The sequence below is a fragment of the Lissotriton vulgaris genome, chromosome 6, assembly GCF_964263255.1.
Source record: "Lissotriton vulgaris chromosome 6, aLisVul1.2, whole genome shotgun sequence".
Taxonomy (NCBI): domain Eukaryota; kingdom Metazoa; phylum Chordata; class Amphibia; order Caudata; family Salamandridae; genus Lissotriton; species Lissotriton vulgaris.
Window position 1 is genome coordinate 218,756,109 of NC_141694.1, and position 576,716 is coordinate 219,332,824.

The 576,716-nt window shown below is 46.5% G+C and overlaps 2 protein-coding genes across 2 annotated transcripts; one reads left to right on the plus strand and one right to left on the minus strand.

Moving 5' to 3' along the window:
* Window positions 1-427: 427 nt before the first annotated feature.
* Window positions 428-65,869, plus strand: LOC147707043 (large ribosomal subunit protein bL19m-like). Its single transcript, XM_086926253.1, has 6 exons — window positions 428-660; window positions 16,083-16,206; window positions 26,134-26,252; window positions 51,044-51,178; window positions 63,762-63,940; window positions 65,548-65,869. The coding sequence occupies exons 1-6, from the start codon at window positions 603-605 to the stop codon at window positions 65,767-65,769; spliced, it is 837 nt and encodes a 278-aa protein (XP_086782379.1). The 5' UTR covers window positions 428-602; the 3' UTR covers window positions 65,770-65,869.
* Window positions 65,870-90,682: 24,813 nt separating this feature from the next.
* Window positions 90,683-428,709, minus strand: GCFC2 (GC-rich sequence DNA-binding factor 2). Its single transcript, XM_086926254.1, has 18 exons — window positions 428,273-428,709; window positions 395,383-395,493; window positions 385,158-385,355; window positions 361,466-361,678; window positions 307,242-307,342; window positions 303,012-303,130; window positions 275,256-275,442; window positions 267,708-267,828; window positions 266,278-266,356; window positions 227,201-227,313; window positions 199,064-199,263; window positions 184,637-184,796; window positions 181,614-181,720; window positions 179,875-179,951; window positions 160,559-160,625; window positions 151,219-151,365; window positions 124,614-124,738; window positions 90,683-91,345 (listed from the first exon to the last, which is right to left on the minus strand). The coding sequence occupies exons 1-18, from the start codon at window positions 428,610-428,612 to the stop codon at window positions 91,231-91,233; spliced, it is 2,580 nt and encodes an 859-aa protein (XP_086782380.1). The 5' UTR covers window positions 428,613-428,709; the 3' UTR covers window positions 90,683-91,230.
* Between the last annotated feature and the right edge of the window lie 148,007 nt (window positions 428,710-576,716).

The window sequence follows — 576,716 nt, forward strand, 5'->3', positions numbered from 1 at the left end:
TGCCGCATAATTTAGTCACCTCTGCCGCATACTTTTGTCCTCCTCAGTCACAAAATTCCAGTGGCCCTGCTTATAGGTGTGCAGAGGCTTGTGTATAGGAGGGAGCTATTGCCAGGAAGCCTTCTTGGAGAGCAGGACACTTGCCAGTAAATCGGTCGGACGTTGGGGTTTCTTTCAATATGGCTACATATTATAGAAATAAAAGTTACTTTGACTTCTTGTGTTTCCGACGCATATTTACTTAGGTTTGTATGATTAGTTCACTTTCTCTGGTCCTTAAACGTGAGGTTTTGTCGGAAACATTTCTGAGTAAATGTTACCCTTTGTCCATCATTTTTTTAAATCACTATCGAGAATTTAACCGTTTTAAATTGCAGTAAGCATTAGCAGCCTTTCCGCAACTATGTTTCTGGTGTGTTACTTCGCTGCGTTAAACCGGTTCCTCTTCCAATATGGCGGCCGCTTGCAGTTCCAGTCCTTCACACTTCCGCATTAGCAGTTAGTTTCACATAGGCGGGAGTCACATTGACCGGGCTGTAGTCATCAGTCCCTCTTCTGTGTTGCTGGCCACCATTAACGTTCGGACGGGGGTCGGAGGAGTCATGGCGACGACCTGCTGTAGGACTGTGCGATCACACTTTTGTGCAGTACAGAGGAGTGGTGAGTACACAGACACACCTGGCATTTGAAATGAAATGGCAGCACAGACTGAGGGTGAAACGGGACCAGTGGAATAGGAGGGAGGAAGACCAGAACTGTTTGCAGATATGGAAGAGTCGCCCAGTGACCCCGAGATTGAACACAGCATGTGCTGGACTTCTATTGTTAGGGTCACTAGTAAATAATCAGTTTAGCAACGGGCAAAATCAAATGCATAGATCAAGTATTGGTAAGGAAATGTCCTCTAATAAGCACGCCTTCTCCATGCTCTCTATCCTAGTACATCATGTGTGTATAGTACAGCTGCTCTTTGACACCCAACCGTCATCTGTCATAGGTTAAAGGCCACGCATGCCCACAGCTTGCACGACGGGAATGCATAACAAGCATTTACAATGCAATGGTTTTGCCTTTGTTAAAGTTAGAGCTATTGGCATTGCTCTTGACATTATTTTTATTTATGTTTTTTTAACATAAATAAATGGCATTGCCATTTACAATGCCACTAGCTTTATCTCTCGCAAATGACACACACAAACACACACAGAGCCCCCCCACACACACAACCACACAGAGCCCCCCCCCACACACACCCACACAGCCCCCCCACACACACAGCCACACAAATCTTCCCACACACACAGCTACACAATGTACATGGTAAAAGAATGTCTTAAACCGTAGGCATAAGAGGGTTTATGTGGTTTGGAGTACAACAGTGGACTAAACACTGCCAATTCGCAGTATAACAGGTGTGTGTAGCGGGCCTAGGAACTTCTCTAAGTTTGTCCATGTATTCTTGAGGTACATCAAGATGAACAAACTGGAGGACCACATGAGCCAAATCACAAGTTGAGCTGCTTGGGGTCTGGGTGTCTGGCTTTGCCGTGTTTTTTTAGTGTGAAGATTCTGCCTGTTGGTAAGCTTATTGTGAGAGGTAATGGACATTTCCTGAAGTGTTGTCTGCCCCACATTGGAGCCACCAGAATGAGTGTGAGGGATGTTTGCCTCAGCTTCCTGACCACAGAAGGCATCACTGGGAGAGGAGAAAAAAATTGTACACAAATATTCCTGACCAGATCATCCACAGAGCACTGCCCATGGACTGTGGGTGTGGAAACCGGGCGGTGAAGGTTGGGGATTTTGTATTTTCGTTTGTGGTGAAAAGGTCTATGCTTAGGGTGCCAAATCTCTGAAAGTAAGTGTAGAGGACTTGTGGATGGAGTTGCTATTTGTGAGCTTGTTGCTGCGTACTGCCGAGCAGGTCTGTAAAGTCGCTATCCACTCCCAGAAGCCTCTTTGGTTGGAGATGTACTGGAGGTGGATGTCCCAGCGCCAGATTTTGAGCTAGGACCGACAGCTGAGAGGAATGTGTGCCTAGTTGCCTTTGTAGGTAGAAGATGGCAGTCATGTTTTCTGGACACACAAGAACTACTTTGCCTCAAATCTATTGAAGAAAGGGGTTAAAGGCTAGATGAATGGCTAACAGTTCCAAGTGGTTGATGTGGAGACCTCGATGTTGAGTTTGCCACAGACCTTGGACTGCCATGTTGTTGAGATGTACTCCATGCCTGGCTAGAGATACATCTGTGGCGATTGTCACCAGTGGAACTAGGCCTGCCCTGCTTCAGATTGTTGCCGTTTCACCACAGTAGAGCGTGATGGGTGCTCTCCTCTACCAACACTAGATGTTCTAACTAACCCTCCGAATGTGGTCACTCGCTTGATGGGCACTCCTAAAGCAGGCACATGTGGAGGCGATCGTGGGGCGCTATGGAAATGCACAAATCCATTCCCAGGAGGCACATTATTGTGCAACCTGGATGTGGACGTAGCGGCTGAAAGTGTGGTGCTTTTCAGACGAGGTCCGGGCTCGACTGAGATGGAAGAACCGTCCTGGTTCTTCCTCCTGGCTCTGAAATGTCAGAGCTGATTCTCTTGTCTGGGTTGGTGGGCCTGAAGGCCAGGTGAATCACCAGATTCTCTCTCGGCGCCAAGCTTGTCCACCTTACAAAAAATATCTGACATTTCCGACGAGGATTTGTACATTCTACAGTGGGTCCCCAGTCTGTCTAGTCTCCGATGCAGTTTGCTTGCTTCTGAATGCAGAGCAAGAATAGCACCAGTTCTTGTTGTGCTCCAGAAAGAGGCACAAGTTACGAACGGCGGGGAGCTCGGCCCAGGGGGTATTTGGAATGGCACTGCGGGCATCTTCTGACGGGTGACCGTTTCATTACCTTATGCGCGTCCACATTCTCTAAAGCTAGTCAGGGGAACGCACTGCCTGAAGGACAGAGTGGCTCGATTGCTGGACGACAATTAACTTTAGGAGTTGAGTGGGCATCATAAAAAATGAAGTGGCGTTGAAAAGTTTCCTCTGCGATGGGAAGGAAGGTAACAGGCTCTACTGACATAACGGAAAAAGTAATTCTCGTTGTGACTGGGAGCAACCCCGATACACGTCCGTGCACATTCCTAGAGGAGTCGTCACAGAGATCCTGTGACCCCAAAGACTTCTTTAAAGAAAAATAAGTTGCAACATTTCGAGCCAAATACTAGATGGCGAGTATGCAAAAAAGTTTACCTACTGCCACACATGCTATGATACACACACACACACACACACACACACACATACATACACACACATACATATACACACACACACACACACATACAAATATATATTATACACGAACACAGACCGATAAAGCATATCGGGTAACTGTTATATGACCCAATATTCACATCAAGGGGTTAAACTACAAGTGCGAAGGCAGAGAGGTTTGTAAATTTAACCAGAACCAGGAGATGGCAACAAAGAACCATATTACAACATAACCAGTTATTTATGTTTATTTCTGGGTAGTTAGCTGCACTTTCAAGAGGACAGCATTTTCACGACAACATCTAAACACTTCAATTCCGATCAGCGCCCATTTTCAGCTGCATCTTGCAGAGAACTTCAACAACCGTTCACTTCTGCAACAAGACTGCGATTATTAAAGCAAGATTTTTTTTCCTGAAATTATACAATCTTAAAAATGTAGTTCAGCGCAATTCTCCTTTTATTAGATAACTAAACTAGTTCAGTGTTTCACTTACTGTTCAATAAACATTTCCCTACTTTAAGGAGAAAAAAAATCTGCATGATAACTTTCCAAAAATAAATATGTAATATAAAAAAAGTGCACAACACTCAACTTTTGCGATTTAAGTTTCTGGTGAAACTTACAACCCTCTATATTTGGCCTAGTGGTTAGGATGCTACCATAATCTTTTTTAGGTCTCGCCTGTCGATGCGCATGCGCATCGAGCAAGCGAGACTATTGCGAGTTATCCACTCTTTATCTACACTGCAAGGAATCGTGGCGATTCCTTGCAGTGCCCGTGACTTTTAAGGTCAATGCGCATGCGCATTGAGCTTATGCGCATGCGCATTGACCTTAAAAGCGCGTGCGCGTGCACGTCCGTCTTTGTTTACCCGCTCCGCCCCCTCCCGCCGTGTCGCATTTCTCCTCCCCCTCCCCTCTCTTCCTTCCGTCTAACGCCCTTCCGCGTAACACCGCCGCAACGGTCACATCCTGCCGTGTCGCACCTCTCCCCTCTCCGCCCCCTCCCCGCTCCGCCCCCTCCCCTTCCCTCCGTGTCGCATTTCTCCTCCCCCCTCCCCTCTCTTCCGTCCGTCCGTCTTGTTATTCAACGCTCCATGTCTCCAGGCACCAGTCGGGACCTCCTGCTTCCCTGGGCCTCTCACCGGGGCTACAAGCGCGCCCCGGGTCTCAACGCACCACCACAGAGGTGCTCAGGCCGCAGAGCCAGTCCACCGCAGGCTCGTCTTCAAATCCGGTTCGGAGCGGGATCCTCGGCATTCAATCGCAGTCAAGACAGGTCTGCCCCGTATCCCGCGGCCCGGCAGACAACCCCCAGTATGGCAGGCATGTTCAGGCTTTCATCGGCCGGCTATCTGAATTCTGCATAACAAATGTGTGGGATACTGAGTTGGGCCCTGGTCTCCGGAATCAATATTATATCAAATGTGCTTTCTATTCTTGTGGGAACTTCTTAGTTTAGTTATGAGTCCCAGCAACGCTCGATCTTCATTACTCAGCTATCCATACCTCCCCTCCGCTCACTGCCCGACCCCTCTTGCTCTGCTCCCCCCCCCCCTGCTTCCCTCACATTGTGACCTGCTTCCCAGAGTCGCTCTTGCAATGCCTGCAAAAAGATAATAGCTTCCAAGGTATACAATGGGCTGGCTTTCTAGGGCGTCTTTCGCCACTTCCACTTCACCCCCTTCGTGTGTATGCCTTTCTCACCTTTAGAAAACATTCTGCACATGTGCGTCTCTTTGTATGTACGCATTTATTGCATTCTGTATGTGAGCACGTGTATTATTGCTTTCAGTCAGTGTGTATTTTTGTGTTATGTGAGTGTGCCTTTGTGTGTGTGTGCCCGTCTGTGTGTGCCGGATTGCTCCTTCTCTCTCACCTTACCTAATCACTTCTGTCTTCATCTCTCTCCGCCTTGCTCTCTTGCTCTCTCTCTTTACCCATCCACTCATGTTGCCCCATCTCGCTCTGTGTCCTTAAAATCTCTTGTTTCTTCAAATCTGGACGCTTTAAACCTCCCATTGCAAAGCAGTGAACGGCAGGGGTCTTCTGAACCTTCACAGCTGTGGTTCAGGAAATAGGAAACCCCTCTAGAGGGTCCTGTAACACTCGCAGCCTTCTAAAAATCCTGGTCACTGCACTCTACCCTCAGCCCAGCCACCATCTTCGCCATCCTCACCCCGACCATACTTTAACCAACCGCACAATGGTGTAGCGCCCGCTGTTACGTGAGTTTAGTGCTCATACAAAATATGTGACGCAATGGAAAAAATGGACATGTTGCTTCACTGCAGGCTCATTAAGTAATTGACATTTTTTATTGTTGTCATGCTCCATTAAAGTCCATGTTCTACAAGGGCATCTTCTGCCCTCCCTGTCCTTACTTGCACCCGCCTCCCACAGCACTTCTACATCAAAATTGCTTCCACCCGCCCGAGCACTTCAAATGCTTGCATTTTTCAAAGGTGTAACATTAATATTTCATTGAAGCCACCTCACAGGGGTGAGACAAGAGATACAAGAGTGTGTGCGTGTATAAGTGCGCGTGCATGTGTGTCTGAGTGTACACATTTGCATAGGTATGTAGGAGTCCCTGTGTTTGTGTGTGTGCTTATATATCTGCATGCGTGTGTGTAAATGTATCTGCTCTTGGTAGTGCTGCATATGTATATGCATGCTTGCTATATGCATTTCTATGTGCATGTGTGTGTCTGTGTTTGTATGTGCTCCTGCTTGCAAGCGTATGTGTGCCTGAGAGTGTATATGTATGCTTGTGTGGTTGCATCTATCAATGTATGTGGCTGCAGGTGACTGTGTTTCCAGATGTGTGCATGTCTGTCTGTGCATGCATGTTTCTATATTTCTGTGCTTGCACGTTAGTGTTTCTATCTGTGCATCTATATTGATATTTAAGAGTTTTTTAGGTCGAGCTATTCGATTCGCATGCGCATCGAGCTTGCGAGCATATAGGGCTTTAAACAAACTTTAACTTACCCTCAACCCCTCACCCTCACTCACCCTCACCCTCACTCACCCTCAACCCCTCACCCTCACTCTCACTCACCCTCACTCACCCTCAACCCCTCACTCACCCTCACTCTCACTCATCCTCACTCACCCTCAACCCCTCACCCACCCTCAACCCCTCACCCTAACTCACCCTCACCCTCACTCACCCTCAACCCCTCACTCACCCTCACTCACCCTCAACCCCTCAACATCAACCCCTCACCCTCACTCACCCTCACTCACCCTCACCCTCACTCACTCTCACCCTCACTCACCCTCACTCACCCTCACTCTCACTCACCCTCAACCCCTCACCCTCACTCACCCTCAACCCCTCACTCACTCACCCTCACCCACCCTCACCCTCACTCACCCTCACCCACCCTCACCCTCACTCACCCTCACTCACCCTCACTCACCCTCAACCCCTCACCCTCACACAGTGCAATAGGTCTCGGAGCATTTGAGTTAGAGCTTTTAGAAATGTTTATGGCTTTTTTTTTAAAATTCTTTAGCATTGGCTACAGGAAACAAAAATGCTAAAGATTTACAAAAAAACCCATAAACAATTCTAAAAGCACTAACTCTAATGCTGCGAGACCTATTGCATTTCCAATGCTTGTTTTGCAATATAGGGCCATACTACAATCTTAAACATAGTAACAAATTGAAACTCCAGTCCTTAAAACTCGGCTAAATAAAGTCACAATATCTCCAATTCTTTACGCTCAATAAATGCTGTTAAAATCCCTCCATTGTAAAATATTGGTAACAATATGCAAATCTCCACCGTTTCCACTGGAACACAAGATATGCAGTACTTTTTAAAGTTCAAACTTTATGGGAAAAAAGCAAAAGTTCCTTACCACCAAAATTATTGTCGGTAGTGTCACTCTGCAGCTTAGAACATGCACACAGTGGGTTGCTTTACCGGGTATATCCGTTAACCCAAGGTATGCACCACTGCTGTATAGATATTAGAGTTCTGAAACCGTGAAATATGAGCTTACTCGAACCTCAATTTTACAAATTCACATTACGCCACGCCGTAATGAAGATATGTTGCTTCGGTAAACGTCCCACCACAGGAGCATGGGAACAATGCGAACAACTCAAACACGAACAGCTGGTATTCGCATCATGTGCAATGTTGTGCTTTATTTCAGCTCGCAATGCTTACTCTTGTCCAAAATTGATGCAGGGGCCGGACCCACTCGATTCAAATGCTGCATTGGCATTTCATGCACTTATTTCTGGATTTTTTGCCCCACCCCCCCAAAAAAAAAGACACAAATTTCACACAGAACTACTTCAGATCTTGCTTCCAAGATGGAGAGTTGACCGGCGATAGCGGTGACTGACCAGCTTCCCCACCCCACTGTGTCACTCACTCAGAGCCTCTCTGCAGGTTCCGACCTCCAAACCCTTGGCATCATTCGCAGTGTGAGACTATCAGGGCAGCAAGGGATGGCCGTCAGTAGAAATACTCTCGCATTAGTGCCGGCTGGAGTCACCTGCACTGGGTTTCTAAGCGTTTCACCACAGCTGTGTCGAGGAGACAAGAGTCCGGAGGACGGACGACAAGTCATGCGCAGCGGGGTGACATTTAAGGCCTAAGCCAGGTACTGGGCGTCGGGGTAAATGCTCTGTGCAGCCACATGGACTTCCGACACCATAATACTCACACCTGCACATGCTGCTGGATGTGGATTTAATGGATGGCAACATTGCACATAATTTGGAAATGTAGAATGCTGAAAGCATAACGCATATATTTATTTAAGAAAAACAAAAAAAACTAAAAAGGACAGGGAAAAACTTTCATGAAGCCATCCGAAGGGCGAGAAAAAGAAAAGAGTCAGAAAACGTATCAGTCCAGTCAGAACATGCAGGGGAGAAGCAGGCAGTTGCTCCCAGCCGTCGCGGTGCCTGTGCAGTCCAGCTGACTCACAAACAAAACATTGCTTCCACTCCGCTCCTGAAGCAGCTCTTCGCACGGCGACGGCGAAAGGGGGGGGCCAGCATCAGGAAACAAGCGGGAGGGGGCGGGAAAGGGGGAGGAGAGACGCCGAAGACGGCCGGAGCAGGAAGGCGGGTGCCGGCAATGCCGGAACAGATTCGGGGGCGTTCCCGGCTTTTGGCTGACGTCGCGTGACGTAGCCAAAAGCCAAAAATTCTCGGGAACGCCCCCGAATCTGGTCCGGCATTGACGGACAGGCCCGTCTTCCAATGGCTAGCCTCCATTTATGGAGCTAGCCAATGAAAGACGGAGGCCGTTCCTGTCTCCTGTATAGATCTCAAGAGGTTTTCGCCTGAGCGAAAAAGATGCGCAGAGCGCATCTTTTCGCCAGGCAAAACCTAAAAACACTCAGCCCAATCCCTGCAATTCGAATAGAGTAACATGCCAAGATGTTTGTAGGCAAGGACAGCAGCCGTCCGTGACCATATAGTGCACATCACTGATCTCGTCTACTGCTGTGAAGTAAAGTTAAGGCATACACCTCACCTGCCACCAACCTGATTACCAATACTGATTATTGTTTCTAGGTTTAAAGCATTTTATTAAGACAAAAGAACACGGGGAGAGGCAACAGGAGGTTAGGGTTACATACAGTACAGTAAGAGAAAAATCGTAGTATCAGGAGCGTGCTCGTGGAACAGTTCGTTAGGCCAGAGGAGAAGCAATAGCAGATGAAAAAATGAAATGCAATGTATATCTCCACTCTGCGCATATCCAGCACCCCAAATCTGATCAAAGAAGGCGATGAAATTGACACAAAAAAGCACAGCCCACCCCCCTCTAGAACCCCCGCCCTAAAGAAAAAAACCAACTCCCCAACCCCCCCGTCCAATGGCCCATTACCAGTACTACCCGCCCCAGAGCCACACCCCCCTCACTAAGAATCCGCCCCCCACTCATTCTAGTCTGCCGGAGTCGCCGGCGGCGTCCGCCTCAGAAGCCTGAGGTACCTCGGGCAGGTGAGCTCCCTGAATTCGGTGGTTAACAGCGCTGGGAAGGGTTGCCACAGCTCATCAAATTGATCTATCTCCCCCGCCACCGTGAGCGACAGTTTCTCCATTCCCAACACGTGCCAGAGTCTATGTAGCCAACCCGTGATGGAGGGGACAGTGGTAGTGCGCCAATGGATGAGGATATTCTGGACCACAGACCCCAGCGCGATTGCGATCTGCCTGCCCCTGCGGGACTTCAGCGGATACATTAGGCCATTAGGGAGGCCCAGCAGTACATACGCCGGAAAGCGCGGGAGCTCAATTTCAAAGCGCTTATCCACCTCATCCAGAACCTCCTTCCAATAGGCGGCCAGCAAGGGACAATCCCAAAGAATATGTGAGAGGGTCCCCACCTGCCCGCAACCTCTCCAGCACCCCTTATCAATGTGCTTATTCATCTCATACATTCTCTCTGGGGTGTAGTACCAGTACGTGGACACCTTGGTAAATGTCTCCGTAAGGCCGGTATGGTACGCAGAGTGTCTTGCCCGGTGTGCGATCTGGTCCCATTCCTTGTGGCTAAGTGTCCTGCCCAGTTCCCTGTGCCATCGTTCCCTCCCCGGGTTATAATAGTGGAACGGTGGGGGCTGTAGATGCTTATAAAGATCAGTAATCAATTTAGCATCAGAGGTTCGGGTCACCAGCCACCGCTCATACGGTGTAATTTGACGATCAGCGGTGTCCCGCACCTGGGGCTGGAGGGCCCAATGTCGGACCTGCATGTAACGTAGTCTATCCAACTCCGTCAGGCCGAACTCCTGCTGAAGCTGCTGAAAGGGGACCACGCCTTCCGGCCCATAGACCTGAAAGAGCGCCCGGCAGCCGGCAGTCCTCCAATGGGAGAAAGCGCCCGGCTCCATCCCCGGGGAGAAGTCAGGATTATCCACTATGGGTGTAAATGGTGAAGGGAAAGTGGTAAGGTCTCGGGCCTCGCAGACTGCGTCCCACACCCTCAAGGGAACCCGCGTAACAAAAGAAGCGTAAAGGTTGGGGGGGCGGTGAGCACGGCGCAAGAATGGAACCTCCTGTAGGGTGCGGCCTGCCACCGCCTGGTCCTGAAAAAGCCAATGTTCATCGGACTCCCACCTGCTCCACTCCACAAGGTAACGTAGCTGCGCCGCCTGAAAGTACTTACAGCGGTCCGGAATACCAAGGCCCCCCGCCTCCGGGGCAAGCGTGGAGAGAACCCTCTTCATCCGCGGCTTGCGGCCTTGCCAGACAAAGCGGGAGATGTCGGCCTGCGTTTGTCTAATCCAGCCCACTGGAGGCTGGAGAGGTAGGGCTCGAAAAAGATATAGTATCTGGGGCAACACCGTCATCTTAACCGCCGCGATCCTACCCAGCCAGGATAGTAGGCCCTTACTCCAGCGGCCGAGCTCCTCTCTGATCTTTTTACTGAGAGAAGTGTAATTGGCCGTCACCATCGCTGGCAACGTGGGTGCCAGTAGGATCCCCAAGTATGGTACAAGGGACGATGACCACTGCATAGGGAAGAGTCGCTGGAGGTCCCTCCTAGTGTCCGCAGCCAAAGACACATCTAAGGCCACCGACTTGCTCACGTTCATTTTAAAGCCGGCCACACGTGAAAAGGCATCCAACTCGTGGATGCAGGCGGGTAAGGACCTCCTAGGGTCGTCCAGGGTCAGCAGGACATCGTCCGCATAGAGGCTGACCGTATGGACATACTGGCCCATCCTGATCCCAATAGCATCCGGATTGTGGCGGATCCTCTGGGCGAATGGCTCCATGTAGAGAGCAAAGAGGAGTGGAGAGAGGGGGCAGCCCTGCCTCGTACCGCGCTCGATTGCAAAACTACGGGAGCTGCACCCGTTGACTCGCACAGACGCTGAAGGAAACTTATAGCAGTTGAAGACCATTGTGCGAAATTTATCACCAATTCCCAGTTTCCTGAGGACCAGCTCGAGATACGGCCAGTGAACTCTATCAAAGGCCTTCTCAGCGTCCACTGCTAGCAACATCCGCTCGCCCGGGATCCGCAAAGCCTTCTCTAAAACGTGCGTCACCCGCTTGGTATTGTCGACCGTCTGCCTGCCGGGCACAAAGCCAGCTTGGTCCGCCTCAACCAAACCGGGGAGGTGCAGGGCCAGCCTGGACGCCAGAATCCCCGTGTACAGCTTGAGGTCGACATTTAGGAGCGAGATGGGCCTATACGAGCCGCATAAAGCCCGGTCCTTCCCGGGTTTCGGAATCACCGAGACCGTCGCACTCAGGAGATCCGGTGGGATGGCTCCCGGGTCGGAGAAGGAGTTAAATAGCCGAGTTAAGACAGGGGCCACAACCGGGCAAAAGGTCTTATAAAACAGGGACGTGTAACCGTCCGGGCCCGGGGCCTTCCCGTGCTTCAACCTAGCTATAGCGGAAATCACCTCCTCAACGTGAATATCCGGCTCCAGATATTCCGCCTGAACGGGATCCAGTGCCGGAAGGGGCACCGATTCTAGATATTCCTCGGTGTCCCGCGGCGAGGAGGGCTCCCCAGCGTACAGCGCCTCATAGAAACTGCAGAAGGTTTCCGCCACCTCCGCGTCCCCGGAAACGGCCACTCCGTCTGTACTCAAGAGTTCCTTCACCACGTTGCGCTGTTGCGCGACCCGAAGCCGATGCGCCAGGAGCTTGCCGCACCTGTCCCCCCCCTGTGTAGTAGGCATGTTTCAAGCGCAAGGCAGCGTATTCCGCTCTATCCAGGTCCAGCGCCGACAGGAGCTTCCTTGCCGCCTTCAGCTGCCTCCAAACCCTCGGAGCACCCGTACGGCGGTGGACCTGCTCAAGCTCCCGAACCTGAGTAGTCAGTTCATCCCTCTTCCGTTGCCGCTCCCTATTTTCCGCCGAGGAGATGGAGATGAACTCCCCCCGAAGAACCGCCTTCAATGCAGCCCACTGTGTCGCTAGTGAAGTGTCTGTATTACTATTGTGTGTCTGATAGTCCTGTATGACCTCTTCAATACGTTTCACCACCGTTTTCTTGTGCAAAAGGGTGTCCCTAAGGCACCACACCCCCCGAGAGGGGGAGGCCGCCGGCCACGCAAACGCGCCAGTAACCAGCGCATGGTCAGACAGAGTCAGGACCCCAACGTCCGCCGCCGTAGCAGCGGCGCGCATCGGCCCACTAACCAAAAGATAGTCCAACCGTGCGTAGGTGCGGTGCGCATGCGAAAAATAGGAGTAGTCCCTATCCGTGGGGTGCATGGAGCGCCAAAGGTCGTGTAAATCCATGTCCGCAATCCGGGCCTTCACAGCCTGGGAAAGTTCTCCAGTCTGTGGAAACCGCTGCGCTGATCTATCCAATATTGAATCAAAGACGATATTAAGGTCCCCCCCTAGAATAACATGTCGGTCAGGAGAGGCAGTGACATCCACCAGTACTGAGTCCAAGAAGCGTTCCTGGTGGTCATTCGGGCTATAGACCGAGCCAACTGTAAACGCTATACCTCCCAGGCGGAGGCGATATGCCAGAAGCCTCCCCTTCTGCTCAGCATATTTATATAGCACCTCCCCCCTGAAGGAGCTCGCTATGAGAATGGCCACCCCCGCGGTTTTGGTCGCTGCAGAGGAGAAAAACTGGGTGGGGAACTTAGCAGAGCGCAATCTATGGCAGTCACGGGACAATAAGTGGGTCTCCTGCAAAAGGCAGATGTCAGCCTGCGTCCCCTCAAGCAGAGACAAAATCGCCCTGCGCTTAACCGGGTTATTCAGTCCCTTAACATTAAGGGTCACCACCTTCAGGGACGACATGTCTCCCAAGGACCAGGAACGCTATGCTGCGGGCAAGGAACCAGAGGGGGTGGGGCGCGGGGCAATCGCGCGGGACAGGCCAGAGCAGGCCAAGCGTGGGCACGGACAACATCGGACGGGACTTCCCCAACTCTAGAACAACACCCAACCCCACCCCAAACACACCCACGGCAATTAGCCAAATGCCAACTCAAACAACCCATTGTCTCAGTCAAGCCCCAAAACGGGCAAGTCCGTAGAAAATAGAAAAGTGGACGTCCGGCCACTCACCTCCACCCGCTCCCCCCCGACCCCTCCCAGCCCCAAACCTGGCATCCAAGAAGCTATGTTCATCTCCCCCCGGAGTGAGTCTAGGCCGTCAAGGCCACGCCGTTGGAGTCGGCCGAGTCCCTGGCCGCCGCCCTCAAGGCACTGGCCATGTCCGCCCTGATGGTAGGGGAATCAGGACGCCCAGCGCTCACCGTCGATCGTCTCCTCGCTGACCTCCGTCGACCCCCTCTCTCCGATCGCCTCCAGGACGGCGTGGCTCCATCCTCCTCTGTAGCCGTGAGCCCCAGGACACCGCAAACGTCTTGCAAGGAGCGTAGCTGATGTAACACTCCGTTCCAGCGAAAGATCAAGCGAAAGGGGTCCCCCCAGGAGTACGGCGTCTCATGTTCGCGCAAAAAGTCGGTGGCAATCCTGAAGGACCTGCGCTTCTGCAGCGTGATGGCGGACAGGTCCTGATAGAGCGCCACAGGCCGCTCCCGGAAAGTCAGTGGTTGTTTCCTACGGGCTTCAGACATGATGCGCTCCTTCAGCGGGAAGTCGGGCAGGAAAGCTAAGATGTCCGGCGGGGGCGCCGATGACTGGCGCTGTCGTCCAACTCTGTGAGCTCTATCAATGCGGATAGGAAAGTCCGCGGCCTCCCCCAGGATCTCTCGGAACAAGTCCTGCAGATAGCCCACCAGGTCAGTTCCCTCGTCCGCAGACTGCACACCACGCACTCGAATGTTATTTCTCCTTGACCTGTTCTCAAGGTCCTCGGAGTGGGCCTGGAGCTCAACGCATTGCTCCCGGAGACGGAGAACGTCCTGTTGTAAGTGGACAATCTCGTCGTCCCGGCGTTGGGCCGCCGTCTCCACCGTCTCAACCCGTTCACCGAAGCCCTCCACCTCTCTGCGGACCTCACGGACCTCACTAGCCACTTCCCGCTTCAGCGTCTGGAAGTCCTCCTTAAGGGAACTGAACAACTCTTCCATGAAAGATCTCGTGACAGGGGGTTCTCCCCCGGGTGCGTCCGCCGAGGCCCGGGAAGACCCCGGCGACGGCTGTGCTCTGTCCCGTTGCTGCTGGGCCCTGACCAGCCTATCCGGCAGGGTGCGGTCCCCCTTCCTCGAACCACCTCTTCCAGACATTCCAAGCGCCTCAAGTGAAGAGCGGGCACAGGCCCGACCGCTCCGGAGAATGTCCAACCACCAGCAAGTACTCGCTATGGGGAGCTCCCGGCAAGACCGGGGACCTGCGCCACAGACGACAAAATGGCGGGTCGGTCCGGGCACAACAAGCCGTGGGCGCCCAGTCGAGACGGCAGCCGGAACCTGCGCTGGGGGGACCCCGGCCAGTACGCTCCGCCACTGGGAGATAGCTGTGTAGAGACGGAGGGTGCAGGAAACTGCCTTCAAGGGACTCCGGAGGAGGCCAACGACACTGACCCCTCGAGGACAAAATGGCGGCTGGGTGGGGCCAAGCAGATCGCTCGAGCCCGGCGACACCACCGGGCCACTCCAGAAACCAGGCAATCCGGAAAGTTCCACAGCCGGGGCCGCTCGGTTACTTAGAAGAGTTGGCAGATCTGGCCCCGGTCTCAAGTCGATCGTCCTCCAACCCCGGGACCGGGGTCCTCGCCATATAGGAGGCCACTGCTTCAGGTCCAAGCACCAGGGCACGCACTCAGAGTCCCCCGCGTAGCGGGCCCCCCAGCCGATAGCCCTCCTTCGACCTCCGTCAAGCGGCGGGACGGTCTCCACCCAGATCGCCAATTTTCAGCACTAGGCCCAGCCGAGGCGCGTGGACAGCACTCCGATACGCTCCGCCTCCCGGGCGCTCCGTCGTCTCTCGATCTTCAATCGGTCTTTGGAGGTGCTTCCACCGGAGCGATCAGGGCCAAAGCGGCATCAATGCGTGCACCAGGTTCTCCGCCACACTCCTCTCAGCCGCTGAGCATCAGCGGGGGGAGAAAAGCTGAAGAAAAAGGGCTCGAGCCTAGCCGGGCTGGAGGAGCTGCGGGAAGAAGCGTCCGCTCACCCCGCCATCTTGGCCACGCCCCCTGATTATTGTTTTTAAATTATGAATGTCAAAAAGTGCACAGAAACAAATCAGAGGCACTCGGGTTGATTCTGTATCAAAAAACAACTTCAATTTGATTTGCATCAGAGCAAACACATCTTTTTTTTATTTGAATGTGAATCTCATTTTCAATAATACACGCGAAAAAAACATTTAATTACAGAAACAATTAATACAACCAAAACAATTGACAATACATAAAAAAAACTATTTCTTTGATACCATTTGGACAAGGACTGGGACCACATACAGCATAGAACATAAAATGACTAACGTTCATACACAAAAGTGGAAAAGTAAAGCATCAAACAGTTTAAATGTTTAAACTAGTCCTGTTTCTGCAAGAAACATTATCTCTCCTTAAATTTTGGCAGAAACCATGACATGAATATATGACAACACTTGTTTAGAAAAAAGAGGGAAAAGACTGGTTGTATTAAATATTTGTATCCTGTTGAATATGCAATAAACTTTGAAGCTTCACAAATAAATATGATAATCAATTTGACCATACAAGAAATAGACAGCATTTATACTGAGATAAATCAGAGTTCTGTTTGGTCAGGGATGCCTACATTCCGAGGTGTATTTCATACTTTTCTGTGTAAAATATTTTTAACATGTATTATTTTTACCAAATTTGGTGCTTTTATAATGTCTGCAAAAGTAACAGAATTTAAAAGTTACCCTCAATTTTTGTCTTTTAAGGAGTATGGTTTTGGTCACATCGGCTTCTGAGCACTGCAGGCGGAGATGGAGAACCAACAAAATTTCAGCCCCCACCGAAACCAGTGATTCTGGACAAACGTAAATCCGAGGAGTCACAGAGAAAGTAAGATATGTACATCCTTATTACAAGCAATGAGATGACTTTCGTTGTCCATGCTATTACTTATTTTGGTTTCGCCGATGCATTGTCATCTTGAAATTGGAATGCTAATTTAAGTCACTGAGTTTGCGCTGCTGTGGATCGATTTGTAAAATGGAGTACTATTTGGTTAACCATATCTAGTTCTTCTGCCTTCATATGTTTCACATGGCTATTTTTCCTCCTAAAGTTTGCACTGTTTAGATCTGCTCACCTTCTTTCTTTACAGTCCATATCAGATATTTAAGTTTGATTTTTAGTTTATTTTTTTTACATTTTTTTTATCTAAACAGTAGATCGAATTTAGTTTTTAATCCTGGCCCCCTGATATACCTATGTAAAAAAATTGTTATCCAGAGATTTTAATTGTTGATATGTGCTTTTGGATCATTAGAGAAGCAATTTAGCTTCTGTAGACATTGCTGATCCAAGCCTAATTTTCTGGACGACCTTTTCAAAAATGTGTTGCAGTGATGTAATATTTTAGGAATCATGAGACCTATATACTTGATTTTGGTGTCAAAACATAGGGTCAAGTAGTCTTATCGAGACAGGAAATAACTCCTCAGAGAAACCATTCCACTAGTTTACAAAATTGCGACCATAATAGAGGAAGAAGAGACATATATAGAAATGAAACGCATAATAATGGTTTTAATCCTTTTATGTATACACCACAGAATGTTTATGATCTGAATATACATTTTTTTATCACTCCTGTTGTAGACACATTTTTATAGTTCACTTTATTTGTTTCGGCAATCGCTCGTAGTACATTTGCAGAATGTTAAACATTTGAGAAGAGCTTATCGACGGGGACATCTTTTTATAGCGCAGGTTTTGAAAGTACTTGTACGTCACTCTAGGTTCTGTGGGGAGAGGCTTTAGAAATTTCTTGAGTTTTAGCATCCCATTAATATCTTCCCAACCAAATTCACGCGGATCTTTCTCTACATATCCATGATCCAAACACATCTTCTGATCAAATAGAACGATTTTTTAATGTGTCCACGCACAGAATATGGTGTCAGTGGAAGGTGACTTAGAAGGACTGTTCTTTTGAACTCACTGTACCGAAGATTGTCAAATGTGTGACAATGACAACTAGTTTTCCACACAAGCCCAAGGTATTTTTCTATGTCTTTAAAGTCACATTCTTCTTTTGTCTCAGCAAATCCTTTTAGAAACTTCACAGGCTTTGCTCCAATTTTACTCTGTGTCTTAACCCACAAAAATATGCGCCTCAATAGGAACACTGGGCATCTCTGGGTCAAGTTTCTTGTGCGGAAAATGAAGCAGGATTAAGAGTCTTTTCTCGCCTGTTCCATAACTCTGACAATCCTTGACATATGAACATTGCAACAATAATAAAATACATGTTATTTGACAGTATAATGACTTGATTGAACCTATTTAGTACTGCCAACTTTAGTTCTGGCACAACACGCAGGTCAGCTACCTTCAATTTGTGTTGTTATTGAACAATATGGCCCGTGCATTTTGAATATATCTCTTATGGCACCAGCTCCTCATTGACCATCATTCCACTAAAATGATTGGAAATTCAGTGTTCACTGAAGCATCAGCAATGTTTTGGTGAGTTAACCTCTCCAAGTTCATCTTGTTCGATGTGGATCAGAATTTATCAAGTTGTAAAGGTGTTGAATTTTTGATGCAGGCAAGGTCAATTGTTCCACTTGCAGACATTCGTCTGATTCTCTCACTCTTTGACAGATATTTCAAGATAACTGTCAAAGACAATGTGCAGTTTTTGCAGGGTGCAATTTGACTTTGATATCAGTAGAACAGTCTGAACGACCTCTCTGAAGTTTTGCATAGATGAAACCTTGACAATACGCAATTGTGACATGTAGTCCACAACAACAGCAATTTTCAGTGAGCACACCTTTTCGAAATGAAATTCTTCAGGTGAAATCTTTTTTGGAGCTCTTGTACAAGTTTGTGCTTAACTGGTTTGGGTGCAGCATCTCGATCAAATAATGTGTTTGTTGGAGAAGATCATGCGACGGAATGTCCATGATAAATTCACCCCTTTCTTTGCTACATCCATATCCCTATGCGCTTGGACAAGTTGTTTTTATGTAACCTGTTTTGTAGTGGCTGCTTGGATGAAACTCTTACTATGGCAATTAAAGCGTGGAAGTTTAGCTTTAATGATTGTCATTTAGCTTTTTCTCTTTCAATACAAATCTTTCCTGCTTTGGTTCTGCATATAGTTTTGATCCATGTTTTAGGACATCAATTAGACGTGTTTTTATATCATATCCACATATTGTTTGGTTGCACAGGCTCAGTCATTTCAAAGGGGTTTCCTGGCTGCTGCCTGAAATAAAGAAGGCTGTCAACATGTTTACTAAAAAATTTCCCTCTCTTTCCCACAAGTTTGTGTTCAGTAACAGTTTCACAATGGTCCATTAATTTAGAATTTGTCCCCTCTCTGAAAACAGTGCAAAAAGAATAGACTTCATGATAAGCAAGCTGCCATTGAGCAACATATACACTTTTATGTGTCTGACCAACAATTCCCTTGGAGCTTTTGTGTGATCTCTGGATCGTCTGTTCCAGTTTCATATCTGGAGCCACAGCTTTGAACCGTCTCTCTTGTGTCTTTCACCACAAAATGTCCTTGGATGATTTTTCTGTAGAGGTATGGTTTTTCCACCTCTAACTTCTTCACTCTTTCCAAATACCAGGACCCATATCTCAGGTAGTTTATGCAATCGAATTCGCAAAACACATTTATCAGTGACTCCACGCTCTTCACATTCAGCTCACAATCAGCATGTACCACATTTCACTAGAGCTATTGTGTGTAAAACATTTCCCCATTAGTTTCAAAGTTCTGATGTTTCTTAGCATTCTTTGAATATCTCTACAAACTTTATTTTCAGGTTGTTTGATTTTGAACTGAGTGCATTGAACATTGTCTGGCATTGCATTATGTCTTTTGAAAGAAGTACTGCCCCCTTTGCCTTGTTCACTTCTGAGATAAGATATGCAAAACCAAATTTGTCATTCTTGTTCCAGAAAGCATTCCAACACAATGTTTTTTATAGCCTCAAGTATGATGAGCATACCTCATAATGAACAAACATAATGAGTTCTGCTCAATACTGACTGGACGGTTTTGCTTCCAAAGATTTCAGCCTAAATAAATGCATAGTCTATGCCACACCCACTGAGAACCTCCTGCACACCGCAACACAATTTTTGTCATGTGGAAAACAATCCTCATTGGATAAAGATCATCATATTGGACTGGATTGCCTATACAAATATCTGCTACAATACGGAAAACACCATAGCAGAACATTGGCAGGATAGGCTGGTCTTCAAGCAGAGCATGCACATTTTGGAATTTTTTAGAGATGTGTATACTATGTGTATAGTTTGTTACTGGAGATGGTAAGACTGGTAAAAACCTGACCTTCTTCAGTGGGACTGTATTCTGGGAGACCAGGGCATGAATTACAGCCCATGGAGAAATTGGCTTTTCCTCATCTTCCAGTCTGCACCGAATACGCAAATTGATAAATTCAGTTAAATCAGTTTTGTGGTCCGCAGAATCAGGCAGAGGAACATCCATGTCATCAGCCACTTTAAAACTTTGTGGTAGACCCGGTCGTGTTTTTTTAACCGCATGCGCGCTAGCGCAATTCCGCTCCTGTGCTGAGTTTTTTAAAACCGCACTTTACGTGACGAGCTGGGCTCGTCATCAGCGTGCAAGGAGGCTACGCCATGACGAGCCCAGCTCGTCATGAGCGTGGAAGGGGTTAAAATATTTGCAGAGTTTTATACAGTGCAAACTTGACCCGATCGAGTATAGAGTGATTTTACATAGCACCAGTTACGTTACATGAGGACACACATTCATTTTGGTTAGGCACGGGGAGATTACGTGATTTGCCGAGAATCACAGGATGTTCAGCGTCATTACTGAGACTCAAACCCAGTTCCCCAGATTCGAGGTCGACCGCCCTAGCCGTTAGTCCAACTCCTCTCCCCTGTTTATTGTCTTGTAGTGAATTTGCACATGTTAGCAAGCCCTGATGGGTTATACGTTTGCATCTTCTTTTGTTTATGCCTACAGCTGACACAGCTTGTATTCTAGCAGCTATTTAATTGGTACTGTCTTGAAAAAGCACTATGGCAGTATCGTGTGCCGGATAGTCCAGACAAAGAAGAGCGGTCTTCAAAATCAAAATTATCAAGAGCAGCAATTATAAATCTTTCCTGGTAAGTAACTTAGAAATGGTGTGCAGTCTGATTCACAAGGTTTTACAGCATGAACTGCTAACCAGTTCCTGCTCCGTACTATGTCATTATAACTTGTTGATGCATCAATCCTATTAATTTAAGTGATTCGCTCTCTACTTTTGCACATTTTATAGTTTGTGGGCAGTCATGTATAGCGGAGTTTCTTTTTGCCGTGATGTAATTCATTTGGAAAAGACAGTTTATTTTCACAGCATAAGCCTGCCGGGTCATAGGATTGGCTTCATTTCTTACTTATATCTTCAAAGCCATCATCAATGTTGTCGGCTTCTGTTCCGAACTCAAGAATATTAGTTTATAACCGTTCTTTGCTGATAATACACAATGCTGTAAAAAATGTAAGGACATCAACCATTCTTGTTGACTCCCATGATTTTTCATTAAGTTCAAAATCTAAATTTTTCTTTAAATGGTTTTCTGCTCGTTTTGCTGCATCCTGTAATCTCATTTTGGCAGCAAGAACTTCAGGAGTCAAATCAGCTGAGAACACCATAAGTGGCTCATTCTTTTTGTTAGACTGACAAAAACAAATTCTGTCATATTACTTTCTGGACAGAAAAATCTTAATTTCATTATTATGGATCAATACAGTTTCATCAATGTTGACCGTTATTCCTCTGATTTCACGGAGTGTAAACCCATAGCCAGCAGTCGAGCCACTTTAAAACTCCATTTGCTTTTTCAAAGAGTGCAAACTTAACTAAAGGGTGGCGGTTACGTTGTTGCTCATTTTACACTCATATTATTGAATGTATGCATGGATGGAGTTCGGGTGGGCATACAAATCGGCTGCGAATACATTCACCTCATGGTTTAGATCAGGTACTCATCTGAAAACTTAATTTTGGAAGATACTAGCGACAGATAAACACCTGTTTGTACTTTGAGACTCACATACTCTGTACTTTCGTCAATCCCTTTGGCCCTTGTTCAGGCTAAACCACAGATAACACATTGAGGCTATTCTGTTTTCTGATCAGTTGTTGTGGTGGATCAGGGGTAGCTATTGATCTTCTAAGTGGATTGGTTTTGGGTTTGGCTGCTGTTGCTTTCTCAGAAGACTTGGATCTTGTTGTGACTCACTGGTTTCTACAAATGTTTACAATTTCCAGGCTTTTTTCCATTGTATATGACTTGTAGCATTTGTTTTTACAATGATAAAATATTTGATCCTCTTCACCCATCACTTTTAGTCGGTTGTGAACTTGGTCTTGCCGTATTTCTGCAGCATCTCAAACTCTCTTCCGTCCAGCCACAGTTGATGTTAACCACAGTTGATGTTGGCTTTTCTTTCGGATTAGTTTGGCATATGACACATTTTTCTTTGTTTATGGAGTCCTAAGATTTTGTAGTTAGCAACATTGTCAGAAGGTAAAGATCCTCTACTACCACCTGCTTCTCTCACGTTTATGAATTCAAATCAATGGAAAACCTGTACCAAGAACAATATTAAAATAAATTACTAATATGATGGCTAAAACACATCATTATAGAGCCACCATTTTGGAAAATGGTTTCCTGCTTTCGAGCAGAAAGTTCCCTACCTTCTCACATTACATAGATATTAAGGATAGGTAGATTAAGGTCTCTGCTCTCTAGGCAATTTATTACAGGTGGCCACAAGCTTCTTGCAGTAGAAAAAGTTACCCAACTAATTCTCCTCCAAAGGAGCCTTTTTTGGCTGGACAAACATGATCACACCAACAATTACACTGTCCTACTCTTTAGTTGCTGAACAATCCAAAATTATGTCAGATCTTTTCTACTCTAGCCCACTTTTTGTCTAGTTACACATTTGAAAACCTGGAATGATTCTCAATTCTGTGGGTGGGTCTTTGCTTCAGAAATGGGAATAGAAATTGTGTGACTTTGGCCTTACCTATCAATGTATATTCACGTGAAACGCAGAATGGATAAAAGCCTTTTGGTGCATTAGGGCTAGGCCCTTAATTCCTAATCCCAATACCCAACTCTCAATGTTAAACAGGGTAATACGTAGCTTGCAAATGAACAGAAGGTAGTGATGTATGCACAAATATATCATCTGTTGTTTCTAAGAGCTGTAAATAACTGATTACCGACCTCAGGAGGATAAGGCACTCTGTGCTTTGCCATGGTTAAAACATTTGTCAGTGGTGTGCATCAACTCACTGTGGCATCTCTCTAGACGAGCGGTCCTTTACAGTTGTTTCATCTATACTTTCTGTGCTCCCACTCAATGCAGGATGGGATGGAGGATGATGATCTGCTACATTAAACGTTATAAATAGAAGTCTGTAAAAACATTTATATTTAAAACGATCTGTCAGCAGCAGAAGGCTACAAAGATGTGGTCTGATGTTTTCATTTATGTGATAATTTAGCCTGAATCTCAGTATGGAGACTATCAAAAGGGCTCTTCACTTACCTCACACCCAATTTCACTCTCAACATTTAAAAGCAGAGAATACCATTTTACCTCTTGTAAATGTCATTTATATATCGCTGAGCCCTGCTATTGTGGTTGCCTTGCAACGTGTTGTGCCTGGCAAGCAGATTGGGTCTGTAGAAAGACCTCTCATGCTTAGTTATTGTCCATGACTTCCACCCCAATTTGACAGCTTGATCATTGTCATGAGTAACTAGTTCGTTTTCCTCTGTTAAAGCGTTCTCTTGGCATACCCATACCATTAACTTTACACAGAACTCCTATTGCTGATATTTATAGCAAATTCATTTAAAACTCTTAAACTAATATTGATAAAAGCGATGCTAAGGCTTATGATGGTACACTCGAATACATAAAGGAAATCTATATTGCTATTGTAAAATTTGCCCGTCATGAACTCTCCATTAACCCGACTCGAAAATACAGGATCAGATAGTCTCTGCAACCCAGGCCAGCAGTAGCTGATTGACAGTTCACAAGTGGGGTGGCATGGAGCCATCAGACAAACGTGTAAACAGGGAATGCAGGTCCATCTCCCAGATAAGCGCAGCCACACCACAATGGCCAAGGGAAATTGTCCCCAATAAAGTACACATGGCCAGAGGGGTGCGCGCATTCCCAAAACAACATAAAGTCAGATGCCACATAAAGCTAGAAACTCACAGCCAATCAGGACACAACATACATGGTACACGCTGTGATCACGCATCCCTGATGCTGGACATTTGGATACACTACCTACTGCCGCACATTGTGTCTACGTAAGGTCGAGGCTCACCTGCATTTGTTATCAGGGATCTTTTATTTTATTTATGACTCCACAGAGAGGGCCCACATTCTTCTTCCAAACAAGGATTGCAGAAGTCAGTTTATTGCTCCCAAAACTGTATAAAAATCTATCGGATTGATTGTACTTTGAGACAGTCTTCAGACCCGTTTCGGTAAGCTGTATTCCTGGCTACAGTGTTTAATGAAACCAGCTGTTCCTGTTTTGACAAATGCCTCTTGTCTTTAGTTATTTTAATGTAAATTCATATTTGAGCAACACTAAAACATAATTTATTTTAGCCAGTCTGGCACTATGGGACCAATCGATTATTATGTCGAAGATAACCTCGGACGGGATACTTTTTTTGTACTTTGGAAAAGATTATCACTTTTGTTTACCTTTTAAGTTGATTTTTAGAAAAAGTTTCTTTATAGTAAAAACATAATTTGTCTGCAACAAAGGTGGTCTACACAGGTCCAGGTGCGTAAGGTAACCAATGACAATAAATGAGTTCCCTTCACTGACTATGTAAATGAATCCCATTTTGTGTTGTGAATGTATGTTATGTGGATGGCCACAAAGCATTGCTTGTATTTATCAGTCGTCTGTGGAGAAAACAGCGTTTTAGCCAACTTCCCTTGCTACTGCTAGAGTCAATGCTGTGTAGAAGTTAATTTACAAAAAGAGTTGTATTGTTATTTTTAACAAACGTATCTGCTACTTATTGAAAAATTGGTCTAATATCTATAGTTGAATGAAGCTTTTTGAATCCAGTCTACCCTACTGAATTGTTCTGATTAACATTTGTGTTAGATGTAAAATGTGGATTGCGAAAAAGTGATATCTAGTATCGCTTTGAGTCAGAACTGGACCTTTTGTTATTAATTGAATCTATATTTCTCATCATCATCAATGACCATCATCTGTATGTTGTGACCCTAAATTCAAGTAGGAAAAATCAGGCTTAAAACATGAACCCAGAGGTCTTTTTTTGTCACAACGAATTTAAGTTATTACCTCATCCCTTATGCTTTCAGTGATGGGTAATAGACATCAGTGTTAATGTGGTTTACCGTTAATATGGTTTTCACTGACAGACGTTCAACAACATTTAGTTAAGAACTTTCCCTTTCAGTTCTGTGCTACTCACCAATGCCTAAATATGGGTTATCTGACTTTCTCTGAGGTCTCCTCAAGAGATTTATTTGGTCCACTCTTTCCTTGACACTGCTGAAAAAGTTATTTGCTTCACTGCTCCAGATGATCCAGGTGCACATCACCAGAACTACTTTGAAATTTAGAGTTTCATGAACTGGGATAACTGATTTAACTGTTAGTCCAGACATGAAGAGGATTTCTGTTCTCCGAATATAAAAGTAGTGATGAATGAGCGAATCAATGATGAAATAAATTTTGTTCGTTATTCATGACTCTAACATCAAACTCCTTTCCTTTCTGTGATTCTTATTCATCTCGGAGCATTTAGTTATTTCTCGAACCTCCTTGCCTATTTCTTCCCCACAGTCTAATGCCTCTTTCCAACACACCCTGGTCCAGTTTCACAATGTGCATTGCTGGAGATATTTTTGCACCTGTCTGATTGCAGCAGATGAAACGTTAATGGTGGGCATTTAACACAATACCCTGCTGATAATTTCTTCATTCAAATGGACCGAGCAGTCTGATGGTGTCCTGGCTGCGGATGTTCTGAAAATCCCCGGATATCGAGAGCTTGTCAGCCATATCGGCGGGTGCTGGTCAAGATTGGAGTGAGATTGTACCTATAATGCAGCATTTTGTCTCGTCTTCCGAAGCTGATGGCAAAAAGTCACTGCTTAGGGCAACAACATGCTCCACCAATCATGAATATTTCAAGTCTGGATCTCGACTACAGGAGTGGGTTAGGAAGGTGAGACTAAATCAGGACAGTACTCTGTTCAGAAGACAGTCTCCAAATCATTGTGCTTTAAGAAGACCACAACACCCTTTGGAATAAAATGTGCCTTTTATCTCTTTAAAGCTGGTAAATATATTTAGCAGGCTGTGGGAAATTTCCTTATATGGGTTTTGTGCAGAGCACACTTCACCTGTTCCTTTCATCATTTCTGTCCCGTTATCCAGACCTTTGTCTGCTGGTTGTGGGTACTCTCACTGGAAACCTTCTGTAAAGCCATATCTAGCCCATACTTCTTTCAGCTCTTTGGTTACCAAGTTATCTCCTAAAAATGCCATGTTTCTAACCAGCTGTGTTTCATAACGATGTTTTTCTCATGTTATGGATGAAGAGCAAGCAAAGATGTGCCATATACCCATAAAAAGTCATCTGGGAACCAAAGAGTGCTATTATTTTAATGTTATGATACTTCTGAGTTTGGAACTTTGTTTTGTCATTCTACAGGTACCTGAGCCCGGAGTTTATCCCACCCAGATCAAGAAAAGACCCTTTCAAATACTATGCTGAACGGAAAGATATGATAGAGAGACGGAAAGTGCTTAACATTCCAGAGTTCTACCCAGGTTGGCTTAACACATTCTTCATTCATTCTCTATACTGTCATATTGGTTTATCTCCTGAGCCTATAGCCTATGAAATATCAGGGCGAGTATGAAACATCCCTTAACAATCTACCAACATAGGGCATAGTCTAAAATGGAGGAGAAGCACCAGCATGTTAATTTATTTGCATTGACAGACCGGACTCCTGTAGGCTATAATGGTGACTTTCAGATTCCTTTTACAAAAATATATTTTTATTGATTTCAATCAGAAGTATGCAGGCAGTTTTTTAATGTGACCGTGTGGTCTGTTTTTTAGTGTTGAGAAACATATAATAATGAATTTTCTAATTTAATCTGGCATTGGCTTTTGGTTAGTCTAATTTTTAAACCGACTCCACGTTTAACTGTGTCTCCTGGCTTGTTTATTCTTGCAAGGCTCATTTCATCATATTTGGCGTCTGAAAGGACGGAAGAGTAAAAGAAACTGGAATATAAGAGGGAAAACATGAAAGAAATTTGTTTGTGATTATTTGTAACTTTACTTTTATTTGAAGCATCTACTAGTACAATACCTAAATTATACATTATATGAATCATATAACAAAGGGAGTATGGGGAAATGTTATTTTTTTCTCTAAAGGTAGTAGAAGTTAAAATGATTTATGCTGGTTTTGATAATTATAGAAATATGTCTAATCTCGTCCATAGTTCAGTGCATTGCAGATGTTTAAAGTGAGATTGTACTCTCCATAAAGTGTCACATTTTAGCAAATCTAAGATCAACAGGCGTATTGAAAGATCCTCCCACTTTTTCCATCTACAAAATATTGATTACAATGCTATAGTCATTATAAAGTTATGTAATAGCAGATTTTATTTTCTACCTGGAGTTAAGTGGGGGCCCAATTCGAACCATTTTGATTGCAGTACAATTCCTTGTTGAAAAATGTTTGCTAAGTCCGTCTTAATTTTTCCCGAAAAGGACAATCTTCACTCTTTCACATATCATTTGAAGCACAGTTCAAGGTTGATCTTTGCAATGCCAGCATTTATGTGATTCTCGTAACCCATCTTTGTGATGTTTATAAGTGTTCCAAATAAATCTATATTAGCACGTATTTTGATGGGGAAACCATGGCGGATACCTTGGCCCTAAATCGGGATTGTAATATAACTTACAATACTTTCCCAGTAATTGTTGTTTCACTCCCAAACGCCTGGAAAGAGGCAACCACTATATCCATATTTAAAAAGGGGAATCCAAATCATCCTTCCTATTACCGATCCATATCTTCACTTGATACCGCCTCTAAAATATTGGGTCACTTTTTACTGCTGTCTAGACTGGAGAAATGGGCAGAAGATAATATAATTTTGGGCGTTCAGTTTAGTTTTTGTTGGGGTTGGCGAAGAGCAAGCACTGTCTTAATCTATCTTCGATTTTAGGGATGTATGTGAAAGCTGAAGGGTGTCATTCAGATGGCCTTTATTTACCTCTCCTGTGCTTTTGACTCTGTAAACCATGTAAAACTATGGGACCTGCTAAGATCCATAAGAGTTGAACAAGCGCTGGTTGATCTTCTTTGTCAACTGCACTGGGACACCTTTGTAAAGGTGCTTTACTCCCAAGATGGAAACCGTACCATAATCATTACATTGTGTAGGGGTCAGGCAAGGATGTATCTGGGCCTCTTTCCTCTTATTTCTTTATGTAAATGGCCTGGATGACTATTTAAGATGAACTGTAGTTTGAAAATGCCCCAGATTGGGGAGCTAGGTATGCCAGTCCTCTTATATGCGGACAGTGCTTTTCTTGCTACTTCCACCTGGAAATCCCTTCCCCTTTCAATTCGGCTCACCCCGGATTATTCCACCTTCCGTAAACTGCTGAAGACTCACTTGTTCCATCTTGCCTACGATTAGCCTCTGTTACCCTGCCCCGTCTCCTCCACTTGTATCTGAGCGCCATGAAACCAATTGGTGTCCGTGCGCAGTACAAGCACTTTTAACATAACATAACATAACAGTGCTGTCCTCATTGCAAGAACATCAAATGGGCTACACATTTTGTTAGATTAGCTTGTCTCCATTATGAACTTGCTTCAGCTAAAGGTAAATATGTTCAAGTCTTGCACCTTGGTAGCAAGACATAGAAAACCTAAGGTTAAAATACACCCGAAAGGGTCCTCATTGATAAATAAAGTGGTCTTATCTACTTAACGTCAGGTCTGTTCAGTTTCAGAGAGCTGTCTATGCATTCTTTCGATTTGCATCAAGACTCCGACATAAACTTGTAAAGGAACTTCTTCACATTTATATGGTAAAATGCTCTGCAATGGCCTTATATGAAACTGGTGTTTGGGGGAGTCATACTAACTCCCTCTTACTTCAGAGAGTTGAAGATAGCTTTCTACGTAAGTTGTTTGCAGTACCAAGGTCTACAACTAACATAATCTGTCACACTGAAGCAGGGATAAACTACCTGGAGGATTTGATTGGGTTGGCCCCTATCTAATTGTAGCATAAAATCTGTCATCAGCCGGAGCCTGGATTGTCAGAATCCCTTTTAATTGATTGCATGGGTCTTGATAATGTACTCCGAATCCTGTGGTTTTTATATTTGAAACCTACTCGTCCTGACATGGGCGTCCCCCAGTATTTGTGATAACGCCTGGGTCTTGGGATAGTTTCTAAAGATACCATTAACAAGCATTAGCATAGCCAATAGGTCTCGCTTTTGGGACCTTATAAGTGATTAGCCATGCAGCACATAGTTGTTTAACTTTAGAACTACAACTACCAACATGCAAAATGCACACTAATTACTAATGAATCGAACCCACTGAAAGCAGAGGACCCAAGTTCTCCATTCAATGCTTTACAGATGTTCCCAAGCTCAGCTGCTGGCTTGAAGTGGGTTAATGGGCGCCGCTGCGCGCATCTGCTTGAGGAGTGGGCTGCATCCTATCTCCGTAAACCAGCAAATCGCTGCTTCACTAGCATTTTATCTGGTAGAGCTTCATATGTTCAGTACCATGAAGATGGTTAATATATTTGTCAAGTGTCTCATCAAAGCATTGGATGGCCCAGTAAGGCATCTGCATTTACGAGTTTTGTTCCAGCTAGGGAATGCATCATTAAATAAATAAATAAACTTTCCCAGCTATGGCTGGGCGTCTACAAATTAAGAATGATGGTCATTTATTTGGCCTGCACTAACTGGTTGGACTGAAAGCTGTGGAACCGTGAGACCTGATTTCTGCCCTTGTGTTCTCTCTAGAACCGGCATCACACATGTCAAAGTTGGAAGCACATATTCTCAAAACGAGAGTATAGCACTATACAGAACCTTGCTTTTAAGCACTGCATCAAACTAAACGTTCATTTTCACAGGCTCGTGCTAAGTGACATTTTCACGGCTGTTTTAACTCTTCTCCCAATCTACATTTTTTTCTCATGCAGTTCATCAATTCAAACCTTTTTACTCACATCTCTTTGGCTTCCAATGACTGGCTGTTCCTTGCCAAACTCACAACACAAAATACATCCTGTCACCGGCAGGTGCTGGCTTTTAAGTTATATTATCCTTGCCCAGTTTATTAGATAATTTCCCCGGCTAACATTTTCCTGGCAGAGCTCTCTGTAACAGCCAGGAACATATTATCCCAATTGATTTCCTCAGTTTACTCTACTTGAGTAAACTATAATTTCGTCGCAAAACAGCTCAAACATACGCGGCCTCCCACGTGTATTTTTCCAGGCAAAAATTCACATTTACGCATTTGCGCCATAAATTCACTTTTTTAGTTGATTTTTCCAAGCCTGTATCACCAAGTTTCAGACGTGTGTGTTTTTGAGCAAGGGAGCTAACCTCTGCCTGCTTTTATCAAAAGGAGGAGCCCTCGGGCACTCTGCGCCTCAAAGCACGGAGGACTGAGCGCTTTACAAATACCCACCTCGGGCACTCCCGGTTTTACAAGAGATAAGCACCGCATGCTATGGGAAATATCCCTCTTCTCCGCTGATGCTAAGTGGTTTGAGGGAAGGAGTTGTGGGGGCAGGTTGGAGTTAGGGAGAAGAGGGAGATAAGAGATTGTAAGGAAAGGAGATGAACCGAAGAGACAAAGAGTGTGGACAATGCAAAGACAATGGAAGGATGGAGGGAAAAAGATGCCAGATGAGAGAATGTCAGATAGATATGGGAGAAGTGACAGAGACCGGGGAGGAGGGGCCAATAAAAAAAGGAGACAGCAGATGGACAAGAGGCACCTGGTCAGAGTGGGAGAAAGAAAGAAAACGATAGAGGGTGGAGGAGAAAGAGCGGACTAAGAAGTAACAAGTGGGATAGACCGAGAGAGGTGGCAATGCGGAGTGATGGGGAGGAGAGGCCGACAGAGCAGAATCCAAAGAGAAAGGGAAGAGAGAGAGTGAGAGAGAGGTGCCTCGGTGGGAAGAATAGAGTGACCGAAGCACAGTGGTGGGAGGGAGCGTTAGCAGTGAAGTAGCAGATGAGACAACAGTCTAGAAAGAGAGAGCAAAGAAGGGGGGGACAGGAGAATCAGGTGGAAGAGAGGTACCAGGGGAAACGAAGAGAGAGGGAGGAAGTGACAATGTCAGAGGAGAGAGTGGGATACACGGAAATACAGAAGTAGCAGGAGGGGGCGAGAGAAAGGAAGACACTGCGGAGAGCGGTGGACAGGATGAGAGAGGGGCAAAAGGACAGGGGGAGGGCAAAGCCACGGAGATATCAAGGAAGAGCACAATATGGGGAGATTGGGAAGACATTGACGGAGAATAAGTCCGAAGAAAAAGGGAGCAACGCAGGTGAAATATGTGAGACACACGGATGAGAAGTACCGGAGCAGGCAAAATGAAAGAGGCAGGAAGAGACAACGACGGCGAGAGATGGGCGGACATCAGTACGAGAAGAGAGATGAATATACAGAACTAGCAGGAAGGACAGGCAGAAGAGAGGACGCGAAGGAGTGAAACCAAGATAGAGAGAGCACGGACAGAGGAGCAGCACAGAGATAAAGAGATGCCGAGAGCAATGAAGGTGTCCAAGGGAGAGAAGAAAGAGAGGGGAGAATTGGCGAGATGGACAAACGCAGAGGAAGGAGATACAAGTGGAAGACAAATGCCAGAGGAGAGAATGAGTGAGACATGCAAATAAAGCACTGCAAATGGACTAGAATGAAAGAGGAGAAACTAGGGAAGAGAAAAGAGAGCAATGCCAAGAGGACTGGGGGGCAGCGGAAGGAAGTGTCAAAGATGAATAAGTGAGAGCCAAAGGAAAATACAGAAGCAGGAGAGGGGCAGAAAGAAAGAGCGACTAATGAGGACTTAGAGGGAATGGGTAAGAGAGACCGGAAGCAGGGGAACAAACCAGCATTGGCGGCGTGGCTGTGAAAGTAACGCAGAAGCAAAAGTCTGGCTCTGTGGTGGGGGAGGGGCAGAGAGAGGCGCTTGGGAGTGCAAGCGAGAAAGTGATTTGCGCGCTGTAAGCCTTAATGGGCCATGACAAAAAGACACACGCCAGCAAAAGCGTGTGGTAGCACTTTGAAAACCTACTTACTAAATGTCTCGTAGAGCAGCGCAATCACTGGCTCAGGTGAGACCTAAAAACACATATTTAACATACAAGGCTAGGAGGTGTAATTTAAAGTAATAATCATTGACGACTGTGGTTGCGCTTTCAGCCCTATGTGTTTCATTAGGGCCAGAACCATATTTGACTTTAATCTAACATTTTCAAAACAGATTTTATTTTACTCGTTTTAGACTTAGTACTGTGCATTTTATATTGCTTTCCCAAACCATAGCAGGTGGTTTGATTTTCTACCTTTATGCCATTGCGATCTACACCAACCTCAAAAAACAAGCCCCTTTTTTATTTTGCACAATTAGTAGCGTTCCTCCTAGAGATGTTTTTTTTTTATCCCATTACCTGTGGGGTTCCTCAGGGCTCCTCTCTTTCCCCGCTCCTTTTTAATCTCTATCTTCTTCCTTTAATTTGTTCTCTGAGGCAAAGGAAGGTTAACATTTTTAACTACGCAGATGACCTTCAACTGGTGTTCAACATTAATTCATCTGCCTTGTCTGAGTCAACGATGGTCTTCATTAGCGACTGGATGAACAACAACCAGTTGAAGCTGAACCCGGAGAAAACGGAGCTGATTCTCACAGGTGGACCAGCAAATCCCTAGCATTTCCACTTCTGGCCCGCGAAATTGGGCAAACCACCTGTGCCAGCACCCTCTTGTATAAGCTTGGGGATCATCATAAGTAATGATCTGTCCATGAAAGCCCAGATCAGCTCAGTTGTTTCTGCCGATTTCTTTCAGCTGCGTAGAATAAAGAAGATTATTAGATTTTTGAGCAGGGAAGCTATGATCCTGGTCACTCTACCCCTAGTGATCTCTCGCTTGGATTACGCCAACTCATTGTATGCTGGCATCCTGGCATACCAACTGAAGTGCCTCCAGCTTGTTCAGAACCAGGTGGCGAGGCTGATCTTTCATCAGCCTAAATGGCATCATGTTAGCCCATTAATGAAAAGCCTTTACTGGCTTCCAGTGAGCAAGCGCTGCGTGTTTAAGATGGGCTTCACCATCTTCAAAGCACTACATTGTAACGGCCCGGCTTTCATCTCGGTTCGCTTACGCTGCTGCATTTTCACTCGAGACCTAAGATCTTCCCACCTGTATTTATTGGAAGTACCATCAGCCAAACGGAAGAAGTATGGTGGATTAAGGTTCTGTCTTAGCACCACAATTGTGGAACTCTCTCACGGATGTGCTAAGGTCTCTTACCTCTTTAGTCCAGTTCAGGAAACAGCTAAGGACCTTGCTTTTCATTCAAGCATATACTGATTAAGTGCTCTCCCTGTCCACTGCCTTAATCTCCACTTCAGCGCCATGAAACCGTTGGCGTACATGTGCTTATTAAGTGCTTTTAACATAACATAACATAACATCTGCATGCTGCTAACATTAGACCACACCATGCTGCCTTGGCATATTCACAGAAACTACTTGGACCCGATATATGCTATGCTGTTTAAAAAAAATTCACGAATGCCTTTATCAAAAAGATTCAGAAAAGGGGGTGGTGATGGACAGAGTATCTGAATTAAACAGAACACTCATACCCAGTCAACAGATCAGGTCTTGATCCATCACCGTTTTTTAGGTCACTGCACCATCCCAGCTCAGAACCTGGCTATATGCAAATTAGTCTGTCCCTGGCCCAGTGCATCATGGGAACATGGCAGACCAAACTACCAAGCCAATTCTTATACTGGGAAGGAAACAAGCTTCCGGGGACCGGTTTCTGGCATTACAGCCGTCTTCGGCCCGGCTTGCTTGAATCCTGATGGTGCAATGAGCAAGGGACTCACATCTGAGTATACCCTTCCACGCTTATGGTGGACAAAACGATTCAGAAAAGGGGGTGGTGATGGACAGAGTATCTGAATTAAACAGTACACTCATGCCCAGTCAACAGATCAGGGCTTGATCCATCACCGTTTTTTAGCTCACTGCATTATCCCAGCTCAGAACCTGGCTATATGCAAATTAGCCTGTCCCTGGCCCAGTGCATCATGGGAACAGGGCAGACCAAACTACCAAGCCAATTCTTATACTGGGAAGGAAACATGCTTCCGGGGACCGGTTTCTGGCATTACAGCCGTCTTCGGCCCGGCTTGCTTGAATCCTTATGGTGCAATGAGCAAGGGACTCACATCTGAGTATACCCTACCACAACATGAGTCCCTTGCTCACTGCACCACCAGGATTCAAGCAAGCCAGGCCTACGACGGCTGAAATGCCAGAAACCGGTCCCCGGATGCTTGTCTCCTTTCCAGTGAAGAATTGGCTTGGTAGTTTGGTCTGCCCTGTTCCCATGAGGCACGGGGTCAGACTAATTTGCATATAGCCAGGTTCTGAACTGGGGTGATGCAGTGAGCTAAATAACGGTGATGGATTAAGCCCTGATCTCTTGACTGGTTAAGAGTGGTCTGCTTAATTCAGACACTCTGTTCATCACCACCCCCTTTTCTGAATCGTTTATCAAAAAGAAGCACTATGGAACCGCTGCAATGCTGTACTTTTATGTCTGTTTTATTTTTCATGTCTGTTTAATTTTTTTGTAGTGTATTTGTCTATATTTTTGTATCTAATTCAATTGTAATTTGATTTTATGTCCTTAAGCCAAAGAAAGTTTTTTTCCCAATTCTACTTGCCCGTCATATCCGTTCCAGTGCATTAAGTCTCTAGCATGGTCAACATTCAGTTTGATCCCCGACTCAGTAGGTAATTCTATTAAAATGTTATAGATGGGGAAGCATGATGTCCTCTTTTCGCTGACATTTTAAATTGTTGTAGAAATGTTGGTAGTATGTATAAGATCTGGACCTTTGAAAAGGCACTTTTCTGCGTCTGAAAATTATAAAAATCCAAATTGGATAAATTGAATCTCCATTATATGTGGGTAAACGATGAAAGAGAAGAAGTCTCCTATTAAGTGGATATCTTTCCATATCCAATGTCCTGATCTTCTTGTTTTGCCACCTACCTTTATTTTCTTACTATCCTATATAGGAGCAAACTATGTCTGCCCCAAATGTGGTTATGATCACTTATCTGTAGATGTGTCTGGAATGATTTCAGAGCTAAAATGGCCATTTTAGAAGTGTTCTGTCCAATCTAAACACCCTCAAAGGAAGAGTTGTTTTTGAAGGCTTCAAGAGTAGCTTAATGGCTTGAAGAAATAGAAGGGAAGAAAATGGACAGTCGTGTCTAGCTCCATGTTTCAAGAGAATATATTTAAAGATAGCCCTTTCATCCTAATGTTCACTCTCAGGCTCAGAGAGTGCTATGGCTGCTCTAAATCAAGCATTCCCTAATCCGTTTTTCCACATTGTTGCTTGTAAAAAAAGGCCTATGCAAAAGAAATAATTGATGGAAGGAATGCTGGACAATGCAAACATTCACCCCAGTCACAAGGATCTGGGTTTAATCAATCATTCCTTTACTCACCACAACACCCCAGTTTGGACCCAGCCATGGTGAGCAAAAAAACGATGGATTTGGGCCCAGATCTGTATGACATTGTTCTGCATTTTGTCCATCAATTGTTGTTTTTGCGTTTGTCACCCCGAGTGGGATGAGTACGCCCAGACGTGGGCCCTGTGCTCTCCATGCCACTGGAGTCAAGCTATCCTAGCTGATGAGGGTGAAACCCCGAAACTGGCCGTAGGATGCTTGTTTCCAGTCCGTGGAGGACCTGGCCTGGCAGTTCAGGCTGGACTGTTCCCATGAGGCACAGGGTCAAGACTGATTTGCATGTGCCTGGGTTCAAAGTTGAATGGCATGGTGAGCAGAAAAACGATGGATTTAGACCCAGATCTCTGTACTGGGTTGAATGTATTGCACTGTTCTGCATTCTGTCCATCAATTGGCCTTTTTTTTGCACAAAAAGAACATCACATTCTATGGAACACCTTCTCAGCATCTTGTGCGATTGCTGCTGTTGAAGTTAAGCCTTTGCACGCTTGCTGTGTATTATGTATAAACAGTTTTTTGTCACTTAATAGTCTTCCCTTCATAAAGTACATTTGTACTTTCAATATTGGTAGGACTGGGAATAGCCTCTTAGCCAGAATTTCAGCATATATTTTACATTCCTAACTAAAGGATATAGGTCTGTAGCCAGTTGAATGTGAAGGGTCCCATCTTATGGAATTAATATTATGGATGCTTTAGTATAAGCATCTCAAGTTACACTGGTATTGTAAAAGTTGATAAATAACTTGACAAGATACAGTGTCATAGAATCGTTAAACATTTTATAAAATATATTTGGCTGTTCACATCCTGGCCTAGGGCCTTACCCAGTGGAACAAATGAATTATTCATATACCAGGCCTTCATTTGTTCTGACTACATTTATATGTGTGATACTGTTCTTCGGTTAAAGATAATCAGCGAACATTCTACCTGGTTTATATCTTCCAATAAAAGCACAAGGGACTTCTTTGCAACAGCAAACAGGTGTGGACCAGTCCATTAAACACTTCTCACAGACAAACGTACCTTTGAGAGATGTTTTGTTGGGGCAAATCGAGTGATCAATGTTGGAGGGACCCAGTGACTCTCTCGCTCATCCCGGTTCCGACAGTGGTTGGCATCTCTAATTGGCCTACTTCATATTTATTGTCATGTTACTAGACACATTATTGAACTTGTACCTTTTGAGTTCAAACAGCGGATTCATATTAGTGAACTTGTAGTGTGAAGGTTAAACAGAAAGCACCATCTTGAAACAATGTGCAATAGTTAATATGGGCACCTAATACAGATACGGTCTCTGTGTTGGCTACTATTAGTCCCCCACTTGCCATGAATAAAACAATTAACTGTGAGAAGAACACTTTGGATTCATTCCGTTTGTTCTTTCATGTTATTTTTGATGTTATTTGGGCATTATTTCTCTTAATGGCACTGTAGTACACAAGTATAGGACATTACTTAAACATCAATATAAGACATGTTATCAACTTTAATATACACCGAAATAGTTGCACTATTATGAAAAAGTTCTGATCACCAAACTTAAACCATAATTTCTCATTAAATTATAATAAGTGAAACATTATTTCTCATTAAGTTACTGGAAGCTTTATGTTACTATAAGAATAGTTCATGAGCTCCCATTATGACCACACGACTGACCCTGCAGCCGTCCCACCCTCAGGCAACTCTAGCCAGCAAACTATATCCTCCTGAACCCCAGTCACGACTAAAGAAACCACATCGACCATGAAAGGCATCCACTCGGGGGCTCACACAGACCCTGCCTAAAACAGAGCCGCCACCACCATTGCACCATCAACACCACCTTCGAGACCGGCACCTTCCCCGAGGTCTGGAAATGCGCAGAAGTCAGGCCCCTGCTCAAGAAGCCCTCGGCAGACCCTACTGACCTCAATATTTACCAGCTCATATCGCTCCTCCCCTTTCCGGCGAAAGTCACGGAGAAGACCTTCAACACAGAACTGACAAGGTTCATCGCAGACAACGCTGTACTCGACCCTTCTCAATCGGGATTCCGCAGCAACCACAGCACCAAGACCGCCCTACTCGCCGCCACAGACGACATCCGCACCCTCCTCGACCAAGACCACACCATAGCCCTGATTCTACTCGACCTGTCAGCAGCATTCAACTGGATCCAATCATTCCTCAACGGACAAAGACATAGGATCAGACTGCCACCCTTCCTCTCTGAACCCACGGAAATCAACTGCTTAGTCCCACAGGGATCATCGCTCAGCCCAACCCTCTTCAACATCTACATGGCCCCCCTTGCCGCCATCGTCCGACAGCACGGCCTCGGCATAGTAACCTACACAGACGACACCCAGCTCATCCTCTCCCTCACTAAGGACCCCACCACCACCAGACTCTACTTCCAGGAAGGAAAGCAAGATGTTGCAGCCTGGATGAGCAACTGCTGCCTAAAAATCAACTTGGAGAAAACTGAAGTCCTCGGAACCACACCATCGACAAGGAACAACATTTGGTGGCCCACCGCCCTCGGCAGCCCCCAACCCCCACAGACTACGCCAGAAACCTTGTCATCGTACTCGACTCCTCCCTCTCCATGAACCAACAGGTCAACGCTGTTGCCTCCAGCCGTTGTAAACACTCCACATCCTCCGTAAGACTTTCAAATGGATCTCCCCCGAATCAAGGAAGACCGTCACCCACGTGCTCCTCACCAGCAGATTAGGCTACTGAAACTCCCTCTTCGCCGACATAAACAAGTCTTTACTCCGCAATCTCCAGATGATACAGAACACTGCTGTCAGACTCGTCCTCGGTATCCCTTAACACGAGCACCAACCCCTATGGAATCTCCACTTGCTCCCCATCTTATTTATTTATTTTTGGATTTATAGAGCGCATAGCTGCCACTGCTACGAGGCATCCCAGCGCTATCAGAAACCCCAAGGCCCAGAGTCAGTTAGTGAATGGCGACAGAGATGCTACTTACAGGGAAAAAGCCAGGTTTTTAAGGTCTTACGAAATGCCAAATGATTCCATATTACTCTCGTGGAGAAAGGGAGAGAGTTCCAGAGTTTTGCGGAACACTGACCAAAGCAAGATCAGCAGAACGCAGCGGACGGCCCGGCTCATAGTACTCCAACAGATGGAGTAGCCCCGGTGGGGCCTGTCGTGCCGAAATCTTATGAGAGTAACATAGTGCCTTAAACTCGATACGACAATCGACTAGCAGCCAAAGAAGTCTCGGGAGCACATGGGCAACTGAGTGCGATCTAGGCAGAGCAACTAAGAGCCGAGCCGCCCCATTCTGGGCCCTCTGTAGGCGTTTGATGCTCGCTTTATTGGCGCCCAGGGAGAGACCATTAGCATAGTCCAGTCTGGACACAATGGATGCCTGGTTGATTGTCTGTCGCACCTTGGGGTAAAAGAACCCATGTAGTGGTCTGAGGCCACGTAACAATCAAAAGCAGGTCCCTGCGACAACCTTTGACTGTTTATCAAAGGACATGTTACTGTCGAACCATATGCCCAGATTCTTCACTGCCTCTTTTGGGCAGGGAGCGGGCTTAAGGTGATCCGGCCAACACTGTTTGGACCACAGTTCGCGATCCCTGCCCAAGAGGAGAATCTCAGACTTGCTGGCGTTCAACTGCAAACAGTTGGCCGCCAGCCAGTTCAAGATTGCCAAGAGATCGTCCTTAAACTTGACCAAGTTGTTATCACACTTCTTCGAGAAGGCCAACACCAGTTGGGTATAGTCGGCGTAGGACACCAGGGACAGACCCCTGCTCTTGGCCACCTCTGCCAGGGGTCTGACGTACAAGTTGAACAGCAAGGGACTCCGAGCAGAGCCCTGGGGTACTCCCCGGTGTAAAGCAGCCTCCCGAGAGTGATATGGGGGAACTAGGATCTGAAAGGACCTGCTCTCAAGAAAAGACCGGAACCAGGCCAGTGTCAGGTCTCTCAATCCCAGTCCCTTAAGACGATTCAAAAGAATCTTATGGGAGACCGTATGAAAGGCGGCACTGAGGTCCAGGAGGACCAATGCCGCGGAGTCCCCAGTGTCCAGACTCCCTTGAATGCTCTCCGATACGGTGAGTAGAGCAGACTCAGTGCTGTGTTGTGGCCGAAAGCCATGCTGAGTTATGTCAAGAATGACGTTCTGCTCAAGGAATCTGGCCAGGATAGAATTCACATGGGATTCCACCAACTTGGCCAAAAAAGGGAGCTGGGAAATCGGTCGGTAATTCCCAGGGTCACTCGGGTCCATAGAAGGCTTTTTTAGTAGTGGGACCACTTTGGCATGCTTCCACGCTCTGGGGACAGAAGCTGAGCTCAGAGATATATTGACAAGCTCAAGACATGCCGGGGAGATAGAGGAGTATAGTTGACGAAGGAGGGCGGGTGACAGAGGATCCGCCGGGGAGCCAGATCTAATTTTAAAGCTCAAAGTCTCGTAACCAGACAGGGTCAGCGTAGGACAGACTGGCTGCCCCTGAGTTGCCAGGAACGCCTGACAGCCCTACAGCCCAACTTCGGGCGGGGAAGACCTTGTAGGTTGCCCCCTGTAGATCAGCTCCACTTTGTGCAAAAAGTACTGGGCGAGCTCATCGCAATGCTGGTTAGTGGTGATAGAAGAAGCCTTCTTGCGCCCTGCACTTCTCATATCATTAAGCAGTGAAAGTTTGAGCCGGGTTAGAGCTGGATAAGATTTTATTGGCCACATAGTCAGCACGGGCTCTGCGGATACCTTTGTGGTACTGATTGATGGTTGCCCGATACTCTGTCTTGGCTGACGGCTCTTAGGAGCGTCTCCACGCTCGTTCTAGCTGCTTAAAGTGTTTTTTCGCCAGCGTGAGAGATTCAGTGAACCAAGGATTCGTAGGCCCACGGCTCTTGCCCCCACGTCTGGCTGGAATACAACTGCCAGACCCGCTATCAGCCAATCTTGGAGACACAAATTTGCCTCCTCCACATCGCATGGAAGCTGAGGCCGGTGCTCAATTAGCCAGCTAGAAAAACGGTCCGGGTCCAGTCTGTGCCATGGACGTTTGAGTGCTCGAGTTACGTGCGGCTCTTCTAATTTGCCCTGAAATTGAAGGGCAAATGAGACCAGAGAGTGGTCAGTCCAGAACTTAGGGAGACAAGCTCTTCCCGAGCGATTTTGCAGACCCAGGGGTCCTGGCGGCTTGCGGCGACCCGGCGTGGACGGGCGCAGACGGGCGGCACCCCAGCTGCACGCGTCCGCTGTGCGGGCGCAGTTGTGCCTGCATTTGTAGACTCTGGGCCAGAAGAACTGCCCCGCTGACTGCGCACTCACCCCAAGATGTCGGACCTCGCAGCCAATCGGGGTGAGCCACAAGAACAGCCCAGCCGGCCGCCCGCATCTCAGGAATGCCTCCAGCTGTTCCCCGAGCACAGGTAGATGTGTATGAAAGCTAATGCTAAAAGCGACATTGACCGGATTTAAAAACAATTTAGCAGCTATTAGAAAAACAAAAGTAGACAACGCCTACACTCCCGGCACACGCCTCAGGAGTCTGATACCTTTGCAGCCGCGCCTGTGCCCTTATTTGTAGATTCTGGGCCAGAAGAACTGCCCGCTGACCGCGCACTCCCCCCAAGATGTTGGACCTTGCAGCCAATCGGGGTGAGCCACAAGAACAGCCCAGCCCGCCACCCGCATCTCAGGAATGCCTCCCGCTGTTCCCCCCCAATTCCCCGAGCAGAGGTAGGTGCGTATGAAAGCTAATGCTAAAAGCGACAATAACAGGATTTAAAAACAATTTAGCAGCTATTAGAACAAGCATTTGCAATGCAATGGTCTCGGCATCATTAAAGGTAGAGCAATTGGCATTGCTCATGACATTTCTTTTTTTTCTTTAAATCATAAATAAATGGCATTGTCATTTACATTGCCAATACACACCACTCTGCACCTGCACTCACTGCTCTGCACACTCACTACTCTGCACACTCACTACTCTGCACACTCACTACTCTGCACACTCACTACTCTGCACACTCACTACTCTGCACTCACTACTCTGCACTCACTACTCTGCACTCACTACTCTGCACTCACTACTCTGCACTCACTACTCTGCACTCACTACTCTGCACTCACTACTCTGCACTCACTACTCTGCACTCACTACTCTGCACTCACTACTCTGCACTCACTACTCTGCACTCACTACTCTGCACTCTGCACTCACTACTCTGCACTCACTACTCTGCACTCACTACTCTGCACTCACTACTCTGCACTCACTACTCTGCACTCACTACTCTGCACTCACTACTCTGCACTCACTAGTCTGCACTCACTAGTCTGCACTCACTACTCTGCACTCTGCACTCACTACTCTGCACTCTGCACTCACTACTCTGCACTCTGCACTCACTACTCTGCACTCACTACTCTGCACTCACTACTCTGCACTCACTACTCTGCACTCACTACTCTGCACTCACTACTCTGCAATCACTACTCTGCACTCACTACTCTGCACTCACTACTCTGCACTCACTACTCTGCACTCACTACTCTGCACTCACTACTCTGCACTCTGCACTCTGCACTCACTACTCTGCACTCACTACTCTGCACTCACTACTCTGCACTCACTACTCTGCATTACCACTCTGCACTCACTACTCTGCACTCACTACTCTGCACTCACTACTCTGCACTCACTACTCTGCACTCTGCACTCACTACTCTGCACTCACTACTCTGCACTCTGCACTCACTACACTCACTACTCTGCACTCTGCACTCACTACTCTGCACTCTGCACTCACTACTCTGCACTCTGCACTCACTACTCTGCACTCTGCACTCACTACTCTGCACTCTGCACTCACTACTCTGCACTCACTACTCTGCACTCACTACTCTGCACTCACTACTCTGCACTCACTACTATGCACTCACTACTCTGCACTCTGCACTCACTACTCTGCACTCTGCACTCACTACTCTGCACTCTGCACTCACTACTCTGCACTCTGCACTCACTACTCTGCACTCACTACTCTGCACTCACTACTCTGCACTCACTACTCTGCACTCACTACTCTGCACTCACTACTCTGCACTCACTACTCTGCACTCTGCACTCACTACTCTGCACTCTTCACTCACTACTCTGCACTCTGCACTCACTACTCTGCACTCACTACTCTGCACTCACTACTCTGCACTCACTACTCTGCATTACCACTCTGCACTCACTACTCTGCACTCACTACTCTGCACTCACTACTCTGCACTCACTACTCTGCACTCACTACTCTGCACTCACTACTCTGCACTCACTACTCTGCACTCACTACTCTACACTCACTGCTCTGCACTCACTGCGCTGGTCTCACTGCTCTGCACTCACTACTCTGCACTCACTACTCTGCATTACCACTCTGCACTCACTACTCACTACTCTGCATTACCAGTTGGCTTAAGTTCACTAAAGTTATTAAAGATGAGCAAACAGGAAAGGAAATACCTAGGTACTTCTCATGGTGGCAGCGTGGTGGGGACGCTTGATCAGTTTATTCTTAGGGGACCTCTGTACCGAGCATCTGTTGTCTCTGGTCCAGTTATTAAATAGGAGATCTTCCCTAGGGACTATAGCTACAGCTCGCTCGCCAGCTCATCAAGATGTAATCATTATTATACCATCGACTAATATTGAGGTTGGCGTTGAAGTTCCATATCCCCTTGGAACACTAGAGGATTCCCCAAAATCGCCACTGACCCAAAGTAACATTACAGCCAGCGTCTCTACACGTGCATCTGCCACATCCCCAAATAAAAAAACCTCTACCAAATGATTAACTCTGGAACCGGCAGTAAAAAGGAAGCGGGGAGGAGGACCACAAAGGCCTTGTAGAGCCTTGTAGAGCCTTGTAGAGCAAAAGTGGCAAGGTCGAACAAAACCCGTGACAGTGTCTCACCCGAGGAGGGCAGTCCTATAATTAATGCCGATTTGGTTGATGGTGATACCAATTATGCAGCGGGAAATGGTATTAACTCGAACTGTGATTTAGAACAGTGGAAGACATTTGAGAGTATTTTAACTACCTTGCTATCTCCTATTACACAAAAACTAACCAAGATAGAGGAATGTTTGGACAATTACGAATCTCTGGTGAGGTCAAGGTTTGTTGTAAAAAGGGATAACATCTGCAATACACACACACTTGGATCGACAAGCTTTTATACCCAACGAGCTGCAAGCGAAACCTAACGTGGGGCGGGACTGAGAAAACGAAACCTATCGTGGGGCGGGACTTCCGTTTTGTGAAGCCCGCGCCCACGGAGTGCCTGGGGGAGCACCGAGGGAGAGCCCCGCGGTCGGAGGGCCTTTGACCGGTGAGCGGAGCGGAGGGGGGGGGGGGGAGAGAATGCCTGTATGTCTGCGTGTCCGGAGGGCCTTTGACCGGTGAGCGGAGCGGGGGGGGGGGGAGAGAATGCCTGTATGTCTGCGTGTGTGTGTGCGCGACGGCGGAGGGGTGGGGGGCGGGGTGCGACGGCGGAGGGGAGGGGTGCGACAACGGAGGGGTGGGGGGGGATGCTCGGTGCACGTGTGTGTGTGTATGCATGCGACGCTGGGTTCGCTGTATGTGTGGGTGCGTGCGTGCATGAGCGCTCGTGTGTGTCTGTCGCTGTTTCTGCGCATGCGCGTGTGGTGTAGCTGCTTCCCAGGAGACAGCAGCTGAGCGCGTTCGCGAGCGCGTGGCCAGCGGAAATCGCCTCCTTGAGGCAATGCGCGTGACCAAGGCTGTCTCCTGGGAAGCATCGTCCCTGACATAAGATCTCGGCGGAGACGCGCTTACGCGCGTCTTTTAGCCGAGACCTAAAAACAAAAGTATACAACACCTACACTCCCGGCTCACGCCTCAGGAGACCTTCAAGATACTCACCCACACTCGCAAATGCCGACACAACACCGGACCCCAATACCTCAACTATAGAATCGCCCTCCACATACCCAAAAGAAACCTTCGATTCGCCAACCTCATCCTTGCCAAAACTCCATGCATCCACAGAGCCAAAACAGGGGGAAGAACCTTCTCCTACATCACGGCCGAGACCTGGAACGAGCTCTCTATCGACATCAGATATGCCCCCTCCCTGAACATCTTCAGGGTGGCTCTCAAGACCTGGCTCTTCGGCTGAATGGAACTGCAGAATCCTCTCCACCCCTCCCCCTCCAAGACCCTCACTGATGAGTAGCGGGCTTACAATTCCCTGACTGATTCATTGGTTGGTTTAGGAGAGACCAAATAAAGATTCAAAGTCTATCCAGCAATTCTGAGTAAGAGGTTGAGGTTGAATCTTGTCGGCAACTCTTCAATAATTTTGGGGTATTTATCTATTAAGAATTGATGGATGAATTTAGGAGTTCTGTTTGGTTTTTCCTAAAGGACTCAAGCCCTCATTATGGGACCTCATGAACAAAATTGATTCCTCCCCCATAGGCCTAATCTGGATCACACCCTATTTTTTTTAAGCTAATATACAAATATTGACATGTTATTATTCTCATATTGCTACTCACACTAATAAATCTTGTAACTTGAACATTAAACTCACTTTACTGACTGATAGTTCAGATGTTGAACAGCGGGTGCCAATTTTAAACAATGTGTAATGGATACTCTGGACTCAAAAAAGTATAATTCTAGATGTACTTATCGCCTGACCTAGAACAGTAATGACGGAAGTTAAATAAATAGGAAACCTAAAGGACTCAAACCTTTAAAAAACAAAAACGGTACCACCTGTACCATCAATTTTATTTCTAACACACAATGTTCAAATACCTTGTAAATGAACTGCCCAAACATTTCCAATCTATTTGTAGTTAGGAAAGCACATTTTCTATGTAATTATAAAGTGTGATGCAAACAAAGATTTTAAAGAAATCAAAATCATTCAGAATGCTTTACTTGGTGATTTGCAAGTGAGAAATATGTCCTGAAACATGATTGCCACACATTATCGTGCGGTGGTCAGCTAGTCAAGTAAGTAAAAAATTCAGCAACCATAAAGTCTCCATTAAGAAACTGGTTTATTCCATACAACGCTCCAGCTCCATGTCTCCCTGCATCATCTTAACCACCCTCACATTCCAAACCAATTTACATCAGCACATGCTAGAGTACAACAGCGGGCTTACTCCAGAATTCCACTGCATGATGCCACATGTCTCCCTTTCTATATCCAACACATGATAAAGAACTAAACCAAAAATAAACAACAAAATCCTTTATATATAATAAAGTCCCTCAGTCTTACAGGCTTTCTAGTAATTCTACTCCATCTTGGCGACTTCCTCAAGGTATTGTGCTATACTTCTTCCTGTCCTCCTTGATCATCTACACACTTAACTCTCACAACTGTATTCAAATTCCAGATACAATTATCTTCCGTCTTTACCACATTCTTGAACACTTTGATGAATTCCATAGACTTGCTGAATTTAGAGAACCGTTCATGTGTAACAGGAGCCTTCCTGATGCACAAAATGGAATACAGAGACAAAGCAAGGGCCGAGAGGAACTCTCTAGAGGGAGTACAGCCTCCCGTGTGTTAACACAAAACCACAAAAATTAAGATGGTTCTCCCGCAGGGGTGGTTCCCACCCTTTGGCGTTCTTTTGGGTCTTTATAAACATTTGAACCCAGTCTCCTCCCTGTGAAAAGCTCAGGGACCCACGCGGAGCAGATTATCGTGCAACGCAGGACCCTTGATGGTGTAAGTAGTTCTGGCACTCCCACTTTGACTACAGGTACGTGCGAGCTTCGCTCCAATGCGGGGCCAAGTTTTACTGGACAATAATCTGGCCATTTGTTCTTTTTGTATTTCCTTTTACATATATTTTCGCTAACGTGCTGAGACATGTTTTATGACTACATAACATTGTGTGACTACAGGGCTACCCCATTATATGTGAGGTCCCTTGAGAGACACGTCTTCTCCCACATTGGGGTAAGAATTGTAGGGTGAATGAATTGTACGTTTGCATTACACGGCGAGTGATAGCAGCGTTTGCTGTTTTGGAGTGAGAGACACGGTTGTTTCACAATGATTTTACACGCACATTTATGTGGATATTGGCAGTATGCGACAAATACCGCCACCACACTTGCTTTGATCACCTAGGTGAGTGTGGTAGCGTTAAATAGTAATCTCCTACACACACCAAAAAGGTATGTTGGATGATGTCATTTTCACCTGACAGTTAAAAGTACACAGGTGCATTGACGAGCACGTCTCACATGAGAAGTAACAGTGTTTCCATCATTGATACACTATGTTTGGTTTCATTTTCTCCTTTGTATTACAGATTGAGTACCAGACCAGAAAACATTATTATGTCCAGGAGCAGCTATCTGCCCTTTTTTAAACAATCGTATAGGGAAATCCCCTTTCTTGTTACAGGGAGGTTCTCTCCATCACCCTGAGGAAAGTCCAGCACCTTGCTGGACCATAAGTGGACTGAAACATGTTGGCACTAAGGTCTTAGGACCATAATAACCTAATTGACCCTGTCATTTCTATTTTTAATATCCCTGTCAGCTCCAATAATAAAAGGGAACTGGGATCTGCCTGCAGATTTGTAATCTTTATACTCCCCCTGGCCAATTATCTCACCAAGAGTTCCCTGGAATATGGTCGAGCCCGCGTCAGGGTGACCCGATGATGAGCATGACACCACTAGGGTGTGTGAGGTAAATAAACCAAACAGATTAGTCTCCTTTCCCCACCGTCCAGTGGGTTACCTACTCTAGCTTCACATAGGGACTTCCCATTTCTGTCATATCATGATTCATTTATAATGAATCACTGATACGATTCACGTAACAGGAGCCTTCACCACATCACCCACTTCAGTATGAAGACTCTTGGCAGCCTTTCTCTCATCCACATATCTCTTCCTTCCCTCCACCTTCCTCTTCTCTTTACATCTCCACTCACTATCGAAAACCCCATCCTCCACACCCTTACCTTCATTCACCCACACTGGAGATAGAACTGTATTAGTTTTCCTCTCTCTGAATAATTCAAATGGAACTCTTCCCCTGACTCCATGAGGGGTAACTCCATATGCCCACAACCACTTTTTAATCTCCACTCTCAAATCCTTTTCCCACACTTATCGTCATTTGTATGACAACTTTTATCATTCTGTTCAATCCGCTTTGTCCCCCGGTTGTCTCAAGATGATACAGAACACACTTTTTTATGTTTGAATCTTCTCTCCTTCAAAAATAGACCTATCCTTTGGTACAAATGTGTACTGTCCATTGTCTGTCATTAGTGACCCTGATAAGTCTTCTCTAGCAAAAACAACTGAGAAAAACTGTCACAATGCTAGAAATAACATATTTCACAATCTTCAATTCTGGCCATCTGGAAAGTAAATCAACCAGTACAATGATGCATTTATCTTTCGCTGCCCCGCTAAATGGTCCTCTATGTCTACTGCAATGTCATCCCGAATCTTTCTTTAGCAGCTCCCTGATAACGATAGGCTGCTCTCTGGACCAACACACTTTGTCACTTAAACAACATTCCACACACTCCCTCCCATCGCTCTCTACCTCCTTGTCCATTGCTGGCCATCATTAGTTAATCTGCAACTGCTCTTTGGCTTTGGAAATACCATGATGACCCTCTTGGGCCATATTAATCAACTTCTTACAAATTGACTCTGGAGGAACCAACCTAGATTCCCTATACACCATACATTCATTCAATGACAGTTCATCCTTAACACACCAAAACGGTTTCACTTCCTCTCCAAACAACTTCTTCTCCACCCAACCCTTTTTCAACATCTTCATGTCCTTTTGCAGCATTACATCTACATTAACCCCCACCTTCCATTCTTCTCCATCCACTGTGCCTTTGCCAATGACGCATATCTTCACCTCATCGACCATTCTAGACAAACAATCTGCCATAACGTTATTTTTACCTGGCATGTATTCCACTTGAAAATCATATTCCTGCAAAGTAATCACCCACTTAGCAATCCTGCTCGACATGTTGTCAACCCCTTTGTTAATGAAAACCTCCCTTAATGGTTTGAGATCAGTCTTCACTGTAACCTTCAAACAGGTTGAAACTGGGCTGGCGTCTTGCCCCTATGTTATTTTCTCTTTATGACTCTGACTTGCCTTCCAGTTTGGGTAATATGTCTAGCGATTCATTAATTTGTTTGTTACATGCAGATTACATTCTGATCTTTGACTTGAATCCAAGGGGTTTGAACAGCAGTTTGCTGATGCACATTTTCTTAAAATGAATCTTTCCCAAAGTAAAATTTGATCTTCAATGGTAAAAAAAAATCCAGAAATATCGCAATTATACTTTCTACCTCGGTAAAGAATAATTGGAGGTAGTCAAGTCCTATCCTTTTTTGGGGGAAATTATCTCAAGCTGCCTGAATGACCTCGAATTCATATTTCATAACATCTGTAAGACCAAATCACAGGCTAGTGAGTTAAGTGTTTTTTGTAAAGTGGCTGGTCAAAGTATTTTGCTCATTTACTCTCTGTGTATTGGGCTAAAAACCATTCTACCTTATTGTACGCTATAGAACTAATTGATGTGACGAAATTAGACTTGGACAAAACTGAAGGACAAATTTTGATGAAACTTTGCAGTTTCTTTACAAGTGCGGCTACCCAGGCAATAAAATTAGAATTCTAGTTAAATATTGCTTTTGTACTTGGTCTCATGGCTGTGCTACGATGAGATTTTCGGCTTTTGAAAAGTGATGTGGTGAATTCATTAAGAAATTTCATGTGAATAAAGATCTTTAAGGTGAAAAAGAAGGCTTTGTTTTATAGAAATTTTTATTTCACATTTAGCTTGTTTGAGTTAAACCAGGAATGTTTGTTCTTGTCCAGAAACCCATTTAGAAATCATTTTACAAGCATTCCTATTGCAATGTAAGCCTATGTCTAGATTCTGAATATTGTTGTAGTAAAGCTACATTTGATGTGATAACGAACTTTTCCTTCCTGAGATAACTACAACAATATTTGACATGGAATATAGATTACAGGGTTAGATGTTTTTGCACTCTATTAAGCTTAAATATTCTGCCTCTAAAAGCCTTAACTGCCAATTGGTCCAAATCAGTAAATCGGAATAATGTATGTAACTTTTGTAAGTATGGTGTACAGGGTGTGAACCATGTATTTGTTTGTTCTGCATAGCTTCTTTTTCGCTGCAAGTTGATGAGACCTCTGTTTTTAAAATATCATGCAAGAACGGCACTTAAGCCCCTCATGTAATGTTCGTTTCTACCTAATGTAATGTTTTGTATACAATTCTTTTAATTTTAAAATGTTTCTTAGATTTGTATTGAATTAGGGCTAATTTTACTTTCCAAAGTCCTCTTTTATTGCGCCATTTAAATTAAATTTAGGTGTATTTTACAATGTTTTGCCTGTTTTTACATACGTATGATTGTTGTCACTCTTCCATATGTGATACTTACATATTATTACCGTTTTCTATACTATTTCTCAAGTGGATCGCGTATGAGTTCCAAATCTTAAAATAAAAACTTGAGTGGGTGTCCTCCTTGTGCCTTTCCTGCTCCTGCTTGTAACATTGTGAGAGTCCATATCTTTCACGTCTTTCGGTCTACCTCCCTGCTCCTGTTTCAAACATTGTCAGTCTGTATCTATCATGCCTTTCTATCTACCTCCCTGCTCCAGCTTGCAAATTTGTGAGTCGGTATCATTCACGTTCTGCCGTCTGCCTCCCTGCTCCTACTTAAAACATCACCCGTCACATCTTTCTTGCTGCCTCCCTGCTCCAGTTAGTTACATTGTGAGACTCTATATCCTTCAAATCTTTCTGTCTGCATCCCTGCACTAGCTCAATATGTTGTGAAAGTCTGTGCCCTTTATGCCTTTCTGGCTGCCTCCCTGCTCCATCTTGGGACATTAAGAGAGTCAATATCCTAACCGCGTTTGTGTGTGCCTCCCTGCTCCATCCTGAAACATTGCGAGAGTAAGTATTCTTCACGTCTTTGTAGGCCTCCGGGCTCCAGCCTGGAACCTTGTGTGACTCTGTATCCTTCCCGCCTTTCTCTCCGCCGCCATGCTCGAGCTGGAGACCTTGAGAGAGTCTGTATCCTTCATGCCTTTCCGTCTACACCACTGCTGTATCTTGTAACATTGTGAGGGTCAATATCCTTCATGCCTTTCTGTGTGCCGCCCTGCCCCAGACTGGAATATTATGAGTCTGTGTGATTCGGGTGTTTAGATGTGCCTCCATGCACCAAGTGTGAGCATGATGATGCCTTTAGTATTTTGTTGGCCTCTGTGAGTTCAGATAGGAGGACATTTGTAAACAGTGGTAAACGTAGGGCTAATTAGAGAACATTCCTTGATCCTGGTGGGGCTGTTTGATATCATCTGTCTTAGAATGACAAACTCAAGTGTATGAGCCCTGTGTTGGATGCATGGTCATCAGAAGAAGAATGTTGTAATGTTATGGTGAATACTCTAAAAGGTGACCTAATCCTTGGATGGTGCAATATATTTTCTGTTATAATCCATTCATGCGATGGTCGACCTATTGCTCGTTGATGCTGCCAACATCTGTAACACACTCTCGTATACAGTCCTGTTGATTTGATTAAAAAAAATACTGTTAAGGTTTTTATAATATATATATCTTTCTTTTACATATAATAGGAAGCATTATGGCTGTGACCATGGCAGACCCATATTCCAGTGGAAAAATAAACAGATTTGTAGGAATATGCATTAAGCGATCGGGGTCAGGGCTTGGTGCTACCTTTGTGCTTCGCAATATCCTAGAAGGACAGGGTAAGTTGTTGTAATTTTGTTTTTCCATATTGTTTGCCTCCAATGTATATAAAACTGAATACAGATTTTATATATATATATATATATATATATATATATATATATATATATATATATATATATAACTGATGCTTTTTTCAAAGTGAACTGAACATTATCTTTGATCTGTGCTTCCCTGCACCCTGAGTCTACCACTTTGTCACTCCTATTGACTTCTGCTTTGAATGACCGTAAAATACACTTTAAAGTTGTATGATAATGCAAACCAACCCTCTGTGTATGCCAAAGTGGTACTACTAGGTAGAACGGCCTATCGCCAGTTTCCAGGTTTATTTGCATAAAGTGAATAATAGACGTCTGCTTTTCACAGTCAATCCTGCCAGTGTGGCTCATGCTGCCCTGCTCTGAGGCTGCAGCTGTCATTCCTTTACATACCGAGCCATGTCTTAAGTACTTGTGTTACAAGATTTTACATTGTGTTACCAATTGATATTGCCTATTTGGTTATACAGAGGAAGATACTCTCCTATTAAATCGGCCTTATCTTTCCAAAGAATTACCCTAGTGGATGAATTCCCTGATGTCTTCATGTTTTTGAAAGTCTTAGCTTAAATATAGCCTGCTGTAGCAGGCTACACTAGCCATTAAAGGCCAGAGCTGAGGGCTTTTAACAAGAGTGGGACTTTAATGCAGTATAGCCCGCTACAGAGGCTATTAGAACATTCCACCACTAGAGTCACAACCTACTGTTGAAACGCCTGAGAGATCTGGGCATCGGGGGGACTGCACTGGGCTGGTTAACTTCATTCCTGCAGGGAAGATCGCAGAGGGTCCAGTTGTCAGATTTGGTCTCTACATCAGCGGCAATAACCTGTGGGGTACCGCAGGGATCTGCCCTCTCACCGCTCCTTTTTAACCCTTTCGATGCTGATGACGAGCTCAGCTCGTCATGATGCACGGTTGAGCTGTGCTGATGACGAGCTGAGCTCGTCATGATTAATAGGTATGACGAAAAGTCAGCATAGGAGGGGAAAACACCTAGCAGCCAAGGTGTTAATATATATTTACAGCCTCTGATCGCTCTCTAAATCAGATGGAGTGTAAGATTTACAACTATGCCGACGACGCACAGATTATCATACAAATTGAGGATTCATCTGGAGCCCAAGCTAGGTTACATAACATCCTAAAGTTCACGAGTAACTGGATGTCCTCCAACTCCTTGAAGATCAACCCAGAGAAGACCGAAGTGTTGCCCATTACCATCTTGGGCAACCCCTGGAACGATCTTCTCTGGCCTCAGGAGTTGGGTAGGGCCCCGACACCAGCGAGGGTGGTGAAAAGTTTGGGCATCCACATTGATGGTAATCTATCTATGAAAGATCAAGTGTCGTCAGTGGTAGGCACATGCGTTGGTCTCCTAAGGCAACTCCGGAAAATCTCTCCAATGCGGTCTTTTTCTACCCTAAGGACGGTGGTGTCTGCAATGATTTTAGGGCGTTTGGACTATGGGAACGCCCTTTACGTTGGGCTTCCCCAGCAATTACTCTCGAGACTGCAAATAGTGATGAACGATGCAGCCAGACTGATCTTTGGAAAATCTAGAGGCACGCATGTCTCTCCTCTTCTATGCCAATTACATTGGCTCCCCATCAGACAGAGGATCTTATTCAAAGGTCTGTGCATTGCACACAAGGCGGTCTTTGGTAATGCTCCCAGCTACATTAAAGCCAGACTGGTGCAGTATATCCCCAGAAGAACCCTGCGCTCGTCTGTGGACACTCTTCTGGTAAGCCCGCGTTATCGTTTGACCACCCTTGGTGGACGTGCCTTTTCAACTATCCTGCCGGCAGCCTGGAATAAGCTACCACCAGGTCTACGGAAGGAACCAAATCTACTGCCTTTTAGGCGAATGTTAAAAACGGTGCTTTTCCGAGAAGCCTGGGGTTCGACATAATTTGGTTGTCTGTTTTCTGAAACGATCTTTTTCTCAAGTACAAGCGCTTAGAGACCAATCGGTTATAACGCGCTATACAAATGTAATAAATAAATAAATAGAGGGCAGAATGTTCTAACAAAACAAAGGCCTCACGTAGAATCTCCTCTGGCTCCGTGAGGTCTTTTTTCACAGCAGCAACTTTGGAATGTTGGAGTTCCGGGCTTCTACCGGCCATTAGAAGCCCAGAACACTTCATTGTTTTCAATGCAGCTCCCAATGTTCTAATATCTGTTATTGTCCCCTTTTCTTATTTTGGTGAGACTGTCGACACAATGTGCATTTCTTCTGGTCAGATAACATTTTTAAAGGCATATTCTTGAGCAGTATTTTGAGTAAATCAGTGACGTCAACTTTTTCATTTCCTGTACCAGGACTCGTAAATGATTCATGTTTTTTTCTTATCAAGGCCTAAAAAGTGAGTAGGTCTCATACAATATAGACTTTAAGCAGGTAAAACGCACATTCTAACTTCCTTGTTATTAGTAAATATACCTCCCAATACAAACAGTTAGTGGATTTCAGTGTTTCTTTCATTGGGAAACAATCCATACTTCTATCCTGGAATTGTTTCTCCTGGGAAAGAATACAGAATGATATAGTCGGGAGAAATTCTTACACTTCCAACTTTGTCCTTTCCTTCTCAGTCCCTCCAGCTCCAACCAACCTAACACTACACATGGTGCTTACATGGGAAACGAATATAGAAGCCAGAATACAGGAGATATCCTGTTCCACTGCCTTTTTGTACTGGTTGCCTTAGATTAGATTTTAAAAGAAGTGTCTTCCTTGTAAGTCAACCTTTTCTCTCAGATAGGTTTGCTGTTCTCCTCTTTAGTGGTTACCCTAGCATTTGTAAAGAGATTGGTGCAAGGAAATAGAACTCCACACCCTCAGTGCTTCCCTGGTTGTGTTTGTCCCTTTGTTTTCCTTGCATTTTCCTGTTATGGAAGTGTCTCTGAGGGCCCTCAGTTTGAATCTGATTCTCTGCCATCATTTTGACAAAACATACAAAGTGCTGCCGCAGAAAGGCCACACAGGTAAACGCCGGCCATGTTTTTCGCATAGTGTAGGCCGGACTCGCCAAAGATCTTTGAAATCGTACTCCATCTAGCTTGTATTATCAGAGATGACTGGCGTTAGGGTTGCTTAGCAAGTGATAGGGAAGGTTTTTTCTGGCAATGTGTACAAAGTGGAAGGCTTAACATAATCTGTGACATGGACAGGTAAGTATTTCTCGCTTTACCACTGCCTGCCCTTAAAAAATTAAACAAAAATGTTGATTTTTTTTTTTTTATGTACCGTATCCCATTTTCCTTTAAGGAAAACGGGCTGCATTTAAAAAAAAATGCTTTATTTAAAAGCAGTCCCAGACATTGAGGTCTGCTGAGTCCAGCAGGCCACCATCCCTGGGAGGGCCAGCTATTCCCATTGGGGTTGCAAATTGTGAGTGGCTCATATATTCATGAGCCTTTCTTTGTGCAACCCCATTGGGAATCGTTAACAGTGTCTCTGACACTGATGTACATTCGCTTTTGCGACTCGCAATGTTTAGCAATTTCCGAGTCGCAAAAGCAAATGGTCATGCATCTGGCCCTTAGTGTTTTTGTTTCCTTCAGAAGGCTGCTACTGGAGCCAGCCACTTCTGAAATATCCTGGGGGCTACACTAAATCTTAATAAGTGCTCCCTGAAATATGGTTGAGCCCATCCCATCCTTTAGGAGTTAGGGAGACCCCGATGATGAAGCATGTTACTATCCGAGTGAGGGCTATATTAAGAAAAGGGTCTCTTTCCCTTCCCAGCAATCAAAATGAGTGGGAAAAAATCTGGCGTAAACCTCCTTGGTGTCCCCGACATTTTGCTTTCTTGAAGGAACCAGCCTGGTTCCAGAAGGGATACTCTTTTGTCTTCAGATATACTTAACAGAGAGGACGGATCTCCTCCAATCTCTTTGGTGAGGACCTCTCTTCCCTCCAAGGGCCCTTTCCAGGTTCCTTATCCTGTGAATGAGGGTAGGGTTGAGGTAGTCTCACATGCAGTTTGGGCATCACGGAGCTCTCCTTCGTCGGGATCATGGAGCAGGTCTGTCTGTGGTGTATACATTACTGCGGTAGGAAATGGCGTAGGTCTTTGTGCTGGAGTGGGTGGTTGAGCAGTGGGTGATCTGGCAGGCATGGATGCCTATGGAACATCAGCTGTAGAAGGTGGAAACCGTTTTCTATAAACTGGAATCATGAATTGCAAATCAGAAACCAGACGGCAAGGTAGACAATTGATCCCCTGGTATGGGGGCTGATACTGGACCTGGAATGAATAATAATGCTGTTCATATTCCTCATCATAGCCCTCCTCCTCTTCCTGGCATTGAACATGCAACTCGTATGGACTGCGCGCAATCCCAAAGGGCCTTTTGTCATCTGATTCTTCCTCCTGCAAGAGATGAGCAGATATTAGGGGTGTCATCTTGCTTGGAAACAACCTTGTTTTCGGCTTTTTTTGCTATCATTTCTATAGTCAATGGTGTCGCTAAACTGTTATCTGTCGTCAGTGGTGTAGTCGTGGACAGTATCGCCGTTGTCAGCGAGGTTTTCAACGGTGACTGGGTCTTGGCCAATGAGATCAGGGAAATCTTCAGCATCCAGGGTCCAGTCCGCGAGGACGTTGAGAAGGAGGTGGTGGGGAAAAGTGTAGATATTGTAGCTGCTCATTGTTGGGAAAACCTTTATTTACCAAAACAAAGTACACCGCTATTCAGCCGTACATCCCGGAGGCCAGGCAGCATTGTGACTCAATTCGAAAACATGTACAAAACAAAAATACAGGAGTAGTCAGGTTTAATTTTATGATATGAAGAGATCTAAAATAACGAGAGAAACCAACATAGCCAAGAAAAGAGAAGGGAGGAGAGGGAAAGAAAGAGAGAAAAAGAGAGAAGAAAAACTCCAAGGCTAAGGAGCATAAAAATGGTAAGGCACATGTCACGGGGGGAGGCGGGGTCGATACATCATACAAACATCAGGATACAAGACAATCATATGGACGGGGAGCTGAAAATCAGGATTAACCATGTGGAACCTAGGGAGGGGGGAGCTATGGAGAAAGGCGGATCTCCGGCTGAACCATCTCCGGGGGTGCACAAATGTCTCCTCTATATGAGTTCCAGGCATTCCAGATCGATCCCCACATCTTGGGCTTACCCCGGGCCATATAAACAGTTTTCTCCCGGAGCATGCACCAATCCATATTGGTTTTCCAAAGACTAACAGTGGGGGGGGGGTCGGAGCACCCCATCTCTGGGTGATGTCCCTCTTAGCTATCATATTGCCCAGGGTGACCCATCGGGTCTGAGCCGTATTGTAGTCAGTCGGACCCCACACGTTCAACAGACAGCGCTGAGCCTCCGCATGCAGGGTCACACCAGTCACAACTCTCATTATCGCATGCACACACTCCCAATACGAAGCAATGACTCGACACTCCCAGATTATATGCATAAAGGTGGCCGTTGCGCCACATCCTCTCCTGCAAAGGCCATCCTGGGAGAGTCCCATGTGAATTAATCTGGGGCCTGTGACCTAGATCCTGTGGAGCACCTTCAACTGGACCAACCGCAGCCTGGCAGAGATGGCCACCTCCTTAGGGGAGGAGACCGCTGACTGCCATTCCTCGTCATCCATCTCAATCCCGTCATTCACCCAGAGGTCTCGCAGTTTCACCAATAGGTCCATTCGCACATTAATAAGTTTTTTATAGGTCAGGGAGATGGCACTGTCAGGCATATGGCCGTCCAACACCCTGTCTTCCAACGGGGACGATTCAGGAACCTTCTCTTCTACAGGCATAGAAGATGTGAGTGCGTGTCGTAGCTGTGCGTATCGAAAGTATTCCGTGGCTTCCAGTTGGAACTCGGCCTGTAGAGCAATGAACGATTTGATTTCCCCCCTAGACAACATATCTGCGACCTTGGAGATGCCAATGAGGTCCCACCGGTCAAACCCCTTGGAGTGCCACAGTTTCCCCAGCAAGTCAGAATCATACAGGGGAGTAGCCATGGTGAGCCTGCCATGGTGAGCCTACCCTGCCAGCCCAAAGTTTTGGTCACCACCCTCCACAAGTGCACTGCAGTCTTAGTGGGTCCAGTTAGTTTCCGGTCCAGAGATCTAGAATACAGCGCCCTATAGTACATCCCGTCATTCATGAGCCAGCGATCCATGGCATATCCCGGGTTGACTGCCGGCCCGTAAAAACCGTGGTTAATAGCCGCCAGCTGAGACGCCCAATAATAGCGGCGTATGTCCGGCAAGGCAATGCCCCCGTCGTACCACGGTATAGTCAATTTAGCAATAGAGATCCGCGGTCTGCCATCCCACAATAGGGAGCGCTGCAGGCTCTCAACCTCTCCAAAGTACTTGGACGGCACTGGGTATTGTGTGTCCTGGAGCGCATAGAGGAACCTCGGCAGGGACATCATTTTAAACAATGCCGCGCGGCCCAACAGGGACAGCGGCAATCTCTTCCAACCCTCCACATCTCGCCGCAAGCGCGCCAGAGGGGGTAGTAAGTTGTTCGCATAACGTGTACGGGCATCCATGGAAATATAGATGCCCAGGTACTTGAATCCCTGTTGCGAGATCTGTATAGCGCAGCCTCTAGGGAGACGCGGAATGTCCCCACACAGCACGTAGAGGTAGGACTTGGACCAATTGATGACCAGGCCCGAGTAATCACCAAAAGTACCCAGTACGTCGAATGCCACAATCAAGGACCGACAGGGAGAGGTGAAATAGAGAAGGATGTCGTCCGCATAAAGCGAAACGCGATCCTCAAAGCCCGGCGACCATTTGATACCAGCAATATCAGAATGTGTACGGATCCATGCGGCCAACGGCTCAAGCGCTAAAGCAAAAAGGAGCGGTGACAGCGGACAACCCTGTCTAGTACCTCTGCGCAAAGCAAAGGAGGCCGACAAACGACCGTTCACCGTCACGTTGGCCATCGGGGAAGAATAAAGGAGCCGAACCCAACTAATGTAGTCAGGCCCAAACCCGAATTTAGCAAGCACCGCCCAGAGGTAATTCCACTCAAGCGAGTCAAACGCTATCGTCGCGTCAAGCGAGGCAAGCACAGTCGGTTCAGTGAGCATGTGAGCTCGCGCCATAACCGCGTGAAGCCTGCGGAGATTAAGGGCCGTGTTCCGATGTGGGATGAAACCAGACTGGTCCGGGTGAACCAAGTCCGCAATCACGCCCACACGCCGATTGTCTAGCAACTTCGCCAGGATTTTAGGCTCGGCATTTAACAGGGAAATAGGACGGTACGACCGACATAGGTCTCGAGGCTTCCCCTCTTTGTGAATGACCACAATGGTGGCCAAACGTTGATCAAGCGGAAGTTAGCCGGCCTCCCGAGCTGCCAGGAACATATTCCTCAGGGGTGCAGCGACAGTGTCCGCCTTGAGTTTGTACAGCTCCACTGGGATACCATTGGGTCCCGGAGCTTTCCCAGAGCGCAGCGACCTTATCGCCAATGCAACTTCGTCAACCGTAATGCCGCGGTCCATGTCCTCGCGCTCAACATCCGACAAACAAGGGAGCTCAATCTCTTCCAAAAAGGATGTCGAGTCCAATTCGGATCGAGCGGAGACAGACGTATAGACCGTCTCAAAATAGTCAGCAAATGCCGCGGCAATAGCAGTAGGGTCAGTGACGACCAGGCCGTCGTCGCCCAGGATCTCCGGCACCACTCGGGAAGCCAGTTCCTTCTTGTCCAACCAGGCCAGAAGCTTACCCGCCTTATCTTCGGCGTCGTAGATCCTACCTTGCTGTTCCCTGCCCATCGTCTTGGCCGCGTCAGTAGCAGTGGCGCCATACTCCGACTGCTTCAGGGAGAGAGCATGGAGCAATTCCGGTGTCGGCCTCAGTGCTAACTGGGAATTCAGGTCCGCAATATCCGACTCCAGCCGCACCAAGTCCTCATCCCGTCGTCTACGCGCTTCGGCTATCAAGGAGAAGGCCTCTCCTCTAAGAACAGTTTTGAAGGCCTCCCAAAGAGAGACGGCCGAAGCTACTGAACCCGTATTTTCAGTAAAATACAGCTCAATAGACTTAGCAAGGAGGTCACGAGTCTTGGGGTTGCGAAAATACCAGGGGTTGATCGGCGCCACCCTGGCTGCCGCCACTATGCCAAAGGCGAAAGATACCCAAACCGGAGAGTGGTCCGAAATACCTCTGGCCATAAGACGAGCACTAGAGACCGATTACATACTGACCCCTGCGGCTCAAGCGCAATCGATACGAGAGAGACTACCATGAGCCCCTGAATGGAAGGTGTATTGTCGCTGGGCGGGGTGTAGAAGTCGGCAACAATCAACCAAGCCCAAGGTGTTCATGAAATCCGGGAGCCATGAGTGTGCACTACGAAGATCTCTGGACGGGAAACGATCCAAAGTGCCCGAAACCACAGAGTTGAAGTCCCCACCCAGTATCAGCAGCCCCTCCGGGAGGCCCAAAATGGCGCCACTCAGGTCCTGGAAGGTGGCTGCCTGCAGTCCCGGGGGGACATAAACCGAAACCAATACCAGAGTACGCCCCTCCCACCTGCACACCACGGCCACATAGCGGCCCCTCTCATCCTCCAACGTAGACTCCACCTCCAGGGGAAGGGACATGCGCACCATGATACCCACCCCACGGACCCCGTAGAGAACCCGGAGTGGGCCACCATTTTAAACCCCCTCCTATTCAAAGCCTTACAAGTATTGCCAACAAGATGAGTTTCCTGCAAGAGAACAACATCTGGAACACAACGTTTAAGCATTTGTATAACAACTCCACGTTTAATACGGTCCCCCAACCCATTTACGATCCAGCTCAATACATTCAAAGACTTACCCCCCATCATCAAAGATGTCCCACCCCAGCAACCCCCCCCCCGGAATGCAGCCAGCACACCGGTACTTGCAACACAATAGTATCTTAGCCATGAAGAAAGTAGGAAGAGAAGAACAAAAGGAAAACACACACCCCAACCACCCCCCACCTTGCACCCCTGCATTAGACTAAAAGCCACCCCAACTAGCAGTGTGCCTGTCGCCCCTAAAACTAACCTACAAGAAGCCCCCAGAGGAGAAAGGAGACATCCTATCCCCCCCCGTTACCCTCCTTCTGAAGAAGTTCAGAAGTAATAAGAAAAAAGATCAATGTCCGAGTTCGATGCCTTCCGCAGCAACCCTCCCAGATAGAAAGTCACAGACAGAGAGTTTATTCCTGAGAACCTGGACCTCCTGCTGCCCCCTCCGACTGGTCCTCCGGAGCGGTCCGACGTTGAGGCAAAGTATCCAACCAGTCCCCTGCTGCATCCGGGAGATCGAAAAACATTGTCCGGTCGCCATGTTTGATGCGAAGTTTTGCAGGATAAAGCATAGAGTACCGCATCCCCATCTCCCTCAGCCGCCGCTTCACACCCATAAAACTTTGCCGGCGTTTCTGGACAGCCTGGGTAAAGTCGGGGAAAAAGTTAATGTCAGCGTTCTGAAATCGCAGCGGGCCACCGCTCCTCGACGCCTGCAAAATGGCGTCCCGGTCCTGGTAGTTGAAAAGTCTTGCAATGATGGGGCGAGGGGATGCACCCGACTTTGGTTGACCACCCGGCAGTCTGTGTGCTCTCTCAACGGAAAATAACTTGCTCAATCCGCCCGGTGCCAAGTTCTTAACCACCAGTTCTTCCACTGACACATCCTCGGCTCCCTCCGGCACACCCGTAATGCGGACGTTCTGGCGCCGGGCCCGTCCCTCGAAATCGTCAAGCCGGCGAGCAAGCGCCCCATTAGCCGCCTTCAGGTCCCGTACCTCGGTCTGCACGTCCGACATGTCGTTAGTCAGACTCGACGTTTTGATGTCGAGCGACTTAACTCTGTCATTAGTCTTGCCGAGGTCGGCTCTAATGAGATTGAGTTCGATCTTAAGGGTATCCACTTTGCTGGACAGCGCCTCATGTTGGCTATGCATCTCAGCCTTCACACCAGCAATGGCTCCCATCACGTCCTGGAGAGTGAATTCAGAATCTTCAGGGGACATGTCTTGTTGCGGGTCTTTAGCGTGGCCTGTTGTGCCCAGTGATCCCTTTGAATGGGGAAAACTGTTCCGGGATGGTAGATTGGGACTGGGTAGGCTTCCTGCTGACCCTTGGAGGTTTCCCTTTGTCCGGATCACCTCTGCCCGCCATGTTGAGCAGCAAGAGCAGTATAGTCCAAGAGGGGGGCAGGCCAACAATAACACCTCCACTCGATGCGAGGCACACAGTGCGAAGCGCCTCCAATACGACAAGGGGAAAGTTATGAAGGAGGCCACCCGGGCCAGTGGGTCCAGCAAGTGTGGCGGGTCCGCACGAAGTGTTCCGAGGCAGGCCTCGTCTCAGCCACGACAATGCCAGTCAGTTACGTCGGCAGCGCCCTCCGACTTCACGACGGCATAACTCGGTCCAGGAAGCTCGGATCTTCAGTCTGAGACCGGGCGCCGCTTCAGCATCGACTTCGCCGTTGATTCCCACCGTCGTGGGACAGGATAGGTAGCAGGATCAGTGCGGAGGATCGGAGGGACTTCAGAGCTCCGAGCTCACGCAGCCATCTTGGCTGCCCGCGAAGCTCCTCCCCTGAGGAAGGTTTTTTGAAAGCAGGACTAACTTTAGGAGGCGGTTTAGGCGGCTCAGTGGATGACCTTCTACCCTTATTTGAGGAGGCAGAAGGTTCCTTTTTTATCCATTTTCGAAGAAGATTATTTAGATCTGTGAGGATGTTTAGAAGGACTATGGCCTTTATAAGACCGGTGAGTGGTCTTTTTTTAGGCTTTTCTTGGCTTCTCAAAGGAGGATCGAGAATGGAGTGATCTCTCCCTCTTATGAGATCTTTTAGAGGACAAGGAGGAGTCCTCACTGTCTGGGTCCGACACTGCCTGCTTCCAGTTTTGAGCTTCTGAAGCAAGATTAGCAGCCTTCCTTCTCTATCCTTTAAAGTCTTGGATGAAAAGGTATAAACATGCCTTGTAGTCTTTGGCACAATGATCCAAGTAGGGTCAGTAAATGCAATTGTGGTGCGGGTCTTTAGCTTGAAGTCTTTTTACCGCAGGTATTGAAGGACCTGCAGAGACTTTTCTGATTATCTGACATGATGTTACAATAAAGACGAAGTCAGATCAGTATGGTGAAAACTCTGTGGGTAACAGGGCAGTCTCCCACAGAACCAAAATATGAGCAATATTCTGAGAATTTATCCAAATTGGAAAATATCTGAGCGGAGCTCACTAGAGACACCCTAATGCTACGTGCGGTAGAATATCTGAGCGAATGGAACTCTCAGGAGTGTTCTAGAGGGCAGGGCAGTCTGATTGGATGAAGTATAAGTTTAGTCTCTTTTATAGGGTACCATAGACTTCCATCTCGACAACGGGGATTGATTCAAGCATGTGAATATACCAAAGTTCCAATACTGGAGTAACGCAACTTCTACAAAATGTTCACCTTTTATCATATGGCTAGATTTACTAAGTACAGCAAGTCAATTCTAACATGGTCTTGTTTAGTTAAATGAAGGCATGAGGTGATAACGGAGGAGATCTCTAGTCCAAAGTAAGCAAGGTATTCATCATAATGGATATATCCCAGAGTTTTGGTCCCTTGAAATTGGTGATCGTCTCCGCAGCCCTGCGTGAGGGATGAAATGTTGCACCTTTGAGTCTTCTGTGGTAAGAGAGTCCTGCAAGTACCCTAATAGTGAGAAGATTCATGCGAGTTCTGTCACCGTATTTTAGATGTTACGTCTAATGTGGCAAATGGATACCGCTTAAGCCGGACACACTGTAGCTGGGAGTTGAAAACCTCCACTTGTGAAAGGAGGTCACATGTATGGATTCAGGATCTATTCATTTTTCGTCATATAATATGATCAATTCCAAGGTACCCCAGCTCCGGTCAAAAGAACAATACCTCTTAAAATGTGGACAGAGAACTACTCGGGTATCATCTTTTACAGACTATTGTATGTGTTTCATCAACCCAAACAGGCAGAACTATTTTGAGGCCAGAATTGGCCCGCCGCATTTGGTAAACCTGGTCAGAATATTGCAACTACAGGACAGTCTTCAGAAAGCCTCTCATGGACAGAATGTATAAGCTGTGCATGATGCTGCTTCTCTGAATCCAAAAATCACAATCACTAAAAAGACGGAGTGAAAAGACGCTCATATTAAATGTATTGTTCAAATGACATTAAGTGAATGATTGGTCACCAGCGTGTTCCTGGTTTCAATCAGAATCCTGTATTGGCACAGTGATCACCTGGTGGCAATAGTGTGACTATCAGATTGATGTTTGATCTCTTGAGATAATTTTATTGTATCACGGATGTCCAGAGTACTGTACCTTTATCGTAAATTACATTAAATAGCATGAAGATGTTCTTGCGTGTGGAGGTGATATACGAAACAAAGTTGTTTTGCTTTCAGCATTTTGCAATTGTGAACCAGGAGAGTGTGCAAAGGACAGCATGTTTTCATTCGTTTTTTACAGTTTACTTCTTCTATGACCTTTTTCAGGTATAGAAATTCGTTACGATTTATACAATCCCCGCATCCAATCCATCGAGGTGTTAAAGTTGGAAAAGAGACTCGATGACAACTTGATGTATTTAAGAGATGCCCTTCCAGAATACAGTACTTTTGATGTGAATATGAAACCTGTACCCTTACCAAATACAGAGGTTCCTATAAACCAGGTAGGTAGAGCCATATTATACAGAGCAGTAGATCATATAAATTGCTTTCAGTTGCAAGATCATTTTGCCCAGTATACTATTTTATCCCTTCCAGGCTACTAGTTAACAGTGCCTTTATTACATTTTTTGAACCTTGCATGAGAACCACCAAGGAGGGGAAACAGTGCTGTGAGACCCAGAACTGATTGGGGGATCAGAGCTGGAGGGAGCAGGGACTTGCAAACATTTTGGCTTTCAAAGGCTAGAGAGGGTGGGTATTGTAATGTTAACTCAATAAATAAAGCAGCAGAAATTAACATGGAACCATGTGCAGTAGCTTGCTGTGAAATGCCAGCTCTCACTAGAGGGGCTACACTATGTCCTAAAAAAGGTGAGGATTCAAGGTGCAAAAAGGATTTCCATCACAGAGTAAAAAAGAGTAGTATGTTTGAAAATTCAGAACCGAGCGGGGAAGGCAGCTAAAGACATTAGCCGCAGTGACGTTAAATCCTGGAAGCAAGAGGATAATCTTTTTGGATACAACTGTGAAAGGAGAAAACACAGGAAGGGCTTCAACACGGAAGGCAAACAAGAGAACAAAATGTGTGATCCAAAATGTTGTATCACTATGTAACATTGCACACATGCTTGCTTGAAGAGTACGTTTTTTGTTGTTGCAGATACTACACGTGTGTAGGTTAATGCAAAAGATGAGTAAGAAACTACAGCGTAGGGTCAGCTGTGCTTCAGTCACCCAACCTGTTTGACTGCAGCAATGCCGCTGAAGGGTACCTTGAATGTCATGTCAGACATGGACCATGAGGCGAGCCCATGGCGGTGCTGTTGCTTAATCAGTAACAGTGCTCCTTGTTGAGTTAGTGGTTTTTCCTAGTAATGGTGCTCCATGTGCTTCTGTCATAAGTTCTGAGGTTCTGCAGTGCCTTCAAAATAGCCCTATTGTTTCTTTGGAGGAACAAATTAACAATAAGTAAATCTAATTTGGCGTGGCGCCAAAGTAAAGTGAGCAGTGTAACTTGTTCAAAACTTGTTGACAAATTTAAAAATAGAATTGAAATCTGACATTACAGCCACGAGTGCCAGGGCCTGTCTTTTGTTTGGGGAAGTGCACTGAGAAATAAAATATGTGATCGGTGGCATTCTTGATTCAATTTCAGCCTTTGGTAGTCACTCAAGCTGCATCCCAGTCCATTAATGTTTGCCTACCTTGGCACCTCAGACAGGAATCCGGCATATACAAATCAGCCTTTGCACTGTTACAATAGGAACAAGTCCAGCCGAAATCGCCAGGTCAGATCCCCTCTCGGCTTTTTGGGATTCGTCAGTAGGTTGCAGCTTGGAACGGGGCCTGGGCATACCTGTTGAACTGAGGACAGCAAAATAGTAATCTCCGCCAGTGTGGGACTCATTCTATTATGCTTGCTATTGTTGCTATTATGCTTGCTCGATGCCCCCTGCATTTAGGACTTATTTTTATAACCTGCTAATTAGCTCTACATTTGCTTGAGACTTTATCTTTGTTTGGCTGGGAAGAAGGAGAACTTTGACATACATTACAATGTTGTATTCTATTGCACCAGTTCATTTAATACCCTCTGTGTTCCTCCTAGACTAAAGTCAGAATGAAGCCCAAACCGTGGTCTAAACGATGGGAGCGACCAGCGTTCAACGTTAAAGGGATACGATTTGATCTTTACCTCAGTGAAGAAAAGATGGAAGAAGCCAAAAAGACCGGCAAGCCCTGGGAAGAGTTTGACATGCTCAAGGAGTATGATACTACAAAGCTACAGGAGAGCATCTGGAAAGAAGTAAACGAGACACTTGCGAAGTAACGCTGCTCTCAGTTGGGAACAGCCATTGATGGCAATGTGATATGTTTGCACTGTAAATACATTGTAATATAAAAAATAAAAATAACCTGTTAAGTTTGAAGTTTGTTTTAATTTGATATACTTTATCACCAGTTTGTTGTTGCTTAATCTCTTGTACGAGTAACTTGATGTGCCCCAATGGCAAAGAGAGGAATTCGCTACCAAACAAAGGAAACCGACTTCTCGTCTTTACAATCTATACCTGGTTTTCTTGCTTCCGTTGTCTTGTGACAGGCTCTCGAGGAGACCTGGTACTGTTTCTTTTGATACTAAATTGTAAAACACATTTTATATACTAAGTTATTTATAACATCCGTGTTGTCTTTGCACTGTTGCTCTTTGCCTATCTTTGTAGGTGGCTAATGGATAAACAGTATGCTTTTTTTAAGGTCTGTTTTAACATCGGTGTTTTTGGTTGCTTCTTATCCCCTTGTACAGTAGTGTGCAAAGTAGTTCCAGGATGGTTACAAATGTTAGGACTCGTAACAGATTGTCAGTACAACCAGCGTCAAGTTTCATTTAAATTCATTGGATATACATGTTTATAATACGGTTACCCTGAAAATATGGCACCTATTGCCATAGATGCAGTGATCAGAACTGCAATCTTGGAACAACAAATATACAGGCTAGTTTTTTGTCTTGAGTATCTGTCTCTTGAAGTTCTATCTCTGGATTGTTAGAGAAACTTCAAGTTCTTTAGAAGTAGTAAAAGAGCCACACTTCTCTTGTGGAGAAGTGTGGCTCAACGGTTAGAGGCGGCAGACCCGGAGGCAGAAGCCGGCCCGGGACCAGGGTTCAATTCCTGGCACGGCCGGGTGCAGGACCAATGTCAGCGGGCTCGATAAATCTCGCCTAGGTGCCACTCTAACCATGGGGTCCCGCGCTGCGACTCTGGGCAATAGCTTGCTTAATCTCCACTCCGGCCCCATCACCGCCGAGGATGCCTGGCTGCACCTTGGGGATGCCCAGTGAAGGGACCATCTCACAGGGAAAGCCAGGACGGGTTCCCCAGTGGTACAGCACTGGGACGCCTCCGGGTAACCATGCGCTCTATAAATCCAACATTCATTCATTCATTCTTTAGTCGGAGCAGAGTTGTGGCATGTACTCCCAACTAACAAGGAAAAGGCTGAATACTCATGTGTTTGACGGCGCCAGTGGGCACTGTGATCATATGGGTTCCTGTGGGTTTTTGTAAGATATAAAGGGAAGGTCAGATTAAAGGCTAATATTTAAGATGCAGTACATAGGGATCGAGGGGCACTTTTTGGCCCACACACGATCTGTTTGACCTTGGTGGTTTGCCCAAAAGCTTTTAACTTCATACTTTGAAAAGGTCTCGAAGAAAAATATTAATTCTATGTGTGGTCAGTGCTCCTAAAGGTCGGGCATGCTGGTCGGGTGGTTTCTCCAACCCTAGCACTGTTTTAATTTTTTTTTTATTTAAACAAAATTTTGTATAACAGTAGCAGGTGAGACATATGCAGTCAACATATTCAACGTTTCGCGCACTACATAGTTACAGAGCAGGTCCCATCTTTCACCTATGAGTGCGAAGCGCATTACATATTCTATCAGGATGGATTGAACTAATCCCCCACATACTCCTAGCCATGCTGCTGCACATACAATCCCACACTGGGTAACAAAGTTTTAGAGCATCCTCTGTGTGTTCAGGTCCCTCCTCTTGCAGCCCTTCAGATGAAAAGATGAGCAGGCGCTGTCACTCCCCAAGTCCTCCGTGGTCTGCAGAGAGTGTGTCCTTGTCTGGTGCCATAAGACAAGCCACCAGGTGTTTCCCATACTCTAGCCTTAGCAGTTGTTCTCAGTCCCCTCTTCAGCACCCGGAATAATGTAGTACTTCCAAGACCTGACCATTTGGTGAGTTCCTCTCGCCACTTTGTTAGTCTTGGGTCTCCAGTGCATAGTGAGTTCCATTTTCACCAGAATCAGTGAATCTAGTGGTTGTTTTTTGATTGGATGGGAATATCTCAAGGAGGCAAGCCAGAGGGGTGCAAGGGAATGCCCAGTGACTAATATTATTAATGCAATCTATCACTGCTTCCCATTACTCAGACGAGGAGGGGCAAGCACAAACAAGTTCCCAACACTGAGTACATTTGGCTACTGCGGTGGTATAAAATCTAATAATCCTGCCCTATTAATAAGCTCTCTATAGGAAGTAAAGTTAATTAGTTTGAACCTGGCATTACGAGAGATGACTGGGATATTCTTCCGTATTCTACCTCAGTCCGAATCTGTAAGCTGTAATTCCAAATCAAGGTCCCATTTTACCTTCATGTCAGTCAGGGCAGTAAGAATGTTAGTTTGTATGGCTCTGTATAGGCAGGTAATCACTTCAACTCGACCTGTTGTGGTACAAACAAAGCAGCTGGTAGCCGTCATGCTCCGCGGGTTCTGATTTCCCCAGCCGATCCGGATTGTGGCCACTATTGCCCGGTGTTGTAAGAATTGGCCACCTGTAATGCCGAATTCCACAGCCAAGTCCTCAAAGGGGAGAAATTCTCCATCCCGTTAAATGTCTACCACCAACGTTACTCCACAGGTGTCGCATCCCGCAATTCCCTCCCCCACCATAGCATTGTTAAGCTCAGATTGATACAATGTGGGCGGTGACAGCCGGGCCTTTATGAGAGGTCATATACTTTAGATACCTTAGCCTCGGTCATTTCTGTGTGTATATAGACTTTGGATATTTGTGTGAAGTGTGCCTTGCTGAAATTGAAAAATGTATGTTTTCCCACTATTCACCCAGCTCCAAGATTTCTGGGGTGGCAAAAGGCTAGTACCCTGGGCCATTATGTTTGTTGGAGCCAATCCATTTGAAGTGTGAGTAAGGGAACACCCCCCTCCCCCCCGCCCCCCCCCGGCCATCCTGCCAACACCTTGCGCCCCCCCTTTTTTGTCTCATTGAGAGGAATACACAAAGCCCCACAGCTAAGCCATTCATACTCATGTGATCCACAATACTGTGAGCAAGCACCAAATGGTTAGGACAAGAAAATACCAGTCTTCTAGAACTGGCATTTTCAGAATTGTGACCTAAAATCCAACTTTACCATTCAAGAGGGTTTTAAATTACAATTCATTTGAGTCCAAACTAGAAATCCTAATCAAAAGTTAGCACTTATTAAATAAATAAGGTAACCCAATGTTATCCAATGGGAGTGATAGGCCCTAGAGAAATGAAAAAATACATTTAGGAGTTTTTCACTATAAGCACATATAAAACTTAAAAACACATGTCCGACTTTTGAAATTCATTGCACTCTGCTCTGTGGGCTGTGTATGGCCTACACTAGGGACGACATATATTATAAAAGAAGGTATAGTCCTGGAAACGGTTTATTTTGCCAGGTCAACTTGGCAGTTTAAAACTGTACCACAGGTTTACCTGGCAGGCCTCAGACATGGTTTAAAGTGCTACTTTACTCTGTGTCGCTGAGTGCTGCTAGTCCGCTAGTAGTATTTAATTTACAGGCCAAATATGCCAATTGGGTGTAGGCCCATTATAGCATGTTTAAAGGAGAGATCTCAATCACTTAAGCAATAGTTAGCAGTGGTATAGAGCACAAAGTCTTAATGTCAACAAAAATGTATTCCGAACACAGGAGGGGTGAAGGCAAAGGCAGGGGGGGACCTGGAGAGCGGGCTAATCTAACAAAGTTAATCACCAGGAAGATTAAAGTATCCGTTTTAGCAGGGAAGATATTCTTCTGGCAGGCAGGTGCTGAAGAAAAGTGGCTCTGCCTGGGCAAAGTGCACTCACCTTGGTCAGTGGCAGGAGCCCAATACCTTGCTAATTCTCACACCTGCCATTCTCTCAGATGTGCGATATCACTCCGATCTAATGAGATTTGTTTTGATGGATACTTCTAACTGCAGATTCCTCATCTTGTGAATACCCTTAAATGCCAGACTGAATCTAGAGAATTGTGTTAATTCCCTCATGCGTTGATGGGTGGAGTCACGTGACTCCCTACTCCATCCTACCCCGGAAGTGACACAAAAGACACATTTAACCGCCACCCTTGTGTGCCACCATTATCTCTCTTCGTTTTCAGTCTTTGGACAAAGCTTTGAAGATGGCTCCCTTATGTTTCTGTATGACAAAATATCCCTTGCAGACTGAGTTGAAACTGATGAAATATGATTCACCCTAAAACGACTGGCTTCGAACCCTGCAAGGACAGTCCCATACGTCTAGCTCATCACAATACTCTATGCTGTGGCATAACTGCAAAAGGATGAACCTAAAGGCCATCCAAGACCAGCAGGTCAAGCTGGGACGGGTATGCTCAGACGTGAGTCCCGTGCTCTCCACACCACTGGAATCAAGCTATCCTGGCTAATGACGGCTGATAGCCAGAAACCGGTCCTAGGATGCTTGATTCCGGTCCTGGAAAGACATGTCTTGGCAGTTCGGGCTGCACTGTTCCCATGAGGCACAGGGTCTAGGCTGATTTGCATATTGCCATGTCTGAAATGGGGTGGTGTGGAGTGCAAAAAAAACGATGGATTTAGGCCCAGATCCCTGTACTGGGGCGAATGTATGACATTGTTCTGCATTCTATCCATCAACTGTTGTTTTTGCAGCAGGTCAAACCCAACAGCATCGTAAAGCACATAAGGCCTGGTATAACTCTAAGTCTAGGACGCGGATACATTCTTGCACTCAAGGCTCTTCTTGAGAGGTCCACTTCCTGTTCCTAAAAGTCCAAGAAGTGAAAACGTGGTCACCTTCCACCCATGACTTTCATCAACAGAAGTCATGCAGACTTGGGTGCCTCCAGATCTTGGTCCGAGTAGGCGGGATCAAGTTAGACTACTGCCAGCAGATCTATCTCCAACGTGGTCTGTACCTCTTGACCCATCTGCAGGGTACGCCCAAACGCCTGGCAGACTTCTTATTCAGCACCGATATACTCACACTGCAGGCAGAAAAGATTGTTCTTTTGGACTTAAGTAAATATGCCACACCCTCTGTAGAAAGCTGGCTTTCTATGTAGTGTACCAAAATGAGGTATACTATGCAGAAAGTCCGGACGACCCTTATTGGTTTTCAGGGCTTAAATAAAAAATCCCAAGTGCTCTATTTTTGGTGGTGTGGACGAGCAGCTTAGGCTTGTCAAAGGGTAGTGTTGAGCATTTGTTGTACATACAGTCAATAAATGAGATACACGCTCAAAAAGAAATGCAAGACCAATTTAGAAAAATAGCAGATTTTTCAAAAATTTGAGATGCCAAGATCATCGAAATTAGGTACTTTAGACGTTATAGACTTTTACAGTTAAAACTGAAAATCACAGCTGTCAGGTTTGAGGTCTGAGCCTATGGGGGGAAACATTCACTGCATAGATACACTACAAGCGATTCTCAGGGTTACTCTCCTGGAATTAAGGTGCTTAGGTCCAAAGTACTACCAGCAGTTCTGATTTACCTGCTCTAGTGAGTCCGGGTGCAGAGGTGATGGTAGCCGCCAACTCTACGTGTTAAAGTATGTGGAAAGAAAGGCTGCAAGAGGGGACTTGGGGCTAAGTCTGGCAGAAACCAAAGGGGAGCTTGACTAGCGAGGGTCTCTGGAGCACAGGGAGACTGTTGGTTTTACATGGACCTGGGCTGGGGTTCTGGTGCAGGTGTTTGTGCAGCAGGTCGCTGCGGTTAGAGGCTTTCACTTTTTTGTGTGGGAGACCTGGACAGGGGAACAAAGAGACTGGAGGGCCACTCTTGATGATGGCCTCGGAGAGCCTGACGTCCCTCATTGGTAGGTGAATGCTGGCATTGGTGGTGTCTGGACTGGACACACAACAAGCCTTGGTAATTGCAAGGGCTCCAGTACCTAGGAAGGCTCAGCATCTCAGGGCCTGGTGAAGTAACGGGGCTGACCTCCTGGACTCTGTGACCTTCTCCTGGCAAGTAGCTACCTTTGTGGGCCCAACGGTCAGTGAACTGGGCAGATACAGTCGGTGCCTGCAGATGCAGGGGAGTGGCTCCTCTACCTTAAGCAAGATCTTTGCTAGTTGTTGAGATGCTGGACAGTCCTTCAAGGTTGTGAGGAGGATATGCAGCTTTTGGATAATCAGTCTCTGCAAGCAGCCTGGCAGGGTTTGGCGCCAATCTTTGGTACTGTTCTTGCTCGGTCAGTCCTTCATATGTTCCCAGTAGTCGAATCGGAGTTCCTGGTGTCAGAGGGCAGCCTAAATACTGAATTTCGGGGCAATAAAGGGAATGTGGGGTAGTAGCCAATAGGCTACTTACCTCTAGGGTGACTACAGTCCCAATATGACTACTTCCTGCTAGAAGTGGGTATAATCCTGACCAGAGTTCCTAGTTTCACCAAAAACAAGATCGTGAAACCCTTCTTTCACTGTCCACTTCAGTAACCTCACTTTAGGGGTGTGACTAGGCTGAGAATTAAAACTCCTTATGGCTAGCTTTTCCTGTCCTGGTGCTAAATGGGTTTTAGGGTAGGCTGTTTCATCTCCCAGGTCTGGGGGAAGCCGGAGTCTCATACCAAAGGCAGTAGAGGCTTTGAAGCCTCTGCCTAGATATGGTAAATCACTAGCCATCCTCCTGGAAGTGTGATCACCTTCCACCGGAGCAGACATTGTTCCTGACCTCAGAGCGTGGGCTCTCACATAGGTGGTGTCAGAAACCAATCTGTGTTGGCAGGCTAGGTGATACATGTCAGCCATAACACTAGAGGACTAGTAGGTTTTCAGGGGGCACCTCTAAGGAACCGTCCGGGTGCATGCCATAATAAATCTGGTACTGGCAACAGTATTTCTTTTATTAGGACAAGGTGTTTGATACCAAACACCATTCATTTCAGTGAAGTCATCAAGTAACTGGGTAACTCATAATGACCAGTGTCCAGTAAATGTCCTTAACATGACTTCCCTGATCACTTCCAATAACCAGTAATCGAACTAGACATCACAGGGGCATACCTGCTCATGCAGATCTGTCCTCACTTGTAATATAATGCACACTGCCTGAGGGCTAGAAGGCCTGCGGTACGGGTGGCTTACATACATTACATGCAGTGTCTGTGGGCATGACACACAGGGAGTGTGCCATGTCATGTTTTAAAAAGGGTTTGCACAATATCATGCAGTCTGCAGGTTGTTTGTGTGTGAGTCCCTTAGGGTGGCATATTACATGCTGCATCCCTATGGGTCCCTCTTTATTATCCACGCCCTAAGTACCAGGGTAAATGTAAAATTGATACTTGTATAGCGCACTACTCACCCGCAAGGGTCTCAAGGCGCTTGTACGAACACCGCTGTGGAACCCATCCTGGCTTTCCCTGTGAGGCGTCCACTCCTGGGCACCCCCAAGGTGGAGGCCAGGCATCCTTAGCGTTGTGGGGGCCGTTGTGGAGATTATGCAAGCTATTGCCCAGAGTTGCAGAGTGGTACTCCATGTTTGGAATAGGCACCGAGGCGAGAATTACCAGGTCCGTGGAGTTTTGAGCCCAAGACCCGCCGAGGATGGGAATTGAACCCTGATCCTGGGCTAGACGTCTACATCCGGGTCTGCAGCTCTAATCATTGAGTCACACTTCTCCACCATTTTACTAGGTACTTACAGGGGTGTTAAAGGCCTTGCCAACTGTGTTATAGTTAGAAATATACCTTGTTTTAAGGAAAAGAGCACTGGGGGCCTGGTGCACTTTTAGTCGAAAAGCTTCAGTACTAGGGCAAAAAGTGGAGGTGACCATGTCAAAAAGGTGCACTTTTCAACAACCTCGAGCAGTCTCACCCACCTCGATCTCAGACGCATCCCATTCAGACCAGGAGGGGTTATTGCACCTACATCAAGACGTCTTTCAAATCCAGAACCCCATGATGATGGTGACAAGGATAAAGATCACCAATTCCACAAGCAGGACAATTTGATTCTGGATCATCAGGATGACAGTCAACCACATACATTCATTTACACCAGCCTAAACTCCCAACCTGCTGCTTCCATAAAGGAGTCAGCCTCTTTTGTCACGGTAATCAGGAGGCCTGCAGATGTCCTCTATCTTCAACTGCTGTTTGGAGTTCAAACCAAATGTTCTCAAGGAACTCCTGCAGCGTTCTACAGAGCTGCTTCTTCCGTTCAGTGAGGCCCTTAAGGAAACCTTGATGAATATGCAGGCAAAACCTATACTATGTTCGCTTGCAGCCAGATTGCGAGATGGCACAAATGCGCTCTGGGGGACCCACACTTCCTCGTCTAGCACCCTACTGCTGCTTCACAAGCACGATGAATATAACTACTTTCCTACTATGTCTCTGATAGGAAATCCAAAAACGTGGAGGCCTTTGGTAAAAAGATGTTCTCATCTGCTAGACTCGCTCTCAGATCAGTGAACTTTAGTTGCCTTCTACAACCGTACTTGCACGCATTATTCATGGTAAGCAAGATCTTGCTATAGTTTAGAAGAGTTTTATGCCAATTTGGCACAAATTATACAAGAAGGCCAAGACACTGAAGTAAGTCATCAGATCTATGTAGGACACTGCCAACTGCGTCATCCAGTCATCACATGGCATTTGACAGCACAAGTCTTTTCAGGGACAAAGAAGACTTTACCCCGGAGAGCTTGAAAGAAAGCAGAGTCCTTAGCTTTTGAGCACTCAATCAGTAGTATCTCAAACAGTTCTGCCTTGTTCGGGGCTCCACAAGGGGCATCCAGCGAAGGCAATGCCAAGGTCCCGCACTGCAATAACAGGCTCCCCACCCTTTCAAGGAATACTACCCAATCCCTCTGCCGCCGCTTCAAAACCCTTTTAGCTTGCCCTTTGCAGCACAGTCAGCCTGTTGGAGGCAGAATAAGGTGTTACTTCAAGGGTGTCAAAGCATCACATCGGACAGATGGTTGCTTCAAATGTTCAAGATGCATATGCTCTAGCTTTCCTATCCACCCCTCAACACATACCACGTACACCAAAGAGGCTTCCAGAGGATCACGTGTCCATCCTCCAGAGGGAAGTCCAGGCTCTCTTGGACAAGGGGAGTCCGAGTGTGCCAATATCACAAATAGGGACTGGTGCTATTCCCATTATTTCCTAGTGCCAAAAAAGGACAGAGGACTTCATCCCATTTCAGATCTTCGCCCTTTGAACTTCTTTTTGAAAAAAAGATGTTCACCCTGGCCCAAGTCCTAACCTATATCCAGGTGACCCCTAAGGTGAGTGGACTGTCCATCAGTCCCACAGACGTTACCTGCAGGTCCAAGTAGGCCAAGAGCATTTCAAGTTTACTGTACTCCTTTCCAGCCTCACCCATGCCCCTCCGGTGTTCAGGAAAAAGATGGTGGTGGTCGCTGCACATCCTTGGAGATTAGGAATACCAGTCTTCTCCTACTCTAACAACTGCTGTTGAAGGCGCACTCACTTCCATCAGTTGTGGACCACCTCAATACATCAGCAAGTCTCCTTACATCTGTGGAGTCCTCGATAAACATGCCCAAGGTACACCAGACTCTTTCATAGAAGCTCCCATTTGTTGGAGCCATTATTGATATGGTGCAGTTTCGAACCTTCCCTCTACCTCCAAAAATTCAAGATATTCTGGCTATAATCCCAATGTTACAGCCTTTTTCCAGAGACTCAGTGACAGTAGCTCTGAGACTTCTTGGCCTCTTGCATCCTGCTAGTGGACCACGCTAGATGGAGCAAGGAGGCCCTGCAGAGGGATCTGAAGTCTGTCGGCTAAGCAGAAACTGAACCTGTTGGATTCCACCCAGTTGTCGAAGGAGACAGCTAAAGATCTGCAGTGGTGGCTGTTGAATCACACTTGGATCAGTGGAAGGTCCTTCTTCCTGCCTCTCGCAAAGCTCATTGTGGTGACAGAGGCCTCATTACTGGGTTGAGGAAGTCATCTGGGACTGGTGGAGATCCGAGGATTTATGGTTTCCAGCAGAAACCAGATTCCAGATCAATTTGTTTGAGTTGTGGGTGGGAAGCTTTTCTTCCATCAAGGGGTGCTGGTGCCTGTCCTCTTGAACAACACAAACACCATGTTGTACTGCAACAAGCAGGTTGGAGTGGGGTCGTTGGGTACTGATGCCAAGAGGCTCTGTATGTCTTGAACTGGCGAAATAGGGTATTTCAATAGTTGTGCACCTCCAGGCACAATCTTTAAACATCAGGGTGGACAAACTCGGCCAATGTTGCTTAGTGGATCACAAATGGCAATAACACTCCAAGCTGTCACAGGGTGCCTTCTGGGGAGAACCCTGGTTGGATCGGTTTGCACACTATGCATTCACTGTGGTGAACACATTTGCGCGTCAGAGTTCCCAAGGCAGTTCCTCCTTGGAGACTCTTCACTTAAAGAGTGGAGCTCCGGACTCCTGTACGCCTACCTGCCTCTGCCTCTCTGGTCTAAAGCTATGGAGAAGGTCAGGAACAACCAAGTCATCTAAGTGGCTGTGGATTGAGCCAGGAGAGTGTGGTACCTGGGACTTATGGCCATGAACATCTGATCCGACTGCCAATTCGGGAGGAACTTCTGACACAGCAGCATGACCGGGTCCTGCATCCAGCCTTACATCTCCTCACCCTAAAATAGCCAACTTCCTAGTACCCCTGTTTATTTACTCATTGCTGCAGCCCCACTCTCATGTTTCCTGTTCTATTGTTTTGCGGCTGCGGTGAGAGGCTGCGAGGCTGAGATCGCGCCCACTTCACTCCCCCGCCTCTTCTGCTCCTCAGCTCTCGACCAGCTGGTGATCGGGGGGGGGGGGATGGGGGGAGGGGCGCGGATTACCGGTCCCCCTGATCACCAAGGGCAGTTCTGCAGCAGCTGGTGCCGCAAAGGTGCCTCCATTGTCGAAGGGGGAGCGAGTCGGAGATGGCGGTGTCACGAAAAGCCCCTCGGCCACGGCAGGAGCCGGGGGGGGGGCAGGGGGGGGGCAGGGGGGGGGGGCATGGGGGGCGGTCTCAAATTAGTCCGGAAGCGGCACTAACCGTCTGGAGAAGCATGAAGCATTAAAAAGCCCCTGGAAGCAAGAAAGCTGAGAAAACCGCCCCGCTGCAGGAGTGCGAACTGACATTGGGGCAGCGGTCAGGTACGCGGTCACATAAGTGGTCAAAGCTGATAAAAGGGAGCAAAGAACCTTGCGAGATCTTGTGAGAGGTGAGCGGCACAACTTGTTGGTAGTGGGAGCGCGGCCGTGAGTAAGAGCCCTCTGTGATTGCGGAGGCGGCCTGACTAGGTCAGGCGCAGCTCGCAGTTCTCTGTGTGCTCCGCTCACCCTACCGCTGCCTTTTTCTTTCAAAGACTCACAAACCACCCTAGAGTCTTCTCTTAGCCTTCCACCCGCTCTCCCTCACTGAGAACCGTGAGCGAACTAGAACTTTGGGTAGCACTTCTACCTACACTTCTACCTACTTTTGAGATAACTGCATCTCCCTGCACCATGCACTACTTTGCACAAACTCAAAACACGAGCGCACCTAGTGGCTGGGTGGTTTAAAGTCACTTTTCTGCCAATTTGAGAGTACAACGTGGTCTCAGCTGCATTAAGGAGTGATTCTTAACAGGTGCAGCTTTCGGTTTATAACAACTTACCACAGCTTCATCAGCGAGCCTCAGTGAGCCCGATTCTCACTCGGCCCCTAAATAGGCCGGATACGATATTACATAAGAGCGGCAAAAAGACCTGAATGAGATCAGGGAAAATAAGAGACGCAATGCCGCCCAGGCCAAAGCGGAGAAAAGAAAAAAAGCAAACCTCCTGTGCTCAGCACAGCCTGGAATCTGAACTTATCACTACAGATCAGGACCAAAGTGAGACCACACTGTGGATAGGATCAGTCAGAGTTATGTGTTCTAACCAGCCTAAGATCTACACGAAGTTTCACTTTTTAAAGGATATTGGGCCGGCTCTTTACTCAAGGAATGCTGCCCTTACAGGCCTACCATCTCCGTTGCTGCCTTTACAGCCTCAAGCATCAATTTCAATCGCAGAATCCAGAGACGTCAAAGGCCCAATCCCAGGAGAACCAGGAGTATCACAAATCCCAAACTAAGCCTCAATCACAAGGTGAGCTCACGACGAACGACTGGAACAACAATTCCAGCAACGCCTGGGAGCTTAGGATCCTGTCTGACGAAAACTAGGCAACAAGGCAGATTTCAAGGAAGCCCACCCACAGTTTACTTGTCAACAGAAATCTTAGAAACTTCAGAACTAATATTACAATATGATGCTAGTGATGGAGGTCACCCCAATAATAACAGCATGGCAGAGAGAGCCAACAAAGAACATGCTAGGTGTCAGGCTGATGAACAAATCAGCGCCGATAACACCATTAGCACAAATCAAATCAAATTGACTTTATTTCGGATATATTGCAATCCATAAAAGTACAATACATTATACATTTCATTTAAAAACACCACAGAATTACAAAATCAGTATAAAAAAGTACATACGACATATGAATTTCTTAACAGAGTGAGTAGACAAGATCGATACAAAGAAAGTGCAAGTGCAAGTCGAGCCCATATACAAAAATGCAAAAAGTACTTCAGGCAGAAAATCACAGTTATTCATCTAGGCATTTTCTTATTCTCACAGATAATTTTAAATATTCTAACACCTGGAGAACACAATCAGAATGCAGTAGCTGTAAATATACAAGGGCGGGTCTGATTTGTTTAAAATTTAATTTCCTTAAAAGAGTGACAAGATACCGCCTACGGGGGTACTCATAAAATGTACATAAAAATATAAAATGCAGCATGTCCTGTGGAGACTTCCCGTCGCAGCCACAGGGTGCTGCAGATTTCTTAAAAATGTCCAACTTTGGTCTGATTAAAATGTGATGAAAGATGTTGAATCTAAATCGAGTCAGCAAAAACTTGTCATGGGAAGTAAAGGAGCCTGTTAGGTACAGTTCCATAGTGTCACATGTTCTTAACATGATATACTTTCTAACGTTTGGTTTCAGGAGCTCAACTTCATCTCTTAGGGCACTACGGTTCATAAAAAAGGCCCTCTTAATTGCTGCAACATCACCCTTGACTATATCCCCCGGATTTACAAACATGTTTAGGCGCCCAAGCTTCAAAAATTGGGACTTCAAATATTTGAGCCAGGGTACACACATGGCATAATCCATTGAAACAAGATCTTCCAATATCTGGTGGGTTAAGGGAATATCCTGGCTTAGCCATAATTTTGTCCAGCATAACAGTGGTTTCAAGCCAACAATATCTGAAACATACTGACAGCCAAGCTCTTCATGTGCAGCTAAATTCGGTGTACTACCTGGGACACACAACAAGCGCTTTAAGAAGTTATTTTCGGCTATTTGTATTTGTTCACCATTTGTGTAGCCCCATATCTCGCTGCCGTAAACTGCAGTGGATATGGATTTAGCACTATATAGTTGCATCATGGCCACCATCGGCTTTTTCCCCAATTTGCTGGCAAAATTAAAAATCGAGGCATTCACTCTGGTCATTTCACCCTTCTTTCTGGCCAGATGCGGAGCCCAACTGAGCTTAGTGTCAAATAAAACACCCAAATATGAAAATGTGTTAGTAACAGGGATCACAACATCATTTAATTTAAAAACGAACTTCTTTTTTGGTTGACGGCCAACATGCATAATATAGGATTTCGAATTATTGACCATAAGGTCCCTATCAAACATAAAATTGTTAAAAGCATTCAGCAGTGCTTGGAGACCCTTCTCTGTTCGTGATATTAAAACCGCGTCATCCGCATATAAAAGTAAGGGAATACCCCTCGCTCCAGCTTTAGGACAATCTGATTTTATCTCTTGCAATTCAGACTCTAGGTCATTTATATAAAAGTTAAAAAGAAATGGGGCCAAGATGCACCCCTGCCGTACTCCTTTATTAGTACTAAACTTGCCTGTGGTTTCCCCATTCGCTGAGAACCTCACATTGGCTCTTGTGTCATTATGTAGGTCCGCAAGGAAATCCACGATCCCCCTGTCAACGCCTTTGTCCCTCATGGTCTGCCACAGCCTCACCCTGTTGACACAGTCGAAGGCTGATGACAGATCCATGAAGGCTAGGTGAATTGCTCCTTTTTGTACAACAGTGTATTTATTCAAAATAAGAAACAAATTAAGGCACTGGGTTATGGTAGAGCGGCCTTCACAGAAACCATATTGGCAAGTCGACATAATATTATTATCAGTCGCCCAGCTTACTAAACGTTGAAGTAAAACTCTCCCCATAATTTTAACCATTGAGTCGATCAGGGATATTGGTCGATAACAAAGAGGACTTCCCCTGTCACCTTTCTTAAAAACAGGGACTATGGTTGATAATCCCCACGTTCCCGGACAACCCACTCTGGCCGCAGCATTAAATACAGTAGCCAGAATTGGAGCCCAGAAAACTGGATCATATTTGTAAAGGTCCGGCGGAATTCCATCAGGACCAGGCGCTTTATTTGCTGTAAGGCCCATGATGGCAACCCGAACCTCGCTTATTTCAAATGTTATATTACTGCTGCCAACAAGGGGGGCAGCAGCACTGGTTCCAACACCCTCTAAAAAGTACAGGCTTTTAAAGTGGCTTTCCCATTCTTCTTTTGTTATGCAGCAAGCAAGTCCATCACACGGGTCATCAGTCAAAAAAGGTTTTTTAACCAGTGCCCAGAACTTGGTGCTGCTCTTCAGGGTGGAGGGATCAAGTAATTCCTGCCAAGCCTCCTTCCTAAGGAACTCCTTACGGGAGACAGTAATAGCCTTATATTCTTTTCTACAAGCTTTTACCTCCTCCTGGTTCCTCGGTGAGATTGACAAAGCGATCCTTAAATTGCGAGCAGCTTTGGTACAGTCGTGGCTAAACCATTTCGGGCCTATTTTAGCCTGATTTTTGTTAGGGACAGTAACCATTAGCACAAATAACAGTACGTACAGTAGCAATCACAATAACTATAATAACAACCTTAACAAGGGAAATGATTCAAGAAGTAAAAATTCAAACATTCAATAGAAAACCTCCCTTTAAATACTCAAGGGAGACTTCCCTCTCTCCAAAGAGATGAAAAAGAGGACCCAGGGTCAACAGTTGCAGATCATAAAGGAGAAAGGAGGGTGACTACGTCACAGGATGTGCTCGAAGTCTAATTACAAGATCAAGACCAAGAACATAAAGAGGTGCAAGAACACAGGGCGCCCAGTCCCCAAGCACCCCTCAATAAACTGATCCTCATAGATCAGACAAATAACCGCTTCAATAATAGTGCGCCAACAAAGAACAAAATACTGGCGTTTGGCCCTCCCTCTTAAACACAATCCAACTCTCCGTCACTGCACTGCAATTTCAATATGAAAAGATGGAGATTCAGTTAACACTACTGAACACTCTGGCAGTTTTTACTGCCGGTATAGATGAAAAGCTGGGTAATCTGAACGGCCTGATTACAAGAGCCCAAACAAACTCAAACCATAAATGCAACTGTGATCAGGTCGTTGATAAACTATCTACCTTGCCCCTAATGCTTAGCAGCATGCTAAAGGAGATTAAAAATGTAACGACAAAAACAACGACAACAAAAAGGCAGGACATCCCAAATACTGCAGAGGGAACAGCAAACAATCACCCTGTATCCATTCCTTAGATGGGCCGTCCTAATGAGGACACAGGGAACAAGAGAGTCTCTGGCAAAGGGGAAGTATTAAACCTCAACACAAAGCAACATCGTCAACTAAAAAGGAAAGGTTGCAATCAAAAGTCTTACACTTATACAACATCCTGTTTTCCCATTTTCTCAGATCTCCACAATAATTGCGAAATCAACCCAGATGACGCAAGTACTCCATTAACTCAAGAACATTCTCCACCAATAACACTTAAATACAGTTCGGACCTAGAACATGCCCAAAATCAGACATCACTAACTAGGGCATACGAGGACAAAGAAGAAAAAAACAACCTAACAATCGTGCCAAAACCACAACAGAAAGAAGGGAAAAGACAAAGACAATCAATTGATTCATCAACAATAACAAATTTCGTGATCACCCAAAATCAACAACAAATACAGTCATGAACAAATGGAAAAGACGCAGGTTCAACCAAATAAATCTGTACATGCAAATGAAAAGAAAGGACACGCATGCACTTCTGGGGCACAAAAGCAGAATAACACATAACAAAAAAACCCTAACACAACACGAAATCACGAGCAAAGAAAGGTAGCAAGGGAAACCGCAGATAGGCCTGACAGGCCAACCCAGGAGTTACCATCCAGAGAATCCAATTACCCTGACACACCAACAAAAGGCAGCACTAGTCCTAGGCCTTTGGACAATAATGCACAGCACGGGGGAAAGTACCAACACGGACTACCCTCATGCGAAGAACTCCTAAGTTCACTTTAAGAAACCACAAGCACTAAGCTACAAAGGGGATATACAGCAAAAAGAAATAACTAGTGGTCTGTTTCAAACAGAACCAACAGACATAATAAATCATCAGCACTTGGTAACATAAAAAACGCAGCAAGAGACATCGGTCCTGGTATTTCATCCAACATATATCTCCAGGGGTCCCCAGGATATACTAAATCGTGGCAACATTGTAAAATTGATAAATGCCATTCCAAACCTTGCCGACATAAGACTTATAGAGTTCAAACGTACCAGCAATCCCCAAAGCCCAGAGGCCACAAAAACAACGTGGAGCTCCAGCAAAATCGCAAAAACAGTTCTGGCAGAACTGAGCACTTTTCAAAAATGGGGCATTGAAATAGCCCCATTTCAAAATCCAGCTTACCCAGCTCCACTATTAATTAATGAAAACATCGGACAACAGGCGCGCCAAATACTTTCAAATTGTGTCCTTAAAGGAGCCCGCGGGAGATCTCGCCATAGGAGTCTTGACAACTACTGGGAACAAGAAGAACCAACAGCACGGCCATCTGCCACAACAAATCAGCGATGCAACAAGGAACCAATATCACGCACCATAACCAGATGCATAGAGCAGGACTGACCCGGTCCACAAGATAGAATCGGAGGAAGACCAAAAAAGCCCCTCCTTAGAGTTTGTTCATGGAATATAAACGGACTAGCAGCCAAAATAGACGACCCAGACTTTTTAAATTATGTCACGACCTATGACATAATCCTGTTTCAGGAAACCTGGCTCACGGCTCCGATACAAATTGAGGGATACATGTGCTTTGCCACGTCGTCTACAAGGATCGGCAGATTTGGCCATTGTTCTGGGGGGTTGGCTACCTATGTTTCAACTACAAGCATAACGGCTGCAACTTTGATGGGCCCAAAATCAAATGTAACAATAGCAGTTAAAATGTCCATTCTTATGGAGGACGAAGAAACAGAGGTGTCCCTATTTAACTCGTACATCCATCTCAAGTGAAAAATAACAGACACGACAGAGTTGGTCAACACTGTTACGGAATTGGAAAACCCGCTGCTAATTCTGACATGGGACTTAAATCAATACCTCATATGCTCGGCCCAAGGAGAAGAGGCAGCAGCACAAACAGGAATCTACAATTTTCCTACACAGCATGCCCCACAGCACAGGAAGAAAAAATGTCGCAACAACCAACTATTAGAAGATCTGGAACACTTAAATCTGAGCACTAAACGGAAGATTCCTGGATGATATTCCACCAGTTCACTCGCACTATTCTGCATCAACTAGTTCAATTTTGGACTATACTTTTGCAAGTCTCGGCCTCTTTCAACATATTAGCGGATATAGAATGGGGACAAAGGAGACAGCGATCACCGGCCCCAAGAATTCCACATAACAGCCAAGGCAGCAAGACCGATCAGGCCAGACGTAACTCTGGGGACTATTTACACCTTAAACCTCAGGAGAATCAAATGTACAACAAACAATTCAACTACTAAGGCCGAAGCCGCAATCCAACTTTTCAATCAGCTAGCGGACGGCCTAGAAAATAAAATTGCAACCTGGGAAAAATACACTGATACACTAATAAAACAATACGCAGACACCACTGGCAACACACAGAATGTTCACAAAATATGGAGGAAGAACAGCATTTCGAAAGAAAACGAGCACAGATTAAGATTCTCAAAAAAACAATAAACTTAGCTCTCTGCAACCTAAGAAGATCCCCTGGGAATGCCACCGTGTGAGCAACCTTGAAAGAGCAAAGGGCGAAACTAAAAAAATTGAAACGGCACATTACCAGAGAATCAGTAAATGATCACTGGGCACAATTGCTAAGCGATATAAAAAGCAATAACAGCAGTCGCTTCTGGAAAACAGTCAATGAGTTCATCCGCCCATATCACACGGGAATCGGGTCACATATTCCGGAATCAACCTGGGTGAAATACCTTTCAAATCATTTTAACAACTATACCGAATGCCATGGTCAACAACAGGCCAGTAGTCAAACGCCACAAAAGCAAGCTAGACTAAGGTCAATTGAGAAGAGTGAGCAGGAATTTCCACCCAAAGAATACAGACCACTTGGCCTCGTCAGTCACCCTCTGCCCATAATTATTAAAAAACAGATCGCAAAAGGGAGGAGAGAAGGGGCCCAGGGACCTAATGGTATCCCACTTGTGCTATTCAAGGCAAAGAGTGAAGACTGGGCAAAACTTTTGCACCCCCTATTCATGGATGTCAGGCGGTTGAATTATAATACCAGAATCCTGGAAAGGATCAATACTTTCACCAATCCACAAAAAAGGGGACAAAGCAGAGCCCAACAACTACCGCCTAATAGCACTGATAGATAACGAGGGAAAGTACTTTGCAGGCACTATTCTTAAAGACCTTACAACCTGGGCTGAGACGAGTTCTATTATACCATGGAATCAGACTGGGTTTCGCAAATCGACCAGCACAGCTACTAACACCCTCACAATCTCCCTAATAATCGATGCAGGCATGAATAAACCTGCAAAATACACAGACGATGTCAATATATAACAACAACAAAAAACACCAGAGAAACTGGTTTCTCAGAGATACAAAAATTGAGTCAGCTGACGGATACAAGTACTTAGGAGTCTTATTTGATAATGAAGGGTCGTTTAAGTTTCAGAAGGAGGAAGCGAGTAGAAAGGGTCTGTTAATGGCTCTAACAATGAAAAGCCTCCCTAACAAACTGACGGGGCCGATCTTGATACATTACTAAATGTAACCCAGGCCAAACTACTTCCCTCAAGTACGTATGGCAGTGAAGCAATGCGGGGCAGAGACGCAAAGGAACTGGCCAATATACAGGTCAAAGCCTACAGACAAATGTTCTGCCTTCCGAACTACACTTCTCCAGCACAAAAAAGGCTGGAGTTTGGGCTCCCACGTCAAGATCTTGCAAGACATGGGGTATATATCATCTGCTGGTTTAAGATTAGAAGCGCCCCCACTCACACGCTTAACCATTTGTTGTGGCACGATTTAGAGCACATGGAGCACTCTCAAGTCAGAGACTATCTCCAGTTAGCTTTGGAATCTACCAAACTCAAGGGGCTATGGGATGCCCAAATCGGCTATCAGAACTTCAAAAAACTAGTCTGGAAGGCTATCAAACAAATTTCATTGGTGGAAGATAAGGGAACCTTCTCAAACAGAGCTCATGCATGGATGAACCTTAACTCATATGAAGCACTTGCTCCCCAAACATACTTTAACCAGGGGTACCCTAAGGCAACACAAATGAGCTTTATGAGGCACAGATTGGGAATTCTGCCTTGCGCTCAGGATCTTCCACCATGGCAAAAGCCACCAGCACAAGACACATGCAGACTGTGCAATGCAAAGCAAGGCGATATATATTACATCTAATCTGCCTATGTAAAGAAATGCTCCAAGCACGGCGGAATCTCCTAATGAAACCGTTTAACCTGAAGGGCATTCGCACTAGGAGGCAAGCTGTGTTAGCCTGTCTAAACCCAGAAAACACCCAGCTAAACAGTCGACTAGTAAAATTCCTAATGATAGCCGAACAAAAATTGCATCTGATGGGAACACGTCCTAATAATGACCACTCCAAGGACTGAACCCCTAACCGCATTGGACCAATGCTTGCAACATGTAAATATACTTTGAACTACACCCCGACTAAGAACTGGGCTGTGACCGAACTGCTATAGCACTTAGCCTCTGAGGGCTACCTTTAAGTACATATATAATCTTGAGTTTTACTGTACAGAATCTTTTGCATAAGGGCTTTTTAATGTCTATCAACCAAAAGGCTGTTTAAAAAAACATTTTATGGTTAACAGTGCAATGGTTTTAATTAACTATGCTAAATAAACGTATTCTTATTCCTTTTCCTTGTTTGGAGTTAGAGCAGTGCCTTGACTGCTTGTGACCTCCTTCCCTCCCAAGGTAGTACAGCGAGAAGTCTAGACCTAAACAATTGAGGCTGGATGCTTGGAGAAGTTTCACTTGGTGTGACTCTCAGCAAACACCAAATCAAACAATTGAGCTTGAAAGGATAGTTTTGTTTGTGCTCTCTTTAGCCCAGCAAGGCCTTGTTGTGGCTACTTTTAAAGGTTAATTGTCAGACCTGTTGGCCTTTCTGTAGTTACCTGATCAGCAGTCATTGTTTAAAACACCATGTTTTTTTTAAAGGTATTGAGCAATGTTTCCACTTAAGCTATTTGCGATGCCTCAGTGGGCTTTTAATCTGGCCCTTACATTCTTGATGTGCACACCATTTTAACTGATGCATAGCCGTCTTCTGTGTTAATTGACTAAAAACGTTTTTACTCATATTGATAATTTCAGCTTGTTGCATGAGTTACAAGCACCATCCTTTTAGCAATCATACACCTCCTTTTTTCCGGACTAGGGCAGCATTTCTGCCTGAAGTTGTAATGCCTTTTCACATGGGGCAATCCATCTTCCTTAATGTATTGTTTGCTCAACCTCATCCCTACATTCTTTGGATCCCAAAAAAGTCAGGAGATTTTATATTGATTGCACCAAGGACCATTAGGTAAGCGATTGTCTCTTTGTAAGGTTCACAAGAGCAAATAAATCTAAGGGAGTGCAGAAAAGAACTGTTTCAAGGTGAATAGTGCTCACCATATACATCAGCTACATGTTGGCTAAAAATCCAGCCCATGAAGGCTTGGAGGCTCATTCCACCACAACCAATGCTGCTACTGTTTTGACACGTGGAGCGCTTGTCCTGGAAGTCATGCTGCGACTTTGTATCTCTGTTCATACATTCACCAAGTACTACTGCCTTGATTGCCAAGTCCGGCGGGAGAACCAATTTGCCTGTTTAGTCCTACAGGATCTTTTGGTTTGAGACATTTCACAGACCCACACCTTGGGAGCACTGCTTTGGCATCTTTTCAGAAGGTGCGGTATCGGGGTTGAGAAATATTCATCTGAAGAGCAAGTTACTTACCTCCTGTAATGCTCTTTCTGATAGAAACTCTAGCTAGCTGCAGATGCCTTGCAAACATTTCCACCTCCCTGTTGAGGATGGATTCTATTCTCCATTTAAAAAGGTTCCAAATTAGATATCTGCACGCTGTCTACTCTGAGGTTACTGCTCTGCATTCAACGGCACAGACAGAGTCCAGAAAGAAACTGGCATGTGAGAGTGGGGGTGTCGATTATATATGGGTTACAGAGTTTGGGAGGGAAGGAGATGATGCAGAAGTCACCATCCAACGAGTAGAAAATTGCTGAGAAAATTGTCCTTATTTAGTCTGGCATATGGGGATGTTCACAAGGTAGAGAATCTGGGGTTAGAGAATTTATGTGAGTGTGTAACCGAAGCCAAAGAACTTGTTCGTGTCAGCTAATATCTACAAATGGCATTCTGGAAATTCACAAGATGGTTGAATACACCCTTTCTTGAGCAAATACGTTTCCTCATCTTTACCCCTTGGCTTGCACACCAGCATATCGGAAAACAAAGTATTTCATCATAGATTAGATCCCAGCTGCCGGTTATCTGGGGCTTGAGAGTCTGGAGATTTTATTCAGCCCTCTCCCACAGTTCAAGGTTGGAACTTTGTACCGACTTGAAAGTTCCATGATGGTCTCTCACCTCCTGCCTTTTGTGAAAAAGAAATGTGTACGTTTTGTACAAACGATGAGTATTTTACTGCAGACGAGACTGGAAAATGATGCATTGACATTTTCTTGGTTGACAAGGGTAGCCTTTATAAAATCTCATACAAATTCTAGCTCAAGATTCAGGGCCAGTTTAGTTCATTTTTAGGTCTCGAAGAGGCAACCCCTACGCAGTCTCTTTGAGAAATGCTGCATCTAGGATATGGGCTTCAAAAAACACCCATCTTTTTTATTACTTTCTGTCCTTTAGAAATGCTGTCTTTTCATTAGTGAATACACTTAGTAGCCCCTACTTTTGAAATTTTTTATCTTTCCATGTGGATTGGCCCTCTTACATGTGTTCTTACTGTTCAGGTTATTTCTACTTAGAGAGAACTCTTACTTTAGGTAGCCTCCCTCTTTGCTTGTTAACTGTTCTGTTTACTTGTGCAGTGAAACTTCTGTGGTATAATTTGCTTGCTGTCATTATCTCCTGTGCCTCTCCCTCGCCCCTCACACAACACTGAGTGATTGTTGGTTCATAGCCCTTAAATCTCCTGTGCCTCCCCCTCACACAAAGCAGCTTGCAGACCCCCACCACTCCTCTGAGACCACTGCGGTTTTGGGGAATTTAAACAATCAGCCCATTATCACAGGATGTTCCGCTGACAACAGACTCGAAACGGGATCCCCAGCTGTCCACTCTCACCGCTGCGTCATATCCTTTGCCTAACCATGTTGCAGGGTGGAGTACCATGAGTGGTCAAATGAGGTCCCAAGAACACCTAGTGACATCTTGTGGTACTGCAGTCTCAACACTGCATGTTTTCTGAGCGTTGGCTTACGTTTTCCCTGCAGACAGCGATGCTCCTGCGCAGACTTTCTTGCATGAGAAGCTCCTCCTCCTCTACCCATCGGTTGCCCATGGAGCTCATTTTAAATATCATAACGTGAATTTGGTATATATGGTTGGCTAATTGATTTGTTAGTTAGTACAGCGCTGCTAGGTGCATTCCAGGTTCGTGTTAAAAAAAAGTCACTGTATTCTTAGCAGTCTGTGTACTCCTGCCAACAAAGTAGTATTGCTGTGTATTGTTGTTAATAGTACTGAACCTGCCGCACGTATATACCATATTTCACAGCATGGGATACAAATTCCTGCACTCAGATGCAGTGTTTCATGCGTAGGAAGGTATACTGGCCCAACCGCCCCTTATTGATACAGTGAATTCCTGTATGGGACACTCGCGGATCCCTCTGCACAGACACAATGGACTGTTACTACACGAGGCCGTCCCTTGGCCTGCACTGAGACAACAAGCACAAATGACAACGCATGTCACTGTTACCAAAGATACATTCACTCCGCAGGACAACTATTTTCACATACGGTGTCCTCATACGGGAATTGCACCACGCACATCTTCATACAAAGATGTCTCCGAAGCAATGCACACAGGTCTTTCCAAGAGATTTATTACACTGAGGGTTACCATACGGTTAATTTTGCCACACACGCTTTTCCCCCCACAAGGTTCTTAAATGACTAACTTTTACTGTGAACTTTTACCACGCAGCTACATCGCATTAAACATTTGCCGCACAGCACACCTTTACCACACAAAGCTTTTACCAGCTAGACTTATAACATAAGAACAGCTACCAAATTACACACAGTCATTTAGGATACTTCAGCTAATTCAGGTTGTCAACAAAGAACACTGAGCTTTGAAGCCTAAACCTATAACAAACTATAGGTGTGACAACCCATGTCACAGATAAAAAATATTAGTGGGAAAAACGCCAAGATGGTTTAACAAGCATTTGCAATTCAATGGGTCTCGCATTACGGAAAAGTTTGAGCTATTGGCGTTTTGAATGATAATGTTTGGTACTGTTTTGTTTTTGGGTGAGGAGAGGGGAGGGGTTAAAAAATATCCTAGCAGTAGCATAAGTAATAAAATAAAATTCAGGAAGCAAGAAAAGGGAGCAGTACCACAGGCTATAACTACATGCCCCTGTAGAGGTGTTTGCCACATGAGGTACTGCACCCTTACTTATGCTGCTGCTGGGATATTATTTAATATAAAAAGCTCAAACTTTCAGTAATGCGAGACCTGTTGCATTGCGAATGTTTGTTGCATATAGTGACCTGGACACTGGTATCTACCACAAGTCCCCAGATCTTAATTTAGGGTCAAACTAAATATACTTTTCAAAAGACGAATGTTGCGGTCCAGCTGACTAGACTGCTTGTCGTATGAAATACTTTGATAGGAAGCTGCATACATCGACTTTAGTAACGCTACATTAACGAGGGGGCTGCATTTAGGTCGGGCCTGTGTTTAGGTCTGGCCTAGAGACAGCTTTTTGTTGGTTCACCAGCTTCATGTTACCAACATAATTAATAAAGGAACATTACATAAAGGTGTTACTGGCCAGCCCTCTTCGTTAATTAATCTCTTAAGCTGTCCTTCACATTTTACTTCCAACTCCTGCAACAATCCATGTGCGGCAATGGTTTAGCCTGTTTAGGCCATTGGCTCTCTTACACTGCAACAGCCTTTAACTTGAATCACAAGTTGACTTCATTGCGAGGGCTCGGTGGGTCAATAATTTACTACAGTGTTATCCTTTCTATCCTTTTTTAAAAATCATTCTTGTGTGTTTAACCGATCTTCAGATTACGTTCGAGCAAATCAAAACCATTAGTACCGTTTTTCTCTGCCATTGATATTCTTATTTTCCTGCAGCACCGTATTATCTAAATATTATATCTACTTATAAACATTGAAATAATTCGAGAAAATGCATGAACTTTTTCTTAAGTGGCTTAAATAAGTACTTTATTCAAAACAATTACATTTTACACTTTTAAAAAGTTGTCTTTTTGTACAACAAAACGTAAATCACTTCGCATGATTTAATAAAATTGTCTTAACAGTTTCTCTCTAGTAGGTACACCTCCCAACAAATGTAAGAGAGCAACTTACAGGAAGTGTATGCAGATACATCAAAACTATTTTGCATACAGAAATGATCCAGCCAGCACCTATTGTATGCTGGAAAGAAGCTAATGTCAGCTTGGGTCGAGTAAAACAGCAATGTACTTTTACTATTGAAAATACCTTTTTATATACATTTATTTTTAAGAAATCTAAAACAACTTAAAACAGCTGTAACATTTACAACATAACTTGTTCTGCCAAGATTCTTCAATTTGCGTTTTAAAAAATGGATCACCATAAACGGCAAGAGACAGTCCTCATGGTCTTTTTTTGGCGATTCAAACTCAATATTTTACACCATGTCTGTGATTGGATTATTAAAACCCAAGTGCTGGAAAAAACATTATATTGATAATCTTCACTTTTCCATCTCTGCCTTCAAGTGGTCAAGACCATATTCCTTAAGGAGTTCGTCTGCGGCATCAAGAGCCTTGATCTTGGCCAATAGAAGCACCACCTCTCCAGTCTCATCTCTAGAAAAGAAAGAAACACTTTAAATGTATACACATCCTGGAAACTGCTTCTGTTGCGTTATTTACACTTTTAAATACAGAATGCTTCCTTAAAATGGCACACATGTAATTAATGATTTCGTCATTGAATGAGCTCTAGAGAGTAACAACAAACAGTTAATTTAAAGGCTAGTTTATTGGACTCTGATGTGGTTCCGATGGATTACAATAAATAGGTATCGATAGAGACTCCTAGCTGCAGATTCCATACCTACGAACAGGGCCGGTTCTAGGATTTGCGAGGCCCTGGGCTAAAAGGGAATGTGCGAGGCCCCTCTAATGTTGATAAGTGGCCCCTTGCAAGGAGACCATTCACAGACACTGTGGGAGGCCCATTGTCCAGACTTTTGTCGCCCCCCACAGTTTTAACTTTGAGCCCACAAGCATTTCACACACCTTCAGTCCGATAGGTGTGACAATTGCTTGTGGGCCTCCCACAGGGTCTGTGAATGGGTCTCCTTTCAATTGAAGATAGCGTCTCCCTCCCTTATGTATCCAGATACCATCCCGGAGAGGCCAAGGGAGGGGGCCCCTCCATTTCAAAGAAAGGGGACACCTTTCTTTGAAATGGATCGCCAGGACACATCACCAGTGCGTGGCCCCATGCTGGTGGGCTGAGTGCAAGGCCCTGGGCAGCTGCCCACGCTGCCCATGCCTAGTGCCGGCCCTGCCTACGAATAATCGGCGGGTGTCAGACTGGATCAGGAAACCCTTTGAGCAATACCTCTGCGTACGGGTAGGTGGCGTAGTTTGGCTTTGCATTGTCCACATCAGAAGTGGCGTGCGCAGTACCTATATAGGCGGCATCGAAATGGGCTGACATCAGTTCTTTTTTTTCCGCGCAAATCTGGCGAGAGCTTCCTCCAGTTATTTTTGGACTGACTTTTTTCGACGTTTTGTCATGGCTATATTTTTGAGACTCGTCTTGCAGGGTGTAAAGATACCCTCCAAGAAACCAGTAGAGCTTAAGCCCTGTGGATCCTGTCAGACAGGTGTCTCTGGCAGACCTGGTTTGCCTGTGGGGCTTGGAGCCAGAACACCACACCACACCAAGATGTGTAAGGACTGCTGTGCAATTAACCCCGAGGCTTCAAGAGAGTGCTCCTTAAAGCGCCTAGTCACCAGGCGCCAGATGACTCTAGAATGCTCCAGGTCCCGGTCACAAGGAAGGTCCTGGGCCTGTTTGCGAAGTCATTTCAGGTGCTCGTCATCACGCTCCAAGTAGTCAGGTAAGTCCCCCAAAAGTTTTTTTTTTAAATCAAAGAAGTTAAAGCACTCTACAACTTCACCACTCAAGTCTAAATCTTCGGAGGAGGCGTGGCAACAATGTCACTCTAGGCCCCACTACCACACAGAGCCTGCCTCTGGGTTCGGTCCGAGCCACCCTAAGTTTCCCAAAGCAGAGTTGTACGAGGCCATGCACCCCCTTTTTGAGCAGGCTGACCTCTCTGGAACACCTTAGGTCCTCATCGGTTAGGCAGGTGCCCCCTCTGGATTTTCGCTCGAGAGTCCGTCCTCTACATCAGTCAGGCCCGCTGGATCCGGAACAGCTCCGATTGCAAGATGTCACCATCCCCCAAAACCCGTTCATGGCACTGCCGCCAATGCCCCACAATGGTGCTGAGCTACTCATCATATGGAGCCATATCAGCATCAACTGATGCAGGCCAGAAGTCGACCTTCCGAGTCAGATCCAATGCCTCCTTTTTTCAGCAGGCCTGGAGTGGAGTATGATTGGAAAGGGTCTGTATAGCTTCAAACCCCCTGAGGAGGTTGATGATAACTGGTATGAAGAACTGGTTGATGCCAGTGATCTAGACACCTCACCAGACAGTGCCTGGTCTCTCCTCCTGGTTTGGCTACAGCGTAAGGGCCCTCCTTTGCTATGGTGGTAAGGAGGGCAGCTGAGGTTCTGGGCCTTCTGCTACCGGCGGTGCCAGTCAAGACTAATGTTTTGACCGTGGTGCTTCATCCGGGAGTCACCTCCTCAGAGCCCCTTCTTCCTTTTAATGAAGCCCTCACAGGTCCTGATCGGGGTCTGAGCCAAGCCCTGCAAAGGATAAGTGTCTGCCATCATCGCCCTGCTCCTCACCAAGCACCCCATCTTGGAAAGCCTGGTCATACAGGCCTCCACCACCAGAGGCAACCCAGGTGCATCCCTAATGGATAGGGAATCCATGAGGCTGGATACCTTTGGCAAGAGGATGTTCTCCCCCCCCCCCCCCCCCCCCCAACCTTAGTGAACACCAAATGCTTCTCTGCAGATACCTCCAGGCTGTTTGAGATTCGGTTGCACAAGTGCTGCCCATGGTCTTGGAGGCCCAAGATATACGGTCACAGGCTACTGCAGTTGGCACAGACACAGCAACGTTTTTACCATACGCTGCAGAGTGGGTATAACCAACTCACTAGGTGGCGCGGTTGCGTAATCAGTAGCAATCAGATGCCACGGTTAGCTGAGATCGACTGGCTTTTCGGGGGATGTCCAGGTATCTCTTATGGACATACCCTTCAATGGAACCAGTCTCCTCAGAGACCAGGCAGATTCAGCACTAGAGTGCTTTAAGGACAGCTGAGCCAGTTCAAGGTACTTTGGTAGCAGACAACTGGCTTCCCCCAGGCCCTCTCTCCAGTCCTGCTCATAAGTCAACTGTCGGATAAAGGGTCCCCAGACCCCTTCTAGTCCTCCTCAGGCTGCCAATCTGGTCTCAAAGAGCCAGGGTAGAACATGGGTACAAAAGTACCCGCCGGCGTCGGTTGACGCCGGTCCGACTCCATTTCTACCTCGAAGTGGAGGCCGGGGTTGACGTCGACTGGGGATACAGCCAACACCGATGTGGATGTGGTGCTGGTGGAATCGGCACTGGGGAAGGCGTAACCAGGCCGACCGGCCCGAACAGGATGCAGGCCAGGATCCAAGGTGATCCTGTGGCGCCGAGGCCAAAGCCGCTGACGCCCAAGACCCAGGGCCCCCAGTCAAGTCTGTAGAGCCCAAAGGCATGCCGGCAGAGTCTGGCTGCCCAAAGATGGCATGCATCGTTTCGCAGAAACTCCCAAGCTGGGCAGGGGTCGCACCGGGTACCGGAAAAGGAGGGAAACCCAAAGTCGACCCAGCGGGCTCCGCACGCGGAGCCCCAAGAGGGGCACCACCCGCATCCCTCATCACTTCGGCTGACTGACGGGGAGAACGCAGAGCGACGATGCTTCTTAGACTTCTTCTTGTGCTTCGACTTACATGACCCACAGTGCGAAGACTTGATGAAGAATGATGTTAGCTCCGTGACCAGTCCCTCTACCTCCTCCGCGATGGGGGCCTCTAGCGACACAGAGCAAACTGCCGGGCCTAGAGTAGCTTTTGGGACCGCTCCCACAAAGAATTCTGGCCATGGTCCGGCAGTCGGAGCGCGACTTGGGGTCGTGGTCGCGCTCCAGCAATAGAAGCACACGCTGTGCGGGTCAGTCACCGACATCAGTCGGTTACAGGAACCGCAGGCCTTTAATCAGGGCATCCCTCATGTACCAGGCGATGGACTCAAAAAAACAAATTCGACAAAAGTTGAGAAAAAAGTCAAGTCAAAAAGTGAGTGGAAGTACCGGTCTGCGCTTGCTGGTGCTGAAAAACAAAGAACGGATGTCCGCGCGCGAGGGCGGCGTCTATGTAGCTACCATGATGTCCTCCCGGCTTAGACGTACGCAGAGTCAACCAACACCACCTTCCGACGCGCAGGGGTACTGCTGACGAACAACTTTCCGGATCCAGTCTGACGCCTGATGGAAATTCTAAGGTAAGGACTCTATAACTATCCATTTCTTTCAGATCTTTTATTATATCCCAATGAAACCTTTATGTTATGTTAATTATATTTACAGAGAGTGCGGTTACCTGGGGGTGTCCTGGTGCTGATAGCTCAACTCTACTGAGACAGGGTAGCAAGGAAAAAGTAGCTGGAGGAAACTAGAAGGTAAAACTATAAGTTAAAAAGCCACATTTTAAGTTCCTTCCTGAATGCGAGGAGGTCACTGGAGTTCCTCAAACTCCAGGGGAGGGCATTCCATGCTTTGGCCGCACCTGTAAACTTTCCTCGCCCCATGAGGCTTTCTTCGTGGGTGGTACACTCACTAGTTTGGCTCCTCGTGACCGTAAGGTTCTTTTGAGAGGGTACCATTAAAACTGCGAATCAGGAATTCAGGACCCTTACCATGTAGTGCCTTAAAGACAATACATAGTGACTTAAAGCACATCAGTTTCCTGTTAGGCAGCCAATGTAGTCTTTTGATTTCCTTGGCTACAGATACAAATTTGGGGGTGCCCGTCACAAGTCTTGCTGGCACATTTTGCAGGATCTGCAATTTATTTAAGTGCCACTCTTGGATATTCAATTAGAGCCCATTGCAATAATCCAGCTGTGATAAAACAAGGGATGAGACGACCGTTTGTAAACTGTCTTCTGGCAGGAAAGGTTTGACCTTTTTAAGCAGTTTAAGGGACTGAAAGGTGGCAGAGGACGTAGCGTTTATCTGGTCCTCAAAGCTCAGTTTATCATCCACCATTACACCCAGATTTTTTGCCTTCCTCATATGTTTAGAGAGAGTGCCTAGATCTGATGTCCACCAGTCCGCGGTCCAGAAGTTGGCCTTGTTTCTGACCACTCTGTTTTGCCGGAGTTTAATTTTAGGCAATTCTGTGTCATCCAAGTTTTGACTGCTCCCATGCACTCATGGAACTTCTTGCCCCGGTAGCAGTGACACTACAATTTGTGTGTCATCTGCTTTATAAGGTAAGACTGAATCCATATGATCTGATCAGAGGGGCCAAAGGTGCCACATAACCATTAAAAATGGTAGGGCTAAGGGATAATCCCTGTGGCACTCCACAGGTAAGGAAAAAGGTTTAGAGTAAGACTTCCCTAAGGGCGCTATTTATTTTCTGTCAGATCGAAATGCTTTTAACAGCCTCCATGCCTTCCCTTTGACTCCATACTGCGACAAATGGTCCATCAGGAGGTCATGGTGGACCGTGTCGAAGACTGCAGATAGGTCCAGCATAATAATAACCTCCTTGGTCCAGGGCTTTCCTAATTTCTTCCGTTGATTTAATCAGGGCATCCTCAGTACTGTGCCCTTCTCTAAAACCATACTGAGTGGGATCCAGTAGCTTATTCTCGAAGAGAAAGGCACTCAGCTGAAAGTTTATTTCTTTCTCCACCATGTTCGCTGGCAATGGAAGGCGAGAGATAGGCCTATAGTTGTTTGGATCCATCGGATCCAGATTGTTTTTTTCAAGTAGTGGGAGTATTGAGGCCATCTTCTAGAGCTAGGGGAAATCTCCTGATTTGAAAATGGCATTGAATATTGATTTAAGTGTGTTAACAATCGGCTCCTGGGCGAGGTTGGCCACTGACACTGGACAGGGGTCGTAAGGAGATGCCCACTTAATTGAGCCCAAAAGCATCTTTGTATCGTTGATACAAAGTGGGTCAAATTGCTCAAGTATAGGACAGACTCCTATGGCTTGCTTAGATCTGGTCATCGGATTTCCTATAGCTCCTTGCGGGAGATGGTTACAGGCTGAGAAGATAACTTCCACCTTGTTCTGGAAGAACCTAGCAATTTCTTCACTCAATTCTTGATTTGATTCACCCTAGGTAGGCTTGGGGTCGCCAGCCTAGATACAGTTTTTTTTGCGTTAAATACAGATTGTTTATAAGAGGTAGGAATTTGTTTATAGGTTTCTTTCTCAGCTGCAATGTATTTTTTCGCCAGTTGCGTTCTAGCCGTTTACAGGTTAGTTGGATTTCTGAGCTCCTCGGAGTACCAGGGTGCAGTTGGAGAAGCTCGTTTGGGATGCACGAGTTTAGCAGGGACTAACTTTTTGCAGGCTGTCTCAACCAATTGAGTATACCATCTGGCGGCGTCTCCCACCTTTGTTGGCCGTGGCCGCGGCCGCAAGGTGGTACTAAGCAGTTCTTGTCGTTCGGATCCCACCACTTTGTTCCAGGACCTTGTCTTTATCTGGTTTGTGGTAGTCAACTGGGGTGGTTACTTCAAATAAGATTCCTGCATGGTCAGTCCAGACCAAAAGCATCGTTCCTGTGTAAGTTAGATATGAATGGTTGAAGAAAACCCCATCCAAAGTGTGTCCTGCTGTATGGGTGGGCTCATTCACAAGTTGGATCAAATCAGAGCTGCCCATCAAGTCTAGCAGGGCTGTAGTATCTGGGTCCATGGGGGCTTCCAGATGAAAATTAAAGTCCCCCAGAATGGTAAATGAATTGGAACAGAGCCCTTATTCAAGCAGAATTCCGAGCAAGGTTAAAAATGAAGTTTTAGACCCTGGAGGTCCGTACATTAGAATACCCTTAAAGGAGTGATGGGCGATAGGCCAACATTAAATGATAGCGCTTCGCATGCTGTATTATTGTTTGTCTGAAACGCTATTTTAAGAATGTTGTGATAAATTATTGCTAGCCCCCCCCTCCTCTCCCAGTTGCCGGTTTAGGGTAAAACACAAAAAAACAGGCAGAGTGGCCATCACTAAGTCTGGCCCTGAGGCCTCATCCATCCAGGTTTCTGTGACAATTTTATGTCTTGCTTCACTAGGAGTCTGGAGCACTCAAAGCTATGCTTCACTAAGGATCTGGTGTTTAACAATTGACACTTTATCGCATAATCCTTGGATTTTGTATTGCCGGTCCCAGTAGATAGCTCATGAGGTCTGCTGGGTCTAACTCCCTGGTAAAGGACCCGGGGAAGTGATCTGTGGCAATCGGGACAGGTGTCACATGTGGTGGCAGCTTTCAGATACACAGACATCCCCTTACATTTTGTTCCACCTCTACCCACATTCAAATCCAGCAATTGAACTCTGGAATACATTATGACTGGTCCATTACTTGGCAGGAAACGGGCAGCGTGGCTAGCGCCGAGCGCGGTCGGTGTGCGGACTGGCACAGACGGGCTTGCCTTAGGCGTGCACAGTTGTAGTGTGTCAGGTGTCCCTGTGAATAAAGCTAGCCTGCTGACCTGTCAATGGCGGCCCGCTCTGCCTCGCGGGAAATGCTTACTCCGGGGATGTGCCCGGCCCTCCTACGGCGTGCATCAGGCTCGAAGCAGACAGTCTAGCAGTGTGGCGTCAGAGCAAATATCAACAAGATTGAACACAGTTTTTAAAAAAGGGGTGAGTCAGAATAAGAAGAGCAACAGTGATTAAAGTTGAAAATCTGTCTGGCAGTGGGCGGTCAGAGCAAATAGCTGCACCGTTTTAAAAAACGAGGTGATTCTGAATAAGATTTAGCAGCAATGATTAAAGTACAAAATACAACAATCCTTATCAGCTATCTCCCGGCTCAAGCCTCTAGTTCCGACATTCTTGATGTGCTTGTCCTTCAAGAATATGCACAGTTGCCCTTTACATTGCATTTGCAGCATGTGTTCACCATCAAAATGATCTTTGTGGTGGTCATTACGTTGGCCAGGAGGGTAAGTTAGCTCCAGGCACTATGTGCGCATCCCCCTTTACACCACTTTCTTCCTAGACAAAGAGGTCCATGCGTCTTTCCTGCCGAGGTTTAAAACACCCTTCCTTGTCGGCCAGAGCACCACACTGCTGCCCTTTGATCAGCCTCACCCTACCAAGCAGGAGGACAGACTTCATTGACTGGACCCAATAAGAGCATTGGCGTTCTACAACAATCCACAGAACACCAGGTGGATGATCAATTCTTTGTATGGTTCGTCAAGACAAAAAAGGAGAAAGGTGTGCAGAAACCGATAATCTCCAGATGGATTGTGCTCTGCATTTAGATCTGCTACGCATTGGCCAAGTAGCAGACCACTAAGGGTTGCAGGCTCATTCAACCAGAGCCAAGGTTGCGACCACTGCGTTTGCTTGCAGAGTCAGCGTACTGATATGTTAGGCTATCTGGGCATCTCTGCACACCTTTAACAAGCATTACTGCCTGAACAGTTTTCTCCATCATGATGGTGATTATGCCCATTTGTTTCTCCAGGACTTCCGGGTTTGCATCTATTCGCAGACCTACCTACAGGGAGGTATTGCTTGAGTACCCAAGGTAAGGAAGCTGCAGCTAGAAGTCTCTATCAGATGAACAAGTCATTTACCTTCAGAAACACATAACTCTGTAAAGACTATCTAGCCAAAGATTCCTTACCAATACTTCCCGCTCTGAGAAAAGGTTTTCTGTTTTTAGAAGATCCTTAGTGTCGGCACACTGGTCCAACAGCTTTCTAAAAAGGCTCTGAGCTTTGGGCATAAACATGTCATGAAAAGAAACTGATGTCAATGCACCTATATAGGCTCTGTGCACGTCGCATGCCATGCCAACATGGATCTGATAGACACCACCTACCTGCACGTAGAGGAACTGCTACAAAATGTTTAGATCCAGTCTGACACCTGGGGGAATAGTCTAAAGTAAGAACTTTGTGGCTAGATGGAGCCTTTACCAGATAGGGAGTTACCAAAGGTAAGTAACTTGTTCTATGGGAATTTTCGAAAACTAAGCAATCACTAGACTTGTGCTGTAAGAGAAGGAGAACCATTTGGTTCAGGTTAAACAGTATATGTGGAAGACCATGTATATTTTTTCACATGAAAAAGAAAGTAGCTCGTCAATTCTTTGGTAGAACATGATCACTTCCGAAATAGCCGTACCTCTATTTAAGAAAATACAAATCACAAGAAATCATAGCTCTTATATTGCATGCATGTCAAGGCCAACACACCAAGTCCCACTGAGGTGCTGTGTACCTAAAAGGAGGATGGGAATAAAATCATTTAAGTGTTTTGCAGCCTTGTGTACAAGAGAAAATATAATTAAACCTATTTAGATATGGCGTAATTGCAGACTGTCTATACAAATAAATCAGGATCATCCTCATGGAACCAGAAAAGAACCTGGTCTTTCCAATAGTCCACCTACAAACTACATCATCGATACATTTCTTTTCAAGCAGCACAATAATTGCAGCACTGTCACCTTAAATACCAAGAGGAATACAAGCTAGCTTTTCAACACTGAGGCTCTCAATTGCAAGGATGAATGCAGGATGTTGATGCAATTTTAATGGGCACCCTGGAATGCATAGATTAAACTGCCTGTATAATTCACCCAAAGAAATACTTAGAGCAAGTACAGCTGGCAATTTATTGGAAAAACACAGCAAAGAAACTACTTGCCACCACAAACTTAAACAAAGTTCACTTAAGGGACATTAAATTGGCACAGCATGGTAACATTGGAGTCCATTTACACTTGCGAATTTAGAAGCTGCATTCAAAAGTGGAGCATGGGCCCACGGCAGACAGTCCACAAGTCTGGGTCGGCACCCAACATACTGTATGACTCTGAGTTTAGCTTCCTGGTTAAATCTTCCTATCAATAGTGTGTAGGCAGGAAGAAAAAGCATATTTAAATTTGTGTAAGGCCAGATTGACCTTAATCGGCATCCGAGTATCGTTGGCATAGTTATAATGTTTCACGCTGTGGGAGTCAATAAGTTGAATTAACAGTAACAGGCAGATATTAAAGATTATTCAGGAGTGTAAACCCACCTGTTAGAGCCTGCACTGACTGGTAACCAGCGGTGATGTAAAAGAATAAAGCAATCACAGATGATGGACGGAGCGCTAAAACTTTTCAGACACTCATCCCCAGTCACTATAAGATCTGGGTTGAATCCATAATCATTATTTAGCTCACTTCACCACCCCAGTTCAGACCCACCCAGCCATTTGCAAATCAGTATTGACCCTGTTCCTCATGGGAACAGTCCAGCCCTTAGTGCCAAGCCAGGTCTTCCCTGGACCAGAAACAAGCTTCCTGGGACCGGTTTTGGGTAACACCCCCTCATCAGCCAGGCTAGCTTGAATCCAGAGGCAAAGTGAGCAAGGGACCCACATCTGGGTATACCCTGGCAACTTAGATATGAACTGGGGTGGCGAAGTGAGCAGAACGAGTATGGATTTAACCCAGATCAAATAGTGACTGGGGGTGAGTGTCTGAAAAGTTTCATAGCTCCTTCCATCATTTTATTGTGTTTCAATGTAAAAGAATATACTGGCACTGCTTATTAGCAAAAGAGAAAACCCACGCCTAGATATATGTACCAATCTGGTTTTCAAAACAGGATTCAGGGAGGAGGAGCTTCGCGGGCAACCAAGATGGCCGCGTAAGCTCGGAGCTCCGCGGACCCTCCGACCCTCCGCAAATATCCTGTTGGAAATCCTGATCCACATTAGTGGATTCTACTTGGTGGATGGTCACAGACGCGGGAGCAGTTTTCCGCTTCTAAATTGATGGTTCCTAGGCGAAGCTACGTCAAGCTAGACTCCGTGCCAGGGATGCGCCATTGTCTCTTGGGTGGCTGCTGCCTTCGCTGACGCTCCGCATGACTGGAATGCGAAGCGGTTGTTTGTGGTCCCTGCTGGCGGAGTGCCCGTAACTGCGGAGTTGCCTACTACCGGCCTGGTGCGATTATTGACATTGCCTCTGCTCTGTTCGTGTGTTTCTTTGTTCGGATGGTGTAGCCCTTTGTCCTCCTTGGACCCAACATGGCGGGCAGAGGGGACCCCGACAAGACGTCGAACAGAGGTGTTCGTAGGACAACTCAAACGCAGCTGAACAAAATTGACCGGTATGCTCAGCAACGGACCTCACCCAGGGTGGTGGCCTCCTCTAGAGACCTTCATCGTGCGAGCTCGCCCGAAGGCTCTGAGCCAACCCTGAGTGACGTTATGGGTGCCATCACGGGCGTTCGGTCTGAAATGCAAAAACAACATGAGGTCCTGACTTACAAGGTGGACCTCAACCTTATCAGGGCTGACCTGGGAAAAACTAACGATCGAGTGAAGTCTCTTGATCTCAAGACCTCCAGCCTAACTACCGACGTTTCGGACCTACAGACGGAGGTCCGGACCCTGAGACTGGCCAACGACCAATTTTCTAGAAGGCTGAAGGACTTTGAAGGACGTGCCAGGCGGCAGAATGTCCGTATTATTGGTGTTCCGGAGGGAGCGGAGGAGGCGGCAGCGGACCTTTTTGTGGAAGACCTGGTGCAGACGCATCTCGCACCTTCTGGCCTGAGCAACTTCTTCTCTGTGGAGCGGGCCCATCGGGTCCCGGGCGGCCCGCCAAAATCGGGTATGGCGCCTAGACCCATCATTGCCCGGCTCTTCAACTTTAGAGACAGGGACGTGATCCTTCAGGCGTCCAGACAGCATGGACCGCTCAAATACCAGAACTGTGAGGTGCACTTCTATCCGGATTTCACCAGGGCCGTGCAGAGACAGCGTCAGAGTTTCGCAGGGGTGAAACGGCGCCTGAGAGACATGGGCTTTAAATACTCGATGCTGTTCCCTGCCAAACTTCGTATTGAGCACGAGGGCCGTGCCCTGTTTTTCGATGTGCCGGACAATGCAAGCGACTGGCTGGACACTTTGCCACAACGTCGGGAAGAACAAGACGAGCAATCCGGAGGCGCAACTGGTGGTTCCGACCTCTAGGACTGGTCTCTACTGTGCTGATTATGGCGGTGGTGTCCCTGCTGTCTGTGACTGCTAATACCAATTTTACTTCGATTTGGATGATTCTCCTGGTGTTTACATGGAGGGTGGCGGGAGGGGTTTGTGGAGATTCCTTACTCCTCTGGGGTCTTTTTGTAGACTAGTTCATGGGGCGACAGGCACACTGCTGGTTGGGGGGGCTTTTTAGTCTGCTGCAGGGGTGCAGGGTGGGGGGTGGTGATGGGAAAGTTTGTTTGTTTGTTTACTTTTCTCTCTTTCTATCTCTACGGCAATGGGCCGTATACACTGTTCAGTTTCACTTGTTGTTGAGGTTTGTTGGGGTTGGGTGGGGCTGGCGACACGACGATGGGGGGTAAGAAACTACGAGTACTCAGTTGGAATGTTAATGGGTTGGGTGATCGCATCAAGAGGGGGGTCGTGATTCAACTGATTAAACGCCACATGCCCGATGTTGTTCTCCTTCAGGAGACACATCTGGTTGGGCACACATGTAAAGCACTCAATCGAAAGGGATACAAAATGGTGGCCCACTCAGGGTTCTCCTCGGGATCTCGGGGGGCGGGAGTTCTTGTCCGTACATCCCTTCCACTTGAGGTCGACGTCACTCTGATAGATGAGAGGGGGCGATACGCCGCAGTGGCAGGACGGTGGGAGGGGCGTGCCCTGACATTACTTTCAGTTTACGTTCCTCCGGGCTTACAATCTAGCACTTTCCAAGACCTTGGTGGCGCCATTTTAAATTTGCCTGCTGGTTTGTTGATAATAGGGGGTGATTTCAACTCGGTTTGCTCCGGCTCCTTGGACCGCCATCCGCCTAGAGACCTCCGGCGCTCCAAACTGTGGTTGCCATCTTTCCTTGAAACTATGGGATTGGTGGATAGCTGGCGGCTTTTACATCCCACGCTTTGTCATTTTTCCTTCCATTCCGGCGCCCATGGTAGCCTTTCCCGGATAGACTATGTTCTTACTTTGGCTGCACATGCGCCTGCTGTTTCTGAGGCCCGTTTTTTGGCGCGGGCATTTCCGACCACTCCCCATTGTGGGTCTCTTTTGATTTTGACATTGTTTTGTCGGATCGGACGGTGGCTATTAATCCATGGTATTTTCGCAATCCCAAGACTCGCAATCTCTTGGCCAAGGCCATCGACCTCTATTTTTCTGAGAATGAGGGATCGGTTGGTTCGGCCGCGACACTGTGGGAGGCGTTTAAGACTGTCTTGAGGGGTGAGGCTTTCGCTCTTATAGCGGAGGCCCGTAGAGTCAGGGATGCCGATTTGGTGTGCATCGAGGAGGAGATCATGGAACTTGACTCCCAGTTGGAGACAGAACCCGATCCCGCTCTCCTGCATGACCTTTCCCTCAAACAGTCGGAATACCGTGACCTTGCCACGAATGCAGCCCTTACCTTAGCTAAGGAACAGCAGGGTCGTATATTAGACGTTGGCGATAAGGCTGGGAAGTTGCTGGCCTGGCTGGACAGGAGAGAGATGGCTAGCTGTGTCGTACCCGAGATAATGGGGGATGACGGGGTTGTCGTTTCTGATCCCAGCGCTATTGCCGAGTCCTTTGCTGATTACTTCCGAGGCGTTTACACCCCTGTTTCGGACCGGTCTGAGATTGATTCGACAGCGCTTCTCTCGACGGTCGAACTTCCCTATCTTTCGGACGAGGAGCGCGACGACTTGGACAGGGACATCTCTGTTGATGAGATCGCCCTTGCGCTCCGCTCATTGCGATCGGGCAAGGCACCTGGCCCTAACGGCATCCCGGTTGAGATATATAAGATCAGGCCGGATGTGGTATCTCCACACCTGCGTAACATGTTTCTGGAGGCGCGGGACGCCGGCCTACTTCCCTTAGACCAGAGGTTGGCCACCATTGTGGTCATCCATAAGGATGGGAAGCCGAGAGACTTGTGTCGTTCTTATCGTCCCATTTCTCTCCTTAATGCTGAGCCTAAGATCCTCGCCAAGCTACTCGCTAATCGACTGATTGGGGTTATTGGCGACTTAGTGCACCCGGACCAGTCGGGCTTTATTCCTCATCGCAACACTGCCCTTAACCTGCGTAGACTCCATGGCGCCCTGGCCAGGGCCCACACCCTGAAGGAGCCGGCAGTCCTTGCTTCCTTTGAGCCACGATGGCTTTTGACTCTCTCGAATGGAGTTACCTCTGGGCGGTGTTGACGAAGCTCGGTTTTGGCCCGGTGTTTATCGACTGGGTGAAGCTCCTCTATGCTGACCCACTGGCTAACGTTGCCGTCAATGGCCGCATCTCGGCATCTTTTGCCCTTCATAGGGGCACCAGACAGGGCTGCCCCTTGTCGCCTCTTTTGTTTGCGCTCGCTCTTGAGCCGCTTGCGGCTATGTTGCGCACGCACCCGGATCTGCATGGCATAAGCTGGGCCCCTGGTTTCGAGGACAGAATCTCTCTCTATGCCGATGACATTCTGCTCTACCTCACCTCCCCTTGCAAGTCACTTATTGTGGCGTGCGATGTACTTAGGGCAGGTACTCTGGCCTCGTTATTAGCTGGGCCAAGTCCTCCCTCTACGTACTGAAAGGGGACACACCACGCCTCCCTAGAGGCTGTAACATCCAGGTGGCCAGCCAGGGCTTTAAATACTTGGGGATTTACATCTCTGGTAATGCGAGGGTGAGATACGACCACAACTTGCTTCCCCCTCTTCTGGGCCTCCGGCGTGACGTGGAGGGTTGGCGTAAACTCCCACTCTCTCTACTTGGACGCGCGGCATTATTCAAGATGATGTCTTTGCCCAGGTTTCTGTACGCCCTGCAGAACACCTAAGATCCGGTCCCCGCCCGCTACTTTCGGGAGATTGAGAGCCTTCAACGTGCCTTGCTCTGGGACGGCCGTCCCCGCGTCGCTATCACGAAGCTCACACTTCCGTGGTACGACGGGGGTATCGCACTACCAGATGTGCGCAGGTACTACTGGGCCTCCCAACTGGCGGCTATCAATCATGGTTTCTACGGTCCGGAAAACAACCCTGGCTACGCCATGGATAAGTGGCGGCAATTACTACAGGGCGCTGTACTCGAGGTCTCTGGATGGGCGGATGTCGGGTCCAACGAGAACTGCGGTCCACATCTGGCGGACGATCACCAAGGCGCAGGGCTGGCAGGGCAGGCTGACTAAATTCACCCCTTTGTATGATTCCGATATTTTGGGCAAACTATGGCACACCAAGGCATTTGATAAATGGGACCTCATAGGAATTTCCAGGGTGGATGATATGATCTCGAAGGGCGAGATTAAGACCTTCTCCCAGCTACAGATTGAGTATCAGCTGGGCGGCACAGAATCCTTCCGTTATGCCCAGCTGCGACACGCGCTGTTCTCTGCTAAGCCGGCAGACGGGGCGATTCCAGAAAGCTCCCCGCTGGAGGACAGGGTGTTGGACGGTCATATGCCTGACAGTGCCATCTCACTGTCGTATAGGAACTAATTAATGTTCGCACTGACCTCCTCCTCGGTGTGCGGGATCAGTGGGTGCGTGACGGCCTGGAGATCGATGACGAGGACTGGCAGTGCGCTGTGTCTTCCCCTAAGGAGGTCGCCATTTCCTCTCGTCTTCGGCTGGTGCAGTTTAAGATCTTGCACAGGGTGTACGTGACTGGCCCCCGGCTTGTGCATATGGGCTACTCGATCGATGGGCTCTGCCGCCGTGGCTGTGGCGCCTCTGCTACTTTCCTGTACATTCTTTGGGAATGCCCCATCATAGCTTCCTACTGGAGACGTGTGCACCGGATTATGGATGAGGTGACTGGGGTGGTGGCAACTGCGGAAGCTAGGAGATGTCTCCTCAACATCTGAGAGCCGTCCGATAACAATGTGGCTCAGACGCAGTGGGTGACTCTTGGCAACATGGTGGCCAAACGCGACATTGCGCAGAAATGGGGGGCTCCGACGGCTCCCCTGGTGGTACAATGGAAAGCCAACATGGATTGGTGTATGTTTAGGGAAAAGACGGTCTATGTTGCCAGGGGTAAGCCCAATAAGTGGTCGAAAGTGTGGGGGGCTTGGAATGCTTACAGGGGTGATATTTGCTTGCCCCCGGAACCTGTTTCTTTGGAGGAACATTTGTCACCATGACCTGTGACAGCAACTGTGATACATTATACTGCTGAATCCTGTTTCTTCTTTTCCCCCCCCTTTATCCTGGTCTATTCTCCTGTTCTCGTGCTTCTGTGCACGCTGTCCCCCTGCCCTGCTCCAACACCTCGAAGGCTTCTTCTACTCCATTGCCACTCTTTCACGCCCTTGGCGTTTTCTTCTTTTCTTGTTCTATGTTCTCTTTACTACATAAAATATAAAAACAACCTTCACTGTACTGTTCCAATTGTTCTTGCACTATTGCTCTCCTGATTCACCGTGCTGCCTTGCCTCCGGGATGTTAGGCTGAATAGCTGTGTGCACTTTTTCAATAAAGGTTTAAAATTTTTTTTTTTTTTTAAAAAAACAGGATTCAGTAATCTGTATCAAATGTAACACATGGATCCAACCAGATGAAATCACCCATGTCTCAAATCCAATTCTGTTTTCAGATCAACAAAGATGACATGGTATCAAACTCCATTCCCTTCAGATTGTAACCGCGTTCATACCTGGTGGAGGAGTATGTTTGCCTCAACGGAGAACTGAATTTGTTCCAAAACTTCTCTCTCCAACAACTTAACAGGATAAAGAAGGTGGGTGGTTTTATGTCAATGAGGACTGCTAGGGTCTTCCAAGAAATGGGTTTATAACTGCATACTTGAAATTGAGTTGTACCCTCCTTGTCAGAGAGGAAATTATCCGCCTACACCATTAAAAAACACTGTACAGATGCTTGAGATCTAATTTTAACCAGGGGGGAGGGGGGGGGAGGGGGGGGTTGATGCACAAAATTTCTTCCTAAGTTCCTTGAACATTGCCTGAACAAAGTAGAGCAAACTATTCTAATAATAGCAGTCAGACAGCAGATGTTATGTTTGTTTTTGTCCCTAAAGTACTGAAGGATGTTAATGTCTAACTGCTGAGGATAGATACATTTTAATGTGGCTACTGTAGTATTACACAGTTAATTTAAAATCATTAGGAGATATTTGAGAACGGAAGGCAACTTCCAATGTGTACTAATAAATTACGTTCACTTCATGTATTACATTTTTATACAGTCTAACAATACTTAAATACAACTTAACACTGGTGTAATACTGGTGTGTCTAACCTTCTGAATGATAAGTACTTACTTTCTTACTTCTAGTGGTAATAGGATTATTGTTGGCTACTTTTAAGCAGACTATCCGGATTTACTTAAGCTTAAGACTTTAGAAATGCATTTAGCTAGAGTATTGAATACTCCAACAGCACAAAGTAGATTTTTAAGAGCAGATGATATGTGTTATTTTGTGTTCTATCGCATGACTTGGTCAAATCTTGAGTTGCCAGTTGAAAAGAAAGTAAATAGTTAAGACTAGCCCAGAGGTGATGGTCCATCTACCAGAGAGATGTTTTTTTGTTTTTTCCCAAAATCAATTCCAGGCTTTCGCCTCCGTTATTAGAGCCAGGGGCAATACTGAATGAATGAAGGAACTAGTAAAGTGCAAAGAATACCCAGTGGCCTCTTGGGGCTGCAAATGACAAACATCAGAACTACTACTAACTGATTGTGTTTAAATAACCATGTTTTAAGGATTTCCTAAATGCTAACAGAAAGGTGGCAGATTGTGACTTAAATGGGAGTTTGTTCCAGTTTCAACCATGCAGATAATGAAGCTCCTGCCACTCCATGAAGATTATTTGAAAAAAGGGACAACCAGATCGCTAGTAATACTAGACCGAAGTGTTTTCTACGAGGCACTTACTATTTAAAAACTTTCCTTCAGATAGGCAGGGCTTTGTCCGTGGAGTGCCTTGAAAGCAAAACGAAGGCCCCTAAAAACAATACAATATTTTATGGGTAGCGAATGTAAGCTCCTTATAGCTTGAGATGCAGAGTGGAATTTGGGAACATTCAAGAGCATCCGTGCTGTGTAATTTTGTAGGACTTGGAGTTTGTGCAGTGATCTTTTGAGCAGATTTTTATAAGACCGTTCCAGTAGTCCAATCTTGATAAGACTAATGCAATCTTTAATTAGTCAAATGGAATGATTCCAAGGGTATAAAAAGAAGCAGAAATTACCTTGTTAACTTGCTCTTTAAAGGCAAGTTTCTCATCCACCAAAATGCCAATGTTTTTAACCTTCTTAACTGGAATTGGAGGAGTACTTAAGTCATCTGGCCACCCTGAAGGGGACCAGAAGGAGGTATTGTTGCCAAATCGGATGACTTTGGTCTTAGAAAAATTCAATTTAAAACTTTTGTTATCTATCCATTTGCTAACAGAACTCATGCAGTTCCGAAAGGTATCACCGGTGTTAGAGCTGCTATTAGACAGCGAGACAACAAACTGGGTATCGTCGGCAAAAGACACCAGTGAGAATCCAAAGGACTTCATCAGAATAGTCAGAGGTGTTAGGGAGATTGAAATGGGTCAGGCTAAATGATGAGCCCTGGATGATCCCGCAGGGCATGAAGAAAGGCTCTGATGTAAATTCCTTGAGGGAGACTGATTGTAAATAACAGAGCAAAGCCAAGGCTGCACCTTCAATCCCTATGCTCTGTAGATTGTCATTCAGAAGGTCATGATTGACCATGTAAAATGCTGCTGACAGATCGACAAAGATAAGGGCTGCATTGCCGCACTTATCTAGTATGTCAAGTCAAGTCAAGTCAAATGATTTATATAGCGCGCTACATACCCAGAGGGTCTCAAGGCGCTTGAAGAAGGGTGGGGAATTACTTGTCGAATATCCAAGTTTTAAGTTGCTTTCTGAATGCTAGGCGGTTCTGAGTGAGGCGAAGGTGAGTGGGAAGTGAGTTCCAGGTTTTAGCTGCCAGGTAGGAGAAGGATCTTCCTCCCATGGTGGTTTTGTTGATGCGAGGTACAGTAGCAAGGGCTTGGTTGAGGGATCGTAGCTGGCGGGAGGATTACCTCAGTAGTCACGATTAGCGTGGACTAGGTGCTATGCACGCATCTGAAACCAAACTGTCGTCTAGGAGATGGTTGCTCTCTATAAAAGTAGCCAATTGCCTGTTCATGGCCTTTTCCACCAACTTGGCAGGAAAAGACAACCGGGAGATGGGTCGATAGCTGTTAGGATCCTACTCATTGAGGTTAGGTTCTTTAAGAGTGGGAAAATAGAGGCTGACTTCCACGGTTTAGGAAAGTATTCTGAACTGAACATGGTATTAAAGATCTTCGTCAACTGGACAACCACTAAATCGGCAATTAGTCTATGGTCAAACATACCTATAGGATCGCAGGCACAATACCAACCTCGCTTTCCTAACTACCCCCTAATTTTTAATCCTACCAACTAGAGGCAGGAATAAAATAGATATGCCTACTAGCCAGGTATTTTGAAATTATATCATAATTTGGCACCTTTCTCCATCCCTCTACCTCTTCATATCAACACCTTTTATATCATCACAAAGACAAACAAGTGCTCCCGCGTAGCCCGTAGGTCGTAGCATGCCCCGATTCACAGCGGACCAGGATGGACCTGATGATGAAGCATGCCACCAAGGGGGAACCCTGGTGGGGAGGGTTTTACAAGAAAAGCATTGTTTTTTCTAACACCGGAGAGTTGTTACATTAATCTCCGTTTAGCCACACAGCAAATAGCAAACATCATGTAGCCTTTCTATATTAGAAAAGTAAAAGCTTTAGAGAATGTTGTATTAATTATGGGATGATCATGGAACAGTCAGTGACCATGTTTCTAAACTCAATTGATCAGTTTCAATGATTTCAGATATTGCCAACTTGTTCTTACTATAAATCTAGCATCTACTGAAGGCTAAGGGAGTTACATTCTCGTTGTTGACATCTACTGTTCACTCAAGATCATAAGTTTAAAGCAACCTTATTGGGAAATTTGGCCAACCCTGTTCAAACACCTGGATGCTCTCATCCTTTTTGAGCTGGTACTGAGGCTGTAGGCCATTAAGGAATACAGGTTTCCAAGATCTCTGAATCGGTCTTTCCTCTGACAGCTTATCACAAATTCTTGCCACTGTAGAATATGCCTCCTGAGGAGTAGTAGTGCAGCCCTGCATTAGCAAACACGACCCCTGAAACAATACCAATAGGCACTGTATTGCAAATGCTACTTACCAGTATGCATCTGTTCTTGGCATGTAGGGCTGCTGACATTCATATCTGTGCATAGATCGCCGCCTAGTGTTGGGTCCGGATGATTGCACATTGTTGTCCTGGAAGAGTCTTCGAAGTATCACAAGATAGGTGGCTCCTCCCCTGGACTACAGTGCGCATGGGCATCGACTCCATCCCCAGATTGTTTTTAGCCATTGTGGCCGAGATGGAGTGAACCTTGTGAATGATGGCCATGCCATGAAATGATATGTAAACACTGCAGCTGCTACAGGCGCCGGGGAGGAGGGTGGGCGATATGAATGTCAGCAGCCCTACATGCCAAGAACAGATGCATACTGGTAAGTAGCATTTGCAGTTCGAGGCATGTGGGCTGCTGAATTCATATCTGTGCATAGAATACATAGCAGTCCCTCAATTAGCAGCAGCCGCCCGTGCCAGCTGCAGCAGTTTGGAAAAGTGTCTTGAGAACAGCATGCCCTACAGCTGCCTGCTGTTTAGAGTGCACGTCTACACAGTAATGTTTAGTAAATGTATGTGTGGTAGACCATGTGGCTGCTCTACATATGTCCTCTAAGGGAATGTTTCCAAGGAAGGCCATAGAGGCCCCCAACTTTCTGGTGGAGTGGGCTCTCGGTGGAATTGTAAGAGTGCGTTTAGCTTTCGCATAACAGATTTGAATACATTTTACGATCCACCTAGCAATACCAGCCTTGGAAATAGCGTTACCCTTGTGGTGCGACGCAAAAGCAACGAAAAGCTGCTTAGTCTTTCTAAAATCCTTGGTCCTATCAATGTAATACATTAGGGCCCTTTTAACGTCAAGGATGTGGAGCATCCGCTCCGCCAGTGACTCAGGATTTTGAAAAAACACCGGCAACTCAATTGTTTGGTTTAAGTGGAATTTAGACACAACCTTGGGTAGAAATTTAGGGTTAGTGCGGAGCACTACCCTGTTAGCATGAACCTGGAAGAATGGCTCTTGGATTGTGAGGGCTTGCAGCTCACTAACCCTCCGTAGCGATGTAATTGCCACTAAGAAAGCCACTTTCCAAGTCTAGAACTGAAGTTCACAAGAATGTAGTGGCTCAAAGGGAGGACCCATCAGTCTCGTAAGAACCACATTGAGGTTTCATTCTGGAGCTGGTGGGGTCCGTGGTGGAATGACCCTTTTGAGTCCTTCCAGAAAAGCTTTGATAGCAGGCACTTTGAAAAGTGAAAGGTGCTGTCTATTCTGGAGGTATGCGACCATCGCAGACAGGTGAATGCGGATGGAAGTATATGCCAAATTACACTGGTATAGATGGAACAGGTAACAGATGATGTTCTGAATGGAAGCATCTAGTGGATTAATGTTGTGGTTTGCGCAATAAATGACAAACCGCTTCCATTTGGCCGCATAACATGCTCTAGTAGTGGGCTTTCTTGCCTCCCGAATGATGTCCATGCAATTGGGAGGAAGGCTAAGGTAGCCAAACTCTAGGACCTCAGGAGCCAGATCGCCAGGTTGAGCTGTCGCGGATCCGGGTGCTGAATCTCGCCATGGCTCTGCGTCAGAAGGCTGGGTGTGAGATGAAGCCTTTGATGCGGTACCACGGACAGTTCTAGAAACGTGGTGTACCATGGTTGGCGAGCCCACGTTGGAGCAACCAGGATGAGAGTCATTGAGTGTTGCCTGAGCTTGCGTGCCACCAGCGGTATCAGGGGTGCTGGGGGAAAAGCGTACGCAAATTTGCCTGACCAGTTCATCCATATCGCATTGCCCTGCGATTGCGGGTGTGGGAACCTGGCGGCGAAGCTTTGGCATTTTGCGTTCTCCCTTGTGGCGAACAGGTCTATCTCTGGATGACCCCATCTTTGAAAGTACGGCTGGAGTACTGATGGATGTATCTCCCACTCGTGCATCTGGTGGCTGTGCCTGCTGAGCAGGTCCGCCATCTGATTGTCCTTGCCTGGGAGGTGTTCTGCCATGAGGAAGATGTCCCTCTGAATGGCCCACTTCCACATGCTCTGAGCCAGATGAGACAGCTGCGGAGAGTGTGTTCCTCCCTGTTTCTGAATGTAGTACATGGCCGTCATGTTGTCCGTCCGGATCAACACAACCTTGTTGCACAGATGTACTTTGAACGCCTTTAAGGCCATGAAGATTGCCATCAGTTCCAACACATTGATGTGCATCTTCTTTTGCTGTAGAGTCCATAGTCCCTGCACTGTGTAATGGAGTACATGCGCTCCCCAACCCTGGAGAGAAGCGTCCGTCGTCAGGATAATCTGTGGCACAGGCTCCTGTAACGGTCGGCCCTTGCAAAGGTTTTGTGGATTCCACCAATGCAGAGAGTTGTATGCCCGACCGCTCACCAACACTGACGTGCTAAGCACTCCTGAAGAGGGCGCATATGTAGTCTCGCATGCGGGACAATGGAGATGCAGGAGGCCATCCTGCCTATCAACTGCATGAACACTCTTGCTGGAAGCGAGTGCTGAGGTCTGAATCTTTGGATCAGCGACTGAATGCTGTCGATTCTCACTGAATTCGGCTGCGCAGTGGCCGCCAGAGTGTTTATTGTCGCCCCCAGATACTGCCGTATGTGGGCGGGCTGGAGATGGGATTTTGGGTAATTCAGTGAGAACCCCAGATCGTGCAGAAGGTGAATAGTGTGGGACACGTGGTCGGCGCACTGCTGGTTCGACTTTGCCTGAATGAGCCAGTCGTCCAGATAGGGGTAGACGTGGATGTTTTGACGCCTTAGATGCGCCGCCACCGTTGCTAGGCACTTCGTGAAGACCCTGGGCGCCGTGGTGACCCCAAAAGGCAGAACCTTGAACTGGTAGTGCTGGTTTTGAATGGTGAACCTTAGGTACTTTCTGTGAGAAGGATGCAGGGGAATGTGAAAGTATGCATCCTTGAGATCCAGAGTTGCCAGGAAGTCCCCTTGCCGAAGCAGTGGGAGAACCTGCTGCAGAGTGAGCATATGGAAATGCTCTGACAGAATGTACAAGTTGAGAGGTCTGAGGTCTAGGATGGGCCTGAGGGATCCGTCCTTCTTTGGAATGAGAAAGTACAGGGAGTAAACACCTGTACCCCTTTCTTGCAGTGGAACGAGCTCTATTGCCCCTTTTTGCAGCATGACGTTAACTTCTTGCTGCAACAAGTGCAAGTGCTCGCCGGACATAGGACGGCTTTTTGGAGGTATGTTGGGTGGAGTGGATGTGAGCTCCAGACAATAACCGTATTGGATAATAGATCTGACCCACCTGTCCGTGGTGATGGACTTCCACACGGGCAGGAACTGCTGGAGTCTCCCCCCGACCGGTGTTGCGTGGTCGGGGGGCAGTGACAAGGCGTCACTGTTTGTTGGCGGTGGAGGACCTGGAGCTGTTATTACCACGTCCTCTGCCCTTGACGTTGTTGCCACGGTATCCACCCCGACCCTTGTTGGTATATGAGGATTGGGTGTTACTTTTATAGAATTGCGTGGATTGGGACGCCTGACCCCTCGAGGTGCCTCTGTTATTGGAGCGTCGAAAGGAACCACCCCGAAACTGCTGGGACTGCAGGGCACCCATAGATTTAGCAGTGTCAGTGTCTTTCTTCATTTTTTCGAGGGTGGCATCTACTTCTGGCCCAAACAGGTGGTCAGGATTGACAGTTTGGTTTAGGATGGTAGTCTGAATGTCCGGTTTAAAGCCTGAGATTCTGAGCCATGCATGTCGGCGCAGTAGAACGCTAGTGTTTACTGCGCGTGAGACGGTATCAGCTACATCTAGAGCACACTTAATTGAGGCATTAGTGATAAGTTTTCCCTCCTGAATCAACATTTCAGCAGCCTCCTTGTACTGATCTGGTAAGTGCTGTAGAAGGGTCTCTAGAGTGTCATAGTGTGCCCTGTCGTAGCGTGCAAGTAGCGCCTGCGTGTTGGATATGCGCCATATATTGGCTGCCTGCGCAGCAATACGTTTCCCTGATGCCTCAAACACCTTTGATTCCTTGTCTGGGGGAGGAGCATCACCCGTGGTCTGTGAGTTGGCTCGTTTACGTGCGTTGGAGACAACCAGAGAGTCTAGCGGCAACTGTCCTTTGATGTACGTTGGATCAGTGGGCGCTGCCTAGTACTTTTTGTCAATACGAGTATTAATGACTCTTGCCCGGGTGGGCTCCTTGAAAACCTCTGGCGCATGCTTTAACACTCCTTTGAGCATTGGCAGTGTCTTGACAGTTTTTTCAGCCACTGAGAAAGTGTCAAAAAGAAAATCGACATCCACTGGGTCTGCATGGAGGTCGACGTCATGATTGGCTGCAGCCCTTTCAATTAGAGCGTTGAAGGCCGCAGAGTCTTCCGTCGGGGAAGTTTTTGCAGCAAAAAGTTGTGGCTCGTGTCCCGAATGGGGGTCCCCAGGGTCTCCCCCAGCAGACCATGGTTCAGTGACATCCTCTGAGTCCGAGTAAATTGGATGAGCATACTCATCCTCGTCTTCTCCATCACCCTCCCCAGCATTGGAATGAGTGGGTGAGAGTTCCTGACCTTGCGGAGATACAGGCTCCATAGGGGCAGATGTACCCGCAGAGTCCAACTTCTTTTTAAGTGGGATGTGGAAGTGCTCCAACGCTGGCTCCGGCGTGATCTTCCGTTTAAGGAGAGACAGCTTGCCTGTGTTGGCGTCGATGACCACCTCTCGACGCTCCTCCTCCGCCAGTGGTTGGTGTTGTGGGTTTGGCACCACCGACGATGCCTTCGGCGTCGAAGCCAACTTGAAGGGCACTCCGGTCCCAGGTTTCGCAGTGAAAGCCTTCGGCGCCGTCCTAGGCGGCAGCGTGAAAAGAATCGGCGTCTGCGCCTTTGCCGGTTTCAGCCGAGGCTTGGGCGACACAGTCTTCTTTGGCTCGACCTCCGCGGCCTCCTCCCGAATACGCTGAAGGGACTCCGTGACCTTCTTGGTAAACGAAGCAGAGGGACGGACCGGCTCGAGAGAGTCCTCCGAAGCCGGATTAGGGTCGGCGACCAAGGCCGCAGTCTTCGGAGCCGACGCAGCTCCCCCCTTCGCCTTGTCAACCATAAGCGGTGCAGCCAGAGACTTGGGGTCGTCCTGGCGCTTCTTCGGGGCCTTTTTATGGTCATCGACCTTCTTGGTGTCGACGCGACTCTTCAGAGCGTCGACCAACTTCGGCACCGACGCAGCCGCGTCGGGCGTCTTCGCCTTCGAAACCACAGTCTTCGGATCGGCCATTTTGGCGTGGCTCTTGAGCTCGACGGCCATCTTGGATTTCTTCGGCGCCGAGGCCTCCGAAGTCTTAGATCCAACCAGTGCGACTTGCACTTTCGGTTTCGATACTGGTGGCGTCGACACCGATGGTTTCACTTTTTGCACCGGCAGTGGTGCCGCACCTATGTCCGTGGCCGGGCCGGAAGGCGGAGCCGTGGGACGGGTATCGAGGTCTTGGGTAAGGCCAGAAGGCGATCCCTCGACCTGGGCCTCATAATGGTGGCTGGCCCCGGAGTCAGTGTGAGGAAGCTCCTCCTCCGAGCTATCCTCCACGGTGGCAATGGCCCCGTCGTCGTCCCCTACCTCCTCGACGACTTCCTCGAACTCCTCATCTTCCGCGTCGTAGCTTTCCTCGACCTCCGACGCCGGGTTAGAGTCTGAGACATTTTGGATGGTGTCGTCTTCAACATCCTCCTCGAAGATGTTCGCCGGAGGGGGTGCCGAGCTCTGGGCCTGCAGTCTAGCGGCCCGTCGTAGCTTGAGAGTCTTCTTCGACCGGAACTTGGAACAGGCCATACACTTGGCCTCGTCGTGGTCCGGCGACAAGCACTTGTTGCACACTGGGTGCACATCGATGTGCGGGTACTTTGAGGCACACACTGGGCACCTCTTAAATGGACTTCGTTCCATGATGAAGTAGTCTGGAGCGTCGTGTAGGCCCGTCCGCGCCGATAGCACACGGAAGGACAGCAGGTGTTCGGAGCCGATGAATAACCAACCCGAACGATAAACAATACCGGCGCGAGTCCTAAAGACCTTTTGGTCTCAAGTAAAGAAAGTTAAACAACTATCGATTCCGACAGAGGGAACCGAAACACATCTGAACCCAATGGCGGAAAAAAACAATCTGGGGATGGAGTCGATGCCCATGCGCACTGTAGTCCAGGGGAGGAGCCACCTATCTCGTGATACTTCGAAGACTCTTCCAGGACAACAATGTGCAATCATCCGGGCCCAACACTAGGCGGCGATCTATGCACAGATATGAATTCAGCAGCCCACATGCCTCGAACATTTGGAAACTGTACTAAAAAAAACAATTGTCTTGTACCTAGCTCTTACCAGCCTGTGTGGTGCAGTAAAGAAAAGGGTTTCCTGTAGCACCAGCCACTTTTTAGTGATTGACCAGAGCTGCTTTTTCAAAGATATTGGCCAGATTTGCTTCCTATTCAAATTGCCAATTTTTATGCAGGTCAGTGCTGAAAATGATCCCAAGAATTCAGTGTTTTGCCCATTGTAAAAGTGGGAAGGGTATGCCCAGACGTGGACCCCGTGCTCACTGTGCCACTGGATTCAAGCTAGCCTGGCTGATGAGGGATGATGCCCTGAAACTGGTCCCAGGATTCTTTATCCGGTCCAGGGAGGACCTGGCTTGGCAGTTCGGGCTGGACTGTTCCTATAAGGAACAGGGTCAAGACTGATTTGCAAATTGGTGCATCCAAACTGGTGTGGTGTGGTGAGCAAAAGAACATTGGATTAATCGCAGATCTTTGTGACGGGGTGAATGTTTGCATTGTTCAGCATTCCGTCCATTAATTGTTCCTTTCACTACTGTAAAAGGTATGCAGCAGACAGAGGCAATGTAATTGTTTCCAATCAAAATAAGCAAAACCAGGAACAAATTGTAAATAGCTAAAAGGGGAATCGTATAATGCCAAACTTGCCAAACTTGTGCATCACCAGAGGGATGCTTGTATTAATACCCACCTACAGGTCTTCCAGTGTTCACTTTCTTAAGGGGAAGCTTTTTTTCTGTTTTGTCTCGGACTTCACGCTTTGGAATGAGGCAGAAAGAAGCTAGAGCAGAACAAAAAGGAAAACCAGTTACTTACCTGTAACTTTGGCTCTCCAGTATTGGAAACGTTCATTGATTCCCATGCTTGAATCATTCCCCGTCGTGAAGAAGGAGTCCCCGGTATATATAAAATAGCAATACAAAAAACACTACAAAAGAAGAAACTAGGCCTATGCCCATTCTAGTTTTGTAACATATCCACCTCCTGTTGAAAAAGAGACCAAATAAAATGAACAACCACTCAGATTAGCCTCACCCTGTGTAAACTTCCTGAGAGAACCTCAGAGCCTCAGATTTTCGTAGCCGTAGTGTAAAAGAATAACTTAAACTGCTGAAGTCTGAGCTTTTCCAGGGGAGGAGGGTGGGTCGCATGGGAATCTATGAAAGTTTCCAATACTGGAGAACCAAAGTTACAGGTAAGCAACTTGTTTTCTTACTCCAGTATTGGAACTTTCATAGATTCCCATGCTTGAATCAGAGTAGCTAGCAATTATGAGCACATTTTATGAACGGTTGTTCCTTATTCCATCAATATAAGCATTAACATCAAAGTTAATGGAAAAATAAACATTTATTTACATAAGGAAAACCAATGAAGAAACAAGTAAATATACTTCAAAAATTTGCAAAGAGGAGAAGTAGAAAAAACGGAAGGAGGGTAGAAAGGGAATACTCACCCCTCAATGAAAGAGGTTCCTCAGGACTTCCTGTCCCAATGCTGTGTCACTCTGCATTGAAGAATCCAGGCAGTAATGTCTTGTAAACGTATGAGTACTGCTCCAGGTTGCTGCCCAGCATATCTCCCAGATAGGGACTCTGGCAAAGAGGGCTGTCGAAGAGGAAATCGCCCTTGTGGAGTGAGCACGGACCCGACCCTCAATGGGCTTGTGACAATACTGGATAGCACTGGTAATCCAACGAGCAATCCCCTTCTTGGAAAGGGGAAAACCCTTACGGGGGGCGCTGAAAGATATACATAGTTGAGGAGACTTCCTGAAGTCCTTAGTACGTTGAAGATGAAACTTTAAGAAACTTTAAGAACCTCTGAATGTCCAGCGAGTGGAGTGCCTTTTCTGCCAGAGTAGAAGGCTTAGGGAAAAACGTTTTGAGTATAACGGTCTCATTCAAAGGAAAGTCTGAAGGCACTATCGGTATGAACTTTGGGTTAGTACGGAGTATCACTGTCCCCTTTTTAAATTGGAGAAAAGGTTCCTGAATGGTGAGCGCCTGCATTTCACCTACTCTTTTAGCCGAAGTCAAGGCCAGCAGAAGAGCCACCTTCCAAGAGAGGAATTTAAAAAATGCCCGGTGCACAGGTTCAAAGGGATGCTTCATGAGCTGGGTGAGAACCAAGTTAAGGTGCCAAAGAGGAGGCTGAGGCTTGACTGGAGGGAAGACTCTGAAAAGGCCCTTGGGAAACTGCTTAATTATCCTTGCCAACCAGAGGGAAGGACCAAAAGACGTGAGTCTGAAGCGAGAGTTGGCGGCAAGATGAACTTTGATGGATGAGTGAGCCAGCCCCGATTTTGCTAATGAAAGAATGCAAGGAAGAACTTCATGCGGTTCAGATGAAAGAGGATTGATCCCCTCTTGTTGGCACCAAATGCAGAAACGCTTCCAAACGGTCTGTCTTGTTGGTACTTGGGGTTTGTGCCCAAGAAAGTACATCTCTACATTCTGCTGAGAGGGTCAAACCAAGAAACTCTCGGTGCTCAGGAGCCTTGTCGACAACCGCAGGGATTGCGGATCTGGGCGCTGGCCCTGGGACATTGTCATCAGCAAAGGAATCGACTGCAATGGAAGTTGAAGGTCCAGGGAGAGGAGATGCAGCTCTGTGAACCAAAACTGTTGAGGCCACGCAGGAGCGATAAAGATCATCTTGCAAGGTTCAGCCTTGAGCATCCTGAGAAGTCTGGGAATCAGTGGAATGGGGGGGAAAAGTGTAAACAAATGTGCCTGACCAGGCCATCGATAGCACAATCCCCAATGAACCTGGATGGTGAAGCCTGCTTGCGTAAAATCGGCATTTCTTGCTCTCCGGAGTGGCAAAGAGGTCTATGGAGGGCCTGCCCCATAGGCGAGAAACCTGTTCCAGTGTGGACTGCTCCAGTTCCCATTCGTGGCCGACTGATTTCTGTCTGCTCAGCGTGTCCGCCGTCTCGTTGAGAACAGCTGAAGGTGCTCCCCTTTGAGCGATATCCCCTGCTGGATTGCCCATTCCCAAATCATCTGGGCTTCTTGTGACAAAAGGCGAGATCTGGTGCCTCCTTCCTTGTTTATGTAATGCATGGCCGTCGTATTGTCTGTACGTACTAGACCTGCAGACTGCTGTATCCAAGGAAGAAAAGCCTGCAAGGCCAGACGAATCGCTCTGAGCTCCAGAAGATTGATATGTAGAAGACGATGTTGGGGTAGCCACTGCCGCTTAAATGAAGGTCTTGCAAGACTGCTCCCCAGCCCTCCAGCGACGCATCTTAGTTATTATCTGAGGAGCTGTGGTGATCCTAAAGGGTAGACCCTGAGAAATATTGTCGAAGTTTCGCCACCATGATGCGGCGTCCCTCATGGACGCGGTGATGAAGATCTGGTCTTCGAAGGATCCGTCGATTTGGTGCCACTGCAAGTCCAGCTCCTCCTGGAGAGGGCACATCCGCAACCTGCAGTGAAGAATTAGAGGAATGCAGGAGGAAATGGACCCTAGGAGGGATTTTTAGAGGCAACCTGAAAGAGACTGTCTTTTTAACAGCAGACGGGCCAAGCCAATCAGCTTTTCTTGCCTCTCCAGGGTTGGAATGAGTTTGTTGAGGGACATGTCCCGAATGGCTCCCAGGAATTGAGCTGTTCTGGATGGACAGAGAGACGATTTTTCTGTGTTGAGAGTCAGACCGAGACTGTCAAAAAGGCGTATGCACGCCGCAACGGATTCCTCTGCTGCATGCTTGGTAGGAGCCTTTAGCAACCAGTTATCCAGGTAAGGGAAAACCTGAAGCTGCTGTTTTTGCAGAAAAGCTGCCACGGGAGCTAAAATCTTTGTAAAGATCCGCAGAGCAGACCCGAGTCCAAAAGGCAGGACCTTGAACTGAAAGTGGCTCTTGCCTACAGTGAAGCGCATAAACCTCCTGTGGGCTGGATGGATGGGTACATGAAAGTATGCGTCCTCTAGATCCAATGTGGCCATAAAATTCCCTGAGTTGAGAAGACAAAGGATGTCCTGCAGAGTAACCATCCGAAACGATTTTTTGATGAGATAGGTGTTGAGCTCCCTCAGATCTAGAATAGGGCGGCACTTTTCTAAAGTCTTATGGACCAGGAAGAACCGGGAGTAGAAACCCTCTCCCGCTGAGAGAGGAGCCAGCTCTATCGCTTCTTTGAGGAGCATTTGATGGACTTCCAACCATAGAAGACGGAGATGTTTTGACGTAGTGGTGCGAGGTGGCTTGGAAGGTGGTGCATGGACAAATTCCAGAGTATGGCCGCATTGAATGATCTTCAGCACCCAATGGTCCGATGTTGTTTGTTGTCAGTTGTAGAGGGAATTTGAAATTTTGCCTCCCACTGATGTTACAGGAGGAGAAGGGACAGTAGTAAGAGACAGCAAGCCTCTATTGACGCTTAGAGGAGTCCTTCCCCTGGCGCCCTTGTTTTCCTCTGTCCGGAGCTTTATATTTCTTCTCAAGGCAAGGCAGTACCAGAATTACCTTGGCTGGACTCCACATCACTCTCAACCCCTCATCCCAGACATGACCAACAATAGGAATAGAGCAAACGGATTTCTTGTACGACTCCTTGAACTCATAAAGGAAGCATTCAGACTGCACCGTGGGCAGGGGCAGTTCAAATCTCGTAGCTGCCCTCTTCATCAAATTATGGAAACCCCCTATGTCTGCAGGGGGAGAATCAACAGGTGCTGGTGAAGGAGAAGCCGGATCAGGAATGACAGTCATCCCCCTCTGCGTCTGGATCTGGTATTGTGACATTGCCCTGGTACTCATCAGAGGTGTCATCCTGAATGAGAGGCACGATAGGTGGTGCATCCTGGGCCACAGGCATTGGCTGAGGAGGTGGCAATTGAGGGGTAGCAGGCCGAGCAGGCGGAACAGCTGTAACTGGCACCACAACTGGAGCTGGAGATTGTGTTGCAAATCTCCTCCTATAGTCCAAAATCATAAACTGCAAGTTCGCTAGTAGGGAGGAAGGCATAGAGACCATCTCCTTTTGGTAGTCTTCCTGATAATACGAGGAAGGTTCATAATGCTGTTCCTCCACGTATTCCCCATCAGAGTCTGTACCCTGACACTTGACGTGTAATTGAGAAGGTATACCCGCATAGCCAAACAGTCCATCTCTCTCTTCAGATCCCTCTTCTTCGAGGAGAAGTGCAGGAGGTAGAGGAGTCACCCTCAGGTTTAATCTGGCACTTTGACAGAAATGGTAATTTTTCCTTCGTCGACTCGTTCATCGACGGGACTGTCGACGACGATGTGAGAGTCGTCGACGAATAAATGTACATCGTCGACGCAGCCGTAGTCGAGACCGTCGTCACCACAGCAGTCGTCGTTGTAGACGTGTTAGCCGTCATCACCATCCTCGTCAACATCCTCGTCGATGTCGTTGACACCATCGATGATGACACAGCCACTACCGGCGTCAAAGTCGTCATCGCAGAACCCTGAAGCGTCAGCGCCGGAGACGAGGAAATCACCGTCGACTGAGCCAGAGTTGAAGGAGAAGACTTGGACTGCACCTTTGATGATTTCGTCGACAACATCGTCTACGAGTGAACTTTCTTCACAGATTTTACCTCAGAAGAGAGAAATGAGGGCTTTTTGAACGTTTTTGGAACCGCTGGAGGAGAAGATGGAGGAATAGAGCTGAATTTCTTCTCAGATATCACTCCTGCTGACAGTCCTTCCCTCTGCTTTACACCTCGGTGAGGAGATTCGCCAGGACTACGCTCTTCAGACCTTTGAGAGGTATTTTACAAGGCCTTACCAGGACGTTCTCCAAAAGGCGAAGGAGAAGGTTTACCATTTTTTACAGATCAGCAAAACTCTAGAAACAACTACAACGCATACAGAATGCCTCTGCACGCCTCATCCTCGACATCCCCCGACACAGCCACATCACAGCCCACCTGAAATACCTACACTGGCTCCCCGTCAACAAGAGGATCACCTTCAAGCTCCTCACCCACGCTCACAAAGCTCTCCACAACACTGGACCAGTGTACCTCAGCGACTCACCTTCTACACCCCGAGCCACCAGCTTTGCTCCGCTGATCTCGCTCGCCCCACTGTTCCCCGCATCAGTCGAGCGACCGCTGGCATCAAATCGTTCTCCCACCTCGCCGCAAAAACCTAGAACACCTTCCCCTTCGGCCTACGACGGACCCAGGACCTGCTAGCCTTCAGGAGACTCCTCAAGACCTGGCTGTTCGAGCAGTAGCAGCACCCCCACCCAGCGCCTTGAGACCCTCAGGTGTGAGTTATGCGCTCTACAAATGTATTGATTGATTGATTCATTAACCTTCTGGAAGATGTAGCAGAGGATACCTCATCACTGTCACTGGAGGCTGGTTCCTTCCTTGACTTGAGCTTCTGGAGCCAGATCAAGAGACGCCCCTCACGGTCTCGCAGAGTCTTCGTATAAAAAGTGCGGCATATTTTACAGTGTGCTGCCTTATGGTCTGGGTCAGACAGCAAATACAATCCTTGTGCTTGTCCTCCACATATAACCTCTTCTAGGCACAAGTTTTAAAGAGGGCTTACATCTTGACAGGAAGTCCAAGCAGGTCTTGAAGAAAAAACAAGTGAAAAAACCTGTAGAAGTAAGGTTAACAGGATACAACTCAGTAGAGACTCCCTTGCACAACGTGTGGTAGAAAATCTGAGGCTCTGAGGTTCTCTCTGGATGGTTCTACAGGGAGAGGCTAATCTGATTGGTTGTTCATTTTATTTGGTCTCTGTTACAAAAAGAGGTGGATATGTTACATAACTAGAATGGGCCTAGGCCTGGTTTCTTCTTTGGTAATGGTTTCTATTGCTATTTTATGTATACCAGGGACGCCCATCCCGGCGACAGGGAATGATTCAAGCATGGGAATCTATGAAAGTTCCAATACTGGAGTAAGTAATAAACCGTAATACTGAAAAAAAAATTCACAGGTGCCTTTTCTTAGAAAACTTTTGTATGCTTTTAAATGGCTTATAGTAACACTTAAAAAACTAAACAGAACTTAAATACTATTCCATTCGTGATGATGCAACACAACACGTTACTTCTATTCCAGGACAAATGCATTCATCTTTTTACAGAAATTTCTATTCTATTAGTTTTAAACAAAACCAATTGATGAACAGTTTCACACAAAGCTCCCCATGATCTGCGATATTCTGTGTGCTACCTGTAATCGTTCTTGTGCATTAAATGTCCAAACTGCAATAAATGTTTGCTCATGTTCGCCAACTGAGGAATTGTTGATCGACTATTCAGGCCTTTAAACCATCCTTCAGGAAGATATGAAACTATCTAGAGAATTAAAACACAAATATGCATTAGCTCACAATCAATAAAGTATATTATAGTATGTAATAATCCTCCCCCCCTGCTAAATATGTGACTGCTCACAGTGGAAGACAATGTAACCTGTGTAATTAATAAATTACTTAATTTTTCAGTATCGTGCTAAACAATAAAAAAGGCCACTGTGCATGAGAAAAAGACATGATCAGTAGTTAATTTAGCAAAGAGACACATTGACCTGCACTAGATGTTGAAAAGGTAGCACAAATGTTTATTGAATATGTAATGGAAAAGAATAAGGGCCTGATTACGAGGTTGGCAGTCCATAGGACCGCCAAAGTCACAGTGGAGGTGCAGTGACGGTCAGGGACCACTGCACCAGAGGTCTGACTACCGTATAAAGAGTACGGCGGCCAGATCGCTTTGGGACCGTCGCAACCGCCAGGGATCCACGATCCATGGCAGTGGTGCAGCGGTCTGGGGAAGCAATATGCATGGGGTTGCCGCTGCAGCACCACCATGCCTATTACGAGTTTCTCCACCACCAGCTTCACATGAAAAGGCTGTTGGTGAGGAAACAAAGGGAGCATTACAGGGCCCCATTTTGCCCTTCTGCAAGGAGGGGCATGCAAGGGGGGCACATGCTGTGTCTCCCTGTGTGCATGCACCCCTATTCCTACATTGCATGGATAGCTCAATCCATGTGATGCAGAAACATGCATTGGCAGTCCTGCGGCAATACAGTTCTAAGGCTTATCAGCCTTTAAACTGCACCGCTGCGGGACCGCCACGCCGCCAGACCACGAAATTACTCCTAATCTGGCAGACAATCGACTTTGGCGGTCCTGGAGGGGGGCAATGGCGTGACAGCCCGCTCCAGGACCGCCAAAGTCGTAATCAGGTGCGAAGTCAGTTGTCTAGGGGGACCGGACACTTAAAGAAGGAGATGAAGTGAAGGAGGGTTCTAATAGAGTCTCATCAGCAGTTACATGGACCCATGAAGTATGGTTTTCAGTACTATTTTGGCTGATGTGAATGAAATGATCCAGTCAGTACAAGGGGAAGACTGTTTTTTCTGCCATGCGTTTTTTTCTATTTGGGAAGGCAGATCAAATGTGAATTTCTAGATCATATGTTCTGACTAGAGGTATTACGAGGGTACAAGACCTACAGATGCACTGCCTCCAGAACTTTGAATGTTATTCTTTGTTCCAAAATGAGGCATTCAAATATGTCGCGTCCTCACAGTAATGTTCTATCAGGCAGACCCTTACTACCTACAGCTTCCTAATATTTTGTATCCCCTCCCAGGTCCCAGACTGGTTCTGAAAACTAATGTAACAGCTTTTGAGCAGCGGTGGGTGGTGCCATTCACAAGGATTCGGTCAAAAATGACGAGCAGCTGCATATAGACAACACCTTTACACAAAGACATCAGAAGGAAGCACAGCGGGGAGGGGCGAGGTAGTGAGGAATCTGTGAGTAGACAGAATATTAATCGGAAAACATTATTGAAGATAACAGTCTTCTGATGGATACTTCTACCTGCAGTTTCCTCGTCTTTTGAATCCGTACCAAAGCAATGCCCCATCAATAGAGTGGGATCTGAGGAGTGGACTTAAACCAGGAATATCTGCAGGACCGATTCAACAAAACAGCCCTCCATGCGTACTTGAGAATCAATATAGCAGAGGCTGTTGAATGTATGGATGGAAGCATACATAGCAGCCTGGAAGATTTCCAAGGGCCATCAATCCAGATTTGTAGAGCACACCTGCTTCATAGGTGAGGGTCTCGAGGTGCTGTCGGAGAATCCAGCCTGTTCTCCAATCAGTTGAACATCCATGTCTTGAGGTCCTTCCTGAATAGCTGGAGCGATGCTGAGGCTCTGAGCTGCAGGAGGAGGTTGTTCCAGGTCTTGGTCACCAGATGGGAGAAGGAGCGGCGTCCGCTGGTTGTCAGGTGGATGCAACAGGTGACAGCTAAGGTGAGGGATCAGGATTTGAGTTTCCTAGTGGGCTGGTGAAAGGTCACTTGTTGGTTGAGGCACGCGGGCCCTTGGTTGTGTAATGCCTTGTATGTGTTGGTGAGTGGCTTGTATTGGCATCTCTTCATTACTCGTAGCCAGTTTAGTTTACAGAGGACAGGTGTTATGTGCGTTCGTCTGGGGAGGTCGAATATGAGCCCGGCCGCTGTATTTTGGTTCGTCTGGAGCTTCTTCATGAGTTGAACTTTTATTCCTACATAGAGGGAGTCATTGTAGTAGAGTCTGCTGGTGACGAAAGCGTGTGTGTAAATTCGGGTGTTAGTCAGGAGTCATCTGAAAACCTTCCTGAGCTTAAGGAAGCAGGCAGTAGAGACAGCACAGACTTGCTTCTTCATGGATAGCTGGCTGTCGAGGATGATACTGGGGTTATGGGCGTGTTCGGTGGGTGTCCGCGTTGGGCCCAGCTCCGGGGTAACCACTCGTCGTTCCAGTGTGTCCTTGCCTTTCCAGAAGATGAGCACTTCTGTCTTGTTAGTGTTGAGTTTGAGACAGTTGTTCATCCAGTCAGCAACATCTTTCATGCATTTTTTGGGGATTGTCGTTTAGAGAGAGGATGCGTTTTGTGTCATCAGTGTAAGGGGATGACTGAGTCCGTGGCTTTTGATGATGTTGGCCAGGGGGTCATGTATGTGTTGAAGAGGGTTGGGATGAGCCTTGAAGTACCCCAAAGTTGATGTTCTTAGGGAGCAAGGTTTAGGGAGGGAGAATGATTTTCTGTGTTCTACCTGTGAGGTATGATGCAATCCACTTGAGGGCTGCTCCTTGGATTCAAATCTGGTGGAGTCTGTTGATTAGGGTGTGGTTGGAATATGGTGTTAAAGGCTGCTGAGAGGCCAACAAGGATAATGGCCACTGCAGGGCAAGGCCTTAGTTATAGCCTTTACTTTAAAGCAATGGGGCCGAACACACTCAGTAGGGTCCGCAAAGGACAATCCATTGGGATATTTCAATGGCTATTCCCTTCCCCGCTGAAGCGGAGGCAACTAACAGTGCTCGTCAAGTCAAGATTCTTAATTTCCAAGAAATACATTCTTATATTGCACCTTACCCTATTACTTTACGTAGAATTACAAATATCATAAAATCAGCAGTACATAGCACTTAATTAGATCGATTCAGCCAACACATAACTTCGACCAATAATGTATATAGAACAGTACAAAAATGTAAATTTCTCTCCCTAAAACTCATTAGATAATCAGCCACCCATTATCCCACATGCACTAAATCATTTAAAAGAGTACAGATTAACCAGCAGCATGCAACTTCTCTCACCAACCAGAAAAATGTATCAAGTGCAGTGTGCAGAGACACATTTTAGCAAATCACAAGGTCCCCATTCAATGAAACCTTGCTAATAAAACCAGATTTCCCATCACAAGGTCAGTGTCTTAACCAAGGCACCCTCCCAATATAGTGGACATCAGCCTTCCAGTTAAAAACATCACTATCAACATGACAGAGATAATAGCAGGTGTATGAGCTGCTAAAAAGTGGAGGAACTGGCATAAGAAGTTATAATTTTGCAAATATTGGGCAACAGTAATGGCTACATCCTGAAACGTAAAGCAACATATCAGGTTCAAGCCTATTTCTCTCGACCGTATCTCTCATTTTTTTTAAAAACAGTCGGATAATCTTTCTTTTCTCGAGGAAGAATACACAGTCAAGCAGAAGGTGGATCATGGAGTACTTTCTACCCCACTTACAAGGAAACTGACCATAGTTCTTGGCTATTGTTTTCAGCCCTGTCATCCAGGGTCAATTCCAACCCTCAGACGAAGAATTTCATTTTGCAGAAACTTATCAGGGTTTTTATAGGAGTATGGAAAAAGGTCTGTGCTCTCTTGAGAAATTAAGGGAATGGCTGAGCTCTTGTTCTTCAGGTACTGAAGGTCTTCCCTCCAGCCAGGTTCAACAGCACATAGCCTGAGGGTACTCTTTATTGAACTAATTTGTATTTCTTCACCTGCTTCTAGGCGCACGTCAGGGACTCCCAGGTGCTTCAACATTACAGCCACAGGGTTCCTCTTATAGGGAAAGAATGACATTACCTCAGGCAAAATTAGCATAGATCATTTATTGCAGGGGACTCCATTTTTAGTCAAATAATAAAAGCACAAGGCTCTTGTATTCGCCAGAGAACTCCAGGCTACAGTTCTCAACTCCCTCCTTACAGCTTAAATCATTGCATTTTTTGGTAGATCGAGCAGTTTGAAAGAGCTGCCTTCCCATGAGACCGGTCTATAGTTGCCAGCACCTCCGCACCATATAGGACCTGGGGGATTAGTTTACCCTGAAAAACTCGACTTCATGGCTTCAAAGTATAGCTGCCCTATCTATGATCGAACTTTTGCAAGACATTCACTTCGGTGGATATTACAAGCCTCCGTGAATCCAGCTGTTTAGCCCAGCTCAGATCATCTGAAAAAGATCAAACCCAAATACTTATATTCTTGGACCTACTTCAACCACACATTACCCAAAAATCAAGTAAAACCATGTTTTATCTTGTCTACATTGATTGTTAGTTTATTTTCAAGACAATAGGAGTCAAACGCATGTATTTTTCGTTGGAGCCTAATAGGCGTGCAATCCATCACCAATAAATAATCTGGGTACAGAAGCAACTAATATGCCTACCCCCAATCTTAGGGGAAAAACTATGAGTGGCACTTAACATCTAATGAACTGTCTAAAAAGCAGGGGTGCTTAGGGGAACTTAGGTGCCCTGATGTAAGCCATTCTCTACCAAGACTTTCCTCGACAGGCTACCTAACCCGTCCAGGTAGACCTGTACCCAGTTACTGCTATGAAGCTTCATCAGGAGTCTGAACAAGGCCCCCAATATATTCCACTAGTGCAGTTTTCACCAAGGCGTACCGCTGTCTACACTGTTGAATGTCGCTCGGAAGTCACGAAGCAGCAGCAAAGGCCACCTGCAAGCTCCACTGACTGTCTTGAAACTCGCACAGTGTAAAACAGTGGTCCATTGTTGCTCATCAAAGTGGTGCTACTTAGTCCTTATAATACAGAAACTAAGGGCACATGAGTTCAACAGGTGTATCCTCTGCTTCTTCAATATGTGAGGTGAAAGAAAAACGAGAAAAGCAGAACAGAGAGCAGTACATGGAAAGGCAATGTCACTAACGGAAGAAAGGCTGAAGCGGTCATAAAAAATAAACATTTGACAAGAAAGAAGGCAGCAGATGGATGTCTAAAGCCAAAAGCTTGGTAACATGATGCGCAGAAGTAACTGCAATGAGGAGCACCGTTTGTTTTTAAGTAAGGAACCACAGAGGGAGCTAAGGAGCAGACCCACTGCAGCATTCAACAAGCATTTCGGAAAATTCTTCCCCAGCTGCTGGAGACTGCAAAGAAAACCATAGTCCAGTCCCTCATTCTATCCCGGCTGGACTATGGGAACGCCCTTTACTTGGGAGCCCCCATCTCAGTCATCCGTCAACTGCAGATAGCTCAAAACTCTGCAGCAAGGCTACTTACCGGAACTAGTCGTCGTACCACCGCAGCCCCTGCATTAAGGGCGTTGCACTGGCTCCCAATGAAGGAGCGAGTCCACTTCAAGACCCTATGTCTGGTACATAAGACTCTGTATGGGAACGGCCCCCCCATTCTGAAGGATATGATCAGACCCTATGTTCCATCTAGGCACCTTCGCTCTAACCACCAAAACCTCCTCATAACGCCCAGGACCAATAAAGTCCGGTCTGGGGATCGCCTCTTCTCCCGAAACGCGGCGAAACTTTGGAACGCCATACCACTATCACTTCGTCTGGAACCCAGCCTTCTTGTGTTCCGAAAACAACTAAAAACACTTCTGTTTCCTAGGCCATAATTTGTCTTTCCCCTCCTAAACTCCGTATTTCCATCATTCTTCAAGCGCTGGGATGCTTCCGAGTAGCCATGCGCTATACAAGAACCTTTCCAATCCAATCCAATCCATTTGAAATGCCATAGGTCTCGCCTTTGGGACCTTGTAAGTGTTTAGCTATGCAGCATATTATCTATTATATTAGCTATTAAAGACATTAAAGTTTGTGGTAATTTATCACAACTGAGAGCACTCGCATGCCAATACTCTATCAGCCCAGTACTGCAGAAATACAGATCACTCACAAAATCAGGTGAGCTCATGTGACAGGCTGCTAAAGAAATGCGTTACTTACCTGTAACAGCAGTTATCCAGTATTGGTGTCTTTCATAGATTCACATGCCTGAATCATTCCCCGTCGCCGAGACGGGAGCCTCCGGTACATGAAAAAGTAATGTCCTAAGGACATACATAGAGAATATAGGCCGAAGGGCCTCCCCTTATGGGGCCTTTCCACGTCCTTATGCAAAAGGACCGAACTCTCATCGTTAGCCAATCAGCTCCGACCTCCTTCCAGAACCTTCCCGGGAGGAGCCTCCGTCCCTCAGATTTTCGTACGCACCCAGCTAGGGTGTCGCAATGTAGACCTAGAGGTACGTGAGTCCTTACCGGGGAGGCGGGAGGGTTGCATGTGAATCTATGAAAGACACCAATACTGGATAACTGCTGTTACAGGTAAGTAACGCATTTCTTATCCAGTATTTGGGTGTCTTTCATAGATTCACATGCCTGAATCAGAGTAGCCAGCAGTTATACATGCATAGTGGTAAGGCACATTCTCACATACAGTAGGCCTATAGAAGTACAGGCAACCTGAGAGAAAACATGGTAATATATATTCATGCATATAGCAGAGAAAACCATTAAGAATGTGCATACCTGGATGGCGGGACGAGGTAAGGCTCACCTTATTGGAAGAGATGGCGCAGCACCGCTTGTCCCACTGCAGCGTCCCTCTGCAGTTCGATGTCCAGGCAGTAGTGCCTGGAAAAGGTATGCGGGGACTTCCATGTCGCCGCTCGGCAGATGTCCAGGATCGTCACTCCAGCGAAGAGCGCCGCTGACGTTGACATCGCTCTGGTCGAGTGGGCAGCCACTCGATCTGTCAAAGGCCGTCCGGCCTGATCATGGCAGAAAGCAATCGCTGAAGAAATCCAGCGTGAGATGCTCTGTTTTGTCAAGGGCAACCCCATGCGCGGGTTGCTGTAGGCTACAAAGAGTTGAGAAGACTTCCTGACGTCTTTGGTCCTGTCCAAGTAGAATTTGAGACACCTTTTAATGTCCAGGGAATGCAGCGCCCTTTCCGCTGCCGTGGAAGGGTCCGGAAAGAACGACTTGAGGACAATTGGTTCGTTCAGATGAAAGTCTGACGGCACTTTAGGAATGAATCTAGGGTTGGGCCTGAGTACCACTCGGTCGTGCCTGAATTGGAGATACGGTTCCTGAATGGACAGCGCCTGAAGTTCGCTGACCCTTCTGGCCGACGTCAGGGCTAGCAGGAGAGCCGTTTTCCAGGAGAGATGCTTGAGCGATGCCCGGTGTATGGGCTCGAATGGGTGTTTCATTAATTGGTTTAGCACCAAGTTCAACTGCCAGGTTGGAGGAACTTTCCGAGGCCTCGGAAAGGATCTGTAAAGTCCTTTTAGAAATTGCTTTACCAGTCGACTGGACCAGAGGGAGGGTCCCGATGGGGTCCTGGTGAACCTAGAAATCGCAGCCAGATGAACCTTAATGGAGGCGTGAGCCAGTCCCGATTGAGCCAGGTGCAGTAGGTACGGTAGCAGTTGTACTGGGGTGACCCGGAGCGGGTGTAAGTCTTGTTCCGAACACCACACGCAGAACCTCTTCCATTTCAGCGAGTAGGTCTTGGTCGTGCTGCTCGCTCTCGCTTTGGCCAGTACCTCCCTGCAGTCCTGCGGTATGTCTAGCTCCCCGAACTCACGGTGCTCAGGAGCCAAGCCGATAAGTTGAGCGAACGGAGGTTCGGGTGGTGTACCTGGCCTCCGGACATTGTCAAGAGGTTCGGGAGTTGTCGCAGGTGAATCGGGGGCCTGATGGATAGGCGAAGAAGATCCGAGAACCAATGTTGTCTCGGCCAGTACGGAGCAATCAGTATCAGCGTGCACGGTTCTGTCCTCATCTTACGGAGGAGCCTCGGTATCATCGGGAACGGCGGAAAAGCGTACGCAAACACGCTGGACCAGCCGATGGAAAAAGCATTTCCCAGCGACCCCCGTTGGGGATGCCAGCTTGCGTAGCTTCGGCATTTGGTGTTCTCTGCCGTCGCGAAGAGATCGATCCTCGGGGTGCCCCATTGTGAGAAGACGTGGGCCACCGTGTCGCCGTTGAGCTCCCATTCGTGGGAGAGAGAGGTCTGCCTGCTGAGGGCGTCCGCGATAGTGTTCTCCTTCCCTGGAACGTACTCCGCCTTGAGGGAGAGGCCGTGCGCCACCAACCAGTTCCAGATTTTTTTGCGATTCTCTTGAGAGAGAGAGAGATCGCGTTCCCCCTTGTTTGTTCAGGTAGTGCATCGTCGTGGTGTTGTCTGTTTTGACGAGCACAGGGGAAGAGCCGATGCGTGGCAGGAAGGCCTGTAGAGCCAGGTACACTGCCCTCAGCTCCAGGAGGTTGATGTGTAGTTGTGTCTCCTGGGCGTCCCATTTGCCGCTGACTCGAAGGTCTAACAGTACTGCGCCCCAGCCTTCCAGTGAGGCATCGGTCGTGATGACCAGTGGTGCCGGCGGCAGGAGGAACGGCAATCCGGCCGTCAGGTGAGTCCTGTTTCTCCACCACAGCAGGGCCTTTATGATGGCCGGCGTGATTGTGAGAATGTCGTCGAATGAGCCTGAACACTGTTTCCATTGTCTCGCCAACGCTTCCTGTAGGGGGCGCATGCGGAGCCTGCAGTGCGGTACGAGGAGAATGCATGAGGACATCATCCCTAGCAAGGAGGTGAACGTCCGGACCTTGATGCGAGGCTTCTTGGCCACCGCCGCGGCCAGAGACAGTACTTTGCAGATCCTGTCCTCTGAGGGGAAAGCCTTCGCACGCTCCGTGTCCAGGGTTGCCCCCAGGAAGGTGATCCTCGTTGACGGAGTAGTGCACGATTTTTTGAGGTTGATCGTCAGACCCAGCTGTTGGAAAAGAGCGCTGCAGGCGTTGAAGGAAGCCAGCGCGTCCTCCGGGGAAGGAGCCTTCACCAGCCAGTCGTCCAGGTAGGGGAACACCTGGTGACCCCTTTGTCGCAGGAAGGCAGCCACGGGCGCCAAGCACTTCGTGAAGATACGTGGGGCAGATTTGAGGCCAAACGGCAAGACCTTGAACTGGTAATGTCTGCCCGCTATTTCGAACCTTAGGTATTTCCTGTGCCTGACGAGTATGGGGACATGGTAGTAGGCGTCCTGTAAGTCCAGGGAGACCATCGAGTCGCCTTTTTCCAGTGCTCCTAGGATCTCCTGGATTGTGACCATCCGGAAGGATTGACTCCTCAGGAAGGCGTTGAGCGCCCGGAGGTCTAAGATCGGCCTCCACTTGTCCCCTTTCTGTTGGACCAGGAAGAAGTGGGAATAAAAACCCTTCCCCTTCTGGGAGTCCGGGACCTTTTCGATGGCTCCTTTGACCAACATGGCAGAGACTTCCTGGAGAAGGAGGTGCAGGTGTCTGTGAGCACGCCTCAGCGGAGGGGTGTTGGGAGGGGTGTTGACCAGTTCGAGGGAATGTCCAAATTGAATTATTTGTAGTACCCACCGATCCGTAGTGATTTTTCGCCAATTGTGGAGGAAGTGGGTCAGTTTTCCCCCAATTCGAAAGGATTGAGACGGTGGTGGGACTGGCTGGAGTAAGTGGTCACTGGCGGCCGCCAGCGCCCTTCTTGGCGGATTTGCCTCTGAAGGACGATCTCCCATAGGATGACTGTCGGGACTGTTGTTTCTGCTGGGGTTGGTTCCTGTTGCCATAGGAATAGGACGACCGATTTTGGTAGGAACCTCTGTAGGAGTACTGACCCCTGGAGCGGCCTCCCCGAAAGGATTGGTTCCGGGACTGGAGGGAGCCCAGAGCCCTCGCCGTGTCGGTGTCTTTTTTGATGGCCTGGAGTGCCTCGTCTATCTTCTCCCCAAAGAGGAATTGCCCATCGAACGGCATATCCAGCACCTTAGATTGGACCTCCTGCCGAAAAGACGTCGCCTTGAGCCAGCCCTGGCGGCGGAGCACGGCAGCCCCGGCCAACTGGCGGAATCCCGTCATGGCTGCGTCGATGGCGCAGTCGATAATTTCAGCCGCGGAGTTTTGTCCTTCCGCCAGAAGAGCTTTCACCTCGTCCTGGACCGTGGCCGGCAGGCCTTGCAGGTAGGGAGCTATGTCTTCCCATAGCTGGCGGTTGTAGCGGCCCAGGAGGGCGATGGAGTTTGCCACCTTGATGGACATGGCGGATGTGGTGGAGAACCTCTTGCCTATGGTGTCCAGCTTCCTTCCTTCCTTGTCCGGGGGCGCGGACAGCGGCGAGGAGGGGTTTCGGGATTGTTTTTGGGCCGCCTGAGTGACAACCGAGTCCGGTTTGGGGTGGCCGGTCAGGCAGGCAGGAGCGGAGTTCGGGGCCTTATATTTTTTGTCCAGGCGCGGAACCACCGCCGGCACCGAGGCAGGCGTGAGCATCAGCTTCTTGCCCTGTTCCCATAGAAAGTCTATCAGAGGAATAGACTTGGTCGATTTCTGTGTGTGCTCCTTGAAGTCATGGAGGAAGCATTCCGTTTCCGCGGATTCCACCGTCATGTGAAACCGCCTTGCAGCCCTGTCCACCAGTTTGTGGAAACCTCCCACGTCCGCCGTTTCAGAGTGGCGCGGTCTCGGGGATGCCGGGGCAGATGAATGGTGTGATGACGCAGCATCGGCATCGTCGTCTCTGTGGTCCGAGGCGACGTCTTGCACCTCGCCTTCCTCTAAGTCCGTGTCGTCCTCCTCGCTTTCCGATGAGTCCTCCGCCTGTGTTTGCGGTCGGAGTTGGCTCCGAGGACGGGCCGGGGGAGCGGAAGGGTGCGAGGCCGACGGTTGCGGTTGGGTGACCGGTACCTGGGCACCGCTGTCTGCGTCCGGGAACCTTCGTTTATAGTCCTGCACCAGGGATTTCAAATCGTTGACCAGAGACAGTGGCAAACAGATCATCGGTGTTTTCACCGTGTCTACGGTCAGGGAGCTGCCTTGATACGTCACTCCGTCCCGGATCTCTTGGACGTCCTGGTGGTCTTCGTGAACCTCCTGTTCTTCGTCCGACTCTTCACTTTGTAGTGTGTCTTGTTCTTCTTCGGGTGCCAATTCCACCGTTGGGCGAACCGAGGGTGTAGGACTCGAGTGAATAGAGACTTCGACCAATCTCGATTCCTTCCAAGATGGCGCCGGGGTCTCTTCCGACGACGTGCGTGAAGATGGCGCTCCCGCCATGTGTGTTGGTGATTTGGGCACCTCCGTCAGGGTTAACGGTACCAATTTTTGCGGGGATAAGGGTGTCGCCGCCTTACTGATGGTAGGGTCGTGGACTTGAGATGCCTTTGTCGAAGGTGTGGTTTTTGAACTTGACTTCGACTGTTTAGGAGACGAACTTGACCTCGATGTCTTGGGAGACGAGCCTTCGTTATGAGGTGTTTTCGGCGAAGGCGTACCTGAAGATTTAGACCTCTTAGGTGACGATTTAGACCTCTTAGGTGACGAAGAGGCGGCCTTCGAGGGTTTCAGAGGAATGGTCGAGGAGACCGGTGCGCCCGAGGACGCAGTGGTGGTCGTCGTGGTCGCCGCGGAGGGCGATGAGGCCGTAGTAGTCGACACAGTGGTCGTGACTGAGGTGGTCCGCTTAGTAGATGGAGCGGGCTTCTTGAACCTCTGGCCATCCTTAACAGACACGGAGGAGGTGGTGGAGCGTGCCTCCGAAGGCTTCCTGTGCGCCTTCTTAGGAGGAGTGTCTGTCTCTCCAGGGGACTGCACCCTGGGTCTCTTCTTGGAGACTTTGGAGGTCGCGGAGACACTACCCTCGGAAGATTCCAGAGTGTCTCGGACCTTAAGCCTGTCGAGCCATTCGCGAAGGCGAGTTTCCCGTTCCTTAACCGTCTTCTTTGGGAAGGCTCTACACACCCTACACTTGTCAGTGACGTGGTCAGGGTACAGGCAATATATGCACAGGTCGTGCTTGTCCTCCGCTTGAATCCGCTGCTTGCCGCAGGAGGAGCAGGCCCTTAGGAGGGCTTTCTTCTGTGAGTCCGCCATGGACGAAGTTCTCTTATTAGATTCCGACATGTAGTCGATGCTAGGATGAAATCCTTTTCGTACAAGTGAATTTCGGCGAAGTTTGAGACTTCGAATTTTGGAAACCTGAAGAGCTCAGGTTGGAGACTCCCTAGCACAACGTGCGGTAGAAAAATCTGAGGGACGGAGGCTCCTCCCGGGAAGGTTCTGGAAGGAGGTCGGAGCTGATTGGCTAACGATGAGAGTTCGGTCCTTTTGCATAAGGACGTGGAAAGGCCCCATAAGGGGAGGCCCTTCGGCCTATATTCTCTATGTATGTCCTTAGGACATTACTTTTTCATGTACCGGAGGCTCCCGTCTCGGCGACGGGGAATGATTCAGGCATGTGAATCTATGAAAGACACCCAAATACTGGATAAGAATAACCTAGCCTCCTCCGCCGTACCGCTAGCTTACACCAGTATAGTGTGTGTGTCACTCAAGAATCCGCCCCTCAGCGCAGAGACAAAACAAAAGATGGCTACTTTTTCCGCCTGTTAAGACGGCACAGTAAAAAATAGATTGAGGTCTACTTTACGCCACCGAACTACCGTAAGGACTCATCTCTCAATGAACATAGGGCAACACCACAATGTATACTCAGCTGTTCTGCTAAGTACAAAATAGGGTTTGCGAATTTCTGAGCTTTGACGTTTCTCTGGTCAGCCGTCACTGAGTCACCAGCATCTTTTTTTTACTTTGCAGAATTATACGTGTAATTGTGTTTCTTTCCAGCTACAAATCTACGTAGGAGCAGGAGGTATCAGTATGCAAAATAATCACAGTGACAGGATACAGATTGTAATTTGACAGTGGAGGCGGTCAGGCAAGCTTGTTTCTCTGACAGTCGACCAAGGGCCAGAGGGTCGCTGCCCTTGTGCACGTTACTGTAACCATATAAATGTCAAATAATACACATCGAAAAGTTGGCAGCTCTGAAAGGCAATAAGCACTAGCATAGGCAGGGAGCCTGAAGTCCTGTCACCTACATAGATGAGGTGTGCTAAGCAAAAATAAAGCTCTTCACCTTCCTGTAACACACACAGAGCATCTGCTAAGCACAACATTTAAGACCTACCCACCAAGGCGTCAAGGATACGCCACCCGGATACCTCCCATGCCAGGACAAAATCTAAGCATTTCAATGATTCTTTGGCCCCAACCAATTGCACTAAAGTTATTATTTTCCCTGACACGGCCCATCAAAGGAGCACCGCTCTCGAGAATACCGCAATCTGTAAAAACTGTAAAGATCGTTGGGTCAGAGTCCAAGGGCTTACTGTGCCCACTGCAGCGTAACACCTACTCTCAAATGGGTACTGTCGTGCTGTCGCCGCACCCACCTGAGTCACAGAGATTTGCTAATTTGGGATCCTCGGAGCGAGGGGGCCCGCAGCACCTTCACTGCCTGTCAAAACAGGCAGCTGCGTCACTTCTGCCTTCAAAGGTGTGCCCTGACACCAGCCTGTGTCTAACATATAAAAAGCGAAGAAGGACTGTAGCTAGATAATTCAATGGAAATAAACAAATCACTACATTGCTTTCTCTTAAAAACAAAAGGTCTGTCTCCAAAACCAGAGAATGTATTTGAGATTCTAAGTTTAACTTATGCAGCTATCTATAACCCGAGCTCGGCCGAGGGGTATTAGTTAGCTTATCAAAGAAGCACAATAAATTAAACACACCCAGTTATCATTTACACAGGATTGAAACAACAAACGCCAAGTGAATGGAAACAAAGCAGGTAACTAACAAGAGAAAAACGAGCGCGGCCGCTAAAGTGAAAGCTTTAAGTGAAAGCGACCATGCTGTGTTTAATTAGTAACCTGATCCACGACGCGACGAGGAATGCAGCTGCCACCCTGCGCACCGCTGCTCGCTCCTGAGAGCAAAACGCCGTGGGAGTGAACCTCTGGAGAAGAGGTGGGACATGCAACCGCCTTTGGCCATTTGTGTGCTTTCATTATTGAAAGACACATGCAAAGGCCAATCCAATTTGTGGGAGGAGTCAGACTCACATGGAGAAATTTGGAGTGCGCACAAGAAGCCTCCCATAGAGCAGCACATGCACACTGCGCTAGGCTCCACCTAATACGGAGGAATGCTATTAGGAAACTTATAACTGGGGCTTCGTATAATTAAGGCTACTTGGGCAAAGAAACAATGAAAGGGACGATAAATATCCTATAATCGTGTACAAGGCACAGCCAAAGACAACACAAACACACATCAGATAATTCTACCTGCAAGAGCTACCTGCTTTTCACTCATGGTAACTAATCGAGCCCCAACAGCCTGAATGCAGAGAATTGGTGGAACAGCGGCAATCATAAAGGATAAAATGCATCACTTGTGCCGAACAGTCAGGTCTCTCAGCTAGTTCTGTTCAATCTCTGTAAATGATTGTGTAGGTTTGTTAAAGTACCTTGCCTTGCTGATGAGACACAAGGTCCTCCCGAAGGGGAAGTTTAAGTGATGGCAAATGGCCAGGGCCAGAAATTCGGAGTAGTAGCCCCTCAGATTCGAAACCAATGCCACCAGAAAGACCTAGGCTCAAGTCCTATCTGACTTTCCGCACTCCTAGTCGGCAAGATGGCACCTGCTGAGTTGGTCTGCTTTGAAGCTGAAGATGTTGGTTAAGTGCCTCACAGTCAGCAAAATCAAGTTAAGCTCCAGTTATCTCCACAGCCTCAATGCCTCGAGGAAGACAGTATGTGATTGTATGATTCCCCGATTGTTACAATACAACACAGTGGTTGTTTTTTCTGTGAGCACCTGGATTGACATGATTCTAATTGACAACAAATGCTTTTGGGGGAGACCAAAAGGTAAGCGGCTCCATCAACTTGTGTTGCAGCTTAGACAGACACCACTATACCCTTTTTGTCCAGGTTACCTCCTCAGTCAAGTAACGACACCACATGGTCCCCGTGCAGAAAAATAAAACACAGCAGCTTGCCACATGTCAAGGTTGCTTATGACATCCACCACTTCAGAGCCAACGACGACTTCTCAAAAATGTGAGTCTAAAAGGACTCTTCCAGGTTAGGCCCATTTTAAGTTCTACTGAAGGACCCCCTATGTGCCACCAAGCAAAAAATTAGAACGATGCACAAAGCCAATAAGCACAATAACCTCATAACTGGTAAGGCTGAGGAGCCGCTTTGGCCCGAAACATCAGGATAGCCTGAAAATATCCAAATTTGCTGAGGTGTAGAACGGCCTTCAAGAAGACTTTGTCCAGGATGGCACCAATGAAGGATAGTCTGTGTCGCTTGTAGGTGAGATTTGGATGAGATAAAGAGCAGTGACATTGTGCTCTCTAGGTGGTCCTGGACTACCGGAGGGGAACCCAATTTCAACGGCGAGTCATTGAGACACATGTGCTCATGAACAGCAAAGGCTGGATGCGAACACCAACATGACCTTCGTAAAGACCCAAGGAGCCGCTATAATGCCAAATAGTAGGACAGTGAGTTGAAGGGGAGTGGATTCCATCATAAAAAGTCATTTTTATTTCCTGTTGGACGGCTGCATCGGTACATAAAAGTATACATTCTGCAGGTCCAGAGAAAACTAGTCTTCATGAATTTCTTCTTTCAGATGCATTAATCCAAAACTATTAAGCCCAGAATAGGGACACAAGTATATATTTCTCAGAGGCTAGGAAGGAACAGAAGTGAAACCTGAACCCCCAGTTCCACTTTGGATCTCTGGAGATGATTTGTTCATGATCCACCAAAACTGGTGTGAGAACAGAGGGGTAAATGCAGTGGCAGCTAGTGAAATTTGGAAGTGGTAGGGCGTAAAAGTCACGGATGAGTGTTACGTCGCGACCGTAGCGAGCGACCCAGACTCTCATAAGTGAGGTTCGGTAGTTCTTTAATAAAAAATAAAAAAAGTGAGCAAATTTTTGCTTTATAATATTATCAGTAGAATTGTATGATTGTGAAAACGTAATGCCCATTTCAGTGGATATGTGTTATTTGTGAATGACCGTGCTGTACAGCACGATCCTGTAAAATATAGATCCTTTAAAAATATATTTGTGATGGTGTGTCCCAAACTGCACGACCACCAGTTACATACTGCACCCTTATGGATGACAAGCGTGAGCCTTGTGTTTCGCAAGATTTGTTTCAGCTCATTATTAAAGACGGGTTCACTCTCAGTTTGGGATTTCACTGCTTAGGCAAAACTATTTATTAGACAGGAACTTAAAAAGAGGGGGGAAAGAGATGAAGCGCTAAAGAGATAAAGCATCTTTCTTCCAAATACATCAGTTCGTGGTCAAAACAATGTATTGAACTGAAGAGATGACAGTGTGCATCTATACAGCGATACCTTCACAGAAGACAATACAACACATTAGCAGTACAGGATTTTAAGTAATGCCATCATCTCAACTCAACTGCATGCGCTTAAGAATGGAGTCAGTAAGACTGAATGCCATCGACAAATGATGCGAGGAAAGCACTTTGAAATGTGTTCTTGAGTAGTCTTGATGACCAAGGATTGATAATTAAAAATGATAAAGATAGAAAGGCAATGGTAAAAATGAAAACAGACAATTTTAAAAAAACTTAAAATGTGAACAAATGGCATCTAAGTCACATACGATGGATGAGGAGCGCGGGCAGGGGAAGAAGCAGGATGAAACCATGCACGTCATGCAGACAGGGGGCGAATGTCAGTGTGGAGGGAGGAGGGGAAAATTGATGCTGCGCAGCGCTATAAACCCAGCTCGCCCGCTGGCTAATGTGGTTAGCATAGTATGTGAGAAGAAAATGGCAGGGGGAAAATGGAGCGCTCAGCAGTAGTATGGTACAGCAGCAGACAGGGCTCCGGGCTAACGAGGAAGTAACTAACTGCACCCTTTTAAAAGCCATCTTTAAAACAATATCATCACATACTTTATAGATCATTTTGTTGTTCTTTTGAGCTCTCTTTTAAGCATTGGGAGTAGAGATCAAATTGAAATAAACAAGTATTAATTCACTTACTGACTCAGTGAGGAACTGACTGACTCATTAAAATTCCCATCGGACTATCTAAATGTCTAACTTGCTCGCCCATCATGATTTCACCATTGCTCTGCCCATCTATCCCGATGCACATTCATTTGCCACGGATTGTGGTATAAATTTTAATCTAACAAACTGGTGTCGCTTATAGAGTTCCTAATAAAATGTTAATTTAAGAAACAGTTACAACAAAAGAATGACACAAGAAGCCCAGTGTATTTAGTGTAAAAAAAAATAAAGAAAAAAAAATCGCAATAGTGCTCTAGACTATAGAAGTATGCTTTTTAGGACGTCACAAACCAATCCACTTCCCAGGAACCTGGAGACGGTAGCAGCAAAATAATCACACACAGAGTACATTATATTCACTTTGCTTCATTCTTTCATCTCTTGAAGCACATGCTCAAGTTTTCTAACCATTAGGCAATTTTTGTTAAGACTTGATCTGGGCACACAGGAGTGTTACTCTTCCCCATATCCCCCTCACAGCAGCAACCGTCCCTGTTCCTGTCGCAGGCTTGGCTGCATGTGGTTGGTTAGTGTTTTTGCACCCTTAGCACGCAGTATAAACCCCTAGTACACAGAGGCAATATCTGCCTGGAGCCGGAAGGCTGGTAGTGGCACCTGGCGCAAACACGGATAATAGCGTCTGGTTCATGCGACAACAGACTCCCAGCTGGACAACTCTGCGGAGAGGCCTTATTTGTGCTGTGTCAGTGGAGGCGTCTACGCCGCTGAGCCTCGCTGTGTGTGGTAAAGTGACTCAGGGCTGGGCATAGAGGCTAGGAGCTTGGTAGCATAACAGTTGACTTTTGGGCTGGGTAGGTCACTTACTGACGCAGAGCAGAACAAATTCCAACACCGCCATCTGTAGCTCACAGAGCGCTACTACACAAGACCTTTGTTAAGGAAACTGGCTCTACGCGGCCACTGTGCTACTTGAAAGTCTTTTAAATATAAAACATTTTTAGAAATGGTTCTACACTGAATACTCACAGAATTGTGGGCAAGACTTTCTAATTAATACGCTCCAAGCTTTGGAAATTATGACTGAAGAAAATTGCGGGCACTGGCTGAACTCCAATGCCGCCAGCTGCAATAGCTGAGTGGCCAACTTACATCTCCTGAGACAATCCGGTTGCTGCATGGAAGCAGCACCTCTGGATTGGCTAGAGCGGGCAAACGCAGAGACCGAGGAGTTGCAGCTGCAACCCGCCTGCCTCGCTAACACTGGACATAGGAGAAGCCTCAAGTGCGCATGTCGGGTTGGAAGCCAAAAGGTACCCATCCTACCAGACGTGCACTTTACTGCAAACCTGACCTGCTGTGAAGCCCCAACGCCTGCTGGGCCCTATCCTCTCACTCATTCCGATTGGCACCACCAATAAAACCATTGTGGTCACTGGCCGCCCGCAGTAAAAACAACCCTAAACAAAATTATTTAGTACTGGAACCAGGGGGCAAAATATGCAAGGGGGCGACGCTCCAGCGCCCTGATAGTGCAGCCGCCCCTAGGGAGGAGCAGCCAAAGGGTTTGGGCATAGCTAGCTTGGATAATCAGTAGGACCCACCAGTCATGATCAGTGCTCATATGTCTGTCTGATAGCAAATGCTAATCTGACCCCCTACTTAGTGCATGTGCTTCTCCAAGTACAAGGGTCAACCAAAGCCTCCATAAAGGCAAAAGAGACCGGAGTAGAAGGCTCAAACTGAAGGATGGTCCACAGTGCTCAGGGCACCTCGGCTCAAGATTCGTAAAGGGCTATAAAGAGGAATACTAAGCCAGAAGCCAGTTTCATGAATGTAAAAACGAGCAGCTAGATGTTAAGGAACGCTGCTTAAGCTCCTTGGGCCTTTTCTCCAAATTGTCTTTCCACTTACCAGATGAGTGGGACCAATTTAGTTTTTTGTACTCATCTGGAAGAATTAGACACATAACTTGGACTCCTGCTTCACCCCAGACACCATAGATAAAAGGTTCTGTGAGTTTAAGACAGACATCTGCTTCCAAAACGTGCAACATGGTTTGAAGCTTGTACTTGTTGGCGACGAGGTCCCTGCCCCATTGCCAGAATAAAGTCTATTTATTTATTCGTTTTAATAGAAAACTGATCTTCGAAATCGGTAGGAGAATATTTCCGGATCCACGCCAAAGGGCAAAGAAATGAGGAACAGCCATTAGCGTATATGAATGTAGGTGGTATGTGTATCGCGCAAACTTAGTTGAAAAGGCAGCAGAGCACTACACAAGCACAGTCAATGAGTGATGGGATAAATAGCTGGTTACTTCATTAGGAGGTAGTATGTTTTAAGAGGTGTGTCTGCAGGTCTTTCCTAAAGTGGAGCTGCCTTTATGAATACGAGAATGTTGTTCCAGATCCGTGATGCAATGATGAACAAGGCCTGCAACTGGTTTTCAATTTTTTACACTTGAGTTTCCAGTCTGATGATGGCCAGGCTGTGGATGTGCCAGAGCCAGCAGAGATGGTGAGCTTGTACCCATGATAAGCAGGGGTGGTGCTCATGATGGCTCTGTAAATGATGCAGCTGGTTTTGACAATGGTGCGGGCTGACAAGAGGAGCCAGTGGTGTTCCATCTGGATGCGAGTAATGTGATCCTATTTCGTCTGGTTCTGTATGAGGCATGCTACAGCGTACAGGACGCACCTTAGGGTGGCAGTGCGGCGTCTGGGAGGTAATGTTAACATAGTGTTATCCCCATACAAATGCAATAGAGTTAGAACAAAAGTTCTGGAGTAGTTTTCACTTTCTTTAAAAAGAGTTGGTACCAGACATTCTTTATTTTTTGTTAATGTGTTCCATGAAGGGGAGGCTCGTGTCCAAGGTAAATCCAAGTAACTTGGAATGTCGTCATGTCTGGGGCAGGCTGGAGTCATGCTAGAAGCCAATGGTGCCTCCTAGGAGTGTGCAGAAGAGTTTCTGGATCTAGCCTGGTGACTGAGAGGGTTTACAAAATGTGAGGAATCTGTGGATACAACTATTTCTCAAGAAAGATCTTTTAGGGCTGAAGCAATGTGGTAATATGGTAAAATGTTCTAAGGTTGAGGAAGAGTTTTGCCACATGATTTTGTATACTTTGGAGTTTTTTTTAAATATTTTTCCATTTACAGAGCTGATATAGACAACAGTGCAATAACCCAGCCATGACATTGCTTAGTGTAAAAAGTAGGTAGCAATACATCTACATATTTAGTGCAGACGCTGTATTATCTGTAGCGCTAAGATATGGTATTTATGAGGTGCTTCTTCCGTTCAAAGAGATAATGTTCTCAAATGACAGCACAACAACTATATTTACAAGTATTTTATGGTCAACAATGTGGCAGAAAAAGAGCACAGTGTTGAGAGATAGCATCAAGTGATGTTACGAAGGGAGGAAAGCAGGCGAAGAGCAGCAGGATGGCCAGGATATAAGCAGCTGGTCAAAGACTTGTGGAAAACAGCTGTATTTTGGTCATGCTGGAAGGACATCTGGATAGAGGGATTGGGTGGAGACGTCTTGTTTGTAAAAAGAACATATGTTACCAAGAGAAGGATGGAACTGAAAAACAATTTAAAATACAAAAGGTAAGACGAGTTAAGCTGCAATGCCTTGAGTTTATTTGTAATAGGATAGAGGTGGATGGAGACATGCTGAAGGAGCATTCCAGGAGCAACCAAGTAGGGGATGCATTCTAGGACAGAAGGGAAATTTAGCTAAATCCATTTATTTTGGGGGAAGTGGTGGGAGGTATCCTCAGGAAGTTCTTTCTTTTTCACACAAGCTTCTTAATGTTGTCAGATGTTCTGACTCAATACACGGTGGCAGGGTAGGACTTTGTGAGAACTAAATCAAGGCCCGATATGTCTTAATATATAAATCCCCAGAATACTTAGGTCTACTTTCTTTTTCACATCATTGCGTGTGTGCATTAGTGTAATATGCTCTTTATTACAAACGTTAAGTGTAGGTCAATACCGTTATGTTCAAGGTCAAAGTAGAATCCTGCAATATAGTCCAATGTTGAAAACAGAAGTAGTACCCAGATAAAAACACAATCAACAACCAACCCTCACTAGACCAGATCTCCTTCAAGAAGAGGCTTGCTAATCTATAAACAAAAATGGCAGACCCAGTCGCATGTTCTTGTCTGTCAAGTGTCAAAGCTGACCTTTAAACTTGACTCAGTAAATCTCAACACAAAAGAGGGAGTCACAGTACAACATTAAGTACACTGGTTCTTTGCAGATCAAACCTAGACTCTAGAAAGTGGCTCCATGCTGCATCATATTTTTTGTTCTTGAATATATCATAGAGATCATAAACTAGACAGTGTGATAGCTCAGGGAAGCAGAGCAAGTACTGCCGACATCTGTTATAACCTGCATATCACACGGAGGAGTACCACAAGGCATACTCAGTGTTCCAACCTTTCAAAACAGTTAACATGAATTCCAGTGAGTTTCGTTATAGTGTCACCATTCCATACAATTACAATGTGGTACCAGAATATCGTAGTCAGACTGCAGTCTGACAAATACTTTATCCACGTTATCATTTATAAAAACGTCACCCCATTGGAGTCAACAGACAATAAATAACCAATATAATATTCTGTCTATGATATTCTGGCCTACAACTGCTATTACATGAAAGAAAGCTACATTAGCAAAGACAATGTACAACAGTTCATTATTACATTGAACTGACAATCTGAAATGAATAAAATATAATGCTGTGATTAAAGCAGTCTTGCAATCTTGAAAGTTCTCCTTTAAGGAAGCTTTAGTCATAGGATCATGCTGTAGCCACCATTATCATTTGGCCAATGTAGTCTGTGTTTTAATTTTCCCAGCTGTTGATTAAACACGCTGTGATCGTATAGCTATCGTTTTGTTTTAAAGTGGAAAAGGTGCTCATCAGTATCCCATAGCAATGTGCAATACTGGTTGTATAGTTTGTAAGGATCAGCTGAAGACAACAACAGTAACTTCATTTAGGATAGATTTTAAAACGTCTCTGTCAATACTGCCCCAATCTCCTAACGTATGTTTACGTTTGTTGAGCTCAAAAGAGCCCCAGTGAGAACTAAAATGAACAGTCACATGGGTTGACTAAATTATTAGATTTATAAAACTCAGAAGCATGTGAATACATTATATCCACCCACATATACAGGTCTAACACACACTAAACGTCACTGGCTGTCAAATGAGAGTTGAGAATTAACATGGGAAAATAAATCCCAAAGCTGAGAAACTTAGTCCAGAAATCAGTAAACCACTGTTCTTACTCAAGCACATTGTCAGCTGGTGAAACTGTAGCAGACTGAGACACTTCTATAACAGCTGCTTATTCTACAACCAATCAAACTGCAAGAAGGTATATTTCTTTATATGATAAATAATGTTGTGAGGTCAAGCATTCCCAGAGGATTCAACAACACAAATGAAACGTCTGAAATGTAGACTAAAAGATGAATCTGAGAAGCATGCATGCTCTTGCTACAGATTTGGCCTTATACAATCCTGGTATCCATCAACCCAATAATATATAATACATAACAATTTTCAGTAGAACGAATTTGGAAAATATAAGCCTGTAGAAGATTTCAGATTAGCAGGAGATATTTATTTAATTTCTGGAACTAACTGTAGGAAAACTCTTTCAATGACACCCATGATGGTTATATAAGATAATCGTTAAGGTATCCTTGTGAGACCAAGCCAAGTAAAATTTCTGAAAATTAAGATGCAGGTAATTCATAATGGTGGTAGTTTTCTCTTGATCAGTGGTGTATCCTGAAGAAGTTATTCCAACAACTCTGCAAATTTAGGCCTTTCTTAAGTTCTGTTCTAAATGTAACCATTTGTTTTGGAGGCAAGACAATACAAAATATATTAATGTAAAACATTTTTGTGCAGCAGTGCACGCGCAGATCGCAAGACCTCTAGTAATTGAAAAACAGGGTTTTGGAGGTAGCCTAGGAATCGCACACGCTCGTGCGTGTGCTTTTCCTATTGTGCTACCCCATTGGCCTTTGCGTGCGTCTTATTCTTAAAGACTGCACGCAATTGGCCAGAGGCGGGCGCATTGCTCCGCCCATGGCCTATTGGTGTCTATTACGCGTGTGGTGCGCGTAATAGACACCATTAGGCCATGGCTCGCAGTGGAGCGCGCGCGCTTGCATCACTCACGGGCTTCTGTTTTTTTTTCAAGCGGAAGTGAAAGTGAACGCTTTCTCTGCCGCTTGTTTCTTTATGTTTCAGCACTCTCGCAGAGTAGGTTCTTTTCAGCTAACTGCCTCATGTACTTCTCTAACTCTGAGTCCTTCCCACCTTCCCTGATCTGAGTTGCTTGCCCCCAAAAGTCAGTGTCTGTGACTGCTTGCCCCCAACCACCTTCCCTCGTCTGTCTTGCTGCTTGTCATCACCCCCTCTCTCTGTCGTCCATTTTGCTGCTTGCCCCTGCACCCACCATTACAACATAAAAAAACCCACTAAGATACAGTCACTGCTGGCCGGGTCATAGAGATTTTTCCCCACACCCTCTGTTGCCTCCCACTTCCCTTTGTGTTTCCCACCCTGTCCCTCCAAGTTGCCTTGCATCCCGCCCTCCCTCCCACCAGCAATAACCAAAAAAGCACTATTGACTGAACACCACTGGTCGCTCCATAGCACTTTTGAATTTGTTTTACATTTTACCTTTCAGCCATGCTGCACAATATCCGCTGTGCTGTACAATATGCCTAACCAGTGACAAAGCCAATAGCTATCGTCTCGTAGGCAAGACCCATTCACTTTTCCAATGCTTTTTTATTTTTATTGAAGCTCCCCTTTATGTACAGAAGAATGTCGCGCCCTGCACGGCTGCGGCTGAAGGGAGGTCCGTTATGTCCCAGCAGAGTTGGCTTAGCGAGTTAATTCCTTGCTGTTCACGTTATTTACAGTGTTTTAAAAAGATATAAGCTGAAGTATTAAGTGCTGTGTGAAAGCACAATTACCATTGCAGGGTCGAGTGGCAACTGCAAGTCCCTAAAAAAAGTGTTGGTTTCTGACATATAACAGCACATCACACGTCCATTAACGCGCTGTGATCAATTAACGGTGTATATACATTTAGCACTGGTAGCTGGCCGTCAATCACCTGGTCGAGTTAGCTACAGTCTAACTCTCTCCAAGAGGACTGCTCCAGATCCTGGGAGGAGAGAGCATGTGCGCTTCAACCAAGCCTGGCTCTAAATATCAGCTGTCATGCGAGGTACCCGACTATAGAGGAGCTGGCCCCTCAAAATGGAGCATCACAATGCAGACCAGGCTGAGTCATTTGAGTTCGTGAGAACACCACATTACGACTCTCCTCACCTTCTTGACACACACCGACCTCGGCGGGCTCCCTCGGCTTCTCATGAAGTTAACCTGGGGACTTCTCCGTGACCCAGAGATACCACCTCCCCGCACAGACCTGCGCAAAGCAAAGCTCTGCATGCCGTGCATGGCAGGGGCTGGTGCGAGGTAGAGTTAGCCGTCGGAGTCAGACCAGCCCTACATGGCTGCGTCTAAATTGCGGCTTTGTTGTTTTTTCACCCCTTCTTAGCGCCCCTGAAAATGTTCTTTGCCTCGAGTTGTGCCTCTGGTTCATATGATGTGATTTTTGGTGCATTTGTGAAAAACATATTCCTAATAAACGTTTCGTGGAATACTCCTTCAAACCAATGCAATTATGTCTTTTTTTTGTTTCACACTTCTTTATTATTGTTTTTCTCCTAAAATACAGAGACAATGAAAAACGGAAAACAGCAAAAAAACTAAATTCAATACCATAATCACTGTTTCAAACGTTAATACACTGTGTGAAAATTGAAGAAAAGCTAAATAAAGCCGTGGTTGGGCAACGAGGGAGGATTTGTATATCTAATATTAATATAATGGATCTTACAAAATACATACACTAGGAACTTCTATTTTTATAGCGCTAAGAACTGACGTGTGGGAGGAAGAACTATACGGAAACTATACTGAAACATCATTTAACTTTTATTCTTGTTGTTTTGACGTGTTTCGCTTCCTTTACCCTCATTCCACTGTCGGTGTGTTCTCGAACAATAAACGCCGTCAGCCTGTCAACCTAACGCCTATAGGTTGTAAACAAATATTGGCTCAGGTGTAATTCGTTTAAGTTTACACACAAGTTCCAAGTTAACATAAAAGCACCACCTTTTATTTCATGCGGACTGTTGTGCAATTATTAAAATCAAACTAGGCTCAAACAGAGAGAAAGGAATAGCACAGCGCATCTCCAAGGGCATTCCCTCTGAACAAATTGTTAATTGACTGCGTGATGTGCGCGCCTACACGTGGTACGTCAGCATTAAAAAGTTCTTAGCTGCTGCAGGAATTTGAGCCTCTAAAGCAGCTTAGCCCTAAATGCGTTTCTGAAGTGAGACTTTGGGGACTGGGCTTTCAGGTTGAGCATGTTGGCAATGCTAATGCTAATGTTTGTTTTTCGTTTAAAAAATTCTCCGAGCAGTAGCATAACTAAAAAAATAAATTCCACTAAGCAAGGAAAGGGTGCAGTATCACAGGCTGTTTCTAGGTGTCCCTGTGGAGTTGTAAAGGGCCCTTAATTAGCCACATAAGGTACTGTACATTTAATATAATTTTAAAGCGAAATATTGCAGCTCAGCATACGTTTCCATTTATTTTTATTGGAAGTGAGATTTTGTTAGCTTCCGTTTAACAAATGCACCATTGTAGTTTATTTTAAATGGATTTTTTAAAACCCAAGCTAGCAAAAATCTCACTGTAAAAAAAAAACAAATGGAAACATATGCTCAGCTGCAATTGTCCTCTTTATAATTGCATTAACAGTGCAGTATGTTATGTCGCTAATAGACAACTCCACAGGGACACATAGTAACAGCATGTGGTACTGCATCCTGTCCTTCCCTTGTGGAATATGTTTTAGTACCTGTGCTACTGTTTGTTAAAAAAACCATTATCCTATACCTATATCTCAAAGTTTGTAATGCGAGACCTATTGCATTGCAAATGCTTGTTTATATTGCTCCTGGAGGGAAAACAGTTTGTTTTTGAGAGGAAATAAAATCATTTGCTAAATTTTGCCCTGTTTTGTAAACTTTTGTCAACAGCAATTCACACACCAGAACCACTAATGAAAATTACATCAAATTCCTAAAAAGGGTGGGCTTGTCTGAGCACAGAAATAATTAGCAGGTACATTGGCATTTACCTTTCTGCATTTTTCAAGGCTATGAGGCCCAGGCGGTGCATTGAGGAGCATCAATACGAGATATCGATTTAACAGCTTGTCCAAACTAAGCTCCCGTAGTGCATGCTCTTCTACCAAACAGTCCCATTGAAGGATATTACGAAATAGCTGAAATTATAATAAACAACATTTTACAGTACAAACAGGCTAAGTTTTGGTTCACCAGCTACGCGAAAACAGTACATTAATCTCAAGAAATGCATTTCCCACAACAAATGTACCGGACGTGTCAGATCTAGCGGCATGTGAGGCTCTTAATGGAATAGTGCATAGGAGGGGATATTTGTCTCTGGCTTCAAACATATAGCTCAATAAGAAGAAACTTACTTTTCAGGAGTAATACAGTTTTACTTCACAATGGAGGACCAAATTCAGCACCATGAGATAAAGGCTGGGACAGTCAATTCAGCAGGTTAAAACAGGGGGAAAAGTTTGTCATTCTGAGTATTTAAAATGGTCAAACACAAAAGGTGATGTGGGGAATGCGTGCAATAAGTTGAAGCACTGGCAGTGGTTTGTGATAACATTCCAATGCACTGTTATTTTGCTCATCAGGCCACCTCATTTTTGACCATTGTAAACAGGAGCTCAGAGGGAAAAGACGCAGGTTACCCTCCGCTCACATCTATTTATCAAACAAACCTGCTCTATATCTAATAGGATGTCTCGAACATCACCTGCCTCCTTTCCTGGTGAGGATACTTACAGTACACGACGCCTCTGCAGTACTAACAGGGTGTTCCTATTTCCTACCTAAAATGCTGTCTTTGTCTCCAACACCCATTCCAAACACTCTCTCAACTAAAAAAGTGTTGCTAAAAAAGTGTGTGAAAAGTGGCAAGGGACCTCACGGAAACCTCACCAGGAAGGGAGGCAGGTGATGTTCGAGACATCCTATCAGATATAGAGCAGGTTTGTTTGATAAACGCTTCAGTTTGGAACCAATCATATGCAAATCTGTGTTCACCCTACTCTAAAAGGAACAGTCGAGCCTGAACTGCCAGGCCAGGTCCTTCTTGAACCAGGACACAAGCAACTCAAACAGGATTCGTCCTGATTGGAGCTCTCCTGTTAGGTATTGCTTGGTTCATTGGCATAGTAAGCACAGGACCAACGTCTGGGCACACTCTTGACCACTTATGGCAGTATATCAAACACACAAAAGGTGGTGACAGGAATTATTGCAATAAGTCTAAATGCAAATGCTACTTACCAGTATGCATCTGTTCTTGGCATGTAGGGCTGCTGACATTCATATCTGTGCATAGTCCGCCACCTAGTGTTGGGTCCGGATGATTGCACATTGTTGTCCTGGAAGAGTCTTCGAAGTATCACGAGATAGGTGGCTCCTCCCCTGGACTACAGTGCGCATGGGCATCGCCTCCATCCCCAGATTGTTTTTAGCCATTGGCAGAGATGGAGTGAAGAATGTGAGTGATGACCATGCTATGAGCATATGTGTATATATGAATAAATACTGCAGCTGCTACAGGCGCCGGGGAGGAGGGTGGGCGATATGAATGTCAGCAGCCCTACATGCCAAGAACAGATGCATACTGGTAAGTAGCATTTGCAGTTCGAGGCATGTGGGCTGCTGAATTCATATCTGTGCATAGAATACATAGCAGTCCCTCCATTATCTGCGGCCGCCCGTGCCAGCTGCAGCAGTCTGAAAAAGCGTTTTTAGAACAGCCTGACCAACAGCTGCCTGCTGTTTGGAATGCACGTCTACACAGTAGTGCTTAGTGAAAGTGTGTGTGGTAGACCATGTGGCTGCTCTACAGATATCTTCTAAGGGAATGTTACCTAGAAAAGCCATAGAGGCCCCCAACTTCCTGGTGGAGTGGGCCCTTGGTGGGATAGTGAGAGTGCGCTTAGCTTTAGCGTAACAGATCTGGATGCACTTAACTATCCACCTAGCAATCCCCGCTTTGGAGATAGCGTTTCCCTTGTGGTGCGTGGCAAAAGCAACAAAAAGCTGTTTGGTTTTGCGGAAATCTTTTGTCCTGTCTACATAGTACATTAAGGCCCTTTTCACATCAAGGGTATGGAGCATGCGCTCCGCCAGCGTCTCTGGGTTTTGGAAAAACACCGGCAATTCAATTGTCTGGTTTATGTGGAATTGTGAAACCACTTTGGGTAAGAATTTAGGGTTAGTGCGGAGCACCACCCTGTTAGCATGTACCTGGAAGAAAGGTTCTTGGATGGTGAGCGCCTGCAGTTCGCTAACCCTCCGTAGCGATGTAATAGCTACTAAGAACGCAACCTTCCAAGTTAGAAACTGGAGCTCACAGGAGTGCAGTGGCTCAAAGGGAGGACCCATCAGCCTTGTAAGAACCACATTGAGGTTCCATTCCGGAGCTGGTGGGGTCCTTGGTGGAATGACCCTTTTGAGTCCTTCCAGAAAGGCCTTGATAGCAGGGACCTTAAAGAGTGACAGGTGCTGCCTATTCTGAAGGTATGCTGCCATAGCAGACAGGTGAATGCGGATGGAAGAGTACGCTAGATTACATCTATACAGGTGAAAAAGGTAACAGATGATGTTTTGAATAGAAGCGTCTAGCGGGTCAATGTTGTGGTTAGCACAGTAGATGACAAACCTCTTCCATTTAGCCGCATAACAAGCTCTAGTAGTGGGCTTCCTTGCCTCCCGAATGATGTCCATGCAGTCAGAAGGAAGATTAAGGTAGCCAAACTCTAGGACTTCAGGAGCCAGATCGCCAGGTTGAGCTGTTGCGGATCTGGGTGCTGAATGTCGCCATGGCTCTGCGTCAGAAGGCTGGGAGTGAGATGAAGCCTTTGATGCGGTACCACGGAGAGTTCCAGAAACGTGGTGTACCATGGTTGGCGAGCCCACGTCGGAGCAACCAGGATGAGAGTCATCGAGTGCTGCCTGAGCTTGCGTGCCACCAGCGGTATCAGAGGTGCTGGGGGAAAAGCGTACGCAAATCTGCCTGACCAGTTCATCCACATCGCATTGCCCTGTGATTGGGGGTGTGGGAACCTGGCGGCGAAGCTTTGGCATTTTGCGTTCTCCTTTGTGGCGAACAGGTCTATCTCTGGATGACCCCACCTTTGGAAGTACGGTTGGAGTACTGATGGATGTATCTCCCACTCGTGCATCTGATGGCTGTGCCTGCTGAGCAGATCTGCCATTTGATTGTCCTTGCCCGGGAGATGCTCCGCCATGAGGAAGATGTTCCTCTGAATGGCCCACTTCCACATGCTCTGAGCCAGATGAGACAGCTGCGGAGAGTGTGTGCCTCCCTGCTTCTGAATGTAGTACATGGCCGTCATGTTGTCCGTCCGGATCAACACGACCTTGTTGCACAGATGTACTTTGAACGCCTTTAAGGCCATGAAGATTGCCATCAGTTCCAACACATTGATGTGCATCTTCCTTTGCTGTAGTGTCAATAGTCCCTGCACAGTGTAATGGAGTACATGCGCTCCCCATCCCTGGAGAGAGGCGTCCGTTGTCAGGATAATCTGTGGCACAGGCTCTTGGAATGGTCGGCCCTTGCAAAGGTTTTGTGGATTCCACCAATGCAGAGAGTTGTATGCCCGACCGCTCACCAACACTAGGTCTGTCAGTTGCCCACGAGCCTGAGTCCACTGACGTGCTAGGCACTCCTGAAGCGGGCGCATATGTAGTCTCGCGTGCGGGACAATGGAGATGCAGGAGGCCATCATGCCTATCAACTGCATGAACACCTTCGCGGGAAGCGAGTGTTGGGGTCTGAATCGTTGGATCAGCGCCTGGATACTGGCGATTCTCACTGAATTCGGCTGCGCAGTGGCTGCCAGAGTGTCGATTGTCGCGCCCAGATACTGTCGCACGTGGGCGGGCTGGAGATGGGACTTTGGGTAGTTCAGAGAGAATCCCAGATCGTGCAGGAGATGAATGGTGCGTGACACGTGGTCGACGCACTGCTGCTCTGTTTTTGCTTGAATGAGCCAGTCGTCCAGGTATGGAAAGACGTGGACGTGCTGGCGACGTAGATGCGCCGCCACAGTCGCCAGGCATTTTGTAAATACCCTTGGTGCTGTGGTGACCCCGAACGGCAGGACCCTGAACTGGTAATGCTGGTCTAAGATTGTGAATCTGAGATACTTCCTGTGGGAAGGATGCAGGGGAATATGAAAATAAGCATTCTTCAGATCCAGCGTAGCCAGAAAATCCCCCTGCTGAAGCAGGGGAAGCACCTGCTGCAACGTGAGCATATGGAAGTGCTCCGAGAGGATGTACCAGTTCAGGGGCCTGAGGTCCAGGATCGGTCTGAGTGATCCGTCCTTTTTGGGGATCAAAAAGTACAGGGAGTAAACCCCTGTTCCCCGCTCTTGCAATGGAACGAGCTCTATCGCCCCTTTTTGCAGCATAACGAGAACTTCTTGCTGCAACAAGGTCAAGTGCTCGCCGGACATAGGACGGCTTTTTGGTGGTATGTCCGGTGGAATGGATGTAAGCTCTAGACAGTACCCGTACTGGATAAGGGACCTCACCCACCTGTCCGTGGTGATGGCCTTCCACGCTGGCAGGAACTGCTGGAGTCTCCCCCCGACCGGTGTTGTGTGGTCGGGGGGCAGTGACAAGACGTCACTGTTTGTTGGTGGTGGTGGACCTGGAGCCATTGTTTCCACGTCCTCTGCCTTTGATATTATTTCCTCTGTAACCCCCTCGACCCTTGTTGTTATATGAGGGTTGGGTGTTACCCTTGTAGTATTGTGTGGACTGGGATGCCTGTCCCCTCGTGGTGCCTTTTGAATTTGAGCGGCGAAAGAAACCACCCCGAAACTGCTGACTTTGTAAAGCCCCCATTGACTTGGCAGTTTCGGTGTCCTTTTTCATTTTTTCCAGGGAGGCATCCACCTCAGGGCCAAACAAATGGTCAGGATTGACTGTTTGAGCCAATAACGTGGTTTGGATGTCGGGTTTAAACCCCGAAATTCTGAGCCAGGCATGGCGTCTAAGTAACACACTGGTATTGATAGCTCTTGAGGCTGTGTCTGCCACATCCAGGGCACATTTGATGGATGCATTTGTAATGAGTTTACCCTCCTGAATGAGCATCTCTCCCGCCTCCTTGTATTGGTCAGGCAAGTGTTGCAGAATGGCCTCTAATGTGTCATAATGTGCCCTATCATAACGTGCAAGCAGGGCTTGGGTGTTAGATATTCTCCAGATGTTTGCTGCCTGCGCGGCAATGCGTTTGCCCGAGGCCTCAAAGATCTTCGACTCTTTGTCTGGGGGAGGAGCGTCACCAGTAGTCTGCGAATTCGCCCTTTTCCGAGCGTTGGAAACAACCAAGGAGTCCAATGGCAAGTGTCCCTTGATATAAGTGGGATCCGTGGGCGCCGCTTTATATTTCCTGTCGATGCGAGGGTTGACCACCCGTGCCCGGGTGGGCTCTTTGAAAACCTCCGGCGCATGTTTCAGCACCCCTTTAAGCATCGGTAGCGTTTTGACTTGCTTTTCGGCTACCGAGAAGGTGTCGATTAAGAAGTCCGCATCCACGGGGTCCGAGTGCAGCTCGACGTCATGGTTCGCCGCAGCTCTCTCTATTAAGGCATTGAAGGCCGCCGAGTCCTCCGTCGGGGACGTCTTGGCGGCGAAAAGTTGAGTGTCCTGACCCGACTGCGGGTCATCTGTGTCACCTCCTGCGGCCCAAGGCACATGCTCCTCCTCCGGATCCGAGTACGCAGGGTAGTCGTACTCGGCATCTTCCTCGTCCGCATCAGCCACGGGGGAGTGCGTCGGCGAGTGTTCCAAGGCCTGTGGGGACACGGGCTCCACCAGAACCGGAGAGTCCTCAGAGTACTTCTTGTTCTTGAGTGGGATCTTAAAAGGTTCCAACGCCGGCTCCGACGTAATCTTACGTTTGAGGAGCGACAGTTTCCCAGTGTTCGCGTCGATGAGTACTTCACGACGTTCTTCCGCCGCAAGCGGCTGGAGCCGAAGCTTCGACACCACCAAGGCAGCTTTCGGCGTCAATACCTCCTTTGAGTGTCCGCCCTGTTTAGGCGCGAAGGCCTTCGGCGCCGACTTGGGTGGAAGGGTAAAACGAATGGGCGTTTGCTGTTTAGCAGTCTTAGGTGTGGGTTTAGGCACTACAGTGTCCTGATCGGGAACCACAGTGGACTGTCGGATCCGCTGGAGGGATTCCCCCACCTTCTTTGAAAAGGCTGCCGAGGGCTGAACCGGCTCGAGCGACCCCTCTTCTCCGAGAGCCTGATCGCCGGTAGGCTTCTTCTTCGGTGCCGACGCCCCATGGCTATGCGCGCCGTCGTCTTGACGCCTTTTCGGAGCCGTCTTCGGGGCCACGACCCCTTTCGGCGCCGACGCAGCCGCGTCGGAGGCCTTCACCTTCGGCGCCGACCCAGAGGGCTTCGGGTCGGCCATCTTGGCGTGACTCTTCAAGTCGGCCATTTTGGCGTGGCTCTTCAAGTCGGCCATTTTGGTTTTTGTGGAAGTTGACGCCTCCAGAGCCTTCTTCACCAACGCCACTTTCAGTTTCGGTTTCGCATCCGAGGGTGTGAGACCAGTTGGCTTCACTTTCGTTTTCTTCACGATAAGTGATGGCTTAGAAATGTCCGTGACCGGGCCCGTAGGCGGGGACGTAGGACTTATAGTTAGATCTCGGGTAAGGCCCGAAGGCGATCCCTCGACCTGGGCCGTATGAAGGGGAATAACCCCAGAGTCTGATTGGGGAAGCTCGTCCTCCGAGCTATCACCCATCGTAGCAAAAACCTGATCGTCGTCCCCTACCTCGTCGGTGACTTCGTCAAAGTTCTCCTCACCCGCGTCGTAGGTCTCACCCTCGGATGCGGGATTCGAGTCCGAACCTTGCTCGTCGTCTTCTCCCTCGACAGATTCTTGGAAAATGTCGTCTGGCGGGGGTGCCGAAGCCGACAATTGAGCCTGTAGCCGATTTGCCCGGCGAATCTTTAGAGTCTTCTTACTTCGGAACTTCGAACACGCCATGCAGGTGTCTTCGCGGTGATCGGGTGACAAGCAGGTATTGCACACGGGGTGCACATCGAGGTGTGAATATTTAGAATGACACAGCGGACACTTCTTGAATGGAGTCCGCTCCATAGCAAAGGGTGTAGTGTAGGCCCGTCCGCGCCAAAGCACGTGGAAGGGCAGTAGGAGATCGGAGCGGAGAGTCAGAAAGAAACCCGCACGCAACTATACCGACGCCCAGCCTAAAGACCTTTTGGTCTCGAGTATAAGTTGAACAACCAACGGTTCCGACAGAGGGAACCGAAACACATCCGAACCCAATGGCGGAAAAAACAATCTGGGGATGGAGGCGATGCCCATGCGCACTGTAGTCCAGGGGAGGAGCCACCTATCTCGTGATACTTCGAAGACTCTTCCAGGACAACAATGTGCAATCATCCGGACCCAACACTAGGTGGCGGACTATGCACAGATATGAATTCAGCAGCCCACATGCCTCGAACCACTGGTAATCACTCACCTCTTTCTGTTGCCCACTAAGCCATCTCGGTTTGTGTGATTGAAATAACATGCTAAATGGCCAAGAGTATGGCCAAACATGGGACCCTGCTCACTGTGCCATAGGATCCAAGCTATATCGAACAAACAAGACTGAACAAGGCCTAAACTGGATTGGGGTTGCTTGAGTTCCCTTCTGCAAAGGGCCTTGACTGACAGTTCTGAATGGACTGTTGCCATGAGGAGGAGGGTTAGTACTGATTTGCATTCGGTAGGACTTTGTCTAGAGTGGCACAGTGGGTTGGAATGCTGCCCTGAGTAATTGCAAGTGGTTAGACCATTTGCAAGCATTCCTTCCATCACCTTTTGTGTGACTGATATTCAAAATGGTCTTCTGGTTGAATAGCATTTGGTGGTTTTAAGCTCATGAAATATTCTTACAATGTTCTGGTCATTCTCAGTAACAGCAGGTCAACAAACAAGAACAACAATTAAGACACAGAGGTAATCATGGTTCCTGCTGTGGCAACACAACCTCTAATGAATCAGTAACTTTCTCCGGCACCCACTCTGCCCAGTGGCACCCTGGTGGTAGTTTATCTCATGCTACCCCTGTACCTTTTAATCTAGATAGTTTGAGCAGACTTTACATAAAGGCAGCAAAATTACTCTTAAACAAACTGCAATCTTGTTGTACAGATACAAAGACTCCATTCCTTCCAGTGAAGGAAATTCTAGAATTAGAGTTTGCCACCTCTCAACTACTCCATTTGTCAAGGAAAATACTTTAATACCCTCAAGAGGGAATTACAAGATAAACAGCTTGAATGCTCTAGCACCATCCTCACTAATCCATGTGGTTCTATTTTAGCTCACTGAAATATATATATCCTTTATAGTATGGTTTGCCACAAGGCAAAGCGTAGGGCACACCTGCTCCTCTGCAGGTGGTGACTTCATTTCTACTTGGATAAGTCCACTAATTTAAAGTCCCCCAAATATTTCAACTGTTACTGAGCAAGATTTTGAAAAAAAAGGGTGGGTTGATATTAAAGGGAAAAGAAAAACATTTGTACTGTAGTATAGAACTTCTTTCTAGTATCTTACAGTGCAGGCACTTTTGCCAAGCAGCAACCAAACAGGCAGTGTCCAGGTGTAATGTCACTTGTTTCAAGCTCTATCCGTCCACATCTCTGCCGCAAAACTCGTACTCTACCTCACACACTGCACCCACATCATACCACACCGCACCTCAGGAAGCTTCACTGGCTCCCCATTCACAGGTGCAGCCAATTCAATCTTCCCATGCACACAAACTAAGTCCTACACAGCACAGGACCAGAATGCATGCACAGCCACATACAATTTCACCAACCAAGCAGACACCTACATTCTGCCTCAATCTCACTTGCTCACATCTGCAAAAGCAAAACTGGAGGTTGCCCATTCTCCAACATTGCACTCAAGACATGGAACAACTTCACAGCCTCTCCCTCACTTCTTGAGTTCCGCAAGAAGCTGAAGACCAGGCTCTTCATATAAGCACCTTCAGCCCACACACCTTGCCCAACCCCCCTGGATACCCTCTCGGGGGATTAGTAAACTATACAAATCAACATAACATAACCTTAGGTCATCCTTTTTTACCCACAAACTGCTACGCAATATCATTTAATAGGCAAAGTCAGTCAAAACTGGAGGTTTATTGGGATTTGTCCATTTCTTTGGTATCATGAAACAAAGAGCAAGATGTCTTTCAGGCAGGGCTCCTTTATAAAAACTATGCAACAAATTAAAGTTAGAGATAACTGAGCCAAACCAGTACCATCTGATACTTACATTCACTGCTGTCCAAAACTGTCTTTCTTGGAACACAGAATGTGGGGATTTGCTATCCTCTACAGAGCTGGCCAAAGAGAACAAAAACATGTAATGTTTGTGAAATTCATACAGGCTTCAAATTATGCACAAATGTTTCATACGTTTCCACTTAGATAATATTGAAAAAACACATTAATTCATTAACAATGTATTTAAACAATATCCAGTCTTCAAGCCATAATCTCTTGTTAGGAAATATTGGGGCATATATGGCTCAGCCATGCTTTGTCCAGATTCCCAACCTTTTTAGAATTTTAAAAGAATTCAAGGAGTTTACTTCTGAGCCTGTGACTATAGGAGATACCCATAAGTACTCACATGTGTAAATGTGGCACTTCAGTGCCATTGCCCTCTACCTTTTTGTGTGGGCATCAGGGTCCACCAGACATCTGGGCGTCTGGCTCAGTAGGAATGTGAATGAACTCTGGAAAGCCAATTTTGGTCGGGCGGTTGATTGGCTGGAGACCAAGATACCCATTTGGCGGCGCCTACCTCTATCCTTGGCGGGACGTATTGCCATCGCTAAGATGGTGGTGCTCCCGAAATTTTATATATTTGTTTATGAATATGCCTGTTCCTCTTACAGATCACTTCTTCCGCACTCTCCGTTCCCTCATCATCTCCCTTGTCTGGGCAGGGCGTCAACCCAGAATTGCGTATTATATCCTCCCGCTTTCCCTTACGTGAGGCGGGATGGGTGCCCCGGATTTAAAATTATACGCCCTCAGTGCCCAGGCCAGCTTCCTTCACTTCTGGTTGCATCCAACGCCATTCCAGCCTCACGTGGCGGTTGAAGACGACTTGGAGGCCCCCTTACCCCTACAGACCGTGGTCTTTGCCCCTGCCAAGCCACCATGTGGAGAAATAGACACAGTGGAGATCCTGCGCTGGGCTTGGGACGGTCTTAGGAAATATTCGGGCTCCAGCTTGCTCTCCGCCGGGGCCATGGCTGTCGCATACCACCCGGCTTTCCCCTCACTGCACACGGTAGAAATGGCTAAAGGCACATCTGGCATGGGTCTGGCCACTTTATCTGACCTCTACCCCCAACGGCAATTTCTTTTCGCTGCCGGCCGAGTCTGGCCCAGTGGACACACTGCTTTATTATCATCTTAGAACGCCCTGCCGGGAGTTGGATACCATGTTCCCGCAGCCCCCCTTTTGATGGCTGTCCTCGACCTGACATACACTTCTTTCTCTCCTCGCAAACTGGGCTCTAGACTCTATGCCACCACACTAGCTGCCTCCTCAATAACTGCTGATCGCGCCCGCATGTCCTGGAGCAAGGACTTAGGCATCGATCTATCTCAGGAGGACTGGCTGTACTGTTGAAAGCAGACCAAACTCTTATCTCCCAACTACTGCCTGCTCCTCATACATTTCAAATATTTGCACCGACTGTACAGCTCCCCCGCTCAGTTATTTAGAACGGGTCTCATCCCTAGGGATAGAGGTCTCATCCCTAGAGATAGAGATCTCCAGCGGCGGACTTCGCTCACCTTGCCTGGCTTTGCCCTTTGGTCTCTACATACTGGCACGAATTGTGCACTATTACCAGAGAGATAACGTCCTCGCCTGTCTTGCCAGATCCACTGACCTGCCTACTCGGCTTGGCAAGACACTGCCCTGATGCCTCCCACCGACTCACAGCTATACTGCTCATTCTCGCGCGTCATAGAGTTGCTCTACATTGGGGTCGGAGGCCCGTACCCAAGGCAAGTGCTTGGCTTGAAGATGCTGCGTAGTGTCTGACACTTCTATCAGAATTTTGTGAACTAACACCAGTTACTGGCGGCCGCGCAATATCTGGGGCCCTCTTGTTTCGTATCTCCTCTCCCGGAATGCCTCTCCCTCTGCGACCTCTCCTGCGCTCCCTGTCGGCACTCCGCCCACGGCGGCCGCCGGTGCTGGTTCATGGGAATCTTCCTTCCTCCCCCTGCTCGCTGCTGTCCTCTCGCGACCCTCTCGCCTATATCCCGCCCCGTTTGAGGCCCCTTGCTGCCCTCTCATGCTCCGCATCCTGCAACTTTCCCTTTCATTCCACAATGTGCCGCTATTGTATCCCTGCCTTCATGCTGTTCATGATTGATGTTTCTATTTCTTCTTGTCCTGTGCCACAGTACTACCTGATTACCTTGTAACCTGATGTGCACGACTTTCAATAAAGGTCTTTGGAAAAAAAAAAAGTGCCATTGCCTTCGTAATTTTTTCTTCGTTTTTTTCCACAGAAAAATATATTCCTCTGTAACAAAGCATTCTTAACTAGAACATGGCGGCTGTTATCTGAGCTGCCACTTGCGCCCGGAGCACTCGTCTCCCATCTTGACTATTCCCACCTTACTGCCTCACCGCTCGTAGAGCCGCTGGATCATTTCTTCTCGAGTTCTCCTCCTTTACCTGCTGAATTGCGACTGCTGGGGATTTGCTAGGGAAGTCGGCGGCTCTCCATTTTTCCTGCCAGTCCTGCTGGTCCGAGGCCACCCTGGAGCTCCGGAGGGGTCGCAGAGCAGTGGCTCGCGGGCTCCTCCATGTCAGTGGAGGCAGCGTCAGCACCAGCCATTACCTCGATTCACCGAAGCGTGACAGGGCTGAGCAGAGGAAACAGCAGGACCTGGCTTCAGCAAACACCGCTATTTTGGAGTTGGTGGTGCCGTCGGTGGAGTCGTCAGTGCAGCTATAGAGGGAGCCACAGGTACTGGGAGCCCAAAAGGCACATGTTTGCACCTTAGCTCAGGTGAGATCGGCCTCTGCTATTTCCACTATGGGGCGGAATAAAAAAGGCAAAAGACACGGAGGCCACCCTGAGGCCTGTTAAATTAAAATTGAGTGCAAACAAATACAAACAGCCCCCTAAGAAGCGGGGAAGAGACGGCTTGGGTAAAAATCAGGGCTTGGGGGGGGGTCCCTCTAAAGCAAAGATATCTCCCAGCAGTTCTGCTTTTCAAACATACCAGGTTAAAGGCCGAAGCATTAAGTCTGGGAGGCCCAAATGTAATCTCCCTGACACTAAAGTTAGGATCACCCCTTCTCTACAGTCCTACTTTAGAGTACAACCAGAGGTATTGGACATTGCGAAGCAAGGTGAGGTCCCCATAAGAGGGTTAACAGGGCAATCTTCAGTAAAACCAGTTCCTGCTAGCATGGAGTCCGTTGGTAGCCCGCTTCCCCCTGCAGTAATACCAACTACTGTCATTGGGAGTTCGCTAATGGTGGGTCCTGATGAAGTGATGCAAAAGTTACTTACCTTCGGTAATGATATATCTGTAAGAAACAGTAGTTAGTATTAGATTCCTTACCTTAGAATACCCCCAGGCGCCGGACTGGATCCGGAAACTTCTGCGTAGCAGTACCCTTGCACGTCGGTAGGCGTCGTCTGCGGCTCCGCGTCAGTCGTCGGCGCCGGGATGACGTCGCCGGAGTACTTAGACACCGCGCTGGCGTCAGTTCTTAAACACAGCTTTTTCCGCGCCAGAAACGCAGAGCCATGATAAAAACCAACACTGGTGCCATGAAACTAGGGCCCTGAAAGGGGATGACCTTAAGGCTACATATCGGTTCGCAGAACGGGGAGGATGGGTGGGGCGGTAACTGTTTCTTACAGATTTATCGTTACCGAAGGTAAGTATCTTGTGCATCTGAAAGAAACGGGTTAGTATTAGATTCCTTACCTTAGAATAGATACCCCAGCAATACCAATCCCGGTGGTGGGTGTGCGAACCAATGATACCACCAGAAAGTCCTGGAGAACGGAACGGTCGAAAAAGCCATCTCTCCGGACTTGGCTGTCCAGGCAGTAGTGTCTTGCGAACACGTGCAGCGAGACCCAAGTAGCAGCCTGACCGATGTCCTGTAAGGGGACTCCCCGGCCCAGGGCAGTAGTAGCCGCCGTGGCCCGTGTGGAATGAGCACGAAGCCCCACAGGAGGCTCCTTTCGAGCCAAAGTGTAACAAGCCTTGATGCACAAGACGACCCATCGAGAAATGGTTCGTTTGTGCACCGCCCGTCCCTTCTTAGCTCCCACGTAACCAACAAAGAGTTGGTCATCCACCCGGAACTGGCGTGTGCGATCCAGTTAGAAGGAGAGCACACGTTTAGGGTCCAGACGGTGGAGCCTCTCTTCCTCTTTCGAGGATGCAGAGGCGGAAAGAAGGTGGGCAAAGTGATGGACTGCCGGATGTGGAATGCAGTGACTACCTTGGGCAGGAAAGAGGGTCGCGTCCGCAACACAACTTTGTCCGGATGGACTGAAAGGAAAGGAGGCTTAGAAGAAAGGGCCTGGAGCTCAATCACTCTCCTGGCAGAGGTGATGGCAACCAGGAAAGCGGTCTTCAGAGAAAGGAGGCGAAAAGGACAGTTATGAAATGGCTCAAAGGGAGCGCACATCAGAAAAGTTAGAACAAGGTTCAAGTCCCACTGAGGTATCACGAAAGGAACTGGAGGACACATATGAGTGATGCCCTTCAAAAACCTATTTACAACTGGGGACTTGAACAAGGAGGGCTGATCAGGTAGCCTTAAGAAGGCGGAAATGACCGAGAGGTAGCCCTTCAGAGTGCCCTGAGCAGAGCCCTGCTCGGCAAGAGAAAGAAGAAAGAGGAGAATCTCTGAAAGAGGGGCAGAGAGAGGATTCACAGCCTTTGCTGTGCACCATGCCACAAATTTGTTCCACCTGCAGGCACATACCGACTTTGTGGAGGGACGCCTGGCTGCCAGAATGATGTTACAGACTTCGGGAGGCAAGTCAAATGGCCTCAACTGCTGCCGCTCAATCTCCACGCATGTAAGTGGAGACTGGACAGGTTTGGGTGGAGGACCGTCCCCTGCTGCTGCGACAGAAGATCCTCCTGAAGAGGCAGACGAACCGGGGGATAGACTGACATACTGAGTAGCTCGGGATACCAGTACCTTCGTGCCCAGTCCGGAGCCACAAGGATGACTTGGGCCCGGTCGCGCTTGATCTTCTTCAGCACTCTGGGCAGAAGTGGTATAGGCAGAAAGGCGTACAACAGATTGCAACTCCACTCGCGACGAAAAGCGCCTCCGAGCGAGTGCCGCCTTGGAAATTCCAACGTGCAGAACTGATAACATTGCGCGTTCTCTTCGGTGGCGAATAGATCTAACCAAGGCTCTCCCCACTGCAGAAAGAGACCTTGCGCCACGTCCGAGTTCAGACGCCATTCGTGATCCATCATGCACCGGTGGCTGAGTTCGTCCTCCCTGGCTTTCAGAGAGCCTGCCAGGTGTTGAACCACCAGGGTCACGCCCTGATGTTCCAGCCATTGCCAGAGGCGCAGAGCCTCCTGGCAGAGGGTCCACGAGCCCACTCCGCCCTGTTTGTTGCAGTACCACATGGCGGTGGTGTTGTCCGTGAACACCTGCACTACACTCCCTCGGACAGAGGGGAGGAATGCCTTCAGTGCCAGACGAATTGCCCGCAGCTCCAAAAGGTTGATATGGAGCCGGGACTCCGCCGGAGACCAGAGGCCTCTGATCTCCGCCTCTCCCATGTGGCCTCCCCAGCCCTGGAAGGATGCGTCCGTCACAACCAAGTGCTCCGGTTGGGGAAGGGAGAGGGATCAACCGCTGACCCAATCGTGGTCCGTGAGCCACCACTGCAGCTGTCTCGCAGTGCCCTCCGAGATCAGGACGTGGTCGGACAGGTTGCCTGGATGCTGGCCCCACTGAAACTTCAGGTCCCACTGCAGAGCCCACATCCGCCACCTGGCGTGATGCACCAGAAGGATGCAGGAGGCCATCAGCCCCAGAAGCCGCAGCATCAACCTGACTGAGATCCGGGATAACGGCTGAAAGATGGGAATCAGAGCCTGAATATCCCGGACCCGCTGTTCGGGTGGATAAACCCGAAACCTCGCCGAGTCTAGAACCGCTCCGATGAAGAGGAGCTTCTGAGAGGGGCACAGGTGTGACTTCGGCACATTGATGGAGAACCCCAGCTGGTGCAGGAGGTCTGCCGTCGTCTGGAGGTGGTTGACGACTGTCTGGGACGAGCCCGCCTTCAACAACCAGTTGTCGAGGTAGGGGAAGACTGAAACCCCTAACCTGCGCAGATGAGCTGCGACCACCGCCATCACCTTTGTGAACACCCGTGGGGAGCTGGTAAGGCCGAAGGGGAGCACGGTGTACTGAAAGTGCTCGTGGCCAACAGTGAACCGCAGGTAGCGCCGGTGGGCCGGCAGGACGGGGATGTGGAAATAAGCGTCCTGCAAGTCCAACGCTACCATCCAGTCTCCTGGGTCCAGGGCAGCTAAGACCTGAGCCAGTGTCAGCATCTTGAACTTCTCCTTCCGGAGGAAGCGGTTGACGTTCCGTAGGTCCAAGATAGGGCGTAGGCCCCCTTTGCCCTTCTTGGGTACCAGAAAGTAGTGGGAGTAGCAACCACACCCTACTTCTGGCCCAGGAACGCCCTCGACGGCCCCCTTGGCCAAGAGGGCAGTAACTTCCTCCTGCAGAAGTCGCAAATGATCTCCCGATGCACAGTGGTTCTGCGGTGCCATGGCTGGAGGAGTCGCCTCGAAGGGGAGGGAGTAGCCCCTTCGGACGATCTGCAGCACCCACCTGTCCGACGTGACGCGGAGGAGGTGATGGCGAACCCTGCCACCCACTGGTGTCACATGGGCCTGAAAGCACGGACTAGGAGGGTTTTGAGGCGGATGCTGCGGGGGAAGGTGTGGACTGACCTCGCCGTTGTCCCCTACCGCCGCCACGGCGGTTTCCACGGCTGCCACCGCGTTGGGTATTACCCTGCGGAGCGTGGCTGGCAGCACGTGTGGGTACACCCCTTCCGTGGCCACGAAAGGAGTGAAAGGCAGCCGATTGCTGGCGTGGGGCCGAGAGGCCCAAGGACTTGGCCGTAGCCCTGGAGTCCTTAAAACGCTCAAGCGCATGGTCTGCCTTGTTGCCAAAAAGGTGACGGCCATCGAACGGCATGTCAATCAGTGTGTTCTGGACATCGGCCGAGAAATTGGCTGACCTCAACCAGGCGTGGCGTCTGACCGCCACCGTCGTTGCCATCGCTCTACCCAGTGAGTCGGTGGTATCCAGTACACACCGGATAGAATAACTGGCTGCATCCCGACCTTCCACAAGGGCTTGGCAGAGTTTGGCCCGTACCTCCAACGGACAATCTGGCAGCACTTCCGCGACCGTATCCCACAGAGAGTGGGTGTAGCGGCCCAAGAGGCATGCGGTGTTGGAAGACCGCAGTCCCAGACTAAGGGAGGAGAAGATCTTTTTTCCATACTGCTCATACCTCTTGGATTTCCTGTCCGGCGGAGCCGACGGGAATGCGGTCTGGGAATTGGAGGCCTGGATGACCAGGCTATCAGGGGTGGTGTGGGTGGACAAGAAACATGGGTCACCCGGGGCCGGGCGGTGGCATCTGGCCACGTTCCTATCTACGGGCGAACCCGTAGCGGGCTTGGACCAAGTGCCCAAAAGAACGTCAGTTAAGGCCTCGTTAAACGGCAGCAGAGGCTCGGCTGAGCATGACTGCGGCTGAAGGACCTCGGTGAGGAGGTTAGTCCTCACCGCCGCGACGGGGAACTCAAGGCCCAAGGCCTTGGCTGCCCTCATCAACACCACACTAAGAGGGGAGAGAAAGCCAGTGTCAGGGGAAGTGTCTAAACCACTGGCTTCCCCAATTTCACCTGCCCAGTCCTCATAAGACTGGCACTCACGTGTCAGAGGGTCCTCAGACCCCTCCCAATCCTCCTCATCCCCCATCACCTGGTACTCCGGGTCAGTAAAGGATGGGGCCGGTTCGTGGAAAGTGAACTCACCGAACGGCGTCTGAATCGGCGCCGTTCCGGCGCAGGAACCGGGTTGAGAAAGGCGTCGGGGACGGCGCCGCCCTAGGATGGCGCCAGGGTGGTCGTTAAGTCCACCGGCGACGACCCGGATCCAGCGGGGCCCTGCGGCGCCGGGCCAGAAGGTGCCGGCGGCATCGGAGCCGAAGCACCCGACAGCGTCGGGCTGAAGCCCCCGACCCGCTAGGACCCCCAGCAAGGGACTGCTGGGCCCGAAGGCGCCGCGGAACCAGTCGGGGGAGAGAGGGACCTCATGGCCATGAGGAACCGCTCGATCTCCCCCGGCGACGCGTTAGGCCCAGGGACCGGAGGGTGTGAAGCCGGACGAGAGGCCTGCGACTCCGACGGAGCCGCGTGGGCGGTGCCACCTGAACCCCCGGCCACGTCGCGCGAGCGTCAGGGGGGGGGGGGGGGGGGGAGTCGGAAGAGCGATGACGTCTCTTCGACTTCTTGTGCTTACCTGACGACTTCGACCCTGAGGAGTGATGTCGACTCCCGGAGGTATGATGGCTCCGCTCCCTCGACCTCCGTCCGGACCGGGACCTCTCTCGGCGCGGGCCGACTGCCGGAGTTCGAGTCGCTTACAGGACCGCTCCCGTCTAGCTTTTGAAGTAAGGGCCCGGCAGTCGAGGCAGGCCTTGTTGTCGTGGTCGACGCCGAGACAGTGGAGACACTGACGGTTAGGATCCGTGACAGACATCAGACAGTCGCAATCTTCACAGGGCTTGAAACCAGGCATCCCTATCGGCACCGATCGGAGTCGAAGACTCGAAAAAGGATGATCAAAAGATCAAAAGAGTTGGTCAAAAAGTGACTACGGTACCACTTTTTCCGGATCTGCGCTGCTGGCGCGGAAAAAAGAAGAACTGACGTCAGCACGCGGAGGCGGCGTCTAAGTACTCCGATGACGTCATCACGGCGCCCACGACGCCGACGACGGACGCGGAGCCGCAGACGACGCCTACCGACGCGCAAGGGTACTGCTACGCCATAAATTTCCGGGTCCAGTCTGATGCCTGGGGATATGCTAAGGTAAGGAATCTATCACTAACGTGTCTCTTTCAGATATAGGACATTTGCATAGTCCAACCTTGAGGTAATAGGGGCTTGGACCACCGTCCTGTGAGAGAGCGAAAAGAGAGGCAGAAATCTCCGGAACATTTTCAGTATGCCATAGCAGGTTCCTGCTACTGATTGAACTTGTTTTTTCATATCAAGAGAGTTATCCATTTTTACCCCTAGATTTCTCACTACTCCTGCTGATGTCTGAGGGGGTGACATATCTGTTGGCCACCATTGCCTTCATACATCCTGCATAAATGAGCCAAAGCGAATCACTTCGGACTTCTCAGAGATACACTGTAGTTGGTTACATCTAAACCAGGCAAAAACCTCTCTTAAGCAGTTGCTAATCCTCTCTCCCTCTAAATCCTCGCCCTTTTTACAGGTAAACAACAGCTGAGTAACGTCAGCATAAGATATGATTGTTGCGCCTCCGGCTTCTGCCAGAGGGACGAGGGAGCCATATACAGATTAAACAACAATGGGCTTAAGATGGAGCCGTGAGGGACTCAGACCTTCATGGGATTCATGCAGGCCGAAAAAGGGGGAGTCCAAACCTCCTGGCTTCTATCCTCCAAAAAGGAGGAGTACCATTCTAACACTGTGCCCCAGAGTCCACACTCCTCCAATCTCTGGTGGAGTCGGTCATGGGGCACAGTTTCGAAGGCTGCGGACACATCCAACAATATCAGGGCTTCTCTCCAACCTGAGTCGAGTGTCTCCTTGATGTCCTTTCTATCCCAGGAGACTCAATATTTCTTGTATGTAAATTTAAGCTCCGCTATAACCACCATGGTCTGGGACTCCCTTAAGGCGTTTATAAGGGGTCTTATTACAAGTAGGGTGAGTTTTAGGAACAAAAAATATAGAGGGGAGATTGCACTTATAGAGACAGAAATGAGGCAGTGGAGTCAGATCTCAATAGCCAGGTTGTTTTGGAAAGGCAGCAAGAGGACATGGGTAAACTCAGCAAATTAAGGGAGCAGCTGGAGACCATTCTTCAAACAAGGCTTATGCATAGAAGCGAGGCAAGTAAGATCTGCCATTTTGAGTATGGGAAGGGGCAGGCAAGCTTCGGATGAAGAGATTGGTGATGCCTTTTTTGATTTTTTTCAAGACCTCTACCAAGAAGATCGAGCAAGGCTAAGGACTGGTTGGGAAGGACTACACTCATGCCCCCGAGTCCTAAGCAGCAGGAAGATATAGAGCAAGACATCATGCAGGAAGAGGTGAGGAAAGCCATTGCAGTAATGGGGTTACCCAAATGGTCATGGACCTGGGTGTAGTCTGGTACAGTAAACAATGGTCCTAAACCTTATTCAAAATGCCAACTCAATCGAATTACTTAGTTCAATTAGTACATTAATTTATGAGCATGCTGAGGGAACTCTCGAGCAAGACGCAATGCCGTTGAGACGCGGACTGTTAGCAGCGATAAGCTTTGAAAATTCAAGCCTTGATGATGAGTGTCTCAAATCATTGGACCTACCTCTACCACTCTGTTTGACTCTTATGGGATTTACAAATAACACTGCATTGATTAACTACACTGGCGCTTCAGGAATTGGAATTAACACATTCCTTGACTCTCCTAGGGGGGGTAATCTGAAGCCCTACAAAGACTAATTGGTCTGCCCCATTCTGTCCTGATGAAGACCCGCACAACCAAGGTCTACCTTACCTACATGGTCCCAAGACGGGTCGAAACGTCAACGCCTCTTTAAACCCACGGCCTGGACCCCCATCCTTTATAACTAACGTGCCACATAGGAATGTATATCCTGATGTATAGAATTGTGCAAAATACCATTCAAACTGCGTTTGTGGACAGGCCGACAAGGATGGTGATTTACAACCAGTCCTCATTTTAGAACTGCATTATCTTATGTCACTACCCTAAATACCCTTTCCTTCTTTCACCACTACACACTAGAGCACTTTTCCTAGCACGTTCCTCCTCTGGGGCACCCATTTCATACGTAATGACATTTATTGAAAAGCATGTTTCTCTTTACCTTTTGCAATGAAAATGAATTGCTGGTGGATTCAGAATCTGGTTGTTGCTTTTTCTACCCCTTTTGCATAAATGATGTATTGAATACCTTGAGCAGACTTGTGTTCCCTCAGCATGCTCATAAATTAATGTATTAATTGAACTAAGTAATTCGATTGAGTTGGCATTTTGAATAAGGTTTAGGACCATTCTTTACTGTACAAGAGACGGAAGCCTGCAGGGCCCGATGGGCTTCCAGCTGAGCTCTATAGGTCCTTGAGTGAAGTGATAATCCCGGTTTTCACACAACTATTTAATGAGATCTTATCGGATGGCCTCAAGCCCCCAGTGTCCTGGAACGACGCTACAATTATTTTGATTTTGAATCCTGGTAAAAATCCAGCGAGCTGTGGATCCTATATGCCCATCTCGCTGTTGAACGCGGATTATAAAATCTGCGCTGCGATCCTGGCGGCCAGGCTGGGCCTTGTGGCTGGTGATATCCTTCATCCTGATCAGAAGGGGTTTGTCAAGGGGAGGCACTTATTGGACCTTACTTATGACCTAATCGGGGCAATAGATAGTGCCTCCACCTATTCACTCCCTCTCACTGCCATGATACTTGATGCTACAAAGGCTCCACCTATTCACTCCCTCTCACTGCCATGATACTTGATGCTACAAAGGCTTTCGGCAGGGTCAATTGGGTCTATCTGTCGGAAGTCATGGGGAAATTTAATTTGGGCAGGAAGATCTATCAAACTATTCAGCTGATATACCAAGAGCCATCAGCCAGACTTCTAGTTAATGGCAATCTGACCATACCTTTTAGGATTACTAGGGGGACCAGGCAGGGCTGTCCTGTCTCCCCTCTTCGATCTGTATATTGAGCCTTTTGCTCAGCGGCTCAGGGAAGAACTTAGCAATGTGCTATTTAAACACGGTGAGTGGGAGAGGAAGGTGGCTCTGTATGCAGATGATATCTGGTTTCTCTCTGCAGATTTGGCAACAACTTTCCCTGTTGCGATTGGATTGGCACAGGATTTCGGGCAGGTCTCGGGTATGAGGTGAATGCCAGGAAGACTGAGGTCATGACGTGGAATCATGAGGGGTGCCAGCACCAGGCCAGTTCTAGCATGAGATTTCTGGGTGTCAGAATAGTCCAGGATATTGCCAAGATTGCAGAGGTCAACTTAGCGCTAGTGTCAAGGGAGTGGCAGAAACAGATGAAACCTTGGGCCCATCTTCCTTTAACCATTCTTGGGAGAGTTAATTTGGTTAAGATGGTGGTTCTCCCCAAGATAACCTTTCTTTTTAACTCTATTCCCCTCCACTTTAACAAACCAGCTATTGATAAACCTCAGTAGGCCATCAACTTTTTCGTCTGGGTATATAGATCTACCAGAATAGCCTGGAAGAAGCAGAGGCGTAGGAGAGAGAAAGGTGGGCTTGCTCTCCCCGACTTGCAATACTGTGCATGGGCTTTTTTGCTTTTGCATTCTCGGATGCTGTTAAAAATGCCAGTAAGCACGGGTACGGGTGACATGTTCTTGGCTATGTTAAAGGGTGCCAGCTTACCTGAGGAGGGTTTTCTGTTTAAATTTGGTGAAACCAAATTCTTCAAAAAGGTTAAGCTTAAAGTTCTCCAGGCAATGGCCAGAATGTGGGCCAGTCTTAAACGCCTCACTGGCCTTAACTATTTCTCAAGTTTAGCCCCCTCTGAGACTCACCAGGTACACCGGAGTGCTTAAGGGATAAGCTGGCATTACCCCTTAGAGAAGCTGTTTTGATGGTTTGGGGGGACCTGGCCTATGAGGGAACACTCATTTCATGGGCACAACTCAGTGAAAGAGTCGGAGCTGGTCTTTCAAGGTTTAAGTATATTCAGCTGCGGAGCTGGGTTCAAACCAAGCAAACTCTGAAAACTGCCATAGGCAGGGGCAATACCTTGGAATACCAGTTAGTGGCCAGGCCAGTTGGGAAGAGGGAGGTTTCTTTTTGGCAATGGACCATAGAGGAGGCCGTGGATGGTGAATTTAAACTGGCCGATGAACTATGGGGCGAATCTTTACCAAATGAACAGTGTGAGCATTTGTGGCAAAATTCTTTCAAGATCTTTTTGATATCGTAAAACCAGCCTGGCTGAAGAGAAACCACCTGTTCACTGCACACAGGGCCTATCTTTCTCCATTGAGGCGGACTAAAATCTCGAGGGGGTCTCCAGTCAGCTGTGGAAAGTGCAGCCTGGTAGAAGCTTCAGACGTACACATGTTTAAGGACTGTCCAGCTATAGCAGTATTTTGGGAAGGAGTTGGAAAGTCTCTGGTGGATATCTTGGGCCTCCCAATTCAAATAAACTTGGCCTTGATAATTTTTGGTTTTTCTAACCAAGTTACAGGACCAGCTAGATCTCGTCTTATGTTATGCAATTTTGTTAGCTAGGAGGCAAATATGTAAGAGATGGACAGAATCCACTCCCCCCACGCACTCCGACTGGCTGGCTTTGCTTTTTATGACATCTAAGATGGTCTTGTCTAGAGCCTGCAGCAGAAAAAAGACAGCATTCTGGGACTCGTTGCTAAAATGGTCTGGGGCCTAATTTGTAGGGAGATATATAATGTTTTAAACACTCCTATAATAATCAGTGGGTTTCTATGATTAGGTCTCCATGGTACTCTTCGGACTACGTTGGGCACTCTCGGTTATCCTATTGGCCAACAACAATTGTCTCCAGGTTCATTAGGGCCTTGTCGAAGAGCAACCTCTCCCCCTTTCCGGGGGTCAGTGACATTCGAGTCTGTCATAGTACCTGTGGGCGGGGTTCCCTGAGGTTCCAACTGAATGCCTACTTCTCCCAGATCACAGGGTATTGGTATGGACGGCTTGTTTGTTCAGTGGGGTTGGAGGCGAATGAGGACAACAACAAGAAAAAGAATAAAATAATTTTAAAAATTAAAACACACAAAACATATACTTAACCTCAAACTATTTTGCAGGTGTTCACTTTAGAACTTAAATATGAATGTTGTCCTGAATGAAATGTTGACAAGTCTTCAAACATGTTTTGGGGGAGGGGTGGAACAGAACCTGCAAAAGGTGCAAAATCGATCAACACAGAGCCTTCACCACCTTTTGCAGGTATCCACACTCTGAGGGCACCCACAGACTGGACTTTCTGAGTTCATTCACAGAGAGTGCAGTAGAACTTGTGGGTTTAAACTTGTATTTGATGCCATTTTGGAAGACCCTTGCATAAACAAAGGCTGCAACTAGAGACACCCAATTATTATGGGTGCTTGATAAACTCAGCTCTGCCAGCAGAGTTCGCAGAGTGAGAAGCTCCGTAAAAACTCAGCCAACCACCGCGTGACGTAGGTTTTCTAACAGGCAGCTATCAAACTTTAATTTAGCAAGAAAATCGTGCGCTAGGCCAAGTCCTGGCATGACTTCTCAAAAGCCCACTTACTTACTCTGTATCTATACAAGTCTTGTTTTATATTGTACTGTTGTATTGATCCTATATTTCATAGATTATTAATTTGAGTTTTGGAGAGTTTAATTATGCTTATGTCCTGGTTTGTGTTATAGAAATGTGACAATTAAAACTACTAAATTAGGGTAGCGACATACATTCAAGACAAGCTGCTTGCAGAGCGATCTGATGAAGTCACAAACTTACAGTTCTGTTTACGTGGAGAAGCAAATGATTCTATGGCCAGGAAGAACAAGTTACTTACCTTCAGTAACGTCTTGTCTAATGGAGACTTTCTAGCCACAGATTCCTGATCTTGGAATATCCTCTAGGTGTGAAACTGAATCAGGAAAATCTGGAGTTACACTACCACAGCGCTAGTAGGTGGCGTATAGCAGCTCCACGTCGTAGGCCTCGACTGTGCCGGATGGGACAAGGGCAATGCCTATATAAGTGCCTTGCATCACATTGACAGTTTTTTTTGTAAACCACGGAGCCACATCAGAAGGCTGATTGAAGAGTGTGCAGATTCTGGTTCCGCCTTTTTAGGTGGAAAATTCCAGTTTGCAGATAGGGAGGATGTGAGGGTCAGAAAGGAATCTTCGCCTAGCTAGAGTCTCTACCACAGAAGGTAAGTAACAGATCCATCTGATAGAGGATTCTTGCTGCAGATTCTTTGGCTTAGAATGTATGCCAAAGCAATACCTCCCCAGAGGTGAGCCTGCAAACTGGCTTGGACCAAAAAGTCCTCGAGGACCGAACGGGTAAAGTGCCCATCATGATGGACCGGACTTTCAAGGCAGCAGCGTTTGATAAACGTGTACAAGGATGCCCACATAGCAGCTGGACAGATTTTCAAGACAGGAACTCCACAAACTGGCACAGTTTGGGCTCTGGTGGAAGGTGCCTGCAAGCCCTCAAGCGGTTCTTTCCTGACGAATACGTAGCAGATCTTAATGCAGCATACAATCCATCTGGACGTGGTCCGTTTCTCCACGGTCTTCCCCATCTTGTTCCAGTGACCCCTACAAAGAGTTGATCATTCACCCATTGTTCTTTAAAAGGGCACTCTTCTTCTATAGTGATTTTACTAAAGTACAGCCAGTCGAGTCCCTCCTCCTCCTCCTTGGAATGGTGAGATGGAGCAAATTAAGTGGTCAGTGTGATGTTTTATTGGATGTGAAAGAAAAGAGTCACAGATTCGTAGAACGTGGCAGAAAAAGAGTCATTGGTTCCGAAAATCTTTTTCTCACGGTAGAAGCTGGTGTATGGAAGTTGAACAGAAAGAGCCTGCCGCTTGCAAACACTTCTGGCTGATGTGAGATGTGATGCCACCAAAAAAACAGTCTTGTTTGTCAAATGTCTGAGAGAACAGCTATGCATAGGTTTAAAGGAGAATACATCAAATAAGTTAAAACCAAATTAAGATCCCACTAGGGCATAATGAAATGTTTGGAAGGAATCATATGCTGAAGCCTTTTCAGAAAAGTGCCACATCGGGAGACTTAAATGGAGGGTTGGTCCGGTAATAGCAAAAATGTGGAGATGGCCAAACGGTACCCCTTAACTGTATCTAGAGCAAGACATTGCCGGGCTAAGAACAAATCAAACAACAACACTTCGGACAGGGGTGCAAAAAGCAGGTTAATGCAGACCTATACAGTTTTTGTTGACAGGTGCCTGGCTGCCAAGATGACGTCACAGACTTCGGGAGGAAGGGCGAAGACCCTCAACTGTCACTGCTTAATCTGCTCACATGAAGGTGAAGTGTGCAGAACTCTACCCTGTTTCTGCAACAGTAAATTCTCTAGAAAGGGCTGTCTGATTAAATGACAGATGCTCATGCTCCGTAACTCTGGATACCATACTCTAGTCGCTCAATCTGGAGCCACCAGGATAACTTGGACCCAGTTGGTCTTGATATTTTTCAGAACTTTGGGTAGGAAAGGTATCAGCAGGAAAACATAGGATTTAATATTCCAGACTGATCAGAATGCAACTCTGAGCTAGAGGCGGCTTGGAAACTACATTATGCAGAATTAGTTAAATTGAAGGTTCTCAGTGGTGGCCAAAAGATCTAGCCAAGGTTCTCCCAGTCCTGAAAGAGACCTTGATCCACCTCCGTATGCATACACCATTTGAGGTCCCTGAGGTGTCAAAGGCTGGGTTTGCCCGCCCTGGAGTTAAGGGATCCCACCAGATGCTGCTCTGCCAGGACCGTGTCCCAATGTTCTAGCCATCTCCGGAGGTGTAGAACCTCCTGGTGTAGGGTACATGACCCCATTCCACCCTGCTTGTTGCAGTACCACACAGTGGTACTGTTATCTGGGAACACCTGGACCAGCTTCCTTTTGATGGAAGGCAGGCAATCCCGAGCAAATCACCCTCAGCTCCTGGAGGCCGATATGGAGCTCAGTCTCCACCGGATACCAGAGGCCCCTAATCTCCCACTTTTCCCTTACAGCTGCACCAGCCCACAAGCAATGCAAGGGAGTGGGCGGGGGGGGTCCTTTGCTGACCCAGTCGTGGTCCGTTAATCACCACTTCAGATTCTTTGCAGTCTACTTCGAAATCTAGACAACGCTGGAGAGATTTCCCCTAGGGATGCACCCGCTGGGACTTCAGATCCCACCGCAGAGCTGGCATATACTATTGAGTATACTCCGCCAGCAGGAGGCCATCAGACTGAAATCCAGGATGTTGAATTGTCAGCAGCATAGCCCGAATGGTGCCACTGAACTCCGCAGATACACTGCAACCATCGTCATCACCTTCGTGAACACAAGAAGGGCACTGGTAATGCCGAAGTGGGAGCATAGCAAACTCAAAATGCTACTAGTCCACTGTGAACCACAGGTAACATTGATGAACCTGCAGGACGGGAACATAAAAACAAGCGTGCCACAGGACCAATACTACCATTCAGTTATTTCTCCTTTTTCATGGAAGCATTGAGATGGCGCAGATCTACAATAGGGCAAAGGCCTCCGTCCTTCTTTGGCACCAAAAAGTAGCAAGAATAACAACCACAACTTACTTATGATGCTGGCACCATCTTGAAGGCTCCTTTGGTCAAAAGAGCCTGCACTTCATGGCACAACACAGAGAGGTGGTCCTCCATCAGCCGAATAGAGGACGGTGGCAAGGGCGGTGGGGTTTCCAGGTCTGGACCCCGCCAGACAATAGTTCCCACAGGATTTGTAGGAGCACATCTGTGGCCACATAAAGGCTTGGAAGTCTATTGGGTGTGGTGGCTGGGCAGCAATGGATGCATGTGGCAGCCCCTACCATAGCCACAAGAGTGGCGGAAAGAAGAATGGGTGTAGGGCCGTGGTAAGCCTTAATGTTCAGGTGGTGACCCTACTTGTATTTGAAGCGCTCAAGTGCTGACTCAGCTTTGTCACAGAAAAGGCAAGTGCCAGCAAATGGCATGTCCTTAAGGGATGCATGGACATCTCCGAAAAGCCAGATCTCAGTCAGGCATGGCTGCGAAGTGCCACTGATGAAGCAATGGCCCTGCCCAGCGAGTCGGTCAGGTCTAGTCCACCTCTAATGATGAATTTGCCAGCATCCCTGCGATCTGAGATAGCCTGGTTCAGGATAGCTGGATGGCGTGAGCTACTGGTAGCTCTCCAGCTGCCTGTAAGTAGTTCTCCTGTGTGCATCCCAATGAACTAAATTGAAAGTTTTTGTTTAGTTGAATTAAAATATGTATACTAAAACTGAAAAACTTTGTATTTTCAGAACTCATAAGTTGATGTTTGTAGAAAAATGGTTACATTTCCAATATGCATTTAAAGCAGATAGTTGAGTGATAAACATCAAACAGTGTTGGGGAGCCTTTATTACTAATATTATTAACTTGGTGCTAGTGACATTGCAGCTACGACTGATATGTATTACCCATGTAGGGGCATTGCACGCAGAGTGTTTTTTTACGTTACTGCTGACAACTATGCCTGATGCACTGAAGTGATCACGGCTGGTAATCTTGCATATGGTGGCCACTAATGTAACCTTGTCTTATGTGGTTACTATTGCGTCACTAATAATATTAGTAGCTCAGGAGGATTTTCATTAGACATAAGTAGCTCTTATTACGGAAAAGTTTGGAGACCCCCTGGTCTAGTGTCACCAAAAACAAAGGAGCAGCAGTGAGGCTCTTTCTCATGGCTAAAACATTGACAGAGTCCAACTGTATAAATAGCCTACCATTCAGGTCTATTTTTAGGGTTCGTCCTATTAATCCCGCAAGGGATAATAGGACGAGAGTATAGCCGTCAAACCATTGGCCGGATTTTCAAGAGTGCATGTGCTCATGCACGAGCTTGCCATTTGCTTCTCAGCCTCCTTGCATCAGGCAGCTCGGCCTCAGGCATTCACCCCAGCGTGCGCTAATTACATCTAATTAATCCCTGCTGCTTCGCACGCGAGGCCGTGCTTCAAAGGGATCCGCTCCCCCGCCCCTAAAAGCTTCGTTCGGCGATGTTCTTGTTCCATCTTGTGCCTGTACCACCCAGGATACAAAGGCCCTATTTTCTACACATAGAAGAATTTATTTCTTCCTCCCTTAAATACTTCTTCGCAGACCTCTCAGAACGGTAATCCACTGTTTTCTCTCACCAATTTGGACACCCCTAATAAACACCTGCAATAAAGAGACACAGACAACTGAAGATTGTCAAGGTGTAAGATTTGTGGATAGAAAAAAAAAGGGCAAGTATAATATACTTTACTCCGTACACACTGAGGGGTCTTGCATTTTTCAAAGATTCTTGGAAATATCTAATGTAGTTAAATTTTGTTCACCAATCAAATTTCTTCACATGTGTATTTTTACAGAGATGTGATGTGCTATTTAGCAGTCTGTGCTTTAGAAATCTCAATTTTTTAAAATGTTGTTTTATAGTACAGGCATTACCTTTTTGAATACAAAGGGATGTAAACATCATCATTGATTGCCCTATTGATCCTTTTAACCACCAAGGTCAGCAATTCCTGCATAAAAACATACCAAAAAATATGTCAATACAATGTACATCCACAAGATTGGATGCATCAATTTTTTTACAGTCAGTGCAAAAAAAAAACAAAGTTCGGAAAATCTCTGTGGAAAGTCTGGCGATCGTACAGGGGTGCCCTGATATGACATCCATGGACTGGAACTTCATACGTGATAAAACTAAAAGGAAACTAATGGCCTCATCTTGAGTGTACTGGTATCAGGCTAGTATCCTCCTCCCCTGCCCTGAGTTACCAATATTGTTGGCACTGGTACCTCTGGGAGAGGTGGGAGGAGTTGGGACTACTGGGTATTACAAGGTGTACCCTTAGAGCATCCTCAGAAATTAGGAATTACCAGGAGAATCAGTAAAACCAACCCAGATTATTATTAATGTTGCTCGATTTATCACTCATGTGATCCAAGAGGGCATTATCCATTTTATTTGCACTACTCACATTCTTTTCAATTCTTGCAACATAGAAGATTAAGCTGTAATTTGTTAGCCCAGTCATTTGTACAATTAAACTTGAAAGGTAGCACCAGATAAAGAGCATCAGTTTAAACTAGTGATCTACAGTGAGAGCAACCAATCGCCTGTGATTTCTACTAGTTGATCTTTGAGAGAACCATCAGGCCGCAACAGGCTATTTTATGCTGAAACATTTCATAACGTTCATCCCCGATCACCTACCTGAAACCATGTGTAAACTAACACTATGTTTTGATGTCCAGTCTTTCCGCCCAATAATGCTATTTAAGTAAGAAGAGTTACTGTTTAGCTTTAAAAGTGGGCGATATTCTTAAGCCACATCCTCCTTGGTCAGTGTGATTTAGTACCTTACTATTGGGAGTCGACGGTTTGCTTGAAACCAGTCCGTGAGTCGCTGCAATGCCTCCACTACTAAGTTAATCATCACCACATCTACCTTCTTCATTCCTCTCCTTAGAGTTAAACGTTCTATCACAGCAATAAGCACACTCACTAGGACATTCCTGCAAATACGTCATCCCCAAATAAGCTACACTTGAATGTCTGCCTCACTGGGCGAGGCAGACATTCAATCCTTCCTAGATGTTTACTACATTTTAAAAGACCTTTTAGCACTGGTATGTGAAAAAATGTATGCCTTGATTTTAATGATTACAGAACTCTGGTGTTAACTGGGTTATAATTCTTACAAATGGCAATCAATGCTATTTGAAACTGCTGAAAAATAAATAGTAAATGCATGAATACATTAATACATTAATACTTAGATGAGTACCTTACTACATGATACCATCACACTCCACATACCAAGCATGACATGACAGGGAGGTGCTGAAATCAAACGCATGAGAGAGTTGCAATAAAGCCAGGTTTTCAAGATTACCACTAAGTAAGTATTATGTTGACATCCTTAAAATGTGGCAGGACTCTGAGCCGCTAAAACCGGTATTAGACACCCACCATGGCGGAAATTGAAAAAATGCAGAATTACAACTACAATGTAATGGAGAACAGAGCATCAGTACTAGAAATAGATCTTTTGAGTAATGCTAACAATAGGTTATCTGTAATTGCTCGAAAGATCTCGTTGATAAAGATGTCACTCCCCCTAAACACACAAACACCAGATAAGATGACAACATATCATTTTCTTAAATGGTTTTACCAGTTTTGCTTTATGAGGTTCAGTGTCCACCAAAATGGATTTACAGTGTTTCACAAGACTGTCTGTCTGGGATGAAGACAATGGATCCCAAACATGTTCCACAAAATCTGAAACACAAATGAAAATGAAAGCTAAATTATCACACATGCTCCAGAAAAATTATTCTGACACTGTTAGCAAGAGTGTGGGATCAAGCCCCGACATATGAACATCAAGTCATTTTTCATTAACTGCTTAGATGACAGAGAACCAACAGCTTAGTGCAGCCAAGTTTAGGCTATGTCTACAGACTTAGAGCAGCATGTATAAACCGACAGATCTGGTATGTAACAACCTGTTTTGCATACTATGCTCTCTGCTATAGGATAGCCTGTTTCCCCTTACCTTCCAAGAAGCTTTGTTGAACGTCACACTTACAAATATGCAACCTCTTGCTTAAAGAGGATAATCAGTATTAAGATGAAACCATCACCATAGCCAAAGGCACACTACATGCTCTCAATCAATACACTATAAAAACAGTTACCACTACATACCCAACATACGTCCGATTCTCATAATCTGGTTTTCATCAAACCCTTAAACAGCACTCAACACAAAATGCCATGCACCATCGTTCCAGACAACCTTTTAAATAGTCATCCTCAGCCAGCACACATTAGACAGAACCTTTACACCCTAATGCGCACAGCACTGCACCAATCTCATAGTTGTCAAAGCACTTCCAAACTAGCAACACCATCACACCACATTAACATACATCATGCACCACACAGATAATTCAACATAAAAACACCACCCCTTATGTGCACAACACCACATCACAATAACCTACTGTGATGATAGATCTTGAACATTCCATATCACCTGAACAAAGTATAGCCAAACACCCACATTTTCTTTTCCATTGATACACCCTCTGAAGTTTTTGAGTCTCGTCTGTAAGACCCAAAGCCTTATTTATGACCTGAATGGTTGTGAGGTGAGAAGTCAGGTGTCAAGTATTATCCTTGTCTCTAAGTTCAGTCAGTCAGTCAGTCAAATTTACTTTATTCGGTTAATTAAAACCATAAAAGCATACTACATTTAAAATCACAATGAGAAAAATGTTTTCCCCAAAAAGAAATTACAAAGATATAATCATCACAGTATAAAACAGATTCTGGATTATTAAACACAGGCATAATTAATTAGATTAAAAACACACTAGTTGATAGCGGTCCTTCTCTTTTTCTGTATTCTGACTGCTGCAGTTAGAAAGCTAGCTATACTAAAAATTTCCCAAACATTGGTCAACACTTGCAAATATATAAAAGCAGGTCTAGCTTGACTAAAACCTTTGTTAGAATGGGTAAAATAAACCGGTTTCGGAGGTGCAAAAAGTGCTCACAGAATAAAACAAAGTGCATTGAGTACTGAGTGGAAAAATTATCACAAGTGCAAACATTCAGGTACTCCAGTTTTTGCCATCCCGTTGGTTCTGCCAAAAGTAAATGTAGTTGATTAAATCTGAATCTCACCAAAAGAAAACTATGATGGGAGTTAGTAACTACATTTAACTATGGTTAAATTATTAGTGAGGTGCATATGAGCTGGTGTGCCCACACGAGGGGCTTGGTTAATTCTACAGCCTCTCTATCCATTTCTGATAATTGCAGGTACATGTTTTTAACCCAGCGCATATCCACCTTTCGGAGTTTCTCTGGGGACATAAATAGCTCTGGCCTCCTCAAATAAGAGGCAGTCCTTTTCACGTGGCTTAGCCAAGGGATGCTATTTACTCGGTCAAGAGCTAAACAATCGCGAATAATATTGTGATTCACCCCAAGCTCCGGGTTTGTCCAGATACTTATTCATTTAAGTAGAGGTGCCATACCTATGGTATCTGTTCTAAAACCTAGACCCATTTCTTGCTGGATTATGTAAGTAGGTGTCAATTGAGGCATGGATAAAAGAGTCCTTAAAATGTTATTTTCCACTATTTGGATCTCGCCCGCTTCTCTGTATCCCTAAGATCATGGTTGAGAGATATCGATATAGTTGGGCATTAAACTACTCTGTGTGGATCAACCTATCCAGAATAGGTTCCTTCCTTTTCCCTGGGGTACATGTTTGACATGTATGTAACTAGGTAGAGAGGTAGTACCCTTGAAAGCTTTTCCCCTTTCTCTACTTTGATTAACATAGCTGCAGAGCAGGCAAGTACAAAGGGTCTCTGTGCCTGGGGATTGAACAAGGCTGTGAACCATTTGCCAGAATTATGGCCAGTTCAATGTCTATGGAAGTCAGCGAGGAGAATTTGGTGTTGGCTATTAAATGAAGACCCAAGGTACAGCTATCTATGTGAATGGTGCCCAGATATATTATTAGATATCACCAATGCTCTGTGTTTTCGGGTAAGTCTGCCAATGTGCTGAAATTCCTCTACACTAGGTGGTGAAAGGGCTCAGAGATGGATCCAAAGAGAACTGCTGCTTAGATATAGAAAACAGTAAATAAGCTTATGATTGCATGATTTGTTGGGGAAAGAGTTGAGACCTTAAGGCAAAGTATTCAAATTATGGGGCCTGGGCAGTGAGACATATATAAGAGACTAGATTCCTGTAATCAGACGCCTATGTTAAAACTTTAGTTTGCCCTATAGGGTTGCAACCTATGAACAGAAGGGAGGAAAAGATTGCCAAGTTGTTAAACAAGGTCTCTAATCAGGAGCGTGTCTCTCCATGGATTTTTGGATAGAAGTGCAAATGTTCACATGGCATATGTAGGTCTTGCCCCAATGAGACATTAGCACAAAATTATTGATTTTAGGTTGATGTTAAACTAGTTGATGGCCAGTAATCAGGGTCACAAAGTACAGTATTGTACTGCAGGACCCAATAAACAGAATATAGTCAACCCAAAAAGATAGTTTCTGAAAGATATCAAGATACAAGTCTTGAACATTGACAAATGCAGTGGAAGCTACACGGTTGGGAACACTTTGCTACAGCTTGTCAGATAAGAGAACGCATTCTACACACCTGAAACTTTAGGAATTATAGTTTTCTCAGTAATCTTGGGTAAAATGTAATCATCGGAATGGTCACCACCAGCATCCTCTTTTGGTTCCGCCTCCTTTTTGGAACTGTGAAACTGTTTTATACCTTGGTACCATGACATCTGGTTCAGGTCTATGCTGTCCTGTTACACAACAACAAATCAGTGATGAGTAATGTAGGGTGATATACAGGTTCATATGTAACATAGCAAACTAAATAATATTTATCAAGTAAAAACAAGGGCAAAGCATAAAAAAGAGAAGTATATGCATGCAGGGCAGCTTCAGCACATTTGCAATATGCAAAGTCCCCGCTAAAGAGCTCTTTCTTTACCTATTGAGGAATTCCTGAACCACATGCTGCACACAATACTAAAACACAAAGAAGCAGGCTTTCTAGAAACGGCATATTAGTAATCAGTAGAACGAACTATGTCTTGGGTACCCATCCCCTGGCTGTTTTCTAGGCCAAATAGAAATTAAAGTTTCAGAATACATGTGGAAGCCTAGGTAATTATATATTTTCAAATCTGACTACACTAAACCTGTTCTACAAATTTGGATCCAGGAACCTGATTCTACTTTCTATTCAGCTGAGACGACTACAGCCAACCAGACATTGAGGCTGACTGGTTAGCAATCTCTCTATACCTGAACCAAAAGGAGCCAAAGGAAATAGAAGCGCTTTGAATCTTATTAAGTAGAGTCGCTGGTTTATAGGGAGAAGAGCTGTAGGAATAGGGCTTATCATAAGAAACTGATCATTACAGGAATCCAAAGAATGAACAGGTTGTTTTTGAACCACCTCACTTCACAGAAGTGTTTCTATCCCATTTTAAGTAAAACTTCATTAGCCTAGATTTTTTTATTACAAATGTTATTGCGTTTTTTATATTTGCCATACATATTCGTAAACATACTGATTGAATACAAAAGGGGAGGGGGCGCGTGCAGTATTACAGCATATGTCAAATGAATTGAGCAGTGTTTGTTTCAACAGAGAGCATGTCGTTTTGCAAAAGTAACCCCTATCCCAGTACCCCCCAAACAGGTGCCTGCCATCTACCTAATGCGTATGAGGTATTGTAGGGTCGTCATCTCAGGAGGCGCAAAATGTACATAATAAGTTGGAAGGATATATTATTACATCCAATCTCTAGCTAAAATATGGTTATATAATAGGTAGTTATACCCACCCACAACATACAAGTACGAGATGCTATGAAGGTAGGAAAGTGAAGGGTACATTGTGAGGGAGGGGCTAACACCCCAGCGCAAGCCTAATGTGAGGGTGGAGGGATGTTATGTGGCACAAATGTGTACTGTCCTCATCACGGACTTGCACTTTAAATGCTTTCAGTAAAGTCGGGGACCCATGGGGCTTTCCAATGTCTTGTAGGCAAATGTTTTGCTATTAGTAAAGTCAAGCCTGCAAAACGAGAAGTCACTTTAGACGAAATACCTATATGAGACACTGCTCTAGTGTGTGCCAATGGTTATTCCCTGTCCATGTTGACATTGATGCCCCCACGTCGAACCAGTAAAGTGCCAGTGAAGGACAGGCCGATAACGTGTGTCAGCTCCACGTCCAATGTGTGGCACTCCGCAGAGGCTGTGGGGAACACCATGTTTATTTTGTTGTTCGAGAGTTAGGCCCTGTGAAATATCAAAAAACTGAATGAATTTAAAACGCGTATTATGCAAGCCCTTCTTTGGATACTGCAATAGGAAGGACCATTCATCATCAGTGAATGCCCTGCTAGCATCTGCCTCCCACCTGCGCCCAAGTGAATCCTGGGATAATCCAAGATGTTGCAGGAGTTCGCGGTCCAGCCATCTGACCAAGTGTCTTACGTGCCTCATAGTGTGTAGCACTTACAACAATCCATGTGTACCGGCCTCAGCACCATCCAGAGAACAATACCAACGGATGTAGCCAACAGTACTAGCATATGTTAAGAACAGTGTATCCGGTAACCCATGATTCTGCACAAACTTGAGGTGAGGCATCAAGGAACGGTCTGCGTAGAGCGAACCCTCAGTTAGCACCTCTCCCTGATCCCAGGGGCGTAGCATCCAAGCTGTCAGGGTGCCCAAAGGAGTGAGGGGCCACACAAAGGTTTATGGCACCGATGAACGTGTGCATCTCACGGCAAGTTTCCGATATGAGAGCTATACAAAGCAAAATAGGGCCCCCAGTGGGCAAAATAGGGCCTGGACAGAGTAACTTATGTAACTGTCCCCTACCGATCTTACGAGTAGCATTACCAATTTCCTCCAGATTGTGGCCTGCCACACAATATCTTCAAAAGAAGAGTGTCCCAAGAACCAGAAAGGACAGGGTATTTAACTATAGCAAAAAATGAGATTCCTTTCTGTGTTATTTGACTTTAGGATTTGTGACCAACTGGTCTACTTTCAAGTTTTATATTACTTCTATACTAATAGACGTTTCAGGTACTTATTATACACAACACTGAAATAGCTTCTTTCTCTCAACATTTATTTTTATAGTGTTAAACACATTTATATAAAATTCATCACAGAACATTTCATATCCAACATATAATCATGAGCATTTCCCTAGTCTAATACAAAATCAATCCTATTCTTTTTTAATGCTCGGAAAAACAAATTAAAAAAGTAATTCATACAGTTAAAAAATTATTCAATGTATACTATCGTGGGTGGTCCCTTGTCGGCGCGTTTCGGTGCTATATGGTCTTTTGGGCACCTTCTTCAGGACAAAACTTGGAATAGTACTTTCTAAAAATTAATGTAAAAAAACAATTAGTATCTTATTATGTTGAGAGTTTATCTTCATCTATACAGTGTTGGACCCTCATTGTACCTAGTCTTAATCTCTCTAAACATTAGAAAGAATATCTTACTTAGAATACTTTAACGTCAGTTGTTCCCACTTCTTGTTGGGTTTATCCGTCTTAGACTTCACTATGTGTCAGTTTCATACATTTCTGAAACATAGAAAGAACCGGTTGGCGTTATCCCTGATTATCTTCCTTATCAAGGTTATAAAGACAGACCCCGTTATTTTGCCACTTACTTAAAAACAGGAGAATTTTTTTCTGCGTGTCTATGGCAGTCCTTTGCGTCTTTGATTTAGCGCAGGGTATCTGGCACGGGGACTTGTTACTGGTCCACCTATTAGATAACATAGCAATGTAAATGTATTGTCTAGTAGATTCATTTAACAGTATTCATTGCTGATACCGATGGCCTTTTGGGTTACATACCTTGAAAACGATTTCTTTCAGTCCTTGTATTTGGTATATATACAGGTCTTCACTTTATCATGACAACTTTTAGCTGGGTACACGTTTATGTGAGGAAATCTTGTATCCCAGAACCTGTTTTTTTTTAAAAATACACGCGCTTAGTATTTTTAATAGTATTCACAGCGTGTCACTGTTTGTTTCTATCCCGTATTTTTCGAAATATGATGTCTTGACATATGTTGTAAATGTTCCCATTTCTCATCACGCAACTCAGTTCCTCTCTTTTATTTGCCGTGATAAATTTGAAAGTGACTCCCTCGAGTATATAGAAAAAGTTCGGGTGTATACTCCCAATTATGTTGTTGAGACCGCTTACAAACTGCTGTCTCTAATGTTTCTCCTCTTATCTGTTCATTACTATTGTTATAGGGTGACTTAGTTATTTAGGCTTCTACTTAATTTAAGCATGGGAGACACAGTTCGTTATTCCCAGTTATGTTCAGTTCTCCATGCCGGTCTAAGGGTTGCTTAATTAAAAAGTTAAGCTATCGGGGGAAGTTGCTCCTTTCGAGCGAAAGTGCGGATATCAAAGCCCTCCCCTCCCAATTACTTACTTGTATTTTTGCGCCCCTCGCCGCCGACACGTCCGCTCTCCTTTACGGTAATATTTTGAGAGATGGCGAGTCGTGGTATTTATACTCTAATCGTCCCCTTAATTGGTTTTAAATTGGAGGCACGTGTATTCATATTCTTAATGAGCTCTCCATTTTGGTAGTTTGTTGTCGTTTTGTAGTCCGTTTATATTGAACACAAAACTGAACGCATTTTTTGTGTAGTTTATTTACTTGTTACGAAGCTATACGATATTCTTTATCAAAAAGTATGTTTCTCAATAACTACTTTCCGGCGATTTTCTTTAGTTTGCTACCAATGAGTAGAGATCTGAATCTCTTTAAGATTCAGATTTTAAGTCTGTTAAAAATTTGACTTAGCGTATATTTAGACCCTAATTTCCCAGAAGCCGAAAGGTCCTCCATTTTCGTAGTTCACCCTATATTGATGGTTAATATGTTAACCGTAAGCGGTGCGTCATTTTTGTAGTTTGTTGACTATTAACCTGATACTACTAGGTATTGTTTATGAGGACGAATCGGTAAAATCGGTGATATCTTTACAAAATGGTATATTATGGGGGTTGCTTGTTTATGAGGACGAATCGGTAAAATCAGTGATATCTTTACAAAATGGTATATTATGCCGGTTGCTTCCCCCTGTTTCGGTTACTTAGATTTTTACACCCACTTTGTATTGCCAAGTACTAATGTTAATACATATTTATGAAAACAGCATCAGTTGACAAAAAATGACATGTAATCTACATTATTCGCTGATCAGTTCAAAGACAATTTTAGGAGAATAACATCAGATCACGAAAAACGACACTTAATATGCATTGTTCACTAATACATTCAAGGTTATCAATTGTTTGATAAATACGATTCCAGTACATGTTTACATTTTATTTCAAATTCACGAAAATACTTAAATCCCATCAGATGACAAGCTAGTAATTTGCAATGTTTTAGATCATACTTTGGGCTCATCAATTATACTTTACAGTTTCAAAATCCCACAATTTCATTTTCCTCCCAGTGATTTATTTAGGGGGGTGACAGAGACAAATATTTGCCATTACACTTTTATGCGTTTGCTGGGTATTCATTTCCGGGTCTCTTCTATGTTTATCTTTTTGTCATGGTCCAAACTATATTGAGGGGTGTTCTTGACAACTAGTAATGTCAAAACATCTATACTTATTACAGCTGTTACTCTCTGGAGTCTCTTAAAGATTGATGTAACTTGTTCTGAACTCATATGGGACCCCAGAGATCCACAAACAGTCTATTTGTGGATCTCTGGGGTCCCATATGAGTTCACAACAAGTTACATCAATCTTTAAGAGACTCCAGAGAGTAACAGCTGTAATAAGTGTAGATGTTTTGACATTACTTGAAATAAAATTTAAACATGTACTGGAATCGTCATATTTATCAAACGATTGATAACCTTGAATGTATTAGTTAACAATGCATATTAAGTGTCGTTTTTGTCATCTGATGTTATTCTCCTAAAATTGTCTTTGAACTGATCAGCAAATAATGTAGATTACATGTCATTTTTTGTCAACTGATGCGGTTTTCATAAATATGTATTAACATTAGTACTTGGCAATACAAAGCGGGTGTAAAAATCTAAGTAACTGAAACAGGGGGAAGCAACCCGCATAATATACCATTTTGTAAATATATCACGGATTTTACCGATTCGTCCTCATAAACAATACCTAGTAGTATCAGGTTAATAGTCAACAAACTACAAAAATGGCGCACCGCTTACGGTTAACATATTAACCATCAATATAGGGTGAACTACGAAAATGGAGGACCTTTCGGCTTCCGGGAAATTAGGGTCTAAATATATGCCAAGTCAAATTTTTAACAGACTTAAAATCTGAATCTTAAAGAGATTCAGATCTCTACTCATTGGCAGCAAACTAAAGAAAATCGCCGGAAAGTAGTTATTGAGAAACATACTTTTTGATAAAGAATATCGTATAGCTTCGTAACAAGTAAATAAACTACACAAAAAATGGCGTTCAGTTTTGTGTTCAATATAAACAGACTACAAAACGACAACAAACTACCAAAATGGAGATCTCATTAAGAATATGAATACACGTGCCTCCAATTTAAAACCAATTAAGTGGACGATTAGAGTATAAATACAGCGATCCGCCATCTCTCAAAACATCACCGTAAAGGAGAGCGGACGTGTCGACGACGAGGGGCGCAAAAATACAAGTAAGTAATTGGGAGGGTAGGGCTTTGATATCCGCACTTTCGCTCGAAAGGAGCAACTTCCCCCGATAGCTTAACTTTTTAATTTAGCAACCCTTAGAACGGCATGGAGAACTGAACATAATGGGAATAACGAACTGTGTCTCCCATGCTTAAATTAAGTAGAAGCCTAAATAACTAAGTCACCCTATAACAATAGTAATGAACAGATAAGAGGAGAAACATTAGAGACAACAGTATGTAAGCAGTCTCAACAACATAATTAGGAGTATACACCCAAACTTTTTCTATATACTCGAGGGAGTCACTCTCAAATTTATCACGGCAAATAAAAGAGAGGAACTGAGTTGCGTGATGGGAAATGGGAACATTTACAACATGTGTCAAGACATCATAGTTCGAAAAATAGGGGGTAGAAACAAACAGTGACACGCTGTGAATACTATTAAAAATACTAAGCGCGTGTATTTTTTTAAAAAAACAGGTTCTGGGATACAAGATTTCCTCACATAAACGTGTACCCAGCTAAAAGTTGTCATGATAAAGTGAAGACCTGTATATATACCAAATACAAGGACTGAAAGAAATCGTTTTTAAGGTATGTAACCCAAAAGGCCATCGGTATCAGCAATGAATAGTGTTAAATGAATCTACTAGGCAATACATTTACATTGCTATGTTATCTAATAGGTGGACCAGTAACAAGTCCCCGTGCCAGATACCCTGCGCTAAATCAAAGACGCAAAGGACTGCCATAGACACGCAGTACAAAATTCTCCTGTTTTTAAGTAAGTGGCAAAATAACGGGGTCTGTCTTTATAACCTTGATAAAGAAGATAATCAGGGATAACGCCAACCGGTACTTTCTATGTTTCAGAAATGTATGACACTGACACATAGTGAAGTCTAAGACGGACAAACCCACAAGAAGTGGGAACAACTGACGTTAAAGCATTCCAAGTAAGATATTCTTTCTAATGTTTAGAGAGATTAAGACTAGGCACAATGAGGGCCCAACACTGTATAGATGAAGATAAACTCTCAACATAATAAGATACTAATTGTTTTTTTACATTAATTTTTAGAAAGTACTATTCCAAGTTTTGTCCTGAAGAAGGTGCCCAAAAGACCATATCGCACCGAAACGCGCCGACAAGGGACCACCCACGATAGTATACATTGAATAATTTTTTAACTGTATGAATTACTTTTTTTAATTTGTTTTTCCGAGCATTAAAAAAGAATAGGATTGATTTTGTATTAGACTAGGGAAATGCTCATGATTATATGTTGGATATGAAATGTTCTGTGATGAATTTTATATAAATGTTTTTAACACTATAAAAATAAATGTTGAGAGAAAGAAGCTATTTCAGTGTTGTGTATAATAAGTACCTGAAACGTCTATTAGTATAGAAGTAATATAAAACTTGAAAGTAGACCAGTTGGTCACAAATCCTAAAGTCAAATAACACAGAAAGGAATCTCATTTTTTGCTATACTGCCACACAATATGCCAACCATTGTAGTTGATCCACTATACAGTAGGATTTCAGGTCCGGGGCACCCATGCCGCCTTTGTCCAGCTGCAACTGTAGTTTTGGCAGGCTGATTCTACGACAGCCTGGGCCCCATATGAGTTCTATTAACAGCAAGTTTAGCATGGTGAACACCAGAGGCGGAACCAGTGTTGGTAAGTTCAGGGAGGCGTGAAGTCAACCCTGGCTCAAGCTACGCAGAAGCGCGCCTAGAGCGTCTATGCTCCTTACCTCTTTCGTCGACAGAAACCGCCAATGTGAAGATAAAGTCCACTTGGACTTCTTCTTTTGCCTCGTCCCTCAGTGAGATGAAGAGGTCTTAGGGCTCTGGGCATGGTCCCGCGAACTCCTCCTCTTCAATCGGGACCGAGACCGCTGCAGAGTTTCGCTGGGCGGTGTTGACTGCTGGCGGGGGGGAAAATTAGTATCAGTGCATCATGCAGTGGCAGGCACTGCTTGGCTTGAACCCAGTCTTCCTCGAAGACATCCTTGCACTCGCAGTTAGAAAAAACTCTGACTTCGACAAAAAGTTGAGAAAAAGACAGTCAAAAAGCAATAGAGGGGTAGCTCTTCCCAGATCAGCGCTTAACTAGCACAGAAAGAAAAGAACGGACGTCCGGGTGTCTGGGTGGTGCCTATATAGGGATCGCCACGTCATAAGCGACGCCATCACGCTCAGCCAAATGGAGCCACCCGACGGCGCGCGCAAGGGGTACTGCTAAAAAAAGTTTCCAGAGCCAGCATGATTCTTGGGAAATTCTAAGATAAGCAATCTACAGCTCGAAGTTTATCAGATATAAGTGGTTTTGTTGTCGACTGTGAGGATTTAAAGTACTTCTTCAGATGAACCTCCGACATGCTCATGTTTCTTAAGGTGCCTTCTCTTTACACACAATGACTTTTGACATACATTTGCGTGCTTGACAATGCAGGATAACATTCTCCTAATAGTCATTGCTTACATTTCTACTTCGCAGTCACACTATCACAACACCTTAAACATTCTGTACAAGGGATATAGTTCATGGCATAAATATCGTTATTGGCCAGTAGGAGAGGACGCTATCCAACTAGAATAAATAATTGCACAAAACAGGGGTTGCGAAATGCCCACACGAGTGCTGTTTATTATATAAACAGAATCACTTCCGTGTTTGGGGAGAGGAGCACTCAGCTGACACTGCAAGGTCACTGCATGCCGGAATTCCTGCTCAATGGGATCCTGTGTACCGACATGAGGGATGTGCAGTTCTAGACCAATACTTCAGATATGAATGAACAATCTCACTCCTTGGGTCAATTTGTATAGTAAATCCAGGTGATTATGTGGGTAGGTGCAACTGGGAAGCCCCTCCTGAGTTTAAAAGTGGTGAGTAACTCTGTTAATGCGTTATCCCAACAGTGGGCAACTTCACTTAGCTGCACTTTGGTGTTCTTTTCAATAAGGTCAGTCCAATTCAAAAAAGTTCAAGATATACTTCTTTTCTTTTATTCTTATTTTTTTACTGCATTTGATTCTTCATCATTATGATTGCTTTCATCATAATCTTTCCTTATGTGCCCAATGCATTTCGGGGCTTGCCCTTCTTCAGGGGACTTTATATATTGTGTGAATTCAATCCGCTCGTGTGTTCCTAATGGGTTCACGAGGGTAGATATTGACGCATGCACAAGAAACACGGGAGGTATTCTTCGAATGGATGGGTTCCGTACCGTCCGGTGTCGTTTTACAAATTGCAAGAGGTACAGTAGCGTTCCTCCTCGGGACCCGCAGATTGAATTCACACAATATATAAAGTCCCCTGAAGAAGGGCAAGCCCCGAAATGCATAGGGCACACAAGGAAAGATTACGATGAAAGCAATCATAATGATGAAGAATCAAATGCAGTAATAAAATAGGAATAAAAGAAAAGAAGCATATCTTGAACTTTTTTGAATTGGACTGACCTTTTGAAAAGAACCCAAGAGTGCAGCTAGGTGACGTTGCCAACTGTTGGGATAACTCATTTACAAAGCTCTAGACCAAGACAGACAGCCTGATGACGTTTACCCACAGGTAACCGGGAGTTTGTCCACCCAGCAGGAATTTGGCAGATTACCCACACTAGGCAAGACTGGATCAAGGAAGTGCTATGTAGGGGTGCAATATACACAGCACATATATGCCCGCATATATTCACTGTCTTAGCACAACGGCGGAATTGTTCATCCTTTTCACTGTCCTCAAAATGCTAATTACGCTACTCTGTTTCATTCTACTAATTATCGCAGTGCACATATTTTACACAAGAATCACCATGCTTCAATAAATATTGGAAAGCCTTGCTGAGTATTACTTGTGCATCTCTTTCGGGCTGCACGAGTGTCCAAACGAAAAAGTTCTAGATCTGTTACCACGATTTCCTGGGGGAGGGGGACGGGGTCCAGGATTTTCCTGTTCTGAGGTCGAACATCCATTTGGCACCCTGTAAGGTTTGGATTGCAGATGGTGCATTGTGGGATAGCGGGACAATGAGCCAAAATATCCTGAGGGTGTGCACGGAATCAGTCTGGCACAATCCTGATGATTATGTTGTCCAACAAATGCACAGTTTGACTAGTGAGGTACAAACAGTACGACACTTCAGGGATGGAGTCGTGGGTTCAGAGCAAATCTTTCCTGAAGGGATTTTATCCCTTTTAAAAGGACGCTCTTCAGATGTTTTTGATTGCCCTGAAAAGCCATGAGGAGTCTTTTCTTAGCCTTCTTTGGTGACTCTGTAGGCACTTTATCACCAGACCTATCCCTTTTGCGGGATGTTTCAGTCTTTGAGGACTCATCACCGTCCTCCTCGGATAGGGGGTGCTCTTTAGATTTTAGTTTTTGGAGACGGATTAACAGTCTTCCCTCTCTGACTTTCAAAGATTTTTGGCATAAGGTGCAACATATCTTGCAGTCTCTCACCCTGTGCTCCGGATGTAGGCAGTAGATGCACTCTTTATGCGTGCAGCCTTTTTTCCACATGTTCCAAAAGTTCTGAATAGTCCTTTTTTAGTTGGCTCTAACATGATGATCTAGTCAAAATATATATAAATATTAGTTGTAAATGATGTCCTGAATTTAAATCTTCTCTAAGCTTGATAAAAAAGCAGAAAACTGAGCGGAGCTCAATGAGACACCCATCACAAGGCACTCGGTAAAAAATCTGTGTGACAGAAGCCGTTGTGCTGAGAGTTCTTAAGGGAGGTGTCGGCTGATTGGCTGGACTTTGGGTCTTTTTAAATGTTGAGGATAAGCTATTAAAGTGAATGTTTTTAACATTAACTCCTAAGTGAATCATTGACTACTACTTTCTACGGTACCATGGGACCCCAACTTCAACGGCAGGGAATGATTTAGGCATGTGAATCTATGATAGATCCAATACTGGAGAACTTACTTTTTCAGGTAAGCGTGTCCTGCATTTTAGGAGGTGGTTTTGTGATGGTCTTCCCAGTATGTGAGTGGATGAAAAGTCTCTTGTGTTGAGCATAGAGCTCCTCCTGGAGACACTGGAGGATGAGTTGCTCCTTCTCCTTTGACCCCCACGGATGACGTGGTTTTGGGGGCCAGGTAAGTGTTTTCGCCCAAGGTTACAAAAGTGTTTTCAGCACAGAGTGATGTTTCAGAGCCGAAAAGGGCTTCCGAAGACAAAGTGGATGTCGGCGTCGAAGGAGCGGTCAGCACTGGAGGAGGCCAGGAACTTGAGCAGTTGTTAGCATTGGGGGCTGGTTCGAAATTTGCTTTGAGGCCTTCCGTTAGAGCTAACAAATGACATACAGTTGAAGTCTGTATGTGTTGGTGTACCTTCTGGACTTGGTGCTCCTCTGTCTCAGATTCCGAATCGGAGCTTCGCTTGGTGCTAAGCTTAAGGGGCTGTTCGCTGGAGGGCCTGGACTCTTGCTGTTCCTCAATGTAGCGGTCCACTAAGAAATCTGGGGTGTCTTCCTCCTGTCGGTACTCTATAATGCATCAAGCGAGGCTCCGATTGCATCAGTATCTCAATGTTGTCTTTGAGCAGAAGGCGAGTCAGGCGGAGCAGGTGATCTTGTTGTCCTCTGGGTTTTGTTCAAGTGGATTGCGGAATTGAAGTTTCACACTTTCAAGGACCCTCTTGGAGATTCCAGAACCTTGGATTGCGTGTTGGATACTTTGGGACCCGCAAGCAGAACGCCAGGAAGGTGTTCTAACTGGACCCCGCTTGCTGAAGAAGGCGGCCCACTACAGTGGTTAGAATTCTTCAGAACAATTTGTAAAGGTGTGTCCCTGACAGAGAAAACAAAATGACTTAACGGGGCACTGCTGGTTTCTAAGCACTAGAAAGTGACTAATCTTTAAAAATTCATATCTCTGGTTCCCTACAGTGGATTATTTTCGTTTTGGTGTCATTTAAAAGATAACAATATTACCTATTTTTATGAATTGGTGTTGGATTTTTATTTTGTGTTGTGTCTTAATTATTTACTGAAATTGTGTTTTTAAATGCTTTACATACCTGTCTTTGAAGTTAAGCCTGTCTGCTCGCAGCCACGTTACCAAGGGTTAAGCAAAGGAATACTTTTCTAAGACCTATGCTGAGTCCTATCATGTGTTAGTGGCCTTATTGCCAGTGGCAGACCTACATTTGCCCCTACCAATAACCCACTTTCTAACAGCTCCGGCTAAGCACAGAGGTTGCAGACCTGGTGGTGGTCGGTGCAAGGTTATTTATATAAAAGAACTGGATAAAATTGATGAAGAAAGCCTGCATTCAACTTTGTTGCTAAGGCTTGAGTAATTGCATAATTTGATGCGTGAATACAGTGTATACTCTTGACGCTCCTTGGATTGGTGTTTATTGTATGTTCTAGTGGCTTTTGACGGTGGGTTGCTACAAGTAGAGCGTCAGCCAAAAACGTTAATACATTAAGGGTGAATTATTTTGTGGAATTTCTCACAGTGCACACAACGGCAATACCCTCATTGTGTCAGGATTTGGAATATCGTCATAGCATCAGTGAAGGAATCAATAAATGGAAGTAAAAGCGAAGATGCTTCCAGGCCAGGGTTTAGGATTTCCATAAAAATATTTGCTTTAGTTTCAATGGAGGGCAGCTGTAATTTTATCACTTCAGTTGCAGTCAGAACCTTCTCTGTAAATGAGGAACTTTCTTCCATTTGTGGCCCATGTGGCAAGTCAAACTCTGCATCAGAGCCTAATGGTGTTCTGTAAATCAAGGTATAAGACAGAATTAGTGTAATGAGGGGGAAGTAAGGCCTCCTCCCCACCACCACCACCATCATCATTAATATCCTGGGAGTGAATCCCGCTCTGGTACAAGAGAATAGTAAGAGCCACAAAGATATTGGAGCCTCTGTTGATAGTTACTACACAATATAAGATTAGTCAAGGTGCAACAACTGGTTGCACCTTTGTATCTCCTAGCGTGAAATTGGTCTAGCTCAAACTGATGTCTGTGCGGGTTCAGACATGGGTAGCGGCACCGGATCATCATCGGGGCCAGCGGCACCAGTGTTAGGGTGGCAGGAAGTGGTTTGGATTATGTGACGGAGAAGTAGTCTGTACCACAGTCAATACAGACCTGGTAACAGGTCCCAAGGAGACAGATTGCGCTGGAGAGGGACCCGCCAGTAGTAACCTATGTGGAGGTCCCCGTGGTTTAACGGGTCTGAAGGATTGCTAGAGGAAACTGGTACCGCACGGAAAATTTGCATCATGGACACCGTCAGGGCTTCACGCTGCTGCAGCATCAGCCCAGGAAACTCTGGTTACGTCCCAATCAACTGAGGGATTGGCTCCATGGCAGGTGACTTCTATGGAGAACAACTGACACTTTGATACGCTTGCGCCTTCTCTTTGGAATCAATAGCGGTAGGCTGTGGTTGGGTCCAGTTTTTCTCCTTTATATTTGTGTTTAGACTTACCTAATTAAATTGCGCTGGAAGTGGAGCAGTTGTAGCACAGTGTAATTATTGGGTGCAGGTCCACAAGTTGGACTGCAGGTGGGATGTGAACGAGTGGCACAACTTATTTTTGTGTTTTGTGACATACAACTTCACCTTCCTTTCTCGAATCGTCTTGGGGTGGCCACTTGTCACATGACTTCGAGTCATGTCCTGAGCTCATGTACCAAAAGCATACCTCATGTGATCTGTGACCAACATCCGCTTCCTGCAGTTGCGCATAGCTTGAATGATGTTATTTTAGGTGAGGACATTGATTGCTCCCTAGAACACTGTAGAAACGTTTGGAATAATAGGAACCAAAAAAAGTTGGGATCGTAGCTCAGGATCCAAGTCAGGAGTCGTGGAAATAAAAAGAACTGACATTAATGTGCAGGGTGTGGCACTTACATGCAGCTGTGTCAGTTCCAGAGTTGTATGGAGCAAACATTGAGCTGAACGATGCCCCCTAGCAGCTTGCAGGACACGGCTATGAAAAATCTATGGATCCAGTCTGTCACCTGAGGGATTTTCTAAAGTGAGGAATATGCAGTTAAGTATCCATCAGACATATAGAACATGATGCTGCTAATAAAAATGACAACCAGCCTTGAGAAGAATATAAAATTGTTCACTTGTTCAACACACAATTAATAAAAACATGGAATATTTTAGTTTTTGTAGGAGATAGGAGCAGGAGGAAAGACCAAAACAAGCTTTTTTATGGATCGAGTACTACACTTCATAAAGTAGATTGTGCCGCTCTAGTGTAAAGATTTTAACATACGAAGTTAAACAATGGCGAATGGTAGTACCTCAAGAGGATTCCAAGTGATTAACTGAATTCGGATTAGTGGATCTAAAAGCTTGGGGAGACAAAGGCTTATGTATGCATCGTAGTAGGAGTCTGGAAACTTCTCACGCCACTCCTGGAATTTCAACAAGATATTTCGGATGTCACAGAAGTCTTCATGTACATCTTCGAAAAGCCTTTTAGACTTCTTTAGGATAGTACCTGAGAAGAAATAAGTATATGCATCACTATACATAGAAGTGTAAATGTAAGTAATTACAATCAATCAATCATGAGTTTATAGAGCTCACAGCTACTCAGAGTGTCCCACGCTACCAGGCTCTCAGACGATCAGTGTTAAAATAAAATTATTTAAATGAACTTTCAAATAGTCAGGTCCTAAGAAGGCGTCTTATGGTGCGTTCATCCCTTATCGTCTGAAGTTGAAAAGTAAATGAGTTCCAAGCTTTAGCCGCAAGAAAGTGGGGGCGTGGAATTCCTATAGCCCGACGCCAAGGACATATTGTTTGGGGTCTAGGACAAATTTTCATGTTTGCTTTGTCCTTGGGACAAGTAGGACCAACCCTCTGCAGCACAAACCCTTTGGATGACACGTCACACTACCACATTTTGGATCAGGAAAAAGCATTTTCTGCAGTTAAGGAAATATTTGTGTCCATAAGTTAATGCTGTTTGAACTTGTATTTATGGCTCACTAACAGAAAGCCTTTATTATTAGGGTGAGCGCTCTAAGGAAATGTGAGTTCAGACTGCACTACTGACATTTGCAAAGTTTAACAACATAAGGCTACGTAAATGCTTCCAGGATGCGGTCTGATTAGATGCAAATATATGCAAAAGCAATATTGATGATTCTTTGCTTTCAAAATAATATGTTTATTAAAAAAATGTTTAACTACTGTGAAATTTTGGGTACCATTTCTTTGAAGCATCATTCAGCAAAATGTGTTGACACGTGCTAGTATTTCCCAAAAATATTCATAATGGAAAATCAGTGTAACCAGTTGCAACAAAATTATAGGAAACAAAAATAAACAAGCATTGGCAAAGCCAATAGGTATGACTTTGCTTGTCAGCCTTTTGGTTATGTCAATACGTGTCTTGTTTTGACATGGGTTTTGTAAAACGTTTTAATTGGGGGAGCTCCGTGCCCTCATCATTATATAAACATTGGCAAAAGCAAATTTATTCTTTGTCTCAAAAACCAAGCATTGACACAGTAGTCCTGGCACTGAACAAAACTACTTTGAGTGCCGATATGCTCCTTGTGAAAAAACAGAATGCTGCCACTCACAGTGAAGCCAGCCGGTTGACAAAAGAAATTTTATAAAAACAATACGCCAGCCCTTAACAAGGGCCCAATTCTTAAGCAAAGTCACAAAAGTGTCCCCATTGTATATATCCTTGCAGTAGTGCAGATTTAGGGCTTTCATGAATTCACAAGGCTTTACAGAAATAGGTCAGGAAATCATACTCCTAGAATAGGTGTATGCTGCATTTTCGCACTGGCAAGTTCACTTTACCGGCAACCACTTTTTCCCTCAACCCTTGAAAAAGTTTTACTTCTGCCCTTGTCAGGAGTAAATTTCCAACCTTTCTCTATATGAGAAAAAAATGAGAGAGAAACTGATGAAAACCCAATACACATGCAAATGAGTAGGTTTGCACAGACTCAAAAGGGCATTCCAACCATGGAGAACTATTGCTTACTGCTACCTTTAGCCCCAGTATGTAGATCTGTTGAAAGGTGGCAAAATAAGGGAATTGCTAGTATTCAAACCCTACTAAGGTATAGGCTGTGGCATAATCAGAGAGGCTATTATCAAAGCTCTTATATAATGAGATTGTTGCCATAATTTGTCGCTGCACTACATGGCACCAAAGGGACAAGGGGATCCTTTTGGGAGTCGTGTGGAGTGGACCCTTGCTCCCAGGAAGCCTGTGGATTGCTGTGCCCTGTTTGTTGCAGAGGAGTCATCTAGCGCCTCGCCGGACCCGCTTCGCGGGTCCCGCAGCGCTCGTGTCCTTCCTGAACTGGGACTGAGTGTTTGGACTTTGGCTGAGGAACGCGGTGCAGGCAAGTGAGTCGGCGGGGCTGCGAGCTTCTTGGCAGGGACTCCAGCGTCCAGGAGTCCCTGCGCGCCCAATTGGTTACACCTGGGCTGCTCTCCCCGCTGGCCACGCCCCCTTCAACGAAGCAAAACCGGACCTGTCTCGCTGTTACCTGGGATCCTTTTGGGAGTCGTGTGGAGTGGACCCTTGCTCCCAGGAAGCCTGTGGATTGCTGTGCCCTGTTTGTTGCAGAGGAGTCATCTAGCGCCTCGCCGGACCCGCTTCGCGGGTCCCGCAGCGCTCGTGTCCTTCCTGAACTGGGACTGAGTGTTTGGACTTTGGCTGAGGAACGCGGTGCAGGCAAGTGACTCGGCGGGGCTGCGAGCTTCTTGCCAGGGACTCCAGCGTCCAGGAGTCCCTGCGCGCCCAATTGGTTACACCTGGGCTGCTCTCCCCGCTGGCCACGCCCCCCGCCTATCAACCTATCACGAGGTAGTATAGCGTATAACAGTGTAAAGGGCTTCCGCTTTGCGGGAGCGGGCCGGGAGAAGCCCGGGACCGTCTAAGGCCGTCATAGGCCGAAGTAGGCCGGGCAGGGCCTACCCTCTTGGGTCGTGCATCCGACCCCTGGACTCATTTCACTGGTAGAGCCCCCCGCCGAGTATAACTCATTACGAACACCATGCCGTCCCCGGCAAGGGAGAGCACCCCATTGAAGCCGGGAGGAGTTAAAAATAGGACTCTAGAGAATTATTTCTCCCGGGCAGTGGGGGAGGGGGACAAAGAGTGTAACCTGTCCAGGTTAAGGGCAGAGCGGAGACGCTCAATAGACAACTTGAAAAATACCCCCCTCGGAGACCAACCCATTACGCCCAGGGAGGAGCTGTCCCGAATTGATGATGTCCCACTACTGCTGAGGGATTGCACTAACATTTCACCAGTTGCAGTCACGAGTATAGCTCCAGCTATCAGTCCTAGCCCCACCAGGGTGACCATTGATTAAGTTTCCCAACCTCCCCCAGCCCCCAAGACCAGGAAGGCTAAATCTAAGCCAGTCACCACACAAGTAGCTTTTGGACCCCCTCCCAATAAACGCAGGAGGAAATCGAAGGGAGTTCAAGGAAGGAACAAACCCAAGGTTCCCCATTCGGACTTTGGGAAGTTTTTAAAAACCCCCGCATTAGTAGAGAAATCAACGGTTGATTCACATCCTAAACCCATTGCTCATGAGGATCCAGCTCCTGCTACGATAAAAGATACAGGAGCTAGTATTGCTAATATTCCCTTGTCTGTTGTTCCGCTTGGAAACCTAGAATTTTTGCTAAGGTCTCTATTATTACCGATCAGCGAAAGCATAAAAAAGATTGAGATCAGACTAACCATTCTGGAGGCCACATTAGGTAGTCTGAAAACTCCAGCTGGTCGACAGGGAAGGCAACTAGATTCTACTCCCCCCACTGTAGCCCCTCAACAGTCGGCAAATAGTGTTGCAAACTCAGTCCCTCCACAAGCCGCGAATGCGGCGGCCCCACAACAACCCTTAAGGTCAAAGCCTGCATCAACTAAGCCCCTTAACGTCAACATGCCCAACCCTCCGCCAGGACCTGTACCGCCGGCACAGCCGGTAGATAATACCACCCGACCCCTCTAATGAAGCTCACCCTGAGACCACGTAGACCTAATCTACCCCCAGAGACTAATGCTCTCACTGTAGTCATGGCGGGTGTCCCCCCACTTGAGGAAGGTGAAACTGAGGATTTTTGTGCCCTGAAAAGTAGGGTAATTAAGTGGTTAAACATAAACAGACCCCTCCCGACACAATTCAATAATGAAATCATAATGGTAAGAAGGGTACCATGGGTGGGGAGAACACACAAATCCATTATAGGGGACTGCATATTGGTGAGTTTTAGGGATACAGGAACGGTGTCCTATATATGTCAAGGGAAAAATAGATCTAGGGAATCCACCATCCAAACCCTCCACGTGTCGTTCTTTTTTCCCATTACCCCAGTCCCATTTCAGCCACCCCAAATTCATGACAGCTGGGAGAGGGTTGGTAGGAGGGGGAGACACCAGGCCCTTAACCCTAGGCCGATATTTGGCAGACCAGAACAACCCTTTTATACCTATAACCGGTTCAATTGCCTGAATGGCTTAGAGGGGGTCGATTGACAAACAGATAATGCCCCCCAGGGTTGCACAGAAAAGGGCGCTCTGGTAGAGGTGTTGGAGGAGCAAAGTTCTAAGGCTCAGCAAACCTTGGCGGCTGATGTGGGGGAACCTAAGCTTGCTGAATCTAAGGCAATAGTCATAGATAGTACAGGAGGGGGACATGGGCGGGCAATGCAAGGGTCAATGCAGGAAACAAGACCAAGGGCCCAGGGGGGTGCAGAATGGAGTGGAGAGGGTGTGAAACTCATCTCTTGGAACGTAGCAGGCATAGCGGGCAAATTTAACAACAAGGAATGGGTTGACTTCATCAGAAAATTTCACATCATATGTGTACAGGAGACATGGGCTGTGGAGAATAATTACCACCTGCAGGGGTACAAGTGCTTTTTTGTTCCCGCCCGAAAATCCAGCTCAGGGAGAGCGATGGGCGGTTTGTCCCTCTATGTAGATCTAGACCCCCCAGGCACCTGGTCCTTCCCATACTGGACCTCACATGGGATCCAGGTAGTTCGGTTCCATGGAAAGGGGTTAAGATTCTCTGTTTTTAACATCTATAACACTGAGTTAGTAAATAACCATACCCCGGTATTAACTGAACTTGATCATAGGTTAGGACAAGAAATTACATCCCAGAATAAGGGCCCGTCTCACGGGCTGCTTGTGGTGGGGGACTTTAATTGTCACCTCTGCCCGGCACTGGTTAAAGTAAATACAGACTGGGCACAATGCCCAATTGAGAAGGGGCCGCATTTCTTTCACTCGCCTACTGGGTTGGCTCTTAGGTTGCTTCGGCTTAAGTACGACCTAGAGCACACCATTAATATGATAGACCCACAGTCGGATGGTACACTCCCACCAACTTTCAAGGGCAGGGGCTGCTCATCTATTATAGATTATATCCTGGTTTCGAGATCTCTGGTTAACAAAGTAATCAGTGTAGGGATAGACTGGAACAGCTTCAGCGACCATAACCCGCTTGTCTTAACGCTCCTGTATAGGGCGGGTATTGGATCCAATGTCCATCGTTTAATTGAGGAGAGGGTCACCGATCAAGGCAGGAGATTGAAATGGTCCAAAATAGATGGGGTGAAGTTTTATAAAAACTTGAGCGATAAGGGTTTGCTGGCCATAAATGACTGTTTGAATCTGGAAGTCCAGGGACCAAGGTTACTAGAAGCGTTCGACCATATTGCTAACCTGATCGATGGACTACTAAGGTCCAGTGTGCCCACATGTAACCTGGTAAATCCCCGGTGGTTTGATAAAGATTGTTCTAAAGCACTGAGGGAATTGAAATGCTCTCTTAAGTCAAAACCACGGGATCCACAAAAAATTAGGGCGTGCAGAGAAAAATATAAAAAAGAGACCAAAAGGAGGAAACTCACCCTGCAGGCAGAAGCATGGGCAGATCTGAGAGAGGCAGGGGAAAGAAAAGACCTAGCGGGGTTTTGGAGAATCATTAATAAACCGACCTTTCAAGAAAATGATTCTCCGGAGATAGGGGCTAACATCCTCCCGGAGCAGTGGGTTACCCACTTTAGGAGTTTGTATAATCATGAACCGGGCACCCATGTAGAGCCATCAGTAACCCCAAGTCAGGTTCCCCCGGTAGTATTTACTCTTAAGGAGATCACGGCAGGGATGGAGAGAACTAAGAACAAAGCCCCGGGTCCGGATGGAATTCCCCCTGACCTGTTTCTTAGTAATATAGAATTATGGGCCCCCCTGATGACCAGGGTTTTAAACACTGCTATCACCTGCGGTCTCCCTCCATCATGGTCTAAAGCGATCATTGTGCCAATCTTCAAAAAGGGCAACAAGGACGACCCTAAGTGCTACCGGCCTATTTCCCTGATTGACGTTTCGGCTAAACTTCTGGGAAGGGCAATTCTAAACAGACTGTCCGAGTGGACCGAAGAGAATAACATCTTCTCGGACACTCAATATGGGTTCAGGTCAGGGAGGTACACTAGTGACCAATGCCTGAACCTATATATGCTGACTGCCAAATATACTCTGGCCAGTGATGAACCCATTTATATGGGATTCATGGACCTGGCAGCAGCATTCGATCACGTCAATAGAGGGAAGTTGTGGGACATGATGTCAGGCATGGGGATTGAGAGTGGTTTAATCACCATATTGAGAGAGCTGCATAGCGACACTACGGCCAAGGTTAGATTTAATAGGGAGGGTGGATTGTCTGACTCTTTCCCATGTAAAAGTGGAGTCAGACAAGGTTGTATTCTTGCCCCTTTTTTGTTCTCCCTTTATATTAACAACCTGGAGCAGTTTCTTTTGGGTTTAAAGGCAGACTCCCCAAGGGTTGAGACGCGGCATATCCCGGTCCTGCTTTATGCAGACGACGCGGTCTTGCTTGCACGCACACCCCGAAGCCTACAAATCCTGATAGATGGGTTTGTTAAGTTCATGAGTAACCTGGACTTATCTGTCAACCTAGGCAAATCATATGTGCTCCTGGCAGGCAAAAAACATTCCTCTAAATTCTCTTACACAATAGGTACCCATTGTTTAGAGGAGGTTAAAACGTTCTCCTATCTTGGAGTAACCTTTGATGGTGCTCTTCAATTTAACTCCTTGGTGGTAGAACGTTGTAGTAAAATGATTGCCTCTAATGGGGCAATAGCTGGATATGGCAGGAGGCTGGGCAGATGGAGTCCGGAACAGGTGATGAACTTGTACGGCTCCATAACATGCTCCAACGTAAGTTACGGGGCAGAAGTTTGGGGCTTTGTGAACACCATTAGAATTGAACAGGAAGAAAACAGATACCTGAAATCTATCCTGAGGGCACCACCCAGTACTGCTGGATTTATAGCTCACAGGGAGCTAGGGAGGCCATATCTGGACGATTTGTTAAAACTTAGGCCAATTGTGGCCTGGCTAAAAATCTGGGTAAATCCAGATGCGCACTTAAGCAGAGAAATTCTATTGGACTGCTTAGGTAGGACTCACTGCATGCGCATCCCCTGGCTTAAATATGTGAGAAACACCCTTGAGGATCTAGGGTTTGGAAATCTCTTCAGGAACCCCACAACCATCTCAGCACAGCGCAAGAAACAAGTAGGGGAAATTTTCCTAGAGCGGAAAACCCAATGCCGAGCTGAGGCTGAAGGAGAGAAAAAGTCTGTGAGGGCTTATAATCTGGTAAAGAGTGTGGAGGGTATGGAGCCCTATCTGTATCTTGTGCATAACACACAGGATAGATTTCTGATGTGTCGTTTTAGACTGAACTTACTTCCCTTTATGTTGGCTTCACCAGCAGGTTTCACCACGTCAATTGAGCAGAAGGGACCCTGCGGCTGCGACAACCGGTCTCCGCAGGATTCCTTCATTTTATCCTGCTTTGTCCCTATTATTCTATGCCCAGGCGCAGATTCCTAGTAAATATCTTAAAAAAAGCCCAACAGGAACACGCCAGGGATGCACTAGTCTTTTTGCAAAAAGCTTCTGACCCGCTAACCTTGTGCTGTGTTATGAATTTTATCAAGGTTGCGGCCCGACTAAGGATGACGAGGGGAGAGGAATGAAAGACTTGGGACTCTTTATTTTAAATTCACGGCCCTGTATGTTGGTATTTTTATTGTATTATCTATGTACAAGGATCTCGATTAATATTTAATGCTTTGTTATCTATGTATATGTAGGTGTGCTTTTATGGTGTTTTTTAATCACCGAATAAAGATTCTTGAATAAGAATAAGAAATGGATTTTGTTTGAGGACAAGTAGTTTTATAAAGGAACCTGTCCCATGGACAAGTAGATATTTTATTAAATTCCACACCCCTGGGAAGGAAAAGGAGGAGCCATCCCATTTTTAGGTCTCGCTGAGCCAGCGCATGCGCTGCCTCAGCGAGACATTTAGTTAGTGGCTTTTCAAAGTGCTACCACAATCTTTTCCTGGCCTCAAGCTTGCGTTCACGCGTACAGCCTAAATGTGGCTTTCATGACTCATTATGTCTTGCTCTCCCAAGCGCCTCACTCTGCCCCTGCCCACCACAGAGCGCGTCCCTGCCATCACTTTTGCTTTCACGGCCGTACAGCCGCGCGACCAATGCTTGTTTTATGTATTTGGGTACTTTACACGAGCAACACCTACAACACATAAGATCCCATTCTTTTTTACACATGGGGACATTTACTGATTTGCCCAGGATAACAGGATGTTGAACCATTGCCGGAACTCAACTCGGGAGTTCTGGTTGGAACCTGGCATCTCTCTTTAATTCTCTGCTGCAAATCGCTTGGTACCGTTTTACAGCTAGGAACTGATGTTCCTTTATCTCGCTTCCATCTCAAAACAAAAAACTGCTAAACTTGATGAAGCACGTTTATTATAATTTATTACAGTTCACTTGCGACCTTACTTGGTTAAAAACACTACTGCTTTCAAGGAATTCACAATCACTGCTAACAAGCCGAAACACTGCACTGCTGCTTTTTCTCAAAAGAACTATACAAGAATAATTTACCCTTTCTTGAAAAAATATATAAACACAAATTGCTTGAAATAAAGCTTCAAATAACTTTTACACTGCACATGACTGCATGATTCCATTGACAGCAGAAACCAATTTTCCATTCTATTTATTTACTATTGTCCATCATTACTTAGGCTGCTTATTCTTCAAGTAACGTATTTTCAATCGTATTGTTTTCTAATCTGGAATACTTTTTATAGTTCAATTTAGGTGACTCTTGTGCTTGCCTCCTAAAGTTTGCATAGACTCGCCGTTTTCTAAAACATTAATTTCATGCTCATGTTTAGAGGTGCCTGCTTCTCAATTCTGTCTGGTGTTATGTTGCGTTTGATTGTCTGCGAGGACCTCAGCCCCTCTCTCTCTCCAGTACTCTCCCATGTTACAAATATGCTTTCGGAACTTCCTTCTTATACGTTACTCGTTTTGTTTTTGCGTGTCCCCCTCTATAACCACTTTATTGATTAAATACCTATACCTTGTTCATTCAGTCCCAATTCAGGACTTGGGAGAACTGTAACCACATGTGAAAACTTCAAATTTAGAAAAAGCTAGCAAAAAATTGTTTTAATGGATTTATGCATTCTTTTATGTTTGTCTACATGCTCTTTTGGATTTTATTTAAAGCCAATCGTTTATTTTTCTGAATTCATTCCCTGGCAAAACACATTTTTGGGTCGAGCACGTACGCTGCCTGCAGGGTGGACCTCAAAAAGGAGGTATGACGCGCTAGCATTTTTACACAGCACATCCTCGACCCGAGGTTATTGGAGAGCTTTACATGAGCACCAGTTATTTTACACAAGGACACACTCATATTTTTGTTGTTAAGCACGGTAAGATTAAGTGATTAGTCCAGAATCACAGGATGTTCTGCCTGTGCTGGGGCTCGAGCCTGGTTCCCCCAGTTGCAAAGTCGGTAGCTCTGGCCATAGCGCCAAATTTTACACGCCTTCTGTTCAAAGACCAGAAGTCTCTCTCCTTCCCCCACATAATGCACTTTTGCTTGGTGTTAAAAACAATGACTTTTTGGTTGCTTTGCCCCGTAAGTTATTATTTTCTATTTTTCCGTTGCTTCTCACACACCTGAGACATGGTGAGATTATTCTGTTATTGTCCATTTCCTACTTATTCTTTTAACACAGTTCAGCAAAGTCGCAGAACGTAGTCAAATATCCAAAATTAATGCATCTAATGAATCGCTCCCACCGCCATTGTGGCTCTCCTGCTCTGACTCACTCTTCTTTTTCACACTCTTCCTGTACACTCTGTCAGGCCTGCTTTCCACCACAGCATTATTTAAGCTGCTTTTCCCTATTTTCGCCCAACCCTCTTTCTCTCTCTCTCAACCATATCCGTCTCCCAGTCCACGTCCGCTTTGTTCACCTTATGCTTCCTTCGGCACCATTCACTAGCCCTGTTTTTGTAGAGAGTTATTAATTGAATGGATAGAGTTCAGAGCGGACCACTCCAGGGTATGTGGAGGGAGCGGGAACAGTTTATGTAAAAGTAGGTTTTTTTCACTGATATTTACACCACTGATAACAGAGCCTGCTTGGGCCTGTGTCTACTAGGATGTTGTTAGCTTATGTTAATAAAAGATGAAGCAGGTGAGAGGTTCACCTTTCCTCGATCCTTATCACAGTCTAAAAAAAGCTTCTTAAATTTTACGAACTAGTCTTTCAAAACCTAATTCAAGCCTTAGACTACAACCGCCAACAATGACATGTTTTCTGAAACATTTCCGTAGTTTACAATTCCATAACCTTTAAGACTTGACATGTGATATGCGTTGTCATAATAACATAAAACAGTTATGCGGGAAAATTTACAAACATTCTCCTGCATAAAGCAATAGGGTAGGCATTTAATTGCACTGATTTCAAGCACTAACTTGCTCTTACTCCCCAAGTACCTATGTGTTGTTGAACCATCATTGTTTCAAAGCAGTTGGGAACAATTCTGTGTCTGAATTTGTTTCTTTAACTTTGGTCACTCTATTCTTTCTGTTGAATGCAGTGTCAAATCCACTCTTGCCACTTAATGAAGCGAAGGTAGGAGATTTCTGTGTGCTCAATCCTGCTAGCTACAAAGTGTGTGTTTTGTAAATAGTTTCATAGAAGAACCGAGGAGCATGGCTTTGTGATCGCTGAGGTGGTGTTTTCACGCTGGCTTGAACGCTAGCCTTATTATACTGCCCTGCCAAGCGTTTGGGACCTTAATCTTTTTTGTAGGCAGTAGAAAAGAGAGATGAGTTTGTAGCCCTTAAATTCGATTTTTTCTGCAATACGTAGGATGAAATGGTTTATCTGGTCTTCGGGCTGTAGATGAATTGACAGGTTTTTGAAATATTGTATCTAAAAGGCAGCTGAGGCAGAAGTTAACTCTCGCTTTTTGTTGATTAGTGTTCATCCTGATATATACTATTGACCTATCTATTTAGCCTGCACAGACCACCTGGAGAGGGCCACTTGAAACAGGATTTCTCCTTGTGCTTTAGAAGAGTTTTGCTTTGATTGCTTCTGTTAAACTATTGAAAATTGATCGATGGGTACCGTAAGGTTCTGGAAGAGTGTCTCCTAGTACTGATCCATGTAGTAGTTTGACTTAACCCTTGCAAGGATGCAAAGCATTTTTTTAAATCTTATCTTGCCTTCTGACATGTCTCATGGACAAATGCAGAGAGATTCAGCTAGATAGTTTTCGTGGGGCGTTGTTATTGATCCATATATACATCCGACATCTTATCTTATTGCTCAATAAATGTTTTTAGGGCTTTTTGATTACATAAATAAACCAAAAATGACTTGTAGGGGGGGAGGGGGGGGGGGGGGGGGGGGGCAAAAAAAGACAAACTCCCCCTGCTTCTCCACCCCTACCAGACTGCGGAGTTGCTTTGATATGCAAGTACAGCTCAAGTGTCCGTTGCGCGAGCCAGGAGTGTACATCCTCTGTGATTGACTAAATTATATTCGATGGCTAGGGTCTTGTGTGCTCAGAGTTGTTAAGCCACATCTCTGCATTCTGTAGCTAAGTATTTCAGGAGTGAAGACCAGAACTTCAAAAATTATTGTATGATACCACTGATCGAGCACTGGGTTTTCTCCATGCATAAGATGTTCTATAGTCTGGAGTTATTTACTCATGGTGGTGGGGGAATCAGTGTTTGCCTCATTTTAACAGAATCATTTGCTTTTCAGAAAGGAAAAGAATATGGTTCAGAGCCCCTCCTGTGTGTCCCTGATACACATTCGTAAACCTCACTAGCAGGATGTCCCCTGGGTCCTTCGGACTAGGTCTTTTAAGGGTCTCTTGTATTGCTTTTAAAATTCCCTAAACATATCACATCCCCAAATGATATGTTCCATTCTTTCTTCTCTTTCATCCCCTCCTGCGTCTGTTTGGCCTGTTGCTGTTCAAGGCATATAAGCTTATCAGGACCTGGTGCCAAAAATGGAAGTTTGCCAACCTGACTATTATGTCCCACCGTTCTGCTCTAAAGGATTTCCCATGTTCTACCTCCCACCCATGAAATCCCAGGCCGTGGCAGGCACATGTTTTGGCCTACTGAAAATATTGAGAAACTTCCTCCCATTAATCCCGGTTTCCCATAGGAAAATAGTAGTACAAGCACTGATTCTGTCCCGCCTAGATTATGTGAATGTTCTCTATTTAGACCTTCCTGAATATCTTCTTGGCCGCCTACAGGTGGTGCAAAACGCCGCGGCTAGAGCCATACTTATGGAGGATCTAAGGACACACATGACTCCTCAACTGAAGTCAGTGCACTGGCTTTCAGTTCGTAAGAGGACACATTTCAAAGCCTTGGTTCTGGCTTTTAAGACCTTTCATGATATTGGGGCCCTAAATCTGAGAAACAGATGCTAGCACTATGTTCCTCCCAGAAGTTTGAGGTCCTCAAATAAGCGGCTTTTGCAAATCCCTAGGTTCTCCCGCTCTCGGATGGGTGGGCAGTCCTTTCAGGTGGTAGCTTCCCAGCTTTGGAATAATCTGCCGCCAGCCTTATGTCAGGCGCAGGACCCTCTTAGCTTTAGACGTGGATTAAAAACTTGGCTCTTTTCACAATAGGTTAGCGGCCCTCGGGCGTCCTGATTGGCTCGGTCACTGGTTCTCTTTCTTCTAGCGCCGGGACACTCCAGGGAGTAGCCGTGCACTTTATAAGTACCCAGTAACATAACATAACCTACTCTGAAATCAATTCCTCCCAATTACCCCTCTTGTGGAGCAGTTTGCAAATTCTAGAAAGGTGTTTTTATTGATACCCTTTATAGCAGTCTTTCAAATGGTGGCAGAGGTCTCCTGACAGCTGCCTTCATACCTTTCTGTGGCACCCAGTGTTGGATTTGTGTGAACCTGAATGTATATGCTTCTTTTAACCCGTAAAGTCTTTGTTGGATGCCTTGTTGAATAAGTCCCCAATGTGTGTGCATCCCGCTTAGTTCTGATTATGAAAGGCCTCCTCATTAAGTTTCGATGCAAATGTCGAGTTCCTATAATTGGGACAGGCGAACTTCAAGCCGGATTAGGTTTACACTCTGTGCCAGTAGAGGTCATCTTCTAGCGAATGAGACATGCTACGGATTGACAACATCACATAACATCTTTAATTCTTTCTCTTTTAACTAAAACAGTTGTAAAATGTTTCTAATCCTTTCTGGCTTGGCAGTTTCTATTCTGTAGACCTAAACTGTATTCCCTATTGACAAAGCATCATAATGCCAAAGTCCTTTTTAGGTCGAGCCTAGCGCAGCACGCATGCGCTGCTCTAGGGAAACGACCTCTTGGAATCACTCTGGACTTATCACACGCGCATGCATGTATTTTTTTTGGGAGCATTTTTTCTATTGGGCTTTGCGTGCGTCTTTGTAAAAAGACAGCACACAATTGGGCAAAGGCGGGTGAATGTCCCACCTTTCCCAGGAAATATATCCGCCCATGGCCTACGACTTACGGTTACGAGCAGCGGCGCGCAATGTGCCATCTGTTGTGTCAGATTTCACGCGCGCGCACCACTCGCGGGAAGTGCCTACTTTTTTTGTTCTTTTTTACTTTCAAGGTGAGCGTGGCCTGCTTCACGAATGCCGCGCTGTGTGAATCAGACCCTTGGGCAGGCGTCATGCTCTTGCTCCACTATTTTGCGCCCCCTTCACTGCCCCAGTGGGACTGGTGGTTGCATAGCCAATAGGTCTTGCTTTTGGGACCTTATAAGGATTTAGTTATGCAGCACAATATCCTAGGTGCAGCAACATCAACTGTTGCACGGCTAAACACTTATAAGGTTCCAAAGGCGAGACCTATTGGCTATGCCAAAGCTTGTTCCTCTTAGTTGTTGGAACCACTGTCAGCTTCAGGGAGCACAAAGATTGTGTCGGATGATACAGTGGCCCTGTTTGTTGAAAAGCTTGGCCCACTGGTCACAGCCTTACTCTAGTGCCGGGCTTCGGCACAAAATCCTTGGCTGTTAGTACTGGCAGACGCTCCGGGTTGCGGCAGTACCTCCAGATACAAAGTAGATTCTTCCAGGGCAATCGCCCACACCACGTCAGCTACTCCTGTTGCACGGTGTCACTGCTAAGGCGTTCATGAGTCCTGGCATGCTGGTCACACAAATATTTCCACGGTGGCCCCATCTGGCATATGGGGTCACCACTACGGAGCAATAAGGGCTAGCTAGGCACGCCCCACACAGTGCTTGCTGCACACGAATTCTATGGCAGCCCTCTCTTTGTATAATGGGGTCACCAAAAACAATCCTCATCTGTGCAACCCCAATCCTCACACAGGTAGTCCTCACAGTAAGGCTCCACACTTCACCCTTGTGCAGCGGAGGGCCCCCTATCCCCGCGCCCTCCCCCAAAGTGCTTCCTAGTTTTTGCCATATACAATCAGTCATGGTTGTTGCCCGTTGGTGTGAGGGTGGCTGCACCTCGGAGGGGGACCTTTACCTCAATGACTCCTTCCTGTCCTTTGAGGCTGCAAATAACACTACGGGTTCCGGAAGGCCACTTCCTCCTAGATGCGAAGATAACCAGCACGATCCGCGAAATCTAGATTATGTTTCCGAACGAGCCAGCGGAATCAAGCACTTTGTGTACAATCCTAGATCCAGATTCCTTCCGAGGATTAATATCCTGACTATACAAGGCCCTGAAGACAGATCGTAGAACCGACTTAACAGTGACCCGGGACAGGTGGAAGGAGGATCTACCTGTGTCATTAACAGAAGGGGAATTAAAACGCACATTCGTGAAAGGCCAGGATCTCTCGAGCAATGGCCGGTTCAAGCTTACACAGTTCAACTATCTCCACCGCACCTACCCGACTCCCCTGCACTTATCCAAGTTTGACCCATCACACTCACTTAAGTGCCTGAGATGCAGTGCCACCCCTGTTCATTTCGTGCATGTGACCTGGGATTGTCCCAGGATCCGCTCTTACTGGAGCCCTGTGGAGGGCAACAAAGCTCCCAATTGAGCCATCAGTCAACCACTGCCTGCTGGGGGTACTGCAGGTCCCCAGAGCCACAGCCCACATGTAGCATAAATTTAACATGCTTGGGCTGGTGTTGGCGAAACGCCGCATAGCCATCCACTGGAAGCTAGCCACAGTCCCCCTCCCAGAAAAATGGAGGACGGATCTCTGCGAATGGGGAGGTGGGAGGAGGGGTACCGGAATACCGCCGCCTATGCGCGGTCCGATATTTAGAGACCTGCTGAATTATGTGGGAGAGTACTCAGGGGATAGACCACATTGGAGGGAGCAACACTGATCGCCCAAAGTACGGGACCCGGTCATCCACACAGAGTGAACCCCCCAGCGGGCTTTCCCCCCTCTTCCATGTCTTAACAATGAATACAAATCCAGTTTCTTCCCCCCCTCCCTCTGCTCCACCCCCGCTCCAATGAGGCAACACTTCCTGGTCTACAACATGCCGGTTGCCAGCTGGCTTACGTTCCGATGCCTCGGAGACCCAGTAGATTAATTATGTAGTTTTTCAATAGACCGCTACCCACTTTAGCTCATATTGCATCACACTCCACCCACTCAGACACACCCCGAAAGGGGACAGGGACAGGGTGTAAGGGACACTGCAACATGTAAAAACCTCTTTTGACCCTCAACCAAAGACACACAAGTATAATGAGTGGGAGGATGCCGTTACCGCCAGACACTATCGATAGCAACTATAAGTTTAAATGTTTTGTTTGGTAAAAAACAAAAAAATAACAAGTAGTAATGTGATGGGAAGATAGCAACTATAGATGAATCGCTCCTGCAATAGCACAGAAGTGGCTAGCGGTCAGGCAATATGAGGTGAAGCCCACCCGCCGGGTTTGTCTGAAAGGTTGCATCTGAAAGGAGGACTGGGTCAGCACAGGAGATTTGCTGATATAAGATGCCTGCAATTTGCCACCCTGTGTTATAGGAACTGTACCAATGGGACCCATGGCGGTGTGATCACATAATTACCGATGTTTCAGAAACAATACATGTACAATGCATTGTGGAGAAGTGTGGCTCAGGGGTTAGAGGCAGCAGACCCGGAAGCTGAGATCGGCCCTGGACCAGGGTTCAATTCCCCGCATCGGCGGGTCTTGGGCTAAAAAATTCCACAGACTTGATAATTCTTGCTTCGGTGCCTTCTCGACTCACGGGTTCACACTCTGCGACTCTGGGCAATAGCTTGCTTAATCTCCACAACGGCCCCTCGCGGCGGGATGCCTGGCTTTCACCTTGTGGATACCCTGCCAGGGCTATCTCACAGGGGAATACCAGGACGGGTTCCCTAAGCAAGCGCTGGGACACCCACTGCGGGTAGCTGTGCGCTATATAAGCTCAAATACATTTACATTTACAATGATCCTGATTTGTTTACTAGCAACAAAAAAATATAAAAACAAAAAAAAAGGCTCCACACTAGATCTCACTCTCTCCATTGCTCTCCTCTTTCTCACAGAGCACACTGGCCTTGGCATGCAGGCAGGCAGGCGTTGGTACTCTAGGCTCCAGGACAGGTGATCTTGGTATTCCCTGGGTGATGTTCCCTCACTCAACAGGGAAAGCAGCTGGCCTTAACCCTACATCCAGTTCAGAGGCAGTTGTCTTGCAGAGTTATCCCTAGTCACACAGCCCCTCTGGCTGCTTGGCAGATGTCAAAGTTTTTGGTCTCAATCTCCCCTTCTTACAGTCCTTTTCCAAATACCAAATGTGATTTAGGGTCTGAGTCTTTGAAGTTTATATTGGGGTTCTGTTTTTTTTTTAAGTGTACATTTCTCCTTTCCTCCTGAAAGGATGCATGACAACACACAAGACTTCGAAGCAGATTGATCCACAACACAATTCATAGGAGTGGCCAAAGTTCACACCTGGATGTCAGCCACAGTGATATGTGCATCGAAAGCTTAATCCCAGGCTCCCAGCCCTACACTTTATTGTTCCCTTATCAGCCACATCTAAGTTCCAAAGATGTGTCCATGCCTCTTCCTTGAGATCCATCACTGAATCAAAAAGCAACATTTTGAAGTGTAATGGGAGAGCCCCTTCCTCCAGTGTGTGTCCCACTCATCTCACAGGAATGCAGCAATACACATGTCTGGGGGGATTCCTCTCCTCCGCATGTCTTAACCAGGCAGGCCTGGGCTTCCCTAAATGGAACCCAGGGTCCTCCATATAATTTACTATTGCAGACACACTTGCACTCAGTGTAGATTCACAGTACACGTTCTCTCTAGTATGATCACCTCCATGCATTGCGCAACTACAGACACTCATGCATTCAGCACATACATTCAGTCTGCATACACTTCTCACTAATGTGGCTTTCTATATTATACCATGGTGTGCCATTTGAAAACACACTCACCATGTGCACGCTGCACAGCACTTCACCCTTCAGGTATTCTCCTTTACCCAAGCATACAAACACCCAGCACATGCTTTCCTTACTCATGCACTGCACAGCACTACATCTTTCATATCATGTATTCCTCACAGGCATATATACACTTACACATGCACTAGTCCCACACTTTATTGATCTATCCCTGTGCTATACCCTTCCTAGGTTCACATACATTCAGCACAGTCACTACTCCTGCCCAGCACTCCAGTTACCTGATGTAGACCAAGAGTAAGTCAAGACCACAGCAGCAGTACTTAAAAAAAGGTAAATAAGCCTGTAGACCTCACTACAGTGACACAGGGTAAAAAGGTCCTGTTCACTACTACTGATCACTACACTCGTATGCTGCCACCCCACACTCGTGCTGCTTAATTCTTGGTGAAGGAGGTAACCTTACACTAATTGAGGGTATGACTTTGGGTGCCCGTCCCGGTTCAACAAGACTGCAGTCAGTGAGAAAGGCCTATGTCATGGCGCACACACATGATCCATGTTTGCCAATGAAAAAAATAAAATCAGCATTAGGGATCCGTGCAACAGTATAGTTGGGCACTCAGGGCAGGGTTACAAGTTGTTTACTACGCAGAGGATTTTTCTGTCCCAACAGAGCTTTACTCCAATCCCTTGGCATAAGTTTCCTCTGCAAAAAAGCATAATAATAATCTTCTGCAAAAAAAGACAAACAATAAGATCTATTGCCATTCTATGCTTGCTAAGGTTGCATTTTTACCCCATATTTATTCAACATTTTTCCAAGAAGTTTGATGCCTTCCTCGTGAAAGGTGCTTTGCAACCCCCTGCATTACGAAACAAATGCATCTGTGCTCTATGTTCAGCATATTTATTAACTTTTGACTGCAGGCATGCAAAACATTCATAATACATTAGCTATATATACACAGAATAAAACAAGTTAACATTTATATATGATGAAAGCAAACTCATCATGTTTGGTAAAGTATATTGTAAGGGCTTTTAGATACCGAACAAAATAGGTCTTTCTCCAACAAACTATTATTACTACTTTGGACTATTGTTTAACAATAAGCTGTCATGGAATCCAGAAAAGTTAACAGCATCTCTTTGCACAACATGTCGAACGCTTTATTGAGATTCCCGAATCATTACACCCATTACTGCCGATTCCGGGGACAAATGTGTACATTGCTGAAATGATTCTGGTTGGATCTTCTGTCCTGAGGCCTCATTTGGAGCCGTTTTCTGGAATTAAGGCAATTTATTCTTCTGAAGTGAATAAGCTAGTGTTGCAATAACATTGAGCTGGGATCCATCTTTACAGGCAGGTCTACTCACAAATTTCACTCCAGACACCTTTTAACACTGGCTCCAAACAGATTGCAATAAACCTGGGAATTCTATTTATTCAGTTTCATGCCCTTCTGCACAACATCGAAACACTAGGAATGGCACAAACGGTTGAAAAACCTTCAATCTGAACTACGTTTTTTAAGCAATGATGAAGAAATTCAATCAAGGGGCAATCTATTAGGCCGACTTAGCCTGCCTTAAAACAAAATTCTCATCAGTGACCTATTGTGCATGTTGTGACAGCAAATTATTTTTGACTGTCTCTTCATTTAAGGAGCCCCTAAAACCTAGCTTTCACGCAGCAAAGAAAAAAATAAAGGGAAAATCTGTAGTGGTTTCTAAAAAAAACAGTGTCTGTGGAGGCACATAAACTAAAGAACGGATGGCGCAAATGCTCAAGCTTCATTTATACTACTGATAAGTCACTTTTTGGGAGTATGAAGGAAGTTACCCTGCCTCTCAGTCAGGAGCTTCTTAACGTCAGTGGTGTAGAGCCATGTCTAAGAACAAATTTCAGACCAAGTCTGGTGCCTGTGAAAGGCTTCCCTCAAACAAAAAGAGAGAAGCATGCTACAGCTAAGTACATTTCGCCATCTGTATGTATATGGCAAGAGGCCAGAGAAAAGAACATATTAAATAAGCACGGACGCATGTGGCACATCATCATAATCATGTTCATACTTAGTGATTAACCATCCTTTGATCCAAATCCTGCTTTACATCAGGGTCCTCGCTTTCCTGCTGTAAACTGACTTCCACTATGATCCAGTCCGTTCTGCCATTCTGCCGACCTGGCCTGCCCTACTCTATAACAATCTGCTGCACCCTGCACTCAGCTCACACCCACTTCACAAATGTCCTTAGTCATTGTTTCCGGGTGGACAACCACACTAATCGCTTCCACCACTGCGAGTGTTTTGAGATCGCAAATGTGGTCGCAAAACAATTCCAACCCATTCTTACTCCCTATTTGGAAGGGAGGCCCTTGTCATGCTCCTTCCTAATAGCGACTCTCAAACACTATTTTGTGAGTCACCGAATCGCAAAATAGCATACCGACGTCCTATTTTGTGATCGCAAACGGGCCCATTTGTGATCGCAAAAAAAACGGTCGTTCATCTGGTCCTTTGTTGTTTGAAATTCATATTTTGGTTCAGAAAGTGTGAGGCCACCATGCCCATCATATTACCGGTGGCAGATTGCATATCAGTGGCATGTTGCCATTTTTTTAAATCCCGTTCTGTACTTTTTTGTTACTAATGACTGCTCAGCTCGAGGTGCATTCTTTGATGCAAGGGAATGGTTTTAAGCTAGTATAATGTATGAGTCTGGCTATTGTCCTATTCACCACCTCAAGTTACATTCAAGAAACGAAAATAGCTGAAATATCATAGTGCTTTGTTTTGAACACAGTGACCAGATAGGTTGTGCAGTTTCTTGGGAATGGCTTCAACTCAGTCCATGTCCAGATATCATTGCATAGAGTAGCTAGTAGTTTTCTTGCTAGGTTCTGTGCCATAGAACTGAAACACACAAAAGACTGGTCTTCGAGAATCACGGAAGGAACAAATTACACGTTTTGTGCATATGTATTTATGGAACTTTGGGCAGCACTTTAGGCAAAATTCGAAATAAGTTTTCTCTTTCCTGAACATGGAAAAGCCACAAAATTAAGCAATTATGGATTCATCCTCATAGACCTTGTAGAGCAGAGTTCAGAGATCCACTGAACTCCGTTGAAAGTCCCTGAAGCTCAAATACAGCTGCTCATTCTTGGATGAATGATTGGTGCTTAAGGTTCTAACAAATTCAACTTTCTACATGAAGCATTGTATTTGGACTGATCCGGACCAGAGCCCTGACTGAAGACTGCCCTTTCTCACTTGCCTTTAATATCCACTCTTCTTTCTTTACCTTCCCTGCTTTACTCATGTACTCATCAATGTCAACATTTGATCTAATAGGATACTTACCAATACCACACATACTTCTTAACCTGATCACAGAAAAGCCAATAAATAGGGTGTTCAGGGCGGGGCGCTACTAGTATATCAAAATCACTCTGACCACACCTTTGGCCAATATGCAACGTTTCAGTATGTAGGTCCAAGCCAAAACACTACAAGGTTTTACAATATAAATCGATACAAATTTCTGATTTTATGATCAGTTTATTTTGTCAACTAAAAGCAAATAATCTTATGATGAAGGAATCCAAGTTCACTTATCAGTAAAGTTTTTGGAGTTTTGAAGATTTCTGAAGCTGGTCTAGGATTTACAAACTTGAGACAATGGGACACATTACCGGCAGATTACAATATTATTTTGATTATCGGGGATCACGACATAGTGCTAAGAAATTGTTTGGGTTTGCATTTTAGTTCCAAAAGGCTACCTGGTCATTTTACGTTTTACCAGCCCTACTTTACCACCTTGAAATAAAGATCTATTATTTTAAAAAGCTTTGGCACCGATTAGGCAACAACTTTATTGTCTGAACTAACTTATCAAGCAATATCTGCACTCCAAAACTCACTACCATCTCCTGAACTAAGCCTCAACTGCTTAATCTAGCTACTATTGAAGAGTGAAGTGGATGAAAGAAGGGTTACATTTCAATGCTTCTAAACCAATGTATTCCAATCATGGGCACCTAAAAACATATGTGGCAAGAAGCCTACAGTAAATTCAAGCTAGAGTCGCCATATGTAAAGCTACGGTTTTGATGGTGGCATTTCACAAATGTCATTGAAAGAGAAATATTTATAGACATACTCAGATCTACGCAGGCCTTGAAATCTTAATTTAAGAGGCAGCCCAGTTCAAAGAACACATTCAGGGGGGGGGGGGGGGGGGGGGGGGCATGGCTTGACCGCCGAAGCAACATGGCGGATCACGAGTGAGCTCTTTCCCGATTCAGGAGCCTCTTTTGACCGCATTTTATTCCTTCCGCAGCTTATGAAGGCGGGGTGAGTCTCTGGGAGTGTCTTGGCGAGCGTTCCTTCATCCCATGCGGCAATTTCTCTTAAACGTAATGTGAGCGGCCGCCATTTTACATCGCGGCGCTCGTTCATTCCTGCCGTTTTTTATCTCCAATGCTATAATGTGACTTCTGCTGCAGCTTCTTCAAATGATTTCCTCAGAGTTGGGATCCTGTACGCCTGGAACATTGCCTGTTCATTAATATTGCTGGTATTATGGCATGTTCACCCGTTTTTTCTGCCACCTGTGTCTTTAATGAGAGCTCTTTTCCTCACAAAGGTGATAATATGGGCTATTATGCATGCTTTATTTCCCCAATTCATGCATTGATCCTTATTTATTCTATCTCTGGGTCATTTTACCATCATCTTTTTGGTTTTTATGTGGTGACAGTGCGGGTCGGTTTTCTTTTTCAGATTAGTTTTGCCTGTACCTTTGCATAACCATAGTTTATTTTTCACTATTGGTTATTCATGCAGTTTTGAAGGCCTCAAGTGCTGTTATATGTGGTAATTTTTTTAATGTTCTTTCTCTTCCTCAACATAAGAAGTGATTTTACATGCAATTCTGACTTTTCTCAATATCAGTCTTTGATTACCACGGACTTTCTCTCAGTATTCAGCAATGGCAAACGACCTTAATTCAGCTACATCCTCCTCCACTGGTACAAAACCTGAAAGGCATATAAATGACCCGCCTTCACCTATTCTCTCCTCACATAATCCAGTTTTGGACTCTATACTTGATGAAGTTCGTGGTCTTCAACCATTTATGTCAACTACTAATGAAAAATTAAAACTGATTGAAGAAAGATGGATTGTCATGGAAGGGAAGGTGCTTGAACTTGAACAACAGGTTAGTGACATTCAAGATGTGTCGTCGAAGATTCCATTACTTGAATTAGAAATCCACAAGTTAAAAGTCCACGCTGAGGACCTTGAAGATCGTAATCGCAGAAACAATCTCCACCTTTACGGATTACCGAAAAATATTGAAGTTTCTAATCTGGTGGCTTTTTTACAGAAGTTTCTTCCTGAACTTTTGGAGCTGCAACCATCACCATCTCCTCTAAATATTCAGAGAGCACATCGTCTGGGTCGTTTAAATCCTATGTCAAATAAACCATGTGGGATCATAATGCTCTTTCTGGAATTTACTGAACTAATGCACATCTTGAAGGCGGTGAGACTTAAACGTCATCTTATCTGGTCAGTTCATAACATTTTTATTTCACAAGATGTTTCTAATGCAACAAATGCTCGTCGCAAAGAGTTTTTTGCTCTCCGCCCTCAAATGAGACAGCTAAACATCCAATTCGGAATTCTCCACATGTGCCTCTGCAAAATCACACATGATGGTCGCTCAAGATCTTTTGATGATCCTGATAAACTTAAACTCTTTCTCAATACCATTTCCTCTCGCAGTATGGAGACTAATAACTAACATTTTTTTTTCTTCAGGATTGGTAATCTGTTTTTCAAATGGTTGATCTGAATAATATTTTCTAATTGATGGTTCTCTTTTCTTTCCGAGGTTCTTCTTTTGCTCTTTTTCGCTTTCGGGTGTCCGTGTTCTTCGTTGTCACCATGCCTCTCTCTACACATGTCTCTCTTTTTTGTAGGTCTGGATTTTCCTCCTCAATCTGTCTACTTACCTTCTTCTTTTATCTCCCTGTCCTTGCCCTCCTTTCTTTCTTTTCTATTTTTCTTACTCTCTCTCTTTAGCGGTTCTACTGTTCATTACATGTCTTGTCCTTTGCAATGTTCTCTTTTCATCACAAAATAATTGGTGTCTTTCTTGTCTTTTTCAGTGGTCCCACAGTTTCATTTATGTTGAATATGCAGTCTCATGTTCCTGGTTCCTTCCACATTCCCTAATCCAACTTCATGGTTAATGTCGTCTCGTGGAATGTACGTGGTCTAGGTCATCCTGTCAAACGTCAAAAGGTACGGTTTCATTTAGCTAAACTTAATGCTCAAGTTGCTTTTTTACAGGAAACCCACTGTAATGATGTTAAATCTTTAAAACTCCAACGCCACTGGGATAATCAAATAGTTTTTTCACCAGCTATTGATTGCCATGGTGGTGTTGCTATATTGTTTCACAAGTCTACTCATGCTCAAATTGGGTCGACAGAATGGGATTCGAATGGCCAATGGGTGATAGTGGAAGCTACCATCAACAAAACGCTAATTACTTTTTTCAATGTTTATGGTCCGGTGAAACCAGACCCAGATTTTTGGCATACTATAAAAATGAAATTGATGTCTATCTCTAACCCTAATGTGATGATTGGTGGCGATTTCAATAATTGGTTAGATCCTTTCTCTGACAGAATTTCAAATTATAAATGTAAACCTGATAAGACCCACAAATCATTCCAATCAGCTATTTCCTCTCGTCCTTTATTTGATTCTTGGAAAACATGTAACCCTGACACCTCTAAATTTACCTTTTTCTCTCCCGTTTACCACACAAGGTCTCGTATTGATTATATTTTAATTTCCAAATCACTATTACCTTGTCTCCAATCATCTGAAATTGGTTCAATTTTTATCTCTGACCATGCTCCTGTTTCCACATATATTGACACATCCCTAACGCCACTCAAACAAGGTCGCTGGCGATTTAATAATGATCTTTTATCTGACCATACCTTTATTTCAGAAGCGACCACTTTTATTAAGGAATTTTTCGAACTCAACAACTCTTAAGATATATCAATATACAACAACTGGGATCCTTTTAAAGCATCATTCAGAGACTTTACCATTGCTTACTCATCTAAGAAGAACAAATTGTTGAGTAAAGAATATAAAGAAACACTTGGTCTAATTAAAACCTTGGAACATAATTACTTCTCCTCTAAATCCTCCTCCTCATTACAAGAATTAAAGATAAATCCCCTCCAAACAAACTCGCCACAGTAGATGCCTGCAACATTCTCTTAAAATCAAATCCAAATATCATGGGGGCCAAAATAAAGCTAGGAGAATGTTGGCAAACTGTTTAAAAATCAAATCTGAATGCAAAAATATTGGTCCTATCAATCAAACAAACAATCAACTCCTCTCCTCTGATTCGGGCATTATTGCGACTTTTCAAAAAATATTATAATAACTTATACACCGAAACCACTAACCCAAATGAAGGAGATTTCACATTTTTTTTCCAAAAAAATTCCTAAACCTGCTTCCTCTCCTGATATCTTTACCTCTCTCGAGGAAGATCTCTCTCCAAGAAATCTCTGATTCTCTGATGCTCTTAAGTCCCTGAAAAAATCCAAAGCCCCTGGTTCTGATGGTTTTTCAGTAGAATTATTTTCAACTTTTTCTTTCATTTTTGCACCTAAATTACTGGAACTTTATAATTGATTTCTATTCAATTCTAAGGCTTCTGGCTCTTTTTTAGAAGCCCTTATTATTGTTATTCCCAAACCCAATAAAGACCCTTCCTTCTGTAAGAATTTCTGCCTTATATCTTTAATCAACTATGATCAAAACTGGTTTGGTCAAATGTGGTTTAGCCTCGAGTAATGCCAGAATGTTCTCTAATATTCTCACTCTCAGCAAAAAATAACCTTCCCCCTTAACAGCTCTATCATTAGATGCTGAAAAAGCTTTTGACCGGATTAATTGGGACTTTATGACTCATACTTTACAATGGTTTGGTTTTGGTCCCAAGTTTATTTCATATGTTAAATTGCTCTACACAGATCCAAAAGCTTGTGTATTTGTTAATGGTCTGTTCTCTGCCTATTTTTGTTTGCAAAGAGGCACACGCCAAGGTTGCCCCCTTTCCCCCTTACTCTTTTTGGTATGTCTGGAACCTTTCCTTCAGCGACTAATTCGCAGATTTCTGGTTTCAAACTAAAATCCCATCACATTGCATATGCAGACGATATTCTTATTTACATGTCTGACCCAGTTTCCTCTCTACCACATTTTTTACAAGAAATGTCATCATTCTCTCAAGTTTCCAGATACAAATGACATATCTCCAAAACTGAAATTTTGCCATTAAATGATTCATGTTATCAACATATGTTTGATTCTACTAACTTAACATGGTGTCCCCACAAATTTAAATATTTAGGACTTTGTTTTTCCTCTAATATCCGTGATACATTATCCCATAATTTCACTGCCCTGAAACTCAAGGTCACTAATTTGCTATCCTCTTGGTCTCCCTTATTTTCATCTTGGTGGGGCAGACTTGATACAATTAAAATGATGATTGTCCCCCAGGTATTATTTATTTTGTCAATGATACCTATTAAAACTCCTAATTATTATTTTTCCAAGATTAATTCTATTTGCACTAAGTTTCTTTGGAACAATAAACGTGCTCGTATTGCTCTATCCAATTTATCCCGGACCAAATCTGAAGGGGGTGTCCGATTCCCTGACTTTAGATTGTATCACAATGCATTTTTGATTCACCAATGTTATGCCTTGTCTAAAGATTATCAAGATGTATCTAAACCTTCCTGGGTTTCTGTTGAAAGGTCACTGTTAAATGATTTTCCTTATCAGAATTTGATATTTATGTCCAATTGTACTTTTATTTCTCAATACCCAATTTTGAAATATTCTCATGACCTATTACATACATTTTTCTTTAAACCTTTTGATGAATATCAATCTTTCCTAGCTTCCTCATTATGGTTTACCAGACACATTAAATTTTGTCACAAATCATTTTATTACAAACATTGGAAGGAAAAGGGCATTTTTTATGTTTATCAATTGTTTGCTAATGATTTGATTCTGCCTTTCAATCAATTGCAAGAAAACTTTAATTTGCCTGATTCGTGTATTCAACAATATAATGTCCTAGTTACAACTCTTCAAAATTGTCTGCAGAAGTTCAACTCTCAGCCTTTCCCACTCTTTTTCACCTGACACTCCTCTATACGATGTTTCTTCTGATATTATACCTAGTGCCTCATTCATATATAAAACCTTATCTAATGTACCATGCCCTCGCAATAAATCTAAGGTTGAACTTGAATGGGAACAAGATTTATCCCAAACATTATCTATACCTCAATGGGACAAATTTTGGCAGAAACTGTTTAAAACCTCTAAAGCTGCAAAAATAACACAATCTCTATATTTTATCTATAATAGAGTTCTTATTACTCCTTCTCTTCTCCACAAATTCAACCACTCAAATCCGTCCTCTTGTTGGTCATGTCTTACTGCTGAAGGTTCGTTAATACACTTACTTTACTATTGTCCTAAGGTTAATGCTTTTTGGAAAAATATTTGGTCTAAATGCTTATTGATTTTTTCATATAATCTTCCTTTAAAGTATTTTTAGGTACTATGTCTCCAGATTTTGACCAGGTTATCGCCAAATCTATTTTATTTGACTTGTTTATTGCTGTCGCTTTTAAGGTTATATTAACCTGCTGGAAAGACAACTCCAATTATCCTCCTTACATTGGTGGAATTTAATTTGTGATGAACACAGAATTGCTTCAGTTTCTTATGTCTCAACTCACTTACAAACCAAATCGGATTTATTATGGTTACCGTTTACTACTTATTTATCTTCAAACTTGCCTCTTTCATAATTCCCTCTCTCCTCTTCCTTCCCCTCTTCTTCTCTTTCTTTTCTTTTCTTATCTGTTTCTATTTCTTCTCCCATTTTTTTTCTTTCTTTCCCATTTCTCTTTCTCTCTTCTCCTTTTTCATAATAAAAATTTCTTACTGTAGTTTCTTATTCACCAGTGTGTACAAAAAGTTGTAATATTTAACTTTCTTAATGTTCAATTTTCCTTGACATTCGTTGTTTTATTATAATCATTCTGCACAAGTTCATGTCATCTTCTGTTATCTCATTTTTAATCTCACCGTTTTCATATATATTAATTTGTATTACTTCACTTACTTTTAATATTTGAACATGTTAATTTTTTGTATTTCTGTGTTTCTTCTTTAATAAAAAGTATTTAACTAAAAAAACAACACATTCAGATCACTCTGCTAAACATAAATACAGGCATATGACAAATAAAAAAAAAATGAAATGTATAATTTTACACTGACTACCACATAGGGTAAACTATCAATATGCAGAAAATACATGGGCACAGAGAACTTTCCCATACAGCATTAGCACTCATAAATGGCGAGGTTTGTTTTTAGGATAGTTGACATTATATACATACTTTTATTCTTCTGGAAATCAGCAAGCTTTTGTGGTGGCAGCTCATCATCACTGGACATTCCATCATGTTGATTATTCTTCCCCAACACCTCTCGGGCTTGCTTTCGCGCACCTCTGGGTGTTATATACAACAATTAGAAACATATGGAGCAAATTGGGAATAAGATATTATCTACAAATTCTTAACATTTTCATTACAAACATTATTCGTGTGCACAAAGAAATACACAGGAATACTGACTTCATCCCCCAAATCATGTTAAAAGCACTCAGTTTATGGTAATCTTTAAAAACATTTCTGCCTGTATTAATCTTTTTTTAATTCTCATTTTACAGACATTTGAGTATTTATTGGGTCTGTTGAATAAATTAATTTGCTTGTTGTATGTATTCTCACATTTATTTCACTTACAAATGCATACTCCAATCTTTTTTTGTGTCTTAATAAACCAGTCACATAAAATATACTATTCTGGTAAAAACATTAACATTGTACTTCTAGCACATGTCTACATCTGCAGATATTTACAATTCATTAGGAAAGCTTTTTTTTTTTTGCTGAACCTATCACGTTACAGATTTTTTTCTATTTTCCAAAATAAACACAGAAAGGGGGGTGGGAAGACTACCATTGTTTTTGGTGTGGGTTTAGGACTAGGAAGCCATAAAAACTAAATATTGCGAGCCTCATACTTCACTTTAGACTTTATTTGTGTGAAATATTTGGTAATTGCTCCAAAGTATCTAAAATCAAGTTGTCATTAGAATGATCCTGCTAAAGCCAGAAAGGGCTAACATGAAATAACTTCTTCCTTGATTAAGACTTAGCATCTGGATCTTTCATCTGCATGTAGAAAGAGCGCACTGAGACAATAGTGTTGATAATAATTAGTCTGATACATTACTATTTAGCTTTGTGTGGAAGGCTGAGTAATTCTACTGTCATTCTCAAAATTGTTCACTCTTCAAGATTCTTGACGCTTTGATATTCCAGGTTTTCTCTTTGTAGCTTACACAGTGGTTGCAGAAACTTTCTCTGGCACTACTAGTTACTGAAGTGTCAGAACCAAACTTAACTTAAGCCAAATGATAATCGAGAAATTTGTGTTTTCCCAATGAAAGCTATGATAATACAGGTTGGAATTTGCAGGCAACCGTAAACACTTGTGGTCTGATGACTAGAGAGGCAAAAGTCCTCTCACCTTACTTCAGCAAGACACCCACCCTCCAACCGTACATAAGGTCCAAGTTAGTGCTTGCAGCTTCCCCAAATAGGCAACTGGGAATGGTCCAGTTAAGGTCATGTGCCTTCCAGTAGTCTCTAGTAGTGATCTGTCTTGGGAATCTTCCCTAGCCCTCAGAGGCATGGCCCCTTCCTAAATATTTAAAAACTGTCTCAGAAAGGAACTCTGAAGTTTGGGGGTTATGTAGAAAGAAGGGTAACCACAGGTAAAATTGTTTTGGGTGCAGTGGAAAAGTAAAAGACACCTTGTTATTCTGTAACAATAGAAAAGTTTATACAGAATTGTTCATCCTTCATAGTAAACAAAGTTCAATAACACAAAAAAGATGAATGAAAACACTATACATTAGTTAACGGAGCTACTTGGAATTAGCCCACAGGCTACACAATACACAAATAGCTATGCAAGCAATAAAGAGTAATTAAATTGTTCATAAACTATTGATGTCTGGTCTAGAATGTAAATGTATATAGATATATAACTTAACAATGAATGTGGTACAACATGAATACCCATCTAATTAATAATTGAATAGAATTATATTACTGACTGCAAAAAATACTAACATTTGGCCTCTTCAAAGATCTTTGTTGTACTATACAGTACACTGAGTCACTGAATCCAATGTATACATTCCTAGTCAAAAGCTTGTTTATTGCTGTTTTGCCTTTTCTGCATGTTTTTCTGCCCCCGATTTTGCTTTCTGCTCGTTTTCTGCCCTCAGTTTTTCCCGTTTTGCTCATTTTCTGCCTTGCCTTTTCTGCCGTCTGTTTGCATTTTCTACTCATTTTTACACCCTTTGTGTTGCCCTCTCCTGCTCTGTTTCGATTTTTTTGCTCCCGTTTCTGCTGTCTGTCTTGCCTTTTCTGCTAGTTTTTCTGCCCTATGTTTTGCCTATTCTGCTTGCTTGCTCCCTCTTCCCACCGTTTCCTTAACCCCTTAAGTGCTGCCTCGGTGCATTGGCCGACGGCAGCACTACCTCCCCAGTGCTGCGCACGACCATTGGACGTCCATTCAGCACTAGTTCCAATGGACAGCGCAGCACTGGGGAGGAATGTTTAATAGCAGCTATGAGGTTAAGACAAGGCTTTTCGACTGAGACCCCGCATCAAAGCCGCCAGATACTCCAAGGGTTGACAGTGCCGCACTCTACAAATGCGGATGGATTGATTGATTGGCTATAGAATACATAGAGTATTTCTGAGTATGCAACCCTAAATCAGAATGGCTTACCAAATACTTTTACCTGGAACATGGTAATTGGCAGATTGTCTGGGTATTACTTGATCAGACATTTCTGGTCAGAGCACAGTGAGAAGACAACTTCTGCTGGAATTTAGCACGAAAGTAAAAGGCCTTGTGAGCAGTGCAGAAGACTGATACTGTATCATGAAATCCCCAAAGAGCAAAATAAGTGTTTTAAGGCAAGTTTGTATAGTCTAGTCTCTTCATAGGATTTTAAACTCCATGCAACATTTTTCTTTTTGTTACAACAGAAGCAAATAAGCTATAAAAAAAAAAAAAAGGATACCACGGTTTTGGATTTATAGCAGGCATGAATTAGAATTAAGCCTAACAGTGCCATTTAATGCCTTTCTTAATGATTTTAGAAAAACTGAAAGAAATTGCATGCAGCTTCACTGGCACTAGCATGGTGCTGTAAAGATGCTTTCTTCTTAAGGATGGGCAAAGATAATTGGGAAAGCCTACAGTTAAAAACAACTTCTTCACCCTTGAGGAAAGGAGGTATGGCTATCAGTCTTGAGCAAAGAAAATAATGTTATTTAACAAGCTAGCCAGGTGGCTGATTGTTTATGGTCTACTAATTCAATTAATCTTGAATTAAGAGTAATATGAATTTGTTGTGTGCACTTGAAGGCGGTTGGTTATCTGTGTATCTGGACATTTGTTTTCGAATGACAAAATCTTAGATTCTAACAGAAGATTTGGGTTCCACATGTAAAGAGGAATGAAACCAGAATGAAGTATCGGCAAGGTTGTGTAGAGGAACAATATGGAAAGAAAAAAAGTCCTCAGGGAGACTCATTGCAGAAGTGTGCAAGCATATTTTAAGGAATACAACACATAATGATCCTTTAGCTGAGCAGAACAAAAGAAAAAACAATGATGTACCTCCCAGCCCTGGTCTTGACATGGTTGTCTTCAGTTTTTTGTAACACAAACAATAAACAGGATGAAAAGAAAATGGTTGAAGTCAGCGAAGAGGATAAATACTGTGGAGTGGAGTTTGCAAATGTCCAATTGTAGATGTTGTCCGTGGAGGAATAGTGTTAACTGATTAAAGACAGTCTTTCAAATACTTCAGAAAAGAAAGCGAAGAAAGAAATAGAGCCTATAATTGGTGGGGGGAAGAACAGTCTTTGAAGCAGGGAGGGTAGAAGCCAGAAAGTATAGATCAGAGTCATGTACAAAAGAGAGAGTGCTTTCTTTATTTTATGACCAAGACTATAATTAGTCACAGGGATGGGTGATGGGAAACCAGTTAAATGGGAGACAGGCAAAAGAAAATGAGTTACTTACCTGTAACTGCATTTCTCCAGTATTGCTATCTTTCGTAGAGTCACATGCTTCAATCATTCCCCATCGTCGAAGTGGGAGTCCCACAGTAGCATAGTAAGGCAGTATGCATCACTATCATAGGCTATAATGGCAACCAACAGTCAATTTAATAGCCTATCTACAAACTTGAACTACAACCAACAGCACCTAGAACACTCCCAGGAGAAGTGGAGTCCCCATTATTTTTTAAGCCCAAGTGGGAATAACTACTCCTGAGCTACAAGGGCAACCTCTCACAGGATGAGGGTGGGTCGCTTGTGAATCTATGAAAGATACCAATACTGGAGAACTGCAGTTACAGGTAAGTAACTCATTTTTATGTCCAGAATTGGACCCTTCATAGATTCACATGCTTGAATTACAATAGTAAGCAGTTATTGTAGATAAATATTTTAATAACATGGGTAACAGTTTAATACATGTCTATATATCCAGAACATTGAGTAAAAGCTCCATATATGATAAAACAATCATGCTGTAAACCTATAATAATCACAATGTACATAGGCTCACCCTATTGGAACAGATGACGTAACACCACCTGTCTTGCAGCTTCATCAGTGCTCTGTGGCGATTCTAGGCAGTAGTGCTGCGTCAATGTGTGGGGGCTCTTCCACGTTGCAGCAGGATATATCTTCTCCAGCAGGATGCCTGCAAAGCAGTCGAAGTGGACACTGTCCTCGTTGAATGTGCCTTTGCAGCGGATGTATGTATCTTTTAGATCGCGGTACTTGCCATCGCGGGCATTACAACGCAAGTCGTTACAACGACTTGCGTTGGAGGGCACGGATTTTGGAATTTTATAATTTTATATTCCAACACCAGTCCAAGGGAAGGTGTTGGAATATAAAATTACAACATTCCTTGTCCAACAGCGCCATCCAGCGCAAGTTGTAGTAACGACTTGCGTTGTAATGGCATCGTTGTAAAGGCACTGCGGTGTAAACACCGCGTTGTAAACGATGCTCCCCCTTTGCAGCGAGTGGTTTGCCAGCCTTCAAATGGCAATACTGAATGGTGGTTGAAATCCATCTTAGGATGGTTGCTTTGGCGACTGCATTACCCTGTCGAGATTGTCCATAAGACACCAACAGTTGATCAGTTTTCAAAGCTGTTTAGTACAATATAGATAGAATTAAAGACATCTTTTAATGTGCAATGTACAGAGTGACCTTCCAGACAGAGATCCCGGATTTGGGGGAAATGTACGCACTACAATAGGTTCATTGAGATGAAATGGTCATGGAACCTTGGGGATGAATCTTGGGGTTGTTCTAAGAAGCACATAATCATCAGTTGAGTGCAGAAAGGGCCTGTATCTCGCGGACTGTTCTAGTCTAAGTGAGAGCCAATAATAAAGCAACCTTCCCGGGGAGAAATGTTAGGTCTGCTTTGTGAACAGGTTCAAATGGGAATTTCATAAGTTGAGATAGAACCACATTGAGATTTCATTCTGGGGGAGGAGCTCGTACCAGTGGAAAGCTCTGAACAACCCCTTCATTAATTGTTGGATTGTTCTTGTGGGGCAGAGTGACAGAGCGCCTGTACCTTGAGATTGCTGCAAGGTGAATCTTGACAAGACACATGCACCAATCCTGATCTAGCAATCAGCAGAAGGTAAGGCATAATCTTCTCAGGTTAGATTGTGGACACCATGAGCAGAATAGCTTCCATTTTAGCTTGTATGTCTTGTTCGTGGCTTCCGCTCTTGCTTTGGATAAACTCTCCCAACAGTTCTGAGAGATATCGAAGTCTCTGAACTGATAGAATTCAGGCTCCATGAATACAAGTGGAGAGAGGCTGGTTTTGGGTGTAGGATCTGGCCTTTGCACCTCATTAACAAGGTTTGTATTGGTTTTGTTTTTGTGTGTTTTTTTGTAAATCTTTTTATTAAAAGTAAACAGCAGCAAGGCAATAGACACAGTATAATAGGATGTCAGTCCGAATTCGGAAGGAGGAATAAGTATCCTACAACGAAGTATACAAATCATATTGGGGGGACGGGAGTAGGGGAGAAACAAGTACAAAGCCGATTACATTTATTACATTACGAGGAATGGAAGGTCAGGGGGAAAGTGGTACTTCAGGTATATCCGCAAGAGGAGGAGTGCAAATATCTCCCCGGTAAGTGTTCCAATAACCCCATATTTTGCCCCATTTCCTCGGCCTCCCCCTCTCCACATAGACTGTTTATTCCCTAAACATGCACCAATCCATGTTTTCCATCCAAGCCTCGACTGTGGGTGGCCTATGGGATCCCCACAGCTGCGCTATGTCTCTTTTAGCCACCATATTTCCCAGGGTTGCCCACTGCGTCTGTGCAACATTATAGTCAGTCGGTTCCCAGACATTCAGGAGACAGCGTCTAGCCTCGGGACGCAAATCAATACCAGTAGCCTCCTTCATCTTATTGTGTACCCCAGTCCAAAAGGCGGCTACTGCAGGACACCATCATCTGAATAACCCATTCTAATCAATCGTGGGCCAGTCACATACACTCTATGCAGGAGTTTGAGTTGCACAAACCGGAAACGGGCCGGAATCGCTACCTCTTTGGGAGAAGAGATCGCAGACTGCCAGTCATCATCTAATTCAAGACCGTCTCGGGTCCATACCTCCCGGAGGAGCACCAACAGGTCAGTCCTAACGTTGATCAGTTTTTTATAGATCAAAGAGATAGTACTATCTGGCAGATAACCATCTAGTATCCTATCCTCAAGTGGAGAGGACTCCGGAATCTCCGCACCATCAGTAAGAACCGAATGCAGGGCATGATGAACCTGGGCGTATCGGAAATATTCCCTGTCATTAAGGTTAAACTCAACCCTTAATTTCTCAAATGTTTTAATCTTGCCTTTTCCCCATAGGTCACCTACCTTACTGATACCGATCATATCCCATTTCTCAAATCCTTTTGTTCTCCATAAGTTACCCAGCTTCTCGGATGCGAAATGTGGGGTCGCACGAGTAAGGCGATCCTTCCATCCCATAGCATTATTTGCACAGTGCCAGACCTGTACAGCAATCTTTGTGGGCCCGGAGAGCTTCCTCCTATCCAGTCTAGAATAAAGCGCTCTATAGTAATCGCCCCCCAGCAACAGCCACCTGTCCATGGCAAACGCAGGGTTCAATCCGGGACCATACATGCTATGATTAATGGCCCCCAAGGGAGACGCCCAATAATACCGTTTGATGTCAGGGAGAGCGATACCACCGTCATACCATGGGAGCGTCAACTTGGCGAGAGCAACGCCCATCCCAAATCAACTTCCTCTGGAGACCTTCAATAGTCCGAAAATAGCTCGCGGGAATCACATCAAAGGTGTTCTGAAGAGCATACAGAAATCGTGGCAATGACATCTTAAAAAGTGCTGCAAAGCCAAGCGGCGAAAGTGGCAGCTTGCGCCAGCGTACTACATCCAGTTTAAGCCGGGTCAGCGGCGGAAGCAAGTTCTGCTCATATCGGGCAACTGGGTTCAATGATACATTAACCCCAAGATACTTAATGCCCGCCTGTGTAACCTGGATGGGACAATCACGTGGTAATAGGGGGGCAACTCCCGAGAGGATGTATAGATAAGACTTAGTCCAATTAATGACGAAACCAGAGTTCCTACCAAAGGAGGTGAGGACATCAAACAAAACAATTAACGACTTCCGGGGAGAAGTCAGATACAACAATATATCGTCCGCATAAAGCGAAATACGATCTTCTAGGTCCGGGGCCCACTGTATACACTTCGACGGTTCCCATCTAATCCAGGCTGCAAAAGGCTCAAGAGCAAGAGCAAACAAGAGCGGAGATAATGGACAACCCGGTCTTGTGCCCCTTCCGAGAACAAAGGGCTCAGAAACCCGTCCATTTACCACCACCTGCGCCAACGGGTCCTCATAGAGAAGCCTGACCCAGCTAATAAAGCCAGGACCAAAACCAAACTTAGCGAGTACAGCCCACTAATATGGCCACTCAATCGTATCGAAAGCCATCGTGGCATCCAGAGAGGCCAAGGTGGCCGGCTCACGCAATGACGAAGCCCTCGCGAGAACACCATGTAAACGTTGCAGATTCAGGGCCGTATTACGATGTGGGATGAAACCGGACTGATCCAAATGAATCAAATCACAGATCACCTTTATTACACGATTGCCTAACAACTTAGCGAGAATATTAGGTTCCGCATTAAGCAGTGATATTGGTCTATAAGAGGCGCAGCGGTCCTTGGGCTTCCCTTCCTTATGAATCACCACTATGGTCGCAAGACGCTGGTCACGGGGAAGGGAGCCTCCCTCTCGCGATTCCGAGAACATATCACGAAGATATGGCGCAATTTCATCGGGGCGCAGTTTATAAAGTTCGATGGGGAGTCCATTAGGACCCATCGCCTTTCCCGAACGACCAGAGCGGATGGCGGGGGAATACACTTCCCGAAGATGTTCTGCAAAACTCTGGACGATCTCCTCGGGTTCAGTGACACACACACCATTCACTCCCTCAATCACAGTACCCACACGACTAGCCCTCTCTTTTTTATCCAACCATGCAATCAATTTGCCGGCTTTATCTCAGACATCATACAACCGACCCTGCTGCTCTCTACCCATCACTTTCGCGGCATCCGTAATCAACGCCCTGTAGTCAAGCTGTTTAAGTCGCATAACATGCATCTTCTCACGGGTAACGCCCGATTCCAGCTAACGCTCCAGCTCGGTGATCTCGGTCTTGAGCCTAACAACATCCTCGTTTCTACTCTTCTTTGCACCTGCAATCAACGATAACGCCCGACCTCGGATGACCGTCTTAAAGGCCTCCCAGAGCAATACTGCAGAAGACACTGATCCCAGGTTTTCAACAAAATACTGGTCAAGAGATTTGACCAACTCCGCGCGAGTCTTAGGGTTACGGAGATACCACGGATTAATTGGGGCTACCCGCCCCTCCGAGCCCACACGCGAGTTTATCCGAAGCCATAGTGGAGACTGGTCGGATATCCCCCGTGCTAAGTGACTAACCACAGTTACGGAGGTGGCCTGTGCAGCTGGCATCAAAATGTAATCAATCCTAGAAAGGCTACCCTGTGCACTGAGTGGAAAGTGTATTGAGTTTGGGCAGGGTGCAGCAGTCTCCAACAGTCCACCAACCCCAGCGTGTCTACAAAGCCACGGAGCCAATTCTGTGTCCCGGTGAGGTCCCTGGGTGGGTGACGATCCACTCTACCAGACAACTGAATTAAAGTCTCCGCCCATGACCAGGGTTCCCCCAGGAAGTCCCAATACCAGTCGCCCCAGGTCAGCAAACGTTGTCGACCGTAGACCCGGAGGGACGTAAACAGAAATCAAGGATACATTTCTATCCTCCCACCATCCAGTAAGAGCTACCTACCGCCCCCTATTGTCCAAGACCGTAGAATCTATTTCTAATGGGAGAGAGTTCCTAATCAGGATACCCACCCCTCTAGATCCGGAGGTCAACCCCGCATGAGCAACCAGGTGATACCCTCTCCGGTTCATGGCGTGACAAGTTACCAATCAAATGCATTTCCTGCAACAACACCATGTCAGGTGAAAGTCGCTTCAACAGCTGCAACACAACCCCTCGTTTTATCTTATCCCCCAGCCCATTCACATTCCAACTCATTAGTCTCAATCCCCTACCCCCATCCCAAAGGTGAAAGCGGGCCCTCCCCCTCGGAACTCAACATCGCAATCAAATGATAATATAATACGTTGCCTTGCATAGAACAAAAACACACCCACTTGAACACCCCTCCACCCTCCAACCTGGAACCCGTTACAACTCCCCCCACCCTGCACCCCTGCATAAGACTGTGTGTCCACCCCAACTCGCAGTGTGCCTGTCGCCCTAATATCAAACTAGTCTACAAAAAGAAACCCCCAGGGGAGGAAGAGAGTCAACCCATCGCCCCGCCACTTCCAGGTAGGACGTAACAAGTCATACTGTAAAAGTCATCGAACCATAGCCAGGGTTATCAGTAAAGTTCAGGGACCGGAAACCATTCTCCTATCCCATGCGCGGAACCCCGGAAACACAATCATAACCAACCATTCTCCTATTCCTGCTCCGTAGGGCCGCCTTCCGCTCCTCCAGAATGTTTCTCCCGGCCACGTTGGTGTGGCAAAGTGTCGAGCCAGTCTCCTGCCATATCCGGGCGGTCAAAAAAATATGTTTGTTCCTTGTATTCCACACGCAGCCTGGCTGGAAATAACATTGCGTATTTCAGTTCCATCTCTCTCAGTCGCCGTTTCACGCCCATAAATCCAAGTTTTTGCTTTTGGACTGCCAGCGTAAAGTCCAGGTAGAAACTTACAGTGGTATTTTAAAATTTAGTGGGACCACCCATCCGTGAGGCCTGCAGGATAGCGTCTATCACGGAAATTGAAGATTCTGGCGATGAGAGGTCTCGGCGGGGCACCCAGCTTCAGTTTACCACCCGGTACTCTGTGGGCTCGTTCAACTGCGAAAAACTTGCTCAGACCCTTAGGAGCGAGGTATTTGGTGATGAAATCTTCCACAAACAAATTGGCTGCCGGATCCTCTGATTTTTCCGGGACCCCAATAATGCGTACATGGTTAAGCCGGCCCCTTCCTTCAAAATCCTCCAACCGGCGCGCAAAAAGATCGTTCGAGGTCCGCAGGTTGCGGACCTCTGTCTGCAAGTCGGACACATCACTCGTTAGGCTGGAAGTTTTCAGATCCAAAGATTTGACCTTTTCCTTAGTTTTTGATAAAATCAGTACGGATCAAATTGACATCGATCAAGACTGCATCCAGCTTGTGGGCAAGAGTCTCAAATTGCTGGCCGATGGACAACTTCATACCATCAAGGGCGCCCATGACATCTTGTAAAGTTAATTCTGCAGTCGAGGCCGGGCCCCCTTTAGTATCATCTAGTGATCTGCTCGGACCACCAGGGGATCCTTTAGATTGGGCATATTGATCCATATTATTTGTTTGGGTGTAGCCACCTCGTCTAGTGGTCTTGGATTTTTGTTTGTCGCCATCAGGTCTGGTCGCCATCACTGACAAGGAGGCCCTCCAATGTGGCGTATTGCAAGAGAAAGTGGCCGCACCTGGAGCTGCGATCAAGGCAATAGCGGCAACCAGAGAGCACAGACAGTCTAGGCCCAATGTACGCAGTCAGGATATCGCCTTATGATCGTTGAGCAATCAAATAGCTTATGGTAGTTGCAATTCCTTTCTCATACAGGATCAGACTGGCGCCTCAAAAAGTAAAGTGAAAGTACAAGGCAGTGTCTCTTCATGCCGTTGTTGTTCAACTACTGACCGGGCACTGTACCAACTTGAGCTCCGGGCATCTCCGGGGGGCAGGACGCAATATTAAAATCTTTGCAATTCCGGTTCCCGAAGTCCGAATCAGATTTGGACAACAGTGTTCGCCTCAGCCATGGCTCGTCTTCAATAACCCGTCAATGTAATCGGAGCTCTGTGCTCACGCGGCCATCTTGGTTGCGCGCAAATCTCCTCACCCAAGGTTTGTATTGTTGGTAGGCGAATGGGATTTGACTCCGACAGCAGGAGAAACTCCGTAAACCAATGCTGTCTGTGTCACTTGGGAGCGATCGGGATGAGGTGACAGATTTCCATTTTAACCTAGTTGAGATCCCTCGGTTTGAGAGGGAAAAGTCAGGGTAGGGGGTTATGCATAAATTCCGTACCATCTCATCAAAAGAGCATTCCCCAACGACCCTGAGAGCGGGTCCTGACTGGCATAGAACTAGCATTTGGTGCTCGTCTTTCACAAAGAGATCCAATGCTGGTTTGCCCTACTGTGAGAATATCTTGTCCAGCACAGACTGATCCAGTTTTCTCTTGTGGCAACTGCCTTTGGCTCAGATGAGCATGTCTGCTAAGGTGTTGTATACTCTGAGCACGTGCTTGGCTTCAGGGATATCTTGTGGGTTGTGAGCCAGCTCTTGGGCTTTGTGAGAAAGAGTTAGCAACACTGTACCCCCTTTGCTTCTTGATATAGTACATGCTGATCGTATTGTCCATAAGAACCAGCACTGAAGATCCTGCTATTCTTGGAAGAAAAGTTAGAGCTCAGAGTCCTTGATATGCATTGCTTTCTGAAGCACAGACCACTTCCCTTGGATTTGCACGGCTTGCAAGTGGCCGTCCCATCCCTCTAGATAGGTATCTGTGGTGATGACTAAGTTGGGTACTAAAGCCAAAAACGTGAGGCCTTTCGAAAGATGAGGTATGGATTAGTTACTTACCTGTAATCCTAGTTCTCTTCCAGGTTTATCCTCAAAGTCATAAGCACTAGAATATGCCCGCCCATGCGCGGGACCCCGGAAACGCAATCATATGTGCCCCCACATTATATAAATATATGGGTACCTGCTTTGCCCCCAGCTACGCGAACTTGTTCGTGGGCTGGTGGGAGGAGCAGGTACCCAGGAGCTGCACACTAGGAGGGGAAGAAGGGAAGGTCATCTGCTGGCATCGGCACATCGATGACCTTTTCTTGGTGTGGAAAGGCAATCTTGAAACGGCCTATGAATACATCAATGTCCTGAACAGAAATAAAATCAATCTCCATTTCTCGGGAACAGTGAGTCCGTGAGTCCGGTGGCAGCGGACTATCTGGATCTCAGAATATATGTAGAAGAAGGACACCTACACAAAAGCCTCTTTAGGAAAGAAACTGCTGGCAATTCAACACTCTTTGCCAGCAGCAGCCACCCTCCCCAACTGATCAACAGTATCCCCTACGGGGAATTATTAAGGCTCCGTAGGAATTGTTCAAAAACATCTGATTTCGAAGCGGCTGCTTCGGAATGTATATCCCGGTTCAGGGTCAGGGGTTATGGTGAGAAATTACTGAACAACACCCTAAATAGAGTCAGAGGAATAGAGAGACAGACTCTTCTGACTAATACTCCAGACCATGGGAACCGTAGAGGAACACCAGGCGATAATAAGGGCAAATTTAGAGTCATAACTCCCTATTCATCAGGAGCTGAAAATCTAAGAGCTATGTTAAGGAAGAACTGGCACATTCTCCTAACGGACACTGTGCTCAAAGAAGACCTATCAACCCAGCCACTCCTAACCTTTAGCAAGGCCAGATCAATAGGCGACATTTTGGTGACCAGCCACTTTGAAAAAATGCCCCGAAGAATTAACACCTTGAGGGAGCAAAGAGGCTTTTACCCCTGCGGCCGCTGCAAAGCGTGCGCAGGGAGTAAACGGGTCCTTTTCTATACCATAACCGATACTGGCAGGAAAATGAATATCAACAAATTCATTACCTGCAGTACGCAATATGCCGTCTACTGTTTACAGTGCCACTGTGGCTTACGCTATATTGGGAGCACGATTTAGGAGATCAAGCTCAGAATACTCGAGCATATGAGAGCCATCGACAAAGTGGATCAGGCATATCCAGTGGCTCGCCACTTTGCAGAGGCCCATAACCGAGATCGGAGCAAGCTCCAATATTTTGGCCTGGATGTTGTACCTCCTGATACACGTGGCGGTGATCGCCTACGCAGATTAAGGAGACTTGAATCCAGATATATTATAGATCTTACAACTAAACACCCTAAAGGTCTGAATAGTGGGGAGGAGATGGCCGTTCATCTGGGGAAATAAGTCTAAATGATTCGAAAATAACAACAGGTGCACATTGATTCATGAAGACAGCTTATTTGAAATAACTGGAATTAGAACTATTTGAGTGCTATCTTCTATATGTGAACTATACACCACTGTATACAAAAGCTCTAGAAGTATGTTTGATCTGTGTCATACGAAGATATTCTTGTGAGAGACCTTTCAATGCCAAATGATCTAAAATACTTGTTTTATTTCTTTAAAAAAACTTCTTGATATGAATTCGGAATATGATGTGAGTTCTGAAACAGAAGATTATCTAGCTGGATATTTTTATGGGTTCATTGAAAGAGATTCTCTCAGTTTATTTTTCCACTGTACCTTTTGTTTTGTTTTGTTTTTCATCACAATCTCTTGAGAAATTGATCTTGATATTGATATGTGATTTTTAGATTATAACTAATCTAATGGACTTTTTGCTGCCATACGCGAGGCCTCTCACTATAGAAACCCCACACTCTAGCTACGAGTAACTTTAATTGAAATGTTATTGAGCTAAAAGTTTCACATTTGGATTATATGCATTTTGACTATTTATTTTATAAGGGGACATTAGCCGATCCACGGCTAGATTTTTTCTGTCAATCTCAGGATTAATATGAGACATATACCATGCATAGAATATGGCTGTTGCCCATCAGTGGGCTTGAATGTCCGTTTCATCTTTGGGTCAATGTGAATTGGTGTTATTTATAACAAACATTGTAAGATGGCCGCCGCCATTCGGTGTATGGTGCGAGTCCCCTTTCTAAGTCTATGCCTTAGTGAATGTGGGAGTGAGTTGATAATGTTTAAAACTATGTTGGGAGAAAACACAGTGCATCACACACTGACGAAGGCAGAACGCCGAAACGCGTCTGTGTGCACCCCCTCGCTGAATAAAAACTAGCGTGTTGAAACACCCTCGAGTGCTGTCTGGTCTTCTAGGAGCTTGGAAGGATTTGAGCGCCATATTATATATATATATATATATATATATATATATATATATATATATATATATATATATAAATAATAAAAAAGCAAATGCAGCCTTACACACACTGGTATATGAATAATGCTTAAGGACTCCCCATTATATCATAAAAGAATACATTAGAAACAGGGAAAAAACAACAGCAGAACATGTTTTAAATCTGCTTTAATGCTCAGCAGTCAGCACAAACTCTCACATAGGACTGAAAGCATATAAAGCTCCCAGGCTGCATTGCAGAAACATAGCCTAAAAAGGCTGAAAAGCGAACTCATAGCAACATAGAGATAAACTGGCACCGTGCCTTTAAGGCAGTTATGACCCCCGGCTTCCCATCTTGCCTCAGGGGTGACAGTTAGGTCAGTTGTTCTTTGCGGTGACTCAAAAGCCATAACACAAAGAGTTGATATTTCCTTATCAAAAATACAATGATTCTTTGCCCGGGGAGGCAGGAGGGTTGCTTATGACTTTGATGAGGATACCCCTGGAAGAGAACTAGGATTACAGGTAAATTACTAATCCTTCTCTTCCAGGGGATCCTCATCAATAATCATAAGCACTAGAATAGAAGAGCGAACCACACCTCATCTCCCTGCGGGCAAAGGAAACAGAACGGTAAATTAACCAACCAGCGCAGATAACTAAGCCTGGATAGATACATTACTATCCGAATAGATTCCTCAAGGAAGCCTGGCCCACTTGAGTATCCGCCCTGGAGTCGGATTCTAAATAATAATGCCTTGTGAAAGTGTGAACCGATCTCCAGGTTGCTGCCTTGCAAATTTCTGACATTGGAACATCATGCAAGAAAGCTACTGTGGCCGCCTTTTCCCTAGTGGAGTCTGCTTTATGAGACAACAAAAGGGGTTTATGTGCCAACTGGTAGGCTAATTTTATACAGGACACTAGCCATCTTGAAATGGATCTTTTGGAGGCTGGAAGCCTGTTCTCATGGCACCATAATTCAGAAACAATTGATCTGATTTCCTTATGCCCTTTGTACCCCCCAAATAGAATTTGAGGACTCTTGAGGTCCAAGGAGTCGAGCGACCTCTCCGCAGGAGTTGCGGGATTGGGAAAAAAGGACGGTAGGGAGATTGACTGATTAATATGGAAATCAGATATAACCTTTGGCAAAAAAGCAGGATGAGCCCTTAACAGTACCCTGTTGTGGTGAAACACAGTATATGGTTCTTTTGCAAATAGTGCTTGGATTTCTCTTACTCTGCGCGCAGATGTTATCGCTACCAGAAAAGCAGCCTTCCACGTCAGGTGCTGCAATGTGGCTTTATGAATGGGCTCAAAAGGAGGACCCATTAATCTAGACAGCACCAGATTAAATTCCCAAGGGGGAGAAGGAGTTTGAACCAGGGGATACACTTTCTTCAACCCCTGTAGGAAATACTTTACCATCTGCAATTGGAAAAAAGAAGGTTGGTCGGGAGATTTTCTGTATGCCGTAATGGCTGACAAATTAACCCTGATTGAGGCATATTTCAAACCCACTTTAGCTAAATAAAGGAGGTGAGGAAGAATGACTTCCTCTTGCCCCTTTGTAGGGTCAAAATGATTTTCAACACACCATAGGTAGAATCTCTTCCACTTAAAAGCGTCCGACGCTCTTGTGGAAGGCCTATTAGCCTCTTTCAGAATATGCATGCAGTCCTGAAAGATTCAAGTGTCCGTATTGTAGGACCTCAGGAGCCATGCTGCCAAGTTTAGAGAAGGAAGGCTGGGATGGAGAATCCTCCCATCCATCTTGGTCAGCAGGTCTGCTCTGTAAGGTAGTCTCCTGTGGGGGAGTACCGACAATAGTAGAAGGTCCGGGTACCACCATTGACGTGGCAGATCTGGAGCTATCAGAATCATCTTCATGTTGGATCTGATGAGCTTGGACATCACCTTTGGGATCAGAGGCAGAGGAGGAAAGGTGAATGCAAAAGTCTCTGACCAATTCATCAAAAGCGCATTCCCCCTTGTCCCTGGACGGTGGAATCTGGATGCGAAGGCGTGGCATTTTTTGTTTTTGTCATCTGTAAACAAATCTATTGATGGACGACCCCACTGCTGGAAAATATCTGCCACCACCTCTTCGTGCAGCACCCAGTCTGGCTGATCTTCGAAGTGCCGACGGAGCGCGTCTGCTTGAACGTTCTGCTCTCCCGGAAGGTGCACTGCCACTATGGAGAGGTTCCGATCCAGAAGCGAGTGCCAGATCGCTTGAGCCTTCAGGGAGAGAGGGTGAGAGCACGTACCACCCTGTTTGTTTAGATAATACTTGGTGGTCGTGTTGTCTGTTTGGATCAGGATCGAGTTGGACGTGATAGACGGCCAAAAAGCTTTCAGAGCAAGATGGACTGCTCATAGCTCCAACATATTTATGTGGTAGGACTGCTCTTTCGTGGACCACCAGCCCTGCATTTGAAGGCACCCCATGTGTGCCCCCCATCTTTGCAGAGATGAATCCGTTATCAACGATTGCTCTGGAACTGGTTGATGGAAAGGGACTCCCACCAACAGGTTCTGTGGTCGAGCTCACCAACTGATGGAGGATTTTGCTGCTTGGGAAAGCACAATCCTATCCTCCCAGCGACCCGTTGCTTGGTCCCACTTGTCTTCTACTTCTTGCTGCAATGGTCTCATTCTCAGTCTGGCGTTGGGAAGGAGAAATATGCAGGAGGCCTTTGACCCCAGCAGAGATGCCACCTGTCGGACTGCTGGGCGATCGGTCTGAAGCATAATCTTGCATTTCTGCTGCATTGAAGAAAGTCCTTCCTCCGAAGGAAACCCTCTCCCTTTGTTTGAATCCAGAGTCAATCCCAAATAATGGATTGTCTGGGTGGGCTGTTGGACTGACTTCTCCATGTTCACATGAAGACCCAGTCTGTGGAGCAGATTTAGACAGACCTGGAAATCACTCCTTACTTTTTGAGGAGATGGCCCTTTGAGGAGCCAATTGTCTAAGTAAGGGTAGACGAACAGACCTTTTCTGTGTAGAGCGGCCAACACCACTGCCATGCACTTGGTAAAGACTCATGGGGCAGATTTCAGGCCGAAGGGTAAGACCTTGTACTGATGGTGCTTATCGCCGACCACGAATCGAAGGTATTTGCAATGACGTGGAGTGGTAGGTATATGGAAATGCGCACCATGGAGGTCCACGGAACACATCCAATCGCCTGCTTGTAGATGTGGACATATTTGATGAAGGCCCAACAAGCGAAACTTCTCCTTCACAATGACTTTGTTCAGCAAGCGAAGGTCCAGAATAGGTCTGAAATTGTACTCCTGATTTCTGTGGATACTGTGGTTTTTGCATTTGTCACCCAGAGTGGGATGGGTATGCTCAGACGTGAGTCCCATGCTCTCCACTCCACTGGATTCAAGCAAGCCGGGCTGAAGACGGCTGGAATGCTAGAAACCGGTCCTCGGAAGCTTGTTTCCGGTCCAGGGAAGGCATGGCTTGGCAGTTCGGGCTGGACTGTTCCCATGAGGCACAGGGTCAGACTGATTTGCATATGGCCATGTCTGAACTGGGGTGGAGTGGAGTGCAAAAAAACGATGGATTTAGGCCCAGATCTCTGTACTGGGGTGAATGTATGACATTGTTCTGCATTCTGTCCATCAACTGTGGTTTTTGCAGCTGATTTCTTTTGGGCACAAGAAAGTACCTGGAGTAAACTCCATTCCCTCGCTGCGCTGAAGGAACCTCTTCTATGGCCTTTTTTCCGCAGATGTGTTATCACTTGCTGCTGAAGCAACTTTAACTGGTGAGGACGAGATCTTTTCGGAGGAATGTCCTTTGGAAGCACAAGAAAACGTAGTGCGTATCAATTGCGCACAATACTGAGCACCCAACGATCTTTTGTGATGCTGCACCACTCTTCCAGATGATGTGAAGCACTTCCTCCCACTGGAGTGGGCAACAGCGCTAGAGGAAGCTCCTGCTCATTGCTTCCCTGCCAATCTGGCAGTGTTAGAGGACTGCTGCTGGTGACCTCCTTTACCCTTGTGAATTATGGCCTTGATACTACGACTTGCCTTGGCCTTTGCTCTGGAACCATTGAGGGGTTTGAACCCTCTGCTGGTATCCCTTGCACTGGTTGGGTCTGTACCGTCGCCTAAACTCCTTCTTCTCCAATCCAACGGCTTTGAGGGTATCGAGCTCCGCCTTCATCCTGCCCATTTTTTCATCTGTATGGGTGCCAAACAGGGAGGAGCCTGAAAACGGAAGATTCTGCATTCTCTGCTGAGCATCTGGCTTGAGAGCTGTCAGTCTCAACCAGGAGGATCTCCTGGTGCAAATCCCATGGGCATACGAGTGCGCCGACAGTGTGGCACCATCCGTTGCCGTGCTGATCACTTGGTTGGCAACAAGCGACCCCTCCTTGATGACCTCCTCAAAGTCCTTTTGATCCTCTTTTGGCAACTTCTCTTTGAAGCGGTCCAAGGAGTACCATAAGGCCCTGTCATAGCGACCTAATAAGGCTGCTGCACTGGAGACCTTAAGCGATGATGCTGCAGACCCGCAAACTTTACGTCCCCAAGAGTCCTGGGACCTACTTTCTTTATCGGGTGGGACCGATGAAGACGCAGTCACAGCATGAGTTTTCCTCGCTGCCGCAATTATAACAGAATCCGCTGGTGGATCTGTCTTCAAGAATACAGGGTCTGTTGCGGCAGGCTTGTACTTCTTTTGAATTCTAGCCGGTGCAGCCTTAATCGCAGCTGGCGTGAGGAAAATGTCCATCACAGGTTCCAGAAGACCAGGAACCAGGAGAAGCAAAGGACGAGAAGCTGCTCTCTAATGCAGAGGCTCAAAGATTACTGTTGTTGCCACCCAAGGGGTAGACATCTCAATGTTCAGATTCTGAGCCCCTCTCTGAAGCACATCATGATAAGTGTTAATGTCATTTATCGGTGACACTCTCGACAAAGGGCTGTCCGATAGAGTGGGAGGATAGTCCCTCTTTGAGGATCTTGTGGAAGAGGAAGGCCACGTAGGTGACCTTATTTTGCGATGGGGACTATGCCTACGCTCCTGTGATCTGCCTGTTCGCTCTTCACGTCTGGGTGAATGTGATCTATCCACTTCCGGCACCAATCTCTGCAGAGGTGATCTATGAAGAGGACGGTCTTGTTCTTTTATCAGCTCCGATGCTCCTGTATCCTTACTCCAGTGATGCATCGGAAGGAGCCATCTCGGAGACAAGTGCACAGCAGGGGAAGCCTCCCTGTGCTGTGAAGGAGACCTAGGACTTGGGCTGCCTGAACGCCTTTCTGGGGAAGCAGATGGTGAATGCCTCGTTGAAGGATGCCTTGAAGAATGAGAGGAAGAGTGGTTTGACGCTGATTCCGTCACCAGAACTACCGATCCTTCTCCAGACCTCACTGAAGTGGGTCTGGACGTCGGGCGTGCTCCTCTCGACTCAGACATGGACCTCCTTCTCGACGTCGATGTCTGGTCTGTTGTCGGCACCGGCCTGGACGACATTTCTTTGTTCCTCGAAGTCGAGTACCTTGTAGATGACGCATAAACATCCCTTCGTCTCGACGTCGAACGTCGATGAGTCGACGACGGCGGAGGGGTTCTGCTCCTCTATGCTGAACGTCGTTGTGCAGATGAAGACGAAGAGCCTCTGCTCCTCGACGCAGATCATTGCCGTGTGGACTACTGCGGAGGGTTCTTCTTCGTCATCGCCGAGACGACGGCGGGTGACTGCCAATCCTCGACGCCGATCAACGTTGAGACGACGGCGGAGATCCGATCCTCGACGCCGATCATCGCAGGGTTGACAACGGCGGAGGACTCCTGCCCCTCGACGGCGATCGTCGATGGGCTGATGACAATGAAGGGGTACCTGCCGAACGTAGAGCTGACAAGGGCGGGGGACTTCTGCTCCTCGAAGCCGAACGTCGCCGGGCTGACGACGGTGGAGGGCTGTTACTCCTAGACGCCGATCGTCGCAGAGTTGACGATGGCGGAGGATCACGATTCTTTGACGTCGATGGCGTACCTGAATGATGACGTCTTCTCTACGTCATACGTCAATGGTCTTTTCTTGGACAAATGACCCACCGGTGGTAGATGTTTCAGCCCCGAGCCAGACGCTGAAGCAGAAGAGCGAGGGACCTTGCTTCTGGATGGAGATCTCGCCCTCTTGGAGCCCTTCCTCACCGGTGACCTGCCTCTGGAAGACTTTTCTGGCAGCCCATAAAGATGGATCTTTTCTCTGTCCTTTAAAGTCCTTTTGGGCAGGGTCTAGCAATGAGGACAAGTCTTAAGGACATGGTCCTTAGGCAAACAAAGAATACAGACCTCATGTGAGTCTGACCTGGCCTCCTTTCCACAAGAAGGGCAGGGGTCAAAAAGAGATGGCATTTTGAGTGGAAACAATGCCCAAAACTGTCCAAAAAAAGATAGAACCTTCAAAAGTTGAAAGACGTCTAAGTAAGCCAAAAACATCCAAAAAAGTGAAGATTATTTCTGACTAAAATCAGAAAAAAGTGGAGCTGTGTAACCAGGATCCTTCCTGAAGGAGCCGGAAAGAACAACTGACCTTACGGTCACCCCTGAGGCATGATGGGAAGCTAGGAGTCATGACTGCATTAAACACACGGTGCCAGTTCATCTCTATGTTGCTAGGAGTTAGCTTTTCAGCCTTTTTAGGCTATGTTTCTGCAATGCAGCCTGTGAGCTGTATATGCTTTCAGTCCTATGTGAGAGTTTGTGCTGACTGCTAAGCATTAAAGCATATTTAAAACATGTTCTGCTGTTTTTTTTTTTTCCCCTGGTTCTAATGTATTCTTTTATGACATAATGGGGAGTCCTTACAGGCATTATTCAGCTCTAGTGTGTGTAAGGCTGCATTTGCTTTCTTAATATATATATTTATATATATATATATATATATATATATATATATATATATATATATATATATGTAATAGCTTTATTTCGATATAGTTCATATCATAAAAAGCAATACATGCAGATTAAAAAAACAATAAAAACCAGTGCAAGGCAAAACATGTACGTTAAAAGACAGTAAAACCAGTGCATAGGTGATACCATACAATTCAGACCGCAAATTACATAAGAGTTGCATAAAAACAATCTAAGATACATATCAAACAATGTATGAGAGCCTATTAGATCTAATGCGCCATGCCCAGCTTAAGAATTTCGCCAGTCCACTTGCAAACAGGGGCAGAGGGTCCGTTTTTAGAATTCTTAAGGCCTCCTTGTGGGATCTAGTCCCAAGTTCTCTGCTGAGTGGCTTCAGCCATCTGCGGCGAGGGGCTGCATAGGCCGGGCATTCGAACAATAAGTGCGGGACTGTTTCTATACTGTTCAAGCAACAAGGGCAAGAGGGAGTTGTCTGCACCAGGACCTTCCAGCTGGCAGCGCGTTTCCCCACTGGGAGTACGCCCACCCTATATTTAAAATATAGAGCCCTGTCCCAAGTAGTTAAGATAGTATCCAGATATGGTTCACAGAAATGCACCTCACTGACCAAGAGAAATTCCACTGTGGACCTACACAAGTTGGCATTGCTATTCCTGCCATCAGTCACCCAACTCCAAAATAGTTTCTTCAGAATTGACTTAGGCGGGCCGGTTCTAGTAATCCAGGCGTCTTCAAGGCCCAGGTCAATGAGAAGGCGCTTGACTTCCCTTAGCCAAGGGACCTTTGCCCAGCCAGGCATCAGGAGGATCTCTTTTAAACCTTCTGCGTAGCTGGACATTTCCGGGACTCTCCAGATACGTGCCCACAAGAGGAGTGGGCGCAGCCTCGCCTGATCACTAATAGGACGGGTGCCCATGTCTAAAATATATATATATATATATATACATATATATATATATATATATATTCACTGAAAAAACCATAGGTTTGACACATGTTATAGTTAACTGGACATTTTACTCATATAAAACCAATGAAATTCCCCCGTTATAGTTACTTCAGCTAACTATAACTCGCACGCCTGCAATGCACTGCTGATGACGTCACATATTACATCACTCATGCTTTGAACATTTTAGTTTCTATTTTTAAATGTGTGTATCAAAGGTTATATTACGCTGAGAGGAGGTCTACCACTCTTTTACAAGGATGATGTCATCAGTGATTTCATCAGTGATGTTATTTCAGATATCATCAGTGATGTCATGAGTGATGTCACTGACCATGTCATGAGTGATATAATATGTGACGTCATCAGCAGTGCATTGCGGGCGCGCGAGTTATAGTTAGCTGAAGTAACTATAACGGGGGAATTTCATAGGTTTTATATGAGTAAAATGTCCAGTTAACTAGAACGTGTTTAAAACCTATGGTTTTTTCCGTGAATTTCATAGGTTTTTTAAATGCTACTTCCTAACTATAACGTGTTTAAAACCTATGGTTTTTTCAGTGAATATATATATATATATATATATATATATATAATTAAAATTTATATGGTAAAATGAAACCCTCATTTTGTTCCTTTTCAATTTAAATGTATTAAGTGTTACCACTTTATTCCAATCAAGATGTCTTCAGGTGTGCCATACTTTTGTCATAAGTAAGACTGTTAGCGTTCTAGTTGTTCTTTAGAACACTCTGGGGCATTCTGTCATTGGGCTATAGTTGGGCTACATCTGGCTGATATTTGGGCTAAATGTGTTTTTTTTTGTCTCTGGTGGCCATCTTTGGGCTACACTGGGCTACATTTGGGCTCTAACATATATATAGCCCAATATATATTTTTTCAAAGTTAATTTTCTCAGCAACTACTGAACAGATTTACACCATTCAAATAAAAGCGTAATCTGCGAGCCGGACTCTACCTTTCTACCAAATTTCTTATAAATCCATTCAGCCGTTCGAGCTGTAGCCGTGTCTAAACGTCCTATGGAAAATAACATGGGGAAAACACGTTTTGGGACCCCCCTTTTATCTCAGCCCCCACTTGACGAATCCCCCCCCAAACTTTCAGGGAAGGAGCGGAGCGGAGCAGGCCATCTTCTTTGAGAAATTCGCAAAGATTCGTCCACCGGCGCCAACGTTATTCTCAATAGAATGTTGCGGATTTCCTATGGAAACTAGGTCCTAACTACTGTCATTGGGCTATAGTTGGGCTACATCTGGCTGATATTTGGGCTACATTTGGGCTCTTTTGTCTCTGGTGGCCATCTTGGGAGACTGCATATCAGAATTTTTTTAATGAAATATAAGAGGATTTGAGAAGTCACTCAAAATGTGCCCTAATTTTTCTTTCTTCAGCACTAATCATAATTTCTATGGCAAAATGAACCCCCTCATTTTGTTCCTTTGCAAATTAAATGTTTTAAGTGTTAACACTTTATTCCAATCAAGATGACTTTAGGTGTGCCATACTTTTGTCATAAGTAAGACGGTTAGCGCTCTAGTTGTTCTTTAGAACACTCTGGGACATTCTGTCATTGGGCTATAGTTGGGCTACATCTGGCTGATATTTGGGCTACATTTGTTTTTTTTGTCTCTGGTGGCCATCTTTGGGCTACATTGGGCTACATTTGGGCTCTAGATATATATAGCCCAATGTAGCCCAATATATATTTTTTCAAAGTTAATTTTCTCAGCAACTACTGAACAGATTTACACCATTCAAAGAAAAGCGTAATCTGCGAGCTGGACTCTACCTTTCTACCAAATTTCTTATAAATCCATTCAGCCGTTCGAGCTGTAGCCGTGTCTAAACGTCCTATGGAAAATAACATGGGGAAAACACGTTTTGGGACCCCCCTTTTATCTCAGCCCCCACTTGACGAATCCCCCCCAAACTTTCAGGGAAGGAGCGGAGCAGGCCATCTTCTTTGAGAAATTCGCAAAGATTCGTCAACCTTCGCCAAAGTTATTCTCAATAGAATGTTGCGGATTTCCTATGGAAACTAGGTCCTAACTATAACTACCTACTGGCGACCGCCAGTAGGTAATTATATATATATATATATATATGTGTGTCTCAATGCTCGAAGGTGTCCACCTTTGAGTAGCAACCAAACAGCAGCTTGGTTTATGTATAGGTGAGGGCGGGGATCCACTCGTAGACGCCGCTCCGTACGGGATCTGCCCGACGCGTTTCGAAGCTCAATTTGCTTCCCTTCAGGGGCTTTAACGGAAGCGGTGTGCGCAACCTGCCGACCCACTTCCCCATTTAATATATAACACACCCACCGATGGGAGGCTTAAATGAGACTGTGCATTCTGGGAAGTGTGGTCCGGGAAGCACACAATCAAGTCCTATATGGACTCCACAAGTGGGCCCGTCCTCGATTCCAATGCATTATATATATATATATCGATTCCAATGCATTATATATATATATATATATATATATATATATATATATATATATATATATATATATATATATATATATATATATATATATATATATATAATGCATTGGAATCGAGGACGGGCCCACTTGTGGAGTCCATATAGGACTTGATTGTGTGCTTCCCGGACCACACTTCCCAGAATGCACAGTCTCATTTAAGCCTCCCATCGGTGGGTGTGATATATATATATATATATATATATATATATATATATATATATATAAATATATATATATAAATATATATATATATTCATCCAAGAAAACCTCCTACACCTGTAGAGAGTAGAGACCACGCCAGGGGAACGAAATGGAAGCTCTTTATTCACACCAACTCAGCGAATGCATTTCGGCATTTATTAGCCTTCATCAGCGCCACAAGTGTCCGGGGAATTTCCATTCATGCAGCGATACTGTCCTGCTGCTTAAAGTAGCCATGTGACCTTTCCTCCGCCTCCGATGTTGAAGACCCACCCGTTGCAGTTCCAGGCGTCATCCGGAACTGCAACTCCCAGAATGCAGCCGTATGCTTCCAGGTAGGTAGTGTGCTGGAATGACAACCTTGTGGTCAGGCGGAAAGCAGGATGGCATGAATGAGACCCCAGACCCTGCTTGCAGTGCGAACAATGCTTCCTTAAGTCCCCTACCGCTCCAGCCCCGAAGTCACAGTTCAATTTTTCACGGGGATCGCAATGTCTGTGCACGCTGCCCAACACGGGAACAATGTCCTCGCTACGGCTGCAAACTTGCCTGGACTTTTTGGCGGACCCAGGCAGAACCAATACCTTGGAGTCGAAAGAGCCGAAGCAAAAGCCAGAACAGTCCGGGTCCAATTGTAGAGCGGGGGTCCCCAAACTGCGTTTCTGGCATGAACGCAGAAAATATCCAAGAAAACCTCCTACACCTGTAGAGAGTAGAGACCACACCAGGGGAACGAAATGGAAGCTCTTTATTCACACCAACTAAGCGAATGCATTTCAGCATTTATTAGCCTTCATCAGCGCCACAAGTGTCCGGGGAATTTCCATTCATGCAGCGATACTGTCCTGCTGCTTAAAGTAGCCAGTAGGTATGTATAATTAGGACCTAGTTACCATAGGAAATTCCGAACATTCTATTGGGAATAACTTTGGCGCGGATTGAGGGATCTGCCTGTAATTTTCCTTAAATTTGCCTCGCTACGCTCCGCAAGCTGGGGCCGAGAAAAAAGGGGGGTCCCAAAACGTGTTTTCCCCATGTTAATTTCCATAGGGACATTCGGACAAGGATACAGTTCGAATGGCTGAACGGAATTATACCAGATTTGGCAAAATGGTAGGGACTGGTATGCAGCAGTGCCTTTTGTATGTTTGGTGTAAATCCCTCCAGTAGTTCTTGAGAAAATTGAATTTGAAATTTTTCAAATGGCATTTTCTATGGGACCGTTAAGACACGGCTACAGCCCGAACGGCTGAACGGAATTACACAAAACTTGGCAAAATGGTAGGGACAGGTATGCAGTAGTGCCTTTTCAATATTTCGTGAAAATCCCTCCAGTAGTTGTTGAGAAAATGAATTTGAGCAAATTATATATCTATATGCGCTCAACATTCTATTGGGAATAACTTTGGCGCCAATTGAGGAATCTGTGTGTAATTTCCAGAATTTTGGCCAGCTCCGCTCCGCTCCTTCCCTGAAAGTTTCGGGGGGATTCGTCAAGCGGGGGCCGAAAGGGGGGGTCCCAAAACGTGTTTTCCCCATGTTAATTTCCATAGGGACCTTTAGGCACGGCTACAGCCCGAACGGCTGAATGGAATTACACCAAACGTGGCAAAATGGTAGGGCCTGGTATGCAGATGTGCCTTTGCTATGTTTGGTGAAAATCCCTCCAGTAGTTCTTGAGAAAATGTAATTTGAAATTTTTCAAATGGCATTTTATATGGGACCTTTAGACACGGCTACAGCCCGAACGGCTGAACAGAATTACACCAAACTTGGCAAAATGGTAGGGACAGGTATGCAGTAGTGCCTTTTCTATATTTGGTGAAAATCCCTCCAGTAGTTGTTGAGAAAATTGAATTTGATCAAATTATATATCTATATGCGCGCACCATACGCGTACGGTACGCGTACGCGAGCGAGTTTCTGATTGGCTGTCAGTCGACTGTCAACATTCCAAACTGTCAAAACCAGGAAGTGTTGGCCACCATCTTGTTTTTCAGGAGAACTGAGGCACAAGAGAGCCCAAAACAAGAGTGGAAAACACGAAAAGGGGTAGGGTAGAGACCCCCCAACCCTCTAGCCATTCTCAGGGGGTCCCAAAAGGACCCCCCAAGGGCAAAAAAAATGAAAAATGAAAAACGCGGGGTACGCGCACCGTACGCGTGCCGTGCGCGTACCCTGCGATTGGGGTCAGGGGGTCTCAACCCTGCCCCCTTTTCGCGTTTTCCACTCTTGTTTTGTGCTCTCTTGTGCCTCACTTCTCTTGAGAAACAAGATGGCTGCTCAAGTGGTCCCAGAAGGATAATAACATATATAAACGTTATCCGCCAATAGAATTAGCATTTACAAAACCGTTGAAATTTATTGAAAAAATATATAGGTTTCACGCCTGATATAGTTAGGAATTAACATTAAAAAAACCTTGCAAATTCACTGAAAAACCATAGGTTTCAAGCCTTATATAGTTAGGAATTAGCATTTAAAAAACCTTGCAAATTCACTTTAAAAACCATAGGTTTCAGGACTTATATAGTTAGGAATTAGCATTTAAAAAACCATTGAAATTGCTCCTATATAGTTAGTTGTACTAACTATATTTCGCGCACCCGCAATCCACTGCTGATGATGTCACATATTACATCATTCATGACATGGTCAGTGACATCACTGATGGCATCACTGATGGCATCTCATTTGACATCACTGATATAATTCATGTGATAATACGATGCACCTCCTCACACTCTAATATAACCTTTGATAGACCCAGTTAAATACAGACTACCATTCTTGAAACCATTGACACACCAATACCAGTTACTACATACGCACTCACTGATTCCAAGGTCTACACACACATTCACCCATAGAATCACTCATACATACAGTCTCTCATCAATACAACAGTATCATATGCACTCATACACCTATACAGACACTCACACACTGCCACTCATCCATGGAGTTACTCCCACACCTAGTCAGTCATGCAAAGAATCAATCACACTTCCATTTCCTCAACTATACAGTTATACACACAACACCTTACTTATTCAAACATATACTAACACATACTTACTCTCTTATACAATCACTGATACAAGTACACAATGATCCATATAGCCACTCGCACATTCACTGGCTCTCATGTATAGTCATTTATATATGCCAACTCTCACATGCATTGTGTTTTGCATATGTACTTACTTGCACATGTAGCACTGAGATATCCATTCACTCACCAACACACCCATGCACACAGTCAACCGCCCATATAGCTGTTTCCACATGCACTCTTAAACTCATACACCTAGTGAATCAACTGCTCACACATCTATGCACAGAGTCACACACCTCCCAGCCACCCACACACACACTCAGTCTCCCATTCAAATACTTTGGCAACCAATCAATAACCCATATAGCCACTCATATAGCTACTGATCAACACATGCAGCAGCTTACACAACAACAGACATACTGTTGCACACATTCAGACAGTTTAGTCACTAACCTTTGCATTTAGTAAGACACATTTAATCACTCACTCATACAGTCAGTCACGCACCTACTAAATCCTTCATCCAGACACTTATACATCCACTCATTCTTCAATATGTAAAACATATTTAAACGTTACAGAAACACACAGTCACTGGAAGATGTCATCAGTGATGTCATCAGTGATGTCAAATGAGATGTCATCAGTGATGTCATCAGTGATGTCACTGACCAGGTCATGAATGATGTAATATGTGATATCATCAGCAGTGGATTGCGGGTGCGCGAAATATAGTTAGTACAACTTACTATATAGGAGCAATTTCAATGGTTTTTTAAATGCTAATTCCTAACTATATAAGGCCTGAAACCTATGGTTTTTTAAAGTATATATATATACACATACATACACACACGCACACACACATATATACACGTGGGACACATATAGGATTGTGTTTGTGGTCCCGCGCATTGGCGGGAATATTCTAGTGCTTAGGACATTGATCAGGATCCCATGGAAGAGAACCAACACCACTACCCTAACTTTTCAATCATATTTGGGTTGATGTTCATCAAGTCTTCGAGCTGCCCTTCTGAATGAATCCATTTTATTTGCAACTCCTCTTGTAATAGCCTCATCTTTAGCCGCGCCAGCGGGATCAGGTGGATTATGGACGAGATCATGCCCAGTAGCGACTTGTACAGCCGCACTTAAACAGACTTTCTTCTCAAACTTTTTAGAGCCAAATTTGTTAACCTCCTTGGTCTGTGAGAGAAAGGGTTTGTTTTGGTGTGTATCCAGGTAGGAACCAACAAACATTGTCTGTCTTCGAATAGTTGAGGATTTTAGAAAATTCCAAGTGAGACCCAGTCTGTGAAACAATAAGAGGCAAGCTTTCGTAGCTTTGGACACTTGCTTTGGTGTTGAGGCTTTCATCAACCAGTAATCTAGGTAGGGGAATACCACATGATCTTGTTTTCTAAGAGTAGGTGCTACCAGGGCCAAACATTTGGTGAACATAGGAGGAGCTGATTTGAGGCCGAATGGGAGGACTCTGAACTGGTAATGGGAACCGCTATGGTGAAGCAGAGATATTTGTGGTGGTTGGGATGTAAGAGAATGTAGAAATACATATCCTGGGAGTCCAGAGATGTCTTGCAGTCTCCGCTGTTCAATAGGTGCAGGATGTCAGAAGGATTGCTTGTGTAAGAATTTGTTTAGCTTCCTGAGGTCTAGGATGGGTCTCCAGTCCCCGGTTTCTTTCTTATAAGGAAAAAACATGAGTCGAATTCCACACCTTTCTGTAAAAATTCTACTTTTTCTATTGCTCCCTTGAAAAGCATTATGAGGCCTTCTTTTTTCAATTAGTGAAAACGTGGTGGGTGTACTCCCCTTGGAGGATTGTTTGGGGTTCTTTCGGTAAACTCCAGGATATGGCCATAGATGACCAGGTCCAATACCCATCTCTCCGAAGTTCGTTCTCAACGGAGGGAGGCTGTTGGAAATGTTCACACCCAAGGGGTGGATGGTACCTGGTTTAGGTAACTTCTTACGACCTGTGTCTCCACCCTGGGGGAAGGGGTTGCTTTCTATGGGAGCCTTGTTTTGTATATGCCACTAAGGGTGGTTAACGGTAAGGTTGTTGAAAAGCATGTCAGTATTGGGAATGGAAGGGCTGTTACTGCTGAGAGCACTGGTATCCTCTGTAGTTTGCAAGCCACCTTGGCATCTGGCCATGTTGGTGTCCGTTCTGATTGCCAGCAGAGCATCATCCATGTGCTTTCTGAATAATGTCTCCTCATCTCATGCCATATACAAGACATTGAACTGTACCTCCAGCCGGAAGGATGTAGTTTAGGGCCAGGTCTGTTGTCTTGAGACTGCTGCTCTTGCTAGTCTGAAAGCCCGTGGAGGCGATATCCATTTCACCGTCCATTATTTCTGATGAGGCGTGCTCTCTATCTTGCAAGATTTTCCCTGCTTCAGAATTTTTGTCATCAAGCACCAGGTCGATGAGGGTGCAGATATTTGACCATACCTGCCGATCGTAGCAATCCAAAATGCCAGAGAATTGGACTTTTAAACGGTTATACAGACATGATGGTGCACCTCTTGCCTATATTGTCCAAGTGCCTTCCTTCTTTGCCTTGTGGCATAGAGATGGCTGTGGCAGAATTTTTGGATCAATGTTGCAACGCTTGCAAAATTACAGCCCTGTAATTTTGATCAATACGAGAGAGAACAGAAGCCACCGTAGCAGTATTTCCCATAATTTTAATGCCTTTTTCCCAAACATAATTAATGATGGGGCTGGCTCGGACGGACTTCCTGGTGTGTTCTTTAAAGTCACAAAGAAAGCAGTCAGACTGCTAGACAGAAATTGGCAGGTGAAACCTCATTGAGGCCCTGTCCATTACATTGTGAAAACCCTCAAGTCTACAGGCTGTGAGGAAGATCTTCTCGCGAATCCAAGATGGACGTGTGAGCACAGGGCTCCCGAGACCCTTTCCGCCTCCTGCATCTATCCTGCCACAAATCCTGATATAAACGACGGGTTCTACTAGCTGATACCCTGCTGACACAGGAACTCTTTTCAAAAATCGATTTGGCCGCCGGGAACCGGACTTGCTAGACTTCGAAACTCCGCGGCCTACATCGAGGGCTATCCACGGACTTTAGTCCCCGAGGTACCCAGGTGGCAATTGAACAACAACGGCCAGTGAGACTCGGCCACTGCACCTGTGGTACTTTCGGTTTCGTTTTTGGCCATTGTCTACTGCGACTTGCTGCCTGTTAACACTGCTGGCCTGTGCCTTGCTACCGGCTATAAACTTGTCTTTCGTCCTCGTCCCCGGACTCTACAAGTCAGCTTTGCGGAAGGCCATTCTAACCAGGTCCCAAAAGGCCCGTCAGGGCTCGCTGCTCAAAATGGCGGGCAAGACGGAGAGCGAAAAGCGGGCCACCAAGGGCACGTACCGCAGGGGTACCACCCAATCCAATACTATGGATCGCTTCACTCGCCCGAAAGGATCCCCTGGTGGTGTGGGTACAATTCTGGACGAGACTGGAGATGGCTCTCCTGCGACTAAAGAATTGACATTGAGGGACGTCATGGGCGCCATTGCAAGTGTGAAGACATCTATGGGCCAGCAGTATGAGACACTGGCTTCTAAGATAGACACGGTGGCGATCGAAGTCAACCTCATCAGGACGGATCTCGCGAAGACCAATGAGCGGGTCAAGTCCCTGGACATCAAGACTGCAAGTCTCACTATGGATGTCTCGGATCTTCAGACCGAAGTTCGTAATCTCCGGTCATCTAATGACTTGTTTGCCCGTCAGCTGGATGATTTCGAGAGCCGGGCTAGGCACAACAACGTCCGCATCATCGGTGTTCCGGAGAAATCCACGGAATTATCTACAGATCTCCTGGTGGAGGACCTCGTATTGAACCACTTAACACCCAAGGGCCTCAGTAACTTTTTCACGGTGGAGCGTGCTCACAGAGTTCACGGCGGGAAGCCTAAACTGGGTGCCGCCCCGAGGCCTATCAGAGCCAGGATTTTTAATTTTCGGGACAGAGACGCTATCCTTCAAGCATCACGCACCAATGGTCCCACAAAATTTGAAAACGCATCGATCAGTTTTTATCCGGGATTTTACACAGGCGGTGCAAAAACAACGCATGGGCTTCACGGGGGTGAAACAACGTGTTAGAGATATGGGACTGAAATACGCCATGCTTTTCCCGGCCCGATTGAGGATTGAATATGAGGAACGTATGCTCTTCTTTGACCGCCCTGAGGTTGTCAGTGACTGGCTCGATACTCTGCCGACACATCGCGCTCGCCCGGAACACCCGAGGGGCCCTGAAGGTGGCCTGGAGGAACAGGAGGAGTGAGTCCTCACCGGTGTGCGAGCTCTATAGACTTATAGCAGTGGTTCGATGATTCTTGTGTGCATATATTGGTGATTACCCGGGGGCGGGAGGAATCAGGACTCTTCCTCCTCTAGGGGTTTCTTCTCTCTTTTTGTAGATTAGTTTAATGGGGCGACAGGCACACTGCAAGTTGGGGTGGCTTTTTGGTCTAACGCAGGGGTGCAGGGTGGGGGGGGGTGTTTTGGGGACTTCTCTGGGGATGGTGGGGGGGTATTTGTTTCTTTGTTTATTTCGAGGCTACGCTTTGCTGCATATTTCGTCTTCTGTGCCTGTTTCTTTGTGGGGGGGCACTGTTCTCATTTCTGGGATGGGGGGTAGAGGGCTGAGGGAGCTGAGCTGGAATGTCAATGGTCTGGGCGATAGGATAAAGCGGGGGATAGTTTTGAAGTACTTGAAACGTCTTTCCCCGGATATAGTGTTATTTCAGGAAACACATCTAATAGGGAACACATGCCATGCATTGAATAGACGGGGCTATCGTCTGGCTGCACACTCCGGATTCACTACTGGGTCGAGGGGGGCGGGCGTCCTCGTCAGGAGCTCCCTCCCCCTGGAGATAGAAGACACTGTGCTGGACGATAGAGGCCTATATGCGGCTATTACGGGCCGCTGGGAAGGGAATACGATCTCCATACTCTCTGTATATGTCCCGCCAGGCTTGCAATCCACTACATTCTCTGACTTGGGAAGGGTGGTTTGGGGTTTCCCCGAAGGTATGCTGGTTGTGGGTGGTGACTTTAACTCGGTTGTCTGTGGTAGTGAGGATCGTAGCCAACCCCAGGATTCTCCCAAAATCACAAACATGGCTGGGCAGCTTGCTGGATGCGCTGGGTCTAGTGGATTGTTGGAGGCAACTGCACCCCGGACAGGCACAATATACCTTTTATTTGGGAGCACATGGGAGTCTTGAGACTTGATTATCTCCTAATACCGCGGGGTGCAGGTGGTCTCTGTGAGGGAAATTCGACACCTGGCTAGGGGAATCTCGGACCATTCCCCGCTCTGGCTTACTATTGATGTGCAGTTGGGAGCTGAGGGCCAGGTTGCTCCGATTAACCCCTGGCACCTTTGTAATCCTAAAACTAGATCTGAGGTGGTTAAGTGCATGGACTATTACTTTGCTGAGAACGTGGGGTCGGTGTCCTCCTCCATCTCAATATGGGAGGCTTATAAGACTGTGATCCGTGGTCAAACTTTGTCCTTGATTGCCAGTGCGAGGAAAAGCAAGAATGAGGAGGTGGTACGTTTGGAGAATGAAATTACTGCTTTAGAAAAAAGAAGAATTAGAATCTGGGGTTGCACCTGAAGGACTGCATGTTCTAGCCCTTAAACAGTCTGACTACAGGACTCTGGTGACTGATGCGGCCAGGGAAATGAGTCGTGAGCAACAGGGGAGCCTGTATGATGTTGGTAATAAAGCGGGAAAATTGATTGTTTGGTTGGATAAAAGAGATAGATTAAATCATGTGGTGTCTGTTGTTGAAAGAGCGGATGGGGGGCAGGTTGTGGACCCGGTTGAGATAGTTAGGGCCTTTGCCCAGCACCTTCAGAAGGTTTACGCGCCGGTTTCGGACAGACCGGAGGAAGACTCACATTTGCTATTTAGAGATGTCGAAATGCCTAGCCTGTCGGAGTCGGACAGGGAGCTTATGGAGGCGGAATTTTCCACCGATGAAATAGCGCTCGCTATCCGCTCCCTTCGCTCGGGGAAGGCCACCGGCCCGAACGGCATCCCAATCGAGCTGTACAAGTTGTGTCCTGACAAACTGGCGCCACATCTTCGCCAAATGTTTTTGGAATCGCAAGACCTTGGATCCCTTCCTCGGGATCAGAGACTGGCGTCTATTGTTGTCATCCACAAAGACGGGAAGCCCCGTGGCCAATGTTCATCGTACAGACCAATATCGCTTCTGAACGCCGAGCCAAAGATCTTGGCAAAACTTTTAGCAAATCGGCTGATAAAGGTGATCAGCGATTTGATACACCAAGATCAAACTGGGTTCATTCCCCACCGAAATACCGCGCTCAACCTTCGCCGCCTCCATGGCGTGTTGGCAAGGGCGGGGTCGCTTCATGAGCCGGCCATCTTGGTTTCTTTGGATGCCTCGATGGCCTTCGACACGGTGGAGTGGCCGTATTTGTGGGCGGCCCTTGCAAAATTTGGTTTTGGCCCCAATTTCATCGGGTGGGTTAGACTCCTGTATGAGCAACCGCTAGCCCAAGTGGTGGTCAACGGTACGGCCTCGGAACCTTTTGTTCTTAGAAGAGGCACGCGGCAGGGCTGCCCCTTGTCACAATTGCTCTTCGCGCTCGCCCTTGAGCCCCTCGCAGCGTGGCTTCGGTGGAAACCATGGCTCAAGGGCATCAGGTGGTCCCCTGACTTTGAAGATCGTATATCGTTGTATGCGGACGATATTTTGCTGTACTTAACTTCCCCTCGTAAGTTGTTAGGAGTATTGTTCGACGTTTTGAGTTCCTTCGGGAAGAATTCCGGCTTGGTCATTAATTGGGCCAAGTCCTGTATTTACTCGCTTACTGGAGAAACGCCTCTCTTGCCCCGCGTTTGTCCGATACCGATTTCGCACGTCGGTTTTAAGTATCTGGGGATATATATAACGTTGGACTCCGCAGCCCGATATGAGAGGAATTTGCTTCCTCCGCTTCTCCGGCTTAGATCAGACGTTACGGCGTGGTGTAGCTTGCCGCTGTCCCCGGTGGGGAGAGCGGCCCTCTTTAAGATGATGTCTCTTCCCCGATTCCTGTACGCCATCCAAAACACGCTTGATTTGGTGCCTGCCAGTTATTTCTGCGAGATTGAGGGCCTCCAGAGGAAGCTAGTGTGGGGCGGGCGACCTCGCATTGCATTGGCGAAATTGTCTTTGCCCTGGTACGATGGGGGCATAGCGTTGCCCGATATCAAACGATACTATTGGGCATCCCAATTAAGTGCAGTCAACCACGCAATGTACGGTCCTGTCCCTAATCCTGCGTTCGAAATGGATAGATGGCAACTACCGGGAGGCAACTACAATAGGGCGCTCTACTCTAGATCGGCTAGGAAGAATCTGACTGGCCCCACCGGGGTCGCGGTACGGGTGTGGGGTAGTGCAACCCCTGCCACGGGGTGGTCGGACAGGTTAACTAGAGCTACCCCGCTTTACGCGGCGTAGAGACTGGGCGGTCTCTGGACGACGACGGGATTCGACAAATGGGTCCTCATCGGTATCAGCAAGGTCGGAGATCTCTGGGTCAAGAATAGAATCAAAACCTTCAATGAGCTCAAACGGGAATATGCATTGAGTGATAGGGAACACTTTCGTTATATCCAGATCCGCCATGCGCTTGAGTCGGTCTTTCCAGCCGGAACCACTATTCCGAAGTCCTCTCCCCTGGAAGGTAGAGTGCTTGACGGATACGTCCCAGATAGCACTATTTCTCTCATTTATAAAAAACGTATTAATGACCGCTCGGACCTACTCGTACAGCTTTGTGGGGCTTGACCGGTGATGGACTGGAGTTGGACGATGAAGACTGGCAGGCCGCGATATCTTCCCCCAAGGAGGTCGCGGCTGGTGCAACTGAAGATTCTACACCGAGTCTATGTCACGGGTCCATGCCTGATGTGAATGGGTTATTCTGTGGATGGGTTGTGTAGGCGCGGCTGCGGGATGCTTGCTACCTTTCTTCATATTTTATGGGAGTGTCCGGATATTGTGGCATTTTGGAACCGTGTGCATGCTGTTATGGAAGAGGTGACGGGTGTGTCGTTATTGCCAGAGGCCAGACGCTGTTTGTTGAACGTCTGGGAGCCGAATGACTACAGCGTTGCTCAGACTCAATGGGCCACCCTTGGCAACATGATTGCGAAAAGGGATATAGCCCAACTGTGGGGATCTCAGAGGGCACCTCTAGTCCCAACATGAAAAGAAAACATGGACTGGTGTATTTTCAGAGAAAAAATTGTGTATGTTGCCCGTGGCAGACCCAAGAAGTGGGGGAGGATATGGAGCCAATGGAACTCGTATCGGGGTGAGATTTGCACCCCCCCTTTTGTAGAAGTCCCTGACATTCCTCTGTCCCCGTGACCGTGCATTCCATGGCTCTTACATCCTATTGTTTATGACTTGCTTGCCTGCTCTCGGCCCCCCTCCCCAAGATCCTCCATCCTTTATCAAATAAGCTCATTCAGCTGAGTTTGCTCCCCTTCCTGCCTGGGACAGCCACTTACTGTATAGTTTATCGCCTCGGAATTTTTGTTTTTGTGCTTGTTTTATAAAATCTAAAATGTGAAACCTTTCATTCATCCTCCTATCACCACAGGATCTCTACAATGTTGTGCGATATCGCTGCCGGGCCCACGGGTTGTCGGCTGATGAGCTGTGTAACATTGCAACTTTGATATTTATTGCCAACGGCCGGCCTCAGTGGTTGTAGGTCTGCAACTGTATTACTTTTCTTGTAATAAAGGTTTTCAAAAAAAAAAAAGTCTACAGGCTGTGCTGGTGAGGGCAATGGAGTCTGAATAACGTAATCATCCCAATCGTCCTGTGGATTCGAGGGTCCTGAATCGCTCCTTCTTCCCGGTCATCTGATGACGATGAGTCTTCCCTTGGTGGTGCTGTGATATTGGACGCAAGCACCATCCTGGGCGTAATAGGTGGAGAATAGTCCATGGAGTAAGAGGAGAGGTGGGCTGAGGTGCAACTACTGGATGCTCCTGCGGAGGTTCAGAGAATCTTTCCTGGTAATCCTGCAGCATGGCCTGCACATTTTGAATTAAAGATAAGGGCATCTATACACCGCCCTGTCTGTGGATCAGCATAGTTTTGATAATGCTCATAGCTACTTTTAGTAGGAGGGGCATAATACAGTTGGTTGTACTGCTCCTCCTCCTCAAAATCGTTATCATCTTGGTACTTGACTTGGAGCTCTGATGGGCTGTGAGCTGCTCCAAAAGGTCCATCATAAGACTCCTTCCCGTCCAATAGGTGACTTGCAGGTGGAGGAGACAGGAGAGGAAAAACCTTGCTGGGGGAAGTGCGTTCATGTCTTACAGGTGTTTTTGCGATTTATGATATTTTCGCCATGGTCGACAGTCTTGTCGACGACATAGTCATCGGAGTAATGGCCAAAGGCAACGGGTCATGTCTTGGGGTAGTGGATGAACACTCCCCGTCAGAAGGGTATTTGTCAATGGTGTTGTCGGTAGTAAGGTCAACATGGTCGTCAGCGGTGCCGTAGACAATAATATTCTCATTGATCGGTGCATCGTCAGATGTCGTCGTCGTCGTCCTGCTCATCGTCTACGGTCTTGTGGATGAGACGGTGAGGACAGACATTATTCTCTGCCATAATGCTGTTGATGTGGCGGTGCAGTCAATGGGGCTCTAAGAGGAGTCTTGTGCCTCAGAGGAAGAGAATGCGCACGTTGCCCAGCCCTGGTTGATATGTTGGGTTCAGAGGGGACGGCCTCTGCGGAGACCGATTTCTTTTCCTACTTTCTCAGAGGTTCTTTAGGGTGATGCTTTTTTTACAGCCTTCATGATCTCCCCAGATGTCCTTGTTCAGAAGATCTAGATCTCTTGTGAAACATTGCAGAGGTATAATGGTCAGAAGAGGTGTGTTTCTGAGTTTTAGTTCAGTAGCAACAAAAGGAGGGTCCCCTCTCCGTCCTTCAAGGTTTTGGAGGTAAAAACGCAACATATTTTATACTCCTTTACCTGGTGCTGGGGATAGAGGCAATAAAGACAATCCTTATATGGATCATCCACATGCAGCCTTTTATTTCTGCAGGTTACTGGTGATCTGAAGAGGCCTTGTTTCGACTTGTCAAACATACTGGGAAATATCTGAGATAACATTTCAGACACTAGAAGACAACTGGCAACACTGTCGCCTGATTGGTTGTAGTTCAAGTTTGGTTCTGTTTTATTTAAAAGTACATAAATGGCTACTAAACTGACTATTCATTGTCAGTATAGCCTATGATAGAGATACATACTGCTTTACTATAGTAGAGTTAGACTTCCACTTCAACGACTAGGAATTAATCAAGCAAATGAATCTAAAAAGGATCAAATACTTGAGAAACAGGAATAGGCTGGGGTAGAACATGGAGGGGGGTAAAATGACATTGAACGTAGGGAGAAACTAGACTGATGCCATGCCACTTTGCATTTTAGTAGATAAACGTTTGCAACAATATCTTCAATGGAATCGGTTATTCAAGCTTGCGGATAAATGATAGAGGTTCTGAAACAGAAAATCTAAGTCTACTGAGCACTACATACATTGTTAAATTTAAAATCTGAGTATTTAACAGAATTCTTGTCTGCTCATCTGGCTCAATGAGCTGGAGTTGGGAGCAAATCAGACAAGAACAAAAAAGTAATTTATCTATAGAAACAGTAAGACAACACTTGCTACATAATGATGTTTAATGATTCTATTTTGTCACTTTGATCTTGAATCAGACATCAATGATCACTACAGGTAAAGTCATGGCATGGTCCAGTAAACCAAATCCACCGTCACATTCCACTCCTAAAGACCGGAAGCAGTAACTTTAATTTTATGAACAAATGCCACTTTCCACAGACTCACCTCCGTAACATGCACTCTTCCAGCGGATTTCTTGCCTTCTCATGATCATCTATGGGGGCTTCAGATGTAGCAGATATTCCTACAAATATACATGTTACATAGGTGAGATCGAACAAGGAATAAAACAGTAAAGCAGAGAGACAATTCACAGAAGGCTGAGACAAAAGAGGTCTGGAGATAATAGATGGTAAGAAAACTTCACTGTGCTGCACCAGAATACCTTGTGAGTGGTGAGTGTTCGGAATGTATGGTTTGTCAGCACAGATGCCATGCTGTTCTTCCATAATCTCAATTGCATACAGTACTGCGAATGCGGAAACATGTCTCTCCGAGATTACAGGCATTTTAGTGACCCACCTTGTCAAGAAACAAATGTAGCACAGAAGCCAAATGAAACATTGAATGTGAAAATGTAATACACCTTAATAGCAAGCATTTGCAATGCAACATGTCTCCCATTTACAAGACTGAGCTATTAGCATTGTAAATGCCAATAGCTTAAATTCTTGCAAATGCGAGACCTATTGAATTGCAAATATTTTTGTTTCCAAGTGCACCATGATGCGCTTGCACATGAATAGAGGCCGCGCCGAGTCTAAAGACAGAGGTGTGGCAAACATTCAAGTGAAAGTGCTTTATGGGGCGTTACCACCAAAAAAGCATTTGTTTGAAAAACAAATGGTTTTTTTTTGTAAAAGCGCCCCTCGCTTTCATTTTATTATTTTTGTGGCGCCCGTGTTCAGAAAAGAAACATTAATACTAATCAAGAGCGCAAAGCACATACAGTGCACCCCAGAGGGGTAGAGGTGAGGGGGAGGGCGGGGGGTGAGGGGTTAGTAGTAGAGAGGGGAAGTCCAGGTATCACCACAAATGTTTGCATGTTGGATAAAATTGCATAGAACCTTCAAATAAAATATAATCTGTTCCAAACAAAATCAAAGCATGAGACTGCAGCACTTGCATAATATCAGTCTTAGCAACCATGCATACTCTATGGAGCCCATATAGGTGTTCTGAGGAAAACTGTATCTCATATTCTTTGCTTATACTATTAAGGAACTCTGTTTCTGAACAGTTTTAAAAAGGGCTAATGGCACAAACAACCACATACTAACTGCATAGGCTACTCATTGCAATACATTTATCATACTATAGATATGTTAAATCATTTATTTTAAAAGTCATCTATGACTATGTTCATTTAATCATACATTAAAGTGTCAATATTAAAGGCAGCATCCATCACTATACTGTTAGGCATCCTCCATCGAAACGATAACCCAACTGTGCCTCACACGGTAGACTAACAATGGGCTAGCTTTACTAGAATTTTTTATTCAGCTCCAATAAAATTCAAAGATAAAGTAAAATGATTCCCAAAATAAATCTAAAATGCAATCAACCAGTTATTTATTATAAAGAAAACCAACCTAACCGTTGCAGAGTGTCAGATTCATTGCGCAGATCTTCTTGCCTACGTTCTAGTAAAAGTTTAGCCTTCTCATGTAGCAGTAGATGCATGGCAGCTTCCAGCTCATTGATACGCAGGATCTGCAACAGGTCAGAGAACCGAGATATACTCAATCAAGGATGAAGTTTATTGGCATATGCCTTTTTTATGCCAAGTAGGCAAACAACAAGATGGTCTAATGTACTTTGCCACAGTATCCCACCCTCATAAAATAGAACAGTCAAGCCTGAAGCTTTTCATCATGTTCAAAGTTGACGACCCATCCAAAGTCAAGTGGATTTGCCACATCCCACGCAAGGCTTAAACACCCACATGAACTTAGGAGAAAACAAAGTGCAGTACCCAGACCCATTGAGAGTACCCACGAGACATGTTATAAAGAATCAAAACCATACTTTAGGGTTTGTGAGGTTTACCTATGCATGGGGCAGCAAATGTTAAAAATAATCAATTCAAAACATTATGCTATATTCACATGCTACTATCAAACACAGGCCCTCAGTATCTCAGACACCTGGTATCACCCTGTAAACCACATTGATCCCTACAGTCTAGCAACTCCAACCTCTCTGCAGTTCCTAGATTAAGACAAACAAGACAAGGAGGGCTTGCGTCCTACCTAGGACCCAAGCTTATGGAACACACCATCCCAGTCAGTGAGATGGAATGTGTTACTCGCCTGTAACTGCAGTTATCCAGTATGGATATCTTTCATAGATTCACATGCCTGAACCATTCCCAGTCATCAGGATGGGAGTCCCCTGTACATAAATAAATTAATGTCTCATAGACATATATACATAGTAATGGGCCAGAGGCCTCTCATTAGTAACATATCCATGTCCTATTGTGGAAAGGACCAAACTTTGGCGAAGAGCCATTAGCTATCACCACCCTCTGGAACCTTCCTGGAAGGAGCTCTAGACCCTCAGATTTTTGTAAGCACAGTGCTAAATAGATGTTTAACTGAGAGAACTAAGTGAGCCCTTCCAGGGGAGCTGGGTGGGTTGCATGTGAATCTATGAAAGATACCAATACTGGATAACTGCAGTTATAGGTAAGTAACACATTCCTTATCCAGTATTAGGGTATCTTTCATAGATTCACAGGCCTGAATCAGAGTAGCAAGCAATGATAAGCACATTTCGAATGGTACAATATGAAAGATCACCAGATAATAAAAAATCAAGGTACCAAAATGTAATATCAGAGAGAAATGTGCATGTATACAAGAGGAAGGTGGGATGAAGAGCAAAGGCTCACCTCTAGTGAAATAGATGGCGGAGCACAGCTTGTCCCACTGCTGCATCTTTCATGAGTTCTGTATCCAAGCAGTAATGCCTGGTGAACGTATGCGGCGTTTTCCATGTTTACGCAAAGATGGTGAACCATGCGATCGAAAAAGGCATTCCCTAGAGACCCCTTCTGGGGACACCAGCTTGTGTAGTGTTGGCATTTAGCGTTCTGCTTGGTTGCGAAAAGGTCCAAGTGAGGAGTGCCCCATTGGGAGAAACTGCGATTGAGAATCTGCTGATCCAACTCCCACTCTTGGCAAACTGTTCGTGGTCTGCTCAGTGAGTCTGCGAGGACATTGTCCATTCCTGGAACATACTCTGCACGAAGGGAAATGTTGTGAAGAAGAAACCAATGCCAGATTTTCTGCGATTCGTGAGATAACGTCAGGGAACGGGTCCCAACCGGTTTGTTTAGATAGTGCATCCTCGTGGTATTGTCTGTCCGCACGAGCACTAGAGAATTTTAGATCCGTGGGAGGAAAGCCAGAAGGGCTAGGTAGACAGCTCGCAGCTCAAGTAGATTTATATGTAGCTTCCGCTCGGAAGGGGACCATCGTCCGCATATCCGGAGCTCCCGGAGGAACTCTCCCCCACCTTCCAGGGACGCATCTGTTGTAATTATATGCGGAGAAGCTGGAGGCAAAGGCAAGCCTAGCAAAAGGTTTTGAGGGTGAATCCACCACTGTAGAGCTTTGACGTTGAGAGGTCATACAGATGACATCGAACGATCCTGTACACTGGCGCCATTGAGACCACAGCGCTTCTTGGAGAGGGCACATGTGAAGGCGACAGTGCGGAACTAAGAGGATGCAGGAAGACATCATCCCCAGCAGAGATTTGAAAAGGCGTACTGTGAGGGACTTTCTGGATTGTATGCGAGTTGCTAAAGAAATTAGTTTGTTTTGCCGCTCCTTTGATGGAAAAGCTTTTCTCTGGGTTGTGTCGAGAATGGCGCCCAAGAAAGTTATACGCTGGGAAGGTTGAAGGACAGACTTGTCCCAATTGAAAGTGAGACCTAAGCGGTTGAAAAGCTGAAGACAGGCGTTGGAGAACCTGGTCACGCCTGCTAGAGAAGGTGCCTTGACAAGCCAGTCGTCCAAGTATGGGAAGACTTGGTGATGTCGTTGCCGGAGATATGCGGCCACTGGAGACAGGCATTTTGTAAAGATGCGCGGCGCTGATTTTAGGCCGAAAGGCTAGACCCGAAGTTGGTAGTGTCTGCCCGCCATAGCGAACCTGAGGAACTTTTTGTAATTCCGGTGGATTGGGACGTGAAAATAGGTGTCCTGAAGGTCTAAAGACACCATGTAGTCGTTTGCGCTGAGAAGTTGTAGCACTTCTTGAATAGAAACCATGCAAAACAACTGTTTCTTTAGATATTTGTTGAGGCTCCTCAAGTCCAGTATAGGTCTTCATTTCTTCTCCTTTTTTCGGACCAGGAAAAAACAGGAGTAGAACCCCTTGCCCCGTTGATCAGGAGGAACTCTTTCTATAGCTCCCTTCCGGAGCATTAGTGAGAGCTCCAAGAGTAGAAGATGTAAATTCTTGTGGAGCATTGGACGAGGAGGGGTCTGGGGAGGAAATTCTATGAACTCCAGTGAGTGTCCAAACTGAACTAGTTGCAGGACCCATCGATCTGTAGTTATCTTTTTCCAATTGTGTAGGAAATGAGAAATTCTTCCTCCAATCCTGGATGGTGGAAAGGAAGTGGAGACCTGTGGCAGAGAGAAGTCATTGTCGTCGAGCCGCGTCCTTTTGCCTACCTCCTTTCCCTCAAAAGGAGGACTTAGTGTAAGACGACTGTTGTTGACGCTGCTGATATTGCGGTCGATTTTGTTGATTGGAAGAGTAAGAGGAACGGTAGTGTTGATAATATCCTCTCGTAGAAGATTGTCCTCTCCCTCTTGAGCCACGAAAGGAAGGGCTTTTGAACTGAAGGGTACCCAAAGCCCTAGCCGTATCAGTATCATTTTTAATGCCCTGGAGAGCATCATCAATGTGTGAGCCGAAGAGAAGCTGGCCATCATAAGGCATGTCAAGGACTTTAGTTTGTATCTCTTGGCGGAATGCTGTCGCTTTCAGCCAACCCTGGTGTCTTAACACCGCAGCCCCCGCCAGTTGGCGAAAACCAGTAGATGCGATATCCATCGCACAAACGAAGATCTCAAAGGCCAAGCGTTTGCCTTCCAGTAGGATCTTTTTTGCCTCTTCCTTTGCCTCCTCCGGCAAGGATCCAAGATAAGGTGCAATGTCTGCCCACTTTTGACGGTTATAACGTCCTAACAGTGCCAAAAAGTTGGAAGTGCGCACTGTTAATGCCGACATAGATGAGAAACATTTCCCAATGTTATCTAGCCATCTCCCGTCTTTATATGGAGGGGCAGTTAGTGTTGTAGAAGGATTTATAGATTTCCGCTGCGCAGCCTGTGTGAGAACAGAGTCAGGTTTGGGGTGGCCGGTCAGGCAAGCTGGAGCGGTGTCCGGAGCCCTATATTTCTTGTCCAGCCTAGGCAGCACCGGGGGTAAAGAAGAACGGTTTTGCATAATCTTAACACCCTGGTCCCAAATGTAGTCGATGATAGGTATAGACCTGACGGATTACTTGAACGGTTCCTTAAAATCATAAAGGAAACAGTCTTGTTGGTGAGAAGGCATAGGAATTTGGAAACGCTGAGCCGCTCTCTCAAGGATATTGTGGAAGCCCCCAATATCCTAAGGGGGTGAATCAGCCTGAGTAGGCACAGGGGATGCCGGACAGGAAATTACATAATCCTCCCATTCATCGTGTGTAGATTGAGAATCTTGAAGTTCCCCTTCTTCATGTTGCTCCTCCTCATCATCATCATCCAAGGAAGGTGGAGGTTGTGAAGTAGAAGAGCCAGGCTGTATCACCAGATGTGAAGGCCGAGGTCTAGGCGGTGGAGAGACTACTGGAGGAGGTGGAGGGTAAACCGAAGATGGAAACCTTTGTTTGTAATCAGAGATTAAGAATTGGAGGTCAGAAACCAGAGTCGCTGGTAGGCAAATCATAGGAGGTTGAGGGGGATGGTACTCCTCATGGTAATCCACCTGGTCTTCCTGCTCATCATAGTCCGAGCTTTTGTGATATTTGACATGAAGTTCAGATGGGCTGGTAGCAGTTCTGAACATACTGCCGTCAGAGTGTTCCTCTTCCAGGAAGTGGGCAGGTGGTAAAGGCTGGACTCTGCTTGGAGAAGTCAAGGCCGGTGTCAGCATGCGTTTTGTAATTTTAAGGTGTACATACGTACTTTGAAAGGTAGGTTCAGCTGCCGTCGACAAGCCAGTCGACAGAGTGGTCATCGACGGTGGGATGTCGACAGGTGTCACAGATGGTATCGTCGACGATGCAGTCGTCAACAGAGTCGGCTTCAACGGCTATGGTGTCGACTGCTGTGGTGTCGACGGCTGTGGTGTCGTCGACGATGGTCGCGCCGACGATTTTATCATCGGCGGTGCCCTAGTCGACGGAGCCTTCGTCGGCGATGAAGTAGATATCGACGAGGTCATCGTCGTCGAAGTGGGCGTGCTCGGCGGCGGCGACCGTATAGACGTCAATGTTTTTGACGTCGACAGCGATTTCTTTATTTTAATCGTCGACGAGATAGACCTACCGATCACCGACGATAAAGTAGTAGACGTCGACGTGGATAATGCAGAAGATGCACAGAAGTAGATATGGTAGTCGTCGACGAGGTAACAGGCAAAGTCGACGAGATGGAAACCGGTTTCTTGAAGGTTGGAACAGTCTCCTGAGGAGAAACCTTCGCCGATAAAACCTTGGAATGCGCCTCTGAAGACTTTTTATGCGTCTTCTTTTGAGGTGGCTGCGATGAAGGACCTGGAGAGGCCATCCTAGGTCTCTTTTGAGAGGAATGGGAAGTCCTTCAGGAACATTCACTCTCTTTAGAAGATACTGCCTGGTCTTTATCTTTTAGCCTCTGCAGCCAAATTAAGAGGCGTCCCTCCATGTCCTTGAGGGTCTTTGTAGAAAAGGTACGACATACCTTACAGTCCTTTGAACAATGATCCGGGTAGAGGCAATAGAGACAGTCCTTGTGCTGGTAATCCACATGAAGTCTCTTTTTACCATATGAAAGCACAGGACCTAAAAAGTCCTTTTTTAGGAGTATCAGCCATGGGTAACCTGAAAACTCCCCACAGATGAAGAGATCTTGAAGAAAAAAGTACTGGAAATCCAGAAACTAAGGAAAGCTGAGCAGAGCTCAGTGGAGACTCTCTTAGCACGACGTGCAGTAGAAAATCTGAGGGACTAGAGCTCCTTCCAGGAAGGTTCAAGAGGGTGGTGATAGCGGATTGGCTCTTCGCCAAAGTTTGGTCCTTTTCACAAAAGGGCATGGATAGGTTACTAATGAGTGGCCTCTGGCCCATTACTATGTATATATGTCTATGAGACATTACTTTATTTATGTACTGGAGACTCGCATCCCAACGACAGGGAATGATTCAGGCATGTGAATCTATGAAAGATACCCTAATACTGGATAACTGATTAGTCTCCATATTTTGAAAACGACTAAAAACCTGGTTGATGTGAAGAAAATACCACATATTATTGTGGGAAAGTGCCGATGGAAGCGTAGTGCCGGGAAACCAATTGCAGGTAGCAGCGCTTTTACAAAACACCAATATTAATAACAATCATAATAAAAAAAAAAATACCGCCCAAGGATTTGTTTCTCTCCTGAAGTACAGCACTATTACAAAACTCTCATGGCTAGCAGAAAGAGCACAAATGAAGAGTTTATAGTCAAACATAAATTACTCCCTATCAAAGCTAAGGTCATATTCAACATTCCAATCTTGAATCCACCAGGCCCCCGTAGCAGGAACAACTTCCATCAAATGTGCTGTGATGTCCAAAACCAATGGTAATATCCCAATCCCATTCAGGTGCTTTACAACACTAAGAAGGGGGGGCTGCTTTTTTAATTACTAGAACCAAACTCTGAACATCCATTCAAAAGTTCCCTCTAGCTCACGCATCAGAGTCCCATCACTGCCTGAAAAGTGGACCACTTGGAATGCTTTCAAAGACTCAAGGCTTACTTTGAAACCTGTATCTCTTCAACATTATGTTTTCTATACCACATCTTTACAATGCTGGTATTCTCACTTAAAGCATAGCATATTTAAATGTGCCATCCAGTTTTTTGTTTCACATAGCCCCATCAGGGAGCACATCCTTCAATATATAGTAGCTGGTGCACCAGTGCTACCAAGGGACATACATTGGAGGTGCTTGGGTGAGTGTTACAGAAATTTGCCATAAAACTTGTACGAAATCTCACCAAACAGCACACAGTTAGTTATTGTTGCAAATAATGTGTGAAGCACATAGTCCACTACAAGCCACGATACTTTTTAACAATAGAAAGGGAATACCTCTGGCCTAGGTTCCTACTGTTTCACCAATAACAAATCCAGCACAAATACCTGTTTGCACCTGACTTAGTGATACAACCTAGGTGCAAAATGCAGCCAAGTGGAGTTTTTTGGGAACCTGGTTTGCACCGGGTAAAACCTGGCAGAAACTGGGCAGGAAGATAGCTCACATGCTGTATCTGTGATGCTGTGAATGGGGAATTACAGACAATCAACAAGTTATCCCTTATTCACATGTGCATAAAGCAGATTGGGCCAGAAGTGTTGCATTTTTGAAATGCACACTTTAAAACTGGTACTCATCAAGCAAACAATTTCCAATTGCAATGTTTTAATACTTATGAGAACAGTGCATCAGTGCTACAGAACACTTTTGCTGAGTTTACTAGATTTTGCTTTAGTATGAACACTGTAATTAGCAACATAGGTTGGACAAACCAAAAGCCTGGATACCCTCCCGAGTATTAGTGTTAATTAATAATGTGCTATGCAAATCAACATACCATCAAGTAAACTCTTACCCTTTTAGAGCTCACAAGATGTCCTTTTCATACATAACCAAACAAAAAATGGACAAGTAGCAAAGTCTGTTTTTTTGCCTTAAAGTTAAGAGTAGCTGAAATATCAAAGGGTGAGATTCTAGCAACATTGTCAATAACACCAGAGAATCCAGGAAGTTGCAATATTAGCAGATGAAAGTTACAATTTAGGTCTACCGCTACAACCTCAGCATTGTACTGTGCCATCATTGTAGTGTGCAGGAATGTGTCTTTTTCGTCGGCAAGTACCTTTTCATTTAGACAATCTACCAGGTTTTCTGCATACGTTTTCATAGTCTTATAAAATTTATACTGCACTGGAGTTTTTGCGCCAGCTTCCAGTTTATGTACTGTATTCTTTGAGGTTTCAACATCATGAGATATTTTTTCGTATTCCTGCTGGTGTGAACGGTGAACTTCTTGAAAAGAGGTCAACCTGAAGAAAAATTAAAGCAAAATATAAAATAAGACAATTTAATGGTTCACTTGAGCAACTTTAGAGAACATCATTTTGTGGAATTTCTTGATCAACATTTAAAAATTATCCTGGCAGGATCATTTTGGTTTGTGTCTTCACATTACAAACAGTGCTTTTTATACCCTCTTCTTTGCCCCATTCTTCAAGGCAACTAGAAAACTGGGGCATCATAGTAATTTAGAGAGGTTGCCACACACCTTTTGTACAGCTAAGAAACAAATTACAAAAGCTGCCTAGCCAGGCTGCGGGCTCCATTATGGGCACAGTTTCCTCTGGTTAGTGCTTTTGGTCTATTTATAGGAATAAAACCTATGTAGTCTGGATGGCTAGAGAGTAGGATAGTAACCAAGAGTAGAAAATTACCTAGTTTAATTGCTTGTATGCACGCCTTTGCTCTAACTTCCTTTCCTCTAAGCAGATGGGAAAATTACCAGCCACACAAAAAGCACAATAGGGAACCCACCAACAAATCTAGACTAAGATATCCGAGGACTTGTAGGAAAATAGACATTTAGTTTATAGAATTTTCAAAATGCAAGGGGTCCCTAATAAATTGTGAAAAGGGAGGTAGAGCTTGACAACATTTCTCTATCCCCCTCAAGATTTGAAAAATACAGAAGGTAAGAATCAAATCAAGATCATGTCGGTCCAATCCCCAGCCAACTAGTCAGTACCTATTTAGATTCTTGAGCGGATGGACTCGGCAGTGAGCCTCTCAAGGTAATTGACCCTAATCAAAGCTGCCTGTGTACGGTCGGATAAGTAGTCATGTCTGTTCTGTATCTTCTAACGTTGGTAATATTTCATGCAGTGGCCATGGCTGGCTCTGGTGGGCCCCTTCACGATCTAGCAGCTGCATTTAGAAAGCCCTCATGTAATGATGAAGACCCTCTTTGCAAATAAAAACAAGTATTGGCATAGCCAATAGGTCTCGCTGTTGGGACCTTATAAGTATTTAGTTATGCAGCACAATATCCTTGGTGCAACAACATCAACTGTTGCATGGCTAAACACTTATAAGTTCCCAAATGCGACACCTATTGGCTATGCCAATGCTTGTTTAAGGATGTTTCTCATACTGAACGGCATTCAATATCAGAAGAGTAATTTTAAGGTGATTTAAGTTTGTTTCTGTATATGTTGGGGTGAGAAGCATAATGCTTAATTTGTGGAAGCCTCATTTTAATGGATTGGCTTTAAAATTAGAAATGTATAAATGTCAGAAATCTGAAAGCGGTCTGTGCACGACCTTTCAGTAGAACCGTGGAAAGTACTCTTCTTAAATAAAGGTTAAATGTGGGAGGCATGGCACAGTGGTAGGTATTGGCAAAAGTCCAGGTTCAGCCATTTTAGGTTTTACACCCAAACCCTATCCCCAAAGATGTATTAATTGCGACCAGCAATACAATAGCCATTTTGAGAAGTAGCTGGCAGCATAGCATCATAACCTGTGCTAGATTCTCAAATACAAAGGACCAGTCTACTGTATCTAATCAGTTGACAAGCATCGCCTGGAACCGAGATAAATTTAAACGATTGGAACCTGAACCAAAAATGGGTTGAGAAATGTATCTAGGTCATCAAACAATGCAGATGAACTGCAAGGGATGAATGCTCTCCATCCGATGATGCATAAAATACTTTACTTTTTATATCAGAATTTAAAATAAACTTTAAAGAAACACACACAGGAGCCACAAGACGTGCGGCCAAGCGGTGCACTAATGACCCTTGAAAGACAGATGGCGGCTGCGCGCATGCACGCTCGCGTTAACACAAGCGCTAGGTCAGCCAAAGTGTGGGGTAGCACTTTGAAAACTCACCTACTAAATGTCTCAGAGCAGCGCATGCGCTGGCTCAGCGAGACCTAACAATAAGTATTCCCGTTTGATCTACAACTTTAAAAGTACTTAAACGTTTATTGTTTTTATTATTTTCAATTAACCCCTTAGGTGCTGCGCACGTTCGGCGGCCGACGGCACCACTACCTCAGTAGTGCTGCCGTCGGTCGTTTAACGTTCGAACCTCACCTGCTCAATGGAACGTCCAGCAATGGAGCTGGACGTTCCATAGCAGCTATGAGGTTAATTATTGCCCTCAAAGAGATGTTTTTATAAAATTAAATACTAATTGTAAACCGGGAGGGAAAGGGGTGAGTGGACCAGGGAAAGACAAACAGAGGAACTCTATTAGTCAAATCAGTTTCATCAAATTAATTTAATCAGTCCCATTCACATCAGCCCCAAACCGGCATCTACTTTAACTTGTGTGATCAAAATACCTTGATTTTTTAATGATGTAATACTTTGCAACCAAAACGTTTCCTCAGTCACTGACTAATGCATCTCTGAAATGTCATTCCTATATATCAAACTTCAATCTCGTATTTTATGCAAGAGAATGGGAAGTATATGGGCAAGAAAGTACCTAAAAGAACTCCCTTATAGAGTGGGGATGACCCAAAAATACTATTTTGCTACACAACATAAGCAGGGGTTAGGCCAAAGCGGACTCTACTGCTATTGGCACTTATAACTACTCAGAGATGTCCTCTGCACTGTATGTGGTGCCCGCTGGATTATAAAAGGTGTCACCCGTGCGTGCCAACTTCAGTTCTGTTCTTTCTGTGCCTACAGACACAGATTCGGAGCTCCCCTGGTCACTCCGATACTTTTCCTCTACAGTTCGAGTTTGTCAAATACTTTTTAGTGTGCAAGGGGATTCCCCCCCCACTCAGACCCACCCCCCTCCATCCCCCCAACAGGTCGACGGAGTTTAAGCCTTGTGGGGAATGTCACATGAATAGGTCGGTCACTTACCAACACTTGGTCTGTCTGTGGTGTTTGGGGGTCGTCTCACGACTCCGCGACCTACGGCGAGTGCGCCAGGATGCATCTAAAACCTATCCGGGAGCACGAGGTGATGCTTAATGGCACCCAACACCGCAAGGCACCTTTTTGGTTGGAGTCAAGGAGACCGAGCCACTCTCGATCCCGCGACCGGTCACCAGAGGTCATATCATCTAGGTCCTGTTCTTTGGTGATGTGGCGGGGGTTCCAATGACATAGCTGAGGCATATTATGCTGTCAATTCGCTTGATGAGCTTCAAGAGACAAGTGGTTTACGCACTTCTTCTGACAGTCTCATTTTCTCCCCCAGGCCCAGCACTAAATATACTGATTGTTTGCTATGGTCATCCGTAGAGCTATGGACATTCTAGACATCTAATTTCTTACACAAGAGATCAAAATTAGTATTTTGACTGAGGTCTTGCAACCAGGATAAATTACAGCAGTACCTCTTTAATGAGGTTTTGACTGATACCCTTCTGGGCAACTGGGCTAAACCATGCACAGATGCCCCTGTCAACTGCAAAATTGCCCATTGTCACCGTCCTGCACCAGGATATCCAGACTATTTACCCAACATAATTCAACAGAGTCTGGTGGTGCAGGCTTAGGCAAACAAAGGTTGCCCCAATTTGTCCTGCAGGGTGGGGAATGCAAACATTATGGGCACAGGATCTTCTCATCCATCATTCTTACCCAGCACTCCGTGAACACTGCCTGCCTCCTGAGCAGATTCTCCCATGTGCTGTGGGACCAGGTGGTCCAAGACCTTCCTATTGTGACTAAGGAAACTCATCCTATTCTTCGTCGCATCAAGGCGGTCCAGCATGCACTGGCAAAGATTTCGATCCGCTGTGGCTTTGACACTACGGACTCCTTGGACCGAGCTATTGTGACCAGTGTTGCCATCCGACTACAAAATTGGATGTGCTATAATGGCTTTTCAGGAGATGCCCAATACACAATTATCGACTTGCCCTTTGATTGTTTTTACCACTTTGGGGATAAGGTGGATTTGACACTGGAGCTTTAAGGACAGCAGAGCTTCGACTTGCTTCATCATTACTGCTCCTCACCAAGGGCCTTCGCAAATTCGCCCCATGCATGGTTTTGGCAGGGGTCCTAATTTCATAAGCAGAAGTCTTCGCACACGTTTTGCCGGCAAGGGCTCCATAGGTCATGCGGGCAGCAGGGGCAGGGCTACCTCCTGCTGGCAAAAAAGGACGGAGGGCTCTGCCCTATTTTAGATCTTAGCCCTTTTAACGCCTTCCTGGACAAATTTTCTCATCTTGACCAAGGTCTTATTTGCCCTCGATCCCAGAGAGTGGATGTAGCGTTGGACCTGCAGTATGCTTATTTTTATATTCACATCTTGCAGGCTCATAAGCGTTACCTGCTGTTAACAGAGGGCAAGGGACATATCCAGTTCACTAAGCTCCTATTCAGTCCCTCTGGTGTTCACAAAAGTGATGCTGGTGGTCGTAGCGCATCTGCAGAGGTAGGGGGGTCCCAGACTTCCTGTACCTAGACGATTGGTTGCTGAAGATGGGCCTGCCCCAGGCAGTTGTCAACCACCTCCAGACCACGTCTGAAGCTTCTCACATCATTGGGGTTCACTATTAACATGCCAAAGTTGCACCTGACTCGTTAACAGATGCTCCTTTTAATCTGAGTCATTCTGAACACAGTGCTGTTTCGCACCATCTCTCGGGAGCTGAGAGTCCAGGACATTCGGCCTGTGTCCTGGATTTCAGGAAGGTTGACTCGGAGTCTGCTGTAGCGGATGGCCTCCTGCACGGTACTGGTCAATCATGTCCAATAGCATATGAAGGCTCTGCAGTGAGATCTGAAGTCCCAGTGGCAGCAACATCAAGGGGACCTCTCCACATGTGTCCAGATTGTGGAGGAAATTACAGGACTTACAGTGGTGGCTACATGACAGCAATTTGGTCAGCAACAGAACGTTCTCCCTACCCCACCCACAGCTGACAGTAGTGACTGATGCATCGCTTCTGGGCTGGGGCGGCCATATGGGAGAGATGGAGATAAGAGGCCTCTATCCTTCAGAAGAAGGCTCAGCTCCACAATAACCTGTTGGAGTTATGAGTCATCCATTAGGTATCGAGAGCCTTCCTGCACTCCATTCGGGGGAAGGCTGGTTCAGGTATTCCCGGACAACACCGCCGTCATGTGGTAACGTAACAAGCAGGGCAGGCCCAGCGCCTCTGGATGTGGATGGAGCACCAGGGTATTTTCCTGGTGGTACCGTACCTGGCTAAATCTCTGAATGCCAGGGAAGACAAACTCAGCCATCTGCGTCCAGTTGATCACAAATGGTAGTTACATCAGGAGGTGATGCAGGGTATCTTCTGCGAATGGGGATCCTTGGCTTTATTTGTTTGCCGCCGCTGAAAATGTGCAATGTCAGCGCTTTTGCACTTTAGAGTTTCCAATGTGCCTTTCACTCAGAGATGCCATCTGCGTAGAGCGGAACTCTGGACTCTTGTACATCTTTCCACCGATAAAACTACTACTCAGTTCTGAAGAAGATCATGAACAGCCAGGCCAAATTCATCCTGGTGGCTCCGGACTGGGCAAGGACAATTTTGAATTCTGAGCATGAGCATTTGTCTTCTGATCAGCTACCCCATCGAGATTAACTTCCTGTCGCAACAGTGGGCAGGATTCTGCACCCGAACCAGCGCTCACTCCACCTCTGTTCTTTGAGATTGACCATCGTCATTTTGAGCACTTTTGACCTCCCTCCAAGGCGGTGCACAATATCCTGGCTGCAAGGTGTCCCTATGCCGAATGTGTAGAAGGCTCTAGTAGGGCCACGTTTGTGGCCTTGTGCACTACCAAACAGGTCGACTCACTTCATGGCAAATTGTCAGAGGTTTTGTGGTTTGTGTTGTCTTTTGCATGGCAAGGTCTTGCTTTGGGCCCAGTCAAGTTTAAATTGTTGGCTATTTCGGCCTTTTTGTGATTGCCAGACCGGCCTTCTTTCTTTCAGTTTCCAGTGGTGGTGTATTTTCTAATAGGGCTTCAACATTTGTTTGCCCCCTCAGCTTTCGTCAAACAGAGAACATAAGTGTTCTCTGTTCGAGCCAATGCATAGCGGTCCCCTCAGATTCCTTACCCTTAAGACTTTTTTTTGTAGCCATATAATCGGCTCGCATAGTGAGAGAGCTTCAGGCCCTCTCCACTAAACCTCCTTACACTACCTTCTAGCCAGACAAGTTGATTCTACGAACTCATGAATCTTTCTTACCAAAGGTGGTGATGCCCTCTTGGTGCTCTTTGCTCCTACCCACCAAGGAGGAGGAGCGCTTCCATTGTCTGGACCTGAAGAGGGCTCTGAGCTTTTATACTAGATTAAACACGGCTGAGTGGACAATCTGCCTTTCTTCTGTCCCACAAACCAGATACAGAGCAGAGTGGTGCAGAGGTGGACCTTCCCCCACTTGATAGTGATCTGCATTAAAATCTAGCTTTGGCAAAGGAGCAGCCCACTGAGTACTTGCTAGCTTATTTAACCAGAGCCAAGGCTTTTAAAGCGTACATTCGTGTTGCCAAAAATTCAGGTGTACTTAAAGACATACGTAACTCCCTAGCACGCATTGAGAGGGACATATCGGCTTTAGATGCAGAGATACTTGAGAACGACTCAGCTGAGGCGGAAAGTCAGCGCCTGGCTCCATTAGTGGAATTCCGGGACATAGCAGTTAGGGAAATATTGTATATGGGTAAATATCACACGGCCAGGAGATACGGTGAGTGTGAACGCCCTGGCAGAATCCTTGCACAAGTACTTCGCCCCCTCTCCCCCCTACAGTAGGGCAAACATAACTGAAATTAAAACTCCCACTGGATAGTCGGTATACTCCACCCCAGAGATTAGTACCACGTTCTTGACTCATTTTAAATCCCTATACAGTTCCAAAATAGACGGGGACCTAAGTGCTAAAGAAGAATACTTATCCGAAATGGAGTCAGCTGAGAGCTCCACTAAGGAACTCTTCTCTATATATAAAGGAACTCGCATCACTGGAGAGGACTCTAGTTCCGGAGGCCCACTCAACAGAGACCTGTGAGGCGATTGCGGACTTCTTTGTCCAAAAAGTAGAAACTATATACAAATCTTTCCCTATAGGAGCAGAAGGGCCGTCCACAGAACAAATTAGGGAAGTGAGACGGACAGGCAAATCCTGCCTCAGCCAGTTCTCAGTCCCAGACAACCCTGAGTTGATGAAGTTAGTCCGTAGTATTACATCTGGCTCTCCCAAAGATGCGGCTCAATCTAAGATTTTTATGAATCAGGTTGAACTCCTCATCAATCATATAAGCCACATGGCTGAGTTGTCCTTCCAGGCTAGCTATGTGCTGCAAGACTGGAAAACTGCGAAGGTCATCCCTATTAAAAAAAAACAAGCCAATCTCAGTCTTGCCCACTTGGACAATTTCCGACCCATCTCACTCTTACCCTTCTGTGCTAAAGTAGTGCAGAAAATTGTGAATGTAAAGATGGTGAAATATATGGAAGAGGGCCAACTCCTTCACCCCCCACAGTCCGGCTTTAGGGCGAACCATTCTACGGAATCGGCTCTGCTCTTCGAAGGAACTGTTGCGCGGGAGAGTTGGTGAAGGGCGGACGGCCGCGCTGCTGCTATTAGCGCGGCTTTCGACACCGTCTCGCACCCCCTACTGCTATCCCGCCTCAGGGAAGCGGGGATTGAGGGGCCAGCCTATGAGTGGTTGTCCTCGTTCCTCCCAGATAGAAGATTTCAAGTTTGCTGGCCCCCATATAAATCGGAAGTACGATCACTAAGGCAAGGTGTTCGGCAGGGCTCTATTTTGAGCCCTATTTTATTCAACTTGTATATGGAACCCATCGCCAAGTTGGTGGAAGCCTATGGGGTGGAGATAGTGTCCAACACTGATGACACTCAATTGGTGGGGACACTGTCCGAGCCCCTAAAAGAGGCTGCAGCTAATTTTTCGGCCTGTCTGGGAATGCTGGCTGGTTGGATGAACAACAACTGCTTGCGCCTTAATGCGAGTAAAACCGAGCTTCTCGTGATGGGTAAAGCACCCTCCATTTGGTCCTCCGCGTGGTGGCCACCCAAATTAGGGCCTTTCCCCAACCCCTCGGAGCAAGTGAAAAACCTGGGGGTTCGATTAGATGTCAAACTGTCTTTCAAACACCACATCAGAGGGGTTGCCGGCAAGTGCTATGGCATCTTAAAAAGCCTGCGCACAATCTTGGACCTACTCCCCGCAACCAGCAGGAAAACTCTGATTCACACTCTTGTTGCGCCTCACCTAGATTACGGCAACTCATTGTATACAGGCCTGAGTAAAAAAGGACTGCACCGGTTGCAGTGCGTACAGAATGCGGCCGCCAAGCTGGCATTAAATCTTTCCAGGAAGTCCTCAGGGAGCCGTGCCCTGGCCACGCTTCACTGGCTCCCCATCCGTGAGTGCATTAAGTTTAAAACAATGTGTTTGGCCCACCGCATCGCGCAGGGTAAGGGGCCTGCATACCTTCAAAAATTACTGACCATGTACCGGCCAAAGCGACATCTGAGGTCCCTTGGTAGCATGCTTTTCCAGGTTCCTCGTATCCACCTAGCTCGGATGGGTGGCCGATCATTTAGGTACTTGGCCAGTAAACAATGGAATGCGCTACCAATTGAGCTCCATATGGAACCATCGGAGATGAGATACAAATAAACTGAAAACATACCTATTCCCAAAATAGGGTGCAGCTCTCTGGTGCCCCAGGCGTTATTTCATGCTTAGGAGCTGGCTAGGTCCTTCTGTCTACACAGCGCAGGGACACACTGTTTCTTGTGTAACCAGGCGCTTTATAAACTGGTTATTATTATTATTATTATTAATTGCACTAGTTTATCTCGAGAAACACAGGCAAGACTTTCTGGCCATCCCATTAACCCAGGACAGTGTTGTTGAAGCCATTGACGCACTAAGGAGTTCTTCAGCTCCGGTTCTAGATGGGTTTACTGCAGATTCCTACAAGGCATACAAAGACATTCTAGTCCCCCGACTGATAGAGGTATACGCGGAAGCGCTGGAAAACCACGTTCTCTCTCCCACTTTTAGAGAGGCTGTTATTATACTACTCCCCAAATCTGGCAAGGACCCCTCAGTGTGGTTTGTATAGGCCCCTTTCTTTATTGAATCGGGATTATAAAAGGTTAGTCAAGGTGGAAGCAATCAGGTTAGCTTTGCTGATGGAGTATATCATTTCCCCTGCACAATCGGTTCATTCCTCATAGCTTTACTTCGCTTAATCTCAGAACCCTTTTTTCAGTTATACACAGGATAGATCTAATGGTCCCGGCAGCGGCGGTGCTATTAGATACCGAAAAAGCTTTTGATTCCTTGGAATGGCCATTTTTTATTTCAGTAATGCGCCGCATGGGGATGCAGGAGGATTTTGTTATCACCACTGCTCTTTTATACACTGAGCCCACTGCTAGATTGCGCATCAACGGCACGCTGTCTCCTCCCATTAGCTTGGCCGTGGAACGAGGCAGGGATGCTCATTATCCCCATTATTGTTAATTTTAGCCATGGGCCCCTTGGTAAGACATTTTCAGGAATGCCACCTACACCGAGGGTTACAGTTCAATACTGGTCCATTATTGGTATCACTTTATGCAGATGATACTATCCTATATGTGAGACATCCCCAGACTAACCTCGAGCCATTAATTAGGGGCTCGGCATAAACTGGCACAAGTCTGTAATATTTCCACTGACGCACAGCACTGTGCCATTGGACTGTGGGTTTCCGCTTGAGTGGTGTCACGACAGGGTCAAATATCTTGGCATGCATATACATTTGGACACCTCTACAATAATTCGGCTAAATTATAGACGAGCCATAAGCTCCTTGGAGACGCATGTCGACAAATGGCTCCGCATTCCACTGTCTATGGCGGGAAGGGTTGCCATTATCAAAATGATAGTATTGCCTAAATTCTTGTATCTTTTCAATAATATTCCCATTCCCCTCACTCATGCCTTCTTCATGCAGCTGCGTCAGCACCTTATTAGACTGGTTTGGGGGGCAGGCGGGCGGCCTAGGGTGGCCTGGCAGATTTTGACTCTCCCGTATGAAAGAGGAGGCTTCGGTGTCCCAGATATGTATCTATATTACTTAACAGCACAATGCAGTTATGCTTATGCTTGGTATCACCCCAACGCCCAGATCCCCTTTCTGAATCCGGAGGCAGACCTGGTGCTCCCTCGGAAATTGTCTGCAGTACTTCCCAAGGGGATTCCTAGAGACCCACTTGACATACAAACAGTCTCCACCACCAGCTGGGCATGGGAGAAACTGCGTAGACTGCTGGGGCTGGATTTTCTCTATTCACCGGCGGTGCCGCTTCCAAGCCCTTTATGGCTCCCCATCACGGGGGAAACAATGGTGCAGCGCACACCAACTAAATTTGATATCCAACAAATTGGCGATCTCGTCCCCAATAATCATATATTCTCGATGTCTGCGGACGCTAGGTTTCAGGGCAATACGATTATGGACGCGTTCATAATGAGGCTCAAACAGTCCGCACTACGAGCCATTCTATCTACATACCCAGTAGCGCCGGAACCGGCAGCCCCATTAACACTATTAGTAGAGAGCGAGACAGGTGCCCATTTAATTTCTAAAATGTACAAAGCATGCCTCAAGATACGTCCGATCTCAGATGCTAAGATTCGCTAGGCATGAGAACACGACCACAGTCGGCACATATCGGATGATCAATGGGAACATTGCTGTAGGGCCACGAAGGAAATCTCTCAATAGTAGGCACAAACTCATTAATTTTAAATTCCTTTGCAGAGTATATCACACTGCCTCCTGGTCACATAAAATAGACCAGTCTAGGCCTCACCATAGCTTGATGTGTTTTGCCCCACATGCGGATTTTGCCCATTTAACATGGGCATGCCCCAAGCTACAGCCGTATTGGGAGCAAGTACATGCTACATTAGGCGAAATGACCTCCACTGTCACGGACCCCCATCCTGGAGATCGCACTCCTGGGTTACATGGCAAATTTTCCCAACAATACAGGAAGATTTGCAGCACTTGGGTTTCTGCTGGCTAAGCGGGAAATAGCGCTAGTGTGGGGCAGGAGGACAGCTCCAACATAGAAGGCCTGGCTGCGCAGCCTAGCTTATTGTAACGTAAATAGTGAAATCTACGCTTCGCTTATACCGAACTCTTCCCGCCCAAAAGACATATGGGGTGTGTACTGTGCATATGTCGCCGAGAGATGCAGTGACACTGGCACACAAATTGAGAATGGTATTGTACCTGAAGGGGTCGGCTGAGGCAATGCGATATGAGTGGGAGATTCTGGCTATTTAATGTATTTTACGTTTGCACTTCTGTATTATTTTGAATGCATTGTGTACCATAGAGTCCGGTGGTAGTACATGCCTTAACCTACGAAATACAGCTGCGTCAAGACATTCCTGATCAATTATGCCGAACTGTATAACCTGTACACTCCTTAGCTATTTTGGCCTAAACTACCTGCTATACCGTTGGCACATGCTGTGTCGCTGACGTTATGAATATGTCTGCCATGTGATGATTTGCTTAACAATGTCCCATTTCAGCCCTGTTTCCTGATCATTGTATGTGAAAACTGGAAAATAAAGATACAAAAAAAAAAGAAAAACATAGTCAAGGCTGCTTCTACTGCGTTGACACAGTGAGTGCCTGTCCTAGACATTTGTAAGGCTGGCACGTGTGAAGCACTATTATCTGGCTGTCTAGACAGTAGTGCTTTGTATGTTCACAAAGCACACCTGTCTGGACAGCCAGGTGTGACGCAACTGGCCATTTGCCCCTTAGGACGGACAGGAATTTTTGGTTTGAGAGTTTACATACTCACTTACTGGTAGCTACTGCTCTGGTATCTAATCCAAGGTAAGGAGTCTGTAGTTAAACGTCTCTTACCAGAAGAACAAGCTACTTACATTTGGTAACATCTTTACTGGTAGAGACTATCTAATCCCAGATTATTCACCAATCCATTCATCAATCCTCCCCATTCTGTGAACTGGACTCTTTCACCTAAAAAGAACCACTTTAAGTATCCTCATGCTGGGTCAAGACCAATTTAATTATGGCTCGGCGTTATGTAGAACAGTCACAAAAGCAACTGATGTCCTGAGGCGGAAGCCGGGAGCACGTCCTGTACTGGTTTTTAAAAATTGAGAGTCACTAATCTGTTGTGTTTTTAACTCGCCTTACTCTTCTCCTGACATCTTTCAGGGCAGAAGCTTGCTCCTAAACAGCTCGCGCAGTGGATTTTAGGGCTGCCGCGGACTTGAGAACTGACACACTTCTCGCCGCCATTACCGGGGATCCTCGAGGCCACGCCCCTTTCAAGGCCACCCCCCCCCCCCGCCCATCGTCGTCCCACCCTCCCTATTAATCATGTGCATTTTCCGGAGGCGCAGCGGACGGGCGCGCAGTCAGCGCGCCGAAGGCGCGCCAAAGACAAGCCCGTCTACGCCCGTCATCGCCAAGACATCGCCTCTCGCCTGTCCCCCTGGCCAAACTCTACGGGAACTTCACCACTATGATAGGGAACTTCTTGTCGCCCTGAACCCTGGCCAGAGCTGTGAGGAGATATCAGGCCACCTCGGACAGACATGCCTACAATGTAAGTCCTGTCATTTCGCAACACCCAGCCCCTGCCTATCTGGGCACAGATAAGGCTCGCCAAATTATACCCCTCTCACCGTTCTCCAACTGAATGTTAGGTCCCTCGTAAAACACCACTTAGAGGTAAATACTCTCCTACTTGATGAGAACCCTGACATTCTCTTTTTATGTGAAACCTGGCTTCGTGATGACATGACTAGTCTACCTAACCTCACGTTGCCAGAGGGCTATTTAATGAAGACTCTAAATAGAGACACTAGAGGCGGCGGCATAGCAGTCATCTATAAAAAGCAATATATCTGCTCCTTCACTAAGGAAGATATCTGGGGCTGTGAAAGTGCTCGATTAAAGATCACAACGGACCCTCACTTTGCCCTGTCTGGGCTCTACAACTATCGACCCCCTGGACCTGCTTCGAAGTTCATCGAAGCTCTCCTTGAGGTGGCAAACTCCTTAGTGGTGGGTTCGGCCAACTTCACTATATTAGGAGATCTTAATCTCCATTTTGACTTGACTCAAGACCCTACCATCAAAAACCTCCTGGCTGACTTTGCAGCCTTAAAATTAAACTCTTTAATCCAGGCTGCCACACACTCGGCTGGGCATGTATTAGACCCTGTCTTCAGTAACATCCCGGAGGTTAGGACAGAAGTGCCCAAACCTATGGGATGGACAGATCACTATCTAATCAAAATCACCATGATGGTTAGGGAAACGTTCAACAAGGACGAGCCAACTCGACGCCTAAAGAGGCCTTGGCATAAACTTTTAACCAGCGACCTCCACTCCACTCTAGGAGAATTCCAGTATGAGGCAAACATGGATATCGATATGACATACGCTGCCTTCCATGACTGGATTACTAGAGGACTAGATGCCCTCATCCCAGCCAAATGGACTAAGGGGCGCAGCTCCCCCTCCAACCCATGGTATAATGATACTTTGAAATCCATGCGGAAAGAATGCAAAAAAGCCAAGCGAATCTGGAGAAGGGATTACAATGATAGGGCTAAAGCATCTTATCTAGCCAAACAAAAACTCTATCATAAAGCTATTTGCTCCACACGCGCCTCCTATGCAGAAGAAATCAACTCTAGCCCAAATCCCACCAAAGTTATTTTTAAATTGGTGCAAGAACTGCAGAGTATCAGAACCCCTGCCTCCAGTATTACCTTCGCGCAGCAGTGTGAGGACCTTGCCATTTTCTTCGTAGAAAAAGTGCAAAAAATCTACAGATCATTCCCGCAGCACTCTTCTGACCCGCCTAACCCCACTAACTCTATTATTAATGGCACCACACTGATGCTTATACCAGAAATCTTGTATGAGGATCTAACTAAACTCTGCAGGGAAAGTTAAGTCTGGCTCCCCAGCAGACCCGATGAGGCCGGCTCAATTTATTGAATCTTTAGAATATTTTCTACCTTCCCTGGCCTCTATACTTAACCTTTCCTTTTTTTTTGGCTAGTGTCCCGACTGTTTGGAAACAAGCTTGGGTCCCCCCCATTATTAAGAAGCCCACTCTAGACCCTTCCAAACTGGAAAACTTCAGACCCATCTCGCTGCTCCCATGGTTGTCGAAACTTGCCTTGTACTTCAGGAACCTGATGGCATTCTTGCCTCCAATCTTGGGGTCCCGATCATGCACCCAAACCCTGTCGACTCCGCCCCTGTCGCCCCCAACCAGGAGATGCTAGAGAGTGCTGATCCAACTAACTCTGGGCCTGGGGATGGTTTTCTTGCTCAGAGTTCCTCTCTTACACCGGTTATGGCAGAGGGCGAGACGCTGAAATTAGTTAGCTGGAATATAGCGGGCTTATCGCGTAATCTGGATTTGCCCGAATGGAACCTTTTTATTGAGGCTTTTGGAATATGCTTATTCCAGGAAACTTGGTGCGTAGAACCTCGATATAAGGTCGGTTATACCACCTATTTTGTTCCCGCAATCCCTCCCCCATCAGGGAGAGGTCGCCCTTCAGGCGGGTTACTGATCTGGATAAGTATTTCACTGGGTTATTGTATAACTAGCACAACCACCAGGTCTCCGGACTTACAGAGATGGTCAATTAGAGGGCCCTCAGGGGGAGGTCCCTAGAGATTTTTAATGTTTATGCTAGACCTTCAAAAGGAGGCAAGCCCTCTTAGACTATCAGCTCTCGAAGGCGAACTTAGCTCTGGTAGTGTCGACTCATTTATAATGATAGCAGGGGACTTCAATTGCACCTTTGAACCCCTAGCGGTGGATAACATTTTGGGCTGCCAAGAGGACGATGGTAGGAGAGGTATTCCATTCCTCTCAATTCCACCAATCAAGAGTTGGACCCCAAGAGCTATCCACTTAAATGCCCTGACTCTGGAACATGGTGTCAGGGCAGTTAATGGACGGACAAAGTCAGATATTGGTGGGGCCCATACTTTTAATAGAGTAGGTCATTAATCTCAAATTGACTACATTCTGTTGAACTTTAGTTTCTGGGAATTTTTGCTGGACATGGCAGTTTTGCCCTCAATTGGCAGTGACCATAATCCATTATCTTTGTCACTGTCCTCTAGTTGGTTGGGTGGGAAAAATCCCCAAGTACCCCAGGCCTGGAAGTCGTCATCCGAAGTCCGCCCCTCTAACTGTGGGAGACGCCTGAAATGGGAAAAGGTTGCTCTGGACGAAGAAAGGTTATTGGAAATAAGATCTATTATGGCCAGTGCTCACACCAGTTTGGATACTGTTGCAGCAAATCCCCACGAGGTTTCTACTTTATTTACCAACACTACTAAAGCATTGGGTGACCTTTTCATCATACAGAACCCAGGACACAGGGCCAACAGGTTGGGGCGCCCCAAAGGCAACCCAGGCTGGTATTCTGCCTCTTGCCGAAGCGCCAAAAGAGATGTAATTAAGGCAGTTAAAACTAGGGACAGTAGTTTAATCAGCACTGCCAGGAAGACCTATGGGCGCGCTATCCGTACAGCGAAGAAAGAATGGGAGGATCAATATTGGTGTGACCTAAAACTGGCGAGTGCTGGGAGGGACTCTAGGAGTTTCTGGGATTTGGTCAGAACCAAGGATAAACCCATGGACTCCCTTGTAACATGTAATATCCCAGAGGTGTCATGGTTTAATCACTTTTCTAAACTGTATACCGTGACCTCGGGCGTGGAGGACGATTGTACTGAGAATTATTCTTTAGACTTCCTTGGGCTAGATGAGATCTGTTTGTTTACAGGGAAGGAAGTAGAGGTTGCAATCTCATGTCTTATCCCAAACAAAGCGGCAGGGCTGGACGGCCTTCCAGGAGATTTGATTCGCATCTCCAAACTAGAATGGAGAAAGCTCATAGCATCCCTACTCAATGCTAGCTTCTATGATGCCCCCCCTTCCAAGCTCATGGATGGGCGCTGAGGTCGTCCCGATTTTCAAAAAAGGGAGCCGGGACGACCCCGCTAATTATCGCCCTATAAGTTTACTGGACTCCACCCAGAAGATTGCAGGCAAGGTGGTTTTGGGGAGAGAGCTACAGTGGGCAGAGGAGAATGGGATACTTTCTGATTTCCCGTCAGGTTTCAGGGCTGGTATAGGGACCATTGAACAATCATTTCGCTTATTGTTGTTATATTGGAAGGTGGTTCTGTTGGGCAAAGGCAGTCTGTATCTCGCCTTCATAGACCTACGGACTGCCTTTCACCTAGTGCCCCGCAACCATTTATGGAAGGTCCTATCAGATTTGGGCATGCCACCCTACCCATTATCCCTGATAATTAAGTTCCATGAAGATAATTTTGCCCAGGTTCGGTGGGGAAAATCAGGGCCAAAAGACTGCCAGAATATCTGTAAATAGAGGGGTCCGCCAGGGTTGTGTTTTACCCCCACACTGTTTTCCTTATACGTTAACGGTGTGGTGGAGCATCTTGTACAATACCCTGCAGATGCTCCATCACTGGCGGGCAAAAGAATACCTACGGTCTTATTTGCAGATGACACCCTACTGATTTCGAAGACCCCGGTTGGGCTGCAGAGCCTCCTTGATAGGTTCCAATCTTTTTGCGATGCGAGGGGGTTAGAAATCAATACGGGGAAGACAAAATATCTGATCCTGAATCCCCCGAAGAAGATAGGCAGGCCTCCCGTGTTGAACTCAGTATGCCTTGAAAGGGTCAAGGAGTTTGACTATTTAGGAATCCGCCTCACCGACACCATGAGGTGGAACGGTCATCTTCAAAAAATGCTGTTAAATCACAAAAGGGTGGTGGGGGCCCTGCTCAAAGAACAGCGTTCCTCTACCTTTAAACCAATTGCCCCGGTACTGGATATCTATAAGGCAAGAGGTGTGAGTGCGGCGTTGTACGGGGCGGAGCTTTGGGGGGGCGCAGAATGTGGATGAGTTAACCTGTTCAGAACACAAATTTTTGAAGGACTTGATGGGTCTCCCTTATAGTACCACCTCTGTTCCCCTACTCATTGATATGGGCTGTCGCTTTATCAAGGATCAGGCAAGGCTACGCCCTCTTCTCCTTTGGGCGCGCCTATGGAGAGTTCCGGAACTTGCGAGTTATGCGGAGAGGTTAAAAGAGGTTTTATCAATGCCTGGCTGGCACAGAATAAGATGGTTAAGGGATGTGAAATGGTTACTTGGAGAAGTTGGTCTTGGAAATATTTGGCAGTCTAGGACCGCACTCCCCAAGTCTGTCCTGAAAAACTCTTATTGGAAATGGGTAAGGGATTCGAGGAACTTAAACCCTAATGTAGGTAGTTCTACTGTCGATTTCCTATTGCATAAGGAGGTGGCATTCCGAGAGCCCTATCTCGATATCATCACTAAACCTAGAGATAGGGCTCTATATTTTAAATTTAGAGTCAGAGTGCTGCCTGTCCACGAATTGACTGCCAGATGGAAGCCCCCAGCACAGACCATTCCATTCTGCCCATTCTGTGAGACCATGATCGAGACAGTACCTCATTTTCTTTTTATATGCCCCGCATATAATGCCCCTCGCATTAGGTGGTTGAAACCCCTCTGCAAAGAACTAGGTACAAGACATTGTGGTGAGGCCCTACGCATTCTGAAATCGGATACACGGCCCCTACTTGTCTGTGGCTTGGCGAAGTTTTTAAACTGGGCTTGGTTGATCAGGTCCAAAAGGCTTTCTTATATTGTTTAATTGAGATTTTATGGCTATTTTATGTAATTTATTGTCGCCATTTGTATTTCGTATTTCGATTTTTGTATAACTGTTTTTCCTATGAAATAATGCTTCATATGTATTTCAAATAGGGCTTTTCATGTATTTTAAACTGTATTGTGATGCTTTTAAAGATATATTCATATCGAAATAAAGCCTACTTTGACTGACTGTCTAAACTTGCGGAGGCTCATGTAAACAACGTTCTGTCCCAACAAATGGATCATAATAACATCTTGGACCCATCTCAAAACAGGTTCAGGCCGGGCCACAGTACTGAGTCTGCCCTCCTGTCCACGACTGAACATCTCCGGACAATCCTCGATGCCGGTCAGAGTGCTACGCTGATTTTATTAGACCTCATCGCAGCCTTTGATACGGTTTCTAATAACATTCTGTTAAATCGTCTGGCTACAGTAGGGATTACCGGTCTTGCCCTGGAATGGTTCCGCTCATTCCTGAAGGACAGATCCTTCCGGGTGTCAGCTCCCCAGTTTCTCTCCCAGTCCCATTTCATCGGCCAGGGAGTCCCTCAGGGCTCTGCACTTAGCCCATCCCTTTTTAATCTATATGTGCAGCCACTTGCGGCAGTGGCTAAAGAGTGGGACCCAACGCTGGTGTCATATGCAGATGACACGCGGCTGGTCATCATTCTCACCGAAGGTCCTTCCACTTCGGCCTCGAGATTTAGGGATGGCCTGGCTGCAGTAGCCCAGTGGATGACGGACAACTGCCTGCAGCTTAATGCAGGCAAGACAGAGGTGCTGCTCCTCGGGAAGAACACCAGCTATTGGAATGAACACTGGTGGCCCTCGTCGTTGGGCACCATTCCACCACCTAAATCCTTGGTCAAAAATCTGGGCCTCTGGATGGACTCCTCGCTTAGTTTCCAGACCCACACAAAAAAAGTGGCAGCTACTTGTGTGGGCCTGCTGAGGAGCGTCAACCCGATACTCGTTTTTTTTTTACTCTAAAGTCCGCCAACTCATTGTTCAATCCACAATTCTCTCTCGTTTGGACTATGCCAATGTCTTACTTCTGGGCGCCAACAAAGTGGAGATAGCGCGATTGCAACGCGTGCAGAACTCTGCGGCAAGAGCCTTGGTTGGTCTTCCCCGCAGATGTTCGGTCAGAGCTACCATTCGAAAGTTGCATTGGCTGCCCATTGAATCTCGTAATCAGTTCCAAACCCTCATCATGGCATACAAGATCCTCAAATCCGGATGTCCAGAACTTTTGCGCCCGCTTCTAACACCTTACGTGCCACAGCGCAATTTGCGCTCATTAGGCCAGCACCTACTGACTGTACCCCGTACAAAGCTTTCCCGTATCGGCGGCCGCTCCTTTAGGGTTTTGGGAGCCAAGCTCTGGAACTCCTTGCCACTGAACATTCGTTCTTTGGAAAACCTGTCTGCCTTCCGGAAAGTTATTAAGACCCATCTGTTCCCCTCTCCTTAGGATTCTCTGTCTGTCTTCCTTCTTCCTCTTTAGTACAGCTCCTGTGGTTCCTTAGCGCCAGGACGCCTCTTTGCTGGGGCAGCTGTTGCGCTTTATCAAAATGTTAACATACCATAGGTGGCACCCATATAGGCCCGCTCACATCACACCTGGCACGGATGACATTGGTACAGAGGCGCACACACACTACCTCCCGCCATGTAGGGGTAGTGGTTCAAAGTTTTTGCGGATCCAGTCCGAGCCTGGGGAGTAGTTTCAGGTGAGGAATCTGTGGTTAGGTAGAGTTTCCACTTACTGAAGACATGAGCAGTGGTTGTTTAAGTTTTTGTTGTGCGGCCAATTTCATTGCACGTTAACTTCAGTGATTTACACATTTGTCCCCAGCTGGTTTATGAGGTAAACAGACAGGAAAACTTCTGTGCTTATTAGAGGTTTATACATCAAAAGGAATTTTGCTGGGAGTTGTAGTCAAGCTCTTCAGCCCTTTGGTTGTTTTCTGTAAGAGCGGTATGGAGAATTACAGTACATAGAGAAAGTGCTGAAAAGGGCAGAATTTTACCTTGAATGTATACAGCAAAGAGCTGCAGACTTGAAAGTAGCTGGTTAAGTGTGAAGTATTGGGGGCGTGGCTACGCAGGCGATCGCAATGGCCGCCTGATTGTAGAGCTCTGCCGGACAGGCTGGAAAAAGGCGACATTCCCATGTGATCCGACGATGCCTGGGGTCGGAAAATGCCTGCTTCTGTCCCCGGAGGCCGTGGTGTGCTGATGGCTGCTGCCTGAGACCGGGGGACGGCGTGGACGCTGAGGATCGCGGAGGGGCGGTGGGGCCTGTCGGGTCCCGCCGGACGTGAGCCCTATCGCGCCGGAGCGCCTGGTGAGTCTCCCTCTGGTTCCCACGTTCCCCCCCTTGGCATTCGGGCCGCTGTTGTGCCCTCCCCGGTCCGTTACTGGTCCCGGGTGGGCTCCTTTGGTGGGGGTTTTTGGCCCCCGGTGCTGATCCGGTCCTTCGGGCCTGGTCCGGCCTCGGGAGCCGGGGCCTCGATTTTTTGGGCCTGCCTGGGCTGGGTGGTGACGGGCGGGGACGGCGGGCGGCTGGCCTTGGGTGCGGTCGGGGGGTGGCGAAGGGTGCACGGGGGGGTCTCTCGGGGGTCTCTCAGGCGGCCCCGCGTATCTCCGTCTAGTGGGGGCTCCGCATTCTTGCCCCCACCGCTGTGTTTTACCATCAACACACGCCTGTCCCCAGCGCTGCCCACACCTTTGCTCCTACTATTGATCCCTCATCCTCACGAACGGCTGGAGGCGGGATGGGCCCACCGGCTACAACGCGACGGAAGGACCCCACGCAGAAAAAGCTCAGCTTCGATAAACCCCCCATTTGCTCGGCCGACAATCAGCCTACCAGATCTGCTGCTTCGGCTAGCCCTGCGCCATCGGCGGACATGGCGGGTATAGTGGCTGAGATGCTTGGCGAGATGCGAGCGGGGTTCAAAGCCATTGACTCCCGCTTTGACGCCCTTGATTAGAAGATGGCAGAGATGGGCGCGAAAATCCAGTCCCACGATAGGCGTCTGGATGTGGCTGAATCCCGAGTCACTGACCTGGAGGATGGCGCTGCTTCCACGCTGAAAAGACTGGAGCGGGTGGAGAAGATCCTTAAGGAGGTGGCCATTAAGAACGAGGATTTGGAAGCGCGTAGTAGGCGCAATAACATTTGCATTATTGGTGTGGCGGAGACGACGGCCACTGGCCGCTTTGACACTTTTGTGGAACAGCTCCTGATTGACTTGTTCGGCAGAGACACTTTCACAACTGGCTTCGTGGTGGAACGGGCACATAGATCCTTGGGTCCTCGGCCCGCCCCAGGGCTGCCACCTCGCCCCATCATTGCCAGACTCATGAACTTTAGGGACAGGGATGCTGCCCTGAAAGCCACTCGTGAGGCGGGCAAAGTGAAATGGCAGGGTGGGGTGCTTTCTTTCTTTCCAGATTTCACGATGATGGTGCAGGATGCCCGTCGCAAATACACTGGCGTCAAGGCCTCGCTGCGTAAACTGGGACTGCGCTATGGCATGCTGTACCCTGCCAGACTGAGGGTAGACGTCGATGGCAGGTTCCGCATATGTGACTCTCCCACCGAGGCACAAGAGTTCTGCCTAGCCTATAAAAATAGAGGGTCGCCACGGTCCTCGGATAAAGCGCAGCAATCCCCGCCGGACATGAACTCGCAGGCTAGCGCCGACCTTTTTGCTGAAAGCGGACAGGGCTGACTCCTGTCTCCCCTTCTCTAGGCCACTCACTAATGCGCTGCACTGTTAACTACTTGAATCTCCTGGCAGGGCTCTTACACGCTGATACGATTTGAATGTCGACCTGAATGTTGCGTCTGCCCGGCGGAGCGTTGCCTCCCCCCATGGCGCGAGCCGCTTGGTGCTCTTTTCTGAGAAGGTTTCTTTTTTGCAAGACTTGCATTGGACTCCTGCTTCTTTATACTGCTGTTGGTATTGTTTTTTGGGCTGGGTGGTGCCTCCGGGGGGTTCACGTGAGGCTGGGTGGTGGGTGGGTGGGGGGGGTTGTTTCATGCATTAGTTGGAATGTTCCTGTGCATGCTTTGTTTTTCGTTCTGAGAGATGCCTATTTTGTGGGGGGGCAGCGGCGGATACACACAAGATTGTTCACTGATGTCCTGTACGGTTTTGCATGGCTAGAGTAGTTCAGCAGCCCGGTCCTTCCAGACTGGTTCTAATATCGTGGAATGTTCGGGGACTCAACGAAACTAGAAAAAGGAAGCAAGTCCTGAACTATGCAGCTCGACATGGGGTGGATGTGTTGTTCCTCCAGGAGACACACCTGGGGCAGGCTGATTCTGCTATGGTTGCCAAGGGCTGGGGCGCGCACAGGTTCTTCGCTAACTACAGTAGGTATGCGCGAGGGGTAGCCATTTTGGTGCACTGGCGGGTCCCCTTTGTACACTCTGATAGCGTTCTTGATAAGGAGGGTAGATATGTAGTGGTCACTGGGACGCTTCTCGGCTTTAAGATTACTTTTGTTGGAGTGTATGGGCCCAACACCGACTCCCCTGCCATGCTCCAGGGTCTCCATGACGTTTTGCTACGCATCGACACTGACATGTTGGTGGTGGGTGGGGATTTTAATTTGTTGATGGATCCTGCACGGGATAGCACCTCTACATCACCGGATTGCAAACCTCGCTCTCGTGCTGCGCTCTCAACCATGTGTGCACACTATCCCCTTATTGATGTCGAAACCCGGCTTCACCCCCACTCGCCCGCTTACACACATCATTCTGGATATCATAATACTAGCACTAGGATTGACTATTGGCTTCTCTCCCCGGGTGTGGTTGGTTGGGTGGATACACATTCTACACTCCCACATACCTTTTCAGACCACTCTCCTATACTTTTGACTCTCCTGGTTCCCAGACTGGGAGGGTACGAGAGGCAATGGCGCTTCCCTGGCAAGGCATTGGCTGACCCCGTTTTTAAGGAAGACATTCGCAAGGCGATAGAAGACTATTTTGAGCTTAACACGGGCACTGTTGACACATGGGCCACATTGTGGGAGGGTTTCAAGGCCACCATCCGGGGGGTGTGCATCACGAAATATGTTGGGTCCTTACGCGAGATCCGAGCCACAATGACTCGTATTGAGAAAGACATTGCCGTGTTGGATAGTTCCAGACTCCCTAACCCTGATGGCGCTTTAGAGATCAAACGTCTGGGCCTGCTGCAAGACTTCAGGGACGCCGCAGACAGAGAATTGAACTTCTTGCATACACAACACACTGCTAGACAACACGGGGAGGGTGACCGACCTGGTAGGCTCCTAGCACAGCTACTGCGCCCCCCCCCCGACAGGCCTCCTATATAACGGACTTGGTTGATGACTCTGGCGTTCGCCACCAGACCACCCCTTCCATATGCGCTACCTTCCTGTCCTACTATAAAACGCTATACACCTCCTCCTTGCCTGAAGACCGTCGTGATCCTGGTCCCTACATTGATGAGATAGCCATGGTGTTTCTGGAGAAGGGCATGCAGGATTTCCTTGCCGATCCCATCACACCCGAGTACGTTATTGAGGCTATCAACGCCTTGAAGGGCTCCTCTGCTCCTGGGCTGGACGGCTTTTCGGCCGACTTCTATAAGGAGTTCAAAAACGAGCTGGTGCCCCACCTGAAGGAGGTGTACTCAGAGGCACTGGAAACCGGCGTCTTGCCTCCCACGCTTCGAGAAGCAGTGATCGTGCTGCTGCCCAAGCCTGGTCGTAACCCGTCCCTCTATGGCTCTTACAGGCCCCTATCGCTGCTCAACCTGGACTACAAGATATTGGCTAAGGTCCTCGCAATCCGCTTATCGCTCCTAGTGGAGCAGATTATTTCCCCTGCCCAATCCGGATTCGTCCCCCATCGCTCCACCTCCTTTAATCTTAGAACTCTTTTTTCTGTCCTACACAGAATAGACCCTGACACCCCGGCGGCGGCGGTGTTTTTGGACGCCGAGAAGGCCTTTAACTCCCTGGAGTGGCCTTTCTTTCTGTCTGTTATGCGACGGATGGGCATGCCCGCAATGTTCATCGCCACTGTAGAACTGCTCTATACCGCCCCTAGGGCGCGACTGCGCCTTAATGGAACCATCTCCGATAGCTTCCCACTCTCGAGGGGCACCCGACAGGGCTGCCCTCTTTCCCCGCTGTTGTATATCCTAGCCATGGACCCATTGGTTCGTCACTTTCAAGAACGGCATTTGCATCGTGGCCTCCAGTTTCGTACTGGCCCGCTCCTCATCTCTCTATATGCGGACGATACCATACTCTATGTCCGGTCCCCTGAGACGAACCTGGAACCCCTTCTCCTCGATATAACCCGGTTCGGGGAGTACTCGGGCCTCAGTACGTTGGGACTGTCCATTCCCACTCGACTGGAACGCGGACTCGGTGAAATATCTCGGTATCCACGTACACCTAGATGCAGTCTCCATGGTCCGCCTGAACTACGGCCGGGCCTTGGACTTTCTGGAAGATAACCTCGCCCACTGGCTTCGCCTTCCTCTTTCCATGGCAGAACGCATAGCTATCATAAAGATGGTAGTGCTTCCCCGTTTCCTGTACCTGTTCCACAATATGCCGATTCCACTAACCAAGGTTTTCTTCACCCAGCTACGCTCGTTGTTGCTGCGACTGGTTTGGGGGGACAAGAATCCGCGTGTCTCCTGGCGAACCCTGACTCTGCCCTATGAACGGGGCGGTTTTGGCGTACCAGACTTTTACCTTTACTATCTTGTTGCTCAGTGCGCTTACGCACACCCCTGGTTTCACCCTGACGCCCGGATACCTCATCTGAGGCCGGAGGCGGACCTAGCGTGGCCTGTTGCCCTCAAGATGCTACTGCCTAGGGGCCTGCCCCGCGACCCTCAGGATATCCAGACTGCCTCCACTACTTCCTGGGCTTGGTTGCAGCTGCGTCGACTGCTCCGGAGGGACGTGTTATATTCACCGGCTCTCCCACTTCCGAACCCCCACTGGCTCCCTATCACTTCTGAAGCGGTGGTCTGTCGTACTCTTTCCAAATACCAGCTTAATACCATAGGGGATTTGTTCCCGGAAGGACACGTCTTTTCGGTTTCGGAAGACCACCGTTTTACCAATCGGACGTTCATGGACTCATTCGTTCTTACCCGGTTGAGGTCCATGCTCAGAGCACAGTCTCCCTCTTTCCCGCTTCCTCCCGAAGAATTGGAGGCCCTGACCTTCTTGATAGAGTCCCCCAATGGTGCGCATGTTGTGTCTAAGCTGTACAAATTATGTATGGCGGCACTTCCTGCCTCAGACGCGCAAGTAAGTGCAGCATGGGAGGCGGATCTGGCCGGTGTCATCACTGATGACCAATGGTCCGCTTGCTGCCGGGCCACCAAAGAGGTCTCCATCAACAGCAGGCACAAACTAATACACTTTAAGTTCTTGCGACGGCTGTACTTCACACCGGCCTTGGCTCACAGACTTGAGCCGTCAAGGCCACATCACTGTCCAAAATGCAAAGCCCCACACGCTGACTTTGCCCACCTAGCATGGACGTGTCCCAAACTGCAGGACTACTGGTTGCAGGTACACCACATACTGGGTAACATTTTAGAGTGCGCCCTGAGTCCCATACCTGAGATTGCACTGATGGGGTATGTTGTTGAATTTCCCCGCACCACGAGGAAACTCGCTGCCATTGGTTTTCTGCTCGCAAAAAGGGAAATCGCTATGCTCTGGGGTTCTAAGCGCATTCCCAACTCAAAAGCATGGCTCCGCAGTCTGGCCCAGTGCAACATAAACAATGTGGAATACTCCGCGCAGCTCCCAACCGCCTCGCGCCCTGTCGACATCTGGGGCCCATACAGACAGTACATTAGCAAGCTAACGCAGGCTGCGCAATCAAAGGCGGCGAGCTCTCTAGTACCAGAAGGGGTGGGATAGCTGTTCTTCCCCCGACAAGGCTGCATTGTCTACTGTGATGAGATTGGCTAGTTGTTTCTCCCCGCGCTGCGGCCGAGATGTGGAATGGTGCTGCAGTCACCCCTTTGGTGGCTGCCTTGCGGAGGGCTGTATGATACCCTGTTTCTTCGCTCGCTGGTCCCCGTCTGCCATGCCTGTTCTGCTAACACTCACTTCTAGGCTACACCGGCATCCCGTGGTCACCCATGCTACCGCTATTACCACCTTGACATGATCAATGTGTTGTTGTTCGCTCTCTCTCCCTTGTTGGCATTTCTCTGTTTGATGGTTTTTTGCATTTTGTTTATCTCTTTGCATCGTCTTTGTACATGTGCCATTACTGACAGAACTAGAAAACGGAAAATGGAGTTTCTAGAATGTGTTGCACTGCTCATCATATTGTTGGTCACACCTGACTACGATTCATTTTGTATTCCTGTTAATGATGTCGCTGATTTTCTCTACACGCTATGTGACTGTATGCTTATGTGTACCAACCTGATGCGAATAAAGAGATTTTAAAAAAAAAGTGTGAAGTATTGAAATGTAGTGCTTGTGATTCGTCATTCGCACTTTAAAGAAAAAGTAGTGTATATATTTGGACTGGGTGCTGCTCAAAAGGTGTTCTGAAGTTAGTTTTTCACACTGGTAGACGCAGGACATGTTCAGCATTAGCAAGTCAATAAGACTGCTTCATTTGTATTTCAAGCTGGGGACATTCACTGCAAAACTAGCTAACAACATGGAGCACAGGAGGAGGGATATTTGGGCAGAACACAAATAGAAGAAGAGAGCTGGAAAAAAACATGACCTCTCATGGAGGGCTTAAGCAAAAAGAATAGTTGTTCCCTAAATATGAAAATATGAGCAGAGGAAGGATAGAGGGGGGGGGTGGGGTGGGGTGTGTGTGTGTATGTGTGTGTATGTGTGTGTATGTGTGTGTATGTGTGTGTGTGTGTGTGTGTGTGTGTGTGTGTGTGTGTGTGTGTGTGTGTGTGTGTGTGTGTGTGTGTGTGTGTGTGTGTGTGTGTGTGTGTGTGTGTGTGTGTGTGTGTGTGTGTGTGTGTGTGTGTGTGTGTGTGTGTGTGTGTGTGTGTGTGTGTGTGTGTGTGTGTGTGTGTGTGTGTGTGTGTGTGTGTGTGTGTGTGTGTGTGTGTGTGTGTGTGTGTGTGTGTGTGTGTGTGTGTGTGTGTGTGTGTGTGTGTGTGTGTGTGTGTGTACACACACACACACACACACACACACTCTGGATAGGCTCGACCAATAAATGGCATGATCATTTCATAAATGTGGTCAGCAAATTGCCAAGAATCAGTCAGATATTGACAGTAGAGCAATGTCATAATATACCCCCCCCCCCGGTGGGGGAAAGAAAAAAATGCCATCCTGAACTTCATTAATAAAGATTTCATAAGGAGGATATATAACTTACAGATATTGACCAAAAGCAGTAGGGCCTGCAAACCGTAAGTAACGCTGGTCTCTCTTAGCAGAAATGATCTGATCCAATTTGGAATGCTATACCCATAGATTAAATTGTTGAACTTCAAATGGTTTCTTTTCTGTACTGCAGAAAGATTGTCTGGTATGCCCCCTAGCTAGAAAGAGCCTTAGACTAAAGAAAGGAGTGTCTGAAATATTGAATTTCACTTAAAGACTACAGCAGTTCAGTATCAATTCCCTTTGGCCAAGTTATCTAAGATTCCTTACTTATCATTTACATACCACTTAAACAATACTGCACCAATCAAAATGAGAAGATCGGACATTATACTTGATTCAATATAAAACATTGAATTCTAAGACTACAATAAAATACAATGACCATACCTTGCATTTAGTTGTCTTTTCATATCTTCTAGGTTTACAGAAGGCCGTGGAACAGGAGGATTATATTTTGCTTTCACGTGGCGACTTCTACTTGGGCTCATGTCATCTGCATCATGAACCTAAAATAAAAAGGTATTTTTTTTAATTACATTTCTATGAAGCACAAACACAAGGAAAATTAATGTAAAGGATCAATTTTCAGACTTTCACCACTTAACGTAGCACCATTTCTTCAGATGTGCCTACTGTTTCCTTGCATTTTTTTATTCCCATACCACCTTATTCTTGTCTAGTATTTATTTTTAGATGCTTAGTGTGTTACATGTTCAATGAGTTTATAAGAAAGAGTCATGCCATTTGAGGTAGGCTGGGAAAAATAAAGATTTCAAGGATTGCAATAAAAGACTTGAACTTCAAATGCCTGTGCACATTTACTACTATTTATATAGGCATGTTCAGCTTTACTATTTCATTACCTCAAAAAGCTCTTAAAATATCTCTTGCTATAGCTGCTGAGTGTGAACAATAAAAAAGGTACTGCATAACAATAGTCCCCAAGTAGGTCATAAAATTATAATTTCCTATTCAAAGAGGAAAATCTAAATTAGTCTTACAACTTCAATGCCAAGAAACAAGTATGCACACCTGGACACAAACAATTTGTGTAACTAGTGCGATAATTAATCCATCAATCATAGCATTTGTAAAACATACTACATATCCGTGAGGGTCTCAAGGCACTGGGGGGTGTGGGGAGGCTACTGTTCGAAGAGCCAGGTCTTGATGAGTCTCCTGAAGGTTAGAAGGTCTTCGGTTTGTGGTAGGCGAATGGGGAGGGTGTTCCACGTCTTGGCGGTGAGGTGGGAGAATGATCTGCCGCCGGTGGTCACTCTTCGGATGCGGGGGGACGATAGCGGGGCCTGGTCTGCGGAGCGGAGCTGGCAGGGGTGTAGAGGCTGAGTCATTTGTTGAGGTACGCTGGTCCGGTGTCGTGGAGTGCCTTGTATGCGTGGGTGAGGAGCTTGAAGGTTATCCTCTTGTTGATGGGGAGCCAGTACAGGTCTTTCAGGTGGGGTGTGATGTGGCTGCGGTGAGGGATGTCAAGGATCAGGCGTGCGTAGGCGTTCTGGATGCGTTGGAGTCGTGTCAGCAGTTTGACCGTGGCTCCTGGTAGAATGCGCTGCCGTAGTCCAGTCTACTGCTGACGAGGGCCTGGGTGACCGTCCGTCTAGTTTCGGTGGGGATCCACTTGTAGATCCTGCGGAGCATGCGGAGGGTGTTGAAGCAGGAGGAGGAGACGGCGTTGACCTGCTTTGTCATAGAGAGAGTGTGGGGTCGAGGATGACCCCTAGGTTTTGTGCGTGGTTGGTGGGTGTAAGGGGAGCTCCTAGTGCCGTTGGTCACCAGGAGTCGTCCCAAGCCAAGGGGGTGGAGCCGAAGAGGAGGACCTCTGTCTTGTCCGAATTCATCTTCAGTCGGCTGTCCCTCATCCAGTCGGCAACAGCCTTCATTCCTTCTTGGAGGTTGGTTTTGGCGGTGTGGGGGTCCTTGGTGAGCGAGAAGGTCAGCTGGGTGTCGTCGGCGTAGGAGATTAGGTTTAGGTCATGCTGTCGGGCGAGTGGTGCCATGTAGACGTTGAACAGCGTAGGGCTGAGAGATGAGCCTTGGGGTACGCCGCAGATCTTGGTGGCTTTGGAGCGGAAGGGGAGGGGGGGGGGGGGGGGGGGGGGGTAAAAGGACACTCTGGGTTCTCCCGGAGAGGAAGGAGGTGGTCCAGTCCAGGGCCTTCACTTGGATTCCGGCGTCGTGGAGGTGTGCTCTTAGTGTGCGGTGGCAGACTGTGTCGAAAGCGGCTGACAGGTCCAGGAGGATGAGGGCAGCGGTTTCTCCATTGTCGACCATGATCCTGATGTCGTCGGTGGCGGCTATGAGGGCAGTTTCGGTGCTGTGGTTGTTGCGGAGCCCAGACTCTGATGGGTCCAGAATGTTGTTCTCTTGAAGGAAGCTGGTTAGTTGTTGGTTGGCGGCCTTTTCGATGACCTTCGCCGGGAACGGGAGCAGGGAGATGGGTTGGAAGTTCTTGAGGTCCATGGGGTCCGCCTTGGGTTTCTTTAGTAGGGCGTTGATTGATCTCTGCGTGCTTCCAGCTCCCCCGGAAGGTTGCTGTCTCGAAGGAGATGTTGATGATTTTCCGGAGGTGGGGTGCGATGGTGCAGCTGGCTTTGTTGAAGATGTGGTGTGTGCAGGGGTCTTCAAGGAATCCGGAGTGGACGGTGTTCATGATCTAGATGGTGACGTCGCCGTTGCTGTTGGTCCAGGCGAGCAGGCTGTTGGTGCGGGTGGTGGTCGTGGGAGCAGGGGTGTCGGATGTTGCCGAGGTGGTGACGGTGTCGAAGCGGTCATGATGTCTGCGATCTTGCGATGGAAGGTGGCCAGCGAGTCGCACAGGTCTTGTGATGGTGGGATGTCGTTGGTGTTGGAGCTGGAGATGGAGAGTTCCTTCACGATGCTGAAGAGCTCATTGTTGTTGTGTGCATTGTTGTCTAGGCGGTCTCTGAAGGTGGTCCTTTTGGCGGATCTGATGAGTTGGTGGTGTTGGCGGGTGGCGTTCCTGTGGGCTGTGTAGTTTTCTGGTGTTTTTTCGCGGGTCCAGTTTTTCTCTAGTTTACGGCAGGCTCGCTTGGAGGCCTTCGGTGAACCAGCTGGCTCTCTTGCTGGTGTAGGTGTTGGCGGGCTTCTTGAGCGGGACGAGGGTGTTGGCGCAGTCACTGATCCATTGGCTGTGGCGTCGTGGTGTGTCGGATCTGCGGGTGGGCTCTGGGCGAGGGCGGCGGTTAGCTGGTCCTCTGATCTTTCCCCAGCTGCGGTGAGGCATCTGCTGGGTTTGGTGGTGTGTGGTGGGTTTCCGAAAGGTGAAGTGGATGCAACGGTGGTGGGTCCAGTGGAGTTCGGTGGTGCGGCCGAAGGAGAGGTGGGTGCTTGCAGAGAAGATGGGGTTAAGCGTGTGGCCGGCGGAGTGTGTTGGTGCTGTGACGAGTTGTCTGAGTCCGAGGTGACGATCAGGGTGGAGGAGTTGGTGTCGTCGTTTTTTCTCGAGGCGGAAGTTCAGGTCTCCGAGAAGGATGTAGTCCGTAGAGGTGAGGGCGTGTGTGCTGACGAGGTTGCTGAACTGCGGTTGGGGTCCGGAGGGTCTGTAGATGAGGGGGCCTCTGAGGGTGGTGTTGGGGTCGGTGTGGATCTGGAAGTGCATGTGATGAGTGGAGCTGAGGGTGTCGGTGTTTGTTGAGACTTTGAGAGTGTTCCTGTGGACGATGGCGATTCCTCCTCCTGTCCCGTTAGTGCGGTCCTTGCGGGTGATCTTGTAGACTTCTGGGATGGCTATGGCAATGTCAGGTGCCGAGGAGGGGGTCAGCCAGGTCTCCGTCAGGAAGGCGATGTCTGGGACGTTGGTGTCGAGTAGGTCCCAGAGTTTGACGGAGAGTTTGTGGGTGGAGCAGCTGTTGAGCAGGATGCATCTGAGGAAGTTGGGTTCTTCTGTGGGTGGGATGGCGGGTCCGATGCTGGTGAAGTTGCAGTTCCGTCAGGAGAAGGGTCCTTGGGTGCGTTTCAGGATGGCCAGGCAGCAGGTGCGTGATCGTCCGGTGTGGAGTGCGTGGAGGGTGCAGGAGCCGTAGCGGAGGCGGGCATTGTGGCGTTCGCTGGGGCCAGGGGTACTGGCGCTGGGCATGGTCCAGGCACAGACGGGCGCAGATGGGCTTGCCTTTGGCGCGCCAGCGGCGCGCCCGCTGCGCGGCCTCCATATAAGGGGTTACGGGAGGGAGGAGCAGCTGGGAGGTAGGAGCGGGGCGGCGAATGGGAGCTAAGGGGGCGGGGCTGCAGGGGAAGGCAGAGGCGGGCCATTTCTTAATTACTGTCACCTTGTTCGAGTTTAATTCATCTGATTTCCATTTATTCTCATTTGGATTCACTGAGCCAGTCACCTAAAGGCAGTTAAGTAAACACTGAGTGACGTGTCATATTTACTTACACAAATTCATCTCTGACAACAGAAACAGGACTTGACAATGAGACAAAATAGCCACTCAGAACAGCCACACAGCTTACTAGATGGAGGAAAAACACTTAAACACATTTCGACCACTAATGCATCACCATTTCATTTTAGTAGGGTCTGAAACACAGCCAATGGTCATACAGACTGGCATTTGTTTGAAAACACAGAATGATTACCTGAGGGTACCGCACAGCTTTTCTGATTTGTTGTTCTTCCCATTTGTCCTGTCGTTCATTTTCGTCTTCACTGTCCTCACTTCCTTCATTAGACTTGGAATCTAATAGAAAAAAAGCCAACATATGAAACGTTAGATCACAATTAAAACTCTACTTGGTCGATTGTCAGAATAAGCATTAATGTGTTCAATGAATTCCGTATCACACATTCTAGATGTTTCAACTTGTCTTTTGATAGACTGACCAACGTTGGGTCAGCCAAACGGCATGTGGGACAAGTCTTTATCAATGCATAGTACAGAATAATTTTTAAAATAAATACTTTTGGGTGAGTGCTCAGTTCAGAAAGGGAGGCTGTGAATGCCACTTACCATTAAGTATGGTACGATTGCGAGGAAGCAGTACTATGAAGTCATCCACGCAGAGTCCCTTTCAGTATAGGAAAGACTAAAGGCTGCTTACGGGCATTCCAAGGTATATTTCGGTTAGAAATGGCCTACGTCACCTTCATTGGCTTCCGATAAAACAACGAGCTCAATTCAAAGCTCTTTGTATGGTTTTTAAATCCCTCATGGGGATCGACCCAGAAGACCTAAAAAAGCGCATTCAATGGTATGTCTCTGGGAGAATGCTGCGCTCAATGGAAGCAAAGCGGGGGATCGTTCTTAGAGCAAAAAAGGCCAATTGGGGTGGAAGGAATTTTGTCCAAGGAGCCACCAATGCCTGGAACAACCTTCCTTTACATCTAAGGACTGCCACAGAGCTCCTTTCGCTCAGGAAAGGTCTGAAAACTTGGTTGTTCTCAGTTTAGTCTCAGTCTGGGCTCAGAGGCTGAGGGTACCAGTTAGATAGTGCTCAGCGCCAGGACACCCTTGGGTAACAGTGTGCTTTACAAGCCTAAATAACATAAAATAAATAACATAAAATTACTGAGTGCTGGCACTCACCGGTTTCATGCTGCAAGCTACAGAGCACTTGCAGTGAACTATGATCCCTATCTCCCGAGGCGACCATCTGTGCTACATGCGATTGATAACACCAACAATATGTCTATGTACGCTGTATTGATGCCGATTTGTTTTTGTATAATGCAAATTGAAAAATAAAGTTTAAAAAAAAAAAAACAGATGATGATCCCTATCTGTCCGTGAACACAGTTTCTGTCTAAAGAGACGGCAGCCAACTTGTATCAACTAGATTACTTTTTCCATGTTGCTTCAAAAACGAGAGATTTGCTATATGGATGACTGAAGACCTATTGTTTTGTCAGACTCTACAATGTACATTTTGGATTCCAGAGAAGTATCCTGAACTCATGTCAGTGTGAAAACAAACCTTGAACTATTACCTGCTTATTGCTTATTTCCAACCCATAAGACTTGGCTAAAATATCTACAGTCTTAAGACTAGTGTTGTGCTCACTACTAAAGTGTCTGTGAAGTAACAGGCCAATTTCTTAAGATGACATTGCGTGTGTAATATTATATATATATATATATATATATATATATATATATATATATATATATATATACACATATATATATTAATGATTGATGTGTGGAGGATATTAGAATTCTAGTCTGTATACATACTGCTAAGAGAAGGGAACTACAGGATGTTAATGGTGTTCCTTATTTTGTAGTTCTACAGGAGTCAAGCAAGAACTATACTCATCTTCCACAAAAGAGCATAGAGTGACACAGCTTGAGGTAGTTATTATAAACTTAATGAGTGACAAGAGTGCACATGTATTTTTCTAAATATTTCTGGGACAATAATTTGCACACTTGTGAAACCATAAACATGTATAAAAATCTGATTTTGTAAAGAGTCATTGCGTTTGGTTAAGGGGACAACAGTTAGAGGGGGGTTTGGGGAACAAACTAGGATAGGCATCCTCTACACCTCCACAGCCCATACCAGTTCCTAGTTAACTGTGAGAAAATGCACAGAACTAGTGGCACATCAAAACACAAAATGCTGTGTCCAGAGTCGATAAGGTAAAGAGTGAGGGCCAGTTCCCCTAACCAGCTGAGTTCAGTTTTGAAGTAGTTTTTTTTCCATTTACTATCACAGGAATCTACTTTCTTGGAGAGAAAGAGAATGCCTCTGAAATCAGGAAATAAAAGAAGAATTAAAAAAAAAAATCCCAAGGCTGGTTGGATTCCCCTCACCAGATCGGTCAAGGTGATGGCTTAAAACCTAAACCAAAGTCAAATTTGAAGAACATTTTTTTTCTAAAATGGTACTCGACTAAGTCAACTCCGAGACGGAGAAAGCTCTTACTTTGGACAATGTAGTTTGATGGAAACTTCTAACTACAAAGTCTTCAACTTGTGAATCTCCACAGAACTACAGACTGGATGCAGAAACTATTGCAATAGTTCCTGTATGCCCACAGGTGGCACCATCGACCTCCGTTTCAATTCCTCCCCTCCTCCAGGCAGGACGATACAGCACCTGTGCATTGACTTTAGTTTTTCAGTCCGTTCCTGAAGATGGAGATCCAAAGCTCCACTCCTACCGATTTCAGACTTTCACCAAATTCTCAAAATTGATTGCGTGCAGGAATGTTCCCCCAAAGAAGAAAGGTATCAAGCCATGCTATGCATATCAGAAATAGATGGCAGGGATGGACCCACACAATGTCTGTTAATTGTGTCTCTGGATCAAGTTTGACTCCAAGTTGTGCAACACATGTTCCATGATGAACCCTAATTTCATCAAGGAAAGAGGCCAAGGTCTGTGTTGCTGAACACCAGAAACAAGGTCGGTCCCGGTCAAGGTCACACTTGACTGGAAGGTCTAGGGTATAGTCAAAAGAAAAGTCCATAGACAAGGAAGAATAAAAAGAGCCCCCAAAGTTCCTCAACTTCCAGACCCACTGCAAGGGTAGTTTACACAGTTGGGACACCAGACCTGGTCTTTGGAGTCTGGATTGGACTTTATGCCAACCTTGGAGCAGATGTGCCCCAAGTTCCCTGGGCCATTGTTGTCTCTGAGGCAGTTGCAGCATTTAGGAAGAAAAAGCTGCAGACGTTCATTCTAGTGTCCTCTGACATCCCTTCCAAACCCATGGACCGGTCTGGCCTCCAGTAGATGTTTCTCCAGCAGGCCCTTTCTGGCAGCCAGTGACCCCAAACTAACTCAGCCCATCCCACTAACAAGGCTGTAGCATAGGGATACCTACACCTCCTTGCACCAAGCCAAGCCAGTTAATACTCCTATGGAGATGGCTGCAAAATCAGCTCCAGCCTCAAAATCTTCAGCTAGACCCTGTCCAATGTGAAGTTACATGATGAACAAAGCACATGCTGGGGATGAGGGTTCCTTCTAGTACCTGTATCTCGGCAGCATTACTACAGAGAATGGAAAACCTTTTTTGATCAGATTTGGACACCATTACATGTCTCCAGCATGACTAATAGGAAGAAGATAAGCTGCTTCCATCTTTTTATATAAGTGCTGGCCTTTATCCCTATTTGGAAAATATGAGCGACGTGGATACCTCTTCAGAGTCTGCCCTGAATTTAATAAGTAAAGTGCCTCCTTTATAGTGAAGGATAGCAGAAATCCTGGTATTACAGATACCCTCGGAAGAGACTATGGTGAATCTCCTAATGGAAATTTTGCAATGGGGGCAATTAACCTCTGGTTATTTGCTACATTTTTAGCAGTGTCCTTGACGACTCGATCCTAGCTGCTTGGTCAAAACCATTTTCAGCTGCACAGGTCTGGATTGATGATGCACTATTTGAGAGAGTCTATTAGATATGACGGTCTGATATTTTCACTGAAACATTATGGATGATTGTTCCTATTATGTACTTTCCAATCATGACAGGATGATTAAAGAGTCACATGATTGGTGATTTTAATTGAGGATAATGATAATCTATAGAGGCATCTGTCCATTTGATCTATCCCTGGGAGTATTTGGTGATTTTAAGATGGTGGACTTCTTATGTAAGGGAATTACGTGATCTTCAGGAAACGCAGGATTTGTATAATTTTCAATATTGTGCCCCGACAATGTATTCTGTTGTAGTGGGGTACTTTGGCTAAAATTGATGACAATTTGGGCAGGAGGTTCTTCATTTAAGGTATCCCCTGGCAATAGTTGATAATTCTAAGATGGCAGGCGCCTTATGCAGGATAATAAAGGGGTTATTATGAGACACAGTACTTGTATATTTCTTGAGGTAACAGTTGGCTTTGCAATATTCCTCATTAGGATAAGGGATATTTTGTGAGTTATGCTGTAGTTTTATTGTCACACAGACCGTAATTAAACCCAGGTGCCGAATTTTCCTGAGGCTGGATAACCACACCAACTGTGGGGGTGACGTGACTTAGAGATTATGCCATGAAGATTCAGGAAAAATGGGATTATACTTTACGTTACGGTTCTGTGCGAGGAGCTTTTTGGCATGCGTGATAGGTATGCTAGGATCGGAATTACATTTCGATGACTATATTCTAAGATAGTGGACTGCTGTTACTTGAGGCTAATATGGTGTGGACTACAGTGTACTGACCAACAGGAACAAGACTGGTGACTATTAAACGCATTTCCTGCAAATATGCACTTAATGCTGTAAGTATGTTGAGCGTGTGGCAACAAAAGTCTACAGCAATAACACTGGGATATTGCAGTAAAATGTGACCCTAGTGGGTTTGTAATATAATAATGGGATTAAGAAGATTTGATTTGAGATATATGTTCTGCATGATGTATAAGACTATTGGAGTAAGGGTCACTGTTTATGAAAGTGGCCTGAATTATCCAGGATGGCAAGAAGGTTACTAGTTTCAGAATGGTGACGTGAGGTCAATATGGACAGGTTTAGGACCATTAGATTTATGCATAGATAACTTTTTCCATACATTTGGGGACAATAGCCATGACACTGTGTAAAGAGCATAAGTAATTCTTTCATGAGATTATGATACGTTATGTACATGTAATCTATATTACAGGTTTCCCAATTATGATATCCATATTATGAAAGTAAGTAATGAAAAGATAATGGATTGTACTGGGAAACGATTTATTGATATATGTATGTATGTATTATTACATTTTTAGATCTTGCAAAATTGGTATTTACACATGAATTAGTTTATATTATTTGGTTGATATGATGGAAAGTGGAGGGAATACCTAGTTAGGAATGAGACGCTCTGGTGGTGTATGGAATGATGTAGGGGTCCTCCTAGTTTTAATTTGATGCTCATGTACACTTGTGTCCGTTTTCTTTAATTGATTGAACTCTTTATTAATGGCAGACGCATATTCGGGCTTGAAAAGTAATGTGTTGAATTATATGAAAATCTTCATTCCGTTGGGTTATTTTTGGCACTTGCTATTATTGTATGTACAATTGGGCGATTGATGGTATTATGAGTTTTAGATGTTTTTAATTGTAAATAGTATTTGTATGTCTTTCTGCAGCCCTCGTGAAGTCCTGTTAAAGGAATGAAGCGTGTTGGCTAGGCTAACTACTGACTCACTATACTATGTGGAAAAATTAAGAATAAACTGAATTGATCTTCCTACACTGCAAATATTGAATAATAGTCAACAGAAAAAGGGGGGGGGGGGACATTTTAGATAGTGATTTTTCGAGTGCTCCTAATTACTTTTGTTTGAATTCTATATAATTTTGTGGTTAGGAGCTTAGTGGGTGAGAACTGAGCTAATATATATATGGAAGGTTTTGGCCAGTGCGGTGGAAAGTTACCACTACTGCCTGACATTTGAAGTTGATTCCAGCTGCAAGTTATCCCATTGCGAGGCGTCACAATTTCCATAAATATATTGGTGCAACATCCAACACTGGAAAGTTTTATAGCACAGGCATCTATAAGTAAGATAAGAAAACAAGTTACTTACCTGTAACTTCAGTTATCCAGTATTGGTATCTTTCATAGATTCACATGCCTGAATCATTCCTCGTCGTCGAGGCGGGAGTCCCACGGTAAATAAAAAAGCAGTGCCAAAAGCACTTTGCAGTAGTAGGCCCTAGAAAAAAGGCCTGAGGCCTATATTATAGTAGCCTATCTACCTCATTATGCTAAAAGACCCAAAGTCTTTGCTCCAACCAATCAGCTCACAGCACCCTCTAGAACCTTCCCTGCAGAGCCAGCTCTCCTCAGATTTTCGTAGCACAAATGGGAACAAGTATCCCAAACTTAGAGAACTGACTCTCCAGGGAGGAGGGTGGGTTGCATGTGAATCTATGAAAGATACCAATACTGGATAACTGAAGTTACAGGTAAGTAACTTGTTTTCTTATCCAGTATTGGGGTATCTTTCATAGATTCACATGCCTGAATCAGAATAGCAAGCAGTAAGCCAGGCAAAGTCGGTTGCGGATGGTGGGAGACTTATTGCAGTGCACCCCCATGAATGTATCGTCAACAACCAACAAACGCTTAGAGATTGAACTATTAATAAATCATGTTCAAGTTCAACATTGAAATTACGCATTTTCTTTCTGGAAAGAGATCTTAGGCATCATACAACAAAACACAACATGTTAACATGTTTCTGCATATATAAACATAATCTATTAAATTGCATGTACTTTATATGAAATAAGTGAACATCAGTACCTGAACATACTCCTTATGGAAACAGGTGACGTAAAACAGCTTGGCCCACTGCCGCATCATCCTGATTTGCTGATTGTAGGCAGTAGTGTCTTGTAAACGTGTGGACATTCTTCCATGTCGCAGCACGGCAAATGTTCTCAAGCGTCACTCCTGCAAACAAAGCCGCAGACGCTGCTACAGCTCTTGTGGAGTGAGATCGAACAGACCTGGTCAATGGTCGATTAGCCTTGACGTGGCAGAATTGAATCGCGGATGCGATCCATCTTGAAATTGTGGCTTTAGTGACCGCTTTCCCCAATGTATTCTGGCCATAAGCTACAAACAGTTGATCTGATTTTCTCAAAGTCTTGGTTCTCTGAAGATAGAATTTTAAGCATCGTTTGATGTCTAAAGAATGCAATGTCTTTTCAGCCGGGGTTGACGGGTTTGGAAAGAAAACCTTCAGCTTGACAGGTTCATTTAAATGAAACTGGGAAGGTACTTTCGGTATGAACGTTGGATTTGTTCGTAAAGTGACATAGTCCTGGGAGAAATGTAAAAAGGGCTCCTTTATAGTGAAAGCTTGAATTTCTCCCACTCTTCTTGCGGAAGTTAGCGCCAATAATAAAGCAATCTTCCATGTTAAGAACTTTAGGTCGGCTCTATGGATAGGTTCGAACGGATGTTTCATCAGTTGTGATAGAACCGTGTTGAGCTCCCATTCCGGTGGTGAGGGCTTGACTGGGGGATAAGCCCGGAACAGACCCCTCATAAATTGCTTGATTAGCGATGAAGAGCAGAGTGACTGAGAGTTGGTCCTCTTTCTGTACCTGGATAAGGCCGCTAAGTGGACCTTTATTGATGAAAAAGAAAGGCCAGATTGCGCTAAATGTAACAAATAGGGCAATATCTTTTCTGCTGGTGCCTCTATAGGGTGCAAAGCACTAGAGATGCACCATGCGCAAAAACGCTTCCACTTGCGACGATAAGTCTTTAATGTACTCTGGGCTCTTGCCTTCTCCAAAATGTCCCGGCATTCCTGAGGAATTTGAAGATGCTCGAATTCTAAGAAGTTAGGAGCCATGCGTGCAATTTCAGTGATTGAGGATCTGGGTGAAGTACTTGACCCTCGTTGCGTGACAGTAGCTTCGAAATTACCCGCAGCTTGATCGGTGGCTCCTGAGAAAGTAGCATGAGTTCTTGAAACCAATACTGGCGAGGCCACTTGGGAGCAATGAGGAGAAGGCGACAACTCTCCACTTTCATCTTGCGCACCACTCGTGGAATCAGAGGGATCGGAGGAAAAGCGTATGCATAAGTCCCTGACCATCGCATCGAAAGGGCATTCCCCCTTGACCCCTGTTGAGGATATCTGCTGGCGTAGTACCGGCATTTCTTGTTCTGTTGGGTCGCAAATAGGTCCAACCTGGGTTTGCCCCATTTCTGAAACACATAGTTCAACTGGCCGTTGTCCAGTTCCCACTCGTGGCAATCTGACAATGCTCTGCTCAGTTTGTCTGCCAAAGTGTTGTAGAGGCCTCTGACATGCTCCACTTTGAGGGTTATGTTGTGAATTGTTAACCATTTCCATAACTCTTGGGCTTGTTTGGATAGCGTTGCCGATCTCGTTCCCCCCTGCTTGTTGATATAAAACATGCTTGTGGTGTTGTCCGTTCTGACTAGAACCGAGGATCCCACTATCCTGGGGAGGAACGCTTGAAGAGACAGACAAATGGCTTTCAACTCTAGGCTGTTGATGTGGCATCTCTTGTCTTGCTGAGACCATCTTCCCTGCACTTGCAGTTCCTGGAGGTGACCACCCCAACCCTCCATGGACGCATCCGTTGTCAGAATAAAATCCGGAGGATTCTGCAAGAATGAAAGCCCCTGTTCCAGATTGCTGATCTGAGACCACCATTGGAGTGCGTGCACCATCCTGTTGGTGATTGTAATGGTGTCCTCGAATGAACCTGTCGCTTGATGCCATTGACAGTTTAGCTCCTCTTGCAGTGGTCGCATCTTTAGACGCACCAATGGAATGAGGTTGATGGCTGAAGAACACATCCCCAGAAGTGATGCAAATAGGCGAAATGAAAGTGACTTTCTTCTTGCCAGTTTTCTGGCCAACGCTTGCAGACGGAGTTGTCTCTCTCGAGACAAGGATGCCTTGCATTCCACCGTGTCCAAGCAAGCCCCTAAGAACAACAGGCTTTGCTTTGGATGCATCTGTGATTTGGTCTCGTTGATTGTGAGGCCTAGCGATGCGAAGAGATTGCGGCATGCCGTAATGTCGGCTCTCACTATGTCTTCTGATGGACCTTTGACTAGCCAGTCGTCCAAATACGGGAAGACCTGCACTTTTGCTGCCCGTAGAGCTGCTGCCACCGGGGCCAGGCACTTCGTGAAAATTCTTGGGGCCGACTTGAGGCCAAATGGGAGAACTTTGAATTGATAATGGGCGCCGGCCACAGTGAAACGGAGGTACCTCCGATGGTTTGGGTGGATTGGGATGTGGAAGTATGCGTCTTCCATGTCCAAGGAAGCCATGTAATCTCCCTCGTTGAGGCAACTGAGAATGTCCGAGAGGGTGACCATTCGAAATCCCTGCTTCTTGAGATATTTGTTCAGATTGCGCAGGTCTAGGATCGGTCGACATTCCCCTGTTTTCTTTTTTATGAGGAAAAAACGGGAATAGAAACCTGTCCCTCTCTGATGGAATGGAACCTTCTCTACTGCGTTCTTGAGTAGCATAGCTTGCACCTCCTTGAACAATAAGTGAAGACGAGGGGGAGGGGGACCCCTGGGCGGAGTTGGTGGAGGTTTGGTGATGAACTCTAGGGTGTGATCATGATGGATCAAGTCTAGCACCCACCGATCCGATGTTATATTCTGCCATTGCTGTTGGAAAGCAGATATTTTCGCGCCCACGGGAAGGTAAGGGATTGGAGGTGGCGCCCAATTGCTCTCACTGTTTCTTGTGACTGTCTCGTCCTTGGTTGCTTGCGCGCCTTCTTCCTCCTTGACGAGAGAAACCAGCCAATCCAGATTGTCTGTAAGAGGACTGGTAGTTTTGACGGTATTGTGGTTGATACTGTCTGCCTTGCTGGTAATAACTTCCTCTGGAAGAATAACCTCGTCCTCTAGCTCCTCTGAATGAACCTCTTTTATATTGCAAGGATCCTAGCGACTTTGCAGTATCTGTGTCAGTTTTAATCGTCTGGAGAGCCTCATCGACATGTTTTCCAAAGAGGGACTCTCCGTCATAAGCCATGTCCAGTATTTTCAACTGAACCTCCGGACGAAACGTAGTGGCTTTTAACCACCCCTGACGTCTCAGGACAGCTGCCCCAGCCAACTGCCTGAAATTTGTATTAGTTTCTAAGGGATGGGACTACATCTAGCCCCAAAGAACCAATTGCACAGCATCATGCCGCCCCTGGCGTGCATGTTTACTTCAAGTCTTAGCCATTTCTCCATAATATACCAACTTTTTTCCCATCATTTTCAGTTTCTCTTACATCATTCTTTTCTCACTTTTGTCCAAATCCAAAAACCGAATGCAATGCCAATTTTCAATTTTCTGATATTCAAACTGTGCCTCAGGCCTCTTGAAAGAATACGAATAATGCCATGTTCATCACAAGCAGTCTTTATTTGCGTTAAAACCCAATGCATTTTGGGCCATAGAGTGCCCTTCCTCGGGGGTCACTGCTGTGGTTGTTTATTTAAAAACGCCACCCTTCCTCGCCATCTTCCTCAAGTAGTAAACTACTATTATTCGTATTCTTTCAAGAGGCCTGAGGCACAGTTTGAATATCAGAAAATTGAAAATTGGCATTGCATTCGGTTTTTGGATTTTTTTTGGAAATCTGTTTATTAGCATAGTGTTTCGAGCAATATTACAGAGTGAACAGCAAACATTGGCACTAGGAGGAGGCGTGCTCTCGCAAGCATAATATCAGCAATTACAACGTATTTTTGTATTTTGCGGCATGCTCAATAAGGTAACATTCCCTTGAACAACCGGAACAAAACCCCACCCCCCACCCACAGTAACCCCCCCCTCCCGACACTCATTGCACATGCATGTGTAAGTCAGATCGTACCTGGTTGCACCCGTGAGTCCATTCCACCTAATAGTACAGATTAATACAGATAGTCATGAGTAGCAGCAAAAACAGCACAGGGGTAACCCGCGTCCTCATCTAGTGCACCACAGTCAGATGCGTCACATAGGTTTTCTGTTCGTAGGACACAGTACAGTGCTAAGGCATCGAATCAACAGAGTCCCCATCTCCCTCCGCTTCAAACATCCCCAATATGGCAAACCAATCCAGTGAGATCGGCGTTTTTCTGAGGCCCCTGTGTTCCTCGCGTTGCAGCGCTTCACCTTCCGCCTTGCCCCACCTTGTCACTTCCGCCCTCCATAACTCAGGATCCGGTGGTTTGGGCGACTTCCACCTCATCGTAATCGCCCGCTTCGCCAAGAGTATAGCCAGGTCAGCAAAGCGTGTAGCAACACTTCTAGTGCGCGCTGTGGGACCCAACCCCAGTAGTGCGTATTCCAATGTGAGTGTGCGTGATAGGGCGCCTGCACTGGTGAGTGACCCGGCAACCGTGGACCAGTAGTAGCCCAGCTTGGGGCAGTCCCACAGCATGTGTACCAATGATGCGTCATCCGCAGAGCATCGGGGGCATGTGTCAACCGCAGTAGGAAACATGGCGTGTATGCGGTGTGGTGTTAGGTAAGCCCTATGTAGAAGCATGAGCTGAATGAATTTAAATTTGGGGTTTCTGGCTATCTTTTTGGGGAACTGGAGGATACGCTCCCACTCCTTGTCTCGCAGCGGTCTTCCCACATCACCCTCCCATTTCGCCCTGAGGGACGACAGTGGGGCTGCCCTCCCTGTCCTGATGCTAGCGGTTAACCATTTAGTCAGGTGGCTCCCCGTCCCCATAAGATAAAGCATCGTTGGTAATGGGTTTGTGGGAGGTTCCATTCCCTCGTGCGCCCACCTATTGGTCACGTAATGGCGGAGGCCGGCATACATGAGGAACGATCCCCCGGGTACACCGTGTGCAGTCCTGAAGTCTTCGAAGGACAGAATTCGCCCCTCAGCAAAGAGGTCCCCCACAGTCGCCACTCCAGTGTCATGCCAAGGCGTGAGTGTGTGTGCAGTAAGTGGGCCCGCCTCCAGCGGGATACCCAGCAGTGGGATCGTGGGGGCATAAGATGTCGCCGGGGTGGTGTATTTTAGGGCCTTCCGCCAGTATTGGATAGCAAGCCGGAGCAGTGGCGGGGCATTTCTTGGTAGGTCTGAGCGGGGCAGTAACAAGACATGGATCTTCCCCCTAGAGCGGTCCTCCTCTGTTATGTCCACCTCGTGCAGGTTCCGACCCGCTAGCCAGTAGGCTAGCCATTGCAGCTGGCATGCAAAGTTGTAGGCCCGGAAGTCTGGTACTCCCATTCCCCCGGCTCCAGTAGGAAGCTGCAGTTTGGCCAGGCCTATGCGTCTCCGCCCTGGGCCCCATATGAGTTCCGTGAGGAGAGTATCCAGTGATTTAAATGTAGAGGCGGGAATCAGAAATGGCAAGTTGGTAAAATAGTAGATGAGGCGGGGAAGCATCACCATCTTAGAGATGGCCACCCTTCCGGCTACCGATAAGGGTAATGACAACCAAAATTGAATTTGGGATTTGAGCGCTCTCATAGCCCGGCCGAGGTTGCCATCAATCATCATGGCCGCATCCCTGTAGATTTGTACCCCGAGATAGCGGAAAGTAGAGTCCGCCATTTGAAATGTGTGTGGCGCGAAGGGTAAGGGTGCGGGCTGGTCTGGGGCAGCAAACATGAACCCGTAGGACTTGGACTCGCTTATGGAGAGGCCAGATAACAATCTGAAGTCCTCGAATATCTGAGATATAGGAGCAAGGTCTCCCCTGAGATCGCGGAGGTATAGGATAATGTCATCTGCGTATGCGGAGACCACATGGGTGGTCGTGCCCCTCCGGATCCCATAGTGGGGAGCTGCCGTTCTGAGTTTACAGAGCAGTGGTTCAAGGGACAGGATGCACAGGAGTGGGGAGAGCGGGCAGCCCTGTCTGGTACCCCGTGCTATGTCCACAGGACCAGAGATGTATCTGGACGTACGCACTCGGGCCGTGGGGCGGGTATAGAGCAGTTTGACCCAAGCAATATACTCGGGTGGAATCCCAAATTTCGCGAGCGCAGCAAACATGAAATCCCATCTAAGGGAATCAAAGGCCTGTTTCAGGTCCAACGAGATGCAGCCTTCTGAACCCAATTCCGCCGGGTCCCGCAGCATCAACTGAGCAAGCCTTCTAAGGTTCATGGCCGTGCTCCTTCCCGGCACAAACCCGCATTGGTCGGGGTGTATCAGATGAGGAATGTATTGCGCCAAGCGCATCGCTAATATCTTGCTCAATATCTTGCAGTCGGTGTTGAGGAGGGATAAGGGTCTGTAATTAGCTAGGTGCATGCCATCTTTGCCCGGTTTTAAAAGGGAGGTTATTAAAGCTTGGAGGGAGGACTGAGGCAGTGAGGCAGTGCGCAACGCTTCCAGATAAACAGTGTGGAGACGCGGGGCCAGGAGGTCTATGTATGTAGTGTAGAACTCAGCCGGTAGGCCATCCGTTCCAGGGGTTTTGCTCCTCGGGAGAGCACGTATTGCCTGTCTAATTTCGGCGACTGTAATAGCGCGCTTCAGGTCTGTGGCCTGCCTGGCTGTGAGTTGGGGCAATTCAAGGTCCCTCATGAAGTCCTCCAATGCAGCCTCGGAGAGGCACTGGTGATGACCATATAGTGTGGCATAGTAGTTCCGGAAAGCGGCATTAATGCCCACTTGGGACGAGGCCAGTAGACCGTCCTGGTCCAGTATCTCCAAGATCGGGTGATGCACCGGAGAGTCTCTTATAATACGGGCCAGTAGTGGGCCCGATCTATCCGCCTGTGTATGTTGTCTGATAGTGTATTCTTTATAATCTAGGAGCCTCAGGTCTTCCAGTAGCTCGGCGTGTTTAATGTGTGCCTCTTGCAGAGGAGTAAAGTGTGTGTTAGTGCCCGCAGCTTCGCTCTCCAGCAATGCCAGTGTACCTTCCACTTCTTTTAGGGCACCTATCACCTCCCTCCTCCTGCCCACTCGGGAGGCCATCGCCTCTCCCCTGATGAAGACCTTGAAAGTGTCCCACTCTATTTGTCTGGAGCTGGCAGTGTTTGTGTTGGTAGCAAAGTAGGTCTCAATAGCGTCCGCCATGGACGACCTGAAGACGGAGTCTTCAAGTAGTTCTGTGGGTAACCTCCAGGTCGGGATCGGGGCCAGCATCTTGCCCCATTGCCAGGTGAGCTCTACAGGGTTATGATCCGAGAGGGTCTTCCCCATATGTTGGGCTCGGACGACTGATCCCAGCAGGGAGCGGGAGCAGAATATATGATCTATCCTGGTATGTAGCTGGTGAGGGGGGGAGAAGAAGGTGTATTCCCTGTCCAGGGGGTGCGCACTGCGCCACGCATCTGCCAGTTCCCATCCCGCCGCCCATTGTGCCAGCGCATCCGCCTGTCTCCTGCTTTCTGTGGCGTGTAGGGGGGGGTGAGATCTATCTAGTGTAACATCTAAGACTGCATTAAAGTCTCCTCCAATCACCCACTGGTGATCTGCCCACTCCGCAAGGATTCTATTGACATTTACCAGAAAATCCGATTGGCCAGAGTTTGGCGAATACACACAGCCCAATACAATCATGTCCCCATCCAACAGGCCTTTCACAAACACATATCTGCCTTCATTGTCAATTCGCTGGTCAATCGGTTTAAAGGGAACAGAGTTGCGGAGCCAAATAGCAGCCCCCCTAGAGAACGCTGAGTAGGATGTGGCAAAGAGTTGACCCCTCCACTTCTTCTTGAGTTTCAGGCCTTCAGCGCAGTTCAAGTGTGTCTCTTGCAGGCAGGCTATCATGATTCCCCGGCGATTGAGCTGGGCCAGTATCCTGTGCCTCTTGTGGATCGAGCCCATGCCCCGCACATTCCAGGTGCACAAGTCATAAACATTAAGCGGTCCCATGACAAAACCTGCAATGCGGCCATGGTGGGACCGTGGGTGACCATACCAAGTACCTCGTGACGTATGAGAAGAGTGTCGAGTAAACAGGTTGCCCCTCAACATTAAGGTCCCCGGGCCAACGGGCCCGCGATCCAAACCAGTGTGCCCAACATGGGCAAGAAGTAAACAGTTTCAAGTGCATACGGTGGGGGAGAGTGGACCTCTCGTGCCTAACGTGTACTGGCCTGCGGTGGTGTGGCAGCCCTCCGTGAAACCAAACCTGCTAGTTACCCCCAGCATGTAGGAAGATACACTATTCATACGTTACCACCCGGACTTCGTTCAGGGTGCAAGTTGCCGGCGTCAGAATTCCTCCGCTGTCTGCGCCGTGATCTTGGGAAATAATTGTAGGCTGTCCGCCAACCCCGACACTTCAGTGTGTGTGCCGGAGACGCTGGCCTGACCTCTGTTGGTGTCTGCATCGTGAGCGGCGAGGGCCTCCTCCGTCAGCTGCACCACTGATGATCTGCCTGTCGAGCGGTCCGCTGTGGGCCGCCCCTTTGAAGAAGATTTTTGTGAAGGGGCTCTTCCTTTATTGGAAGCCTGGTGACTCTGGCCCGACGGATTCCGGTGCCTCGTATTCCCAGAAGCCGATAGTGGGTCTTGCGAGGTCGGCGGCGTCAGCGTAACCTCCATCCACTCCTCCGCCTCCTCCGGTGAGTCAAAGAAGTGGGATTTGTTTCCATAAAGAATCTTGAGGCGAGCGGGGAACAGGAGGGCATATTTCAAGTCTCTTTCCCGCAGTGTGCGCTTCACCCCCACGAAGGTGGACCTAGCTCGCTGAACTGTGGGCGTGAAGTCAGGATATATTGAGATGTTCTTGTCTTCATAGCGGATCGGCGCTTTCTCCCGGGCCACTCTCAGCACAGTATCGCGGTCCCTGTAGTGAAGGAGTCGCGCGATCAAGGGGCGTGGGGGTGCCCCCGGCTGCGGAGGTCGTGACGGCATTCTATGCACTCGCTCCACACTGTATAGCGTCGTGAGATCTTCCGGGCCCACCATCTTCCTGATCCAGTCCTCCACGAATTGGGTGGGGTTCCTCCCCTCGCTGCGCTCCGGAATGCCTAGGATGCGGACGTTGTTGCGTCGGGCCCTCCCTTCCGCATCATCCACCTTATCCCATAGCTGCTTGAGCCGTTTCTCCATACCCTCCAGCTTCGCCGAGTGTTCTGTTTGCTGAGGGATTAGATCGTTCAGCGCAAGCTTCTGCTCCGACACTTTCTCCGCAAGTTTGTTATGGTCTGCTCGGAGTAGCGAGAGGCCTGTCGCCATGCTGTCAATGCGTGATTCAAGCGCTTCCCGTGTGGCTCGTATTTCATTCAAAATGAGATCCAGCTTGGCGTCCTGCGAACCCTTTCCAGTCGGTGGGATAATGTCCGCGGTAGACGAAGCTAGAGGGTCCTCCGAGCCGGTGGACTGCATGTCCGCCGATGCGCCGTGGTCCTGGGTCCTGCCCCTGTGTTTCCCCATCGACCTGGTATGCAGGGTGGCGTAGTAGTATGCGCACTCTCCGTTTCCGGTCTGCACTGCCTGATGGCACTCCGAGCGGCGAGCAGAGGTGTCCGCCTCCGACGGCTCCACGAAGATATGAGTAAGAGGTTACACCCTAGTGCGATGCCAAGCTCACAGCACAGGATCCACGTCAGTGTGGCAGCGCTCCGCGGGTGGCCTTCCTCTCAGCCGCGGGTCTGGCCACTACAGGGCGATGTGTAGGGGTGCTGGGCCACTATTGGGGGGTCCGGTGGGGATCAGCAGGAAGGGGAGCTCGGCGGTGCAGTCCGGCCAAAGGTGGTGTGTAGCCAGGAGCCCCCGTTGAAGCCTCGAGTAGCCGGGACCTGTGGCAGTGTACAGGTACCCACTCCCTGCTCTGCGGGGGGCCACGCTGGTGATGTGAGGAGGTATCAGGGCCGCCGTGTACTTGTCGCTGTGATGCGCCTAGGACAGCGCAGGGCTCCGCGCTAGATGCTGGGAGGGCCCGGGGTGGAGGTAAAATGGCGGCTATGGTCCTGCAGCAGCGGGGGGCCGTCGCGAGTGGTCCCCGTGCACACCAAGGCAATGGTGCACTGGGCAGAAATGTCCTTCAGGTGCCAACCCCGGACCCCCCCTCCTCACCGGTGTCAGCGGCGTCCAGGCAAGTGCGGGCGTCTCCTTAGGGTCCGGGCAGACTCCGGGGCGGCCCCGGTGGCGCAGTGCCGCGATCCGGACAGTCCGGACAGGGACGGTCACCCAGGCTCGTTGGTGTGCAGGCAGTCAGTGTGGCAGCAGCAGGGGCCGTGTCCGCCGCCGGCCCGGGCAGCGCTCCCGAGCTCCGTAGACCCGCCCCCCTCCGGGGCTCGCCAGTAGTCCGTCGGGGCCGCGCCGCTGCCCGGCTCCCAGGCAAATCAAGTCCGCGGCTTACCACGAGGGGACAGGCCTCCGGGATCGCCACTTGTCAGCAGAGTTTCGGCGGCGTCCCAGAGGGGTGGTGCGCTGCGAAGGTATGCCGCTCACTCCCTGGAGCCTCGGACGTGGAGACGGGGTGGGTAACGGTGCAGGATGACAGGATAGTCCGGTAGTGTACAGGGCTCAGGACGGAGCTCCTCAGCTACACGTCCGCCATAGTCGGCTCTCGGCCACGCCCCTCCGCATTCGGTTTTTGGATTTGGACAAAAGTGAGAAAAGAATGATGTAAGAGAAACTGAAAATGATGGGAAAAAAGTTGGTATATTATGGAGAAATGGCTAAGACTTGAAGTAAACATGCACGCCAGGGGCGGCATGATGCTGTGCAATTGGTTCTTTGGGACTAGATGTAGTCCCATCCCTTAGAAACGTATCGTAACTGATGGCAGTGGGGCAGGCCTAATAACCTTTTTGCACGCAAACGGAACGAAGGCAGAAAAACATGGGACAAAACAAGAAATATGATAAAAAGGAGTGCATCACTTCATCATTAAAATATTCATGAAATTTGTATTCGCCATATCTAGAGCGCAGTCGATGGATTCTTCCGCTGCCCTCTCTCCTTCCATTAAAACTTTCCTGGCTTCTTGTCTTGAGTCCTCTGGCAATAGCTCTATGAATCTAGCCATCTCCGACCACATCTGGCGATCGTAGCGTCCAATAATCGCCATTGAATTTGCTATCCTGATGGATGCTGCAGCCATAGTGGAAAACTTCTTCCCAATAAGGTCTAATCGTCGCCCCTCTTTATCTGGTGGAGTCGAAATAGGGGTAGCTGGGTTCTTTGACCTTTGCTGCGCCGCCTGAGAGATTACCGAATCCGGGCGTGGATGACCAATAAGGCACGCCGGACTAGAGAGCGGAGCACGATATTTCTTTTCTATCCTGGGTAACACAGCAGGCACGGTAGCAGGGTTTTTCATTATCTTTATGCCTTCCTTCCAAATAAAATCAATCATGGGAATGGCTCTAGATATTTTCCTTGTTTCCTCTTTAAAGTCATGGAGAAAACACTCCGTTTGCTCCACTGTAACCGGGAGCTTAAACCTGGTTGATGCCCTCTGCATCAAGTTGTGAAAACCACCTACATCTTCAGGCGGTGAATCTGAAGGTTGTGGAGTTGGAGGGGACGGCATGGGTATAACATACTCATCCCATGGGTCCGATGAAGGTATGTTAGGCAACTCTCCATCCTCTACCTCCTCTTCTGATGATGTATCCGGAGTTTGTGGAGGCAAGACCGGTTGCGGAGTTTCCACAACTGGAGAGACCGGTGGCTGCCGAGGAGGAGCTACCGTATCAGATTGAGGTACTTGCGGAGGAAAACGCTGCTTGTAGTCCGCCAGCATAGCCTGTAAATCCTGTATCAGATTAGGCGGCAACTGAGTGACTTCCGGGACTCTAGGCCTTCTTTGATGTTCTAATGAATGAGGCACTATGATATCCTCTTGGTAGTAGTGCTCCGCATATGAATCTTCTTCATCATCATCTTGGCACTTGATGACAAGTTCGGATGGGTGACGTGCCACACCAAAAGCACCCTCATCGTCATCATCTTCATAGTCATCTTCTTCATCATCGGCAAAAGTTTCTAGAAGATGAGAAGGCATAAGCGGAGATATATAGGCACCCTGTTGTCTCTTATAAGACACTAGCTGAAAATTCTTTGTCGCTATTGGCGTACAAAAGGCCTGATTCCCAGTGGCAGGTCTTAGTAAAGCTGATCCCATCGACCTTGATGATCCAGGAGACCAAGGTGCATCTATTTGATGAAAAGATGCCGTCGTCGACGGATTTATCGTCGACGAGATCGACGACGAAGGCATCGTCGACGATAGACTTGCCGTCGACGGGACTGTCGTCGACGGGCTCAAAGTCGACGGGACAGTCGTCGACGGAGCCACCGTCGACGGGACTGTCGTCGACGGGGTAACCAAGGACGGGCTCGTCGTCGACGGGATAGACGTCGATGCATTCTTCGTCGACGAGGCAGTCGTCGACGGCGGCGTCGACGACTTCGTCGTCGGGCTTTTCTTAGACGACGAATTCTTTGATGATGACGGCGTCTTCGTCGACGAGTCGTCCACAAGAGTTTTCTTTGTCACAATACTAATTTTAGTCGACACAATCGGAGTAGTAATAGATGTAGTGGATATCATAGTCATAGAAGAAGAGGTCGAAGTAGAGACAGTTGTCACTGGAGAGGAGACAGTAGAAGTCTTACTCACTGTTTTCTTTGCCGGATCGTTGGTGGCTAAGGCTCCAGAGACAGAATGTTTGGATCTCTGAGAAGAGCCTGAAGTAGAGTGGGAGGTCTTAATATGCTTTCTCCCCTCACTTATCTTATCCTCATGAGACCTTGCCCTCTTGCTAGAGGTAGAGGCTCTGTCATCATCATCCTTGGAAGAGGATTTAAGCCACAAAAGGACTCTGGCATCCCTATCCCTTAAGGTCTTGGCAGGGAAGGTAGTGCAGATCTTACAGGTTTTTGCCTCATGCTTGGGATACAGGCAATAAATACAGTCCTTGTGTAAGTCATCCACATGGACCCTCTTCTTCTCGCATGTTCTGCAGGGTCTGAACAAGGCCTTCTTGTCAGACATCTTGAAGCTCTTGAAGAAAAAACTGAGTCAAGACTCAGGGAGACTCCCTTCCACACGACGTGCAGTGAAAATCTGAGGAGAGCTGGCTCTGCAGGGAAGGTTCTAGAGGGTGCTGTGAGCTGATTGGTTGGAGCAAAGACTTTGGGTCTTTTAGCATAATGAGGTAGATAGGCTACTATAATATAGGCCTCAGGCCTTTTTTCTAGGGCCTACTACTGCAAAGTGCTTTTGGCACTGCTTTTTTATTTACCGTGGGACTCCCGCCTCGACGACGGGGAATGATTCAGGCATGTGAATCTATGAAAGATACCCCAATACTGGATAAACTAGAATTCTTACCCTATTCCTCTGGACAGAGATAGAAAAAAATAAAACACTATGGGGGAAAAGTATGTTTTCTTCTGACAGTTTCCCGTTATGGTCCCTTACACAAAAGGCCTTTGAGGGGTGGACAAAGCCTTGCACTCTAGCCACAGGCCAGCACTGGGCTTAAAAATGGACCCTAGTGCATTCCTAGACCTTTCAATGTCTGACACCTGAAGGAAGAATGGAACTGCTTGCCTTGAACCCAGGACTCGCGATGTGACTCCAAGGGTCAGATGGATTACCTACAGTTTGAGCTACAGAAACACAATAAACCTCCAGAGGCCCTTTGCCTGCAACTGCACAGCTGACCAGTTTCCACTGGACCTGCTCTGGACCCTGCAGCTGGCCTTTGTTGGAGTGCGTCCTAACAACTAAGTGGTGCCCTCAGATCCCGGACACTCGGTTGGTTTTAGAGTCTACGCCTTCTGTCCCCAAACTGCAAGAGCTGAGACATAGAAACTATTTGCCAACTTTCTGCCTGGAGAACTAATAGACTGGAGTCAAAATCGAAGTTGCAGCCGGCGGTTCGCTAGTCGGCTTCAGCTTGCTCGTTTTCCCCACTGAAGGAGATATGACTTTCAGGAATGTTTCTAAGACAGAACGTCGAGGCCTTAATAGGAACTGATGCCAAGCAGAATCCCATGGACACGCTTGGAGATATCCCGTCTTTGTCGAAGACTGCACAGGGACACCACTCTACAGCAATGTGAAGTTCTCTGTGTCAGATCTAGCTTGTAGTTTGCCCCGCCCACGACTCATAGATGACCATTTTTCTCAATAAAAGTTTCTTAGTCAAAGGTAAACTTTCCACCGGGAATAACCTGGTCCGTGTAGCTGACCGGCACTCCATTATGATCCAGCCTAACTTTTGACTCCGTCTAGCGCGACCAGATAATCGAGTTTAGCACTTTGTGGAGCTATTTTTTTAATTCAAGTTACGCATTTGATTAGTAACCTTTTTGTCTCAATTTCCTGATTATAATTTACTCTATTTTTCTGGATTGGTCTGGGTTTTTTCTTGTGTTGCGCTTTCACTTTATGACTGTTTAAGGATGCAAAAATACGTTATACCTTGACTCCAAGTCAAGTTTGGCTGCTTTGTGCCAAGGTGCCAAAGGGTTAAGCACAGGTTGATTTTTTAGAGTTTCACTCTGACCAGAAGTTTGATTATTTGAGGTGGGTTCTCATCCCCTCAAATAATACTCCCTTTTCTTACAAGGAGGTTCAGTGCATAATGCAAGGTTCTACTGACCACCCTCTCCACCTGTACTGCAACCCACACTGACTTTTTGTAGTGGAAGTGGCAGAGGAGGTTCTAAAAGATGAGGCTTACTACAACAGCAACATTACTCATCCTCTTCACCAGGTACCACTGCCAAAAAGTATTTAGTTTGCGTTCTAATCTCATCTTGAAATTGGGAAGTGGCAGAATCTAATGTTGCCTGACTTTCTTGTGTCTCATCAAATCGGCCAAATGGGTCCTTCACTTTGCCCATGTGGGTTATGCCATCTCTTTCTCGATGCACTTCTGTACACCCCCTCTCACCCAGTGTACCCTCAGGAGTCAGTGGATCACATCACAAGTCACCCAAGGAAGTCATGATGATGCTCACCCAGGGGGCAATGAGAAGAAAACAAGTTACTTACCTGTAACTACAGTTATCCAGTATTGGTATCTTTCATAGATTCACATGCCTGAATCATTCCCCGTCGTCGAGTCGGGAGTCCCACGGTAAAAATATATACAATAGTGCCTAAAAATTTCTTGTGGTATGCTGGAAAAGACTAAAAGGCCTAAGTAGGGCCAAACCTAAGCAGCCTATCTACCTCATTATGTAAAAAGACCTGAAATAGTAGCCTCAATCAGCTGTCACCCTCTAGAACCTTCCCAGCCCAGGCAGTTCTCCTCAGACTTTCCCAGCACAAGTGGGAAGTAAGTATCCATAAGAAAAGAACTGCCCTGCCGGGGAAGAGGGTGGGTGCATGTCAATCTATGAAAGATACCAATACTGGATAACTGTAGTTACAGGTAAGTAACTTGTTTTCTTATCCAGTATTGTGGTATCTTTCATAGATTCACATGCCTGAATCAGAGTAGCAAGCAGTGACATCATGTCTCTCGTTAGAGGAAGGTGGGAGACAAAATAAAACGTATCCATCCCCACACAACCTGGAAGGTTATAGAGCACAAACATGTTTACATAACATATGCATTAAAAACCTTCATATAGTACATTATGGCCTAGGACAGCATTTGAAAAGATTAGAACATTATAATGAAATGCGTATGCTTAAAACAGTCAAATTATGAAGAAAAAGACTATAAAAAGTCTAACCTTAGTAAAGGAGATGCCGCGGCACCGCTTCCCCCAACCGCTGTGTCATCATGAGTTGCCGACTGCAGACAGTAGTGCTTCGTAAAAGTGCGCACACTTTTCCACGTAGCAGCTCGGCAAATGTTCTCCAGTGTCACTCCAGAGAAAAGGGCCGTCGACGCTGACATTGTTCTGGTGGAATGTGCTTTAACCTTTCTTGTTAAAGGTTTTGTTAGCCTTTTCGTGACAGATGAGAATTGTAGATGGCAACCATCTAGCTATAGTCGCCTTTGTTACAGCTTGACCCAAGGTGGCTTGACCATAAGCAACAAAAAGCTGACTAGATTTGCGTATGTCCTTTGTTTTTTGAAGATAAAACTTAAGGCACCGTTTCACATCTAAGGAATGTAATACCTTTTCTGCAGGAGTTTTAGGATCCGGGAAAAAAGTTTCGAGCTTGACCGGCTGATTGATGTGGAATTGGGTCGGCACCCTTGGGATGAACTTTGGATTAGTTCTAAGCGTCACAAAGTCTCTAGAGAATTGTAAGAAAGGATGTGTAATCGTGAAGGCTTGTATCTCACTGACTCTGCAGGCTGAAGTGAGAGGTAGTAAAATAGCCACTTTCCAAGTTAAAAACTTTAGCTCCGCCCTGGGAATAGGTTCAAAAGGCCTCTTTAACAGTTGGGACAGAACAATATTGAGGTCCCACCCCGGAGGGGGGGCCGAACTGGAGGAAAAGCTCGGAATAACCCTTTAAGGAATTGTTTGATCAATGATGATGAACATAATGATGGTTTGTTGGAACTCTTCCTGAATCTGGATATTGCCGCCAGATGTACCTTAATGGACGAGAAAACCAGACCTGCTTTAGCTAAAGACAGTAGATAAGGAAGGATGTCCTCAGGTGGAGCTTGAAGTGGATGAACATTATTTTCTCCACACCAGAAACAGAATCGCTTCCACTTAAAACGATATGTCTTGATGGTACTCTGCGCACGGGCTTGTGATAAAATCGCCCTGCAATCTGAGGAGATGTTAAGATCCTTTAACTCTAGGAAGTCAGGAGCCAGGCGTGCAATTGCAGCGATTGAGGATCAGGGTGTCGGATCTGGCCTCCCTCTCTCGTTAACATCGACACTGTCGGTTTGAGACAAAGTGGAGGCTGCTGAGAGAGCTGAAGGAGTTCTTGAAACCAAAACGGTCTTGGCCAACGGGGAGCAATGAGGATGAGAGTGCAATGTTTCCTCTTCACCGTTTGCAGTATCTTCGGAATGAGCGGGATCGGAGGATAAGCGTATCAAACATTCCGGACCATCTTATTAAAAGGGCATTTCCCCTTGATCCCTGTTGAGGAAACCTGCTGGCGTAAAACAGGCATTTGCGGTTCTGTTGCGTGGCAAACAGATCCAGTGTTGGTGTTCCCCATGTTTTGAAAGATCCTCTCCACTTGATGTTGCTCGAGTTTCCATTCGTGACAGCCTGTAAAAGTCCTGCTGAGGTTGTCGGCTAGAGAGTTCTGGACACCTTGCACATGTTCTGCTCTGAGAGATATGCCGTGGTGTATGACCCACTCCCACATCTCTTGAGCTTCCAGCGAGAGGGAGAAAGATTTTGTTCCCCCTTGTTTGTTTATATAATACATGCTGGTGGTATTGTCCGTGCGCACCAGAACTGACTAATTCGCAATCCGTGGAAGGAAGGCTTGCAGGGACAGAAAGATAGCTCTCAGCTCCAGGCTGTTGATCTGTTTCTGCTGATACCACCACCCTTGAATCTGAAGGTCCTGGAGGTGACCTCCCCAACCTTCCATGGAAGCATATGTTGTCACGGTGAACTCTGGTATGTCGTGGAGAAATGTGAGGCCTGGTGACAAATTGTGTTTCTTCGACCACCAAAGAAGGGCTTGCTTCATCTTGGATGTTACTTTTATGCGGTCGTCGAACGACCCGTCCGCTTGCTTCCACTGCCGATGTAATTCTTCCTGCAGTGGCCTCATTCCGAGTCTCGCCATGGGGATGAGATGGATTGCAGATGAGCACATCCCTAGAAGGGAAGCAAATGTTCGGACCGAAAGAGACCGTCTTGCAAATATTTGTTTTGCCAGGTTTAACAGTTTGGTTTGCCGCTCTTGAGTCAAGAATGCCCTGCGCTGGCATGTGTCCAATACCACTCCTAGAAAGGTTAATTCCTGCCGGGGTTGGAGCGAAGATTTGTTTGCATTCAGGGTCAGTCCCAGATTGGAGAACAGAGAGAGGGAACTCTTGACCGCTTCCTTTGTGGAGTTCTTCGATGGTCCTTTTAAGGAGCCTGTCGTCGAGGTACGGTAAAACATGTATTCCCTGTGATCTCAGCATGGCCGCTACCAGGGCTAAACACTAAATATCCTCGGTGCTGAATTCAGGCCGAATGGGAGCACCTTGAATTGAAAGTGGACGCCAGCCACTGCAAACCTGAGGTATTTGCGGTGTTTTGGATGAATAGGGATGTGGAAGTAGGCGTCTTCCCAGTCCAGAGAAGCCATAAAGTCCCCTTTGTTGAGACAATGAAGAATATCTTGTAGTGTAACCATGCGAAAACTCGTTTTTTTCAGAAATTTGTTGAGCTTGCGCAGATCCAAAATTGGCCGCCACTCTCCTGAATTTTTCTACGAGGAAGAAGCGAGAATAAAATACTCTCCCTTTCTGAGTGGAGGGAACTTGTTCTATCGCATTCTTGTGTAGCATCTTCAAGGCCTCTTTGAACAATAAGTGAAGACGAGGGGGCACTGTTGGTGGTTTTTGCAAAAACTCCAAAAGTGTGTCCATTCCTGACAAGATCCAGGACCCACTGATCCGAAGTTATGCTCCGCCACTGTTGGTAAAAGGCGGAAATCTTGGCGCCCACGGGCAGGGGAGGATGAATGACTGACGTCCGGCAAAGCTCATTGGGGCTTGTTGGAATCGCGCCCTTGATTGTTTGAGCGCCGTTTCCCTCCCTGACGAGAGAAACTACCAGAGGCAGGCTGTCTGTAGGATGATTGATAGTACGGTTGCTTGTACTGAGACTGGTACTGTCAATTTTGCTGGTTGGAATAATTTCCCCTGGAGGAGTAACCACGGCCCCTTGCTCCTCTAAAGGATCCTCTCCTGTATTGTAGGGTACCTAGTGATTTGGCAGTGTCCGTATCCGTTTTGATAGCCAGCAAAGCATCATCGATGTGCTTGCCAAAGAGCGAGTCCCCATAGTACGCCATGTCCAAAATCTTCGTTTGGACCTCAGGTCTGAAGGAGGAAGCCTTGAGCCAACCCTGAGGACTGCTGCTCCCGCCAATTGCCTAAAATTGGTGTTAGATATATCAAGGGCACAATCAATGATCTCCGATGCCGCCCTTTCTCCCTCAAACATGATTTTGCGCGCCTCCTGTTGGCGATCCTCCGGGATCAGATCGAGGAATTCTGACAGATCTGACCACATTTGTCTGTCATAACGGGCCATAATTGCTAAAGAATTAGCTGCCTTAATAGAGGCTGCTGCGTTTGCGGATAACTTTTTCCCGATCGCATCCAGTCTCCTGCCTTCCTTGTCAGGTGGCGTTGAAATCGGAGCTGAAGGGTTCTTGGACCTCTGTTGTGCCGCTTGAGATATGACCGAGTCCGGCCAATGGTGTCCTATTAAACAAGATGGAGTATCCAGTGACGCGCGATACTTCTTCTCAATTCTTGGAAGGACTGCCGGAATGGAAGCGGGTGTCTTCATGATGTTGAGGCCCTTCTTCCATATGTAGTCAATAATTGGGATAGCCCTGGTAATCTTCCGATATCCCTCCTTAAAGTTATGCAAAAAGCAGTCAGACTGCTCCACTTTGACAGGCAATTCAAACCTGGTAGCCGCACGTTGCATAATGTTATGAAATCCACCAATATCCTCAGGCGGAGAATCTGACGGGCACGGTGTAAGCGGTGAAGGCATGGGAATGACAATCATCCCACGGATCCGTAGGTGTAACATCTGGCAACTCGCCCTCTTCCCTGCCATCATCCTCCTCAAAAGAAGAGGCATCCGTGTCACCTTGGGGTGTAGGGTTAGCATCCTGCCTTGGCGACAAAGGAGCTTGCGGCGAAGGAGGCCTTGGCAGCTCAACTGGCGCAGGCGGCACAAATGGTGCGACTGGAGTTGGAGGAAATCTCTGGCGATAGTCTGCCAACATGGCTTGTAAGTCTTGTATCAAAGTAGGTGGCAGATGAGCTCCACGTTCAGAGGACTCAAGTCTTCTATGGTGCGAATGATATGGCGTTGACAAGTCCACGTGGCCGTAATGCTCTTGCTCATCGTCCTCCTCCTCTTGATTCTTAATATTCAATTGTGAAGGGTGACTGGCAACCCCAAAAGGGCCTTCATCCTCTTCTTCGTCATCAGAATCATCCTCCACATAGGTCTACAAAATGTGTGATGGTAAAAGTGGAGAAATGTGAGAGTAGTCCAGTCTTTGATAAGTTTTCATTTGGAAACTGGTATACTGCACTCTCGTTGGAGGTGTGCTGAGCAACAGTTGAGCTGATGCTGTTGCTTTTGTAGAAGACGACGATGAGCTGGATATTGAATGCAGCGTCGTCAGTGGAATTGCCGTCAACGGGACTGTTGATGGTTTTACCGTCGTCGGTACTGTCGGCAATGATGTTGTCAACGAATCTTTCGTCGCTGGTGTCTTAGTCGACAAATCCTTCGTCGACGAGGCCATCGATGGTGTCTTCGACGACGAATCCTTCGCCGACGAGGCTGTCGATGGTGTCTTCGTCGACGAATCCTTCGCCGACGAGGCCGTCGATGGTGTCTAAGTCGACGGGCTTCTTGTTTTCGTCGACGGGGTCTTTGTCGACATGGCTGATGGGATCTTCGTCGACAGAGCCGTCGTCGACGGGATAGTCGACTATGATTTCAACGGCAATTGACTTTTCGTCGTCGAGGGCTTTATAGACGACGACGAAATTTTTGCAGACACCAAAGAAGTAATAGCTGAAGTGGTGACCGTTGCAGAAGAAGTTGAAGAGGTAGAAGTCAAAGAAGTAGTATGAGGAGACACCAGAGAAACAGTCTTAGTCTGGGCTGTACTCACAGTGGACGGTCTTGATGGAGACGAGGTACTCCTTGAGGGTTCTGCGGCTCTCTGAGAGGGTTTAGATTTTTTCTTCCTCTCAGGAGAAGGGCTCTCTCTGGATCTGGCTCTCTTGCTGGAGGTAGAGGCCTGGTCCTCATCATCTGTGGAAGAGGATTTTAACCATAAAAGAACCCTTGCCTCTCTATCCCTGATAGTTTTAGTAGGGAAGGTACGGCAAATTCTACAATCCTTCACAACATGTGAGGGGTGTAGACAATAGATGCAGTCGGAGGGCTGGTCGTCCACATGGACCCTCTTCTTATGACAGGTTCCACAAGCCTTGAAAAGAGCCTTCTTTTCAGACATTTTGAAGACAAAAACTGAGTAGGCACTCAGGGAGACTCCCTTACACACGAAGTGCGGTGAAAATCTGAAGAGAACTGCCTGGGCTGGGAAGGTTCTAGAGGGTGAGGACAGCTGATTGGCTGAAGCTACTATTTCAGGTCTTTTTACATAATGAGGTAGATAGGCTGCTAAGTTTTGGGCCTAGTTACACCTTTTAGTCTTTTCCAGCCTACTACAAGAAATTTTTAGGCACTGCTATTGTATATATTTTTACCGTGGGACTCCTGCCTCGATGACAGGGAATGGTTCAGGCATGTGAATCTATGAAAGATACCCCAATACTGGATAAGATGTGGGACTTTCTGGTCCCGAAGAATGACGGGGACTCTGATAAACTCCAAACCTCAGACTCTTGGGACGGTTTCCTCAAGAAGTAGTTCAAAATGGTGATACTTTATCTGGCAGTTCAGGCCTTTGACGATGAGAACTGAAAAGCATTCATAGATTTAGAGGACTCCTACCTTCATTTGCCATCCTGCAATTCCACAGGAAGTACCTCTGCACTGAGGTGGGCTCAAACAACTTTCAATTTACTGAGCTTCCCTTCAGACTTACATTATCTCCTCTGGACTTTACAAAGGTCATGTTGGTGGCAGCGGCACATCTTTGCAGGTCAACCGGTATTTCTATAGCTTGATGACTGGCTGCTGAATGAAGACTCACCAGAGCTAATCTTGAACCACCTACAGATGTCATTGCTTTCCACCCTGGAGTTCTCCATCAACAAGCACAAATCCCACCTCCAGCAGGCGCAGAGGATTCCCGTTGTCTGGGCTGTTCTGGATATACCTGCCTTTCCGACCCCAGAATGAGTCTGCAACATTTTAACTATGATCTCAATGTTTTTGTCAAGAGCTTCTGTTCAGCCTTGATGATTTCACATTGTGTATTCTGCTGTGCCTCATTCCCATTGGCATATGCAGACCCTTCAATTGAAACATACACATTTCAAACCTTCATGAATGGAGATGCAGAGAAACCAATTTAGGAGCTTTGATCTACTGATTGAGATGGTTGATGTTGTCTTGGTTGCTCGCCACCCTTCCAGCAAATTAATTTATTCAGGCCACTTGTACAACTTTCATACCTAGTGCAATAAGAAGCAGGTTGGCCCTATGTATACTAGATTGTCGGATATATTTTTTTCAAATTACCTTTGACCCAGTAAGGCTTTTTGCACTCTTAATTAAGGGTTACTAATAAGGGAAAATCATGTTCTGCTGGAACCCGAGCAAATGAGCTTTAAACCAGCTATGGCATGGAAACAGCGCACATTCTAGCAATGGGTGAGCTGAGTATGCTTTTTGACAGAGTTCAAGTTGCAGTTCTTATATTATTAGATTTATCAGCTGCATTCAATACTGCCAACTACCAAATACTACTTAGCAGACTGAAAGAGATCAGGGTGGAAGGCACCTTTCTGAAGTGGATTAAGTCTTACCTATCGGATAGACATCAAGCAATCTCCGTTCCTCCGTTTAGGTAAGAGTGTAAGGAAACTGCACATGGAGTACCCCAAGAATCGGCCTTAAGCCCTATCCTTTTTAATGTTTTTCTACGCCCGCTGCTGAGTCTGATCATATCCTTTAGGATTTCATTTATAAATTGTGCAGATGACACCCAGCTAATTTTGTCTCCAAATAATAACAGCACTACCCAGATAGATAGACTACATACCTGTCAAATAGAGATGGCAGACTGCTTTAGGAGGAACTCACTAAAATGTAATGGTAATAAAACAGAATTTGTGTTGCTCCCCAACCAAAGTGGCATACGCTCTCTGAGCAACTTTTGGCCCAGGACCAGTGCTGAGAATCTTAAAACAGCTCAGACAGCCCAAAATTTAGGGGTACATAGCGATGAGAAATTATCTATGGAAACCTGTGAGAAAGTGCCCTCTTTCTAAAGGTTGCCCCCCCATTTTGCTAATCTGCTGATGTGCTTTGACAGAGTGTGCCCTGGGCTCCTGTCAATCAAGTACCCAGGGCCTATGTTATTTCCCTAAAACTGCATTGAAAACAAAACCCAATTGGCATCTCTGGCCACAGGTCAGCCCCTGGTAAATGGTACCACAGGTACCCAGGTCACTGTGACCAGGGAAGGCCTCTAAGGGCTGCAGCACTTATTGTGCCACTCTTAGAGGTCCTGTACCATTACACTCACACACTGCCTATGCAGGCTGCATGTCTTAGTGCAGAACAAAGTGGAGAGTCAACATTGCACACATCCCTTGGTGCCATGCCTACACCCCACTGCCCTGGCATAGATCAGTCACCCCTCTAGCTGGGTGTCCTATACCTGTGGTGAGGGTACAGGTGCATGAGCCCTGTGCCCCTACAGTGTCTAAGTCCATTCTTAGACATTGTAAGTGCAGTACTGCCATTGAGAGTATAGGGTGATGGAGTTTGTTATTACAAACTCCACAGCACCATAATGGCTACCCTGAAAACTGAGAAGTTTGGTATCAAACTTCTCTGCACATTAAACCCACACTGATGCCAGAGTGGGATTGAAAGAAAAATGCACACAGAGGGCATCTTAGAGATGCCCCCTGAAAAACGTCCTACCACTAGTGTCCAGGCTGAGTGGCTGCTTTCAGCTGCCACCACCAGACATGTTTCAGGGTCAAGAGCCTGCTGCTCTCTGGGGCCTGAAACAATGCAAATCCTGGGACGAGGTGCCAAGCCTCCTTCCCCAGGATGGGCAAGATCCACGAAGGGAAAGCTTCAAAGGCTTGCCGCCTTTGTGAGCTTCCCCAGGCCACTTGATGCTTTCAGCAACTGGTCCCAACTGGTTCTGACCCACACTTTGGGTAGGAAAAACTGCAAACTCCACCCCTCTTGTGGGGGGAGGCCAGGTGAAGCATAACTCTTAGTCCCGCCATCTTGCAGATGGGGGGACCCAGCCAACCAGGGAAAGGCTTATGCCCCCCTCTGTTGTGACCGTATTTTTGGCTCTATTTCTGAGTGATGGTGACTTTAAGCTTGCTACCATCCTGAATCTCTATTCTTGCCTTGTGTTGGTCCTTTTCAGGCCTTTTTCAGAACCTAGAAGCATAAACTAGAGGATAGCTGCTTTATATGTTGATAGATCCCTTATTCTTGACTCTAATCCATCTATTGCCTATTGGCTTTGACATAATTATGTGTCCTTTCATCATCCTACCTATAGTAGAGGGTGGATCCTGTAGTCCTGACTTTATATTACATATTGGTATGGTTTGTGTATGTACTCTGACAGAGCTAAGTGTTATTTCATCCTTCTCAGGCCTACAAGGCCCAGAACTAGAGAGACTCCATTTTGCTTTCTGTCCCTGCAGACTGAGATGCTTGCAGGGTAAAGGTGATGTTTTAGTTATGAGGTGTTGTTCGCCCTTTGCGAACCGGAGAGAACCGGCCAGAGCTGAATCTAATCAAGAAGTGTCCCTGGGCTCAGGTCTCTAGACGAAACAAGCAGCTGATCACTGTAAGGGCGTCTGGAGCAGGGAGCCTGGTGCATGGACCTGGTGGGAGGAGGCTACTGGCTGGAACTTTCCACTAGAGGAGAGCATTCCATATTAGCGAAGTGCAGGAGAGGAGGAGTGTCAGTCGGTTCTTGGAGAGAGAGAAGTAAGATGTTTTTTGGAGCTGAAGAGAACAGTTCAGTTCAATTGGCTTTCTGGAATGGAGAGAGAAGGCAGATAATTGCTGAAGCTGGAGAGAGCAGTCAGATGAACGAAGTTGGAACTGTCAGCTGGAGCTGCCAGTTTATCAGGATGCATTAAAGCAGTTACCAGTCAGATGGAGGAAGTTGAAGCTGCCAGCTGGAGCAGTTGAGCCAGAGGAGTGAAGCTGTGGTGACGGAGGGAGAGAGAGAGCCCTGATTCCACCAGAGAGAGAGAGAAACATTCCTCCTAATAGGGTGAGGTATTCTAAACTAGTTTGCTTTACACTTACACCTTAATCTTGTCTTTTATTTCCTAGGCTAGAGCCCCCTATTGTGTTGCTAATCCTTTTCCTTTCAGCGGTGTGCAGTCTATTTACAGTCCCTGTTAGGTACATGTGGATGTGGTATAGTAATAAAGCTTTACAGAGACCCCGCAGATCTGTGTATGTGTCTATTCCCCTTTTACTTTTCAGGCTATGTGTTATAGTATAGTGTTATATTGCTATTGTTCTGATAAATAATGGAACCCCAGTTCTTAGTGAACTAGTGTGTACCTCTTATTCTTATACCATAAAGATAACCTTTTCTTCTAGTCAGGTGTCATTGCACGAACGGAAGCGACCCCGATCAGGTAAGTGGTACTTGAATAATTAGGGAGAGAGGAGCCCTTGAACTGGAGGATAAGTTGTACACCGTGTAATTCGGCCATTCCATAACATTATTGTACCCCTAGTGAATAGTGAGAGAAACTTCGCAACATAGAGAGAGAGAGCTGAAGGTATTCATAGGAAAGTGATCGTCGTCGTGTAGCGGCGTTAAGGAGAGCACGGATTGTAGTCAGTGTGTATACCCACAAGATTGTGGCTTGGAGATTATAGAGAGCATCAGGGGGAAACTGATGTGTATACCCACAGGATTGTGGCTTGTGTATGTATGAAATAGAGAGAGTACCAGGGGGGATACTGGTATTTATACCCACAAGATTGTGGCTTGTTTAATGAGAGCACTGGTTGCGGTCAGTGTGTAATGGTAAGTAATCAGAACTGCCCTAGGGTAGAATAGTCTGGGTCTGAGTTGCCGCAAGACTATAAGGTATGAGTGTGGTGTAGGGCATGGACGTCCTTAGTAATCAGTGAGTATTCCTAGTAATCCCTATAGATTTAGTGGTGTTTCTGATGATATGAGCTTGTATATTGCGAGTTCCCCATCCTCAGGTAGGTACCCAGGTACCTGGATATATGGGTCCTGAGGAGGGAGGTGGTTGCGTTTCGGCTGGGTTGGTGTTGTCTTGGTGAGCTGATCCTATCTGGTCCGAAAATCCGGTCGTTACACCCTCCCACTGAAGGGTGGCATAATCGGGGGTGTAGCACAAGTTACTACTTGTGTAACGATATATCTGTAAGAGACATTAGTGATAGATTCCTTACCTTAGAATATCTCCAGGCGTAAGACTGGATCCGGAAACTTTTGCATAGCAATACCCCTGCGCATCGTGAGGCGTCGCCCGCGGCTCCAGGTCCGTCATCGGAGTCGTTAGCGCCAGAATGACGACGACGGAGTACTTAGACGCCACCCTCGCGCGCTGACGTCAGTTCTGATACACAGCTTTTCCGCGCCACATACGCAGAGCCATGATAGAACCAACACTGGTGCCATGAAACTAGAGCCCTGATAGGGGATGACCTTAACCCTAGATATCTGTTTGCAGAACGGGGTAGATGGGTGGGTCGGTAAGGAATCTATCACTAACTAATGTCTCTTACAGATACATCATTACACAAGTAGTAACTTGTGTATCTGAAAGAGACACGTTAGTGATAGATTCCTTACCTTAGAATAGATACCCCAGCAATACCAACCCCGGTGGTGGGTCTGCGAACCAATAATCGCACCAGAAAGTCCTGGAGGACGGAACGGCCAAAGACGCCATCCCTCCGGACTTGGCTGTCCAGGCAGTAGTGTCTTGCGAACGTGTGCAGCGAGGCCCACGTAGCTGCCTGACAAATGTCCTGCAAGGGGACTCCTCGGCCCAGGGCAGTAGTAGTCGCCATGGCCAGAGTGGAGTGGGCCCTCAGCCCAACAGGAGGTTCCTTTTTAGCCAAAGAGTAACACGCTTGGATGCACAACACGATCCACTGGGAGATGGTCTGCTTGTGCACGCCCGTCCATTCTTAGCGCCCACGTAACCAACAAAGAGTTGGTCAGCCACCCGGAACTGGCGTGTGCGATCCAGATAGTAAGAGAGCGCACGTTTTGGATCCAGACGGTGGAGCCTCTCTTCCTCTTTCGAGGGATGCGGAGGCGGAAAGAAGGTGGGCAAGGTGATGGACTGCCCGATGTGGAAGGCTGTGACTACCTTGGGCAGGAAAGAGGGTCTCGTCTGCAACACAACCTTGTCCGGATGGACAGAAAGGAAAGGAGGTTTAGAGGAAAGAGCCTAGAGCTCACTCACTCTCCTGGCAGAGGTGATCGCAACCAAGAAAGCAGTCTTGAGTGTAAGAAGACGGAGAGGACAGTTATGAAGCGGCTCAAAGGGAGCGCACATCAAGTAAGTTAGAACCAGGTTCAAGTCCCACTGGGGCATCACGAAAGGAACAGGAGGGAACATATGAGTGATGCCCTTTAAGAATCTGTTTACAATGGGGGACTTGAACAAAGAAGGCTGATCAGGTAGCCTTAGGAAGGCTGAAAGGGCAGAAAGGTAGCCCTGCTGGGCAAGAGAAAGAAGGAAGAGGAGAACCTCAGAAAGAGGGGCATTGAGAGGATCCACAGCCTTTGCTGTGCATCATGCCACAAATCTGTTCCACCTGCAGGCGTATTCAGACTTTGTGGAGGGACGCCTGGCTGCCAGAATGACATTACAGACTTCAGGAGGAAAGTCAAATGGCCTCAACTGTCACCGCTCAATGTCCAAGCATGGAGGTGGAGACTGGACAGGTTCGGGTGGAGGACCGTCCCCTGCTGCTGCGACAGAAGGTCCTCCTGAAGAGGCAGACGAATCGGGGGATCAACAGACATACTGAGTAGCTCGGGATACCAGTACCTTCGCGCCCAGTCCGGAGCCACAAGGATGATTCGGGCCCGGTCGCGCTTAATTTTCTTCAGCACTCTGGGCAGAAGTGGTATAGGCAGAAAGGCGTACAACAGACCTCACCTCCACTCGCGACGAAAAGCATCTCTGAGCGAGTGCCACCTTGGAAATTCCAACGCGCAGAACTGATGACATTGCGCGTTCTCTTCGGTGGCGAATAGATCTAACAAACGCTCTCCCCACTGCAGAAAGTTTCTACGGTCTTCGTCAGCTAACCTAGCCTGTGTGCCAAGTTTCAGGAAAACAAAGTCTGGTGGTAAATCCTTAATGGTCAAAGCAGCTCAGATATAGAATAATCTGCCAAACTCCCTCAGGACTAATGGGAATCTGATGAGCTTTAGGAAGAACCTAAAAACATGGCTCTATCCTAAGCAGGGATCTCTAAGCCTATGTAACCTCTGTTGAAGTGTGAGGAAGGTTTTATGCATTTCAGGCAGTTTGAGTGCCATGGTACCGGTCATGTGAAAATGCGCTTTACAAAAGATTGTTAATAATAACTCTTTTCAGTCTTAAACTGCTTGATCATCTCTTGTAAGTTCAAGCATGTTTTCTGAAGAGCTTTTTCACAGGTTTCCTTCAGTCCCCTTCATTATCCTGCAGTGGAGCTTCAATTTGGTTCAAAGATTTTTGATGTGTGCTCCTTTTGAGCCTTTTAACAGCTGTGCTCTGACTGACAAACATTTCTCATTCCAATCATTTCTGCATATCGCATCAGCGAAGTGCTAGCTGGTCTCCTCTTTCCTGACTGTAGTGTCTGGTGCTCCACTGCCATCTAGGAGATGCTATCAATACAAATATGCTGTCTGGAGAAAAGCAACCTCTCCCCCATCCTGTACTCTTGTCCAAGCTGTGGCCTTTCCAAATGGAACCCAAAGGTCTTCATCATTCCTGCATGGCATACTACTACGTCTAGCACACACACGATATTGCTTTCAGAATTCCGGGTTCATTGTGAGCAGCAGAACTTTAGATCGATGGGCTTGTAGGTTCACATTCATACTCCGAGGTAAAACATGTCATTATAGTTTACTAACCTGGTATGCTACCACCTCCATGCACCATGCAACAAGAATGGTAGTCGGCGGCCACTATCTGGGTGTGCTTGGCGTGTCCCTCCCGGTTCATTCAGGACTAGGTCCATAACCTATCGCTGTAATCAGACCAGGCTTAGTTCAATGCGCACACATGGGATTAGTGTATGGCATGACCAATAAAAAACACAACAGGATCACAATATAAAGTTTGGGCACGAAGGACAGGGGACACAATTGTACGTCACCAAGGGGTTACTCTGTACAAATTAAGGCAATGTAATGGTCCTTTATGGCCAAGAATTATTTGTGTTCAAGGGTGAATTAAGTATTCTGAAACTAGGCTATTTAAGTCACCCATTGGTGGTCCCGATTCAGCAATGATCCAACCAATAAGATCGAAATTGTGGACTTGAGGGCTAAAGCTCATGCAGTTCCCCTTCTGCACGGCGTAGTGGGGGCTAAAACAGGAAAGTTAGAAACAGCGATGCTCTCGCACACAATAAACAAGGTATTACACTGGTAGTCATGTAACAGTAATCGCAATAAACATGTAGCCAATAAGTTGACAGATGCAGTTTCTTGAGTATATTCTTAAGGTGGGTAGTTTAATGAGTCCACAACCAGCCGACACGTGTTTAGTCATGTGGGAATAATTCACAACGACTCTTCAGGGCTGGCAACAAAAAACATAATGGAGTGTGTATAGAATGGTTCTTTACATACAGCACATTTTTAAAGAAAGACTGGCGACTCAAGGTGAATTATTTATACACCTCTAAAGTGCCGCTAATCCCCACGGACCATGGATGGAATTGAGGTGGTTTGTGTGATCCGAGTGACGGTTTTTAGAGAAAAAGCAACCTATTTTGACATTGTTTTTCGAATATATTATTTCTCCTGTGCGACATGCTTAGTCGATAATATTATTGTGGGAAAGGCGGAGTTTCAATTCTCACCACAGTAATATTTCTTGTGCCGTAGTAAAACAAATCCATCACTCAACGGTCTCAACTGTGAACGTAATGCTGACGTGTCTAGTCATCAGAACTATTTATTGAGTGACTGCATGCAAGTCCCAGGTGCGTGAAATAAAAGAAAAATAACTAGGAGCCAAAAGGAAAGTGCCTACCTTGTGGCACGACCTACACGCATGTAGGTCCGGATGAAAAGATTCGCAATAAATCAGAATCTGTGAAGGGTGAAAAAGAAGCATATGAAGGGGCAGTAATGGATCGACAAGCCATTGCGGCTGAGAGCGGAGATTCCGGATCACAACTTACCATTAATTCTAATGATACCGGTTCGGTTAATCGTCTTTTAGGTCAAGGATTTGAGAAAAAATATATATATCTGTCTGACATTCACGAGCACACAGGGTCAGCGGGTGCTGTGTTGATTCATGCTGAACAAAAAGAAAACAGAGTGTTACAGTGTTTAAGAATTACTACGTACGTTGACGAAACAGTGCAGTACGAAAATCTCTCTCTCATAGAATTTTAGTTGAAAATGTACCTTGATACGTGCAGGTATTAAGAATGTACCGGGAGGGGATCCACCTTCAGTTTCTGATTCTGCGTGTATGGTTCGAATCTTGGCGTTTTCTAATGAGGAGCAGGAAGGGGTGAGGGGAAAAGAAATAAAAGGGAAAAGTCAGACCAGCTACGGTAACTGCTGCCTTCCACTTAGGTAGAAAAGGGGGTGGTGATGAACAGAGTGTCTGAATTAAGCAGACCACTCTTACCCAGTCCAAAGATCAGGGCTTGATCCATCACCGTTTTTTAGCTCACTGCACAATCCCAGCTCAGAACTTGGCTATATGCATGGGCATTCTATAATGTAAACCACAAACTTAGTCAGACATGTAATGTTCTGCTTGATGTTGTACAACATCAAGCAGAACATTACATGTCTGACTAAGTTTGATGTTGTACAACATCAAGCAGAACATTACATGTCTGACTAAGTTTGTGGTTTACATTATAGAATGCCAATGTGGCAAATATTATGTAGGCAGCACCATCAGGGCTCTGAAGGACAGACTAGCAGAACATATGAGAGCCATACAAAGAAGAGACCCTAAATATCCAGTGGCTTTACATGTTGCGGAATGCCAACCTATGTAGGATGCAATCAAAGTGCGTTTCTATGGCATAGATGTGATTCCACTGAATATTAGAGGTGGAAATGGAGAAGTTACACTAAGACGAAAGGAAGCCATGTGGATCATGCGCTTACAGCGCGTGGAACACGGGCTTTGACCCAGAATTACAATTCTTCTTAGGCAACTGAAATCTGATATTCCATAATAGAAGGGGGTCCACAGAATACAATATAGACTACGATTCACCAATACAACCAACATACCAAACCTAATGTTTGCTGATCCAATATTAACATATGTAATTATACGTTTGTGATTTAGGTGAAAATTTCTTTGTAAATATATATTGCATTTAACCAAGGACTCATAAGGTCCATTGTGGATATTACTATTGTAATTGTGTAATGTATCAAGTCACAAACCCAATAGGGGGTGATTTAACCAAGGACTCATAAGGTCCATTGTGAATATTATTATTGTAATTGTGTAATGTATCAAGTCCCAAACCCAGTAGGGGGTGGGTTAACTTCACTTCACGATAGTTCAGTTAGAAGATGCTTATTACACGGCGACTCACTGGCTCACTTGGAGTACCATCGAGGACATATCCATGTCCCATGGTTTCGAACCTCGGCTATCTGAACTATTATTTCGATTTACGGGATTTATACACAACAGTGACTTAGCTTTGATATTCAAGTACAATCGCTTATACTGTGTGATTATATTTACAGAAAACACACTGTTTTCTTCACTAAACTGGTCATCTCACTTGGATGCTAAACATAAGTCTTTTTAATGCGCACACAATCGTATATTATTTAGCAAACCAATATATATGGTTCTCTCAAACAGACACTCCTCCTTTCCCTGTAAATTATATTCGGATCATCCTGCCGCCAATGGTAATATGGGTGAACTAGGATACTTAACATGCCGGTGGATTCATTAATATATACGGTCTAGTCTTTCCAAGACTTATCACTTAAAATCACTTCCTTCTTCCGGTCACGTGTCCGTTGTTTGGAAAACGGCGACCGGGAAACATAGAAGGAGGGATGCCACAGAGCTGGTGAGTACGATGCTTAACAAACGCGAAATATTTAATTTATAGGATACAAGATCATTTATGTTATGATCTACCTAAGTGGAAAGCAGCAGTTACCGTAGCTGTTCTGACTTTTCCCTTTTAATTCTTTTCCCCTCACCCCTTCCTGCTCCGCATTAGAAAACGCCAAGATTCGAGCCTGTAACCTGGGTACGGGGTCTCGCCCTGAAGAGGGACCCCCTTTAATGATGTCCGACCCCCCCCTCTTGTCTCCACAGCCTCCCCAAAAACCTGGATGGTCGGCAACTGAAAGATATAGTTGCGACGAGGAAGAGGAAGAAGGATGGGGGCCCTTTAAATGGACTGAGAGCCTAATGGTGGAGGAGGAGCCTCGTGAGCCGGTAAAAGGAGGCACCGACAGTCCACAGGTGTGTTACTACACCGGAGGAGTGGACAGAGTGCAGGAGAGTGGAGAGGCGGGTAGCAGCGAGAAGGAGTGGACCGGAGGAGCGAGGTGGTTGAGCGAGGAAACCATTGCGGAAGTAGAGAACCCTGAACCAGGACGACGGGAACCGGATTCCTCGGATCAAGAATCGGCGAGAGCGGAGACCTCTGGAGAGAGCGCCGAGAGAGGAGAGACGGGATCGACAAAGCCTGGAGGCCAACCCCACGAGCCGCCCAGCCGTACGCCAGGAGGGGTACGGCTAGCCGAGGTACGTGAACGGTTCCTGGGGTGGTGGAGGCGAAAAGGCAGACGCCTGACTTAGTTTAAAGTGATCGTAGAGACCACCTGTTTACCCTGATTGACCTAGCACTATACTGCACAAGAAATGCGTTACTTACCTGTAACAGCAGTTATCCAGTATTGGTGTCTTTCATAGATTCACATGCCTGAATCATTCCCCGTCGTCGAGACGGGAGCCTCCGGTAAATAAAAAAGTAATGTCCATAGACATACATAGAGAGAAAGGGTCCAAGGGTCTCCCCTTAGTAGCCTTTCCTTGTCCTTATGTAAAAAGGACCAAACTGACATAGTCAGCCAATCAGCTCCGACCTCCCTCTAGAACCTTCCTGGGAGGAGCCTCAGTCCCTCAGATTTTCGTACGCACCCAGCTAGGTTTGGCGTAATATAGTCCGAGAGGGAAGTGAGTCCTTCCAGGGGAGGCGGGAGGGTTGCATGTGAATCTATGAAAGACACCAATACTGGATAACTGCTGTTACAGGTAAGTAACGCATTTCTTATCCAGTATTAGGGGTGTCTTTCATAGATTCACATGCCTGAATCAGAGTAGCTAGCAATCATAGTAGCACATTTGTAAAACAGAGTTGCTCTGCCGCCATAGTAGATAATGCATATAATATCATACAATAAAGAGACAGCATAGACAGAATATCATCAGAGCAATAATGTGCATACCTGGAAGGCGGGATGTAGGAAGGCTCACCTTACTGAAAGAGATGGCGAAGTACCGCCTGGCCCACTGCCGCATCCTTCTGGAGTTCGATGTCCAGGCAGTAGTGTCTGGAGAAAGTATGCGGTGACTTCCAGGTCGCCGCTCTGCAGATGTCCAGGATCGGCACTCCAGCAAACAGTGCCGCTGACGTAGACATCGCTCTGGTTGAGTGAGCCAGAACACGGTCATTCAAAGGCCGGCCGGCCTTTTCGTGGCAGAATGAAATCGCCGAGGAGATCCACCTGGAGATGCTTTGCTTCGTGAGGGCAGGCCCATTCGTGGTCTGCTGTATGCCCCGAACGGCTGTGAGGATTTCCTGAGAGCCTTAGTCTTGTCCAGGTAGAACTTGAGGCACCTCATCAGGTCCAAAGAATGCAGCGACCTTTCCGCTGCCGTGGAAGGGTTGGCAAAGAAGGACCTAAGGACCAATGGTTCGTTGAGATGGAAGTCCGAAGGTACTTTTGGAATGAACTTAGGGTTTGGTCGCAGTAACACCCTATCATGTCTGAATTGCAGATATGGTTCCTGAATGGACAAGGCTTGCAGTTCGCTAACTCTTCTGGCCGAAGTTAGAGCGAGCAAGAGCGCCGTTTTCCATGAGAGGTGTTGAAGAGATGCCCTGTGAATGGGCTCAAACGGGTGACGCATGAGCTGGTTGAGTACCAGGTTAAGCTGCCATGTGGGAGGTACTTTCCGAGGCCTCGGGAAGGATCTGTATAGCCCTTTGAGGAATTGCTTGACCAGTCGACTAGACCACAGAGAAGGTCCTGTGACCGTTCAGGTGAACCTCGAGATTGCTGCCAGGTGAACTTTGATGGACGCATGTGCCAGCCCCGACTGGGCTAAATGCAGGAGGTATGGTAATATTTGTTCAGGTGTGATGGCGAGGGGCCGTAGGCCTTGGTCTGAACACCAAATGCAGAACCTCTTCCATTTGAGACAGTAGGTCTTGTTCGTACTGTCTGCCCTTGCTTTGGCTAGTACATCCCTGCAGTCTTGTGGGATATTTAGGCCTCCGAACTCTCTGTGCTCAGGAGCCAGGCTGATAATTTGAGCGATTGGAGGTTCGGGTGTTGCACTTGCCCATTGGACATCGTCAGAAGGGCCGGGTGTTGGTTCAGGCGAATCGGTGATTTGATGGAAAGTCGAAGCAGATCCGAGAACCAGTGTTGCCTCGGCCAGGACGGGGCAATCAGGATCAGGGTGCATGGTTCCGCCTTCATTTTTCTGAGGAGCCGTGGAATCATCGGGAATGGAGGAAAGGCGTATGCAAAGACGCTGTACCATCCGATGGAAAATGCATTTCCTAGTGATCCTGGTTGGGGATGCCAACTTGCGTAGCACGGGCATTTGGCGTTCCTCTTGGTGGCAAAGAGGTCGATGTTTGGGACTCCCCAAAGAGAAAAGATGTGAGTGAGGGCGCTGTCCGATAGTTCCCACTCGTGGGAGAGGGACTTTTGCCTGCTCAGGGCGTCCGCGATGGTATTGTCCTTTCCCGGGACATATTCCGCTTTGAGTTGGATTTCGTGCAGCACCAGCCAGTTCCAGATCGTCTGCGATTCGCGTGAGAGCGAGAGCGAACGCGTTCCCCCTTGTTTGTTTAGATAGTGCATCGTCGTGGTGTTGTCTGTCCTGACGAGCACTGGGGATTTCTGGATGCGGGGTAAGAAGGCTTGAAGAGCCAGATATACTGCTCTTAGTTCCAAGAGGTTTATATGGAGTGATTGCTCCTGAGAGTCCCATTTGCCGCTGATCTGTAGGTCCTGGAGCACCGCGCCCCACCCCTCTAGGGAGGCGTCCGTTGTTATCACCAGCGGTGATGCTGGGAGGAGAAACGGTAAGCCCACTGTTAGATTTTGGCGACGTGTCCACCATTGTAGAGCTTTGGAAATTTTCGGAGTGATCCGAAGGATGTCCTCGAAGGAGCCAGTGCTTTGGGTCCATTGGCTCGCGAGTGCCTCCTGCAAGGGCCGCATTCTGAGCCTGCAGTGCGGAATGAGGAGTATGCAGGAGGACATCATCCCCAGGAGGGAGGTGTAAGTCCGAACTTTCAGGTGCGTTGTCTTTGCCACAGCCGTGGCCAGAGATAAGATCTTGTCTGTCCTCTCTTTTGAGGGGAAGGCTTTCGTGCACACTGTGTCCAACATGGCCCCTAGGAAGGTAATCTTTGTTGCGGGGACCATGCATGATTTTTTGAGATTGAGCGTCAATCCCAGATTTTGAAAGAGATTGGTGCAGGCGTTGGAGGACGTGATTGCGTTCCCAGGTGAGGGTGCTTTCACCAGCCAGTCGTCTAGGTAGGGGAAGACCTGGTGGCCCAGTTGACGCAGGAAGGCTGCCACTGGCGCAAGGCATTTCGTGAAAATGCGCGGTGCAGACTTGAGGCCGAAAGGCAGGACTTTGAACTGATAGTGACGGCCCGCCACCTCGAATCTTAGGAATTTTCGGTGATTTTTGAGGATGGGGATGTGGTAGTATGCATCCTGGAGATCCAGTGATACCATGAAATCTCCTTTCTCTAGAATGCCCAGGATTTCTTGAATCGTCACCATCCTGAACGATTGGTTCCGCAGGAAGGTGTTGAGTCCCTGGAGATCCAGGATGGGTCTCCACTTGTTTTCTTTTTGTTGTACAAGAAAGAAGTGGGAGTAAAATCCTTTCCCCTTTGAGGATGCTGGAACCCTTTCGATTGCTCCTTTTTGTAGCATTGTCGAAAGTTCCTTCAGAAGCAGGCGTGGATGTTTGTGTGTCCGTCTGCGTGGAGGGGTATTGGGAGGGATGGAGTTGAATTCGAGAGAGTGGCCGAATCGAATAATTTGAAGAACCCACCGGTCCGTGGTGATGTATTGCCAATTGTGAAGGAAATGGGTCAGCTTTCCTTCAATTTGAAAGGATGGAGATGGTGTTTGGACTGGCTGGAGTAGTTGGTCACTGGCGGCCGCCAGCGCCCCTCTTGGTATTTTTTCCTCTGTAGGTTGATCTTCCGAATGAAGATTGTCAGCCTTGCTGTTGTTTGTTTTGGTACTGGCCTTTGTTATTGTATGAGAACGAGGACGAGGACCTGTTTTGATATGAGCCTCGATAGGAGGACTGACCTCTGGGCCTGTTGCCCCGAAAGGACTGGTTTCTAGCCTGCAGAGAGCCCAGTGCCCTTGCCGTGTCTGTGTCCTTCTTTATGGCCTGTAGAGCCTCGTCGACCTTTACTCCAAATAGGTGCTGGCCGTCGAAGGGCATGTCCAGAACCTTTGCTTGGACTTCTTGGCGGAATGAAGTCGCTCTTAGCCATCCCTGGCGTCTCAGTACAGCAGCTCCCGCAAGTTGACGGAAGCCTGTCATGGCTGCGTCGATAGCACAGTCTATGAGTTCCGCTGCCGAAGATTGACCTTCCGCGAGGAGCGCTTTCACCTCACCCTGGACTTCATCAGGCAGTTCCTTTACGTAAGGGGCAATATCCTCCCACAGCTGGCGATTGTAACGCCCCAGCAAGGCAATGGAGTTGGCCACCTTGATGGACATGGCCGATGTGGATGTGAAACGTTTACCAATCGTGTCAAGTTTTCTGCCCTCTTTATCCGGGGGAGCGGACAGTGGTGAGGAAGGGTTGCGGGAGTGTTTCTGGGCCGCCTGCGTCACTACCGAGTCCGGTTTGGGGTGACCATTAAGGCAAGCCGCCGCAGTGAGTGGTGCTCTGTATTTCTTATCTAGGCGTGGGACCACCGCCGGCACAGAAGCAGGAGTTAGCATTAACTTCTTTCCCTGTTCCCACAAAAATTCTATGATCGGAACAGCTTTTGCAGATTTCTGAGTCTGTTCGTGCAGGAAACAGTCAGTTTCCGTGGATTCCACCACCATGTGGAATCTCTTCGCCGCCCTCTCCACCAGCTTGTGGAAGCCAGCAATGTCCACCGGGGGGGAGTCCGCTTGGCGTGGTTGTGGTGAAGCTGGGGACGATGCAATATATTCATCCTCTTTATCCTGGTCCGAGTGGTCCGAGTGAACCTCCTGGACCTCTCCTTCCTCCAGTTCCTCCTCTTCCTCCTCATCGTCCGAAGAAACCACCACTTGAGGCTGGACGTCATGGTGGGCTTGATGGCGAAGGTGAGTGCGTTCCGGTGCGGACACCTGTACTTGAGCTGGAGGTGTCTGATCCCCCTTGTCCCCTGGTGCGGGACTCTTAGGCGCTTGACCGGCTCTGTTAGCCTCCGGAAAGCGTTGCTTGTAGTCTTGCACAAGAAGTCTTAAGTCATCAACCAGGGTCGCTGGTAAGCATATCATGGGGGTGACTTCAGTGCGGACACTGGCGTGGACGGAGTGTTCCTGATAGGTGAATTACTCCTGTTCCTCATCAGTGCTTTGGCATTTTATGTGAAGTTCTGAGACTGAAGTAGCGGGATCCAGATCCTCTTCGGATTCCTCACTTTGGAAAATTTCTTGAGGTGGTTGCTTGTCCACCTTGCTTGGAGACGTCGTTTCCGGGGTAATTGGTGGTTTGCTTGGTCTGCCAGACTGTGTGGTAGAGCTGGTCGTCGTCGAGGGGATCGTCGACGGTGGTAGCATCATGGACGGTGCCTCCACCAGTTTCGATTTTTTCCATGGTTCACTCGACGATGAGTCGTCCGTCGACGGTGTCGTCGACGGGTCCGTCGACGGAGCCTTTGTTGTCGTCGTCGACGGTGTCTTCGTCGACGGTGTCTTCGTCGACGGTGCCTTCGTCGACGGGGTCGTCGACGACGGGTCTCTCGTCGGCGGGGTCGTCGACGAGGTCTTCGTCGACGGTGTGGTGGACGAAGGGATCTTGGTCGTCGACGACTGCGAAGTCATCTTCATCGACGGCGCCCTCGTAGACGATGGCCTCGTCGACAAGTCTCTCGTCGACACTTTTGTCGTCGCCGGTTTCGACGACGATGGGCTCGTCACTGGTGACGGCGTCGTCGACGGTGTAGTCTTCGTTGTCGACATGGTCAGGGGAATTATTGAAGAGACAGGTCTACCTGAAGATGAGGAGGACGTAGTCAACGTCGTCGATGCTGAGGGCGACGATGCTGATGTGGTGGACACTGTGGTTTTGACTGAAGTAGTCCTCTGGCTTTGTCTGGAGGATGGAGCAGGCATTTTAAAGGTTTTATCCTCCTTAGCAGACACTGAAGATGACGCAGATCTCGCCTCTGAAGACTTTTTGTGGGTCTTCGTAGGAGGAGTGTCTGAGGGGCCCGGGGAAGCTTCCCTTGGCCTCTTGTTCGAGACAGCAGAGGTCCTGGAAACGCTGCTCACAGAGGAGTCCAGATTGTCTCTGTTCTTTAGCCTGTCCAACCAAATTAGAAGGCGACCTTCCCTGTCTCTCACAGTCTTTTTTGGAAAAGACCGACAGATTGCACATTTCTCCGAATTATGGTCCGGGTAAAGGCAATACAGGCACAGGTCGTGCCGATCGTCCACATGTATTCTTTTCTTGCTGCAGGAAGAGCAGGCCCTGAACAGGGCTTTCTTCCCCGAGTCAGACATGGAAAAAGCAGTAGAAACACACACTTACTTCAGGATAGTGTGTTGAAGAAGTCCTTGAAGAGTTTTGAGGCTTCAGAGAACACTTTCAAAGAAAGTTTGGTGAAGTTAGAGTAATCCTGAGGAGAGCTTAGGCAGGAGACTCCCTAGCACAACGTGCGGTAGAAAATCTGAGGGACTGAGGCTCCTCCCAGGAAGGTTCTAGAGGGAGGTCGGAGCTGATTGGCTGACTATGTCAGTTTGGTCCTTTTTACATAAGGACAAGGAAAGGCTACTAAGGGGAGACCCTTGGACCCTTTCTCTCTATGTATGTCTATGGACATTACTTTTTTATTTACCGGAGGCTCCCGTCTCGACGACGGGGAATGATTCAGGCATGTGAATCTATGAAAGACACCCCTAATACTGGATAATCACGAGTCCAGATAGCAGTGCACCGTGTGTCACCCTCACGTCCCTCACGTCCCCCTTCCCCACTCAACTGCCATTCTTGTCATTCGGAAGACCTTACTTGTCCTCTCTTCTCTTTACCTTTTCGGCGGCCGGTGGGGGCGAGCACTACGGAGCCCCCAGAGCCCAGCAGCAGGAGGAGGAGCCCCGTCCGGAGAAAGGAGGAGGGAGTGCTCCGAAAGACCCGTAAGGAAAGGAGCCGATCCCCCAGAAGGGGCGCCACAAGAAAAACTTTTACCGATGACCTGTATGCGAAAATAAAAACCTCTACTACTAAAACACATCTCCTACCCCTTCCTAGCCCTGCGGTAACAGAGCCATACACGCAGAATCCGAAACGGAAGGTGGATCCCCTCCCGGTACAGTTTTAATACCTACACGTATTAAGGTACTTTTTCAACTAAAATTCTATGAGAGAGAGAGATTTTCGTACTGCACTGTTTCGTCAACGTACGTAGTAATTCTTAAACACCGTAACTCGATTTTCTTTTTGTTCAGCGTGAATCAACAGAGCACCCGCGGACCCTGTGTGCTCGTGAATGTCAGACAGATACATATATTTTTTCTCGAACCCTTGACCTAAAAGACTATTAACCGAACCGGTATCATTAGAATTAATGGTAAGTTGTGATCCGGAATCTCCTCTCTCAGCCGATCCATTACTGCCCCTTCATATGCTTCTTTTTCACCCTTCACAGATTCTGATTCATTGTGAATCTTTTCATCCGGACCTACATGCGTGTAGGTCGTGCCACAAGGTAGGCACTTTCCTTTTGGCTCCTAGTTATTTTTCTTTTATTTCACGCACCAGGGACTTGCATGCAGTCACTCAATAAATAGTTCTCATGACTAGACACGTCAGCATTACGTTCACAGTTGAGACCGTTGAGTGATGGATTTGTTTTACTACGGCACAAGAAATATTACTGTGGTGAGAATTGAAACTCCGCCTTTCCCACAATAATATTATCGACTAAGCATGTTGCACAGGAGAAATACTATATTCGAAAAACAATGTCAAAATCTGTTGCTTTTTCTCTAAAAACCGTCACTCGGATCACACAAACCACCTCAATTCCATCCATGGTCCGTGGGGATTAGCGGCACTTTAGAGGTGTATAAATAATTCACCTTGAGTCACCAGTCTTTCTTTAAAAATGTGCTGTATGTAAAGAACCATTCTATACACACCATTATGTTTTTTGTTGCCAGCCCTGAAGAGTCGTTGTGAATTATTCCCACACGACGAAACACGTGTCGGCTAGTTGTGGACTCATTAAACTACCCACCTTAAAAATATACTCAAGAAACTGCATCTGTCAACTTATTGGCTACATGTACGCGCTATATAAATCGAAGCACATTTACATTTACATTTACATTTACATTACTGTTACATGACTACCAGTGTAATACCTTGTTTATTGTGTGCAAGAGCATCGCTGTTTCTATTTGTTGTGAAGGTCTTTGCAGATTTTTCAGTTGAGCGGTTAAGGGGTCTTTTCCGCTCGCTCTTACGCACCATACTTTTACCTAGCCACTAAGACACTCTCAACGTACACACCAGGTAGAGCGCCCTCTCTTTCTGAGCATTCTTAAAAAAAACCATCAGCTGTATAAAACAGGAAAGTTGTTTCTCTTGCCCTGAAAGCAAAAGGTAGCTCTCTAAAATAAGTTCAAAAGATATATTGCGGATCAAATTTCATGATTATGTATCACTGTTGATTTGTAACCAATAGTAGCACGATTACGAGAAAATTTGAAAAATCAATGTGATGTAAAGTTTTTCAATGAGCAAGAGCCAAGATTGCAATTGTAAATTATTTTTAGATAGCGCTTACTATCCCTGGCGAGGGGTTGAAGCGCTTTGAGGTGAATAGCACTCAGTACTCTGGAACCCAAGATTAGGAGCTAAATAGTTAGTAGATTAATAGTATGTGCTTCCTTTTTTCCTTCTAGATTAGTTGTGGTAAGTTTGTGCTCTTGAGGTATCATGGGTTTAGTAGTGGTTTGAGTACGGACGGAATAATGAAAGTGGACAAGAAACTGGAAGTTGTAAGATGTTATTGAAAGTAGAGGACATGCTCGCCTGTTAGTTGGGTGAATTGGATAAAAAGAAGGAGGGAGAAGTTTGAAAAGAATGTTTGAGAGTTCATAGCTGTCCGAAAGGTTTGGGCTGAGTCTGAGACAAGAGGGATGGGATAAATGTTGAAGTGAATTGTTTTGTGGTTTTGGTGTTCATCAAATAACTAATATTAACATATTCATGTATAGTGCTAAACCCACAAATCTGGACCAATATGCATGCATACACATATACACATGACACTTAGTAAAGGCACAAGCCCCTATATTATACATTATCATGTGAGCAAGGGCACTGAGCTGCCCGAAACGAGTCATGGCGGTGGTGCAGGGCGAAATGAAATAAAACACATATCTGCACCTGAATCTGGGTCTGCGTCCGTCCTTTTGCATCTGACACTGCAAGCGGAACATCAAATCTGCCGGCCTTCGTCAGATGCTGCTGAATGCAAGGAAATGCTTACAACCCCACTTTTAAATTGTCCAGTGTCTCTCCCATTGGCGGTAGTCCGCAAGACCGTAGTCACATGATGGCAACTTCGCTGCAGCCTGAATACAAACTACAGCTCTCAGAATGCTGTAATACCGGGTGAGTGTTACTGGGATAGACTAATGGATAGGCACTGTAGGTGTCTGAATCCTGCTGGAAAAGGCGTGGGGTGTTTCAATAATTAAGTCCTTGACGAAAAGTGGCAGATTTCCCTCTGATCCCCTTGCAAAGTTCAAACCTGGTGGTGCGTGTGTCAGCCGGGCCATGAGACAGAAATGACAAAGCCTCTGTCTCCTTGCTAATAACGAGCTGCACCAGCTGAAACCCATGGCATGCCGTGCATTCCCAGGTGGGCCGGAGTCCATTCGATACCTTGAAATATGCAAAGCTGCAACAGCAGCGAGTGCCAGTGATGCTCCAGCCTCTTAGCAGAACGGGGCCCCCCACGCACTTCTGGCTAGCGCGAAAAAACATCCACAGCATCCCACTCCCAAGAGAACAGAGGGAGGCCACTCGTGGGAAGTGTCGGGAAACCTTTTAATAAATCAGCTCTGCATAATGCATTTCGGCCTGCCGGCCTTCGTCAGATGCTGCTGAATGCAAGGAAATGCTTACAACCCCACCTTTAAATTGTCCAGTGTCTCTCTCTATACATATACTGACACACTCATATGTACACAGAGACAGCAATATTTACATGGCCTGGTATACACAGGAGACATGCGTTACATCGCGTTCTTCACACCGTGATACGTTTACAACGCAGGCATTACAATGCAAGTCGTTAAAACGACTTGCGCTGGATGGCGCTATACATTAAGGAATAGTATGATTTACTATTCCAAAACCTTCCCTACTGTTACGTAGGCTGGAGTTGGAATAGTAAATCATACTATTCCTAAGTCCAGTGCAAGTCTTAACAACTTGCGTTGTAATGCCTGCATTGTAACCGTATCGCGGTGTGAAGACCGCAATGTAACGTCATAATTTCGGTATACACATGTATGTTGTGTCTAAATATTCAGACATTTTCTTACCCCTCCCCCTATATTAACATATCTTCTTATAAATGGACGCATAGTTCCACGTACGGGGATACATGTATAACGAGAACCTCATCTTCGTACACTGAAATACATATTTTGTCATGTCTTATATACAAATACTATATTTTGGTAATATCTAAATATGATGTAATATTCTTATGGGTACCTTCCCGATATTAAGATTTACATACTGTAACATATGTGTTTTCACAGAAAGAAGTATGAAGCCATATACACACACACACTCATCTACTTCTATATTAGGCAAGTAAGAAGTATTTATTATGCACTAAAACATACATATAGATCAGGGTTCCCCAAAGTAGGCCTTGGGGGGCCAGATCCACGCCAGGATTTAAGACAACTACATTATCTAAATGGGGATATTCTAAAAATCTGGCATGGGTCTGGCCCTCCAGGACAGACTTTGGAGAACCCGGATGTAGATGTACTAATTTAAACATATTTATTGTTATATACAGATTCATTTAAAAAAAAAACAACAATTGTTGATTTTGACCAAATATATCTAAAACAATTAGTGCAACGTATGAGTATTTATGCAATTCTGAAGTACTAATTTACAGAGCAAAATTCCCCAGTAAATTACTGTAGGAAGCTAGCTCTCTATATAATATACCAAAATGAGGTATAGTGTGCACAAAGCCCAGAAGAACACCAAAGGTAGGCAGAGGTAAAAGTAGATAGCACCTTACTCTCTATTAGTGGTAGTGTGGGCGAGCAGGAAGGCTTTATCTGAGGGTAGTGTTAAGCATTTGTTGTACACACGCCAAAAGTAAATTATGTCACACACTCAAAGACTAAACTCCGACCAATTTGTTTGTATACAAATCATTTAGTTATATTTATTTTCTAGAAACAAGCAAGCCTGGTACAGGTGAGTGTAAATGGTACTTTTAAAGGGAGGTTGAACAATACAAGCAAGCTGAATGAAAATTACTTTGTTACAGGTTTGTAAATACTTTCAATACAGTGGAAATTACTGTTAGATTACTTCTGAATAATTACTTTTCAGATTCTTTATGGATTACCTTTACTACTGTGTGATATGCCTAGATATCACACTAGGACATTTCCTAGAGAAAAGGTAAATGAAGCAGTTTTTAGATATTTGCCGTTTTTCAAGTTCACATACAAAACCAACTCCACATGAACAATTTTCAGAAGAAAGTTGTCAATGCAGTCCTATACGAGGAAATGAGGTTTTTGTTTTGGGTTTGGAGTTGGTTTTCTGGGGTTAGAACCAGGGTCCCCCAGGGTCAAGGATGCACTCTCACAGCACCCTCAGCGGCACTAGGACGGTCGGGTGCAGAGTACTGAGGCCCAATGTTATCCAAAGGGTGATAGGGGGCCTTGTGTTTGTGGCTGCTCACGAGCAGGCCACAAGGTTGTTAGGTTCCTGGTGTTTGGCTCAGGACAAAGGGGGATTCAAGTTAGCACACAGGGCACGTCCACAGCGGCATTGGGGCAGCCGGGTGCAGGGTGCTGTTTTGGCATTGCGTGCCTGTTTTCATTGGGAGTTGCAGGTTTTGGATTTTGGCTGCGGATCAGCCCAGGAAGACTTCCGGGAGAAACCAACAGCTGGGCAGGTAAATTGGAGGGCTCAGAACGTAAGAGCACCTCGGGTTCTCCTCTCCAGGGCGGCTGGATACAGGGGTGCCTTTTGAGGTTGGATTTCACCTTATCTGGCCAATCGCATTTGGGGAGTGATCTCTGTGCAGAGGCTGCAGGTGACATCAGGGAGTCCTAGAGGAGTCAACCCACGGTGGACTGACTCTAGAGCGCTGGGGGACCGCGCTGGGATCGGTGGGCCACTTGAACTCGGGCAGTAGGCGACTGGTGCAGGGGTGATTCAAGGCATGGGGTTGGTTTTGTCCTCAGCAGGCTCAGAGTCTGTCTTGGGAGTTTCTTTGCAACAAAGCTTCTGTTCATAGGAGATCTGGTCTTTGTTGAAGGCAGACAGTCCTGCTAGGGGTTCTGGATGTCGCTGGCTGCAGGACAAGGTGACTTTTGGCGCAAGATCTCTGGAAGCTGCAGACAGGCCGGTAGGGCTGGGGCCAAGATAGTTCTTCTCCGCAGTCTCCTCTGCTGGGCTTCTTCTGTCATCCTTCTTCTTAGGTTGCAGCAAGCGGTCTTCTCGGTTCAAGATTGCTCCCTAAATGCAGTATTTGGGGGGCGTTTTAGGGGTCTCAAGGTCATTAGCCAATGGGATACTGACCTTAGGATCACACCCTTGGTGTGAGTGGGCACATTCCTGACTGGAGAGGGCCAGCCATCTGCAAGATGGCGGGCACGAAGAGTGGGCTTCACCTCGCCTCGTCCACCTGAGTGGTGGCGTTGGTAGAGAGGTGGGTACACCTGGGTTGTGCTAAGTTTTCACACCCGTCTTCCCGCCAAAAAGGAGGGGAGACAGGAGGCTGGGGGTCACGTTACAAAGGCGGCAAGGCCTTTGAAGCTCCCCTGCCACAGATGGCTCTTCCTGGCCTGGGGGAGGTGTGACCACCTCCACCCAGGAATGGCTTGGTTTCTGGGTCCAGGGGTCCAGAAACATGTCTCGTGGTGGGAGGCTGGTGTTTAGCAGTCAGGGAACCCACCAGAGGCTGGTCATTTTTCAGGGGGCATCTCTAAAACGTCGGAGTGCATTTTTCATTAAATCCCACACTGACATCAGTGTGGGTTTAATGTGCTGATAAATTTGATATCAAACTTTCCAGTTTTCAGTAAAGCAATTATTGTGCTGTGGAGTTCGTAATGGCAAACCCCCAGCACCATATACTCTTAATAGCATTACTGCACTTACAATGTCTAAGAATTGGTCTAGACACTGCTCATGCACCTGTACCCTCACCACTGGTATAGTGCACCCAGCTAGAGGGGTGGCTGACCTATGCCTGGGCAGTGAGTTGTAGGCTTTGCACACATGGATGTGTGCCATGTCGACTCTTCACTTTGTTCTGCACCAAAACATGCAGCCTCCAAAGGCAGTGAGCGTAATGGTGCAGGAACTCTAAGGATGGCACAATAAGTGTTGTAGCCCTTAGAGGCCTTCCCTGGCCACAGTGCCCTTGGTACCCATGGTACCTTTTATAAGGGACTGACATGTGGCCAGAGAGGTTTCAATTGGGGGTACAAGGTACAGTGTTGGGAAAGAACACAGGCCCTGGGAACCTGACTGGCAGTGACCCGGGGCACATCACGTTAAAGTATATCAGTAGTCTTGCAAAAATTGGGTGGGGGAGTTACTGCAACAGAAACCCAGTTGTCTACAATTACTTTGTCATGCAATACTGAAATCAAGGCTGAGCATAATCACCTGGTGGCACATTAATGGAAGTATGGAATCAATAATGTTAATGATGGGGGCTGCTTGAGTACAATGGACAGAAAATGTACCAGTCTCCACTGCCTCCTGGATTGTCTGGACCATGTTTTTAAAACAGAATGTTCACTTTTACGAGGACGCAGCTTCCACTTTAGGTCAAAGTATGTTTTTAGATGTAGTAACTGGTGTGGGAGAATTTCTACTTAAGTTCCAACAGGAAGATGTTCAACTTTCGAAAAGTATTTTATGGATTATTCAAAATATATGTTTTTAAGGTGTTGTGTTTTTAAGTATTGGTCTAAAAAGTCAAACTTTCAAAATGAAAAATCGAATAGGTTGACAACTGGGTACCTAAATCCGTTCACAAACAAAAATGTGATTTAACTGGGTGAGACAGTTTTCGCTCTGGCATTTAGCAGTTTGTCAAGTGAAACCTCAAATGATTGTGTTTGGTCCACCTGCATGAGGAGCAGGTAGATTTGTGGAATAACCCCGAATATGTGAAAAGGATGAACAAAATATAAAATTTCAGAACATTTTAACAAATAGAACCAAACTAAGCACTAACGTGGTACTAGGAGGAGAGGGGAGAAACAATGGGCATGGTGAAAGGCCATGTTCTGCAGCCTCTTGGGGCAGAACGGCTGGTTATATTCTAGTATTTCAGTCCATGCCTTGCACAGTATGGCCTTCAACAAATCAGTTTATCATGATGAGTAGGTATTTTGCATGGTGTCATGCATAAATGTTAATGCAAGCTCCCTAAACTAATCATTACAATGATTTTGCTTTTGTACCTGAAAAGCAGATTATAATGTGACACGGTTTCTGTGCAACTGAAAATGAAAGAAAGCTACAAATGAGTTGACTGCATTGAAGACTGTGGAATCCTATAACAAGGGTACAATTCAAAAGGGCGCTGCTGGCCTTTCTCAGCACTTTTCTTAATCTCCTTTTGATTGAATGACGATTTTTTATAATTCAGATAGTAGAGAATGATTTCACTGATCTTACCTAGCTTTTCAGCTATCCTCTGTTTCAACGTCTTCGGCTTAGGGGCAAACAAGATTCTCTGTTCATGGTCATCAAGTTCTCCATCGCTATCCACGTCATTTCTCACTCGGGTATTTCCACTTGATGTATCAAGTGGAATATATTCTCCCTGAGCTTTGGCCAGCTGGCGCTTACGACGGGCTTCCAGGATGCACTGAGCACCAGGAATGACATCTGTGCTAAAGGAAGAAAAGTTATCGGCAAAAAACAGCAATTGACAAATGGAAACATTTCAAATACACTACTGCTTTTAATATATTGAAGTTAACATTTGTAACAGCTCAAGACCACTAGAGGAGCCATGCATAATTGTCTGCTTTAAAAGAAAGTTTATAAATCTGCAGGTAATTGCCTACATTATGTAAAAAGAACTTTACACAATACATCTTTTGTTTCTACTGTTAGTAAATATGCCCAAGAAAAGATAAACACATGCTATGTAATGTGTGTTGGAATTAGGTAGCCTGGCCTAGGGCAAGACTAACATACAGAGGCACAGTGTAAAGGTTGCAGACCACCCAAAAGTAACTCCACGCAATAGCACTCAAAAAGAAAACTCTACACCAAAATTTATGTGAAAATACGTGCTGCTTTATAAAAATAATATGCTCTTTAGTTTCAAATTATACAGTGTAATACATTTTAGTTCTTCTCAGGAATTGCGATTATACCTTTGATTTAGAGAAGTAAATAACACTCTTCCTGCTGTGGAAAAATTATGGTTCAAAACATTCAGTCTTCCGGAGTACAGAAACGCTTACTTCTGAGAAAGAAACTATCTCATTAGGAGTACACTAAGCAGTGACACTTTGCATTACAATCAATGACATTAATGTATCCCAACACTTCACCCTGCCAAATAGCTGACTGCACCTCTTCTGCAGTGGTAAGATCTCCCTCCCCTCCTTCTGCACATTAACTTAGTGCTAGCTTGCACACACAGAGTGATCTGCAGGAATTCCACTGGTTTTACTGCTCTTCCCAGCAATTGATAGGAGTTTCTGAAGGAAGCTCCCTGGTTAACAAGATCTGTCAGCGCTCTCCTGATGATAGTTTAAGTTCCCCGCTAATTCCTAGCTTAATAGCCACTTGTCAGAAGCCTGTAGAAATGAGGTTAGGATTATGTGACTCCTTTTCCCCCTCGCCTTTTCTGACACAGCTCAGATCTTAACGTTGATGGTACACCCTGATTCGTGAGTCTAGCGCTACACCCAGGAGGGCGTAGCCCTTTCCTTCCTCACCCCCTCTCTCTCCTTACTGTTATTCTCCTGTCCTGCTTCAGTCCACAGGGGTAGGGCCTTTCAGACGACTCCACCGTCACCACACCGGCAGCAATAGCGGTCGCCTATCTCCGCCCAGCCAGCCTCTTGATCTAGCGCTGGAATGGGGAAGATTGATGCTAGCAGCCCCTTCGCTCTTCCACGCGCTGCCTCGGCTGTTACCGGTCACGCTGTCGGCAAGCTGGTTGTGGTCCAGGGTTCCCGCCTCGCTGGAAAGGCAGGGCGCTCCTCCGCCTCAGTCCTCACCAGCCGGGTTCGCCGTGGAAGCCGGAAACGCGTCGCTGCTCGGTGCTCCCTCGCTTCCTCCTGACGCAGGCCTCTGCTGCGCAGACGCGGGGAACCAGTGGCTCGGCCGGCACCGCCTCCTTCAGCCGGGAAGCACACGCCTCTGCCCTTGCGCAGGGGAACAGCGTCTCACCTCAAAGTCCGCTACCGGCGTGAACCAGGAAGACGTGCCACTTTCCCGCCAGCTGCGCTCCTTCACAGCGCCTCGCGCCTTCCCGACAGAGACACCTCGGCCACCCACAATGCCAGAACGCACCGGGCACTGCTCTTCTGATCCGGTAGGCCTGACTTTTCGCCGGAAGGTGGGGAAGCGGATTATTAGACCAATGGGGGGTCTTGTGGGTGAATGTGGGACACGGCCCAAGATCGGGAAAGTGTCCAAAGTTCCTGGTTACTTGACTGGACCAGGTCGATATTAAGCCAATGGTAGGGTTCGGTCAGCAGCACAAGGGGGAACGTCCTCTGAAAGATGCTGTCAGTTAATGAAACCAACTAGCTTCTCCTAGCGCGTCCTCCTCCTCACACTGCAGCCTCTCTCCTCTCACACTGGACTACCCAAAATGGCCTCCTGCCCCCTGCCCTTTTATAACCTAGCCTCACAGAGTCCAGTAGGGTCCAGAAGGTTCTGGAAGACCTAATGTTATCCTATGGGGCTGATTATGGTGTGGCAGTTGGTGACAGTTAGGGCCCTCCATTTTGTGACAACATGAGGTTTCCTGACAGCACAGGCCTCTGGGCCTGAGGCAAAAGATTACAAGGGGGGGAAAAGAACACCTATCCCCCTGGTCAGCACCTATAAAAAGTTAGTAGACACAAAAATTAACAAGGGTTTGAGGGGCAAAAAGGGGACAAAATAAATAAAAATTAGGAGGGACTTCGCCAAAAAGCCAGACAGGTCTAACAATGTGTATTACTCATTAAAAGTTAAGTAAATGAATCAGAAGTATGAGAATTCATCTCATACAGAATATGTAATTCCTGTATCAGATTCTTCTGCTTGAGGCATATCTTTCCCCAAAGCTGCCTACTTTGTCATTACACGAAACCAGAAGTTAAGAAAGAGTTGTTCAATATGTGTGCCTTGGTGGCACACTAAAGAATAAATAAACATTTTACAATAAATCACAAGGCGATCCTTCAGGCAATCTTCAATATTTGCCATAATCACCCAAGTCTACGGTAACTGAAAGATACTTCATTATTGAGCAACAGCACCTAAACCCTAGAGTAGTTTCATACCATGTGTGAACTACCCAGGACAACCTGCTACAACAGGTTCTATTTTACTGGCTGAACAGTGTAATAATCCAGATGAATAAATGTAATGGTTACAGTCGGACATGACATTCCAAATTAAGAGAGATTAACAGCTGTTGATTTATATTCAAGCTAAAGTTTTGGTGACTCCTCACTCTCTTTCTGTGCTCTTGACAGCTATGCCCTAGTTTTTGAATATTAAGCTAATACCAATTACAACTGATAACATTTACCGTGTCTCACCAGCCAAGACCCCATGGAGGTCCTCACTTTTACTCACTTTTTGGTCAAAGAGTTATACAGCTAACATACATTTGATGGGGTAGTTAACGGACCTACTTTGCGAGAAGTGGTTTAACCCCCATAGCAGAGGACTTCTACAGTGCATTTGATTGGTGGGTTTAATTTATTTTGTTAGATTATGGAGAGAGAAATAAGTTTATTTTGGGAATTTGGACAAAAAGGGGTAAAAAGAGAAATTAGGAGGGGGTCCGCACTGCCTCCCAATTGATAAATACATCCATCGAAATGATATAAGGTGCCTTGATCCATCAGGATAGCGAGGAGTGCCCGTACACAAACCAAAAAAACAAAAAATCTACTAAAAGCAAACTTAGGTTTTTAAAGGAACTCGCACCCACGGTTTATTATTGGCATGCTCCTAGGTGGGCTCAACCTGTTTCAGGGAGCTCTTTATATTCAGGTAGAATAACATTATTTTGATTATGCCTCATCTTTTAGCTAAGTTACAGGTTACCCTGATGAATTTAAAGCACAATGGTACCTAAATCGTACTTAGTGGGCGCTGGGAGCTTTATAGCTCCCCGGCACGCTGATCTACATGTTACAGCCACAAGTTTACCAATTCAGGTAAATTGGCCATTGAAAGGATCAAACCGAATCCCTAACAACAGTAACTGAATCCAACTGGGATTCACTATTTGTGTTTTTATATACTCAGAACATGCACACACTCATGCAAACTTACTTATTTTTCTTCAGCATGAACCTATGGATTATCCCTGGATTGGTAAATACATTGAGTATTCTCCACGTCGCCCTTGCATCTCAAGATGCAAGGGAGGCGGGAATGATTCTATGTGTATTCACCAACCAGGACTCCTGAGGAATGTGCAATAAATTAACCCATCCAGGGATAATAAAATTGTTTTATTTTATTTTTTAAATGTAGTTTTGGTTTTTCCTATTGTACACATCTACATTTACACCAAGTCATAACTTGCAACAACAGATCATAGTTGCTTGACACCATTCTTATAAAGTCTTTAATCTATATCAAGTCCATGTTCTATTAAATATAGAGCAACTCTTTGCTGCCAACTATTCACTACCCTAAAGAAGATTTTAAAAGGTCGACATGCCTGCCACAAGAAGGGTCCATTATGGTCTGGAGATTGGCAGCAGAAAAATTGGTGAGGTTGCATAAGTTTTCATCTTTTCCAAGTCCAGTCAGTGTCGGTACGGGTGGCCCAACTTTGTCTGAGCAGGGCAAAAACAGGATTTCTAAGTGGCTTCTAAGTTTGCCGGATATAAATGGAGGCCTTTGTCACTGGTGGGGGTGGTGAGGCCAGATTTGGAGCAACAGTGGAACAGAAACTGCCCTGCGAGGTCGCTACTTGGTATTGAGATACTTAACGGAAGTATCTTTTGCAGGATCACTTTTAAAGACCGCTATGTGGCCAAATGTATGCAATGCTTCCATTCATTAAAGGTATAACACAAATTAAACATGCAAGAATAGTCATTGGAATAGGTACATCATCAGCATACAGAGTACCCAGAAGACATCTTTGTTGCTACGAATCTGTGAATAACTCAATCGAAAGCATAAATAGCAGTGATCCTGCAGGACAAAAATTCTGATTCGGGGGAAAAGTCTAAAAGTTTTGAGTGAGATCAAGAAAATGCTAGCTCATTTGGTCAAACACCTTTTCAGCATCAAACAAATCTAAAATGGTATTCCTTCACGTGCTGTGTACGTTGTCAATAAAATGCAAGAACCTTTTTGTGTTGTCTCAACAGCTGCCTTCTTGGTGCAGAAAGATGGCTCCTCATATAGTGGGCCACAACAAGGTAAACTAGAGTGTCCAGGCAACTGTTATTGGTTTACAGAGACAAAAGTGATAACACCAAATGCTCTCTTATCTGGTAGTGTGGGGGAGCAGTTTAGGCTTATCAGGGGGTACTGCTAAGCATTTGTTGTACTCACAGAGGCAATAAATGTAACACAATAAAAAAATCGGAGACCAATTTAGAAAAATAGGTTGCATTTTTATATAAGTTATGATATTAGGAACTTAATTACCAAGTAAGTACTTTCTTAAATATCAATTTTTACAGGCAAGTAAAATGGTGCATCTTTACGCAGCAATGCTTTCCTGTTGGGGAAAAAGGCATATAGTGCATACAATTATTTACGGTCAGTTTCTGGGGGTCTCCTTCAGGACTTAGGGTCGGAGGGGGACAAGGACCAAAGTACCACCAGCAGTTACTCATTACCTGCCCCGGGGAGTCCGGGTGCAGTGGTGCTGGCCGGGGTGATAGCTTTCAGCTCTTCGCCAGTGGAAAGAAGGGGTGAGCACCTAAAAGTAAGCTGCAGAGGGGGATTTTAGGACATGTCAGAGAGGAGGAATCGGGTCACAAGGGTTCGGGAAACAATGGGATACAGCCGGTTTTCGTGTACCCAGGCTGGAATATATGACGCTACATCGCGGTCTTCACACCGCGATACGTTTACAGCACAGGCATTACAACGCAAGTAGTTGCAATGACTTGCACTGGACTTAGGAATAGTGTGGTTTGCTATTCCAACTCCAGCCTACGGAACAGTAGGGAAGGTGTTGGAATAGTAAATCATACTATTCCTTAGTGTATATCGCCATCCAGCGCAAGTCGTCTTAACAACTTGCGTTGTAATGCCTGCGTTGTAAATGTATTGTGGTGTGAAGATCGCGATGTGACAGATGTCTCCCCCCAGGCTGAGGCATTTGGTCGCAGAGCAGATAGGTCAGTTGGCTCTGTGTGCCCAAGGTCCTCGCGGCTGTCAGTCTCACCGGGTGAGGGTGCAGAACTCAGGACAAGTGGGCCACTCTGGGACTGACTCTCTGCGGTGCAGACGTCCCTCAGTGCTGTCAGAGTCCAGCCTGGACTTAAACAGGCCTTGGTTTCTGCAAGGGGTTCGGTAACCTTGGCAGCTCCGGTTGGTCCCGGTGTTCTCCCGCTCAGCGGGGGGACAGATTGGACCATTAGGGGCACAGATACCTCTTGCTGGGGGGCGAAGGTTGGGCTGGCTGGGGAGCAGCAACACAGTAAACTGGACTGTGCTTCTTTGGTGTCTGCGGGCTGAAGGGGAGTAGCTCCTCTACTCCAAGGGAGACTGCTGGCAATATGCAAAGGGCTGGCAGTCTACAGGGGTTCTTGGTAGTTTTCTCATCAGCAGGACAAGTCACTCAATCACAATTGTCGAGACTGGTGCAGGCAGGCAGAGTTTGGCACCAAAAGTCCACAGCAGTCTTCAGTTCTCATTCTCTTACAGCTCTTCTTCATCCTCTTCTTCTCGATCCATATAATCTAAGTTCCTGGCATCAGGGGTGCCTCCTAAATACTCAATTTAGGGGCGTTAAGGGGAGTGACTGGTAGTAGTTAATGGGCTACTTACCTTTAAGGTGACTACACCCCCCTATATGAACACTTCCTGAGGAAAGATGGTATAACCCTGACCCAGTGAGCATAATTCACCAAATACCATGATGGTGGAATTTTAGTTTCTGTTCACATCAGGTAGCCCACCTTAGAGTAGAACTAGCCTGATGGGGAACACACCTCCTGACTAGCTAATTTTCCTGTCTGTCCTGGTGCCAATTAAACCCGGGGCAGGGGGTGGCATTTCCCCATTAGGGGAAGCCTGGGTTGCATATCAAAGGCAGCAGAGGCCTTTGAAGCCTCCTGCTTTAATATGCTGATTACTTAGCCATCTTGCCTAGAGGAGGTGACAACACCTCTGGCAGGAGCAGACACTGTTTCTGCCCTCAGAGAGCACGGGCACTCACCTGCAGGGGGTCAGAAACCTGTCTGTGGTGGCAGGCTGTTCTACACCAGTCAGCCAGTACACTGAGATCATTAGATTTTCAGGAGGCACCTCTAAGGAGCCCTCTGGGAACATGTATTAATAAATCCATCACTGGAATTAGCATGGACTTATTAATACAAGATACAAACATCCTTAGTTTCCGTGAAGCCATCATGTAGCTTGGGAACTTGTAATCACCAGTGCCCGGTACATATACTCAAGTTAGCTTTCCTGTTCACTGGCAAAGTCCAAAAACCGACATGGACATAAAATGGGCATATCTGCTCATGCAGATATGTCCTCACTTGTAGTAGAATGCATTCTGCCTTAGGGCTGTAAGGCAGGCCTTCTAAATGGGTGACTTACTTACATTACATGCAATGTCTGTAGGCATGGCACACAGGAGGTGTACCATGGCTTGTCTTTACTTTTCTCTGCACTGTGTCACACAGCCTGCAATGGAAGTTTGCATGAGTGTGCTGAGGGGTCCTTGAGGGTAGCACAAGGCATGCTGCAGTTCTTAGGGACCCTCTTAGCCTCCATGCCCATAGGTACCAAGGGTACCATTTACTAGAGACTTACAGGGGAGTGCTAAAGGTATTGCCAATTGTGGGAACAACTGTATAGTTTTAGGGAAAAAGATCTGGCACGGAGAACCTGGACATCAGGAACCCAGTGCACTTCTGTCAAAATTGCATCAAATACCAAGCAAAATGTGGGGGTGACAATATCAACAAGCATTTGCAATGCAATAGGTCTCGCATTAGGGAAGTTTGAGCTATTGGTCTTGTAAATGACACATTTTGTATTTATGTGTTGGTTTTGAAAATAGCGAAATTAATAGCTTTGTCATTTACAATGCCAATACTTTTATCTTTTGCAAATGCGACACCTATAGCATTTGTAATGCAACATGTTTTGTATTTACGTGACTTAGATGTATTGATGTTACAAATAACAATGGCTTTTAATTTTTTTAAATAATTAATACTTAAATAAAAGTTATTGTAATTTATAATGGCAATAGCTTAAACTTTTGTAAATAACTTTTGTTCAGATTATGTTCAGTGTATTTTATTGTGACGAAAAGCCAAGAACAGAAGTGAAATATTAACATCTTTTTGTGACATTTGTAAGAAAGCTTGAAACATTGAGAGAAAATATTTGAACCAGATATTGTTGAATGGTTGCACAGATTGATACTGTGGTGGCGCGGAGTGATGTTGTGGTGGCGACGAGTGATGCTGTGGCGTTCAGTGATGCTGTGGTAGCGCATAGTGATGTTGTGGTGCCCCTGAGTGATGCTGTGGTACCCCTGAATGATGCTGTGGTGGTGCGATAGATAGAGTGAGGGTGATAGATAGCTAGAGTGAGGGTGAGAGATAGATAGATAGAGTGAGGGCGAGAGATAGATAGATAGATAGAGTGAGGGCGATAGATAGAGTGGTAGAGTGAGGGCGAGAGATAGAGTGGTAGAGTGAGGGCGAGAGATAGAGTGGTAGAGTGAGGGCGAGAGATAGAGTGGTAGAGTGAGGGCGAGAGATAGAGTGGTAGAGTGAGGGCGATAGATAGAGTGAGGGCGAGAGATAGAGTGGTAGAGTGAGGGCGAGAGATAGAGTGGTAGAGTGAGGGCGAGAGATAGAGTGGTAGAGTGAGGGCGAGAGATAGAGTGGTAGAGTGAGGGCGAGAGATAGAGTGGTAGAGTGAGGGCGAGAGATAGAGTGGTAGAGTGAGGGCGGTAGAGTGAGTGAGGGCGGTAGAGTGAGTGAGGGCGGTAGAGTGAGTGAGGGCGGTAGAGTGAGTGAGGGCGGTAGAGTGAGTGAGGGCGGTAGAGTGAGTGAGGGCGGTAGAGTGAGTGAGGGCGGTAGAGTGAGTGAGGGCGGTAGAGTGAGTGAGGGCGGTAGAGTGAGTGAGGGCGGTAGAGTGAGTGAGGGCGGTAGAGTGAGTGAGGGCGGTAGAGTGAGTGAGGGCGGTAGAGTGAGTGAGGGCGGTAGAGTGAGTGAGGGCGGTAGAGTGAGTGAGGGCGGTAGAGTGAGTGAGGGCGGTAGAGTGAGTTAAGGCGGTAGAGTGAGTTAAGGCGGTAGAGTGAGTGAGGGCGGTAGAGTGAGTGAGGGCGGTAGAGTGAGTGAGGGCGGTAGAGTGAGTGAGGGCGGTAGAGTGAGTGAGGGCGGTAGAGTGAGTGAGGGCGGTAGAGTGAGTGAGGGCGGTAGAGTGAGTGAGGGCGGTAGAGTGAGTGAGGGCGGTAGAGTGAGTGAGGGCGGTAGAGTGAGTGAGGGCGGTAGAGTGAGTGAGGGCGGTAGAGTGAGTGAGGGCGGTAGAGTGAGTGAGGGCGGTAGAGTGAGTGAGGGCGGTAGAGTGAGTGAGGGCGGTAGAGTGAGTGAGGGCGGTAGAGTGAGTTAAGGCGGTAGAGTGAGTTAAGGCGGTAGAGTGAGTGAGGGCGGTAGAGTGAGTGAGGGCGGTAGAGTGAGTGAGGGCGGTAGAGTGAGTGAGGGCGGTAGAGTGAGTGAGGGCGGTAGAGTGAGTGAGGGCGGTAGAGTGAGTGAGGGCGGTAGAGTGAGTGAGGGCGGTAGAGTGAGTGAGGGCGGTAGAGTGAGTGAGGGCGGTAGAGTGAGTGAGGGCGGTAGAGTGAGTGAGGGCGGTAGAGTGAGTGAGGGCGGTAGAGTGGTAGAGTGAGGGCGGTAGAGTGGTAGAGTGAGGGCGGTAGAGTGGTAGAGTGAGGGCGGTAGAGTGAGGGCGGTAGAGTGGTAGAGTGAGGGCGGTAGAGTGGTAGAGTGAGGGCGGTAGAGTGGCAGAATGAGGGCGGTAGAGTGGCAGAGTAAGGGCGGTAGAGTGAGTGAGGGCGTTAGAGTGAGTGAGGGCGTTAGAGTGAGGGAGGGCGGTAGAGTGGTAGAGTGAGGGCGGTAGAGTGGTAGAGTGAGGGCGGTAGAGTGGTAGAGTGAGGGCGGTAGAGTGGTAGAGTGAGGGCGGTAGAGTGAGGGTGTGTGAGAGGGTGTGTGAGAGGGTGTGTGAGAGGGTGAGGGTGTGTGAGAGGGTGTGTGAGAGGGTGTGTGAGAGGGAGAGGGTGTGTGAGAGGGTGAGGGTGTGTGAGAGGGTGAGGGTGTGTGAGAGGGTGAGGGTGTGTGAGAGGGTGAGGGTGTGTGAGAGGGTGAGGGTGTGTGATGGTGAGGGTGTGTGATGGTGAGGGTGTGTGATGGTGAGGGTGTGTGATGGTGAGGGTGTGTGATGGTGAGGGTGTGTGATGGTGAGGGTGTGTGATGGTGAGGGTGTGTGATGGTGAGGGTGTGTGAGGGTGTGTGATGGTGAGGGTGTGTGATGGTGAGGGTGGGTGATAGTGAGGGTGGGTGAGAGTGAGGGTGGGTGAGAGTGAGGGTGGGTGAGAGTGAGGGTGTGTGAGAGTGAGGGTGGGTGAGAGTGAGGGTGTGTGAGAGTGAGTGTGTGTGAGAGTGAGGGTGTGTGAGAGTGAGGGTGTGTGAGAGTGAGGGTGTGTGAGAGTGAGGGTGTGTGAGAGTGAGGGTGTGTGAGAGTGAGGGTGTGTGAGAGTGAGGGTGTGTGAGAGTGAGGGTGTGTGAGAGTGAGGGTGTGTGAGAGGGTGAGGGTGTGTGTGAGGATGAGGGTGTGTGTGAGGGTGAGGGTGTGGGTGAGGGTGTGTGTGAGGGTGAGGGTGTGTGGGGTAGCGATGTGTGTGAGGGCAGGTGAGGGGGTGTGAGGGAGGGCGTGTGGGGGAGGGCGAGGGCGTGTGGGGAGGGCGAGGGCGTGTGGGGGAGGGCGAGGGCGTGTGGGGGAGGGTGGGAGGGCGTGTGAGGGAGAGGGTGGGAGGGCGTGTGAGGGAGAGGGTGGGTGGGAGGGCGTGTGAGGGAGAGGGTGGGTGGTAGGGCGTGTGAGGGAGAGGGTGGGTGGGAGGGCGTGGGTGGGTGGGTGGGAGGGCATGAGAGGGAGGGCGTGAGAGGGAGAGGGTGGGTGGGAGGGCGTGAGAGGGAGAGGGTGGGTGGGAGGGCGTGAGAGGGAGAGGGTGGGTGGGAGGGCGGGAGAGGGTGGGTGGGAGGGCGTGTGAGGGAGAGGGTGGGTGGGAGGGCGTGTGAGGGTGAGAGGGTGTATGAGGGTGAGAGGGTGTAGGAGGGTGAGTGAGGGTGTGTGGGTGAGTGAGGGTGTGTCCGTGAGTGAGGGTGAGGGGGTGAGGGGGTGAGTGAGGGGGTGAGTGAGGGGGTGAGTGAGGGTGAGGGGGTGTGACGATGAGTGGGGGTGAGGGAGGTGAGAGTGAGGGTGTGTGAGGGTGGGTGAGGGGTGCGTTGGTGTGGGGGTGTGGGGGTGCGAGGGTGTGTGGGGGTGTGAGGGGGTGCGGGGGTGTGGGGATGTGAGGGTGAGGGGGTGTGAGAGTGAGGATGAGGGGGTGTGAGAGTGAGGGGTGTGAGGGGGTGAGAGGGTGGGTGAGAGGGGGTGTGAGAGGGTGGGTGAGGGTGTGGGGGTGTGGGGGTGTGAGGGGGTGTGGGGGGGTGAGGGGGTGAGGGGGTTTGAGGGGGTGTGGGGGTTTGAGGGTGAGGGGGTGTGAGGGTGAGGGGGTGTGAGGGTGAGGGGGTGTGAGGGTGAGGGGGTGTGAGGGTGAGGGGGTGTGAGGGTGAGGGGGTGTGGGAGGGTGAGGGGGTGTGGGAGGGTGAGGGGGTGTGAGGGTGAGAGGGTGTGTGAGGGTGAGGGGGTGTGAGGGTGAGGGGGTGTGAGGGTGAGAGGGTGGGTGAGAGGGTGGGTGAGGGGGTGTGTGAGGGTAAGAGGGGGTGTGAGGGTGAGAGGGGGTGTGAGGGTGCGAGGGGGGTGAGGGTGAGAGGGTGTGAGGGTGAGGGGGTGGGTGAGGGGGTGGGTGAGGGTAAGAGGGGGTGTGAGGGTTAGAGGGGGTGAGAGGGGGTGGGTGAGTGTGAGAGGGGGTGTGAGGGTGAGAGGGGGTGAGTGAGGGTGAGTGAGGGTAAGGGTGAGGGGTGTGAGGGTGAGGGGGTGTGTGAGGAGGTGTGGGGGTGTGAGGGTGTGAGGGGTTTGTGAGGGTGAGGGGGTGTAAGGTTTCAAACAACAATTGCTTCCATGACATGATAAATCGAGTGAAGGGAGATTAGTAGCATGTGTGTCTACAGACACGGACTCTGAGGATTACTGTGTTAAACAGTGCGCAGTCAGAGCAGGGAAGAATGTGCAGCGCAACGGCCTGCGCAAGCCTACAGTACCATACAGCTTGGTAGCACCAAGAGATCCGTGGACGGGCTAGAAAGGGGCAGACATGACAAGTCCACCGTATCTCCCTCTGATTAGAGCACGCACAGCAGTTTCAGGTAGCAATCCAAACAGGCGAGACGTATTGGTTTTGCCAATGCTTGTTATGGTTGAAAGGGGTACTACGGATAACCCAAAAGCAGCGATCCCATTGTTTCTAGCAAGCTGTATTCAGCTACATCTTGACTGCAGTACTTTATTAGAATTCCTTTAAACATGTATCTTTATATCGTGTGGGAGCAATACGGTTTGCATTGCATACGTACCTACTCTGCATTTTTAGGAAAGAGTGCACCTATCTAAGCAACAAAATTCAGCTTATAGATGTTCACTTTTGACTATAGTACTTTAGCAGAATTCTTTTAATGTTTATCTTTGTGTTCCGTGTGTAATACGGTTCGTATTGCATACGTGTGAACTCTGCAGGTTTAGGAGGAAGTACCCCATTTAAGCACAAATATTCGGGATGTGCGCTCTCATTATAATTCAAATCACCTACATTTTAGCAAGAGTGCAACATAGAGTACCCCATCCTCTTCCTTCAAGTGTTTCCCCCCAAGAATGTAACTCGCTGAAAACTCTTAGCAAATAACGTTCCCTTGCATGTCAAAACACAGAAATCATCGAACAATAGAACATGTTGCTGGAGGCTGGTCATTCACGGTTACCCAACTTTTATTGGGGGAAGCAGCTGGAATGGGAAAACCCATAATCTGCGTTTTTTTAAAGCAAAGAAAGGCTGTTTGTGGAGTTGTCCTGTGGTGTCTCTCAGTGGTTAGACCCTTCTGGCCCTGTGTACAGTACGTGAGCACTGGGTAAAAACAATGAAAGAGGTGATTAGAAGCGGTGCTGCATGATAATGAGGAAAGGCAGGCTTTCATTAGCGCTCGCAGCAAAATCGTGCTGCTGCTGGAAGCAAATGTACCAAAATGGTTGAGTTGCATTTTGAAAAGAAGGGGAGGAGAAGTGAGCTGAGGCAATGGAGGGGTGAATGTGAGAGGAGGGTAGGGCAGAACTACCTCTCGGAGAGGATGGAGGAGCAAAAAATATTTTTTAGCAGCCAGCTAGGCAGAGAGCCTGCTGCTCTTCTCTCGATTTCCCTTGTTTTTCTGCTGAAAGAACCCCTATTTTGCAAACACCTTGTGTCAAAACAGCAGGGAGCGCACTATTGGGGGGGAGGGAGGGGGGGAGAAGGGGGGGGGGGGGGGGATTGGGGGTTAATGACGGATTTTGCAACCGACAGTGCGGCAGTAACCCCAGCACTTGTGTGGAGTGCTCTCAGACAAAGAGAAGCACTCCTAAACAAACGTATTTAATGTGCGCTTACATTTAAAGCGGGGCCAAGGAATATGACTGCAGTTTTGTATTTGAAGCATTGTTGTAACATTTACGTATTGTTACATCAATCCCGATACATTTCGGGCAACGGTGTGCCCTTCGTCAGGGGAAAATATCTGAATGAGACCAGAAAAAACAGCGCTTACAAGAAGTATTCACCCATAGCGGGTGTATAATACTGTCAGGTTCATAACCGAACCTAGTAGCCCACATGTGTGCAACGAACCTGGAAAGGTGAAAAAATAGTAAAAACATGCGAAGGCGTTGGCAAATCGCCTCCTTCCACATGTGGCTGACCTGGTCCATCCGGACCAGGCGGGCTTCATGCCGCATAGGGCGACACAACACAACATCAGACGAGCGCAGACGGCTATCAACGCCATGGGGGCCACCGGGGAGCGGGCGGCCTTATTGTTAGCGGACATAGACAGGGCATTTGACTCGGTCAGTTGGACATACCTGTTTGCTCTCCTACCTCGCCTCAACCTGGGCCCGGTGTTTATCTCATATATCAAGCTGCTGTACACAGATATAACTGCGTCCGTGCGGGTGTCCGGGGCGATCTAAGAGAAATTCTCAGTTGGCCGGGGGACCCGGCAGGGATGCCCACTGTCCCCTTACCTCTTTGCACTGGCCATGGAACCTCTGGCTTCTTGGGTGCGCATCGATGCGCAGCTTCGCTGCTTTGTGTGGGGTGAGGGACTCTACGATACAATCGTGCTCTATGCGGATGATGTCCTCTTCTTCCTGACAGACCTTAACCGGTCAGGACCCCGAATCTTGGAGATTATGCGCGTATTTGGTGAGGTGTCAGGACTTTTTCTCAACCCGCGTAAGTCAACCCTTTGGGTGCTGGGCGGAGGGGCGGGTGTGTACCCCTGGGCATCGGCCTTGCAGGTAGCGGTCGGGGGACTGAAATACCTGGGAGTCTTCCTGTCCGAGTCCGCTGACATTGCATGGGAGCGCAACGTGTTGCCGGTGTGGGAGAAAGTCCAAGCAGACATCAAGACGTGATCCCGAATGCCCCTCACTATATTTGGTAGGTCTGCGATCTTCAAAATGGTCGCACTCCCGCGCCTGCTATACCAACTGCAGAATCACCCGCATAGGATTGAACCCCAGTGGTTTTGTCGGGTCAACTCAGTGTTGGGCCGGGGGCGCCGCCAGGGTGGCGTTACGGACATGTTTCCTGTCCATGTATTGTGGGGGTCTGGCCACATCGGATCTCCTGTCCTATTATCAGGCCTCCCACCTCTTGGTTCTCAATGAATGGTGGTATGGAGATAGAGGAGACCCTGCATACGCCCTCGAACGCTCGTTGATGGGAGACACCACGCTGCACACGCTACTGTATTCGGCTAGGCAACGGAGGGAGCTGCCACGTGCCACTCAGGTGGTCTTCGTGATTTGGCGACAAGTGCTGCGTCCTATGGGCTGGTGGGGTAGACTGACAGCGGAGACCCCCACTGTGGAAGAACGGACAGCTCCCCGCACTGGCCTCGCTGACAGGGTTTGGTGGCTGGGATTCGATTGGAATTTCTTCACTCGGACATGTTCTTACCGGGGTCACTCAAGTCCTTCCAAGAACTTAGCACTGAATTCCATATGCCCAAGACCCAATTCTTCAAGTATTTACAATTTCGCCACGCGCTTGCACCTAGCTTGGCTGGCTTGGAACAACTACCAGAGTTAAGTCCAGTGGAAGCAAACATTTTCATGGGGGACCTTGAGGACAAAAAGGTGTCTCGAATCTATCAAACGCTAGTCACTCATTGCTCCTCTTCTTTGCTTCTGTTGAAAGAAACCTGGGAAAAGGACGTTGGCCCCTTGGACGAGGACGACTGGAGGGAGGCTTTGGAGTCCCCACGTGGGGCTGCTATTGCAGTGCGACTTCGCTTAATACAGTTTAAATATCTGCACAGGGCGTACTATACCCGGGAGAGGTTGTGGAAGGCGGGCCTGATTGCGTCCCCGGAGTGCCTGCGCTGTGGGACAGAGAGGTACGCTGATGCATACGGTGTGGTCTTGTGTTGGTCTGACTCGGTTTTGGAATGGTGTTTCGAGCAGTTTGTCGGAGGTACTGGGATGGGATCTCCCCCGCACTCCCCGGCTGGGACTTCTACATGTCTTGGAGAATGTGGGTGGGAACATCTACAAGCGTCATCTTATGCTGTTGGGTCTGGTGGTCGCTAAGCGGGACCTGGCAAAGGCATGGAAGGGTGAGCGGACTCCTCCACTGGGTGCCTGGAAGGGGGGCCTCGACTACTTCATGGGGTTGGAGCGACCTGTGTTTGAGGCCAGGGGATGCCCCCTGAAACATTATAAGATCTGGAACGGTGGGCGGATTACAGGGGATTGACTCTAGAGCCTTCAGCAGACCCGGATGATGGGTTACCCACGATGGAGGACCTTCATGCCTAGGGAGGCACTCGACGACTGTTGTAATGTATTCAAATGCTGAGGCTTATTGTGATCACGTGCATCGGGTTAGGGTGGGATAAGGGGTGGGTAGTTGGGATGTTGGGTAGCTGGGGTAGTGGGGGAGGGACGGGAGGGGTGTTTCTTTCAATTGATTAGGTTTGTGAGTACATTGAGACGAGTCTACTACTTGACAGTACCCTCCAGATTGTGGAGACCTGTATTTATGCTTTGCCTAATCAATCAATAAAATCGGTTGTGAAAAGAAAAAGAAACATGCGGGCGATGTGCAGTTGTGAAATGCCCACGTGATATGTTAGCAAGTGCAACACTAAACAGGGAAGAGTCTTAAAAAAATTTTTTTTAAAAGAGTATAAACGTTGTGCTCAACGAGTTATAGTGCCCGAAGTGTGACCAGAACATAAAAACCATTGCTAAGTAGTAGAAGGCAAAAAATTAATAACAAGAGTTAACACAAGAATCCAAGTGAATCCCAGCGTGTGTCAATTCAAACGTAGAAGAGTACAAAAGGTCTTACAGACCTAAAAGGGTAACGAACAGCGGTTGATTAAAGTGGCCAGCTGCAAGGCCGGCAACCATAAAAACAAGCTCTTGGCATTGCTGTGGGGAGGCCGTGGGCAGCAACAGCAGGGGTGAATAATTAGGGGGGGGGAGAAATGCGAGACACAGCCGTGAAAAGTGTGAAGCCGGGGGTGGGGGAGCGGAGCCCTTTGAAGTGAAGCTCTCGGAGAGGCAGGCGGCTCGTGGAGCGCGTGCACGAGCACATGCACTCGATGTAATCTGCCTGGTGGCTTCAGAGCTTGGTTTGCCCTCAATACTCTCGTCCTATTTATCACTTACATGATAGAATAGGACGAGACCTAAAAATGAAAAAAAAGGAGTGCCTGAAAAATAGTAAGCAGTGGGAGGACACACGTAAGAGGCATTGCTCTGGGGAAGGGAGAAACACAAGAAAAGAAAGAAAAGCCTACACAGCCACTCTTCAAAGGAAGATGGACTTCGAATTTAGGTTACTTTAATAAAAGCATGCCACATAATGCTGTGAACATTACTTTTTCCTCTTTCCACTAAACAGCTATCTCATGCTAGTTTTAAGTTTTAGTTGCAGCTCTCCTTAAGAGTGCATGTGTTTGCAGGCCTTGCGCACCACCTCTAACTCCCCCGCTCGACGTATTGCTCTCTCGTGGTCGGTGAGATTAAGAGATTTGCCCAGAGTCACAGCATGCTGAACAGATTCCGGGACACGAACCTCATTCCCCACTTCAAAAGTCGTCAGCTGTGGTATTAAGCCACATCTACTATGTTATGTGTCTATTACATTATATTAGACCTATAAATTCCACAGAGACATCAGAGTCACAAGGAGGGGGCAGAGTTCAACAAATCAGCAGAAAGTTTCCCGGACGAGTGATTATGAGCCACGGTTTGAATTCAATTTAATGGCAAATAAAGTGGAGACCAGGAGCTGAGCATAAACTAGGACTGGCTAGCTGCGCTTTTGGCAATGTTCTATTCCTGTATTTCATAAAAAAATCAAAGAACAGATGAAGTTGTGCTGGAATATTATTTATTTCTACACAGATGCTGCCAGCGCTAACACTGAAGTGTATGATTCCAAACCAATTCAACGATTGCATTGCAATGCAATTAACCGTCATCTATAACCTCTTGGAACACATTGGGAAACCTGACCTATGCACCAGTAGGCAGGGAATTTGTAAACTGCTTGATCTTTCACTCAATAAAAGAACAGGTTCATGTATCTGTGTTTCTCGTATGCAGAGGGGAATAACTTGCCACATATGTAATTGGTCGGAGGTGAGTCAGAGATTAAGATATGAGTTCTCATCCCCATAAGTAAATATCCTGCTCATTCCTGCTAGCTCGCCACATAATAAATATTACATGAAACGTGAACGTTGGCGGCATTGTAGGTTCTGTTTCAGAAAAAGCGTGGCTCTGGTGCTCTCCAGACACATTTGGACATTGTTTTCAAAACAAGTTACTTCTCCACGGCTTTTGGCTATATATTGTGTCGGCTGACACTGGAATGGATCGATACAAGAGAACAGCTTTGGAAAGGCCACAAATGAAAGGGTGGGTCCAAGTTAATTAACCACATGGCTGCTAGGCGTTTTCTCCCCCCCTGTGCTGGAAAATGCCATTTTAGTGGCACCATGACGAGCTCAGCTCGTCATCAGCACACGACACCCGTGGGTGATGACGAGCTGAGCTCGTCATCAGCATCGAAAGGGTTAAAGAACTCAATTGCAGATTACGTTAAGTAGATGCTCATAATCTACAACAGAATAGGGCAGTTTACTGTGGACACTGGGAGTATAGTCTAGGTGCCTCTTGTGCATGTACGTCCTTGCAGGACTATAGACTCCTCAGCCATGCCTTGGCACAAACTGCGCTTTGGTGTGTTTCATAAGGTCCCCTGCGCACAAACATGCAGTCTCATTGCTGCGGACATGTGTGCTTTGTAACACAAGTGTATTGAACACACCTCTGAAATATACCTAAGGTTCCACAATGAATCAATGTGGACTGCTTGGAACAAAATGTGCTAAACTTTGGATGTTTGCAGTAAGAACTGCATAAGTGCGCTATACAAACTAGTTTAATACACTGGGAGGGGCAGGAGAAATGCGAGACACGGCCTGGCGGCCGTGAAAGTACCACCGGCCGTGGGCAGTGAATAATTAGGGGAGGAGAAATGCCTGAGGCAGAGCGCACGCTGGGGGAAGCTTCAGGGGAAGCAACAGATAGCTGGCTTTGATGTGGTGATGTGAGGCAGGCGGATAGAAGCTCGTGCAAGGGACACATGCACTTCTGGAAATCCGCATTTTTTGAGAGTTTAGTTTAGCTCTTAGTTTAGCCCCAATAGGTTTCGAGTTATAAATAACTCGACCTAAAAAGGGGTACTTTCCTACACTTGGTTTTAATCTCTTCAAGTAAGTATTGAAGAAAGTCTTGTGTAATTTTCTTGGTCTGTCTTCGATATATCAGGAGAGGTGTGTGTCAGATTCCTCACCTTTTTTGTTGACTTGTGTTGCCAGAGATATTTAACCAAAGCCTTATGAAATCCTGACAATTGTAATGCTGCACCAGTGCAAGGATATATACATAAAGATTCACTCTTGTTTAAGAAAGAAGCCCCTAATTTAATTTCATGTTGCCCCACTGATTCTCCATTATTACCACATACTGGCATACATCAAACATGTTTTATTAAATTATGCCTCAGAGAAATAATATTTAAAGTTGCATAATAGTTTAGCAACATGTTTTTTTTCAAGTTGAAATTTTTTGTGTACATTTCATTTTGAAAGCAATCACCAGTTTTTCTTTCATGCTTCTTCATGCATTTGCATATAATCGAAGACAGGGGCGGTTTCTGGTGCTGGGCGCCAGAGCTACTCCCCTCTATGCAATTACCATCCATAAGGCGTGTAAAGCTAAAGTACTTACCATCATAATGCCATTTTAATGCTTCGCCTTTCTCTGCCTACATGACACTCGCCGAAACGGACGTCAGGCAGTTTTTGTTGGACACCTGTGCTGGGGCGCATATCACAGTTCTGACCGTGAATTTTTCGCAGCCTACAAGCCGACATTCTGCCAGCCCGGGTCTTCAATGCTTGTGTGTCCCAGGGTCGCTCAGTAACGACGCGATGCAACTTAGTATTTTGGAATCCGCCCCGAGCGGGTACAGTGTCAGCCCAGTACTTCCCAGGGCTGTCTGTTAATGCCAATACTGTCTCTCAATACCCCACCCTTTCCCAAGTCATAACCAGGTGGGGTGTGGTCAGCAAACATAACTGACCCCACCCAAGCCTGTGATGAGTGGTAAAGGGAGGGGTTACAGCCTTGTCTGTCCATAAGATCACAGCAGTGCTGTGCATGTAGCGCAGCTCTCATTTTTGTTAAGTGAGTTTTTATATGCATGGAGTGCTCGGGATTGGAAGATGTGCATCTATGAAATTTTTTGTGTTAGGCTGTGCTCGTTGCGGGTATCTGTGTTGTCCTAGGTGAGGTTTTGTATCTTACATCCTGTCCTCCTGTCATCGGTCTCTAGATTAGAATCTACTGTCAGCTCAAAGAAGTGAGGCGGATGCTGGCAGAGTACGGACAGGTCTCCGAACTGCGAGTCCACGCTCTCTCTTTCCTTGCTCGTTCCCTTTCTTCTCCACCCCTTGTTTGTGGCTATCCTCTCACACCCACCCCATACTCCGCCCTTAAGCTCTGCTATCTTTTATTGCCCGAGCCTGGACTTTTTTGTGTTTGAGCAATCAGTGGTCTGAGTGTGTGGGGCAAGCGGGTGGTGGGGGTCAGGTATGCAGCTGTGACCTGCAGAATTGAGGTTGGTGCATAGGACGCAGGACAGGGTTCACAAACGTCTGTGCACAGATTGCCAGGATATACTCCTACCCTAAAGTCTCTGTTTGAGGAGGTTCTCAAGGTCGGTAAATAATCACAGACTAGTTATGCCCTGTCCTATCAATGTGCTACAAATTGATTTAGGTTTGTCTTTGATTTGGAAAGTCGGAATTTAGAATAGATGCCTTCATGATGCTTTACTATTGGCAGCAGATTAACTCAGCCTGTTTAAATGACATGCAGTTTCTTTCTTGGCACCCTTTTGGTTCCTCAGTATGAAAGCTATATATCTGATTGCCATGTTGTAAACTTCTATCACATGGTATTGTGTATTGGCTCGAAGTGTTGAAGCGGTCTGTGGCCGAGAGTGCCTGCAGATTAGGCCCCCGATTAAAACAAATAGCCTGAATTACAGAAGCCCAGGTACTGCAGGTTTAGCAGCAAGTGCGTGTTTCTGCCACATATCTCCAACTATCGTCTCTTCCCTTCACCCTGTTTGGCTCGATTATTCAATCTTCCAGGCTCTTAGCGACCAGAACTCAACCCCCGAGACTCAACCCCATCCCTGCTACAAGCGGTTCCTCAAGCGTCCATCCAGTCACTAGCACGGTTATAGTCCAGGGACTCTGGAAACCAGTTTCAGAAACGTATTGCCGGTTGTGCAGCTGACTCTGCAAATTTGAGAAATATTGCTCATCCTAAGTAGGAAGCCTATTTAAATACTAATTTCAGTGCAAGGGTTTAAGCTGCCTGCTTTGATGTCGATTTTAGACCTGCAGCTCTTTGAAGCCCTCGATTAGGACTAAAATGAAACAGGAAACGTGTGAAGGAATCTTTGTACATACACTTCTAAAGCGGCACAGAAGTGTTTGGACCTTCCCATGTGTTTTGAATGGAGGCACAGACTAGTGAGAATTGGATTTGGCTGGTCAATACCCTGCACTGAGCTTTTGCTATAGCTGAATAACTGGCAAGGAAAACACGCTAGGTCCAATTTGCTTGTCTGGTGATGAGGCACATTGTGTGCATTTGTGTCAGAATTTGCTGATCTATTTCACATTTTAAAATTAGGAAATGCATAGATGCCGTGGTAGCTAGCTTGTTGGATTGCACTGACCCGTAATCAACTGGATGCATTTTAAAATGTATGGACTTAGTCTTAAGAAAGCTTTTAAATGATCCTCATCACGTTTTAGCTTCATGCTCCAACCAAGAAATTTTTTTATTGATATTTCTATTTACTTTTCTCTTTTTAATTCTTGTAAGTTGACGAAGACTTATACCAGTTAATTTTTACATTTCTAGTTGTGATTGAATGATTTTAACTTATTGGGCAATTGAGGCTGATTTGCTACTGTATCTGTCCTGCTGCAGAATCGAAGCCGACCTGAACCTTGTGTAGCACTCGGAAGAGGCAGAATGCAGTCACAAGACACTCTGCAGCAGCCTGTGCACCATATACCTCATATATGCCACATTGCAGAAGCTGATCTTTATATGCATGTGATGTATGTAATACTCTAGGGTCGAGATGCCATGCACCAAGCAGCTCTGGGGCACTTGTCCACCCCCCTTCTTAGCCTACGAACTCCTCAGGGAGTGGGACACAGTGGTGAGGGGGATCTTACTACCCCATAAAACCATGCCCGTGGTCCAGGAAATTCTCCTACGTTTGACTCTGTTGCAGTCTCTATGCAAAAGAGAACTTGTGGATGCAACACTCTTAAACGGCACTGCAGGCTCCACCGGATTTATACATTTTGTATTAATGGTGCAGGGCCACAAAAAAGTAGGACTGCAAGGGCAGCCTTTGTGTTTCTCAAGATTTCTTCTGTTTTGTAGTAATACCATACAACTGCTGATATTGGGAGAGAAGTGCACTGTGTTATACTGTTTGAAATATAGGTGTGGTGTAATTGACAGGTCTGCTGTTGACCCTTTTTTCTTTTCTACACAGGCAGGGTATTTAACATACAAACTTTGAGAAAACCACATTGAAAGTGTAGAGTCGTAAGTGTGCCATTTTATGGGACTAACTACTTCATGCCAATGGTTCCAACAAAGCTCCACACCTTTTTATTGAATTTCTGTTTTTCCATTGTCCTAGGTTTCTTATACTTGAAATCTCTTTATTGACGTTATAACTAGAATTTCAAAATTAATTTATAAACCTTCTAGGTTTCTTAAATTTGCTTGCAAATGCACCATCTGCCCACTCTTTTTTTTAAAAAAATTCAGAGGGAGAATCCTCTTGTACCTCCCTCATGGCAGTCTGGCTCGCTCGCTATGCTCGCTTGACACAGTTTACTCATCCCAAACTTTTACACTCCACCACTTTCAAATGTCACCAGCTGTCACTGATGAGAGATGCATTATATGTTGCCTCAAACAGTTGAATTGGGTGATCATGTGTACTCGTTTTTGCTCTGGAACCATTGTCAGTATCACAAGTTGAGCTCACTGTTTCCCTAGAGGGCTTATCACAACAGTAAAAGAATTTATATTAATGAATCATACACAGAAACCTGAATACCTTACAGATGCAAATATGGCCTTAGCTGCCTACACTACTCGCTCACAGATTGATTCTGTAAAACCTCTACTAAAGGGCTAAATCTGTGGGAAATGGTTTGTCGGGCCTACTTGTCCCAAAGTGAAATAGGATATGATGCACTTGTGGTAAGCAGACGAGGTGTACCAGTCCACCAAAATCTAATTCAGGCCCTTAATTCTACATTTCCAAGATCAGTAAAGTGGGCACAGTAAACCTGGATAGAACCAAAAACATGTTCTCTACAGCACATAGAAGTGACACTTGCGATCTGAAGGGCTATGTAAAACACGGGTTAATAATATTGCTACTCGAACCGTAATCTTAGCTTTCATACTTTGGTGAATAAACCAAAAGCATGGGTATTATACATATAGGCACAGATATATCTAATTTTTTCCAACAGACACTGTATCAAGCTGGAGAACAAAATACCGAAATTTGTACCTGACATTAAGCTATTGCCACAGTGTTGACATCAAGGTATATACTAAGGGTAAAAGTAATGTTGCTTTTGGGCACATAGTCGCAAGAAACAAGTCTATATGTTGTAGGCTGCAATATCTTTTCACTGTACGTACTCAAACAGTACTAAACATTAAGATAGTCTTCCACAAGTAGACTAGTTCCAATGCCTGCTTTTATCACAAACAGGGCCAGAATGGGTTTCACAGCTACTGCACTTCAAATCTTCAGATTAATTTTCTTGGACAAAATTGTTATCACTACCTAGAACAAACATAAATTTACTTTCCAAATAAGTAGAGTCTAACTCCAAACCTGCTGCAAGATTCTGCTTTTCCTCAGATGAATCAGAATGAGAAGAACTTGAATCAGAAGAACTTGACTGTGAAGAACTGGATTGGCTAGTGGATGCTGAACTTTGAGAATCTTCACTTCCTGATGATTGCCCACCATCTTCCACCTTATGCACATCGTCAACGTTGCTGTCTGCTGCATCCTCAAATGGGGACATTTCTTAAAAGAAAGTGGAAGGTGTAAATTAATTAAAACATCAAATTTTCAATGTTGCACCCTTAAATGTAAATTTGAGACTCTGAAGGCTGAGTCACTCAAGAGGAAAATATTTTAGACATCATTGCAGTTTACCACATACATGTGGGAAGACCATAAAAAATGTTCAAACCCTAAGAGAAGTTACTGGAAAACAAACTAATAAACCAAAAAATCATCACTTTATCAACTGCTATCAGTAACATTCTCATTTGTTCCAACCTAATTATCTCAAATTCTACACAGCATTTATATGCAAACCTTTAAAATAAATTCCCCATTGAACATATTATTCTTCATTACATTGCCTTTGAATTTTTACATCCATTACACAATGCGTCAACGCCTTAATGTGAGTAGGCAGATCTTATTGCTCTTTTAAATCAGTTATATTGTTATCAACACTTGCCCTAAATATAGATAAATCCCAGAAAACATATAGGGCCAGATGTAGGAAAGGCTATTACCGGTCGGTCAAGGCCAAAATGAAGGAATTTCGGCCGTTACCGACCGGTAATAGGCTTTTCTGATGTAGGGGCCGAAATTACCAAATCGGTAATTTACCGAATCGGTAATTTAAGGAAATAAGTAAATTACAGATTTCTCTAATACAGATTTGGTAAATTACTGAATTCCTAATGTAGGGAGCACTTAAATGAGTGCTTATCCCATGTTAGGATTTGTTATTTACCACCAACTACAAGTTGGTGGTAAATAATGAAAACACCCCAAAAGGCAATTTTATGCCAATTGCTTTAGTACCATGTTGCAGACATACATGCCCTTAGGGCACGTAAGTCTACAAAATGTGCACCCATACACAATTGAGGGGTGCAATAGGGTGTCAAAGTGTCACCCTGCCACCCTTCAATGTTTTCCCCCTCTTACCGAATCGGTATTTACCGATTAGGTAATTGACATTCATTCCTATGGGCCTCCAGTCCTTAACGATTCGGTAATTTTTACCAAATGATTTGCTACATAGCATTTACCGATTCGAAAATACAGAATCGGTAAAATTCGGTATTTTCGAATCGGTAAATGCTATTTACCTACATCTGGCCCATAATTTCTATAGTCATTAGCTTGTCTCATAGATAAAATGTCATGCCTCTTCTTCAATTTGTGTACAAATAGTTCTTGACAAAAACGTAAGGAATGACCATTCCAATGATGCATACTTTTTTCTTAATATATTTTACATCAGCAATAACGTCCACTACTGGCATGACCATTAAATGCGAAGACTCCTGGTAAACAGCTGGTCAATTTCTTCCTTGGAGTGTTCCTGTGTGCTATTTTAACTTCAAAGGGCCTATCAAATTTAATCATCAGAAGCTACACTACAAACTGCTCTATACACACCACTGAATGAGACCTTTCAAATTCTCTAGGTCCGCGAACATTTGTTCAACTTTACATGAGATTTTCACCATTTCATTTTCTCTTCACTTTATCAACTCTGGCCAAGCCTGGTATCTTTTTTAAGAACAGAGGAGTCTACTTCTGTATGGAGATCTGTTTTTCAAAAGTAAACCCATAAACAAGTAGACCATTTCAATGTGGTGTACAACTACTGGTCTGGCATTGATGAAAGAGCACTAGTCCTCCTCTCTTGGATGTTTGTGGCTTACAATCAAGTAACTAACATAACTGTACGTCTTGTTCAAAGACAAAGAGGTATGCATGTTTTGAATCTCTAATGAGTAGAACACGCATCACAAATTTTGACAGGTAACAAGGTAGCTAAAGTGCAACTACAGAATAAAGCAGAATTATTAGCTATTGGTTTACTCAGGCAGTAGCTAGTAGAGCCGAGGGTCATGACTCAGACCCCAGCTAAGGAAAAACAAAACAAAAAACAAGGACTTGGACTCTAGGGCCGAGGCAGGGCAGGGCCTGTCTTTTTACCATGTGGTGTAACCTCATTACTAAAAGGGGAGACAAATGTGTACAAACAACTCCAGGGGGGAATGTAATTTATAGAGCACCTTTTCATACAATGCAACCAAATATTTGGGTAAACCATTCATCATGCGTTTGGCAGTAGGTGATTGCTAGTATCAGAGTATGCATACTTTGGCTACAGCCAGCATGGTGGACAGCCACCTCTTCTGATGGCATGACAGTCCCGCAATTGTTGTAGTGCCAGGCGCATTTGCCAGACTGGCTGAAAGTGGCAATTGTAAAGTCTGTGACCTCCAAAACCATGGCCATTATGTTGATAATTTCAGGCAGGACTAACGTATGTGGAGCAGGTCACAGTTGACGTTGGTGTACTACCAGCATGGTTGTTCTCAGAGACTTGCTCCCTTGAGTTTTGATGATTTTAAAAAGGTATGAGTTATGGGAGCCTATTATCTCTGACCATTCCTAGTCACTGTAGTTATGTTGCAATATGGCTTGCAAGTGCATTTGCAACACAATATCCAAGGGTTCAGAAAAGTAGGTAGTTATGATGATTTTACATAGGCCAGAGTACATCCCTCTATAGCCGTTAAATTATAGGAGACAGTGTAATATTGGGGATGAGGGTACAACACTGGTAACAGAAGCTTTTCAAGTAGTGCGCAACCTGATAATATTTCAATCTTTGTGTCACCCCCCAAGGACAAATTAGTCTTGGAAAGTATTTGTTTCAGAAGACAAGAAAGTGAGCACCTGACTTATGCAGAACAAGACAGTTTATCAACAGGGTTCAATTAAAAAACCCTGTGCGACAGTCAACTGAAAAAATTACTAACAGCCTTACTAACTCTGACCCAAGTGAGTCAGATCATTCATGCAAAGTCGACTTGCCACCTGCTTGCTCTTTATTGGCTGCCTCATGCATAAAAAATTTCAAGAACCAAGTCGCTTTACTATCTGAAGCTTGATGCAGCCTCTGATCACGGTTAATTCATCAACTACATTGCTTCAGGAGTAACAAATTTGGTCACATGGTTATTCACAAACAGAAGCAATGCCCTCTCTATTACACAAGTGTCTGAACTCTGGGAATGTTTTTCACTTTGGGGTTCTGATTGATATTATAGAAAACTCAGTTTTTCCCTTGTTGGCTTTTTGATTTCACTCAAGAGTCCCACAGTGAAAAACATCAGTTATTCATTGCTACCCATCTGTAAAATTCTCTATATCACACATATGCATTAATTTAACTCTGTGGTGAGCTGACAAATCTGCAGAGTGTTTAGGAGGGAACCCATTCAGAGAGGATCATATCGCTCTAGGTACTTCAGAGCCAACTGCACGCCAGCTGAGATGGCTTGACACATCCTTATAAGACTACTCAACACTCGAACACACCGCAAAAGGGACTAGTACAGAAAGTGTTTTTGCTCAAAACCCAAAAATATACATGTTCTCCTAATCTCCTAATCTACCCATTTCAATCAAACAACCAAAAAGGGATAATACTCCGAATTGTAAGTCAACTTCTTAGAGCAACATAACTTATGCTCTGTAGGTATTGCACACTGTAGAGAATAAGGCAGAATTTTAACATGAACTATACGGTTAAGCGAGTGCTTACACCTACATTATGCCTTGGCAGATTAAAGCACCTTGGGTCATTACTCTTCAGCCTGGATAGAACACTCTAAAGACAACAATGCATATCAAACAACCAGCAAATGAGTCAATGTGGAGTGAAAGAGAAAATGAGACAACATTTATGGACAGTATCATAAATTAAAATAAATAGCAAAAAAACAACAATACGTTGTTAACCTTTAATAAGTATTTTCTGAGAATTGTATCTAATTGTATCTTTTTATAGAAACTATACATTACTTAATATTGAACTTTATGAAAGGGTATGTTTTTTTGTTAACTACTGGAGAACTTCATTTTTGTTTTACACATACCTGTGCCGAAAAATGTAAATAACGTACTAAAAAAATAAAATCATGGAGTGACAGTCACTCAGTGGGATCCCAGAACGTCTTAACACTATTCTGATACATCCCTAAGACCTTTGTCTTGCATATAGAGCAACAGTGTTGGAGAGGGTGGATGGCCAGCTCTGTGCACGCTTTTGTGGACCAGACAAAGCCCTAAAGACATGTCTGTCTGTCACAGGAAACCAATGTACTTTCATTCTGGTTTCCCGGCTATATTTATCCTTTGAGTTAGTCTAAACATGCTAATTTTGCTTTCACTGCTGAGTCTCTGCATGTATTTTCCAGGGAAGCTTTGAATGAGGACTCTAGCAGTGCAACATCTGGAGCATAACTCAGACAAACCCCTAGAGTAAGCAGACAGTGCAGATTTACTAATGAGCTGCTTAAACCACTTGGCTATTTGCCAAAATAGCAAGAAAATCCTCAAGATTCATATCCGGAAGTGAGGTGATGGAATACGTATACCTTAGTAGTTTGGGTGGGGGATCACCCAAGTTGGATCAAGATTTGGCCGAAAACTACTGAATAGCCTGTTTTGGCAAGATTAAGCCGTAACCAACTTGTGTGCATGTAAGATCGAATTTCTACTAAGCAGTTGAGTAATGTCCATAATGAGAGGAAGTCTTGGGACTGCAAAAAGTAAGCTGTTCCAACGAAAACAAACAAAATCGCTTATGTATGCCTTTAGAGAGCACTGGACTGCTAATGAGTGCAGACATGAGATGTTAAAACATGCTGATGAATAGTGGATCTGACACTTCAAAATTGTCAAATTCAGCTCTCACTTTTAAATTAAAATAAATTAACTCCTCTCACATCAAACTAGAATACTTTATCAAGTTCTGTTTACTTCGTTGCTACACTCAGGTCTCAACAAAGCAGGTAATTGTAATAGAGCCTCTTTACTCACAACTTGACAAGAGGCCATCCAGCTCCCTCCTTTTTAGTAAAATTTCCGAACTGTGTAGCATGGAGTCCGCGAACTCTCTTCCCTTAGCCCCACTATTTAACAAGTATATTGCTCTGCTTGTAGGACTAATCCAAACGTTTGGTTTTTCAATTACAACTTGTGCAGAGTATATTCAAATAATCATTCACATGGATAGGGATACCCAACTCAAAATTACGATTCCATCTGTGTGTGAAAAAAATATTTTCTGGATAAAGTTGAATTCCCTTGAGAGCAATAAAGACAAAACTAAGTTAATAAATGGTTAAGACTTGTCAGCTTAGGCCAGTGAATGGTGGTCTACCAACCCTTGTGGCAAATCCATTCCCACTCTTGGAGTCAACTAAGTTAAGAAACGTGGCTTTTAACTTTGATCACTCATTAGCTCTTTCCACCCAAACTAATAAAGTTTCCACCTCTTGCTTTTATCCCAGTCAGTGTAAAATAATCGAATTTCTTTTTCCCCAGGAGCCACGTACTGTAATAAGCTCCCCGTTTCATTGTGCCAAAGAGGGGATTGCATGGTCTTTGGTAAGACACTCCAAACATGGCTTTTCTCATTTTATCCTCCTTAATTATGTTGTAAGCCAGTAGTTGTCCAACAGTTATTTGCAGTGTCAAGACACCCTTCCTGCGCAATAGCACTTTATAAATTCCCAATCATTGTCCTCTTTCTAGTACTTTTTGTTTTCTTGCCCCAGAACATAAAGGCAGGAATACATGCTAAAGCACAGGCTTACAATGTAGGGAAAGGCATGGGATCGAAGTACTGAGCAATCCCACAATTCTCTTAAAAGTCTTCCAGAGACTCCGAAACTAATGACATAATTGCTTCATCACAGGTCTCCCATGGTCAAGTACAATTTTTAAAGAACTTGCTAGACACTTCACTGCTAGGTTAAATATGAGTTTTTCCTTTTCGATGACCTCTGCTCGATATCCCACTTGCTTTAGTCTTGCCTAGAGGCCCAGCACTTATATTACTTGACTGTTTGGAAAATAGCAACCACATTAAACTGTCAGATCATCTCCTGGGTCTCTCTAGAGAGGAGAGCTCACTTCTCAGTGTCCTTATGACAACAACGTGATTCAAACAAACCTATTTACAATGAAAAAGACCATTATTACCACGCAGAAGGGCGATGGCCTGTGCCACGTTGATGTCAGACTAAGGGATAATACATGGGCATCGTAAATTCGATACATCATGGAGACATTAAGTGAGAGCTAATGATAATCTTACATCATAGGGAAAGTCTATGGGGGAGGGCGGGGGGGGGGGGGGGGGGAGTTCATCATATTCAATACTACAAGGGAGTTGGCATATATCTCCACGGTAGGAGTCCACAGGCCCCATATGCGAGACCATTTTTTGGGGCAGCCGCTAGCCATATACACTATCTTTTCCCTATGCATGCACCAGTCAAGGTCTTTTTCCCAGGCCTCTACTGTGGGTGTGAGGTCAGTACTGCATTTAGGAGGTTGTGTATTTTCTGCCAATAGGGACGTATGAGGTCACATTCCCATACAATGTGCATGAATGTTCCTAATTGGCCGCATCCAGTTCTACACTCCCCCTTCAGCTCTTCCCTTCCACACCAGCTGGGGTCCTGTCATGTAGATCCTATGAAGGATTTTGAGTTGCACCAATCTGAGTCTCGCTGGAATAGCAACCACTCTTGGGGAAGATATTGCCCCCTGCCATTCTTCATCATCCATCTCAATACCATCCCTCATCCATCTATCCCATAATGTTTGGAGTGTATTTACCAGGTTGTTTATCGACTTTTTGTATATCAAGGAGATAGCTAATTCTGGAAGGTGGCCGTCTAGCCCCCTATCCTCCAATGGGGAAGACTCAGGAAGAGTGGTGCCCTGTGGCAGAAGGGATTGTAATGCATGTCGGGCTTGTGTGTCGCGAAAGTGCTCTGTATCTGCTAGATCAAATTGCTGTTGCATGGTGGTAAAGGATTTAACTTCGTTCTTATCCCAGAAGTCTTTGATGTGCGAGATTCCGATAAGGTCCCACTTGTCAAACCCTTTTAATTTCCATAGGTTACCCAGCTGTTCGGATCCCATAATGGAGTCGCTAGCGTCAGCCGGTGATCCCAGCTGAGGCATTTAGTGGTGGCATGCCATACGTGGACTGAGTGTTTGGTGGGGCCAGTCAATCTGAAACGCTCAGGTTTGGAGTAAAGAGTTCTATTATTGTTCCCCCCCCGGGGAAGGAGCCACCTGTCCATGGCATAACTAGGATCGTCAGGCCAACCGCAGGTGCTGTGGTTAATGGCTGCTAAATGTGCTGCCCAATAATATTTTTGATATCCGGGAGCCTTATTCCCCCGTCATACCAATTTAGGGTTAAGCTTGTTTAGTGCAATATGCGGCTTTCCATACCACAGCAAGTCCCTTTGGAGGCCCTCTACCTCTTCAAAGTAAGACATCGGGACCGAGTCCAAGGAGTTCTGTAGGGCGTATAAAAAACAGGGCAAGGACATCATTTTAAAAAGGGCTGCTTTTCCCAATAACGAGAGAGGAAGAGACTTCCATCTATTTATATCCTTCCTGAGCCTGGTCAGGGGCGGGAGTAAATTACGAGTATAGCGGAGTAATGGGTCTAAGGAGAGAAAAATGCCTAAGTATTTTAAAGCCCACGGTGTTAATTTGTATAGGGCAGCCCTTCGGTGGTGTAGGTGGGTCACCCGTAGGGACGAACAACAGGGACTTGCTCCAGTTAACGGAGTAACCGGAATATTTACCAAAAATCGCTAGGATATCTAAGACTGCCAGCAAGGACTTTCTTGGGGAGGCCAGATAAAGTAGGATGTCGTCCGCATAGAGTGAGATGCGGTCTTCCCACTCCAGGGACCAGCGTAGCCCCCTTATAACTGGGTACCTGCGCATCCATGCCACCAGTGGCTCCAGAGCTAAGGCAAACAGGAGAGGGGACAGTGGACACCCCTGGCGTGTCCCACGGCTGAGTGTGAATGTGGCCGATTTATAATTATTCACTACTACCTGTGCCAAAGGCTCATTGTATAAGAGCAGTACCCATTGGATATATTTCAGGCCAAACTCCAATTTTGCCAACAATGCCCAGAGATAGGGTCATTCAATAGTGTCAAAAGCCATGGTCGCATCCAGGGAAACTATTATGGCTGGCTCTTGGATCGTGGCAACCCTACCCGGTACCCCATGGACTCTGTGCAGATTTAAAGCTGTGTTATGGTGTGGGATAAAGCCGGATTGGTCTGGGTGGACTAGGTTTCCAATTACCTTGAACAGTCGATTGGCCAAAATTTTAGGTTTGGCATTCAAGAGAGATATTGGTCTGTACGACGCACAATCAGTTTTAGGTTTCCCTTCCTTGTGAATGGGGACTATGGCGGAGATCCTTTATTCTCTAGGGAGTGTTCCCTTTTCCCTGGATTCTTCAAACATGGACTTAAGATGTGGAGCCAGTTTGTCGGTTCTAAGTTTATATAGCTCGATTAAAAGATTCATTAGGTCCAGAGGTTTTTCCTGAGTTTAATGTTCGGACCGCCTTCGCCATCTCGTCATTTGATATTGCGCTCTCCAGAAAGTTAAGTTCCTCCGTCGAGAACTTTGGAAGTCTAATATCGGTCAATAATTCACAGGAGTCCTCTACCATATAGGGGGCGATAGCAGAGTAAACAGCACTGAAGTGGTCGGCGAACTTGTCGGCAATGTCTGGCGGGTCCGTAAGAGGAGTATCTCCTCCATCACAGAGTTCAGGTACCAGTCTGCTTGCCCATTCTTTTTTTATCGAGCCTGGCTATTAATTTACCATCCTTGCTCATCTTTATATCTTAGAAAGGAAATGGTTTTAGAAGTGGGCACTTACCACAGAACTCAGAGAGCATATATTTCCTGCACTTGCCTGCTCTATATCAGTGTAACTTAATACCGTTCAACACAGGTTTACTAAGCATAGTGTGTGCTCTAGCTCAAGGAGTAGTTGAGTGACACTGTTAAGTCGCAGCTAGATGATGAAATCTTCACAAATGCAGCACACATGGTTACTGTTTAAATGGAGATCAACAGTTGTCATAGAATAAAACTCATATGACAAAATGAATCTTACACCACCACAAGCTAGCACTGGTATTATGATGTATAACCATTGCATACTGGTTTCTATCAAGTTAAGCACAGGCTCTAAGTTTGCTTTACGATTTATTTCAATGTCATGATACGTTGTCTTAATTACCTTGAAATATATATATATATAAATATATATATATATATATATATATATATATATATATATATATATATATATATATATATATATAAATAATGTATACAGAGCTGCAGGCTAAAGAATACAAAAAGCAAGGACAAAAGTAGGTGCTCGCACCTTATTTGAAACATATTGACAGCTCTTAAATGGGTCATTCAAGTCTTCGGATGGTCACCCTGCTGAACATACGCATAGATGAAACATATGGTTGTTTATATGAAACATATGGTTGTTTAAAGAAGCAAACACCACAACAGTAACAATTATTCCTCATCACTCAGCAACAATAAAATGTAATAGTTACATATGTGTGTACACACGGATGTTTAAGGAGTACTATTTGCAAAGTGATATTTAGTCATTGAAAAGCGCTTTTAAAATCTTATCACCTATAAACATCATTAAAGGTTAAGTTAGATGTAATCCACCTTCTTCGAACGTGCACTAAATCTAATGTGGAAAACATGCAACCTGCAAATTTTCACAGAAGAAAACAAAGGGGAATGAAACAAATATTTCAGCAATAACAAAAACAATAACAAAATATACTAAGTAGGTTGTTGTTTTCTAAATTAAATTGGGAAAGTTAAAACTAGGAACTAAATTGTTTTATCATTTTAAACCAAGTTGCAAAATTCAATAATAAAGAGATAGTCTACATCCTCTGCCTCCCTTACTTCGCCTCCAAAACCACAAGTTGAGTATGGTTTTCAGAAAAACACAGGCCACTAAAAATTTAAGTACAGGGATGAATTACAAGGTAATGATTGGTGCAATCCAGTGTTGTGGCCACCCCGACAAACTAGCCAACTGGAAGTGCAATGGTGGATGAAAATCCTAAAAAAAAGTTCAGACATCGAAACCCGCTGTCCGTACCTTTGGTTCTTTCATTGTGCCGATCTGGAGAGACTGGGGCTACTTTCTTCTTGACGTTGAAAAGCACTTCACTGACAGCTGGCTTCTTCACCTTGAACTGTTCTCCATCACCTATAAAAGAAAATACATACAAATAACACTTTGATTAAATGTATTCAATGCTACATGGTTATACGGTGGGGTGAATGAATGAGGAAAAAGCATGCAAGTGACAGATTAGATCTCCTTTGATAAAACAGAAGGGAGCACAAATCACACTGACTACTAATTTTTTTTTTTTTTTTTTTAAATATATTTTTATTGCAGGAATTGGTAAATCGTTACATATTCGACCAGCATTATAGATCAAACAAAATCAGTGAAATGCAACCCTTCGTCCCCCAGCAGTATGTACCCTTACACAGCCATTCAGCCCACAACCCAATGGTCGGGCGGCGAAATCCAATGGGGGCTCAGCAGGGAGGCGAAGCTGGTCCGGATGAGCCACTGTCCGTCATCTGCTTTTCTAAACAAGCCTACAAAACCCAAAAGAAAACCCCTCCCTCAAAACACTATGAACCAAATTAATCCCTACCCAACCCCGCCATCAGTGCACGGCAACAACCGCATTAGGATCTGTGAGAGGACCCATGAGGAAAGTAACAGAGCTGTAAAGTGCAATTGCCTATCGGGACTCAGGGCGAGCTGCTTCCTCACTCTCGGAGTCGCTGGGGGCGCAATAATCCCTGAGGGCCTGCACTAATGTCTCCCATTCTAGCGCTGCCTCCTGTGCCTTCTCGTTATGCTGTCTCCTAGCTAGCTGGTATCTCAGCGTGCTTTCCCCCGCTGCCCACTTCAAGAGTTCGCTGTGCCACCGGCCCCCCGTCGGACCAGCCCGTGCCTTCCAGTTCCTGGTCACCTCTTGTTTAGCAAGGAGAAGCCCCAAGTCGATGAATTTACTGGTAATTTTGTTTTTGGGAGTATGTGGAAACCAGTGTAGGAGTCCCACTGCCGCATCAACCGATAAGGATCTCCCTGTCACCTCCTCCAGGGTCTTCCCCACTTCCATCCAGTAGGAGGACAATCCCGGGCAGGACCACAACATGTGGAGAAGGTCTGCCTCCGGCGCCGGGCATCTGGGGCAGTCCGCCGAGCCCGTAGCAAAATACTGTTGGATTTTCGCCGGGGTCAGATATGCCCTATGGAGTACGTAGTAGTGGACCAATTGAAAGCGGGCGTGGCGTGTGCCCTTCCAGGCTCGCCGCACGAGTTGGGACCAGGTCGTCTCCGGGATCTCCTTACCTATGTCCTCCTCCCAACGGGTTCTCAAAGTAGTGAGGGGGGCCAGCCCCTCATTGATCAGTCTACCGTAGAGGCAAGTGACCGCCTTCACCGTACCCGCAGACATCATGACGTATTGGCACACCGGAGATATAGGGGGTTCCTCTTGCCCGTATTTCCAGTGCGCCTGGATCGCTCGGACCAGGGCCGAGTGCAATAGAAAGTCGCCGCGAGGAACCTCGAAGCGATCAATGAGCCCCCGAAAGGGCAAGAGCGCCCCGTCCTCGTAGAGGTCACCTACCAATTGTAAGCCTGCGTCCTCCCAGTTTGCCAACCGTGACCAATCGCCGCCATGGGGCAGGGCCGTCAGCATCCCCAAAGGTATTTCGGGCGCATACGGTATACGCAGTTGGCCCCGGGCGTGGGCTCGGTTCCAACACAGGCGAATGGTCTTCTCCTCCAGCGACAAGTCCTGTAAGGCCAAACGTTGTCGCAGCGCTATGAAGGAGAGAACATGCCTGGCCATTCCCGTACCTCTCCTGTCCTCTGGGCCCCGGAATTCCCTGGCGATCTCCTGGGTGAGGGTCTGGAGCTGCGCCGCTAAGTAGTACTTTTCAAAGTCCGGCACCGCAAGCCCACCCTCGGCTTTCGGCCTCATCAGGGTCCTGAGGGCCACCCTTCGGCGGCCCGAGCCCCAGAGGAATCAGACTATCATTGACCGTAATAGTCTAAACGTGGCCGGTGGGACCCAGATCGGTAGCGCCCTGAAATAATACAGCAACCGGGGAAGCGCCACCATTTTGAGCAAAGCGATCCGCCCTGCCACCGAGAGCGGTAGTGTAGCCCAGAAGTCCATACTGCCCCGCAGCGCTAGAGTACTGCGGGCAATGTTCCCATCTAGGAGGTCAGATGGTTCGTGGTAGACGTACACCCCCAGGTACTTAAAGCAGTCAGGTTCCCATCTAATCTCTCTACTGAGAACAGGGCTAGGGGTGCCTCTGCGAACCGGGAAAAGACAGGTCTTAGCCCAGTTCACCCGAAGGCCCGAGACCTCCCCAAACGTCGTGAGCGCCGTCGCAGCTCCATGCAGGGCAGCAACCGGGTCCTCAAGGAAGAGCAGCAGGTCATCGGCATACAGCGAAATGTAGTGTGGGCCCGAAGGTGTCCACAAGCCACTATAATGGGCTCCCGATCGGAGGTGCAGCGCGAGTGGCTCCACCGCCAGCGCAAAGAGAAGCGGGGATAACGAACAACCCTGTCTCGTGCCTCTCTCCACCGGGTATTGTGAGGAAATCAGCGGGCCCGCCCGAACCCTGGCCGATGCAGAGGCATACAGGACCGTGGTCCATCTGATAAAACCCTCGCCGAGGCCGAACCTCCGTAACACAGTGCTCAGGTAGTCCCATTCCAGGCTGTCAAAAGCCTTCTCTAAGTCTACCGATAGGACCACCGGGCACGGGGCATCCACGAGCGGTTCTCCCAGCAAGCGGGACAACCTGCGGATGTTCATGGTCGTGTTTCGCCTGGGGATGAATCCAGCCTGGTCTTCATGTACCAGGGAGCTCATGTGACCCAGCAGCCTCGAAGCCAAGATGCTGCTCAGTATTTTATAGTCAACCGTCAGCATTGATAAAGGACGGTAAGACCCCGGATCGGACGAGTCCCTTCCCGGCTTGAGGAGGGGAACCACTAAGGCCTCGCACATCGAGCCTGGGAGGCGACCAAGCCTCTTCGCCTCTCTATATACTATCAATAACCTTGGGGCTAGGAGATCAGCATAAGCTGCATAAAATTCCACAGGAAGGCCGTCCAGGCCCGGGGTCTTATTCCTCGCCATCTTTTTAATGGCGCTGCGGATCTCTCCCAGTTCTATGTCGGACCCTAGGGCTTTCGCTACGTCCGGCTCCACAGTTTGGAGCTCCAGGGGTCGTAGATAATCATCGAGCAGGACAGGGTCTCCGTCAGAACGGCCGCGGTACAAACGTTCGTAGTAGTGCAGGTAGCAGCTCAGAATCTCAGGCTGAGTGTGTACCACGGTCCCGTCCGCCATGCGCATGGACGTCGTCAGTGAGGCCTGGCGCGTAGGGTTAGCTAGCCATGCCAGCAACGCGCTCGACCTATCCCCCTCTGCGAGGGACCTAACCAAATAGGCCTTGTAGTCGAAACAGCGCAGCCGTTCGACCTCCGCCGCCACCGCCTCCTTCGCCTCTGCCGTGCGTTCCTGTAATTCAGGGCACCCGGGGCGGCGGAGTTCCAACTCGCGGAGTTTCCGATCAGCTGTATCTAAGTCGGCGAGGATAATTCGCCTCTTGCCAACCTTCTTGGAAATACAGTATCCCCTCACCACCACCTTAAAAGCGTCCCATTCCAGCGCTCTCGAGCTCGCGGTGCCCCCGTTGGACGCGAAGTATTCCGAGATCTTATCTCCTAAGTCCGCTTTGAAAACGCTGTCCTCAAGGATCTCAGGACGTAACTTCCAGGTGGGCACCGCAGGCACCCCAGGAAACCAACGAAGGTCCAGCAGGAGGGGGTTATGATCGGAGATGGTCCTGGTCAAATATTCAGACCGGACCGCCGCTGAAACCAGTTCAGTCGAGCCAAGAAATCCGTCCAGTCTAACGTGTAACTCATGTAGGCCCGAGAAGTAGGAATAGTCTCTAGTGTCGGGGTGTTGCGCCCTCCAAATATCCGTCAGACCCCAGTGCGTCTGCCAGTCCCTACGACCTTTAGCCACACGGCAAACCGGAGAGTCAGGGAGGGGCGGATGCGAGCGGTCAGTTTCCACATCCACTACTGAATTGAAATCCCCACCGAGCAGGAGGGGCCCGGAGAAGAAGTGGGCCAACGAGCCTGATAACCTGGAAAGGAAGGCAATCTGGTCTATATTGGGTGCGTACACACAGCAAACGTTTAGGTCCCTCCCTCCCAGAGTGCCCGAAATGGCCACATAGCGCCCCTCTGGATCTACCACTGCTTTCGTGACCTGGAAGGGAACCCCAGCTCTAATCCAAATTAGCGCCCCCCTGGCATACGCGGAGTACGATGTGCAAAAGACCTGCCCCCTCCACCTACGCTGTAGCGCCGCCCCTTCCGCCTTGTTCAGATGGGTCTCTTGCAGCAGCGCCATTTGTACCCCTCTACGCACTAAATAAGCGTGGACTTTGTGACGCCTAGACATGGTGTGGAGCCCCCGCACGTTCCAAGTAATGCATTTCACATTAGCAACATCAGCCATTGTCCCATATTGTTCGTGCAAAGTCTCCCCATCTGGGTCCCAACAAAGAAAGAGCAACAATCAACCCAGCACTGATGGCAGCCATTTTCCCCAACCAAAACTCAACAACCCCTGCTCGACCCAAACCCCCGCCCACCCTCCCCAGAACAGGACCCAAATAGCACCATCTAGTTCCCATCCAAACCATACCCTCAAAAAAAACCCTATCCCCGACTAATCCTGCGGTCGCCACCGTAGGAAGGCCTTAAGGGCCAGGTGCGGGCTGGGCGATGGCAGTGGGCCCTCGATGCCCTGGCTACCAGGACTAAAGCAAGCCCAAAACAGTACTAGAAACCCTCGGGGCAAGAGCAAGGCACCCCACCCCCACTTCCCCGGGAGTCATCATCAATCGTCGGCTCCCGCCACCCCCGTTGCGGGCCCCCGTCATCAGCAATCGTCGGCTCCCGCCACCCCCGTTGCGGGCCCCCACCCAAATGGATGTAGCTCACCCCGTTAACCCTGTCCATCCAGAAGGTCCTCAACCGATTTCGGTGTGATCACCGGCGTGTGGACGCTATCAGTCACTGATTCCTCGGAGTCCGTCGGTACCCCCTCGTCACCAGGGTCCGCTTCCTCTTCAATGGTGCCGTCCCGTGAGCCAGACAGCGCAGATAACACCTCCAACACTCCCTTCCGCTCCGTCGATGTCTCCGCAGTTGAGGGTCCGCCTGACCGGCCACGGCGACTCCGAATCCTCTTGGACCGCCGTCGCTGCTCCGGCTCCGCCGCTAGCTGAGATGAGGAGCTAAAGCCATCTTTTCCGGCTCTATAGAGTTCAAGCCAGTTACAGACATCCTCCGGGGTATCAAAGAATTGAGTCTTGTCATCGACAATTATGCGGAGCCTTGCAGAAAATAGGAGCGAGTATTGGATGCCCTCGCTCCGGAGCTCGCGCTTGACCGCCAAGAATGAAAACCGCCTGCGTTGGGTTTCATAGGTGTAATCCGGGAAGATGTTCACCTGGCTGTTCGCCACTTTGAATGGGCCGTTATGTCTGGCGGCATTGAGGATGAGGTCTCTGTCCCGAAAGTGCAATAACCGTGCCACCACCGGTCGCGGGGCACGTCCCTGTTGTGGTGGCCTCGCTGGGACTCTATGAGCTCGCTCCAGGGTGTAGAAGGAAGATAGACCCTCCGGGGCCACCGTGTCTCGAAGCCAGGCTTCCAAGTATGCCACCATGTCGCCATCCTCAATCTTCTCCGGCAGGCCCACCACACGAATGTTGTTTCGCCTGTTACGGCCTTCCGCATCTTCCGCTCACTGCTCCAGGGCAGTAATCCGGGATAGGGCATCCTTCATTGTCGCGGCCAAGGTTCGCTGCGCCGGCTCCAAGGTTTTCACCGAGCCCTCCACTTCCTTGACCCTATCCGAAAGCTTGCCGTGATCCGCTCTAAGGAGGCCCAGGCTCGTCGCCACCTGGGCAATGTCCTGCTGGAGGGCCGAGCGTGTGGTCGCAATCGCCTCCAAGACGCGGTCAAATTGTTGCTGCATTGGAGCGCCACCAGAACTCTCCGGGTCTCCACGTTCCTCTTTGTCCGGGGCCTCCGAGTCTGAGGCGGCTGGGGTAGTCCCCTTGGCTCCTCTTGGTTTCCCCATGTCGCCGGAGGCACACAGTGTGGATCCAGGGACAGGCGCCACCGAGTGCGGGCGTCGGCTAGGTCTCTCCCGGTTGTTGATCTTCGGGTCGAGGGCCGGTGATCCCCGTCTCCAGGGCCTGTTGGACCGTCTCAGCTTCGGCTCGCGCCACCACCACGTCGTCTGAGGGCACCGAGGAGGAGGCGGAGACAATCGGCGCCAGGTCGGGCAGGCCCGTTTGGTTGAGGAGGACCCGGAGTGAGGGTCACCAGCACCACCGGAGACTTTGTGGCACCAAGGGGCTGTGCCTCTCATGGGAGTGGGTCGGTCGGGGAGATGCAGCCAAGTGCGGTTTAGGGAGTGGGCGCCACGGTCAGGGCCTCCAGGCGTCCGTGTGCCGAGATCCACTATAGTGATGGCATCCGACCATCTAGGCGCGATCCCCGTTGCCAGAGTCCAATCAGATCGATACCCAGACCCCCATATCACAGGGAGACGAAAAGGTGGAGGGTGCGCCGCAGCTAGTGATGCTCCTCCAGTCTAATGGTTCCGTCCAAGGGGACAATGAAGTCCGGGCGCCATGTTGGGTCGCACTCCGCGGATCCACAAACTTCGATTTTCCGTCGGGTCACCACACGTTTGGGCTGCGCCAGGTACCCCGGCAGGTCCCCGTCGGGCCGATCAACAGTTTGCGGGGGTTAGGGTGCCCCACGGCCTCCGATTTACAGGATAATCCCGGGCTCAGTCCCGGAGCCGAGCTCTCAGGCGACCATCGCCATCGGCGCCCAAGCCACGCCCCCCACACTGACTACTAATAATGTTACTTTTCTATTGCAGTTCTTGGTAGAACCAGACTTCTAGAGACATTCAAGGTGGATCTACACCTGCTCGGTTACTGGAGGTACTTTCTGGAGGTGCTATCAATTACTCAAGGTTAAAAATACTGTGAACAGTGATACCTGCAACCAGAACACCTACTCATAATGTTGGAATTCTACTCATAGCTATGGTGAAGTGAAAGGGAGGTATTGCAACTTACAAACACTCAATAAGCAGAAAGGAACCACATGTGTTCCAATAAAGAAGATTAGTCTTGCCACAAAGACACAGTGTTGTATAAAATGGGAGACGTTATGTACAAAGTATGTAACATGATATTGGGGTGCCAGAACTGAACAATTACAAACCATCTTGCTCAAGAATTTCTTTGCTAGGCTTCCCCGAGTTGTACCTCTGATATACCATCCCTTCTGCTGGTTTGTTTCCTAATGTATTGAAAAGCAGCACGGCACCAGAGGCTAGGAAAAAGAAATAATCACAAGCCTACTGACAACAATACCTGGAAAGGCTGGAAGCAATAGCATGCCAAAGGTGTGGCAAAATGCCTGGATGTGATGACTACTGCCCAGACAAAGCACATAACATGGCAAAAAAAAAGAAGTATTAAAACTTGGAAAACAAATGCACAAAACATTAAATGTTAATATTCCAAGGTTGTACAATAACTCACATAAAATGAACCCCCTTCCACAAGTTAGACAATGGAAAACAGAAAAGAAAAAGGGAGAACTGAAACACTTTTGTTGCATCCAGACTACAACTGCGGCCTGAAATAAATGACAGTGCAGGAAGTTCAAAAAATGGAGGTCAGGGGGCAAGGTGTTGAAATGAGGACTCATTTTGATTGCAGTTAGAGACCTGTAAAACACGACTGCCAAAATAGATAGTAAATGAACTTCAATAGACGCAGCAGGGGAATCGATGGTAAAGAGACGGATGCATCTGAAGGAGAACTACGAGGGATGACAGCACAAATGGCTTGAATGGAGTCTTCAGTGTATGAGCTGCAAATGGTTTAAAGGACCAGAGTGAATTCAAGAACAGTGTGGTATTGCTGATGATGCGTATGGAAATCCAGATGCATTTCATGGAGGACACCATGAGGACTGACAATATTGGTTTGGTGGGCGTGCCTAGCAGTTTTCAATCAAAAGGATATCTCCTGGCCTTTATCCAGAGCTTCCTAGGGGAAGGAATTTTGAATGAAACAACCCATGCATCTGTAAAGGTCCATCAAGACATACAGAATCCCTACTAGAAGTTCAATAAAAATTTGGCGTTTGAATGCACAGTGTAGACGTTATATTATAAAGAGAAGGGGTTCTGTGCGAGGCCAATAAAAGAGGTCTGGAGCCTCACTGGAGATCAAATCCCAATATTTTCTATTACAGCAATGCCACACAACGCAGGAGGATTCAGCTGCCATATATAAAAAAGATTATTTTTTAAAAAAGAGAGCAATTGGATCCCCTTGCTTATCATGGCACCCCTCTGGGAAATTATACCAAGGATGACTGCACCCCGCCAGAAGAACATAACGATAGCGAATCATCAGGAGGGAGCTAAACGGACATCACAGACTGGAGTAGTGGAGAAGATAATATCGACCACGCGGCAGATGAAGAAGAATGCAGATGGCAAACTGGATAGAGACCACGATTTTTGGGAGAAAATACTGCGCCCATCCACCAGCGCTTCATCCTGCAGTTTACTGGATGGATGAATCCCCACATGCAAGGACCCCACCCGACCTTTTCTTCATTCAGACACCCCTTTTTAGGGAGAGGCCAATACCAACCTCGCGGGAAGAAAAAAAGGAGTGAGGTGGTACAAAACTGACCAAGGACCCAGACCAGGAGCAGGTCGAAAGATCAAGAGAACAAAGTACCCAGCACAGCAACTCGCAAGCGTTCAATCTTACAGACCTTGTCTTAACCCAAGACCAACAAGTCCTCAATAAAGGGTCCCCACCCCCTCTTTTGACCAATTCAAACTCCAGTTAGATAGATGAATTCTGTAGAAAACTTAAACCGAAATCATAATTACACAAACCTGCAGAGCCAACCGTCAGAAGGAGAAACAGACCTCAGAAGGAAGTCCACATTCTGTGTAGACCAATTTTTAAGGGTTCGTTATGTATGTGTAAATATCTAATTTGTTGTTTTTGAATAGCGCTCACGCATTCAACAGATTGCTCAACAGAGTATATAATAAAAAACACTAAGGTCCCCAAATGGAATACAGGGGCTTGCCCAAAGGTACACCATCTTTAATGTACCAAATACGTACAATTCACATATATACATCACTGACATTCATTTGATGTGAATCATACATAATGATTACTGGCATAAGAGTGCGTAATCTGTTGAAGCCAGCTTAATCGTCCTTTGAGTCAAATCATGGTTTATATAATTAGAGTTCCGGTGCAACCTGATCGACGGGCAGGTTTAAAGGCTCCAGACTGAGGGCGATCCATTTTCCACTCCCAGCGCGATCCCTTGCCGGCGAGGCCCACCATCAAACAGGGGAGGGTTTGGTTTATGAGAACACGAAAAATACGTGTCTCGAACGCCGAGATGTTTTGTCCCTGACCTGACTATAGGTACGGTGGGATTATAAGGTGCCTATTTCCTGATTCCCACTTTCACATTTCAATTGCACGGTCCTGATGAAGCGCACAGGGATCCATTAGGGACCCACTAGTTGCGCGAAAAATGTTAACCATTTTTCACTTTTAAAAACACACCTTTTTTCACGGGTTGAGAGGAGCTGGAACAAACTTGTCTCTCCCTTTATTTGGTTAAGGAGAGTCTCCAACTCTACATGTTTTTTAGCCTTACCTAGAGGACCCCTCATTAAACACACTGGGGTACCAACAGGTAATTTTAATCCACACCCCACTTACTCTCTTGGCCCACACACCCACATGCACAAGTTCAGCACCTCCTAAAAAAGATCTCCGTCAAAGAGCCCTCTTGTGGGGCCCGTGGAGGGACTGCAGCGCCACCCCTAGGAGGAGCATAGCCCGATGACGATGCTTTACACTCGCGAGGGTGTGTGAGGGTACAAGAATGCACAGGAGGACTCTTCACCATTGACTCACACCATATCTCTCGCTGGAGACTATCTTTACAGTCACTAACAACTGTGAGAAGTTGGCCTGATATATAGTGCTCACTATTCTAGTGATCACTGTGTATCATACCAAACGACCCTTATTGATGATTGGTTGTAAGTCAACCTTATAGACCAGCTATCCTAGTAGCATGGACAAGAGCAGTCTTTAGGCTAAACTCTAGAGGGCGTGTTAAGCCAGCTGTTTTACCATCACATATACCCCTTGAACACCAAGTGAAAGGACACCACACAAGTTGTTATGAAAATAAAGTATATTTATTTATAACAAGTCTACCCTGAATTCTATAGGAGTCAGGGAGCTAAGCACAATACAAAACTCTTACGAAAATACTACAAGTTGCACAATTTACACAAATGCCCGAAGGGCACGAAAAACCATATACTCTAAAAGTGGAATGCGAAATGCTAGCAGGTGAGTAACACGATCCAGAGGCTTCAGGACTGCTAGGACTACACTACTGAACTCTAAGGTTAGGAGCAGGAGGCCCAGGGAACTCGAATGCAGAGTGTGCACTCTCACGCGGGATGCGGGACAAAGTCTATGGATGCTAGCAATTCTAAAGTTACTGTTTCCGGACGAATCAGACTAGGTAGACTAAAAACGAAAAAGGATCTGGACACCTGGATAGTGAACCTGCGTTGGAGCACCGAAATTCTCGGGTTACCTAGCCCAGGGGCTGCGGCTGCATAGGGTTCAAATGACGTCGGGAATCCTCGTTGCAGTCTATGGAGCCTGAAAGAAGAAGTTGCTGGCAGGCGACCAGTGAAGATGTTCGGTGTGATCCAAGGCTGGATCGGTGATGGAGACGACCTGAAAGCAGAGGGGACTCAGTTCTTAATCACTAGCCAGTGATTGTGTGGGCACCAAGATGGCACCGGATGAGGTCACCGCGATCAGGTGAGTGGGCGACGCTGGACTCTGCAGCCACACGGGCCAGAAGGCGTTGTCGGCGACCAGGCTGGAGGTGCGAGCTGTCCCACGAGGGTGTCTGCTGTCGGCGATGCTGGATCGAAGATTGGAGCAACAAACCTTGGCAAAGGCAAGCCCACGCGGTGGAGTCAAGATGGCGTCTGGAGTGGACCAGGAGGGTCCGGGGCGCTCCTCTTTTGGAAGGGAGCAAGGGCCAGTCTGGAGCAACCAGACCAGCGGTGAAAACGTCGTGGTACGTCGTCAGGAGGGCCACTAGCCAAGGGGCAAGTGACCGGACAACGTGGCAAGCAGCAAAGAGCAGAAGGGCCCCACGCAGATCTCGTGGATGCTGGGGGGCTGGACTTCGGTGCTGGAGCTGCTCTGGGTTGGGGCTTCTCAAACCCCAGTGCACTCACTCGAGGATCCCTCGGCGGTCGTGCTGGTTAAGCGTCGTGCAGGTTTTGAAGATGGCCGGCCCCTCAGGTCTCGTCACACCCACGAATCTCAGCTGGGCTGATGATGCAGGTAGAGGTCAGAGATGGTAGGGAATCCGGGTCTCGTCGAGCTGGTCAGTCTTGATCCGGAGGATGGACGTGCAGCAAACCGCAACCGCTTAGGTGGTACCTGCTGGTGCAGGGTGGCTACTCCTTAGCCACAAGGGAGAGTCTTCAGAGAATGTCAAGAGTTCCTTTCGTGGAAAGTAGTTCAAGATTCAAGATTATCTAATTTGGGAAGGGGGCCCGCTCCTACCTTTATCCTAAGGAAAGGGGCTGGCACACGACTAGGTCCTGCCCATGGGTGGGACCAGGAGGGGGGTGGTTACACCCCTCTCCTTTGTCCGGTCTCTCCCCGGCTCAGGGGCTGGGTTGCCCCTTGAACTGGTTTGAGCCGGCATATGCACAGTGAGCACCGGGGTGCCACTTGCAGTCACCTTCCTCTCAGCCCTGCCTACATGGGATACACAAAATCCTGTCTGGGATGGTGCTAGCACCGCCCCGGACAGGAAACCCTTTGTCCGAGCGCTCCTCGCTGGAAGGACTCCCAGCAGCAGGAGGTCAGACTTGTGTCTGTGGTGGCAGCATCCATTTTGTGATGCTGAGGCTCGAGTTAACTTTAACCGGGGTTCACAGTTACATACATGTCGTGTCCCTCTAGAAGGGTGGAATGCTAACCCCGTCACCAGAATTGGCGAGGGGTTAGTATTCCAATTCGTATGACACCTTACTCGACATGTTTTGATAAAGCGATACCAAAGTTGGCAAATAACCGCAAGGGTTATAATGCACTTAAGAGTATATGGTATAGCGTTATCATGGAACAGCTATTAGGACTTGGTTCCGCAAGCTGCAAACGGGCTCAGCTCATGCCAGAGCACTATCTCACATAATTCCAAGCACTCTGCCTTCAGGCTTGATAAGGCCTGCCATAGGAGGGACTGATAGGAATACATGTGTCCATTTTAGGTTTAGATATAGGAATACTATATCTAAAGCAAAGGGTGATTACACCACCTTACCCCAGCTGTCGTGCAGCCAGTTGTGTCAGATTTGGGTGGCCAGCCAGGGGTGGCATAATACATGCTGCAGCCCCTGGTAGGCCCTGGGTACACCTATGCCCTGGATACCTAAGGTATGCTGTACAGGGACTGATAAGGTGGCCCAGTACCAATTGGTAAATGCACCTAAGGTACATGTGTGTCAATTTAGAGAGAGAACAGCTAGGGTGTGGGTCTGATTAGCAGGCCCACAGCCAGGGAAAGTCGTAAACCAGTGAAGCAAAAAGCAAAAATCGGGGTGACCATAGGATTGCAGACCCCACTCTCCTACAACAACCATAAAGGGTTGTAGAGTGCTTCTCTCCTTTCTTTTCTCTCCCTTAGGAACGGTTATCATTTAGTGTTTATAATTAGGGTTCTGAGTTTTATGATATTCAATTGTAACATTTCCATCTGTATTTTTTCCATATTTCTTTTTTAGGCATTTTATTTGTATTGGACCATATTTATTTTTACAATAAATGGAGAAGTAACATCGTATATGTTCACATTTATTTGATAAACATGCTCTCATACTTTGATGTCTGTCTTGTTTTAGCAAACGAAGAATCCAACTATAACAGATACTACACAGACAGGTAAATATTAGCATTATATTCAAATAAATGTGTAATCACTCATATGCCACTCCCTTTGAAGTAAAGCTTTATTTGAACAAGCCTTGCACAACATGCGGAGACAGTGTGGCCTGTGACAATCCCCAAGCCCTCCGCTTACAACCGTCTTCTCAATGACATCAACACATTCCAACATGCAATAACATTCTCTCCTATGTGGCAGGCGCGTGCCAAAGCAATCACTACATATCTTCCCTTTTTATACATTAGAAGAAAGAAGATAAGAGGAAAATAAATAAATAAAACATGAAAATAACATAACACAAATTCTCTAAGTTCTATACATTACACTTAAAACAATTTTCAAAGTTTAATACATTACTATAAAGGATAGAAGATATACAAAAAATGTAATCACACATGTAATCATTAAATCGGGTAGGATTCTTCACTATTCTTCCAAACTTTCCAGTTTTAACCTCTTGCTTCTTTCACTTGAAACGGGAGAGGCTGAGCTTCCACCATTAAAAACTTCCAGCAGGCTGTACTCCCACCATTAGAAATGCAATCATAACAGTAGGTCTCTGCCTGTGAACAAAGTCACACTGTGCTAATAGTCACTGATACAGTACCGCAAACATGAAAACACTGGCCTTCTAAAGTATGGTACAAAAAAAACATTAAATACCAAAACTATCACATTTATTTAATAAATGTGATTTTGCAATTTATATACAAACATAGTGAAAGTTACACCACAATAATCCAAGCTCATCCTACATCACAAACACACACACACACACACACACACACACATTCGTTCGACCAAACAAACATACCCACACAACATTTACCAAAATATGAATATATACACAAAAGCAAATACCCCCACAAGCAGTGTGAAGCAATTAATTACTCTGATATCAACAAGAATGGAATAATGAGATCAATAACAAGATTAACACATGAAATAAGTAATCAGTTGATGGTACCATTCATGTTTAAGGTCCAATTTCTTCTTAGTGTATTAATAGTTGAGAAGGAGGAGACAAGAAACGCAACAAGTTGACAAGAAGAGCTCCAGCACCGACGCGCGTTTCAGTGTGTGACTCAGATATGGGTCACACCTTTTTCAGGGCGCACTGATCAGGTGTAAACGAGGGAGGACGTGCCTGGAATAAATGACCAAAGAGATGGCAACAGAAGATCAACGTAAGATGAATGATAAGTGGGCTCTGGACCCAAATCAAAATCAATGGGTTCAGCCGGGTCCCTAAGCCAGGGCAATATAATATCAGAGTCCTCGAGGGTAAGACCCGGGCTCACACACTGGAGAGTCCAAGGATTAAGTGAACCCTCATAAGGGCTAACACTCCTCGATAGAATAGAACCCAGGATTGTCACGACTAATTGTCCATGATAAACAAACTAATAAACCTAGGTTAAAGGAGCAGCAAGTCCAGCGCCTCAGGCTGATACGGAAATAAGATGGGATATCGGCAGGATCCCAACACAACTGAAGGTACCATAATTACAAGCTTCTGGTGAACCTGCAACCTTAACTTCGGAAGCATCCGGAAACCATATTTCATTACCCCCAATGTTTCCTCCTTCCTTCTCATCACACAACCAATCGAATTTTCCACCTTCCCGTACTCCCCCTTATTACACAGAGACAAGGAACTCATGTGCCTTACTTTTCCATTGCTCAAAAGTGCAGCATTACAAAACACCTACTCAACTTTATGTGGTCTTGAATATCTGCTGTCCACTCTTTAAGACTCCAGATCTTTTTACTTTTACCAAATCACCCCCCTGTAAATCCACCTGCTTGCATCCATTCTTCCTGTCACAATATGTCTTGTACACCAGTTTTGCCTTCTTCACCGTATCCTTACTACGTCAGGGTTCAATGATACCCTCTTAATCTTAGGTATCCAACCAATGTTGTCTTTGGAAAATGAGGTTCTTCCTCATCAATTCGAAAGGTGAATGACCTATGGTGATGCACGGGGCTATCTTAAACACCCAAATAGTGTGCAACAATTCCACCTCCCAATTAAGGTTGTTGTTCTTGGCTAACTGAATCGCACCCTTTATCACTCAGTTAAACCCTTCCACTACACCCTTCCCTGCAGGATGATAAGCGAAGTGGTATAGTGCTTGATAGCTTGGAGTTTCAAAAATGTCTTAAAAGCTTCAGCCACAAATTGTACGCCATTGTCTGTTACAACTGATTTTGGTAGAGCTTCCCTGAGAAAAATGTTGCCTACAATTCCAATGACAGTTCCAGTGTTAATTTTATCCACCACTTCCACCTCTGGCCATTTTGAAAAATTATCAACCACAACAATAATATATATTTTTGTGTTTCATCAACATGAATTGGTCCTGTTATATCTATTCCTAATTTTCCCAAGGCATTCCTGGGGTACTGATGAGAGCCAAAGGGGCCTAAAGGTAACTTGGCTCTTGTCAGAATTTAGACAGGCTACACAGTCTTACAATCCTCCTTATGGCCATCCCCATTCCTGGCCACCAACACAACTCTTTTATGTGGCTTTTGGTTTAATACCTAAATGCCCTTCATGGCACAAATCCACAACTCTAGCACGTAGTTTTTCCGGTGGAACAATTCTGCAGTTCCTCAACACAAAATTATCTTCTACAATAATTCATGCCTTAATTCCTAAAATGCTTTTAAATTACTTGCCACACTGCTTTTCGTGGGCCACCCAGTCGAAACTGGTCTTCACTTACCCCAAAACTGGATCTTCCTCATATGTCTCACAATATTCCTCAGCAGAAATCATTTATATTCCTTCTCCCACAACTGCTGCACTGTACTGTTTGATGTCATCTCCTGGCACACTGGTAACAGGAAGAGGCAAACTTCTTTAAAAATCTGCAACTTTGTTCTTCGCTCCAGGTAAATACTGTACACTGTAACTGTAATTCGAATGTTTTACGACAACCTCGCTAGTCTGGGAAACTCGTTAAACAGCCCCTTAGTAGAAATGATCAGTTTGGCTTTTTACTAATTGTTGCTCATGTGTTCCTGGAAAATGGTGTTTACTTTTCTTTCTCTTTTTACACTTAATGCATTTTGTCAAGTGAGCTATTTGACAGAAATTGTGAAACAAAACGCAGTAAAATGTCCGTTTTTTTCTCTAAAACAACATTTGAAGAGCTAGTAAATGAATAGTACAAGTTGATCAGAAATTATGAAAGAAGTTTTTTTGTAAATCAGAAGTGTGATACAAATAAAGATTTAAATTTCAGGAAAACAAATCAGAGCACTTTACTTGGTGATGTGCCAATGAAAATATTTGCAGAAACTTTATTTCCAAACAATGTACACTATATACAAGTCAGTGACTAATTCTGTGGCTATTTCAATGTAAAATCTGCTGATTGCAAATAGCTGTGGACTGCTACTTTATGCATTATTTATATATTTATTAAAAGTGATAGTTTTTAAACATGATGCGTGAGACATTCCTTTCCAAGCTCTGATGACAATGCATTTAATGAATTAAGAGGCAAGTCTGCAGCCAATTGTATCTTATATGTGGTTAGATTTGCATTCTATATAGAGCTAATTTTTACTCTATTAAATCAAACAAAAGCGTTTTCTGTACAGCAGACGTGCGGAGCTTGCATATTTGAAAGTGCTCTCATATAGGATAAAGAAGAAAATGGCATCTCAGGGAATTAAACTACTTGCCCAGGATCACATGAGTTGAAACCAATGTATGGGTCAAGAGCATTAGAATTAGATTGAGTAGATTATTTAAGTCACTAGACCTGCAGGTCTAGTAAAAAAGAAGTTGGATTTTTCAAGCCCTGTCTATACTGCTCTAAACCCCACACACAGGCTAGGGCTTCCCGTTCAATCACTAACCATTTCTCCTTAGTAGGTGTTAATGATAGTGATATGAATGCTACTACACACGCTTCCCCATGGTCATGTATCGGTGTGAGGACAGCACCTCTGCCTTTAGTTCGATCGTCTGTAGTAACCACAGATTTCAATGAGAGGTCAAAACCTTGTAAGGGCATGACTGAACACATATCGTTTAATTAAAGTAAACTCATGTTGACATTCATGGGTCCACACAAACTTGTTCTTGTTAAGTTGTAAGATGTTATGTGTTTTACTTGAAAAGTTAGGAACAAATTTGGAGTAATATTCTTCTAAACCCAAAAATGCTCTGACTTCATCCTTGTTACCTGGTACAGGTGACTTTTCTATAGCTTCAAGCAACTCTTTCTTGGGTTTCATACCATTCACCGACACCTCATGTCCTTGACAGGCTACACGCTGCCTAGTGAACTTACATTTTTTTTAATCCGCAGTCAAACCTCTGGTACTCAAAATACTCATCACTTTCCTGACTGCCTTATGATTACTCTTGCTTCTCCCCATTAGGAGTATATCATCTTGGAAGAAGGAAACATTCTTAACCAGTTTGTACATTAAACGTTGAAACATGACTGCTGCTGTAGCCAAACCAAAAGGTACACTCACATACCTGAAACGTTGAAACATGACTGCTGCTGTAGCCAAACCAAAAGGTACACTCACATACCTGAAACAGCCAAAAGGAGTAACAAAAGTTGTTAAATTGAGACGGTCTTTGTGCAATGGCACCTGGTGGTAAGCAGCGGTAAGATCAATGGTTGTGAACCATTCCATTCCCTTGGTGACAAAGCATTTCCCTTATTTTCAAAGGAGAAAACTGGTCCACAACAATGTTCTTGTTAACATCTCTCATATCCACACAAACAGATTTTTTCCATTCGCCCTCTGAGCTACCACCAATGGAGATACCCACTCAGGCGTTTCCACTCTTTATATCACTCCCTCCGAAAAAAGTTTCTCTAGTTCTTCCTTGACCTCTTCTTTCAAGGTTAGGTGTATACTCCTCACTTTATGGACTTGGGGTACAGCTTTTTTATTCAAAATAATTTTGTGCTGGAACCCTTCCAATTTCCCTATGGAACCAGAAAATACCTCAGGAAATTACTTCAAAATATCTTGTTCCAATGTGTCAAATTCCTGCACTACCAACACTCAATCTGAGCTGTTGGGGTCAAGAATGATCTTCAACCCTCTTTGATCACCCTACCGCACCCCAAAACAGGATCCTGTAACAGCGACATATAATTTACACATTGTACGCCTATTAGTAAACTCAATTAGTAAAATCCTCATTCCCACCATATGCATGTCCTCCCCAGTAAAAGTCTTAGGACAAGTGTCAGCAGGTTCCAACAAATTACCTACTACAGGTGCAATGGTTGTTTGCCAAACTTATTCATTAATGATGGTGTAAGGCGAGCCGGAATCAGGTGTTACCGTAACAACTACACCCCCTTGTTAGTCTCTCGCTTAGATCTTTTCTTGTGGTGTTCCCCTACTTCTAAAACACCAACATCCACACATAGAACACATATATTTAAGTTCTCATCATCAGAATCTTCTGACTCAGAGTTCAATTCTTGAACGAGGAAGTTTACTCCTCTACCTTTCTGTTTCCTGCACACCTTCTGGTAAACCCCTACCATACCACAGCCAGAACACCTTTGGTTCCTCTCAGGACATCTTTCATCATTGGCAAAATGTCCTTTATGACAACATCCAAGGCAACAAGCACTCCCATCCCTGTACCTGGATTGAATAGAACAGCCTGCAACATTTTCATCTTTTCTGGCACAGGCTTTAGTTGTGTTCTTTACACATCCTTGGAGCGTACCTGTGCGCCCACACTTTTTTCCACCTCCCTCCTTACTTGGAATGACAGCTCTAGCACACCTCCCAGTTAATTCTGCTTTTTTCACCACTTCATCTATCTCTTGGAGTGTGGATTCACCCATGGTCCACAACTTGTTTTATAAATTAGAATTTGCAGCATGCATGACTATCTGGTCACTAATAAACTGGTCATGTAAATTGGCAAACCCACAAGTTAGTGGTAGATTTCTTTCCTTTAGAAAGGAACTTAAGACCTGGCTTTTCTCCCAGTAATTCTTTGTCGGCCCGTAGTTGGTGTTGTGTTGTGCTCTTTTCCTTTCAGTCCTCTTTGCCAAAGCGCCGGGACACTCCATGGAGTAGCTGTGCGCTATAGAAGAGACCTTTTATAACATAACATAACATAACAGATTTTTTAAGGCTGCGAAGTAATTTTCAACCCGCTCATTCTCGCTTTGCTCCCTATGAAAGTATGCCCGTCGCTTATGATAACATAAAAAGATCTCATCCATCAAATGGCAGTTTCCCAAAGTATGGCTCACATTGTCGTCATGCGTGGTTTTCCTTAGGAGATCGGCTCTTTTTTCCAGATTGCGGACACAGACGCTATTGTGCTTGTTTCAAATGGCGCTGGGGTAAAACCTGTCAAGCACACATGCGTTCCCTTCAGCCTTGTCTTTCAGTGACGTAAAGAGGCTCGTGGTTCCTCGAGACACGTCAAGGACACCTTCCCGATCGACTCCCATTTCCTACCTTCGATTACTCTGGGCAGAGGACATTCTGTGATAAACCTCAATTTATAAAGGATCCATTTTGGTTATTAGGAACCGTGAGCACTACGCAATAACAAGCAGTGACATCTCACTCCTGCCAACTTTCAAAAAGTCTGGAGAACTATGGAACTCCTCTTCTTCACAACAGAACTGTGAAAGACGCTCCTTCCCCTCCCGCACCATTTGCCTTTCTGGTGCCACACGCCCCCCTCGCCAACACTTCACTGGTCCTGAAGAAGACCCCAGCAGTAAGGTTCAAGATACCTACGGATATAGGGGTCGAAACGTCGACTTCAAAACATTTGCCAATACTGAATTGTCAGTGACTAATCAACTGTGTTCATTATGGCTATATGGCATATATATGTATATGAACTGTGGATTTAGACCATCTGGTATATGATTTATGCAGACCAAAACTGTATGTGATTTTTTGTCACTTTCACCTAACCTTCCCTTCCCTTTTCATTTCACTACTCAATTTTCTTCCTTTCGCCTTCATTCCCCTTGGCGCCACACACTTCAATATGATACCTGTTCAAGGTGTTTTTGTAAAATTGTTCTACCGATATGTTTTGTTGCTATGTGTTTTGTTTTCCCAATGTGATTAAATAACATTGGTGTTACATATTTTTCTCTCTCATGACTTGTGTCCTGTGAAAATTCCTTTTTTCTTCCCACCGTTCAAAGTCTTTAAGATGCTGGGACCATTATTATATATACCGTCACATTCTTGTCATGTGTGGTTTTCCTTAGGTGATCGGCTCTTTTTTCCAGATTGCAGACACAGATGCTATTGTGCTTGTTTCAAATGGCACTAAGGTACAACCTGTCAAGCACACATGCGCTCCCTTCAGCCTTGTCTTTCAGTGACGTAAAGAGGCGCGTGGGCAAGCTGCGTTGAGGCAGGATTCTTGTGCCATATCACAGGAGTTCCGAGCTGCCAAAATTAAGGTACGCCTCTAAGTAAAATACCTTGCGGACAGATCCACGCGAAATACAAGGATACAATTTAGGCTGGAAACTCTCTTTACCAGACTCTGATGTGGCTTTTTACCATGGATTAAATCTATTCACACATGGATTCTTCGTGCCAGGATGGGTGACAACTTGTCGCCAATCTGTAATGACTCGTACGCTGTTTCCTTTGAAGTAAAGCTTTATTGGCACAATCCTGGCACAACATGTGGAGAAAGTGTGGCCCTCTGACAATCTCCGAGCCCTCTGCTTACAACCATTTTCTCGATGACTTCAACACATTCCAACACACAATAACATTCTCAACTATGTGGCAGGCTTATTCCAAAGACATCACTACAAAATGTTTAACATATGCCTATTTAAGGAAATGTCATCCTGCTTGTTTTTTTTAATTCCCTATGCTGTATCTGATCAGCATGGAGAGCCCCTCAGAAGAGGCAAAATCTTCACTATTTTTCCGCTTTCAAAAATAAATTCAGTCAGAAAACATTTTGATTTCTGTCTGAATCTCTAACAATCAGTAAAAATTGGAAACTGGGAACCTCATTATAATGTACCAAAAACCCCACATGAGCACCTAGACACACCTATAATACTGACCCAATGAGTGAGCAGTCCAATTGCTCGCTCACTTATTATGTAGGACCTACACTCAGGTTTCCAGTATTAAAGTAGAGCAGCTTGAGTGCCCGGTGATAGTTTGTTGTGCTATTCAAAATAAAGAGTTATTTATGGATAGTTAATTCCAAACTTTTTTCAATACGAAATCAAGCACATGGGTCGGCAAGTTCTGCAGGCCGTGCAAGTCATCTGGCCGTAATTTCACCCATTAGGCCTGGTATAGGTGTGAACTTTGGTGATCCGATCACCAGCTGTCTCGATTCAAACAATGAAGACGAGGGAAACATATAACTATAAGACATTCCACCCATTTGAGCTACCAGAACCGTATACGATCTTACAACTGCTGCAAAGCACCAGAATTTGAAGGGCACTAACCTAGTAAACAAGCATTTGCAATGCAATAGGTCTCGCATTAGGAAAGTTTGAGCTATTGGTCTAGTAAATGACAATTTTTTTATTTATGTGTTGGTTTTAAAAATAGCGAAATTAATAGCCTTGTCATTTACAATGCCAATACTTTTAACTTTTGCAAATGTGACACCTATAGCATTTGCAATGCAACATGTTTTGTATTTACGTGACTTAGATGTATTGATATTACAAATAACAATGACTTAATTTTTTTAAATAATTAATACTTAAATAAAAGTTATTGTAATTTATAATGGCAATAGCTTAAACTTTTGTAAATAACTTTTGTGAAGATTATGTTCAGTGTATTTTATTGTGACGAAAATCCAAGAACAGAAGTGAAATATTAACATCTTTTTGTGACATTTGTAATAAAGCTTGAAACATTGAGAGAACATATTTGAACCCGTTGTTGTTAAATGGTTGCACAGATTGATGCTGTGGTGGCGCGGAGTGATGATGTGGTGGCGACGAGTGATGCTGTGGTGTTCAGTGATGCTGTGGTAGCGCATAGTGATGCTGTGGTGGTGCGATAGATAGATAGAGAGAGGGCGATAGATAGATAGACAGAGTGAGGGCAATCTATCGATAGATAGAGTGATGGCGATAGATAGACAGATAGAGTGAGGGTGATAGACAGATAGAGTGAGGGCGATATATAGATAGAGTGAGGGAGAGGGTTGGGTTAGAAGTACATGGGTGAAAGATAGCAACACGAAGCGCAGTGGAGGTGGGGTGAGAATTACACTAAGAAGACGAAAGCAAATGAGAGTGAAAATAAGGACAACCAATGGTAAGCAATGGGTGGGCTCTAAACCACTTTAGGCTGACAATATGTTTTTCGCAAACAGTCAACTTGAGCTGTCAGGTAGGCAAGACCTAATAAATAGATGGGAATCGGAAGCAACAGAGAGGGTGGCAACTCAATGCTGCTTCGCGACGGGGGAGCACTGGTTAGCAGGGAGGGGTATGAAAGCAACAGAGTAGATCATGGAGTAGATAAGAGAAAGCAAGCCATATGGGATGTGAAGTACTGGGAAATCAATGGAAGTGCTGGGGGACGAGGAGAAGGGGTGAAAGCAGAGATGTGAAGAGGGAAACAGCACAAGGGGGAGAGTGAGCAAGAAAACGCATGGACTTCCATGGACGGGTAAAGGAATAGAAAAAGAGTATTTCGCCGATATCAGCCTAGAGAGGATACCAGTCATCAGTTTCAAAGGATGGCAAAGACGCTATGGTCCTCGGATTGACAAACACAAGAAGAGGAAGGAGAACCTTTGGTTTGGAAATCAAACAAATGAGACTGACACTAAAGACATCCACTGATAAACATGGAATGACCAAATGCACACTCGCACTTCTATTGAGCAGAATAGGTCTATCTTTCCACAGACAGCTAATGACAAACTTTGAAAAACAAAGTATTTCAGGACGCGCAGGCTGGCCGTCCTCACCGGAGAGTGGCGGGCACTGCACTGCAGCGGCTGATGTGCACTGCAGGGACAGATGTGGAGCATGCGGAGGGGGACACTCAGCTGTGCACGAGAGAGCGCGGAACAGCAGCCAGGCGCGGATTGAGACGAACACAGCGAGCATTGTGAGAGCAGACGTGTGACGGCGCGCTGGTACCCACAGACCCACGGTGTCCCATGGTGGAAGCATCCGGCCTTCAGCCTCCGGGGGATTCACTTTATAAGAAGGCCTCCATTGTGTAACAAAGAGAGAGAGAGAGAGAGAGGGATGGGGGGGCGAGAGAGAGAGGGATAGGTAGAGAGAGAGAGGGGGCAGGGGGACAGGGAGAGAGAAAGAGACGGATAGAGAGATAGGTACAGAGAGAGAGGGAGGAGGGGGGCAGGGAGAGAGAAAGAGACGGATAGAGAGAGGAATAGGTACAGAGAGAGGAGGGGGTTTGGGAGAGGGACAGAGAGGGATAGGTAGATAGATAGATAGATAGATAGATAGATAGATTACGTACAGATATGTAATTAATTAATCAAATGTCCATACATAATGAAGCTGAAGACTGAAGCTTAATTAGACTCGTTATTGACGACTGTTCGGTAGCCAGAGCCATACATTATTTAGTTTAAGTACGAGAAGCAGTACAGTAATAAAATATCCACTTTGTTGTATTCTTCACATAAAAAGCAGATATGGTCTACTGAGTAAACTGCCTTTTTTTGGACGCCAAGACACCGACATTGTAATCCCGGCTCCACACTTCAACAAAGTGTTTGATTCTGTGCAATTGCATGTGCGTTAGTTCATTGTTTCCAATTCGTGATCATAAAATCTGTAGCGCTTAGAAGCAGCCCGGACACCAGCATTAAGGGGCGCAAAAGACATCGGATAGTTGCGTTCAGCCTGGGAGAGACCGCTCAGTTTATGTGCCCATAAAACACGAATACAGTACCTTATAAACACACAGGTGACACCCAAGAGTAATGTACTGTATGGAGGGAGTGGGGTGGGGGTTGCCCATTCATCACAATCTAACGGAGAGATCGCTATGGATTTTCCACCGGCTGAAGCAGGTCCAGGGGACTAGAAACTCTATAGTAAATAATGAAATGCCAACGGTCAGGGCGCGCTGTTCGAAGCCCCCTTCCGGTCATTGATTATATGCTGAGGTATGTTGACGCATGTTGCCTCTTGGCTAGATTCCTCTGCAGCGCCCGGAAGGAATCCGCTGTTTCCTCGTCATATGCAGTACCTGCTGGCATGGTTCCCATGTGAAAGGGCATCGCTGCACTGCATAACTGCCCGAAGAGGGTCACTAGGCGCTGTATAGCCGATCAGAGGACACAATGCACTCTTTAAGAGGTTCAAGACTGGCTCATACAGGGGGAGGGGCGCAGTACCAGAGCAGCCCACTTCAGACTTTAGAAAGGGGGACTTTTCTGGCACAAAAGAAGAATTGGGGGTTAAAAGGTCTTGTTTTTATTGAAACATTGCGCGTAGCAATGAAGAATTGGTATATAGGTCAACACCAGGGTGGGTAGAAAGAAAGTGCCTCGATGCCAGACTGATGTCAGACTGGGTGCTATACAAATGCATTACAAATAGCAACACATGTGCAGAGAAGGGAGATGACGTGAACTGGTGAGTGACAGCAACGAAACTTAGCGTGGGGGCGGGACTTCCGTCTTGTGCGCGAATCAGCGCCCACGGAGTTCCTGGCCCGAGTAGCAGTGGTGACGCGGGGCTCCCATGCCAGAGGGAGAGCCCCGCGGAGGCTACAGAACACCTGATTGGCGGTAAGTGGGACTGTATTCGGGAGCGGGGGGCGCGTGTGTGTATGTGTGTGCGCACGTGTGTGTGTGTATGTGTGTGACGGCGGGAGTGTCTCTGTATGCGTGTGTGTATGTGCGCTCGTGTGTATGTCTCTGGTGAGGTAAGGGGGGGAGCGTGTGTGTATGCAGTGTGTGTGTGTGCATGCGACGGCGGGGGTGGGTTCTCTGTATGTATGGGTGCTCGTGTGTGTGTCTCTGGGTATGGGCATGCGTGTTGGAGCTTCCGAGGCAGGAGATGGGCACGGCGCCGTACGCGCCCACGAGGTGCAATCTGCGCTCGTGCATTTTTCTTGTCCACATTCCCAAATACGGGTAACAATAGTTGTCTTGCTGACAGCATTCAATGCTTTCGCATTCAATGCTAGGTCAGCTCGACCTAAAAAGCAGTAACTCAGAGTTAATCCTCACAAAATACATTTTTGCTAATATGGGTGGTTCATGCTCTTTTGTGAAAACTGTTACTAGACTAAACGCTGACCTTGCTCCAGCACTCTGCAAAATATGTGACACTTTTAGAGTGACACTTTCGTGCAAGTAAATACAAGCAATGAAGTGCAGGGAAAGACATAAATAATAGAAATCAGACCCCTTTGAGCAATGAAGTTCAAAAAGAATCTTGACCCCTCCCCCAAACTCACAGACATTACTCTCATTGCAGTCATCTTCAGTGAGTACTGTGTTATGGACTCACCTGTGCCACCACAAGTAAGTTCTCCCTGCAGTGCCAGACTGAGGTAGAGAGCATCTTTGCCCCGTGCTCTTGGGCAGATGGGCCAGTGAGCTCACTGGCAAAATGCTATACATTGTGGCTGCAGGTTGCGGTCTTACAGTCAATCAATCAAGCAATTTGTACAGCGCGCTACTCACCCGTTACAGTCTCAAGGCGTTGGGGTTGGGGGTGGTTGCTACTGCTCGAACAGCCAGGTCTTGTGTTGTTTACTGAAGGCGAGGTGGTCCTGTGTCAGCCGGAGGTGGGTGGGGAGGGAGTTCCATGTCTTGGCTGCCAGGTAGGAGAAGGATCTTCCTCCGGCGGTGGCTTTGCGTATGCGTGGAACGGTGGCAAGGGCGAGGCTGGCGGGTTGCTGTGTGGAAGGCGAGGCGGTTGTTGAGGTACATGGGGCCCGCGTCGTGGAGAGACTTGTGTGCGTGGGTGAGGAGTCAGAATGTGATTCTCTTGCTGACGGGGAGCCAGTGCTGATTCTTTAGATGGGCGGAGATGTGGCTGTGGCGGGGATGTCAAGGATGAGTCTTGCCGAGGCGTTCTGTATGCGCTGTAGTCGTTTCTGGAGCTTGACTGTGGTTCCGGCGTAGGGGGTGTTTACGTAGTCTAGGCGGCTGGTGACGAGGGCCTGGGTGACAGTCTTCCTGGTTGCGGTGGGGATCCATCGGAAGATTTTTCGGAGCATGCACAGGGTGTTGAAGCAGGACGAAGAGACGGCGTTGACTTGCTTGGTCATCGTGAGGGAGGAGTACAGGATGAATCCCAGGTTGTGAGCGTGGTCTGTGGGTTTGGGGGCGGTGCCCAGGGCAGGTGGCCACCAGGAGTCGTTTCAGGCCGAGGGGGACGGTCCCAGGATGAGGACTTCCGTCTTGTCTGAGTTCAGTTTCAGACGGCTGAGCTTCATCCATTCCGCGACGTCCTTCATTCCTTCCTGGAGGCTGGCTCTGGCGGTGTCCGGGCCGTTGGTGAGGGAGAGGATCAGCTGTGTGTCGTCAGCGTAGGAGAGGATGTCGAGGTTGTGTTTGCGTGCGATGGCCGCGAGGGGGCTCATGTAGACGTTGAAGAGGGTGGGGCTGAGCGAGGATCCTTGTGGGATGCCGCAGATGACTTTGGTAGCCGTGGACCGGAACGGAGGGGGTATGGGGACTTTCTGGGTTCTGCCGGCTATGAAGGAGATGATCCATTCCAAGGCTGTGCCTTGGATACCGGTGTCACTAAGGCGTCGTATCAGGGTGTGGTGGCATACCGTGTCGAAGGCTGCTGAGAGATCCAGGAGGATGAGTGCGGTGGTTTCCCCATTGTCGAGCATCGACCTGATATCATCGGTAGCTGCGATGAGGGCAGTCTCGGTTCTGCGGTTTGCTCGGAAACCGGACTGTGACGGGTCGAGGGATCCATTAGTCTCGAGGAAGGCGGAGAGTTGTTGGTTGACGGTCTTCTCGAGCACTTTGGCGGGAAACAGGAAGAGCGAGATGGGTCGGAAGTTCTTGAGGTTCGTGGGGTCCGCTGTGGGTTTTTTCAGGAGGGCGCTGAGTTCGGCATGCTTCCAGCTTTCCGGGAAGGTGGCTCATGCGAAGGAGCTGTTGATGATGTCGCGGAGTTGGGGTGCGATGATGGCGTCGGCTTTGTTGAAGATGTGGTGTGCAGAGGGTGGCGGTTGGGTGCGCTGGTTCGGTGGTTGGGTAGTTGGTCTGTGCGCCGCAGCTGTCGTGTATGACGGCGATCTTGCGGTGAAAGAATGAGGCGAGTGAGTCGCAGAGGTCTTGCGAGGGTGTGAAGTAAGTCGTTGTTGCAGGCGCTGGGGTTGGAGAGCTCTTTAAACGATGCTGAAGAGTTCCTTGCTGTTGTGGGTGTTGTTGTCCAGGCACGGTTTGTAGGTGGTTCTCTTGGTGGTATGGATCAGTTGGTGGTGCTTGCGGGTGGCGTTCTTGAGGGCTGTCATGTTCTCTGTTGTCTGGTGCCAGGTTTTCTCCGGGGAGCGGCAGGTTTTCTTTGAGTTTATGAGGTCGTGCGTGAACCAATGGGCTTTCTTGCTGTGGGGTCCGCTGGCTGGTTTCTTCAGTGGTGCGAGTTAGTCTGCTCAGTCGGCGAGCCATTGTGCGAGGTTGCGGGCTGCTTCGTTGGGGTCAGTCGTGGTGGTGGGAGGGTTCTGGCTGAGCGAGGTGGTGAGCTGGTCGGCGGTGATCTTGCTCCTGCTTCTGCGGAGGGCCTGTTGCGGGTGGTGGTGGGTCGTGGTTTTCTTGAAGGAGAAGTGAACGCAGCTGTGGTCAGTCCAATGGAGTCCGGTGGAGTGGCTGAAGGAGATGAGCTTGCTGGAGGAGAAGACGCGGTCAAGCGTATGGCCGGTGTAGTGGGTGGGGGTGTTCACCAGTTGCTTGAGTCCGAGGTTGGCGAGGTTGTCCAGTAGGGTGGTGGAGTTGCTGTCATTGTTGTTCTCCAGGTGGAAGTTGAGGTCTCCTAGGAGGATGTAGTCTGGGGAGGTGAGGGCGTGCGGGCTTACGAAGTCTGCAATGGTTTCACTGAATTGAGTGCGTGGTCCCGGGGGTCTGTAGATAAAAGGTGCCTCCGAGGGTGGTCCTGGGGTTGGTGTGTATCTGGAAGTGCAGGTGTCCGGCGGCTGTGAGGGTGTCTTCCGAGTTGGTCGTGATGCGGAGGGTGTTTTTGTGGACGATGGCGATGCCTCCTCCGGTTTGGTTGGTGCGGTCCTTCCGGGTGATCTTGTAGCCGTCCGGGATGGCTATGGCGATGTCGGTGGTTGAGGAGGCGTTCATCCAGGTTTCCGTGAGGAAGGCGACGCCAGGTGCTGTTGTGTCTAGGAGGTTCCAGAGTTCGACTGCCTGTCGGTGGACGGAGCGGGTGTTGAGGAGGATGCACTTGAGGTGATTCTTGCTGGTGGTAGGCTTGGTGGGTGTTGGCCCGGGATGGATGCAGGTGAATTTGCAATCTTGGCAGGTGAAGGGTCCGTGGGTGCGGTTCGGGGTGGCCAGGTGGCAGGTGGGGCTCCGGCCGGTGTTGAGTGCGCGGAGGGTGGCGGCGTCGTAGGTTCGTCGGGTACGTTGGCATCGTCAAGATCCAGGGTTCCTGGCGCTGGGCGCTGTCCAGGTGTGGACGGGCGTAGACTGGCTTGCCTTTGGCGCGCCTTTAACGCGCAATCGTCACGCCCACTGCGCGTGACCGCTGAGCGTACGCGTGGACTCCGCCATAAGTGGCGTAGTGGGAGGGAGGAGCAGCTGGGAGACGGGAGCGGGGTGGCGAATAGGAGGGGGAAGAGGGTACAGAAGGAAAAAGGGGGGCGGGGCCACGGGGGAGCAGCGGAACAAAAGCGGGAACAGGCGGCAGAGAAGCACAAAAGTCGGAAAAATACAGGGGCGCAACGGTCAGACAAATAAGCAAAAAATTAGGCACAGAAGCAGGAAAAAACATAACCAAGAGGCACCTACGCCCTAGGGGCAGCGGCGAACAGGCGGCAGCAGCAGGGGGAACCGGCGCACTCAGGAGGAGCCACGCGGCGGGTGGAGCGACCGGCTCTGACAAGGTCAGGTCAGTACCACTCTAGTGGCTAGAATTTATTTTCAATACACACCAACTTGCCTTATAGAATGTTGCCTTCCTCTCCATTATCTCTGCAGGTGGAAGCAGGGTCCCACAACGGAGTTCGCGGCCCCTATCAGCATTACAATATAATACACTGGGGGTACATCTACATTTCTTCTCTGAACACCAATGACGCATACAGAATGTTTGCCATTTAGAGTGCAAAGTTGAATCAACTTTACAATCAAAAGTGTAATGCTGTTAAACACTGCCACGAATGTTATGGATTTAACTTGTTCCATCGGGTGACCCATTGACTTTCGGGATGCGCTCCTGCTTGCTGCACATTCTTCTAGCACTGCATTAAGGCCTCATGTTGGCTTCTAGCAGCTGCTCGTTAATTGAACTCCTCCAGTCAAGTCAGCAAGTTCCCTGGCACCCACAGAAAATCTGAAAAGCCTTTTACCAATAACCTTCAACCCACCAATAAGAGGCAACTTGGCACATTCACCACGCATTTCTGTTATATTAGTCACTAGCAGCCCGTCCCGACCTTGTCCGGGAGCAACAGGCTTCCCCGCCCCGACATTGTCCAGCAGCCCGGGGCCCCGCCCGGCCCGTCCCCCGCCTGCCCCGACCCCCGCCATGTGTCCCCTTACCTCAGCCGCCGCTCCTCCCGCCTGTCCACTGCTCGCACCGCCGCTGGCCTGTCCGCTGCTCCTCACGTCACCGCTCCTCCCCCGCGCCATGTCCGCCGCTCCCTTAGCTCAGCCGCCGCTCCTCCAGCCTGTCCGCTGCTCGCACCGCCGCTGGCCTGTCCGCTGCGTCTCACGTCACCGCTCCTCCCCCGCGCCATGTCCGCCGCTCCTCGTCGCGCTCCTGGACGCCGCTCCTCCCCGCGCTCCTGATGTGAGCACGCACGTCGCTGCCGGCGCTACTTCGGAGGGACTACTTTTTTTTTTACTGTAAATTTTTTAAATAACGTTTTTTTTTTAATTTATATAGTTATAACCATCTACACACCCTGACGATTCCAACGGTGTATCGGGTGTGTGGATTGGCGCTGTGGTTCCCGAGTTTACCCGCCTCAAAGGCTGAAAGTTCTTCCTTTATTATAGTAGTATAGATATAGATAATGCCCTGCACTTGAAAACCATAAATGTGGACAAACAATGACTTATTAATACTGCATACAATAAACAAAATCTACTGTACTGGAAAACACCTCCTGAAAAAGTGCTCATGTTTGAATTAGGAATAAGGCAGAGCACATGCCAATTGCTGACTAAAGGACAGGTAGAATACATGCAGTTCTTTGCACTGACGGTCTCTGAATTACAAGCATATACCACAAAAGCTAAATCGTCATTCCTTGGGTGGCATACACATACCAGTTTCATTATAAAGACCATTCACAAAGAAAAGACTGACATCTCTCTGCATTAAGGACACTCTGCATTAACGTAAAGATTCACACAAGTCACTCTCTAAGGGGCAGAGTGGAACAACACAGATGGTGCTTTGGGGCTAAACTGGCACACAATCGAGTCTGTGCTGCAGGACGAGACAGCATGCGTGCTAGCTCCTACAGAAAGTTCGAACAAATAAATGTCAGCAAGTGTTGAGTGCACAGACCTGCACTCCCTGCATACGTGCCTGGTGGAGGTTAGTGCGGCCACTTTCTTCAACCATTTCTTCAAATGGAACAATTTACAAAAACTTGATTGTTATCACAAAGAACACAAACACTTACGACCCCCACAGAAAACAAATTACCCTTTGGAAATCCATTTAGTGTTCCCCTTTGCATAAAATCACATCTACAGTCTCCCTGCCATTCATACACTCTATGACCAATTCATTCTCATATTCAACTAGTTGCCACATTCATACCATCATACTTTCTTCATTCACACAAAGCCCACCCTGGGGTGCCTAAACAAAATCTTTTCTTGATAAGACACAACATTTTTCAATTCAATAAAAAACAAAACAATACATTCAAAAAAAGGCCATCAATAATTAATGAAACAATGCAAATATCAAAAAGACATTCTCTTGATTGGCCTAAAGCGTCGTGGTCTACGCGTTTCGAATCCCTTCCTTTGAGGGATTCTCCTCAGGACCAAGAATTTCTTCTCAAACAGAATCAGAAGGAACACTCTTGTGTATTGTTTGTTAAGTAGGACGCCAAGCGTCTAATTGCGGGCAACTTTCCAGATTCACTGGAGAATCACAAATTGTTGGACGATTTTGTTTTTTGATTTGTAATCCTGGGGGGGTGAATTGGTCATAGAGTGTATGAATGGCAGGGAGACTGTAGATGTGAGTTTATGCAAAGGGGAACACTAAATGGATTTCCAAATGGTAATTTGTTTTCTGTGGGGGTTGTAAGTGTTTGTGTTCTATGTGAGGACAATCAAGTTTTGTACATTGTTCCATTTGAAGAAATGGTTCGAAACTGGTATAAATAAAGTAGATTAATTTAAACTGAAAAAGTGGTTGAGAGGGACTTGATTGATTCTTTTTCCCCTTCTTAAAATGGTTAAAGAAAGTGGCAGCACTGGCGTTCCAATTTGGTAATTGTTATTTTGGCATGGCCTTGCTGCATGTTAGCCAAACCCTGTATTGGCAATTCTGGAGGAGGTTAGGGCAGCAAACTTTAAATCAGAACTTGTTGACACAAGTGTCAACAACACAATACCTGTATGAATCTGGGGCAGCCAACCGGTCTGCAATGTGACCATAACGCGCTACGTCGAGCAGCACTGCCATTGCCAACACATTCATTCGCTGGCTGCTCATGGCACCGCCACGGGCGGCGCCACGGTAGGACTTGACATCACATACACCTCAGCCTATTGTGTGTCACAAACTCCCCACCCCAGAGGCTGATTGTCTCCTTAGTAGTGAATGGGCACACAGACTCGGAGGTGAATACATTGAAGTTTGGTGCAGCACTGCGCCGCAACAGGCGTTGAATGATCCTTAATAATATTGTTACTGTTAAAACCAGAGTAGCAACTGCTAGAGCTGCGGACTGAGCCAGCACCCTCCACTGGAGCAGTGCGCTGCCACTTCACTTTCAGTTGTTTGTTATGGTGATTACTAGAGCTCCTTGACAGTTGAATAGGCACAATAATGCACGATTACGCATTTCAGTGAGGTAATGCAGACCACCACGCTGAAATGCGTTAGTCGAACGCCTGATGCGTGATACTTGGCAGGGCTGGATCATCAGGTACTCTTTTAAAAAGGTAAATAATTACTACGACTTCTGTAGCACACTTTGAGAAACAGAAGGTCCTAAAGGACGCTTGTGTTGCATTTCCACCACTGTGATGGTTTTGAAACACAGCACCCTCTACAGATCTGGGATTCTCATTGGCCAGGTGGAACTGTTTAGGACATGTGCACAGTTCTCATCATTGCCTCGCCAATGCACTAGAAGCTCATCCAGTATACTACTCATCTTGGGGCTTGAAGTCCTGATAAGACATCAGAACTACAAGTAAAGAAGCGATAAGACCCCTCATTCATATGTAGACCTGGGTCGAATATCGACACCTCTGGAGTTGAGACTTCACAGCGGTCTCCCTATTGGTCAGAACATATGTGTTAGAGGCAAAGCCACGTGACTCTATTCAACCAATTACACTGATGTATCTGCAAGGAGAGGCTGGTACCTTCCGTTTGCGCCCCGAAGCTCAGTAGACCGGTTCTCTGCTCAGCAGGCTCAGACTCCCGACCGATCGAACGAGGACTCTCACCGCCCGAGCCACAGAATTCGGCCTCGCGAGGGGAATCTGTGCGCTGCAACCTTCTCCCTGGCCATTCATCGTGGGCGCGGGGCCTCGAGCTGCAGGATAGGCCCCTACCACGGGGAGCCCAAGTCCTGCCACTCGCTGCCTGCCTCTCCACATCTCCTGAAGATGGCGATGCGGCCGGCTCGCCCTCCGAGCTGCTACCATCACTGCTCGACTCTGCTTTTCGCGCACGGAAATTCCGCGCTCGCTTTTTAAACATCTCACGCTTTTGCAGAGCGCAGAACCGGTACTGCGGCGTTTCCGGTTCGAGAGGCGACGCACTAATCTGTCAACAGCACGGAAGCCACAAGAGAAACACGTGCGCGACGGTCTATAAACACAGAAGAAAGACAACAGTACATCGCGCCGCCATCTTTGAACGGGTTGCATCCTTTATAATACATCTGCGATAACGTCTGACTTTCTGGTGCTAATGAGCTAATGTATTGGTGATGGTGTCATTTCCCTAGTCTTTTGAAGCAATTAAACGAAGACACTTGATTGCATCGTTATGTATGTGACATTTTAAAATATGGATACATCTACTAAGGCAGTCAAGTTTTTATTAATTTAGCGCAGTTACTTAAAACCATTGCTATACAAAATCTACTTTAGCACAATTATAAAATTTAGCTTTTAGCACATTTATCATTTAAAAACAAGACTAAAAAAAAACAATTTTCCAGGCTTAGAGACCGGTATGCTTATTGAGGAACAGCGTTATAGTTGCCTGTGAGCGTTTGGCTGTGCTTGGCCAGATAAGGCAGTCCTCCTACCAAGTTCCCCAGGTCCATGCATGATGTTTGTCCCAGTCCAATTTTCTTTGAATTCTGTTTGCAGTGTTCTGTATCCCAATATAAAACAGCACTACAAGTCTCAGAGTTCAAAAACCTTAACTGGAGCAGCACACCATCGTGGACCTGGGAAACTTGGCAACCATGGTAGGGGGTGGATTTTGAAAACGACATGCCTAGATTTTCTTCAGGTGTAAAAGTAGGGCTACAAATCCCAAAGATTGATACAATTCTGTGTCTTGTCCGAAAGCTCACATTATGTTTAGCAAAACCATTATTTGTAATGATACAATTCTGTGTCGGGTCCGAAAGCTCAGATTATGTCTAGCAAAACCATTATTTGTAAAGCGCATGTTCACCAAGCCTTGGTGCTTTAATGACAGATATTTTTTGTTGTGTTACCATGTCGGCTGGGTGTGCTAGGCCGCACAGCAGTAAAAAGAAGCACCCAGACTCAGGAAGTTATTTCACTGGCAGCTGAAGAAGAACCACAAGGTCTATTCCAGTCCCTTTTTAGGTCTCGCAGAGAGACCTATTGCGGTGAAACCACAAAGTTAAACCATCCGGATTGCGAGTGCGGATTTTCAACAGTTCACGTGAAATCACGTGACCACAAGCACGCGCATTTCCCCACCTCAATTCCAGCCATCAGCCTCCCTCCCACAGGCTTCCCCAGCGTGCGCGCTGACTTCCCTTCTCCTCCCCCTAATTGCTTGTTTTCAAGGCCGGCCTCCGAGAGCTTCAAAGGGATCTGCTTCCCCGCCCACTGCTTCACACTTCGTGGCGGCCGTGACTCGCATTTCTCCTTCCTTCATGGCCAGCCCCCCTCCCAGCACTGCCTTGTTCTAAAGTCTGTGGCTCCTCTTAATCTCGTCCATCTTCCCTTTCTTTCCCTTGCCTTCGATCCCTTCATGCCCTCTCTCTTCTTCCCGCCACTTTGCCTCCCCTCCCTTCTTCTCTCCTCTCTCTTCCTTTCTTGCCTCTTTTTACACCCCTGCCTGCACCACTCTCCATACTTCTCCCACCTCCCACGGCCGTCCTTTCTGCCCGCCTCGCATACCCGAGAAGCTGAAAAGATACAATTTCTCCTCCCCTAATTATTCTCTCCATGGCCGGCCGGCACATCAAAGGCTGCTGCTCCCCATGCGTCTCGTCACCCTTCCTCCCTTGTTTACTTTGCAGGTCACGAGTAAAGCCAACTCGCGCTTTCATCCTTTCGAGAGCGGCAAACTGAGTGCCATTAATTTAAGTTTTAGAAATACACAATTTTTCATAGCACTTAGAACCAAGCAGTAAAAGTACTGTACGAAGTGCCACATAAAGATATTATTATTATAAGCATTTTTCCAGTCTTGGAAACAAACTTGATATTTGGAACAGCTTTATTAAACAAACAGTTTCCAAGAAACGTGGATAAAGTAACGTGCTGGTCTGATAATTGGTCGGTTTATTGTATGTCATCTTTGGTTTTTCACTGACCCAATTGAACAAGAAATTAATGTTTTTCAACTGAAGATAAAATTGTTTTAAAACAATAAGGAGAAGCGTGCACATATTTTGGCTGTCCCCACCCTGCATCTGTTGCTGTGGCTGATCGATTTCGGTGTTGTAAAAATTACATGTATGCAATTTTTTAGCAAGGAGCATTGGGTGCGTGGGGTGTGAAGCTGGAATTTCAACACGTTTGTGGTCTAGCAAATGTCAGCGTGGGCATCACTGTGTCAGGATGTGAGTCCAGCGCGCCTGCCTAAACCACATTTCCCAGCAAGCTGTGGCTCTGAACTACTGTTCCCAGCATGCCCGGCGGAACAGGATATCCCTGGGCGGTGCCTTACATTCAGCGCTCGTGATTCCGTGTTTGCAGAGGTAGCGGCTGCTCTTCTGCTCCAGGTGGTTCCAGGCTCTTTGGAATCCTTGATGTTCGAACTTGGGCCAACGTTCTGGTAATTACTGTAAATGCGCGTTCCTATCGGCTATATAGATTTAGGCGCCCTCGGCGCCATTTGGAGCAACGCTGTTCTTAGTTTGTTACTTCCCTCGCGGCTGTGAGGGGGAGAGGACTACGTTTCCGGATGACTGTGCATACGCGCTGGCTAGCGCGTTCTTCCTGCAGATCGGTTTTGTGCTTACAGCACAAGTGGAGTGACTCTGCCTGTATTTTCCTTTGCCTCGCGGCTGTGAGGAAGTTAAGTTAAAAGGAAGTACGGGGATATTTGACTAGTTCCAGGAGAGGCTTGTCTGGAGTGCGCAGGTACCTGTTGTTTTTGGATGTGCAAGTGGCGGAGTGCAGGGGGGGAGTCGGACCTCCGCACTACCGTCACGAAGCTGAGGGTACCATATTGGATTAGTGGATGTTAAATACCAAAGCGGATGACAGTAGTGAAGGAACTACGTCATGCCGTGTTTGGGTTTCCTTATTTGTGTTTAAGAACCTGAAGGATTATTGCTTACACCATAGGAGGTACTCTTTACAGCAATATTGCGCAGGCATGCTACTTAAGTCCTGGCGCTATTAACAATTTCTTTGGATCTATTCTTCAAAGCCTTTTTTTTGCACTATGGGGTATGTTGCTATCAACAAAGAAGGCTTTTATATTTGAAGTGTTACTGCATGTTGGTAATACGTTCTTTTGTGTTGTGCAGGAAGGAAGGAAGACGGGAGAGACAGCACTAGGGTGTTTTTGGGCACGTTTACTACAGGTGAATTTAGGGGGTTATTAGACTAGTGAGAATTACTGAGAGTAGGGTTAAGTATTGTATTAACCTTTGTATTTTTGTCTTACAGTTTCTTTATCCCTGCTGCCCCTTTCCTCCTCCTCTTTATTCTTTCTGGGTTTTTTCCCCTTTATGGGGTTTTTCCCTCGCCGTATCGTCTGAACACCCTGTGTCTATACTTCAGGGTGTTCGGAGGGTCCGGAGGTGGAGCATTGTTGCTGCAGGCGGATCCCGTGGAGCGTGAACTTGATACACTGTGTGTCAAAGGCATTTGGGATGGTTAAAAAGGCAGCTGAATGATGAGTATGCTGACGGGTAGAACTCTGGCATGGTGACGGGGCTGAAGAGAGGAGGGCGCACGTGAACACGAAATATTATCCGCAGCAGCATTTTGGGTGTTTATGCGGACCTTCCTGTTTTTTTGCGTGTATGCCTCTTATACTGTGCTTACAATAACATCGGTTGGCCTTTACACCAATATGTGCACTCCTCGTACTGCATGCGTGATTTCCCATGGTGCTGCAGAATTGAATTTCTCTACCTCTCACCTGTCCTGGCTTGTGGTCTCACAGAATGTTTCTAAATTCAGGGGTTGAGGTTGGAACTTACTCTTGGATACTGTGGTGGGGGAACATATTGTGTTTTACAAGACATTGCAGTTCAGTCGCATAAGGTGGTATTTGATTATCTAATTCATACATTTCAGTACATTTTATTGCATTCAATACATCCCTTACTTTCATATTTTTTGTTTTCAGAAGCACACCAGCGCCACCGTCCCGTAGTTCCACATATTTTAAATAATCATATTCTGAACGCCTGCATTTGTTGAGGATGTTCAGCACACTCTTTGTATACCAAAGGCAATGACGGGGACCGAGTCAAATAAAAACAGTTGTCCAAAATTGTTATTGTCAAAACTGCGGATCGGTTTCATACAAGGCAACGCGCCTTGAAGACGTGACTTGCAGCCCTGGGCCCTGGTTTTTAGAAGCACAGCCCATGGTCTTATGGGAGTCATACTGCCAACCCGAGAAGCTGAAAAGATAGCTCGGTAGTCCTGAGTGCAGCAGAGGTGCTGTTGGGTCGACTCCCTCATAACCGAACTCCGCTTTCATCCTTCTAACATCACTGCAAAGGCCATACCAGCAGACGCGAATCGCGCACATTATTCTAGCGCCAAGGGGCGGTGAGCGCTATAACAATAGCCAGCGTTATCAGTTTTTAAACACTTTCATTATGTACTCGTATCATGTGTTTTTGAACTACAATTCTTCACCAAGGAGATGGTGCACCGACCCTGGAGACCTCTCTAGCCTGAGGGAAACGTTTACTTCTGTGGGGAGTTCATTCATGGGCTGTAGCTCCACAGAAAATAACCATTTACATGTGCCTGAGCAGGGAGGGGCGCAAATTCCAAGGAGGGGGCTAGTGTGATGAATTACTAAGCACAAAGAGGCGTTTGGTTGGCCAGTGGGTGAGATTTGTATGTGTAAATGGTAATTAACATGCACTGAGCTGCATTTTTCCGTGTTGTAAAGCCATGTCTCTTCCTACCATGTTCTCGGAGTGTGTCCACAGTCCCTGAATCCCCACACAGACATGCACGCAGAAGACAGCATTATACTGGCCTGGGTTCTCATCAAGTATTTTACCAGAAAATTCCCAGCAATGGCTCTGTTTTTCACCCTACTCGTCTCCTCTGTGCACAACCCTCACTCACCCTCAAACACCCTCACTCACCCACACACACACCCTCACTCACCCACCCTCACAAATACCCTCACCCTTAACCCCCTCAACCTCACACCCCCTCACCCTTACACCACCCCACCCTCACACACCCTCTCTCACCCTCACACCCCCTCAGCACCACCACATTATCACTCAGGCCCACCACATCACTCAGCACCATCACAGCACCACCATAGCACCACTCGGCACCACTCGGCACCACTCAGCACCACCACAGCACCACTCAGCACCACCACAGCATCACTTAGCACCACCACAGCACCACCTCAGCACCACCACAGTACCACCACAGCACCACTATAGCATCACTCAGCAGCATCTCTCAGCACCACTCAGCACCACCACATCACCACTCAGCACCACCACATCACCACTCAGCACCACCACAGCATCACTCAGCACCACCTCAGCATCACTCAGCACCACCACAGCATCACTCAGCACCACCAAACTACCACCACAGCACCACCACAGCACCACTCAGCACCACCACAGCACCACTCAGCACCACCACAGCACCACTCAGCATCACCACAGCACCACTCAGCATCACCACAACACCACTCAGCACCACCACAGCATCACTCAGCAGCACCACTCAGCACCACCATAGCACCACTCAACAGCACCACCACAGCACCACTCAGCAGCACTACCACAGCATCACTCAGCAGCACCACCACAGCAACACTAAGCACCACCACAGCATCACTTAGCACCACTCAGCACCACCACAGCATCCCTTAGCACCACCATAGCACCACTCAGCAGCACTACCACAGCATCACTCAGCAGCACCACCACAGCAACACTAAGCACCACCACAGCATCACTTAGCACCACTCAGTATCACCACAGCAACACTAAGCACCACCACAGCATCACTTAGCACCACTCAGTATCACCACAGCATCCCTTAGCACCACCACAGCACCACTCAGCGCAACCACAGCACCACCACAGTATTACTCAGCAGCAACACTCAGCACCACCACAGCACCACCACAGAACCACTCAGCACCACCACAGCACCACTTAGCACCACTCAGCACCACCACAACACCACTCAGCGCCCCCACAGCATCACTCAGCAGCACCACTGCAGCATCACTCAGCAGCACCACAGCAACACTAAGCACCACCACAGCACCACTCAGCGCAACCTCAGCACCACTCAGCGCAACCGCAGCATCACTCAGCACAACCACAGCATCACTCAGCGCAACCAGAGCATCATTCAGCGCAACCAGATCATCACTCAGCGGCGCAACCAGAGCATCACTCAGCGCAACCACAGCATCACTCAGCGCAACCAGTGCATCACTCAGCGCAACCAGTGCATCACTCAGCGCAACCAGAGCATCACTCAGCGCAACCAGAGCATCACTCAGCGCAACCACAGCATCACTCAGCGAAACCACAGCATCACTCAGCGAAACCACAGCATCACTCAGCACAACCACAGCATCACTCAGCGCAACCACAGCATCACTCAGCACCACCACAGCATCACTGATTCAAATATGTTCTCTCAATGTTTCAAGCTTTATTACAAATGTCACAAAAAGATGTTAATATTTCACTTCTGTTCTTGGTTTTTCGTCACAATAAAATACACTGAACATAATCTTCACAAAAGTTATTTACAAAAGTTTAGGCTATTGACATTATAAACTACAACCATTTTTTTAAAAGTATTAATTATTTAAAAAAATGATAAGCCATTGTTATTTGTAATATCAATACATCTAAGTCCCGTTAATACAAAACATGTTGCATTACAAATGCTGTAGGTGTCACATTTGCGAAAGTTATAACTATTGGCATTGTAAATGACAAAGCTATTAATTTAGTTATTTTCAAAAACAAAACATAAATAAAAAAATTGTAGTTTACAAGACCAATAGCTCAAACTTTCTTAATGCGTGACCTATTGCATTGCAAATGCTTGTTATTACCTTGCCCCATGACCGCATGGCTGTGACCAAGTCCAAAACAGTGGTGGGGTCCACCGCTCCCAACACCCCTAGATGAATTACCAACATGGGGCGTTCTGTCCCCAACAATAACATTACTATTTTACCCAGACATCATAACTACAGCAGTACTTAAAGAACACTTGAGGAAAATGCTCAATGATGCATAGTGCAATGGCATTACAACTTAGCAACTTGGTGAGGTGCGGGAAACAAAGATGAAAAGTGAAATAGTGGAGAGATGAAAGAGGAAAATAAATGAGAGAACAAGAGAAAGAGACATGTTGATGAGACACAACTCTTATTGGAGTCCAGCTTCTAAGCGTCAATGTGGGAGGGCAGGCTTGATAAACAGGCGAGGAGGCTGAAGAATAGGTTTAAAGGAAGGTTTATTAAGGATTGGTAAAGAAGTTGAAGGTTGTTGAGTTATAGGCTTTTGAGATTTTATAGCGTCATCCGAGTCCGACGAGGATGTTGAAGTCCGATCTTCGTTGTGTCCGTGATCGTGGTGTGTTCCCCAGAGGCTCATAGGAAATAAAGAAATGAAAATGAGCCGTTAGAATAAAGTAGTGTTATGTCAAAAAGTCATAACGTTATAATCTCACAACCTAAGCGTTTTGGAGAACAGTCCTGCATACAGTAAAGACTGAAAGAAAGGACAAGAAGGGGTGTTTTTACCACACCCAAAATGATAGTATACTATTATCTACTACTAAGGTTCGATTATCAGGATGAGCTTACAGTAACATAGGATTTAATCTAAGGCAGCATTATATTCACAAAGACCTCGGAGTTATCACTTTGTTGGACGCTACCCCCACCCGTTCGTTACCACCCTCTCCCGTCTATTCCCCGTTTACAATCACTAACCTGGCTCCGCCGTAACTCTCCTGAGTCACGGCCGCTCTCCAGCCACCTCCGGACACCACCAATCTTCGGACCACGTTTCATCTTCGTCCTCGTTGGTTCCTGATGTCCAAGTCTTCCTCCGGTCGAGTTCTGCGTCTTTTACCTGCTTTACATCGGGTCCTGCGTTTTCCTGCTTGTTTTCGGGTCCCGCGTTTTCCTGCTTGTTTTCGGGTCCCGCGTCTTCCCGCTTGAAACCGGGTCCCGCGTCTTCCTGCTTGAATTCGGGTCCCGCGTCTTCCTGCTTGAAACCGGGTCCTGCGTCTTCCTGCTTGAATTCGGGTCCCGCGTCTTCCTTCCACGCTGTACTGGTTCCACCTACTTCCTCCTCGTAACGTTTATTCCACTCTCCTCTTATTGGTCCTGAGAAACTGCTTCCGGTCTTCGAGGGAGGAACTTCCAGGTCGTATCCCCGTTCGTAGCCCTGCGAAGATAGACAAAGGAGCCTGGATATCGTAGTCGAAGGGTTCTGGTAGGCAAACTCTCACATCCCCTTTCCCTTGCTGTCTTTCTTCTAAGGGGAAGCCTTTCTTGTGGGTATCTGGACAAATAGTCCGCATTTCCTTGTTCTTGACCTTTCCTATGTCGAGTCTGAAATCTGTATGGTTGCAAAGAGAGGAACCACCTCAGCACTCTCTCGTTGTGTCCTTTGTTTCGTGCTAACCATTCTAAGGGTGCGTGGTCTGTGAACAAAGTAAATTCTCTTCCCTCTAAATAATACCGTAATGTCTCGATAGCCCATTTGATGGCAAGAGCTTCTTTTTCGATCGTGGCATAGTTTTTTTCTCGAGGAAAAAGCTTGCGGCTAATATATAAAATAGGCTTCTCTCCTTGTGGTGTTTCTTGCGATAGCACAGCCCCTAGTCCTTGATCAGAAGCGTCCGTTTGTAAAATAAACGGTCGTGAGTAGTCGGGGCTAATCAAAACAGTGTCCGACGTTTAAGATTGCTTTAGGGCTTCGAATGACTGTTGAACAGGCTTGGGGGGACTTAGTAGAACATGTTCGGTGTTACACTGTTTTTGCAATAGATCAGTCAGTGGAGCTGCCAACTGTGAAAATTGTGGGATGAACCTTCTATAGTATCCCAGTAAACCCAAGAAAGCCCGTAAATCTTTCTTTGTCTTGGGGAAAGGAATATGGGAAATGGCCGACAATTTTGAGGGTTGTGGCTGTATAACCCCTTCTCCCAACAGATAACCCAAATACTTAACGGTTTGAGCTGCCAAGTGACTTTTGGCGGGGTTGATCTTTAGACCTTGTGATCCTAGTGTGTATACCACTGCGGCAAGATGTTCTAAATGCTGTTCCCACGTATCACTATATATGATGATATCATCAATATAGGCTCCAGCAAATCCTTCATAGGGTCTTAGTATTGTATTCATGGCCCGCTGAAACGTGGCAGGAGCCCCATGTAACCCAAAAGGTAACATCCTAAATTGGTACAACCCATCCGGTGTGGAAAAGGCTGTTTTTTCCCTGTCTTCTTTTTTCAACTGTATTTGCCAATATCCTTTGCACAAGTCCAAAGTGCTAATGTATTTGGCTTTTCCTATTCTTTCAACCATTTCATCCACTCGAGGGAGCGGGTAGGTATCGAATTCTGAAATTTTATTCACTTCTCTAAAGTCAATACAAAATCGAATGGAGCCATCAGGCTTTGGCACAAGTACGATGGGAGAATTCCATTCACTGTTGGATGGTTCTATAATTCCCATTTGTAACATCTTTTGTACCTCCTCTCTTATCGTCTGTCTCCTTGCTTCGGGTATCCGATAGGGTCGTAATCTAACCTTTTTCCCCGGGGTTGTTCTTATAGCATGTTCAATTAGATTAGTTACACCTGGAGTATTGGAAAAGACGGATTCATGAGACTGCAATTTCTCCACTAATTCCCCGGATAAAGACCCTGGTAAGTCTGGATCGATACACTGTTTGAAAAGGGGCTCTTGAAGCTCAACAGAATGAACTGCTGCCGGTGCTGGACCCTCCCATTTCTTAAGCAAGTTCACATGGTATATCTGAGAGATTTTTTTGTTACTGTCTACCTCAATGCGATAGGTTACGGGTGTAACTTGTTGTAATATAGGATAGGGACCCTGCCATTGTCCTAGTAACTTCTGATCAGAGGAGGACATCATAAGCAGTACCAGGTCTCCCACCTGGAAAGTTCTGAGTTTGGTTTTCTTGTCATATTGTGTCTTTTGCGCGTTCTGTGCCTCCTCTAAATTGTTACGGACGATTTCTCGCATTTGACTCAAATACGTTTTTAGATTCGTGACATATTCGGGTAAAGGCTTGTTATTATCATGTTCAGCCTCCCATTGCTCTCGAGCCATATCCAAGAAAGTGCGAGGTTTATGGCCATAGAGCAACTCAAAGGGAGAATACCCAGTACTCTTTTGTTCCTTGCACCGGATGGCAAAAAGAGCCAAAGGCAGGATGTCTTCCCATTTTCTACTTCCTAGGTCTAACAGCTTCTTCAGAGTGGTTTTAATAGTCAGCCACATCTCCGGACATCTGCGAGACCTTCACTGGCTCCCCGTCAACAAAAGAATCACCTTCCGCCTCCTCACCCACGCACACAAAGCCCTACACGACCAAGGCCCGAGCTACCTCAACAGCCGAGTCAACTTCTACGCTCCCAAACGCCACCTCCGATCAGCCAACCACGCCCTCGCCGCCGTCCCCCGCATCCGAAGAGCGACTACAGGAGGAAGGTCCTTCTCCCACCTGGCCGCCAAGACCTGGAACTCCCTCCCGACCGACCTGCGCCTGACCCAAGACCACCTCTCCTTCAGGAAGAAGCTGAAGACCTGGCTGTTCGAGCAGTAGCGGCTCCCCCCCCCCCCCCCAGCGCCTTGAGACCCCACGGGTGTGTAGCGCGCTTTATAAGTGTCACTGATTGATTGATTGAATAGTAGCATTATATCTTTCTACCAAACCATCTGTCTGTGGATGGTAGGCCGATGTTCGGATCTGATGTATCCCTAATTCTTTGCACACATCTCTCATTAGTTTGGAAACAAAAGGAGTTCCCTGATCCGTTAGGATCTCTTTGGGAAACCCTACTCGGGCAAACACTCCAATCATGGCTTTAGCTACATTAGTTGTGTCAGGACGACGGAGAGGTAAAGCTTCAGGGAATCTCGTGGCATAGTCAACAATCACTAGTACATATCTATAACCACTTCGAGAGGGTAAGAGAGGTCCGATTATATCCATGCCCACTCGACTGAAGGGATCATTGATAATAGGCAATGGAAATAATGGTGCCCGAGGAGGATGATATCGACTATGTCGTTGACAAATGGGACACTCCCTGCAATATTTCTTTACATGCTGATAAATTCCTGGCCAATAAAAATTGTCCAATATGGTCTTTTCCGTCTTATCTGCCCCAAAATGACCACCCAATAAGTGACTATGGGCTAAATATAGCACTTTTTCTCGAAAAGGTTCTGGTACTAACAACTGCGATCTTTGTTCATGACTCTTTCTATATAAAAATCCCTTGTTAATAAAAAAATAAGGACCTACATGATTTGGATCTTCTTCATCGAGGGCGTTCTTCCATGCCTCTTGTAGTACCGGATCTTCTCGTTGTGCAGCATGAAAATTACGGTCTGTTTCCCATGGATTTTCCACAGGAATGGACGGCATCACCAAGGGTGGCTTTCCTTTTTCTGCCCTTCTCTGATTTCGACTTTTTCGTGGTTTGGAAGGCGGCCACTCTTTTTCAGCATCTGTGGAGAAAGGAGCTGTAGCCAGCCACTCTCTGGTTTCTTCCGTGCCTGTTTCCTGTAATAACTGGGGTAACTTTTCATAATCGTTGCCAAGAATAGCCTGTTCTGGAAGTCGCGGTATTAAACCCACCGTCAAAGATGTACCCTGGTCTTGGGGATGTTGAATTAAGACCTTGGCAGTCGGATATGGTTTGGTATCGCCGTGTACACACTTGATAGCCACCATACCGTCAATGGGTCCTATGCGATCTCCCAAGTCTTGCGGACGAACCACACTATATAAGCAGCCTATATCAGCTAATGCGGTCAGGGGTTGTCCGTTCACTGAAACCGTACATTTGTATGGGGGCAGTTTCTTTAAGGGGGGAGAACAATAATAATTGCGCACCAACCCAATTTCCATGGGTTCTTCTCTTTGAGGGCAAAACCGGGCTATGTGACCGAACCCTCCACATTGAAAACATTGAGGCCCAGTCTGAGGAGGTCTGTTAAGAGGAATACTGGGTATAGGCAGTGTAGGCGTACCCGGGACAAGAGCAAGAGGTTCAGGTTTCTTGGGTAAAAGGGGTCTGGCCGGTCTGTGAAGTGAATGTCCTACCGGTTTCCCTACGTCCTCTTTTCCTTTTTGAAAGTCATGGGCTCTACTATATGCACTGGCTATTTCAACCGCCGTTTCTAGAGTGAGGTTTGCCTGTTGCCGCACCCATCGTTGAATGGGAGGATGCAGAGACGTTAAATAGTGTTCTAAATATATTTTTGCCATAATCCCATCCTTATTTGTAGTAGTTAGTTTCAACCAACGATCGGCCATGTCCTTCACCCTAAAATAGAGTGCACGTGGAGTTTCTTGTGGACCCTCTTTCATTTGTCGTAACTTGATTCGATATGTTTCATCATCAATTCCTAGTCTTTCCAAAATACATTTTTTTATGTCTGCGTAGGGAACCGTTCCCTGAAGGGTTGCAGCTTGGTAAGCAGCCTGTAAGTCACCTGACAGTAGGGGACCCAAATATTGTCCCCATTTTTAAGGGGGCCATGAGGCCGCGTTGGCTGTGCGCTCGAAGTTACTAAAGAAAAAGTCTGGGTCCTCTCCTGCAACGTACCGTTGTAGTACTACCGAGGGTAAGGTTGTAGGACCTCTTTGTTGACTGAGTGCCGCGGTTAACTTGTCTACAACGGTTCCCTGTGTTTGTTCCTGGTCGGTGAGTACTTTTTGTAGCTTCCCTCGGTCTTCCTCTACGACCGTTAGGAATCGTTCCATTACTTTTCCCAAATGTTCCTGGTTTTCAGCCATTTTGGCTAGGGCGGCCTCCATTTCGCCTTCAAATCCCACTTCTGACACCACTTGTGGGAGGGCAGGCTTGATAAACAGGCGAGGAGGCTGAAGAATAGGTTTAAAGGAAGGTTTATTAAGGATTGGTAAAGAAGTTGAAGGTTGTTGAGTTATAGGCTTTTGAGATTTTATAGCGTCATCCGAGTCCGACGAGGATGTTGAAGTCCGATCTTCGTTGTGTCCGTGATCGTGGTGTGTTCCCCGGAGGCTCATAGGAAATAAAGAAATGAAAAGGAGCCGTTAGAATAAAGTAGTGTTATGTCAAAAAGTCATAACGTTATAATCTCACAACCTAAGCGTTTTGGAGAACAGTCCTGCATACAGTAAAGACTGAAAGAAAGGACAAGAAGGGGTGTTTTTACCACACCCAAAATGATAGTATACTATTATCTACTACTAAGGTTCGATTATCAGGATGAGCTTACAGTAACATAGGATTTAATCTAAGGCAGCGTTATATTCACAAAGACCTCGGAGTTATCACTTTGTTGGACGCTACCCCCACCAGTTCGTTACCACCCTCTCCCGTCTATTCCCCGTTTACAATCACTATCCTGGCTCCGCCGTAACTCTCCTGAGTCACGGCCGCTCTCCAGCCACCTCCAGACACCACCAATCTTCGGACCACGTTTCGTCTTCGTCCTCGTTGGTTCCTGATGTCCAAGTCTTCCTCCGGTCGAGTTCTGCGTCTTTTTCCTGCTTTACATCGGGTCCCGCGTTTTGCTGCTTGTTTTCGGGTCCCGCGTCTTCCCGCTTGAAACCGGGTCCCGCGTCTTCCTGCTTGAATTCGGGTCCCGCGTCTTCCTGCTTGAAACCGGGTCCCGCGTCTTCCTGCTTGAATTCGGGTCCCGCGTCTTCCTTCCACGCTGTCCTGGTTCCACCTACTTCCTCCTCGTAACGTTTATTCCACTCTCCTCTTATTGGTCCTGAGGAACTGCTTCCGGTCTTCGAGGGAGGAACTTCCAGGTCGTATCCCCGTTCGTAGCCCTGCGAAGATAGACGAGAGGAGCCTGGATATCGTAGTCGAAGGGTTCTGGTAGGCAAACTCTCACAGTCAAATCAATTTCAGTCTTTCAAATGAGAGGACTTCATTGGACGCTGCCTGAGGTGGTACCTCTGTTCCTTGCCAACTGGAAGTTTCAACCCCGCCTCCAGGTCTTCCTAATGGCTGGCAGATCTCAGGAACAGAGTGCAGATTTGAACTTTCCTTCCTCGCACCGTCACTGGAGTTGGACGAGGTCACTTGCAACCGATGTTCGTTAGCCTCATGAGAGGACAGCACCGGAGATGAGGTCTGGCTCCTGGAACACCCTGCGAACGAGTAATCATCTTCACGTTTAAACGCAGCCCAGTGCAATGTTGATGAATGATAGCCATTCTGGCAGCAAGTTGCTGGTATAGCTTGAAGAAGGACACATATCTTGTGACAGTCTTGCTCTGCTTCTGAACAGTTATAGTCCATTTTACAGAGATCACTTTCCAAGGGTCGACCTTAAAAGGCAGTAGGAACTTGCTACGAGGATGCTGGTTTTTGACTAGCACCATCTCGCCAACGCAAATAATTAGCTTCTTCACGCGTCTTGTTCGAGAGATGTGGTCATCTGGGCCTGGCACTGACGCAGTGCTTCATCCACTTGGTTCCTTGATGCTAAGGGGTCATCCACATGGGGAATGGAGTCTATCAAGACCCCTTTCATCCAGAGAACAGTGGGCCCTCCTTGGTTGTGGCACTGGCCTTGTGCCACGGTTCAGCGCCATGATGCTCCCCTGGGAGCGAACGTCTGCGCTTTACAAATACCCATAAATATCAAATATCAAATAGAGGTGGTATGGTCTCTGTGACGATGCCATTACCTCTGCAGGTCAAGCAGCTTGACAAAGCGGGCATTGCCGTACACTACATTCCACTAGATCATCTAGATTTGGAAACCATACCTTGCCCCACAGTCTAGACTTGGTTCTGACCATGATGAGCTGTGTGAGCGAGGTCAGCCACTCGTTGCTGCAGTGTTCTTGGGATTTTGAATCAGAGGCCTCTCATTAGACACCCTTTTGGAGAGATAGCAAGCTCTGATAGAAAATGTTGGTGCCTCGCTTCCTTGGTATGGTGTAATGCCTTTTGAGTGAGGGTGTTCCAATTTTCAGATGTTGCCACAGAAATGGCCAGCTAAAGGCACACATCAGTGGTGGTGGCTTGAACAATGTCCGCAAGGGAGATGAGGAGCAGCCTGGATCGTTCTACCACCAGTTGAACATATTCCTCCACATCTGATTCCTCTTCCATGGGGGCTGGCCTTGCATGCCTGGATAAATAATCAGCTGGATTTTCTGATCAAGGGCGATATACCACTGAGAAACAGTATGCTGAAGTTGAAGTATACATTTCTCTATTTTGGGAGGGTGACCTATTGAATAGAGGGACTAACAGCTTCTCCGCATATACTGTGAATGATTGACCATACAAGTAGATACGAGAAATGGCGGCAGCCCCAAATGCACTGCAATGACTTCCTCTTGAACATGGAAATATCGCTGCTCAGTCTCAATCAGGGCACGAATGGCATACGCTACTAGGTCCCAATCACCATTAGATTGTCTTTGGGATAATGCAGCCCCTAAGCCTGTGGGGCCTGAATCTACTGATAACACTGACTCCCAACTGAGGTCACAATAAACCAATGTAGCTGCCCGAAAAGCATCCTCTTGGGTAGGGCCCCAGTTCCATGTGGCATTCACCTTGGTCAGTTCTTGAAGGGGGCAGTTAGGGCTGTTAGGTTCTGGATGAAACACCTGCAATATGTGACCATCCATCAAAAACTTCATACAGCAGGGACACTGCTGATCACTGTGTGATAGGATGTTGTGGGATCTGGAATGACCCCCCTCCACCCCTCTGAGAAACAGAATCCAAAAAACAGTACACCTGATTAAAGAATGCACATTTCTCTTTGTGGAGTGTAAGACCATTGTCCTTTAGTCGTTGAAATGTGTCTGTTAGACGGTTTAGATGTTCTTCCATTGTTGGTGCATGGCCGATAATGTCATCACTGACATTTATGACACCTATGAGTCCAACCGACACTTGCCTGATTGGGTCATAAAATACTTCTGGTGAACTCGACACGCTGAAATAGAGGCGTTTGTACCTTCACAAACCTATGTGGGTAGAAAATGTAATGATTACTCTATATTCTGGGGCACACATCAACTGACGATATCCTGCGCGAAGATCCATTCTGGAGAACCACTAGGAGCCACTGACTTCAGCCACAATGTCAACAATAGTGGGTGTGAGATGTCTTTCACATCAAATGGCCAGATTTGGTAGGCTCATATGAACACAGATTCTGACCTCCCTGTGGTATGTAACAGAATGTAGTGAGGTCATAGCAGCAGGGATGACAGTTGGAGAGGCGAACTCTAGGAGATGAGAAGCAGGGTGGTTGAGGTCTTAAAGAAGAATAAACTACGCTACAGTCTTAACACTGCCTTTATTCTCAGTGTCTTGTTACTCTGGCAACTGGATGAGATATTGAGGACCCCAGTGCAACCTTAGAAGAAGAGACCTCAACAACGCTGTCCTAATGCTGTTGCGGTATTGACAAGCTGTGGCTGTAGGACACGTTAATTGTTTCGTTAAAGAACAATTACGAGGTGAGAGCATACTTGCAGAAGGCTTCTATATGAATTAAGCCTACGCTTCTTAAGTACTTCAAATTGACCAAAAACGGAAGGTTAAACATTAGCGCCGCATTAATTTGCCTATATACATTACAGTACCGCATAATGTGCCTCAATTCGCTTAAATACTCAGTATGTGTCGCTATTTAAAATGGAACTTTAACTGTGGGCCTTCAACAGTTAATTTTCTTCGAGACGGCGAGAGAATTATCACAGTGTAGAGTAAATATCCACAGCAATTTATGAAGGAATAAGTTTATTTGTACAAAGAGAAGCACTCCCTGCATACAGCTCAAATCTCCGGAGATCAGCGGTAACTGACTCCACATTACAGTTGCAGCATAGAATACATTCACTACAAACTGTACATGGTCTCGAGTGATGCACAATCAAACAACAATAACACTCGAGACATATGCTTGAATGATAACACTGGCACGAGTCGGCACGAGTCTATGTGAAGGGGTGCACGAGCAAATACTCGCGCTGAGCATATACTCGCGCTGACTCGTGCATAGAATACACAACACACCTTCCCTCCTTATAAAAGGAAAAAAAAAAAAAACACTGAAAATTACATTTTACCTGTCATATAAGCAACAAAATCAGACAACCACTTTGGTTTCTTAGTAACTCTTTTGGGTAAAGGAACACCATGTTGAACAGCGACATCCTGACTGGAAGTGCTATTACCTGAACAAGAAGGTACTGTATGTGCAGTATTCTGATTGGTATAACAACTGCTAGAACAACAGGGTAAAGCATCTGTGTCATCACGAACTATACCTTCACTGGAATCCTCATCCAAAAAAGAAAGATCAGGATGTTCAGGAACAGGTTCTTTACAATAAACATCCTTGTCAGCTTTAAGAATAGCAATTCTACTCAGGTTCCAAACTTTATTGTTAGATAACCTCACAGAGTTTTTTAATACCTCTAGCACTTCAAATGGACCCATAAATGAACTTTCACCTTTCTTGACCTTCCATGGTTTTTTAACCTTCACCATCATACCAACTTCCACTTTCGGATCCTTTTTTGAACCACATTTCTCATCAAAGTACTTTTTATTAGAGCAATGAGTGCAAATAAGATTTTCCTTAACTATACTCAGATCTACACTTGAAGAAGTAGATTTGACCAACCACGAAGGATTCACCTTAGTTCTAGGGATTCTTCCCCTCATGATCTCAAAAGGAGAATATCCAGTCATGGAATTCATGGTTGTCCTGTACATCCACACTTTTTTAAAAATTTCAATTTCCCATTTTTTGTCATCATTACCAGTAAACAGTATAGCACTCTTCAAAACCCTATTGAATCTCTCTATTACTCCATTCCCACTAGGATTGTATAAAGAAGTAGTGGAATGAGCAATTCCAAGCCTTGAGAAATAATCATGAGCTTTCTTTGAATTGAATTGTACACCATTGTCTGAAATAATTCTTGCCGGAAGACCTTCTTCAATAAAAACTTTATCTAAAAAACAAAGAACCGAATCTGTATCAATTTTTTGGACAATTTTGATAATTGGCCATTTAGAAAAAATGTCAATGGCTGCAATGACATACTTAGATTCGCAACCAATAGGACCCATGATGTCTATGGCAATGGTTTCCCAAGGGTTGTTGGGAATGGTATGCGCACCCATATTGGGTTTTAAAGTAACTAAAGACTTATCTGAATTAGCACATACTACACAATTCCTAACTAACCGTTCAATAAACATATCCATCCCTGGCCACCAAAATAAATGTTTAACTTGTTGCTTAGTCCTGACCATCCCACTATGACCTTCATGACCTTGTAACACTATAACTTTCCTCACACCCATAGGTGGAACAATACGCTCACCTCTTTTGATGATGTTCTCACAACATGAAAGTTCTGACCTCACTTCCCAGAAACTTTTCAACTCAGAGTTCAAACACTTCTTGTCAGGCCAAGTACCAGTGATCTAACTAGCAACATTCTTTAAATTTTCATCAACTTCAAATTTCTCTTTCCACAGAGTCTGATCAATAGAAATAGGACCCTCATCATGAATCATGGCAATCTGAAAATCGTCCCATTCATTGTGTAAATCCTCCTGAATTGGTAGAGGCATCCTAGATAAAAAATCAGCAGAAACATTCTCTTTGCCAGGTAAGTATTGTATATTATAAATAAAGTCTTGTAAACGCATGGACATGCGTGCAATGCGGGCTGAAGCTCTCAACATGCCCTCTGTGGTGAGAAGACGTACCAACGGTTTGTGATCACTCCTTAGAGTACATTCCTTGCCCCATACAAATACTCTGACATGTTCTAAAGCCCAAATGCACGCTAATGTTTCTCTTTCTATTGTGGAGTACTTTTCCTCAGCAGGGGTAAGAGCTCTGGAGGCATGCGCAATAATAACTTCTTTTCCCTCCTTGGTTTTTTGAGTAAACACAGCACCCAGTCCTTTTGCGCTAGCATCAGTAGTAATAATGTTTTGCAGAGAAGGATCAAAACAAGAAAGTGCACTTGCTGAACATATAGCACCTTTCACATCACAAAACTCCTTCTCACATTCACTTGTCCATTCAAAAACAACTCTATTTTTAATTAACTGTCTGATATTATATGTTCTGCATGAGAAATCAGGCACATACCTTGCGTAGAACTCAACTAAACCTAAGAAGGATCTTACATCATCTTTAGATTGAGGATGAGGAGCAGACTTAATTGCTTCTAAAAGTGAAGGTTTTGGTTTGACACCTTCTGCACACAGTTCATGACCTAAATAATTTACAGAATGAACACCAAATTTGCATTTCTCATGCTTAATGGTAAGGCCATGTGTATTGAGTGCATTCAAAACTTCCTCTAAAGCAGTAATGTGCTTGTCCTTATCATCATTGAATACCAAAATGTCATCTTGAAAACAGATAGCATTTTTACAATCTTTTAAAATATCCTGCATAACTCGCTGAAAAATTGCTGCTGCAGACGCCAAACCAAAAGGCATCCTGTTGAACCTGAAGCACCCAAAAGGTGTAATAAATGCAGTTAGATCTTTGCTTTTTTCATTTAGCTCTATCTGATGGTAAGCAGCAGATAAGTCGATAGTTGAAAAAATATTTGACCCCCCAATAACAGACAACATTTCAGAAATACGAGGAAGAGGGAATTGATCTACAACAATATTGTTATTAAGATGGCGAAGGTCAATGCATAGTCTCACCTTGCCATTGGCCCGTCTGGCAACCACTATGGGCGAAACCCATTCAGATGATTCAATTCTATCTATTATGCCACCTTCCACCAAACCATCTAATTCATTTTTAACTTCCTCTCTGACAGCAAAAGGAATATTTCTAGCTTTGTGTATTTTAGAGCAAGCATTATCCTTTAAGCGAATCTCATGTTTAAAGTTAGTTAACCTCCCAATGCCTTTAGAAAAAACATTAGGGAACTTTTTTTAACATTAATGAGGAAATGCCATTCTGTTCATCAATTAACATCACTGGATTAGGACTATTAGGATCCAGAACAATGTCAAGTTTGCCAAAGTCAAACCAGCTAAGCACTGACGGACCCTTTTTTGAAACATATAATTTTGCTATACACTTTCTGTTCTTAAACCTGAAAACTAAGGTTCTGAACCCTAAAATATCTATCCTTCCACCTGAATATCCCTCAGGATTGATATCACTGTCTTCTAAGTGACTGCCTAGTCTAGGTACAAATAATTTTTTCCAGACAGATTCACACACTATAGAGTAGGGAGATCCTGAATCAGCGTACATGTTGATTTTTACCCCTCCAATAACCATATCACATAATGGTTTCTTCTTACTTCTTAATGGTGTTGTCATTCACATTCAAAATTACGGAGTCTTTTATGTTTAAAACAAAAGAACAGTTATTAGAGTCATTAGTGAAATCCTCATCATCACTGTTTTCATTTAGTTCAATACACTTCACTTTTTGGTTAACTTTACCTCTTCTGCAAGCAGAGGTAAAGTGACCTTTTAAGCCACAATTGGAACATTTCTGTTTTAAACCCAGGCAAGTTTTGTTGTTTGCCAAATGTGACTTGCTGTTACACCTAAAACACTTAAGGTTACTTCTTGAATCTTCAAGATTTTCTTTATGAGAAAATACTTGTTTCTTTTTAGAAGAGTCCTTATTTTTACTATCATATTTATGATTAATTTTTGCAACAACGTCTTTACTAGCTGAAGTATCTTTGCCTTTAACCTGCAATGCGCTCCTACAAGAAAGTTCAGCTTTTCTTACAATAGATACTACAAAATCTAAGTTTTCATCACCATTTATCCATAGTCTTTCCTGTATAGTTTCATTACTGGCGTGCATAACCACCTGATCTCTGATGAGATCTTCTTGTAAATTACCAAATTTACAATCTAATGCTAAGGTTTTAAGAGAAGAAACAAAATTATCCACAGATTCTTCACTTAACTGTTTTCTCTGGAAAAACTTAAATCTAGAAATTCCTATGCATACTTTAGGAGAGCAGTATTTATCAAAATCATATACGGCTTTATCAAAAACATTCATGTCACCACTTGCTTGTGAAGTGGGAAGTTGATTGAAGGCTTTTAATCCTTCAGGTCCCAAACAGTGTAAAAAAATACCTTTTTTTTCTGGAGCTTTCATTTTACCATTGGCATCTAATGTCTCAATATAATTTAAAAAATAAGCTTTCCATTCGATCCAAGGCATACAAGTAGAACTACCAGCTGACCAATAACTTTGTGGAGGAGAAAGAGTATAACCTTGAGCACACATAGTGAAGAAAATTAGCAAATAAATAAGTTAATTTACACTGAACATAAATAACAAGAATAAAGTACTTGGTGTTAATGATCAGAAAAAAAAAAATGAAGTACTTGGTAATTGAAGAAAATTAAAATCTTCAAACAATTCCTGAAGAATCAGAACGTTTTTCTGTGTTCATTGAAGATAATAGCAGTTTTTTTCTGTATTTTAAATCCAAATCTGCCTTTCTGCCTTTCTAATTTCCACTCGGTTTTTTCAAGTCTTCCCGTTTATTTAAACTGTAATAAACACAGCCGGGGAAAAGAAACGAAGTCACCTCTTTGGTTTCACTTAAAACGGAGTAACCAATCAAGAGCAGCGTCTCAGAAGAGGTGCAGAAATCGCTTCCGTTTAAAATCTTTTACCAGAGCGTGTAGAAAGGATTCACCAGCGCACAGCAACACGTAGAAAAGGGAGATAAATGAATTCTACCCTTCGGATGGCTGTTCATCGCTTAATTCTACCTTCGGATGGCTGTTCGTCGCTTGTCAAACAGGTAGAGGAATCAATAATTCAATTTAGTAACTTTCCGAAGTTCCAACAGAAAATGAAAAAAATCGTAAAATTTGCATAAATAAGACAGGAAATGCTTATCGGAAGGTTCAGTGCTCCGTCCCTCGTCGCCAAATTGTAGAGTAAATATTCACAGCAATTTATGAAGGAATAAGTTTATTTGAACAAAGAGAAGCACTCCCTGCATACAGCTCAAATCTCCGGAGATCAGCGGTAACTGACTCCACATTACAGTTGCAGCATAGAATACATTCACTACAAACTGTACATGGTCTCGAGTGATGCACAATCAAACAACAATAACACTCGAGACATGTGCTTGAATGATAACACTGGCACGAGTCGGCACGAGTCTATGTGAAGGGGTGCCCGAGCAAATACTCGCGCTGAGCATATACTCGCGCTGACTCGTGCATAGGATACACAACACACAGCTGTTCTTTGCACATGGCCAGCCTACTGCAGGTGAACAGAACTGTGTGTGATTACCGATCGGCGCAAGCATGATCACAGGTTTGTGACGACTTCCAGAATGAAATGTCACAGCGCCACCGATTGGGCTTTATCAGTGCTAACAGCCATTTAGCATGCTTTCATGCTTCTGTGTTTCCTCTGTGCTGACAGCGATTAGCACGCTTTTGGTGGCAATTACATTTGTTAATTCTGTGAACTTTTACAGCAATCGGATAGTCTGTCTCATGTCAGATGCATTTCATCCCAGCCATTGCATGCGTTTGTGGCAATTGCATTAGTTATTACAGTATTATAACTGTTAACATTGCACATGCAGTGATTCATAACTCTTGCAGCGATTGGCTAGCTTTTGATGGCATTCACTTGGATTTTACCCAAGTGTTATCCCTGCTAACAGCGTTTGTGCAAATCGTACATTGAGCTAATAAAAGCGTGTGGCAAAGAAGTAATATCTCATGAAACATTATTGTAAAATCATGCATTGTAATGGTAGTTGCGATGTAAAAACCATGTTGTAAAGGCATGCATTGTAATTGTTTGCGTTGTATCGTCATATATTCGATTTGGCAGGAGCATATCAACACAGATGCTGATCTCACTGCGGTATGTAATAGAATGTAATGAGATCTTAGAATGTAGTGAGGTCACAGTGATCTCAAGCAGCAGGGGTGGCAGTTGGAGAGGCAAACTCTAGATGAGAAGCAGGGTGGTTGAGGTCTTAAAGAAGAATTAACTGTGCATGTTCATACAACGCTACAGTCTGACGCTGCCTTTATTCCCGGTCTCTTGTTACACTCCCCCTGGCTGTTTAAGTTTTCATGCCACCATTATTGGGGACACTGCGCGTGGGGCTGTCAACCTTCTCAATGATGTCCGCTTGCTCCAACTTCCGCAGTTTAGCCTCTACTTTGGGGCATAGATGGAAGGCTACCCTCTGATGCTTCAGCGCAACAGGTTGGGTACAGTCATCAATGTGCAGGTGTATCAAACGGCCTTTGAGACATTCTATTCCTTCAAAGAAGGGTGCAAACTCATCCGCCAGGTCGTCCACACTTCCTAAGTAGACGCTAAAAGCATGGAGTAGGAGACTCTGCAATCCGGCAGCTTCACAGCATTCCAGAGTCACCTTTAGTCACGTACACCTTGGCACGAGTCGAGTGGGACATATGCATGATTTCGGTTGTGAAGACGCCTGCTAGTGGGAACGGAGTGAATGATCCATATGCGCAAATACAGGTGGAGATGGGGCGCAGCACCGATTGGAAAGGGAGTGTCTTTAGGACATCTTGTGCTAAGATATTAATCAATGCTCCTGTGTAACTGATGGCCTGCCAGGAGGAAGTTGCACTTGAGAATGCGTCTCCATGGATATTCACTGTTTTGCAGCACATGGATGACATCAACAGCTCCTTCAGAGTCATCCTTATCATCCATGTCCTCTTCATCGTCTGGCATTGAGGGAGACTGCATCGCAATGACTGCTTTGCGTTTCTACCCTTTTTTTGGTGTGGAAGAACGGCATACTTTGGCAAAATGATTGGCTTTGTTGCATGCCAAACATAGTTTTCCGTGAGCGAGGCAAGGTCCATTGTGTGGGTACGGCCCTCCACACGTAACACGTCTTGAGAATCAAGTTAGATTGGGAAGGGGTTTCTTTTTGTCTGTGTTCACTGGCCCCACCACATTGACTGGTTCCGTCGTGACCTGGCATTGCTGAGCCACTTCCATATGTGATGCGCGCACTTTGGTGAGCTCCTTGGAGCGACCCATCATTACATCAGAATGCCTGCCATGGACATCCCTGGAACTTGAAGTATGTTTTCTCTGAGCTTTACGGAGGAGTAACCCTGGATGAAACAGAGCTTGAATTCCATCATGGGCATTGGGCAGAGTGCAGGTGCTGGCTAAGTCTTTTTTATTTTGTAAATCTTTTTATTAAAGTATTCCAACAATGTGCATCCAGGAATCAGTACAGCTCAGATTGATTCACACAGCAATGCATTTCGTTACCAATTGGTTACACAACAATTTCACCCCCACATCCAAATTATTCAGCAGCAGTATCTGTGAGAGTTCTTAACCACGGTGCTCCCTCCTGCGGAACTGAAGGGTAAGCACAAATATTGCCTCACTGTATGTTCCATTTTAACCATACCTGATCCCATTTCTGTGGGCACCCTCTGTCTCTATAGACCGTTGTTTCAGCTAACATACACCAATTCATGTCACTTTGCCATTACTCCCGGGACGGTGGCTCCAGCATCCCCCATTTACGGGCTATTGTGAGAAGTTGGCCCGATATGCAGCGTTCGCTATTCTAGCGACCGCTATGTATCGTTCCAAACGACCCTTATGATGATTGGTTGTAAGTCAACCTAAAGACCAGCTATCCTAGTAGCGTGGATACGAGCAGTCTAAGGCTAAAGACTCGAGAGGGCGTGTTAAGCCAACTGTTTACCACACATGTACCCCTGGAACACCAAGTGAAAGGACACCACACAAGTGTTATGAAAATAAACAGGATATTTATTAAGATTCACAACAGCCCTGTACTCTTTATGAGGACAGGGTACTAAGCACAAACCAAATCTCTTAGGAAAATACTTCAAGTGCACAATTAAAACAAGTGTCCGAGGACACGGAAAGTTTAGAGGTCTCGGGCGGACCCGATAAGGCAAGTCGGAAGCGAGGGACTCGGGACCCTAGAGTAAAGAGGCTATGCAGGCACCGAAATGCCGAGTTACCTAGCCACGAGGGCTGCGGCTGCACAAGTCTTACAGGCGTCGGGGTCTTCGCTGACGAGCCAGGAGCCGGAAGAAAAGGAGTTGCTGGCCGGCGACCAGTGATGAATAGTTCGTAGAGATCCAAGCCTGGATCAGAGATCGTTGATACCTGAAAGCAGAGGGGACCAAGTTCGTACTACTAGCCAGTAGTCAGAGGGTACCAGGAGGGCACCGGTTGGCCGTCACCTCGACTAGGTGAGTGGGCGACGCTAGGCTCTGCAGTCTCACGGACCCGGAGGCGTTGTCGGCGACCAGGATGGAGGTGCGAGCTGTCCCACGAAGGATGATGCTGTCGGCGTCGCTGGGCCCAGGATTGGGGCAACAAGCCTTGGCAGATCTCAGGGCCACGTGGTAGGCCTAAGATGGCGTCTTGAATGGACCAGGAGGGTCCGGGGTGCTCCTCTCGGAAAAGGGGAGCAAGGGCCGGTCTGGAGCAACCAGACCAGCAGCGTTGATTGTCGGATTTCGTCACAGAAGGGCACAAGCCAGCGGCTAGTGACCAGACAACGTGCTGAGCAGCGAGCAGAAGGGCCCCACGCAGATCGTGGAGATGCTGGGAGACTGCACTTCGGTGCTGGAGCGGCTCAGGGTCGGGGCTTCTCGGACCCCAGAGCACTCACCAGGGAATTGCTTCGATGGTTGTGCTGGTTAAGAGCGTGCAGCTTTTGATGATGGCCGGTCCCTCGAGGTCTCGTCGCACCCACAGATCACAGCTGAGCTGATGACGTGGGTAGAGGTCAGAGGTGCCAGGGAAGCCGGTTCTCGTCGAGCTGGGCCGTCGGATTCCTTGAGGAAGGACTTACAGCAAACCGCAGAGTTCTTAGATGGTGCCCGCTGATGCAGGGTGACTACTCCTTAGTCACAGGGGAGAAATCTTGAGAAGAGTCTCGAATGTCCTTTCGTAGAAAGTAGTTCTTGATTCAAAGATGATCTAATTTGGAAGGGTCCCCGCTCCGGTCTTTATCCTAAAGAAAGGGGTGGGTACATGACTAGGTCCTGCCCTAAGGGTGGGACCAGGAAGGGGGGTAGTTACACCCCTCTCCCCTGCCGGACTTTCCCCAGGCCAGGGCTGGCGCCCCTGGAACTGGTTCTAACCGGCAGATGCGTAGTGAGCACCGGGGTGCCACTCCGCAGTCACCTTCTCGCAAAAGCCCTACCTACCCAGAATACACAAACCCTGTCTGGGACGGTGCGAACACCGCCCTCGACAGGAAACCCTTTGTCCAAGCGCTCCTCGCTGGAAGGACTCCCAGCAGCAGGAGGTCAGACTCGTGTCTGTGGTGGCAGCATCCATTTTGTGGAGCTGAGGCTTTAGTTAACTTTAACCGGGGTTCACAGTTACGTACATGTCGTGTCCCTCTAGAAGGGCGGAATGCTAACCTCGTCGCCAGAATTGGTGAGGGGGCAGCATCCCGATTCGTATGACACCTTACTCGACATGTCTTGATAACGCGACACCGAAGTTACCGATGTGGTACGCGTTATCATGGAACAGCCATTGGGTCTTTGTCCCGCAAGCTGCAACCGGGCTCGGCTCGGGCCAGAGCCTAGTTCACACGAGCCCACGCACTCTGCCTTCAGGATTGTCAAGGCCTGCCATAGGAGTGACTGATAGGAACTCGTGCGTCCATTGTACGGTTAGATATAGGGCTACTATACCTAAAGCAAAGGGTGAGTACACGACTTTGCCCCAGCTGTCATGCAGCCAGTTGTGTCAAATTTAGGAGGCCAGCCAGGGGTGGCATAATACATGCTGCAGCCCCTGGCGGCCCTGGGTACACCTATGCCCTGCGTTACGGGGTCTGATAAGGTGGCCCAGTACCAATTGGTAAATGCACCTAGGGTACATGTTGTAATTTAGAAAGAGAACAGCCAGGCTGTGGGTCTGATTAGCAGGCCCACAGCCAGAGAAAGTCGTAAACCAGTGAAACAAAAGCAAAAAATCTGGGTGATCATGGGATTGCAGACCCTACTCTCCTACATGACCCCCCCCCCCAAACGTTGGGACAATAAGCTAACCTTGACCAGGTGAGTCTTCTTGACTAAGTGGAAATATCTGGTGCGCCCATCGGCATTGCCATGATCAGTGCCAGGTCTATGTTCCACTGTAAAGTCCATCCCCTGTAGGGAAATGGACCACCTAAGCAGTTTGGGGTTTTCACCCTTCATCTGATTTAGCCACAAGAGGGGCTTATGGTCGGTCTGAATCTTGAAGTGAGTGCCAAACAAGTATGGCCTCAGCTTCTTCAGGGCCCAAACCACAGCAAAGGCCTCCCTCTCAATAGCTGACCAATTCTTCTCTCTAGGGGTCAGCCTTCTGCTTATAAAAGCAATGGGCTGGTCTTGACCATCAAAATTCAGCTGAGATAGAACAGCTCCCACACCCAACTCAGAAGCGTCTGTTTGGACAATGAATGGTTTGGAGTAGTCTGGACTCTTGAGGATAGGTGCCGTGCACATGGCCTGCTTTAGGTCATCGAATGCTTTTTGACAGCTCGCTGTCCACTGAACCTTTTTTGGCATTTTCTTACTTGTCAGTTCATTTAATGGTGTCACGATGGAACCATAGTTCCTGACAAACTTTCGGTAGTAACCAGTCAGGCCCAAGAAAGCTCGAACCTGAGTCTGGGTGGTTGGAGGAGCCCAGTCCCTGATTGACTGTATTTTGCTCTCCAGTGGCTGAACCTGGCCTCCACCTACAAGGTGGCCCAGGTATACAACCTGTGTCTGCCCTATCTGGCACTTGGTGGCCTTGATAGTGAGGCCTGCTGCTTGCAGAGCCTCTAACGCTTTCCGCAGGTGGACCAGGTGATCCTCCCAGGTGGAGCTAAAGACGGCAATATCGTCAAGATACGCCGCACAGAAGTCATCCAGCCCAGTAAGGACTTGATTCACCAACCTTTGGAAGGTGGCAGGTGCATTTTTCAGACCAAAGGGCATTACCACAAATTGATAATGCCCACCAGGGGTTGAAAATGCTGTCTTGGGCTTGGCATCCTCCGCTAACCTGATTTGCCAATACCCAGCTGTTAAGTCAAATGTGCTTAAGTAGTTGGCAGAAGCCAATCTATCTATCAGCTCATCTGCCCTTGGTATTGGATGGGCATCAGTCTTAGTGACTGCATTGAGACCCCTGTAGTCTACGCAAAACCTCATCTCTCTCTTACCACCCTGGGTGTGAGGCTTTGGCACTAGAACTACTGGACTAGCCCAAGGGCTATCCGAGGGTTCAATGACTCCCAACTCCAACATTTTCTGCACTTCAGTTTTTATGCAGTCTCTAACATGATCAGGCTGCCGGTAGATTTTACTCTTAACTGGCAGACTGTCACCAGTGTCGACCTCATGGGTACACCAATCGGTCTGACTGGGTGTCAGAGAAAACATATGTCTGAAAGACTGAAGAACCTGTTTACAGTCTTTCTGTTGATGCTCAGAGAGGCTGCCACAAAAGACAACACCATCTACTGACCCATCATCAGGATTCTGAGTGAGCAGGTCTGGGAGAGGGTCACTCTCTTCCTCCTGTCCCTCATCTATGGCCATGAGCAAACTCATGTCCTTCCTGTCGACATATGCTTTGAGCCTGTTGACATGGAGCACCCTGTGGGGGCTCCGGGGAGTTCCAAGATCCACCAGGTAGGTGACCTCTCCCTTTTGCTCAAGAATTGTGTGGGGCCCAGACCATTTGTCTTTGAGTGCTGCTGGGGCCACTGGCTCCAACACCCACACCTTCTGTCCGGGCTGGTAAACAGTCAAGACAGCCTTTTGGTCATGCCAAGCTTTTTGGAGTTCTTGGCTGGCCTTAAGGTTTTCGGATGCCTTCTCCATGTATTCAGCCATCCGCGAGCGGAGGCCAAGCACATAGTCCACTATGTTGGTTGCAGGCTTTTTGAGAGGTCTCTCCCATCCTTCCTTCACCAAACACAGGGGTCCTCTTACAGGATGCCCGTACAAAAGTTCAAAAGGGCTGTAGCCAACCCCCTTCTGTGGGACCTCTCTGTAAGCGAATAAAAGGCAGGGGATCAGGACGTCCCATCTACGCCGAAGCTTTTCAGGTAGTCCATGAATCATCCCTTTTAGGGTCCTGTTGAATCTCTCAACAAGCCCATTGCATTGTGGATGATAGGGTGTAGTGAACTTGTAGTTGACACCACATTCCTTCCACATAGCAGTTAAGTAGCTCGACATAAGGTTTGCACCTCTGTCGGAGACGACCTCCTTAGGGAAGCCCACTCTGGAGAATACTCCAACTAGGGCTCTTGCCACAACAGGTGCTGTAGTGGTCCTAAGGGGAATAGCTTCAGGATACCTGGTGGCATGATCCACTACCACCAGTATAAACTTGTGCCCTGATGCTGTTGGTGGTTCCATGGGACCGACGATGTCGATCCCCACCCGTTCAAAGGGCACCCCCACCACAGGCATTGGTATAAGGGGGGGCCTTTGTCGTGCCACCTGACTTACCACTGGCTTGGCAAGTGACACAGGAGCGGCAAAACTCCTTGGTATCTTCGTTCATATGAGGCCAGTGAAAGTGCGAGACAAGCCTGTCCCACGTCTTCGTCTGGCCTAAGTGACCTGCTAGGGGAATCTCGTGGGCCAAGGTAAGTAGGAAACCACGCTGAGACAAGGGTACAACCAGCCTCCTGGTCATGCCAGGTTTGGGGTCTCTTGACTCAGTGTACAGGAGTCCATCTTCCCAGTATACCTTGTGGGTACCTGTGGCGTTCCCAGCAGCCTCAGCAGCAGCCTGCTGTCTGAGGGGTTCAAGAGAAGGGCAGTCTAACTGGTCCTTCCCCAGGTCTTCCCTTGAGGGTCCCCCTGAACCCAAGAATTCAACTTGATCAAGTTCGAACTCTCTCGGCTCAGTTTCCCTCAATTCCTGTAGGTCAGCCTCCTCTGAGACTTGATCCACGACCTGGGGCAAGGGGGAAGGCGCAGCCTTAACCCTACCGCTCTTTTTCTTGGGAGGTGTCTGGTCCGTTGTTCCAGGATCCAGCACCTGTTCAGTGGGGCACTTCCTGACCTGTGACCTGGTCACAGCGAACACATGTGCTGGCAAACCTAACATTTCCATGTGAGTCCGGTGCTCCACTTCTGACCATTGTGATGACTCCAAATCATTGCCCAACAAACAATCCACTGGGAGGTCTGAACTAACTACAACCTTCTTTTGGCCAGTTACCCCTCCCCAGGAGAAAGCTACAATTGCCATACTGTGATTGGTAGTGACATTGCTTGCATTGGTCACCAGGAATTCTGTACCTGGCATGATCTGTCCAGGGTCCACAAAGTTAGGTGTCACCATGGTGACACTGGCACAAGTGTCCCTATAGGCCTGAGCCATTTTTCCATTTATGAAAGGTGTCTGTCGGTATTTGCCCAAAGTATTGGGACTTATGTCAGGGGATATATCCACATCCCCTGTACTGACAAGGACAGCCTGAGTGAGTGTACCAACTAAGTTGTCACGCCCCTCAGAACCCAGGGTTAACCCTACTAAACCCTTGGGAGGTGCACTACCACTGCTGGCTGTACTAGGGGGCACAGGTGCCTTAGGGGCTGCAGTGGCAGGAGTCTGCCCTCCTCCTTTCTTGGTGCACTCACTAAACCAGTGAGATTTACTTTTGCAGTACTGGCACCACCTTTTGGATTGGCCTTCTTTCTTCTTTTGGGGAGCCTGACCCCCACCCTCTTTGGGTTGTTGGGGACCTGTCGAAGACTTCTGGTCATTTTGTTCCCCCTTAGAATCTTTACCCTTCTGGTCTGCTTTCTTCTGACCACCTTGATTCTGGCCCTGGTTCTGTTTAACTCTTGTACGAACCCATCTGTCTGCCTTCTTTCCCAATTCTTGGGGAGAGGTCAGATCCGAGTCGACAAGGTGCTGATGCAACAACTGGTTCTGACAATTGTTTAAAATTTGTTCTCTCATCATCAAATTATACAATCCTTGGTAATCAGTAACCTTACTGCCCAGCAACCAGCCCTCAAAAGCCTTAGTGGCACAATCGACAAAGTCAGACCAATCTTGAGACTGCGTTTTCTGGGTATCCCTGAACAGCACCCTGTACTGCTCAGTGGTTAGGCCAAACCCTTCAACGAGTGTATTCTTCAAGACGTGGTAATTATTAGCATCCTCTACCCTTGTGGTGAGGAGCTTGTCTCTTCCTTTACCTTCAAAGGAGAGCCACAAGATAGCTGCCCACTGACTCTGGGGAACACCTTGCACAGTGCAGGCCCTCTCCAAAGCAGTAATCCATTTGTGGATGTCGTCCCCTTGTTTAAAGGGGGGCACTATCTTACCAAGGTGTTTCGTATCAAAACTCCTTTCCCTATTACTAGGTACAATGCTGCCACCAGTGGGGACTACCCCACTTAACTGTTGCTCTCTAGCAAAGGCAAGCCTTTCTTTGGCCAGGGCAAGTTCTTCCCTTTCGATCCTCAGATTAGCTGCCCTTTCCTTAGCTTCGTACACTCTCCGCTGAGGGGACGTCATCCCTCTTTGCGAAGAGTTGTGAGAGCCATTGGTTTGAAGGGATCTGCCAGAGTCTCTTGACAGAGATCTGGCTCGTCCATTCCCAATGTTAAGCTGACCTGATAGTGGCCCCAGGAGTCCCCCAGTACCACTGTCATGTTTGCTTAAGTTGGACCTGCTTAGTCTACCGACTTCTACCTGTCCCTTATCTGCCTCATCCCCAGAGGGATCCTCATTCTCATCGTCCTCTACATCTTCAGTCTCAGTTGAGAGGTGGATGAGGTCAGGATCGCCTCTGGTTCCCTCAAGGGGAGGCATGTCTCCTTCTGGATTAGAAGAGCTGGGAAGGGTCTCAGCTTTTCTGGCATCATAAGTCTCCAAGAGACCAATCAGAAAGGACGTTGTGGGGTTAGACCCCTGCTTGATCTTCCTGGAGTGACACACTTGTCTTAACTCCTTGAAGCTCAGCACAGTATATCTTGAAGGGATGACCTGTGGAGGGTCAACTGACACAAGGGGAGACTCAAAGTTTCCTCCTTTGTCCGACATACTGTTTCTAGTGTGGTGTAAGTGGTGCACCTACCTACACTATGTGTTTACCTACTGTTCCCTTGCTAAGAGTTGCAGCCAAGGTGTGCTAGGCCTTGAGGAGCTGCAACAGCTGGTTCAGTAGAACTCAGAGTATTCTAAGCTTTAGTCATATGTACTAACAGTACTTATGCGATCTTTTAACAAGATATTCTTAGGATACGTGTGGTAAAACAACAGCAAGCTCAAATCCCACCGCTGCCACCAATGTGAGAAGTTGGCCCGATATGCAGCGTTCGCTATTCTAGCGACCGCTATGTATCGTTCCAAACGACCCTTATGATGATTGGTTGTAAGTCAACCTAAAGACCAGCTGTCCTAGTAGCGTGGATACGAGCAGTCTAAGGCTAAAGACTCGAGAGGGCGTGTTAAGCCAGCTGTTTACCACACATGTACCCCTGGAACACCAAGTGAAAGGACACCACACAAGTGTTATGAAAATAAACAGGATATTTATTAAGATTCACAACAGCCCTGTACTCTTTATGAGGACAGGGTACTAAGCACAAACCAAATCTCTTAGGAAAATACTTCAAGTGCACAATTAAAACAAGTGTCCGAGGACACGGAAAGTTTAGAGGTCTCGGGCGGACCCGATAAGGCAAGTCGGAAGCGAGGGACTCGGGACCCTAGAGTAAAGAGGCTATGCAGGCACCGAAATGCCGAGTTACCTAGCCACGAGGGCTGCGGCTGCACAAGTCTTACAGACGTCGGGGTCTTCGCTGACGAGCCAGGAGCCGGAAGAAAAGGAGTTGCTGGCCGGCGACCAGTGATGAATAGTTCGTAGAGATCCAAGCCTGGATCAGAGATCGTTGATACCTGAAAGCAGAGGGGACCAAGTTCGTACTACTAGCCAGTAGTCAGAGGGTACCAGGAGGGCACCGGTTGGCCGTCACCTCGACTAGGTGAGTGGGCGACGCTAGGCTCTGCAGTCTCACGGACCCGGAGGCGTTGTCGGCGACCAGGATGGAGGTGCGAGCTGTCCCACGAAGGATGATGCTGTCGGCGTCGCTGGGCCCAGGATTGGGGCAACAAGCCTTGGCAGATCTCAGGGCCACGTGGTAGGCCTAAGATGGCGTCTTGAATGGACCAGGAGGGTCTGGGGTGCTCCTCTCGGAAAAGGGGAGCAAGGGCCGGTCTGGAGCAACCAGACCAGCAGCGTTGATTGTCGGATTTCGTCACAGAAGGGCACAAGCCAGCGGCTAGTGACCAGACAACGTGCTGAGCAGCGAGCAGAAGGGCCCCACGCAGATCGTGGAGATGCTGGGAGACTGCACTTCGGTGCTGGAGCGGCTCAGGGTCGGGGCTTCTCGGACCCCAGAGCACTCACCAGGGAATTGCTTCGATGGTTGTGCTGGTTAAGAGCGTGCAGGTTTTGATGATGGCCGGTCCCTCGAGGTCTCGTCGCACCCACAGATCACAGCTGAGCTGATGACGTGGGTAGAGGTCAGAGGTGCCAGGGAATCCGGTTCTCGTCGAGCTGGGCCGTCGGATTCCTTGAGGAAGGACTTACAGCAAACCGCAGAGTTCTTAGATGGTGCCCACTGATGCAGGGTGACTACTCCTTAGTCACAAGGGAGAAATCTTGAGAAGAGTCTCGAATGTCCTTTCGTAGAAAGTAGTTCTTGATTCAAAGATGATCTAATTTGGAAGGGTCCCCGCTCCGGTCTTTATCCTAAAGAAAGGGGTGGGTACATGACTAGGTCCTGCCCTAAGGGTGGGACCAGGAAAGGGGGTAGTTACACCCCTCTCCCCTGCCGGACTTTCCCCAGGCCAGGGCTGGCGCCCCTGGAACTGGTTCTAACCGGCAGATGCGTAGTGAGCACCGGGGTGCCACTCCGCAGTCACCTTCTCGCAAAAGCCCTACCTACCCAGAATACACAAACCCTGTCTGGGACGGTGCGAACACCGCCCTCGACAGGAAACCCTTTGTCCAAGCGCTCCTCGCTGGAAGGACTCCCAGCAGCAGGAGGTCAGACTCGTGTCTGTGGTGGCAGCATCCATTTTGTGGAGCTGAGGCTTTAGTTAACTTTAACCGGGGTTCACAGTTACGTACATGTCGTGTCCCTCTAGAAGGGCGGAATGCTAACCTCGTCGCCAGAATTGGTGAGGGGGCAGCATCCCGATTCGTATGACACCTTACTCGACATGTCTTGATAACGCGACACCGAAGTTACCGATGTGGTACGCGTTATCATGGAACAGCCATTGGGTCTTTGTCCCGCAAGCTGCAACCGGGCTCGGCTCGGGCCAGAGCCTAGTTTACACGAGCCCACGCACTCTGCCTTCAGGATTGTCAAGGCCTGCCATAGGAGTGACTGATAGGAACTTGTGCGTCCATTGTACGGTTAGATATAGGGCTACTATACCTAAAGCAAAGGGTGAGTACACGACTTTGCCCCAGCTGTCATGCAGCCAGTTGTGTCAAATTTAGGAGGCCAGCCAGGGGTGGCATAATACATGCTGCAGCCCCTGGCGGCCCTGGGTACACCTATGCCCTGCGTTACGGGGTCTGATAAGGTGGCCCAGTACCAATTGGTAAATGCACCTAGGGTACATATTGTAATTTAGAAAGAGAACAGCCAGGCTGTGGGTCTGATTAGCAGGCCCACAGCCAGAGAAAGTCGTAAACCAGTGAAACAAAAGCAAAAAATCTGGGTGATCATGGGATTGCAGACCCTACTCTCCTACAGCTATGTTGCGTTTGGTGATCGTAAAACACAGGGTGGCCCAGAGTTGCCCAGCACGATTCATGTCGGTGGCCTCTCACACATCAAGTAAACACAGTTTTGGAGCCACAGGCAGGGCGACGCCACTCTCCTCGCCCATCTCTTACACAACATTAGTTCAGTATGTCTGGATGATTGGGCATTCCCAGAGAGTGTGATAGAGGGTGCCCAGCATCCCGCATGCCCGTTTACACTCAGCATCAACACTTCTGCCCATGTTAACCAACGATGTGCATGAGATGTACGTTCTATGGGGGATCTTTAACTGGATCAACCTCAGGTGTGATGATCTGGCAACTTCCCGAGGAGAAGACAATGCATCCCGCCAACCCTCATCCTCCAAGTCCCCCGGGTCCACATGCCAGCACGTATGTGGTTGTTGTAGTGGGTCCGGAGTGTTGTTGATTATTTTGCGATAAGTTAGTGCAATCATTCTCTGGTCTATTTGTTCGTGAGTAACCTGTCCTCGAGAGGGCTAGCCTCCGGCACCTACCCCCGTTCTTAGTGCTGACCTCTCCTCAATGCGTGTTGTATTTGTGTGTATCTAAACACTTCCGCATCCGAGAGCTCATACTTTTGTTGTAGCGTGGCAAACGTAAGTATGCTACCTTTTTTAACAAGATCTCCCACCGTCGATAGGCAGATGGTATCCCAATTGTCAAAGCCTCGATATCTGATCAGCGTACTCAGTTTCTCAGCATGCCACAGGGGTGTACTCAGTGTAAGTTTGCCACCCCAGCCTTCTCGTGACTGCGTGCCACTGTAAGGGCCGTAGGGCCTGTGAGTTGCCGCCTACCCAGTCTCTGGTATAAGGCTGCTCTAAAACCACCCTTGCCCATCAACCACCTGTTCATTCGGCAGGCGGGGGCTTGCGGATTGCCATACACCCATTGATTCACAATCATGAGATGTGCAGCCCAATAATAGGCTCGGATATTTGAAGTTGGCTAAGTCTTTAAGGCGTGCATAGTAAGTGTCCGCGACTCTTCAGGTACCTGACGGCTTGGTGCAACAAAAACTTCTCATAGTCTGGATTTGCGAGGGGCTCGAAGTGGGCAGTCAAGCCTGTGTTAATGAAGTGTATGTGAACCAAGGCCTAGCCTCGACAATGGACTTCCACAGCTTATGGATAGCTGCCCTTCCACAATGCAATAGCATGGGACGTTGTCAATCGTTTTCCAGGCCCACTACCGCAAAATAGGTCTCTAGTTGCTTGATCCAGGCATTCCATTGTGCCTCTTGAGCGCCAAACACCACAAACGGTTCCAGAGCAGGCATGGAGGTCATGATGACAACAGCAGGCCTAGTGTAGACAGTGCAGGGTCAAGCCACTGACCTTGGGTGAGGACCTCCTGGTGATGTTGACTTCTGACTGGGCAGCTGAGATGAAATAACTGCTGTAGGAAGGTGGGAGATAGCACCAATAAGCAGTGGTATGACCTATTAGCATTGCACACGTGTCCTCTGGGCAATGGAGTGTGTATTGTCACTTTCCTGTTCTGACAGGTGAGGCCCAGTAAAGTGCGCACTTGGCATGAGTGCCCGTGGTGAGTGAATGCGCTGGCTTCTCTTGGTGCAGGTAGGTGGCAGCAGAGATGTCCAGTAGGATTTACCAGGCAGCTGAAAGGCAAGCCTGGGGGCACTCCACGCCAGGACAGTGCTACCGAGGCTGAGAGACAGCACCATGGGCCAAAGACCGGCGCCTCTCCTGGGGATGCCCTCAGAGGCAGGAAAGGCGGATGGAGGAATGGCCTCGCTGACACCGCTGCTTTTAGGAGGCCAGAGGAGCGAGAGAGTGCACACCTCCTGCCTCCCTTTAGAATGGAGGCATGCGCCAGCCAGCGGGCGAAGACAGCAAGCCACCAGGAACAGTCCAGCACAGGCCGTGGAGCAGCAGGAGACGTTCCGCCGGTTAGGAACGGGCTACTGCCAAATGCAAGGGGAATAGCAGGATATGCTCCGTGGCCCACCAGCAGGGCAGGAAGAGCAGCACGAGGGCGAGTGGGCAAGGCCCACCTCGTCGGCAGTTGTTGCGTTGCCATGTCAGTCGGGTATGCTAGGCCACACGGCATGAAAATAAAGCACACTAACTCAGATAGTTATTTTACTGCATTAGAAGAAGAACCACGATGTCGGTTCTGGTCCTGTTTTTATTATCTTGCCCCCTGATGTCAAGGCCATGACCAAGTCAGCGACATTGGTGGCGTCCACTGCTCAAACATTCCTACATAAGTCCCCAACATGGGGCGTTCCTTCCCCAAACAAAACATTTATTGTTAGCGAGATTAGTAGTGCTCCTTTTTATCTTATCGACTTCACAAGGATGAAATGCTGAGTGGAACTCACCAGAATCTGAACCTGGGACCATGAGGTCAAGTTCAGATTTCCTGAGTGGATGCATTAGTCCACTGAGCCATTGACCCAGCTTCCCTTCCGGAACTTCACAGCAGCAACAAACCTGGTCAATCAGTATGATCTTCTCTCAGGCTGGGAGCTAAATATTGGTTGCAACACAGGCCCGGCCTGTAGGAGCTTGCCTGGAATTCTCTTTTCCTTAATTATATGTTACTTGCTTGGGGTGCCCCTCACCCATTGTTATCTCAGTCAGTGTTTAAAAAAACCTCATTTTTTTAGAGTTTTATATAGCGCAAACTAGAACCGAAGATATCCAGTATCAGAGCGCTTTACAAGAGCACCAGTTTCGTTACAGATGAACACATTCATATTTTTCTTAGGCTCTGGAGATTAAGTGATTTGCCCACAATCACAGGATGTTGAGCGTTGTTGCAGAGACTCGAACCCGGTACCCCCGCTTCGAGGTTGACCACTCTAGCTGTAAGCCTACATCCTCTCCCCACTGTTCCCACCGTTGGGTGATTAAGGGCTAAATGCTACATTGTCAAACCTAGATTCAATGATGAAGCTTTCCAAACATTTGTGTGGGTGAGAGTCCTTCTAAAAAATAAGGACACATTTTCTGGAAGGAAATAGATAGTTTCCCTTAGACAAGTATGAGGAGTATTTGAAGGAGGATTTCTCATCTTACTATTTGGATGACAGCCTTACCAATGCCATACAATAGTCTGTCTCCAAAGCTTTATTCTTTCCATTGAAGTTTTTACTAGACAGTCTAAGATGTGCCCCCCAAAAGATGGGAATGCCCCCCCATATTGACCTTTTAACATCCAATCAGGAAGGCTCTGGCAGCCTGTGAAAGAAAAGCAAAATGCAGATCTGAATGTTGCGCTCATTATAATGCCATGGACAAAATGACAGATGGTTTTGTAGCGGACCATGAATATAGCTCTCTGGAGCAACAATTGGGATATATCCAATATATCCAACTCAAAAGTATGCAGAGAGCAACATTCATTTGGAAAAGAATGAGATGCATTCAATATGTCAGACTCCTGGAGGTCCTGGTGCCTACTCACTAAAGGTAAATGTAGGCAAGTTCAAGACAATTATTGAAGGTGTATTATTAATATGCATTTGTATGCCTTTTATATATTTCAGAATTAAAAATCATCTTGAAGTTTAATTGAAACCAAAAGGGGACGTATTACATTTCATCCTGCCTTTATTTTCTTTACAGGTATATAAGAAGTCCATACTAGTGTTTGAGTTGTTGTGGTGCTGGTTTAGATAGCTAATGTGTGTATTTCTTTTCTAGGTCTCCTTCCTCGCTCTTCCCTTCCCTTCCTTCCCTCACTTGATCTGATCAAGATTCTGTGTTGTTCATTCAGCAGAATTGAGACGATCAAGAGGTGGACCCTAATTGAGCATCAAACCAACTCTGAGGTGTCCACTAGTGGACCACCCGGAGTTGTCCGTCACGCGGGAAAAAAATAACATGATGCTGCTGGAACAGGTGGGTATTGCACAAATGGGAGACCTATACCCTGACGGCGCCTTTATCACCCCAGAAGATCTGACATATGTCAGCAATCAATCGCTGCTCTTCCGGTTCTCATATCACAGATTGAGGGCCGGTGTCAGGGTACTGTATCCATCCTTTCCTATTGAGCCGCCTATCCTGCAACCGCTGCAGGCCCTGATAGCCACTACCACCCACTCGAATATAATTTCACGACTATACAAATTGGTACAAACAGAAATTGGGGCTAACACCACGAAAGCTCGTGATAACTGGAGTAAACTGTTAGACATCCCCCTTATGGACGAGGACTGGACTGCTTGCTACACCCTGACTACGCTGCTCACACCTAATGGCAATCTCCGTCTTATACATTACAAATATATACATCAAATATACCACACACCAGTCAGACTTTATAAATATGGATTGCGGGACAGTGCATGTTGTAAGAGATGCGGATTAGACCAGGCGGATTTTGTACATCTTGCATGGAGTTGTGGGATGGTAAAGAAATATTGGGAGGCTGTGACTCACCATTTGGGAATGGTTGTATCCTGTATGTTACCCTGAAGACCACAACTGTGCCTATTAGGCCTCAACATACCTTTGAAATCTGCAAAAAAGAAACTGGTTGCTATAATGCTATTACTTGCTAATCGGAGAGTAGCAATGCATTAGGATAGTAGGCAGGACCCTACATTAGAATGTTGGATATTGGACACTATTTACTGTAGAGACAACTTTTTACTATATGCGGAAGAACTGCCAACTGCTTCCAAGCCCACAGATATTTGGGAACCACTCACTATTTATCTGCGTGAACATCCTGATCTCCTTAAGAAGACTCGCTAGACTCATTGTTTGATTGTTTAATGTGGTACTGCTCTGCTAAGTGTTTGATCAACAGTATGTTATTGGATGCTATGTTGTATTGGATCTCTCATTATGGTGTACCTATGGGATTTGTTACAGATGTGACCATTGTTATGTAAGGTCATCGGAATAATCAATAAAAATAATAATTTTAAAAAAACGACTCTGAGGTGTTCGCAAATGACAGAATAATCTGCCTCAAGTCAATTGCTAAGCCCCCCGTTTAAGGATTCCAGACAGAAATCCTTTCGTCACGTGAGCCCAGAAACAGGAAGCGGAGTTTAGCCTCACAGGAGTTGAGGTCCGGAACCGCTCGCTCCCCATAGTTCGTTCTGAACTGAGGAAGCACAGTGGTTCCCTTCTACGGGCAAAAGGTGAGTCATGACAATAACCACACACCACTCACCATGAACTCTCCCAAAACAAGACTAGGTGCATTATGAGTTAAAAGCACTTCTAAATGACAACAGGCATCTTCTTCTTTCCGGAGTATACAATTAGTTATGCATACAAGCTCCAACAGAAAGTTATTTATTTATGGCAATTGTCAAAACACAACTCGGGCTTCTGAAATTCAATAATAACAAAGACTCATCTTCATCAGTGCACTGACCTTGCTTGATATGCGACGTTAGGGTCCATTTAGGAAAGGAATATCCGAAGGGGGGAGAAAGCGTTGTGACAGCGAAATCATAATAAAGGAAACCAATTGCTGCAACTTTTTGTTTCCTTTAAGGGCATGCGGCGAAACCAGCATGCCCAACTCGTATTGTTGGGAAAGTCTTTGGTGGAGTGTAGCAGATTCAGCTGACTTGGACGTGACACTCAGGAACAGGAAAGCAGAAGTGAAAATACAAGACAGCAACTAGACCGCTGGGAGATTTGGGAGGGAGGGCGAGGTGGGGGGGGTTAAAGCAGACCAAAAAGCTTGAATGTGGAAAAGGCCGCTTTATTAGGAACAGGTGCACATGACAAATAATAAACCTTGGTAAAGCCTTCCAAAGCTAATCCTCACTAAATAAATAAATAAACCTAAACCCCGCCCCCACCCCCTCCCCTAAAATGTTATGGCCCCTCCCCCACCCATACAATACAACAATTCAAACATTACAACATTATAAAACATTACATCATCATATAAACATAACGTCATCATTATAAAACATGGCGTCATCATTATAAAACATACATCATCATTATAAAGCATTACGTCATCAACAACCCCAATAACATTATGAATACCAGGCCCTCCATAAACCAATCACCTGCCTGACCCTTCACCCCTGTCAAACCCCCACAAAACATCTAAACGGTCAACCAATGACCAACTCATCGTTCCCTGACGATAAACAAACCTGACCATTAATCACCAAAATCTGACACAAACAGCCCTGAAACAACTAGACCCCGCCACCCAGGAAGGTGGGGGGGAGGAAACTACCCCCCTCCTTTCTGCCCCCCCAGTTGGAAAAGAAAAAGAGAAAAAACCTGCGAAAATCACCGCTGCATCGTCAAAGACCTTGCTAAAACTTCTCGTAACTCCAACAAATACAAATCCATACCGACTCTGGAAAGGTGGACCCCATCATCCCTGAAGAACTCGACCGACTCAAAACGTATCTCTCTATGAGAAACTCTCCCAAAACCAAGCTGACAGCAAAATCTAGAAACCTCAGCATTCACCTTCTTCCTGGCTCGATCAACCGCTCTAGGATTCACAGCTCCTCTCCAAATCCTACGTGGAATCAATTCCGTCCAAACAACATGGCAACCAGCCCAATGCTCCTTAATAAGCGCCAAATCCTTCTTGATGGCCTGCAATAGCACCACACCCTTAGTTGCGCAAAGATCGTTTTCATCCAAATGGATCACTAAAATGTCTGGGCAGCAACCCCCTACCAAACCGTTATTAAGGCATGTAATCAGTTCCCTCCAGAGCATCCCATCTTTACCTTTCCAAACAATATTAAACATTCTGACATTAAAACCCAATGTTTCTCCGAAATAACTTTGGGCCGCTTGAACCCGGGCCCATTTCACGAACGAGTGCCCCACAATCCAAACAGTCACCGCTTGAGATCGGGGCCCAGCAACTGAACCTGAAAAAGAAAAAACAGTAAATACTCATGCAAAGGAAGATGACACATGCGCCTCCTCCGCGTCACCTCTCACATATCGCTGAAAGCACTTTGATGACCATCGTCCCAACCTCATGATGTCCCCCTGTGACCAACCTCTATTAAACGCTTCAGTCGCAGCGCCAATCCTAAAAGAGTGCGTACCGTAATGCTCCCCATCCAGACAATGCGCTGTAAAGCCTTACGCAAAACCATGCAAAATTGATAGGCTGTAACAGGAGATTTATTAATATGCTGGAACACAAGATCATCATCACCACCCCCTGATAAAGAACGCCAACGGCGAGCCAACAGCAATGGACATGTAACTCTAGGGGAACTCGCCTCCAACCACACTCCTTTACCCAACTTCTTCTGATCAGTTTTAGAGCTAGCCAGCCACACATGAACACCCTCCTCTGAGCAAAAAACATCTCGCCAACAAATCCCTCCCCTGGATTTAGAACCCAACAACTCAGATACCCCAAAAGCACCAAAGAACATAAAGGCCATTAACATGGCAAACAAACAAGCCTCGAAGTCATCTGTACAAACAGAGGGCAAAATTGCTAATAAACGCGCCAGAGTCTGCCAAGATAGTGGAGCCCTCAGCCTTCTATTACTCCCCTGTTCTCTGGCCCAACCCTCAAGCATTCTCCTGCCAATCTCACCAGCAGAGGGGGAATAACCCCAAAACAATTTACCCATAAAGGAAATGCCCGCCAACTTTCCTGAAATAGTCACTCTAGACAGACCCTTTTCCATGAGGTCCAAGATGAACTTAACTACATCCTCCGAACGACGCCAAACCTCTCCACGCCTAGAAGCTCCAGATTCCAAAAACTCCCTCCAAGCCAAAGAATAGGCAGAACGCGTAGACACAGATAAAGAACCTACCACCAGTTGTAAGACCTGACGTTGCCTACGTGCCACAGATGTATCGGCGTCGGTGATGTGTCCGCCTCCCTGGCCAGTCCACGGAATCTCTCCCACTGTGATCGAGACAAAGCATCAGCTATGTCATTGTCCACACCAGGGATGTGCAAAGCGCGAAAGTTAATGTCATGTTTCAAGCAGCCCAGCACAAAGACTCTCATGAGTTTCAATACCTGTTCATCTCTGGCAGATTGCCAATTCACAATCTCCACCACAGCCATGTTGTCAACGCGGAAAATAACTTTTTTGTGTGCCAAATCCTCCCCCCAAAGAGACAAGGCAACTAGCAAAGGAAAAAGCTCCAAAAAAGTTATACTCCGACCACCATTCAACCAATCCTCAGGCCAGTGTTCCGCACACCATTTACCATTCCAGTACAGTCCAAAACCCTCACTGCCTGCGGTATCAGAAAACATTTGAACATCCCATTGGAAATCAACATCTCTCACCAAAGGCACACCATTAAAGGAAGTGAGAAAAAATTCCCACATACGCAAATCTTCTTTGACACCCGCTGACAGACGTACACGATGGTGAGGCAAATGCTGTCCTGCCAGAGCCCTGCCTAATCTGCGACAAAAAGTCCTCCCTGCTCTCACCACCCTGCACGCAAAATTGAGGTGTCCCAGTAGCACTTGAATTTCTTTCACAAAAACCTTCCGTTATGTCAACATAACACCCAGCAACTCCAACATCTTCACTTTTTTGTCATCTGGCAAACGAGCTTGCATTGCCACTGAATCAATTTCAATCCCCAGAAATGACAAGATTGTGGCAGGGCCCATTGTTTTCTCAGGAGCCAAGGGCACCCCCAAATCCTCCATGAGCCCTTGGAAAGTGTCCAAAGCTGTCTGGCACTCCGCGGAGCCCGGGGACCCAACAAAGAAGAAATCATCTATATAGTGCGTTACCAGTGAATGACCAGACTGGTGTGTAAAATGCCACTGTAACAAGCATTGGAAATGCAATAGGTCTCGCATTAGAAAAGTTGGAGCTATTGGTTTTGTAAATAATATTTTTTTGTGTTGATTTTTGAAATAGTTAAATTGATAGTTTTGTCATTCACAACGCCGATAGTTTTAACTTTTGTGAATGTGACTCCTATAGCATTTGGAATGCAACATGTTTTGTATGTACGTGACTTTGATGGCAGGTCTTGTTGTTATGTCACATCTCTAGAGAGCAGGAGAGTGCAGCAGGGGAGAGAAGCACAGCAATGCAATATGTCTTGCATTCATAGAGCTCCTACTCCCATTACTTTAGTTAGTATTTAGTGCGTTTCTATTGAGGATTATGACTTTAAACCCCCTCCCCCACATACGACAACCCCCAAAGTAGACCAACCTCTGTGTGTAGAAACGTCGAAAGCTCAACAGGAAAGAGGAGATGTGACTAATTTAGTTCTGAAACTTTGCCACCTCACCAATGTGCATAGTCTTGTTAAAATGCTGAATTATTGGGTTTTGAATATTTGTTTTATTTTTTATTTGATGCATTCTTTTTGCATAATGTTCACTATTAATATCCTGTTTTTTTGTAGAAAATGTCTTGAGGGAATACAGTCAGTCTGCCTTTGCTGTATGTGTGGCGCTAGCAATACCCACCTCATCACTTCATCTATCTTGCCTGACCTTTGTATCCAGTGAAACACTTCATGTAAAATGTTACTAAATAGCAACCTTGTGAAGATTTTTTTTTATTCTGATCTACAAGTTAACAATCAAAAAACCACATACATTAGTTTCTTTTGATTGTAAAGTACCCTTGTGTATTTGTGAAATGGGGTGGATGAAGCAAACTGATTACCCTGCAAGCTGAGCGTCCTCCCATCGCACACCCATCTGTGGCTTGAGGGGTGTGAGGGTGAGGGGTGTGAGGGTGAGGGGTGTGAGGGTGAGGGGTGTGAGCGTGAGGGGTGTGAGGGTGAGGGGGTGTGAGGGTGAGGGGGTGTGAGTGTGTGTGATGGTGAGGGTGAGTGAGGGGGTGTGAGGCTGAGTGTGTGTGATGGTGTGTGAGGGTGAGGGTGTGTGAGGGTGAGTGAGGGTGTGTGAGGGTGAGTGAGGGAGTATGAGTGTGTGGATGTGTGACGGTGTGTGAGGGTGAGGGTGTGTGAGTGGGAGTTATGGAGTGTGAGGGTGTGTGAGGGTGACAGAGGTTGGGTGAGGGGATGAGGGTAAGGGTTTGTGAGGGTGAGGGGTGTTGATGGTGAGAGGTTGCGAGGATGAGAGTGGGCGAGTGTGTGTGAGGATGTGTGATGTTGAGTGTGTGAGGTGTAGTGAGGGTGAGAGTGTTGTGAGGGGTGTGAAGGTGTGAGGGGAGCGAGGGTGTGTGAGGGTGAGGGGTTGTGAGGGTGAGGGGTGTGAGTGAGTGTGTGTGAGGGGGTGTAAGGGTGTAGGTGTGTGACGGTGTGTGAGGGTGAGGGTGTGTGAGGGTGAGTGAGGGAGTCTAAGGGTGTGTGAGTGGGTGAGGGTGAGAGGGTGTGTGAGGGTGAGGGTGTGAGGATGACTGAGGGTGTCTGAGGGTGAGGGGATGAGTGTAAGGGTGTGTGAGGGTGAGGGGTGTTGATGGTTAGAGGGTGCGAGGGTGAGGGGGTGAGTGTGTGTGAGGGTGTGTGAGGTGTAGTGAGTGTCAGATTGTTGTGAGGGGTGTGAGGGGAGCGAGGGTGTGTAAGGGTGAGGGGGTGTGAGGGTGAGGGAGTATGAGTGTGCGTGAGGGTGAGGGTGAGTGAGGGGGTGTGAGACTGAGGGTGTGTGACGGTGTGTGAGGGTGAGTGATGGTGAGTGAGGGCGTGTTAGGCTGAGGGTTTGTGATGGTGTGTGAGGCTGAGGGTGTGTGAGGGTGTGTGAGGGTGAGTGAGGGTTAGTGAGGGTGAGTGAGGGGGTGTGAGGGTGTGGGTGTGTTACGTGTGTGAGGGTGAGGGTGTGTGAGTGAGGCAGTCTGAGGGTGTGTGAGTGGGTGAGAGTGAGAGTTAGGGTGTGTGAGGGTGAGGGTGTGACTGGGGGTGTGTGAGGGTGAGGGGATGAGGGTAAGTGTGTGTGAGCGTGAGGGGTGTTGATGGTGAGAGTGTGCGAGGGTGAGGGGGCTGAGTGTGTGTGAGGGTGTGTGAGGGTGAGGGTGTGAGGTGTAGTGAGTGTGAGAGGGTTGTGAGGGGTGTGAGGGTGTGAGTGGAGCGAGGGTGTGTGAGGGTGAGGGGGTGTGAGGGTGAGTGAGGGAGTATGAGTGTGTGGGTGTGTGACGGTGTGTGAGGGTGAGGGGGTGTGAGTGTGTGTGATGGTGAGGGTAATTCACAATGGGGGACATTAAAAAGGTAAGTATGTCTTAATAATCTACAAGTTGAGTTTAATGTAACTTTCCCATGAAGTCGGTGGTGTCCTTGATGTAAGTCCTAAAGTACATAAACACCCCACGAAGCCACCTTGTAGACCGATAGTGTCAGCGGGTGGAAGTCCACACGAACCTAAAGGTAAAAACCTAGATCGATTTCTATAAACAAGTGTTATGTCAATGAGCACAAAGGTGTTCCTTATGGAGCTTTTAGAATTTACATTATTACAATATTACGATCATTGAAATTTAGCGGTAGAGATTGAAACCGCACATCCGGCATAATGACACACCCACTGATCCCGATAACGGAGAGAGACGCGATATACGCGGTGAACGGAAGACAGCGGTAACCTTAAAATCCAACAGCGTAGTAATGTTGGTAATGGTGCGCCTTTAATAGTATTTCCATTTCTTTAAACACCGCTAAGCACCAACGCGGCTCAACAAAGATCCTGTTACCAACAGGAGTGTAATTTTAAATAATTCACGGAACGCATAGAGCACATTTTGTCGCTTATGGATTTGAACAGGAGTAACTTCTACCATTGCACTGCTTGTCATCAAAGATGAGCATAATATTTAACGTATAGGTTGACGTTTGTATATAGTTTTGAACCACTCACGGAGCACAGAGCACTTCTTAGTCGCTTACGGACCTGGAAAGTAAACAAGATGGAGGGAAGGCAGAGAAGGGGAGGGGGGAGGAGAAATGCGACATGGCAGGCAGGGGAGGGGGCCGAGCGACGGAGGGAAGGCAGAGAAGGGGGGGGGGAGAAATGCGACATGGCAGGCAGGGGAGGGGGCGGAGCGGGGAGAGGGTGTGAAAGCAGCAGGGGCCTTTGAAGTGAAGCTAAGCTTCACTTCAAAGGTGTGGGAGGAGTGTGGCTGAGGGAACAGACAGCGATTTGATGATGTGCACGCTCATTTTAGGTCAATGCGCTTGCGCATTGACCTAAAAGCCACGGGCACAGCACCAAATCGCCCAGTTAGGTAAAGTCTGTTTAAGACGCTATAGTCTCGCTCTGCTCAATGCGCTTGCGCATTGAGAGGCGAGACCTAAAAAGGTGCTGAAACATTCAAAAAGGGCACATGATATGGAGCAACCCATCGGCAATGCTTTGTCCACGTAACATTTCCCGTCAAAATGAGTACCCAGAAGACTCCAATCATCTGGATAGACTGGAAGCAGCCGGAAAGCAGACTTAATGTCACACTTAGCCATCTCAGCAGCTGCGCCCGCGGTCACAACAAGTGACATGGCCACGTCAACTGAGGAATATGAAACCGAAGCAGCATCCGTATCAATAAAATCATTTACAGATGACCCCTCCTTCCATGATAAATGTTGAATAAGTCTGAATTGCCCCACCTCCTTCTTGGGGACCACTCCAGTAGGTGAAATAATCAAGTCACGTATCGGCCAGTCATGAAAAGGGCCTGCCATCCTTCCTTCAGGTACCTCCTTATTCAATTTTTCTTGCACCACTGCACTATGTTCAGACGCTGACTTCAAGTTTTCAGCCCAACGTCTCTGCCTTGGTCCCAAATAGCCCAAATGAAAACCAAATTGAAAACCCTCCAGCAATCTCTGTTTAACACCTACATCCTCAAACTCCTGAAGGGCAAGCTGTAACTGCGCCAGCTTAACTGGCGTATGAGCCTTTGGGCCCAGTACCCTGTGCACCTCTACCTCCTTGACCCCCTTGAAACTGCTGGGACGTCCCAGAACCTCCTGCACTTGACTGATTCCCTTGCTGGCCACCAGCTGGTTTGTAACCCCAACATCTAACCAAGGGGTGTCGTCTACCACAGCCGGAGCATTCATGCCTATACCTACAATATTCTCTACTACACGACCCCTTGTTGAATTCCCAGCATGTGCCACTTCCTGACTGTGTATTGGACGCACTCCCCACCCCACCATGGGTGGGCTTGCCTTGAAAGGGCCAGTAAATCAAGGGTAGACCACTGGCTGTAAAAATTGTCTTACCCCCTGAGGCAGCCCCCATCGTATGCTGCCATAAATCTGTATCCAGCTCCCCCCACTTAGCCTCTGGATCCCATGCCATCCTAGCCCTAAATTCTTCATCATATTGGGCCCAAGCACATCCCCCTCCAGTTAATTGCGCCTTCCGAATACATCCATGTATTTAAAAATAGATACGCTGCGCTCTGGAAACTTTTCACAGTACACACTTGCATATATAAGAAATGCTGCCGTCCAATTTTCAATAGTTAACAGAACTCTTGGACGCTTTGCAAGCTCATATTCTTCCTCCTTAGAACCCTCCTTAGATCGTACTTCACGATGGAGGAGTTTCAGTATTTCAACATACTCACCCTTCCAAATGCGTTCCTTTGTAGACAACATTAAATGAGCGCCCAAAGGTTTAGTAACACCCATGTAAGGCAATTTTTTAATCTTCAATTCCTTGCTGTCAAGAGGCTCCTTAACGCCTCCAGTAGCCTCAGTATTTGTACTACTTTCAACTTTGCCCCCTGCAGACCCAAAAACGTAATCCGTGCCCACAGCAGTGTCTTTCACATACCTCCCTTTCAATAACCTCCCTTCACCAACCCCAGCAAAACCAACCACCGCCGTCCCCACAGACACCATTGTAGGTTTGGCCTGTGTAACTGTCTTCTCACCTGGCAACAGGGAAACAGCTCTCACAGATTCCGCCCGTGTTGCTGAAACATCAAGCGTAGGCCGCCCTCGAGGAGCCCTGACTGGCAGGCCGCGCTCTCGTCTCTCCTGAACTGGCCTTGATACTTTCTGGTTCTGAAAAACACTACGAGACACATTAGAGGGCTCCCCCCCACCACCTCACGCAGCTCACCTTCTTCAGGAGTATCTTCATCATAATCCAACACCACCGCCTCCATATCAGGAGGAAAAGCAGCACTTCGGGACTTACCCAACCCTTCATCAACAACATTACTCTTAAACTGATGAGAAGATCCTCCTGGCGGGGGAGCAGACTGTACTCGCCTGTACCTCCCCGTGCGTTGACTCTGTAGCTCCATAGCCGATGGTAAGGTAGACCACCTAGACCTGCTATTCGGCGGGGCTAGCATGATCGCGCCAGACCTACATGTGCTGACCGCGACGGGCTCCCTCGGTGGAACAGAAAGGGCCGCGCTAGGCGCTCTCCTCACTTCACCTAGTCGAAGCTGGGCTGGGGTACGCCCTACCGAGTCTGGACCGCCGCACCTATCCCCCTCCTGTAAAGAAAAAGTTTGGACTAGTGTGCTGGGTTCCCTAATAATAACACCTGCCCCAAGCTCTGGCCAATGGAATACCACAGTACCCATTGACCTCCCCTGCAACCTATCAAGTGACAATCCCCTACCAAAACTTCTCAGAGGCACCTCTCTCACCGGAGAAGCACCTACCACATCCTCTTCATCACCCCAATTCAATCTAGTATCGGAAACCGCAGCAGAATCACCTCCACGCAAGAACCCCTCCGGCATTGCCTGTTCCTCAACCTCCCTCTGTGCCCCACCATGATCCACAAGCCCATGTCCAAAACTGTCTAAACCAGAGTGATGTGCCTCAGAATGGGGGCCACCTGTACCCTCCGACCAATGAGGAACAGACCTAGAAGACCCTTGTAATGAAAAACTAACTGCCTGCCCCAAACCCCTACCATACTGAGGAAGTGGACCAGGCACCACATGCTCAAAAGCAACCTCATTCAAATGCAGCCAAACCCCAGCAGATCTAGTAGCCACTGGCCCTCCCATCCCTACCCTACCCTCACCCTGAAGAGAAAAACATGACTTGCTGGCAGCCCTGGTATCCAAAAATTCGCCACCCCCCCCCTACTAGAAGTGTGCAGCCCTAAATCCTGAAAACCACCAACCTGCCCCACACCGCTGCCATTAAAAGGAAAAACACCAGGAACCAATTGATGTGCACCACCATGAACACTTCGTAAACTACTTTGGGCTCCTATTAATGACCCACCAGCCCCAAATGACGTGCCCTCAGCATCCAAAATGACCCCAGAACTAAAACCCCCTTCTCCCATATGTGCCCACTCCCCTTCGCCCCTAGAACTCCCCACCACAGATAATGCAACCCCTTGGGAAGCAGGGGTAGAGAACAACAAAGGACTACCCACATTCCCCTCCTCATTATGAAGCGCAATCCTTGCATCTTATCAGAAAAAACTTGACCACCTTGAAGTCAAACTCCCCATGCCCCCCTGCCCCACCTGTTCCTTGACTGACAATGCCACTCACTCCAATGAACTGTGTCTCAGCTACAAATTGCCCCACAGGATTAAACAAGGACTCCGATGGCTACAAAAACCCTCGACCTACGCCCTGCCCATCACCCAGCTGCAAAGACCCTCTGCGTGCCCCATGCTTTAAAACGCCTGAAACCGGCCCAGAAAAGCGCTCCAGAACAGGGTCAGAGGCGGAGCGCTTCTTGCTCTCTCTCCGCCCCCCGCTTGGCAACAGACCTTGAGGAAAGCACTTCAGCGTGTCTCGCCTGCGAGCGAGGCGCCAACCCCGCCTGCTCCGCTACCGGCACCCCACTCCCCGCAACAACGCGCGCTGACTCAGGAGGGGCTGGCTTCCTGGTGCGAAACCGGCCCCTCTCACTCACCTGATCCGCCCAGCGTTTCTTCGGAGAAGAGCACGCTGCAACCACCGCAGCCACACCGGGAGAAGCCTGATGCTGGGGACGCGCCGGCCCCCCGCCGACCAAATAATCCAGTCGTCCAGCCTCCGAAAGCAAACGCATTGCTTCGAGCACACGAAAGTCTTCCATTGTAAAAACGATAATAAAACGCTGGCCTTAAAGACAAAATTCACTAAAGGCAATTACACTAAAACAATGACAACAATTTTTCACTATCTAACCTCCCAGCCACCAGGTCACCAAACCTAAAATGGTGGACGGGAGGAGGAGTCAGGGACCTATATAGCCAGGCTACCAAAAACTACCAAAAATAGCCCAAACATTCTAGAATGTTCTGAGCTTAAACCCCTGCCCCCCCCCCCCCGCAGCCCTCCCAAATCGCCCGGGGGGGGGACCTCCCTGCGGTGGGCTGCCCTGCCCCAAGCCCCCTTGGCAGGAAGTGGAGGCAGGTTACGGGTTTAGTCAACAAGGGGGTATGGTCCATAATCAGACAAGGATGTTGAAGCCAAGCACCATTACATGGCTGAGGTGGTGCTTTTATACTGCCATCACAGGACTTGGATTCGAGCACCGTACACCATACAAAAAGAGATGGTAACGTCCTGGCTAAAACATAGAATATATACATTGTAATCGGGGTACAAGAAAAGAAACTGTGAAAAGGACCAAGAGTCTACTCTACGCTTATGTGTTTCTTATCCATGTAATAAAACATGATGCCCAAGGTGTAACATGAGGCTTCAGATTGGTTCTGAACCAAATGTTTAATGGTTGGATTCTTCATCACAATTTCAGGATGGAAGGTATCCATGTTTGGAGAGAATGAAGATTGGATTTCCCACCTGGTCCTCAAAGATGACCGATATTTCCACTACACTGAAGAATAGTACAATGTCAGTGTCAGGATCACACATACAAATACATGGCTCTTCAATTTGGTCCTAAGCTCCATGGTGCTTTACTAAGGTGAATAAACCTGCACTTCTGTAGAAGCAATGGAACTTCTTTTTTAACCTGGTAATCCCAATGGAACTGGCAAGGCTCTCAAAATTTGCACAACTACTCCAAAGGCTACTTACTGAAAGACAAGCTTGGGGCCAAGACAAGACAAGACAGATGGAATCTAATTGTAGTTTTAAGGTGGAATATACATCCATCGTTTAAATGGCTCAATTTTTCAATATTTCAATTCCATTAAATAAAAATAATATTTAAACTGTGTGTGGTTTTTGTAACAATTTTTATTAATTGAAACAAGTTAATTTATTACATTACATTGGTGAAGTACCTGAGTGCCAAAAGTGTGCACATCGTTATTTACATGGATAACGCAATTCTTATTTCACAGTAGCCCCATTAGCTCAGAACTCTTCTTCCATTGCCAATATGCCTCATTCAAGAGCCAGGTTTCATCATCAGACAAAAGAAATAGGCTCTCAACCCAACATTAAGACTTTTTGAGGTATTGATTAGATTCAGCTTAGCCACACCTGCCGATTGACGTAAAAGCCATCAAGATGGAACTGATGACTGTAATAAGCAGAAATCAGAGATCCCTTTTTTGGCCCGGATTGTGTCCTAGTGGTATCATAAAGTCATTTCAAGCCATCTTCATTGTAGGGCCCTAAACAAGCTGAAGATACAATACGTTTGCACGAGGGTAACCTTCTCAGACTTGATTGCCCCATCAGAAGAAGCCAGGAGAGAACTGGATTGGCGGCTGGACCACATGGAAACCCGGAATACCATTTCATTCTTTGGAGGCCAGCAGGATGTCATCATTGAATCAGATGCCAGTAGATGGGTTGGTGTGCCAGATGTGGTTCCCTTTCTACAGGTTGATGTTGAGTATGCAAAGGGCTAGAATTGTTCATCAACTGGTTGGAGCTTCAGGCCAGCTCATTTTCTATTAAGTCTCTGTCACTGCAAAAGACAAATTGTTTCATCCTCGTGAGAATAGACAATCTCTCAGCTGTTCTTTATATCAACAAACTGGGAAGCATGAGGTCTTGAATCCTGACCCAAAGTGCAAGACTTCTGGCATTTCTGCCTCCAGCATCGGTTGCCAGTAACAGCAGAATATCTGGGCCAGAAAAATGTAGTTCTAAACCGATGCCAGGGATTGAGGGTGCAATGATCTGACCTTCTGAGGGTTAATGAGGATGTGAGGTATGTGTGCCATAGAACTGTTTGCATCTTGCTTAAACAGACAGCTCCCTCTGTTCTTTAGTTGGAGGCTAGACCTGGAAGCTCAGACAACAGATGCTTTTGAACCAACACTATGTCTTTTCTCTGTTCATGATGATCCCATGATAAATAGGAGGAAATGGGATGATCTTGGACTGCTTCCATCCAATAGTGGCAGTGGGCCAGCTTCACCTCATAGCGTGGTTGCTAGCAAATGGCAGGATTTTTAGAGCAAGTTGCATTCCTCATCAATCATGCTTGGTCCTCCTGCACTCGTTAACAATATTCTTCATCCCCCAAGAGATGGCTACAATGGTATGTCGAATGGGAAACGGTATGTAGATTACATAAGGGCACATGTGTCCCAAATCCTACATTTCTTGTCTGAACTAGTGACAGGAGGGCTGGCTAACAGACCTATGTATGCTTTCAGGTCAGCTATTTTGGTAACGTTCCAGTAATTATTAAGCCAACTAAGGAACAGTCATTAGTCTGTAGACTGATGAAATGGATTAGATTGTCAAAAAATCCAAAACCCAGATACACTACGCTGTGGGATGTCAATATAGTCTTGAGGTTTTGGGAAAGGTGGACAACAAATGCAACAGCTATCAGCTAAATTGACAACACTTTTGTGTCTGGGGTCCTGCAGGACAGTGTCTGATGTTAAAATGGTGGATCTAGGTGGCATTCCTACCAGAAAATGTTCCTTTTAATATTTCTAAAAGAGCTATAGCTAACAAAATTTAATATATATATAGTTTGCTGAAGACTCCAAAGTTGTGTATAGTATGATGCCTAAATGCTTGTCATGATTGTGCTAGAGAGTTTAGAATAAATACTAAAGGACAGCTGTTAATTGTAATTTAGAAGCCATTTAAACCACTTCCTTTAGCAACTCTTTTTAGGTGCAAAAGGTGGCTTATGGGGCATCCTGGCATTGCTCTGCGTGCATTTGGAGCACATTCTACAAGAGGAGCTATGACTTCCAAATCCTTTCTTTTAGGTACCAGGTTTGAGGAAAACAGACTGGTCATCCTTCCGATTCTACTTTTCAAATTTTTTGTTAGTTTAGGGAGAACATCCTTAATAACTGTCCAAATCAGCAGCTGCACCAGTCCCTAGTGGGCTCTGATCTGACCTCTCCCCAAGAATTGGGAAAGAAGGCAGACAAATGGGTCCGTACCAGGGTGAAGCAGAACAACAATGGTGGTGGAGGTGGCAAGAAGAAGAAAGATTATTCTAAGGCCCAAGAGAAGGGTGGGGAGAAGGTAAATGACAATTAGGAGTCTTCACAAGATCCCCCAAAAACTTCCTCTGGGGTGGGTTTCAAAACTCCTCTTCCTCTGGCAAGAAACCTTGGTGAAAAAGGCCACAGTGCAAGATATGCCAATTGCTCTAAAGCTAACACCAAATAAGCTACTACTACTGCCCCTAAAGCAACTAGCACCCCTAGTACAAGTACAAGTGGTAGTAGTGGCACCAAGGGATTGGTAGGATTAACCATGGGTTCTGAAGCGGGTTCTGGCCTAGTCAGAACTCCAACTGAGGCTGTCCTTGTTTGTGACAGTGGCATGGTACTTGCCACTTTACATGTATGTCCCGCTAACTTAGTCAAGCACAGACAACAGTCTGTCCCAAATTGGGTCTCACTGGCTTCCCTCTCTTGACCTTAGAAGATCTTAACCATCTCCTTGATGCCACCAAGTCATCCTCGCCCTTAGACCCCTGCCCTCTAAAAACTTTAAAGACCTGCAGAGGGGGGGAGGAAGATGGCGGCAGGCTAACGCCGGCTGCGAGAGCACGTCCCTGACCTGGGAGACACTGCCGAGTGAGACTGCGGTGTCAATGCCGGCAGGAGCGAGATTCAGTGCTTTAACCGGTGAGGTTATGCGGGGCTTCTTTTTAGAAAATAATTGCTCGGGATCTTGACGGTTCTGTTGATTTTCTTTGAGATACTGCTGCCGAGTGGGAACCCAGGGGCGCTAGGACCTCGCGCACGCATGGGACGACCTCGGGAGAGCTACGCGAAAGACGCGACGCTACGGGCAGCTGTAGAGCAGCGCGGCGCCTGGAGTTTGGCAAGAGTGTGGTGCAGGACTCGAGCGGCAGCAGCGAGGATTTACCTACATGGCAGTGGTAGAGGCAGGTCAGCGGTGAATGCGGTGAGCGTGATCAGTTCCCCTCATGGAAAGCAAAGAGGGGGGCTGCTGAATGATATATGGGTGTCTAATGAAAGCGTGGAGCACTGGGAGCGGTTTGGTGCAGCGTCAGTGGTGGAGTTAAAGGGTCAGGTTCCAGCAGAGTATAGGAGCCCCGAAGGAATGGACATTGAGACGGTATCAACCATAACTAGCATTGAGGAGAGGTCGTGTCCACTGCAGGGGAGTCAGAAGGGTCAAAGGGGCCAGGAGAGTCAGAAAAACGGAGGGGCAGGCATAACATTGAAACAAGCTTCAGGAGTTATTGCCCCCCCCCCCCCAGTAGTTAGGAATAGATACCTCCTACGTTCATTACATGATAAAGAGCGGCTACTCTCAGGAAGTAGTGGACCAGGCTGCCCAGCCACATTAACCCCCTTAACCCCGAAACAGAAGAAAAAAGAAAAAAGTAAACTAGGGGATTGTAAAAAGCAGAAGAGAGGCTGTAATATTGCAAAATCAACAAAACATCCTCCCTCTTTGGTATCTTACTTTAAAATAATGGAGAAGACAGTCTCCAGTCCTATATCAAACATTGGATCAGGTCCAAAGGGGGGTGGTAGGCAAATGGAGCAAGTGGAGTAAGCAAGTACTGGTGCAGGTACAGGACAGGCCCCCCCGGCTAATGTAGTGGGAAATTCTTCACAATCAAATGTTACGCTCCAGAACAAATATGCCCCTCTGCTGTCGGACCCTGAGACTGACCTGGGAGATTCAGGGGGGACCCCAGAGGAGCTTGAGACAACACCTATATCTATATCTTCTTCTATACCCGTATCTGCATCCATGTCCATGTCAGCGTCAGCATCATCAGATGAACCGCGGAAAGAGAATCAAAGTTTAGACACCCTTTTACTTACTTTGAGGGAAGATCTCCTGGCGAGTTTGCCCCCTAAATTTGTAACATCGGAAGCCAACCAGAGTGAGATTACTCGAAAATGTACCAGTTTGGAGAATAAAATGGATGAGATAGGTACTAGAACTGAGGCCTTAGAGGGAGAGGTTGCTACCCTCACGAAAGTCTATGAGGCACACTCAAAGGCCATAACTGAATTGAAAGAGCAGAACAGGTCTCTGCAACTAGATTTGGAGCGATTGGAAATCCATTCCAGGAGAAATAATTTGAAGTTTCTAAAAGTTCCGGAGGGAGTAGAAAATGGGGATGTGAAGACTCTAGTATGCAAACTACTGCGAGAAGGTGTATTGAAAGACAGACCAGACATTGAATTGGAAAAGGAGATCCAAAGAGCACACAGGGATCCCTTTCGGCAACATCCTGGGAGGAATGCACCAAGGAAAATCTTAGTAAATTTCCTAACATTCTCGGTTAAGGAGCTGATTCTGAGCAGGGCACTGTAATGGCTGGATTTTCTGTTTAGATGGGATCAGCCCCCAGGGGCCCCTGTGACCCAGCCAAAACGTACTCACCTTCCGTCCTCAGGACTCCTCTATATCCAGGCACCTGGTACCTACCTGAGGATAGGGAACTCGCAATATACAAGCTCATATTATTAAAAACACCACTAAATCTATAGGGATACTAAGAATACTCACTGATTACTGGGGATATCCATACCCTACACCACACTTATTCACATCAGTTGGTCTCGCGGCCACCCTGACCCAGACCGTTCTACCCTAGGGCAGATCTGACACACAATCTGGTGCGTCTACACACGGGCCTGCAGAACCCAATGCTCCCTTTTCCAAACCGTTCGCGATCCTGCGAAACTTACACACTAGTTCCACTACCTAGTGCTCTCATTTATTTAAGCCACAATCTGGTGGATTTACACACTGGTCTCCTACCCAGTGTTCTCATTAACGCCGCATATCAACGACGACCACATTCCTATGAACACCTATACATATGTATATATATATATTGGGATATTATCTCAGCTGTCTACTCGGGATGAAACTACAATAATAACTTTGATTGTGGGTCCAGATTATTGTGTATTACCTGCTCTTGGCATCAAAGGTCCACTCACTCCCTATTTATGTGATCACCACTTACCTGATTGGGATTACTCATCCATTCACGTGCCTGGCAATTACCTAGAAGCGCCGTTTACCTTCAGTGAACAAGAATAGGGGCTACACACCAGTTTGTTATAAACTGGGGGTCTTTTATTACAGTAATATAAACATTAATACAAATCTAACAAAGGCTATAGGTAGAACACACCGCTTGAAAGAGAAAAGATTACACATAACAGGAACACTCCGCTGAAAGGGAAAAGATTAAGTGTAGCTAATGTGATGAAAACAATATCACCTGATTAGTGTGAAGTCTTGTTCTAGCTGTCATCTGGGTTCCTCTCTCGTCTGTGCCTTGGCTCATCTCATGCTCTCTCTCCTCTCCTGCACTCTTGGGTACACCTCTGCGCTGATCGCTCTGTCTCTGGACTCCTCTCCCCCACACGAACTGTCTCTCCACCTTGCGTCTTCACTCTTAATGGTTCCTGCCGCTCTGATCACCGTTCATTTCACTATCCTATTCACTTTGTTTCTGCGCCAATGTCCAATTCCATCTGCTCCCATAGGTTAATCCACGAGCTCTCCTCTATCTCTTCTAAAAGGCATTACTTCAGACTCCAGCTATTCACACTTCCTCCTGATAAACAACTGCTTCTGACTGCTTCCTTCAGTTCCAGCTCACTATTCAACTCAGCTCTTCTCCAGATTGAACCCTCTCTCTCTCTCTGCCAACTCCACTCCACTGCTCTCCTCTCTGCTGGACTCTCTCCTCGACTCCCCTCTGCTTGACTCCCCTCTGCTTGACTCCCCTCTGCTTGACTGACTGACTCCGCCTCTGCACTTCACAAATATAGAATGCTGTTTCCTCATGGAAAGTTCCAGCCAGCAGCTTCTTCCCACCAATCCCATGCACCAGGCTCCTTGCGCTAGACGCTCCCACAGTGACCAGTCTGCTTGTTTCGTCTAGAGACTGAGCCCGGGAACAATTCCTGATTAGATTCAGCTCTGGCCGGTTCTCTCCGGTCCGCTTAGGGCGAACAACAGTTATAACTATAAACATTGCTTTTGCCCTAAAAAGCCTCTCTGCTTCCATCAAGATGGAGTCTCTCTAGCTTTAGGCCTGAAAGGGGTGAAATGCTCCTTAGCTCTGTCAGAATACCTACATAAACCATACCAATATGTCTAATATGTCAAAGCCAATAGGCAATAGACAGGTTAAAGTCAAGAATAAAGGCATATTAAGCAGCTATCCTCTTCTAGGTCTGGAAAAAGGGCTTAAAAGGGCCAACACAGGCTAAGAATGCCTATACTAGATGCGAGCAAGAATAATGATCTATTATCACTGCTAAATAAAGCCAAAAACACTGCCATTACACTGCACCCTAGATCCTTATCTTGCGAGCATCTTATAAACAACAACAACCATCTAAACAAACATCAACATAATCTATCCAACATAGGCTAAAAATACCTATCCTAGATGTGAGCAAGATTAAGATCTATATCACTGCTAAATAAAGCCCAAAAAACTCTGCCATCCACCCTTAGATCCTTATCTTGCGAACATCTGACAAACAATAACATCTAAATAAACAAACATCAACACAATCTATCAACAAATCAAAACCTAAAAAACTCCCTAAAAACAATGACAACTCAAGAAAATTCCACCTGAAACTCAATTGTAGGGAATAAAAACCTAAAAACAAATCAAAGCACCCTTGACTCGAATGCTGAAACATATCTGAGATTGGATCTGATAACGAAAGAAACTAACCAAAGCATCCTCAAACTAAATGTTCCTCAACTTCTAATGATAACTGGTGAAATCTAGTGATGTAGGGACTTATGTGTTGAATGAAAACAGCAAGGGGCCTAAATGGGCCTACTTCGGACAACTTAAGGCTAAATAAGGCCTACCTACTATTACTTAAAAACTAAATGTGCTTCAACTCCTAATGAGAAAACAAGAAAGGGCCTAAATGAGCCTTACGTACTATAGGCAACTTAAGCTAATGATGACTCATGAAACTATTGGTGTAGGTGCTAATATGTGAGATGAAAATAACAATAGGCCTAAATGAGGCCTACCTGCTGACATTTGTCAATTTAAAGTGAAATCTGAGAAATACAATTGCAAGGTCTGGGCAAACATTAATACATAATCATACTAAAAGACACTCTACCCAGAACAATCCAAATTTAAGGTAACCACCCATTGATCAATCAAGGTGAAAATGTAAGAACAGTAACAAAAAACATTTTAAATCGCACGGTGAAAAACATGTGCGCACCATCATTGAAAAAAGTCCTTCATTTGGAAAAACTATAATAGGTGACATATTTTTTTTTAAAAGTGGGGCCTGCTTGTAGTGATGTCAAAATTGCAGGCCAGGGAATTAAATAACTCAGTCATAATAGGTGACACGTTTTTTTGCTTTAAAAGTGGGGCCTGATTGTCCAAGGGATTATTTAATGTCCAAATTCTTCAGTGTAGGCCACCACCCTGCATCCTCGGTACTTCCTCCAATGCGGCCATCCATCACCCGGGCTGGTCTGGTCTGGTCTGGTCTGGTTCCATCATCCAAAACAATAAACTAAAATAATAACATGAAAATAAAAAGCTAAAACAAATAAAGGGAGTGGGCAGACGCACGCACGCACCCCAACTGCAGCAATCCTAGAAACAAGAGAAGAAGTATCATTATTCTTGTAAAATAAAATTTTCCATTTAAAAAGCACCCCGGGTGCCTTTCATTATTGAAAAGAAAATATCCTAATTAATTAAAAACATTCAAAATTTAACTTTTAATAACTTTGAGTGGGGCCTAACATACCCTAATCCTAACTAAGCCAGTACCACCCTTCAGGGCAAGAGCCATGCTACAGTGTGAAAAAAAAATTGTACTACTGCCAAATGATGACAGCATCAGCAGGGCACTGCAAGCCTCCCATTTTCCCTGGTCAGAGTCCGCCCAGGCCCATCCAACTAACTAACTCCAAGGGAAGAGCAAGGCCACCCCGCCCTTAAATAAACAAGCCGTGCGCGGAAGAAAATTGGATTGTAGCCCATCATAACACACTGGGACGTGATCGAAACTTGCAGAATGAAAAAAAATTCGTCTGCGCAGACCAGCTGGTCTGCCAAGGTCAAAAAACAAATTTCTCCTGCCTTATTTTGTAACTAACAGAAGCTCGAATTTAACAAAAACAATTCTGTTACAGTGCATTGCCAATTAAAAAAGCTCCAGTTTTTTTTTAAAAAGACGTTTGTCCAACTAACTCAACTAAAGGCAAGACATTTAAAAATATGAGCACTTATTTAGGGTCCATTTGTCAAAGAGAAATAATTTGTAAAACAACATAAAATGCAGATACATTTCAACATTGTATTGAAGTTCACATTTATAAAAACATACATTTTCATTTTAACATTTTCATTTCAAAGGCAAATAGTTGCCAGTCACTAATTAAAAGCACATGTTACCATGCACAGTCGGGCAAAATTTATTATTATTAAACTAACACATTCCTGTCTAGATGGAAACCCCTCACAGAAATTATTAATGAAAACAGCTCGTAGCGTGCACTCTAACGGGCTATCTTTTTAACATTTCACTCATTTTAAAAGAACACAGCTTTCTCCGTAATTCACTGGTTGATTTATAAGCACATCAGTTCCAAGGTGAACCCACACAAATTCGTAGACGCATTTCAAAAGGAATGTGAAATGAACAGAACCCTTCTCAAAACACAAGATGTTACCTTTCCGTCAAGAAACTGACAAAGCACGTAGGCTGACCAAGGAACCAAAAAGAAAAAAAAAGTCAAAATCAAACCATCAAAAATCCACTGACTTTTATAGTCAGGTCAGATAACCATGCATGTTGACAGCATGTAAAAAATAAAGGCTGCCATCTCAACTCAAGATATTAACCCTTTGGCAGCTCAAATAGAAACATTTCCCAACGTCCATTTATACATGGGAAAATCATTAGCACATTTCTTCACGTTTACAAATGACACGTACATATTTTCAAAAACGTTATCCCCAAGCACCCGAGAAAGATCCAGCTCTCTCCTGCCAAACGTAATGATAACATGCCCTGTCCAAGCCATGACCACATGGCGCTATTCACAAGCCATATTTACAAGACAAGCCTTTCACAAACAACATTTCCAAGGCGCAATGCACAAGGAACACAGCAGATCAACATGAGAACATGCACCTCACAAGTCACAAAAATATGGCGCTATTCACAAGTCATATTTACAAGGAGCTATATTCACAGAACTCCACAGATCATAGAACAATGAACACATTTCACATTGCACAGCATAAGCAGATGCAGCAAGCAATTGAATGGGCAATTTAAAAGCATTTTTTACACACATTTATACAATTGGACCATCACAAAGATGTAACTGGCTTCCTCATGTAATGTCATCCTTCAACTCTGACAGTTTAAACACCAAGATGAAAACCATTCCTTCCACCCTGAATAAACCAAATGCCATGATGTAATACAATCTCCTCACGCTGCAACTGTTCAAGCCAATAGGTCTAACAGGCTACATAAACTGCAACATTACGCCAGATGGAACTAGCGTTCAGGGCACTCCCTCAGAACACATGGGCAACAATCTAAACACATGGCCAGGCACACAGGCTTCGTAAACTGTCCGACTACGCCAAAATGTAATGGCTGGATTTTCTGTTTAGATGGGATCAGACCCCAGGGGCCCCTGTGACCCAGCCAAAACGTACTCACCTTCCGTCCTCAGGACTCCTCTATATCCAGGCACCTGGTACCTACCTGAGGATAGGGAACTCGCAATATACAAGCTCATATTATTAAAAACACCACTAAATCTATAGGGATACTAAGAATACTCACTGATTACTGGGGATATCCATACCCTACACCACACTTATTCACATCAGTTGGTCTTGCGGCCACCCTGACCCAGACCGTTCTACCCTAGGGCAGATCTGACACACAATCTGGTGCGTCTACACACGGGCCTGCAGAACCCAATGCTCCCTTTTCCAAACCGTTCGCGATCCTGCGAAACTTACACACTAGTTCCACTACCTAGTGCTCTCATTTATTTAAGCCACAATCTGGTGGATTTACACACTGGTCTCCTACCCAGTGTTCTCATTAACGCCGCATATCAACGACGACCACATTCCTATGAACACCTATACATATGTATATATATATATTGGGATATTATCTCAGCTGTCTACTCGGGATGAAACTACAATAATAACTTTGATTGTGGGTCCAGATTATTGTGTATTACCTGCTCTTGGCATCAAAGGTCCACTCACTCCCTATTTATGTGATCACCACTTACCTGATTGGGATTACTCATCCATTCACGTGCCTGGCAATTACCTAGAAGCGCCGTTTACCTTCAGTGAACAAGAATAGGGGCTACACACCAGTTTGTTATAAACTGGGGGTCTTTTATTACAGTAATATAAACATTAATACAAATCTAACAAAGGCTATAGGTAGAACACACCGCTTGAAAGAGAAAAGATTACACATAACAGGAACACTCCGCTGAAAGGGAAAAGATTAAGTGTAGCTAATGTGATGAAAACAATATCACCTGATTAGTGTGAAGTCTTGTTCTAGCTGTCATCTGGGTTCCTCTCTCGTCTGTGCCTTGGCTCATCTCATGCTCTCTCTCCTCTCCTGCACTCTTGGGTACACCTCTGCGCTGATCGCTCTGTCTCTGGACTCCTCTCCCCCACACGAACTGTCTCTCCACCTTGCGTCTTCACTCTTAATGGTTCCTGCCGCTCTGATCACCGTTCATTTCACTATCCTATTCACTTTGTTTCTGCGCCAATGTCCAATTCCATCTGCTCCCATAGGTTAATCCACGAGCTCTCCTCTATCTCTTCTAAAAGGCATTACTTCAGACTCCAGCTATTCACACTTCCTCCTGATAAACAACTGCTTCTGACTGCTTCCTTCAGTTCCAGCTCACTATTCAACTCAGCTCTTCTCCAGATTGAACCCTCTCTCTCTCTCTGCCAACTCCACTCCACTGCTCTCCTCTCTGCTGGACTCTCTCCTCGACTCCCCTCTGCTTGACTCCCCTCTGCTTGACTCCCCTCTGCTTGACTGACTGACTCCGCCTCTGCACTTCACAAATATAGAATGCTGTTTCCTCATGGAAAGTTCCAGCCAGCAGCTTCTTCCCACCAATCCCATGCACCAGGCTCCTTGCGCTAGACGCTCCCACAGTGACCAGTCTGCTTGTTTCGTCTAGAGACTGAGCCCGGGAACAATTCCTGATTAGATTCAGCTCTGGCCGGTTCTCTCCGGTCCGCTTAGGGCGAACAACAGTTATAACTATAAACATTGCTTTTGCCCTAAAAAGCCTCTCTGCTTCCATCAAGATGGAGTCTCTCTAGCTTTAGGCCTGAAAGGGGTGAAATGCTCCTTAGCTCTGTCAGAATACCTACATAAACCATACCAATATGTCTAATATGTCAAAGCCAATAGGCAATAGACAGGTTAAAGTCAAGAATAAAGGCATATTAAGCAGCTATCCTCTTCTAGGTCTGGAAAAAGGGCTTAAAAGGGCCAACACAGGCTAAGAATGCCTATACTAGATGCGAGCAAGAATAATGATCTATTATCACTGCTAAATAAAGCCAAAAACACTGCCATTACAGGCACTTACAGACACATCATTGCAGATCGACTCAGTTAAATATTCAATTCGTTCAGATGTAGGCAAGGTAACAGCTCAGCGACAGTGGGAGTTAGGATCACGTATGCAGGAACTGAGAAGTTTTGGCGCTCAAGTCATGATGAAATTCCCAGCATCATTACGAGTTGTTTGGAACAACAAGACATATAACTTCATTTCCCCACAGGAAGTAGACCGTTTTCTTGAAGCTATGAAGGATCACCAAGAAGTTCAGCAAGCGCAAAGAGAGGCCCGCAACTAGATAAATGTAAAAAACATTGTAAATAATACAACAAAGAAAGGAAGAAAAAAGAAGGAAGAAGGGAAGGGAAGGAAAAGAAAAAAAGGGGGAAAAGGGAGAAGAAAAAAAAAAGGAAGGGAAAAGAGAAGGAGGGAAGAAGGAAGAAAGGGGAAAGGAAAAAAAAGAGATATTTAATATATATATAGAGAGATGAAGGGAAAGAGAGAAAAAGGAAAGAAAAAACTTTTTTTTTTTTGTTTTTTTTTTTGCACATAAATACACAGATATGAGGTTGAGATAGAGGCATTGACACATTATATTTAAATACACGAAGGTGTGGCAGAGACCAGGCCAGGGATAAGGCTCTCAACGGCGATAAGATCGCCAAGGTTCAAGAGGGGGGGTTCCTCAAGGGGGGGGAGGGGTTAAAAAATATAAAAGAAAATTGTCCTCATATATCAATGTTATTTGAAATAGCCATGAGAATAATAGTAATAGCAAATAATGACGACAGAAGGGTTGGAATAAATGCAGTGATGGTCATCTTTTTCTTGTTTCTTCTCTATGATTAATGGTGGGGATAATTTAAAGTTTATAAGCTGGAATGTGAACGGGCTTAGAGAGGATAAAAAGCTTAATAGAATCTGTGAGTTTTTGAGAAAATCAGAAGCCCATATTATTATGTTAGAAGAAACACATCTTGACCAGAAAGAATGTAAAATAGCCTTCAAAAATCAAAGATGGATACAAGAGCTCCTCTGCTCCAATCAAAGCAGCAAAATTAGGGGAGTGGCTATCATTGTTAGAGTAAATAGTGGGATAAGGGTGGAAAAGTATGATACGGATGACACGGGAAGATGGCTGACTGCTTTCCTAACTATTAATAACATGAGGTTGACATGTGGAGTGTACTATGGGCCAAACCAGGATTGTCCAGACGCATTAATTAGCTTAAAATCTAGTCTATTGGAGCAAGATACACCTATTATTTTAGGAGGTGATTTTAATTTAGTTTTTGATTCGAACCTTGATCGTACTTCTAGGGCTGTCTCTCTCTCTCTACCTAAATCGAAGAGAGAACTTAAAACTATCATGAAAGAATTTAGTCTTTTAGACGTATGGAGAGTCAAAAACCAGAAAAATAGGGATTACTCATTTTACAGCCACAGGCATAAACATCATTCGCGTATAGATTTTTTCTTAATTGATCAAGAGCTCTTATCTAAAGTCACGACCACTTCCTATGTTCCAGCAATATTATCGGACCACTCAGTAGTAACCCTGTCTATAAAGATTCCGCAGGGAGGGCAGGTCAGAAGGTGGACATTAGACAGATCGATACTACAACAGGAGGAAATCAAGGGAGATCTGAGGAGACAGATGGAGGAATATTTTATGTTTAACAAGGCCACCGCTCCAGAACAAATAGTGTGGGAAGCTTTCAAGACTTACTTAAGGGGTCTATTTACCACTATAATGATAAAGAGAAGTAAGATTAGAAAGGAAACAGAGAGGAATTCATTACAGGAGATCAAGCAAAAAGAGCAACAGCTGCAGAAGGCTTCACTCGAACAACATGCTAACATACACATCTTACAACAAGAGTTAGAAAATTTGAAAGCGAAATATCAGGCGAATCTTGATAAGGTTATCAAAGAAAAATGGGATTCAAGTAAACTTCGCAACTTCTCATATGGGGAAAAATGTGGCCGCCTTCTTGCATGGAAGGCTAGGTCTGATAGAGCAAGAAATCAAATCAACGGCCTCAGAGTGCAAAGTTCTGGAGATGTCTCCTATGCTAATGAGGTAATATCGGAAGAGGCAAGAAGATACATGCAGACCCTATATTCCGAAACCAAGGATAAATCTAATCTGGATGTAGATGGATGGTTGGAGGGGGTCAGACTTCCGCAGTGTCAGGAGGACGGCTTTGACTTTGTAAGATCTGAGATAAAAGAGGGGGAAGTACATATTCAGATGAAGAAGATGGCAAAAGGAAAAGCTGCGGGCCCGGATGGACTCCCTGTGGAGGTATATCAAACTGGTGCGGAGATAATTGTCCCAGTTCTCACTTCTCTGTTTAACTAAATATATCTGGCTGGTGAACCTATTCCAAAGACCTGGTTGGAGGCCTCAGTTGCTTTGATCCTGAAGCCGAACAAGGACCCCCTGACTATTGAATCATATAGGCCAATCTCGCTGCTGAACACTGACTACAAAATTTTTGCAGGAGTCTTGGCGGCGAGGCTTGCCAAAGTAATTAAAACTATCGTGCATGAGGATCAGAGGGGTTTCATGCCAGGTAGGCAGATTAACGAGTTGACTTTTCAGGCCATTACAGCAATAGACTATGCTACTGATAAGAAACTTCCGTTGACCATTGTAGCAATAGACGCCGCAAAGGCAGTTGATCAAGTCAATTGGGAATATCTCTGGGATGTACTGTCCGGTTTCGGCTTACCAACTAACTTCATCACCTCTATAAAAGCACTGTACCTGAACCCAAAGGCAAAGATTTTTGTAAATGGGACGCTCACAGACTGGGTTCAAATATCAAGGGGTACTAGGCAGGGGTGCCCCCTTTCCCCCTTATTGTTCAACTTATATATTGAGCCATTAGTGATTAAATTAAGGGCAGATCATTTAATAAAACCCTTTTCCATAACAGATTTGGATCTAAAGTTCGCCTTATATGCAGATGACCTTTTAATGTTCACTTTCAATCCTGAGGTAGCAATACCTAGACTTTTCGAACATGCAGAAGCTTTTGGAGAGACCTCTGGATATAGAATAAATAAGGAAAAAACAGAAACCATGCAATGGAATCAGGAGGTAGTGTTGCCTGAAGCAAAATTAAGGATGAGGTACCTTGGGATCCAGTTAGTCCAGGACATTACTCAGATATCGAAAGTTAATTTGGACAAGGTGTATAAGGACATTTGTGGACAATTACAGCGTTGGTCCGGGCTCCCATTAAACATCTTCGGGAGGGTCAATCTTATAAAGATGATTATACTGCCAAAGGTAACTTTCCTGTTTAACTCAATACCCTTATCTTTTGATACAAAGGAGGTGGGTAAACTACAAGGAAAAATAGGTTCATTTATCTGGAACTCCAAAATGCCCAGAATTTCTGCTAAGAAGTTAAGGAGACAATTAAAAATGGGAGGACTGGCGCTACCTGACATCTTGCATTATGGCCATTCCTTCCACTTTAAAAATTTCAGAGTTATGGCAGGCAAGGCAGATGCATCTTTTTTGGGACGTTTGTTTCAGGCAATATTGCATGATATCCCCCAAGGCTACGAATATTTCTTATTTAAGTTTGGAGACCCCAGATTTTATAAAAAGGTCAGACTAAAGGTTTTAGTTACGGCTCTGAAGAATTGGGTTTTCTTCAGGAAAAAACTACAAATTCCATACTATGCTCCTCAGGCCCCAATATGGGACTCTCCAGGGACCCCAAAATGTCTTAGAGACCATCTGTCAACCCCTCTCAAATTAGCAGGGCTAATGCAGTGGAGGGATTTACAAAATGACCAACAGCTATTGGGGTGGGATTCCCTCTTCATGTTGACTGGAGGAACCCTTACAAGATTTAAATATAACCAGCTGTCAAGCTGGTGGTCTACTGAAATATTGGATTGTGCATCCAACCCGAAATTTGATTTTGTAAATAGAAAGGGGCGTTGGGATAAAGAGCTCTCTTTCTGGTATGAGGCATTGATGGAAAAAGAGGGAGTTATTGATTTGGAACTTCAGAATCTCTGGGGAAATGTTGAGGGATTGGATAGTAACAAACTGGTAGACCTGTGGGGGGATTCTTTTAGTCTGGTGAACGGAATAGTAAAGTCAGCTCCTCTTAAACGAAACCATCTGTTCACACTGTACAGGGTGTATTTTTCCCCAAAAAGATTGACAAGGATCACAAACCTGCAATATAGCTGCCCACGGTGCAAATCTTTAGAGGCAGATGACTTACATATGTTTGTGGAATGTCCTAGTCTCAACCTGTTTTGGAAAAAAATCGAGGGTTTTTTGTGGATGTATTAGGAACAAGGATTGTGGTGTCACCGGTAATGATCCTGTTCGGTCTAGAGGCGGATTACCACCTCGATAATCTGCAGACTAAATTTATTTTCTATGTGATGTTATTGGCAAGACGAGAAATATGTAAAGTATGGAAATCTGAAGATGCTCCCACTTTTTCTGAATGTTTAAGGTATATTATATATATTAGTGAGTCTGATATAGCATGTGATAATTCCTCAGAGTACAAGATCTGGGAGCTCCTTGTGGCATGGCGGAACAGATGAGAGTATTCCGATGATTTCACCTGGGTACTGTCGGTGCTTAGTCCTCAACCAATCCGGGGGTCGGCAAGTCACAGAGGTTGAGGTGGATAAAGCAAACAGTAAACACTAGAGGGGGGTATCTTTTCCTGCCTCCACTGGCATCAAATTCTGTGGTCGTAACATCGAGATGTCAGGGGGGGGAGAATCTCCGTCTAGAGCACCCAAAAAATTGGTATATGAGGAATACAAAAAAAAAAATAGAATTAAAAAAAATAAGACCTGCAGAGGGGTCGTCCTCCCTCCGCTACTAGAGGCCTTGAACATGGCCATCAGTGATGGAATTTTTCCCTCTTCCTGGAAGACTGCTGTTGTCAAACCACTGCTCAAAAAGCCCTCTCTCGACCTGGGAGTGTTAAAAAACCTTTGTCCTATCTCCCTACTTCCGGCCCTGGCCAAGATTCTTGAGGCCCATATCAATCGTAATCTTTCTGCCTTCATTGAGAGTTCTAATCTATTGGATATCTCTCAACACGGGTTCCGGACCGCACACAGTACGGAGTCTGCCCTCACGATTGTGATTAACAATATACGCCTGGAGGTCGACAAGGGACATTCTACTCTGCTGGTGCTGTTAGATCTCACAGCAGCTTTTGACACCCTGTCCCCGTCAATTCTGATCTCCAGGCTTAAGGATATTGGAGTAGAGGGCACCGCTCTCAGTCTACTCTCCTCCTTTCTACATCCTAGGGAGCAGAGAGTTAAGATGGGCACCTTCCTCTCCGCCTCTCAAGAAGTGCAATGTGAGTTACCGCAGGGCTCTTCATTGAGCCATTTGTTATTTAACATCCACGTTACCCCACTTGCTAAGGTGGTGAGATCCTTCGGCCTTGAGGTACTTTCGTACGCCGACGACACACAGATCCTGGTCTCTATCACCCAGTCGGCAAGCGATTCAGCCCTCAAGTTTAGAGCATGTATGGAGGCAGTCTCCACATGGATGGTGCGAAATTTCTTAAAATTGAATGGGGATAAAACCGAGATCATGGTCTTTGGTGGTAGTCGGGACCTATGGTCAAAGGACTGGTGGCCACCTTCCCTGGGGGAATGTCCTCTTCCCTCCCTCTCCGCCAGGAACCTTGGAGTGTTAATTGATCCCGCTCTATCATTTGACGCTCAGGTAAACAGAACGGTGTCCACCTGCTGAGCCATCATAAGAACGCTGAGGAAGATTGCTCCCTATCTATCCCATGCAGCCCGTAAACAAGCAACAGTTGCTTTGGTCTCATCAAGGCTAGATTATTGTAATGCCCTCTATAGTGGCATTAACAAGAGCTCCATCCACCGTCTTCAGATGGTGCAGAACGCTGCGGCCAGGATGGTCTTGAACCTTCCTAGGCTAGCCTCGGCAACTATGGCCAGAAGGGATCTTCACTGGCTTCCGATTCCCTCTAGGATCTCTTTCAAACTTCTGTGTCTGGCCCATGGTGCTGTCCATGGCTCAGGCTCAGAGGGAATCAGGTCCCTTCTGTGTGTTTATACTCCCAGAAGAACCCTTCGTTCAGCATCTAAGAATTTGCTCTCGGTCCCCAGAGTTGTGAAGGCAAAATGGGGAGGTAGAGCTTTTTCCACCTTAGCTCCAAAACTTTGGAACTCTCTCCCTCCGGAAATCTCCAGTCAGGCCTCTCTGTCGATCTTTAGGAAATGCCTGAAGACCTGGCTTTTCTCTCAGGCTTACTAGAGGTGGTCATAGTGGTCTTCTCTTGGTAGTTTGGACTTTCTGTTTGTTTGTTATCGCGCCTTGATGCCCTCTGGGGCTAAGTTTGCGAGTTATAAAACGCCTTTCATTCATTCATTCATAAGCTGATTAATACGTTGGCCTCATCCAAGTATCTCAGTACATTTGACCTGACTGCTGGCTACTGGCAAATCAGACTCTCTGAGGATGCCAGGCCAAAAACAGCTTTTTCAACTCCTAGTGGGCATTATTAATTTATTTGATGCCTTTTGGTTTGAAGAATGCACCTACCACATTTCAGAGGTTAGTGAACAAAGTTCTCACAGGTCTGGAAGCCTATATGAAGCATATCTAGATGAAATTGCTGTCTTTAGTTCCACCTGGGAGGATCACCTGGCCCACCTCAGGAATGTTCTAGAGGCCCTGCAAAAGGCATGCCTCACTATCAGGGCCACCAAGTGCCAGGTAGGGCAGAGCAAGGTTGTGTACCTGGGCCACCTTGTAGGCGGAGGCCAGGTTCAGTCATTGGAGAATAAAATCCAGACCATAACGGACTGGGTTGCTCTCGCTACCCAGACTCAGGTCAGAGCTTTCTTGGGCCTGACTGAGTACTACAGATTTCACCTCCAAAAGAATGCCTAGGAAAGTTCAGTGGACAGTTAGCTGTCGGAAGGCATTTGATGACCTGAAGCAGGCTATGTGCACTGCTCCCATTCTGCAAAGACCTGATTACACCAAAACCCTTATTGTCCAGATAGATGCTTCTGAGATAAAAGTAGGTGTAGGCCTACCACAACTTAATGCAAATGGCAAGGACCATCCACTAGCTTTTATAAGCAGAAGGTTGACCCCCAGAGAGGGCGGTTTCCGACATAATTTCGCGCCTATGCACCCGGCTTCCCTGGTGTTGATACCCTGGTTCCTGGGGTATTCATAGGTGGGGTGACTCTCCTACCTTCTGTCTTCACAGTTTACCACCCTTTATAAAAGGGTGGAAAGCCACTCGCTAACGGGAAGGGGTTCCCATGGGACCCCTTACCCTTTGTGAATGGGTTTGCAAATATTTGTTAAGAGCAAGCAGTGGTCCCAGGGACCACTGCCTACCCTTAAAAAATGAAACAGAAAAGTTTCATTTTCAGTTTTTTAAATACATCCCGTTTACCATTAAGGAAAACGGGCTGCATTAAAAAAAAAAACTGCTTTATTAAAAAAGCAGTCACAGACACGGTGGTCTGCTGACCCCAGCAGGCCACCATCTCTGGGAGTGCTGGCCATTCCCAATGGGGTCGTAAATTGCGACAGCCTCATTAATATTCATGAGGCACGCAATTTGCGACCCCATTGGGAATCACAAACAGTGTCTGAGACACTGTTGTTCATTAAGTTTAGCGAATCACATTTTGCGCAATTGCGACTCGCTAAACTTAATGGTCGTACATCTGACCCTTAGGCCCTGTTTAAATGTTGACCCATGCGAACAACCCAGTTTACGCATCGGTCAGAATTACGAGTTTGGTTTTATTTAACGCACCCAATAATTATAGGGTGCGTTAAAAAACTCAACATACATCAAATTCCTTCAGGCCAAACCCGCCGAAATATAACAGGGAAGAGCTTACGGTATTTACTGTATCACGTGGATTTTGCTGCGTTAAACATCAAAATCTGCAAGTTTATTCCCAAGAAATACCAGTATTCATATTTACCAGGTGATAAATAGCGCCTATGCTTCTAATCAGGCCCATGTAGCGTGCAGTGCAGTGGTATTCAGGAAAACATGTTGTCCTTGAACTATCCAGGACATTGTTTCTCGAGGGAGGGACACTGTTGCGGTGTTAGGACGCCAGCTGCAGCTCCATCAGCAACGTGAACTGAAGCAGGCATAGATTCCCTGAAAACACTCTGATAAATACATTGTCTTTCACTGCCAAGCACACGTTTTCAACAAAGCAGACCACTGTTAACAGAGTGGGCATTCCACACTCTCGGGACATTCTTTGTAAACCTTCGTTTCCAATCTGGGACATGTTCACACGTGCAGCAGAGCTTAAGACACTGAAGAAAACAGGCTGCAGTGCGAAGCTCCTGAAAAGCACTAACTGACAGATTGCTAATACTCCCAAAGCATACTTTTGTGTAAACATAGTTTTTATTGGTTTTCGGGTTTACAACAGATGTGTCAATGACTCAGTAACCCACAGGCCCATCATCGAAGTATACAGGAGTTACAGACAGTGAAGGTGTGGTTATGTAGGGGTGGTCACAGTCAGTGGGATAATCAAGCAGCTGCCAGGCTGAGCAGTAACGTCAAAGAAATATTATACTAACTTTGAGAAGTAACCAAAGGGATGTGAGCATACCAAAAACACAGAGCAATCTGCTAGGGCAACAACAGTAACAACAACTGTTGCAATACGTGCATCTGCATGGGTGGTCAGAACTGTGGCGTCGCTGGTATGTGGGCGGGTATAAGATTCGGGGAGTCGGGGTTACCAGCTCTATGGTGGGTGTGTTGGGGGCTATTCTCAACCTAGGGCCCACTCAATCCTCGCTAGCCTCCTCGCTCTCTGTGGAGGAGGGAATGGATCCTGCTCATGTTGTCTAGTTGGGGGCAATCCTACAATATAGTGTGCCAGGCTTGCGGATGAGCTACGACCCAAAGGCCATGCCGATCCTCCCTCTAAAGAGCCACCTCCTCAAATTCTGCCCATTTCAGCAGTTCCACGCGCCAACATGTAAGGTCCTTCCAGGAAACTGGCACTTGACGGCAGGTCAGTATCAATCCCAGGTCGAGGAATCTGGATGTGAGAGACTTCGCTCTGGGCCTGGCGAAGATCCCCAGTAGGCAATAAGTTGGCGTTTTCAGTGTGTGGTGATCAATGTCTCTGGTAATGTATCGGACCACAGTATTCGAATACTGGCAGAGGTACAGAACAAGCCTAAACCATGTGAAAGAAATCAGCGCCCACCATGTTGCGTCTCGGGCACACAGCCTGTGCTATAGGGAACATAAGATTGGGAATAATGTACACTTGGTGTGCAAGACGTAATTCTTCAGGATAAGCTTGAATCTGGAGTTTCTCAAGGTGTGTGGGGTGTGCACTAGCATAGAGTTCCTGTCTTTGTCAGAAATTGGGAGTTCTACATCAGCTGCCCACTGCTCGCTTTGACCTTGCTGGTCGTAGTGCCTATAATCTGTAGGGCCTCATGAGTCGGGGGTTCTTCCGCCTCTGTTGGGCAGTGTGCCCAAATCGTAGACCTTACTGCCCTGTAAAGTGAGGAATGGTGAGGAGGGATCTCAAAGTTATCGAAAAGATCCTGAAAAGTTCTCAGTGTGTCATTCTCAGAGAGGTCTCCCAAAGTACTGAGTCCATTTACCCCAGTCCTGTAGCCCTCTCCAGCCCCCCCCAAGGATGCAAGATACTCAAGACCAAAAGTGGGATGTCTTGCGCACAGTATCTGAAGTGAGTTCTTTGGAGCACCCTAGACCAGGTATATTTAAAGGTATCAACCAATATATTGTCTGTAGTACCCTGGAGTTTGCAAGCAGGTGGACTATTAACTGTAATTAAACAAATCAAGGAGTAACCACTGAGGGTACTGAATACCTGTATAGTTAGTACGGTATTGAGGTGCAAGCACTGCAACCCGATCTGGGACAATCCTTTGTCCCCTCACTCACCAACCTAGTTGGTGACATGCTTCATCATCGGGGTCCCACCCGGATAGCCGAATGCCATCCAGGTGTGCTGCGACACCTGATTACAGTGGAGCTGGTTATTTTTGTTTATATGTGATATTACTAGGAAAGTGTGGTTAAAAGTTGTCTCAACACTACCCACTCGAAGACTTTATTCTGGAGTGGTTGGACCCCGGTGATAAAGCATGCCACCAACTAGGTTGGTGAGTGAGGGGTCTTCTAAGGACAAATGATTGTCCCAGATCGGGTTGCAGGGCTTGCACCTCAATACCGTACTAACTATACAGGTATTCAGTACCCTCAGTGGTTACTCCTTCATTTGTTTATTTATTGAATCCAAGGGGACCAGGAGTTCCTACTAGACCCCTAAGGTCAAACCACCCTTTATCTCCTAATTGTTTACAAAAGGACTATTAACTGTACCCATGTTGCATGTTTCCCACTTGCAGCATTCACAGAGGGCCCCAGTGAGTCTCTCTGCACCTAGTAGTTCAGGCCAGCTGTGCACCCAAATCGTACAGTTCGTAGTCAGGAACTGCTAGTCCGCCCTTAGTCATGGGTAGACGGAGTCTATGCAAGGATACCCTGCGTTGTTGTGTGTCCTAATGCAAAGTCAGTAATAAATTGTATGAAGTGGGTGCGTTTGTGTATAGGGAGCCAGTGGATTTCCTTGAGGTGTGGAGAGGTTTGGGTGTGTCTCTGGAGGTTGCAGACAATTCTTGCTGTAGCGGTCCAAGTGACTGGAGTCTGTTCAGGAGCTGTTTCTTGATTCTGACGTAGAGTCCATTTCCGTAGTCCAGTCTGCATGTTATAAGGGCCCGTGTGACTGGTTTCGCGTTGTTTTCTGGTATCCACTTGAAGATTTTTTGCAAGCATCTTCAGCAGGAGAAAGCTGGTACAGGTGGAGGTAACTGTGTTGACCTGTGCTGTCATGTCCAGTTTTTCATCCAGGATGAGTCCCAGGTTTCTGGTGTGGGTGGTGGGGGTTGGGGCGGTTCCGAGGTCCGCCAGTCACCAGATGGAGTCCCACAGGGAAGTTTTGTTTTCAAAGATCAACACTTCGGTTTTATCCATGTTGAGCTTGAGGTAGTTGGACCTCATTTACGTGGCTAATGCAGTCATTCAGGTGTTGAAGTTGGTCTTGGTCACAGGTGTCTTGTCTGAAAGGGAGAGTATGAGTTGGGTGTCATCTGCGTAGGATAGGATGTTGATGTTGTGGGATATGATGATGTCGACCAGTGGTGTCTTGTGGATGTTGAACTGCGTTGGTCTGAGAGATGAGCCTTGTGGTACTCCACAGATGATCTGGCTTTCAGTGTGTAGGGTGTCATGCTGAATTTCTGTGTTCTTCACATGATGAAGAAACATATTAGTTTGAGGCCAGAGCCTTGGGCGCCTGTCTTCTGAAGTCTTTTTTATCATGGCCAGCTTTCTGACTATTTTGTGTTGGCTGTGTTTGAGGGGTGCTAGGATGCTGGTGCAGTCAGATAAACAATTGTTGAGTTGGTCTGTGTCGGCGTTTATGTCAACGGTGAGGGGTGGGCAGGAGGAGATTCCAGGCATGCGCCGCCCCCCTGAGTCATATGTGTCCAGTTTCTCTCAAGCGTCTCCAGAGTTGTGAAAAAGGTAGTCTTCCCATCCAGTTGAACCCATTGCTTAGCTAGAAACAGTAAGACGTATGTGATACCTAACTCCGTTAGTCTCTTTTTCTCCATTAGGATGAAGGCTCTTTGTCATTGCACTGCTGCAGTGAAATTGGGGAAGATGGTTACACATGTGTTTGTCTACTGTGAAGGGACCAGGACTTTGCACCTGCCTGAGTATGAAGCTGTGATCCAAGTAATGCAGCAGGAGTGATGCCAAGGCGGTGCCCCTGACGCAGAAGGTCTCAATGGTACCCTGTGTGCCCTTTTAAGAGCGTAGTGTTTAGATAGGCCCTCAGATGCCACTACCTCCTGTAGCTAGTCCTCCGGGTAGGTAAGCATTGACGATCCCACAATTGCTGCTGGCAAGCCATTCACTCTGATATTGTTCCTCCTGGCCCTGCTCTACTCATCCTCTATCTGAGCCTCCAATATTTTTACCTTGCAAGACAGGGCACCCACGTTGGTCATGTATGATTTGATGCAGGACCCAGTACAATAAGATCATCCTCCACATTTTGCGGTTGTCGTCCCATAGGAGAAGAACAGGTGCTATATTCTTATGCCATGTTTTGTATTTAGCTACCAAGTCTTGCCCACTGTACTCTTTCTCTTTCCCTCCGCTCCTGCCTTCCACTCTGCGTTTATTCAGCGCCTTTGGACTTGATCAGAATGTTAATGAGTGAACGTTCCAGGGTTCACTTAACTGTTCAATTATATGCAGACCTGGTTACTTTTAGAGAAAATAAATCGCTGCTCTTCTCTTACCCTTCTCCTCCTTCTTCTGTACTTTCTTTTCCACACCTGCCCTCTGACTTCAACAAAAATCATTTTGAACTCATGTTACAAAACGAAACCCTAAACAGTTAACTTCCAGCCTGCTGGAAATATGTACATAGTGTGCCCTGCACGTCTTTGCGCGCTTTTAGCTGGTGACAGGCTGTGCCACTTGTCATGTTTGTCTTCGACAATCAGGTTTGTACTTTGCCACTTTCTACAATGTCTTACCTTCTGCCTCCACCCTCTATGCAAACAACACAATATTCGCTACCGGTGGACACACGCTGATGCTACCCACAACATTTCTGATCAAAATGTTTCTGCTGCTTACTAATAAGTAAATAAACCTAGTCCGTGATTGGCGACTTTGCACTTGCAGGGAGACGGATATCATTTCAACTTCTCCGCAAACAGGAATAGCCCAGAGATAACTTTTTCTTTGGACTAAAGCATACCTCTTTCAGTTAAATTAACTAATGTTCTTCAAAATATTAGATTAAAATGTAGTGCGCTCAGTTGTTCAAGTGTGGCACAGCTTTACAAAATACCTACACTATCTAAAATCAAGGAAAGAGATTTATATTCTCCAATGTCCAGCATTTTCGGTAAAGAAGGCTCCCAGTCCAACAGACTTGCTTCCAGATTTATGATGCCCTTACGCCGCAATTGCGTCACTTTATTTGACGCAACTGCTGCGCAAACAATGCACCCTATTTACAACGTGACGCATCTAGGAGATGCGTCACGTTGTAAAGCCCTGCGCCATAAGGAGGCATTCCTGCGCAGGTGGGGGGGGGGGGGGGGGGGGGAGGCGTTCCTGCGCAGGAACGCCTCCTGAAAGTGGCTGAGTGAAATCTATGAGATTTCACTCAGTCACTTTCTGGCCAATTCTGCGTCAAAACCCTGCGCCTGCTTGAAGCAGGCGTAGGTCTTGATGCAGCATAGTGTAGATGGGGCACCCCTGAGCCTTGCTGGAGCTGCGTCGCGCTTGCGACGCAACTCCAGCAATGCGCCACATTTCCGGCACAGATGCGTCACGCATCTGTGCCGTTTTTGCACCATGGTGCGTCGCATTATAAATGCGTCGCACCATGGGTGGCGTAGCTGTGGCGCACTGTGGCGCACGTTAACTGGCGCATCCCTCGGGATGCGCCAGTTAACATAAATCTGCTCCCTTGGTTTATAACACTGGGGCTATTTTTAGGTCTCGCGACCTATCGATGTGCGCAAGCGCATCGAGCGGAGCGAGAATTCAAGTGGCGAAAACATCGTCAAACCAAAGGGCTTTCAGCCCCGCGGTTTTCATGGAGTTCACGTGAACCATGTGATTAAACATGCACGCGCATTCAGGGCCAGCCCAGCACATCAAAGGGCTTCTCCTCCCCTAATTATTCATGGACGGCCGCAGGCCGGCCGTACTTTCAGTTTCCCGAAACGGCTTCTCCTCACCTAATTAGGGGAGGAGAAGCCCTTTGATGTGCTTCACACCAATGCGCCTCACAGTCATTCCTAAGTCAGTACTCTGCCTCTGCCCAAGACCTGCCTTCTAACACTTTGAGCCTCGCAGGCAGGCCGTGGCCAATTGCTGCTTGTTTGTATTTGCTTCGGCTGCCATTCTTTATTTCACTTTGTCTCCGTGCGTGCATTTATTTTTACTTGCAGAGCCTTTTTCCAATACTCGAACTCATTTTTTTTTCACTCTGTCTCCGTGCATGCATTTATTTTTACTTGCAGACCCTTTTTCCAATACTTGAACTCGTGTGATCATTTTGGAGGTGGGAGGATCACACATTGTTTGTGGCGACGGGATGTGGGTCTCAGCAGTTCCTCGAGTACTGCTACTTGTTTTCCTTGTGTTCGTTGCCAGTAAACACAGCTGACTTACAAGCCGAGAGCACCGAGGAACAGTAGGAAAACACATTTGAAAGCGTTTGTACAGCCCGTTTGGCAATCCTTCTGCAGGTCGGCTTTGATCAAGGGAAGTACTCTGCCTCTGCCCAAGACCTGCCTTCTAACACTTTGAGCCTCGCAGGCAGGCCGTGGCCAATTGCTGCTTGTTTGTATCTGCTTCGGCTGCCATTCTTTATTTCACTTTGTCTCCGTGCGTGCATTTATTTTTACTTGCAGAGCCTTTTTCCAATACTCGAACTCATTTTTTTTTCAATTTGTCTCCGTGCGTGCATTTATTTTTACTTGCAGAGCCTTTTTCCAATACTTGAACTCGTGTGATCATTTTGGAGGTGGGAGGATCACACATTGTTTGTGGCGACGGGATGTGGGTCTCAGCAGTTCCTCGAGTACTGCTACTTGTTTTCCTTGTGTTCGTTGCCAGTAAACACAGCTGACTTACAAGCCGAGAGCACCGAGGAACAGTAGGAAAACACATTTGAAAGCGTTTGTACAGCCCGTTTGGCAATCCTTCTGCAGGTCGGCTTTGATCAAGGGATTCTTGAGAGAAGGCAACAATCTTTTCTTCTTGTCCTGGGGCATTAAACTCCGAGGTCAGACTCATCAGTCAAAAATGAGAAAAAGGAAAGGTCAACAAGCTTACTAGCAACGCCACTCACACATGCAACGCCACTCACACATGCAACGCCACTCACCCACGCAACCCCACTCACACACGCCACTCCACTCATCCACGCAACCCCACTCATCCACGCAACGCCACTCATCAACGCAACGCCACTCATCAACGTAACGCCACTCATACATGCAACGCCACTCATACATGCAATGCCACTCACCCACGCAACACCACTCACACATGCAACGCCACTCACCCACGCAACACCACTCACACATGCAACGCCACTCACCCACGCAACGCCACTCACACATGCAACACCACTCACACATGCAACGCCACTCACACATGCAACGCCACTCACACATGCAACACCGCTCACACATGCAACGCCACTCACCCACGCAACGCCACTCACACATGCAACGCCACTCACACATGCAACGCCAGTCACTCAAAGCAACGCACCTCACTCACGCAACGCCACTCACACACACAACGCCACTCATCCACGCAACACCACTCATCCACGCAACGCAACTCATCCACACACCCCACTCATCCACGCAACGCCACTCAATGCAACGCCACTCACAAATGCAACACCACTCACACATGCAACGCCACTCACACATGCAACGCCACTCACACATGCAACGCCACTCACACACGCTACGCCACTCACACACGCAACGCCACTCACACATGCAACGCCACTCACCCACGCAACCTCACTCACCCACGCAACGCCACTCACACCCACGCAGTTCCACTTTTACCCACGCAAGCCCACTCTCACACACGCAACGCCACACTCACCCATGCAATGCCACTCACACACGCAACGCAACTCACACACGCAACGCCACTCACCCACGCAACGCCACTCACCCACGCAACGCCACTCACCCACGCAACGCCACTCACCCACACAACAACAATCACACATGCAACGCCACTCACCCAAAGGCACTCACACCCACGCAGTGCCACTTTAACCCACACTGTGCAGTGCACAATAGGTCTTGCAGTAGGAAAGTTGGAGCTATTGGTTGTGTAAATGACAAAGCCCTTTATGTTTTTAAAATGAAAACAAAAATAAAAGGCATTGCTATTTGCAATTGTAATAGCTCCAACTTTCCTACTGCGAGACCTATTGGCAACGCCAGTGCTTGTTAATGCAGGTAGTCCGCTGGAAGACTTTGCAATACTCAAATGAAACAAAATAGATGTTTACCAAGTTACTGCCCATGCACAAACAATCAACATTTTTAGACTGTGACGTTCAACAAGATGTTTTCACATCGGACCACTGACACAATATTGTGGTTAACAATATCGTTGACAAAAATACTGTGTGAAAAATATAGTTTACCACAATACTGTGCTGCTATACATATAATGGTAAGTACCAAAATATCAGGAAACAATCTTGTTGACACTAATAACATCCAAAACTCTACAAAAATATCATATTTTTAATAAAAATACAATTTAAAGTAGTAAATGTTAAATATTATAATACATAAACTTAATATAATGTAAATTAAATTAATTCCATTAATATTTAATCTATGCTAATATAATAAAGAGAGAGCCCAAACCTTTGAGGCGGGTAATCTCAGGAACCATAGCAACAATCACAACACCCAATACAGTGTTGGAAAGGGCAGTTGCAGCAGAAGGAAATAGGCTATGCAGACGCCCACCATATACATTTTAAAGGTATAAGAACCGTGCCAGCAAAGTAGTCCCTTGTGGGCGTGTCTGCGCTGTGCTGTGGGCGTGATCTGGGGGGCGTGACAAACGCAGGTGGCGTGTGGTACATTCCGCCCTTCATGCCATGTCTCATATTGTGTGCTAATTCCACCCTGCTCCCTTTAAATACCCCTGCATCCAATAATCATAACCCACCCTTACTCCTTAAAATACCCCAACACCCTTAAACACTAACCCATCTTAACCCTATAAATATACCCTGTACCCCAAAACCCAAACCTATCCCTAAACCCTAAAAATACCCCTGTACCCCAAAACACAAACCTAGCCCTGAACCTTATAAATACCCCTGTACCTCAAAACCCAAACCTACCCCTGAACCCTAAAAATACCCCTGTACCCCAAACCTAGCCCGAACCCTAAAAATACCCCTGTACCTCAAAACCCAAACCTAGCCCTGAACCCTAAAAATACCACTGTACCTCACACCTACCCCTGAACTCTAAAATACCCCTGTACCCCATATCCCAATCCTAGCCCTGAACCCTTAAAATACCCCTGTACCCTAAAACCCAAACCTACCCCTGAACCCTAAAAATACCCCTGTACCCCAAAACCCAAACCTAGCCCTGAACCCTAAAAATAACCCTGTACCCCAAAACCCAAACCTACACCTGAACTCTAAAATACCCCTGAACCCCAAAACCCAAACCTAGCCCTGAACCCTAAAAATACCCCTGTACCCCAAAACCCAAACCTAGCCCTGAACCCTAAAAATAACCCTGTACCCCAAAACCCAAACCTACACCTGAACCCTAAAATACCCCTGAACCCCAAAACCCAAACCTAGCCCTGAACCCTAAAAATACCCCTGTACCCCAAAACCCAAACCTAGCCCTGAACCCTTAAAATACCCCTGTACCCCAAAACCCAAACCTACCCCTGAACCCTAAAAATACCCCTATACCCCAAAACCCAAACCTAGCCCTGAACCCTAAAAATACCCCTGTACCCCAAAACCCATACCTATCCCTAAACCCAAAAACTACCCCTGTACCCCATAACCCCAAACTATACCTGAACCCTTAAAATACCCAAACACCCCAAAACATATACCGCAGTACCCCAAAACATATACCCAATACCCATACTTACCTTATCCAAACATTAAAAAAACATGCATTTTACCATTCATGCATTTACAACGAATTTCGTTGTAAATGTATGCGTGGTAAAAGCATATAAAATGTAATGCCATGTGTTATATTGGCATTGCGGAGCCATGGTACTTTCGTAATGAAAGTATGCGGAGTGATGGTATGCGGAAAGAAAGTTGCGGAATAATGGGTGTTTACCCTCCCCTGGTAAGTACTTGGTGGCACGGCGGCCCACACCTCCAGCAACATACTCATATTTTTTCACTACCCATTTGAAAAATGCACAGGTCTCTCTCATTGATGGCCAGCACAGACATACATTTTTAGACACACCTCCCGCTTTAGAGCTGGGGAGCTACGTTCGAATCTCGGCATCAGCTCAACATCCTGTGATTCCAGGCAAATCGCTTTGTCTCCCCGTGCCTACCACAAATGAATGTGTTCTTCTGTAATGTAAATTGTGCTCATGCCATGTTGTCGAGTTCGTACTATATAATATTGCAAGGAAAAATAAAGTAGGGAAACTCGAGTTCACACACCAATGAACTCGCACTCTTAAGTGCATCAGCAGTGCACTGTGAATTGGAGCGTTTCACAGGCCTGTCACAGATAAGAAATGCTATCAAAACGAAATCCTACAAAACAATATACTACTGGCCGGCAGCAATTCATACCAGGACAACGTCGGGACGGGCTGCTAGTAGATATATAATTTTCTCAAATTCAATTTTCTCAACAACTACTGGAAGGATTTTCACCAATTAAAGAAAAGGCACTACTGCATACCTGTCCCTACCATTTTGCCAAGTTTGGTGTAATTCCGTTCAGCCGTTCGGGCTGTAGCCGTGTCTAACGGACCCATAGAAAATGCCATTTGAAAAAATTCAAATTCATTTTTCTCAAGACCTACTGGAGGGATTTTCACCAAACATAGCAGAGGCACATCTGCATACCAGGCCCTACCATTTTGCCAAGTTTGGTGTAATTCCATTCAGCCGTTCGGGCTGTAGCCGTGTCTAAACATGGGGAAAACACGTTTTGGGACCCCCCTTTTTTCTCAGCCCCCGCTTGACGAATCCCCCCGAAACTTTCAGGGAAGGAGCGGAGCATAGCTGAGTAAATTTAAGGAAAATTACACGCAGATTCCTCCATCGGTGCCAAAGTTATTCCCAATAGAATGTTGGGGATTTCCTATGGGACCTAGGTCCTAACTATATATACCTACTGGCGACCGCCAGTAGGTAATAAAACATTCTCAGATCAAGGAAATGGAGACATGCGCTCCAGAGCAATGAAGATATCCAGCACAATTACTTCAATTGCATGGTTTATTGGTGCAAAAGTTCACCAAACAAAACCCAATGTGTTTCGGCGTCCTGCACGCCTTGGTCATGCTGAAACGCTGTCAGTTATGTGTGGCAAACGTTTACATCAATAAACTATAGAATTGAAGGAATTGTGATGGACATCTTCATTGCAGTGGAATGTGGGTCTCCGTTTCTCTGATCAGAGCTTTTTCTGTGATTGGTACAGCACCTCACACAATCCAACACCGTGGCCGCCGGGTCTCAGCTGAGAAGACCGGAAGCTGTTATATATATCTATATATGGTAAACATTGTTTACCACAAATCCTTTTCCCCGCAGGGAATTACAACGCGGTCGTTACAACAACTGCGTTGTAGCAATGCGTATCATTACTCCGCAAGTCGGAACAACGACTTGCTGAGGGGTCAGAAGGTGTTGGATTTAAAATCCAACACCTTCCCTACTATTGCACATACTGGAGTTGGAATAGTAAATTATACTATTTAACCATCCAGCACCCGTCCAGAGCAAGTCATTGTTACGATTTGCAGGGTAATGGTATGCGTTGTTGCGGTCGATATAACGACCGCATTGTAATTGCTTGCATGCGGGGAAATAGCATGCGGAATAAAGTTGCATAGTGTATATATATATATATATATATATATATATATATATATATCATCACAGAAAAAGTCATCCCTTTTAGGAAGGCCACACGCTGTAGGTTGATTCACGTTTTAATTGCAGGAGCTGTAAATACCATTTGTTTCGCGTGTAGGTTGACAGCCGAACTGATCCACATTTCAAGGGCGGGGCTCTCCCACGATCGGGAAACGGCCGTCACAAATCATCACAGAAAAAGTCATCCCGTCAGGCCTTTGAAACTCTGGCATTGATTTCGCCATCCTGTATTTACAGCTCCTGCAATTAAAACGTGAATCAACCTACAGCGTGTGTCCTTCCTAAAAGGGATGACTTTTTCTGTGATGATATATATACATATATATATATATATATATATATATATATATATATATATATATATATATATATATATACTGCAAAACTCCCCCTGGCAAAAATCCTCCTGGAAGAAGCAAAAGTCAAGCGGGGAATCATGTGGAAGCTGGTTTAATGCTGGAACTTGGCATAATGCATTTCGGCCGACATGGCCTTCCTCAGATGCCTCCATATACTGTAATGCTGACCCACCCACGTTTAAATGTGTCCTGCAACCTTGCCATTGGTGGGAAGTCGCCCAACCCCCAAGCATGTGACCGTGTACTCATTGCATATTGTTGGAAAACCCAAGTCCCAGAGTTCTCTACTTCGGGTAAGTACTACGTGGGAATTTCAATTTGCTGAAATAGTACAGTGAACTGGCAGGGAACAGGACATTCGCGGTGAGTCAAGGAATCAAAGTCCTGATTGCCTTTGCATCCCAGAGCTTCCTCAGGCCCCCAGATGTTCAAGCCTCCTTGATGACAGATACGCGCCGGGCAGGGGCAAGAGTGACAATGCATCCCACCCTTCGTGCAGTCACGAACTGCGTGGCAGCTGCCCTTGCTGTACCTGGACCAGGAGGCGGGCCCGGGCCGATCCAATACCTTGGGAAACACGAAATTCTGCCAGAGCAGGAACCAGTAAAAGACCGGGCCAAGAAAAAGAATATGCCATTTTGAAAATAAAAGCTTTTAAGACCGGGAGGAGTGCGGCTCATTTCTTTCTCCTGCAGAGATTTTTGTCAGATGTGTATGCGGCTTGGTCCGGCCCTGAGCCATGCACCGCCCATCAAGAGCACCAGAAATCACCCAAAAATGGACCATCTTTGGGGAAGTGGAGACACACAGGGTGTTGGTGCCGCCAAGGACTGGACTTTGGTTTGGGCCCCGTGGAATGGTAAAAGTGCATTGCCTGTGGTTTCCGGTGTGGTATAATGGAGCACGAATACCAAAAAGCAGCTCCCACTGGAGGGTAAACATTTGGAGGTGACAACGCACTACATGGTCCAGCATGCCTAAAGATTAGCCTAACGAGGCACCCACCAGGACCAGGGAGCAAAACACTGAATATTAAGAGGCAATTGTCGTGTTGGTGGGTTGTTTCTCACCTCGAGCTGCTGCGGGTCCCCTCTGACGAAGGTCAAAGACATGACTGAAATGCATTAGGAAAAGAATATGCCATTTTGAAAATAAACGCTTTTAGGACAGGGAGGAGTGCGGCTCATTCCTTTATCCTGCAGAGAGGTTTGTCAGATATATATATATATATATATATTACCTACTGGCGTCTCGCCAGTAGGTATATATAGTTAGGATTTTTTGTCTATGGGACTTTTGAAAATTCTATGTCTAATAACTTTGGCGTTTGTGGACGGAATCGGCTGAAAGTTTCAGGAAAATGGCACATTTTGTTTCTGAGCAGCCCCTGAAAATTTGGGTGGGTTTCGTCAAGGGGGGGCCGAGAAAAAAGGGGGGTCCCAAAATGCGTTTTCCCATGTTAATTTCCATAGGGCCTTTGGCCTCACTTTTAGCTCGAACGGCTGAATGGATTTGCACGAAACTTGGCAAAATTGTAGGGACTGTTAGCCCGATGTGCCTTTGCTAGGTCTCAATATATGTGCTCCAGTGGATTTTGAGAAATTAACGTTCAAAATAAGATATATATCTGTAACAGCGCTCCGGGCTGCGCTCCGGTCCGCTTACTTTTCGCGAAACGGAACTTTGCGATGCGAAGCTGATTGGCTCCCCGGTGTCTGTCAACATTCTAAACAGTCCGGAGCGGCCGCCATCTTATCTCTCGGTAGGATCGAGAGAGAAGAAGAGGTGAAAAACAAAGGGGGAATTTAATGAAAGGGGGCAAGGTATACCCCTCTTGAACCCCTAGGAATGTTGTTGGGGTTATTAAAGGGTCCCGTGGGGAAAAAAAAAAAAAATATATTTTTCACGGTAGAAGCGCTTCCCGGGCCGCGAACTGGGCCGCAAACTGGTAGCGAAACGGGAATTCGCCATTTTGTGCTTCGTTTTAATTAAATTACTAGGTATAAGGGGGTGCGGGAGACGTATCCTAATCCCTTATGTTTTCTGAGGGTGGCTGAGGAGGCTCATATATGTTGATACATGTCTTCCAGCGGCTGTGCGTGAGCTTTTTTTTTTTTGCTGCGTGACGTCTGTTAACGTTCGATTCGATGGAAATCAGGAAGTGTTGACCGCCAATTTGTCAGTGCGATAAAATATTTTGTTATAAATGAATCCTTATTGATAAACATTGTCTGCGCCATCTTGCCTTTTTTCCAATGCCACAATTTTGTCGTGCACGGCAGCCATTTTAGATGCCAGGCCGGTCCCAGGCTATCACCTAGCCCTGCGGATGTAGTTTATGGCCCCAGCTGTAGAGAATCCAGACATGCCAACCCTCCCGATTCAGGCGTGAGACTACTGATTTCAGTGCTAGTCTCCCGCCTCCCGATTTCTGCAAGCAAAAACCCGGGGGCATATTACCAACAACTAGCGATAATTTTTGTCTCTAACTTGTTTAGAGACAAAAATTATCGCCGCACATCGGCGATTTTTATCGCAGATAAACCTTGCTATTAGCAAGGTTCATCGCAAATGCGATAAAAAACGGCCGCAATGCATGAATATTGCTGAAAAGTCAGCGATATTCATGCATTATCGAGCAAATGCTCTTAGCCATGTTATCCACCTCCCATTGGATAACATGGCTAAGAACTGCTCAGGGCAGGCGTTAGCTTTTGGAGATATTCGCGCTTAGCGCGAATATCTCCAAAAGTTGCTAATAGGAGATAGCGATGTTAGGGACTGTTTCCAGTCGCTAACATCTTGGCACGCCCACTTTGCATGTCATTAGTGATAAATATCACTGACATGCAAAGCGGGGCCCAAGATGGTCGCTATCTCCTTTTAGCTGTCACTAACTGGTGTTAGCGACAGCTTGGTAATAGGGAGATAATTTTATCTCCGCTTTCTTGGCTTTTAAAGCCAAAAAAGCGGAGATAAACCCCCTTGATAATATGCCCCACGATTCCTCAGGGGTTTCAGCTGACAAGGCTTGGTATTGTGTTACGTGGTAATTCTTCCAGGAAACGTCAGAGGGTCGATGCAGGGGTTCTAGAAGGGGTGATAAACCATTTAAGCCTCATGAACAAGCGCATGGTCTTTTAAAGATCTGTGAAGTACTCGGGGCGGCGGTGTGTGTGTGTCCTCTTTCAGGAGCGGGCAGGGGGGGGGTCACTGCCAGCAACTTGCCAGGCCAGGCAGTGTTCAACACTTGCATCACCCTTTCTCTGCCTGCTATTGCGCTCCATGCTTCGGAAAGGTAAGAAAAAGAACGTGCATTTGAGTTTGAAATGTCCGATCCTGTAGCAGTACACTTGCAAAGCCCACACATGACAATAACCCGATTCAAGGCCCCATTCACCCGATTTTTTAAAAATATATAGCACTCCAACAAAGTAGGATTATAAAACTTTATTAACTTTTAAATATATCGAACGGAACAAAAACTGTAAAAACATTTAAACATTTTTGACAAAAAAAAGCAACAATGGTCAGAAGCTGTCTTTTGTGCGAATAGTCCCAAGGCAGCACAACGTGCTGAGTTCTGGACGGCACCCAGGTGATGTCACCTGGGTGCCGCACTGGTTTTTGGGATCCTACAATGCAGCTCAGAAAAACAGCGTGGGGCGTCCCGGGTGGTGCGGGGGGAGGCCTCGTCAGTAGCGGTCTGTTGTGCGAATAGTCCCAAGGCAGCAGAACGCGCTGAGATGTGGATGGCACCCAGGTGATGTCCAGTAAACTGCCGCACTGGTTTTGGTATCCTACAATGCTGCTCCGAAAATTGGCGTGGGGCGGCCCGGGGGGGGCGTGGGGGAGGCGGCGTGAACGGGCCTCCCCTGGTGGCGGCCATCCAGCTGAGTTGCGCCCGCTCTTGCGGCTACAGCGTCTCGCTCACCATGTAGTTGAGTTGCTCCCACTCTTGCAGTGCAGCGATAGGCGGCTGCCACAGGACTCTTAAAATGGCGGCCGGCTCTTCGGTTTTGGGCCTGGTCCACTAAAATGGCCCTGGGACACCTTGGAACTCGGACGCTTGCCTGCTAGGGCTTGGGCTCCATTCTCGAAAGCGTCCCCTCAGCCGTGAAGATTCTACAAAAGTCTTGGGGGCCCTCGACTCCTGCAGGCTTCCGGTGGGGAGCGGCTGCCATGATTGCTCGCGTAATGACCACGACGGAGCCACGAGATGGTGGTGCTCTCATGCTGACGCCAGCTTCAGTCTGAAACATCCAGAAACAAGGTGGGGCTTTCATCGTTTGGGAAAAAAAATGTTCTAAACCAATGAAAAGTGTTATTTTTAGGTCATATGACCAAGCCTTCCATCTTTAGGAAACCAAAAGTAAAATGAACCAATGAAAAGTTTTATAAACAAGTCACATGACCTGTTATGCGGCATAGGGCTACAAAAAGCGTAGAAAATCCGTTGGCACGTGAGGCGGCGTCCGTAGCGGACCGATGTGCGAATAGGCCGAAGGCAGCACAACGCGCCGAGATCCGGATGGCACCGAGTTAGTGTCCAGCAAGTTGCTGCACTGGTGTGGCTATCCTACAATGCCGCGCCGAAAATCGGCGTGGGGCGCCCCATTGGCCTGTGAGGTCGCGTCAGTCAGTGGGGGCTGTGCGTCTCCCCCAAGATGGAGGCTCCTCGGCTGCAGTGGGGCGCCCCTTATCTTTTCACTCGCCGTCCAACTGAGTTGCGTCCGCACTTGCGGCTACAGTAGGCCGAAGGCAGCACAACGCGCCGAGATCCGGATGGCACCGAGGTGGTGTCCAGCAAATTGCCGCACTGGTGTGGCCATCCTACAATGCTGTGCCGAAAGACGGCGTGTCCAGCTGAGTTTCTCCCGCTCTTGGGGTACAGTGACTCGAACGCGCCGAGATCCGGATGGCACCGAGGTGGTGTCCAGCAAGTTGCCGCACTGGTGTGGCCATCCTACAATGCTGCGCCGAAAGTCGGCGTGGGGTGCCCCGTTGGCTTATGAGGTGATGTCAGTAGTGGACCGATGTGTGAATAGGTCGGAACCAGCACAAGGCGCCAAGATCCGAATGGCAAGTCCTGGATGTTGAGTGCCATAGTTGAGAGTTCTGAGCAGTGCTTGTAAGACTGTCTGAAGCTTATTTGCACCTGCTGCAGCTTCACTATTGCCCTGGTGTGGCCAAAGGTCGCACATGACATAGGCGGCCGGCTCCCGAGGTCCGGCGGAACTTTTTTCCTTTTCCTTTTTGCTTCTTGTCCCACAATCCGTTTCATCTGAAGACACGACCAGGTCCCTGAATGTGTGCAGGGGGACGTTATTGATTGAATCAAAATGGCGGCTTGACACAAAGCTGACTCAAGCGTTGCTGTTGATGCTATACAGACAAAAATTGGTTTTCAGTTTGTACATTCTTCAGGATTTTTTTTTCCATCCAAGGCTGATTGAGAGTTTGTAGAAAAATGGCTTCAGATTTTCCACATACTACTCTTCAACATTCTTCCTAAATGTAACAATGTGAGACTCACTAGGAGAACGGCTGTTTATCTTTCCTTTCAAAATGCTGCCAACAATATTTTCTGAATGGAAGACACCATCTTGTAGCATAAAGGGCCGAAAGGGGTTCTGGTCTGGCCGATGGTTGGTGGAGACATTTTGACTATATCTTGGACCTGCCCGGCCTCGCCCAAAATGGCGCCGGTATAAATGGGACTCGTAACTCCTTGTTGTGTACTGGTTGAACAACCTTGATATCACGAGATATGAATGCAGTTTTGATGCTCATGGCGGGCGGGGACGAGAATTGATTGAATATTTCGACATCCCTATTGATATTAAGTTCTGATGTGTTATTGATTACTGTACTATTGAAAGTTCGAATTAACGTCACCCATGGTACTTGCACGCAAATGTATATCTAGATAACTTTTTTGTAAGTGGCCCTGTCGTATTTTAATTACAAAATGTACGTCCACCGATTCCGCAACTGTTAGACACCTTAGTTCTTGCAACCTAATGGCTCGCTCGTTACGTTCCTCTATAATGTAAATGTCTCCTCATCATATACGATTTCAGTTTGCTCCGTGGCCGGCCCACGTGGTTATAGGCCCGTATTTGTATACTGACATTTTCACAATAAAGGTTTTTAAAACAAAACATGGTAGTAGTATTTACATTGGTAAAGTTTTTACTTTTAGTCACTGTTTTCGAATCAGTAAAAGGCAAGTGAAATAAAGCAGTCCAATTACATGACGGATAAAAGGTATAATATGTAGGAACGCAGTAAAGATAAATGGTCAAGGGCAGTTGTGTTTTCCACTCCTGCAACATAAAGTGATCGATAAGAATCTGATAATCAGGCGTATCGGCGACTAAGACAGCAGGCCGAGTCTCTTTTACTCAACGGCTCCGTCATGGAACGAAGAAACGCCCTTTTTCTCGGAAAAGGAATATATTTTACTTGCAGGACAGTTGTAAATTTTCTGGGAAAGTACATTAGCCTGGAATATTATAACATATATGTTTTTAAAAAAAAGTTCGAAATCAATAAAAAGCGTATTTTTTAGGTCATATGACCAAGCTTTTCATTATTAAAATAACAAAAGTAAAATGAAGCAATAAAAAGTTTTATTAACAAGTCACATGACCTGTTATGCTTACGTTACGCGCTGCGCGCCACGCCCCGGATCACTTCCGGGTGCGCTAACGCGGCGTGTCATATAACGCATTACGCGACAACGTAGGTCAAGAATATAGTCAAAATGTCTCCACCAACCAGCGTTCGGAACACAACCCCTTTCAGCAGTCCAAAAAGTTCTGTAAAATGACAACAGAGGGGACAGGCAACAAGAACCATCAGTCAAAGAGGGGAGGGCAAGTTCTTCTCTACCGGGTCATGTTGGGGCGCTACCGGAACTGATCGAATTGGTAGTCTACAGTGTTTCTGGATGTTTCAGACTAAAGCTGGCGTCAGCATGAGAGCACTACCATCTCGTAGGTCCGTCGTGGCCATTCCACGAGTAAACATGGCAGCCGCTCCCCACCAGAAGCCTGCGGGAGTCGGGGAGCCCCCAAGACTTTTGTAGAATCTTCACGGCTGAGGGGACGCTTTCGAGAATGGGACCCAAGCCCTATCAGGGAAGCGTCCGAGTTCCAAGGTGTCCCAGGGCCATTTTAGTGGACCACGCCCAAATCTGAAGAGCCGGCCGCCATTTTGAGAGTCCTGTGGCAGTCGCTTATCGTTGCATCGCAAGAGCGGGAGCAACTCAACTACATGGTGAGCGAGACGCTGTAGTCGCAAGAGCGGGCGGTAAACAGCTGAATGGCGGAAGAGGCACAGTGTAGCAAAAACGGCCGGAATGGCAACTAAAACGGTAAAGGGGCGCCCCACTACAGCGTGTCTTCAGGTCAAACGGATTGTGGGACAAGGTCCAGAATAGAAGAGTCATCAAAAGGCAAAAAGTTCCGCCGGACCCCGGGAGCCGGCCGCCTATGTCGGGGGCGATCTCAGGATAAACCGGTGCTATAAGACTTGGGGAGGGGGTCGGCGCCAAGCGTCTTCTCCGAGTCCGTGCCATCACACCGCCCCTCGGGGGCCTCCGTCAAGCGGTTTAGGGAGGTACCATATCACATTGTTTTCAAATGCAGTCAGGTCCACAAACGACACTCACTTACTTTGAGAATAGTGATGCTGCAGTAGGTGGAAATAAGCTTCAGACAGTGTTACAAGCGCTGCTCAGAACTCTGAACTATGGCACCCAACATCCAGAACTTATGCCATTTGAGAATGGCAGTGACATTGAAGCAACTCAGGGACCAAAACCATTAACGTACTTTCACGTATGAAAATCTTACTTGGGGAGGGGGCAGGAGCGAAGCTCCCCCTCCCAGTCCGCGCCACCACACCGTATGTTGAAAATCTGAAGCCATCGTTCTACAAACTCAACCAACCTTGGATGGAAAAATCTAGAAAAATGTACAAACTGAAAACCAGTTCTGGTCTGCATAGCATCAGTAGCAACGCTTGCTATCAGAGTGCATGAGTTTCATGCTCGATCGATTGAGCTAGCCGGATCGGGCAATAAAAAGTATAAAATAGTTATGTAAATAGTTATTTAATAAAATGTTTTACCCTGTTTCTTTGCTGGTGTGTTGTATATATTTTTAATATTTGCATAGGGTTTGTCGTTATTTTGGGCGGGGTGGGTGACGGAGCCGAACTGTCTTGCAGCCCTCATGGTGTGGAGCTCAGTTCATCTCACTATTTTCGTATTTCTCATGAAGGGTTGTTCCTAATATTTCTATTTTAGCGAGGTCAAAAAGAGATCCAATTAGTGGCCTACTGATTTTGCTCGATTAATTTTATTTTTTTACACGATTTTCCACTATCTGCAAAGACTAAACAGAGTATTGCGACTTTGTGCTTGTTTGTAAATAGAGAATGAACCAAAGAGAGTCAATTGTAAAACAGTAAATGCTTGGATAACAATCAATCAAATGGAGAGACAAGCAGGCATGACGGATTACAACAGGGGTAAAGGCCTGCGTTAACTACTCTTCACTATCTGCAAAGAGAGAGTACTACTAAGAGAAAAGAGGGGAGGGGGGCAGCGTTCAAAGCACATCAGCGTGCATAAACACGAAAAAGTTTTTACCTATCACGTACTTGACATTTTACAGCTTTTGATATTTGCTATTAAAAAACCAATGAAATTCACTGAAAAAACCATAGGTTATAGGCCATATATAGTTAGGAATTTGCATTTACAAAACCATGAAAATTCACTGAAAAAACCATTGGTTATAGACCATATATGGTTAGGGATTAGCCTTTTCAAAACCTTATTTTACTCACACAAAACCATTGAAATTTCATATATAGTTAGTTCCACTAACTATATATCGCGCACCCGCAATCCACTGCTGATGATGTCACATATTACATCATTCATGACATGGTTAGTGACATCACTGATGACATCACTGATGACATCTCAAATGACATCACTGATGACATCTCAAATGACATCACTGATGACATCTCAAATGACATCACTGATAAAATCACTGATAACATCTCATTTGACATGACTGATCACATCACTGATGATATCATTCATGTGATAATACCATGAACCTCTTCAGACTCTAATATAACCTTAGATACAATCAGTGTAAACAGACAGTCACAGACTGTCACCCATCCATGGAGTTAGTCACACACCTAGTCAGTTATGCAAAAAATCAATCACACCTCCATTTTCTCAACTATACAGTTATACACACCTTACTTATTCAAACATATACTAACACATATTTACTTTACTCTCTTATACAATCCCTGATACATGTTCACAATGATCCATACAGCCACTCACACATTCACTGGCTCTTATGCACAGTTATTTATATATGTCAACTCTCACATGTACTGTGTTTTACATATGTACTTACTTTGACATGTAGCACTGAGATATCCATTCACTCACTAATACACTCATGCACAGTCAACCGCCCATACAGCTGTTTCCACATGCACTTTTGAACCCATACATATAGTGAATCAACTACTCACACATCTATGTACAGAGTCACACACTCAGTTTCCCATACAAATACTTGGACAACCAATGAATAACCCATACAGTTACTCATATAGCTACTGATCAACATATGCAGCAGTTTGTAGAACAACAGATATAATGATGCACAAATTAAAACAGTTTAGTCACTAACCCATGCACTCAGTGAGACACATTTAATCACTCACTCATACAGTCAGTCATGCACCTACTAAATCCTTCATCCAGACACTTATACATCCACTCATTCTTCAATATATAAGACATATTTTAACTTTACAGAAACATACAGTCACTGGATGTTGTCATCAGTGATGTCATCAGTGATGTCATTTGAGATGTAATCAGTGATGTCATCAGTGATGTCACTAACCATGTCATGAATGATGTAATATGTGACATCATCAGCAGTGGATTGCGGGTGCGCGATATATAGTTAGTGGAACTAACTATATATGAAATTTCAATGGTTTTGTGTGAGTAAAATAAGGTTTTGAAAAGGCTAATCCCTAACTATATATGGTCTATAACCAATGGTTTTTTCAGTGAATTTTCAAGGTTTTGTAAATGCAAATTCCTAACTATATATGGCCTATAACCTATGGTTTTTTCAGTGAATATATATATATATATATATATATATATACACGTCATGGCGTTGTAAGGGCAATATATATAATACATAAACAATAAAAAAGTATATTTAAACAATTCGATAAAAAAAATTTGTATTAATTTAGTCAATAAAACATTTTTAAACCTACTGGAAAATAAAATAAGCATTAAAATAAATGTAATTTAACCACAAATAGTATAATATATTTAAGAAAAAACAATGCTATAAAATATTTTTGTTTCAGATCGTTTTTATTTTCAAGCAAAGACACGTACCACAGGTATATTTAAACACAGCGTTAAGCCTACAACCCTAAGCAGGGCTGGCCGCGATAAAACGTGGCACTTGGACTTTAAGGCATGCACAGGAAAGGCAAGGTGTTACACAGCGTTTTGCCTACAACCCCACTAGGGCCGGCCACGTCTCATGTTACATGTTGTACTATCTTCCGGGCATTCAAGAAAGCAATACCCCTTAGATCTATTTCAAGGAACAAGCGGGCAACTAGCGCATAATATAAAGTCAGCCCAACAGGGCCCAATAACTATAAGAATAGAAGAGAGAAGGAGGTGAAAAAAGAAAGGAAGAGGAAGACAGAAGTAAAGAAGAAAAGAGAGCACAGCAAGAATGAAGATAATGTGCACTGGGGAGAGTAATAAAAGAGGCCCTGGATCGGCACCCACGTTCCAGGGGGGCCTACCGAAGCAGTCTACCAGGGTCAGGGGGAGCTATGGCATCCTCAAAGAGGCGTAGCGTTCTGAGCCTGGTAGGCATGTAGTGCGCATGTTCGACAGTGCAAAGATGGTGGACTAGGGGCTGCCAAACTGCCTTAAAACATGTGTCTCGTGCTTGCAGTCATGCTGTAAAAAGCTCCATTGTGATGACATGCCAGAGCCGTACAAACCAAGCTGCTATTGGGGGAGCTTCATTTCTCTTCCAGTACAAGGCTATAAGTTGTTTAGCCGCTCCCAGAATCTGGAGCGTTAAGATCCAATCACTTCAGGTGAGTGCCTTCAGGCTGGCAGGTTTGATGCCTAGTAGGATTGTGCTCTTGGCTTTAGGCAGTGGAAACCCCAGTACCCCCTTGATATGGCTAAGGACCACCTTCCAAAATAGGATCAACATCGGGCACGCCCACCAGATATGAATAAAATTCCCAGATGCAGATCGACACATCCAGCACTGGGGAGAAGATGTGGGGAACATCTTATGAAGCCGCTGAGGCGTATAATACCATTGGGTCAAGAGTTTGTAGGCATTCTCCCGCTGCGGGATGCTGCGGTATACCTTGGGGATGTCTCGTCATAGTCTACACCACTGTGAAGATTCAATGTCCGCGCCGCATGCCAGCTGCTATTGGTGCTGGTATGGATGAGAGGGCAGAGCCGACGGGTGTTGTAGAATCTGATAGATCTGAGAAATCAGCCCTTTCGATCCCCCAAGAGCACGCGCCAACCTCTCAAAGGGGGTGAAATCGCGGATTGGCCGCGTGGTACATCTCCCCTTCAGACACCCAATGCCGCAGTTGAGCATACTGCATTCTCGCTTCCAATGGTAGGTGAAACTCCTCCCTACATTGGGTAAAAGTCTTGATTGCGCCCCCCTCATAGAGATCACAGATCACCCTGCAGTCCCCCTGTATCTATTTGTCAAAGGCAAGGGTTCGATGAGCCGGCGGGAAAAGTGGATTCCCCTCTATCGGGGTGTGTGGAGAGGGAAACGTTGTAAGGCCTCTAGACACAGCTATGTTGTCCCATATCTCTAAGAACGTTCTTGTGGGCACCGCTATGTAAGCGCTCTTGGAACGTGCCGTCCGGTGCAAACATGCAAGATCCCAGATAGTTTGTCCTGTCACCGTTCGGTCCATGTGCAGCCATCCATTCTCACTCTCCTGCGCCCCCCCACTCTACCACAAAGCGAAGGTGCGAGGCTCCCCACTCTACCACAAAGCGAAGGTGCGAGGCTCAGTAATAATCCACTAGATTAGGGCAGGCTAACCCTCCCATCCCGTGGTGTCATGAGGAGTTTTTGGGAGAATCGAGGCCGTTTCCGCCCCAGATAAAGGACGTGAGCTCACGCTGCAGGCCTCGTATACAGTGGAGCGGAATAGGAGTGGGGAGACATTGGAACAAATACAAAATTTTAGGGAGGACCGACATCTTGATGGCATTCAATCTGCCCAACCACGATATCATCAGTGGTCTCCACCTCTGCAGGTCGTCAAGGACCGCTCTCCGGCACTCCCGCCAGTTCACCGACGACCATGTTTCCAAAGAGGGGGTCAGCAGTAGGCTTAAATAGCGAATGTGCTGAGAGGCCCACTGATAGGGCACCAGGTACTTCAGGGGGGGTATCTCCTCCCACGGGATGGTAAGATTAAGGGCCCAAAACTTGTCATGGTTGATCTTGAGACCTGAGGCCCTCTCGAAGAGGCACAGTATAGCGTGCAATGCCGGAAGTCACTCCCGAGGGCGCGCGAGGGCGAGAATAAGATCATCCGCAAACAGCGCCGCCCTGTTTTCCCTGCCGCCAAGGGGGATACCATGAATATCAGGTACCTGGCGAATCATCTCTGCCAGGTGCTCCACTACAAAGGCAAACAGCAGAGGTGATAGAGGGCTCCCTGCCGTGTACGTCTATGATTAGAGAATGGCGTCGTAAGCTGACCATTGACCCGAATCCGGGCCTGCAGCCCTATGTATGGGGCTATAAAATATTTTTTACCAATTTTATGAAAACTATTGCAGTCCAAGAATTTAATATACTATTCCCACACTAGTTAATGCAACAGTAGGGAAAGTGTTAGTCTTCCAAGGGGTTAGATTTACTATTCCTACTGCAGTCAATGTAATAGCAATGAATATGTTGGATTTTGGATGGTTACATTTACTATTCTTACTCCAGTCAACCTAATAATAGTGCATATATTAAATTTTGGGGGGTTAGATTGACTATTCCTACTCCAGTCAGTGCAGCAGTTGGGTTAGCGTTGGACTTTAGAGGGGATATACTTACTATTTTCACTCCAGTCTAAGCAACAGTAGGGAAACACTGAACTTCGGAGGAGGGGTGAAATTTAGTATTCTCACTCCAGTCTAAAACAACAGTAGAGATAGTATTGGACCTTGGAGGATTCAAGTTTACTATTCCCATTTCAAACAGTGCAACAGTATGGAAAGCATTGGATTTCAGAGGCGTAAAATGTACTATTCCCACTCCAAACAGCGGAACAGTAGGGAAAGTGTTGGACTTCAGAGGGGTAAAATGGACTATTCCCACTCTAGTCTGTGCAACAGCAAGGAAAATGTTGGTTATCAGAGGGGTTACATTTACTATTCACAGTCCAAAAAGCACAACAGTATGGAACGTGTTGCACTGCAAAGAGGCTAATTTCACTATTCCTACTCTAGTCTGTGCAACAGCAAGGAAAGTGTTGGACTTCGGAGGTGTTAAATTTATTATTCCCACTCAAAACAGGGCAACAGTAGGGAAAGTGTTGTAGTTCGGAAGGGTAAAATGTACTATCCTCACTCCAGTCTGTGCAACAGTAGAGAAAGTGTTGGATTTCGGAGGGGTGAAACTTACCATTCCCACTTCAAATATCACAACAGTAGGGAAAGTGCTGAACTGCAAATAAGTTAATTTTATTATTCCTCCTGCAGTCTATGAAAGATTAGGGAAAATACTTACCGTGAAGCACATAATATATATGATTAACACCATGAATGTAGAAAAAATATTAAACTCTTAATATAAAATATTTATTAACATGAAAAATATACATATATATTACTAAAAGCAATTAATCAATTTACATAATACTGTACAATAAAATAATTAATTATCCCTTAATAAATGATTGTTATTCAATTATTAATTACCTTACCACAATGTAGCCCCACAAACCTAGCAGCCTGCACCTAAAATATTTCAAAAAATTAAGTACTCCATGATTTGCATATTTAAAATCAATGAAATAATTAATTAGTAATTCATTAATAATTCATTAACTTGCAACCTAGACCTCCTGCAAACCTAGCAATCCGCAACTAAGATCAAATTAAAATAAATAGGTATGCCATAATTTACATGTTTGAAATTCAATTAAACTATTAATTTTCTATTAGTAATTAATTGTTCATTAATTATTAAGGACCTACCTTCCCAACCTAGAGCCTTACAAATCTAGCATCCAGCAACTAAAATATAAGTACAGTAATTAGTATTCCATATTTTATATAATTAAAAATCAATTAAAAAAAATAACAAGTTACAAAAAATTGTTAGTTAATTATTACTTAATTAATTTACCACCCTAATCCCTCTACAAAGCTAGCATCCCACAAATAAAACATAGGTAAAATAAATAGGTATTCCATAAATTACATAATTAAAAATCTATCAAAATAATCAATTAATAATTAATTGTAAATTCATTATTACTTAATTAACTTACCACCATATACCCCTATGAACAGCCAGCAAGTAACATATAATGAAAATAAATCAGTATTGTCATGTAGTTTCTTCTCTCTGGGTAGGAACTGCGCGTTTGTGAATAGCATAACTGTTGGCATAGTGCCAGACTGATTCCATGCGCCCCCCAGGATATGTCGTTCTACAGGCCAGCTAGCTCATAGTGCCACCATAAGCCCCCATAGACCGAGGCAGGTAGCAAATGGTTCTGGCTACACTGAACATGGCAACCACTCAACATTACAACTCTGATCCCTGAAGAATTGAGGTTACAGATTTAGAACTCTTTTTCTTAGTCTTTCGTGCTCTCTTGTTCTCAGAGAAATATACAAGGAATACACAGTGGGGCGTATTTAATATTTATTGAACCAACATGATTCTTGTATGAAATATGTGCTGCAATGATCAATAGACAGAAGCATATGAAAGTTACAAGACATATTAGAACACTGAACAGAATGAAAAGTTCCAGCATTGTGCTAAAAGAATGTATATGTATGCAAGCATATAACACAATAAAGAAATCTGGCGTACTCAATCAATCAGGAGGTTGTATAGCGCGGCTACTCACCTGTGAGGGTCTAAAGGCGCTGTGGAGGGGGCGTTGCTGATCCGTCTGGTTGTGGAGGTTCAGTCGAAGAGCCTGGTCTTGAGATCCTTCCTGAGTTGGATCAGTGACGGGGATTGCCTGAGGTGGAGGGGCAGGGTGTTCCAGGTCTTGGCTGCGAAATAGGAGAACGCTATTGCTCCGGTTCTGGTCTTGTGAGATGCTGGCCAGGGCAAGTTGGGTGGAGCAAAGTTGTCTGGCGGGTATGTGGAATGAGAGGTGGTGGCTCAGATATGGTTGACCTGCATCATGGTGAGCTTTGTATGCATGTGTGAGGAGGTTGAAGGTGATTCTCTTGTTCACTGGGAGCCAGTGGAGTTGTCGGAGGTGTTGAGTGATTTGGCTTTGGCTTGGGATGTCGAGGATCAGTCTGGCTGTGGCATTTTGAATGTTCTGTAGTTTCCTGAGCTGTTTCTGGGTGACACCGGCATAGAGAGTGTTGTCTCAGTCAAGTCTGCTAGTGATGAGTGTGTGGGTGACCGTCTTTCTGGATTCTGTGGGGAGCCATCTGAATGTCTTTCTAAGCAGGCGGATTGCGTGGAAGCAGGATGAGGATACAGCGTTGATCTGGCTGTTCATAGTGAGCCAGGAGTCCAATATGATGCCGAGGTTACGTGAGGGGTCCATGGGAGTGGGAGGGGTCTGAGTGCGGCGGGCCAACAGGAGTCATCCCAGGTTGAGGGGGTGGGTCCTAGGATGAGTACTTAGGTCTTGATTAGTTGAGCATGAGACAGCTATCTTTCTTCCAGGTGGTAACGGCCTTCATCCCGCTGTGAAAGTTGGTACTGGCAGCTGTGGGTTCGTTGGTAAGGGAGAGGATCAGCTGGATGTCGTTGGCATAGGAGACGATGTTGAGTCTGTGGTTTCTGATGATTGCCGCGAGCGGGACCATGTTGACGTTGAAGAGGTTGGGGCTCAGGTAGGAGACCTAGGACACTCTGCAGCTGATATCTGTAGGTTCTGAGAGGAATGGCGGTAGTGTGACTCACTGTGTTCGGCTGGTAAGAAAGGAGTGGATCCAGTCCAGGGCCTTGTCGTGGATGCCGGTGTCATGGAGTCTCGTGATTAGGGTGCGGTGAGAGATGGTATTGAATGCGGCCTAGAGGTCAAGCAGGATGAGGGCTCAAGGTTTGCCGTGGTCGAAGAGAGAGTGTCTGTCGTCGGTGGCAGCAAGGAGTGCAGTCTTGATGCTGTGGTTACTTCGGAAGCTGGATTCAGAGATGTCCAGGACATGGTTCTCGTCGATGAATTTGGAGAGTTGAGCGTTGATGGCCTTCTCGATGACCTTGGTTGGGAAGGGGAGGAAGGAGATGGGTCTGAAGTTCTTGAGCTCTGTCGGATCAGCGGATGGCTTCTTCAGCAGGGGATTGATCTCTGTGTGTTTCTAGTCGTTGTGGAAGGTAGCATTTTGATGGAGCAGTTGATGGTGTGGCGAAGCTCTGGGGCGATAGAGGTGGCTGCTCTATGGAAGATGTGATACAAGCATGGGTCCGTTGGGGCTTCAGAGTGGATGCTCTTCATGGTCTTGAGTGTGTCGCCTGTGGAAAGTGGAGTCCAGTTGAGCAGGATCTGTTGGGGTGTGGCGTGGTTGCGTGCGGTGGTGGTGGGCGTTGTGGCAGGATCTTGCATGTCGAATCTGTCATAGATTTGCCTGATCTTGTGGTGGAAGAACTTGCTGAGTTTGTTGCAGAGGTCTTGGGGAGGTGGGACGTCTGTGGTCTCTCTGTTAGGCCTGGTGAACTCCTTGAAGATGCCGAAGAGTTATTTGCTGTTGTGTGCGTTGGCGTTGATTCTTTTCGCGTTGACGGTGGTTTTGAAGGTTGCATGGGTTCCTGGGGTTTTGTTGTTCCTCATTCTCTTCTCAAGTCATCTGCAGGCGCATCTGGACTTGTGGAGGGCGGGAGTGAACCAGCTGGCTTTCTTGGAGTGTTGCTTACTCCTGCGGCATACTCCTACTACGTGTCCCCTGACCTAAGTATCTAGTCTAGGGCATGTATGTTCTGCCAAGAATCCCCATACTGGTTGATCCAACCCCTGTTACCTGAAGATAAAGAATGTAGGTTCCCGTCATGGTCACAAGATGGACAGCCCTCTTTGATATATCAGCCGGCTGCTGGGCCGAAGCATGAGCATGTAGAGACCTAGCCAATGACAACAACGCACTCCTCTGCCAACACACGGAAACAGATGTTTATTAAAAATAAAAGGCATCCTTGCCTTGGGTCAAGATCTTGGTCAGGCTGCCATTGTTTATATGTTATAGATATCTCTGTCGCCATATGTATCAAACAATGAATTAAGTTTACACAATGTATGACTTAGACTTGTACATGATGTGTCAAGGTATCATGATAGTGTTCTTGTGAAGGTGTTTTGTAAGCAAGTATAGGTTTCTAGAAACGAATCCCCACTGTCATGGTTGCAAATATGTGGCAAAATTCATTGTGTGAGAATGAAGACAACCCGTGTACATGTAGAAAATGGCAGTGTCTCCCTGTAGGCCTAACTAGGACACATGAGACCCACTACTAGGACATAAGTCGACTAAAAAGCTATCTAAAAGAGCAAATCCTATTGCTAAACAAGCAGCAGCATATGCAAAAGCAATCCTAAAATGTACACTTAAAAAATCAAGCTAAAAACTGTTTAGAAGGCAATCGTGCAATTTAGAAGACCAAAAAGAAAGCCGTCTTAAAAATATAAAAGCGTAAAAGGTCAATTTAAAATCATTTTAGGATGTTAAAAACAGGCCCAATAAAAAAGCTTCCACCAAACGGAATGGCCAATGTTTATGTGTTCCGAATGGTAGACAGAACATTGCTATTCCCAGCTTCAGCAGATGATGAATCCAGAGGTACAGCTGAGAGCAGTTTTATAGAGAAAATGTGTTCCCATCTACAGGAGCAGTTGAGGGAGCGAAAACAGCCATTCGTAGTTCCCCCAAACCAGAGCCAAAATCCATTCATCCGGAGCAGAAGCATCCCAGGGAGGCTTGTAGAATGTGGCCAGGAGCAATGGAATATGCAGCAGGGAGCTATACATGTAGGCCCTGTAAGGGGACCATCGGTACAAGTATGTCCAAAGGCTCAACCAGTTGCTATCCCATGCACAAATCCAAGGTACATTCGAAACTGCACAGTAGTCAGCAGAACACGGGCTGCACAGTGAAGCCACACAGCCCTAAATGATAAGAACCAATGCTCATTCAGTTCTTAAAGCAAGGGTGTGCCAAAGCAATGCACCATGCACTTATGGCACAGTAGCACATGAGGTAGTGCCAGCTCTATTTGATCTGGAAATGGGACATCCATTGAGGAGAACAAATATTAAAATAACTGTCCTGGCAATCAGGAACAAGACCAGCTGAAGAACTCCAAGGATGCTTCCAAGAACGGAGTGAATAAAGGATGAAATGACTCCAAAAACTGTCTGGAAGGTGCTAACCAACTCAGAGCCTATACTTTTGAAAAACTGTGCTATCCCCTTTGTACTAGACATGTTAAAAATATGATGCACCAGCTCTTCAAAATGTTGAGGGAATCAGGGCATCAAAATGCACTGTTGTAAGATTAATTGAAGGCCAAAGCGCCACCTCCCTAACTCTTCGGGTAGGTGGAACCAGTACTTGTGTACAATAAGTAACAATGAAAGACACCATCGCCAGATAGGCACACCCAGGCCTTATTCCGCAGCAACCTTGACCGTTCAAACAATATTCTTTAAAAATGAACACCATTTATATAAACAATTGTAGCATAACATTAATATATCAGACTGGAGGGGTGCACTGATGGCCCCTAGGTTACTCAGTATATCAGTCAGGCACCACCTCATCCAGATCTACTATCTTCACTGAGCATATCTTACCCCAATGCTGCTCCACAAAGCAGGTTTCCTCCCGTCCCTACAATGTCCGCGTTGTAAGGCAGAACCAGCAGATTTCTACCACATGGTTTGGTCCTGTGCCATCCTTTCTAAATACTGGACATACATTCTGTTGGAACTAAGTGGCATATTGGGGTGGGAGGTTCCCCTCAATCCCCTCGCCCTTCTCCTGGGAGTAATAGAGGGACTAGATGGCTCCCGGGCCGACAAGCTATTTTTGGGAACAGTTATTCTGATAGCTAAAAGAGACATTGCAGTGGCCTGGAAGGACTCAACACCTCCATCAATGGCCTAATGGCGCAGGGTGTAGATTGGTGTGCCATCCAAGAAAAAGCTGTGAATGAAGCAAGAGGGTGCCAAACGAAACATGAGCAGGTATCGGGCAAATGGATGGGACAGCTGGATTGAGTCTCCACATCACAAGTGGAGTCACACTTCAAACGAACAGAAAGGGGAACTCACTTGTAATTGTACTGAAATGTCTAATATACATCAATTTGGTGCTATGTTTACTTTGTTGTTTTCGAAAATGCCAATAACATTGGTTATAAAAAAAATTAATAAATCAACTAAAATTATTAAAAAACTATTGTTAACTACTATAATTCAGAAAACGATATTTTAAACATAAATATTCTTTTAAATGATATTACTTACCTCAAAAAATGATATATTTGTCTACAAACATTTTGCATCGTGATATATGTGTGTCATGATGTTTAATTTCCAATATTTATGTCTCCTGATATTTTAAACTAGATATTTTGTCTAAACACCTTTCACATCACCAACTTGGTATGAGGAAGCTGTCCATTCCACTGAGTACACTGCTACCATTGTTCACTTTCATGCCAAACTGAATAAGAATTTGCCTTGATTATGCAGAATCAATGGAAGTCACAACACCATGTCTTTCAAAATTACATGGCTTCAGTTGTGAGATGGATTGCTATGCTATGTGTGAGGTGTTTGACTATGCAATGCTGATTTTGGGTTTAACTGGTTCTTTGATCACTGTTGTTGTGATGTATTGTTCATCAATCAATCAATCAATCAAGGAATTTGTAGAGTGCGCTACTTACCCGCTAGGGTCTCAAGGCGCTGGGTGGGGGCTGCAGCTAGTAGTCGAAGAGCCAGGTCTTGAGCAGTCTTCTGAATGCCGGGAGGTCTGTGGTCTGTCGTAGGAGGAGGGGGGGAGGGCCTTCCAGGCCTTGGCGGCGCGGTGGGAGAAGGATCTGCCTCCGGAGTTGGATTTGTGGATGCGTGGGACGGCGGCCAGGGAAAGGTCGGCGGAGTGGAGTATCCTGTTGGGTACGTAGAAGGAGAGTCTGCTGTTGAGATAGGCTGGGCCGGTCTTGTGGAGTGCTTTGTGTGCGTGGATTATGAGTTTGAAAGTGATTCTTCTGTCGACGGGGAGCCAGTGTAGGTCTCTCAGGTGAGGGGTGATGTGGTCTCTGCGTGGGACGTCTAGGACCAAGCGTGCGGAGGCGTTCTGGATTCTTTGGAGTCTGCTGATGAGTTTGGATGGGGCTCCAATGTAGAGGGCGTTTCCGTAGTCGAGTCGGCTGCTGATAAGGGCGTGGGTGACTGTTTTCCATGTGTTTGTCGGGAGCCATCTGTAGATCTTGCGGAGCATGCAGAGGGTGTGGAAGCAGGAGGAGGAGACTGCGTTGACTTGGTTGGTCATGCTGAGCGTAGAATTGAGGATGACCCCTAGGTTACGTGCGTGGGTGGTCGGTGCTGGGGGGGTTCCCAGGGAGGGAGGTCACCAGGAGTCCTCCCACGCCGAGAGGTTGGGCCCGAGGATGAGGATGAGGAGGACTCTCTGGGTTTTGTCGGTGAGGAAGGAGGTGGTCCAATCCAGGGCTTTGTCTCGGATCCCTGCGTCGAAGAGGCGTGTGCAAAGTGTGTGGTGGCAGACGGTGTCGAAGGCGGCGGCGAGGTCCAAGAGGATGAGGGCTGCTGTCTCGCCGTTGTCCAGGAGGATTCTGATGTCGTCTGTGGCGGTGATGAGGGCGGTCTCGGTGCTGTGGTTGCTGCGGAAGCCAGACTGGGAGGGGTCCAGGATACTGTTGTCTTCTAGGTAGCGGGTGAGCTGGGTGTTGACGGTCTTTTCGATGACTTTGCTAGGAACGGGAGCAGGGAGATGGGCCGGAAGTTCTTGAGGTCGCTCGGGTCCGCCTTAGGCTTCTTTAGTAGGGCGTTGATCTCGGCGTGCGTCCAGCTCTCAGGCAGAGTGGCGGTTTTGAAGGAGAGGTTGATGAGTTTACTCAGGTGGGGTGCGATGAGGCTGTTGGCTTTATTGGCGATGTGGTGGGGGAGAGGGTCCGAAGGGGAGCCTGAGTGGATGGTGCTCATGGTCTTGATTATGTCTTCGGTGCTCACGTTCGTCCATGTGGTCAGCAGGTCGTGGTCGGTGGGGTTGGGTGTGTTCGTCGTAGTCGGGTTCATTGGGTTCATCTGGGGGTTGAAGCTGTTGTGAATGTTGGTGATTTTGTGGTGGAAGAAGGGGATGTATGACGTTACAACGCACACTTTTACAATGCATACCTTTACACTGCATTTTTTACAACGCAACATCCATTACAACGCAATCCATTACAACGCATGCCATTACAACTAAATTTTAAAAACTTCATTTACAATGCATTTCATTACAACGCATACTACCTGTACAACGCATACCATTACAACGCATTACATTACATTGCATGTTTGGTAAGTATTGGATAGTGTAGGGGTAAAATTTACTATTCTAACTCCAGGGGGTGCAACAGTAGGGTAAGTGTTGGATAGTGTAGGGGTAAAAATTACTATTCTAACTCCAGGGGGTGCAACAGTAGGGTAAGTGTTGCATAGTGTAGGGGTAAAAATTACTATTTTAACTCCAGGGTGTCCAACAGTAGGGTAAATGTTGGATGGTAATGTTATGCATTGTAATGGTATGCGTTGTAATGACTGAGTTGTAATGACATGCGTTGTAGTGGTGTGCGTTGTAGTGTCATGCGTTGTAATGGTTGCGTTGTAAATGCATGTGTTGTAATGGATGTTGCGTTGTAAAAGTTTCGTTGTAATGGTAGTGCGTTGTAAAAGTTGCATTGTAAAGGTTGTTTCCCGGAAGAAGGCGGCGAGGGTGTTGCACAGGGCTTGCGACGGCGGGATGTCGTTGGTGCAGGAGCTGGGACTGGAGAGTTCCCTCACGATGTTGAAGAGCCCTTTGCTGTTGTGTGCGTTGTCGAGGCGTTCTCTGAATGAGGCTCTTTTGGTGGTCCTGATGAGGCTGTGATGGTTGCGACTGGCGTCTTTATGGGCTGCGTGTTTGGCGGGTTTTCTATCGCTGAGCCAGATGTTTTCGAGTTTCCGGCAGATGTGCTTGGAGGCCAGGAGCTCCGGGGTGAACCAGCTGGCTCTCTGGCTGGTGTCTCCGTCGGCGGGTAGTCGCAGTGGTGCTACATTGTTGGCGCAGTTTTCCATCCAGAGTCTGAGGGTGCGGGCCCCCCTCCTCTGGGTCGGTGGGGCTGGTCGGTGGGTTGATTGCAAGGTGATCTTTCAGCAATTCCTTGGTTACCTTGCCCCAGCGTCAGCGGGGGATCTGTGGAGTGCGGTGGTGAGTGACGGGTTTCTGGAAGGTGAAGTGGAGGCAGTGGTGGTCGGTCCAGGTGAGCTCGGAGGCATGGCCGAAGGCGACGTATGGGCTGGAGGAGAAGATGGCATCGAGCGTGTGGCCGGCGGTGTGGGTCGGGGTTGTGACGATCTGTTTCAGTCCGAGGGTGGCTAGGTTGTCGACCAGGGTGGAGGAGTTGCTGTCGTTGTTGTTTTCCAGGGGGAAGTTCAGGTCGCCGAGCAGGATGTAGTTGGTGGAGGTCAGTGCGTGCGTGCTGATGAAGTCGACGATGGAGTTGCAGAATTGGGGGCGTGGGCCAGCTGAACTGTAGACAAGGGTGCCTCTGAGGGTGGTCTTGGGGTCTGTGTGGATCTTGAAGTGCATGCGTTCGGCGGTGGTGAGGGTTTCATCGGTGTTAGTGGAGACCTTGATGGTGTTCTTGTGGATGATGGCGATTCCTCCTCCGACTCCGTTGGCGAGGTCTTTGCGGGAGATCTTGTATCCGCCGGGGATGGCCATTGCGATATTTGGGGCGGAGGTTTCATTCAGCCAAGTCTCGGTCAGGAAGGCGAAGTCTGGTGATGTGGTGGTGAGTAGGTCCCGGAGCTCAACGGCGTGCTTGCGTGCGGAGCGGGTGGTGAGCAGGATGCATCGTAGTTGGTTGGGTCCCGTTGCTGTTGGTACTTTGGCGTCGTTGGTGCAGGTGAAGGTGCAGTTTCGGCAGGTGAAAGGGCCGTGGGTGCGCTTGGCGGTGGCTTTGTAGCAGTTGGAGGGCCGTACATGGTTGAGTGCGACAATGGTGTTGGCGTTGTAGTGGAGTCTTGCTTCGTCGCTAGCGCGGGGGCCAGGGATTCTGGTGCTGGGCGCGGTCCAGGCGCGGACGGGCGCAGACGGGCTTGCCTTAGGCACGCCAGCGGCGCACCCGCTGCACGCGTCCGCTGCACGCACCAGCGGTGCGCCCGCTGCACGCGTCCACTGCGTGGCCGCGCAGCGGCCGCCATATAAGAGGGAGGTGGGGAGGGAGGGTCAGCTGGGAGGCGGGAAGAGGGCAGCGAATGGGCAAGGGGGGGCGGGGCCGCAGGGGAGGCAGCGGCGGGAAAAAAACAGCAGGAAAAACTGCAAAGAAACGGCGGAGGAAGAGCGAGGCCAGGGAACCAGGCAAGAGAGAAGCACAAGGGGAGCCAGACCCAAAGGGACAGGTGGTGAGGCTGGCCTTAATTTGAGTAAACACAGCAAAAAGTTGCCCCGCCACCTACATTTAAATCCACATTTAAGGAAAGTTGAACGCGCTAGCTGTCGCTATCAACTAGGCATTTTTATTTATACCAAAACATTTTTAAGATTGAACGAAGTTTGTCAAAAACAAGAAATCGCAGACATACAAAGACTTGTTTACATTGAAGACTTCAACCAAAGTCGTTATGCTTTTCTCTACACAATTGTATTACAAACTAGACAACATGATCAAACACAGAATAAGGAACAATCTGAAACAAACAGAAAAATTGAACATATACAACATGAAGTAATAAGCAAAATTCTTATATATAAGAAAAATGAGTGAAGCAAGTGAAAGTTTGAAAGAAGAGGGTAAAATTAGAAAAGGAGCAAAGTGAATCTGTAAATCTTTTTGCAATCAGCAAGTGCTGGTATGAAGAAATAAATCGTGGGTCGCCTCTCTAATTGGCCGACGCGTTTCGAATCCAGGTAATTATTTCCTGGAATCTCATCAGGGCACAATTAGTCTGTCTGTGGGGAATAGAAAAGGATGACGAATTTTAATCTTCGTGACAATAGACTGTGCTCCCTGTTATATGGCACTCAGAAGCTGTACCTACCATTGTAGAATGAAAACGAATTCAGAGGAAATTGCACATGAAGTCTGGGTGTGCAGGGTTGAATTGCTCGATGAGCAGTCAAGGGAGGGGGCCACCGTCAGCTGGTTCTTTACGGAAAGCTGGCGGCTGCCGCTGTATTGACGTTGGATTCTCTTGTGGGCGTCAAATGAATTGTGGCCGGTGACGCTTACTTTTGCAGAATCGGTGCAGAGGAGTCTTGTGTTTTCCTTTTTCTAAATCGGCATATGATTCATAAACAATGTCTGCATCTGCTGCGTCCAGCCCAGTCCATGTCTACGGCGTTCTGCCAACCAGGCAGGCCCGCTCGGCGGCAGGGGGCAGCAGGCAAGGCTGGCAGGCAGACGGGGTATACAGAGAAAAGGGTCACAGGCAGACGGGGTACAGGGAAGCAAGGGTTAAGGGCCCAGGCACTCAGGGAGTAAAGGCAGCAGTGGAGGCGGCGAGGGGAGTCGCAGTCAGCAGAGGAGAGGTGGCAAGGCAAGGCTGGCACAGGAGTTGGTGGCGCTGCAGCGGAGGGGGGTAGCGACCTACCAGACGGTCAAGGGCCGCAATATTCATATTTGTTATTCTGCGTTAAAACAGTTTTGTTTTGTTACTGATTGACTTGGTTATCGAATTTGTCAAAACCCAAGATCTCAAGATATTGTGGTTTACTTATCTGCATAAGATAGTGTGTTTTGTGAGGCTCCTTATACAGATAGGGGTTTCTGAATTAATGAGTTTTCCTTTTCAGGAAATAGTTTGTCTAATCTAGGTTGACGTATTTTGTTCCTAGGTGCACTGGAGTAAATGCATTAGCCAGATTAGATTGCCGCTGCACAGGGTTCTGGGTCTGCCTAGTGTGAATCGGGTTGAACCAGCACTCAAAGGGTGCTGCTCTTGTTTTCTATTGCTTGTGAACTTTTTTTAGGATGTATGACGTTACAACGCATACTTTTACCACGCATGCCTTTACAGCGCGGTATTTACAACGAAAATCTTTACAACGCATAGAGCTTTGGGGTGCTGGATAGTGAATAGTTTAATTTACTATTCCAACTCCAGTTCCCGTGGACACTAGGGAAGGTGTTGGATAGTAAATTAAACATATTCCCTATCCTAGAGCGCCCTCCAGCGCAATGCGTTGTAATGGTTTGCGTTGTAAATACCGCGTTGTAAAGGCACTGCGTTGTAAAGGCACTGCGTTGTAAAAGTTGCGTCGTAAAGGATGTTTCCCCTTTTTTTAACTTGCTTATTTCTTCCAATTTTAGGTTGAGCAGACAAGGCTTATTTTAATTTATTTGGAGTAAGCTTATTGAGAAGAGAGCTTTGCAGTTGTTTTCCTTATTGGTGGAGAAGGCGCGCCGTAATTGTTTAGTTATAAAGCGGTCGAAACGCCGTCGATGCATATGTGGCCAGAAAATTAATGAAGGACACAATATTTTATTTCATCTTGTTCCCTCTGTATGATGTACATTTCTTTGTTTGCCACTTGTCTGGTTTGTGATACACATTCTCTTTTTGTACCAGCACATTGTATTGAGCGCCAGTGTCTTAGCTGTTTTTAGCATGTATTAATTGTAATAAATTTGCACATTTTTCGATAATTATTTTGTATATGGGTCCCTCCTTTTCTTTTCTTCTTTTTATTTTTTAATTAACTATTATTGAGTTGGGGGCGTGGCTTGGCCGAGCTGCGGAATGGATGCTTGCTAGAGCAGCTCCGTCGGCCGACCGAAAAATCCATTTATAATCCGCTCACAGGCATGCTGGACCGGCCCTAACTTGGCGAGTGTAAAGCAGACGACACCCTGAAGTGCTGTGGGGGACGAGCGGACACCCAACTGACCGCTGATAGTGCGGGCGCACTCGAGCTCCGTAATTGCCTGAGGCCTGGAGCGCAGAGGAGGAGCCGGGCCCTAAATTTGGGCGACGTCCGGTGGCTGATGAGGTCCGTTGCGGACCGGGTCCCGTAAAAAGAAGCCGGAGGCAGAGGGGAGGTCCGGTTTCAAAGCCCGGCGCCTTGGGAACGGGGCCAAGCAGAATCGGCGGCTGGGAGTGTCGCGCTGAGGGGGTGGACTCCGAGACGCTGCGGGATTCTGTCTGAGGAGGCAAATCACTCGGGCTGCCGGGCGGCTGTACCATCGAGACAGGCAAGGAAGTAAGAAGGCATATGGCTGCGGTCCCCCCCCTAGCGCTGTGAGCCCTTCGTCTGGGAAGGGGGGGACCGTGGTTGGTGGCCTGAGATACGTGGACAGATTGACTGGGGGCTGCTGCGGGTGTAACAGGCCTGAGGATATGGCAGACGGCTAAACAAGTTGCGGTGAATCTGCCAGCAGCCCTAGCTGGGGGGCTCCTGGGGGCCCTAAAGGTGTGCTTGCCACTGATGGTTGGGTGCTGCTGCATGGAACAGATCGCGCCTGAGCCGAGAAGACCTCGCCGTATTTGAGAAATATATGATGGCGGTACCCCACACTGCCCTGCTGGGGCGCAGGGTCTGGAGCCCGCGCTGAAGCTAATCCGGCCACGATACCGCTGATCGCTGCGAAGGCCCAGGTGTGCATGATATTCTAGGGGTCGCATGGCCCGCATGTGAACGGCCGCATTTTCTGTAGAGCCTAGGTGGAGATAAGACTTGCATGATGGTTTGGCTGTCACTGCGCCCTGGAACCTCTGGTGGACTGCCGATGGTCGCAAAAGAACAACACCTTTGTATCACATGGTTCCCTGGTGGAGGCCTAGCTGTGCCAGAGCTTCGATATTATACTAGTGCCACAGTCTAGTGAACAGTAGCCCGGCTGCACCTGAATACAACCTTGGTGAAACCTGCTTGAGCCCAGTCGTGTAGATAGCGGTGGCACGAAGTGAATAGGCCGGGAAGGTCGGCGCCGCCCACGTCAGGACAGCTTGGTCGTGCCGCGGAGGGGAATATCGCAACGCTCTTCGCGACGACTGCATTGTGCCTTGCGGACTGGGCGCCTGGTGCAATTATGGGTAAAACCAGAAACGCGGCAACCGAAAATAACCTTCGAAAAGAAATCTAACAAGACTGGAGACACGGATGGTGGCCAACAGGAACAATCTATGGGCTCCACAGCGCCGTTACCACCTGAGGATGACATCCGCTCCATGTTCAAAGACCTGAAGACCAGCCTGCAAGGCCTAGACACCAAAATGGATTCACTGGCTGAGAGAATGGATCGTATCGCCCAGCGTATGGACAAACAAGAAGGACGAGTGAGTGTCTTAGAGACGAGGGTCACCGAAACGGAAGAAGGTCAGACAGAATTAGACAAAAAATTGCGTGGCATGGATGGAGTGCTCCAGCTTATCAAACAAAAGAACGAGGATTTGGAAGCAAGATCGCGTAGGAAGAACATACGCATTACGGGGATTGCGGAATCAACAGACATACAGAATATGGAAAAATACATAGAGGAGATGATGAATGAACATTTTGGTCAGGAACTGTCAGCGATGTTCCTGATAGAGCACGTGCACAGATCACTGGGTCCGCGACCAAAGCCAGGGCCCCGGCACGACCGATACTGGCGAGATGACTGAACTACAGGGATCGAGACATAATCTTGAAACTTGCCAGGGAAAAGGGTGACATACAGTATAAAGGTAACAACATAGCCCTTTATTCGGATTTTACAATGCAAGTCCAAAACGCCCGCAGAGAGTTTCTCACCGCTAGGAAAATCTTCCAACAGATTGGCATCCGCTACTCTTTGATATATCCTGCTAAGCTCAGAATACAAGGACACGGCAAACCTGTGTTCTTCACGGACGCCAAGGCTGCCCTCGCATACGCAAAGCAAATGGCAAAAGAACACAAACAACGTGAGGCGATGACGGACTCCCAGCTGGAGAAATCCCTTAGGGCCAGATGTATCAAGCCTTTTGCGACTCGCAAAGGCTGAAATTCGCAGAATTTCGGCCTTTGCGAATCCCAAACGGCCTTTTTGCATGTTTTGGAATGCATGAAAAAATCACAATTTAAGGAATCGCAAAAAAATGGAATTCCTTATTTTGCCATAGCATTTAAGGAATCACAATTTTTGAGATTCCTTAAATGCTATGTATGTAGCAATTTCAATTTGCAAATTTTGGTTAAGAAATCGCAAATTACCACCAACTTGTTGTTGATGGTAATTTGCGAATTCTTTAAAAAAAGCACAAATGGGGGGGTGGCCAAGATGGCGGGGTGAGCGGACGCTTCTTCCCGCAGCTCCTCCAGCCCGGCTAGGCTCGAGCCCTTTTTCTTCAGCTTCTCTCCCCCCGCTGATGCTCAGCGGCTGAGAGGAGTGTGGCGGAGAACCTGGTGCCCACATTGATGCCGCTTTGGCCCTGATCGCTCCGGTGGAAGCACCTCAAAAGACCGATTGAAGATCGAGAGACGATGGAGCGCCCGGGAGGCGGAGCGTATCGGAGTGCTGTCCAGGCGCCTTGGCTGGGCCTAGTGCTGAAAGTTGGCGATCTGGGTGAAGACCGTCCCGGCGCTCAACGGAGGTCGAGGGAGGACTATCGGCTGGCGGGCCCGCTACGCGGGGGACTCTGAATTCGTGCCCTGGTGCTTGGACTTGAGGCGGTGGCCTCCTGTATGGCGAGGACCCCGGTCCCGGGGTTGGAGGACGATCGACTTGAGACCGGGGCCAGATCTGCCTACTCCTCTAAGTAACCGAGCGGCCCCGGTTGTGGAACTTTCCGGATTGCCTGGTTTCTGGAGTGGCCCGGTGGTGTCGCCGGGCTCGGGCGATCTGCTTGGCCCCACCCTGCCGCCATTTTGTCCTCGAGGGGTCGGTGTCGATGGCCTCCTCCGGAGTCCCTTGAAGGCAGTTTCCTGCACCCTCCGCCCCTACACAGCTATACCCAGTGGCCGAGCGTACTGGCCGGGGTCCCCCCAGCGTAGGTCCCGGCTGCCGCCTCGACTGGGCGCCCACGGCTTGTAGTGCCCGGACCGACCCGCCATTTTGTCGTCTGTGGCGCAGGTCCCCGGGTGTGCCGGGAGCTTCCCACGGTGAGTACTTGCTGGTGGTGGGACATTCTTCGGAGCGGTCGGGCCTGTGCCCGCTCTTCACTTGAGGCGCTTGGAATGTCTAGAAGAGGTGGCTCGAGGAAGGGGGACCGCACCCTGCCGGATATGCTTGGCATGGCCCAGCAGCAACGGGACAGAGCACAGCCATCGCCGGGGTCTTCCCGGGCCTCGGCGGACGCGCCCGGGGGAGAACCCCCTGTCACGAGATCTTTCATGGAGGAGTTGTTCAGTTCCCTTAAGGAGGACTTCCAAACGCTGAAGCGGGAGGTGGCGAGTGAGGTCCGTGAGGTCCGCAGAGAGGTGGAGGGCCTCGGTGAACGGGTTGAGACAGTGGAGACGGCGGCCCAACGCCGGGACGACGAGATTGTCCACTTACAACAGGACGTTCTCCGTCTCCGGGAGCAGTGCGTTGAGCTCCAGGCCCACTCCGAGGACCTTGAGAACAGGTCAAGGAGAAATAACATTCGAGTGCGTGGTGTGCAGTCTGCGGACGAAGGAACTGATCTGGTGGGCTATCTGCAGGACTTGTTCCGGGAGATCCTGGGGGAGGCCGCGGACTTTCCTATCCGCATTGATAGAGCTCACAGGGTTGGACGACAGCGCCAGTCATCGGCGCCCCCGCCGGACATCTTAGCTTTCCTGCCCGACTTCCCGCTGAAGGAGCGCATCATGTCTGAGGCCCGCAGGAAACAGCCGCTGACTTTCCGGGAGCGGCCCGTGGCGCTCTATCAGGACCTGTCCGCCATCACGCTGCAGAAGCGCAGGTCCTTCAGGATTGCCACCGACTTCTTGCGCGAACATGAGACGCCGTACTCCTGGGGGCACCCCTTTCGCTTGATCTTTCGCTGGAACGGAGTGCTACATCAGCTACGCTCCTTGCAAGACATTTGCGGTGTCCTGGGGCTCACGGCTACGGAGGAGGATGGAGCCACGCCGTCCTGGAGGCGGTCGGAGAGAGGGGGCCGACGGAGGTCAGCGAGGAGACGATCGACGGCGAGCGCTGGGCGTCCTGATTCCTCTACCATCAGGGCGGACATGGCCAGTGCCTTGAGGGCGGCGGGCAGGGACTCGGCCGACTCCAACGGTGTGGCCTTGACGGCTTAGACTCACTCCGGGGGGAGATGAACATAGCTTCCTCGATGCCAGGTTCGGGGCTGGGGGGGGTCGAGGGGGAGCGGGTGGAGGTGAGTGGCCGGACGTCCACTTTTCTACTTTCTACGGACTTGCCCGTTTTGGGGCTTGACTGAGACAATGGGTTGTTTGAGTTGGCATTTGGCTAGTTGCCGTGGGTGTGTTTGGGGTGGGTTTGGGTGTTGTTCTAGAGTTGGGGAAGCCCCGTCCGAAGCTGTCCATACCCACGCTTGGCCTGCTCTGGCCTGTCCCGCGCGACTGCCCCGCGCCCCCCCCCCCACTCTGGTTCCTTGCCCGCAGCATAGCGTTCCTGGTCCCTGGGAGACATGTCGTCCCTGAAGGTAGTGACCCTTAATGTTAAGGGACTGAATAATCCGGTTAAGCGCAGGGCGATTCTGTCTCTACTTGAGGGGACGCAGGCTGACATCTGCCTTTTGCAGGAGACCCACTTATTGTCCCGAGACTGCCATAGATTGCGCTCTGCTAAGTTCCCCACCCAGTTTTTCTCCTCTGCAGCGACCAAAACCGCGGGGGTGGCCATTCTCATAGCGAGCTCCTTCAGGGGGGAAGTGTTATATAAATATGCTGAGCAGAAAGGGAGGCTTCTGGCATATCGCCTCCGCCTGGGGGGTATAGCGTTTACAGTTGGCTCTGTCTATAGCCCGAATGACCACCAGGAACGCTTCTTGGACTCAGTACTGGTGGATGTCACTGCCTCGCCTGACCGACATGTTATTCTAGGGGGGGACCTTAATATCGTCTTTGATTCAATATTGGATAGATCAGCGCAGCGGTTTCCACAGACTGGAGAACTTTCCCAGGCTGTGAAGGCCCGGATTGCGGACATGGATTTACACGACCTTTGGCGCTCCATGCACCCCACGGATAGGGACTACTCCTATTTTTCACATGCGCACAGGACCTACGCACGGCTGGACTATCTTTTGGTTAGTGGGCCGATGCGCGCCGCTGCTACGGCGGCAGACGTTGGGGTCCTGACTCTGTCTGACCATGCGCCGGTTACTGGCGCGTTTGCGTGGCAGGCGGCCTCCCCCTCCCGGGGGGTGTGGCGCCTTAGGGACACCCTTTTGCACAAGAAAACGGTGGTGAACCGTATTGAAGAGGTCATACAGGACTATCAGACACACAATAGTAATACAGACACTTCACTAGCGACACAGTGGGCTGCATTGAAGGCGGTTCTTCGGGGGGAGTTTATCTCCATCTCCTCTGCCGAAAATAGGGAGCGGCAACGGAAGGGGGATGAACTGACTACTCAGGTTCGGGAGCTTGAGCAGGTCCACCGCCGTACGGGTGCTCCGAGGGTTTGGAGGCAGCTGAAGGCGGCAAGGAAGCTCCTGTCAGCGCTGGACCTGGATAGAGCGGAATACGCTGCCTTGCGCTTGAAACATGCCTACTACACAGGAGGGGACAGGTGCGGCAAGCTCCTGGCACATCGACTTCGGGTCGCGCAACAGCGTAACGTAGTGAAGGAACTCTTGACTGCAGACGGAGTGGCCGTTTCCGGGGACGCGGAGGTGGCGGAAACCTTCTGCAGTTTCTATGAGGCGCTGTACGCTGGGGAGCCCTCCTCGCCGCGGGACACCGAGGAATATCTAGAGTCGGTGCCCCTTCCGGCGCTGGATCCCGTTCAGGCGGAATACCTGGAGCGGGATATTCACGTTGAGGAGGTGATCTCCGCTATAGCTAGGTTGAAGCACGGGAAGGCCCCGGGCCCGGACGGTTACACGTCCCTGTTTTATAAGACCTTTTGCCCGGCTGTGGCCCCTGTCTTAACTCGGCTATTTAAATCCTTCTCCGACCCGGGAGCCATCCCACCGGATCTCCTGAGTGCGACGGTCTCGGTGATTCCGAAACCTGGGAAGGACCGGGCTTTATGCGGCTAGTATAGGCCCATCTCGCTCCTAAATGTCGACCTCAAGCTGTACACGGGGATTCTGGCGTCCAGGCTGGCCCTGCACCTCCCCGGTTTGGTTGAGGCGGACCAAGCTGGCTTTGTGCCCGGCAGACGGTCGACAATACCAAGTGGGTGACGCACGTTTTAGAGAAGGCTTCGCGGATCCCGGGGGAGCGGATGTTGCTGGCAGTTGACGCTGAGAAGGCCTTTGACAGAGTTCATTGGCCGTATCTCGAGCTGGTCCTCAGGAAACTGGGAATTGGTGATAAATTCCGCACAATGGTCTTCAACTGCTATAAGTATCCTTCAGCGTCGGTGCGAGTCAACGGGTGCCGCTCCCGTAGTTTTGCAATCGAGCGCGGCACGAGGCAGGGCTGCCCCCTCTCTCCACTCCTCTTTGCTCTCTACATGGAGCCATTCGCCCAGAGGATCCGCCACAATCCGGATGCTATTGGGATCAGGATGGGCCAGTATGTCCACACGGTCAGCCTCTATGCGGACGATGTCCTGCTGACCCTGGACGACCCTAGGAGGTCCTTACCCGCCTGCATCCACGAGTTGGATGCTTTTTCACGTGTGGCCGGCTTTAAAATGAACATGAGCAAGTCGGTGGCTTTAGATGTGTCTTTGGCTACGGACACTAGGAGGGACCTTCAGCGACTCTTCCCTATGCAGTGGTCATCGTCCCTTGTGCCATACTTGGGGATCCTACTGGCACCCACGTTGCCAGCGATGGTGACGGCCAATTACACTTCTCTCAGTAAAAAGATCAGGGAGGAGCTCGGCCGCTGGAGTAAGGGCCTATTATCCTGGCTGGGAAGGATCGCGGCAGTTAAGATGACGGTATTGCCCCAGATACTATATCTTTTCCGAGCCCTACCTCTCCAGCCTCCAGTGGGCTGGATTAGACAAACGCAGGCCGACATCTCCCGCTTTGTCTGGCAAGGCCGCAAGCCACGGATGAAGAGGGTTCTCTCCACGCTTGCCCCGGAGGCGGGGGGCCTTGGCATTCCGGACCTCCGTAAGTACTTTCAGGCGGCGCAGCTTCGATACCTTGTGGAGTGGAGCAGGTGGGAGTCCGATAAACATTGGCTTTTTCAGGACCAGGCGGTGGCGGGCCGCACCCTACAGGAGGTTCCATTCTTGCGCCGTGCTCACCGCCCCCCAACCTTTACGCCTCCTTCGTTACGCGGGTTCCCTTGAGGGTGTGGGACGCAGTCTGCGAGACCCGGGACCTTACCACTTTCCCTTCACCATTTACACCCATAGTGGATAATCCTGACTTCTCCCCGGGGATGGAGACGGGCGCTTTCTCCCATTGGAAGACTGCGGGCTGCCGGGCGCTCTTTCAGGTCTATGGGCCGGAAGGCGTGGTTCCCTTTCAGCAGCTTCAGCAGGAGTTCGGCCTGACGGAGTTAGATAGACTACGCTACATGCAGGTCCGACATTGGGCCCTCCAGCCCCAGGTGCGGGACACCGCTGATCGTCAAATTACACCGTATGAGCGGTGGCTGGTGACCCGAACCTCTGATGCTAAATTGATTACTGATCTTTATAAGCATCTACAGCCCCCACTGTTCCACTATTATAACCCGGGGAGGGAACGTTGGCACAGGGAACTGGGCAGGACACTCAGCCACAAGGAATGGGACCAGATCGCACACCGGGCAAGACACTCTGCGTACCATACCGGCCTTACGGAGACGTTTACCAAGGTGTCCACGTACTGGTACTACACCCCAGAGAGACTGTATGAGATGAATAAGCACATTGATAAGGGGTGCTGGAGAGGTTGCGGGCAGGTGGGGACCCTCTCACATATTCTTTGGGATTGTCCCTTTCTGGCCGCCTATTGGAAGGAGGTTCTGGATGAGGTGGATAAGCACTTTGAAATTGAGCTCCCGCGCTTTCCGGCGTATGTATTACTGGGCCTCCCTAATGGCCGAATGTATCCGCTGAAGTCCCGCAGGGGCAGGCAGATCGCCATCGCGCTGGGGTCTGCGGTCCAGAATATCCTCATCCATTGGCGCACTACCACTGTCCCCTCCATCATGGGTTGGTTACATAGACTCTGGCACGTGTTTGGAATGGAGAAACTGTCGCTCACGGTGGCGGGGGAGATAGATCAATTTGATGAGCTGTGGCAACCCTTCCTTGCGCTGTTAACCACCGAATTCAGGGAGCTCACCTGCCCGAGATACCTCAGGCTTCTGAGGCTGACGCCGCCGGCGACTCCGGCAGACTAGAATGAGTGGGGGGCGGGTTCTTAGTGAGGGGGGTGTGGCTCTGGGGCGAACAGGACTGGTAATGGGCCATTGGACGGGGGGTTTGGGGGGAGTTGGTTTTTTCCTTGGGGCGGGGGTTCTAGAGGGGGATGGGCTGTGCTTTTTTGTGTCAATTTTATTGCCTTCTTTGATTAGATTTGGGGTGCTGGATATGCGCAGAGTGGAGATATAAATTGCATTTCATTTTCTCATCTGCTATTGCTTCTCCTCTGGCCTAACGACCTGTTCCACGAGCACGCTCCTGATGCTACGATTTTTCTCTTATTGCATTGTATGTAACCCTAACCTCCTGTTCCCCCTCCCCATGTTCTTTTGTCTTAATAAAAAATGCTTTAAACCTAAAAAAAAGCACAAATTGTCATTTGTTAAGGTGGCATGTGACGCACACACATGCCCATAGGGCATGTATGTGCGCCATATGCACACACATGTACATTTCAGGGGTGCAGCAGGGTGTCTTTGAGACACCCCTGCACCCTTGAAATAATTCTCAAAATGCGATTAGCAAATTGCGAATTCGCAATTTGAGAATTACTTCACAATCATACCTATGGGCCTCCTGGCCCATAGGAATGCATTGGAAATTATTCCTTATTTGCGAATTCGCAAAATGCGAATTCGTAAATAAAGAATATTAAGGAATCGCTAAAAAATAGCGATTTTGTACATACATTCCATTTTGCGAATTCTAAATAGCGATTCGCAAAAAATCGCTATTTAGAATTCACAAATTGGAATCTTGATACATCTCCCCCGTAGTGACATTGAGTGATGTCTAAAGGCACGGCGCTAAGTGAATGTTGTCGATACCTGGTGTGTATGTGGGGGAGGCGAATGCGGGTCGAAGCTCCCGTAGTTCTCAACACAGTTGATTCCATATATTTGAGCGGTCCGATGGTTGGGTGTGAGGTTGCCGTACATGGGCTAGGTGTGGGCCGCGGCCGCATGCCGCATGTTCGGCCACCCTGCCATAAGTGCAGGGGAGTATAGCTGACTGACTCATGTACCCCGCAGGGAAGATTCCCAAGAGTTCACAACTCTGGTTAGAATGGTATTGGAGAGTTGTGGGGGGAGGGTACGGACACAACCTAATTGGGGGGTTGGTGTGGGAGGGGAGGGGAAGTTGGTTCAGTTTTTCAAGTTTCAATTGTCACACATCGCACTGCCGTATTTGCATCCAACGATACAGTGGGCTAGGCAATGGTCATACAGGAGATATTATGCAAGAGCCGTAGATGCCTGACTCTAATGATGTAAATGAGAAAGCTGTGTGTATGGCGCCACTTAAATGCCTATCCTGGAATTTGAAGGGTCTTAATGACCGACGGAAGGTGAGGTTGATACAGTCGTACCTGTCGAGGAAAGAGATAGATATTTGCCCACTGCAAGAGACTCATTTACGAGAAGGTGCGGCAGATACCCTCAAGATTGCACAATGGGGCGAGATTGTAGCGGCTGGATATTCGTCCTACTCTAGATGGGTTGCTGTCCTCATCTGTAGAGGGATCCCATGGAAAACATACACAACCATATTAGACCGGGAGGGCAGGTTTATTTTATTACACGGTACGCTCCATGGCACTCCCACAGTGATTGTGAATGTATATGGCCCAAATTCTGATAGCCCAGAATTCTTCTTGGTGTTTGTCAGAAGATACAGTCGTTCATGCCAGTGTCGCTTCTTTGGGGCGGGGATTTCAATGTGGTACTATCTTCGGTGCTTGACAGGGAAGAAGCCGCACGTGAACATCATCCTAGGGCCGCGCAGGCGTTGAGGGACATCATGCAAGATCTACACTTAGTGGATACATGGAGGGAGTTGCATCCCACGGACAGGACAGGCACAATCATCACACATCACAGAAATTCGTGGTCACGGCTAGATTACTGGCTAATGTCGTAGGACATTAACACACATGTTACAGGAGCGGAGCACCTTCCACGCACTTTTTCGGACCATGCTCCTGCGGTGGTAAAAATACACATCCCTGAGCATTACATACAACCAAGAAAACAAAAAAAAAATATTATTGAGTTGTTTGTTTATAATGTGTATTTGTAAGTGCTGCACTTGTTTTGTAAATTGCTACTTGAACCACTGTTTGGATTATATACAGTAATTGGTTTTTCAGCCATGGAGCTGCACTGTGACTGGTGAGACGTTACCACAAAGCTACGCAGTCGTTGGTTGGTTGCCAACAGAGCTGCACTATGAAAGGAGGAACATTTTCTAAATTACCTTTAACTTTCCAGACTTCCTCCATATACTGACAGGATACAGAGACAAGTACCTGATCTTGATTCTGTCATTGTAACAGATACAGGTGCAGCAGGGGACAGTTTGGCTGTACCAACACAGGGAACAACTACATCTGTGGTTGCAAGTACAATAGCAAGTGCTCCATTTGAGACTGAAATGACAGCATTGCCGGGTAAAAGCAAAGATACAATAGCTGTTCTTCAAATTCAGACTGATCACTTGTTGTTACAGTTGTGTTTGAAGGGATTCCTTCAGAGAGAACTATAAATGTTGGACTTTTAAATATTGAATTTGGAGAAATTCTAAGTTGGACGATCAAGTTAAACAGATTAATGATCAAAGAAGCAACCAGATGTGTGAATAAAGCACACAACAGATTGGGGGCGCTAGAGGGCGCACGGCAAGATGGCCGCACTTATGTGAGGCTCTGCCAGACGGAGCACACATCCTTTTAATATCCACCACATCCTGCTTCTGCCACCTAATCTTTCGATGGCTGCTTGTACTTGACAACCTGCGGCACTGATTGGAGCCGTTCCCGGTCGTCGGAGCCCTCTGGATGCGGACGCTGGTGCATCGTTCCCCTGCCGAGATCTCTGCCTCGTTACGTCCAGAGCTGGCCTGCGTCTGCCAAACCCACCTGGGGCCTGGTGTGTGAGGAGCGGCCCGGCGGCGAGTGGAGCTGTGCCCCGGAGGCGTGAGGGTGCTGCCGTTCTTGCTGGAGCGGAGCCGGAGGTGATCCTGACAGCGTGTGGCGGCTCTGCCCTCCGGGACAGTGCCGGCTGGCTGTGACGGGCTGCCGCGTCCGCCTGGGCTGGTGGCGGTGAGTGGGGCAGCGGCCTAGGTGAGGCCGGGGCTGCGGAGGCAGCGCTGGGCTGGTCTGCGCCGCGCCGCGCAAGCTTTGTTCAGCGGGGGCGGTTTGTGGTCCGGAGCGGCTGGCCATGGGCAGCTGGGAGACTGCGGCCCCCCTTGAGCTTGGGGCGCTCGCTATCGGCTGAGCTGAGGGGCCCCTCAAAGAACTGCATTATTTGAACATTGCCTGTGAATGGGTGCGGGCGGCTGGGAGCAGCGAAAGACATTGGGGCCTAGTCCCGGTCGACATTGGTTCGCCAGTGAGAGTGCCCACTCGGGGTATGGATTTTCGCTATTAAAGGGTACTAGGACCGACTGCTACTTCTGGTTTCTAGTAACTAGCTTTGGAAGTGCGCCATTTCTCTCCTTACAATATAACATTCCTGCACATGGCGCTCAGTATCTAGCTGCTTGGCGAATGTTGGCAGGATGGAAGACTTTATGGAGCGATTATTTGTGGAATTATTTGGGTCTGACCAACTGTCTCAAGTATTCATTGTTGAACGTGCGCACCGCTCCTTAGCGAAAAGACCAGTGCCTGGTGCGCCGCCTTGCCCCATCATTGCTCGCTTCCTAAACTACAAAGACAGAGATGTACTGCTACGCTTGGCACGAGAGAAGGGCACCATAGAATATCAAGGTAGCAAATTGGAGTTTTTCCCTGATTTTACTGTGGGTGTGCAAACAGCGCGGAAAGAATTCAATGGGGTGAAACAACTTCTCCGGGCAGAAGACATACCGTATGCCATGTTGTATCCTGCTCAGCTGCGGATAGGAGCGACATCGGATAATACAATTTTCACGTCACCGAAAGCTGCCATGGATTATGCTAAGAAATAGAAGAAGCGCAAGCGTGACTCTGCTATGGCGCAGGAGGGAGATGAGGAGCTGAAATAAGAAAGCTGAATGAAATCTTGAGCATATCAAATTACCTGATGATATCCGGAGCCTATTCAAGTTGGAACTGCTTTCCTTCACTGTACCACTCACCTTACTTGCACTGGAACATTACAAGGCTTATGCAAAGTTGGAGTTGTGGCTTTGTAAGACTCAAAGTTGGAAATTGTGATATTATGCTTATGTGCACTTCTGATGGTATTGCGGAACTTATGCACTGTTGGGATTTATTTATTTTTATTTTATTTATTTATTTTTGACATTTCTAAAGCGCACTGTTACCCAGAGGTGTCTTGGCGCTGAAATAATTACTAGTGCGTATGAACTGGGGCGTTAGTGTGTGAAGAGCCATGTTTTAAGAGCTTTCCTAAATGAAAGGAGGTCTGGAACCTGTCTAAGGCTCAGAGGCAGCGCATTCCAAGTCTTCGCTGCTCCTATGGAGAAACTCCTGCCTCCCCATCGGGCTTTCCTAATTCTTGGGATTACCACCAGTTCCTGCTCTGTGACCACTGTTCTCCTGTATTCGTCCGCGAGGAACGGTAGGACTTTGCGAATAGTTTTCAGCACATAATGGGTAATGGAGGACAGAGCATTAATATGTGGCCTGAAGGACAGTGAGTTATCCATTATTACTCCCAGGTTTTTGACCTTTGAAACCGGGGAGGGGGGATCCCCCATTTCCTCTGGCCACCAGCGCGGGGACCAGAAGTTGTCACTGGACCCAAACAGCAATACTTCAGTTTTTGCTGAATTGAGCTTTAGGCAGTTTGCTGCCATCCAGATACTGATCTCCCGCATACAGCTTCTGAACCTGTCTGCCGTGCTCTCTATTTCACCTGGAAGCAGCGACACCACAATCTGTGTGTCGTCAGCGTAGGATGTAAGATTAAAATCAAAGGATAATAATTGGGGCGAGGGTGGAAACATACACGTTAAAAAGGGTCGGGCTCAAGGAGGACCCCTGTGGGACTCCACAGGGGAGCACAAATGGGTCTGATTCAAAATCCCCCAGGGTCACTGTCTGGGTCCTGTCAGATAGAAAGGCGTGCAAGATTTTAAGTGCCTTACCTTGGATCCCACAGGCCCCCAATCAGTCCACCAATAACTTGTGGTGGACCGTATCGAAGGCCGCGGACAGGTCTAGGAGGATCAGCGCAGCTCTGCCACCTGCGTCCATCACAGTTCTTATGTCCTCGGCTGATTTAATCAGCGCCGATTCAGTGCTGTGCCCAGCTCGAAATCCATGTTGTGCTGGGTCTAGACATTCACCTGTCCCCAAGAAGGTGCTCAGCTGTGTGTTTAAAATACTATCCATGATTTTAGCTGGGAGGGGTAACCTAGCGATCGGTCTATAGTTGTTCAGGTCAGTTATGTCTAGATTGGATTTTTTAGGAGGGGCAGGATGGACGCATGTTTCCATTGTGTTGGAAACTCCCCACCTTCAAGCATGACATTAAAAATTGGAGTGAGTGTTGAGGCAATGGTAGAGGAGGCTAATCTAGCAATGGTGGCTGGACACGGGTCCCAGGGGGAGCTAGATTTTATCTTCTGTAGCCGGATTATTACCTCATCTTCCTTAATTGGGGCAAAGTTGAGTAGTCTTTCCAGGTTATTATCGGTCTCAAGACTTGTTTTAGAGACAGTTGTTTCAAAGGCGTTCGTCTTGATTTGGTTATCCAAGGGGTAGAAGATCTTTTCCACTTTGCCCAGAAAAATGTTTGCCAGGTCCTCGAACAGCTGCTGACTTGGGGGTATCTCCACTGGTTTGGGGATTGCTAAGGAGGACACTGTATGAAATAATTCCTGGGGGGAGTTGCTTGCTTCTTTAATGCGTTTAGTGAAAAACGTGCATTTGGCCATACGAATCATCTCCTTGTAAACCCTTAATTCTGCATTAAGTAGTTTTTTGTCCTCCTCCCTGTAGTTCTTCCGCCAGGTTCTATCCAGTATTAATGTCTTATGTGGCCCTCAGTTTGAGACTATGATATTATACTTACATGACTTTGTGATGGTATTGTAGAACGAGTGCACTGTTGGGTTAATGCCTTCTGAGAACCAATGTTTGTCATTGTGATATTATGCTTCTGTGAGATTACAATGGTGCTGTGTTGGTGTATGCTTGATGCCTAGCTCCTCCTTTTGTGAGGTTTAGAAGATGCTGCGGCGGCGGGACACAGATCTATGGTGGTAGAGGTGGGTTCTCCATACTTGTGGCTTGGTCACCTCCCGTTTCTCCATTAATGGGAGTTTAACGCCTCTTTGCCCCCACATATGGGAGTACCCCACAATCTATTTGAAGTTGGGTCAGGGATGGGGAGGTTGGGGGGTTGGAGACGGCTTTGGCAGGTTGGGGGAGCTGAAGTGGGAGGGGGATGGGTGGGGGAGGTTGGGGGATTTGAGGTCTGGTTCGGTTCTACAGCTGAAGTGGGTAGGGGATCAGGAGGGGTGGACGGTGGGATTGGGGCCTGTTGGCCGACATACTTTTTGGACCCCGGGGGGTTACCTACTTGGTTTGTTGTTGTAGCTCAGCGTTTGGTACTGGGAGGTGGGCTCGATAGCTATGTCTAAGGGTCTAACTACTGGAGGGCATATGGATAAGGGAGGCAAGGTTACTTGGGTCACCTGGAATGTGCGGGGCTGAACCGGCCACAAAAGACTAGGCAGGTACTGGCATACTTAAACAGGCATGGAGTGCAGGTGGTCTTCCTTCAGGAGACGCACCTTCGGGGACGGGCAGCGGAGACAGTGGCCAGAAAATGTGCGGGTACTAGATTGGCGACAACTTATTCCTCATATGCTCGTGGGGTCATGATACTAATTAAGAAGAACATACCATATGTGATGCTTCACGAGGATATTGATAAAGAAGGTCGCTATATTATTTTGCATGGAAAACTGTGTGGTACGCTAATCACAATGGTCAATGTTTATGGTCCGAATATTGACGACCCTGAGTTTTATATCGCCTTATGGAACAAAGTGTATGCTCTTCCTCCCTCAGCAATTGTGTGTGGCGGGGATATGAATGTGACGTTAGATAGTGCACTGGACAGAAAGGATGACCGACACTACACAGCTAAGAGAGCGGTTGGAGCGGTGCGGGGCGGTATGAGTGGACTTGGCAGATGTGTGGCGCCTGGGGCATCCGGGAGCGAGAGAGGGTACATGTTACACGTCAGTGCCTGATACCTGGTCACATTTGGATTATTGGCTTGTGACGAGGGATGTTAGCGGTTGGATGGTGAGGGTGGACCATTTGCCTCGCACGTTGTCGGATCATGCACCTGTGCTTATGGAGGTGTGGTTCCCATCGCATGCACCTGCGCCTTTTTCGTGGCACTTGCCATCTGGTGCTTTATCGGACCAGGTATTGCGTGAAAGCCTGAGGGAAATAATCGAAGACTATTTTGTCAGGAATTTTGGCTCTGTAGATGACATGGGTACTGTCTGGGAGGCCTTCAAGGTGACGGTGCGCGGGTAGTGTATTGGTATGCAGTCTGGTGTGCTCAAATCGTTGGGGGACTCCATGGACAAACTGGAGTGTGAGCTATTATGCCTGGAACGGCAGAATGAGCTGCAACCGGCGGAATCTCTGTTGGCTGAAATCCGGTCGAAGGTCACTGAGTATAGCGAATTGGATGAGCAGGAGTTCAAATTTTTATCCAAACGTACTAGGGAACAGTGTTACTGTGAGGGAGGACGTCCGGGACATGGGCTGGCGGATAGAATTAAGGAACCCTGGGCCAGGCACTGCGGAGTACAAGAAATTAAGGATGGGGATACTAATGTGACAAGTGCGGATGGTATATTATATTGTTTTGTGCAATATTACGAGCAAATGTATGGGCATAGGGAGACGGCTGGGGAGGACGAGATAGTGCAATATTTGGAAGACATTGCGTTGGTCTGGCTGTCGAAGGGGCAACAAGATTTTTTAATGCATCACATAATAGAGGGGGAGCTCCGGGATGCGATTGCGTCCCTGCCGAACGATAAAGCGGCAGGCACTGATGGCTTGCCGTCTGAATGTTATAAGGAGTATGTGGGCTTACTTCTACCCCAGCTGGCGATAGTACTGGAAGAGGCCTCAGAACAGGGACAGCTACCAGCAACAATGAGAGAGGCCCTGCTGGTGGTAAGAATCACAGAATCAATGTGAGTCCTATCCACCTCTGTCCCTGATGAACACGGATGTAAAGATCCTCGCCAAAGTGCTGGCAACGCGACTGCGTCTGATATTGCCCGTTATGGTGCTACCGGACCAGTCCGGTTTTGTCCCCCTCAGCTCCACGACACATAATTTGAGAGCTTTGTTTACGGTTCTCCATCTACTTAAGCCGGATCTTGCCACGGTGGCGGTGCTGCTGGGCGCTGCAAAAGCGTTTGATTCCGTTGCTTGGCGATATATGATAGCGGTGTTGCATCGCATGGGAGTGCCGTTTGTCTTCAAGACCTGGGTCACCCTACTTTACACAAACCCGATTGCACGAGTGAGGGTTAATGGTCACGTGTCAGCACCCTTCTCTGTACAGAGAAGTACGAGGCAGGGTTGACTCACTGGATTTGTCTGCCTCTTTCGTTTGCTGACCGGATTGCCCTGATAAAAATGGTGGTCCTACCTAAGTTTCTGTATTACTTCGTTAATATTCCTCTTGCCCTGACATCTAATTTTTTTGCACAGCTTCAGTCTTTGTTAGTCACTTTGGCCTGGGGGTGGGGGAGAAGCCACGTGTGAAGTGGGACACTCTGACCAAGCCTTATGCACTGGGTGGATTTGCCGTGCCGGATATGCGATTGTACTATCTGTGTGCCCAGGCTCATTTTGCTTCCTATTGGATTTCAGGCACCGCCATACACGCCTCATGTGGCACTTGAAGCAGGCGCAGTATATCCACTACCCTTAAAGGTGATGATAGTAAATGAGAAGGGTGAAGTGGGCACGGTACAATGTACTTCTAAAGCCTGGAGGGAATTGGGCAAACGTTCGAACAGACTACCGCTGTATGCGCCGGACATGCCTTTACTATATCATGCGGATATCTCTGTGTCGAGCGAAGTGGGGGCTCTGCAGCTGTTGCAAGGTGCCGGGGTACACACTATGGGAGATACTTTTCCGGCTGCTCAGTTTCTTCCGTTACAAAACTTATTGGATCAGGTGACTAATGGAACCATGGCTACTTTCATTTATGTCAGGCTGCGAGCTGCGGTGCTCGCTTTATATCCTTCTTTCCCTGCAGAACCACCTGTACTGGGCGCATTACAGTTGCTATATACGATGACCAATCGTGTGAAATTAGTCTCACAGTTGTACCGTGCATCGCATAAGGATGAAGGAGGAGGTGGTGTGGCTGCGAGAGCTAGATGGGATGCATGTTTGCCTGAACCTTTGACAGATGATGAATGGTCTGAATGCTGTTCTATGACTGCCAACTTTGCAGCTAATGGTAATTTCCGACTCATACACTATAAATTCTTGCAGCAATGGTATTATACTCCGGCACAGCTGGTCAAGTATGGTCTCCGTGATTCGGCTGTCTGCATGCGCTGTGGGCTGGATGGAGCTGACTTTATGCACTTGGCTTGGGGGTGTGCACGTGTATTTGCGTTTTGGGCAGCTGTGACGGCAACGTTATCTGAAATGACGTCAGTGGAAATTGCTAATGACCCGTGCATATGTTTGCTTGGTATGGCCTCTGGTGTGCCGGCGGGAATGAGACGATTGGTAGTATTGGCTTTGCAGATCGCCAAGCGCAGAGTGGCGGTTTGCTGGGGTGGGAGGCGAGCGCCTGATGTTAAAATCTGGTTGCAAGACTTGGCATATTGCCGTGATCAGCTGATTTGCTATTATGAGGAACTCCCTTCTGCCTCGCGCCCGCGGGATGTTTGGGGCCCTTACACTGCCTATATGCTGTCTAAGCTCGCTGATGATTAATGATCAACACTGCGCATCTTTGTAATGCCTGGCTGTTGCTCTCCTGACACTATTGACTGGACCGTTCCCCTCTGCCTTTCTGTAGTTGCGGTGGTGATACCGTCCATATTACCATGTGGCGGAACACTGTAACACTGACCTCTGGCGCCACTTGGTCCCATCTTCCTCTACTTGTAGTACGCTCCCTTTCTTACAATAGGCATTCTGTAAGTGAGCAAGACGAGACCGATGCCTGAACCAAGAGTATACTGGAAATCAATGTCTTTCACACCCTTGTTGTCCTCTGGTTTTATTCACTATTGAACGCTGACCTGTCAGATCCCTGGGGTTGTTGGAGAGGGGGGGTGTTAAATTATACAGTTGTTTCTAACGTATGTACAAAAATGAGACTGTTGGTATCTTCTACATTAGTAAAGCAGGATATATGTATATCATTTTGGAATTGTTACGCGCCGGACCTTTGGTTATCGGCTGAAAGGCTGTGTTAAGGTAATTGGATGTATATGCATTGGACTACTTCGCGGCCGGCCCTCCTTGGGTTGTAGGCCTAATGCTGTGTTCTTGCATTAAGATACAATAAAGGTCTTCAAAAAAAAAAAGCACACAACAGATTGGAAGAATTGGCAGATGAATGAAAAGTGAACATCAGCAAAAGGAAAAATATGAGAAAGGATTAGAAAATGGATTTGACTCATGATGAAACAAAGGAATTGGGTTTAATGACCTTAAGAGCTCACATTTAAGATTTAGTTGAAAAAGACAAGAGGGTGGAGTGACTTGAAGAAATACAGAGAATGGTGGAAGGGAGGCTAGACAAGTAAAAAGAAAGCAACAGAGGCAGGAAGGAATGCGAAGGGATCAGCCAGTGATTCATAAGCAGGGACCAATTTAGAGTTTCCATTGAGAGAAGTACATGTAATGAATATAGTGCATATGCATTGGATGAGGGCTGATCTCTATGCTTTTACTTCAAACCGTCCAAAATTTAGAGAAGAGCCTGAAAGGTGGTACGAGGAAGTTCATAGGTTGACTACTCTGTTGCGAATGCTGTGGATTGATTTTAATTAATTGTTTGAAGTTGTGGTTCCTAGTGATTTGAGGCCTGAATGTAAAGTTATTGTTGATTGGCCAACTGAAGAACCAGCTAGGGTTGTACCTAATAATGCTCCTTTTGATGAGGTAGCTAATAAATATAGATATGTGATTGAACAGTTGTAAAAGAAGGTGCCTGAAAAGGATATTAATTAGGCAAACAGCTTGAGAAATTCACAACAGCCAAAAGAGTCAGTGTATGCTTATTATGAGAGTCTTATCCAGATTTTAAAGAAGCACAGAGGAGTTGAATATTCAGAGAAAAGTTTAAACAAATTTTGAGAATCCATTAACAGGACTCCTGAGAGTTAGTAATTCTAATAATCCGGGCAGGAATTAAAGACCCTCAATATACCACACTCTACTAATAATAGAGTATTCCAAAAGAAGCAAATGACAGGGTTATATTCAGTGGGGATTTCCAAAGAAAGTTTCAAAGTATAGTCCACTTAGTTTGTTTTCTTCCTACACAAGGACTTTTTCAAGGCTGGAAAAAATTCAAACAATGTACAATGTGATAACAAGTTAAAATATATACATTAGTGCATTTATACATATTAACATTACCTAGAGCCTACGTGACACAATACCACACATGATGTTATGTTTGTATATATCGTGTGATACATTTTTTCACATTGTGGCATGTAATATAGTATATAAGCTATTTACAATATAGAACAGAAATATCCCAGATTCCAAAGGGATATCTTTCTAATGGGGGTGGATCCCAATGGGGCTAAAAGCATTAATTATGACACACATTGTCCATATATACAGTTTAAAACATATATATATATACACCCACCATGAGCACGGCGAACTGAGATATGTATTGAACATCAAGTTGAACGAAATAAGCCGTGATTTTAGCAATGAAGCATAATATCTGAGGAGATAGAGCACAAAAATCCAAATTGAGTATTTTAACCCACTGATACATGTGTCCAAATTAGCAACCTGTATTAATCATGACCACAGAGAAACGAAATCATATCTCATTTAATCTGAGATACTGCGTGTATCGTGAATAGATATTGAGGCTAAGGAGAAGTCCTCATATAGTAGTGTTTTAGTACCCGAGGAGATATAAAGGGCGCACATAGAAATTTCAGAAGTGCTTATGTGTATACATATATTTTCAATACCATAGGAGATGCTATCGGTGTGCATATTATGGAACCCACATGCCTCAGATAGTTAAAATCCCACTAGACTCACCAATAATATAGATGGCAGGGTAGTTAAACAGAGTACGAAATGAGGAAAGCCTTCCGGTCTGTAGCAACAATCACGGTAGTCAAATACGACACAGCTCATAAGCTATTGGAGGTCATGTAATAGAAAGAAGGAAAAGAAGTATGTCAAACAATGCCCGATAAGTTGAAACTCATGTATACTAACGCGCCAAATAAGTGAGAATGAACCCGGCCAGTGAGAAAAGTAGTACTTGGTAAAGCGAGCCTGATATGTTAAAAAGGCAAGTTTGCAAGTCCCTCTCTGAAACATCAAAATAGCAGTTAATCATTCAATACCCACACGGTGTACGCATAATAAAAGAGAAAACAAGTCTGCCCTGTTTCGTGCACACACAGGTAATAAAGTCGATGGACTAGACTTTCTACGATGTAATACTGACATGTCAACCTATATATAGATGAAAGACATCCATGTTCATGATATTGGAAAGACTCACCTAGCTATACGTTTAGTCGATAAGTAAATACACGTCTGTTTGTATCAGGTTCATTAGAACGAACACTCGAAAGTAAGCCTGTGTTTCTCAAATAGTAGAACTTGCAACCATGATAAGTTGTTAAGCTGAAACGACATAAGTAAAAATACGAAGTAAGTGACCGGACTATCCCTATTAACCAACCGGTACCGAGCATTCTAGTAACTAGTAGGTGCTTACCAAAAATTAGGCTATCGCATTTCCTCACCCAAACGGTCCCCGTGTCGAGAAACTATATGTGTCGACAGGCGGCATTATATACACTAGCCACTAGATTAAATTCGCCGCCACACACATGGGCCACTAGGCGTAAAGGTAGAAAAGGGACTAGCACGTACAACAACAGGCTTCCCATTTGGGAGTGGCATCCATTTTGGAGTGTCGAGATGTAAGCACACATGCTGACTGTCGGGTGTCTTACAAGAGTAGCATGAATTATCCTGGCCTCAGGTTTTGAGTCTACACCTGGAGCTTAGTATGCACATATAGCAAAGTGAAATGTGCTGGCAGACAAATAGTATGACGAAATTGTGAAGCTAGCAAAATACAGAAGTTATTGGTTTGGCACAAAGCATGAGAAAATCAGGGAGAAGCTAATTGTTGCCAAGATAAAGTAATTTGAGAAGAGTACCCAGATTCAGTTCATGGGTTTGGGATTTGGGTTATGCTCATTCTGGGAATACTGGAATGAGTAGAATGTCTTCAATGCAATGTGTGATAATGGGAAATTGAGCAATCCAGATGCAAGGTCATTGAAGAGGGATAGTGAATAATTTGGCAATGAATGCAAATATTGAGATGTTGAAGAAGAACACTGCTCATCATTTCTGTGGTAGAGTCAGCACAGGAAGCAGGAATATAGACAAAATCCAGATAGAATTAAAATTGAATGTGTTATCCAGATGCAGAATAGCATATTGTCACCTGCCTCAGCCCAACTGACTTACTTCTGTGCAGAGTATGAATGATCAGAAACAGTTTCACATGACAGTGCCTACAAGCCCGAGTGTCGCAGCAAAATATTAAGAACAATATGTGTAGTGTTTTATGCTTATGACGTCATGATGGTCTTTGTCATTATTCATGATGTTATTATGTTCTGTATTGGAATGTGAGGAGTCACTTAACTGAGCAACAGCAGTTGCCTGTGAGCAGTTACCAGTACAGGATGCTCATCTGGAGCGGTCTCTATTGTAATTATTAAATCTACTTTATCGGAAATGTGACTCAAGTAGTTACTACAGTATGACATATAGTCCAAGCTCCCAACTACATCCAGTGATTCTGAGTAATGATTTTCCTCCATTTTCTTTAGGACATAATTCACAATGATGGTGACTGAGAGGGGAGTAGGATTTCCTACTTGGAGTGGCCCGGGAGGTAGACCAAAGTTGCTCATATACTGAAGTCAATGGCCATCCCAGTTTTTTTTAAAGCTACGGGAGCTAACTATTCTACAGTTCTTGCTGTGGCCGTCCCATACTTACTCCTTTTGGGAAGGGAAGTCCAATTTATAGGTATTAGTAATAAACAAATTGTTAACTAGGTCACAGTAGATGTGCCTGTTAAAATAGGGCCAATGGAACATAAACATCAATAGATACCTTTATCAATATGGTCATGGCTTTGTATTCAGAGGTCATTATGAAAGTAAGGTCTGGATGTATTATATCCAACTCTTTCCCCTTTAATCAAGGTACCAGAAAACGATGTCCTTACTATCCTTCCTTATCCCTCCTTTGCTCAACATTAGATCAAATGGTAGTATCACTCACATTAGATTCAAGGTTCTGACAGTGAAAATGGCTGTGTAAACTGATGATGTCCTAGTCATGACTGAAGAGTCCACCCATTGGATCCAAGCATTAATGAATATAAAAGGATTCTCAAGAGTCCTTTGATATACTATTAACAGACAAATCTGAAGTATAATTATTAAATAACCAAGGTCCTAGAGAGATATTAGGTACCTCCGGTCTAGCATGACAATAAAAACCATGACAATTAAAAAAATCACAAACTTAGAGTTGGTCTCTGAAAATTTTAACATGGTGAAGAAGGCTTGACACCTATTGTTAATACCTTAATACATTTTATTCCCAATATGGCCTCCATTTGGAAAACCCTGAAAATTAATTTGGATGTTCAGTCACCACAGTGATTTGACTGGGAGTCCAAAGGGATTGTCATGGTCAAACAGCTGGGTACAAATATACATCGGTAGTCCTAACTTACAAGACACTTATGCTTTGAAAATGTATGATTTATATAGATTTTTAGACTGAAAGTTTGCTAGAAAAAACTACCAATGATGGATAAGATCCTTTTCTATCCCAGTTTATCTATAATTTAACTAAGACCGGACATGAGGTTTCCAAAACCTATGAGTTTCTACAAACTAAATCAACAAAATGAATGCAGAAAATACAACCATCATTGAGCAAATCCAATTGTATAGTAGCAGCAATAATACCTTATTCAGAGTGGAACAGAGGTGGATTTATCATCTGGACACATCAAACAGGGGCCTGAATGATGAAGTGCAATTGTAACAACTGTAAGATAACGAACTATCCTTGTGCCATGGATCACTCACTGTAGAAATTAGATTCTTATCAGTCTCACCAGAGCAGGGACACCCTTCTGTCTACGGGTTCAATAAATGAGGATCGACACTGGAGTGGGAATAAACACAAATGTATTATATCTCATGAGATGGCTCCATCATGCAGAAACTACAAGTGCCGGAGAGGGAACAAACTAGAACAGTCTGAGACCTGCCTTTTAAACATTTTGGGTACCATAGGATTTCAACAAAAATCCCTTTGTCATGGTTACATCACACTTCACATAACCCTCTTTAGCATTTTTAAATAACGCTTACACAACCCCTTACACAACCCCTTATGCAACCCTTTACACAATGCTTACATGCTGAACTGTTGAATCCTGATAAACCCCTACCCAGGTAATCTTTGTAGATAGGCAAGGGAGGTTAGAGGCGTTGGTGGGCTAACAGTTTAGACATCTGTGCACGTAGGCCTTTCGGCAGGGCAGGGCTGCTTACTCTGACACGCGAACGTTATCAGTATGACCAGCTTTCAGTGAACACATGATTTCTAACTTAGAAAGTCCCCGTAGAAACACAAAATGGGACTGGCAGGCAAAATGGCTGAGAGCAGAGACTAAATTAACAGAATACATTTTTTACCGTTTAACAGTCGCTCCTTTTAGCCTCTGCTAAATACATTTTGCCCAATCGAGAGCATATTTCAGATATATAAAAAACGTTTCAATTACTGAATACATGAAAAAATCAACATCATACTGCAACAATTGAAGGTGCTCTGTTTGCATTGTTCAAGCTTTCTGTATCTATTTTCATAAATTCATCTATTTGTTGCTGAAGCATAAGCTGTTTATTAGAATTACAAATATCTACTTTCTTAGGGATACAGGACATGAATAAAGGAGTACAAAGGGGGCATATGATAGGCATACATTGAAGACAAAGACAACATCCTAGAATAGCGCCTACTAGTAAAGCTGCTATTAAAATTAATTTCCATCCCCATGACATAACAATGTTCCAGAACCAACCAGTCCAGGTCCATGTTCCAGTGTCTTGGTGTATCTCAGCCACTATCTTATGTAATTTAGAAATGGCCTGATAAACAGTAGCCATGTTGTCTGGTATATAAACACAACAACTGGCCCCGATAATTCGGCATGCACCTCCACGATCTGCAAGAATTACATCTAGAACCATACAGTTCTGCAAAACTACAAGTCTTGCCGCCTGGAGATCCTCAGTGATGTTACCTATAGCTGTCGTAGTCTGATTAACTATTGCTTCAACTACTCTAGCGAGTCTTCGTATGTTCCTACTGTTGAGAGGTGGCCCAACAAAGAAAAACATACCCAAATGTACGTCAACATATTCTTGCAATGAGGTATAAGTCTAATCTACTGCTTTAATATCGATCATTCTCTTGGTCCGGGCTAATAAAGGATTGAGGGACGATAGTCCAGTCTTATGATGAGAAGCTGGAGCAAAATAAACAGAGGGGAGGAGGAAATATACATAACATATCCCTGACCATCCTGAAGGTAGATAGAAATAACCCTTATTTCCGCAAATAAAATATGTATTATGGGATGCTATAAAACTACTAAGGGTCGGACCTGTTATAGTCAATACAGTGTTACAATCACTATTACCTACAAAAATGGGACCAAACCTTTTTACACATAGGGGAGCTCGTGTGTATGTTACTGTTATAATGGGGAATCTTTTCTCTGTTTTAGTCTGTGTCCTTGCAAAGACATATCTTGTGCCAGAGGCATATTCCTCAATTTCCCACTCCGTTCCCTTTGCTTGCAGATCACCATCATCGTTTGGATAACATACTTTATTCAATTTTTTATTAAGACCCCCTACATCAGCTCTAGAAACACCCCTAATTTGTGAAGCCCACAAAAGTGCAAACTAAGCACGACAAGAACCATTGTGAAAGAATGGGAGCGGAGTAAGAGGAGTTTCCTCTACACCTTGGTGTGCTGGTAACAATCCACGAACCTAACAATAAGAAATATTAGTAATGCTGTGGGTGTAATGTAACATTCAAATAAATTAATTATTCTTGCAAGAGAGTCTATGCCTTTCATCTAACGGTGACAGTGTAAAATGGTAAGGTTCGGACGGTGTGGGTGTTGGAGATACAAACATGTACACAGGACATTTTACATGTAAAAACCAAGCTATCACACAAATTCCCATAACACTAATTAAACTTGCTGCTAAATAAATAGACATCTGTATTTGTTTCTTCTTTCTTGACCTGAGTTGTTGAATACCTTGATGTTCCTTCTCCATAACAACCAAAAACCCAACCATTTTCTTAATTGTATTATCTCTTAAAAACATTGCAAACAATGTTCTTTTTCAAAAGAGTCTATAATTTGTGTCCAATGCATATATCAGTCAATGGGGAATTTTCAAAGAAAAAGCAAATATTTAAATCAAACAACACTTGTTCACCTCAACAAAGTCCAAAGTAAAATAGAAAAAATCATTGAAGGCTTGTAGCTCAATAATAGCAATGAAAACGGAACTCAATATAACAAGTACTCAAAAATAATCGTCCACTAGTTCGTACCCTATGGATTCAAGGATTGTTAAATATACTGCTACTTTGAAAAGATGCAATTTGGGTCCCCTATAAAATCCTGTTGGGGAAAAGTCAGGGAACTACAGCTCCGGTCCAAGACAAACAATTGCAATCTTGCTTCTGACCGTGTTCCTGGGCCAAGAGGTGGACAGTTCTGACTCTACTTCCGGTCCTGGGCAAAGTAAATTAATAAGCACTCAGATAGTGTAAGGGTTCTCTGCACCAAAACCCCTCAAATTCTCTCCATTCAAAACTGTAGGATGGATGATATTACCAAAAATCAATTCGTAGTTCAAAAAATATGGTTCTTCCACGGATTTAGGATATTGATGCCACAAACCACACCAAACCAAGTTCGGATGTTTCTGCAGAACAGAGTCTCCTGCCAAGTAGGCCCTCTAACCGGACCAGACTCGCTGCACCCTCTTTTCAAACTATTCGCTTAGTGGATGACACGAGGTTTCAGATTGTATCTCTCTCTTCTAGCTGTCGTTTGATCAGTAAAAAGCAATTCTTCAGGTGTGGTAAAATAATGATCCGTCTTTTCTTCGTTGCTGAGAATATTGTGCACAATTTCTGCGTTCTCAGATTCTGTAATTTGAGTCAAATTGGCTGGCAGTTTCTTGCAGTGCGAGCCGTGGACCCAATTCCTTCTGTTTGTAGCTCAGCCTGCTGTTCATGTCGCCATGAGGACTTGTTCCGGCCCCTTCTCCTTCATGTAATCTAACAAAATAGGGTACTCAAGTTCTCTCATTTTCTTAGGACGTATGGGACCCCATACATTAATTGGCCTTCCGAATACCACTTCATACAGCATAGGGCCGGACTTGCTATGTGCCACTGCTCGTGTGGACATATGGGCTAATGGCAAAGCATCAGGCCACTTAAGCCCTGTTGAGGTGTGCAACTCAGCTAGTTTAAGTTTCAAAGTCTCATTATAGTGTTCTACCAAACCAGCAGATTGTGGGTGATTAGCAGCATTAAATTTCTGACGTATGCCCAGACTTTAAGATATTAATTTTATAACATGTGCAATAAAATGAGGTTCATTATCACTCCATAAAAGTTTACAAATTCCGAACAGGGGGAAATACTCCTTCAAAAGGATCTTAGTTGTAGTGAGTGCAGTATTATCTTTTGTTGGATACGCCTCCACCCACTTACTAAAGGCACATACTATAACCAAGGCATACCTAAGGTTATTGCACCTTTCCAGTTCTATGAAATCCATGTGCAGGACTACGAATGGCGCATTAGGCGGAGAGAACCCTCCTTTTGTGGTAGTCACTCCCTTCCCCAGATTGTGTTGTAAACATATCATACAGTGTTTAACAAGATATTCAGCTGTTTTCCTTATATCTGGATGCTCCCATACTTGCTCTAACTGTGTGGCTATACTTTTTGCGCTAACATGTGCTAGGACTTGTGCCATAGTGACAAACAGTAGTACATAGGAACTGGGCAATTTCCACCTGTCCCCATCTGGCCCTCTTCTCCAACAATTGTCACTATCCAATATTCCTGTCCTTTCCCATTGTTCTTTTTCCTCTTTTGTTGCCATCTGTTGAATCTCCCTGATTTCGTTATTGACATCATAGATTTTTTCTGCAGAGGAGTACATTACATACATTTTCTCTTGTTGGCTACGTGCTGTTTCTTTTGCAGTACTGTCTGCAAAAGTATTGCCTCTTCCCACACCATCTACCACTTTCTGGTGTGCACTACACTTAACAATAGCCACCTGCTTTGGTAGTGTTAATGCAGTTAATAAATTCTGAATTAATTCTCCATATTGGATCCTTGTTCCGTGTGACGTCAGGAACCCCCTTTACTGCCACAAGCATCCGAAGTTATGTGCAACTCCTAAGGCGTACTGGCTATCTGTATAGATATTTACAGACAGTCCTTGACTAAGCTCCGAAGCTCTCAAGAGTGCACTAAGTTCAGCAGCCTGTGTGGACTTATAGGGGATTCGAGCCGTCTCCACAATTGTGTACAGCGTAGTGATAGCGTAAGCTGCAGTCGTAGTGCTATCAGGCAACTTAACGCAGGACCCATCTACTTATAATTCACCCTGGGCATCAGACAAAGGAGAATCGGTAAGGTCTACTCGACCTTTCGTTTGTTCTTCAGTGGTGAAAATACAATTGTGTATATCATTAGACTGTTCAGCAGGCAAGGGCAACATGGTGGCTGGATTTAGAGTCAACTGGGTGAAAAAACTGGTGAACCGCTGCACTCCAGGTAGTCAAATGTATATTGGTGATTCAATTTTCAAATGGTTAGGGTGCTGAAGATGATTACCTCCTGTTCTTAGAGGTACCAGAACGTGATGCAACAGGAAAACCTTTCGCTGTGAAAGGTAAAAATCTAAAGCACTCCTTTGGCGATCCAAATCGCTGGGTTCAAAATAAAGGAAAGAACCGGTTGACTTTTCTGTGAGATGGTCCCAAATTTATTCAATACTAAACTTGAATCATATTGAGTCTTATGATCAGTGTTCCATCTGGAAATTCATTCAAGTGAAGATCATTAAAAGATATTAATAATCCATTAGCATAATGCTAGCACGTTGGAAATATGTCCCCGATGCATTTCGAGCCGTAGCTCTTCTTCAGGGGTAATATCTGAAAAAAGTAACAAAAAATCACATGTATTGCGATCCAAGAGGGAATGAATCAGTAAGATACTAAAGGGGTATCTGTAAATGCCAGAAAATGTGGGGTGACTTACATGTGCTGGAAAAGGTGATGTATACTGTTAGGGGTGACCAAAACAAACAAATACACTTGGGTACAGGCGGAGCGGTGATTGTGAAACGCAAACAATAATGGAAAAACCTGAGAGATATAAGGAGTACGATGGGTATTAAAATTCTGCTGGACATGTGTTTTTTTGTTACTTTTTTCTGATATTCCCCCTGAAGAAGAGCTACGGCTCAAAATGCATCGGGGACATATTTCCAACGTGCTAGCATTATGCTAATGGATTACTAATATCTTTTGATGATCTTCACTTGAATGAATTCACTTGAATGAATTTCCAGATGGAACACTGATCATATGACTCAATATGATTCAAGTTTAGTATTGAATAAATTTGGGACCATCCCACAGAAAAGTGAAACCGGTTCTTTCCTTTATTTTGAACCTAGCGATTTGGATCGCCAAAGGAGTGCTTTCGATTTTTATCTTTCACAGCAAAAGGTTTTCCTGTTGGATTTAGAGTCAGACATCGTTTAAGAGTTATGTGTGGTGCTAATAAAGTGAGTTTGTACCCGGTAAGACGAGCACTCGTCAAATATTGTGTCTTAGTTTGATTCAATAATACACCAACTGGATGGGAAACAAAAACCGTCAGCTTGTGGTCCAGTACAAGTCCTGTGATTGTATGATCGAAATGGCAGTTGCTGCCACAGCTTTCAGACAACTAGGAAGTGCCCTGGTCACAGGGTCCAGAACTGCAGAAAAGTATGTACATGGGCATTGTTTGTCCCCGTGTGGCTTTGTTAAGACAGACAATGCGCAACCTTTACGTTTGTGTACATAAAGAGAAAATTTTTTTGTGTCATTGGGTGTTCCCAATACAGGTGCAAAGCATAACGTTGCTCAAAGTTGCTGATATGCATCCTGACACTCAAAGGACCAGGGCAAAGGAAATGGGGTATCTTTTGTTGTAAGGTCAAGGAGAGGTTTAATGATGAGTGACAAATTCGGGATCCATTGACGACAATAGGACGCCATGCCAATCAATGCCCTAACGGAATAGGTGTGTGTATGATAGCCTGAATTCTGTCTTTGGTCAGCGTTCCTCCCTTCTTCAACAAGAGGTGACCTAAATAGGTAACCTCTGGTCGACAAAACTGCAACTTATTTCTCAATACTTTGTGGCCAAATTTCACAAGGTGAGTCAATAAGAGCAAGGTAGCCTCAATACAAAGTACAGTGGTATCGTCTGCTATCAGCAGATCATCCACATATTGTAACAATGAAGTCTCTGGGGTAACTGCAAGTTATCAAGTTGACGTTTAAGGGCCTGACTATAAATGCTTTGACTTTCTGTATACCCATGAGGAGCACAACAAATTTGGAATGATCCCCCTTTAATTGAGAAACAAAACAAATACCTACTAGAGGGTGCAATGGGAATGGAAAAGAACACATTTTTAAGATCTATTACCAAAAAAACTGAAGCTGTGGCTGGAATCATGGTCAATAAAGTAGTAATATCTGGAACTACGGGAAACTGTGGCACAACTATTTTATTAATTTCACGCAAATCAATTACAAAACGATAAACTTTTTCGTTATCTTCAGAAATGGAATGCTTCAAACAGGCAAGATAGGACTGTTACATACATTGTTATCAGTCTCTTCCACTACTCCTTTTACAATAAGATCTTTTATAATCTGAACTAAGGCGCTCTCGTCTTCCTGGGATATTTTATACTGAGGTATGCGGGGCATGACAGCATTCTGTTTAACCTGAATATGCCCTGGTTCAATAGACAATAAGCCTTCATCAGTATCACCCTCCACCCACACAGAAGGTGTGACAGTGGACAATGCATGTGAGACGTCATCAATAACATACTGCCTATTACGTATCGGCTTACCAAAAGTAACATATACACCATCTGGTGAACAATAAATGCGTGCATGGAAATGTTTGAGTAAGTCGAGACCTAGCAAATTATCAGAACAATTTGGTGCAAGAAGGAACGGTGGCTGGATAGTAAACGGTCCAATAGTAAGATGCAGGGGTTTTGACACGGGACTAAGAATAGGCTTTCCAGCAAAGCCTAAGGACAGATTATTATGGCCAGACGAGGGAGTCCCAGGGATCAGTTTTTTAGAAAGCACACTTTGTGTAGCCCCAGTATCCACCAGAAACTTCTCCAAGGTCCCCAATATTTTAGCAGTAACATATGGGCCTGTCTGATCTATCGGTATGGAAACCGATCCCTCCCCCCGTCCTACGCTGTCCTAAAGTGCATACCCGTGGCATCGGATGCACTGAAATCATCTGCATAATAGGCTTTCATCGGAGCAGGATTGTCAAAATAAATCTGTCTATTACTAAGGACCGGGGCGCTGTTGAGGACCTCTGTGCACTCCTTGTCCCGTACCTCTACCTTGTTCGTGAAGCAATGGGCATTCAGATCGCCAATGTCCGTCCTGTTTACAATATGCACATTGATTCTGACCCAACGGACCAAATGCCTGAGAGTCTTGAATATTCCTCCTTGGGAGGTCAGCTCTAAATACTCCACGACCTCCACGACCTCCACCGCGCCACACGCCTAATACAATTTACTCCACAAACATAATTCCCTGCCAGGATTAGGGATGAGGATCTATGTATAATCCTGCTACAAAATGCTGTTTTTCTAGGTCTGGAGTATAGAAGATCAACCAACAGAAAATAAGACTAGCCCCAAGCACAGCAGATCTCAGTATTAGGAGGTGGCTAGAACAAAGCACATTTTTTATGCTTGATTACTGGATGCAGTCTGGGCAATTACTCTTAAGGATGTAATGTAAGTGCAAAATCTTAAAATAAAGAACCCCTAAAAAACATACATAAACAGTAGGGTGTTCAATAATTAACCAACCCTCCACTATAGCTGTTCATAGTTCAGCAATGATACGATGAGCATTATTAGATTATTTATGCCCTTACAAACACCCGCACACATTTCACGGATTTGGGGGGTTTAACATGAAAACAATTTCGAACCTCATTCCCCTAGTGCGCTGCATCTACTACTAACGGAACCTGAAATACATGTCCTACAGTTTTTCTAGTTCTTACGATTCCATACCTGCAATGATGATGTCAATACGCATGCGGAGAAGGCGACCGTGGATCACTCAATTAGTGAACACATCCGCTGCGAATTTTCCAGCACACTGCAGTGGAGGGGGCACAAGTAGGCGTCAAATCTGCGTCCTCCTCCGGACTATCAGGTACATGCATCATTGAAAGAAATAGCGATTCCTTATTAGCGAATTTTAAGGAATCGCTAATAAGGAATCGCAAAACGAAATGCATAAAAAAAATAGCGATTTATTAAGGAATCGGTAAAAATCTGCGAAAAATTTGCGATATCGCAATTTGCGATATCGCAAATTGCGATATCGCAATTAGCGAAATCGCAAATTGCGAGGTCGCGCATTGATGCATGTTGATGACATCACAACCAGGAAATGTGCTGTCCAAGCCTCATTTTCACTGCTGTCCAAGCCTCATTTTCACTGCTGAGGCACAGGGAGGAGGAGGGAGCTGGCTCTGGGAGCAGAGGAGATTGAGAGAGAGAGTGAGAAAGACTGTGTTACACCTTGTAAGAACTTCAAAATGGAAGCTGACAAAGAACCACAGGACAGCCAAAGTACAAGGAAGAGAAAAATGAAATTCTCTGAAAAAGAACTGGAGACTTTAATAGAGGGAGTAGTGGACAGCAATGACAAGCTGTTTGGTAAAGCCTCACTCAAGGTTCCAGAGCAGGAAAAGCGCAAAATATGGATCCGGATTCAGAACCAAGTCAATGCCATTGGGGTCACTCACCGTTCTACAGAAGAACTTAAAAAGAGATGTTATGATTTACGCAGTCGTGCCAAGGCGAGCATTGCAGACCGTTTGAAGGCGGCAGAGAAGACAGGAGGGGGCACACCGCCACACACAGGGAACACTCCCATGGAGGATTTGGTGGAGTCTACCATCCAGCCTGAAGCAGTTGTTGGACTCACGCGGCTGGACACCTCCGGTGCTGCACACACCTCAGCAGGTAAGAGAAATGCATGTGTCAATAGCCCCAAGTACATAAGTCAGGATGTCTGGAGAGCACAGCATGAGCACACACTGTAAAGCCTGTTTGCTATTAGATTACTGAGGGAAGTGCATCATGGGAGTTGTAGTCTGGCTAAGTACTGACAATGACACACACAGTAATGCCCAAAATTACAAGAAAAGCAGTAGCGGATGTTCAGAATATGTACAATTTAATTAAATTAGAACTGTGACATGCCCTCACAAGCATACATTGATGCCGTTTTGCACTGTTTTACCTCACAGATGCAGAAGTCAATGAGGGCCAGGACATTGATGCACAGGAAATGCAACACAGCAGCGCTTCAGAACAGGATGACACACAAGCACTGCCAACTACGCATTTACGTGTGCCTCATTCCCGTAGGGCACCTGTCCCAACACTGCGTCCCATGGCTTCCGATGATGAGGGCAATGCTGCACCTGCAGTCCGTGTACGGCAAACAGACATCGCAACACCCACACCAACACAGATCCGGAGAGGCACGTGTAGATCGCAAAGGAGAAGACGCAGGGCACGCAGACCACAGCAGGTGGAGGTAAGAAATCCTGTCTGGGGTGGCTTGGAGGGACAGATGCTCCGCTCACATCGCCTGCAGAGCAAGAACACTCGGTTAGTGAAGGAGGAAATTGCACAGATGTCAGGCAACATTGCTCTACTGGCCAGTAGTGTACAGGAACTCACAAAGGTCATGCAGGAGGGGGATGCAGCGCGCAAAAGACAGCACCGCCAACTGATGCAGCAACTCAAACAACAAGGGAGGAGCAGCAATAGTATGGCCACAGCCACCACACAGCTGGCGCGTAGATCAGTGACTTGACAGAGGGAAATGTGTCACTGTAGTAGAGATGTTGCCCAAGCACTGCATCAAGTGACCAATGCAGTAGACCTGATGAATGCATCTGGTAGGCAAGTGCACATGACTGCACAGGATGTCAGCAGTGAGTGTGCCTCAAGCATGAACAGTAGCACAGTGCCTGTAGCAATTGCTGTGAGACGCACTACTCGCAGCGCTACCCCATCCACTGCCAACGAAAGGCAAGAAGATGCTGCGCAAGACAGACGTCTGGGTGTACGGGGTAAAAAACGCTAGTCTCCAAACCTGACATTTATAGCGAAATGGTGAGGTAACCATTGACACGATGTGACCATATCACTGACTTTCAAGTACATTTCATTTAATTTTTCTCTTGCTTTTCCTATTCAAATGAGTATAGTGACGACATAAGTCACTTATGGCTGTTTGCCAATGTTCACCGGTCACAATACATTTACATAAAGTATACTTTGCTTTTCAATGATTGTGTTTGTGTCTTCATTACTGACCTCAGAAGTAATTCGGTGTAATCTCCAATCTGCGCCTGCGGCCTTCTGCTGCGCCAGTGCCTTGTTGGGCAGGGTGGCGTGGTACTTGTTGGTTTCCGTCCTCCGAGTCACTGTCATACAGCTCCACTTCCAAACCTCCCTTTGTTGCTATGTTGTGCAGCATGGCACATGCTGCCACTATCTTGCAGCATTTGACGGGACTGTATTTAATTGCACCTCCGGCGTTATGGAGGCGTCTGAATCGGCTCTTGAGCCAAAAGTGCGCTCAATCACGTTCCTGGTAGATATATGTGCTGCATTGTATCTCCTTTGTGCGGCTGTGGCTGGATTTAGGTATGGTGTCAGCAGGTAGTTTCGCAAGGCGTATGCGCTGTCACCTACATGAGAGAATAGAAAGGCTGTCAGTGGTTGTTTGAGTTTTACATGTGTACAAGGTATGGAAAGATGTGTTGCACATAATTACCTAGCAAATGTCCCTCTCCGAACTCTCCCCTTTCTAGACAGGTCTGAATTCCACTTTGCCTGAAGATATAAGAATCATGTGCACTGCCAGGGAATTGAGACACGATGTACGTTATAATGTTCTTTGCATTGCACACCACCTGAATATTCAGGGAATGGTAACTTTTCCTATTGCGATACATATATTCTTGAGCTGCTGGGGAACATATCGCCACATGGGTGCAATCAATACAACCCAGTACTTGGGGGAATCCAGCAATTTGATAGAACTCCTGCTTGGTCCTAGCTATTTCATGGGCTGTGGTAGGAAAAGTTATGTGGTTGTGTATCCGTACCATCATAGCATCAAGAAAATCAGCCAATATTCGTGACATTGCACTTTGAGACACACATCCTGCTACTGCTATGACTCCCTGAAATGTGCCTGACGCCAGTAGATGTAGGCAACATAATACCTGCACATGCGTTGGGATTGCATTGGTCCGATGGGTCTGTCGTTGCAGGATAGGGTCCAGTTCATGGATCAGATCAAGTATCATTTGCCCATTCAGCCTATACTTGTCATATATTTCATCCTCCTCCTGACCAAGCAGAGTGACGCGTATTCTGAAGATGCGCTCATTGATTTGCCTCTCTCTCTATTGAGCCGCTTGCAGCCTCATCCTCCTCGCCATCAGGTACAGGGCAGCCATTTTGGATACTGGGGTCTCATTGTGGGTGTGTTTATATATGTTTCTGTTGGTGTTCAGCTGTTTCTGATTTGCACTCATTTTTAACACCTGGTTGTGTCCCTTCTTAAATTGCGATAGCAAAATTGCGATTTTTATCAAAATCGCTATTGTGCGATTTTTCATGCATTTGAATTGCGATTCCTTATTTGCGATTCTTTCATTGCGAATCGCAAACGGTGAATCACAATGGTTTTCGCAGAATTTATAAGCGATTCCTTAATTTTGCGAAAATTTAGCGATTTTCGCAAAATTAAGGTTCATGCATTTCTACTCTTCCAATTGCGATCGCAATGGCCTTATTTTTGCGATTCGCTATTTTAGCGAATTCGCAAACGTTTGATGCATGTGGCTGTAAGTAATTGGTCGAAGAGGGTTACCATGAGAAAATACAAGAAAACTCTCTTGCGCAACGGACATTTATGTAGGCATACCGTTACTATCATTCCATAGCTTTTGGGGGGGACACAAATACGAGATGGACCCTCCATTCTCCACAGGAGGGATTGTGGTGTATTACAGTCTATCTAGAGTAGTGGTATGCACAAGAACTGTACAGTGAGGGTAATTAAGAATTGTGCATGTTGTTTTGTGTAAATGAGGCACATGTTGGGTTCATCAGCATGCGAAAAAATATTCTTCCCACACCTACACGAGCACTATTAGAGTATATGGGATATAAATGGTTAAGCAGTTGCTTTTTGTACTCACATTAAAGCTTGATGTGGCCATGAGTGTAACACTGTATTGATAAAATGATAAAGAAAAGGCTACATTGTTATTGGTAGTTGATGTCCAATTGGCTTTGTTTATGTAATTAACTTTTGTATCATCAGTGTGTGCCCTCCACATTTGGCAATGATGCCCATAGTATAATGAAATATGGTAAGTGAAAATGAAATTAATATCTCCTGCATGGGTTGTTGAGTTGGAAGACATGAAAAAGATTCACAGTGGAGGATATGTTTAGAATTAGGGCCCTCCTCACGGTGTTATGAAAGAAGATTTTCTACCCTAAAAACAGCTGCTAGTGGTTATTTATCATTGGGGCTTTGTTAATCATTAACAATGAAGACCTCTAGTTTGTCAGTACCATTCTTTCTATACAATTTTCCCATGCTCGTATTAGTAATGTCATGAAACAGAATGGTGCTGAAATTGTATCAAGACTTATTTTAAGTATGGACTGTGATAGTCCCTGATTGGTTCAAAGGTCAGGTACAAGCTCACCAGTTCATTATAGATAATTGAATGTTTGGATCATCAATAACTAACATTGTCCCTTTTTAACTTTTGTTTGTATTGTAGGTTGTGTTATTAATACAAGGATTGGTAGGGTTTTAGGATTTACCCTTCTTTTTGCACGGTGCGTTAATACCACAGTTGAGTTCTCGATTACCCTGAAGAAGACCCAGAACCTGTTGAGGCTAGTATAAGGGGCGAAATATGTTGGTAATGACAGTATCCGAAGGTCATGTGATTCATTGTTTTCACATGATGACCTATATCTTATGATTTTAACCATACCAGAGGCACTCAGTAATAAAGCCAGGTTTCGAGTATACCCCAAGGTATTTTTTTTAAAAAGCTCCTTTCTTGTCAAAGCAACAGGACCCGAGACTTTGTCCTGACAACAGATTTCTAAGAACTACCAGGGTTAAGATTACCTTCCCTTGGTTGAGTCCGCTGGAGTAGCGCTGCACCTACATTAGAGGGACAGGTTGTCAAATCATGAAGTATG

Coding starts and splice junctions, on each gene's coding strand:
- LOC147707043 (XM_086926253.1), top strand. CDS start 603: ATGGCGACGACCTGCTGTAGGACTGTGCGATCACACTTTTGTGCAGTA. Junction 661..16,082: donor TTGTGCAGTACAGAGGAGTG/GTGAGTACACAG, acceptor TTGTCTTTTAAG/GAGTATGGTTTTGGTCACAT. Junction 26,253..51,043: donor CATTCCAGAGTTCTACCCAG/GTTGGCTTAACA, acceptor TACATATAATAG/GAAGCATTATGGCTGTGACC.
- GCFC2 (XM_086926254.1), bottom strand. CDS start 428,612: ATGTTTAAAAAGCGAGCGCGGAATTTCCGTGCGCGAAAAGCAGAGTCG. Junction 385,356..395,382: donor GCACAATGAAAGAACCAAAG/GTACGGACAGCG, acceptor CTTTCTTTTAAG/AAATGTCCCCATTTGAGGAT. Junction 307,343..361,465: donor GAGGATAGCTGAAAAGCTAG/GTAAGATCAGTG, acceptor TTTTTCTATTAG/ATTCCAAGTCTAATGAAGGA.